This window comes from Lepidochelys kempii, chromosome 1, assembly GCF_965140285.1.
Source record: "Lepidochelys kempii isolate rLepKem1 chromosome 1, rLepKem1.hap1, whole genome shotgun sequence".
NCBI lineage: Eukaryota > Metazoa > Chordata > Testudines > Cheloniidae > Lepidochelys > Lepidochelys kempii.
The window spans coordinates 350586401-351142110 of NC_136380.1; the positions used below are offsets into that span (position 1 = coordinate 350586401).

Consider the following 555710-nt stretch of genomic DNA (forward strand, 5'->3'; position numbering starts at 1 on the left):
AAGGAGTGTGTGACCACACCCAGGAGCTTTTGGCTGTTTATTGTTCTGGGTAGGGCTGCGTGTGGGAAGGCAGAACGGATCCAACTGGGAAAGACAGAGAGAGAGAGAGAGAGAGTGTAAAGGAGCAGCTGCAAGCACAGTGGCTGACGCTGGAAGAAACCTGGAATGAGACGAGTGCTCTTGGTGCTGTGAGCAAAAGAAGCTGTTTCCTGCTTTCTGTTTCCTTCTGGACTCAGGGCCACAGCACTTTGTACATTCTTTGGAAACAAACAAAACCGCATAGAAGAAAATACCCGATTCCATCCTCTGCCACCTGGAACATCCCCAGGGGCCCGAAACTTTTTGACTAGCCGCTCAGGTCAGAAAGGGGCAACAATATGAACAATAACAATACCGGGCTGACTATGGACTGTCACAAAGCCTTGGACAAGGGCCCTCTCAAGAGGCAGCTCAGGAGAACAAGTGGTCGTAGGGTAAAGGGTCAGTCCCCAGGGCTTTCAATCCTGCACTAAGTTCAGCCCTGAATCTTTGGCCCTGTGCTAAGGGGCAGAAGCGTCTGGGGTAAACTCCCCTTCCAAAGCCCAACATGAAACAAAACTTCTATCTAATCCATCTACCCTCCCCTCCCTCTGCTTCTGCATCCAGCCAATCACCCCGCTCTCTCCCCCTAGCCACCCATCTAGCTATCTGTCTATCTGACTATCAGCACTCGATGGATAGAGGATGGTGTCTGGGTTTTTAATGGCCTAGCCCTGTGCATGGACAGTGCGTATCATAGGCCGGGGAAGGCTGTGCCTCCCCAAACAGCCCCATGGAGCCCTGCCCACCCTGCGCCCCAAGGCCCCCTCCTGCTGCTAGCTAGCCCCAGCCCAGGCAGCCTGCTTCTCTTCCGGGAAGGGAAGCCTGCTGGGGAAGGGGCAGCTGGGACTGGAGGTGGCTGGGGCCATGCTGCCTAGTGCTCCAGGGCTGGGGGGCGGAGGCACGTGCTTCCCACCAGGCACTCTGAGGCTGGAGGCACTCGGGTGATCCGGGGCTGCAGGGGGGCTGGCAGCTGCGGGGGGAGGGGGGAACGACTCTGAGCTTTGGAGGGGGGGCTCAGGTGGATGGGGTGGGCTGGGCCAGGGGCTAGCTTCCCCGAGCCCCTGGTTCACCCATGGCCCTGAGTATTGCTGGGAGTTTGATGCCTTTACCTGCCCAGCTGGTTATCCGTGAGCAGGGAATACCATTGTTTTGTTTCTGAAACTGGAGCTGGCTGGAAACTATTTGTTCCGAACTTTCATTCTGCAGGTTATTTTGTTCCTTGCCCAGGGACAAGGGATGCCTGGCTGTGAGCAGGTACCAGCGCTCATGGGGCTTGAGACGAGGCTGCTGTTGTTGATCTGCCTTTATGCAGCATTGGAAACATGCCTTTCGAAGCACAAGCTGCTGCCGGTGGGTTTCTGTGTCCCAGGCTTCCTGCTTTCCCAGATGGGGGATAGCTGGCATGCTTGGGATGTTTGACACTATAAACTTTCCCTTCCAAATGGCAGCCAGCCCAGCTGAGACAAAGGGCAGTGGGGCAGGGATGAAACCGATATGGAGCCAACACAGACTGCTTCTGAGGCTAGAAAACCAATCAGTTACAGCTACAACCCCAAGCTGATGGATAGGCCCAGGAGAGAAACTGAAGCTCTGTCTAGACCAGCGAGAGGGGGGCCTGCACAGAGAAGGTGGGTGATCATAGCTGCCCAGCTTCCATTCCTGACCCAGGGTTTTTTTCTGATGGTTATTTCTAACTTTGGTTATATATTGTTTGACAGAAGCTGGGATTGGGTGACAGGGAATGGATCACTTTATGATTCCCTGTTCTGTTCATTCCCTCTGGGGCACCTGCCATTGGCCACTGTTGGTAGACAGGATACTGGGCTTGATGGACCTTTGGTCTGACCCAGTCTGGCCGTTCTTATATTTTCCTTTATGCAAGAAAATGCTTTATGGGTCTGGGCCTGAGAGTAGCATAATTTTGACCTGCACTCCCATCCCATCCCATCCCATCCCATCCCATTCTATTCTCTATTCTATTCTATGCAGAGGTGGCAGTGATGCCTATCGAGATAAGGTTGCCTGACAATTTCCCTTTATAACACTCACTTTTCAGTTGTTTGTAACTTCTCCAAACTGTAATGTGCTGAAATTTCCCACGCTAGGTAATTTTAGGTAATAAAGGATTTTTTGTTAAAGTTTCATCTGAATCAGTTCAGCCATTTCTGAGACTGGGGTGAGAGGGAAAGACATTGTTTTGCCCATGTTAATTTTTTTTTTTTACAACCGTTTAGTTGAGAAGCCTTAGCACCTCCCATGCTTTGGAGCAGGGACTTGAAGTTTGCCAGGTATATTGCTCTGGTGTCACTGAGGTGTAAATTTCAATGAGCACATGCTCATTAGAGACTTGTTCGTGTTTGGTAGCTAAATACTCTGAAGGTTCCATCTCCAGGGAGCTTGGTCCATCTCCGCACAACTCCTACATGTGGCTGGATGGCGCATGGGCCATCTCCCAGAGCAATTGACCATGCACCATCCCAGGGCTACAGGGGCTGAGCAGAACTTTCCCTTGCAATTGCCAAGGGGCACTGTGGGGGGCCAGGTACCAGAACTGAGAGCAGGGTGACTGTCTCTCCTGTGCTTCAGTGATCCTACAGCTGGGCCCAGGTGGCATAGAGGAGAAGGAGGACATGCAGAGGGGTGCAAGGTTGTTGCAACTAGTTACACTGCTCTCCTATGCTAACTATTCCACCCTGCCGGTGACCCAAGATGCGGGTCAATATGGTTCCACATGATGGAATTTCTCCTGTTTCAAGGTCTCTTTTTTAAAAAAATTTAGGGACTTGCGTCCAAACACCCTGTTACCGAAGATTAAGGTTGCAAAGTCCGGCACTCAAAAGTTAGGCGATGCCAGGATTAAATTAGCCCCTCATCTCCCAGGGGTGTTGCGAAGATCAATACATTCACGTTTGTGGAGATACTGTGGTGCGAGCCCCATAGATACGCTATAATGTGGTGTTCAGGGTAGGGCTTGGCTGGTGTGGGTTAAATAAGGCCTAGGGCTCCTGCTGAGTGGAGGATACAAAGGGATATCGAATAACTGACTGAGACTGGTCCTGTGGCAAACACCCCATAAGATCACGTAATTAACGACTGCATTGAAATGGAGACGCACGAGGGGGCTGAAATAAGGTTGCACAGGCAGCTTAATACTGGCCTTTCCTCCAGTCCGGTGGGGTCTGCTCCCCAGTCTCAGCCTGGCCCCCACGGAAGCTCTGTCCCCTGTGCAGGCGAGCGTTACCCTGGACTTCCCCAACCCTTCTGTCAACGTTTTAGCTCCTGAGCTGTCGCCCCATTGATTATTCCAGTCTAGATCCCCCCTCCTGCCAGCTCTGCTGCGGCCCCCTCAGTCCTGATCTCTGGCCTCCCTTGTTATTCCAGGCCCGTCCCTCCCAGATCTGCTTGTGCCCCACATTCCTAACCCGCAGCCACTTCTGCTAGTCCAGCTCTGGGTTCTCCACACTCAGAGCTGTGTCAAGGCTTCTGTCTGCAGCCGCCCCTCTCTTCCCCCTCAACTCCCCGCTACTTCCCAGATGCTCAGCTCTGCTAATACTCCTCAATCCCAGCCCGCAGCCCTCTGCTGTTCCAGTCATTGACATGTGCCAAACTGGGTGGAGGGCTTGTGCCCACCTGGAATGCCTGGGTGAGCCCCTGCCATGTATTTTACCTGTGGCCTAGCAGGGTTTGAACCTAGACTCACCAAGGTAAAGGCAAGTACAGGGACTTCTGCTGTCAGCACTTCCAGTTTGCATTGCCTTAGCACAGGAAGGCAGCAAGGTTTAGTGGTGTGAGCAGAGGACTGGGAGCCCTGAATTCCAGCTTGGACACCAACACATGGTGGCCTTGAGCAACTGACTTAATGCATCTGTGCCTCAGTTTCCCCATTTGTAAAACTGAGCTAATATGTAGTCGCTGCTGGTGGGTGAGGTGGGGTGAGGGTCAATGTACATGCGGATGGTGCAGGGCAGACATACAGCTCTGTACAGGGGTTGAAACAGCCAGCGACCAGAGACAGGAAACATGAATGTGCACAGGGAACGTGTGGGAAGGAATGAACTTGTCAGCAGAGGGCACTGTGACCTCAGGGGAAAGGGCCGCCAAATGGGAACTGGGGGAGAGTTTAACCACAGGACAAGCTCTAATTTACAGCCCCCAGCCCGGCAGCCCCTGCAGTGTTGTCTTTTGCTACCCAGCCTCCCTCCCCGAGTCACTCACACCCTTCTCAATCAACGTCTCTCTTTTTTTTTTAAACAGTTCTGTGTTGATGAAAGCTGGGAGCGAATCTGGGGAATCTCCCCCCGGCCCCCGTCTGTCTCTTCCCCACCCACCACTGGCTCTTGATCCAAATCAGCTTGAATCTGTTTCTAAGCCCACTTTTTCCCTGGTGTTACACACACACACCCGGGCTGCCACCAGTCACTGGTTAAACAGCATTAGCCTCAGCTGGTCCCAAAGCAGGTTTCAAAGCCCTTGAGCCCTCTCTCTCGCCCTCCAGGAGCCAGCAGGAGTTACTGGGGTCCTGGAACGAGAGACCGTGGGCCTAGTATAGACAGGGCGCTGCCTCTCTTGCTCTGCCCTCCTCCTTCTACCCTGGCCCTCTCTCTCCTGCTGGTCTTTTGGGTCGGTTCAGGTTGCCCTATGCACCGCACACCACAGCTAGCGCTGGATGGCCCCAAGCTCGGGCTCTGCTTGGCTGTCGGGCTCTGAAAGAACTTGGGCAGTTCCACGCTGCATCCGGCAGGAGCCCAGGGTGCCACCGAGCATAGCAAAGCCGTGCTGAGTGGGAAGGGAGTGAGGCAGCCACAGGGGGAGGAAGCAACCCTGTTCGGGGGGCTAGGGTCAGTGTGGGGAGAAAGGGGAATAACCTTCGTTTCCCCAGTCAGTCCCCTATGGTCTCCAACCCTGGGGCTGCCCACCCAGGCCCGCCCACTAATGCTACTACCAGCAAGACAGTGGCAGGCTCTGAAAGGCCCTTTGTAAACCGTGTGTTTATTTCTGCGGCTCCCAGGTCAGGGCATCCTGTGCAGCTCCGATCCCGCCAGAGCTCTTATCTGCTAAACCACAATGCAGCACATGGTCTCCGTCCCATGGGCCTGCCTGCGAGCTCACTGCCGCGACCCAGGAGGAATCCATCCCGACTCAGTCCCGGAGAGGGGAGAACCATATTGTGCTGCTGGTGTGACAGCGTATGGGCGCTCCTGGGCGCTGTTAGTTTGGGAACCACCCAGCTGACAATTCGCAAAGGGGCTGGCCTCAGAGGAGCTCACCGGGGAATCACTGAGGTTGACTGATGACGTACACATCATACAGCGAGGAAGAAACATCCCTTCCCCGGGAGTCGCTGTACCTGAACATTCAAAAAGAGAGACAAGACATTCTTGTCATATTATGGGGAGGCACCAAGTGGCGCTGTAGTCGATAGGGTTACACGTTCTTTCTCAATGATTGTATCCGCAGTTAGATCTTGGAGAAATGCTGTGGGGTTAGCTGCAGTGTAGTTCTTAGAAACGGAGTGCTAAGCACTCTTGACACCGTTCAGAGTGTTTGCTGCCTTATTTCTCTAGCTGAAATAATTTCTTAGGGTTGTTGCCTACAGGATCCCCTCATGAGCAAACACGTTACTATTTACAATGCAATTACATAGATGTGCATGTGGAAAACAGTGAGAAAGGCAAACATCAGCTGTGTTTGGATTATTCATGGGGAACAATTTAGTAGATGATTGTAGCACTTTGCTCATGGATAATCTACAGAGAAGACTTTGGTTCTAACAGATGGGCTTGTTATATGCAATTGCCCAGTGAACGGTTAGTGCAAAAGTATTTCACCAAACTATTTGCTATTGCAAAATGAGTGTAACATCTCACACTATGTGATGGGTCAGCTAGATCACATGTTATTGGTTTTGCTCCGAGGTTGGATGTTTCCCAAACCCACAGAGTCCTTTCAAGTGTAAATAGGGAATCGAAGCAGGCAACAGACACCACAGGACCTGATGGGTTGTTTTAATTCAGGCAAATGTTTGCAAATACTTTTTTGCAGTATCTTCTTAGCTCTATCTTAGTCTGTTTATTGCCTTCCTGTCATTTCGGTGAGGCGCTCAAAACACCACGGCGGTGGGCAGGCACTATAAACACTGACTGCAGGTGAGATTAGCTGGAGGTCTCCGAGTATGTCTGCAGGCCGGAGGAGCCAGGAAGGGCTGGAATTGGCATGAAGAGAGGCGTGTGTTTTGTTTTACTGTTAATGAGTGGCCTTTTCACAAAGAACAACCACTCCAGTCTGGATTAAGGGTTTAGCTCATCCCCAGAGGCTAATTGAGAGCTGACCCATGGATTCACAGAGCCGGCCTGGACTATAGGAAAAAGAGGCCTGGCTGTGCACAAATGCTGGAACGTGGCACCACAACTGAGATGCTCTGAGCTGGCAGAGGGGAAGAAGCTCTCTGCAGCCTTCTGCATACTGCTGCCTTACCCTATGGCTAAGCTTAGGGCCAGACTAGCCTGGCTCCTGCCCTATGGTTCCGGCTGGGTTCTCTCTGAATTGCCAAAGCAGACTCAGAGCGGGGTGCTGCTGGCTAGTGTCTCTGGGAAAGATCCCATTCTCCAGCTGTCTCAAGGGAGACCACTCCCAGTCATAAGCTACCTAAGTACAAAGCTACAGGGCCAGAGAAGGCAGCGAACTTCTTCCTCAAGCAGGCCACTGCGGGCCTGGCATGACTCAAATGAGATGATGATTATTGGGAGGCGGAAGGTTGCTGTGAGGGGGGAGGTGGGGTGGAGGGATAGGAGTGGGAGCAGTGTGGGGGAAGGGGGGGTGGCCCCAGGCTGGAATGGGGGGTCCTGGTATTTCCTGCCGGGTCCACGGCCCGATCCCAGGTGCAGCTGCCGCTACCCCAGCCCTGCCAGGTCCCGCTCTTACCTCTGCTCCCCCCCCCCCCCGAGCCGTGTGCATGAGTTTATGTGGGGATGGATCCCCCACAATATTTCCATGGTGGGGTGCTAGTCCCCCTCCCCGACCTGGATCCTCTGGCTCTGGTATTTATGGGTTTTGTGTTACCAGCCTACGAACGTGACAGGAAAAGCCCTCGATCACAGTGCTAGATCACATGTGGGGTACAGCAGTATGTGCTGGGTCATGCATGTCTATCCAGGAGGAGGGGAGATTTACTTCCTCTGCCTTTATAAAGTCAAACCCTTTGGTGACAGGGCTCCATTCTCCCCATTGGGAATGACAGTGTTTCGTTGTGGATGAGAGTTCCCCCGGCCAAGCTGGATTCTGCTCGCCTACCAGGACTCCTGCCTGGGCTCTTGCATAACTATTCCTTTGTCTAAACGAAGCTGGGCACCACACACCACAACTGATAACCCTCCTCTGCAGTGCACAGTTCAGACCTGCTCCCCGTCCAAGCTCCCTGTCCAGCGCTGGCTGAGAAGGGAACAGAGCAGGTAGCAGGAATGTGAGTTGTGAAACATGGTGTTGATTGCAAACAACCTGAACCAGGTATCGCAGACACAAACACCAGCCAGATAACCAGCCAGTCAAATGTGCAGGGCCCTGGTGTCAAGCCCGAACCCCCCCAGGGTGACATCAGGAAAGAATCTGGCCCTGTGCTTCCTTAGTGCTGAACAACCCATTCATTCTCTCTGTATAAATGTTTAAAGTGGCGGTGTGAAATTCAGCGCGATCAAAATGATGCTTGTGGAAAGGTGGAATTCAGGTGGGAGGGGATGCCAAAGCCAGGGCTAAGGACATTTTCCTTCTCTGTTTCAATGTTCCACGGTCCCCACTGCAAGGAAATACTGCAGAGAATTCAAAGGGGGCAGGACACACAAATGATCCTGGGGCTGGAAAACAAGCTGCCCCAGGTGAGGTTAAAAGGCGCTCAACAGATGCAGCTGATCAAAGAGAAGTGTCATGCGGTGGCTTGATTGCTGCATCTGACACACGGACAGGAGAGCTGAAACTGGGCAGATTTTCAGTCTTGCTGACAAAGACGGAACAAGATCCAACGGCTGGAAGCCGGAATGAGACCAACTCAGCCGTGCAGGAAGGTGCAGCCGTTTCTTGGCAGTGGGAGCGGTTAGATGTTGGAACCATTCACTGGGGTGGTGGTGGCCTTTACAATGAGGTTAGAGACCTTCCGGAAAGATAGGCTTTAATCCAGCCTCTGGCAGAAATTCAGCTGTTTGTGCGTGTTGTGGGTAAGCCTGGATGGGCACGGATGTCCCGTCCAGCCTGGGAATCTGTGACTCTGTGAATCCCCCTGGTCATCCCCTTCCCTCACAGGCCATGGAGAGAATGGGGTTGCCAGGATTGCCCTCCTAATAGGGTTGCCACCCTTCCGATGTTCACCCAGACAGTCCTGGTTCCGGCTTGTGCGTCCCAGTGCCATTTGACAAGCCCTGAGCTGGGGAGGAAGGGGCAGAGCCGGGGGCGGAGCCTTGGGGGAAGAGGTAGAGCAGGGGGCGGGGCCTGGGGGGTCCAGTTACCAACCATTAGGTGGGTGGCCCCCCTAGCCCTCAATGTGCGCATACCACTCGCAGCTGTGTATGATGGCAATGTCTAAATCTCATTCTTTAGGCTTCAGGTGGTTGCCTCCAGTGGTCAGGAAGGAATTGCCCCCTCGATATTATGCAGTTGTAATTGTGGGGTGGGGAGTGGCAGGTTGCCTTCCTGTGAAGCATCAGAGGTTGGCCACAGTGAGAGATGGGGTACTGGCGGGGATAGACCAGTGTTGTGAGGTGGTGCAGAGCATCCTCTGTCTTAGATATCTGGCTGGTGGGTCTTGCTTACATACTGATAGTCTAACTTCGCCCCAGATTTGGGGTCAGGAGGGAATTTCTCCCAAGTCAGCATGGCAGGGACTTTGGGGGTTTTCACGTTCCTCTGCAGCATGGGTCACCTGTGGGGATCACCCGGGCAGGTCTCACCTAATCAGTTCCTGCCATCGCAGACGCCTCAGATATTGCTGACATCTCAGCCTCTCCTGGTCTCTGCCTGTAGGGACAGTTAATTAAAGTCAGCTTAAGTTTGGTTAAGAAAATAATATCTGCTTTATGGTTTGTGGCTAGTACGGGAAAAGCCCCAATCAACACATAAAATAAGGTCATGAGAATAATAAGTAATATTGTTTATAGTGTGGGAAAGAAGTTTGGGTCAAAAGGAACTGCTCAAGTGAAAAGCTGCAGTAATAAGACAAAGGGAAACTGTCTTAAAAGAAACAAGCGAAAACCTTCCCATGGTTCTCCTGGTAAGGGTAGTGGGTTGGGGGAGAAGATAAGAAAGGAAGGCCTTGGCAGAAGGGAAGGAGCAAGCCTGAACTGCTTCAAACTGGGATTTTGCTCAAGCTAGCAAGGTAGCTGAGGTGTATAAAGAGAACTGTGAATGTGAAGGTGCTTTGTCAGACCCGACCTGATGATGCCGGGGCACGGCAGGATGAGACGGTCATCCCCAAGCCTGGCCTGTTTGTAAGTATACTGAACACTGCTTGTGAACACTTTGTTACTGTACTGGGCGTAGTGATGGCTGAGTCTTAGACTGTCAGACGAGTGTGGAGCAATTGTATAAATACCATTTGGCCTTTGGGTTTAATCAAGGACTTTCTGGTTACATTAGTATTGTGGTAGTACCCTGCCTAAATTATACCAGTGTTCTGGGGACCCACGAAGGGACGCCCACTGGCATTAATTTCAGTTGCTCTAAACCCCCAGACTGAAGGCGTAGAGCAGGGGTGGGCAAACTTTTTGGCCTGAGGGCCACATTGGGGTGCAAAACTGTATGGAGGGCTGGGTAGGGAAGGCTATGCCTCCCCAAACAGCCTGGCCCCGCCCCTATCCACACCCTCCCACTTCCCGCCCCCTAACTGCCCCCCTCAGAACCTCCGACCCATCCAACCCCCCCTACTCCTTGTCCCCTGACTGCCCCCTCCCGAGATCCCCTAATCCTAACCACTCCCCCGGGACCCCACCCCCTATCCAACCCCCCATCCCCTGACTGCCCCAACCCCTATCCACACCCCCGCCCCCTGACAGGCCCCCTGGGACTCCCACGCTTATCCATCCCTCCCATTCCTCGTCCCCTGACCGCATCCCCGCACCAGAACCTCCACCCCATCCGACCGACCTCTGCTCCCTGTCCCCTGACTGCCCCCTGGGACTCCCTGCCCCTTATCCAACCCCCGCACTCCCTTACCATGCCGCTCAGAGCAGCATGTCTGGCAGCCCCGCCGCTCGGCCAGAGCCAGACATGCTACCGCGGTGCCCTGCATGAGCACGCAGCCCCCCGCCCAGAGCACTGCCCGCATGGCAGCATAGCTGCGGGGGAGGGGGGCCAGCGGGGGAGGGACCGGGAGCTCAGGGGCCGGGCAGGATGGTCCTGCGGGCCGTAGTTTGCCCATGTCTGCCGTAGAGCCCTGCCCTCCAGAGTTACGATAATTTCTCTCCTAACTAGAAAATCAATAGCAAAAGGGAGATGGAAGGTACTTTGGATACCTGTGTGGAAAGCTTCTTGGCAAAGCTCGGCAGAGGGCTGTTGAGCGCCACTGAACTTTTAAAGAATAAGACCCGTGGGTGACCAGGAAGACAAATATGAACACTGCCTTCTTAAACCATGCAGGCAAAGAAAGCCCAGCCTTCTGCAGCGGTGTTACAGGGGCTGCACTTGGTGGCTAAAGCTTTGCAGGCAAAGGGCACCACCTTGAAGGATGAGTGCAAAAAGCACAAAACTGAGCTCAGGGCCGCGGAGAGAGATCAGCGGATGAATGTGTCACTTTGGGAGATAAGTGTTTTAAAGAAAGAGCACACCGAGTTCAAAGTAGCTTCCACACAAATTCACACCTCAGAGTTCAGAGGGAAGTAACCAGTCAGAGGTTGTAGACGTGTTAAAAAACTGGAAGAAGTCATCATGAGGGTGCTAACGGGTTAAAAGCTTGGTTTAGTATTGAAACCCAGTTATGGCAGTACAGCTCGAGGACGGTCACGCTCGGTGGAACTCTGGTCGTCACATCATGCAGACAGGAGGTTAGGTGGCAAGATCACCACCACTCTGCTTTTGTCCCCAGGAGCCTTTACAGCCAGTCCGAAGGAGCATGGACTCTTTGCCCTAAGAAATGCTCTGTGAATAATCAATTGTAAATGGCTGCTGCAGGCAGAGGGACAATTTCCTTTGACTATGGATGATTTAGTCAAAATCACTGAAAAGGACAGAGGGATTTCTATGAGGTTGGACTGCTTCCCAATGTACCAGTGGGGATGTAACCTGGGTACAGTTGTGGAGGCAAATTATTAAGAACAATGCGAGGGGCGTTGATCAGCTCAAAGAACAGATTGTAAGAAAAAAGGGGAAACCATCTAGTAAGTTACAAAAGAAATCCTGCCTGTCAGAACAAGACAAATCTCAGTGTAACAATCATAGAATCATAGAAGATTAGGGTTGGAAGAGACCTCAGGAGGTCATCTCGTCCAACCCCCTGCTCAAAGCAGGACCAATCCCCAACTAAATCATCCCAGCCAGGGCTGTGTCAAGCCGGGCCTTAAAAACCTCTAAAAATGGAGATTCCACCACTCGCCTAGGGAACCCATTCCAGTGCTTCACCACCCTCCTAGTGAAATAGTGTTTCCTAATATCCAACCTAGACCTCCCTCACTGCAACTTGAGACCATTGCACCTTGTTCTGTCATCTGCCACCACTGAGAACAGCCGAGCTCCATCCTCTTTGGAACCCCCCCTTCAGGTAGTTGAAGGCTGCTATCAAATCCCCCCCTTTACTCTTCTCTTCTGCAGACTAAATAAACCAAGTTCCCTGAGCCTCTCCTCGGAAGTCATGTGCCCCAGGCCCTAATAATTTTCGTTGCCTTCTGCTGGACTCTCTCCAATTTGAATCATAGAATCATAGAATATCAGGGTTGGAAGGGACCTCAGGAGGTCATCTAGTCCAACCCCCTGCTCAAAGCAGGACCGATCCCCAACTAAAGCATCCCAGCCAGGGCTTTGTCAAGCCTGACCTTAAAAACTTCTAAGGAAGGAGATTCCACCACCTCCCTAGGTAACGCATTCCAGTGTTTCACCACCCTCCTAGGGAAAAAGTTTTTCCTAATATCCAATCTAAACCTCCCCCACTGCAACTTGAGACCATTACTCCTTGTTCTGTCATCTGCTACCACTGAGAACAGTCTAGATCCATCCTCTTTGGAACCACCTCTCAGGTAGTTGTCCACATTCCTTCTGTAGTGGGGGGCCAAAACCGGACACAGTACTCCAGGTGTGGCCTCACCAGTGCTGAACAGAGGGGAATAATCACTTCCCTCGATCTGCTGGCAACGCTCCTACTAATACAGCCCAATCTGCCGTTGGCCTTCTTGGCAACGAGGGCACACTGCTGACGCAAGTACTGTACGCTAACCCATTGCAGCACTGGAGCCCGCAATCGTCTCACTGATGTCTCAGACAGCTGAGACAGAGAAGGGAGGAAAAGTGGCAGTAAAACAAAACATTGCTAGGATATAGCAATTACCAGTGCCCAGGCCAGAAGAGTTCTCCTGCCTGTGGAAAAACTTATTCGAAGTTTAAATATCAAAATAAAATGTCAGGTTAGAAATGTGAGCAACTGCAGTACGTCCTCAGCTCCTAACTCGCAGTTTACAAAGGGGAAAAGTCCGGAGCATCAAACCATTTTTAGGAAAGAGGAAGGTTCAGAGGCTCCGCTGGCCAGGCGAAGCCAAGCAAGTTAAAAATATTTATTTGGTTTCTTGTAATAAACTGTTTACAGCGCAGCAAGAAGCCTCAGGATTTAATTTTAGAACCCCCCAGCTATTTAAAAAGAAAAGGTAAAATGTATGTGTGAAATAAACTGACTTTAAAAAAAAAATCCCCTAAAATCTATCCAAATCTTTCATTCAAAGCTGCAGAATTGACAGACAGTTTTTGCCAAGCCCAGGTAGCCAGTGTTCGAAGGGTTTATTATTTAGCATGTAAACCTTTGCTTTTATACAGTTCAACGTCTTTTTAACTAAGGACAAGAGCACGTGATCGTGGCTGTGGCAGAGTCAGCCAGGACCAGGAGAGTGGGGAGAGACCCTGGATCCTCTTTCCGTAGTAAAACAGCAGCTAAAAAAGCTGCAGAAGAGGAATGAAAAACTCCAAAGACAGCACCCCTCTGGAGCAAGGGCCAGGGCAAGGTATACAAGAGAAGTAATGTCAGGAACACAGAGCCTTGAGGTGGCCCTGAGCAATCAGACAGCCACTTTGATAAGGGTCCGTGGAAACTCTGCAAGCTCAAAATAAAGTTGCACTTCATGTGAAAATTGATGTAGCTGATATAATGTGATAGCAAAGAAAGTGGGAGTTAAACTCTGGAAGGAACGTGCACTTCCCCCTGGACGGTGCAATGTATATGTAAAAGGGGTAAAAGAAAGGTAAACAAAGCATGCTACTGAATTAAAATCTTCTTTTTCGGGAGGCTGTGTGCTTCGGAAGCAGAAACCAACCCCGCACCAAAAAAAGATCCGTGCATTTAAGAAATGGTGCTTAACCAGTGTAAATCTTTCCAAAAGTTATGATGAATTGTGTTGTAAAGTAAGGTTTCAGAGTAACAGCCGTGTTAGTCGGTATTCGCAAAAAGAAAAGGAGGACTTGTGGCACCTTAGAGACTAACCAATTTATTTAAGCATAAGCTTTCGAAAGGTGCCACAAGTCCTCCTTTTGTTGTAAAGTAAATGTTGTTAGGGAGTGAAACCCTACATGGTGGTGGTGCGTAAATGAAGAAGAGTAATAGTATTAAAACGAAGTAACTGAATAATAGACTGAAAAGCCCGAGCTTGAAAACAAATCCGGCTAATGGCTTACGGTTAAACCTGTTACGAAAACGTTGGCCAATCTGGGGGTGATATTCTGGTGCACGCTGCTGACCAGGAAAGCCCTCAAAAAGTATTGGAACCCCTGTGTGCAAGCCCTGGGACTACCCCTGCAACCCAGCCAGCAAGCTGCAGACAGACAAAAGAGTGAAGTGATTTTGGAGCGGCCCCTCCCTGGTTCAGACCCAGCACTGCGCTCACCACTGGGCGGGACGAGCTTCTGTCAGGGTTTCACCCCTGCCGAGGCAATTGCTGCACGTCTCTGCAGCAGAAGGTTGAGTAGGAACGTCCCCGCCCCCAGCAGCGTATACAGCTTTAACACAAGCACCAGGTTTTGGCACCCCAGACGAGACAAAACTTTTTGGATTGTTTGTAGGAACCAGGGACGCAGCCGTTTCAGCTGCGTGGACTCAAGACGGTCATGAGAGAGAAAACCTGTTGGCCGTGCATCCAGGATACTGAATGGCGCTGAAAAGACGAACTGCCTGGTTCATGGCCTCGACACGTTTTAGGTGGGGTTGGGACGAATAAACCAGTTCACTGTTCATATCCCTTCAAGTGTCCTTTGTGTGGTAAAATCAAGGGTGCTACAGCGTCTCTCCACGCGCGAGTGCCCTGGGAAAGGGGCCCTAACCTTTTCTCCCATGTGCAGTACATCAGTTAAATTCTGCAGGGCTGCACCCTGAGGGGCTGGCAGCATATGCTGATGGGTCGTCCTATCACCAAAGAGGGCCCTCAGGCTGCTGTAACAGAGGCATTCCCACTCTGGGACAAAGGGCAAGTGCCGGCAGGTGTGATCCGTCCAGATACGTTCAGACTCTCAATGAGTGTCTCGCTTGGCGGAGCATGAATTTATTTTGCCTGCAGCTCACGAGCCTTGATGTTATTGAGCCCTTTTTTCCTATGCCTGGGAACCAACAAATCAATGAGGCAAGTCAGCGGACCCTGTGGGTAAGGTAAAAGCTCACTCCGGACATGGGGAAGCCAGCAAGAAAACAGCGCAGGGGGGATGAAGCTGTGGCCAGTGCGGGTCCTGGCCCCTGCTCATCCGGTCCTCGCTGTTCCCCCTCCAGCACTTTGCTTTAATAACATTCCAAGACGCTGCTCCACAGGGATCTGCTCTTAGCCAGAAAGCGATGCCCCGGGCGCTAAACCAGTTCAATGGCAAATCGCTCCTTGGTGCTCTGCGAAGGGGATGATTGAGCTTGCCCGCTCTGATAGGTGCTGGAACTAGGGGTGCTGCCCTACCCCCGGCCTGAAGTGGTTTCCATTAGACAGTTGGGTTCAATGGCTCTCAGCACCCGCACTGTCCGAATTACTGCAGCATCCCGGCCTGCTTTGAATTCCTCCTCGGCCTCTTCAAAAGGAAATGTTGCGACTGGTGAGTGACGTACCATCGGGGGCCCACTGAAGTGCTGATGCCACTTAGCAGGGACTGACTGAGGCAGCCGGGTGGCCCGATTGTAAAAAAGATGTAACAATTCGTGTTAGCTGTTGCCTGGTTTGTGCTAAAAGCCACCCACCAGGGAAACCAGACTGTGGATGTACCCGGCACAGCACTTCCGGGATCCGTGGGAAAGATTGCAGGTTAACTACGCAGGGGAGTTGCCCCAGCACAAGAAGAGGCAACCAATATTTACGGGTAATCGCTGGTGCCTTTACTAAACGGATAGAAGTGTTAGGATATAGATATTCAGGCCTGTCTGCAAAGGCCTATACTCTAAGAATTTAGGTGTGTTCTTATCACTTAGCTAATTCTAGAGGTATAAAAGAAAGAATCAAAATCGCTGTCTGCCGGTGTAAGGGCCTTCTCTTACTGTGACCGTCTGAGGCCCTGTTCTTAGGCTAAGATCTCTGGCTAAGCTGCAGAGACAGCCATAAGCTGGGAAGTGACCGGTCACCTCCTCACATTCCAAACTAGTCACATCAAAATAAGGCAATCTGCGGCTGTTAGAAAGGTGATAACGCCTATCACCTCCAGAGAAAGGGAAGAGCCTAGAGGATGTAAAAGGAAGTTTAATTTGATAGTTTTCTGTTCGGTAAGAACTCACTTATCATAGATATCAAGGTCAGAAGGGACCACCACGATCATCTAGTCAAACCTCCTGCACAACGCAGGCCACAGAATCTCACCCACCCACTCCTGCGAAAAACCTCTCACCTATGTCTGAGCTACTGAAGTCCTCAAATCGTGGTTTAAAGACTTCAAGGAGCAGAGAATCCTCCAGCAAGTGATTATCAACAGACACAGCTGGGAAACCCTTATGTCTTTATAGATGTAGTTGTGAAATCCTCACTTCTGTATTGTTTTGTCATTATAGTTCCCACTTTGCTATTGGTTGTCTGTATAATCTCTGTCTGGTTCTGTGATTGTTCCTGTCTGCTGTATAATTAATTTTGCTGAGTGTAAACTAATTAAGGTGGTGGGATATAATTGGTTACATAATCATGTTACAATATGTTAGGATTGGTTAGTTAAATTTCAGAAAAATGATTGGTTAAGGTATAGCTAAGCAGAACTCAAGTTTTACTATATAGTCTGCAGTCAATCTGGAAGTGGGTGGGGGAAATGGGAACAGGGAATGGGGGGTGGGGAAATTGGAATCATGTTTGGCTAAGGGCAGGAATGGGAACAGGGACACAGGTAAGGCTCTGTGGTGTCCGAGCTGGGAAGGGGGACACTAAGGAAGGAAACTGGAATCATGCTTGCTGGAAGTTCACCCCAATAAACATCGAATTGTTTGCACCTTTGGACTTTGGGTATTGTAGCTCTCTGTTCATGCAAGAAGGACCAGGGAAGGAATTGGGTGAAGGAATAAGCCCCCTAACAAGAAGCCTTGCTACTGTCAAGGTTCCTTCCCCACTCTGAACTCTAGGGTACAGATGTGGGGACCTTCATGAAAGGCCCCCTAAGCTTATTCTTACCAGTTTAGGTTAAAAACTTCCCCAAGGTACAAACTTTGCCTTGTCTTTGAACCGTATGCTGCCACCACCAAGTGTTTTAAACAAAGAACAGAGAAAGAGCCCACTTGGAGACGTCTTCCCCCAAAATATCCCCCCAAGCCCTACACACCCCCTTTCCTGGAGAAGGCGTAATAACAATCCTCACCAATTGGTACAGGTGAACACAGACCCAAACCCTTGGATATTAAGAACGATGAAAAATCAATCCGGTTCTTAAAAGAAGAATTTTAATTAAAGAAAAAGTAAAAGAATCACCTCTGTAAAATCAGGATGGTAAATACCTTACAGGGTAATCAGATTCAAAACATAGAGAATCCCTCTAGGCAAAACCTTAAGTTACAAAAAGACACAAAAACAGGAATATACATTCCCTCCAGCACAGCTTATTTTACCAGCCATTAAACAAAAGAAAATCTAACTCATTTTCTAGCTAGATTACTTACTAACTTAACAGGAGTTGGAAGGCTTTTATTTCTGATCTGTTCCCGGAAAAAGCATCACACAGACAGACAGACCCCTTTGTCCCGTCCCCCCTGCCCACTCCAGATTTGAAAGTATCTTGTCCCCTCATTGGTCATTTTGAGTCAGGTGCCAGAGAGGTTACCTTAGCTTCTTAACCCTTTACGGGTAACAGGATGTTGCCTCTGGCCAGGAGGGATTTTATAGCACTGTATACAGAAAGGTGGTTACCCTTCCCTTTATATTTATGACACCTACTGGATAAGCCTCGGCTCCTGTTACAGCCAGACTCTTAGTGGAGCATGTCTTTTCTGGGGGATACCCCATACCATAGACAGTAACTGGGGAACAACCTTCACAGGGAAGGTGATGAAAGATGATTGCATCATCCTGGGACTTCAGTAAAAATTTCACATACCTTAGAGTCATAGAATCATAGAAGGTTAGGGTTGGAAGAGACCTCAGGAGTCCAACCCCCTCTCAAAGCAGGACCAACCCCAAATAAATCAGCCCAGCCTTATCACCCCCAGGCTTCTGTCTCGGTGGAAAGGCCAAACAGAAAGATCAGAATGATGCTAGAGAAGGTGGTATGTGAATCAGGCAAAGAGTAGGATGCAAAATTAACTATGGTTCTTATGGGTTTAAGGGGAACCAAAAATAAACCAACCGTAGTCTCTCCTTTTACTGCCAACAAGCCAAGAAATGAGACTCCCAGAACATTTGTTCTCTGATCCCATGCCAAGCCTAATGAAGGAAGGGTTGGTCACAGAACAATGGGTCAGACAGCTGGAAAAAGAGGTACAAGTCATGTGTGTGTGTAGGGCAGAGTAGCAGGGATGGGATCATGCCAAAAATGAGGGCATGCTTTAACAACAAGCCCAAAATCCAGAGGACAGAGTGCTGGTACTGGTAACCCCAGAAAAAAACCCGTTTCCAGCACCCAGGTGGTGAGACCCCTGCTATATGATGCAAAGCAGGCAGCTCTGCAGGTCTTTGGGCCGAATAGAAGCAGGACCTAAAAGCAAGGATCGATGGCTACCTGCTACTCCAGTTAAACCTGGTTAATTGCTCCCACTAAGGCCATGTCTACACTTACGAGCTGACAGCAGCCCAGCGGCACCGGTACAGCTGTGTTGCTGTAAGTGCATTCGTGTAGCCGCATTGTGCTCTCTTGGCAACATAATACAACCAGCTCAAGGAGCGGCGGTCACGACATAACCAGCAGAGCGTCTCCCGCCAACATTGTGCTGTGCGTACGAGAGCTTAAGCCAGCAAAAATTACGTTGCTCCGGGGGTTGTTTTTTCATACCCCTGAGTGACAAAAATTTTGCTGACATAAGCGCAAGTGTAGCCGTGGCCTAGGGCAGCACCAGAAATTGTGGTTTGTTTTTCAGGCTGTTGGTAGCGTCCGGAGAGGCCGGTGTGATTGTGCGTGGAGAAGGCACGTCAATAAAAGGCAGAAATAACAATCCGAGTTTGGGGATCTGAGGAAGCCGCTGTCATTGAAGTGACAGCCGGAAGTCAGCTCAGTCAGGGTGTGAAATAAACAATGCCGCTGGATATCACACACAATTCTGCACGTGGCCTGAAGACAAGCAAAAACACGCTGATTGCATAAGAATTGACAATTGTAGCATCAATCCCCATTTAGGGAATGGTACCTTGAGTTTTCCATATGTGCATCTAGGCATGAGGGGCATTATACGTGTTTTGAGTTTCCTGTAACATTTAATCAAACAAGCGTTTAGCAATGTGTACCCTTCTGAGCATCAGGGAAGGTAGCCATAGGGGTGGCACAAATACCGTACATTGGAAAAAAAACAATGCCCCACGGCGGGACCCAATAATGGACAGGTATTAAGGCCCCTTAAAGAGCTGTTCAATTATGTTCAATTTATACATGTACCTGTGTTGTTCAACTTGACTTCACTGCGTCTGCCAAAGGGATTATGTCTGCCAGGGTTTGGCCAATTGTAACGCAAAATGATAAAGGACTCTTGGAAAGACTTTGTTGATAGAAATGCAGATATAAGCAGGGTCTGAATGAACTGATGAATTCTCCCCTGACAGCTAGCTATGAGGGGGAGAGACTTCAGGAGCAAACTGTATTTACATAAACACACCTTCTCTGCTTAGATATCCAGCAGATAGAGCGGTGTTGCTCAAAGTAATCAACTTTGGCTGGTGTTGGGTTACAAATCACTTTAGGGTTGAATGTAGGGGTAGTGAAATGCTGTTATCAATGTGTTGCCATTATTGTATGAATGAAAGGGAGCAGAACTGTGCTTAACCGGTCCCAAATGAGGAGACCAGCCTCAGCTGAAAGGACCTTCTTAAACCAGGCGCTTGAATGCCAGAGCCCTGGGAAAGTAAAAGGGGTGGGGACAGGTGTCCCAGCCAGGCAGTGTGAACTCTTTCTAGGGGTCACCCCACCCCAGACTGGTTTACCCTCTTCTTCCCCACTGCTCAAATCAAAAGCTAAATAGGCTTCATTATGAGCATCTTTGTTATTTTAAACGTTCAGTCAGAGCTAAAATGAGTTGTGGTGGGGCTGTGTTTCTGCCCAGCCTGCACAGAGCTGACAATCACTCAGAGACGGACATATGGAGGTCACAGCAGAGAGGCAGGTGGCAGCAGAAGGCGACTGACAGTCGGCCGGCGAACGAGCGGCTGGTGAAGCGGTGAGCAGAACAAGCTGCTGGCGAGGCAGTGAGGAACCGCGGCTGGCTGGGCAGCCAGCAGAGAGGAACCACGGCTGGTGGGTCGGCCAGGCGGTGAGGAACAGCAGTTGGCGGGGTGGCCAGGTGGCCAGCCAAAGCAAGTGCTGGGATGATGGAGCAAGCAAGGTGCCTTCTTCCCCAGGTGGGAGGGGAACTCACACAGATGCACCTCGGAAACCTGGGTCCTCACTGACCAAGGACAACCCCTGTGAGTGGGGTGTGGAGAGGGAGCAGCGAGAGGCACAGGAAAGGAACTGTTGTTGTAGAACTCAAGAGCCTGGGGCGGAAGGCCCTGTCCCACGCACTCTGGGGTGGGTGTCCTGCGTACAGTGTTGTGATTATGAATCCTGCTTGTGGCGTTTTCCCTAATGAATGCCGGGTGACGTCTCTCCATTCATTAAAAATGTCTTTCCTACACTCAGACTCTGAGCTTGCAAGTGGGGAAGCAGGGCCTCTTAGAGGCGCCCAGGGGTGATGTGTAATTGTCCCAGGTCACTGGGTGGGGGCTCGTGCCGGTTCTGTGTTGTACTGATGAAGAGGAACCCCTGGATACTGAACCCGGCCCTGGTTGCCACCGGCTCCACCTGGCAGGAGGGTTACACATAGGTAAAGGCACCTGAATCAATTCAAAGGTGAAGCCGATGGTGCCAATCCACCTGTGATATAACAGGATGGTTTGGAACCCGAGCAATAATCTGGAGCCGGGGGGCACTGAGACCCTGGGGGAGCACGATCAAACTTTCCAACACGATCTGGCTGGGACATACGAGGCCCAAAGAATGAGCAAAGCAAAGACCTCATGAATCAAGAACTTCCACATGTATCTAATATGCATGATGTTGTTAATTCGTGTAAGGAAGTACAGCATAAAGTAAATGAAATAATCAGCCAGACCAGTGAGGATCATCAAAACAGGGCAATCGCCAGGGCCATGACACATTCAGTGGATGGGGGGTATGCACTAGACAAAATCAAAGTCACTCTCCCTGATATAGAACACAGCAAATCACCCTCTTTTATCACCTCAGAGAAATGGACAACTTGGTGTGGCAAAGATCATATTGATTGGTGTAAAATAACCACAGCAAAACGTCGCATGGGTCCAATGCCATAGGGTTAACTGTGGGAAGGATACAGGACACCTTATCCCATTCACGCTAGCCATCCCACCAATTGCAGAACACCAGATCATTCAAACCATTGTTAGAATAGCACCAATAGGAGCACTGGAAGACCCATAAGGCTTGAAAAGAATTAGTTTCTCCTCCATACTGTTGCCAGATAAGGTCTGGAAAGACCCGGACTTAAGAACATAAGAACAGCCACACTGGGTCAGAACAAAGGTCCATCTTGCCAGTATCCTGTCTTCCAACAGTGGCCAATGCCAGATGCCCGAGTGGGAATAAACAGAACAGGGAATCATTAAGTGATCCATCCCCTGTCGCCCATTCCCAGCTTCTGGCAAACAGAGGCTAGGCACAACATCCCTGCCCGTCCTGGCTCATAGCCATTGATGGACCTATCCTCCATGAACTTATCTAGTTCTTTTTTGATCCCTGTTATAGTCTTGGCCTTCACAACATCCTCTGGCAAAGAGTTCCACAGGTTGACTGTGCGTTGTGTGAAAAAATACTTCCTTTTGTTTGTTTTAAACCTGCTGCCTATTAATTTCATTGGGTGACCCCTACTTCTTGTGTTATGAGGAGAAGTAAATAACACTTCCTTTTTAGTTTCTCCACACCAGTCATGATTTTATAGACTTGCCCCATTGGCCGCACCTGGGGGACACCGACAGGTGCAGATGCAATGTCTTGCAGACAGTTGCCGGCATGTGGGTTCAATCCCCAAACTGCCCAGTGCGAGTGAGAGGCTGGGGAAGTGAGGAAATGCAAACCTCCTATTCTGGGAATGGTAAATAGAGGGTGGTGGCTGGAAGTAGCCACTTTCACAGCAGATCCAAAGATGGTTATTCTGATTGGCCGATGTCTTGTCTCACACCTGAATTCACTGCGCTGATAGGTGGACCTAGACAAATTGGAGGATTGGGCCAAAAGAAATCTCATGAGGTTTCAACAAGGACAAGTGCAGAGTCCTGCACTTGGGACAGAAGAATCCCATCCACCGCTAGAGGCTGGGGACCGACTAGCTAAGCAGTTCTACAGAAAAGGACCTGGGGATTACAGTGGACGAGAAGCTGGATATGAGTCAGCAGTGTGCCCTTGTTGCCAAGAAGGCCAATGGCATTTTGGGCTGTATTAGTAAGAGCATTTCCAGCAGATCGAGGGAAGTGATTATTCCCCTCTATTTGGCACTGGTGAGGCCACACCTGGAGTACTGCGTCCAGTTTTGGGCCCCCCACTACAAGAAGGATGTGGACAAATTGGAGAGAGTCCAGCGGAGGGCAACAAAAATGATTAGGGGGCTGGGGCACATGACTTATGAGGAGAGGTTCAGAGAACTGGGGTTATTTAGTCTGCAGAAGAGAAGAGTGAGGGGGGATTTGATAGCAGCCTTCAACTACCTGCAAGGGGGTTCCAAAGAGGATGGAGCTCGGCTGGTCTCAGTGGTGGCAGATGACAGAACAAGGAGCAATGGTCTCAAGTTGCAGTGGGGGAGGTTTCGTTTGCATATGAGGAAACACTATTTCACTAGGAGGGTGGTGAAGCACTGGAATGGGTTACCTAGGGAGGTGGCAGAATCTCCATCCTTAGAGGTGTTTAAGACCCGGCTTGACCAAGCCCTGGCTGGGATGATTTAGTTGGGGATTGGTCCTGCTTTGAGCAGGGGGTGGGACTCGGTGACCCCCTGAGGTCCCTTCCCGCCTGAACACTCTAGGATTCTGTGAAAGACCTGACAGACCTGACATCCCAGACACTTTTTTCATAATGGAATTAAATTACAGGCTGAATTCAGATTACCAGAGGACGCTTTAAAAGCGGTGCCCAAGTCTGGACAGCCTATTCCTCAACCTGTGGAACTCCTTACCAGAGGATGTTGTGAAGGCCAAGACTATATAACAGGGATAAAAAAAGAACTAGATAAGTTCCTGGAGGACAGGTCCATCAATGGCTATGAGCCAGGATGGGCAGGGAGGGTGTCCCTAGCCTCTGTTTGCCAGAAGCTGGGAATGGGTGACAGGAGCTGTCCCAGGGGTTGGCAACCTTTCAGAAGTGGTGGACCAAGTCTTCATTGATTTGCTCTAATTGAAGGTTTCGTGTGCCAGTCATACATTTTAACCTTTTTCAAATGTCTCTTTCTAGAAGTCTATAATATATAACTAAACTATTGTTGTATGTAAAGTAAATAAGGTTTTTAAAATGCTTAAGAAGCTTCATTTAAAATTAAATTAAAATGCAGAGCCCCCCGAACCGGTGGCCAGGACCCAGGCAGTGAGTGCCACTGGAAATCAGCTCGCGTGCCTCCTTTGGCACACATGCCATAGATTGCCTACCAGTGGGCTAGATCATTTGATGGTTCCCTGTTCTGTTCATTCCCTCTGAAGCACCTGGCATTGGCCACTGTCAGAAGACAGGATACTGGGCTAGATGGACCTTTGGTCTGACCCAGCATGGCTGCTAATTATGTTTTTATTTCTCCTTGAGCTTGGTTCGTAAAAGCTTAATAGGCAGCAACAGGGAATTCGGTAGTTAACTAGCCCTTCCTGGTGGGAACAAGCATACAAAGTGGGACTACATCCACGGTGAAGATTTCAATCAAAGCTTCAGTAGTTATCAACATAATTGTGGTAATTGTACGTTTGACTTTGTATGATCAAGTTTATTTGTTGTACAAAATGTTGCAAAATCAAAACAAGAAGTTTGTTTGAAATGCTTAATGTAATAAAGTCCATATAGTATGTAGGATTTTAAGGTGGGGAATGTAGGGGTAATTACTTAAGGTTAGCTTAAGTTTGGTTATGAAAATAATATCTGATTTATGGTTTGTGGCTAGTACGGGAAAGGCCCCAATCAACACATAAAAGGCTCCAATCAACACATGAGAATAATAAGTAATATTGCTTGTAGAGTGGGAAAGAAGTTTGGGTCAAAAGGAACTGCTCAAGTGAAAAGCTGCAGTAATAAGACAAAGGGAAAAAACTGTCTTAAAAGAAACAAGCGAAAACCTTCCCATGGTTCTCCTGGTAAGGGTAGTGGGTTGGGGGAGGAGATAAGAAAGGAAGGCCTTGGCAGAAGGGAAGGAGCAAGCCTGAACTGCTTCAAACTGGGATTTTGCTCAAGCTAGCAAGGTAGCTGAGGTGTAAAAAGAGAACTGTGAATGTGAAGGTGCTTTGTCAGACCCGACCTGATGATGCCGGGGCACGGCAGGATGAGACGGTCATCCCCAAGCCTGGCCTGTTTGTAAGTATACTGAACACTGCTTGTGAACACTTTGTTACTGTACTGGGCGTAGTGATGGCTGAGTCTTAGACTGTCAGACGAGTGTGGAGCAATTGTATAAATACCATTTGGCCTTTGGGTTTAACCAAGGACTTTCTGGTTACATTAGTGTCGTGGTGAGACCCTGCTTAAATAATAATTACAACAACAATTATAATAATTATATTATATATATATTAAATAACAAAGATAATAATAATAACAAATCCAGCCCTGCCTGTAGCAGACAACAGGTTAGTTTCCTGGGGACTGAAACACTCTTCTTTAGCTGACGTCATAGGGCTCAGCGGAGGGGGATTTGGGTGGAATGTCACAGCCTGTGTTATACAGACAGTCAGAGGAGATGATCTCTTGGTCTTAGGCTTTATGAAACACCCCAGGCACTGGCTGACAACCCGGGATCCTCCGTCCCCTGACCAGGCCCAGCCTGGGAAGCGTCAGTAAGAGCTTTCCCCCGACACATTGCCCCCCAGCCAGCGTTCCTCACCTGGATGCCCCCTCCTTAAGGTAGTTCAGTCTCCATGGCCCAGTCACTTCTTGCTTATGGCAGCTTTGATCTGTGGGGACCCCACTGGCTGAGAGAGCCCAGGTTAAAAAAACTTGCAATCTTTAATCTTCCTTAAATACCCCTACTTTTGTTTTATGCTAAGTGCTTACAAGTGCTGTGTGGTTCACAGTGAGCTGTAGCTCTCGAAAGCTTATGCTCAAATAAATTGGTTAGTCTCTAAGGACTCACAAGTCCTCCTTTTCTTTTTGAGAATACACACTAACATGGCTGTTACTCTGAAAGGAGCAGCAGGTTAAGGTAAAACTGGTAAACTGAGGCACACTGCTCCTTTTAGGGCAGAGGATCTGGGATTTCTGTGAGGAGCCAGCGTCAGGTGCTGGAGATCACAGGGGAACAATTCAAAGGGGCTCAGGGCCTGGGGTGCACCTACTTTTAGGCTGCATGGCAAGGACAGGGCTGGCATGACCCAGAGGAGAGTGCATGCAGGTGGAGTCAAGGACCTGACGCCCAGGCAAGATGCTCTCATGCGGGTGGCAGGAGGGTAACAAGGAGACTCAAATCCTGGGAGCTCCGCTAGAAGGCTGATCCCTAGAGAAAGGTACCTGTTTAGGACAGTGAAAGGCACCCTAGAAATCCGGCTATTGGAGCTGGTTGGGAAATGGGAATTTTCTAGTAGGAATTTAAAAAAAAAAATCCTGCAAACTCTTTTGGTTAAATAAACAAATAAATGGGTTCTCCGAAATTGGGTTTTGGTTTTAAAAAAAATAAGTTTGGCTTTAGAAAATAAAAAAACCCTGAACATTTTTATCCAAAACGAAACATTTTGACTCAAATATTTATTTTTTTATTGGAAAAAATGGAAGAACTTTGGCAAAAGTGAAAATGTTCTGCAAAAACGTTACCTTGGCCAAAACTCATTTTCCACCCGGCTCCTACTGCACGTAAGTGGGGGCCCAGCCCCCGCCCCCCAGCTCCTGGGCAGGGTTGAGTCAGTGCCGAGCGTTGGAGCTCCCTGGCCTGAGCTGGCTGGGGCTGCCCTGACGGGGGGAGACTGAATTAATTTCACCACACTCCTCTGAGTGGGAGCTATTCAGCAGAACAAAAAGCAGACGGGAATTGGGAATATTTACTTCTAGCCATGCAGACCCTGGCTGCCAGCCAAACGAATGCTCGAGAGGCTTTGCTGGAGATACCATAGACTTGGTCTTCAAAGGGTTGTCAATATGCAGGTGGAGAGCAGGCCATTTCCCATGTCCCTGTTCGATTTGCTTCAGGTGTTATCAGCCCTATCTCTGACCCCAAGGCTATGAGTTCGGCCATGGGCGGCACATGCACCCCCCATTCGGGGAGGCTTGCCCCCTGCCGCACCTCTTCTGCCTGAGGCCCCACCCCCACCCCACCCCAGCCATCCCGCCAGCACAGCCCTGAACCCCAGCCAGCCCGAAGTGCCCAGAGCTGGCCAGGGCCAAGTCCTCGGAGCTCTGAGGCCCGCCTCCCCCAGCCACCCCCAGCCTCCATTGCCCACCACCCATGAGTCCAGCCCGCGAATGGGTTGGAGGGACAGATCGGGATACTTGGGACGTACTCTCTTACCAGTAGCCATGCCTCCAGTTAGGGTTGCCTGCCACGTCTGATGTTACGATCCGCTTTACAGTGGCTTATCACTTTGCCAAATTGAAACCACTCAGGCCGAAGTTGCCCACGCTGGGCGTCTGCCTCGGGCTGGTATGTTCTGGGAAATTTCAGCTAAAACGGCTCAGCCGTTTTGAGAACGAGGTCGGGGGCAAATACCGTGTTTTGCCCCTGTTCTAAAACCCCAGCGTCTCTCAACCATTTTGCTGAGAAGTTTTAGCGACCCCATGCTCTGGAGAGAGGGGTGTGAAATTTGCAGGGGTGTCACTTTGGCCTCTGGGCGACGCCTTTTGCCATTCCCATGAAAACCCACCCAACTGTGGCCAAGTTAGGAGCCTCTGAAAAATGTCAATTCCACAAGCTCAGCAGAGACTTCCTAGAGTCCAGCACAGGGGTGGGCAAACTACAGCCTACGGGCCAGACCCGGCCCCTCAGGGCTTTGGATCCGGCCCATGGGATCGCCACTCCCGTGGCACTGCCCCGCTCCGGGAAGCAGCCACACCACATCCCTGCAGACCCTGGGGGTGGGGGGCGGGGGCAGAGAGCTCCGTACGGGGCTCTTGCCTGTGGGTACCTCCCCCAAAGCTCCCATTGGCCAGCAATGGGTTACCACGGCCAATGGGAGCTTCGGGGGCGGTACCCACAGGTGAGGGAAACACGTGGAGCCCTCTGCGCCCCCACCCTCGCCCCCAGGGGCGCAGGGCCGGGGCCGGAGCAGGCAGGCAGGGAGCCTGCCCTGGCCCCGGTGCACACCGCTGCCACCCCAGAGCTGCTCTAGGAAAGCAGCACGAGGCCGGAGCCTGAACCCCTCCTGCACCCTGCACCCCAACTCCCTGTCCTGAGCTCCCTGCCACATTCCGCACCCTTCCTGCACCCCAGCTCCCTGCTCTGAGCCCCCTCCTGCACCCTGCACCCCTCCTGCACCCCAACTCCCTGCCCTGAGCCCCCTCCTGCACCCTGCACCTCTCCTGCACCCCAACTCCCTGCCCTGAGCCCCCTCCTGCACCCTGCACCTCTCCTGCACCCCAACTCCCTGCCCTGAGCCCCCGCCACATCCCACACCCCTTCTGCATCCCAACTCCCTGCCCTGAGCCTCCATCGCACCCTGCACCCCTCCTGTACCCCAACTCCCTGCCCTGAGCCCCCTTCTGCACCCTGCACCTCTCCTGCACCCCAACTCCTGCCCTGAGACCCCTCCTGCACCCCAAATCCCTGTCCTGAGTCCCCTTCTGCACCCCGTACCCTCCTGCACCTCAACCCCTGACCTGAGCCCCCTCCTGCACTCCACACCCCTCCTGCACTCCAACGCCCTGCCCTGAGCCCCCTGCTGCATCCTGCACCTCTCCTGCACCCCAACCCCCTGCCCTGAGCCCCCTGCCGCATCCCGCACCCCAACCCCCTGCCCCAGGCCTGCAAGCAATTTCCCCACCCAGATGTGGCCCTCGGGCCAAAAAGTTTGCCCACGCCTGGTCTAGCAGTTCAAGTCACTGGAGATGCCCTCTGCCCTGTGAGCATGCCCTGCCCCGGCTCTCACTGAGCATGTTCCCTCTCAGGGCTGCAGAGGCTGAGCAGGACTTTCCCGGCAATTGCACCTCCCAGCTGCCAGGGGCCAAGAATTGAGAGCTGGGATGAGAAACCAGGGGAGACAGGGACTAGGAGGAGCCATAGAGATAGGGGACTGGGATGCTAAGCTGAGGAGGGGGGCTGGGACAGGGAGGTCATGTGGGGGGTGGATAGGGACTGGAATGAGGAGCCAAGGGTGCATGCAGGAGGGATGACTGGGGGAGAGAGCTGGGGCAGAGGCAGGGGTCCTATGGAAAACATAGGGCTTTGACTCTGAATTCCTTGCTTCCGCATACAACCTGCAAAAGGGAAGGCTTGCCTGGTGGTGAAAGCACCCCACGGGGTCTCGGAAGAGCCGGGGAGTCTCCCTGCTGCGCCACCGCCTGCCCGTGTGACCCAGGGCTGTCCCTTAGTAGTGCTGTGCCTCAGTTTCCCAACTGTGCAATGACACTTCCTTTCTCTCACCCTGTGGCTTGTCTATTTAGACTGGAAACTGTAGACTAAAACTTGATCCTCTACCCTAGGAAAAGTGGCTGGGTTTAGCTAACCTGTGTTAGCTAAGCCCAGCCTGTACTGAGTGGCTCTTCTTAGCCTAGACAAAGCCTAAGTGTATGGTCAGCATCAAGCACAACCTGTTTATTGGAGGGTTCTAGCCTGCTGCCCATCACCGGGTTATCTGGGCGCCGTCTTGTGACGTTGCACTCCATATGTTTTATGGAAATACGTTTATAAGTGTCAATATAATGTAACTGGAATATGCTTCATCCAAAAGGTCTCTTGTAAGGTATCATTACAATGGCTATGATCTATTGAGTGTGTTCCTCGCATTTGTTTGCATATATTATTTCTATGTCTGGAGTTAGGAGAATAAGACATAAACTTGTTTCAGAGTAGCAGCCATGTTAGTCTGTATCCGCAAAATGAAAAGGAGGACTTGTGGCACCTTAAAGACTAACCAATTTATTTGAGCATAAGCTTTCGTGAGCTATAGCTCACTTCATCGGATGCGTAAAGTGGAAAATACGGTGGGGAGATTTATATACACAGAGAACATGAAACAATGGGTGTTACCATACACACTGTAAGGAGAGTGATCAGGTAAGGTGAGCTATTACCAGCAGGAGGTGGGGGGGCCATTTCCAGCAGTTGACAAGAACGTGTGAGGAACGGGGGGGGAATAAACATGGGGAAATAGTTTTACTTTGTGTAATGACCCATCCACTCCCAGTCTCCCAGCCTCTAATCAAGCCTAAGTTAATTGTATCCAGTTTGCAAATTAATTCCAATTCAGCAGTCTCTCTTTGGAGTCTGTTTTTGAAGTTTTTTTGTTGAAGAATTGCAACTTTTAGGTCTGTAATTGAGTGACTAAAGAGATTGAAGTGTTCTCCGACTGGTTTTTGAATGTTCTAATTCTTGACGTCATTTATTCTAAATGGACACAAATCAGACGTGTCCATTGGGAGCTGGGTGTCTGGGTGCTGGAGACAGGAGTACCTGCTGAGCTGTTTCAGTTAAGTCTGCAGCTTTGGGGGCGTGGACCAGACCCTGGGTCTGTGTTGCAGCAGGCTAGTGTGTCTGGCTCAGCAAGGCAGGGTTCTGGAGTCCCAAGCTGGCAAAGAAAATGGGCTCAGAGGTAAATTCAACACCTCAGGTGACAGTCCCAAGGGGGTGTCTGTGACCGAACCCATCACACCATTCATATAAAATCGACAGCCAGGGCTAGGGCTTCCCGAGATCGGCTGGCACCTCTGCATGCTGCCGCAGGGCAGGGACTAACAATGCGTGTTGGGGACAGAGGAGTCAGATCGTCAAGGGCATCTGGCAGCAGCTGAGGGTACGTCTACACTTGTGCTAAGCCTGGACCCCAGACGTGTGGACTCTGTGGGTACGTCTACATTGCGATGAAAGACTCACTGTGGCTGGCCCGGGTCAGCTGACTTGGGCTTATTGGACTGGACCCCGGGGCTATAACATCACAGTGTCGACCCTGGGGCTTGGGCCAGAGCCTGGCTCTGAGCACCTCCCCACTCACGGGGTCTCCAAGCCCCAGCTCTCGCCCAAGCCCTGTGAGCCCGAGTCAGCTGACCCGGGCTCTGCCAATGGGTGCCATGGGTTTATACCCTACGTTTCCAGGCCTGTGCTTTGGCGTCTACACTGACTTGTAAACCTGGGCTCACAGTTGCTGCACCAGGTCTCGCTAATGCAGCCCTGCTGTACTACGCGGACCTGCTGACTCAGGTCTGTGCCTTGAGCTGCATCCACACTGCAAAACGACGGGGCTTGGACCCGAGCCACAGCGGGTCTAGCAGGCAAAGGCCCTGACTTCCCCAGTTCCTGGGGGGTGCTCGACTCCTGCTCCAGGACCCGCCCCCATTCCACCCCTTCCCCCAAAGCCCCCACCCCTTCCCACCCCTACCTGTTCTGCCCCCTCCCCATACCTCTTCCTGCCCCCCATTCCTCTCCCTTCCTCCCCAGCGCCTCTGAACGCCACCAAACAGCTGATTGTGGCAGGCAGGAGGCACTGGAAGGGAGGGGGAGGAGCTGATTGGTGGGGCCGCCGGTGGGCGGGAGGGCTGGGGGGAGAGGGAGGAGCTGATTGGTGGGGCTGCCAGCAGGCGGGAGGGCTGGGGGGAGGAGGAGGAGCTGATTGGTGGGGCTACCGGTGGATGGGAAGTGCTGGAAGGGAGGGGGAGGAGCTGACTGGTGGGCCAACGAGTGGGAGGGCTGGGAGGGAGGGGGAGGAGCTGGTCCGTGAGGCTGCTGGCGGGTGCTGAGCACCCACAGAGTCCGCGCTTATGCTAGCAGGGCCCAGGTCCTGAGCGCTTGCTGACCCAAGTCCGATTTGTATGTGGACGGAAGGAGGGCTGGGGCTCAATCCAGAGTCAGACCCTGGGCTTAGTGTGCAGTGTAGACATACCCAGAGTGGACCTGGGAGTGGGAGAGAGAATAACCCAATAAGAACCCTCAGTAGCTCCGTGGGGCTTTTCTTCTTCCAAGCTCTCAGCAAAGATGAATGAATGTGGGCAGGCGACTTGGAAAACGGAGCCTGCAGAAATAAAGGCAACAAGGAGCCATCACCCTCCCCCTTTTCTGGGACGGGCGGTTTCGAAGCCTGTCAGCCTGGGCTGGAAGGGTTCAGGCCCCTGCCAGCGGGAGATCTTTGATGTCTCCAGGTCTTTGCTGCGGCGGGAGCGTGATTGACGGGCCCGTCTCTCCAGCCGGCGGTCTGGCCGGCGGGAACGCAGCGAAAGAATTGCCAGGGGTGCATGGGGAACGGAGCCAGCCCCGGCCTAGCTCTGGCAGCTTGTCTCCTGCCAGATTAAGAGTGGAATCTGAAGGCGGGGGGGCAGGGCGCCGTGTCCCCCCCCCCCTTCGCCCCTGCGGAGGATTCCAGAGCAGGCGCCTGCCCATGTGATTCAGCAGCAGGCTGGGCCCTTTGGGCTCGCGGAAGATGCAGAGAAACGAATAGGAACAACACCTTGAAACCTGCTGCCGCTGCTCTGTGTGTGGAGGGGTGTTCTGGCGGGAGAGCAGGGAGACTGTGCTGCTTGGAAACCCCAGGGCCCGGAACTGACCCTCCGTGTCGCCTTCTGCTCTCCTCACTTTGGTAGGGCTGACGGGATCAGCGAAATCAGAGAGGGAACAGACTCATTAGCCCCTTCCGGGGGGGCGGAGTTGGAGTTGTTCCCCGGGGTTTTGTCCCGTTCCGTTTGACATGAGCAAGGGTGTGACCCAAAGCCCATGCCATTGCCTAGCCCGGTCTTTGGATCAGCCGCTGTCATGCAGTTCTCACTGTAAATCAGCCCTGCCGTCCCCTGGTGCTGTCATGCAGCTCCTCTCTGAATTCCCCCCAATTTGTCAGTATATTTCGGGGGGGGGGCTCCTCCCCAGAAGTGGACCAAGAAGGGCTGTCCTCTCCCTGCTCCGGGGTGGGCCGCCTCCGCATTACCAGCTCAGAGCTGGGCCGGGGCTTTTTGCTGATCTGTGCAGACCACACCCTTCGGGCTGTCTGCTTATCCTGTTTTGCACGGTACAGTGCTCCGAAGTTGAGCCTTTAACAGCCGGGATTCCCGTGCTTCCTGGGCCCAGAGCACTTACCATACAGCCCCGTGTATGTACATTTGTGGGGTGAATTCCTGCTCAGTCTTGGGGGGGGTTGGATTATATCCCCCCAATGGGTCCTGGCTGAATCTCACTGGGCTATCCCCTGCCCGCACCCACGTTACGCATCCCCAAAGGGCCCCCATCCCAGAATACTCAGGAAGATGCGAAGCGTGAGGATGGTTCAGAGGGGTTGCTAGGGCAAGTCAGTACACGACTGGGAGCATCACCCCTCCCTTGTGGCCCTTCCACTAGTTTTCAGCCCATGTGGCAGGACTTGGCTCCAGTTTGCATGAACTGCAGGCTGGCAGGGAGCCGCCGCCCTGCGCACCCAGCCAGTCTCTGTGAAATCAAGCTGGGTCGTGGTTACCTCATTCATTCTCCTACCCCTTTGTGTTGCATCCACCTGTTTCAGCTTGTCATTCACCTAGAGCAGGAGCTCTCAACCTTTCCAGACGCCTGTTCCCCTTTCAGGAGGCTGATTTGTCTTGCGTACCACCCAACTTACAACTCACGTGTAAGCTACTTGCTGACAAAATCAGACATAAAAATACACAAGTGTCCCTGCACACTGGTACGGAAATATTGCTGGCTTTCTACCATATAATTATCAAATAAATCAATTGGAATGTAAATAGTGTACTTACCTTTCAGTGCGTCATACATAGAGCAGTATAAAGTCACTGTCTGTGTGAAATGTTCGTTGGTACTGAATTCGCTGGTGCTTTTTATGTAGCCTGTTGCAAAACTAGGCCAATATCTGGATGAGTCGCTGTACTCCCTGGAAGACCTCTGTGTATCCCTGGTTGAGAACTGCTGACCTAGACTGCGTGCGTACTGCATGTTTTCACACCGCGGTCCTGATCGCGGGCTGCAGCATCCCGGCACTGCCATTGGCCAATAAATATCTCAGGAGAAACTGTCCCAAACACGTCATTAAATTCCAGATTCAGGCCAGGTTCCCATCTGGTATAAATCATTTGTGGGTCCGTTTATTCCAGCTGAAGGCCTGTTACACTTACTGGAGTCTTTCCATGCACGGAGCTTGTAATTTGATTATAGAGAAGCACCCGTCATGTTGGCCAAGCATAACTTGTTGTTTTTTTATCTTAGCCCATCGCTGTATTATCTGAGCACCTGCCAAGTACAATCAATAGCAACAGCGAAATCCCTAATGGACTTCAGGAAGTCTCTGCGCTTCTCTCTGTTTGGAGTGGGCCTTGACGGTTTGATGGGGTCTTTTTAAGATTTTATTAATTTCTATTATTTATGTATTGTTTGACTGCCCAGCAGAAGAGGATGTCACCCTTGTGAGTGACAAAAGGCCATAAATTACTGTTCTTTATTTCTCATGGATCCTTTGTCCTCCAGGTGTTAAACTTTTCCTCTTACTATTGGTTGCACTTTTTTTTACCAGGAAGTGGAGCTGGATTTATGAGCAATAACTACTAGGCTTTGCCCCAAGTCTCTTTATGAACATTGGTACAATGTTTGCCTTCTTCCAGGACTTTTCCTCAATAACAGTCAGTCTCACAGGGTCGTTGGCCCTTTATGGGTCTCTGCTTCCCCTGTGACATTAATAACTCTCCTTCTCAGGTGGGGTACATCAATCAGGCCCCTTAGATAAATAAAGCACAAGCCTGAATGGATGGAGAGTAACTTCAGCAAAGGCCTGGGGAAGGCTCCTAGCGGCTGCAAAGTTCCTGCAGGGCCCCTGAGATGCCAGGCCAAGGCCAGGAGAGCAGCCAAGGGGGTTCCCTGCGGTGTCTCTAAGCCAGAGGCCCACCCAGGGAGAGTTTTGGTTCCTTCCCTGGGGGGAAGGAAGGACTCCAGGGAGGAAGACCTGGAAGTAGCTGCTGGATGAAGAGCGGACTGGGACTGAGAGGGGCCTCAGGACTGGCAGAAGGTGCCAGAGTTGAGTATAAACTTTTGTGCTGGGGGGATAGACTCTATCTGATGACTCTGAGAGGTGCTTTGAACTGTTTTGGTTATTAAGCCCGCCCCAGGAAGGGGGATATTAGACACGAGAAAGCCTTTGTGGATTATTTCTGAGAACCCTGGAAGGAAACTGAGGCAGGGCTGCTGCAGAGCCCCTCCCCACACCCCCGAGGGGGTGTTCAGGAATCACCAACCCTCTTACAGTCAGAAAATGTCATGGCTCATTGTTCCCTTTACACTCCAGGCTGCCGGGCTGCTGATTGGTCTGGATTCACTGTTTCCTTATCGGCTTCGTATCAAGACTTGGCTCTGAAAGGTGTGACATGTTCCAGGGTTACCTGAGGTGCCCAGGGGTGAACCACCACCTGCTTACAGCAGGAGCACCCTGCCAGTAGGCTCCTGTCTGCCGCCTCCACAGAAGCCGCGCACCCCAATTACTGGCATCACCTCCATTGCACCAGGCACTTAGATGTGTCCACAGGAAAACCAAACGGAAGTGTTTTGAACAGAGCTTGAGCGAGTGACTCAAAGCAAAACAAGGAGAAGGGTTTGGAAATTGGTTAGAACTAAAAGGAAAACCTAAGCCACAACTTATAGCCTGTACGTATTAACGAGGTCCTCGCCTCTGTGGCATGGAGCAAGGAAAGGGGTTCTTCCCGTACTGTAATCCACCCCGGAGAGGCAGTGGTGAGCCAAGGAATAAATTCTTCCATCACGCCGGTGGCGTCTCGCCCCAGACGTCAGCTGGCTGACGGACCTGGCATAGGGCATGGTGTTTTTCACTGCGCTGTCGTTGGAGGGTAGATCAGCCCATAGCCCCAGGCGGGTCCCCTCTTCCAAGACTTTTCTTGGGGCTCTTTTGTCTTTGTCAAGGCTCCAGCTGGCACCTGGGCCAGCCAGTAACCACGGGACTGGCCCCCCGGATGGGCCTGGTTCTCGGTGTCAGCTCTCAGACTCCCCCGCCTCAGGTGACGCGTCTCATGTCTGGTGGTTTTAGAACCCAACACCCTACCCGTGACATCACCTGACGACTGTTTCCGGTACCAACATCTCACACCAACCGTGACGCCCAGCCTTCAGCGGAGACCCCACACGGCCTGCTGAGAAGACGGATGGGGCGCAGGGATAGACTAGGTCTGTGTCACCAAAGGTCTTAATTGTTTTACCCCTTTCTCCTTATTTGACCTGCCACACCCCTCTGAAAAGCAGTCCAGCTCCTCTGCCATTTCGGAGGCCTCTTGATTTCCACCCTCCTCATTATTTATCGCTGGAGCCACTCTGTCTCCAGCATTTCGTCTGCCCCCTGATCGGCCAGACTCCTCGCCAGGGAGCGTGGAGAATAGAACCAGCTCCACCTTAGATGACACATCCCAAAGCAAGAGGCTCGCTGGGTGAACCCGAGAAAGTGCTCGCTGGCTCGTCTCCCGAGGAGCAGGGCTGCAGGCACAGGGATCTGTCCCTTGGCTCGATAACTCGCCCCAGCAGGACGGTAACTCACTACCAGCACTCTCCCATGCCAGCGTCTGTGAGCACGCCACTGCCCTCTCCTGGATGGAATCCATGCTGCTCCTCTGTGTGTCATTGGCCCTACACTGCTAGCAGGTCATGGCGATTCCCCTTTAATTCAGCAGCAGGAGGCTGTGATCTTGGAGCAGATGGATCCAAATTCTAGCCCTGCTGTTGCTGGGAGGTCTAAGTGGCCACAGCCCAGTGACAGGGGGAAGTTCTAGCTGGATTTGGTTTTCTTACCTTAGCTACCAAAGGAGGCGCTCCCTTTCCGCTCAGCAAGCCACATGGGCCCCTTTTCTCCCTTGCCTTATTCTTTGCAGAGCAGCTGTCACCATTTGTCTCCATTGTAGCCCCCCAGCCTTCTCGTGCACTGGGGTGCCTTTGATACTCCCTCCCGCTGCACCTTACTCACTCGATTTCTTAATTCCCTCCATGTTTACTTTCCTGATGCCTGGCCCCCCGCACGGCTCCGTTCTGTGACTCCGCACCACACACAGGCTCCCCCCTAGGGCGCGTTCACGTAGTGCCTGGTCAAGGGCGCCTGGCTTCCCCTCGATTTGCAGGGGCTGTTTGGAGCTTTAGCTGCCCACTGTTCCTGTGTGCGGCTCGGTTGGCTTTGGGTGTCTGAGCACTGGCTTCTCTTGGGCCCAGCCCCTTTGTCCCTCCAGTGTGGCTCAAAGCAAAAGGAGTAAAGAGCAACGCAGACATTGAAATGCTGCTAGACTCACCCCCGTGTGCCCCCTCGCAACCACCGCGGGAGGCCCCAGATCATCCCTTGGCCTCCGGTGTTCACAGCCCAGAGCCTGAGTCTCTCCTGCCCAGCACCTGGAGGCATCGTGAATACCTGTGCAAAGGGCGGGTGCGGCACTAGCTGGTTGGAATGGCCATACACTACCTTGCACCTTGCACCAGCATCAATGCCAAGCCAAGGTCCCAGGCCTGGCAGAATCAGGCCCAGGAACCCCAAGACACTTTGCACAAGTGACTGGCTCAGCCCCTTTACACTCCTTGGGACCACGATCACTATCCTAGAACTACTGGAGGGAAACTGAGGCAGTGCATGGCAAAGTGGGCTGCCCCAGCTCAGCGGCAGATCCAGGAACAGAACCCAGCTACCCTCACACCCGTGTCTAGGCCTTAATCACAAAACCACCCGGCCACCTACAAGGCTTCCAATCGGCTGCCTGAGCTAGCCCAGTCTTGCCCTACCCTGCCAGCTGAGAGCAGCTGGGGGAGGGGTTTCTTGATGAGCATGGTGTATTGATTACTTGATTCAAGCTCAATTAATAGAGTGATGGGCTGACAGACACCAGAGGCTGGTCTTTGCCCCGGGGGGTCCCTCCTGCGGGCAGCTGCCCCACGTGTGGGTAGCCGCTCTGGGCCAGTGCAGCCACCCTGTTGCACAAGTCCCGCTCGCTGCACAGAGCAGCTAGCCGTGCCGGGGGGCAGCATTGCCAGGTGTGCGGTTTTTCGACCCGAACGCCTGGTCGAAAAGGGACCCTGGCAGCTCCGCTGACCGGGCCGTTAAAAGTCCGCTCAGCAACGCAGTGGGGCTAAGGCAGGCTCTCTGCCTGCCCTGGTTCCCCGCAGCTCCCAGAAACAGCAACATGTCCCTGTGGCCCCTAGGCGCAGGAGCCAGGGATGCCTCCCGCGCTAGCCCCGCCCTGAGCACCGGCTCCGCAACTCCTATTGGCTGGGAACCGTGGCCAATGGGAGATGCGGGGCAGCATCTGAAGGTGCAGGCAGCACGTGGAGCCCCCTCCGACAACCTGACCTCCTCATTTCTGGCCCCACCCTGGAGCCCGCACCCCCAGTTAGAGCCCTCACCCTTTCCCGCACCCCAACCCCTTGCCCAGCCCAGTGAAAGCGAGTGAGGGTGGGGGAAAGTGAGCCGGCAGGAGCAGGGCTGGAGTGAGTCGGGGCGGGGCCTCAGAGACGTGGGGTGGGGCCTCCGGGAAGGGGTGGGGAAGGGGGCTGGGCAGGGGTGTTCAGTTTTGTGCAATTAGAAGTTGACAGCCCTGGGGGGGCGGGGCTGCAGCTGGGCTGTGGCAGGGGCGGACATCCAGCTGCAGAGCTGCCGGGGGGCGGGGGGAGAATCGCTCCCGGGGGGGCGTGAGCCCCCTAGATTTGCCTCCTGTGGCCTGGAGCTCTGTGCTCACAGCCAGGAGAGCCCGGGACCTGTCCTGCTACCTTGCTCCCGCCGAGGGGAGTCCAGCACTATCCCCTCCTCCCCCGGCCTGGGCCCTGGGCAGCTCCATCTTGGCGCACGCTGATGGGCCCAGCCAGGGCCCCTGCGCCCACACACAGTCACTCCGTTGGGGTCCAGGGCCTCTTTCCAGGGCTCCCTGCCCCGCCCCCCGGGGGTGGGTGGGGATGTGTCCAGAGCAAGGAACATGGAGGGCGGTTTGGAGGGGAAGGTCGTTACGGAAACGGGGCAATGGGTGTTTCCTTTTGTGCCTCACCTAGAGCAGTAATGCGGGGGGAGGCGGGTTGAACCAGGGCCCCCTGCAGCCATGGGCGTGGCTGCTTGGCTGACCTGGCTCTGCTGGGCGGGAGATCCCAGCCCTGCGTCCTACGAGGGACGGGGGACCCCAGAGTCCCGGTGAGAAGCAAAGTATGTTTCCCGCCTGCAGAGGGGCCCGGTGCCAGGTGGATTCCCTGGGCTGGGGGAGCGGAGGCGTGCGGGCCCCGTGTGGGCGCTCCCCAGGGGCCGGGAGCAGAGAGGTCGCCGGGCAGGGGAGGTGCAGATGGCTGGAGAGAGGGGGCCATGCAGAGCTTTAACCACCGCGCTCTCGTTATGAACTCAGACCGGGTCACTGGTGTTTCCCACAGTGTTTAATGCCAGAGCCTCAGTTCTCTGAAGGAGCCGCGGCCAGGTGAGCCGCCCGGCGGGTGCAAACTGGACAGGGGCCAGCCGATAACAGACAGGGCTGGGCCCTCTGGGGGGTAGTGACTCTGCGTCTGGGCGGTTCTTGGCCAACTCTGCTGGTGACTGTCTGAGGGCTCCCAGACCGGAGGGGCCTGGCCTGCTCCAGAGCAGCTGGGGCCCCCTAAACGCAGCCTAGGGGGCACATTAACCCCAGCCAGGGAGTGAGCCCTGTAACAACTGCCAGGCACCTTAGCCCCACAGCAGGCCATGGGTCTGCTCCCCCAAAGTAGCCCCCCAGGAAATGCCCGAGCCCGGTGCCTGGGGGTTGAGGCCAGCCTTGCCAACACTTGGGCGCACGAGATATGTGACCCATCTCCCGGGGCATCCCAACAGCGTGCGCTTGGCCCAGGCCCCGTGAGAACAAGGCCCTCGCCCGTTAAGTGCTTCAAACTCAACCTACTTTCAGCGCTGGCTGCAGGCTGACCTGCAAGGCCCCTGACAATCCCACCCCTGACACCCAGACCCCCCCACCCCTGGGCAGCTGCCCCCAGGCCCACTGAAATTTTGGGGGCAGGAGGACCTATGTCCTAGCTGAGCTTCTGTCGCCCACCCCCCTCCTGATCCAATGTGAGAGAGATCTCACCCCTTTGTGTGGAGTGCACGTTGTCCGAGGTGGGGGGGGCACCTTTGAACCCTGTTCCGCACCCGGGCATGCCATCGTTAAGCCGACCTAACCCCCGGTGTAGACGTGGCTGGGGTGGTGGCAGAATTCGTCTGTCAACCTGGCAACCGCCTCTGCTGGGTGGATTAACTACAGAGCTGGAAAAACCTCTTCCACCAGCGTAGGGTATGTCTACACTACGGCCACTGCAGCTCCATGGCTGTGCCCTGGCAGCCTCTGTGGTGCAAACTAGACAGCAGACCGCATTATGCGGGAAATGCCGGGCTGTTATCTAACCCCTGCGCCGGGTTCCACCTCCTCAATTACAGGGCAGAGAAGAAACGGGAAAGGTCCAGAGAAGGGCCGCGAATGAAACTAGGAACAGGCGCACAGGGGCCGGTCTGTGCCGGGGGAGAGGAGAGATGGGCTACGGGGTTTGAAAAGGAGGAGAGAGGTGAGCAGACCCTGATGCAGAGAAGGCTGGTCAGGCTGCCTGCCCCAGCAGGTGTGAGCAACAAATGTAACGTGGTAGAGAAAATGCCCTTAGCGGAGTCTGATTCACTGTGGAACTTGCTGGTGCAGGAGATGGGGCAGACAGCACCAGTTAGTCACCCCTTGGACTTGTCTACAGTGAAACCAGCTGGAGTGGAAATTTCACGGGCCCTCGGTCCACCTGGAGCTCAGGTTCTGAGCTGGTCCCAGCTGGGAGCAGGAGAAATGTGCCCTAGGATTGCAGAACCGAGCAGGTTGCCTGCTTTCCTCTGCAGCAGCCGTTATCAGCCATCGCTGGAGGCAGGGTTGGGGGCTGCATGGCCCATCACCAGCCTGCTCTGCTAGGGATGCTGAGCCGAGAGACCAGCTGAGCACACCTCCCCGGGCTCTGAACAGCTCACCAGGAAGGTGCCAGTTCCCGACAGGTTTGGGGCAGCTCCTCTCAGCTCACCCAGGGCAGACTCTCTGCCTGTCCTGGAGCCTGGTGAGGGGCTCAGCCGGATTTGTCTGGGAGATGCCCCATGGCAGGGTGGGGTGGCATCGCCCCCTCCCACAGCTGACCCCAGGGAAGGACCCTGAAGCAAGGCAGGGCTGGGAGCGTGGAACGGCGCAGGGGTTAGATAACAGCACTGCATAGCATCACTGCCTTGCATAGCCAGAGTCCAGGGGAGACAGGGCCCGGGTGGGCGATGGCTTGAAGTCCGAGTGACGAAGCAAGAGGAAAAGCAAACAAAGCAGCAGCGACCAGGGGCCGCGTCCCCCCGGCCCAGCTCCCCATGTTTGCAGAGCAATTCCGCAATGGCCTGTAATTAGTGGTGAGTCCTGAGGCCCCCCCGGCTAATCCCCAAGGAGAGACCTGGCTCCCAGGAAAGGCAACGGAGCTCTGACCTAGGAGGACACCCGCCTTTCTCAACTCAGCGCCGTCCGCCCCTCAGAAACACCCGGCACTGCGCGGCCGGTGACCCCTGGCCAAGGCTCAGCCCGGGGCCGAGCCAGCTGAGGGAGACCGCGCCACGCTGCACAATGCGGGGCATGTGGGGGAAGGTGGCGCTCGGACCCCGCCCCAGCCAGCAGCACCCACCGTCCTGCTTCAAGCGGCCTGCAGTGCTCCCTGGGGTCCCCCCGCCCACTGGGGAACGGCGGGCTTCAGGGGAGACGCCCTCCTGGTGCTGGGGCGCAGGCTGTCATGGGGTGCTGCTGGCCGCGGGAGCTGGGAAAGGGCCATTGTAAGCCCTGGGTGGGGGGTACCGCAGGCCCTGACGCAGCGGGACTGGGGCCCCAGCTGCCCTGCGGACCCAGCAGGGTGGCCCCCAGTGCCTTGCCGTGGCCTGTTGTGCAGGGAAGCTGCTGACTCAGGGGCTGAGCACGCCAGGGGCTCGGCCCAGCACTGTCTGCTCCACTGAGCACTGGCACAAGTCCCCACTCCTGCTTCCGTCAGCAGGACTGAGCACGGCCCGGGTGCCCCTTGGACCCAGGGTCGCCATCCTGCTCTCTGCTCGGGGGGCCAGGCCCCAGCTGCCTGTGCCACTGCCCGCCGGCACTGGTCATGGGCCTGCCAGGGACTCGGTGCCAGGGACACGTCCTCCCCACCCAGCCCGAGCCCCGGCCCCTTGGGGCTCGGGCTGGGGCTTGGGGAACCCTCTCCCTGGATTCCCCACCCACAGCAGGGACTCCTTCTTGGGGACTGATGCTTATTCTGTAGCCCTATATATGCCAGGGGCCTGGGTGACCTACGGCAGCTCTGCCCCCGGGCACCCCTTGTGCCCACGGTGGAATCCCGCCATGGCGTTGCCCCAGGCCCACAAGCCCCACCCAAGCTGCTGACTCTTAGAAGAGGTTGGGGCACCCCAGAGTTCGCACCACCGCAGGCCAGGGGCCTCGCCGCCTAGTGCTGCCCCCTAGGGGTGACTCTAGGCAAGGCCCTGGAGCCAGCTGTGCCCCAGTCCTGTTCAATGGCCGCTCGCTCTCTGTCCCTCTCTCTGGCCTGTGGAGGAACTGGCCCAAACCCCAGCCCCTGCTCTGCTCTGACCTGGCTCAGGTGCCTGTGAGTGGGACACAGCGGGGAGCTAGTTACCCATTAGCGGGAGGTGGCTGCGCTCTGGCAGCCAGCCTGGCCTCGTGATGGACCCCAGCAGGCCAGTGAAGCAGGCCAGACTGCAGGGGGGCATCTGGCAAGGCACAGCTGGGACCCTGCAGCCTGCATGCTCCTGCATGCCAACCTGAGGGATCCCAAAGCACTTCATGGACTGCCGGCTAAGTCCTGCCCTGGGTTATGCCACTGGGTCCACAGAGACCTCTCCACCCAGCGCTGACAGGCAGCCACCTCTGAGGTGGAGCACAGCAGCTGCCTGACAGCATCCAGCAATGCTACAGCAGAGTTTAGGAGAGGCCGTGAAGGGGGAAGCACAGATCCAATCAACAGAAGAGAATTTGGGTAGGTGGAAAGCAATTCCCAGAGTTGGCACATGCCCAGGATGCCTTGAGCATTATGAAAAGGGCATGGGGAATCTTCCTTGCCCATGGGGGTCAGGTCTTCAGCTTCACCTCTCCCAATTTGGGGAACATTTGGCTCCTGGAATGAGTGGCTGGGCTCCGGGGAAATACCCCACCCCATATACCATGGGACCCCTGCTAGCCACATGGCCTCCCACGTCCAGATGTGGGGGGCATGTGGGCAGAGACAGCCAACATCTCCTTCCTCTCCTACATCATTGCCCTTCTCCTGATCCATAGTGGGGCAGGGTTTGCTCCTCCCCCACTGCCCACACTGTCCCCCTCTTCCCTCAGGACTCTGCATCTCTACCCTCTGACACCTGCCAGACTGGCTGTGTCCTGCCCCACAACCCCATGCCCTTCCTTTAGGGCACAGCCACTGGCATCCTCTATGCATTATCTGGCGGGCTGGAAACCTACTGCCCCTTCCCGTGTCTATGCACTGGGCTAGGCCACCCCCTGCAGCCATGGGGTCTGCAATCTCTGCATTGGGGGGCAGCTGTCCCCTTGTGCTGGGTGCCCAAGGTCCCAGCCAGCGCTGCATGGTACCAGAAGACACAGCAAATGGGGGTTTGGCTCTGGAAGCACTTTAGTAAAGGCTCCTACACAATGTATGGGGGGGCGTGACCACCCCCTGGCAGCACATGGGGCGAGGTCTCGGCCCGAAGCAATCCAGTCCCACGTGCTCGCACCCCACGGTGGCCCCCTCCTTCATCCATAGCTGTGGGGACTGTTGGGGTTCATGGGCGACGAGTCCTGGCGGCCTGACTGGCCCATCAGCTGCCAGAGGCGATGCCCGAGGTTCTGTACCTGGCAGGTGCCCAGTACGCAGCCCACGCGCATCAGGTGGGCGTGGTGGCGGCGTGGGGCCGCGTGGCGCTTGGCACGCCGGGGGCCAGTCAGTGAGCGTCGCGCTCTGCCTTTGGGGCTGGCCACGGGCTGCAGCAGGGCGGCTGGGGTCCCCCCAGGCTGCTCCCAGTCCAGCTGAGCTCTTGCAGCGCCAACCCGGAGCAGCTCCACCGTCCTCCTCTCCAGGGGCTGATTCCCCAGCGGCGTGGCGGGTCTCCTGTCCGGGGGCTCCCTGCACCGGAAAAACACAAAGGTCAGAATGACGGCCTGGCTCGGCCCACCTATATCCCCTCAGGTGTGCAAGAGTGTCGCAGGGAGGCTGGTGCATGGGCCCTGGGAGTGGGCATGGCTGGGTGGAGCTGGGGCCTGTGTCCTGCGCCACCCCAATGCTGCGCGTGCCATGTGCGACAGTGACCGTGCAAAGGAACAGTCGTGGCGGGGTGGAGGTGAGGGGGCACTTGTGGCTCTGCGGACACGGCGTGTGTTTGAGCATGACTGTGGGCTGGGGCCGCGCTGAGCCCCCTCACTAACACCTCAACCCCAGGGGGATGGAGAAACCAAGGGGCCTGATTCTGATCTCATGCCCATGTCGCTTCATGGACCTTCGTGGCATCACTCCCGGTTTGCGTTGGTGGAAGTCTGGGCGCTGCTGCAAGGAAGCTCACAGGGCTGAAGTCAGACCCAAGCATGGGGGGTGGGGGGCAGTCTCTCCCAGCTCACCAAGCCCCATGGAGCAAGTCCCAGGGCACAGAGCTGCTTTTCGAGTGGATTGGGTCGATGGCTGCAGCGTGGAAGCCGAGGGCCATGGTGTGTAGGCTGCGGGGGCACCCTAGCCCCCAGAACGGTCCCCAGGGCCCAGGGATCAAGGTCCTGGGCAGCACAAACCGGCTTTTGCCCCAGCCCCAGCCCTCCAGGGACCTCTCCAGCCGGGCTTTTCCCCAGCTCTAAGCACTGTCACGGCTGCAGCGACCACCTCCCGCCCCCGGGAGCAGCCTGCTCTGTAATCAGCCAAGCTGGGCTGCCTTTCCCAGGCAGGGATCCCAGTGACCCTGACCCGGGCACCCTTCCAGAGCGGCCTCCTCTGCCTGGCAGAGAGGCGAGGCAGGCAGGGCTAGACAGAGGCAGCTCTTGGGGTGTCGGTCCACAGCTGATGGCCCGTCTCCCAGAAGTCTGGGGAACAGCCAGACACAGAGTCCCCGGCTCTGGCCCCCCTCTCCCTGCAGTGCCTGGCGACTTCAGTGCTCAGCCTCCGTGTAAAACAGGCCTGTCCGTCTGGCAGTATTGGCCTTAAGAAGCTCTAAGGGGCAATCCCTGGGAACCGCCCCTTCCCCTCCCAGGCCTGCTGCGAGGCTGTGAATGTTTGTGCAGGGCTCTGAAGCCGGAGCAGTATCACTGGGCGAGCCGGATCCCTGCTGGTGGTAACCGCCTACAAACACAGCAAGGGCGGAGAGGTTGAGGCTGGGAGCCTGAGAGTGGAGCCATAGCATGGAGTTCCTAGGCTGAGTGTCAGGGGCCGATTCCCTGATCCAGAAGCCCCGTTGCTTGGTGCAGTTTGGATCAGACTGGACCAAACCCTGGAGACTTGACCGCAGGGGCCGTGGCTGGGACCTCCCTGGCTTCTCTCGTTCTCAGCTGGGCCCAGTGGCATGGCCCGTGTCCCAAGGCCTCTGCCGGTCTCGCAGTGGCTCCCGGAGGCAGGGCCAGCGGCTCATGCCCTGCCCAGCTGCACTGAGAGATGTTCGGCTTTTGCCCAGCCGCAGATGCCGCCCACATACTCTCTCCCTCAGCAGACCCTGACTGAGGTCTGGCAGTGACACAACAAGCCCTTTGAGATAGATCCCGCAGCGGGCAGCGGCTGATGGAACCGGCCCCCAGCTTTCCAAGGAGCAGATGAGCCAGCCTGGCCTACAGCGCTCCACAGCCTACGGGGGGGCTTCCTTCAGGAGGCTGGGAGGGGACGGAGGTGGCATTCCAGGCAAAAGGGAGAGAAATCTGCTACATCAAGAAAATGCATGCTGTGAAATTATAGAAAGAACTGCTGGGGCACTGCTGCAAGGAAGCTCACAGCACCAGCAACAGGCACAGAACTAGCAGGGCACTGCTGCAGGGAAGCTCCCAGCGCCGGGACCAGAACTAGCAGGGCACTGCTGCAGGGAAGCTCCCAGCGCCGGGACCTGAACTAGCAGAGCACTGCTGCAGGAAAGCTCACAGCACCAGGACCTGAACTAGCAGGGCACTGCTGCAGGGAAGCTCCCAGCGCTGGGACCAGATCTAGGAGGGCACTGCTGCAGGGAAGCTCCCAGCACCAGGACCTGAACTAGCAGGGCACTGCTGCAGGGAAGCTCCCAGCGCCGGGACCAGAACTAGGAGGGCACTGCTGCAGGGAAGCTCACAGCGCCGAGACCTGAACTAGCAGGGCACTGCTGCAGGGAAGCTCCCAGCGCCGGGACCAGAACTAGGAGGGCACTGCTGCAGGGAAGCTCACAGCGCCGGGACCAGAACTAGCAGGGCACTGCTGCAGGGAAGCTCCCAGCGCCGGGACCTGAACTAGCAGGGCACTGCTGCAGGGAAGCTCCCAGCGCCGAGACCTGAACTAGCAGGGCACTGCTGCAGGGAAGCTCCCAGCGCCAGGACCTGAACTAGCAGGGCACTGCTGTAGGGAAGCTCCCAGCGCCGAGACCTGAACTAGCAGGGCACTGCTGCAGGGAAGCTCCCAGCACCGGGACCTGAACTAGTAGGGCACTGCTGCGGGGAAGCTCCCAGCGCAGGGACCTGAACTAGCAGGGCACTGCTGCGGGGAAGCTCCCAGCGCCGAGACCTGAACTAGCAGGGCACTGCTGCGGGGAAGCTCCCAGCGCCGGGACCTGAACTAGCAGGGCACTGCTGCGGGGAAGCTCCCAGCGCCGGGACCAGAACTAGCAGGGCACTGCTGCGGGGAAGCTCCCAGCGCCGGGACCTGAACTAGCAGGGCACTGCTGCGGGGAAGCTCCCAGCGCTGGGACCAGATCTAGGAGGGCACTGCTGCAGGGAAGCTCCCAGTGCCGGGACCTGAACTAGCAGGGCACTGCTGCAGGGAAGCTCCCAGCGCCGGGACCTGAACTAGCAGGGCACTGCTGCAGGGAAGCTCCCAGCGCCGGGACCTGAACTAGCAGGGCACTGCTGCAGGGAAGCTCCCAGCGCTGGGACCAGAACTAGCAGGGCACTGCTGCAGGGAAGCTCCCAGTGCCAGGACCTGAACTAGCAGGGCACTGCTGCAGGGAAGCTCCCAGCGCCGAGACCAGAACTAGCAGGGCACTGCTGCGGGGAAGCTCCCAGCGCCGGGACCTGAACTAGTAGGGCACTGCTGCAGGGAAGCTCGCAGCGCCGGAACCTGAACTAGCAGGGCACTGCTGCAGGGAAGCTCACAGCACCAGGACCTGAACTAGCAGGGCACTGCTGCAGGGAAGCTCGCAGCGCCGGGACCTGAACTAGCAGGGCACTGCTGCAGGGAAGCTCCCAGCACCGAGACCTGAACTAGCAGGGCACTGCTGCAGGGAAGCTCCCAGCGCCGGGACCAGAACTAGGAGGGCACTGCTGCAGGGAAGCTCCCAGCGCCGGGACCAGAACTAGCAGGGCACTGCTGCAGGGAAGCTCCCAGCGCCGGGACCTGAACTAGCAGGGCACTGCTGCAGGGAAGCTCCCAGCGCCGGGACCAGAACTAGGAGGGCACTGCTGCAGGGAAGCTCCCAGCGCCGAGACCTGAACTAGCAGGGCACTGCTGCAGGGAAGCTCCCAGCGCCGGGACCTGAACTAGCAGGGCACTGCTGCAGGGAAGCTCACAGCACCGGGACCTGAACTAGCAGGGCACTGCTGCAGGGAAGCTCCCAGCGCCGAGACCTGAACTAGCAGGGCACTGCTGCAGGGAAGCTTGCAACGCCGGGACCTGAACTAGCAGGGCACTACTGCAGGGAAGCTCACAGCGCTGGGACCTGAAGTAGCAGGGCACTGCTGCAGGGAAGCTCGCAGCACCGGGACCTGAACTAGCAGGGCACTGCTGCAGGGAAGCTCCCAGCGCCGGGACCTGAACTAGTAGGGCACTGCTGCGGGGAAGCTCCCAGCGCCGGGACCTGAACTAGCAGGGCACTGCTGCGGGGAAGCTCCCAGCGCCGGGACCTGAACTAGCAGGGCACAGCTGCGGGGAAGCTCCCAGCGCCGGGACCTGAACTAGCAGGGCACTGCTGCGGGGAAGCTCCCAGCGCCGGGACCAGAACTAGCAGGGCACTGCTGCGGGGAAGCTCCCAGCGCCGGGACCAGAACTAGCAGGGCACTGCTGCGGGGAAGCTCCCAGCGCCGGGACCTGAACTAGCAGGGCACTGCTGCGGGGAAGCTCCCAGCGCCGGGACCTGAACTAGCAGGGCACTGCTGCGGGGAAGCTCCCAGCGCCGGGACCTGAACTAGCAGGGCACTGCTGCGGGGAAGCTCCCAGCGCCGAGACCTGAACTAGCAGGGCACTGCTGCGGGGAAGCTCCCAGCGCCGGGACCAGAACTAGCAGGGCACTGCTGCGGGGAAGCTCCCAGCGCAGGGACCTGAACTAGCAGGGCACTGCTGCGGGGAAGCTCCCAGCGCCGGGACCTGAACTAGCAGGGCACTGCTGCAGGGAAGCTCCCAGCGCCGGGACCTGAACTAGCAGGGCACTGCTGCGGGGAAGCTCCCAGCGCCGGGACCAGAACTAGCAGGGCACTGCTGCGGGGAAGCTCCCAGCGCCGGGACCAGAACTAGGCTCTGCTGCCGGGCAGTCTGGAAGGACAGCAGCTAAAGGAGGAGGAGGGGCGCGGAGGGGAGGGAAGGAATCCAGAGCAGGGCGCGGGGGCAGGGAATCCCTATCGCAGCAGGCGCGTGAGGCCGCAGGGTGTGGGAGCCAGGCGGAGAAGCAGCTACCTGCCGTGGCACACGTACTCTCCGGAGTCACTTAGGGCCGGCAGGGAGGTGCACGCGCTGCATCAAAGGCCCTTATCCCACAGACATGCCAGTTCTGGCTCCTCCAGACAAGCCAAGCCAGAGCCTCGCCTCCGAAGCGTCACGATTCCACCAGGCGGTTGGGAGCCGCAGGGAAAGGGTCCCCGCTCTCTGCCTCTGCAAACGCCAGCCCGCAGCTGGCGACTCATGCATGCTGCTGGCCTCTGCCAGGGCCGCCCTGCCACGTACCTGCCTGCCGGGCCCCGCTCCTCTGGGAGCCGCACGCAGCATGGAGCCGCGCAGCCCTAGCTGGGCTTGTCCCAGCCTTTACCGCTGGGAAAGCTCTCCCTGGCGTCCGCCTCTCCCGGGCTCTGGGCCTCCCGAAAACCACAGGCCACAACATGGGGCCCTCCGGCTTCCCCTACGCACACGGAGCTCCTGAGTGCTCCCCGAGCTCCCACAAACCTTACTCCCCCCCGGCGCCCCTAAAACCCAACCCCCCAGCCCAGCTCGCCAGCCACGGGCTGGGCAGCCTGCCCCACGGGGGAGAGTGTTCCGAAGCGGGGGGCTCTCCCGCCAGCAGCTCCCTCCTGTATGTCCCGGTGCCCACCGCTGCAGCAGAAGCTGGCTCTTAGGTAGGTAGGATTGCTGTATCGGGCCAAACCAGCCCTGAGCCTTCTGGGAAGGGTCTGGGGATCTCCGGTGCCCGCCAAGCTCAGGTCCTCGCCCCTGGCACTGGCTTAGCTTGGGGAAGCGAAGTGTGCGGGCGCGAGCGTGCAGACCCAGGGACTCGGGGGAAGAGCCCACCCCAAAGCCCCTGATGACAGGCCAGAGGGGCTGGAGATGGGCTCAGGGAAGCGCACGTCACACCGGGGAGATTGTGGCAGAGCAGCAAACAGAGCCTGGCTCAGCTGCCCCCCAGGCCAGGATCTTAACCACAAGGCCAGGCTGTCTGGCTCTGGAACCTTAGTGACACCTGGGCTGGGCCCTGCCCTGCTGCCCCCTGCCCCCCCGCCAGCCAGCGTTTCAGGGTCACTTCCCCAGAGGAACCTCCCAGCGGGTGCTGACTCAGGGGGTGTGCCAATAATTCTGCCTTTCCCACAATGGGGTAGGGTTTCACGTGCATCCACACCTGCACGCACACACCACACGCACCCTCTCGTGCACCAAAGCCTGCGTGCACACACCCACGTGTACCCTCTCACACCCCCACCCACCCATGGCTGCACACACAGTCCCTCGTGCCAACCTGCATGTGTCCACCAGTCCACCCCCATACACCCACACCTGCACTCACATCCCCACACTCCAACCTGCCCAGGCCTCACCTCTCCATCCCCGCCACGGCACCTCCCTGTGTGCCGACACACCCCATAGCATCTGAACACACCTGCCTGTGCCCACCCAGCCCCTCCCATATGTGCCTCCCCAGCTCCCTCTCACTCCTCTGTCCGGACCTTGGTGCCCCGCCTGCCTGCGGCACTCTGTGGGTCTGCGGAGGAGCCTTTCGAAAGGGTGGAGGTGCTGACTCGCACAGGCCTCTGGGAGCCATCACAGCGGGTCAGGTCGGGGCTGTGCACACAGCACGGACAGACCCACCCGGAAGAGACCTCCGCCCAGGAGCGGCAGTGTGAGCCCCCTGCCGGAGCCCAGAGGGCCCTTTGGCTGAGGGTAGGGGGGTCACTCCCAAGGCAGAGGCTGTGATTTGAGGGGGGCGGGCAGGGAAGCAGAGGCCTGGCTACGGAAAGCCAGTCGCGGGACGCTCAGACACAGGCCAGGCTGACAGTGTCCAGACAAGAGTGTCAGACAGGCCTTCCCTATTAGGCTTCCCCCAGGAAGGGCCCCCGGGGGGCAAGGAACAACCAGAGAAATTCCTACAGCCCCTGTGACAGAAACCCTCGCCCTGGGCCGGATCCTCAGCCTTGGTCTTCGGTTTCTCCCGAATGCTGCCTGGGGTTTAGGTGGCGGTGCCTGGCGCCCCATCGACGCATGGACAACTCGGGGCACTGGACCGTGTCCCCAGCCCACAGGCTCTGTCTGGCACAGCTCTGCTTGCCGCACAGCCCCGTGGCCACTTATGCCACCGGGTGATTAATATAAACATTAAAAACGCCCTTCGCCGGATTTCCGTACGATTCATACTGATGTGGAGTTCCCCTTCCATCCCTGGGCTGGCTTCTCTTCCGCCCGCCCGCCCATCTCCACTCCTCACTCTCCTGGCCCTTCCTGAATGTCTAGCCTGGTGGATTAGCTCGATTAGACTCAAGGGCAAGGGAGCCCGCGCTGCGTGTGGCTGTGAGCCTCTTTCCTCTTGCTGTGAGGTGCACGCCGGCCGCGTCAGCAGCCAGAGCTAGGTGAGGGAAAGCAGGTTTATTGCTGCCCGTAATTGCTGATGGTTTAGCACGTTGCAGACATGCAGCACCCTAAACCTCAGCGTGACGCTCCCTGCAACCAGAAATGTTGCAACCAGGCAGGGCCCGGGCTGCTGGCCCAGACCACTAGAGACAGGACTTGTACTGCAAGGGCACCCAGAGTGGGCACTGCCCACAGGCAGGCTGAGACCTTGTGTTGCCTTGTGCATGTGCGTAGGCTGCAGCGGTCCTGGATCATGGCACACGCAGGGGCTGTAGCTGCCAGTCCGCCTGTGACCTGAAAGTCCGCACCTGCCTTTTCGGCCCTGGGGTTACAGGGCAGTTAGGAACGTCCATCCCCCCGTGCAGCCCCGCACTGCTCCTACGCTGGGCTGGGGGCAGCAGGGCCAGGGCAGCACCTGGCAGCAAGGCCCCCGGGGGGGCTCGGTGGGAGGAGTCAGCGCCGCGCTTGCAGGAGAAGCTGGCGGGCAGAGGACGCTGTGCCGCAGCCTGGCGCTCCCTGCCTGTGCGGGATGCAGGGCGTCGTCTGCTCCTCTGGAGCAGAGCAGGGCAGCATTTCACAGTCATGCTCCAAACATTCCCACTATGTCCAGGGCCGCCTCCATAGTTTTCCTGGAGAAACTTCCCTTGGCCACAGCCCCTTGTCCTGTTCCTCCTGGCGCCGTCCCACAGACTACTCCTGTCCTAGCACCCCCCTGTGCTCACACGAGACAGCGTCACACCCCTGCGGGTCAGCCCCCCCCCCCCCCCCCGTGCAGGACACGCAGGGCTGGCTCAGCCTTCGCCCCCAGCAGGAGCTCTGTGCCGTCCCAACAGAAGCAGCCGCTCATACAGAGCCAAGCGAAGATGAATCAAGCCAAGGAGCCCACCAAGGGCTCACTGCACCAGGGCCCCTCTGCACTGCAGCCCCTCACCCTCCCCCCAGCCCCACCAGCCCTTATGACCCTAGTACAGGGGTGCAGCCGCAGAGGAACGGGGCGGGGTTCACAAGCGGAGGGAGCAATAGTGCATTGCTGGGAACACACGTGCACGCGCGTGCGAACACAGGGGCTGCGGCAGTCGCTTGCCCACAGGCGGGTGAGAAGGCAGCAGCTGCATCCTGCACGCACCGGGGTCCGGAGGGCCGGGACAAGGGCGGACAATCTGGAGGGAGGGTTTTTAGGTGGGGGAAGCGGAGGGAGCTAGGGCAGGCACCAGCAGCAAAGGGGTGGGGGGGTATCAATATACTGCATCCCAGGGGACGGATCACTCGATAATTGCCCTGTTCTTTTCCTCTGACGTGCCTGGTGCCAGCCACTGTCCGAGACAGGTTCCGGGCCCCAAAGGACCATTGGTCTGGCCCAGTGTGGCCCCTCTTATGCACTCCCAGCAACCACGCCACCTTGTGGCCAGTTACATGGGTGCATGCTGAATATTCCCCCTGGATCCCAAAGAGGAGACAACCCCATCTCTCCTGCCCCAAAGTGGGAGGCTGCTCTTCAGCGATAGCCCAAAGGAGAGCCCTGGTGGCCCCTCCCCCCATGCCCCTCCCATGAAAGACCAATCAAAACTATGGCTCCAAAGCCTCCATGGAGCAGACCAGAGCGGAGAGTCTGAGTGTGAAGCTACGGGCCGGGGACCACTCGCCTGCTGAGCTGACGGGGACAGGCCCATGCTGCTCAGGGAGCTGCCCAGAGAAGGGACCCTGGTTTGAATCCCCGCCCACTTTTCTGCCAGAAGGCAGATATCGCAAGTGACCCCAGCACAGACAGGCCCCAGCCCCCCAACACACCAGGCTGAGCGGCTGTCCTCTGTGATCAGCACACCCTGAATCTCCTAGGGGCTGGCACACACCATCTGTTCGCCAAGCTCATCATCACTAGCAGCTTCTGTTCATAACGTGCTCTGAGATCTACTGCTGAAAAGTCCAGTCTGGGGGCTAGCTGTTCTTATGTGAGACGTTCCCAGCTCGTTCATAAACATTCATTCCTTATTTGACCTCTCAACACCTGAGGGAGTTGACTAAGTACCTTTGTCCTATTTCATGCCTGGGAAAACTGCAGGATGGAGGCATAACAACTCAGCTCAGGTCACACAGCCAGGGAGTGGCAGAGTCTGGAATAGAACCCAGGGCCCCCAGTTGCAGGATCTAACCACTGGACAATTCTCCCTCCCTAGCTGCTCAGCAGGGCTGGGCAGACACAGAGAACCTGCCAGTCCCCATAAGCGCTGTTGCACCCAGCCAGGTAATGAGAACTGCCCACCTTATCTCTAATATCCTGGGACTCCCACAGCTACAATCCATGACAGGCACACGCCAGTCCCCGCCACCAAGCCCCCGCCAGCACATTCCCTCCCCCTTCCCCTCCACACACACACACACACACACACATACCCCCCCGGCAGAGGAGCCACATGACAAGGCCACAGTGTCTCTGAGACTCCCGGCCAGGAGGCCATGTAGCCAACCTGCTGCGAACACAAAGGCCCTTCTGTTCCAGGGAAGGGGAGTCCCTCCTCGCCCCATCCCATGCACCAGCACGCAGGGCAATCAGGATGCGCTGGCTGCAGGTTGCAGAGCACGTCCTGGGCTAGCCTAGAACAACGCTGAAGCCTGGTCACGGTGGGTTTGCTAAGCTAGCCAGGGCTCTGCTCTGAACGGGATGCACCACCTGGGCCATGCCCAGGCCTTACGAAGGGAGATCTCCAGGGAGCCAGCCAAAAGAAGAGAGAGAGGGACCCAGAATGTGCTTGATGACCTTGGTGGGCATCTTTGTAACGTCTCCTTGGCTTCTCAGTAACACCGAGGGCCCTATGGAAAGGTCCCACTTGCTACACAGCCCCCAGCTGCAGTGCGACAGCGGGTGAGAGGGAGAGAAGGGCCTTGTGGCCCCACCTCTACTGCCCCTCTCTCCTCTCCCACTCCTCCCCAACACAGGCTTGGCTAATCTAGTGTCAGAGCCAAAAGAGAAGGAGTTGAGCCTCCCCTGATTAAATCCAGGCCAGGCAGGGGACCAGGTAGGGATACCAGGGCCCTCACAGGGGCCATTACTTTCCCGGGCAAGGAAGCACCAATTTGGGGGGCCCAGCCTGGGAGCCCTGGCCCAGATTTTCATACCCACAGCTCCAAGGGGAGACAGAGTCCCATGGCAGCCAAGGGAGCACGGGGCCCTCTGGGGATCAGGCCCAAGGGGCAACCTGCATCAGTGGCCATTAGCCCTGCTCAGCCTCTCTCCCCCGGGAGGCTCCGACAGACGCCTGATCTGCAAGGCCCCGGGATCTGGAGCCTGGACCCTTGCAGCAGGTGGTGGTGGGAGGGGGCCGGTGTCAGGAGTGGCCGAGGCCAGGGGACCAGGAGGCGGGCAGCCGCGGTGGGTGCTTACCTGTGTTTAGGCAGCAGCAAGGTGCGCCCCACTGGCAGGGGCAGGGAGCCCGGCAGCTGCAGCAGACACAGCGTCAGGCTGATGCAACCCAGCGCGGCTCCAGGCACAGATTTCATGCCAGCCGGACTGGGAGATCCTGGTAGCGGGCGGGGAGCCCCGGAGGCCCGGGGACTGCAGGTGAAGCGGCTCCGGAGGCTGGAAAAGAAGAGCGAGAAGCACTCAGCGCTGCACAGAGGGGCCCCGGGGAGCGGAGGGAGCCAGCTCGACGTACGGAGCTGTTGGCGCAAACATAGAGGGGAGCGAGTCCCATGGGGGTTCTCGGGATTCCCCTTGTCCCGGGCAGCCGGCTCCCTACAGCCAGACCCCGGAGAGCGCCCGGCTCCCGGAAACCTCCCTTCGCTCGACCGGCAGCGCGACGGGCTCCCGTCCCTGGAGCGCTCCGGGCTCCCCGCGCCCCTCGGGGCTCCCCGCGCCCCCCTGCCCCTGGAGCGCTCCGGGCTCCCCGCGCCCCGCCGGGCTCCCCGCGCCCCCCTGCCCCTGGAGCGCTCCGGGCTCCCCGCGCCCCGCCGGGCTCCCCGCGCCCCCTGCCCCTGGAGCGCTCCGGGCTCCCCGCGCCCCTCGGGGCAACCCGCGCCCCCCTGCCCCTGGAGCGCTCCGGGCTCCCCGCGCCCCTCGGGGCTCCCCGCGCCCCCCTGCCCCTGGAGCGCTCCGGGCTCCCCGCGCCCCTCGGGGCAACCCGCGCCCCCCTGCCCCTGGAGCGCTCCGGGCTCCCCGCGCCCCTCGGGGCTCCCCGCGCCCCCCTGCCCCTGGAGCGCTCCGGGCTCCCCGCGCCCCTCGGGGCAACCCGCGCCCCCCTGCCCCTGGAGCGCTCCGGGCTCCCCGCGCCCCTCGGGGCTCCCCGCGCCCCCCTGCCCCTGGAGCGCTCCGGGCTCCCCGCGCCCCGCCGGGCTCCCCGCGCCCCCCTGCCCCTGGAGCGCTCCGGGCTCCCCGCGCCCCCCTGCCCCTGGAGCGCTCCGGGCTCCCCGCGCCCCTCGGGGCAACCCGCGCCCCCTGCCCCTGGAGCGCTCCGGGCTCCCCGCGCCCCGCCGGGCTCCCCGCGCCCCCCTGCCCCTGGAGCGCTCCGGGCTCCCCGCGCCCCGCCGGGCTCCCCGCGCCCCCCTGCCCCTGGAGCGCTCCGGGCTCCCCGCGCCCCTCGGGGCTCCCCGCGCCCCCCTGCCCCTGGAGCGCTCCGGGCTCCCCGCGCCCCGCCGGGCTCCCCGCGCCCCCCTGCCCCTGGAGCGCTCCGGGCTCCCCGCGCCCCCCTGCCCCTGGAGCGCTCCGGGCTCCCCGCGCCCCTCGGGGCAACCCGCGCCCCCTGCCCCTGGAGCGCTCCGGGCTCCCCGCGCCCCGCCGGGCTCCCCGCGCCCCCCTGCCCCTGGAGCGCTCCGGGCTCCCCGCGCCCCGCCGGGCTCCCCGCGCCCCCCTGCCCCTGGAGCGCTCCGGGCTCCCCGCGCCCCTCGGGGCTCCCCGCGCCCCCCTGCCCCTGGAGCGCTCCGGGCTCCCCGCGCCCCGCCGGGCTCCCCGCGCCCCCCTGCCCCTGGAGCGCTCCGGGCTCCCCGCGCCCCCCTGCCCCTGGAGCGCTCCGGGCTCCCCGCGCCCCTCGGGGCAACCCGCGCCCCCTGCCCCTGGAGCGCTCCGGGCTCCCCGCGCCCCGCCGGGCTCCCCGCGCCCCCCTGCCCCTGGAGCGCTCCGGGCTCCCCGCGCCCCGCCGGGCTCCCCGCGCCCCCCTGCCCCTGGAGCGCTCCGGGCTCCCCGCGCCCCTCGGGGCTCCCCGCGCCCCCCTGCCCCTGGAGCGCTCCGGGCTCCCCGCGCCCCTCGGGGCTCCCCGCGCCCCCCTGCCCCTGAAGCGCTCCGAGATCCTGTTTCCCTGGAGCGCTCTGGGCTCCTCTTTCCCTAACTCAGCGGAGAGACTGGGCTGCTGGGAAGTTTCTGATGTCCCCGGGATCCCAGTTCTGGAGCCCCGGTCGGTCCAGTCCCTGATTCTCCGCCAGCTGCCGGATACCCAAAGCCTTTCCCCTTTCCAGTCCTCATGTCCCTGCCCGGGGCAGGTTTGGGAGCCCGGGGCGGGCGGTTCTGTACCTGAGTTCTGGGTCGCGGCTCTGGAGTTCTGGTCCCGGGCTCTGCAACGTGCCCGGGTCTGGAGCCCGAGGCGGGGTCAGTTTTGTGCCCGGCCAACTGCAAGCGTTCAGCGGCGTCCCTCAGTCTGTGCGTGTCTCGGTTCGGTTTCCCCCGTGGATTCTGCCGGGTACCTGCTTGGTCCTGTCCCTGATTTCCTGTCCGGACCCGGTTCCGCGAGGGGCAGTGTTCCGCCCCTAGGCTTTGTCCTGGGTCTCCTTCTGGAGAGATTCGGATTTGCCCCAGTATTCGGTGTCTGGTTGGTCCTGTCCCGGGTGTGGTTCCGATCTGCGCCGGCTTTCTCGTCTGGGTCCCGGGAAGGTTCTGCGCCTGGATTCTGGCCCGAACCGCGGCGGGCGGGTGCTGAGGGATGGGGGACCCCTGTCCCGCTGGGCTCAATCTGGCGCCGTCTGTCGGAGTCTGTGTCTCTCGGCCAGGATCCCAGGTTAAATATTCCCTTGGCGTCCTGTTAGCCGGGAGGAGCTGGGCTGGGCTTCCCGTCCCAGCCCAGCCTCTGCGCCGGGGGAGGGAGGGCAGCCCGGCCGGGCCCGGCCCCTGCCTGGAATTCCGGCTGCGCCCCGGCCCCGGCCCAGAACACCTGCCCCGAACCCGCCACAGACCCCCCCGCCCCACACAGCCCAGCTGCTCCCCACAGCGAGAGCAGCCCCGAGACCCCAGCCTTCCTCTGACAGCTCGCCCTCAGGGACACTGGAGGGTGTACAGGGAGAGGGAGAGAGAGAGATGGGTATGTGGAGACTAGATAGATAGATAGATAGATAGATAGATAGATAGATAGATAGATAGATAGATAGATGGGGGGTGTATGGGGATAGATAGATAGATAGATAGATAGATAGATAGATAGATAGATAGATAGATAGATAGATAGATAGATAGATAGATAGATAGATAGATAGATAGATAGATAGATAGATGGGGGGTGTATGGGGATAGATAGATAGATAGATAGATAGATAGATAGATAGATAGATAGATAGATAGATAGATAGATAGATGCTGTGGAGAGAGAGAGAAATTCCTCTCTTCCACACTCTTCCTCTTCCTCCTCCATTCTCATACCCTTCTCTCATCTTACTTGCCTGCCTGCTTTGCAGTACCCCTACAGCCCAGGTGAGGGCAGCTTCACCCTGGGACTCTTGCCTCTGGCCTTCCTCCCTGGACTCCTGTTCTTCCTGCACTCCCCCCCAAATACCCTAGCTCATCCTCCTCACTGCACGCACTCCTCTGTCCTTCACCCCAGAGGTACACCGACTCCTCTCCTGCCTGCCTCGGCCTGCCTGCCCTCCTCAGACAGTGCCAAAGGGGATCTTGCTCCCAAGGAGCCCATGATAACGGAGATGGAAGGGCTGGCTAATGTCACACGCAGCTGCAACTTTCAACGCTCTATTTTGCCAGTTTTTTAAAAGCTAAATCCAGGTGGCTGGGCTGGCGTGGGGGAGGGAGCTTGGTTTGCAGAGCCATTCACCGGTAGGTCACCTGTCCTTGTTCAGGCCTAGGTCTGTTATGGTGGGGAGCTGTTCCCCTCTGGGTGGCTGAAGTACTGTGTCTTAAAATGAGGGGATGAACTAATTTCCCCCCGGCTTGGTACGCTCAGCAGAAATGCCACTGATTGAACGGGCCCTAGAGACTGAGCTCCCGGCCCTTCCAGTTGGGGTTGACACGATTGTCGGAGGGCAGGGTGGCGGCATTTGTGCAGCTGGCATCGGTGTACCAGCTGTGGGTATAAACAGACCAGTGTGTCCCAGAACCTTGTACCAGGGCTAATTTAGTTTAACATTTTTAAACATCAGCGTGTAGCCTTTGAGAACAATTGAAAACCTAAATCCCATGAAGATCAGATCAGGACAAAAGTTCACCCTCACCACGTTGTCCTATTTTAGTTTCATAGTGAGGCTGCCAATAAAATTAGGTTAACAGAGGTTCAATTCATGCAAATATTGTTTCTATTTACATATATTAAAAGACCCCCTCCCTTTCCCGGGGGCTGAGAACTCCAGCTACCAACTAGCACACACAACACAGTGTGATCCATTCATTGCTCTACAGTGTCCTTCACACCCAGGGTCACAAAACACTTCAGAGAGAGATAGGAAGAGAGTGGGACCCATAAACTAAAGAGAAAAGGAAAGGACAGATGCTGGGAGCACTCCAGATAGAATGAGAACTGACCCAAAGTGTCACCTAGAACCCAACCCTGCCCAAGCAGGAAGCACCAGACCTTGCGGGGATAAGGCTGCTCTCCGTCTGCAAACTCTAGTGGTCAGGGAAACATTCAGACTTTGGGAACCAAGCCCAGCAGATCACTGGGACCTTTGTGAGGATCTCTATCGCTAGGCGACAGGTAGAGTGACTCCGTGGTTTGGAGCAGGAAGGAAGAGCGTTCTCCCCAGAAGGGGATGCTCCAGAGTCTGAGCAGCTCTCAGCCCTGGAGATGCAAGAGCAGGCCAGGGCTGGAGGAGTGGGGGGAGGTTGCTGGGTAGAGCAGGTGTGATGAAAACAGAACTGCATTCAGATACAGCTGGGAAGCTGGTGCACGGAAGATTGGATGGGAGTGGGGAATGATTCGGAAGCAGCAGTGCTGACTTTGTACGAGGACCCACCTGGATACAGTACCCACCGGGAGCAGATCTGAGACCCCAGAGAGCCAGCACTATTCCGTCAGCCTCGACCCCAGCACAGCAACCAGAGCTGTGACGGTCAGTCTCTGGGTGCAGCCACCCTCCCTCTGCCACCTTCACTCTGGTGCCTCCGTGGGGGCTGAGACCTGCTCCCTGTCTTGAGCCTCACGCACTGGGGGCTGCCGGTTTGTGCACCAGGGCCCTCTCTAACAAGGAGGTTATTGAGGGGAAAGAGCCCAGAGGGAAGGGGGCAGGCAGCCCAGTCAGCGCGGGGGGGGGGGGGACATGGAGGAAACCCTCCGACCGAGGACAGATTGGAGGGTGGAAGAAGTGGAGTCCTGCCCAACTTCCCTCTGAGCTGGTGAGAGATGCAGCTAGCAGCAGGGGAGCCTGAGAAGAGCAGTGGCCCGGGTGGAGATAGGCAGCCCCCAAAGAGGCGGGGTAGGGTTGGGGGACGGAGCGGTGGGGCTGGCCCACAGAGGAAAATGAAGTTCTGAGTTAAGGAGAGAGACAGCAGAAGCTGTAGACATGGGAACCTGAGAGGCACCCCGAGGCCATTTCTGCCTGGGAAAGGGGTACCTGAGCCCCCCGCTCAGAGATGCCCTAGGCCCGGGGTACCTGAGCCCCCTCCTCAGAGATGCCCTAAGCCCGGAGTACCTGAGCCCCCACCTCAGAGCTTCCCTAGGTCCAGGGTACCTGAGCCCCCTCCTCAGAGCTCCCCTCGGCCCGGGGTACCTGAGCCCCCTCCTCAGAGCTCCCCTCGGCCCGAGGTACCTGAGCCCCCTCCTCAGAGCTCCCCTAGGTCTGGGGTACCTGAGCCCCCACCTCAGAGCTCCCCTTGGCCCGGGGTACCTGAGCCCCCTCCTCAGAGCTCCCCTCGGCCCGGGGTACCTGAGCCCCCTCCTCAGAGCTCCCCTAGGCCTGGGGTACCTCTACCTGTGGCCCCTCCCAGCTCTCTTAGGCCCCGAGTATCTGGGGCCCCCCACCCAGCCCAAATGCCCGCCTCGCTCTGGTTTTCCATTCTCAAGCCCCCCTTGTGCGGAGAGGCCAGAGGGCTCCATATGCTCGGAATCGCTCAGATTCTTCTGCATTATGAAGACACAAAGGCTTCAAACACTTCACATTTCCTCGCATGGGGGGATTTAGAGCAGCACCTGATCATGTGTCAGCGGCAATGCCCGGGACCGGCCAGGGAGGGCTACTGGGGCCCAGCGCCAGTGGGAAAAGAGGCTTTGAAGTGGCTGCACTGGAAGGAAGACGCTGCTGGGTAAAGCATGAGGCATCTTTGCTGGAAAAGGAGTTGAGAGTGACTTAGGGTCACACCACGGGACCAGATCCGCTGGTCGCAGTGGGTTTGTTTTCATTCTTACCTCTGCCCTGCGCCATGGTCTCTCACTCGCTCTGAACTGTCTCCCTCCGGGGGAATGTTTGTGGTATGTCACATTCTTTCATTTGTTTGTTGCTGGATTAACTCAGGGACATTGACACAGGCAGAACGGGACTCTGAAAAACAGGCACGCACTTGAGAAAACTGGAGATCAAATACTCGAGCTCCAGGGACCCTACCCGGCTTCTATTATCCTGAAGCCCAGCGGGCCACTGCCAGCCCCGGCCCTGCGTTCTCTGCTACCCACAAAGTCCCCGGTGCATCCTCCCACGCCTGGTGCTGCATTAGAAGCAGAGGCCAGTCTAGTTTCACTAGTTTCCCACACTGAGCGAAAGGCTGAATGTCCCCACTGCAAAGTACATTTGTGGTCCAAATCCCATTGTGCTGGGTCCTGTACAAACATAAGGACAAGTTCCTGCCTCAGAGAGCTTCCAATCTACAAAACAGGGCACAGCAGGTGGGTGAGGCAAGCGGGTCAGGGCGGGGCTGGGAGAGACAGGGTAACACAAATACTAGGATGAGCTCAGTCCTTAGCCAGCCTGCAGCAGTGATCACAACCCCCTGGGGAAACAGGAGCAAGCTGCACCCGTGTACACAGAAGCTTTGCCTGTCTACGCTCGGGATTGTACCAGCACGGCTCACTAATGGCCGCAATTGCGCCAAATCACCCATGCAGCCAAGGCCTAAGATTGAATAAGGGGGGTTGCTCAGACTCAGCTCCAGCCCGTGTATGATATATATGATAATGTTCCTCTCTCTCTCTTTCCCAGGCACGACAGCTTTCCTCTGCTTCTCTGCAAGCCCCCTCTAGTGGCCACACACCAAACATTGGGACAGATTAAAAGCCCTTCACTCACCACAGCACACGGCCCAGGTGCTGGGCACACTGGCATTGTTAGACGCCTCTCAGGGAGGGGGGATTGGGCCAGAGGGAGATCAGCGGCTGCTACATCTCAGACTCTGTTTCCTGCTTCCAGCCCAGAACAAAGGTGTCTCAGACAACCCGGAGCCAGTGCCCTATCAGAACCTTGTAAGGTTTGCCAGCCACCCAGGAGAGACAGCCTCAGTTCCCCCACATGTCGCATGGATAAATCCAGATCATCAGGGAATTATCAGTGTTACTAATAAGCTCTGGGAGGACAGGAGCCTGGACTGGATTATGGAGCTTTGGTTAATTAATGTTAGGCTAATTCAGGTTGTTCTGTTTGGGAGGGGGTGACCAGCCCTCGATGGGGAGAGGGCCCTCCTCTCCCCACCCTATAGAACTGGGCTGCCACAGGGGATCAGAGACACAGGGTGGGCGCTGGGCAGCCTGGCATGCTTATAACAATACTTTGCCCCTTTCATCCTAGGATCTCAAAGTGCTTTACAAATGCTCATCAATTTGGCCTCTCAACGAATCTGTCAGATAGCTAATTTCCCCATTATACAGATGGGGAAACCGAGGCACAAACAGGGGCAGGAACTTGCAACAGTCACACAGTGAGTCAACAGCAGAACTGGTAAGAGAACCCAGGGGGTCCTACTGCCCACTCCCTTGCTCTAACCACTAGACCGCACTCCCCTTCCAGAGCTGGAAGAGAACCCAGGAATCCTGCCTTCCAACTGCCAGATAACACCGCATCCCTAGCTACTCTAGGTGAGACCTTTCATAACTAAACACAGCTGTTTCCTCAATATTCAGAGAGTGAGCAGAGTCAACTGGTCCTGGATTATTCTATAACCTTGGGTTTAACTGCAATCACCTCTTGTGCGGGAAGGTGAGTCCTGGAGGAGATAACATGAGGTGGAGAGGGTGGCTGCATTCCACTCCCGTTCCATCATTTCTGTCAGCCGCACGTCCAGGGGACATGCAGCGAAACAGCTGGCGATGTACAGAGACCATTCGAGACTTCTCCAGATCTGCAGTACAGGCTGCTGATGATCGGCAGCATCGTTCTCTTTCCCAACCAGCATTGTGCTGCTGAAGGGGGGAAAGGACTGGCTTGAAGCCATGAGAATCACTTGCTAAGATTCAATTAACTTAATTACCTCATGGCTAACTGAGCAGGGGGAGCAAAGAGCTGTTCAGATACATTGGAGTCCCAGACCAGATTTTCAACAATATGGGCTTAAAGTCAGGCTCCTAAATCCTTCCTTAGACATCTAAATACGTGACCTGATTCTCGAGCGTGATGAGCACTCAGCGGTTTGTGCCAAAGTCCATGGGCACTGCTGGCCGCTCAGCACTTCTGAAATCAGGTCACTTCTTTGGGTGCCTAAGTATGGATTTAGGAGCCTGACAGCAGGCCACAACTCCTGGAAATCCAGGCTCCTGTGTTTATAAAAAGCCGGGCAATATGTGTGATGATCCCCATCTGTGGCTGATCCACAGAGGCCATGGGTCTGTTCGAGAGCTGTCAACATGCAAGCCTGGCTCATTAGCTCGTGCTTTTATCTCCGTTCAATCCTGGGTGTCAGCCACTCGTCACATGTGCACAATGCATCGAGCACCCCACAGGAATTATAACAATAAAGGACTGACATAAGCCAGGCTGTACATAGGCCCCAATAGCCAGCCCAGGACAGCCATCTCCACCCTGAAAATGCACAATCCAGGGCTTTGCTGTCTAATCTGATGAAAGAGATGGGCCCGTTAGATCTGCCATCAAGTCTAGCTCATGTATGGAAAGAGAGAAACACAGCCCATTGTGCGCTAGGCTACACCGACATCGTCTGCTGTCCCCGAACTGAAGGAGCCTGACCGGCTTACGTGGAGGGAAAACCAGACACAAACCTTTAATCCTCATTCATGTCCAGTGTGGCTTCCCTATTTTCTGTTCATGGATCCAAAACCCCTTCTCTTTGGAGCCAGAGGCCTGCCTCCCCCTAGGGCCCTTGCCAATTTCATTGCCAATAAGCGATAAGGCTGGGATTGAGGCGCTCAGATACCATGGTGAGAAAAAAAGATTTTCCCTGTGCAACTGTCATGCCACAGAAGAGGCCAACTCCCAAGGGCAAATGACATTTTGTGCTCATGGATCCCAGTCTCAGGTGGTGAGGTTTCCCCACTTCGGAAAGCTAGGAGCCTGTGAGTCAGGTAATCCATTGTCTGATGACGTCTCAGAGAATGCATTAAAGGCAGATTCCTCCCTCTGACTTGATGGGGCCAGATGGTGAAAAGAGAGCAATATTTAAGGAGATCCCATATTAGCCTATCTGAGTGGAATCCCGTACCCAGCACAGCCTGAGTAGCTGGGCTGTGCACTGAGATCTGCACAGGAGCCCTCCTCCACCAGTCTGCACTGGTGATGTTCTATCCTTAGGGCTCTCCCGTCTGTCTCTGTGCGCCCCGGTGAGAGAAGGAGAAACTACTGGTGAGCCACACAGTTGTGGATCTCCAGGCCCCAGACCCACTTCTGCCCTGCCACATCTCCATCCTGCCCCACCATTAACCTATCTGGGCTGAATAGGCACAGTGAGTCGTCATGGATGTGTCCTCGGCACAGGCAGGAAATGCACAGCCCAGGTGGGCTCCCCAGATCCAGTTCCCCGTGAGCAGGTGAATCTACACCCGCCAACCCTCCCATGCTGCTGAAGGAGCACGATTCATCCCTCAGAGAGCGACAGCCGATCCTGCCTGACTCACGCCTCTCTGTGAATCCCCAGGGTTTGCTCCTGAAGGTGATTTTCCTTCTGTGAATGTTGGGACAGTCCCTGGCTCTGGAGCTGATGCAGAAAGTTGGGTTATGCATGAGTGTCCGGCTGCTCCTTGTTGTCTGTCATGGGTCATCTCCATTGCCACTCTACCTCGGTTGACTTCAGGGAAGAATGGAACCTGACTGCCCACCCGTACCTATCTCTGTTCCACCCAGTTAGGTAGAGGTGACCAAGGCCATCTCAGGGCTGGGCGGAGACCTTGGTTGGTGCTCTGGGATTCATTCTTCTAAATCAGCTCTTGCTCTATGTTTTCTTGTTGACTTAGGCTTTGTGTCTATTGTGTGGTAACTACAGGTGTGTTTGGACTGGTTGGCTTTGACTAATTCATGACGTAATTAAGCAAGTTAACATTTTACAAGTGATCCTCTGTGGCCCTGGGCCAGGTTTTTTTTCCATTTAAGCAGGACAAGAAGGTCTGCTTGGAAGAGATGGGGTCCACCTCACCGAGAAGGTGCAGAGCCTCTTCTCACACCGACTCACCAGACTAGTGCAGATGGCTTTAAACTAGATTCAAAGAGGGCCAGTGACAAAAGCCAGTCCATAAGCTAAATTACGACACTTGGCATCACAGAGACTTGGTGGGATAAGTCTCATGACTGCAGTACTGGTATAGAGGGGTCTGGCTTGTTCAGGAAGGACAGCAAAGGTAAAAAGGCAGCAGGTGTTGCATTATACTCAAAGCATATATCCACTTGTTCTGAGGTCCAGAAGAAGGTGAGAGGCAGACCAGGCTAAAGTATTTGGGTAAAGATAAAAGGGGTAAAAAATAGTGGTGAAGTAATAGTAGGTGTCTTCTCTAGACCACCACATCAGGAAGAGGAGGTAGATGAGGCATTTCTAGAACAAATAACAGAAATATCCAAAACACAAGGCCTAGTTGTAATGGGGGGACTTTGACTTCCCAGATGTCTCTTAGAAAAGTAATACGGCAAAACATGAAATGCCCAAAAAATCTTGGACTGTACTGGGGACAACTTTTTGATTCAGAAAGCGGAGGAAGTAACCAGGGGAACAGCCATTTCAGACTTGACCAACAGTAAGGAATTGGTAGCTCATATGAAGATGGAAGGCAATTTGGGTGAAAAAGATCATGAAACTACAAACTGGTGAGTAACTGGCTAGGTGGCAGAACTGCGAAAAAGGAGCTGGGGGTTCGAGTGGATCACAAATTCAATGCGAGTCAACAATGTGGTGCAGTTGCAAAAAGGGCTGGTAACATTCTGGGGTGTGTTAACAGGCGTGTCGTATGTAAGACACAGGAGGTAACTCCCGTTCTGCTCAACACAGGTGAGGCTTCAGCTGGATACTGTGTCCAGTTCTGGGCGCCGCACTTTAGGAAAGATGTGGATAAATTGGAGAGAGTCCAGAGGACAGCAACAAAAACGATCAAAGATTTAGAAAACCTGGCCTATGCGGAAAGGTTAAACAAACTGGGCATGGTTAGTTTTCAAATACGTTATAAAGAGGACTGCGATCAATTGTTCTATATAGCCGATGAAGGCAGGACAAGAAATAACAGGCTTCATCTGCAGCAAGGGAGATTTAGGTTAGATATTAGGAAAAACTGTCTAACTATAAGGATAGTTTAGCACTGGAATGAGCGTCCAAGGCTGGCTTTGCATTCCCCGTCACTGGGGGACAAACACCTGTCAGGAAGGGTCTAGGTCAGCGTTTCTCAAGTGTGGCCACCGTGGCCACATGCAGCCACCAGGGGCTTTTCTTGTAGCCACAGCCTCCTGGGCTGTGATGAGAGGGGGAGGGCAAAGTAGAACCCCCACCCCCTCTGTGTTGCCCCTGGATGCTGGGACCAGCAGCAGTGGTTGGGCCCTGCCCCCCTCTGGAGACACCTGGGGCACAACACTGGAGGACCAGGCAGCCGGTGAGTTCCCCACCTTCCCGGGGTGGTGGGGCTCAGGCTTTGGGCAGCTCTGGTTGCGGGTCTTCAGGCTCCAGCCCTGGGCTCTGGCTGCGCAGTGGCAGGCCCCAGACTCCGGCCACATGGCTTCAGGCTCCATCTCTGGACCCTGTCCTACAGCCACAGGGCTTCGGGCTCTGGCCTCAGGGCTTCAGGCTCCAGCCCCCCACCCCCATCTCCCTGGCCCCCACTGCCTCCCCCAAGCCTCCATCCAGGGCTTAATTTGTCCCCAGGCTTGCCAGGGCTGAGTAAAAGTGATACTTTTCTGCTGTGAAAAGTGATACTTGTATGTTTGTTAATAGCACTTTTCACAACAGACTTACTAGCTAGCGATAAATAAATTACAATGATTTGGCTGTGTCTATGTACATATTTATTTGGTTTTCCTAAAGCTAATCAAGTATTTTAGGAAAAAGTGTGAGAGCGGCCACCAGCAAGAGTTGGTGGCCGCATCCTGAGGCCACCAAAAAATGTGTTCCAAGAACCTCTGGTCTAGGTTTACTTAGTCCTGCCTCAGCGCAGGGGGCTGGACCTGATGATTTCTTAAGGGCCCTTCCAGCCCGACATTTCTATGATTCTATGACAAGGAAGGGAAGGATCCGTTTATCTAACTATGTATTGAAATGGTCCCCGGCTACACAGGAGCTGAGTATCTGGAGCTGGCTCAGCCAAAATGGATGTGTTCCTCTTTGCTAAGATTGTGTGCTGTTTATTTGGTACAGTTTACCAAGAGACATGGTGGATTCTCCATCCCTTGAAGTCTTCCAAACAAGACTGGATATCTCTTTCTAAAGAAGCCCATACTCTAGCTCAACCACAAATATGGGCTGAGTGCAGGAATTTGTGGGCAAGACTCTGGCCTGTGTTATACAAGAGGTCAAACTAGATCATCGTAATGGTCCCTTATGGCCTTAAAATCTATGAATAGAGGTCTCTTTCCTTACATTAAATGTTATGAAAACATTTCTCATGTAAAGGAACCCCTTTTTGGGTGGATGAGGTTACCCAGAGTCAGACCAAGAAAAGAAACCACACATAGGAACAATCGAGCAGTGCGAGCCAAGAGACCCCGGCCTGGGTGAATGGGAGGTGCCTGCAAGACAGAACATCTGTCTGTCTGTCTATCTATTACAGTGTTTCTCAACCTTTCTGATACCAGGAACTTGTTTGCTGCCTTCCTAAACTGTGTAAGGGAGCTATCTGGGACTGGGACCAGGCCAAAGACCAGTCATTGAGAAATACTGATCTATTAGATTCACAAATTCCAAGGTCAGAAGGGACCACTGGGATCAGTTAGCCTGACCGCCTGTATTATACAGACCTCAGAACAATGCCTGTTTGAACTAGAGCAGATCTTTTAGAAAAACATCCAGTTTTGATTTTAAAACGTCCAGAGATGGAGAATCCCATATATAGCACAGCCTCAGGCTCCAGGCAAGGATCAGGGCCCCATTGTGCCAGACACCGAATAAACAAGTCACAAAAAAAGTCTCTACCCCAGATAACTTACAGTCTTCTTGGAACTTGCATGTAGCTATTGTCCAGAGCTTTTCTTGAGTGTGTCATAAGGACAACTGCTTTGCTAACCAGCACGGACTAAAGCAAATCAGCCTGCCAGTGAAGGAATCCAGCGATAGCTCTCAGGATGGTCCACTGGCTCCACCCAGCTGCTGACACTTGTGGGTAAAGAGAGGGCTGGGCATGATGCCAGGTAGCACGCCAGCTGCTTACTGAGCAGGCCTAGCAGCTACAAGGAGCATCCTGAGAAACAGACCTCCCTGAATGATGCCGTGACGGCACATAATGGGCTCCCTGTTTTCATGATGGGGAGATGCGAGTTCCCTGTGATGCGTATGAGACAGGAAAGTTCCAGGCAGAAACAGCACCTATCACAGGGCTCGACCTGGAACCCGGCCAGCAGCTGGGACCCACCCACAGCCACGGAGGCAGATTCGCTCATACCAGTATCACAACACTGGAATTCCACTGACTTCAGCTGCATTGCTCCTGATCTACACCAGGATCAGTGAGAGGAGCGTGCAGCTCCGGTTGCTTACTGAGCCCCGCTCTCACCTCAGAACATGCCAGCTGGTGTGGAGAAATATGCGGCTGTGTTGTAAAGGGGTTGAAAAATTTCCAGGAGGCTCCGTGGGGAAGCACTTGTCCCATTCTGTGGAAATGTCCAAATTCTGCGAAATCTTTAGAAATTCTCCAGGAAAATCAATCCATGGAAATTGTTAAAGAGTGTCCCTCCGAACAATGGGGGAACCAGTGATAAACTCTTCCACAATGGAATGTCTTTACTGAGTCACTTTAAACAAAATGGTCTTTCTGATTTCACCCTTCCTTCTCCGCTTATATTTTCCAGGATTCCTCATAGCCCTGAGAATGCTCATCCACCCTCCTCACCGCTAAGATCTCCTCCACTTCTCCCTCCATAAACCTTCCAGTTCTCTGCCTAGAATGATCTGTCCTTTCTTCTCTCCCAGGCCCCCAGCTCCTTTGCCAGAAAAACTCAGACACAGCCCAACTACGATGCTCTGAACCTCAATTATCCCAAACACACTTCTCTCTGACACAGGGTCACATCCCCTGGCGTCCGAGAGTTACACTGAGAGAGTTATAATGCTCTGGATTATTGGAAACCTCCATTATCCAGGTGGATCCAGTGTGCCTCCTTACACTGAGGTAGCTGAGATCATTCAGTATTCCCCAGGGCAGTCCATTGCTTGCATCTTCGTGGTGGACATCCCTCATCCCGTGAAACAGCCTTCCCAAGGGAGCCAGCCACGCTGCAGAAACAAAGCCCAAGAACTGTATGTTTCTGCTGAGACGATCAGCAGTGACAGAGTCGACGGCGCTGCCATTTTATGTGCATAGGAATGGAGGAATTGCTCTATTGCTCATGGTCCATCTAAGCCAGTATCCTCTCTCGGACAATGGCCGGCACCAGCTACTTCAGGTGCAGGAAACCTTGGAGAAGGCAGTTCTAGAATAAGCTGTCCCTTGGGGAAGTTTTTTTTTTTTTCCTAATTCCACTAGTTGGAAGTTGTGTTAAGGTCTGAAACAGGAGGGTTTATATCCCTTCCAAAGCTCTTTGTTATTTTTAATCCTCACTATTTGGACTCTGGATATCCTTGTTAGCCATACAAATGTCTAAGTCTTTTTAGAATCCTACTAAACTCTCATCCTCAATGATTTCATGTGGCAATGAGTTCCACAGGCTAATTGATGTGGAGAAAGTATTTCCTTTTATTGTATTTAAATTTGCCACCTTCTAATTTAATTGAATAACCCTAGTTTTTGTATTACAAAACTTCTCTATCCCATGCAATATTTTATGTCCTTTTCTTGATTCCCCTCTTTTCCATTTCCTCTCTAAGGTAACCAGTCCCAATCTTTTCAATCTCTCTTCCCTGGAGAGTATTTCCAGGCCTGCAACCTTCCTCATTGCCTGTCTCTGAACCCCCTCCAGGTCTGCAGTGTCCTTTTTGAGATGAGGGTGACCAGGACGGATCCCACTATTCCAGGTGTGGCCATCCCATTCATAGATATAATAGCATTAGACAATTGACATGGCATGGGGCCCCACTCCACAGGTCAGTAGCAGTGCTGTGAAGGCCAGCCAGGCCCCCAGAGCCCAGTCTGCCAGGGGATGAGAAAACAGTGGAAGCCACACCACCTCCAGCCCCTTGTTCTGCTTAGCCAGAGAACTAGCAGGACATCTCACCCCTCCTTCCTGCTGCCACTCTCCTCCAACTGGAGACAGGGATGGGCAGGCAGCTGGAGAGGGCTCGTGAGGGTCTGAGCTCTGGGCTGTGGGACAAATTTAAGGAGCAGCCAGAGCATACGGCCTCCATGACCAGCACTGCACCCAGACTCAGCCGCTGCCCAAAAGGAAAGAGACCCCTTGTCACAGGGTGGACTGGGCCCTTTAAGAGGGAACTGCTCCAGCCCACCTGTGGGTCTTGAACAGCCTTGATGGGCCCGGATGGAGGGTGGGTGTTCCCCATAAAGAGCCAGAGGGGAACAGGCAACATGTGGCAGAGGAGAAGGGGGCAGGAGGCTCTGTCCGGCCAGAGAACCGGCCAGGCGCTCGGATTTGGAAGCCAGAGCCAGGCAGCAGCTCCCACTAGGAAGGGCTGGGAGTGTCAGCTTCGGGAAGAGCAGCCTGAGACAGAAGAGAAGTTCCCGGCACAACAGATGCCAGCGCTGAGTCTAAGCTGTCATGTTGTGGTGATGGACATTATTCTGGAACCTTGTGGGTTGCATCTGAACCATTTCTTTTATGGAACGAGCCCCAGGCAGGGGTGAAGTTAGCCATGGGAAGGACTACATGGAGTTCTTAAGGGCCCCGAGGAGGGGAAACAGAGGTAATGCACCGCAGAGCCACCCCTAGCCAGGAGAGGGCACTCGGGAGGCAGCTGACCCTGTTACCCCCCTTATTGGTGACTGAGGGATGGAGGCTGGAGGGCACCGGGGCTGTGCGTCTGCTGATCCAGGTGATGGTGGCTGATTGTTTGTTTGTTCCTGGTAAAGGTGTTGGGGTGATTGCTGGATGCATTCCTACCTCCCCAAAGGCTGCAGGAGGATTCACCACCACAAGGCAAGGAGTGGGAGTGTGCACTGAACACCAGCCAGGGGAACCCGCAGTGCACATGGAAACAGTTTTCACTCACTTGTCACTGGCTTTCACCAGCTAAGGGACCTGACGCAGCTTTCAAGGCGCTTGCCGAAAAGGGCTTCAGAACGGGGAGAGTTTTCGAGTGTGGATGCACGTCATCAACAGGTTTCACAGCTGATGCCCCGTTGAGATCCCTGGGGCAACTCCCACCTCTCTGAGCCTTTGTTGCACACCCTCTGTCTGCAGACTCCGGCATATCCAGCCAGTTTTCTTTGCAGCCCAAACCCTTGCTTCGTTCCTTGAAACGGCAGCTCCCATTCTGGAGAAAATCATGGAAATACCAGGATGCTGCAGAGGAACCTCCCAGCCACCCTGCTGCATGGAATTCCCATTGGCCAGGCACAAAGTAACGCGGAGCCTGCATCCATGCAGCCGGGAAGGGGACAGTAACCTGGAGAGGTGGACGGAAGCAGGAACCTTCCTAGCCATGGAGTTATATGAGCAAGACGAGGAACCTGCGGAACGGGGCCCTCTCCCCTCTTGTGCTCGGCGCCCAAGGGGATGAATGGCAGTGTCAGAAGGGCCCCATGTTACCTGGGGTCTTCGGAGAGACTGCATGTGCTTCGTCTCTCGCTGGCCTGGCTGCAGCACTGAGGAGATCACACCAGTGCTTGGCTCCGTGTACAGGGCAGCAACTGCGGCAGCCCAGAGGAAGTGATGCAGCTTTGCCGCTGTGCACCCCAGCGTAAACACTTCCTACCTCGCCGTTAGTGTGGATCAGCTGCCGCGCCGTGTGGTGGGAGAACTCGTCCGCCGACCCAGCCGCAGCTACACCGGAAGTTAGGTCGACCTTGCTACACTGCACAGGGCGCGAACATTTCCACCGCCCTGAGCAACGTAAGGAGGTTGATTGAATTTTTAAGGGTAGACCAGGCCTGTGTGTTTAACTCCCTTTTCGGCATCAGCGTCCTGCCTTGCAGAAACAGTATTTAGGAGAGGCTCTGGCTGACAGAGGCGTCAGGCCATGTCGTGCCATTCCAAGCACCCTAGCAGTTCCAAGCATCTTTCTCTCTCTGTCTGCTTAACGTATTTGTAGGGCACAGATCTCTGTAGGATCTAGGGAATGTTGGGGTACAGCCTGGATCTTTTAATGGGTGCCTGGTCCACACCACAGCAGTGTAGCCTCCCTTGACTTCTTATATGCCAGGGCTGGAATTTAAACTCTGCAAGACCAATTCTCCTCTCAGTTACTCCAGATTTATTCTACTGAAATCAGTGAAGTGACTGGATTTGCATGATCGTAACTGAGAGCAAATCTGCTCCTGTTTGCCCAAGCCTAGACAGTCCCATGGTGACAGACACTTAGATGCCAGGATGCCAGGTGCTTAGGTAACCACAGCGACAGGCATTTAGTTCCATGGTGATGAGCACCTTCAAACAAAACTAAGGCAGACTGACAGGTAGATAACGGAGGACTAAGAGGTCTACCCATAATGGATACATTATAGTATCGTGCCTTCAGGAGGGAGCAGCCAAAGGAGGTTACAGACATAGGAGTAATTACATTGTTCCTAAGAAGTGAGTTACACAGTGAACATGTTCCAGAAAGGCACCTACGGAGCTTTACAGTCAGTCCCTTTCAGGTCTCATCTCATTTCTCCCCTCTTAACAGAAGGGACCTGGGGGCCTCTGCAGTCCACGGGAGCAGGAGAGGAGAAGGTTTTCGCTATTCAAACCTTTTAGGCCCAGTCCCTCTCCGCCTAGGAGGAAATATCTGGCTGCCCCTCCCATAGGTGGGGCTTAGAGTTACCTCACTCATTTAGTATAGTGAGCTCCCACCCTTTGTGGGCAGGTGCATCTTCTTAACTAGTTCCCTCCTTTGTCCGTGGACTGCCCAGTCCTGGTGGCACCAGCTAACTACCGACTCTCCCTTTCTGTCTGCTTGAATGTGCAGCCATCTACCTGCTGTGTCTATGGAAATCCAGGACTGCAACTGCATCACACCCCCCCTGGTTGCCCATTTCAAAGGCAGATGTGTGGAAGGTACCACGCAGAACCCAGCATCAGTTGAAACTCCATCAATGTGACGGCAGCACTGGATCCACCCCAGGGAACTCTTTAACTGTGGCTAAGACTTTATCCAGGATCTGGGATGGGACAATTAGGGCTTGTCTACACTAGAAAGTTTTAACCAGAAAAGTTTCGGCTGGCAACATGCCAGCACCCAAGCCCCTTTGGCGGAATGTGTTCACAGCTGGCTCTCTGCCGGGGGTGCTGCACTGTGGGTCAGCGTCCCACTCCTTCTCAGGGCATTATGGGAATTTGGGGTCAAGGACTCCTTCTGTTCCATGCTATGACAGAGCATACAGGCCCCACGGTGGCAAGGAGAGGGGCTGACAAGGGACAACTGGCCCTGCTCTGCTACACCAGCAGCAAATGTCAGGTGTGGAGCGGGGAGTTCAAAGGAGAAGGCCCAGGTCAGTTTGGGGCAGACCAGGAAGGAAAGCAGAACTTGGTGAGGGAAGCCTGCTCTGATCCAAGAGTCTGAGACTGCTTGCTGCCTGGACAAGACTCCTGGTGGATGGGATGAGCCAGGCCCTCGAGAAAAGGACTAGCTGCTGGAAGACAGGCCCTGAGCAGACATGGGGGGTCCTGCCACAGACTCATCAGGCAACCCTGTTTTGAGTTCGGACCCCACCTTAGCCAGAGGGCTAAAGCACCACTGCTCAGATCCAGTGAGAGGTGGCAAACCTCCATCAGGACAGGGTGAGTAGTGCCTTGTTTGGTCAGTGGGGGGCACCCCAGCAGCTGGTTCTGCCCTCCACTGAAACAGGTGAGCAAAATGGAAAGAGGATTTTGCTGAGATTGAAACCTCGAACACTCTCTCCAGCAGCTAACCAGCCAAAAGGCGGCCCCAATGAATATGCCTGTTAAACTCGCCTGCGCTAACCTGCTCTCATGCTGGCTTCTACAGTTGTCAAGATCTCCAAGGATTTGGACTCAGCTGGCACAAGGGCCTTTGGATGCACAGAATGGGGCACAGCTGAACAAACCACAGCAGAAAGCAGCCACAACAGAAAGCAGCTGCAATCCTGGGTCATTCAGCGGACCGACCTGTTGGGCCCAGTGTGATGAAGTCCCAGCAGAACGGTGAGGAGCACCCCAGATATTCATGGGCAGGACATCTTTCACCGCGAACGAGCCCAGAGGACTTCTCTCACGGACCGTCTTTTTGTCCTGTGTTTGTGTAGCACCAGCACAATGGGGCGGTGCTCCATGACTGGGCTCCTGGGTGCTACGGGAATACAAATAATTCATAACAACATGGTGCGAGTGTGCTCTAGGCAGAGCTGCCTGTGATGTCCACTTCACCCCTGAACTGCCATCTGCCGTGCTTGGGGTCAGAGCGGTCTGCGCCTGACGGCAGCTGTAAGCTCCTGGGAGCAGACAGGGACCTCATCTCCACGAGGGTGAAATGCAGGCCTGTGCAGAGGGCTAGCACAAGGCCTGTGCCACCCCCTCAGTCTCATTTAAGTGGGTTAAGTAGGTCTTAGCTGGTGCCTCGACCTTGTCTTGGTGCTCCGCCGAGGGACAAATCTTTTTTTGTACAGAGCCAAGTGCACAGCGCTCAAGCGGTGAGAATAATAATGAATGTCACTGGGTGGCATAGGCCGCTGAGAGTTGGCTCAGGTCTCTGGGGTATCAGCATGCAGAGGAAAGCAAAGGCGCACTAGGAGCTCGCGAGGAGACTCCGACACCTGCAGTGCAGGGCAGGATCCCTCCTGGGCTGGTTTTCTGGACAGGGTCCACCCTGCTTCTGTGTTTGTCAGCAGCCTATTAATTCGAACAGCTGTAATTCCTACTGACGGTGTGATTCGCACATCACTGCATACCATGGCTCACTCCTTTAGTAAAGGCAGCGTTGTCCCAGTGGTTAATGGAGCAGCACACACACACAAACACACACACACACACAGATTGCTGCTTACGTGGCTATGAGCTTTTTCCATCCTGTCCACTGTGGAGATGATTCCACAACCTCATGTACATCACTGTCAGGACACTTTTTTATTCCAGATATTCAACCAGATTATTTCCCCTTTTTCATTTTCCTGCCATTGCTCCTGGTCACACCCCTGTGGATCACACTGTACAATTCCTCTCTTGCTCCATGTTTCAATCCTTGAAATATTGGCAGAGTGTTATTACATCTTCTCCCAGAAGTCACCTACTACAGGACAGGCCCAACAAAGAAAGTAACAGAACGCCGCTAGCCATCACCTGCAGCTCCCAACTAAAAACCCCTCCAGCGCATCATCAAAAATCTACATCCTATCCTGAAGGACGACCCATCACACTCACAGATCTTGGGAGACAGGCCAGTCCTCACTTACGGACAGCCCCACAACCTGAAACAAATACTCACCAGCAACCACACACCACACAACAAAAACACTAACGCAGGAACCAAACCTTGCAACAAACCCCGGTGCCAAATATATCCGCATATCTATTCAAGGGACATCATGTGCCAGCAATGCCCCTCTGCCATGTACGTTGGCCAAACCGGACAGTCTCTACACAAAAGAATAAATGGTCACAAATCTGACATCAAGAATTATAACATTCAAAAACCAGTAGAAGAACACTTCAATCTTCCTGGTCACTCAATAACAGACTTAAAAGTGGCCATTCTGCAACAAAAAAAACTTCAGAAATAGACTCCAACGAGAAACTGAAGAACTGGAATTAATTTGCAAACTGGACACCATCAAATTAGGCCTGAATAGAGACTGGGAGTGGATGGGTCACTACAGAAACTAAATCAATTTGTTAGTCTCTAAGGTGCCACTAGTACTCCTTCTTGTTTTTACAAAAACTAATTTCCCCTTGCTAAATACTTACACCTTCTTGTCAACTGTTTCAAATGGGCCACCTTGTTTGCATTGGCCTCATTAACACTACAAAAGTGATTTCCATTCCTTCTTGTCAACTGAGAGTTGCCTACTTGCAACTTAAATTGAATTGGCTCCTTAGCACTGACCCCCCACTTGGTAAGGCAACTTCCATCTTTTCATGTACTGTGTATATATATCTGCCTATTGTGTTTTTCACTCCATACATCTGATGAAGTGGGTTTTAGCCCACGAAAGCTTATGCCCAAATAAATTGTTTAGTCTCTAAAGTGCCACAAGGACTCCTCGTTGTTTTCACTTAGGCATAGGTTGGTCATGCTGGACAGATGTATTATCTGTATGTTAGGTTCTGTACAGAACAGGGGGAATGAATGGTCCCTTCCCAATAACATTTAGCTCTTTTCATCTTTCCTCCGGACCCCTGATCATTTTTGTTGCTCTTCTCTGAGTCCTCCCTCCAGTTTGTCAATATCTTTCTGGATGTGAGGACAATCCAGCAGGAGCAGTCATGCCAGACCATAGAGAGCCGGAGTGTCCCCTCCCTGGTCCATGATGTGATTCCCCTGCAGATACAGCACCAAGTTGCATTGGCCTATTTTCACTGCAATAGTACATTGCCAATTCATGTCTAGTTTGCTGCCCAGTCTTCCCACTGGGTATCTTTCAGCCAATGCTGTTTCCCAGGTTCCTCTCCCACAGAGTTATTTGCCTTTCAGAGTGTTTTTCCCCAGGTGAATTAACTGGATTGCTCCAAACTGAATATTTCCTGCTCATGTTCCTACTCTTTGTCTGACCCTGTGCCTGGCTGTGTGTCAAGGGAGGTGCCGAGCTGTTCTGCTGACTCACCCTGATAGCCAGACCAGGTGGGTCTTTAGCTCCAACCCAGGGATAGGAAGAGGCAGCTGGACCCAAAGGAAGAAGCCCTAGATACAGAGCCAGCTCAGGAAAGAGCTCGGTCTAAAGCAATACATGGGTAAGTACAGTCCCAATTTAGGGCTTTGGTATTTAAGTGAAGACCAACAGCCAACCCCAGAAAGAAGGAGAACTTTGGCCAGCACCCTATCCTGTTTATTTTAGACGGGGAGTAGGAAAGGGACCCACCCATTCACAATTCCTTTATCTTATTTCCCTGTCCTGACCAGTATTTGCATCTCCTCTAGCTGCACCTTTGCAAATCCTAGTGTAGATGTGGGGCGTTGGTGAAAATTACCCCCATGACAAGCTGCAATGGTGCAAGTCATGGTTTTCACCAGTGCCGCCTATTTCCTCTAGAGATTTACAGCAGCGCAGCTACACCCGGGCAGACAAGGTCGTCATACCATCCACGACTCTCATGCACGTGCCCCCTATTCCCTCTCCCAGCTCCAGAAGAGATTATTATTAATTAATTGTAATAGCACCTCGTCATGGACCAGGACCCTACTGTGCTAGGTCCCTATCCCAAAGAGCGTTAATCTATGCTGCCCCCTGCCAGTATCCGTGGAGGCCTCCCTCCCTGAGTCAGTCTGTGCCCTTTCTCAGGACGCTTTGCTTACAGCCTTTGGTAAGTTTGTACTCCAGGCCATGTCACATCCACGCTTCCCTGAATTACGTTTCCATGGAAGATGCCCACTGCCCGCTCTGCTGAACTCCCCCAGTGCAGCTCCTGGCTTGTGTTTCCATTTTCCTTGGGATGTTTACAGACATTTTCTCCTCTTACTCATTCCATTATTTATGAAGGATTGTGGCTTGAGTCATCCAGCCCCCGAGTCACTGTCATGCTTTCCTGGGGTTGTGTTTTACAGATTGTACAACGGTGCAGCCAGGAAAACATGTTTTTATTAAAACCCCCTTGGAAAGGATCTTCCATTCTCAGTCTGGATTCTTGGATGGAGATTGTTTACTTGAAAAACATAGAGGGGGAAATACAGGGAGAGGAGAGAAGCATGCAGGCCAGTTAGTCAGGCCACACAATTCCCGTAGAGATGGGGATCTAGGTGTGTAGACCCACACTGATGAGTATAAAGGAAAGTCCTACTGTGGTTGGGCAGCTCTACAGAGGAGACACCCTGCAAACAACGGGGTAGCCACAAATGGACAAAACTCAGGTGGAAAGACTTGATTTACCCAGATTAGTGGCTAAAATGCCTCTACGAGTTTGGATTGGCACAAGGAACCACAGAAGGCCCAGTGGAAACTCTCTGGACAAGCTTGTCCAGAGAAGCCCACTCCCTAAAGCATGCCTGAACGTGCAGAAGAATAAATCTATAGGCCTGACTATTGACTCTCTGAGCCACTGGTCAGAGACCTCATCTCTCTGTCAGCTAGGGTTTTCTCCCAGGAAATAGGCCCACATCTTGAATACTGCATGCAGATCTGGTCGTCCCGTCTCAAAAAAGATATAAATGAGTAGGAAAAGGTTCAGAAAAGGGCAAAAAAGATGATAAGGGGTATGGAACAACTTCCGTATGAGAAGAGATTAATAAAACTGGGATTTTTCAGCTTGGGAAAAAGATGACTAAGTGGGGATAGGATAGAGGTCTATAAAATCATGACTGGTGTGGAGAAAGTAAATAAGGAAGTGTTATTTACTCCTTCTTGTAACACAGGTACCAGGAACCAATTAAATTAATAGGCAGCAGGTTTAAAACAAACAAAAGGACATATTTCTTCACACAACACACAGTCAACCTGTGGAAATCCTTGTCGGAGGATGTTGTGAAGGACAAGACACTACCAGAGTTCAAAAAAGAACTAGTTTGCTAGATAACTAGAGAACTAGATAAGTTCATGGAGGATAGGTCCATCAATGGCTATTAGCCAGGATGGGCAGGAATGGTGTCCTAGCCTCTGTTTGCCAGAAGCTGGGAATGGGTGACAGGAGACGGATCACTTGGTGATTCCCTGGTCTGTTCATTCCCTCTGAAGCACCTGGCATTGGCCGCTGTCAAAAGACAGGACACTGGGCTAGACGGACCATTGGTCTGACCCAGTCTGGCTGCTCTTATGTTCTTATTGTAAGGGGACTGTTGCCCCCTTACTAACATTCAGTGGGGGTGTTTTAGTTGCTAGCTCCCAGTACTAAAAAGGGGGAAGGGTCGATGGGGAATCAGGACCCTGAGACTGACAGCCCCCAGGAACAATGGGGAGAGACCAATGCTCCAGGTCAGCCTGAATGACAGGGTGGGCAGGCTAATCAGGGAGTCAGGAGGCCAGGGAGGTGCTGTCCTCCGTGTGAGCTGGATTTGCCTGGGTGAGACAGAGTGGGGCTGAGCTAAGGAGAAAGCAGGGGCCCAAGCTGAGCTGGGGAGCAGAGCTGGGCCAGATCCAGAGACAGCAGACCTGTCCTGGGAGCCGAGCTGCAGCCCCAAAGCCAGAGGCACAGCTCAGAGAGAGCAGACCTGCCCTGGGAGCAGAGCTGCAGCCCCAAAGCCAGAGGCACAGCCCAGAGAGAGCAGATCTGCCCTGGGAGCAGAGCTGCAGCCCCAAAGCCAGAGGCACAGCCCAGAGACAGCAGACCTGTCCTGGGAGCCGAGCTGCAGCCCCAAAGCCAGAGGCACAGCCCAGAGAGAGCAGATCTGTCCTGGGAGCCGAGCTGCAGCAACCAGAGCCAGAGGCACGGCCCAGAGAGAGCAGACCTGTCCTGGGAGCCGAGCTGCAGCCCCAAAGCCAGAGGCACAGCCCAGAGACAGCAGACCTGTCCTGGGAGCCGAGCTGCAGCCCCAAAGCCAGAGGCACAGCCCAGAGAGAGCAGACCTGTCCTGGGAGCCGAGCTGCAGCAACCAGAGCCAGAGGCACAGCCCAGAGACAGCAGACCTGTCCTGGGAGCAGAGCTGCAGCCCCAAAGCCAGAGGCACGGCCCAGAGAGAGCAGATCTGTCCTGGGAGCAGAGCTGCAGCCCCAAAGCCAGAGGCACAGCCCAGAGACAGCAGACCTGTCCTGGGAGCAGAGCTGCAGCCCCAAAGCCAGAGGCACAGCCCAGAGAGAGCAGATCTGTCCTGGGAGCCGAGCTGCAGCCCCAGAGCCAGAGGCACAGCCCAGAGAGAGTAGATCTGTCCTGGGAGCCGAGCTGTAGCAATCAGAGCCAGAGGCACGGCCCAGAGAGAGCAGACCTGTCCTGGGAGCCGAGCTGCAGCCCCAAAGCCAGAGGCACGGCCCAGAGAGAGCAGATCTGTCCTGGGAGCAGAGCTGCAGCAACCAGAGCCAGAGGGGCCAGCGAAGCAGCCCAGGGAGCTGGAGGCAGAGCAGCAGCCGAGCTGAGGCAGAGTCGTGGGGCTGGGGCTGGAGCTGTCCGGAGCTGGGTGCGGTGAGCAGCTGGGAAGGGCGAGGGGGACCCTGGGCAGTGGGCCCAGCACAGGGAGACGCCTCAGCCAAGGGGCTCTGCAGGCCAGGCTTGGATCGTAACCCCGACAGGGCGGGGGCGACACTGGGAAGAAGAGTCCTACCACCTAGAGCCTGAGAGCGTGCGGCCACCACCAGAGCGAGTGTCCGACCCACAGCATCCCTGCAGCACGGCCAGGGCCGGAGCAGGGGGCCTGGGACTTACCAGGAACAGACTGTGACCTGCCCTGACGTTCCAGAGACACTGTTTGTGATGTTCCCTGCCACAGAGCGGGGTGATGTGTTTCCTTTCACCTTTCCCATTGTTGATTAAATAACTTGCATTTGCTTTAAATTGTATGTAATGGTCAGTGGGTCAGAGAAGTGCCCAGTGCAGAGAGAGTACCCCGGAGTGGGGACACCCTAGCCCCTGTCCTAGGTAACCACAGCAGGGTTGGGGGTTGAGCCCCCCAGGAATCCTGGGCCCAGCCTTGTTGGGGTTACGAGGACTCTGCCAGACAGGAGAATGGAAGGGGAGTCCTCCAGGGCAGGGAGGCCACTGGGTAAAGGAAGTGGGAGCGAGGACTCAGATCCTTTCGCTAGCCCACTTCACCGGGGTCGTGCAGAAGCCAGGAAAGTTCCCCACAAGAGCGGGACTATTCCCCCGCTTACATTATGTAATCACAGGCTCCGTCTACCTCCTAGCATCCTCACTGCAGAGCCACACACAACCCATACATGCATATCCACATCCACACTGGTGCTGCAGTTACATAGGTGTGGCATTAGGCTTTCTGGGGGCAAATCCCAGGCTTCTTCATGCCTCACTAACTGGAGCAGCTCCAAGAAATGTTTCATGGTGTTTCTACCAGAACTTATCTGTCCTTCCCGGGCCCCTGTGGAAAAATGGTCTTAGCCCCCCAGTGCACTTAGCGGAGGCACTTCCAGCTCTGCACAGGTACACTTCTTTCCACTCCAGCTGGGACCAAGCCACAGATCCAGCACCACCGGATGAGCTGTTCCTGCTTGTGGCTGTACCGTGTTTGCAGCGGAATAGATGTTCTGCTAGGTGGAGGACATTTCAACAGCTGTCTGCGAGCCAGGGAAGGTGGTGGAACTTGGAAGGGGGACTGGAGACATCTGTCTCTTGCTGCGGTCACTGCAGATTGCTCATATGCAGACCGGCATTTCTGATGCAGGACAGTCAGTGTGGTGGGATCACGCCGTCATGCAGACCTGGGATGACCAGCCGTGGCTCCAAAACATCTCCGTGAGGAAGCAGACCTTCAAGAAACCATGTGAGGTGCTTGTCCTGACCACTGTTCCCTCTAAGCTGTGGGCACGTGCGCACGCACACATCCTAAGCCCCATGCACATGGCGAAACACCGCGCACACAACAATTTGCACAGAAGAAATTTTTTGCGCACACGGCCTGTCAAAAATCAGAGGGAACATTGGTCCTGACCCTTCAGCACAGGGACCCGCCTAAGAGACAGGCCACACCAGTGCAGAAGCGGGTTGTGATTGCTATGTGGAAGCTGGCTAATCCTGACTGCTACACATTTGTGGCTAATCAGTTTGGCAAATCAATTGATGGTACTGTGGTGGTGAGATTAATGAGACAATTAACACTGTGACTTACCCACTGGTGGGCAGCATAACTAGTGTGTGCCAGGAATCAGAGCTGGCTTTCAGAGAACGGGCTCCCAAATTGTGCTGGGGCTCTCAGTGGCACTCACGTGCCCATATTTGCCCTCTACAAGAAGCGAGTATGCCAACTGCAGAGGGTTCTTACTCACTTTGCAGGCTGTGGTTGAGCACAGAGGCAGGCTCCTGGACACCGGCGTGGGATGTAATGGCAAGGGGAATGATGCCATGGTGCTGAGATCTGACACCTTCTGGTTGGACAAGCAGGAACCTTATAACATGGTTACCCACATAGTGTCTGCGCCCACTGTTATTTTAGGAAACGCTGCTTACCCGCTGCATGTCACACCCATACAGCCAGCACTGGACACATGGGCATCCAGCTGGTTCTGTGGGCAGCGCCATCTTGCTTTGTGGCTGAGGGCACTCCACCACCATCCTGCCACGGCTAAATGCGCGATTAAACCTTCTTCCGCCAGGCATTCTGTCTTTCCCCTGGCTGATGGGACTGTACGGAGGTGGAGTGCACTGGGTACATCTGCCCTGACCAGTTCAGGGACTTGTTCATAACCTAGTTTTCCAAGGCTGCATTGGCTGCAGGATGTGGTCGCAGGGAGGAAAATCAGCACCTCCTGGTGTGGGCCAGGTGCTCATCGGAGTTGCTCAAACAGCCCCAGGTCCTGATCCCTGTTCCTCTGATCATGCCCAAGGAATATGGTGACCATTCTCTCCTCCCACTTGCTGTCCCGGTCTTCCTTCTCTTTCCGGTACCCCAGATGCCCATCCACCCTGTGCCCTGTGTCATAAAACAGGTCATTTCCATCCCTCTTCCTTTTGCCACCATCAGGGCAACAGGCTGTAGCAAAACATGCACACCCACCCTCAAGTAACACATTCACCCTCTCATAGACACTCACACGAAACCACTGCCCTGTCTGCTCTCAAAATAGAGCAGAGAAAAGAGAAGCTCCAACAAATCTCACCTGCCCTTGGACAGGGGGAGAGAAAGGGCATAACTGGCCTCTGGGCAGGCTCTGCCCTTCAATTATTTACATTTTGAGTGGTGCTCAGATGCCATGGCCTGCAAACCCAGACAGAACAGGTTAGATGAGAAGAGGCACCTTCCCTTGAACTGGAGATTGGCCAGTCCCCAGGAAATCTGGACATTTGAAAGGACAGGATTCCCTTGGCACAGCTGAGGAAACCTTCAGGAGTAGAGTGTGGGTGGGGGTGTGGGGCTGGGCAACAAAAATGAATGTCGCTCAGAACCATCCCAAAGCCAACCGGAAGTCCTCCCGTCAGGGCCCTGATTGAACCACCTGACCTGCAGCAGAGGAATTGATGGGTCACCAGGCATTTTCATGACATGACATTTCTCTAGTGCTGAGCTGCACGCACACATGGGCTGTGCGTTCCCGGCTGTTTCCTGCTGAACGTGGAAGTTTAACCTCTGAGTCTGGCTGGTTGGCGGAGTTCCTCAGCCATTTCTTACAGCAGATACACATCAGAAAGGGTGCTTTGTGCCTGGGCAGTAGATTTGCTCCCAGTCTATTCTAATGAGACGGGTTGACCATTAAAGTGACTTGTGCAGCTCAAAGCTTTCTCATTGCTCTGTACAAAAATAGGTCATAAAATACTTCAGTGGGAAGAAATGTGTGCAGCTCATTGGGAAATCACACACCCGCAGGCCTGCAGCCACACCTCCCGTGCTGGGTCCTGTCTGATCTCGCAGGCTAAGCAGGCCTGGGTCAGGTTAGCAGCTGGATGGGAGGAGGCTGAGTGCTTATCGATTCAGTAGCTGGCACTCAGCATTACACCAGGGGCAATCGTATTTCTGGAAGTGCCGTTGTGCCTATTCCCGGCCCTTTGTGGTCACTCAGTATTCCGGGGCACTTTCACAAGGGCAGAGAGGTTCACCCAGTGCCCTGGCCAAATTCAACTTGGTTAATTATATTCTACTCCCCGGTTACTTACATTCAACACTAAACTGGTGTGCAACAGTGCACAGCTGTCCCGTTCCACCCCAGAAGTGGTAGCATTTCATTTCATTTTATAGCCCTGTTTCAGGGAGCATGAGGTTGGCTTGATTCCTGTGTGTAGAGCACTTTGAGATCCTTTGGCTCAGAGGTGTGATGGGCTGCCACAGGGGTCTCAGGGCTGTGAATACGCCATTATCCTGGCAGCTTGGAGTCTTTGCTGAACCAGATGCTTCCAAACTGGAGCCCCCTGCACATCAGCCATATAGTTCTCACTTCCCCCCTTCAGCCCCAGGACTGCCACATCCAAGACACCTTTCCAGCCTAAGTCAGAACTTTCCTCTGCAAAGAGAGTTTGAAAGCTGAAGCTGTTGGCTATGGGAGCTTGCTCAATCCTAAGGGAAGTGGAAGAGGGAGTGAATCTGAATTTGACCCACCTGCATCCACCAACCCAGAGCGGCCGGCATTAGTCATAGGGTTTAAGGCTAGAAGGGACCGTCAGATCATTTAGCCTGGCCTCCTGTGTACCACAGGCCACTAACCACCACCATTCCCTGAATTCAGTACATTCACTACTCCAGAACTTCTGAACACCCTGAAGGAGTCTCAACCCACGACCTGTTCCCCTTCCTGGCAACTGACAGAGAGCCGCGAGCAGCTGGTGCCAGTCCAGACCGACACAGCCCCCAGGCTTCTTCCTACTGCTTTCTCTCAGCCCTGAGAGTGATGGCCAACTCCCTCTCCCTGCAGCCCCCTTCTGCTGTCCTCTCCCTGGCTTTCTACAAACGCAGCCTTCCTCCGCTCAGCTGGGCTTCAGGTTCCGGTAGGGCCATATGTCCAGCCAAGACCTCGCCCAGGTGCAGCCCATCCTGGCAGGTAGCCCCCTCCGAGCCATTTTAACCCCTTCAGGGGTGGTATGAGGTGAACACCTCACCACATCATGAAGCCTAGCCCAAGGGAGAGGCTTGGCCCAAGGTCCAATAGCCGGAGTCCTTGAGTGGCTGCTTGTCCCATTGGCCCTACTTAAGCCAGCAGCAGGAATAGGAAGCTGTCTGAACAACTGGGCCCCACTCGTGCTGCCTGCTCCCTCAGCTTGATTTCCTGACACCCCAACCCTCCGTAACTCCTGGCCTCTGACTCAGGGCTCTGATCTACAGTTTGTCTCTTGCCTCTGACCTCCCAGTAACGTGACCCAGCCAACTCTTGACTCCTGTCTCATGACTGCAGGCTCTGGCTCTGACTTCTAGGTCTAGCCACCAAGAGCCAGCCAGAACAGCTTGTTACAACTACAGTAACCCTGCAGGGCCAACCCTGGTGCGAGAAGGATGGACCAGAAGCACTACTGTGCCCACCCTGCAGGCCCAAGATGTGCAGCTGACATCAGACAACCAGCAGCTGCAGGAGCAAGTGAGGGAGCTCAGTGCTGAGAAGAAATCAACAGCTCAGTGTCTAGTTGGCAGCCAGTATCAAGCGGAGTGCCCTAGGGGTCGGTCCTGGGGCCGGTTTTGTTCAACATCTTTATTAATGATCTGGATGATGGGATGGGTTGCACCCTCAGCAAGTTCACAGATGACACTAAGCTGTGGAGAGAGGTAGATATGCTGGAGGGTAGGGATAAGGTCAAGAGTGACCTAGACAAATTGGAGGATTGGGCCAAAAGAAATATGATGAGGTTCAACAGGGACAATTGCAGAGTCCAGCACTTAGGAAGGAAGAATCCCATGCACCGCTACAGGCTGGGGACTGACTAGCTAAGCAACAGTTCTGCAGAAAAGGACCTGGGGATTACAGTGGACAAGAAGCTGGATATGAGCCACCAGTGTGCCCTTGTTGCCAAGAAGGCCAACGGCATATTGGGCTGTATTAGTAGGAGCGTTGCCAGCAGATCGAGGGACGTGATCGTTCCCCTCTATTCGGCACTGGTGAGGCCACATCTGGAGTGCTGTGTCCAGTTTTGGGCCCCCCACTACAGAAAAGATGTGGACAAATTGGAGAGAGTCCAACGGAGGGCAATGAAAATGATTAGGGGGCTGGGGCACATGACTTACGAGGAGAGGCTCAGGGAACTGGGATTGTTTAGTCTGCGGAAGAGAAGAATGAGGGGGGGTTTGATAGCTGCTTTCAACTACCTGAAAGGGGGTTCCAAAGAGGATGGCTCTAGACTGTTCTCAATGGTAGCAGATGACAGAACGAGGAGTAATGGTCTCAAGTTGCAGTGAGGGATGTTTAGGTTGGATTTTAGGAAACACTGTTTCCCTAGGAGGGTGGTGAAACACTGGAATGCGTTACCTAGGGAGGTGGTGGAATCTCCTTCCTTAGAAGTTTTTAAGGTCCGGCTTGACAAAGCCCTGGCTGGGATGATTTAGTTGGGGATCGGTCCTGCTTTGAGCAGGGGGTTGGACTAGATGACCTCCTGAGGTCTCTTCCAACCCTGATATTCTATGATTCTATTAATACCTTGTTGTGAACAAAGCCTGCAGCACCGGGCCCTGAACAGAGGCCTGTGATACCCTTGCCCGAACGGTTCAGTGGGAATCGACGGCAGTTCTGGGGTTTAATCAGCCAGTGCTGCCTTCTGTTTGTGATGTTCCTGCAAACTTATGCCTCTGACCGGGCCAAAGTTGCCTTGGCAATCAGCCTATTGACAGGAGATGCATGAGACTGGGCCTCCCCCTGCTGGAAGGCCATAGGCCTGGGCCTTTCTCCAACTGATGTCAACCGTCTTCAATGACCCACTCTAAACTCGAACAGCCAAGGCTGCCCCGAAGGGATTCCGGCAGGGGCAAGGCACAGTGGCCTCCCACGCAGCACATTTCCACCACCTCATAGCCGATACAGAGGGGAACGAAGCGGCACAACTGTACCGATTCTGATGAGGCTCACACGGGAAGAAACTGCAGACAAGCTGGCCCAAGTAGAGACGCCTACAGACCTAGACGCCTTTGTGGACCTTGCCATAGATAACTGACTGCGAGAACAGAAGGAGGTTCCCTGCAGCCCCACCGCTTGCATACCATGACCTCAGCTTCTGTATCGCCGGCCAAAACTGTGCAGGCCAATCTGGCTTATCAGTGACCCACACCCAAAAAAGGAACAGCTCCGTTAGCGCCTCCTGTGTGTCTACGGTGATGAACCTGGCCTCGCCATCTTGGCCTACCCAGTATGAACAGTAAAGAGCTTGGGGAAACAAGCTGACCCAGACATGTTGGCGGGAGCTAGCCTGGGCCTTGGGGAAAGAGAAGGTCCTCATACCCTGGTGCTCACGGAGATGCTCCTTGAGCCCCATCCAGAGGTTTCCCGTTTGCAGGTGCCTATCCAGCGGCACATCCTGGGGAACCCCAGACAGATTCCCCTCCAACAGGTCCTCATCAATTTGGGAGCAGCAGACTATTTTATGGATGTAGCTACAGCTCAGGCCCTACAGATTCCCCCGCTACACAAGGCCATGCCTGATACAACTGAAATTATTGACAGCTCTCCGTTGTCTTCGGGTCCAGCTGTGGAGGAGACTGTCCCCCTGGAGGCTGTTATTCAGGGACATAGAAGAAATAATACAATTCAGTGTGATCCACTCCCCACATTTCCCCCTGATCCTTGGCATCTCGTGTCTGACCCTTCATGACCCCTCATTTGCTGGTGAGAGAAAAAGGACACCTTGCTGTCCGAATTCTGCCAACAGCAGAGCCAGGGCCCAGCGAACATTGCATCCAGACCCAAGAAGGCTCAACCAGGTGTAGTCGTCCACCTCCTGGGGGACTGTGGAACTCCCCCACAGCTACTGCGGCTATTCTGAGGTCTTTGAGAAGAAGAATGCAGAAAGGCTCCCCCCCACATTAGAACCATGACTGCCCCATAGAACTTCAGCCAGGGGCAGAGATACTGTTGGGGTTGACATACGCAATGTTAGCCTGAAGGGGCAGCGTTGCAAGGATAAAGAACCTGGCCCGGAGGTTCATCTGCAAGTTGACTTCACCAGCCGACGCCTCAGTCATTTTTGTAAAAAAGAAGGATGGCAGTTGTTAGGGGGCTTATTCCTTCACCCACTTACTTCCCTGGTCCTTCTCGCATGGACAGAGAGCAACAATACCCGAAGTCCAAAGGTGCAAACAATTCGATGTTTAATGGGGTGAACTTCCAGCCAGCATGATTCTAGTTTCCTTCCTTAGTGTCCCCCTTCCCAGCTCGGACACCACAGAGCCTTCCACCTGTGTCCCTGTTCCCATTCCCCCCCTTAGCCAAACATGATTCCAATTTCCCCACCCCCATTCCCTGTTCCCATTCTCCCCTCTCGCAAAACATGATTCCAATTTCCCCACCCCCATTCCCTGTTCCCATCTCCCCCTTTAGCAAAACATGATTCCAATTTCCCCACCCCCATTCCCTGTTCCCATTCCCCCCTCTCGCAAAACATGATTCCAATTTCCCCACCCCCATTCCCTGTTCCCATTCCCCCTCTCGCAAAACATGATTCCAATTTCCCCACCCCCATTCCCTGTTCCCATTCCCCCCTCTCGCAAAACATGATTCCAATTTCCCCACCCCCATTCCCTGTTCCCATTTCCCCCACCCACCCACTCACTCCCTGATTGACTGCAGACTAAATAGTAAAACTTGAGTTCTGCTTAGCTATACCTTAACCAATCATTTTCCTGGTTTCAGAGTAACAGCCGTGTTAGTGTGTATTCGCAAAAAGAAAAGGAGGACTTGTGGCACCTTAGAGACTAACCAATTTATTTGAGCATAAGTTTCGTGAGCTACAGCTCAGTTCATCAGATGCATCTAAATTTGTTAGTCTCTAAGGTGCCACAAGTACTCCTTTCCTTGTTTCATGGTAGTGGCCAGAGGCCCCAATCAGGATCAGGGTGGAATTCCTCCAGGGCTTCTTTTCTATGGGTCCAGATGATGAAGATGTCATCAATATAGCGCAAGTAGAGTAGGGGCGTTAGGGGACGAGAGCTGAGGAAGCGTTGTTCTAAGTCAGCCATGAAAATGTTGGCATATTGTGGGGACATGCGGGTACCCATAGCAGTGCCGCCGATCTGAAGGTATACATTGTCCCCAAATGTAAAATAGTTATGGGTAAGGACAAAGTCACAAAGTTCAGCCACCAGGTTAGCCGTGACATTATTGGGGATAGTGTTCCTGATGGCTTGTAGTCCATCTTTGTGTGGAATGTTGGTGTAGAGGGCTTCTACATCCATAGTGGCCAGGATGGTGTTATCAGGAAGATCACCGATAGATTGTAGTTTCCTTAGGAAGTCAGTGGTGTCTCGAAGATAGCTGGGAGTGCTGGTGGCGTAGGGCCTGAGGAGGGAGTCTACATAGCCAGACAATCCTGCTGTCAGGGTGCCAATGCCTGAGATGATGGGGCGCCCAGGATTTCCAGGTTTATGGATCTTGGGTAGTAGATAGAATATCCCAGGTCGGGGTTCCAGGGGTGTGTCTGTGCGGATTTGATCTTGTGCTTTTTCAGGGAGTTTCTTGAGCAAATGCTGTAGTTTCTTTTGGTAACTCTCAGTGCGATCATAGGGTAATGGCTTGTAGAAACTTGTGTTGGAGAGCTGCCGACCAGCCTCTTGTTCATATTCCGACCTATTCATGATGACAACAGCACCTCCTTTGTCAGCCTTTTTGATTATGATGTCAGAGTTGTTTCTGAGGCTGTGGATTGCATTGTGTTCCGCACGGCTGAGGTTATGGGGCAAGTGATGCTGCTTTTCCACTATTTCAGCCCGTGCACGTCGGCGGAAGCACTCTATGTAGAAGTCCAGTTTGCTGTTTCGACCTTCAGGAGGAGTCCACCTAGAATCCTTCTTTTTGTAGTGTTGGTAGGGAGGTCTCTGTGGATTAGTATGTTGTTCAGAGGTATGTTGGAAATATTCCTTGAGTCGGAGACGTCGAAAATAGGATTCTAGGTCACCACAGAACTGTATCATGTTCGTGGGGGTGGAGGGGCAGAAGGAGAGGCCTCGAGACAGGACAGCCGCTCCTGCTGGGCTGAGAGTATAGTTGGATAGGTTAACAATATTGCTGGGTGGGTTGAGGGAACCATTGCTGTGGCCCCTTGTGGCATGTAGTAGTGTAGAAAGTTTAGTGTCCTTTTTCTTTTGTAGAGAAGCAAAGTGTGTGTTGTAAATGGCTTGTCTAGTTTTAGTAAAGTCCAGCCACAAGGAAGCTTGTGTGGAAGGTTGGTTTTTTATGAGAGTATCCAGTTCTGAGAGCTCATTCTTAATCTTTCCCTGTTTGCTGTAGAGGATGTTGATCAGGTGATTCCGCAGTTTCTTTGAGAGCGTGTGGCGCAAGCTGTCAGCATAGTCTGTGTGGTATGTAGATTGTAATGGATTGTAATCGTTTTCCTGAAATGTAACTAACCAATCCTAACATATTGTAACATGATTACGTAACCAATTATATCCCACCACCTTAATTAGTTTACACCCAGCAAAATTAATTATACAGCAGACAGGAACAATCACAGAACCAGAGAGAGATTATACAGACAGACAATAGCAAAGTGGGAACTATAATGACAAAACAACACAGAAGTGAGGATTTCACATCCCAGCTATGGATAAGTGAGTTCTTGCCAGACAGGATGCTATCAAACTAAGTTTCCTTTTACATCTTCTAGGCACTTCCCTTTCTCTGGAGGTGATAGGCATTATCAGGACAGGATTGTATCCTAACAGCCCAATAGCACCTGATTTCAGTGTGACTAGTTTGGAATGTGAGGAGGTGACCGGGTCGCTTCCCAGCTCATGGCTGCCTCTGCTGCTTAGCCAAAGGCCTTAGCCTAAACACAGGGCCTCAGACTGTCACAGTAAGAGAAGGCCCTTACACTGGCAGACAGTGATTTTGATTCTTTCTTTTATACCTCTATAACTAGCCAAGTGATAAGAATACACCTAAATTCTCAGAGTATAGGCCTTTACAGACAGGCCTGAATATCTATATCCTAACAGCAGTCTGCACACGTGTCAATTACAGATCCTTATTTCAGATAACACTCTGGAACTATTACCCACTACTCTAATCCCCAGTTGTTGGATCACATGGGGGCTGCCTGTATATTCATGAAACTAGATCTCTAGGGAGCTTACAGTCCCATCTGTATCCAAGAGGGGGATGAACGGAAGGGTGCCTTTTGGACCTGCTATGGCCATTTGGACTGTTTAGTTATGCCATTCAGACTGACTAATGCCCCAGCGATGTTCCAGCATTTCATTAATGATGTGCTATGAGACCTACCGGACCAGTTTGTGGTGGTGTACATAGATGATATATCAATCTTCTCAGACAATCTGGACCACTACACCACGCTTATCCACACAGTCCTGGAAAGACCATGACAACACAGTCTCTATGCTAAACTAGAGAAATGCACATTCGATCAGCCCTCAAGTGAGTTCCTGGGTTTCATTCTGTCCTTGGAAGGAATCAAGATGGAGCCACACAAGTCTAAGCTGTCCATGACTAGGCAGCGCCCTACAATGTGTGTGACCTACGTTTGTTAAGCTTTGCAAATTTCTACCAGATGTTCATTTCCAATTTTTTAAAAGAAGCCAAGACCCTCACTGCCCTCCTCCAGAAAAATACCAAGTTTCATTGGTTGCCCAAGGCCCAGCACACCTCTGAGCAGCTGAAGCATGCCTTCACCACCACTTCAGTATTGGCCCACCCCAACATGACGCAAACTTTTGTGGTGAAAGCCAATGCCTCTAGTATAGTGATTGGGGCAGTTCTCTCCCAAAGACATGGACCCAAGCAAATACTGCATCCCATCGCCTACTACTCAAGGAAGCTTACACCTGCTGAGCGAAACTATGAGATCTTGAACAAGGAGCTTCTGGCAATTAAGACCACCTTTGAAGAGTGGCAACACTATTTGAAAGGGGCTTGTCATCCAGTCCAAGTGTTTAATGATTATAAGAACCTGGAGTACCTGCACAGGGCCAAGACCCTAAACCAAAGACAAATCTGGTGGGCCCTGTTCTCCCAGTTCAAATTTACATTCACCTACTTCCCTGGAACCAGAAATGGCAAGGCTGATGCCTTGTCCTGAAGATATGACTCTGACCCACAAGCCCCCAGCCCAGAACCGGCCCACATTCCCAAGTTCCATAATTTCCTTAATGCAGTTCGCCTCCAGGACCTGCTCATGGTCATCCACTCTGCCTTTGTAATTCCTCCTGATGAGTTGGCCATTATAAACTGAGAACCGCATGACCCCAGGAGAGGATCACATTCATGAGGGACCACATCTATGTCCTGCTTTCCCCCCCACTGCCGGACCTGTGAGAGTGGCAGTTCTTCAATTTGTCATGACTCTACCCTGTCAGGACACTTAGGGGGATATAAAACACAACAATTAATGTCCCATTTCTTGTGATGGCTCCGTTGCACCCCACGATAAAGACCTTTGTAGCTTCCTGCCAGTTGTTTGCCCTCAACAAGATCCCTCACCAGAAACCTTGTGGTCTCCTCCAACCTCTGGACACCCCATCTAGGCCGTGGGAGGCCATTTCCTTGGACTTTCTGATGGAACTACCAGAATCCAGTGGTTTCATCACCATCATGACAGTGGTAGCTTGCTTTTCTAAGATGGCTCACTTCATTCCTTGGGTGGGTTTACTCTCCATGGAGGAAAACTCCCAGCTCTGGATAAACAATATAGCCCATCTTCATGGCCTCCTAGATCATGTCACCTCTGACCAGGGGCCACAGTTTGCTGCCTGCTTCTGGCACAAGGCCCTACTTTTATTAGGACATGCATGCCTGTCCTTGGTATACTATCCTCAGTCAAACGGCCAAATGGAAAGAATCAACCAGATCCTGGAACAATACTTTCGATGCTACATCAACCATCACCAGGATGACTGGTCTTCGTTGTTACCCTGTGCAGAGTTCTCATACAATAATGCCAGAGGTGAAAGTAAGCCAGTACGCCCTGGTATGGTGTACCGGCAAGAGCCGGTGCGCCGTACTGGGACCGGCTTTCCCAGATGGCAATTTAAAGCCCTGGGGTAGTGGCGGCGGGGCTCAGACGGGGATTTAAAGGGCTCGGGGCTCCAGCAGCCGCTACCGCAGCGGGGTCCCAGGCCCTTTAAAGCTCTGCCAGAGCCCCAGGGGAGCGGTGGCAGCTACCTCAGTGATTTAAAGGGCCTGGGGCTCCGCTGCGGTAGCGGCAGCTGGAGCCCTGGGCCCTTTAAATCGCCCCGGGGCTCCCAGCCGCCACTACCGCAGCTTGAGCCCCGGGCCCGGGGATTTAAGGCCCTGCCTTTTCCAGTTGAGGCCACACCTCTTCCAGTTGAGGCCACGCCCCTGCTCAGGGCTCCGGCATACCGGTAAGTCCTTTGACTTACTTTCACCCCTGAATAATGCTGATGTTGCCTCCACAGCCATAGCCCCTTCTTTATCAACTACGGATACGACCCCCAATTTCACCCACAACAACCCCCCCTCCTCCCCAATCCATCTGTCTCAGACCTAGTACAATACATCCAGAACATCCAAGAGGAGGTGAAGGGACACCTTGAAAAGGCAGGAGGATTACACAGGGCATGCGGACAAGCATAGACAACTGGGCCCTGCTTACTCCCTAAGACAAAAGGCTTTCAACAGAACACCTCTGAACCAACAGACCATCCTAGAAACTAGATTATCGATGCCTTAGGCCGGCAACAAATCAACCTGGTCGTCTTCAATCTCCAGCTCCCTCGACCCCTGAGAGTCAACATCTCACTTCTAAAACTGCACACCGAGAACACATTTCCTCATAGAGCCCAATCAGTGCCGCACAGACAGGCTCAGGAGGCGTACATTGCTCATGAAGTGCTTGACACTAAGATCAAACAGGGCAAATTATGGTCCCTGATTGATTGAGAAGGTTACGGCCCAGAGGAATGCATTTGGAAACCAGCTGAAAGTGTTCATGCTGCTGTCCTGGTTTGGGCCTTCGATAGGAGCCCCCCCTGAGAAACCTTGACCCCTGTCACCTGGAGGGTGCCCCTAGGGGAGAGGATGTTGTCATGACCCATAGGTTTCAAGCCTAAGTCCTCAGGAGCAGCCACACTCCAACCTTCCACCAACCAGCCTGCTGACAATGGCTCACCTGGGACCCACAAAGCCCAGCTCCAGTGTGTGGCTCTGCCCTGAGCGGCATCCCAGAGCAGCTGATTGACCTGCTGGCCCTACTTGAGCCAGGAGCAGGAACAGGAAGCTGTCTGAGCAACTGGGCTCTGGACTGTGTGCCTTGTGTTCCCAGCTCCTGCTGTCCTGGTTTGACGTTCTGGCATCCCAACCAACCCTGCGTGACTCCTGGCATCTGAGTTGTGTTTTCCCACTTCCAGTTTGTCTCCAGCCTCTGACACCCTGGTATCCTGACCTGGCCTTACTCTGCTTCCTGACATGTGGTTCTGATCTCCAGTTTGTCTCTTGCCTCAGACCACCTGGTATCCTGACCAGGCCTGACTCTAATTCCTGACTTGTGATTCTAATCTGTAGTTTGTTTCCTGCTGCTGTATCCCAAACCAGCCAACTCTTGACTCCTGTCTCATGACTCGTGGCGATCGGGGGAAGTCCCGGATGACTGGAAAAAGGCTAATGTAGTGCCAATCTTTAAAAAAGGGAAGAAGGAGGATCCTGGGAACTACAGGCCAGTCAGCCTCACCTCAGTCCCTGGAAAAATCATGGAGCAGGTCCTCAAAGAATCAATCCTGAAGCACTTGCATGAGAGGAAAGTGATCAGGAACAGCCAGCATGGATTCACCAAGGGAAGGTCATGCCTGACTAACCTAATCGCCTTTTATGATGAGATTACTGGTTCTGTGGATGAAGGGAAAGCAGTGGATGTATTGTTTCTTGACTTTAGCAAAGCTTTTGACACGGTCTCCCACAGTATTCTTGTCAGCAAGTTAAGGAAGTATGGGCTGGATGAATGCACTATAAGGTGGGTAGAAAGCTGGCTAGATTGTCGGGCTCAACGGGTAGTGATCAATGGCTCCATGTCTAGTTGGCAGCCGGTGTCAAGTGGAGTGCCCCAAGGGTCGGTCCTGGGGCCGGTTTTGTTCAATATCTTCATAAATGATCTGGAGGATTGTATAGATTGCACTCTCAGCAAATTTGCGGATGATACTAAACTGGGAGGAGTGGTAGATACGCTGGAGGTGAGGGATAGGATACAGAAGGACCTAGACAAATTGGAGGATTGGGCCAAAAGAAATCTGATGAGGTTCAATAAGGATAAGTGCAGGGTCTTGCACTTAGGACGGAAGAATCCAATGCACCGCTACAGACTAGGGACCGAATGGCTAGGCAGCAGTTCTGCGGAAAAGGACCTAGGGGTGACAGTGGATGAGAAGCTGGATATGAGTCAGCAGTGTGCCCTTGTTGCCAAGAAGGCCAATGGCATTTTGGGATGTATAAGTAGGGGCATAGCGAGCAGATCGAGGGACGTGATCGTTCCCCTCTATTCGACATTGGTGAGGCCTCATCTGGAGTACTGTGTCCAGTTTTGGGCCCCACACTACAAGAAGGATGTGGATAAATTGGAGAGAGTCCAGCGAAGGGCAACAAAAATGATTAGGGGTCTGGAACACATGACTTATGAGGAGAGGCTGAGGGAGCTGGGATTGTTTAGCCTGCAGAAGAGAAGAATGAGGGGGGATTTGATAGCTGCTTTCAACTACCTGAAAGGGGGTTCCAAAGAGGATGGCTCTAGACTGTTCTCAATGGTAGCAGATGACAGAACGAGGAGTAATGGTCTCAAGTTGCAGTGGGGGAGGTTTAGATTGGATATTAGGAAAAACTTTTTCACTAAGAGGGTGGTGAAACACTGGAATGCGTTACCTAGGGAGGTGGTAGAATCTCCTTCCTTAGAGGTTTTTAAGGTCAGGCTTGACAAAGCCCTGGCTGGGATGATTTAACTGGGAATTGGTCCTGCTTCGAGCAGGGGGTTGGACTAGATGACCTTCTGGGATCCCTTCCAACCCTGATATTCTATGATTCTATGATTCTATGACTGTGGACTCTGGCTCTGAATTCTAGGTCTGGCCGCCCATGTTCTGGCTGGCATATGTTCAACACCTACATGCCGCCAGCAATATGCAGATGACACACAGCTCTACCTGTCCTTCACTACATATGACCACACCCAGTGCTTGGATGAGATCTGCTCTTGGATGAAGAACAGCTGGCTGAAGCTGAACCTGAGCAAGTGATGCTGGTAGGCAGAGGAATGTATTTTGAAGAGTTTGCAGCTACAGTGCAGTCTCCTTTGGTTGAAGGCACAAAGTCACAATTGGTCAATTCAGTCCATAGTTTCAGGGCTTTTCACTGTTGCTGAGCTCTCAAATAGCAGCGTCTGTAAGTAATGCTTTCTATCATCTCTGGTTGGCTTAGGAGATGCCATCGCATCCTGGTGGACGATGACCTGCTTTCAGTTATTCATCTCTTTTGGCTGGGCTGCAGCAATGCGATATGTACATGAAACCTTCAGCTCTTAGGAAACTCCAGCCAGTACAGAATGCTGCAGTGAGTCTTCTCAGCAACGCAAGCTACCGTGAACACATCCGAACTTACACTGGCTTCCCAGAGAATACTGAATCAAGTGCAAAGTCTTGGTCCTTATCTTCCAGGTGCTCAAAGGCCTGGGTCCAAGATAGCTAAAAGATTGGCTAAAGCTCTAGGATGAAGACCATGGATGAAGACCAGCTTTGCTCATCTGGCCCAATGGAACTCTCTACAATAAGAGTAATACTTGTCTGTGCAGGTGACAGGACTTTCTTGGGGGTCAGTCCAAGACTGGAATGAACTTTCCCAGTAACTAAGGGACCACCACACACCTCACCACTTTCTGCTCTAAAGCAAGGTGCATTTCTCTGACCTTTCATAAGAACATAAGAACAGACATGCTGGGTCAAACCAATGGTCCATCTAGCCCAGTATCCTGTCTTCCGACAGTGACCAATGCCATGTGCTTCAGAGGCAATGAACAGAACAGGCAACCAGTGAGTGATCCATCCCCTGTTGTCCACTCCCAGCTTCTGGCATTTAGAGGCTAGGGACACCCAGAGCACAGAGTTGCATCCCTGACCATCCTGGCTAATAGCCATTGGTGGACCTATCCTCCATGACATATCCATCCTCCTCTAACATACACATATGTTGTTTTCTCTCTCTCTCTCTCACTCTGTGTATTGTTATTGGGGTTTTTTTAATCCCAAACAAAGCACTCTGCTGCACACTCGTCTCCCCTGGGGGAGAGGATGAGAGAACAAACACATGACAGTTGTTGTTAGTCATGTTGCTTAGTGCATGACTGGAAGGGGCTCAGATGACAGTGAGCAGCAGGGTCAGAACCAATGTAGAACAGAATAGAAATCCTCTTTGTCGTTTAAGGAATATCATTGATGGGCCTCCTCCACTGCAGGCCTTCAAGAGCAGTGGGCTAAGCTGGGGAGTATCCCTCCACAGGTAAAACAAAAGGGCTGTTGCCTCTGAGAGGACCCAGCCTCTTCCTCCTGTATGCAGGAAGCCCTCTGTCCCCTGAGGATTCAGGCTGAGGTGTGCCCGGGGTGGTCTGCAGCCCGGGGAGCAGCATGTGCTGGCCCAGAGAGCTTTCCGAGCAAGATCTGCCACCTCACGTCTGTGTGGAGGAGCTTGAGTGACAGCATGCAACTCCCCCAGCACTGCATGCAGAGCGAGCGATGCTGTGAGATTGGAGAGACTAGAGCACGCTCCCCACGTCCCGTCTGAGGGAGAGGATGATTTATCCACACTGACGCATAACTCTGTTCCGAAGGACACAGTCATAACGCTGATGCATCAGCATACTGGCCCCAAGCATCAGGGAGAGTCATTCTGGCACTGGTGCCCTATGAGGCAGGGCAGGAGCAAGACAGAGGGGTCGTGTCCTGAGCATCATTGCCCTCTGCTGGAGAGAACGGGTTGAACCTACCTATCTACTATCTAAGGCCTGGTCTTACCTAAAAAGTTGTATACCTCTAAGGATACTAGTATGGTTAAAGTGGCACAACACTCCCCCAGTGTGGATGCAGTAATGTTGATGCAGTATAAAAGTGCTTTATACTGGTATAGCTATTCCCGTAGGGCAGTGTTTCCCAAACTTGGGATGCCGCTTGTTCAGGGAAAGCCCCTGGCGGGCTGGGCCGGTTTGTTTACCTGCCGCATCCGCAGCTTTGGCTGATCGTGACTCCCACTGGCCCTGGTTCACCGCTGCAGGCCAATGGGGGCTGCAGGAAGCAGCGCAGCCGAGGGACATAACGGCCACCGCTTCCTGCAGCCCCCATTGGCCTTGAGCAGCGAATCGCGGCCAGTGGGAGCCACGATCGGCCAAACCCTGCAGATGCGGCCGGTAAACAAACTGGCCTGGCCCGCCAGGGGCTTTCCCTGAACAAGCAGTGTCCCAAGTTTGGGAAACACTGCCGTAGGGGAATGGGAATAAACTATAGCGTAAGGCACTTTGATATCTGCACTAGGGGTTGTACTGGAATAACTATATCTGTAAAAAAAATACTCCTCCCCCCACCCCATAGCTGACATTGTTCTTCCAATAGAAGACCTCTGTGTAGAGCAGACCGAAAGGATTTAGCTCACTTGCTCAAGCGCACCTCAGTCCTGTATGTATAGTGCAGGGGTACGTGAGAGTCCAGGGTCTCCATGACCCATTCTGTCCTTGGCCTCTCTGATGGGACTGCCAGCCAGGGGGACAATTGGTGGCACTTTTGATTGTGTTTTGTCAGGACATGGGTCCATTAGGAATTGCACTGGGAACCCCCAGTTCAGAAAAGGACTGAACATCTATATGGATAAGAAGAAGAGCTGGAATTATAGTACCCCTCAAGAGTTTTGGAATGGCTATAAACCCTCCTGCTTCAGGGCATAAACCAGCCTCTGACTTGAGGGCACAGGAAGGTTATTCCATGTATGGTTCCCCCATGTATGGTTCAACACTTCTCTGTATACAGTTGTGGCCAAAAGCGGCACTTCTGGCCCACGGGACCTTGTCTTCCCATGTGTTTGTTCCCCAGCGGAGCCCTGTGTGATGTTATCAGGTTAACTATGACCATGTGTCCAATGAAGTGGGTATTCACCCACGAAAGCTTATGCTCCCATATGTCTGTTACTCTATAGGGTGCCACAGGACTCTGCTGCTTTTACGACTATGTAGATCATTGTTGCTACCACTGTTATATAATTGCAACAAATCTTGTACAAAGTGTGGCATGTAAGATGTGTATGGAAAGGTTATGATTTGCTTAATATGATTATGCCATTTGTATGCATGTATCATTTTTGTATCTGAAGTTATGAATATTAACTATGTACCTGTATTTCGAATGTGTTTGCTCCTGTGGTAACACCCACAAGGTATTTAGCCTCCACATCTTGAAGGGAAGGTTTCAGGGTAGCAGCTGTGTTCATCTGTATCCACAAAAAGGAAAGGAGGACTTGTGGCACCTTAGAGACTAACACATTCATCTGAGCATAAGCTTTCGTGAGCTACAGCTCACTTCATCGCCGGAGGCAGTGCAGGTGCAGCTGGAACTGCATGCAGCCGATGAAGTGAGCTGTAGCTCACGAAAGCTTATGCTCAGATGAATGTGTTAGTCTCTAAGGTGCCACAAGTCCTCCTTTTCTTGAAGGGACTATTCAAGTTAAATGGCTCATCAGGGAACACTTAACTCACAACGGACCATGGAAGACGCCCATCCACACCTGATGGACTTTTCTGTGAACTTTCTAACTAGAGTTTGGGTAATGGCCTCTACTATGACTAAGTGAAGCAGGCATAGACATGTGACTTGCCCACGGGACTCCAAACCCCAAAAAGACTGACAAAGGAGGTGCTGTTGTCATCATGAATAGGTTGGAATATGAACACGAGGCTGCTCGGCAGCTCTCCAACACCACTTTCTACAAGCCATTACCCTATGATCCCACTGAGAGTTACCAAAAGCAACTACAGCATTTGCTCAAGAAACTTCCTGAAAAAGCACAAGATCAAATCCACACAGACACACCCCTGGAATCCCGAACTGAGATATTCTATTTACTACCCAAGATCGATAAACCTAGAAATCCTGGGCGCCCCATCATCTCAGGCATTGGCACCCTGGCAGCAGGATTGTCTGGCTATGTAGACTCCCTCCTCAGGCCCTACGCAACCAGCACTCCCAGCTATCTTCGAGACACCACTGACTTCCTAAGGAAACTACAATCCATCGGTGATCTTCCTGAAAACACTATCCTGGCCACTATGGATGTAGAAGCCCTCTACACCAACATTCCACACAAAGATGGACTACAAGCCGTCAGGAACACTATCCCCGATAATGTCACGGCAAACCTGCTGGCTGAACTTTGTGACTTTGTCCTCACCCATAACTATTTCACATTTGGGGACAATGTATACCTTCAAATCAACGGCACTGCTATGGGTACCCACATGTCCCCAGAGTATGCCAACATTTTTATGGCTGACTTAGAACAACGCTTTCTCAGCTCTCGTCCCCTAACGCCCCTACTCTACTTGCGCTATATTGATGACATCTTCATCATCTGGACCCATAGAAAAGAAGCCCTTGAGGAATTCAACCAGGATTTCAACAATTTCCATCCCACCATCAACCTCAGCCTGGACCAGTCCACACAAGAGATCCACTTCCTGGACACTACGGTGCTAATAAGCTATGGTCACATAAACACCACCCTATACCAGAAACCTACTGACCGCTATTCTACCTACATGCCTCCAGCTTTCACCCAGACCACACCACACGGTCCATTGTCTACAGCCAAGCTCTGTGATACAACCACATTTGCTCCAACCCCTCAGACAGAGACAAATACCTACAAGATCTCTATCAAGCATTCTTACAACTACAATACCCACCTGCTGAAGTGAAGAAACAGATTGACAGAGCCAGAAGAGTTCCCAGAAGTCACCTACACAGGACAGGCCTAACAAAGAAAATAACAGAACGCCACTATCCGTCACCTTCAGCCCCCAACTAAAACCTCTCCAACGCATTATCAAGGATCTACAACCTATCCTGAAGGATGACCCATCACTCTCACAAATCTTGGGAGACAGGCCAGTCCTTGCCTACAGACAGCCCCCCAACCTGAAGCAAATACTCACCAGCAACTACATACCACACAACAGAACCACTAACCCAGGAACCTATCCTTGCAACAAAGCCCGTTGCCAACTGTGCCCACATATCTATTCAGCGGACACCATCACAGGGCCTAATATCATCAGCCACACTATCAGAGGCTCGTTCACCTGCACGTCTACCAATGTGATCTATGCCATCATGTGCCAGCAATGCCCCTCTGCCATGTACATTGGTCAAGCTGGACAGTCTCTACGTAAAAGAATAAATGGACACAAAACAGATGTCAAGAATTATAACATTCATAAACCAGTCGGAGAACACTTCAATCTCTCTGGTCACGCGATTACAGACATGAAAGTTGCGATATTACAATAGAATAACTTCAAAACCAGACTCCAGCGAGTGACTGCTGAATTGGAATTCATTTGCAAATTGGATACAATTAATTTAGGCTTGAATAGAGACTGGGAGTGGCTAAGTCATTATGTAAGGTAACCTATTTCCCTTTGTTTTTTCCTACCCCGCCCCCCCCACTGTTCCTCAGACGTTCTTGTTAAACCCTGGATTTGTGCTGGAAATGGCCCACCTTGATTATCATACACATTGTAAGGAGAGTGATCACTTTAGATAAACTATTACCAGCAGGAGAGTGGGGTGGCGGGAGAGAAAACCTTTTGAAGTGATAAACACCCATTTTTTCATGGTCTGTGTGTATAAAAATATCCTCACTGCATTTTCCACTTTATGCATCCAATGAAGTGAGCTGTAGCTCACGAAAGCTTATGCTCAAATAAATTGGTTAGTCTCTAAGGTGCCACAAGTCCTCCTTTTCTTTTTGTGAATACAGACTAACACAGCTGCTACTCTGAAACCCCACCTTGTTACCTGTAATTTTCCACCAATTAGAACAATGGGTTTCCCTTTACTTGGCGGAAGCCATAAAAGGCCCTGGAAACATCTCCATTTTGCCTCTTTCCTGCTCAAACCTCTGGACTATGGACTTACACTCATGGGAGCATTCTAACCAAAGGAGTGAGGACTTTCCAATCATTTGGAAGCAACCAGAGACTTAACAAACCAGCAGTTTATTCCATCACTGCTTCAAGCCTGATCCAAGAACTTTAAAGTGAGCTGTAGCTCACGAAAGCTTATGCTCAAATAAATGTGTTAGTCTCTAAGGTGCCACAAGTCCTCCTTTTCTTTTTGCGGATACAGACTAACACGGCTGCTACTCTGAAACCTTACAATTGTTGTATCTATTTGATTCCTTTAACCAATTTTAACTCTCACCTTCCTTCCTTTCTTTCTTATACATAAATCTTTAGATATTAGATACTAAAGCAGGAGTGGCCAACCTGAGTCTGAGAAGGAGCCAGAATTTACCAATGTAGATTGCCAAAGAGCCACAGTAATATATCAGCAGCCCCTGCACTTCCTACCCACTGGCAGCCCTGCCGATCAGCACCTCCCCCTGCCTCCTGCCCTCCGCGATCAGCTGTTTTGCAGTGTACAGGAGGCTCTGGGGTGGAGCGAGGAGGAGCAAGGGTGCAGTAGACTCAGGGGAAGGGGCAGGGGCCTTGGGGTAAGGGGTGGAGTGGGGGCAGGGCCTGGGGTTGAGCAATGGAAAGTTAGCAGCTGTAGCTCCAGCCCCGGAGTCAGCACCTATGCAAGGAGCCATGTATTCACTTCTGAAGAGCCGCATGTGGCTCCGGAGCCACAGGTTGGCCACCCCTGTACTAAAGGATTGGTAACAGCATGATTTTATTGGGTAAGATCTGGGTTGTATATTGACCTGGGTATGTGGCTGGTCCTCTGGGATCAGAAGAATCCTTTTGTTTGATGAAATTGGTTTTAAATAACCACTCATCATTAAGTCTAGTGTCTGGGTATTGAATCCAGGACTGGAATACCTAAGGAGGCTGCATTTCTGACTTCTTGTTAGCCAGTGTGGGGAGACAGAAGTTAACTTTTGTTGCTGGTTTGGTATATCTCATGGAAGAATAACCACCAGTTTTGTGGTGTGTCTGCCCTTTTTCCCAGCAGCTTGTCCTGAATTTGGTATTGTCTGTTGTGACCCACTGAGGCATGGTGACACCCTGATCCTGATTGGGGCCTCTGGCCACTACCATGAAACAAGGAAAGGAGTACTTGTGGCACCTTAGAGACTAACAAATTTAGATGCATCTGATGAACTGAGCTGTAGCTCACGAAAGCTTATGCTCAAATAAATTGGTTAGTCTCTAAGGTGCCACAAGTCCTCCTTTTCTTTTTGCGAATACAGACTAACACGGCTGCTACTCTGAAACCTACCATGAAACCGATATTCATCATGGCGTGGGTATAGCCAGCCTCAACTACATCTGCTCTGTCAGCACAAAGAGGAGGAGGGGCTCCTGGTACCGTGTCACCTACCTCATAGGAGTTGTGAGTCCTCCCCAGTGCCCTCAGCCTGCCTCCTCCTGTGAGTCACCCTTGCTGACTTCCGGCAATAGGGGAGCAGCCTGCAGCACATGAATGGAAACAGACCAACCCCTTGAAGCTCTGCTGGGGACCTGGGCCCCCTGGACACCCCATCTGGAGAGGCAGTGCAGGAGCCTATGGACCCTACTGCCCTGGAATGACAATGGAATGTGATTCTGGGCCACTAAGTGCATGGCTGCTGGCACCCAGACCATGCTGGACTCAGTACAGAAGCAGCAAAAGGGAAAAGGGGTGTCTCTCTCTACCTAGAGGGGCCCCCACAAAGTGGGGATGTCTGTGGAGAACCAGCAACTGAGACAGAAATGACTTCCCTGACTCAGAAACCCTGCTGCCTCCTGGGGAGGCGGCTTGGACTTGTCCACCTGCCTTTTGGGCAGCCATGAATCAAGAGCAGAAGCTGTCAGACTAGATGGGTGGGGACCAGCTTGGCAGGTCACATGCTCCCACACTCACCCCCTTGAACCTGACAGCATAACAGCAAAGTGGCTGTGACTAGGGAGCTGGAAGGGGGGCGGGGAAACCTCTGACCCTAGGCACTGGATGCACAGAGCCTCTTTGCTTCCCCACGCTACTAGCTAGCTCTTGGGGGGCCCAGGCCAGAGAAATGGGAGTGAGTAAAGCTGAAGACTCTTCACCATCTAGGGTGATCAGGTGTCTGGTTTTTGACCAGAACACCCGGTCAAAAAGGGATCCTGGCGGCTCCTAGCCTTAGGGGTGGCCAGCGGGGTCTGCATGCTGCCCTGCCCCCCGCCCGCCGGCGCAGCTCCCATTGGCTGGGTCAGAGCAGGGGAGGAACTAGCACGAGCGTGACTCACGAGCGCTCAGCAGGCGGCTGTTGAGGGGTCGCGTGACCCGCGCCTCTCCCGCTGCTGCCTGGCCTCTTCTCCTCGCATGGCTGGGCTTGAGCTGCAGCATGTGCCCTGCAGCAAACCGCGGTCTGTCTGCCGCCCCATCGCCAGCACCCAGGAGTGCGAGGTGTGTGTATCCCCGTCTCCGAGTGCTGGGAACGGGGCTGCACCCCTATCCCCCTCACTGCATCCCTCCCCGTCCCAACCCCCCCCCCGCACTCCCATCCCCGTATCCCTCAGTGAGAGGCAAAAAGGCATTCTTTAAAAAGTGGAAGATAAATCCTAATGAGGAAAATAGAAAAGAGCATAAACTCTGGCAAATGAAGTGTAAAAATATAGTTAGAAAGACCAAAAAAGAAATTGAAGAACAGCTAGCCAAAGACTCCAAAAGTAATAGCAAAAAAAATTTTAAATACATCAGAAGCAGAAAGCCTGCAAAACAACCAGTCGGGCCACTGGACGATCGAGATACTAAAGGAGCCACTCAAAGACGATAAGGACATTGCGGAGAAACTAAATGAATTTTTTGCATCGGTCTTCACTGTTGAGGATGTGAGGGAGATTCCCAAACCTGAGCCATTCTTTTTGCGTGACAGATCTGAGGAACTGTCCCAAATTGAGATGTCATTAGAGGAGGTTTTGGAACAAATTGATAAACTAAACAGTAATAAATCTCCAGGACCTGATGGTATCACCCAAGAGTTCTGTGGTTGTGCTCTATGGATTTGTACTTGGGCTTCGGCAGTGGGCCTTTAATGGACCCATTGCAGCTGTGATAATGTGTGGTCCTAATTCCACACATAAAATTACAATAACTTTAGTGAACAAAAAACATGGAGCTGGTTACGAGAAATGTGGGGAGGAAAAGAATCATGAAAATCTTTGTGTAATTTCTTTTTTTTTAAATGACCCTTTTTGACTATTGTGCTGCCAGCTCTCGCGTGCTGTAACAAATAAAACCTGAACGTAGCGTAATACAGCTGTCGGAAGAACTACACCTGTTTGGGCCTCGCTGTTAAAATGAGCATGTGAGAGAGAGTGGGGGAGAGCAAGTGATGGAGGGAGGGGGGATGAAGTGAGCAGGGGGTGGGGCCTCTGGAAGGGGCGTGGCAGGGGCAGGGCCCCAGGGAAGGGGCGGGGCAGTGGGCAGGGCAAGGTTGTTCCATTGTCTGGCATTGGAAAGTTGGCAACCCGATGGCCACCTAGGCCTCTGGTACCCACGGGAGACTGAGGGCAAAAGTTTGTCTTGTTTGATGCAAGGCAGGGGTTGAGTTTCATGGGGCTAAGGACAGGAGTAGGAACCGGGAGGGTTTCTGTGTGTGATCTTGGGCAAGTCCCTTCTCCTCTCTCTGCAGTGAGGAGAATGACACTTTGCTGCCCCCAGGAGCATGTGCAGGCCCCATTTTCAGGACAGAATTGCCTGCTCTTCTTCTGGGCATCTCTGGGATGTTAGGCTGAAAGGTCACTTGAAGTGCAGAGTAAAATACCAGCACGGTTCAGAACTGCAAGATGTGCCCAGTTCCTTTATATCAACCTCCACTTGATGTGAGGCCTCCGCTCCTTCGCTGGGTGCTCCTGACCCTCACCTGTCTGTCCACCTCCTCACCCACCCTGCCGAGGGCAGGTCGAGTCCCCTCCATGTGAGCAGAACAGGCAAGGAAAGGCCTAGAACTAAATCTGAAGCAGCACAGACCTTACTTGGTTCATGGGAAGACGATTCCCTTCCTGCCTTGCACCCTATACTGCGTTGCTGTGTCCCGTGAAACAGCTGCCATGCTCCACCACAGAGCCAGCTGCATTTCAGGAGGGAAGCGATTCATGTACACAACGTAGAAAGAGTTCTGAGATATTACACACACACGGGCCATGCAATATTATTGTTGTTCTCCACAGTTTGTTCCCAACTTGAGAGCAGAACTTTCTCTAGTAGAAAGAACAGGAGGACTTGTGGCACCTTAGAGACTAACAAATTTATTTGAGCATAAGCTTTCGTGGGCTACAGCTCACTTCATTGGATGCATTCAGTGGAAAATACAGTAGGAAGATTTTAAAAGCTTATGGGAACACCCCCTCCCCATGGCACAGCCTGGCCGGGGGGGTCTGTGGGGTAAGACCCCAGCCCTGCCCCATGGCACAGCCTGGCTGGGGGGCGGGGTCTGTGGGGTAAGACCCCGGCCCCGCCCCATGGCACAACCTGGCCGGGGGGATCTATGGGGTAAGACCCTGGCCCCGCCCCATGGCACAGCCTGGAGCGGGGGGGTCTGTGGGGTAAGACCCCAACCCCACCCCATGGCACAGCCTGGCCGGGGGGATCTATGGGGTAAGACCCCGGCCCCGCCCCACGGCACAGCCCGGGGGGGTCTGTGGGGTAAGACCCCGGCCCCGCCTCACGGCACAGCCCGGGGGGGTCTGTGGGGTAAGACCCCGGCCCCGCCCCATGGCACAACCTGGCCGGGGGGATCTATGGGGTAAGACCCCGGCCCCGCCCCACGGCACAGCCCGGGGGGGTCTGTGGGGTAAGACCCCGGCCCCGCCCCATGGCACGGCCCGGGGGGGTCTGTGGGGTAAGACCCCGGCCCCGCCCCATGGCACGGCCCGGGGGGGTCTGTGGGGTAAGACCCCGGCCCCGCCCCATGGCACGGCCCGGGGGGGGTCTGTGGGGTAAGACCCCGGCCCCGCCCCACGGCACGGCCCGGGGGGGTCTGTGGGGTAAGACCCCGGCCCCGCCCCATGGCACGGCCCGGGGGGGGTCCGTGGGGTAAGACCCCGGCCCCGCCCCACGGCACGGCCCGGGGGGGTCTGTGGGGTAAGACCCCGGCCCCGCCCCATGGCACGGCCTGGCGGGGGGGGGGGGTCGGTGGGTGGGGCCATCGTCCCCCTTCCTCCCAGCCTGCGGCCCGCCTGGCCCCGCCCCCGCCGCGTGGCGGCCAATGGTCATGTCGTCCACCCGAAACCCCGCCCCCCGGGGGGCCTCCCCGCGCATGCGCCCGGCGCGCGGCCCGGGCTGGGTCCGGCCGAGGGAAGATGGCGGCGGCTGGGGCTCGGCGCCGCCGGCTGGAGTCTGACGTGGGGGCGGCCGCTCTGGCCGCGGTATGAGCCGCCCGGCCCCGCCCCAGCGCCCGCGTCTCGCTGCTCCCGGCTCGGCCAGGCCTCGCCATGGCCCGGCTGGCGGATTACTTCGTGCTGGTGGGCTACGAGCTGGACAAGCGGGGTGAGTGCCGGGCCGGGGGGGGGAAACCGGGGGGGGTGAGTGCCGGGCCGGGGGGGGGAAACCGGGGGGGGGGTGAGTGCCGGGCCGGGGGGGGGGCCGGCGAGGGCCGGGCCGGGGGGGGAACCGGGGGGGGGCGAGGGCCGGGCCGGGCCGGGGGGGGGCCGGCGAGGGCCGGGCCGGGAGGGGAGGGGGAAACCGGGGGGGGGGGGCGAGGGCCGGGCCGGGGGGGGGCGCACCGGGGGGGCGAGGGCCGGGCCGGGCCGGGGGGGGGAACCGGGGGAATGAATGTTGGGCCGGGGGGGATGAGTGCCGGGCCGGGAGGGGAACCGGGGGGGGCGCACCGGGGGGGCGAGGGCCGCGCCGGGCGAGGGCCGGCCGGGGGGGGGGAGTGCCGGGAGGGGGTGAGGGCCGGGCTGGGGGGGGGCGCAGGGAAGCGGGGGGACAGCGGGGTCCGCCGACGGGTTTGGGAGGCAGCCCCGGTTCGGGGGGGGCTTGGGAAGCCGGCCTGGGTGAGTGCGGGCGGGGGGCACCGTAGTGGAAAAGGGGTTTGGGGGGGTGTTGCCCGGGCTGGCCTGTGGGGGAGGGGGGTGAGTGCTGGAGGAGGGGAGCTGGCCTGGGGGTGCTGCTGGGGCTGTGGGGGAGGAGGGTGAGTGCTGGAGGGGGGGAGCTGGCCTGGGGGTGCTGCTGGGGCTGTGGGGGAGGGGGGTGAGTGCTGGAGGGGGGGAGCTGGCCTGGGGGTGCTGCTGGGGCTGTGGGGGAGGAGGGTGAGTGCTGGAGGGGGGGAGCTGGCCTGGGGGTGCTGCTGGGGCTGTGGGGGAGGGGGGTGAGTGCTGGAGGGGGGGAGCTGGCCTGGGGGTGCTGCTGGGGCTGTGGGGGAGGGGGGTGAGTGCTGGAGGGGGGGAGCTGGCCTGGGGGTGTTGCTGGGGCTGTGGGGGAGGAGGGTGAGTGCTGGAGGGGGGGAGCTGGCCTGGGGGTGTTGCTGGGGCTGTGGGGGAGGGGGGTGAGTGCTGGAGGGGGGGAGCTGGCCTGGGGGTGCTGCTGGGGCTGTGGGGGAGACCGGTGAGTGCTGAGATGCAAGGCTCTTTGCAGTGGGGCAGTGAATGCAGATGGGCCCTGGCCATCGGGGCCAGGTGGGGAAGAGGATTAGCCTGTGGTTGAGCAGGGCTTGGTGGGAAGAAGTGGGTGCTCATGTTGGCAGTGTAGGGAAGGAGAGAGGAGGCAATGGAGAGCATATGGTAACTGTTGCAGGACTAGACAGTGGCAAAGGGAATCAAGTAAGTTTTGGACAAATTCAAAGGAGTGTGTGTGTGTGTGGGGGGGTGGTTTGAAGCAGAGGGTTGGGGACAAGGTCCTGAGAGTTCCAGATAGTTGGAGAGAGAAACAAAATAGTGCATTGCATGGAGGTGGTTCTACTGGAATGGTGGAAGTAGGGCACTGCCCTTGCTAACTTCTGCCCCCACTTGTCCCTGTGCGTGGACTGGATTAGCTAGTAAAAGGAACAAGTTAGGTTTGCTGGAAAGGTAATAGGGGCCATATTCCGTGTGGCAGTTTACACAATTGCATGACTTGACTCTGGTTGACTCCATGATTTCTTTGTGCAGATGCACATAAGTCTTCCCACTGGCCATTATGTCTCTGGGTCTTGGTCAAGACCAGCTACTCCTGTAGGGAAAGCCTTTCATCTGATTGCCTGGGGAAGTCCTGGAGAGTTCTGCCTGGAGATAAGGAGCCCCAGGTCCTGTTTGTGGTAGAAGGTTGGCAAGAGACCATGAACTTTGAGGAGGGCTGCTGTACAGTATATCCTGACAGTGCTTGGGATTGGTTTCCATTCTGAAATGCCAATATCCTGCTGGATGCTGACAGAATATTTATATCTGGGGCATCCCAGCAGGAGGTGGGTTGAGTTAAATTTGGTATGATGGGAGTTTGGAGGCTCTTACTGTAAATTGACTTCCAATGTCTGCTAGTCCAGTACTCGTCTGCGTTCACTTTTTCTCATTATTTTGCTCTTCTGACTTTTCCTTTGTCTGTCTAGTTACTGCAGATGTCTTAGTTTTTTGGCTGAAGGAAGTGGGCAGTAGGTAGGACCAGATGACTCCATTCTGAGGAAGTGAAGTACATCTATAAATCTGGCAATATATTTAGTTTAATCTTTGAAACTCATTATAGTATGTCCATGTCTAGCCAGTTCTGGTGTTTAGAGCAGAAAATTGTCATATCAGCTTGTGCTACTGACCGCTTTGTTTGCATTTGAGCTGGTCACTGAATTTACTTCTCAGACTGGCTCATTGAAGCCACCTTCTTCTATGAGGAGGAGAACTGGGAGCAGTTTTTCAACAGACATGCTTAGAGTTTGACACTGCTTCTGACTCTGGAAGGGCCATAAGAAGGGCTTTTTAAGAATTGGTTTGTATGTCACTATTATAAATTGGCTGACCGATAACATGTTCAGAAAACAGACTCCTGTCAAAGGAGTTATAGCAATTCCGTAGTAGTACAGATGTGCACCTGGGCAGACTCTGCCTTGAGGGCCTGAATCATCTGGTCTCCAAATACTGTATGGGTAGACTTGGTTCTTAGTCTTGCTCTGGATGCTTAATTGTATTTTGTTCTGTATTTTTACCTGCTCTGGAGGCCTGATGATGGCTATGTCTCCGTTACTCATTGTGGTATCAGTGGCTTATGCTTCATTGGTTAGTGCCAGTTTTATGGCTTATGTGTTTGGAAATTGAGTTTTAGAACTCATTCTAAAATTGTGATCTGGGCTTCTGTTCTTTTTTTTTAAGTAGATGTAGGTTGTTTGGGGACAGGGTGGGGTTCTCTTTCATCAGAGAAAAGAGGGTTGGGTGTGGGTGGAGAGGTGGAAGGAGAATAAAGTAACAGGTAATCAGCAGCTAGCTTTATAGGTGCTCATAAAGTTGACACTGAGGACCTGTCAGTGCTGACTAGTTTGGATGCAATCCTGCAATTCCTGCTGTAGTCTCTCTTTGAAAACAGATGGGAGTCTCAGTGTTAACTAGTCAATGTGGGAGTCTGTATTGGCCTTGCCTGTGCTGAATGCCTAGGCCCTCGGCTGAGAGTTGATAAGATGCGTTCTGTTCTCCTGAAGGCTGCACCAGTTTGTGTTAATCTCGCCTAATTCCCTTCATGGCAGAATTCCTCTCCTCACCCCTACAGTCAGTAAGAAAACGGTGTCACCAGCTGCTATTTCCTAAATAGCAGCAGCCAGAGATGGAAGGGAGAATTTGAAATCCCTGACCACTGCAGGCCTAACACATTCACATGTCACATGCTCCACCATAGGGAGAAAGTGGCTTCTGTTCAATGATTGCTTAAACTGTCTCTCTAATTGAAGAGCTGCATTGTATCCATTTCTAGCTCAGTCTGAAATTTAACAGGCCTCCAAGCTTGTATTGGCTCTTCCAAGCAGTGTCAGGCATAATAGGATTTAATTATGCAGAGTCTTTTGTGACATCACTGAAGAAAAGATAATGTGATCACAGGTAGATGCCTTCATGTGGGGCTAAAGAGATGGAGCTGACAAGCTCAAAGGGACTGAGATTCTATTTTTGTGCAAGCTTGTCTAACAGAAAATGAGAAGAAAAATCCAGAGCCTAGGATATGTATGGGAAATGTTTTGTGAGATTCTCAGAAGGGAATCCTGGTGTGCTTGTAAGGGGCTTGTAGACACAATGTTGTTAAGAAACCTCATGGTTGGGAAAACACTGCAAAATTTCTGGAACTGGAGCAGGTGTGAAGGGGTTAGGTTAGGGACTTTACTGAGTTCTCCCATCCCTCCTATGCCTACCACTGTTTAGAAAAGAACAGGCAGTGACACTGCATCCTATGTGAAGTGTGGGGGCAAGATGATGAGCTCTCATCTGGACAATGAGATGGGATTAACTTGAGATGGCTCCATCAAACTGAGCGAGAAACAGTTTTTACAAAGTCCAAACTACCCATGGCTGAATCTCAGCAGGTGAAAAAGTGAGCAGCATTGGCACATTTTTTATCTAATTCTTGCCACGTTAGTTTGATTTTTGTTTAAGTGACTTCCTGGTCGGTGAGCCACGATACGTGTGTAATGTTTCCCAAGGGTTCTGTGCTTCTCCCATAGGGTTGCTTTGCAATGGATCCATTCTGGGCCTGTGTATGTTTCCATCCCTAGTTATGCCTTATGGAGCTGTCTTCACATGCTACTTCCACCTACTCTCCTGAGTTTAATTGTTCCAGATGGAATGAGCTTTATTTACCATAGAAAGGAGATGAATCAGCAGGGACAGAATGTTGTTGAATCCCATTGCACTGATTATACTTGAACATTGGTTATTGATCTTGGGTTTTTAGAACCTTTTGTTCCAGAAGTAAACTGTGTGCAGGGGTCACCTGAAATGCAGCCGCTTCTGGTGAGGAAGGCGGCAGCTGTTGGCTAGCATGAAGGGACACTACACAATAGTCTCGGGGAAAAAAGTAAAGGAGAATCTCAGTTCCAATTGTAACTGGAGGGGGTAAATTTAGGGAGGCAGAATATAATTACCTCATTTGGAATTTGCTCTGGAGAGCAGCCCTGACAGTTCTGAAAAGTACCATGGAATCTTTAGTGATCACTTGTAATTGCCATTTTTTAATCTTATCTAAAATACACACATCTAGCAGCACAGCATCCCATAGTGCCAGGCTCCAGTTTAGTACTGATACAGAAGGAAGAGCTCCACCAACTTTATTCCCAAACCAACATCCGGCTGCATGCCTGTATTCCTTGCATGGTCTCCCATCCAAGTATGAGCCAGTTCATTCTTGCTTAACTTTCGATTGAACAGGATCACAGTACAGGCTAGCCTCTTTGGGGGTTAATAAAAATTGAAGGAAATAGAGGAAGTGATCCTGCTGTCATCGACACACTGCTGGATGTTGGATTTCATGGGACTTGTTCACTGAGCTTCCAGATGTTTCCCCCCGAATCCTTTGTAACTGGTGTAGAGCTGTACAGTGGCACTTGACGTGCTGTAGGTGGTTCTGATATATACACAATATGAAGCTGATACTAAGTGGAGATGTTTCCGTGATAGCTGCTAAGGTGGTCAAATACAGTGGGGTTGCAGGCCATATAAGTGCATAGACAAAACTGCAGTTTAATCATATTTTCCTTGTCTTGTTGTTTGGAAAGCTGGGTATGGGAAGGGAGGGAAGATGGTGTGTAAATGTCATGCAGATTTGTGGTGACCTTTGATATGGCTTGTGTTCTGGGAAGCTGAACAGTAGGCAATGCTGTGGTGTGAAGTATATAGTTTTGGGTAGTGCAGTGGGAAGGAAAGAACTTGCAGTCATGTGTCTTGGAGGTGCAGGGATCTTAACATTTGCTCTAATGGCACAGCACTAATGGTCAATATAGGGATTGATGTTTAATTTACTGGGCAGTGGCAGGAGCAATGCAGGGAGGGCGTGAATTCCCAAAGCCTCAGGCATTTAATCAGCTAGTGAAGACTGCTCAACTCAAGATGGGGCATTAGGTGCTAGGACTTGTAGTCTTCACAGGTTGCACTGTGTACCAAGACCTTGTAATTTTTGAGGAATGCACATCTATTAAAGATTGGCTGCAATTTGATACCAGTTAGGTATAGTTTGCTTCCAGCTTCTGGCAAGCTCTCAGTGCAGCAATTGAGTGAAGTTTGGGCATCTCTACCTTGAACTATTCACATTCTGTTCTCTCCAAGCTGTACTAGCATTAGACTTCAGCAGCGTTTCTAGTCTAAAACTGAACGATGCTAGCAAGACCCAAAGAGGACTCATACCATATGCTATGAGAAGCAGCCACAGAGGGAGGAATTTGGTTTTCTGTTGCTGGGGGATCACTCTGAGGGAGAGAGATGAGTCAGTCAGTAGAGGGAGGCAAGAAATTGGTCAGTTGCATCTCCTTCTCAGAAAACTATGAACAAGAGTGAACTGGCCAGTTCTTTGAAAATTTCAGTCTTGCCCTAACCTCCTTCCTGCCTGGCACTGGCCAGAAAGCTTCCCCTCTCCTCAGCCAACAAGTGGTTACATATGCTTTTTACAAGTGGTGTGCAGAATACTCTGGAAGCCAGGGAGGCAGAAGTGACACTTCTTGTTTTGGACAACATACTCCACCTCTGTAAGAAGCCTTTGGGAACCAGCTCCCAAAGTATAGAAGGTGTTTGATTTCCAGGCAACTGGTTAGTGATTTTTTTTTTTTTGTGAGTTTGGCACTGATGTCCACTTCCCATGTCATGACTCCAGTTTTCACTTGTCCAGCCCTGAAGGACCTCAGATCCTGGCTGAACTTGGAGAATATTTATTTCATCATCTGAAAGTGACTAACTGCCTTACTGATTGGATTAGTCCTGACGTGGCCATAACCTGTGTGACTGGCTGCTACCATGGAGGATGCAGCCACCTCCCTTCTTACAAACAAAGTGCGTATGTAGTGTAGCTTGGAGAGAGGCTGCATTGGCTGCCATGGACACATGCAGACTCTTGGACTTAGGGAGAACTACTGAGATAGTAGATTGTTTAGGAGGAGGGAAAAGGGTCTGTTGTTTTGGATGGATTCCAAATATACTTGTCTTTAAGTGGGCGATATGAAATGAAAGCCTTAGGTCTTATTTTGCTGCTCTTGACCTTTCCAATCTGTAGAATATCCTCAAGGAAAATTTGTGGGTGTAGCTTTACTATCGTAGCTTCCCAGGGACCTGTGGGTACCAGGTGGGTCTCTCAGATGCTGCTGGTATCGCATTTTCATTTTAGTTTGTCTGGTGAGATGTTGTGAACTGATGGGTTAATATCCAAGGGTGTGATGGGGGACAAGTGAAAGGGAAACCTGCCTAGTTCATGAGAAATATATTTGGAAGGATGGAAGCTGGAATAGTTCAGCAAACTCTCCAGCAAGTCTGTTTCTCTCCAGATCTGCACCAGCAGCTTCATGGGAGCAGAAATGAAAGTTAAAGATAAACTAGTTCAGACTACTTCAGAGAAACAGGAAATGGGGTTTGGCAGCTACAGCACTAGGCTCATTAGAGAGGTTGGATACTGCTCTCGTGGAGTCCAGCTCATTCAGAATGTTTGTTTAGGTTTATAGTTGGTGGATAACCTGAGCTTTCTAAGGGAGTCTGGTCTTGTACTTGCCACATACCCTTATGATGCATAACCTTTCTGATCTCTGTAGGAACACTCTGCTGTGACAGTGGCTTCATCTTTGGGGCATGAGGTAAAATGAGCACTGACTCTTGCATGGAAACATGTTGTCTTACTGACAAATTGTACCATGAAGTGGTCAGAAGCCAATATGGGATGCTCTGAAATCACAGTGTGGTGATGCCCTAGGCCACCGAACAAAGATTCTGTTGCTTTTCCTCCTGGTCAGTGAAATCTCTACTTCTGCATTTTGCACTATTAATGTTAATGTGCCCAGGCACTGGATTCCTGCCCCCTTGTCAGGCTGTGGATTGTGATCAGTGAAGCAGAATGCTGAAGAATACAGCAAACCCAAAATCCCCCTGCAAACTGTGGCTGCATGACGTGCTCTTCTAATCTGTCTGTCCAATCACTTGCACCTTGTGATTGCAGGGCCTCGCCACTGCCTGTTCGTGTGCTGAGCCAATGCCTGCGTGTATCTGTAGTGGTGTGCTGTGCAAATCTTCAGATGTTTTATCAGAGGGTTGTATGTTTCAGAGCCTCCAGATAAAAGTACTCATGAGAGTAAGAATACTCCAGCAGAAGGAAACTGGTCTCATCATGTGTGTGTTTGTGTCACACTGTGCCACTGTTCATGCCATTCTCAGTGAAAGGATGTTTTCAGACCTCTTGAGCTGTTTGTCCGTAGGGTGTGTCTTCACTAGCAATCTTAAAGTGCTGCCACGGCAGCGCTTTAACGTGGCTGTGTACTTGCGGCACCAGAGCTGGTAGAGAGCTCTCCCAGTGCTGTAAAAAGCCCCCCCCCCCCCCCCGGGGGAGTAGCTCCCAGTGCTGGTGCACTGTCTACACTGCCACTTTACAGTGCTGAAACTTCCTTGTGCGCGGTGTGAAAAAACCACCCCCCTGAGCGCTGCAAGTTTCAGCGCTGTAAAGTGTCAGTGTAGACAAGGCCTTAGAGTGATTCTGCTAATGTTGACAAATGGCCACATTTGCAAAGCCCTGGACTCTTTGCTTTCCTTGAAGTCTTGTAGCTGAAAGGTTAACTGCAAAGCTGCTCTGTGTATCAGTCTGAGAGCCAGATCTTTAATGGATGAGAGCAGCTTGATTCCAGATACTTATTTAACATTAACTGAGGGCACAGTATGTTTGACTGTATAAAACAGTGAGAAAGAAGACATGGCCTCCTGCCCAAAGGAGCTCACAATCTGAGATACATTTCTGAATAAACCACAGAGAAATCGGCTCTTCCTCCTATCCCTGTCCCCAGTTTACAGTTTCCCCATGAAACTGCGCCCCTCACTAACCCTTAAACCCAGCATTTTCTGTCAGCTCCCTGCCTATGGTTAAATTGTTAGTGAGGTCTTCAGCTGTTGCAGTGGTAATGCAGAACCCTAAACTCAGGTAGTTGAATGAAGGATGATCAGTTTTTTCAAAGGATTGGTTCTAAACTCTATTTTTAATGTGCTGTAAGCATATATTCTCTTACTAATTTCTCTTCACCACACTATTACAAATATTTTCACAAGCTTTGTGTGTTGCCCTTTAAATTGTCTGGATTCATATCTGTTTTTGTTCAGGTATGGAATGCTTGGTCTTGCCCTAGTTCCTGTTCACAAAAACCACTACACAGAACAACTAAGAGTCTTTGTGCAGGGAAGATTTAGGATTAGAATAATACTGCTGTTTGGGAGTGTGGAGTAGTAGCAGAGCTGTGTGCATGAGGAGCCTAGAACGCCGAGGCTAGGGAATACTGCAGATCAGGGTTGGGGTGCAATTGTAAGGCTTGGTAGGGGAGCTTAGGTCTGGAACTGTGCAGGGCATGTAGGCTGGGATTGAGGGTATCAGTATAGCTGTGTGTCTGGGGAGCCCAGGACTTGAATACCAGGGGTGCAGCACATTGGGACTGAGAGCAGTGTCAGAGAAGCTTGCATGCCATATACCTACTTTAGTCAGTGCTCTCTGTTCCTCGCTTTCATGAGCATTGAAACTGACTGTTTCAGATTCTGTCAAATCCTTTCACTGCTGACTGCAGTTAGCAGTCACTGTAAATCCTTTCTGTACCAGATGACTGGAGGATAGCTAATGTGACACCAGTTTTTTAAAAAGGCTCCAAAGGTGATCCTGGCAATTATAGGCCGGTAAGTCTAACTTCAGTATCGAGCAAATTGGTTGAAAGTATAGTAAAGAACAGAATTATCAGACATACAGATAAACGTGATTTATTGGGGAAGAGTCCAGATGGTTTTTGTAAAGGGAAATCATGCCTCACCAATTTATTAGTTCTTTTAGGGGGTGAACAAATGTGGACAAGGGTGATCCAGTGGATATAGTGTACTTAGACTTTCAGAAAGCCTTTGACAAGGTCCCTCACCAAAGACTTAAGCAAAGTAAACAGTCATGGGGTAAAAGGGAAGGTCCTCTTGTAGATCAGTAACTGGTTAAAAGATAGGAAACAAAGGGTAGGAATAAATGGTCAGTTTTCAGAATGGAGAAAGGTAAATAGTGGTATCCCTCAGGGGTCTGTACTGGGACTAGTACTGTTCAACATATTCATAAATGATATGGAAAAACGGGTATACATTGAGGTGGCAAAATTTGCAGACAATACAAAATTACTCAGGTTAGTTAAGTCCAAAGCAGACTGCAAAGAGTTACAAAGGGATCTCACAAAACTGGGTGACTGAGCAACAAAATGACACATGAAATTCAATGTTGATAAATGCAAAGTAATGCACATTGGAAAACATAATGCCAAATCTACATAGAAAATGAGGGGGTCTAAATTAGCTGTTACCACTCAAGAAAGAGATCTTGGAGTCATGGTGGATAGTTCTCTGAAACCATCTGCTCAATGTGCAGCAGCAGTCAAAAACGGTAACAATGTTAGGAACTGTTAGGAAAGGAATAGATAAAAAGACAGAAAATATCATCATGCCTCTATATAAATCCATGGTCTGTCCACATAGATTCATAGATATTTAGGTCAGAAGGGACCATTATGATCATCTAGTCTGACCTCCTGCACAACGTAGGCCACAGAATTTCACCCACCACTCCTGCAAAAAGCCTCTCACCTATGTCTGTGCTATTGAAGTCCTCAAATGTGGTTTAAAGACTTCAAGGAGCAGAGAATCCTCCAGCAAGTGACCCGTGACCCGTGACCCATGCTACAGAGGAAGGCAAAAAACCTCCAGGGCCTCTTCCAATCTGCCCTGGAAGAAAATTCCTTCCTGATGCCAAATATGGCAATCAGCCAAACCCTGAGCATATGGGCAAGATTTGTATGTGTAGAGGCTTGTAGGGGCTTGTGCTGGGAGAGAAGCTGAGCTCTGACTAGGGGTCCCACATCTTGAATACTGAGTGCAAATCTGGATGCTCCGTATCAAAAAAGATATATTGGAATGGGAGAAGGTACAGAGAGGGGTAACTAAAATGATTAGAAGGTGCGGAACAGCTTCTGTATGAGGCGAGATTAAAGAGGCTGGGACTGTTCAGCTTGAAGAAGAGACGAGTAAGCGGGGGGTAGGCTAGAGGCCTATAAAATCATAACGGGTGTGGAGAAAATGAATAAGGAAAAGTTATTTACCCCTTCACATAACACAAGAACTAGGGGTCACCCAATGAAATGAATAGGCAGCAGATTTAAAACAAACAAAAGGAAGTACTTCTTCAAACAATAAACAGTCAACCTGTGGAACTGTTTGCCAGGTTGTGTTGTGAAGGCCAAAACTATGACAGGGTTAAAAAAAAGAACCAAATAAGTTCAATGGCTATTAGCCAGGATGGTTAGGGATGCACCACCATGCTCTTGAGTGTCCCTAGCCTCTGTTTGCCAGAAGCTGGGAGTGGACAGGGGATGGATCACTTGATTGCCTGCAGTTATTCCTTCTGAAGCACCTGTCATTGGCCACTGTTGGAAGACAAGATACTGGGCTGGATGGACTGTTGGTCTGACCCATTATAACCATTCTTATGTTCTGACTTTTCAGAGTAAAATAAAATTAACTGTCAGCTGTGGGGCAAATACCTGGAACCAGTCAGACCTCAGGTGGAGATGACCAGGGCCTGAAGCCTTCTCTCTGAGATCACTTGATTTTACAGAGAGCTTCAATGGGGGATCTGCTCTTAAGTCTGTTGCTTGGTGAGAAGAATTTATCACGTGTGGCTGTGAGACACAGAAACACCTCTCAATAATGGTCTAAGAGCCCTTCCAGGCTGGATTGTTGTTTCAGTGGCTTACATGGGACTGTACATAAGAGCTTCGGTAACTCTTTAAGCAGTGTTCTCCAGGACACTTTACTGTAGTTCTGACTGCATTGACCTGCTGGACATAAATTGTCGTTTTACCCTGGCTGTACATAATGTTAGAAATTAGTTCCTTCACATGGGCTGTTCAAGTGCCATCTTCTGGTCTGGACTTCTTAATGTGCCACAGCTAAATAAGAAAACTTCTTGGTCCTTTCTGATTGCTGTAAGAGGAGCCTGCATTACTAAAAACTGGTGTGCGAATGAAGTATTTGAGTGAGCATATCTTTAGCTTCTGCCTCCCTCCTTTACTTCTGAGGCTCTGGGGGAACTATGGGCAGATGCCATGGCAGATGCTTTTGCTGGGAGAGAAGCTGCCCTACAACAAGGGTCAATCCTGTCTATTTTATTCAGTGAAGCCACTGGAGGGGCTGATGAGGCAACAATATTGAAGTGCCAGCAATACATTGACACCCAGTTCCATATCTCCTTTATGTGAGATGTAAACAGCTCTGTCTTTGAGCTCAATGCCTCGCCAAACGCAACGTCCGGCTAAAGAACAGTTGGCTAAAGCTGATCCGAGACAAGACTGAGTTGAATCTGAAAGGGAGAGGGAATCCCTTAGGATTTGCCTCTTCCATAATATCCCCCTCTATTGAGGCCATCTACATGTGAAGTTGCTTTGCAGTCTTGGGGTCCTGGTGGACACTCTGCCACTGGATGTCTTAATAGTCATGGCTTTGAAAAACATCCATTTCCATCTGAGAGTGGTCGCAAGATGGTGCTCCATTCTGTTGAAAGCAAGTCTGGCCCAGGTGACCCATGTGCTTGAGCAACAGGCTTGGTTACTGCAGCTCATATCTAGGGATGAAACCACACATCCCAAAAAAGCTCAAACTGACACAAGTGGTAGCTTCCTATTCACTTAGCAACGCAGGTTGCCATGAACACATCACCCTAGTACTCCACTCTGCACTTCCTCTCCACTGAATACAGAGTCCAATTCAAGGTCTCTCACTTGATAGTCCCTTGGAGGGCTCTGAATATCTGAAAAATCATCTCTTCCTCTGTCATGACTTTGAAGGACTGTTATGTTCCATTGGAAATAAGAAACTTGATTAGTGGGGAGAGATTCATGAGCATGGGAGATTTAACTGTCTCAGATGCTGTGTCTAGGCTATGGAGCTCATTGCCACAACAGGTAAGAGACCACAAGTCTCTCAGTGCTCAAAACTCAGCAGTGAGATTTAGATGTCCTGCAGCTGGTTCCACATACACTTATGCAAATTTAAACCATTCATGTTTACTTTGAAAAGTGAGGAAGGAGATATAGTTGGTACATTTAACACTTGAGTGGTGTTCTAATACTGTGCTAATAGGTGCCTGTCATGGGGCATGCACACCCTGTCCCCTTTTGGGATCGGGTAAGAGTTGGCTATAGCCCCGCGGATCAGTCTGCACGGCCACTCTGTGTCTCGGGGTAGTGTGGCTTAATGGCCAAAGTCAGTATGACTGGCCTTCTACCAGGAAGGGAGGCCTTAGGGCCAGAGTCGATGCCACTGCCTCCCCTGTCGGGGTGGGGTGGCCTTACTAGGGAAGTAAAATATGAAATGGTTAACTGGTAAGCATTAGTCTTACCGGTTAACACGCTCTAACCGTTAACCCCCATCCCTGGCCCAGCTGGCCAGAGCGACCCCAAGCCGGCCAGCCAGTCGGAGCAGCCCCAGCTTCACTCCTTTTTATCGGTTAACTGATTAAACAATATAATTGTAATAATTTAAAAGGTTAACTTTTTAAATGATATTTACAGCCCTAGGGCTAACAGCCAGAGTCAATATAGCGGCTCTCTTTATCAGGGCATGATGGCCTAGCAGCCAGAATCAATACAGTGGCCCCCTTTATCAGGGCAAAGTGGCCTAACACCCAGAGTCAATAGAGTTGCCCTTTCTGTCAAAGCAGGGTGGCTTAGCGGCCTGAGTCAATCGGATTGGTGAGGTGAGCCACCACTCCAGGGTTGGCGGCAGCTGGGATGGGGGGCCTGGGCCCTCCCTTTTCACCAGGTCCCAACCCAGGGCCCTGACAGTGGCGGGTTTGCCCGCCATCAGCTCGGTGGGATCCCGCTGAAACACACAGAGCTCGTCTCCGGTTCTATAACCAATTCCCCCGCAAAGTTTCCCTGGGTCAGGTTAAGCAACTTTCTTTTCGTAGGGCAGATAAAATACCATTTTTTTATCATTGTGGTAAAGATGAGTAGTTTTTGAGCCTGGGCTAACGCATTTAGAGTAATGGCGTGTCTTAATGGCCCAGAGTACTCCTTTCTCCCCTTTCATGAGAGAGAAGATTTCCTATGGAGTTCACTGCCAAAAATTCCTCTCAGCACAACAGTATGATTGGGAACAAATTACTGGTATTTGTATAGTTGTGTCCCGTATGTTAGTTTCAGAGCACTGTAGGAACATTGAGGAACTGTCAACTTAAAATGTTGGCTGTACACAAAATGTTTTGACTGTATTGCTAATAACACCTTCATGTATTGCCAGTGAGAATTCTGAAGATCTAATTTACATGTTTCTGGTGCTTTTTGTTTCCTTTTTGTATTTCTCTGTTTGGATAATGAAAATCAATGAAGTTAGCCACTTTGTTTCCATTTGGTTTAGTTTTCAGGTTCTTAGCTGCAGCAGTGTTTGAAATTGAAATTCTGCTGGGGGGAGATTTATTTGTATAAAAATTCCAATGAAAGCAGTTTTGAGACTGTGGAAGGTCTTAAGTTTTGTAAGGTTTCAGAGTGGCAGCTGTGTTAGTCTGTATCTGCAAAAAGAACAGGAGGACTTGTGGCACCTTAGAGACTAACCAATTTATTTGAGCATAAGCTTTCATGAGCTACAGCTCACTTCATCAGTTTTGTAAAAGTTTTTCACCACATTTAAACTTTGGGCCAAATTTAAATTGACACTCAAACCTCCCAATCTCAGTTCTGTAAGCCTCCTCATTTAGATCCCTGCTTAAACTCCTTTCGCGACATGTTAGTTAACCATACAAAGCACTTTAATAGAGCCGCCAAAATGTGCTTGAACTTTACCAGAGTAACAATGTGAAAGTATTTTTTTAACCTTTGAGCTGCTTCATGCCATCTTCCCTCATTGTAACTCTTTGTGTTTCATGGAAAATTAGGTTATAAGCTCTTTGACACAGGGATTATATCCGTGTACTTTCTCTCTAGTGGCTGTCTCTTTTGGACACTGTAAATAAGCTTTTTGTGATGCAGTAGGGATCGGGGTGGATTGACCGGGGAATGTCATCTAGTTCTGCTGGGTCTGTCTGCATGGGGGATGGGAGAGCAGAGGATGACTCCACTTGAGTGAGGATACCTGAGCCTGTAACCTGATCTGGGAGGGGGTTGGACCCCGGTGACACCTTTGCCTGGGAAACTGGACAAATGTTAGAGGAGTTTCAGTTTTGGGCTGGCTGGGAAGACGCAGGGAACCCCAAGTCTGGGGTCTATGCTCCTTGCCCCCCAGAGGGACCTGGCTGAGGGGTCCCAGTTGTACTTACAAGCCCTGCTTGGAACTGTGTTCCTGTCACCTAATAAACCTTCTGTGTTGCTGTCTGGCTGAGAGTCACGGTGAATCGCAGTAAGTGAGGGTACAGGGCCCTGACTCCCACACACTCTGTCACACCTTGTTACAACAAATTACAAGTAATTTATAACTTGGGAGTCTCTAGCTTCCAGATTTGTGCTCAGACTCCTATTCCATGCTCATTATGACTAGATGAGGTTGCAGAGCAGTCAGAGCTAGGGGTTTGTATTCTTGCACTGATTTAAATCAGATTTTTATTTACAGTATGGCCCCAAATCAGCCACGTGTCAGTTTGTGGGGAGCAACCTGCATATTTGGCAGCTGCTTGGCTGCCTTGTTACTGAGATTTGGACAGTGCTGTGAGGCTTTTTTCTGAATAATTTTTTCTAATGAAATCTATACAGCATTAAATGTTCAAAAAAACAAACTGCTTGGATGTCTCTTCTGCTTGCTGGAAAGCTGGATTTTTACGTTGAAGGTAGCTGCAGGAAGTAGAGCAGAGTCCCAGTCAGGCTGTTTCACCTCGGTTCTATGCATCCTCTTCCTCTTTGCTCTGTGGCCTTGGATCTCTGAAACTTGCTTGTTATCCAGATGTGAGTGCTGTGCAGTCTGGCTGAGTCATGCCTTTTGTGGAACAGAGTGAAATGGGCTGCTATTTTTATAGTGGTGCTGTTCATTCTGCCTCAGGCGCTGACAGTTTCTAAGTTGAGGAATTTATAACTAAAACCTACTAATCTGTCTCAGACTGCAGCTTGCAGCCCATACCTCAGTCTAGGAGGGGAGTGGCTTCTTTTTCAGGATCTCACTTTGTTGATCATGATGCTGGTGCTGAATGGATTTTGTGCTCTGAGAACTTGCAAGGATGTCTTGTGGCCATTGCTCTTTAAAGTAGTTAAACCCCTTCAACCCTTTGTCTGTTTTAGGTACTTCTAGGACACCTGTTCCCATAATATATGTGACATTTGTAATCCCCAGATATTCAAGGAGGCTATTTTGTTTACATTATCAGCTGTCATGCACTAAACTCTTTGAGAGTCCTTAAATTTATCCTCACTACTTGGTGTCTGAAAAGATCCATAATAAATTACATGAACTGGGCTTTACTACCAGGCAATCCCAAAGTGCCTTGCACCCTGACTTTAAAAACTTGATAGGGGATTGCTTCATTGGCCACTGAGATGGGGCAAGGCAGGTGTTTACCAGTGCAGCTCCCTGGTGCCTAGATATCTCCGTGATTAGTGCAATATAAATATGCAACACTACACAGTAGTTCAAGACAGGTGATGAAGAATTCTGTAACGATTGAAGTTGCAGGGGAATTTATGGAAGCAGGACATAGATACCCAAGTTAGAATGTTGTCAGGACACCAGCTACTCTGTATAAAGTCCTATGGAAGCTACAAAGAGCAATGGCAGACAAGACATTTTTATTTCTCATTGGAAAATGCAGTGAATCCTCTACATCCCAATTATGTTTTGAGATCTGCTTATAAGAAGTTGCTTTTTTAAGATTAAATATGAAGAAAAACATATGACTGCATGTGTCAATAATATAAGATAGTTACCATAAGCAAGAACCTCCTAAATTTAGGGCAACATCCACTCCTCTGCTAATCTCCTTTTGGCTGGGGATCTGTAGAACCAGGCTAGACATTTTTTCTTGACTTCCTACTGATACAGCTCCTCGAGTGGCTGGCTTTTTCATATAGACCTGCTATGAGCCGGGTCAGATGACCGTGGCTAAAACACTGTGCATCCAGTGCCCTGTCTGTACTAGTGCTTCCAGTGTTACTGCTTTTGGTAGAGCTGCAGCAGAGGTAGCAGCAGTAGAAAATCAGGGGACACAGCCTTGATGAGCAGTGAGAACGTGAAAGCCTCTGAGTAATCAAACATGAGTTGGGCCTTGTCTATACTAAAAAGTGCAGTAGTACTAAATCATTTAAAAACTGATCCAGTTAAATGAATGCAACCCCTAATGTTGATTAACTTAAACCAGTTTAACCCTTACTTAGATTGATTTAGATCCTCAATAACTTACTGAGGCAAGCGAAATTGATTTAAGCAAGTGTTAAACCAGTTGAAGTGCATATGCATTGGGCATTTGCATCATTAGGCATTTGTACCAGTTTAGGTAGGTCAGTTTTTAAGACCAGTGCATTTTTGTAGTAAAGACAAGAGCTTAGATCCTGTGCACGCTGGTAGAAGTGAGCTAACTGCCTAGCTGAATGTAGATGGTTCTGATCCCAGTGTACACACAGCCCCAGTTTCTGAAGAAAGTGTTTGTGTTCTTGGTACGTTTAATAGTGCAGTTATCTTGCTCAACCTGTTCTCTTGTCAGCTGTAGTGTTCCAAAAAGTGAACTAGATGTAAAGGCTGTTCCTCGTGCACTGTAGTTGCGGGCTTGCAGCAAAATTAGAATCATAGAATATCAGAGTTGGAAGGGACCTCTGGAGGTCATCTAGTCCAACCCCCTGCCCAGAGCAGGACCAATCCCAACTAAATCATCCCAGCCAGGGCTTTGTCAAGCCTGACCTTAAAAACTTTTAAGGAAGGGAATTCCACCACCTCCCTAGGTAACGCATTCCAGTGTTTCACCACCCTCCTAGTGAAAAAGTTTTTCCTAATATCCAACCTAAATCTCCCCCACTGCAACTTAAGACCATTACTCCTTGTTCTGTCATCTGCTGTCACTGAGAATAGTCTAGATCCATCCTCTTTGGAACCTCCTTTCAGGTAGTTGAAAGCAGCTATCAAATCCCCCCTCATTCTTCTCTTCCGTAGACTAAACAATCCCAGCTCCCTCAGCCTCTCCTCATAAGTCATGTGTTCCAGACCCCTAATCATTTTTGTTACTCTTCGCTGGACTCTCTCCAATTTTTCTCCATCCTTCTTGTAGTGTGGGGCCCCAAACTGGACACAGCACTCCAGATGAGGCCTCACCAATGTTGAATAGAGGGGAACGATTACGTCCCTCGATCTGCTGGCAATGCCCCTACTTATACACCCCAAAATGCCATTTGGCCTTCTTGGCAACAAGGGCACACTGTTGACTCATATCCAGCTTCTCGTCCCCTGTCACCCCTAGGTCCTTCTCTGCAGAACTGCTGCCTAGCCATTCGGTCCATAATCTGTAGCAGTGCATTGGATTCTTCCGTCCTAAGTGCAGGACTCTGCACTTGTTGTTGTTGAATCTCATCAGATTTCTTTTGGCCCAATCCTCCAATTTGTCTAGGTCCCTCTGTATCCTATTCCTACCCTCCAGCGAATCTATCACTCCTCCCAGTTTAGTGTCATCCGCTAAATTACCCTAGAAGGCCTGAAAAAATAAAAACTGCCTAAAGAGTAGGTTTTCCCTTTCTTCCCTCCTCTGTATAAATGCACTCATGCCTTGTCCCACTGCTTCCTCAAACCCAGCGTATCTATTGGGGGTAGCTACCTAGAGATGCTTGATCCCTCGTGGCTGCAGGTGTAAAGTGATTGCTTCAGACAGGCTGAAGTAGTAAAAGGGAGGGAGGGTGGGCTTGTGCAGCTGCATGCCGGTGCTCTGGTGGTGGGGAGCAGAGAGTGAGTTCATTGTCTTTTCCTCTTCTCCAGACACAACAGCTTTGTTCATTAGAGTGAAGCAGAGAAGACAGTTACTCGCTTCAGATCTCGGGCTGCTCTGGACTGGTGATGGTGGAGGAGGCAGCAAGGGGATGCTGTCATGGGCTTTATTTAGAAACGAGCCCTAGTGGTTTTCCTGGGTTCTCGGATGATTGTTTGTGTGAAACACTTAAGATAATTATTAGATGGAGAGGAAATGGCATCTGTTCTGATGGGGACCTCTGGGCTTATCCAGCCTGAGAGAACTCAAAGGCTGGTATTGAAAAGACTCAAGTAAGGGTAATGAAAATGATTACAGGCCAAGGGAGACTTCCAGATGAGGTAAGTCGGAAAAGATTAGAACTGCTATTCCTGGGGGAATTATGTGCCAAAAAATTAAAAATTCGGGGCACAATATTTTAAAATTTTGCATAATTTGTCAAAATAATATAGTATAATCATGCCAATTTCAATTATTTGGTAATTTATTTCAAAATACCTGTCAGCAAGTGTGTCTAAACTCAACTTGCAAATCACCTCAGCAGGAATTTTTCCTGAATCATGAGTGGTCTCTGAAGACCCATGTCCTTTGGTCCATCTTAGTACATCTTGGGGCATTGACCTTGCCGATTGACCTGTTTGCCATGATAGACAACAAAAAATGCTGTCTGTTTTGCTCTCGAGGGGATCTCAGTCCAGACTCCCTGACCGACACATTTCAGTCTTGTATGATTTCCCTCTAATTCTAATCATCCCACAGGTTACCCTCAAATTGAAATTGTACTGTGCCAAGGTCATCCTTGTTGCTCTGGCATGGCCGAGGCAATGTTGCTTCTCTGACCGTCTCACATTATCGATTCAACCTCCCATGTCCCTTCTTCTTCATCCTGACCTCCTGACTTAGCATCACGATCAGATTTTGCATCCCACACTTAGCTTCTCTTCATTTCACTGCATAGCTGCTCCATGGTTAAATGAGTAAGAGCAATGTTCAGAGGCTGTTCGACCGGTTCTACTCAATGGTAGGAAACTCTCTACCAGAGTGACTTATTTGGCTAAATGGAAGTGGGTTTTTTTGTATGGTTGTTGGCCCACAGAGTTCAGCTGAAGCTGGCTGGTATCCAGGATGTCTTGGAGTACCTGTTACATCTTCATTCATCAGGTCTTTCACTTAGCTCCATGAGGATGCACCTGGCGGAGTTTTCAGTGTTTTATCAGTTTGTCCAAGGGTGCTCAGTATTTTCAAATACCAAGGTAGTAAGGTTCTTGGAAGGAGTCCTTTTTCTCCACCCACCAATCAGAGGACCACTTCCTTAATACTGTCTTTTCAGCTCTGATGGAATCTCCATTTGAGCCTCTGGCATCATTTTTTCCTCGTGTCAAAATACTGTTTCTGGTGGCAATGACATCTGCAAGGAGAGTGTGAAAGTTGCAGGCTTCGATGGCAGAGCCTTCTTACGTGAAATTTTCCAATGACAATGACCTTGTGGCCACACCCCAAGTTTTTATCTAAAGTAGCTTCTCAATTTCATTTGAACCAGGCGGTGTATTTACCTGTGTTCTTTCCTAAGCTGTATTCAACCCTGGAGGAGCAGCTTCTTCACAAGTTGGATGTCAGGTGATGTCTAGCTTTTTCCCTGGACACGACTAGACTTTTTTTTTGCTTTGCCTCATCTGTTTGTGTTGTGTGCCAACCGAATGAAGGGACAGGTGGTCTCTTCACAGACAATCTATAGATGGATAACTTCCTGTATCAAGACAGCATATGAAGTAGCTCTGACTACACCCCTTCAAAGGGTGTAAGCTCATTCTATAAGAGCGTAGGCCATGTCGACAATGTTTCTAAGTGACATTCCAATATTGGACCTTTGCAGGGCTGCCACTTGGTCCTGTGAGCATAGTTTATGAACCTGCATCCTTTGGGAAGGCAGTCCTGCAATCTTTGTTTAAATAGACTCAAAGTCCCACCTCTTGTGAGTACCACTTGTGAATCACCTACTTTGAGTACACAGCTGCATCTACTCGAAGAAGGAAAAAGAGGTACTTAGCTGTGGTGAAACTGTTCTTTGAGATGTGGTGCAGATGTGTATTCCACAATGCACCCTGCATCTCTTCTGCAATCGAGTCTATGTTCTTGACACTCTGAGTGAAGGAACTGAGGTGGCGTCAGGGCAGCACTGCCTTATATAGCCAGGGGAGAGGCGTACAGCCACGAGCTGCGAGTGTCACCCCTACACGTACTGCTAGGAAAATTCTCCAGCTCCAATGTGCTGGGTGCGTGCACACTATGTGGAATACACGTCTGCATCACATCTCAAAGAACACCAGTTACAACATAGGTACAGTTACCACTTTTTATTGGAGTGCATCCTGAACCTAAATAAAACTGTCCCACATTGGGCCTCTTGTATCTATAGGTGGATAACTTAGATTGCATTGTGCGGGCTTCTCTCCAGGCCTGACACATTTTCTGCTTCTGATGCACTTAAATAATTTTTATTTTTATGTCTGGCTGTTTGCTCTTCAAATTTCTTAACTGTCTTGTTTTCCATTGTACCTACAATATTATGCTGCTTTCTATTGGTTTCATCTGGCTGAATGTTCATATTCTGAAGAATACTTTCTTTGGCTCAAAAAAGCTCTTGAACTTTCCCATTTAACCGTATTGATTTTTTTTTCCTGCCATCTTGATTTCCTTTTTGTTGAGGGGTGTCTGACTTCTGTGATTCTGTTACAGGTATTGAATAACCTCCATGCTGAGTGTAAGGATATTAATTATCTCATTTTTGATTTGAGGTTCTTTTTGATGAGTTTCCTCATTTTGTGTAATTCCCCTTTGTAAAATTTGTATCACATGTTTTTTCTTGGTAACTTCGCTATGATTTCAGTTACATTGTGCTGTCTTATGGAGTGACCCGCTTGCTACTTGAACTGACTTGTGTTTAGAATTAAGACAAGGATAGGATATTTTATGCTTTAGAATTAGCTATTCCAAGAAACAGTTCTGTAGGGTGTCAAGAAATTGCTTCTTTAAACTCTATCCCATAATGATATTTGACCAGCCCAAGTGCAGGTGGTTGAAGTCAGCCATTGTTGTTGTTTGATTAGACTCTGTTACCTTGTGGATTTCTCAGTGTTGTGCACTTTTGTTTTCCTGACCTGGAGGCTGGTGCTACAACCTTGCTGGTATATTTGTATTCTTGTGACTTGAGATGTCATCATTCAGATTCTACTGTATGATCACCTTCCCTCAGAAATGTCAATCTCATTAAATTCTGTGGACTATTTGTTATAATGCTACTCCACCATTTCTTTGGCCTAACCTGTCCTTCCTGTATGCTGTATGCATTATATGTTGGGCAGCATTCTAAGGTCTGTTCCCTTATTTGTATTCTGATAGTACTCACAATGTGGCAGAACATGCAGTTCCTATCCTGACAAACTCCTAGTTTAAGACAACAGGCCACTGATGGAGAGTGGAGGAGAGAGGTAAATGCAACCAGAGAGAAATAAGTATGAATGCTCACTAAGACCTACTGTCCCTGACAGTTGCCAGTTACAAACACCAGAGTTAGGAACTGACCAGTCAGCCACACACCTCATTTGGAACCAGAAGTATGCAATCAGGAAGCAGCAGAGACGAAAAAAAGGCAAATACAGTACTGTTAAACATAAATTACAAAAAATATAAAGGGAAAGCAGCATTTTTCTCCTGCATAGTAAAGTTTCAAAGCTGTATGAAGTCAATGTTCAGATGTGAACTTTGAAAGAACAACCGTAACGTTTTGTTCAGAGTAATGAACATATCAGAGTTATGAATGACCTCCATCCAGAGGTGTTCAGAACTCTGAGGTTCTATTGTACTTGTTTAAGTTCTTGCAGTGATGCAGTTATTATTTCCCACTGTTTCCCACCTTCCCACTGCAGAGGCAGCTGTATTTCAGTGGTGAATGAGTGCTCTCTAGACACTACTGTTCAAGCACTTTGGGATCCTTTAGTACAATATCTGTATTAGCAATATAAAATATACTGTTATCTGTCTGTGGTTCCCCAGTGGGATACTTAGTCATTCGCAAAGCCATGAGGAACCCGGTTTTCTCTTTCCTCCTTCCACTACCTTGAGGCATAGCATTGTAACCACCATCTTCCAAGCCACAGTTCCTGGACAAGAATCACTTTCTCCAATTAGTACATCACTGTTCAGTGAAGGGAATTATGCTTTCTTCTCTGCTAAGATCCACAGATCTGGGTGCGTTGGCCTGCTTCAGCCTGGGGCAGACTTGTCAGTCACTGCAGCAGGGGAAAGCTCTGCCTTCTGAAGTTCCCACCAGTTTTCTTTGTCTTCCAGCAGCTCATGGCTCCCCCTGGCCCTCCTTGCGGCTGAGCTTTGCAGAGGGAAATTCCAAACTTTATCCCATATGTTAAGACTAGTATTTTGGCTCAGTGTGTCAGTCTGACTCCCAGCCACAGTCTTAGGACTGCATTTGCCTTTTGGGGAGATGGGCCCCTTCAGCGCCACTTCCCTTCCTGAGGTTTTTGCAGCAGCCAGCACCCAAGGGAGGAAGCTAGACCAAGAAAAGTCTGAGGCAAAAGGATGGGGTTTGTCTCCTGATTTCCCCCCCCCCCCCCCCCCCCACACACACACACATCAAGTGTCTTTCGGACAGCTATGTAGGCAGGATGCAATTTTCCCCTCAGAGCCCAGTCTGATGGGGCCACCTTAAACCTCTCCCCCGCCCCAAGGCAGGAATGGAGCCAGGCAGGGTTGGAGAGGCCCATTCTGGCCAAGATGCAGTCCTGGCCAAGCAGGGTTGCATCTCTTCCCTTCCTCCCTGCAGGAAAGGAGGCGGGCAGGACTGGTTGGAAAAGAACTGGCTCCAGGGCAAGCAGCTTCCCTCTCCCATCTGCATGAAGGGAGTGAAGCCAGCAGGGCAGTGTGCCAGATGGAAGATCATGCTGGAATCCCTGTAGCCCACATCAGCAGCCATGCCTCTGACTGCAGAGCTTAGCTGTCTTCTCATGCTCCACTACCTTCCAGGTTGCGGATGGAGGGCACGGCACAGACTCTGCCAATGCCAGAGAATATAGTAAGGGACCTTCAGGCCCAGCTCCCTCCCACTGCTGCCATCTCTAACTGCCCCTCCCTTCTCCTGCTCCCCACATGGGAGAACACGTAACCATATCCCACTGAGACCTCCTAGGGAAACAGCCCCACCTGGCCCAGGTGGATCCCAGGCACAGAGGGGGTAGCACTGCTGAGGAGCCCATCCTTGAGCCCATAGCCAGTATGAGGCCCTGCTTTCCTTGACAGACCCAGAAGGGACTCATGTGTGGGAGGAGAGGTAAATAAGCCCAGTGTCTCTGAGGACAGGAAGATCGCTAGCTACTTGAAAATCCCTGTAGGTACCTAACTGCATTTTTTGGTATCTGAATGTGTTTGGAAATCTGGCCCATGGTAACCAGAAACACTTTGTCAGTTCACATAATTACAGTTAAAACTTCCTTTGTTTAGTCAAGCAGTTTCATATGCAAAACATGGTTTAGGTTAAAAAAAAATTATTTGTATCTAACATATTAAGATAGCTCTGTTTAATAAAAAAAATGCTGTTTTGTAAATTTTTATTGAATTTCAATTTCCATGCAAATGTCTCTTGACATGAATCCACAGTGTAAAAAAAACTAAAAAACAAACCCGAACAACTCTATCATCTAGTAAATAAATGCATGGTTCACCATTTTCTAAAAAAATAAAAATTAAGAATCTGATTAAGTGTGTGGTAAATGATGTAATACACTGTATTCTCCTTGTTAGCAAAAAGAAATAGATTTAGTGTAAAGGCTTTTTGGTTGCTAATCAACATGTTTTAATGTGGCACCTTAGAGACTAACAAATTTATTTGAGCATAAGCTTTCGTGCTGCTCTGAAACCTGTTTTAATGTTTATACCAGCCAATAAGACGAGAGAGGAAACCTTTTTTTACGCAGATAACGAAAGTACAAATGCAAAACAGGATTAAATTCACTGATGTAAGTCAAAGTTTTCAGCATGCTCATTTAAACCGTAGGCTTGCAGGTCTTCACCTTCTAGAGCCGATTGTCTTGCCTGCAGCCTTCCCAGCCTTCTCAGATCAGAGTGTGGGAGCTGGGCCCCAGAGCACTGAATGAACAATCGGCTGTGGATTCTCAGTTGAGAGAAGGCAGTTGTTGACATGGTGAATTGAAAGGCCTGGGGGTGAGGGAGCAGGGCACTCTGAGAGGCTGAGGGCAGGAAATGGACTCTAGATTTCTTTCCAAAAAGTGGTTATTGCCTGTTGTTCCACCCCAGTAATGTGTGTGTGGGGGGGATGCGCAGCATGCTAATTACTGCTGCAAAACTCTTCCACCCTGTTATTTCTCTGGTGCTGGGCCCTGCCAAGCCAGCTGGGCTGCATGGGCCCCATTCCTTTATGAAGCTCAGTGCAGATCAGCATTCACTTTGCATGAGAATTAGTGAGGTGGGAAATGCCCTTGTTAGCATGGGAATGAAAATGAAACTGGGACTGCTGCCTTTGCTTTTACGTAAAGGGTGTCGGCTCAGTGAGCCTGCCCTGTCTACAGTGTGTTGGAGAAGCCCTGTTCCAACAGAATTGTCAATCCTTGCTGTGACACACATACAGGGATTATCCAGTGTCATCACTCACATTTCATACTTCGTAACTACTCCTTTCAAGCCCTTTAGGAGGAAAATATTTCACAGAACGGGGAGCCGGAGATGGAGGTTAAATGCGCTACTATAGGGTGGACTGCAACTCCATTGGCAGGGCCAAGAATAAAATTGGGACGCTTAATCCGCTTGACTATGTTGTCTTTCATGGTCACTTGCATTAGCAATAGTTGAGGGCCACTTGGTGTGTCCTAGCTCTTTTGTCCCTTTTGAATTTGTGGTTAGTTGAGAAACACCTGCTGAGAAGTCTGGAGGCTGCCTTATCTGGCCAGTCCTGTGGAGACTGTAGAATAGGGCGGGGAGGGAAATTCTGAAGGGCAATACTTATTTGTTGGTTTCAGAGTAGCAGCCGTGTTAGTCTGTATTCGCAAAAAGAAAAGGAGGACTTGTGGCACCTTAGAGACTAACCAATTTATTAGAGCATAAGCTTTCGTGAGCTACAGCTCACTCACAATTCTTTTGTTTCCTATGGAGAAGCAGCTAAGGGATTAAGTGTTTTCTAACAGTAACACATAGGTCAGGGCTGGGCTGTTCCACTTGCCAGCTAAGACTAAGTGTGCTGTGTGGATGTGTATTTACAGCACACGACGCGTGGGAGGGTACATTAACATATGCTCTGTGCCACCACGTATGCTGGAAATTACCAGCAGAGGAGCAGTCCTTAGCTTCAGGAATGTGGTCTTTAGGAAGAGTTTTAAGGGGATGCTGTCACGTGAGCTAGGCCCCAACATTTGATCTATAGAATTGTAAGAGTGTGGTAGGGCCTTACTAGAAATTCCTGCTGAAAAACTTAAAAATATATCCTACGCAAAATGGACCCACTTCTAACTGCTGTGAGCTAGCAAAGTCAGTTCCCAGTGCTGGGCTGGCATTACTAGCGTAGGGAAGCTAGGATGGAGTTTGAGATTGTGTGGAAACAGGTTTCAGAGTAGCAGCCGTGTTAGTCTGTATTTGCGAAAAGAACAGGAGGACTTGTGGCACCTTAGAGACTAACCCATTTATTTGAGCATAAGCTTTCGTGAGCTACAGCTCACTTCATCGGATGCATCGGAAGCTTATGCTCAAATAAATGGGTTAGTCTCTAAGGTGCCACAAGTCCTCCTTTTTGTGGAAACAAGCTATCTTGGGGAAAAGGGAGGGACAATTGCATGGGAGGGGAATGTTCTCCCAACTTCTGCCAGGGGATTCCCCACTGAGGAGAGTGCTGGAAATCCAGAGAGCTTTGCAAAGAGACTTGGGCTGTGGCTACACTGACACTTTTGTCAATATAACTCAGGGATGTGAAAAAACACCCTGAGAGACTAAGTTACACTGACATAAGCGCCATGTGGACAGCGCTGTTGGTGGGAGACGCTCTCCCGCTGACATAACTGCCGCTGCTCGTTGGGGATGGTTTAATTATGTCAATGGGAGAGCTCTCTCCCATCAGCATAGAGATTTTGCAGCTGCATTGGTGCTGCTGTAGGGTCTCTAGCGTAGACATGGCCTTGCTCTCCAGAGCCTTGGCCCAGTCTGTGAGTCAGTAGCTCTTGACTGGCTGTCATGTAAATCCTGACCAGTTTATATGAATCGTGTTCTCTTTTATTGTGTAATGGGAACCTGTGACAGGTGCTTGCTGAGGTTTAAACAATGATTGTCCTGAAAGGCTGGTTTAGGTGGAGACTCAGTCCATAGTGTTGTGAAGGGAATGCATGTTCCCTGGACCACCTGGTACTCCTTTTGTAAGCGGGGTTGTCAGTAAGATTGTGCATGCCATTAAACACAGTTGCTCTTGACTGTCCTATAGGGCTCTATGGGAGAGGACAGGAATTAAATTGATGATGATTCCTCCTAACAATTTTGCTCTCCCCTAATTCCCAGGCAATGGTCACTGATAGTTCTGTGCATAAAGTGCCAAAAGAACCTTTCTCTCCTTTAGGTCAGCACATCCTTGTAGGCGTACCCCCTGACTTCAGATCTGTTCCTGAACAGGAGCTGATAGGGTTCCAGCCAAGCCACATGGGTTTGCATACCCGTGCGCCTTTCTACTGGTTGCAGTACAACATGTGAAACAGTTGCTCCTACTGCAAAACAAAGCTTCCTGGATTCTCTTTCTCAGTCCACAGGATAAAGTCTACATCTCTCCCTAGGATGCATGGTCAGAGGATGGCTGATTCAGCCTGTATTATGAAGTCCTGCATTTCAGAAAAGCCAGGCAATCATTGCTTCCTCTTACAAAGACATGTATTAATCTTCCTATGTAAAGTTTTGTTCCACCATGCTGTGGACCAGCCTTTGCTGAGTCCCAATGTAATCTTATTGCTATAACCCTTTTGCCACCTATTTCTTACCAGTTGGTTACTGCTTTTGTCGTATCAAGTCTGAAATTAGAGTGAATGTGTTTCAGGTTAGGGCTCATTTAGTCTTATCTCTATTATGAAGCACCTAGCATGCTTCATGGTGCTGTGAAATAAATGGGGATCACTTAATGGAGGCATTTAGGAGATTAGAGGGGCAGTGTGCAGACATCTCTGCCTAGGACTTCATATGAAATGGTAGGGAGCATACTGACTTTGCATAGCCTAGTCTTTGCAACCTGCACTTCACCCTTGATGTAGCACATGTAATTTGTGTGTTCCCTCAAGTTGAGCATACGGTTCCTATTGCTAACAGAAATCTCACTTCCATTCTTATTGTTACATTGTCACCTTCTGAAAAGCACTGTTGAGGGTAGGAGGAGACAGAACAGGAAGTTGAGGTTTTTCGGAGACGTGCACAGTATATCAGTTCTTTCCCTTATATAGACACAGCATCTTTACCTACCTGATTGGGGTGAGATGAGTGTGGTTTGCAAGGGATTTCTGTTCAGACAGTGGAGAGGGATGAGAGCAGCTTGGGACTGTGGTGAATTGTCCTTAATTCTCTTGGCCTGATCTAGTAATTCTGCCAGCATTTAGTTTACTTTCTTTGTCTGAAGGAATAAATGACTCTTATTGAAACAGAAAATTGATTTTATTCAGCTGTGATGTCAGTGACTATAGCTGAATCCACCTCAGAGGAGACCCAGAGATTTAATCATACTTTGCATTTCTCTAGTCCCTTTAGCTGAAGACCTCAAAGTGCTTTACAAACATTAAGCCTCCCAAATGCCCAGGGCGGTAGGTCAGAACCATATCCTCATTTTATAGGTAGGTAATCTGAGGCGTAGAAGAGAAAGCACTTGCCAAAGCCGTGTAGATGTAAGTGCCAAGGCTGAGAAGGACTTTCGTGTTGTATTTGGGAGTATAACCTAGGGGTAATGGGATGGAATTCAGCACAAGAGAATTTGGGCTGAATACTAGGGTGAGCTTTCTGACAATGAGAGAGAAGATTGGGGAAGTGGTGGCAGTCCCTTGCTTGAGCTACTTAAAATCAGAGCAGGAAAAGGTAGAAAATTACCATAGAGGACACTCCTGTATTGCCTGAAATGATTGGCTAGCAGGGCCCTAAGAACTTTTCCATCTAACTTCCTTGTCTTTCTGCTTTCCCAGTTTCCCCAGGCACACTAATGGTGTTGGCTATATAAGGAATTTGTAGTCCTGGTTTAGTGTTTGGTGTTCATTGCTGGCTGAGACCATCCCTGCATGGTATTTTTCCAGACCTCGGCTCCTGTTCACACGGGGCATTTGGGGGTTGAGGCCCAACTGCTGCATCTGTTGATTTTAGGAATGGGTTGTGTATGTGCTGGAGAATCTCTACCCAGGCTCAGTCTGTTGGCCTAGCAGTGAAACCAAGTGCTCCTGCGTTGGGAGTTCTCAGATCCTTCACTTGGTCCTTGCTCCTTACCTGGTTGAGGATGGACATGTTGAGCCCCCTGGAAGAGAAGAACTGCTTTATAGCAACCACTGATGACCATCTTGAAGGAACATTTACAAGCACAAGAGGGAGCTGCATCCAGACCCCCTTGGACAGGATTATTGTGCCAGTATTTTGGGGAGGACAATGCTGGGACAGAAAGGACCCAAGGGAGGAGGATGAAAAGCTGTTCCGTCTGAATTACCTCAGTATTGGAAAGTAGCTTGTGATCTTCCCTTGCTTCCCACACTCCCCATGTAAGCTTCTGGAGAGGATTGTAATAGTGCCGAGGTGAGGGAGCTGTTTAGCTTCCCATGAGCTCTCCAGATAGCAGTTTGTTTGGGTGGGGGGCGGGGGGGGGAGAACCTGTGTGGTGAGGCATGTGACAAGGTTATTTACTTCCTTTGCTAACAAGAGTGTGCATCTTTCCCCCTTCTGCCCATTGACGTTGTTAGGGAGATTACTCTTTGATGATGTACTTCTGCTTCCCATTTCTCAGCTAACAGGAGTTTCCCTGGCCCTGCAAATGCTTGAGGCAGCAGGGTCTATGAACTGAACAACTGTGCCATGCACAGACTCCTCCTGCTTGCACTTCCTGCAGCTTGGGTTTGCTTCTGTTGCTGCACGGAGCAGAGGGAGAGAAGTGCCAGCCAACACTGTGTGCTCCTGAAATAGAAGTGGTGCCAAGGACGGGTCACTGACATTCCTGTGACTTGTGCTGCTGCATGTGCCAAGTAGGGCTCTTCCCTTCCTGCTCACTGCCACTTCCTGCTTTCCCTGGGCTCTTGGCCCTCTGCACGTTGCCATTCTTGTCAAATCATTGATCTGAAATCTGCCTAAAGGTCAGCTGCCCTAGCTTCAGTGGCTGGAGCAAATCTTTTGTGTTAAAAAAAACCCACAACTTTGTGGGACCCCATTAATGGGTCTCCCTCTTTTGCCTTGGATGAAATGGCCACCCTTGGCAGCAATTAAGTAATTGTTATTAACAAGGATTGGAAGGCATGAGAGGAAGTGGGTCCTGTGCCTGCTTTGTCTGCTGGAGCAAGAAGGCAGTGTGATTCTGGAGCAGCTGTGTTGCCTTTTGCTTCCCACATTCCAGCCCTCTGGATTTCAGCATGGAAGCAGGAATTTGTTCCTCTGGAATGGAAATAGACAACCGTGGACTTGCTAACCTAGCAGGCTCTAGCTCTCTGCAAAGACTGCTGTGTATGGGAAGTGGGTTTGTGAGAACACACACACACATGCCTTTTGGGTTTTGTATTGATGATCAGTAGTGATGAGAATGTTGCCCTGCTTCCCACCAGTGTCTGGCTTGTGTCCTGATTTCCTCAGAGTTGCTTGTAAGTATTTCTATCTACCACCCTTACAGGGCTCTTCATGAGCCCTCTTTTTGAAGGACCAGTTATAATATTACAATTTTCATAGCATTTGTTTCATTCTATTAGTCACTGGAAAATAACACTTGTCCTCATTCCTTTCTTCATGTTACTAAAGCTGTAGGAGCCAGTCTGGTTGCACTTTGCTTAAGCTTCCTCTCTGCACCCACATCATTGGTGTTGGCAGGAGGGTGCCTCGCTTTGAGGATGATTGCATCAAAGTTGGTGGAAGACTGATGTGTTTGGACTGGTGCACAGAGGAATTAGTGCCATCAGGGTTGCAGGCATGGAAGCTTTGTTTTCTTAACCCTGGTCTACACTAAGAGTTTAGGTCAAATTTAGCAGCATTAGATCGATTTAACCCTGCACCCACCCACACAACGAAGCCATTTTTGTCGACTTAATGGGCTCTTAAAATCAATTTCTGTACGTCTCCCTGACGAGGGGATTAGCACTGAAATCGACATTGCCAGGTCGAATTTGGGTTAGTGTGGACGCAATTTTACGGTATTGGCCTCCGGGAGCAATCCCACAATCCTCCATTGTGACCGCTCTGGACAGCACTCTCAACTCAGATGCACTGGCCAGGTACACAGGAAAAGCCCTGCAAACTTTTGAATTTCATTTCCTGTTTGGCCTCCGTGGCGTGACGATGCAGAGTTCATCAGCGGAGATGGCCTTGGAGTCCCAGAATCGCAAAAGATCTCCAGCATGGACCGAATGGGAGGTACTGGATCTGATCGCTGTATGGGGAGACGAATCTGTGCTATCAGAGCTCCGTTCCAAAAGATGAAATGCCAAAATATTTGCAAAAATCTCCAAGGGCATGAAGGACATAGGCTATCACAGGGACTCGCAGCAGTGCCACGTGAAACTTAAGGAGCTCAAGCAAGCCTACCAAAAAACCTAAAAGGTAAACGCCTGCTCGGGGTCAGAACCCCAGACATGCCACTTCTATGAAGAGCTGCGTGCAATTCTAGGGGCTGCCTCTACAACTACCCCACACCAGTACGTGGACTCCTGCAAGGGAGTCTCATGCAACAGGGATGAGGATTTGGGGCACGAGGAAGATGATAGAGCACACCAGGCAGGTGGAGAAACCGTTCTCCCTGACAGCCAGGAACTATTTGAGCCTGGAGACAGTACTCTCCCAACCCAGGCTCCTGGACCTTGAAGGCGGAGAAGGCACCTCTGGTGAGCGTACCTTTGTAAATATAATACACAGTTTAAAAGCAGGTGTGTTTAATGATTAATTTGCCGTGAAGACTTGGGATGAATTCACGGCCAATACAGCTACTGGAAAAGTCTGTTAGCGTGTCTGGGAATAGAGCGGAAATCCTCCAGGGACATCTCAATGAAGCTGTTCTGGAGGTACTCCCAAAGCCTTTGCAAAAGGTTTCTGGGGAGGGCAGCCTTATTGTGTCCTCCATGGGAGGACACTTTACCACGGCAGGCCAGTAGCACGTAGTCTGGAATCATTGCATAAGAAAGCATGGCAGTGTGTGGTCCCGGTGTTTGCTGGCATTCAAGCAACGTCTGTTCTTTATCTCTCTGTGTTATCCTCAGGAGAGTGATATCATTCATGGTCACCTGGTTGAAAGAGGGGAATTTTATTAAGGGGACATCAGAGGTAGCCATTCCTGCTGGGCTGTTTGCCTGTGGCTGAAAAGAAATCATCCCCACTGTTAACCACACGGTGGGGGGAGGAGTGAAGTGATCATCCCAGAGAATTGGGTGTGTGTGTGGGGTTTAGTTGGGTTTGTGTTGCACATTAACCCGAAAACATCAGCCCCTCCTTTTAAATGGCCAATGTGTCTTTTTCAATTTTAATCTCCTTTTTTTCCTTCTGCAGCTGTAGATGTTTCAATGCTGCGACTAGCATCTCTGTCCCAGAGGCTAGTGCAGATAAGAAGGCGAAAGAAACGCGCTCGTGATGAAATGTTCTCGGAGCTCATGCAGTCCACCCAAACTGAAAGAGCCCAGCAGAATGCGTGGAGGCAGACAATGGCAGAGTCCAGGAAAGCTTAAAATAAATGTGGGGACAGGAGGGACGTGCGAGAGGACAAGTGGTGGGCATACCAGGAGAGGTGGCGGGATTAAGAGGAAAGGTAGCAGCAGCATGATGAAAGGAGGCAGGATGCAATGCTGAGGCTACTGGACTATCAAACTCATATGCTCTGGTGTATGGTTGAGGTGCAGGAAGGCATAGACCACCACTGCAGCCTCTGGGCAACCAACCAACCAACCTCCTCCCCAAGTTCCATAGCCTCCTCATCCAGACGCCCAAGAATGCGTGGGGGGGGGCACTCCGGGCACCCAACCACTCCACCCCAGAGGACTGCCCAAGCAACAGAAGGCTGGCATTCAATAAGTTTTGAAGTGCAGTGTGGCCTTATCCTCCCCTCCTCCCGCAGCCCACCTGGTACTTCGCTCCTCCCCCCTCCCTCCTGGGCTACCTTGGCAGTTATCCCCCTATTTGTGTGACTACTTAATAAAGAATGCATGAATTTGAAACAACAATGATTTTATTGCCTCTGCAAGCAGTGATCAAGGCGGGGGGGGGGAGGCGGTTGGCTTACAGGGAAGTAGAGTGAACCAAGGGGGCGGGTTTTCATCACGGAGAAACAAACAGAACTGTCACACCATGGCCAGGTCAGTGATGAAACTGGTTTTCAAAGCTTCTCTGATGCACAGCGTGCCCTGCTGTGCTCTAACTGCCCTGGTGTCTGGCTGCGCGTAATCTGCGGCCAGGCGATTTTCTTCAACTTCTCACCTTGCCATAAACGTCTCCCCCTTACTCTCTGATATTGTGGAGCACACAGCAAGTAGTAATAACAATGGGAATATTGGTTTTGCTGACTAAACGAGTCAGTAAACTGCACCAGCGCGCTTTTAAACATCCAAATGCACATTCTACCACCATTCTGCACTTGCTCAGCCTATAGTTGAACAGCTCCTGACTACTGTCCGGGGTTCCTGTGTATGGCTTCATGAGCCATGGCATTAAGGGGTAGGCTGGGTCCTCAAGGATAACTATAGGCATTTCAACATCCCCAACGGTTATTTTCTGGTCTGGAAAGTAAGTCCCTTGCTGCAGCTGTTCATACAGACCAGAGTTCCTGAAGATGTACCTTTCCCAGCCATCCCACATTGATGTTGGTGAAACGTCTCTTGTGATCCCCCAGTGCTTGCAGCACCATTGAAAAGTACCCCTTCTGGTTTATGTACTGGCTGCCTTGGTGATCTGGTCCCAAGATAGGGATATGCGTTCGGTCTATCGCTCCACGCTTGCCGTGGTATTGCATCTGCAGGAGACCAGGAGAGCAGAGTTGCAGGGGAAGCAGTGGTTGGATGACCAGGTTTGCAGACCTACTGCACAGGCTGCTGCCAGGACACAACAGCTGAGCGGGCTGCACGCTTGCTGTGGTATGGCAAGACAAGAGCAGCTGAGCAGAGTTGCAGCGGAAACGGCCCTGCAAGACCACCAGGAGAGCAGAATGGCAGCAGAAGCGGTGGATGACGATGGACATATAAAGGACCTGCTAGGTGGATTCATAGCATCAGGAGAGCAGAGTGGCAGCGGAAGCGGTCGTTTGATGATGATGGTTTGCAGTCCTATTGCACCATCTGCTGAAAGCAGTATGGCGCCTGCATGGAAAAAAGGCGTGAAATGATTGTCTGCCGTTGCTTTCACGGAGGGAGGGGCGACTGACGACATGTACCCCCAAAATCACCCGCAACAGTGTTTTTGCCCGATCAGGCATTGGGAGCTTAACCCAGAATTCCAATGGGCGGCGGAGACTGCAGGAACTGTGGAATAGCTACCCACAGTGCAATCAAAGCTCCAAAAGTCAATGCTAGCCTCATTACTGTGGATGCACTCCGCCGACTTAATGCGCTTAGTGGGGACACACACAATCGACTGTATAAAGTTGCTTTCTAAAAAAAAATAGACTTCTATAAATTCGACCTAATTTCACAGTGTAGACATACCCTTAGTGTAGAGGCTTGAAGTGGAAGGAGCAGTGAGAATAGGCTTTGTTTTGAGGGATGCAGGTATCTTTTGGGGAGGTGATACCAATCCTTGGACTAGGCTAATCTTCATTGCCTTGTTAGCTTGAGCTGTAACTCGAGTTTACCCCTAACCTGAATCCACACGCAAATCCCTAGTTTGAGTTAAGTGGTGCTTTAAGCTTGCGTTAGTTGGCCTGTGTGTGGTGGGAGCTGACTTGCTGCTGATGTTTGAGTTGCTATTGCAGAGTGGATGCAGCAGCTTGAATTACAGCTCATTCAGTTGTTAATCCAGTTGCTCAGTAGCTCCAGTGTTCTTTCACAGTGTGGTCACCGTCACTCAAGCTAGACTAGATAGTTACCGCCAAGGGCCATGGTGGATTCTCCATCACTGGCAATTTTTAAGTCAAGATGGGACGCTTTTGTAAGAGATGTTTCTCTAGGCATTATTTTGGGGAAGCTCTCAGGAGGAGGTCAGACTGGATGATTACTGGATGATTAGGTCCCTGCTGCCCTTGGAACCTATGAACTCAAGTGTACCAAGTCGTGCTAACTGTGGCAGTGAAGACAAGCTCATAGGTTGCATTGCAGGGAAAGGAGGGCATGCTGCCTGAGTCACCCTACTCAGCAGGTCTCTCTGGGTCTGTCTACACAGCAAAGAAAAACCTGTGGCTGGCCCTTGGGGCTGTTTCATTGCTGGGTAGACTTCCAGGCTTGGGCTGGAGCCTTGGCTCTAGGACTCTGGGGTGGGAGGGTCCCAGAGCTCAGGCTCCAGCATGAGCCCAGAAGCCTGCACAGCGATGAAAAAACCCTGCAGCCCAAACCCCATGAGCCCAGTCTGCTGTGTAGACAGACCCTGTGGTTACCAGAGGAGGAGGAAACTGTACATAAGTGACTGATTTCCGGCATGAATTGTTTGAAGAGATACCAGGCTACCTTGAGTCTGCATTTCCTTGATTAGCTCTTATGCCACTTCTGTCAAACTTAGTTCTTTTTTCCCCACTTTGACAACACGATCAATAAAACAGCTTCTTTGTGCTGCAAGTCTGATTGCTCCCCAGTGCCTGTGCTTGACTGGGATGGGCATGGAGTGAGCTCTTCGTTTCCTGCTGCTCTGCTTCTGATGTTTGGCTGATGATATCTGCTCTCTTGTTCCTCTGATTCATTGCTGAATAACTGTCAAATTGTAGACGAAATTCCTAGCACTGAGCCCTTTAGTCACGCATCCATCTGGGGAAATCTGAGAGGTCTGTGATACTATGGAATCATCTCTCAACTGAAGGGGTGGAAGCCCCAGTACTTATCAGAGCAGATGAGAATAAACGGCGGGGAAGAATGTGGTCTGTGGGGGATGGTCTAAGTGGGGCCCAATTAGACCTGGTCCACCAGACTTCTAGATTTCTGTGACTGAGCAATTCCAACACCATCCTGGAAAGTGTGCATTCTGGGGTGTGGGGAGACATCTGCAACTTCATGTTACTGTGAGAACTGCATCCTGGGATTACCTGGCCTCTCTGCGCTCCCCCCCCCCCTTTCCTTTCTTGGCCTGGGAAGGTACTGGTAGCCTCTGCAGACAGAGTGCATTCCTTGTTGGTGTGGCTGTTGGGTGGCTTCTTTTCCTGGAGGGCATGCTCCAGGCTTGTTTTCTCCCTCCCCATCGGCTGGGCCAATGGAGATGTTTCCACCATCGTCTTCTGTTTGTTCTGTTTTCAAAAATCATTTGCAAGTTGCTTATTTCCTTTGGCTCTGTTGCTTCATTTCAGCCCATTAGAGCTTTGGGGTTAGTGGAATTTTCCAAGTGCTGGGGCGGCTCCAAGGAGTATGGTAGCTTCCGCTGAAGCAAATTTCAGCTTGTAACTATGGGGGTGAAGCAAGAAAGTCACTAAGATCAGAACTCCCAACCTACACAACCTCCCATCAACAAAATTGAGCTCCTGACCTAGGACCTGGCCTAGTCTCTGGCGGCAGGGGTGAGGGAGGAGCAGGGACCTTGTATGAGGGGGGGGGAATGGGAAGATTTGAGAACTTGTCTTGGATCACTCCCCAGAAATACTTGTTGGAGAATGGTTTCAGAGTGGTAGCCGTGTTAGTCTGTATAAACAACAAGGAGTCTTTGTGGCACCTTAGAGATTAACAAATTTATTTGGGTATAAGCTTTCGTGGGCTAGAACCCACTTCATCAGATGCACGGAGTGGAAAATTAGAGGCAGGTATAAATATATGAAAAGGTGTGATTTGCCTTACTAAGTGTGAGGTCAGTCTAACAAGATAATTCAATTGACAGCAGGATACCAAGGGAGGAAAAATAACTTTTGAAGTGGTAATTAGTGGCCAAACCGGACAGTATCTGCGCAAAAGAATGAATGGACACAAATCTGACATCAGGAATCATAACACTCAAACCAATCACACTTCAATCTCCCTGGTCACTCTATAACAGACCTGAAAGTGGCAATTCTCCAACAAAAAAACTTCAAAAATAGATTCCAGCGTGAAACTGCAGAACTGGAATTAATTTGCAAACTGGGCACCATCAGATTAGGCCTGAATAAAGACTGGGAGTGGTTGAGTCGTTACAAAACCTAAACCTAATTTCCCCAATACTAATTTCCACCAGCTGTTACTCTCACCTTCTTGTCAACTGTCTGAAATGGGCCACTCTCTTTACCACTTCAAATGTTTACCCCAACTCCACAGTCAGCAGTGACTATCAGTCAGCGTAAAATGGAAGGGTTATTAGTCGACAGGAACACAGTGTAGAACAGAACTTGTTAGCATAGAAATCAGTGACTTTCAGCCAAGTCCATCTTGGGGAATCCCGGCCCAGACACCCTGGACCCCTCCCCTCCAGTCTCCCCCAGCAGACTGCCCAGCTTCCAGCGACCCAACCTCTGACATGCCCCAAGCTCCTCCTCCTGATCTTTGTCTGATTCCCAGATAAAGTGTCACCTGGTGGTATCCCCCTCCTGGGTCTCAGGTTGTGAAGCTGGAGCAGTCTCACCTGCCCTGAGGGTCTCAGCCAAAGTCACAGACCCTTATCCCACCACCTAGGCATTGGTGCAACACACAGGGAAACTGAGGCACACAGTATTCATGCAAAACAGTAAAACTCACTATGTCAACAGTAAGACTCACATAGGCTCAAATACAACATAACGAGGGAAAACCCCGACTTTGTCACAGGGACAACACAGAATGATGTGAAATGGAATGAGCTAGACAGTATCGTGGCTGGTGAAGCCCTCTGATCCCTGCACCTGGGTATTGAGACCTGCTCCATACATCAGTAGGAAAAAGGGGGTCCAAGTCTAAGTGTCTGGCTGTGATGACCCATGGGGTTGGAACCCTGCTGAGGAGTCAAATGCAGTGTATTTTTGGTTGTTTTGGTTAGGTTTGCCCACTAATATTATAGCTGTGCTTATGAGCTTTGACCTGTGAATTGAACCTCTGCCCCTTGGTAGGTAAAGTCAAACAGGAGAAAGTTTTGTTTGTTTGTCTCCCAGGGAGGGGCAGTCTCTCCAGGTTTTCTGAAACTAGGGGTTTTAGGGTTCTGCTCCAGAAACAATCTCTTGATGCTGACAGGGAAACCAATTATCTTATTACTAACTTTCCTTTTTAGATAATCGAGAAGGATGTGAGAAGTTCATGATATCATCTAGAGTCATCAGATTTCCTTTACCCCTTTTTGCCTGGGTATGGAACCTAGACTGTGCTTTTGCAAAATTACAGTGATAAAGTACAGAGGGGTTGGAGGATTGCGGTCCATGTAGTTGCCTGTTTTAGTCTCTGTACATGTGCTTCAGTTTTTGTTTACAAAATGTTCCCATTTAACAAATGCAGGCAACAGGCTGGCCCTAAAAAGTATTAAATAACAGAGCTGGGGTGGGTTCAGTTTGGGAAATGTATATTACCAAGCCCAGGGTGAAGTATGTAAGAACTGCGGGCAAAGCATTTCTGGTAGAGGGATCTGGCTATGGAACTGTCTTCCAGAAGAGATAAGGCAAATCCAGAGCCTGAGTTTAGGAAATGTTGCAAAACTTATCCACTTTGAGAGAGCCTTTCCACCACAAGTGATGCTCACAATATGAACATCCCTTCAGGTTCCAAACCTTTACCAGCCCCCTAAAATAAAAAACTTACCCCAAGCAGAATTTTGACCCTCAAAAGGGAGATGTGCTGGAAACTCCATGAAGTCAGCTAGAAAATCATTGCTTTGATGCTATAGGGAATGCACTCATACTACAGTGATGGACAGCGGGTAAAAACCTTAAGATGTGTTGTGGGGCTACGGAAGGAGGGGACCATGCATGGGGAGGAGCAGTCCATTTCATGGGATGATTCCATTTGCACTCATCTCCTTGGTGCCACTTTCCTTTCCTTTGTTTTGGGCAGTAAGATGCAGTTGTGCTTTTGATATTGGCCTTCATTTCGGTCTCCCCAGCTATTCGCTTCAGATTTCTTGGAATATCCTGTCTAATCGGAGGACAGTTTGCCCTTTCAGACTTGGTCATTTTGTGAGGGAGACCATATTTCCAGAGTGAAAAAGTAGCATTCGTAGGCGTTTGGACATCCTCCTTCACTCACTAGGGGCCAAACCCATCCTTAGAGTAACCTCATTGACTTCACTGGAGTCATACCAGAGATGACTATTCTCCCAGGTCACTTGGATAAATCTGATTTAGGGGAGCAATATTTGTGAGGAAGAGCTATACAGCTCTTTGTCACTGGCCCAGAGCTTGTGAGCCCACCTCAGATTCTAAGTTTATTGCTCAGTTACTGTTGCTGGTGTTTGCTGCACTGAATCATTTTCTTGCTGCTAATGACCGTATGTCTCCCTTGTGTATGCAGTGGTGTCCCAAATGATACGTTCTCCACTCCTCTAACAGGAGGAGGCGCTCAGTTACACGGTGGTTTGGAGGGGGAAAAAGGGTGAGATTTCAAAAATCTGAAAGGGTAAGCAACACTCACCTGTGCAGCAGGATTAGTGCAGTCTAGCCATATCCTTGTGCTCTGCAGTGGGCAATTACCAGCAGCTCTGCTTGTGTCCCAGCTCTCTGGGCCCAGTGGTGACTTGATTGTATATGGAGTGGACTGAACTGAACCACCAAGCTTCAGCCAGTTAAACTGTTTCCTCAGTTCATTCCTCCAACTGTGATAAATTTTAGGAAAGTGTTATCCGTGTTTTAGAGATTTTCCCCTCACACAGATTAACCTGCTTCCTTTAATCTGTGTAATGTCTTAGATACTAGTAAATGTAGCCTAATGCGTCTCAAAGGTTTATTTGATGGGATGGGGCTCAGACTAACTCCTGAGATGACAGTGCAATAGAATTTAGCATTAAAGTAATACCTTACATCTACATATTGCTGTATATACACGAACTCTCTCAACCACCCTGGGAGTGTAGGTAAATGGTTCTCTGCTTGACAGGTAGAGAAACCGAGACATGCCTTAAGTGTCTTGCCCAAGGCCACTCAACAAGTCAGCGTTAAAGTTCTATTGAGAACCCATAATTTCCTGACTCTTAGTCCTGCCTCTCAGCAAGAGAGGGTACAACAGGTATTGGATCATGACCGTTAAATTGTCAGAACATTGCAGATTTGTCCAAGTGCTCTAGCAATTAACAATCAGAAATGTTGATTGTGGTCTGAGATGGTGTTTCATTGCAGCTATTCTTTTACACCTAAGATAAGTAATTATGGGAAAGTTAGAAATACTAAATTTGGACTGGCAGGCCACTTGGATCAAAATAGCGCATTGCATGTTGGGACCTTTAGGCTCAGAGACGATACATCTTCCCTGAAGATGAAGGTGGCTGCCATCTGCTTCATTTTATGTAAAATGGGGTGGTCTTTGGACTTCTTTGCAGTTGATAACAAGACCCTCAGGCATAGCTGGGTAGTCCTGGGCCTGCACTAATTAGTGTTTATTAGTCACTGGGTTGTATATGCAAGGCATTACTGGAAGTGGAGGGAATCAATACAATACAGCTTCCTGAAAGCCTTTCAGGACCTCCAACTGCAATAATGGTAATAGCAGGTAAGTTGTGACTGAAAGTCACTGTTGGCTGATCTGAGGTATCAAAAACTAATTAGCATTGTAGCACTAGTAGAAGAGACATTGATGTATAATTTAGCCTCTGAATGAAATTAGCATTATTTATAAAAACCTATTAACGGAAATGTCTTCCATAAACATTTTAAATAACTTCTATTTGGATTCAGATGTTCCCTGCACTACATGCAACCTAGATATTGCAATGTTGTGCTAGTGAAGTGAACCAGGCAAATGGGAAATATAAAGGCCATACCTTTATATTTGGATACCACACCAGTGAACCTACAGACAGCCTGAACAGAGGAGTCATTTGGGCAGCCCCTGAGACCGTAGTATGATGTGTAACAAATTCAAATTGGATTCCCACAGCTAGAGAAATTTTAGTATGTTAGTGCTCAACCTTACAAAAGTATTTTGGACTGTAAATACAAAGGAATCACTTTGTCCACAACTGAATTTCAGCCATCTCCATCTTTAGACTCGAATAAGACAGCTGTATAACACAGTGTAACACTACACAAGCTTAGGACAAGACTTAAAGAGTGTGTCAAATTGAAACTGTAGGGGGAATTTAGAAATGCAGAAGCATTTACTTGGTAAAATTTGACTAGAATGTTAAATCTGGCTCAGATGCTTAATCTAACAACCCTATTGTTGAGGGGAAAATACCATGAGATTTTAACAATCACAGTTAATTAGGCACTTTGATTTCATCTTCCAGATGAGATGTATAACACAGCTCACAGCGCTCTGAGGATTTTGTCTCCAGTGTAGAGTTTGATTACCTTTCTTTTCAAATGTAACTTCAACCTACCAGACTTTGGGGACACTAAATAGAATTTTAAAAAATCCTTAACTAGTCTACTTTATTAATAGTAATGACCTAACTGTACTTGGTGCTGGAGAAGATGCAGGATGAAGTCATTTCCGGTCCTGAAGAGGTCACATGCTAAGAAAAAATCTTTCTGAAGACAGGGTGCACTGGAAAGCCCAGAGTGGAAGGAGAACTCTTGGTTTGGTTCACTTTTTGTGGGCCTTGTGGAAACAGTCTTTAAAAGTAACTTGAATTGGGGGTGGAGTGAAGAGGGGCGGGAGGTCATTCCATGGTAGGGTGTGGCATGGATAAGCGCTGAGGCTGGAGTATGGGGAGGTAGCAAATAAGACATCCGGGCTGGCATCCATGGGACAGAATGATGACATCACAGATGTAGGCTGGGAGGAGGTTCGTAAGCCTTGAAGATGAGGATGTTTAAAAAATAAATGCACAGATTGATCAAAAAGCCACCTGTGCACAAGTGGCGCTTTCAAGCTCAGCAGTATCTTCTGTCCAGCTGTAAGGTGTCTGGTTTCTTAAGCCCAAATTCGGAGCTGACAGAAGTAATACTTTATTGTAGATGGCACCTTAAGTTCAAGATGCAAATTGCAGTTCTTGTTCAGAATACAGATTTTTCACTGTAAGAAGGCCCTGTGTTTCATTTCTGACTAATCTTTGCTGCAATGTGAATTAAAATTAAACAAGTCCCAAAACCGTGCGTGCTGTCTGCTTGCATCCGGGGTGGCACACGTGTTCGACTGCTGGAGCGCCGTGTGCACCCATTGCCTGTGGCAAACTGGTATTTGCATTAATTCTCCCCAGCAAAGATGGAAATGAAAGGCTTTGAGATGATGTGTCTGAGATCTGCTGTGGGTAGGAGGAAGGTTTCAGGCCTAACCTCACTGGCAGTATTACTTTACGTGGCAAATTCTGTTTCCTCTTAAGTCTGAGTGGCTGTCAGGTATTAATTGCAGGCTGGAACCAGTGCATTTTTTTCGTTTGCTTGTAAGCAGAGTTCAGACCCATTCTTTTCTTATTTTGGATGCCTAGCCTCTGAATTCCTCCTCTCTGATTTTTTGGGTTTCATGCAGGGGCCTGGAAGATCCAATGAGTTCTCAATCCCTCAATATTTGAAGATGTCTAGAGCAATATTTCCCTTTTTCTGTCCTTAAACTGACTAGAAACTAGTTCCTGTCTGTATCCTGCTTGAAAATGCAGCTCCTGGCCCTTGTATTTGGGTTGCATTAGTTCATGATGAGGTTCAATAAGGATAAGTGCAGGGTCCTGCACTTAGGACGGAAGAACCCAATGCACAGCTACAGACTAGGGACCGAATGGCTAGGCAGCAGTTCTGCGGAAAAGGACCTAGGGGTGACAGTGGGCGAGAAGCTGGATATGAGTCAGCAGTGTGCCCTTGTTGCCAAGAAGGCCAATGGCATTTCATAGAATCATAGAATATCAGGGTTGGAAGGGACCCCAGAAGGTCATCTAGTCCAACCCCCTGCTCGAAGCAGGACCAATTCCCAGTTAAATCATCCCAGCCAGGGCTTTGTCAAGCCTGACCTTAAAAACCTCTAAGGAAGGAGATTCTACCACCTCCCTAGGTAACGCATTCCAGTGTTTCACCACCCTCTTAGTGAAAAAGTTTTTCCTAATATCCAATCTAAACCTCCCCCACTGCAACTTGAGACCATTACTCCTCGTTCTGTCATCTGCTACCATTGAGAACAGTCTAGAGCCATCCTCTTTGGAACCCCCTTTCAGGTAGTTGAAAGCAGCTATCAAATCCCCCCTCATTCTTCTCTTCTGCAGGCTAAACAATCCCAGCTCCCTCAGCCTCTCCTCATAACTCATGTGTTCCAGTCCCCTCATCATTTTTGTTGCCCTTCGCTGGACTCTCTCCAATTTATCCACATCCTTCTTGAAGTGTGGGGTCCAAAACTGGACACAGTACTCCAGATGAGGCCTCACCAATGTCGAATAGAGGGGAACGATCACGTCCCTCGATCTGCTCGCTATGCCCCTACTTATACATCCCAAAATGCCATTGGCCTTCTTGGCAACAAGGGCACACTGCTGACTCATATCCAGCTTCTCGTCCACTGTCACCCCTAGGTCCTTTTCCGCAGAACTGCTGCTTAGCCATTCGGTCCCTAGTCTGTAGCTGTGCATTGGGTTCTTCCGTCCTAAGTGCAGGACCCTGCACTTATCCTTATTGAACCTCATCAGATTTCTCTTGGCCCAATCCTCCAATTTGTCTAGGTCCTTCTGTATCCTATCCCTCCCCTCCAGCGTATCTACCACTCCTCCCAGTTTTGGGATGTGTAAGTAGGGGCATAGCGAGCAGATCGAGGGACGTGATCGTTCCCCTCTATTCGACATTGGTGAGGCCTCATCTGGAGTACTGTGTCCAATTTTGGGCCCCACACTTCAAGAAGGATGTGGATAAATTGGAAAGAGTCCAGCGAAGGGCAACAAAAATGATTAGGGGACTGGAACACATGAGTTATGAGGAGAGGTTGAGGGAGCTGGGATTGTTTAGCCTGCAAAAGAGAAGAATGAGGGGGGATTTGATAGCTGCTTTCAACTACCTGAAAGGGGGTTCCAAAGAGGATGGCTCTAGACTGTTCTCAATGGTAGCAGATGACAGAACGAGGAGTAATGGTCTCAAGTTGCAGTGGGGGAGGTTTAGATTGGATATTAGGAAAAACTTTTTCACTAAGAGGGTGGTGAAACACTGGAATGCGTTACCTAGGGAGGTGGTAGAATCTCCTTCCTTAGAGGTTTTTAAGGTCAGGCTTGACAAAGCCCTGGCTGGGATGATTTAACTGGGAATTGGTCCTGCTTCGAGCAGGGGGTTGGACTAGATGACCTTCTGGGGTCCCTTCCAATCCTGATATTCTATGATTCTATGTCCACCCCTTACAGCACCCTGCATAGTCTGAGCCAGGCTTTTCCTGCAGCTGGCTGGGGAGCAGAGCCCCTGCTGTGCTGCTGTTTCCTGAGCTTCCCCAGCACTTTTTGTCTGTGGTGGAACTAGTCCACTGTTCGCATCCCTTCCTCAGCTCCACACAAGCACTCTCTCACATGGCCAGCTCTGCTGCTGAAAGCTTGAAGTGTGAAACTGAATGATAACCAACCCCCCCTCCAGCCTTTGTGTATGGGGTATGGTTGTGTGTGCCAGGAGCTCCTGGTATTCAGTCAGCTGCTGGGATTTTTCTTGGAAAAGACCAGGTTATCCTACTGAAGTTCTCTTTGCTATTCAGTAAGAGAATCAAGAAATGTGCCCAAACCAACCCCTACTGCAGCTTTGAATGGTCTGTAAAGGCAGCATGCAGTTTCCTACATTCGTTTTACCTTGTTCTCTGACCAGTGGATTTGGTGCACTGCTCTCGTCATAATAATATGTTCCTGTGATCGTACCCTAAATTATGTGATTTCAGCTGCTCAGAAAGTAGTGTTCACCATTAAAATCCCTCTTTGCCCTTGTTAAATTGTGTTCTGAACCTCCTTGCTCTCGGAATCCATTTCATGCCATCTTACTGTTTCATTTGGACCCTTTCAGAAGATGAAGAAATTTTTGCTTGTCAGTGGGGAGGGCTTTTTGTTCATGTGAAGTAAAAGGGTCTGTCTTGGCTTCCAGGATAATCTCACCTCTGGGGACTACATTCTTACAGGACAGAGCCTGGGTTCTCGAAGAGAGTCTTGGCAGACACAGGCAGCAAACACACACAAAATCTTCTTCCTTCTCCTCTGCCCTGGGACTCGGGTGTGACAATTCATGTTTTCCTTCGGCAAAAGATACCATATTGACAGACATGGAGGTACAACATCAGCAGCGCAAATTGTCCCTGTGAACTGGGCCCCAGCAGTGTGCCTCAACCCTCATCTGAAGGGACCCATCCGTTCCAAGGCTGAGAATGAAGTTCTCATTGGTCATCGTCTTCTGGTGAGCCTGCCAAGAAAGGAGGCTATTAATGATGACAGTTTTGTGATTGGTTTTCTGTCTGAGGAAAAGATACCCACCAACTAATTCCACAGAAATCATTGAACAGCCATCAGCTGGTAAAGACGGTTGGTCCCAGGTGGCACATAGTTAAGATTCTGTATTCAGTCCCTATTCCTAAGGCAGTCAGGCACCAAACATAAGGTGTTTCATACCAGCTGCGGGTAGAAATTTGGGTACAGTTTTGAAGTAGAGAACTGAGTAGAGTTTGTAGGACAGTGAGTAGCTGTGGTGTTTAGGTCAGGTTGGTGGTGATGGGAACAATCCACAAGTGCTGAGATACCAGCAGGATGCATTGTGTGTGTCTAGCTTTCTGTGTGGAGCTCTGTGCCCTGCTGCTGGGTTTCACTGACTGGAGTGACACCCACAGCTCCTAGGGGCCCTCTAGGTAACCTGCGTGCTCTATTTTTGCTTGTGGTGTGGACATTGCCTGCACCAAGAGGTTTGGTAGATTTTAGGAGGAGCCTGGATCAGCCCTACTTCCAAATTGGTGGCATCCATACCTGGGCAGATGCTGTGGCTGCCAGAGACAATGTAATCCTGCTAATCTCCCTGAAGCGGGTCCTGTGCCATCTGGTGCACTAAGAAGTTAGTGTTTCAGTAACTTGTTGCTGGAGTGGCAGTCTGTGCATTTACAAGGGCTCTGTCCTCTAATTACAAAGGGATTAACAGTGGAGAGCTGCCTGCTGCTCTGACCTGGCTCTGGCCCTACAGTATTGCACTTTGAGTGCACAGCAGAAAGGTCTGTAGCAGCAGTTCAAGGCACAAGTTCATTCTCACCACCACTGGAGGGTAGGGAGGGCTTGAGCAGCATGCTGAAACAGATGCCTGGCTATAACTTTCCAGAAGGCTGCACTGGGGTGGTGTTTCTGAGTGGGCAAGGCAAACTCAGGCCTCTTGAGTGTGACCACCTGGCGAATGTTAACCTACTTAAATTGACTTGGTCAACACACAGACTGGTGCATAAGAGGGAGGCGCCTAGGATAAGAGCTGGTCTAAGTAATTCTTTCCTTTCTCTAGCCCCCACTATCTAAGCTCTGTACAAACACTAATTCTCAGTCCTCTTGGGCAGTGGTCAGTATCATCTTAGGAAACTAAGAAATTAAGTGGCTTAGCCCCATTCTGCTCAGCGAATAAGTGGCAGAGCTGGGAATAAAGCTTTGATGTGTGACGTTTCTGTGCTCTGCTAACCTATATCCCTTCAGTGAGTTGCAGCAGTGGCTGTGTCTTGTTCATAGATAGAGGAGCCCCTGGGGAGGAGTTTAGGAAGGTATGTTTCTAAATGCCTCATAGAGACTTTTGCAGGAAAGCCCCCGTTAGTAGGGACACGGGGCAAGTCTACACTACAAAATTAAGTTGATCTAAGTTACAGTGACATACAGCCACCCCAGTAATTGAATTGCTTTTACACGTCCACACTATGCTTCTTGTGTTGGCAGTGCGCATTCTCACCCGGAGTGCTTACACCTATTTAACTGTCAGCGTGAGGGCATTGTGGTTTCTGAACGGCAGCAACCGTTGTCGATGTAAGTAACATGGTGTCAGTATAGACTGACTGACTACATTGACTTAACTCCACCCCCCTGAGGTGGCTGCTTATTAGGTCAGTATAGTGGGCAAATTACTTTGGTGGAAGTTACATTTTAATGTAGATGCTTACAGAGCGCATAACTCTGTAACATAGAGCAGACTACAGTAGGATTTGTTCAGATTACATTTTTTTTAAAGGCCAGAAGGGACTGTTGTGATCTAGTCTGATCTGTGTAACATGGGCCATAGAATGTCACCCAGTGACTTCTGCATTGAGCCTGACTTGGGTTGAGGTGGAACATATCCATTGAAAGACTTCAAGTGATGGAGAATCCGTCAGATCCCTTGGGAAGTTGTTCCAATGGTTTATTTACCCTCACTAGTAAAACTTTGTGCCTTATTCCCTTTCTGACACTGAGCAACTGCCGAATTAGAGTGGTGCTCTGGTAAACTGGTAGTCTTCGGTTCTTAGTCTAGAACTTTTAGGGTCTTAGAGGTTGTCTGATTTCCGCTTTGGGATCATTTGCCATATTTGTGGATTTGTTAGGTCCTTAACATTCTTACCAGGGTGGGTTTGATTTAAATCATGATTTAAATCAGTAGTCAGGAAGATTTGATTTAATCATGGATTTCTACATAAAAATGAATTCTTGTTAGTAGTTATAACCTTAATACATATTCTTCAGAACTCAGAGACGTAGGTTTCATTTTTAGAAGGTACACACTATACATTTTTAAAGTGATTTATTTTGAAAACTTTTCAGATTAGTGTTATATCTATATCAGAAAATGAATGCTTGCTTATTTAATTTACCAAAAGTAATTGAAGCAGATAGTTCACCTCCCAATAACTTCATAAATATCTCCAATTCAACAGGCTAATCATTAATATTTGGAGGATTTTCTTGCTACGCTTGACAGGTTTCAAAGTAGCAGCTGTGTTAGTCTGTATCCGCAAAAAGAAAAGGAGGACTTGTGGCACCTTGGAGACTGTCTCTAAGGTGCCATTAGTACTCCTTTTATATTTCTTGAATGGTTCTTATTCCCAAACTGGGTCTCTTTTATGGCCTGCTGCCATTATAGGTTTTCCCTTCTAGTGAGAGAATAGTATTGTTGCTGGCACAGAGTGCCCGAGGCAAGCAACAGCTGGGTTCGTTGCCCAGTGTGCGTCGCGCCAGTGACCACAACGGGGTGGAGAAGCAGAGAGATTTATTTGAAGCTTCAAATAGGGTACAGGGAGACTGAGCTGTCTCAAATCCTGCAGCCCCGCATGCAGATTCCAGTATACATTTATACCTTTGCCTACTTCACTACACAAGCTTATGCAACCAATTACCTGTTGCCCCGTACAATACCATAGCCAATCAGCTAAAGCAGCCAGTTGTGTTTTTCCTCAGTAGCATTGCACGGGCCTTGCCTTATTTGGTCCTATTTGTTACTGGTTTTTGCTAAACATTTCTGCCTTATCTATACATTTCCCAGGCCGAAGCTGGCCTTGGCTGGTGAGCCGCGTGCAAACCTGTCTGTTTGTGTGTTAGCTTCCTTATAGTTGTGCAGGGTCACAGAAAGCTCAAGGAGCGGAGGGGCTTCAGTTTGCCTGGGCCTAGAGCAAGGGGGCTTCTTCGACACTCGTGGTCTTCCACCCGCCCGAGTTACCTAGAGTGGTGCCCAGTGTCACCAACAGTATGGTAGATCTTCAATCAGTCAATGAAGGCTACTCTCAGAAAGACCTCCAGACTTCTGGAATATGCTGCTCAAACAGTTTCACTTTTGTTTCTATTGCCTGTCCCTCCCTTCTCACATTTATCTCCAGACTTCTTCACCTTGTCCAGATTTATTCTGCCCCCAACAATTTTCTAGTTGTTGCACTTTTTGAAACTTTGCACTTTTAGAGAGAGGTAAGGGACTGACTCTGTGTACAGAAATTTGCAGAGGGACAATAGGGTTGAGGTCTGTTATTTCTCACCTCTCTATTATTTATTTAAAAACATTTTTGCTGTTAACAAGCATGTTATCTCTGGAGACCCAAATCCACAGTTTGAGAACTGCAAAACTAAGCCTCTCTGATGGTATCTTCTAGACTGAGCACTGAGTCCCACTGGGTGGATAGAAAGATTAACCTAAATAATCTATACAGAAGCCCCTGGAACCGCATATGATTGGGTCCCTAATCCATGAACTATTGGAACTCATTTACAAAACTTTTCTTAAGCATGACATGAACATATTGTCTCATTCTATAGAATTAGAATTTATAATCTCTATTCCATGAGGAGATATCTTTGAGCTATAATGTATCTTAATTAAAACTATCTTTAGATAAGTTTTTTCCTCAAAAAGCATTTTATCAAAAAAATCCGATTTAAATAAAGATTTTTTTTAATAATTGATTTTATCCACCCTGATTCTTACTATATGGGGCTGTGATGCTGGCAGACCAGGTGCCAGCTCATGCCAAGACCCCTAGGTCTAGCTGAACACCTATAAATGCAGAGCCCGCCCCCCCCCCCCCCAAAAAAAAAGAAAGAAAAAAATCCTGTGAGCAGGGAACCTGCCTGTGAACTCATCCTATTAGCTTGAACTCTGGACAAAGGGACTAAAAATGCCTGACAAGAAGGAAATGTATCACTATGCTGGTTGGAATTATTTCTACTCTCCTTAGTAGGATTTGATTTCCAATTTTTAAAAGATGTCTTTTTGTCTGCAACTGCCTCTTTTTTCTCTGTTTAGCCATGGTGGTCCTCTTATTTTTGTGGTCCTCTTATTATTTTTTTATTTTGGGTATACATATAGTTTGAGCCTCTGTTTGGTGTTTTTAAAAAGTTGCAGTGCAGGTTGCAGGCATTTCACTCTTGTCACTGTTCCTTTTAATTTCTGTTTAACTAGCTTCCTAATTTTTGAGTAATTCCCATTTTGAAGTTAAAGCTTCTGTGATAGGTTTCTTTAGTATTTTCCCGTCTACAAGGATGCTAAATTTAATTACATTATGATCACTATTAGCCAAGTGATTCAGCTATATTCACTTGTTGGACCAGAACCCATGCACCACTTAAGACTAAATCAGAAATTGCTTCTCCCCTTGCAGGACTATCTGCTCCAAGAAGCAGTCATTAACGATGCCTAGAAATTTTATCTCTGCATCCCACCCTGAGGTGACGTGTTCCCAGTCAGTATGGGGATTGTTGAAATCACCCGTTATTATTGGGTTTTCTGTTTTTGTAGCGTCCCTAATCTCTGTGAGCATTTCATAGTCATCACCACCAGCTGGGATTTGGTGATGGGGCATGGATCACTTGATGATAACCTGTCTGTTCATTCCCTTTGGGGCACCTGCCATTGGCCACTGTCCGAGGATAGGATACTGGGCTTGCTGGACCTTTGGTCTGACCCAGTATGGCCATTCTTACGTTCTTATCTGAACAGGTAGATGGTAGTATATTCCTCCTGCTGTACTCTTATTGGATTTTCTAGCTATAGAGATTCTGTGGTACTGTTTGATTCATTTAAATTTTTTTCTGTGTTGGACTATGCTTTCTTTCACATATAAAACTACACTCCCATTAGCACATCCTACTCTCATCCTGTATATTTTTACCCTGGTATTACTGTGTCCCACTGATTATTGTAGTTCCACCATGTTTTTGTGATGCCTGTTATATCAGTATCCTCACGTAATACCAGGCACCCAAGTTGACTCTTCCTAGTATTTAGATTTTTAGCATCTGTATACAAGCATTATAAAATTTGTCAATATTTAAATGTCTGCCTTGATGTGATGTAATTGAAGGGGACTCTTTTTTTCGTTTGACTTTCTCTCTTTGGTTCCTCTCTGTGCTTTATCAGTTTCTATCCTCTCGTCTTTACCAGGATATAGATTATCTTCCTTAATAAATCCTCTCTTAATGGATGTGTCTGTCCAAGCTATGTGGTCTTGTGCACCTGTCAGCTTTCACCAAGCTCTTAGTTTAAAAAAACTTCTGTGACCACCTTAATTTTACATGCCAGCAATCTGGTTCCATTTTGGTTTAGGTGGAGCCCATCCTTCCTGTATAGGCTCCTCATTTCCCAAAAGGTTCCCCAGTTCCTAATAAGCCTAAATCCTTCCTCCGAATACCAAAGTCGCATCCACGCATTGAGTCCCTGCAGTTCTGTCTGTCTAACCGGCCCTGTGCTTTGAACTGGAAGCTTTTAGAGTATGCTGCCATGGAGGTTCTGGATTTTAATCTCTTACCTAGCAGCCCAATTTTGGCCTCGCTTTCTCTCCTATCTTTCCCTGCACCATTAGTACCTACATGTACCGCAACCACCAGTTCCTCCCTAGCACTGCACACAAGCCTATATAGATATCTCAAGAGGTTCACAGCCTTTGCACCGGTCAGGCAGTTCACCATGTGGTTCTCCCAGTCATCATAAACCCAACTGTCTGTATTTCTAATAAATGATTCTCCCATTACTATGACCTATTTCTTCTTAACAAGTGGTCTCCTCCTTTGGAGAGGTATCCTCATTGTAAGAGGATAATATGACATCATCTGGAAGGAGGGTCCCAACTACAGGATCATTTTGATATTCTACTGCCCCAAAACGTTCATCTTCCAACAGCAGAGACGCTGTCAGACTGGGAGTGGGATTGCGCTCCTGTGTTCCGGAAGGTCACATCATCTCCCTTAGCTCCTCCAGTTCAGCCACTCTGCCCGCAAGAGGCTGTACTTGGCCTCCGAGGGCCGTAAGCTGCTTGCACTGAACGCGCACACATGCTGCCTGCCCATAAAGCAGTTAATCGTAGAATCAAAGAACTGGAAGGGATTTTGAGAGGTCATCTAGTCCAGTCCCCTGCACTCATGGCAGCACTAAGTATTATCTAGACCATCCCTGTTAGGTGTTTGTCCAATCTGATCTTAAAAAATCTCCAGTGATGGAGATTCCACCACCTCCCTAGGCAATTTATTCCGGTGCTTAACCATGCTGACAGGAAGTTTTTCCTAATGTCCAGTCTAAACCTCCCTTGCTGCAATTTAAGCCCATTGTTTCTTGTCCTATCCTCAGAGGTTAAGAACAACAATTTTTCTCCCTCCTCATTGTAACAACCTCTTATGTACTTGAAAACTGCTATCATGTCCTCTTTTAGCCTTCTCTTTTCCAGACTAAACAAACCCCAATTTTTTCAATCTTCCCTTATAGGTCATGTTTCCTAGACCTTTAATCATTTTTGTCTCTCTTCTCTGGATTTTCTCCAATTTGTCCACATCTTTCCTGAAATGTGGCGCCCAGAAAGGGACACAATGCTCCAGCTGAGGCCAAATCAGCAAGGAGTAGAGTAGAAGAACTACTTCTCGTGTTTTGCTTACAACACTCCTACTAATACATTCCAGAATATTTTCTTTTTTTGCAACAGTGTTACACTGTTGACTCCTATATATCTTGTGATCCACTATGACCCCCAGAACCCTTTCCATAGTACTCCTTCCTCGGCAGTCATTTCCCATTTTGTATGTGTGCAACTGATTGTTCCTTCCTAACGGGAGTACTTTGCATTTGTCCTGATTTAATTTCATCCTATTTACTTCAGACCATTTCTCCAGTTGTCCAGATTATTTTGAATTACAATCCTATCCTCCAAAGCACTTGCAACCCCTCCCAGCTTGGTATCGTTCAGACTTTGTATTCTCTATGCCATTATCTAAATCACTGATGAATATATTGAACAGAACCAGACCCAGAACTGATCCCTGTGGGACCCCACTTCTTGTGCCTTCCAGCATGACTGTGAACCACTGATAACTACTCTCTAGGAACAGTTTTCCAACCAGATTTGCACCCACCTTGTAGTAGCTCCATCTTGGTTGCACTTCCCCAGTTTGTTTATGAGAAGGTCATGCGAGACAGTATCAAAGGCTTTACTAAAGTCCTATACCACTTGACTGTAGTCAAGATATACCACATCTACCGCTTCCCCCCATCCACAAGGCTTGTTACCCTGTCAAAGAATCATTCATGGTGCATTCAGTGCAATAAACTGGATAGCGCCACTCTGCTGCTGGACTTGTGTTTTTTTGTTTTGTGTTTGTGGTTTTCTTGGGCGGGGCAGGTGGCATGGTATTGGCCTCAGTGTAGCAAATGTTTGAGGTGTATCTGGCTCTCCCTTTCTGAATTTCCTTGCAAAACTCCCCTGTTTGCTGCTCCTGTTCAGTAGCCTTGGGGTCTAAACAGTGTGTTAGGAGCCAGGAGCTGCATAAGTTCTGACCTCAGCTCTTATGCTGCCTCCCTGTGTGGCCTCAGACAAATTGTTTCACCTCATTTCCTGTCCGTGCACGCACTTTCTTCTCTCCTCGCCCCCACATTGATGGGAGTTATGAGGATTAGTCTGTAGAGCAGGCACTTACTGACTCCTGGTCCAGAGAAGGTGCTTTGAGGCAAGTTATTCCTGCCTCCTTCTGGAAGTAAATTAGTGTCATGGCTCCCTAGTTCCCCCAACCCTGGGAATAGTAAAGCTGATGGATGCCAAGTGCTACATATGAAGTAGATCTAATACTGAAGCAGCTTTGGCTTCTTGCTTTGCTGATAATGTGGTATTTGTCAGTGGGATTCAGGTTTAGCTTCCTGCCATTTCTATTTGCAAGAGGCACCAGCTAGTTTTCAGTTCTGTGAGTCTGTGAGAAAGAGATGGATGGCAAGAGGAGGAGGAGTTTCCGTCGCCTGGCTGAGTCCAAATTTCATGAGAGGGGACAAAGTAGTGATGGGAGAGGGTCAGTCTGAAAAGTGACCTTGATATACTGTCCAGAGACAGACTCCAGGGAGGAGTACCCTCTCTGCTCATTTTCCTCCTGTTTGCCTGCCAGACCCAAGAGGCTGGCAATCAGTTGAGATGGGGATGCTACCTGGATCTCATTCTTAGCCTCTCTGCACCCTGATAGACACTACTGGGCAGTGATCTTCCCTCTGGTTCAGAGCTGGTGGGCATTTGTCATTTCTCAGTCCCTGGAAAAATCATGGAGCAGGTCCTCAAAGAATCAATCCTGAAGCACTTGCATGAGAGGAAAGTGATCAAGAACAGCCAGCATGGATTCACCAAGGGAAGGTCATGCCTGACTAATCTAATCGCCTTTTATGATGAGATTATTGGTTCTGTGGATGAAGGGAAAGCAGTGGATGTATTGTTCCTTGACTTTAGCAAAGCTTTTGACACGGTCTCCCACAGTATTCTTGTCAGCAAGTTAAGGAAGTATGGGCTGGATGAATGCACTATAAGGTGGGTAGAAAGCTGGCTAGATTGTCGGGCTCAACGGGTAGTGATCAATGGCTCCATGTCTAGTTGGCAGCCGGTATCAAGTGGAGTGCCCCAGGGGTCGGTCCTGGGGCCGGTTTTGTTCAATATCTTCATAAATGATCTGGAGGATTGTGTGGATTGCACTCTCAGCAAATTTGCAGATGATACTAAACTGGGAGGAGTGGTAGATACGCTGGAGGGGAGGGATAGGATACAGAAGGACCTAGACAAATTGGAGGATTGGGCCAAAAGAAATCTGATGAGGTTCAATAAGGATAAGTGCAGGGTCCTGCACTTAGGATGGAAGAATCCAATGCACCGCTACAGACTAGGGACCGAATGGCTAGGCACCTAGGGGTGACAGTGGACGAGAAGCTAGATATGAGTCAGCAGTGTGCCCTTGTTGCCAAGAAGGCCAATGGCATTTTGGGATGTATAAGTAGGGGCATAGCGAGCAGATCGAGGGACGTGATCGTTCCCCTCTATTCGACATTGGTGAGGCCTCATCTGGAGTACTGTGTCCAGTTTTGGGCCCCACACTACAAGAAGGATGTGGATAAATTGGAGAGAGTCCAGCGAAGGGCAACAAAAATGATGAGGGGTCTGGAACTCATGAGTTATGAGGAGAGGCTGAGGGAGCTGGGATTGTTTAGCCTGCAGAAGAGAAGAATGAGGGGGGATTTGATAGCTGCTTTCAACTACCTGAAAGGGGGTTCCAAAGAGGATGGCTCTAGACTGTTCTCAATGGTAGCAGATGACAGAACGAGGAGTAATGGTCTCAAGTTGCAGTGGGGGAGGTTTAGATTGGATATTAGGAAAAACTTTTTCACTAAGAGGGTGGTGAAACACTGGAATGCGTTACCTAGGGAGGTGGTAGAATCTCCTTCCTTAGAGGTTTTTAAGGTCAGGCTTGACAAAGCCCTGGCTGGGATGATTTAACTGGGAATTGGTCCTGCTTCGAGCAGGGGGTTGGACTAGATGACCTTCTGGGGTCGCTTCCAACCCTGATATTCTATGATTCTATGAGCCGCCTCACCAACTTTGGGGCTGACCATGCAGTCTGCAGAGTTCCCTGTCTCCACAGATCTTGGATCCTGCAAGTTGGAACATGAATCACTGCTAGTAGCATGGTGTGTCTGGATTTCAATTGTCCTGTTTATGTGGAATTTTGAAACCCTGGTATGAAATCTTTGCTAAGAGCCTGGTTTAAACTGGGAGGTGCAAACATGCTTTCAAACCTCAGAGCAGCCAGGGCAAAACAGCCCCTGGGGGAACTTCACAACCACATGTCTCCTAATCATTTGCAAGGACTTCTTGACTGTGTAAATAAGATGCTGCCTACCCATGGACATGTATGAAAGATTCTTCCTGACATAGGCCTGTGCATCTGACTTCCAGAGCTGAATCCTGGGGGCCTGGAGTTCTATCTTCTACAGTTCTACCACGTGCTCAAGACTCCTTTCCAGACTGCAGGTTGTTTTCCTTGCCACTGGGCCATCTCATGGGCTAGAAAAACCCATGGATGGTGGTGTTTGACAATGCGCCATACACACTGCAGTTTGCATGATTGCCAACCCCAAATGTTCAAAAATCATGAGATTGGCTTTAAAATTGTGAGATTATGTAAAAATAATAGATTTTCATTTGCGTTCTGCCTATTGAGTCTCTAGGGTGCCCTGCGGTCACATTTTGAAGCTTTCTCCGCAGACACGAGGGCTAGAAACTTACTTTTTCTTTAAGAATGAGGGCTGAAATCATCACTTGACTCCAGGAACTGGGACTTTAGGGAAACCAATAATTATCATGAGACTGATGACAAAATCATGAGAGTTGGCAACAGTGATTTCACTCATTTGTGTTGTGTATAGAGATCTTCCAGGAGGGCTGCCGTACCCTGTAGCGTAAGTCTGTGAGGGGGAGATAAGGTCAGTGTACTAATGTTGATGCCTTCTAACGGGATTAGTATAAACACACTTATGAGACTTCCTCCCCAGGGCACTGTTTAAAACAAAAAGCCCCCTTTAGTATCAGCACTGTCCCCCCCTGCAGCTCACAACCCCTTTTAGGGTAGAGTTTTTCTGGAGTCAGGGCAAGTCTTAACATTCCAGATTAAATTTTCCTGACATACTCAGCGTTTACCTTTTCTGGGCATCTCAGACTCTCCAGTCTGACAAGCTGGTCTGATTCCTATGTCTCTCTCTGTAGCGGCCTTGTGCACAGAGAGCCATGGAATAAAAGCTCTATCTGCCATCCTTAAAGATGCTGATGCTGGACAATCCTGTAACATAAGTGGTGTCCCAGGAGGGTGGAGACAAGTTGAGCTAGTGCTTAGCTCACCCCTCTGCTCTGGATCAGGAGGGGAGGGACTCTCGAGTTCTCCTCCTGCCTTGCTTGTGAACCAGTTAGGAGCTGGCTTCTCTTTCCCTTTCCTTTCTGTCCTTGTTTATTTGTACAGAGTGCTATCTGGTGTGAGGAGAACTCATTTGGAAATGGTGGAGGGATGCTGGTGTTAACCACTTCATCATGAGACTTTACCCAGGTCCCACTATTTGCTGAGCGACCTCTGCTCCCCCATGGTCCCTCTCTTCCACTTAGTATCTAGCAATTCTAGGGACAAGTAAATGGCAATTCTAAAGTGCTTTGCTTCCAGCAGCAAGACCAGCACAGGTCCCATGTGGGGAGCAATGTTGTCTAGTGGGTAGAACACTGGATGAAGATTTGGAGGCCTGCTTACTGTGATCGTGGATGTTTCACTTTCTGCTGAGCCTTAGTTTCCTAGTCTGTAAAATGGGGATAAAAGAAGTATGGAGGGTTGAAGCTCGTTTGTAACATGCACTGGACTCCTTGGATGAAAGGAAGAGCTTAAAAAAGTGGGCAAAATACTTCCTTTCCTCACGTGGCCTTATTCCAGTTCCATGTCTGACCTGTTCCTTTCCTCTGTATTGCAGCCTGCAGCGCTGTGCTGTCAACTTCCATCCTAGCTAAGACTGCAGCTGGGCTCCCTTCACTTCAGTGCTTAGATCAGAGGGCTTCAAAACAGTACCTTAACCTTTCCCAGCTTGGTTTCTTGTTCCTTTGTCTGTTTTGTGGCCTTTTGGCCTCTCTTGTCCCTTTCAATCTGTTTCAGTGCTCTGTCCTTGGGAGCATGCTGAGATTTGCCCACCTGCTGACATGGAGGTAGTTGAACCTGGGCTGGGATTTTCCATGCATTCTGACTTTATTTATTCTCTGAATACAAAGCCTTGGTGACTGGCCATCTGGGTTATGAAAACCCAGGTTTTTCCGTGGGGGATGGGAAAACAATTCAGAGGTTTTTTTTGTGAGTTTTATAATTTTGTGAACTTTTGTCTCTTTGAAGTATTTACACAAAGATAACCCTTCAAATAGGTTAATAGAAACTGGCTCTTATTTCAATTTGTGAATGAAACCTTTATCCTAACGTTAAGAAGGAAACTGATGAGAACATCCAGGTTTTTCATATACCTTTTAAAAAACAATAGGGAACTATATTTAACTGTCTAGAAACGTGGAGGGGAAAGGGAATGGGCAGAGTCATTGGTGATTGTAGACAGGGCAGTTTCTAGTGGGTGGCATCACCTGTCATTGATACTGAAGAGTGGGGAGTGAGTTGAGGTGCAATTTTCAAGGGGACTCAGTTTTTGGGATCTAGAAACTCCTGGAAGGTGAGCAGGGCATCTAATGTAATTCTAGATAAAACTGGCAAGTTTCTTATTTTTCAGGCTTCAGGGTGTTGAATTCAGTAGGTGGTGCTGATAGTAAATGTGAAAGCTGCCAATCAACACAGCAAATGGGTGATTATTTAGTGAATGTGTGAATTTGTGACTCAATATGTCGAAAGTTGAAGGAAGGAAGTATTTGGAAGGCAGTGACAGAATGGAATAAAATAGTGAAAACATTCTTCTAAAGCAAAGGGTAAACATTATCAAGAATTAAGTAGCAAGGTAGAAGGGGTCTGCGCTTATCTCCAAGTGCAGAAAATTGGATTCTTCACAGTCAAATGTGACATAGAATGAAATTTTGCCTTTTTGAAGTGAAAAAGCAGAACACACATGAAGCATTTCATTGGCATGAAAGCACAGCTGTAACACACATTGTCTCATTCAGTGCCTCCCAGCAGCTCCACAACACCAGGCTCATCATTGCACTTGCAAAATGGCAGAGATTAATTGGAGATAATGCAACAATAGCTGAAAAGCAGGAGACTTGAACTTGCTAATTGCTGGTGTTGTGTTCTGGTCAATATGTGCCTTTATGAATTGCATAGTGCTTCATTTCATAAAACCTTGGTGGTTTTTCCTAAGTGGGATTTTTGGTGTAGGGAAAATTGAAATATCCTTAATTGGCTGGACAGGGGTGAGTTCCATTTTTCTTTGCTCCCAGATTCTGTAGTCTGTGTGCAGATCTGTAACTTCTCAGCCATATGGAATGTATTGATTTCTGTGGGTGCTTGTCCTTCTGTGACCCCAGCTCGAAGAGCTCGTCTATATTAACCACCCCTAAAAGGAATAGATGAGGGATAAAATCCAGGGCAAGCCTTTCTGCTAAACAGGAGTCTGTGCCTAGTGAAATGGAATAAGCTGAACTGGAACAAGGTCCTCTTCTTACTGAAAGTGTCCACATAGGGAGCTATTCAGAAACATTTCTGTGTAGATGAGCCCTTAGCTTTCGGGGGGGGGGTTAATATGGAGGTGCAAAAGGGGAAGGGAAGAGGAGTAGTGCACAGCTGCTGTCCTCTCCTTCCCTTCTTTTTTCCGATCAACCAATAGAAGTTAGGAGGTGGTTTTCACATGGTCCCTCACCAGGAGTACTGGGAAGCTGATGGAGGAGGAATTGACTGTTCCCTTCGAGGAACCACTAGAAGTGAGGTTGGTGGCCCCACATAGGTGAGATCTTAAAAGCTGAGATTGATATGAAAAAAAACACGTGGTATCTATCAGGGTCTGGGGCAGTAATCTGGTGACTGCGTTCCAGGTATCCAGAAGTGAAGAGTGGAGAATGCATCTACTTTAGGGCTTGTCTACATGGCAGGTTAGTGTGTGGCAAGTCAGGGTGTATATCTGTAGTGCACTAACTTGCCATGCAGGAGTGTCCTGTGTGGACACTGCTAAACTGCAGTGACTGTTCCATCATGTACTGTGACATACTCTCTTTTGGAATGGGGGTACGTCACAGTGCACTATAAAATTGTCACTGATGTAGCAGTATCCACATGGGACATTATTGCATGGCAACCTAGTGTGCACTTTTGATTCACACCCTGGCTTGCTGCGCACTAATGTTGTGTGTAGACAAGCCCTTAATCTCACCAGGATGCTGCTACCGAACTGATTTCCTAAACTCTTGCATTCTGAGTCAGTCTTAGAACCATTAGCAATTATCTTTGAGAACTCCTGGAGGATGGCTGAGGTCTTCGAAGACTGGAGAAGAGCAAACATAGTATCAGCCTTTAAAAAGGGGAAGAGACCCCAGTGAACTATAGGCCTGGTAGCCTAACTTTGATACCTGGAAAGATACTGGCACAAATGACTAAACAATCAATTTGTAAGCACCTGGAGAATAAGTGGATTATAAGGAATAGCCAGCATGGATTTGTCAAGAACAAATCATATCAAACCAGCCCGATTTTCTTCTTTGACAGAATTACTGGTCTAGTAATCTTGATTTTAGTAAGGCTTTAGATACAGTCCCACGTGACATTCTCGTAAGCAAACTAGGGAAATGTGGTCTAGATCAGTGCTACTCAAAGTGGTGGTCCGCGGACCAGTGCTGGTCCGTGAGCCATCGGCTGCCGGTCTGCACGCACATTGGAAAAAAAAATTTCCAGTCCCCCACATCAGATAGCTTGAGAAGCACTGGCCTAGATGAAATTACTAGAAGGTGAGTGCATAACTGGTTGAACGACTGTACTCAGAGTAGTTATCAATGGTTCAGTATTCCCTCAGGAGTCTGTCCTCGTTTCACTACTGTTTAATATTTCCATTAATGACTTGGATAATGGAGTGGAGAGTATCCGTAAAATTTTGCAGATGACACCAAGCTGGGAGGGATTGTTGTTAACATTTTGGAGGACAGGATTAGAATTCAAAATGGCCTTGAGAAATTGGAGTATTGGTCTGAATTCAACAAGATGAAATTCAGTGAAGACAAATTGCCAAGTGCTACACTTCAGGGTGGGGGGAGGGGAATCAAATGTGCGAAAACACACAAAGTCGAATCACTGGCCAGGTGGTAGCACTGCTGAAGGGGATCTGGGGATAAAAGTGGATCACAAACTGAATCCGAGTTAACAGTGTGATGCAGCTGCAAAAAAGGCTAATAGTCCGGGACCTGCTGACAGGAGTGTCATATGTCAGACGTGGGTGATAATTGTCCAACTCTGCTCAGCACTGGTAAGGCCTCAGCTGACCTATTGTCCCCAGTTCTGGGACCCACACTTCAGGAAAGATATGGAGGGAGTCCAGAAGAAAGCCACAAAAATGATGAAGGTTTAGAAAACCTTTCCTATCGGGAAAGTTTAAAAAACTGGGCATGTTTAGTCTTGAGAAAAGAATACTACTGGGGGGTACCTGATAACAGCCATGAACATAGCTGAAAACTCTTTTAAAGAGAATGGGGATCAACTCTTCTCCATATCCACTGATGGTAGGACTAGAAGTAATGGGCTCAATCTGCAGCAAAGGAGATGTAAATTAGATATTAGGAAAAACTTTCTAACTCTAGGGTAGTTAAGTTCTGGAATAGGCTTCCAAGGTTGAACAAACACCTCTCAGGGATGGTCTAGGTTTACATGGTCCTGCCACAGCATGGAGAGCTGGACTTGACTTCTCGAGGTCCCATCCAGCCCTAGATTTCTATGAAACTATGATTTGAGTGCACCCAAACTGTCTTAGAGAGACAAGGTGGGTAAGATCATATCTTTTATGAGACCAACTTCTCTTGGTGAAAGCGACAAGCTTTCGAGCTACACAGAGCTGCTCTTCTGGGTATCTTATCAGCTAGCAAGTGTTTGGTATGCTTAAGCCCTCTCTATGTTTCTTCATCTGCCACAACTAGATGTTGCCACCTCTTGTATGGAACATGGCAGCTGCTTAATAGCACACAGGAAAGCTACACATTCGTGTAAGACGGAAAGGGGAATCCTATATCCCATTGAAACTGCATGTGGGGAGTTAAGAGAACAAGGAGGAAATCAACCAAGTTGGAATCTGGCCAGGACATGGAGTTTAACACCCTATTCCAGAGGTCCCCAAACTGTGGGGCTTGTCCACCTAGGGGGGCATGGAGGAACGTCAGTGGGGGATGGTGTAGCAGAGCCCGGGCCAACCCCCATGGTGGGTGGGGAGGGAGTGCCGCCCAGCCCCTCCCTGCGCCCAGTTCTGCTCCGGTCCCTCCCCCAACCGCATCCCTGGCTCCCAGACTTGTGTGGCTCCGCTCCTGGCCCCATACCAGACCCCAGCCTCAGCTACTGGCTGCGGCTCTATTCCCGGCCTGGGGGTGAGGCGAGGAGCAGAGCTACTGCTGGTCGCGAGCCCGACTGCCAGCCCCCACTGCAGCCCAGCTGTGATTCTGCTCCCAGCCCAGACCCTGGCCGTGGTCCCCCTCCTGGCCCCAGACCCATCCCCAGCCTCCGCCCCCTTACCCTTGTCCATGTCATGGCCTCCACCCCCAGATCGGGGGGGGGGAGGGGAGGAATGACTCTCAGAAGTTTGGGGTCTACTGCCCTATTCTGGTGCAGAATACCGCGGGAAGTGTAATGAATGGGAGCGGTCAGGAACTTAGGTCATGGTTACACGTTCAGCTGCACTGCTGCAGCACATCTGGTGAAGACGTTCTATGCTGATGGGAAAGCGCTCTCCTGTCGGCATAAAAAGCCACCCCTGTGAGCGGCGTAAGCTATGTGGGCGGGAGAAGCTCTCCCGCCGATATAGCGCTGTGCACACTAGTGCTTGTGTTGGTGTAACTTGTGTTGCTCATGGGGGTAGGATATTCACACTCCTAAGCGACATAAATTTTGCCGACATAGGCGGTAGAGTAGACATAGCCTTAGTTTTACATCTCATCTGACAGATTCCCTAATCTCCGTTCTGAGGGCAGCACAGTCATCCCCACCCCCCGCGTGCGTGCATGCACGCTCAGTTTTTGCCACTGGGAATGCTGCTATGTTTTCACAGCATGATTTAGCAGAGCTTGTGGACTGAGCTCATTTTCCATCCTTCGGGCTCAGTAGCTTTAGCTCTCCTGCTGCCTCTTTCTGAGAGTCTATCTTCCTAGGGATCTTTCCATGTAGAGAGGAGGTTGGCATATGCCATACCCAGCTTTGACTCTGTTAGCACAGAGTTGCTAGGAAGCAAAGGCAGCATTACGTGGCAGATTTTGCTGTGCTGGGAGTGCGGAGCTAGTTCAAACAGCATTACAGCTGCGTGCACGATTTGTAGAACAGATCTGCCAACTGAATGTCTTCTAATTCTCTGTCTTGTAGTGTCATGCACACAAATTATCATACAGTGCAGGATTGCCAAGTCCCTGCACTGTAGTGTGTCAGATGAGACCTGGTCCTAAAATACTGCCGATTCTTTAAAATTTCTTTCCTTGGGTTCTTTGTGTGTGTATGTATGTGTGTTGGGGGAAGAGAGCAAGAGAGAGAGCTCCACCTTCTCTCCATTCTCTGTGTGTACTTGGCTCTGGCTCAGAAGAGGTGTCAAGTATCAGGGGTCAGAGTAGCAGCCGTGTTAGTCTGTATTCGCAAAAAGAAAAGGAGTACTGGTGGCACCTTAGAGATTAACCAGTTTATTTGAGCATAAGCTTTCGTGAGCTACAGCTCACTTCGTAGCTCACGAAAGCTTATGCTCAAATAAATTGGTTAGTCTCTAAGGTGCCACAAGTCCTCCTTTTCTTTTTAAGAATCAGGGGGTAGCCTTGTTAATTGCATCTGAAGAAGTGGGGTTTTTACCCAGGAAAGCTTATGCTCAAATAAATCTGTTAGTCTTTAAGGTGCCACCGGACTCCTTTTTGTTTTTGCTTAGAAGAGGGTGTATATTTACTTCTTACTGACTTTTCTCCCATAAGAATGGCACCAAGATGTCTTTAATTGTTTCCATCTGCAAGCTGCATAAATGGGACAGGAGTGCCTCCTCAGACTGGGAAGGAATTGAGTGGCAGCACACTATTGATTTAGCGACTGACAGCATGGCTTGGATTATTTGGCTAGGAGACCTTCCTCTGCAGATGGAGCTGCTTGGTTTTTGTCAGTCCTCCAGAGCTCCCTCTGCTGGAAGGATGGTGGAAGATGTCAAACAGAGCTGGGCAGAGTGTAGCCAGGCTCTGAATGGAGGTTAATTGACAGATGTATCAAGTTTCATTCTGATTTGTGTTGGCAGGAAGTACCAGTTTAACAAAAGCCAAACTAATGGAGAGCTGTAAATATTTGCTCTGTTGCTGCTGCTCTTGTGGGATTAGCGGATTCTCTTTCCAGATTCTCTGGATTCTCTTTCCTCTGTTGTTAGCAGTTCTAGCTCTCCCAGCTGCTGGTATGCTGGGATGCAGAGATGACTCATTTCCTCCCTAGCACACCCCAAACATGCCCCTGCCTCACTGGCCATCAGAGCACTGATGAGAAATCTTTCCTAATGGCTTTGTTCTGTCCGAGAGCTGTTCCTTGGTGTGGGAGGTGGATGGATAGCCTGGCTAGTAACTTCTGTCTTGCCTCACGATTTAAGTAAGAAGAAGAGAAACACTCACTTGTAGTATGGTAGGAAGCTGACCGCCTTGCTGCAAATGGAAGGCATGGTGGGGTTGCCACCCTTCAGGACTTTTGGGGGAAATGCAGTCATACGTTCAGCTACCATTTGGGATCTCCGGCTCCTGTGATATGCAGGGTATGGCTTGGTCTGTGGAGCACCCATGAGGCTCCAGAGCCTGGCCATTTGTTCTAACACACCTGGCACTGTTGCAAAGCTGCCAGAGATAGGCCACTGGGGTTTTGGTTAAGATTTCAGTGCATGAGTGAGCCCTTAGGAATGTTCTGTCCTTGCCTAATCTTGATGGTCAGAGTCTTGTACTGACCGCATCTGTTACCTGTCATTGCTGTTTTCCCTCTAGGCCCTCAGCCCCTTACCTAAAGTGGTGTGCTGATGATGGTTTCTCTCCCTAGGGGTGTGTCTATCCGTGAGTGTAACACTTGAGCACAGTATGAATGTCACTTTCGCTTCCTCCTTGCTGCCAGTATTTCTCATGCTAAGCATCTGTGCTTTGAGAAGATGCTGCTGTGATGTGGGTCTGTGTAAGAGGCTGGGGGCAAGCATGGGAGAGTGACTGGGAAGCAAGTGATATATGTGGGGCAGGGAAAGCCTTGTGCAGGCAAAACTTAATAGTAGAGCTGGCCCTAAACCAGACTTTGTTACACAGGAAATTGACGTTTCAGTGTTTGGTTTTCTCCCACATTCAGATGAAAAGTTAAATATAGAAATTCTTCATTGACCAGCGCCTCAGGGGAGTTGAAGTGCAAGTGCTTCACGCCCTCATTTTTCCTTAGGGGCTGGGCTCTGTTGCCAGACTACATGTCCCATGATGCACCACAGAGCTCAGTTGGGGGTGGGGGGGTGTAGTCTGGCCAAGGAACTCTGCCTATAAGAGAACGGGAGGAGATGAAGCACCTGAACGACAACTCCCAGGAGATGCCACAGCAGATGCCATCAAATGTTGAACCAAACTGCAATGAAATACTTCATTTGTATTTTCCTGATGAAAAATTTGTGAAAAATTTGCGAATTTTTCAGGGAAATATTTGATGTTGCAGAAACTGTATTTTCCATCTAATGTATTTTTGACATAAAATCTACTTATTAGTCTAATATGACTTCTGTCAGCAAGGCTTTAAAGTACTGAAGGTTAGTCCTAGAGGGATGTGGGAAGAGATGGCAGAATATCCCAGCTGGCATTTTGCTGGGCTTGTCTGTCCCAGGCAAACCCCATGCTTTTACCTGCATGTCCATAGGTCATGATGTGAGCAAGCATAGGCCTCTCGTTTACAGACAGCCTCCATGGATCCTCTGTGGCTGTTGCTCATGCTGTCTGCCCTGTGTCTCGCATGGCAAGGAGGGAACGGCTAGTGCAGCAGGTGGTATTTTTAGTCCTTTGGTAAATGTCAGTGGGGGTGATTCTGTAATTATCGGCGGAGAATGGCTCTGGGAGCTGGCTAATAGCTCCCCTGGTAGGCAGCTGGCATTTGAAACTGGGTAAAAATAGAGCAACTTCCTTCCCCAAATGCTTTTAGTAGCTCCCCCAGCCCCTGGTGCCTGTGAAGCCTAGCGTAGGCAGCACTGTTTGGGTTGCATAGAGTATTTACTGTGGTGTGTGGCCAGCTGGGATTCCTGTGGTGCCCTTTGAAAGGGCTCTTCGGTGTGCTGTGGTTGGGCCTCGTCCCTGCCTCCAGGACTGGCAGCGGGGAAGGAAGTTAGAATAAGTAATGCTGGGAAAACCTTGGAGTCCATTGCTGAGCCCTGAGCTCTCAAAGCCTGTCATAATCACTAACTATTCTGCTCCTGATGGGCTGGCACATGACAAACTGTGCTAGTGTACGGTGCCCCAGGAAGGGGCTTCTCAGCAATATCCGTTCTTGGTCCCATATGCAGCAGTAGCAATTCCTTTTAAGGGCTCCTAGGCCACATGACAGAGGGTTCTGCTGCCTTGAGTGTCCATCTACACAACTAGGAAAGAGTAGGTCTGGACTTGGGCAGGGTAGGGAGAGGGAGCAATAATGCCATCAATTGGTATCACGAAACGCTTCCAGATTGCTAATGAGTTCCTATTTCCAGTGATGGCCATAATCAAAAAACATTCATCTAGACCAGCAGTTGGCAACCTGCGGCATGCATGCCAAAGGCGGCATGTGAGCTGATTTTTACTGGCATGCTGCTGCCAGCCAGGGTCCCGGCCCCGCTCACCCCGCTGCCTGCCTGAGTGAATGGAACCCCAGGCTGGCAGCAGGCTGAGCGGGGTCGGCGGCCGGGACCTCGGCTGGCAGGAGCCAGTGGACAGAACCCCAGACCGGCGGAGGGCTGAGCTGCCCGCCGCTGGTCTGGGGTTCTGTCTGCCGGCGCCGCTCAGCCCACTGACGGTCTGGAGTTCCGGCCGCCAGCCCCTTGCCAGCCTGGGTACCAGCCATCTGACCCGCTCATCTCGCTGCAGGTCTGGGGTTCCAGCCAGGGTCTGGGCCTCAGGCCCTGCTCAGCCCTCCTGCCAGCTTGGGGTACCTGCAGCCAGCCCAGGGCTCTGCTCCTGGCCTGGGCCCAGCGCTCTGCAGCCCTTATCAAAAATTACACTACAATTAATTTAAAAGCTTGAAAACTTAAAAACTTTGTGTATTACAGTAATCGTTAAAAAATGTATAATGTTAATAAATACATAGGTTTGATGAAACAAAGTAGTTGTACTTATGTGCCTGCGCTTAATTTGTGTTTTCAGTGATTTACCTTCTAAAAAAATCTCGCATTTCTCACACCCCCAGAAAGGGCATTTCGCACCCCCAGGCGGTACATGCACCCCAAGTTAAGAACCACTGCACTAAACTGATAAGATCTCCATTTTAATTTAATTTTAAATGAAGCTTCTTAAACATTTTAAAAACTTTGTTTACTTTACGTTAAACAACAGTTTAGTTCTATAATACAGACTTACAGAGCGAGACCTTCTAAAAACACTAAAATATATTACCGGCACACACAGCCTTAAATTAGGGTGAATAAACGAAGACTCGACCCACCACTTCCGAAAGGTTGCTGACCCCTGATCTAGACATTCAGTGACAGACCAACCTCCTCCCTTGGCTTGTGAACTTAGTGGGTGAATGGAAACCGAGCACATCACGGTGTCGTCTGGGAGAGCAGGCCTGGGGTTTAGTCTGCGAGAGCTGTTTGTTTGGGTGGGAGGCTAGTTAGCATAGAATCTTTCCATGGTGCACAGGCTCACAGCCATGTAATTTATCACCTTGGGGTAGAGTTAGGAGGCAGATGTTACGCCTATGCTTTGCTGCAGGAGCCCCGTGGCTGCCTCAGGGTCCCAAAGTCGTGGCTAATGCTGTTCTCAAGTTGGGCTAGTGCAGTGGCTGCCAGCCTTTCCAGACTACTATGTCCCTTTCAGGAGTCTGATTTGCTTTTCGTACCCCCAAGTTTCACTTAAACTACTTGCTTACAAATCAGAAAAAAATATGAAAGTGTCACAAAACACTATTCCTGAAAAATTGCTTACTTTCTCATTTTTACCATAATTATAAAAAAATCAATTGGAATGTAAATAGTGTACTTACCTTTCAGTGCATAGTATATAGAGCAGTATAAAGTCATTGTCTGTATGAAATTTTAGTTGGTACTGACTTCGGTAGTGCTTTTTATGTAGCCTGTTATAAAACTAGGCAAATACCTAGATGAGTTGTTGTACCTACCCCCGGAAGACCTCTGTGTACCCACGGGTATATGTACCCCTGGTTGAGAACCACTGGGCTAGGGGAACTGGCCATTTTGGAAGCCTGTCCCTCTGTTTGGCTCAGCAGCTGGTGTTTGAAGTCTCCAGAAGCACTGAGGAGCAGAATCACCTATGCAGGACACTTTATTCTTCTTGTGCAGCTTGGGAACTATTGTTCCCTTTGCTTTAAGAAGAGTGTTTGATTTGGAAGGGGAGAGGTTTGCTTTTCATTCTGCTCTCACCCTGGGAGAAATGAGGCTGCTCAGCAAACCAAGACCCGTTGCCCCTTCATCACATCAGATCAAAGTGGAAAGTAGCCCTGAGACCTCTCTTCTCCAATTTCATCAGGCCATGTGAGCCAGAGGGAGGGTATTTCACATGAGCTGAGTCTTTGCTGGCCTTTGGGTTTGGCTTGCAATGAGTCCTAGGGGCTGATTGCCCAGGCATTCTACCGTGCGAGTCAAGGTTCCCTTTTTCTGAATATGGAGATGTGGCCTATGAAGACTATCAGTCATAGCCTGCAGTGCAGCCTGGCTATAGAGCTCAAGGTGAAGAATTGCATGCAAAGACCTGTAGTTGCTGGGGGCTGCACCTGTTTTCCAAATTCACAGACCCAAAACTTCATTAATGGAGAGTAAGGTTGCCTGGTGACATCTTGTGCCTCTGCAGAATGTCCAGTTCTGCAAAACCTAAACAAAGTTTCGTGCCTCTTTTTGCTAAGGCAAAACTTTTTGAAAGAGGGTGGTTTTCCCCTTTTAAAGCAAACTAGAGGCCTGGGGCCACCCAAGCCTAGTTACAAGTAGGCACACCTCAGCACAGGGATCAGGTGATTTTTCCCTATAAAGAGGGGCCGGGAGGAGAGTGCTCAGGAAGAAACAACCAAAGGAAGCTGTAGCAGAGACTCTGGAAGAGCTTCATTGAACAGGAGGCTCTTGCAGGAGACCCTTGACTAGGGGGAGGGATTTGGCCCTGGAAGCCAGAGGGTAGAGGGCCAGAGAGAGCAGGCTCTATGGGAATAGAAAGACTTCAGCCAGGTAGGGCTGAGAGAGCAGCCTGCCAAGGCAGGAACATCTGGAGAAACCAGACTTGGGAAGTAGAGAAGCCCCAAGACTGAGTTTTGTCTTGTCTTGCGTCAATAAATTAAACCCTGGGGGAAGGGGCATTATTGGACAATAAAGCCTGTGTGGAGATTATTTAAGTGCAGGGGGGAACTGAGGTACCCTGGAGAGGGCCTTCAGCCCACGCGGGGATGCTCAGGAGGGGGTTTGCCCTATGATACCTGTACAGGTGAGCTGCACTGAATGCTTTCCGTATGCTCAAACACTGAAAACCCCACACTCTGCATTTTACAGCCCCTTCCTTCTAATGCAATACTTGTACTTGCCTGTCGCACTATCCACATGCCACTCTCATATCCCACTTCGCTGCTGACCAGCCAGGTGGGCACCTCTACTGACACAGGCTGCCTCACTTGTTATACCAATAAAATAAAAACCAGCAGGATCTTATTAAAGGGAAAAAGGCAAAATACCACATTTATTGTGAATACAGAAAGAATCATAGTAAGCAGTTAGTTATAGCTATAACATTCCATTCAATCTCATATTTATTCACACATTCATTCATACAAACACACACATACACACCCACACACACAGGTTCTGCAAGGTTGTTATCATAGTTACCAGCCTTAGAGTTGCTCATGCCAAGCCACTGGCCAGGTGGCCTGGACATGAGGAGGGAGCAGGGCCTTGTCAGATGCTCATCTGATGCTCCTGGAAGTTGGTTTGCAGAATCAGACCCCAAAGTTCTCACTTTTTAGAGTCTATTTTTATAGGAATTTCTTCCTATGCCAGTCTATGGGAATTGCTTCATCATGCTGTTGCTGAATCAATCCGCAGATAGCACATTCCTGACGGCTCCAAGATGTTATCTTGTTCTTTGGTTCTCCCATCCTTGAGGCTGTTGGGTGGATTCCAGTCTGCCCTCCGGGGGGGTCGTCTGGTTATTTCCACTTGATGCCTTCTTCAGCCGATGGACACTGGATTCTTAGGCTGGCACCTCCCTGATCATTCAGTTATTATCCACACCAAGCATCCACCACATACATCCTCTATCTCTATTTTAATCACAATTGTTAAAACAACAAAAGGGCGGGGAGTCTCTGGGTGCTGTTTCTGTTGTTCGAGTATTGCTTTGAGTCTCTCTCTCTGTGAATTGCTTTGAGAACAGACTCTGTCTTAGAATGTACTAACACAGTTAGCAGCTTGCAAGTTTCACACATAGAGGGAGAGAAACAGTACCAAAAACCAAGAGACCTCTTAATTAGTAATACCCTGGAATTTAAACTCTGGGGAATCAAACTCATTTGTGATTTTAATACAGAACTTCTTTAATATGATCCAACACACTGAGTGAGGCAGTGCTGAAAATGAGGCAAGCGGGACCCCTCGGCAGGCACACGTTCCTGTTTCCTTTCATCATGTTGTCAAAGTTTGACTCAGACTCACAATTTATCAGACTACTCTGTTTTATTAGCAAAGCTGCTCTGCTAATGCATTTAGAAGTGAGCCCCCCGAGTGGGGCTTGTCTTTTAATTTATACAGTTTTTTGGAGAACAAGTTACAGAGAAGTTACAGACAAAAGAAGAAAAAGATTTTAGTCACCACCCTTCGAGATCCCTGAGACCAGTCACGTATCTTCAGTTAACTGCCACCCTTAACAATCTCCTTTAACAGCTTCCAGTTAACTTAACTAATCGCCCTTCACACCTTCCATTCTGATGCCTGCTTCTTAGACGTGCTGGCTCTATCTTAATTGCTTCTCCATTCAAAAGCTAACTGTCCCTACGTGTGCTCCCTCAGATACTTTGTAACATGTTTTGGCATGCCCTCTCATATACAATGTATCCAGCATGTCCCCTTATACAGTGTTATACTTCCACAATCCCCCCTTTTGGTCAAGGCTACGCCCATGACCAGTGACTTACTGGATTCCATACATCAATCGTTCTTTTTCATTACTTTCACTGGTGACATTTAACAACATTAGATTAGCACTCTGGTTAGGGGTAACCTGATGGATGGTGTGTCTTGTGCAGTTTTGGATACAACAAGAAATCAATTGAAAACACACAAAGATTATTAGAATTCCAAATAGGATAGTCAGGATTCCTTGAAACAATCAGTTTCCCAGACTAGAGAAATTGAATAAAGTTACTTATCCATTTCCACAAGGAACTTGGTTCTTCATGGGGAAGGTATGCAATTTGCTCCAGATGGCTAGCACGATTTATTACCTCATTAGTATTATCAGGTATGTATACACAGCATTCTGTTCCAATTAGAGCACAGATCCCTCCTTTGGCTGCCAGTATTATATCTAATGCCCGACGGTTTTGGAGGGCCACTTGTCGGACCACTCCTGCTTCTTTGGCTAGAACTTTTAAGCTCTCTCCTGTTTCATTGGCCATGATCTCAACCATCGCTTGTAACCTTAAAAGCCTTTTTGCATGGTGGATTACCCCCCCTACTGGGACTAAAGAAATGCCAACAGCTTCTTCCCAAGTTAGGGGGCTTATGTTATCCACATACCATTTAGCATCTGGCAAGTGCCTCCTTTTTCGCCTGAAATTACGAAGGCGATTTCGTGGGAGGGATTGAAGCACCCAGAATTGTGGGAAAAGCTGAGCAGGATAACAGATACCTGACCAATTTGCTGGTAACACAGTGTAAGCATTTTCCCCACAAATCCAATGATGTCCCATTAAAGCTGGGAAGGGTTGACTGCAACCCTTTGACATGTAAGAATTTACGAAGGAGGAATAGTATCCCCCAAAGGGCACAGGGTGATTTTCACTGGGAGAAGAGGTAGTGTTCACATGACATTTGTAGATGGTGCTGTTTTTCTCAGGGAGGCTGTAGGGGGAGCCAGAGATTGAATCTTTGGTTTGATCCCAGGTTGAGAGGAAGTTTATCTTTCCATACCCAGTTCGCCATTCTCCAGCCTTGTTTGAATAGTCCCATACACCATGGGACACGATGTATTGGAGACAGCTGCTCCTCCCTAGATTCAGCCCTGTCCCATTACACACCCGGCATCAGTGGCCCTTTCCTTTCACCACACTTATAAGTTTAGGAACATATGTTTTTCCCAGCCCCCAAGTGTCATTTTCCTTCCATGTCCTTTCAAGTGGATAGGGTTCTCCAGCAAGCTCTGAGGAATTCAAAGGGATTGCCATGGTGGGGATACTAGCTTGTGAGTGAGCTGGGATATGGCTGCAGACCCAGCAATTAGAAATATTCAGGATCTGGGCTATCTGCACCTGTTGTTGGATGAAAGAATTGTCACTGTCACTCTGGATTCCCCAGACCCTCAGGACACAGTAGCTGAGGATTAAGCTTCTCAAAGGACACATGTTGGAAGCAGGACCCTTTCTGGTTCTGACAACCCCTTTCGAGGGAACCACAGTCACGGTTTTACATCCACCCGGCAGCAGGCGCTAGGCTCACTACTGCTTCTTGTTTGTTGGGTCCTGCTGTCTGCTTACCCTCTGCTTCTGGCAACCCTTACGAGAGCACAGATTGTAAGGTGTTGCAGGCTGTTCCTCTTTGTCTTCTGGGGTTGAAGCTGGTTCGGCGTGGTCTTGCAGAGGTGCTTGGTCCCCGTGAGGTGGCGCTGGCTTACACTGTGAGGCGTGGATCCATGCAGCGATGCCGGATAATTTCACTGCTGTCTGGGTGGTGAGCAGTACCTGGTACGGACCCTCCCACCGGGGTTCCAAGGCGTGCTTCCGAAGGTGGTGCCGCGGGCAGACCCACTCACCAGGCTCAGGGGTGTGACAGGCAGCAGAGGCGGGTTCCCTCGGCCAAGCTGCTCGCACCTGCGAATGGAAGGAGCTCACAGCTTGCATTAACCCTTTGCAGTACTGGAGGAGTGTGCTGTGAGTTAGGTTTAGGTCTGGGGCTGGGGTAATAGTAGCCATTGTTCGCATAGGGCGTCCCATGATGATTTCAAATGGACTCAATTTGTGTCTCTGGGATGGGGATGACCGAATTTCCATAAGGGCCAGTGGTAAAGCAGCTGGCCAGTTTAACCCTGTGGAACTACAGATTTTTGCCAGCTTATTTTTAAGCACACCATTTCGCCTTTCCACTGCCCCTGCACTCTGTGGATGGTAAGGGCAGTGCAACAGGGGGGTGACATGTAATACCTGGCTTAGATGTTGAACAATTTTTCCAGTAAAATGTGTTTCCCGGTCACTAGACAAAGTGGCAGGAATTCCCTTGGTAGGGATAATGTGGTTTAACAGACATTTTGCAACGGACAATGAATCAGCTTTGCGACAGGGAAAGGCTTCAATCCAACCCGAAAACAGACATATTATAACTAAAATGAATTCATATTTCTGACGCTTTGGCATTTGTACAAAATCAAGTTGCCAGTGTAGGAAAGGTGCTTGAGGCAAACCCCGGAACCCTTGTGTTACTTTTACAGATTTACCTACATTGTGGCTTTGACAAATAACACAAGCGGCACAGTGGCGGGTTGCAAAGGAGCTGAAATGGGGAGCCCACCACCCCGCCTTACTCATAGCAGAGACCATCCCCTCCTTGCCGACATGCGAAACACCATGTAGCAGGACAGCTAGAGACGGGTAGAGTGAGAGGGGGGCTACAAAGGTACCAGTGGGCGATCACCAAAGGGAATCAGAATGCAAAGAGCAACCCAAAGCACTCCAGGAGTCTTTCTCTGTTTCTGGGGCAGAATCCTGGAGCTGAGCGAAATGAGACAGGGATGGCGGCGTTACAGAGACAGAGAGGGGACCAAGAAACGCTTCTGGTGAAGGTTTTATAGTGGCGGCATGTTTTGCAGCAGCATCAGCAAGTGCATTACCTTTTGCCACCTCGGTGTCTGCTGCTGAGTGGCCAGTACACTTAACAATTGCCAAGGCAGACGGTAGTAAAACTGCATACAGGAGGGCGGCAATGTAGGGGCCATTCTTGATAGGGGTAAGAAAACCTCGAGCCTGCCAGAGGGTGCCAAAGTCATGCACAACCCCAAAGGCATACCGAGAATCAGTAAAAATAGTGGCAGAGAGCCCCTCGGCTAGAAAGCAGGCACAGGTTAGAGCAATCAGTTCAGCCACCTGGGTAGAGGTCACAGAGGGTAAGGGCGCAGCTTCTATGGTCTCAGAGAGAGAGACCACAGCGTACCCTGCAAGAAGGTGGCCTTGGTCATTTCTATAACAGGACCCATCAGTGAATAATACCAGGTCAGAGTTAGGGAGAGGTACATCTGAAAGGTCAGGGTGCGGGACAGTGATAGCGGAGACAGTTGCAAGGCAGTCATGGGGTTCACCATCACTAGGTAAAGGAAGGAGGGTAGCAGGGTTTAACCGGGAGCAGCGCTTAATAGTGATATGTGAGGCTGAAAGCAGCAAAAGTTCATACCTAGTGAGGCGAGCAGAGGAGAGGTGAGCAGTGTTGCGTTGCAGAAGGAGAGTTTCCACAGAATGGGAACCATGAGAGCGAGAGGAGAGCGGAGGACAAGGGACTCAGACATCTCGACCAGGCACGCTGCAGCAGCTACAGCGCATAGGCAAGGGGGTAAACCCTGGGCTACAGGGTCCAAGATTGCAGAAAAATAAGCCACCGGGCGATTTCTGTCACCGTGCTCCTGAGTAAGAACCCCGAGGGCACAAGCAGATTGTTCGTGACAGAAAGGGGTAAAAGGCTTGTCATAGTTAGGTAACCCTAAGGCAGGGACAGAGGCTAAATTCTGCTTAAGGGAGATGAAAGCAGCATTTGCTTCCAGTGGCCATGGCATGGGGTTAGGTACAGAGGATCGAGTGAGTTCTTGGAGTGGTTTAGCCAGAGAAGCATATTGGGGAATCCATTGCCTACAGAACCCTGTCATGCCTAAGAATTTTCTGACCTGGCGTGGAGAGCAAGGCTGGGGAAAGCTAAGGATGGCTTGTACCCGGGCTGGAGAGAGTGTACGGGAGCCCTGGGAGAGAAGGAAGCCTAGGTATGTGACAGAGGTTTGGCAGAGCTGCAATTTTGTGCGAGAAGCCTTATGACCCTTGTTTGCTAAAGCTGTGAGAAGTATTAGTGAATCAGTTTCTGAGGCAGACAGAGAGGGGGAGCACAGGAGTAAGTTGTCCACATATTGGATCAGTGTGGATCCTGATGGGAAAACCAGATCAGCGAGATCCCTGGCTAGGGCTTGAGAAAAATAGGATGGACTCTCTGTATACCCCTGGGGAAGGGTAGTCCATGTATATTGCTGACCCTTGTAGGAGAAGGCAAAGAGATACTGGGATTCAGAGTGAACTGGGACAGAGAAGAAAGCGGAGCACAAATCGACAACAGTGAAGTGGGTTGCATTTGGAGGAAGAGACGCTAATATTGTAGCAGGGTTAGGAACCACTGGAAAAGAAGGTATGACAATACGGTTAATAGCTCGAAGGTCTTGAACAAATCGCCACGATTTGCCATCAGCCTTTTGAACTGGGAGGATAGGGGTGTTACAGGGGCTGGAACAAGGGACAATAATTCCTTGTTCTTTTAATGCAGATATAACTGGAGCAATCCCAGCCTCTGCCTCAGGATTCAAAGGATACTGAACAGGCGAGGCAGAGGTTTGGAATTGTCTACAGTAATCCGAACTGGGTCAGTATTTAATCGGCCCACTTCAGATGGGTGAGATGGCCATAGGGAGGAAGGAACCTGAGAGATTAGGTGCTCTAGGGACGGAATTAAGGGACAGCAAGGGACCGGAGTGGAGAGGGAAGTTTCAGACAGCAGGGAGGCTACAGAGTCACATAAGGAAGACTGAGGGATTTGCAGATAGACACCATCTGGGGAGCAGTAAATAGAACAGCCAAGTTTGCATAGCAAGTCCCGTCCCAGAAGGTTTGCAGGGGTGGAATCAGAGAGGAGGAATGCATGCTCCTCAGAGAGGGGACCGACCTGAACAGACAAAGGTTTTGAGAGGGGAAAAGAGGTAGGGATCCCTGTAATGCCAACAGCAGACACAGATTTTCCAGATCGGGGAACCTCAGGCAAGTCAGTGGTGCGGATTGTAGAAAGAGAAGCTCCAGTATCAACAAGGAAAGGGAGAGAGAGATCATTTACAGTCAGGACACATTCTCCAGTAGGGGACAGAGGTAATAAGGGAGCTAAAACTTTGTGAGGTTCCCCAGCATCCCGTCATTGTTGGGGTGAAAAATAGGGTTGGGGATCAGCTGGAGGAACCAGCGGGGGGGGGGTTCACTTGATTTCCCATACAATTATTGGGTCGTCTTGGACACTCTTTTTTTCCAGTGTCCAGGCTGTTTACAGTAGTTACAAACCCCAGTTAATCCAGCCCCCTGCCCCCTTCCGCAACCCCGTCCCTGCCCCCGGTGTGGTCTGCTTAGTCCTGAATAATGCTGTATCTGCAGAGCCATTAACTTTTGGGAGGACTGTTCCTCCTTTCCTTTTAAAGTGCAGTGGCAATGCTCTGCTACTGCCAGCAATTTGTCCATGGTTTCAGTTTCCATCCCACACTTATTCGTTTTAACATGCTGCCTGTGGCAGGGAGAAGACCATCAACAAATGCATGTGCCAAGGCCCCCTGCCCATTTACATCGGGCTCTTGTATTCCTGAATATTGTAGGAAAATATCAGTTAGCCGGGACCTAAAGTCGCCTGGGCTTTCTCCTTGCCCTTGCTTACAGGAACGTATTGCTGTCCAGTTTGTTTTAGGAGACCACACTTTGGGAATGGCTTGATGCAGGTGCTTCCAAAGAGCCATACACCGGTCTCTGTGTGCCAAATCTGGGCCAGTACTTTTTATGGTTGAGTGGCGTGCCTCAGCTGGCCAGTCTGCGGCAGCCAACCATTTTTCATAATAACTGGCAGGAGCTAACAATTTACATAGTTGGAGGAGATCTGTCTCAGAGGGTTCATAGGTTTCACAGATTAACAGAAACTTCTCAGCAAATTTGACAGAGTTTTCCTGTGGTTTGGGAAAACTTTTAACTATAGATAAAAGTTCTGTACGAGTCCAGGACTTATAATCCCATATGGACTCACTTTCTCCCATCTTAAGGACTCGTAAGGGTGCCACAACAGTTTGATCAGAGTCTCTCATTAACCTCCCATCAGGTTCTCTTTTCCAAGAAGAGATGTCAAGAGAATCTTTGCAGCCTGGTTTGGATTTCTTCTTCATAATATTTTGCAGAGCTGCGAGGCCAATGAGGGTATCTTTTTCACTTTCATTATCTGTAGTCACTGAAGATTTTTCCTTTTCTGATTTCTTATTTGCGCAGGAGTATGGTGGGGGTCGGGTTTGATCCGGATCATTGCACAGGACTGGGCAAAGGGGAGCGCTCGGACTAGTGGTGGGAGAGACTGCATCCAATTGAACTGTTAGTTTTTTGATAGAATTTTTAAGAGAGGTGAGTTTTGACTCAGTCCATCTACGATTTGCCTCTTCCCACCACTGCATGAAGCAGTCTACTTCTCCTCTCTCCAGTTTGATTTTTGGAAGGACAAGTTTGCTTTTTAAAGCGTCCACTCAATCCTTGTCCCAAGAACCTAACAGTGGCCACTGTAATTTGGGGTTCTCTAGAGCTAATTTGGACCATTTTTCAAGAAACCTACAAGAGTCCGGACCCCTCCTAAAATACATAAAATAAGCTGGAGTTCCCTTAGGGAACTGTCCTACCTTAGACTTCTGATTATCCATCCAGGAGGACTTCACACAGCACTCACACAAGAAGGAAATTTGGGCTCAGCAGAGCGGTACCCGGTGCAACACACAGAAAGGAGCCCACAGGCTACTGCCTCAACTGCCCTTGCTTTCACACCAGGGGTTATACCCAAGGCGTGGTGCGGCTGCAGCTGTGCAGATTCCACTTATTCAGACCGTGGGGACGGGGACCCCTTGATCAGCCAGTCTCCGGACAGAGATGGCTCCCAGATTCACACACACACCATGGGGAAGACGGATAGACACAAAGACAAGACAGTCCTCAAACCGGTTAAAGCACAAAAATAATAATTACCTGAGACGTCTGATTCCAGAAGCTGGATCCAAAGACCCCTACCCGAACAGAGTGGGAACCAACAAGTTCAATGGTGTAGACTGTGCTGCTGCTGTGTACCTTTCTGTCTTGTGGAGGCACCGGCTGCCACGATCGTCCTGCAAGGCAGTCAGGGATCGCACAGCCTCAGTGAAGCCGCTTGCCATCTCGGTGGAACCTCCAAATTGTCAAAGTTTGACTCAGACTCACAATTTATCAGACCACTCTGTTTTATTAGCAAAGCTGCTCTGCTAATACATTTAGAAGTGAGCCCCCCCGAGTGGGGCTTGTCTTTTAATTTATACAGTTTTTTGGAGAACAAGTTACAGAGAAGTTACAGACAAAAGAAGAAAAAGATTTTAGTCACCACCCTTCGAGATCCCTGAGACCAGTCATGTATCTTCAGTTACCTGCCACCCTTAACAATCTCCTTTAACAGCTTCCAGTTAACTTAACTAATTGCCCTTCACACCTTACATTCTGATGCCTGCTTCTTAGACGTGCTGGCTCTATCTTAATTGCTTCTCCATTCAAAAGCTAACTGTCCCTACGTGTGCTCCCTCAGATACTTTGTAACATGTTTTGGCATGCCCTCTCATATACAATGTATCCAGCATGTCCCCTTATACAATATTATACTTCCACAACGTGCAGCGGGTGAGGGGCATGCTTTTGACGGAACAGATGGATTCTCCGGTGGTTCTGGCCTCCACTAAAGCAAAGTCAATTGACAGCGTTTGCTCAGGGTTGATTTTCCCTGTTGGCCTGTATGTTCCAAGCACCTTTCTGCTTTCCCATGGAGACACTTGGTGGAGAAACCAGAGGCTGAATGCACCCGCACGCCAGTGGAGGATGCTCCTTATCTCATCCTTCATATTAGAGATGGGAAAATCTCTTAACTAGTCCACCCCGTGCCATGTGTAGGGCTGTCAGTTCTCTGCCTTTGGGGGGGGGACGTACAGTGGTGGAGCAGTGGGGAAGAGCCCAGGATTCAGTCCAGTTCAGACTTTCCCCCTTGTCTTCAAAGAAAGGTCAGGGTTAGAGTTTGCTTGGTGCCGGTTCTCATGTACCTGTGTGGGCTGGGTGAGGCCTCCAGTGCTAGGTGGCAGTAACTGGCCTGGCTCCCCTCTCCAGGTGCATGAATAAACATGGATCCTGAATTCCCCTCTTGCCCCAAGACGGAGCTTCCTTGGCACTTGGTTAACTTCTTAAAAGCCAGACATCCTAGTGTCTATTGAGGCAGCTTCCATAGGAGGACTACTCCCAAAATGGGCAGTGGGGGGGGCCGCCATTCTGTACTGGCTAGTATACTAGCTTTGGCTCACTGCTTTTGAGGAAGGTTTAGTTAATTATTTGAAGCCTGAGATATTTGATAAGGTCTTCCTGCTACATAATGGTAGTTTCCAGAAACAGAGATATGGGTGAACAAGTGGCAGGCAGCTGTAGAAAGCTTATCTCTTCCTCTGCCAATAACTCCCCAGGAGCACTCCTTGAGCAGCACTTTCTGGGACAAACTCTCAGAAGCAGATGGATATTTTTAAATTACTTCCTCTTGGACCTTAATGTTTCTAAAGATAAATACAACTTCCCTCTTGGCAAGTGCTCAAGAATGGAGCTGCTCCTCTGCGTAGGGCTTCATATCAGCACGTGTCCTGTTCCTGACTCCACACCTTTTTTTTTTCCCCACTGGCTCATAGTAATGCTGTGTTAGGTTGTTGTGTCCTTTCCCCAACCCCCTGCCAGTGCAGGATTATTCAACTGGACTCAGGTGTTCTTAGAGAGATACTGGGTCAGGGAGTGTTGGTGTTACTGATTTGTACGATCCCTGGCTGGGAGAGGCGGTGGAGGGAATTTACTCTGCAACCCATTGAGTCCTTTGCTTCTCTGGACTGAAGGGAGGATAGCTCTTGTGATGAAGGCACTGGCTCATTGGAACAGCCATGAGGGCCCCCCCCTTTTTTTTTTGAGGTGTTGGTTAATGAGCCTTTCAGAAGGGAGAAGGGAAGCAGCTTAGCAGTCAGACGAAATAAGGGAAACCTTTTTAATGGTGAGAGTAATTAACCACTGGAACAGTTTACCAAGGGTTGTGGTGAATTCTCGTTATCACTGACAATTTTAAAATCAAGATTGGATGTTTTTGTAAAAGATCTTCTTTAGGGATTATTTGGGGGCAATTCTCTGGACTGTGTTATACACGAGGTCAGATTTGTGGTTCCTTCTGGCCTTGGGAATCTGAGTCTGAATTTCTTCGAGCTTTAAAAGACTCCATGGCCCTGAATTTGGTAGCACTCATCGCGGCTCTGGCCCAGGCAAGGCAGGGTTTTCTGGCTATGGCTCTTTGTCTTCCAGGAGCAGGCCCTAACCTTGCAAGGACTAGATGCCTAAAGCCTGAGGCAGCAGCCAAGGGCTATTGGGGTGCCCATAACTTTGGAACAATTTAAATTTGGGGACTCCCTGGTTTTGCTGTAGTGTCTAATCCAGGGGTCCCCAATGGGGTGCCCGCAGGTGCAATGGTGCCCGCCAGGGCAGTTGTGTGTGCCCGCAGGACACCGTGCCACCAAAATGCCGCCGCCGAATGCAGCTGCCATAGAGCCGCCCGCCGAAATGCCGCCGAGAAGCATTGCTGTTTCTCAGCGGTGACGCTTGCTGCCGCTTCTCGGCGGCATTTCGGCGGTGGGGTGTCTGGTGCATGCTACAGTCTTCTGGAAATAGGAATATGCTATTCCCACAGAAAGGTTGGGGACCACTGGTCTAATCCATCTAGTGTAGTGGCAGGGACTCAGACTCTGTCCAAGGTTCCTGTTTCACATGATGTCTCAGAAGCAGCTTAGTTTCTTTCAGCAGCCACCTCTGAGGTGTTTCCCCAGCTGGGTGGGTGACAATGCACAGAGCAGCAGGGATCATAACTTTCCAGGCTTCAGGAGGCCCGGTCCTCTGATATCCATGTGACTAGAATGAGCTAGAATGTCCTACGGACACCTCCAGACCTTAATCTGAGAGCGCAAGGGTGGGTTTGTGTAAGGTAATGACAGCTTTGAGGTGAGAGCTGGAGTCCAAAGAGGGAATGATGTGAAAATAGAGACAGACTTATAAAAAGGTCTCTTAAGGAGAAAACACCTTCCAGTTCTGTGGAGACATTTAATTTTAGATTATCTATAAAAATCTCATTACTAGGCAGCTCTTTAGTCTTGTGACAGAGGTTCATATAAAGCCTTGTTGTGACTTGTAAATGGAATTGCCCTGGTGCCATAGACTGAGGATTAGCACCGCATCAGATGCTGGAGATGGGAAAGCACAACTTGGTCCCTCTTATGCCCTGGACAGGACTGTTCCCTTAAGCATCGTTGGGGGTTTGTCCAGTCTAGGTATAAGTGACCCAAATGATGGAATCTCTTTCCCTTCCCCCTTCTCCCCCTGGAAAAATTCCACAGTCTGCTTGAACTCTCCGCTGAGATGTTTTCTTGATACTCAGGTTAGAATGAAATGAACAGTTTTTGTCCTAGCTAGATCTCCGTGCCCCACCCTGAACAATTCTTCTCCCTCAGTGATCGTACCCTTCAGACACTTGCAGTTATTGGCTTCCCCAGTTATCGTCATTTACCCAAGCTCTACAAATTTGACCCTTCTAATCTTTCCTCATAAATCAAACCCTCTAGCCCTCTAGTTATGTCTTGCTGTCAAACTTTTCAGTTTGAGGTGCCCAGAACTGAATTTAGTATTGCAGGTATTACCAATGCTTTCCTTTTCTCCACACTGACCTTAGCATTTGGTACTTGCCGGGATGGTGGTGTTGGCAGGATCTCCCAGTGTCACTGCACATTATCATGCCATGTATCTTTTGCAGGCTTGATATCTAATATGAAGGCTGCATGTTCTGCATCTGTAGAGTTGAATCTGAAACATAGATGAGTGAGCAGAGAGGCTGGCCCCCATTGGCACACATCCAGCCAGTTTTGTTGCAGGGCTGCGTGAGGGGTCATGTTCTGTTATGCTGTGGGACTTTCTGGGAGTTCCTCCTTTGGAGTTGAATTAGACTGAGATGTGAAGCCTAGAAAAGACTGACTCTGGTGGGACAAGGTGGGTGAGGTAATATTTTTTTATTGGACCAACTTCAATACTGATAATTTAATATTTATATTACTGTGGAATTGAAGGGCCCCAGAATGCTGGGAAACACACACACAGGAGACAGTCCCTGTCTTGAAGAATTCATAATCTAAGAGAAGCTTGTGGGGAGAGCATGGTCAAACAGGCACAACTCTTATAGATGGATGTCAAAAAATAAAAGAGAGTGTCAGCTATTGCCCTCTTCCCGCAGTCCAGCCGTTCTAAGTTGCTGAATTTTCCCAGATATCAAGTCAGAGATGGGAAGCGAAGAGCTTGCAGGGTCCTAGAGCCCGGGCTGAAGCCTGAGCCTGAAAGTCTACACTGCAGTTAAACAGCCAGGCAGCCGGAACCCCATGAGTCCAAGTCAGCTGGCCCGGGCCCGTCATGAGTGTCTTTAACTGCAGTTTTCAGAGTAGCAGCCGTGTTAGTCTGTATCCGCAAAGAGAAAAGGAGGACTTGTGGCACCTTAGAGACTAACAAATTTATTTGAGCATAAGATTTCGTGAGCTACAGCTCACTTCATCGGATGCATTCAGTGGAAAATAGTGGGGAGATTTATATACACAGAGAATATGAAACAATGGGTGTTACAATACACACTGTAAGGAGAGTGATCACTTAAGATGAGCTATTACCAGCAGGAGAGCGGGGGGGGGGGGCGGGGGCGGAGGTAAGGGGGGGACCTTTTGTAGTGATGATCAAGGTGGGCCATTTCCAGCAAGAACGTCTGAGGAACAGCTTGGGGGGGGGGGGGGGGAGATAAACATGGGGAAATAGTTTTACTTTGTATAATGACCCATCCACTCCCAGTCTTTATTCAAGCCTAAGTTAATTGTATCCAGTTTGCAAATTAAGTCCAATTCAGCAGTCTCTCGTTGGAGTCTGTTTTTGAAGTTTTTTTGTTGAAGAATTGCCACTGTAGAATTCTGAGGGGTGCACGTAGAATTCCGAGGGGTGCATTTTACTCTCCTGCAGTGTAAGGTGTTTAATGAAGCTTTGGGATTTTACGACTTTTGAAATGGCGGCAGTTTCTGGAATCCTCTCCACTGAGACGTCCCTGGAATTGAGCTCTGGCTTTGTTTTGATCTACAGAATTTATTCTTAGCCTGTAGTTTAAAATGAGTTGTCACTTTTACTTTAGTAGTACTTGCATCTGAAGTGTCCCACACCACCACCTCTACCAGGTGGAGCTTGTTCATCTCCAGCCTCATAAGGGATTTCTTATTAGCCTTCTAGTGCTCTGCCCTGCTTTCACTTTCATCTGTGCTACATAATACCAAGCAATAGGTATGATCAGTGACATCCGTGGAATCATGTCTGAGACTGTGGATAAACTAATTGCTGGGGCAGACTTGGCACATTGTGCAGAGTGTCATTTGAAAGCTCCTGGTGACATTACTAAAGGACTACTAAAGGGACATTACTAAAGGGAGAGTTGAGATTAAGTGGAGGTTCAGATGTGTTCATGGCTGAGAGAGACTTTGAAGAGGAGTCACTTTATTGGGGGTTCCTGGCATGGAGTAATGCATGTCTGTCTGCATAGGCGAGAAGTGTACTGAACAGATTGGTGTCTGGAGATAGGTGGCATGGGTGGGGATACAGAGGATGGAGTTTTGGTTTAGCTCCCCTCCCCTCCAAATGTTCAATGGTAGAGTCCGCTCTTTTCTGTTGGCTAGGTAATTTCTATGTGGCTGTATAAACTATGGAAAGTTTGTTCCACTGAGCTCTCCAGTTGGCTGCAGACCCTGGCCTGTTCGTAATCCACATTATGCTGCATGTCTGTGCTGTTGTGAGAGCATCCATTCCCAGAGAAGGATCCTTTAACCCCATGGCCAGCCTAGCCAAGAGTTGCCCTGTGCTTGGGGTTCTTGAGTCAGCTGAGTGCTTCAATTTTTAAAGGTTTCAGAGTGGTAGCTGTGTTAGTCTGTATCAGCAAAAACAAAGAGGGGTCCTTGTGACACCTTAGAGACTAACAATGCCCAAATAAATTGGTTAGTCTCTAAGGTGCCACAAGCACTCCTCTCAATTTTTAACACATCTAAACATTTCAGTATCATGATAAAGTAGCATAAAACTTCAAATACGGCATATTGTTAATGCAGACAATACTAAGCTATCCAGAGAGCAGTGACCAAGAGTTACCTTAAATCCTCCTGGCCTCTGTGCAATCTAACACTGGGAGCACACAGGAAGGAAAAAGCAAAAGCAGCTTTCGTAACACAAACATAGAGACGTGTTCCTAGACGGGCAGGTTAGAAACAGCTCCTGCTGCCTCTGTCTGTCCTGGACCATATCATCAGAGCAGGAAAGAGCACCCCAATGTGAACACATTGACAGGGAAAGAGCCTTTTAAATGCTGGCTGCATTGCATAATGTGAAGCAGAAAGGCAGGGCTAGGCTACTGAAAAGTAACTAAGGGGGGACCAGGAGATTGTCTTGCAACAGGGCATTCTAGACACAATGGAGCTGATTTAATAAAGACAAAAGTAGCTAAAGGGTAGGACAGATGCAGTCCATGGACTTGTACAATGTGGCCATCCTTATCTTTGCCAAGTGCAGTGTCTGTATGTCACAAGTCCCAGTGTGTAAAGCTTCGTCATGATCCAGCATGGCCTGGCTGCATTCTGCATGGCAGTATTAAGATGGAATTTGCAGTAGGCTCCATTACATACAAATGAGATGCAGGCTAGAGGCTTCTTCAAGTCAGAAACATTGGAACAAACCATGGAAGAAAAAAAATGCAGCATATCGTTAACAGGTGCAAATATATATTCCATATGTAGCAGACACGAACCATTATGCAGCTGCTCTGGGGAGCTGTGCCAGAGTGTGAGGTGAGTGCCAATATTTTGTAGCAGAATCTAAGCTTTCATTGCAAATAAATAAAAAATCACAGTTCTTAGTCTTTATGGTGTGAGTCCCCCAAATGTAACTCAATCCCATATTGTCTTCCTGTAATTATATCTTCTCCCCCCCACCCCTTTGAAACAACCCAAAGTTGTGAGCTACCCCATTAATTTCAGCCCTTAGATCAGGATGGACAAACTACGGCCCATGGGCTGGATCCGGCCCCTCAGGGCTTTGGATCCGGCCTGCGGGATTGCCACCCCTGTGGCGCTGCAGGCCCCGTGCCGCTCCCGGAAGCGGCTGGCACCATGTCCCTGCAGCCCCTGGGGAAGGGGGAGCAGAGGGCTCCGCGCACTGCCCTTGCCTATGGGTAGCCTCCCCAAAGCTCCCATTGGCCAGGAATGGGGGACTGCGGACAATGGGAGCTTCGGGGGAGGTACCCACAGGCAAGGGCAGCGTGTGGAGCCCTCTGCCCCCGCTCCGCCAGGGGTCACAGGGACGTGGTGCCAGCTGCTTCCCGGAGAGGCGTAGGGCCAGGGCAGGCAGGCAGGGAGTCTTCCCTGGCCCCAGTGTGTACTGTGCTGCCACCCCGGAGCCGCTCCCGGTAAGCAGTGCCAGGCCGGAGCCCGAGCCCCTCCTGCACCCTGCCCCCCAGCTCCCTGCCCTGAGCCCCCTCCCCTGCACCATTGCCTTGAGTCCCCTCCTGCACCCCAACCCCCTTCCCTGAGCCCCCTCGTACACCCTGCACCCCTCCTCTGCCGCAACCCCTTGCCCTTGTCCTGCGCACTGCACCCCTTCCCGCACCCCAACCCCCTGCCCCAGCCCTGCATTCATGGCCCTGCATGCAATTTCCCCACCCTGATGTGGTCCTCGGGCCAAAAAGTTTGCTCACCTCTGCCTTAGATACTAAGATGTAGGTACTATCTAGCTGCTAACATAATGACACCTTCAATGTTGCTCTGAGCTTTCACTTCCAATAGTTTTAGTTGAAATGTCTTGCTAATATAATCCATTGATTTTTGGATGCCGTGCTTGACATTGAGGTGAGGTGTGGGGGAAATAGAGGGTCACTCCTTTTTGTCAAAGGTTACTATCCTTTCAAAACAACTTGGTGTGAGGGTTTTTGAGATTACAAGTTTGGTTGATAAAGGTAATAGTGGTACTGTAATATACTTGCTTTCTGTAGGCATTTGACTTGGCAACGCATGACATTTCGATTAAAAACGAACAACCTAGAATGATACAAAATCCAATGCGGCATACTTCTCTACTCCTACATGAGACTGCCCTGTTTATACATCCCAAGACTGTACTAGTCCTTTTAGCCACAGTGTCACCCTGGGAGCTCACGATTATCTGAGTACCGACCATGACCCCCAAGTGTTTCTTCAGAGTCACTGCTTCCCAGGATAGAGTCCCCCGTCCTGTCAGTGTGGCCTAGGTTCTTTGTTCCTAGATATGTTTTTACATTTGGCAGTATTAAGAACTAGATAAGTTCATGGAGGATAGCTCCAGCAATGGCTATTGTCCAAGGCGGACACGGATGGTGTCCCTAGCCTGTTTGCCAGAAGCTGGGAATGGATGACATGGGATGGATCACTTGTCTAACCCAGTATGGCTGTTCTTATAACAGTCATTTAAATCCAGTTTACCAAGTGATCCAGGTTACTATGTATCAGTGACTTGTCCTCTTCATTATTTACCACTCCCCCGATTTTTGCTTTATCTAAAAGCTTTTTCAGTGATGATTTGGTTTTCATCTCGGTGGTTAATAAGTGTTAAATTGTGTAGGTCCCAGAGCTGATCCCTGCAGGACCCCACTAGAAACACATCTGCTCAGTGATGATTCCAGGCGGACAATTACAGTTTGAGACCTGTCAGCCAGTTTTTCACCCATTTAATGTTATGTTACCTCTGTATTTGGCACTGGTGCAACTGCTACTGGAATAGTGACTCTAGTTCTGATGTTCACAATTCAAGAAGAATATTGATAAATTGGAGTGCGTTCAGAGAAGAGCTGTGGGAATGAATAAAAGATTAGAAAACCTGCCTTATGGTGGTAGTCAAGGAGCTCAATCTGTTTCTTAACAAAGAGAAGGTTACTGGGTGACTTGATCAGTCTATAAGTACCTACATAGGAAAGAGAAATTTGATAATAGAGGGCTCTTCTATCTAGTGAACCAAGTTGTAAAGATTCAATGGCTGAGTGTTGAAGCTAGACAGACTGGAAATAAGACCTACATTTTTAACAGCAAGGATAAATAACCAGGGGAATGACTTATCAAGGGTTGTGATGGATTCTGCGTCTCTGGATCTGCTCTAGTTCAAAAGGGAATGAATTTCTGGAAGTCCTGTGGCACACAGGAGGTCAGGCTAGATGATCAGAGTGGTCCCTTCCGGCCCTAGGATCTAAATCTATGAAAAGCGGAGTAATGAATGGAAATGTGCTGATTGGATCATCCCTGTTTGGATTTACTTGGAACACCGTAAAATGTCCAATTTGCCATAGAAACTCAGTTCTTGGGTGCTACAAAATCCAGTAGCAGGATTTACGCCCAACTTGACACAAGTGCCTTACATGAATCTGCATTTGTTTCTTTTTGGTCAAGCTGTGGGAGGGCAGGTATTAAATTTCTAATCAAAGCTGTTGGGTCCGGTAGGTCTTGAAGTGAGTGTTGCTGTCTGAGAGGAGGTACATGAGACAGTAGTGGGTGGAGAGAGGTAGTGTCTGAGGGCAGGGAAAGGGAGCACACGCTAGCATCACACTGGACACTCTTTATATACATAACTTGGTGCTGACCTTTCCTTTTTGGTCCTTGGACTATAATTGGCATGTGTTCTGTTGTCTGTGTTTTTAAATACAGCTGTGGGTGGCTGGTGGTAAGCGGAGAGGTAGAAACTGTTCTAACTCCCAAAATAGTCCTGCAGTGGTCTATGCATTTTGGAGTGAGGCTTTTCCCGCTACATGGCCCAGAGGTATGCCAGGGTCAGCCGGCCCCTGTGGCTAGGAAGCAGTCTGCAAGTGAGGTTAGAGAGATTGAAGGGGTGGGGAGCATGATGTCCTCTGCAGCTGGGGTTGTATTCTGTAAATGGTGAGGCCCACTGGCAGCGGACTCTGTTTTGACAGAACGTAGTACACCTGCAGCTGGTCGAGGAGACTGTGCAAAGCCATGAAGGTGTTCAGGATGAAGGATTAGGGCAATCACTTTGGTAACTGAAGGCTTGGCAAGGAATTAACCCCTCTATAAACAAAGAGCCAGAAGGTATTTTACCAGCTAAAATTCACGAGGTGTTTTCCAAGGAAAGGTTAATGGTACAGCAAGCATCTATTTACATGTCACCTAGTGTTTCTATGGGGCAGGGGGAAGGCGCTGATCCGCAGGCAGGAGGCATCGTAGAGGGGCACAGGGGAGCTGATGGGGGGCTGCCAGCTGTGGACAAAGCAGGTGGCCAAATGATGTTATAGCGGAGCATTGCACAACTTTAAACGAGCATGTTCAGTAATGGAGCAGGGGCGTAAGACCAAAACAATGTTAATCAAGAGGATGTTAAGTGCGGAGTTACTGTATTCTGTGGAAGCACAGGGCTCTGTACATATTTCTCAGCTGGTTAGTACCTTTGAGTCCTCTTTCAATGGGGGGGAGGGATAGCTCAGTGGTTTGAGCATTGGCCTGCTAAACCCAGGATTGTGAGTTCAATCCTTGAGGGGGCCATTTAGGGATCTGGGGCAAAAATTGGGGATTGGTCCTGCTTTGAGCAGGGGGTTGGACTAGATGACCTCCTGAGGTCCCTTCCAACCCTGATATTCTATGATTCTCTATGAAAAGCTGAAGTGTTGAAGTTTATACAGACTGAGCACTAGAATGGTGGTGTGCAAACCTTGATCCCCACCATACTCCTATGGGAGAGGTCAGTGCTATCCATGACTACGCTGAATAGATGGTAGAAGTGAAATCCATCTTGGGAGTCCTGACTCCCCACTGCATGCCTCATCCACTAGAATACATGTGAGATTTTCTGCTAATGATTTGGCATCTAAAAGGGGAGACTAGAAAGTTCTACAGACCTTAATAGCATTGTATTAGTCACTCATTTAGGATTATAAATTTCCTTGCAGAGTTTGCAACTCGAAAGTTGCAGCCTTATGCTGGTGTTTAGGAACCAAAATGTTAAACTGACCTATGTATTTCTGTGGTCCAAGCTGAGTGAAATGCAAAATACAAACTGCAGATGGTGAAAAAGGGAATTACTGTTCAAATCTTTCAGCTTCTATATTATTTTAGTAACACAAGGAAAGAAATTTGAGATTTAACCTAACCAGTGATGTGTTACACAATTTTCTCACATTTTTGTTCATCTTGAAGACGCTCTGCATCTGTGAGTAGTTTGATAGCTCAGGACATGTGGTTCTCTGTAGCCGAATTTCTTTGAGCTCTAGGAAGGTGCTAAATTGGGTCAGTTTGAATGCACTCTCCATTGTTGCTTTGCTGTGTTTGGGGTAAGGGTCCTGCTGTGTGTACCTGGGGCATATGAAGGGTGGTTGTTGGTTTAGGAGTCAAAGTTCTGACTTCTAACATAGCTCTATTATTTCCTTGCTGTCTAACTTGGGGAAAAAATAACTTTCCCTCCGTCTGGTTCCCCACATGTACCATGGAGAGAATTCTTTCCTCCCAGGGCGTGTGTAAGGGTTAGTTCATGTTTGCGCTATACCTACGCAGGGTTACCGCAAGGCGCTGCTAGTGTGCAGTTCTGCAGTTTGCCATTGTTGCTCACTGCCTGGCTCTGGCAGGAGGTCGAAATGGCATCTGGCTGCAGCAGCAGGGCTGCCTGCATTCTTCTAACACTTTCCTTCTGCTTATTTTTGTAGGGAGCAGAGATGGCCAGGGGCAGATACTCCAGCGCTTCCCGGAGAAGGACTGGGAAGATAACCCCTTCCCACAGGGCATTGAACTAGTGAGTATTTTGGCTGTTGGGGCTGGGACCTCCCAGTATTGTGATGCATGCGCACAGGGCTACAACCTGCTTTGCATGTGTGTTAGTAGAGTGGGCTGTGGTACTGTGCATGCAGGCTTCAGGGATGTGTCGTCTTTGCACGTCAGCAGGACTTTGGCCAGGACTCTTTGGGTCAAACCCATGGGTGGAGAACAGAGCAGATTGCAGCCTCTCCTCTTTACCCAAGCGCAGCAGCAGCCTTTGGAGACCACAGGTCCCAGCATGCAGTGCTCCATCTTCATGGTGCAGTGTGTTCTGGAACTTGTACTCTTCATCGGCTACGCCTGTCTGTCGAGCTGAGGGCGACTGTTTGCCATGTGTGTCCTCCCCAGTTTTAGCTGCACTGGGGGCTGGAATGCTTCCCCACCAGCCTTGTTTTCCAAGCCACTTGGCTGAAGTATCTGTATAAATAGCCCTGACTCTCACAGCAGTGCCCTGTGGTGTACTGCATTGTCAAAGCCCTTCATGCTCCCTCAGCCTCACAACCCTGTGGGGGGAGGTAGCTTGGTAATATCCACTCGTACCTCAACCCCCCAGTCCTCATGTATCCTGCCTCTTTTCTGTTATGGGGATTACTGGGCCTTGGCCGCCTCCCCCAACCCTCTGGGTGTATGTTTGTCTCTTGCCATGTAATTCTGAGGTACATGGAGACCTTTGAGGGCGACCATTGCTGGAGCAGACCCTTAAAACAACATGGCTTGGTCAGTTTGGCCCCAAAAGTAGAATCATAGAATCATAGAATATCATAGAATCATAGAATATCAAACAAAATGCAAACTAAGTCTACAGTATTAGACAGGATCTGAATCAGTAATCTCTCACCCTGACTGATGATACAAGCAGTGCACCAAGTTTCCATACACAGCCTGGAACCAGCACTCTTTTTCTCTCCCCTCTTCCCCGAGTTCAGTCCTTTTCCTCTGGTACTTTCAGGTGTGGTGGTGTAGGGAGAACAAGGTCCCCTCATGATGTCATGTCCCCCTTTAATATCTTCTTCCAACTTGCTGGAAAGCTCTTGTGCTGTGACCACTGTTCCCTCTAAGCGCTGCGTATGTGCGCACACAGATCCTAAACACCGCGCACACAGCGAAACACCGCGCACACACAAATTTGCACAGAAGCACAACAGTTTGCTCAGAAGAAATTTTTTGCACACACGGCCTGTCAAAAATTACGGGGAACATTGGCTGTGACCTGGGTCAAACAGTTCCCAGTGTGTAGGGCTGTCTCTGAGAGGTTTCTGTTGCACACAGTTCCTGGGGTAACCCTGGTGCTTGTGTGCATCTCCTCAATGAGTCACTAACACTGTCTGGCCTTTCTGTTGTTGTACCTGAAAGGCGGCTTGTGAGTATTCTCAACCTCACAACAGGTTTCAGTAGCACATATGTAGCCAAACTTCAGAACTTCTCACACGACAATAGCGCCTAGGATCCATGAGAGATTACTGTCTAGCAAATCAAGACTTGGAGAATGATACCTGAGAAGGCATACTTTGTACAAAATGTCCTAATTATATGACAGTGGTGAATAAGGCGGTGTCAGAGGGGGTGAGTGAGAGAGAAGGGTGCTGGCTTTAACATTCTCCCCTGCTTCCCCAGCCTTGTTTCATGGCTGAGCAGATCCCGCTCCTGGCAGGGCCCCAGCCTGTGGGGCTCACGGGAGAGGACCTGTGTGTGTCTGGCCAGTGAACTTGTTCAGCCTGGCAGATTCCAGGGTGCCTGATGCAGAGACGTGGGAGTGTGGGTCCAGCCAGCTGTGTGTTCTGGTGCCCTAGAGCATCTCTGCCTTACGGTGCCTTGTGTCCCTTGTTAGTGTTCAGGCATGCTGTGCACAATGGCGTTTCCTGGGGCAGCTGGGAGGGTCTGGCCCATGTGGGGCACTTGTTTCCCTGGGATGAGGAAAGTTCGCCTTAGAGCAGCAGCCACTCCAAGCTCTCACTGACCTTTCCTCCTCTGCATTCCATGCATAAGAGAGATGAGGCCCCTGCTGATGGGGTCACATTGCATAGCAAAGGCAGACCAGGAAGGGAGCTGGTAGGATTGGGAATCTTAACTGAAGGAAGGGGGCATTAGTGATTCTTCTAGGCTTAATCTTTGTGGTTCTGCTTTCACAGCTGATGACTACTTTCCTCCCCTCATAGTTCCCAGATTCAGGAGTGCTGAATGAGCCACAGTCTCCACAGTCTCCACCTGCCCCCTCTGCGGTTGGGAGCTAGGCAGCAGAGCTCTGTCACTTGCTTGGCCGCTTCCCGGGGCAGCAGCAGTTTCTACCCCAGGATGATTCACTGGCAGGGAACCCTCATAACATGGTCAGACCAGCTGTAGCGGTGCTGAAAGCTGCACAAGAGACAGACCTTCCACTCAGGACTTCCCATGAATAGAAGGTGAAGCCCCATCTCCAGGCTCTGCTGATGTTCCCCATGCTTTTCCCTTCAGTGGTGGCATGGCCTGGTCATACATCTGTTCCTTGTTGGACAGCCAGTGTGCTGTCAGAGTGAATGTGAAATCAGGGAGCAGCGTACACATGCCTTCAGATCCCCTATCTTTGGGTGATGATTCTAGCCTTGCTTCTAATATGCAGCCACTGTCTGATGTCCCGTGCTGTCTCCCAGCTGTGGTATGCACATGTAATGAGATCAGCCATGTACCCAGGATCTCTCCTTTCATTCTCCTGGTGACCCCATTTTCAGTGTAGTGTTTTGGGTTCGCATGTTCCTTCATTCTCTAGAAAAGGCAGAAGCATTTTTTGGTGCTAAAGGAACTTGCTGGGTAGTGCTGGTGTCATCTTGGTGTTCTCACCTTCCTAGTCTGGCACAATACAGTAAAATAACCGTGCCTAATAGGGTACAGAATGTGAGTGAGGCCAAACAGCAAAAATTAAGATGTTTGTACACTAATGCAAGGAGCCTAGGTAACAAAATGGAGGAACTAGAGTTACTGGTGCAGGAAGTGAAACCAGATATTATAGGTATAACAGAGACCTGGTGGAATAGTCGCCATGACTGGGCTACAGGTATTGAAGGGTATGTGCTGTTTAGGAAAGACCGAAATAAAGGTAAAGGTGGTGGAGTAGCACTGTATATCAATGATGAGATAGAATGTAAAGAAATAAGAAGCGATGAAATGGATATGACTGAGTCTGTCTGGGCAACAATTAAATTGGGGAAGAAAACTATTAGAGCCTCCCCTGGGATAGTGCTTGGGGTGTGCTATAGACCGCCGGGATCTAATTTGGATATGGATAGAGCCCTTTTTAATGTTTTTAATAAAGTAAATACTAATGGAAACTGTGTGATCATGGGAGACTTTAACTTCCCAGATATAGACTGGAGGACGAGTGCTAGTAATAATAATAGGGCTCAGATTTTCCTAGATGCGATAGCTGATGGATTCCTTCAGCAAGTAGTTGCTGAACCGACTAGAGGGGATGCCATTTTAGATTTGGTCTTGGTGAGTAATGAGGACCTCATAGAGGAAATGGTTGTAGGGGATAATCTTGGCTCAAGTGATCATGAGCTAATTCAGTTCAAATTGAATGGAAGGATTAACAAAAATAAATCTGCAACTAGGGTTTTTGATTTCAAAAGGGATGACTTTCAAAAATTAAGGAAATTAGTTAGGGAAGTGGATTGGACTGAAGAATTTATGGGTTTAAAGGTAGAGGAGGCCTGGGATTATTTTAAATTAAAGCTGCAGAAGCTATCGGAAGCCTGCATCCCAAGAAAGGGGGAAAAATTCATAGGCAGGAGTTGTAGACCAAGCTGGATGAGCAAGCATCTTAGAGAGGTAATTAAGAAAAAGCAGAAAGCATATAGGGAGTGGAAGAAGGGAGGGATCAGTAAGGAAAGCTACCTTATTGAGGTCAGAATATGTAGGGATAAAGTGAGACAGGCTAAAAGTCAAGTAGAGTTGGACCTTGCAAAGGGAATTAAAACCAATAGTAAAAGGTTCTATAGTCATATAAATAGGAAGAAAACAAAGAAAGAAGTGGGACCGCTAAAAACTGAGGATGGAGTGGAGGTCAAGGATAATCTAGGCATGGCCCAATATCTAAACAAATACTTTGCCTCAGTCTTTAATAAGACTAAAGAGGATCTTAGGGATAATGGTAGCATGATAAATGGGAATGAGGATATGGAGGTAGACATCACCATATCTGAGGTAGAAGCGAAACTCAAACAGCTTAATGGGACTAAATCAGGGCGCCCAGATAATCTTCATCCAAGAATATTAAAAGAATTGGCACAAGAAATTGCAAGCCCATTAGCAAGAATTTTTAATGAATCTGTAAACTCAGGGGTTGTACCGTATGATTGGAGAATTGCTAACATAGTTCCTATTTTTAAGAAAGGGAAAAAAAGTGATCCAAGTAATTATAGGCCTGTTAGTTTGACATCTGTAGTATGCAAGGTCTTGGAAAAAATTTTGAAGGAGAAGGTAGTTAAGGACATTGAAGTCAATGGTAAATGGGACAAAATACAACATGGTTTTACAAAAGGTAGATCGTGCCAAACCAACCTGATCTCCTTCTTTGAGAGAGTAACAGATTTTTTAGATAAAGGAAACGCAGTGGATCTAATTTACTTAGATTTTAGTAAGGCGTTTGATACTGTGCCACATGGGGAATTATTAGTTAAATTGGATAAGATGGGCATCAATAGGAAAATTGAACGGTGGATAGGGAATTGGTTAAAGGGGAGACTACAACGGGTCCTACTGAAAGGTGAACTGTCAAGTTGGAGGGAGGTTACCAGTGGAGTTCCTCAAGGATCAGTTTTGGGACCAATCTTATTTAATCTTTTTATTACTGACCTGGGCACAAAAAGTGGGAGTGTGCTAATAAAGTTTGCAGATGATACAAAGCTGGGAGGTATTGCTAATTTAGAGAAGGACAGGGATACCCTACAGGAGGATCTGGATGACCTTGTAAACTGGAGTAATAGGAATAGGATGAAATTTAATAGTGAGAAGTGTAAGGTCATGCATTTAGGGATTAATAACAAGAATTTTAGTTATAAGCTAGGGACGCATCAACTAGAAGTAACGGAGGAGGAAAAGGACCTTGGAGTATTGGTTGATCATAGGATGACTATGAGCTGCCAATGTGATATGGCTGTGAAAAAAGCTAATGTCGTCTTGGGATGCATCAGGAGAGGTATTTCCAGTAGGGATAAGGAGGTTTTAGTACCGTTATATAAGGCACTGGTGAGACCTCACCTGGAATACTGTGTGCAGTTCTGGTCTCCCATGTTTAAGAAGGATGAATTCAAACTGGAACAGGTACAGAGAAGGGCTACTAGGATGATCCGAGGAATGGAAAACTTGTCTTATGAAAGGAGACTCAGGGAGCTTGGCTTGTTTAGCCTAACTAAAAGAAGGTTAAGGGGAGATATGATTGCTCTCTATAAATATATCAGAGGGATAAATACCAGAGAGGGAGAGGAATTATTTAAACTCAGTACCAATGTGGACACAAGAACAAATGGATATAAACTGGCCACTAGGAAATTTAGATTAGAAATTAGACGAAGGTTTCTAACCATCAGAGGAGTGAAGTTTTGGAATAGCCTTCCGAGGGAAGTAGTGGGGGCAAAAGATCTATCTTGCTTTAAGATTAAACTCGATAAGTTTATGGAGGAGATGGTATGATGGGATAACATGGTTTTGGTAATTAAATATTCATGGTAAATAGGCCCAATGGCCTGTGATGGGTTTTTAGATGGGGTAAGATCCAAGTTACCCGGGAAAGAATTTTCTGTAGTATCTGGCTGATGAATCTTGCCCATATGCTCAGGGTTTAGCTGATGGCCATATTTGGGGTCGGGAAGGAATTTTCCTCCAGGGCAGATTGGAAGGCCCTGGAGGTTTTTCGCCTTCCTCTGTAGCATGGGGCACGGGTCACTTGCTGGAGGATTCTCTGCTCCTTGAGGTCTTCAAACTACAATTTGAGGACTTCAATAGCACAGATATAGGTGTGAGGTCTTTTTTAGGAGTGGTGGGTGAAATTCTGTGGCCTGCATTGTGCAGGAGGTCAGACTAGATGATCATAATGGTCCCTTCTGACCTAAATATCTATGAATCTATGAATCCTTTCTCCTGGTACAGTCTTTGTTCCAGCTTAGGTGGTAGCTAGGGGATTTCTCATGACTGCAGCTCCCTTTGTTCTGTTCTACTCCCTTATGTATCTTTTGCACAAGGCGGGAATCCTTTGTTCCTCTCTGGGTTCCCACCCCTCCTTCTAAATGGAAAAGCACCAGGTTTTAAGATGGATTCCAGTTCCAGGTGACATGGTCACATGTCCTGTGAGACCCCAAGCCTTCATTCCTCCTGGCCTAACTCACAGGAAGGCCTGTAAGCCAACAGCCATCCACAGTCAGTGGTCTTGGTTCATGGGAGCCATCAAGATTCCAAACCACCATTAATGGCTCACACTTTGCATAATTACAATAGGCCCTCAGTTATATTTCATATTTCTAGTTTCAGATACAAGAATGATACATACATGCAAATAGGATGACCACACTCAGTAGATAAGCTTTGTAATGAATATAGAGTGCAACGTCATATGTGGCATCGCAGTCTGGCTTTGATAAGGGATGGAGCAGGCAGTTTCCCTAGGTGTTAGCTTTCTAGGCTGTCATTGTCTCCCATATAGCAGCCATTTCTGTCCAGCAGTCTTCACTGCATACTAATACAGGCATTTGAAGAGCTTGGCCTTTGCTAGTGTCCCCATTTATAAAAGGTAAACAGGATGACCTGTGTTGTGAGCCATCGATCCCAAGCAGACTCATGGGAATGCTGATACAGGATGCAGTCAGTAAATAATTACAGGGTAGGAACATAATTAATGTCAGACAACATGGCTTTATGGAAAATAGGATTTGTCAGACAAACTTGATACTGTTTTTGATGAGATTATGAATTTGGTTGATAGATTCATAGAGTTTAGGGCCAGAATGGAGCATTAGATCATCTAGTCTGACCACCTGTGTCACAGGCCATTAAATTTTACCCAGTTACCCCTGTATTGAGCCCAATAACTTGTCTGACTAAAGCATATCTTCCAGAAAGGCAGCCAGTCTGGATTGGAAGACATCAAGAGGTGGATAATCTATCTCTTCCCTGGATAGCTTATTCCAGTGGTTAATCACCTCCACTGTTAAAAAATGGGGCCTTATTTCCAATTTGAATTTGTCTGGCTTCAGCTACCAGCTATTGGTTCTTGTTCTGCCTGTCTCCTCTAGATCAAAGAGCCCTCTGGTACCCGGTATTGTCTCCCTGTGAAGGTACTTCTACACTGTAATCAAGTCACCTCTGAAAGCTGGCTCCTGGTGTCATAGTCAGGCTCTTTGCAGCCCAGCTCTCGGCCCTACCTCCCCGTGGATGTAGAAACCAGAATTCTGTTCCCCTAGGTGTAGCAGAAGTGACTTTTGGGGGGAGAGCTGCTTCAGAGAGGTGCAGTCTGTGCAGAGCTCGGTCTTAGCAGCCCCTGGAGACTCAAGGATCAGGGCTACGTAGAGGACTCTTATCTACAGGGAACTCCCATTCCTCTTATCTGGCTCTCCCCAAAGTTGAGATTACTCATTCTCTGCTAGCTCATCTCTTGCCCTCTCCCTCACTTGGCAGCCAGCAGCTGTGAGTTGGGCTATAAGGAGAGACGATAATGACTTTTCATGCAGAGCAATGCCAGCACACCTAACAAACCAAACAGATCTCCTGACTCCTGTATAAAATCACTGCTCAACCATCTCCGGGTTGGAGCATGACCTACGTTTGACAGCTCACAGCAACTCTACACAGTGCATCAGGACAGGATATGTAGAATGCCATATCTACTTAATGTAATTAATGCAATTGATGTCTTGACTCACAGGGTTGCTAGCAGGTGGATCCCCCTACTGAATCATCAGTTGCAGCATATAGGGCCAGCGTTCTTTGGAGATGTCCCCTGCATGGGCTGACCTTGCCTGACTGTGCTTAGCTTGTGAGCACCAACGGGTGGCAGAAAGTCTTGATGTTACATCTTCCATGAACAAAGGGTTTTATAAACCCATGGCTAATTTGTGTTGCTTTGTGTATGGGTTAGTAAGCTGGGTAGCCTCACTTATGTTGGGCTGCCAGTGACACTGATTGTAGTGTCTCAACTCCAGGCCTGAAGGGTGGGAGTGTGTCTGCTGCTCGTTTGAGGAGGAGACTTGTGTGCAAACCAGATGCTATATCCAGGAATCTAGCTTCTCTCCTCCTAGTGCTTTCAGGAGGAGCTCCCAGCTGGAAGCTGGCCTGTCGTGCCCTTGATGTGTCTTAGTTGATCTGTCATCCCCTTGGTGTGTCTCATGCATTGGGGACTGAATTCTGAAAGCATTTTGTTGCTGTGAGGTTGATCTAAGCCTTGATTGCACCTGCTGGCCTCCAGCTCCTGGAGAGGGACCTGGGTTTACATAACCTGGCTGCCTTGCCTTGGCTTGAGCATGACTGCAACACCATAGAAACAGCCTGCGCTGTATTTGTATAGAGGACTGCTTTTGATGCCTTGTTCCTCTAGCCCTTTTTAATCATGTTTGCACACTGCAGGCCATTGCAGGCTATGGTGTTGTCTTTGAAATAGGTGAAAGATCCCTCAGAACAGAGGGGAGGTGTTGGGGAGACAGCTTGTGCTGACCTGGGGAGAACAGAGCTGAGCCTGTGTCTGGTAATGGGGATGGCTGTGACCTTGCTGAATTTCCCAGTCAGAGGGGGCAGTCTCAGGAGAATCGGTCAGTCATGAGCTCAGTCCTGCAGGCCACTGAGACAGCACAGACAGCTCCAGGGCTTGAGGGGAAAGGGAGCAGCTTGCATCGAGCTCTGTGTGCCTCTCAGTGTGGAGCTGTCTGCCTTGGAAGGGAGCCCTGATGAGCTGCTGTCTGCTAGAGGGACTGTCTCCTTCTCTCATGGCCTTTGACAGGCTGGGAGATGCTGGGACCCCATGGAGGATCTCCTGATCTAGCTGCCTGTGTCCTTGTTTCCGTGGCTCCCAGGAGATGGTTGTGCAGCTCATTGAGCCCCCAGTGGAAGGTGCGGAGTTACGCGGTGGGTACAGCCCCCTCAAATGAGGAGTGTGTTGCTCCCGCTGAGGGTAGTTCTATGGGATATGGGCCCAGGAAATCAAATGGACTATGAGTTCTGGCCAGCACTGGGATCTCTGGCTCAGGAGGTACTCCTGCACTGCACAGTAGGTAACTTGTCCTCACCTGAAGTGCAGCCCAGTAGTGCTCAGACACAGAGTGGGATTAATGCACTGCATGGAGTAGGTGGGTCCTTGGAGCTCAGCCGCCTCTTACCTGGGTGCAGGAGTGCTCTGCCCTTCAGCGTTCCTGAGGCTTGGCAGTTCCCTTTGCAGGATGCAGGGTCTCCCTCCTTCTGCACAAAGAGTCTTTGTAGTGGTCCTGGGGCAGAGTATAAAGCATGCTGCAGTCTCCTTTGTTGGATTTGCTCTTTTTTGCTGCCACCGAGCAGGATCCAAGAGCCATGGGGGAGAACTCCTGGGCTAGGTGGTTCAGCGAGGAAAGTCCCACCATAAACCTCTATGGAGGGTTCAGACCCAAGCTCAATAAGGAAAGGAATCTGACCAGCTTGATAACTCCACTGGGTCATATCTCACTGCTGCCAATTGGTAGGGCAGCTAGGTCAGAGGCAGCATGATTTGGGGACAGTGGCAGGAAGGAAGTGATGGAGGAAATGACAAACTATGGAATGCAGGTGTGAGGGGCCTGGAGAAGCAAAGGATTCCAACCTCAGCCCCAGAAAAGAAATCTGCAGGGTTTCTGTCCCTCATGCCCATATCACTGTAATATCTGGACACTTGAAAATGTGTTCGACACCCATTGTGGTCACCACCTATGTCCCACTGTGGTGGGTGCCTTAAAATTACATGGGGGGAAGAGGTGGATAAACAGGGCTGGTAGCTTTGGAGAGGGTATAGACTAGAGAGTGCTTCAGGGCTGACCAAATCTCTCTAGCCCTAGGGATCCAGTAGCCTCCTGAATGAACCTCCCTGTTGATCAGGTCAGCAGGCTTTGATCTGGAAGAGGAATCCACGTTGCTTTACCGGGAGCCTGCCATCTCTCAGCATCAGCCTATTACTTTCCCCGGCCTGTGACAGAAGGGGTGATGGTGGCTGGAAGGAGTGGGTGGTGCTGAGCTGCTCTGTTCCACATTCAGAGGAACATGGTTTTTAAAAAGTCCCCACAAGCTGTGGTAACTGGACAGCACACAGCAACACTACAGTTGTTTAGGGCAGGAAGTGAGGAAAAACCCGTATCAGTGAAAACCCCATGGGGAATTCTCGACCAGAAGGCTGGAATTCCCCCTGTGGAGTTGGGCAGGGACCCCAGGGGTAACTCTTGCGGCAAGTCCCCTGGGATCTCTGAGCTGACCACCTCATTTGAAATGCAGCATTTCAAGCAGCACCAGGCTGGGATGCTGATTCAGAGGGAGGAGTGCCCTCTATTGGATCCACTACTCATTTCTCATTGTACAGTACAGCCCGTACAGCACGGGTAGGCAACCTACGGCATGCTGCCAAAGGCGGCACGCGAGCTGGTTTCCAGTGGCGCTCACTGCCCGGCTCCTGGCCACTGGTCCGGGGGGCTCTGCATTTTAATTTAATTTTAAATGACGCTTCTTAAACATTTTAAAAACCTTATTTACTTTAAATACAACAATAGTTTAGTTATATATTGTAGACTTCTAGAAAGAGACCTTCTAAAAATGTTACTGCATGACTGGCATGCGAAACCTTCAATTAGAGCGGATCAATGAAGACTCGGCCCACCACTTCTGACAGGTTTCAGAGGAGCAGCCGTGTTAGTCTGTATCCGCAAAAAGAACAGGAGGACTTGTGGCACCTTAGAGACTAAGAAATTTATTTGAGCATAAGCTTTCGTGAGCTGGAAATGGCCCACCTTAATTATCACTACAAAAGGTTTTTTTCCCCCCCCGCTCTCCTGCTGGTAATAGCTCACCTTACCTGATCACTCTCATTACAGTGTGTGTGGTCACACCCATTGTTTCATGTTCTGTGTGTATAAATCTCCCCACTGTATTTTTCACAGTATGCATCCGATGAAGTGAGCTGTAGCTCACGAAAGCTCATGCTCAAATAAATTGGTTAGTCTCTAAGGTGCCACAAGTCCTCCCGTTCTTTTCACTTCTGAAAGGTTGCTGACCCCTGCTGTATGGTATAGTGCCAAATAGGACACAAGCCCAACCCCCAGGAACTTGCAGTGCAGTGATGCCTTCTTGGAGTGCCTCTTCCCCGTCCGCATGCAGCTGCCCAGGACACTGATTAAATGGATCCAACTGACTCTCCTAGATGAGGGAGAGGGGCTGCTCTAGTTTGGACTCCACAGCCAGGTTCAGCTCAGGGCAGACCAGTGTGCCTGTGAAAGGCAGCCCCGCCTCCTCGATGTCAGACTTTCAGCACAGCTCTCTTCTGCCAGTCTGGCCAAGCGAGATCTTGCAGCTCTTCTGAGACAGTAGGGGAGGTCCCTTGGCCTGAATGGGAACAGGTGCTTCTGCTCAGCCTGTTACCCTGGGCTCCCTCTTCCGTTGCCTGCCTTCTAACAGCTGCCATGAGGGCTTCTCTAGGGCGGGTTTCTTCACGTCTCTTGGAAGATGGTTATGCTACTCAGTGCTCTGTGTATATAGAAAGGGGCTCTGTCATGAATGCTGGCCACTGCTCCCTGCTGGCCACTCTAACTCTGAGCCACGCTTGTCTGTCTGAATCCTGCCAAGTACTTGGCATGTTAGATAGGTAAGAAGCTAAGCTCCCTGCCCTGAGGAGCTGACAGTCTGGTGGCTTTGTCCTTTTCATGTACAGCCCCCACAAGAGCTCTGGACACCTGCTGCGTAAGTGATGTGTGTTTGTGTGGGGAGAGAGGCTGAGGGAAGAGGAAATGGGTCAGCCTGCATCCTCCTGCTCCTGAGTGGGCTGCACAAGTCGGCTCCAGCTAACCATTGTGTTCTCACCTTCGCCTCTTGCAGTTTTGTCAGCCGAGCGGTTGGCAGCTCTTCACCGAGCGGAATCCCCCCACCTTCTTCGTTGCCGTGCTGACGGACATCAGCTCCGAGCGACATTACTGCGCCTGCTTCACCTTCTGGGAGGCCGTTGAGAGTGCCCAGGTAATGCTCCCCGCGGGGGTGGGGGAGGGCAGGGTACCTGTGAAAGTGTGTTGGGGGGTGTCACTGGGCAGGCAGCTGTGAGCGAAAGCCCCTTTTGAGAATTGCGGTTGCCCAGGTTGGTTGTACCCAGAACTCCTTTGTCAGAGGAGGGCCACAGTGTCCTGTAGTTCTTGCCTCACATGGTGGAGCAGCTGTCTGAGGTGGGGGCGGGGGGGGTGTCCGTCCCCTTTCAAGTCCCTGCAGTGTGTCTGATCTCTCTCTCTCCCCGGTCTCAGAGCCACTCAAGGAACGGTGAGGAGGAGGAAGAGGCGTCAGTGTCCCACGTCCAGCCTGCACAGCTCTTTGCTCCCAAGAGTCTGGTGCTCGTGTCACGACTGGACCACACGGAGGTTTTCCGGGTAAGCGGCAGTGCAGTGCCACGTTTGGGGAGGAGAGGGTGGTGTCTGGACTCTCTGGGGATGGAGGGACTTTCCCTTGCATTGATTCCTTGGCCCTGGGAACCACTGTCAGCCAACTCTTCTGCTTCTGTGAATTGGGGCATATAAGAGAGACCACCGGTAGCAGTAGTGCCCTGAGGGATTTACTGCTCTGGCCTTCTGCTCGTGTCCAGCAGTTATTCAAGGCCGTGTGTGTGTGTGGTGGCTTATTCTCATCCTTCCCCAAGCTGTCTGGCTGCGGAGCTGCAAGGTGAGGAGCTGCCTGGGCTGGGCAGCTGGCAGCCTTGCCCTGCCTCTCAGTAAAATTCTAAGCACAAAATGTTCTTGGTGGAGCCTTTATCTCCCATCTTTATATTCTTCATGCTTGCTCAGTTATGAGACTGTAAAAGGCTTGGAAAGGTGCAGGTTACAGCCTGGCTTGTTCTCAAAACTCAGCTTAGGTGGGTATGATCTAAGTGTCAGCAGCTCCTCGCTTGCCAAGACAAGCATGGGATCCTTGTGGCTGGATGGACTGTCTGATCTCTCTTGCCATTCTCTTCTTCAGCTCTTGGTCCAAATGCAAAGAGCATGTTGAAGTCCACAGAGCTTTGCCCTTGTACTGTGAGAGGGGGACCGGCTGTGAAGCGGTGCTCACATGCCATCTGTCAGCATGCCTGCTCGAGACACATTGGTAAATGGCAGAGACTAGAGACTAGGTAACTGGAATGCGTTACCTAGAGAGGTGGTGGAATCTCCTTCCTTAGAGGTTTTTAAGGTCAGGCTTGACAAAGCCCTGGCTGGGATGATTTAACTGGGATTTGGTCCTGCTTCGAGCAGGGGTTTGGACTAGATGACCTTCTGGGGTCCCTTCCAACCCTGATATTCTATGATTCTATGACTGTTCTCATCTTCAGTGGGAAGGTGCATCTATGGAGACTGCCAGCCCTGGTACCTGGTGTAGCCAGGTGGCTTAGACTGAAATAGAGCATTGCATGCTGGGACATGCAGTCTCCTCAAACCAAAGCCCTGCACTGAAGGGGACACACGTCGGTCATCCTGGCGTGATGCCTTAGCATGGTGGCTTCAGTTTGAGCTGTGTGCTTAGATTGGCTGCTGTCATTCCCCAGATCAGTGGGTCTGTCCCTCCCGATGGCAGTAAGACCTATGGTGCTTTTTGTGGGAGTTATAACGTTTCTGGGGTTGGTCCGATTAGCCCTTCCTCTGACCTACTGTCCTGGTGCTGTACCTGTCCAGAAATGCATTCCCTATTTTGGGGTTCTGGCCGGGCCCTCCCTTGGCGATGTCCAGGGTTCCTGCGGGGCACAGCAGCTTGGAGTTTTCTGAACAGTAAGAATGGTGTGCTGTGTGCATGCCCCAAAGGGGGGAAGCACCTTGGAGGCTTAGCTGGCAGAGCTGTCTGAACAGCTGCCCAGATGAGAACCCAGCAGGCCTGAGCAAGAAGCTGCAGAGACGGGGTCTGCAATGTCTTTCGACTGCTCCAGAGCAGATGTTCTTGAAGTGTGAAGTTCTCCAGGGCTTTTTGTTTTTCCTGAATCATCTCGGTGGGAGGCTGAGATCACCATTAGCCTGTCAGGGAACCCCAGGCTACAGTGGCCCTGTCCCGCTGCAGGTATTGATCCCGGGGTGAGAGGTAGCCATGCTGGGAGAGTTCTTTCGGGGGCAGTGGGGCAGAGCATGGTAACCGTCCTGTGAACAAGACATCTGGGCAATCAGGTAACCTGGTGAGCCCAGCATAAAAGCTAGGCAGCGTTTGGTGCAGAAGATGGTATCTCGAGTCTATCTCCCTATGCAAGAAACTTGTCAACAGCATCTGTTCCAGTCCTTTGGCCCCTTGTGCTGGGCTGCAGCCTTACAGGGATGTCATGTGACAGACCTTCTCCTTAGAGTGTGAAAGGACCCAGAAGAAACTATTTGAGGATGTAGGCACCACTCACGTGACCAGCTGGGACTCTGGAGTTAATGCTGTATCCAGCTGGTGGAGACTTTGGGATGGTGCTTCTTAGGACTTGCATAGTGTTTCCTGGGCTCATTCAGATTTTGGCAAGGTGAATCCCTATTGAAGGGCCCTGAAAAAATTCAAGGGACATGAAGTGTCATTCTCGTGCTGTGCACAAGACCTGTTTGTAGAAGTGTGGAACAGAGACTCGACCTTACTGTAGCCGTGATGGGCAGGGGGCAGCTTGGGCTGGAGATCGGAATTTGAGGTTCGCCCAACCCAGCAGGGAGGGGAAGGGCTGTGGAAAGGAAGCTTCTAGCCCCAGGTGGCAGGGGAAAGGTCCTGTGATGCCCATCTTCGGGTGGTAACTAACCAAATGGAATTGAAGAGCAGCTAAGTGCTAGGGCATGTGCCATTGTGTGTGTGATGTGTGGAGCGAATTCTGGGGGCAGTGCGTCCTGGCCCTCACTGGGGGCTGCACTGAGGCAGCTTGCCGCACTTCTCAGCCTCAGCACACCTGACTGCCTTGCAGTCTGGCCAGGGCATCCCTCCCACTCCTGGATTGTTTTTGTTGGGAACGTGAGCAGTGTTTGCACGGCTCATTTGGCTATGTGATTTTATTGCTCAGTCACTTGAGCTCTCTGGCGTAGTAATTCGTGGGAGCAGATAAGCAGCAAGAGCGCCTGAATCCTGCCCTGTTGGGGCTTGGGCTTACATCAGTTTCCCCCTTTGATTAGGGTCCGAAGGCCAAGGAAATGCACCTAGGATGGTGTAAGTGTCCCATAGAGCCTATTGCTTTCACAACACAAGCCAGTTCTCCTTCACGCTGCCCTTGCTCGCTCTCCACTTTGGTTAGATAGTAGTTGTGAGATCTGATCACAGCATGTAGTCTAGATCTGTCCATCCCAGTGAGTTAGCCTAATGCTGGGCTGGGACACGCTCCTGTCCTGGGTGGGCTAGGCTGCTCATGCACTAAACCAAGAGTCTTAGCTAAAGATAGATGTGTGGTGAGTCACAGATGCATCTCCTGAAAGGTAGAACCGCCCACAGCCCGAACCACTGGACAGTGCTGTCTTTCCATGAGAATTTTGTTGCAAACCTGCAGAGTTGTCGGGCTAGGTGCAGGGGCTCTGGCACTAGGGCTGTCCTCTGCCTGGATGGCTGTGAGATTTTCTTCTCCCTCAGTGCTGACTGAAGCAAGGCTGCAGATTGAAGTGCATTGTTGGTGGAGCTGGAGGTCAGCTTGGTGCCACTGGGAAACCAGTAGCATCAAGCTGAGGCCTGTCCTGTTGTCTGTGCCTGAAATTGCACCCCTTGGACAGGGACTGTCTCACTGATTTGTAAAGAACTTTGTGCAATAAATACACAATCCCTTGTTGGCAACCAGGATTGCGAATGTCCCTCTGAAGCGTTTGCAGCAGACAGGCTCCAAGCCCTGGCTGGGCCTGGACACACTGTCTGCATGTGCAAGTGCTGGGCGGCAATGGTTAGCTCTGTGTGATTTGCTTGGAGCCCCAGCCAGTACCTGTGTTTCAAATGAGCGGCCTTGCATGCTGTGCTCCAGTGGCTGGTCTGCTTCTTGCTGTGGACACACCTGTGCTCTGTTTGCTCCTCCAGAACAGCCTGGGTTTGATCTACACCATCTATGTGGACGGGCTGAGTGCATCGCTGGAGAACGTCATTGGAAACCTCTTGACATGCACCATCCCCATTACAGGGGGAGCTCAGGTTGGTACCTGCTCGTTTCTGTGCCCTCTTGCACTTGCCTTCCCCTCCCAGTGTGTGAAATGGCAGCAGCTCCTCCAAGGCTGGATATATGGGTGAGGGATGTTTCCATCCCTGCTCTGCTCCAGCGTGCAATGGAGATCACGGGCAGTACTGCTGGAAGCTGGTTTCCTGAGATCAACTGTGAAGTGGGTTGTGGGTCCGTGCACTCAGGAGGGGCAGGAGGAGGCTACAGCTGCACTGCAGGTAGTCAAGTGGCTAGTGCAGACAGTGGCTTCCCACATACTAGGGATGGAACAGCAGCAACCTTGAGCTGCCTCTGGCTCCTCCCAGTGACTTAGGGCAGCTTGGCTAATGGATTAGATAGGGTGTCTAATTACTTAGCAAAGGGTGGAAATTGGCCATGGTTGGAGAGTCCCATCTCAGCTCCCTCCTTGTGGTACCCTCTTGTAGAGTGTCACCTGAAAGCACAGCATGACCATCATCTAACCTGACCTCCCCCATGGACGAATCTGTCTGTGAGAACAGTTGCATGCCCACTGGGCATGCATGCAGCCAGCAGAGATTGTTTCTCCATTAAGCCCTGTCTGTCATACAGAGCTGCTTCAGAGCCTAGCAGCTACAGTCCATTGGTAAGAGCTGGGACCACCCAGCTGCACTGGATAGGCTGAGTGGGGCTAACATTTGCTGTGGGGAAGGCCTAGAACCCCCTCTTCAAACAGTCTCACGTGGGAATCTGGTCTCATGCTTGTTCTCTGGCAGTCTGAGGCGGGGCCTAGCTTATGCTCAGAAATAGGGCTGTAAAAATGGCCCCTCCTAGTCATGTTCGCTGATCCATCCCAGTCACTGACCAGCGCAAATGTTCTTGCAGCGCCCCTCCTGCTCCAGGAGAGCCAGCTGGGCTGCACTCTGTCTGGAGCCAGCAGCAGAAGGGGCGCCCAAGGGGTGACGATAGTGCTTCTCAGCAGAGATCGACGTAGCCCAGTTGGATCTGGACTCCTGGAAGGGAGGGTGGGTTAGGAGACGGCAGTTTTAGCCCTGGGCCTGTCTGCACGATTAAGGTGCTTGACTACGATTCTGAAGATCGTGGGTTTGAGTCTCCCTCAGTCTCTCACAGAAAGGCCACCGCCGGTTCACCCAGCTGATCCGTCAGGTTAGGGCAGTCAAAGGCAGTCGGACGTGATGCTGTCCACATCTACTGCGTGCTAGGAAACTGATGTGCCTTAATTGCCTCAGCTTGACAAGCCATTAGCTCAGGGGAACTTCGACTCTCATGCTGCGCTGACACCTGGCAGAGTGGCCTGGACAGAGCGCTTCACTCCTGCAGGGGTTGAGTCGCACGCTGCCAGCTGCTTTTCTGAGCTGCGATCGCCAAGCCTCCTCCGCGTGATCCCTCTGGGTTGGCTGCAGCCTCTTGCCCTGCACCCACAGTGCAAACTAGTGAGCCCCCAGAGACCATGGGGATCCTTGGGTTGCAGCCTGCCCTAGTCGCAACAGGGTCTCTGATCTACTTGGGCACTCAGGCCAGGGGACCTTGGTGCCTTGAAGCATCAGATCTGGCCCCCACCTTGGGTGCTGTGGCACTGTCTGAAGAATGCCTGTAATGCAGAAGTACCAGCTTCGTAGTCTCCAAGCCACTGGGCTTGGGGCTTCCTCTTCGATTAGCCTGGAAGCACTCTCAAGGCATGGAGGGGCCTTCGTGGGGTGATGCTGGAGGTTGTATATCAGCCAGGCTTAGGCCCCACAAAAGAAGAAAGGGGATGTTCTGTTTGTAAGCCATGCAAGGAGGAGGCTGCATGCCACATGCCCAGGGCTCCTCCTGACAGCCTAGGTGTGAGGGGGCAGCTGACCTCAGCCAGGCCCCTCGTGGGTGAGCTATGCAGGCAGGTGGATAAGGATTGTCGAGCATCAGAGGCCCAGTTAGTGACCCGTCTCAGTGGAGCCCAGAGTGCTCCTGGGAATGGGCTGTGGCCTTAGCAGTTGGTGCATCTCGGTGCTCACGGACCCTGGGGTGCTGGCGTTAGGGCAGTTTGAAAGTGGCACCACCCCTTCTTGCACTTTGCTTTCCCCCCTGCTGTATCTGGAAGGGCTCTTTCTAAATGTTGTGATGTGGCTTTTGCTGTGTCTGTCTGCACATTCCCTCTTTTGAGGGTTCAGGGCCCCGTTCACTGTCAGCTTTGGTTTGATGTGTGCACGTCTCTCCTTGGTGTCCGGCTGTGCTGCAGTGTTGTGCATTTCTAACTGACTGTGCTATCTCTGTCTGTCTCTATCTCAGCCTGACGTGGAGGACGAAAGAGCGGTATGCACACTTTTCTTTCATGGGGTCTGTCTCATCTGTAACAGTCGTCTCTTGGGTGTTCAAAAGCTGCACATGCTCCAGCCCCTGCAGCTGCTGGGTCAGCATCTCCCACAAAGAGTGGGAGGAGAGACCTGGGCACCGTGTATCTCCCCAGTCCGGGCACCGTGCATCTCCCCAGTCCGGGCACCGTGCATCTCCCCAGTCCGGGCACCGTGCATCTCCCCAGTCCGGGCACCGTGCATCTCCCCAGTCCGGGCACCGCACCCCTGGTTGTGCACATGGCAGTGTGTGTGTGTGTGTTAGGGATCCAGGTGACCATGCACATGGGCCACAGAAGAAGGGGTTACTTGTCCTGGGACCCAGTTGGCTGACATCAGAGTTAGTATGCTCTGTTCTCACTGCCTGTCAAAGATCCCAGGTGTTTTCTGGGAGAAGCCCTGTTGCGTTGTCTGAGGGCCAGGGCTGTTTCCTCCCCGGTGTGCGCCAGTGAAGGTTTTAAGGGGCATCTGAGGTGGGGCAGTGGCCAAGAGGGAGCGTGCCAGGTAAATGTGGTGATGCTAGTGTGCGTGAGCATTGCTGCAGAAAGCTGAGCAGGGAAATGGAGAGGAGTATCATGGGGGAAGCCGCTTGCTTAGGGGAATGTGATCAGTAGATCTGAAGTCCTGAGATCATACAGGCTCTGAACCAAGGCCAGGAGCCCACAGCTGGGTGGGAGTCCAGGCTTTGGGGCAGGGGAAGAGATCAATACAGCTTTAAAATAAAGGGTTGCAAAAGGGGGAGACTCTGCTGATCCATCCAGCCCTCATCCCTCAGACCAGTCCAGGGCAGCTGGTGCTCCCCTCTTCCTTGCGTAAGACACTGCACCTGCAATGAGAGCTCGTGTGTTTCTGGCGACAGGGCTGAGCGGTGCTCTACTGGCGACCCCAGTTGCCGCAACACTGCGTGTGCTTCTGGGCATGCCCAGGATGTCTCAGTGGAATGAACTCCATCCAACAGGCTAAGTGCAGCGGTAGCTGTCTTAGGGGTGGTTCCCCTCTGCAGCTGGCCAGTGGTTCTCCCTCACTGGGGCAGCACTGAGTCAGGCAGTACGTACATATCGGCCCCCCCGTAGGGTGCCCTTCCTCCTGCAGGGAGGAGTCACTCTCATGGCTGCAGCTGGGAAGGACACAGTAGCCTATGGTGGGCGGCCCTGGGCCACCCCACAGGGTATAAAGCTGGACGACATCCCTTTGGCCCCTGCGTCCTGTCCTGTCCGTCACTGGGGGAGCCCAGCTGCTTCTGGATTTTGGCCTTCCACTCTGAGGTGGAAGCTGGCTCGCTGTGGTCCCTGCGCTCGTCTGTTACTCAGCCTGAATCCCAGTGACTGGTGTGTGTCTGTTTTTTGCAGAGGACGATCTCTCTAGGGGCAGGCGACCGGCAGGTGATCCAGACGCCCATCAATGACTCTCTTCCCGTCAGCAGCTGTAGCGTAGCACTGCTCTTCCGGCAGCTCGGTGAGACTCTGCCCCGCCCTCACCTGCTCAGAGGGACAGGTGCTGAATACCGTCAGCCAGTGCCCTCTGCAGGAAATTCCTCGTGCTGCCCCCCCATGCCACGCTCCTGACCTCGGCTTATCAGCTCAGTGCCTCACCCCCCGCCATTCCGACCGAATCTCTCCATCTCATGCTGCCTTCCTTCTCTCAGGAAGTGAGGGGGAGCCTGGCAGTTGTGCTCTGGTTGTGGCCCCAAACTGTGGGTCCATTCGGATGCCATGTTAACGGGCACCGAATGAGCACCTAGGCAGGGGCAGCAGGAGAAGGCAGGGCTGGGTCTGAGCACCTGCAGGCCTTTCTGTGCAGGGATTTGTGCTCCAGTTGCTCCTGTTGCATCATCTGCCAAAGATACCAGACACCAAGGGGTGTGCACAGCTCCAGGGGAGTCCCCAAGGGGCTTTCAGAGCAGTCTGGCTGGCCCTAAGCTCAGAAACGATCCGTGAGTTAGCAGGTCCTAGCACTGATCCAGAGGTGACAGGAGGTTTCTAGAAGATGACTGGACACGCTTCCTCTTCCATTCACTGGACAGCAAGTCCCACCCCCATGCAGCAGAAGGAAGGAGCAACAGCTGCCAGCAAGGAGTGGGGATGTGGGGGAGACTCTTGGCAGCCTGTTTGGTGGGGTGAGGGAGCAGGAGCTCGTGGGGCTGTAGCAGGACTCTGCTGCTGTTCTTGGGAAGAATCCACCTGCAAGCGCTCTGTGCTCTGCCCCTTCTCTCCCCAGGGATCACCAATGTGCTGTGTCTCTTCTGTGCTGCACTCACCGAACACAAGATCCTGTTTCTCTCCAGCAGTTACCAGAGACTCACGGACGCCTGCCGGGCCCTGCTTGCGCTCATGTTCCCCCTCAAGTACAGGTGAGGAAGCGCAGAGTCCACCTGACACGTGGCTGGAGCAAAACTACATGCTGCAAAGGGGCTTGACATCCCGAGCAAAGCCCGTCTCTGGCTTTGTAGATTGCCCTGCTTCCATCTAGCCCCATGCACTAATGGTGTCCAAGTCCCATGGCTAGTGTGGGCTGTTTACTGTAGCCCAAGCACTATCGGGGATTGCCAGGTGAAATCAAATCTTACATACACCTTGAGACATGTTCTCTGGCTGCACTGTCCATGGCTTTAGAGGCATCTATAATAATTAAATTCCTCAACAGCAAAATAACATGAATAACCCCAGCTCAGCACCCTCTGAGCAAAATTTGGGCTCTAGACTATCAAGAGAGGGAGCGAGTTTAGGCATTGAAGGCCCCTGCCAGCTGCTTCCTCCGAGCCCAAGGAGCTTTTAGCATGAACTAATTGCAGCTGCCGCAGGGCCTCATGGTGAGAGAGAGGGATGTCTCAGGTAGCCAGGCACAGTTCAGCAAGGTGCTGTGGATGCTGCGTGTGATCTGCTCTCACTGAGCTCAGTACAGGCTTAGCACTTACAGGACTGGGCCTTTAGGGGTACCCCTGTGGTACACTCCACACCTAAGTCACTCTGCAGACATTGCAGACCTCCAGAGCCCTACTGTAAGGCCTCCCCAGCTGCCAGCTGACCCCACCAGTGACGGGATTGAATGGGGTAGAGGAAATCAGCAGGACTCCAGGAGCCCCCGGAGCTGCCCAACCCCCAGTGACCCTCCCCAGAAGGGGAGATTGCATACAGGCCACTCGTTAGTGAGACGGCCGGGCCTCACAGTAAGCTCCTTAAGGACAGCGGGCGCCCTGCTCGTCTCCCTGAAGGGGAGATGTTGACTGGCTCAAACAGTGACCTGACTTCCCTTCCCAGCCCAGGACAGGGTTCCATCTCCTGCGCTGCTCACTGTTTGCACCCCTCCCAGCTAGGGCAGTGAAGATAGATGTGTCATTGTTGCTGTTAGCTGCCTGCCCTAGTTCCTGGCTGCCAGTGCTGCTGGAGAAGGGTTCTTTATATTTAAAATATAAATATATTCCTTTGGCATTTACACCCCCTGCCCCTCGAGCTGGAAGCACTGGACATGGGCACAGACTGACTGTAACTTTAGAGCCAAATAACCTGACTGCGGGTCCCTTTACAAACCTAGAAGCCTCCTAGCTGTGAGACACACGCACAGTTCAGAGTGCCTGCCGTGGCAGAAGGGCCCTGACACCATTACTCACTATCCGCTGACTATTAGTGTGGGTCCCATCTTGGGCCATGGTTGTTCCTTGTGCTATCTTTCCCAGGACTTTCACCAGTCCAATATGAAATGACTTGTGTGCTGTGGGCACCATCATTTCCCTGGGGGACTATTGCACAGTCTGGGTGGCTCTGGAGCATGGCTTGGCCAGGGTGCAGCAGGGTCTTGGAGCCAGATGCTGAGCCCAGCTTAGCTCCTGATGGGCTATAGTGATGATCTGCTTTGGTTACAGTTTCACGTACGTGCCCATCTTACCTGCACAGCTCCTTGAGGTGCTGAGCACGCCCACACCCTTCATCATTGGAGTCAGCTCCATCTTCCACTCGGAGACGCAGGAACTGGTGAGGCACTGCGTAACCCCGTCTGTGCAGTAGCTCTTCCCCCTCGCCCCACGTTGCTCCAATCCTCCTGGGTCAGAGCTCTTGAGGAAGGGGCAAGAGGTCATTTGCCGTGTAGTGGGGCCCTGTACAGAAATGGGACTGGGAGTGAGGGGATGAACAAACCCTGCTGGAACAGGCTGCACTTGTTCAGCCGGACCAGCAGGGGCTGGGATCCAGGCATCTCTCACAAGTCAAGCAGGGCAGGGTGGGGGCTGGGGCTGGGCTTTCCTGGGGCTTGGGTCCTGTCTACACGATGGTGACTGAAGATGCGATAAGTTCCATCAGTTGAGAAGGCTGTGTGGGCACTTACTGCGCTTTGAGCGTCTCATTTGGGTTTAGGGCTCGTCTACACTGGCATGCCTCGGCCGCGGTGCAGCGCTGGGACGGAGCGCTCAGAAAACCCCAGCTCCACGAGGGGCGCAGCTCCCAGCGCCGGGCACTCTCTGCCCGGGCGCTTTACAGCCCTGAAACTTGCTGCACTCGGGGGGGGGGGGGTGTTTTTTCACACCCCCGAGCGAGAAAGTTGCAGTGCTGTAAATTGCCCGTGTAGACAAGCCCTTAGTCAAGTCAGTTCTAAGCGAAACTGAAATTAGCCTGATTTAAACCGAGACAAGAGTGCCTGCCTGGCCTTTTGAACTGCTTCAACCAAGTTGGTTTAAAATTACCTCTGTTATACCGACCAACCATATGTAGACAAGTCTCTGGGTGCCGCGAGATTGGCGCTGGTGTTTCATTTGGTGAGGTCAGTACTGGCTCAGTGCCCAGTCTGTGAGATGTAAAGCCAAGGTCCTGATCCCTGGTAAGATCCCCTGGCACTTCCCGCAAGAGCGCAGCTGTGAACCCTGGTGTCCTGGTAGCACCCTGATTTGTGCAGTTCCGTTCTGCCACCCTGATTCCCCCGCTGCTGTTCGGTTCAGACGCAACCGGTGGTGCTGCCTCCTGTCCTACCCTGGTGTGTAGCGGTACTGTGGTTGTTCCACGGCTGCTGCGCTTCACCCCAGTGGGCACCAGGGTCCCCAGGCTTATTTTGTATGTCCGCAAGTGCTCAGGTCCTGTGGCCATGGGCACCATGTGAGAAGCTATAGGGATTGCAAAGTGCTGTAGGCTCTACCAGATTGTGTGTGGGGGGGAGGCTGTTAAGTACAAATTGCCCCCCCACCCCCTAAAAAGAAAAAAAACCTGCGTGCAGCTCCTTTGCTGGGTCACGCGGCTGGGTGGGGAGCACTCCAGAAAGCCTGTCCCGTCTGTGTGCTCATGCCTGCCTCGCTGCTTTCAGTTGGATGTCGTCATAGCAGATCTGGATGGTGGGACGGTGACCATCCCAGAGTGCATTCACATCTCCCTGCTGCCTGAGCCACTGCTCCATCAGACACGAGAAGCCCTCTCCATGGTAAGTGTGGGACCCCAGGACTGGCTCGGCTCCACTTCCTGTCTCAAGAGGTTCCTTATATGGGTGTGAATATAGCACTCATGGCCTGTGGCCAGGATCCTGTGGGCAGGTGTTGGGAGTGAGATCAAGCACAGCAGCAGAGCCTGAATAGGGAGTCTTCCCACATCTTGGGAGCTTGTGATCATATCACTTGAGGTTTCTCATGCCTGCTCCCTCCCCGCAGGGCACACTGGGGTGCTGGGGGTTGGCACATGCAGTTGCTTCAGGTTTCTGGGTGTCTTGTGAATGGTCCTCACTCTCCAAACAGGAAACAGTTCCAGCCCTGGAGCTCCTTGCATGGGTGCTAGCTGTTCCCAGGGGGGCTGTGACCCTGGGCATGTGTGTCCAGAACAGCATGGCCTTAGCAGCTCTTGCTGATGCTGATTGCAGAATGTGGCTCAGGAAAGCTGGTGATTTCCAGGCAGTCCCCTGCATTGGTGCCTGTCTGGGGTCCGTCAATTCAGTCAGGATAGAAGAATCTCTCTGTCTGTATTGAAGAGGCAGGCCTCTGATCAGCAGCTGGTGCTCTGAAGTGAGAGTGTGCCTGGTGAGGGGGAAGCACAGCACCTCAGCGATGTCACTCAGACATAGAGACTTCTCACGGTGGGCAGCCTCCTGACAGAACAGGGCTTGAAGCCAAAGCAGAGAGGCGATAGCAGGCAGGGTCATGGAAACTTCTTGGAGCTACCATCCCCTCTCCCAAGCCAAGTGACAGGTCTGAGGAGTCTTCTCTAGGGCCCCAACCCTAGGCTGTGCCCTGTGAGGCTCTAGGGAGCTATCCGCCAGATCTAAAGGGCAGAAGAGACCCTCATGTTCATCTAATCGGACTTGTGTGATGCAGGCTATAGAATTCCATGCTGAAATTCCTGCCCCAGCCCAAAGGCACCATGGCCTGCAGGCCCCTTCAAGTCTGGTCCCCAAGGCTGGCAGGACCGTCTCTCTCTCTGGCCCTTTCTGGGGGCCCTTCCCAGGGCTCACTGCAGGGCAGGGCCTGGTGCAGTCTGCTCCGTGGTCCATTGAGGAAGTCCTGGCCTCTTCCGGCTATGGTGGTAGAACTCCCAGGGGCCAGGGCTCCCTTTCTGAACATGCTCTCTGATTGTCTGTGCAGATCTTGGACCCTGAGCTGGAGGTAGCAGACTTAGCATTCCCCCCATCAACCGTCTCTGCTTCCTCCCTCAAAATGCAGGTGAGTGGGGGAGCCAGGAGGGGCCTGGGAAGAAGCATTTGTACTAAGGTGTGTCCCTTCTGAGTGCCCATTCCTTGGGTGTGGGATTGCAGAGGAGCTGCTTTCCCTGCTGGGGTTGGGAGGGGCTGCTCTTTATTTCCAGGGCCAGGAGCAAGGTGGGGCTGAAGCTTCCATCTAGGTGCTGGTTATGGAGTCAACAGTGGTGTTGCAAAATGCTTATGGAGCTCCCTAGCTCTCAGCAAGGGCTAGAAGTCCCCCTTCTCTGGTGCACTGGGGACAGCTTCTTCAGCAGACACTGTAGGGTTACAGCCGCACCGAATTACGAAGGGCCTGTTTCACTGTGAGCCATGTAAGGACCTCCCTCTGCCTCTGCTCGGTGCAGAGGGAGGGGGCATGGGTTTCCTTCCCTCTCCCCATTCCATCCCACCCCCTGCTTTCCTCCAGTCACCCGTTTGTGTTTCCTGCCTGGCAGGTGCTGGGTCCGGCGGCTGGGTCGGAGCCTGTCTCTCCCTGATGAGGCATTTCTGCTGCCAAGCTTCTGGCTCCGTCCTCTCAGTGCCTGACTGTCTGTCCTTCTCTTGCTGCAGGACAAGGAGATCCGAGCTGTCTTCCTCCGCTTGTTTGCACAGCTGCTGCAGGGCTACCGCTGGTGCCTGCACATCATCCGCATCCACCCAGAGCCAGTCATCCGCTTCCACAAGGTAAGGCCACTCGTACGTGGGTGGGGGGCAGGGGGGAATTCCAGATGCGCCCTTGGAGCCAGAGCACAGAAGGTCACAGGGTAAGTGGGCTTAAGCCTGAATCAGTACTTGGATGGGCAGAGTACACAAAAACCCAGGTACTGCAGGGGGCAGTGTGAGTAATGCGGCTTGAGAAACTCTTACCTCTGAGAGCTTGTCTGAAGAGGGGTGGGTGTGGATTTCACATTGCCTTTTGGTTTAAAATGCCTTGTGCCCACAAGACAATTCTTTTTTCCAATTATCTGGCCTTTTGCGAAGTGGATAATTCAGTGTGGAAGTGCGTTAAGTTCATTTTGAGATGAGTTAGTCCGGAAAAAGGCTTTGTGTGGATGCAGCTCTATTTTGGATTATCTTTCCTGCCACTGGCAGTCTTCCCACTGCATCCCACACTGCATTGCTTCACATCTGGATCAACCTGTCTCTTCACTTGTGTGTTCTCTACTTGCCTGGGATCATGTTGACTGGATGTCACCTCCCCCATTTAAATGCTGGTGTGCAGCCATGTGCACCCCAGTTACACACTCCTGGAGTTGCATACCCTTCTCCTGCTTGGACCCATGGAGAGACCATGGATTGCCCCTAGGGCCGGAAAGAGGAGACGGTCTAGTCTTGCCTTAGCAGCAGCTACCGGAGAGCCAATGTTATGAGCCTGCGTCGAAGCAAACCCTGGAGAGGGGTCACTCCTGGGACGAGGTCCAGTGTCAGAACAAAGGAAAGGAGAGCCATTAGAGTTCCAGGAAACCCTAGGGTAGCCGCAAGACCTTCAGGAACCCTTCCAGCACTTGCCCTCTACCGTGAGTTGCGCCACGTTTTCCTCAAGAAGGCCACCACTGAATTCTGGTACGTTGTGGCTGGCACCCAAGAGTGCAGACCCCGACTAGGACTCCAGTGAGGAGGAAATTTCCCAGCAAACCCAGGATCTCTTTCCCACACGAGTCTGAGGAAGTGATGTCTCCCAACACCCAAGTGGACTCCCACCAAGACAGTGCTGGGAAAGGACCTCTGCCAGTGAGTGGTACGTACTATCATAGAAGATTCGGGTTGGAAGAGACCTCAGGAGGTCATCTAGTCCCACCCCCCCGCTCAAAGCAGGACCCAATCCCCAACTAAATCATCCCAGCCAGGGCTTTGTCAAGCCGGGCCTTAAAAGCCTCTAAGGATGGAGATTCCACCACCTCCGTAGGTAACCCATTCTAGTGCTTCACCACCCTCCTAGTGAAATAGTTTTTCCTAGTATCCAACCTAGACCTCCCCCACTGCAGCTTGAGACCATTGTTCCTTGTTCTGTCATCTGCCACCACTGAGAACAGCCGAGCTCCATCCTCTTTGGAACCCCCCTTCAGGTAGTTGAAGGCTGCTATCAAATCCCCCCTCACTCTTCTCTTCTGCAGACTAAATAACCCCAGTTCCCTCAGCCTCACCGCGTAAGTCATGTGCCCCAGCCCCCTAATCATTTTTGTTGCCCTCCGCTGGACTGTCTCCAATTTGTCCACATCCTTTCTGTAGTGGGGGGCCCAAAACTGGATGCAGTACTCCAAATGTGGCCTCACCAGTGTTGAATAGAGGGGAATAATCACTTCCCTCAATATGCTGGCAATGCTCCTATTAATGCAGCCCAATATGCAATTAGCCTTCTTGGCAACAAGGGCACACTCATATCCAGCTTCTCGTCCGCTGTAATCCCCAGGTCCTTTTCTGCATAACTGCTGCTTAGCCAGTTGGTCCCCAGCCTGTAGCAGTGCATGGGATTCTTCTGTCCTAAGTGCAGGACTCTGCACTTGTCCTTGTTGAACCTCATGAGATTTCTTTTGGCCCAATCCTCCAATTTGTCTAGGTCACTCTGGACCCTATCCCTACCCTCCAGCTTATCTACCTTTCCCCCCCAGCTTAGAGTCATCCGCAAATTTGCTGAGGGTGCAATCCATCCCTTCATCCAGATCATTAATGAAGACGCTGAACAAAACCAGCCTCCAGGACAGACCCCAGGGCACTCCACTTGATACTGGACGCCAACTAGACATCGAGCCGTTGATCACTACATCACTACCCATTGAGCCCGACGATCCAGCCAGCTTTCTATCCACCTTATAGTCCATGCATCCAATTCATACTTTTTCAACTTGCTGGGAAGAATACTGTGGGAGACTGTATCAAAAGCTTTGCTAAAGTCAAGATATATCACAACATATTTTATATATATTATAACATAATTGTATAAGGGAATTTAACAAACTTCGTCTCTCCTCTCCCACCACTGTGCTCAAAATGGCATCTGCACCAGAGAATTTAAGCTGTACAGCTGCTATGTTTCTGAAATATTCATATCCCACAGCCATCAGCCTCACTGAAAACTGCTTAACCATCTCCAAGCTCGCCCCAGGCTTTGAAGGTCCTACAGGAATGATAGATCTGTTCAGGCCTCATTTTGAAGTCCAGCCTGGACCCAAACCCAACCCACGAATGTCATTTTCAGAACGGACTCAGTTCAAACCTGACCCTTCCTCCCTCAACCCTGTGCCAGAGCTGCTGCTGCCTTGTCCTTGGGGCCGGCCTGGTAGGGGCTTCCCGTGCCCATGATCTGTCAGTATTGCAGCAGCCGACTGCCACTGCCTTACTGTGCCGTGCACGCTGCGGAGAGGATCAGAGCCAACCAGACCTGACCGAAGGGGTTGGGTTGTTTTTAGACCTGTCCAGACTCTTGCAGTTGGGTCCAGGTCAGGTTGCAGGGCTCCAGGAGTGGTATCCAAAATTGAGGAAAGCATCACGAATCATTGCTTCGGAGACTGGAATTAGTACACCTACTACTTGTTCCGCAGCTCCGGCACCCGATGCACCACAGCCGCCGCCTTCCCTCATCCCCAACAGGACATTGTCAGTTTCAGAACGTGGCAAATCTCTGGGTCAAGAAAAGGAAGACGAGAGAGGAAACATCAGGGTACTTTGTCTGAGTCCCAGAAGAGGGATAAGAACACAAGATGGAGGAAGGCCTCCTTGTGGAGAGAGGAGAGAGACTTGGCAAGGGACAAAACTGAGAAAGAGAGGCACATGCAGAGGCAGCTGCTGGAGTTGATGCACAAGCAGACAGTCATGCTGGAGAACATTTTGGTACTGTGGTCCCACCTGTTTCCTGTAGGCTGTGGAGAGCCATGCGTGCTGAGTAGCAGTACCCTTCTCCAAGCTCCAGCTACAGACAATTCCCTCCATATCCCAACACCCGGAGAACAGTGGATCCTGGGACCCAACTTCGCTCCTGCAACTACAAGCAATAGTTTCTCCCCTCGCCATTCTACATCCCTAGGTGAGAACAGCAGGCAGAAGCCCCGCACCTGTGCATGTTTGGACCACGTGAGCTACTTTGGCACTGTTATGGTCCATAAAGTGTGCATTGTTTATATTGTGATTTACATTCCACTGATTTCACATGTGCACTGTTACATTCAGTGAAGTGTTTTATTTGCCCTGTTTGATGTTCAATAAAGGTTATTTCTGATGAAGGTTCCGTGGTTTAGAATTACATGTAGGCCATCAACACAGTAAAATGCCCGTTCATAAACCATTGCACACAGCATGGAAAAGCATAGTAAACTTCCATTTCATACACTCCTGCTAGTGGCTAACACAGTCTGTACACGGTGCATTTCAACATCTGAGTTCCTAGCCTTGAAGGAGGCACACTGGCCAACCTGCCCCCATGGCCCTGATGATTTGCTGGCGTGCAGAAGCAGCTTCTCAGGCTGTAACTTTCCAGAGGTCTCTGCCCCTTTGCGTCCCACCTATCAGTGAGGTGCTGTCTCTTACCCTCTCAGATGGTGGCAAAATACAGCAAGCAGCTCTCACAGAAGGTAGATATTTCTCATTAGTCTCCAGCCTCATCGCCGGGCTCCTGCACATCTCTTAGTCTTCCAAACACATGCCCCGTTGTCACTCTGCAGCTTTTTCTCCCAGGATGATGCTGGGAATCACAGCACCATTAATGTCCATAGCGGTCCTGGGAACAAAGGTACCCGTTGTAATTGAAGAAAACAGGGCTTAGCTTCTAAGGGTCCTGGCACCACAGACCTTTCCAGACTCCCCCCATGTATTAATGCTGGTGAACCTCCCACAGTGAACAGCCTTGGAGAAATACCCCTTTCTACCGATGAACTCTGAGGTCTGATGTCGGGGGCAAAGAATAGGCACATGGGTCCCACCGGTGGTCCCAATACAATTTGGGAACCCCAGCCTTGAAAATCCACTAGTAACTTCCTGTGTGTTTGACCCCAGGCATCAGTGTCCTCTCTAGCAATGCACCCATCCCTGACAACCGCCTCAGCAGTTGATCTGCCAGCACCCAAGTGGTCAGCTACAGACATGAAGTTGGAGGTGGTGAGCAAATGGTCACATGCTTCTCCAGGTCGGTGTGCTGTGGCTCCAGGGTGAGCTCTGCACAAATCTCTAGGAAAGTGGCCTTTGTCATCCTGAAATCCTGCTGCCACTCCGCATTGCTGCCCTTTTCCAGCAGTCAGGGCTCATTTCCTGAGCCCAGAAACGGCACCCTGAGAGAAGCTGGTCTAGGAAAAGGCCATCCACAAGCAGCTGTTTGATTTCATCCTCCACCACTCCTCTCCTCTCGGCGGCATGGTGGTGACACCTAAAGTCACCCAGCTGCATGACTGCAAATGCAAGTGGGACGACCTCTGTGCATTCACGGCTGTCAGGATGGTTGCAGGCAGCAGTGTTCCCTCCGTGCCAGGTGACTTTTCGAAAACTGTGCTGGCTTACAAGGGACAGATGAATCGTGGGATGCCAAGAGAGGAACCATGGGAATTTGCTCCTTCGCTCCCAAGTTCCAGAATTCCAGTGGCTTCACAATGCCCTGTGATAAAAATCCCAGGCTGTCCAGAGCCCAGCAGCTGCGCAGTGCATCGTGGGACACCTGCCCAGAGCGTTGTGTGCTTATTTAAAAAGCAAAACAAAAAATGCAGTGCCATGTGAATGCACAGATTCCTAGGGAATTTGGATACAGCCGGCTGTGTGGACACACTTATTTCAGATTAGTTATTCCACAAAAACCTTCCTGGCTGGACAAGCCCTGAGTCAGTGTGTTCCTTCCCCCAATCCAAAGGGAGGGATGTGGGGAGTGGTGCTGTGCTGTTAGAGGCTGTCTACTGCATGAGATGTGAAACTGACCATTCCAGCCTTGGTGTCCTGGGTGTATTCCATTCCCTCCCCTGAACTCCCTCTGGAGTTCCTCAGATACAGCGTTGCTCCAGTCTCAAACCACGCTGCTGTCCTGTGTTCCACCCCAGAGGCAGCCATATTTGAACTGATGCCTGTACGTGTTTGGCTGTAAAGGCCTTGGAGATCTGTTGGGTTGAGGAGTGTGGCGTTCGGAGTAGGGGCCTTGGGACCAGAAACTCCTGAGCTCTCACTCAGACGTGCCCCCAGGTTCTGATTTGTACATCTCTCTCTCTGGGTTTCCCTGTCTGTAAATTAATCTAATTCTGACCCACTCCTCAGGGCTGTGAAGAGGGGGAAGTGTTCAGGGGGGCATTTGTACAGCACCATCTGGGACTTTATGGGCAAATAAAACCCTGCCCAAGGGTCTGGGTCTGAAATAGACACTGCATCGCAAGCGGGCTTGGGGAAAGGAAGGCTCATGGCTGTGCACACATCCTGCTAGTTCCCCCAGCATGGGGCTGCTGCCTGGAAGGTTGGGGGCTGAGACTCAGGCCAGTGCGTTAATGGCCACCTGCTGTTCCTTGTTGTAGGCAGCCTTCCTCAGTCAGAGGGGGCTGGTGGAGGATGACTTCCTCACCAAGGTCCTGGAAGGCATGGCGTTCGCTGGCTTTGTGACAGAGAGGGGTGCCCCATACCGAACAATTGACCTGTTTGATGAGGTAAGAGGTGATTGGGGGGGCAACTCCCCCCCTTCCCTTCCCTGGCTGGCAGCCCTGCACGTCTCTGTCTCTGGCACTAACAGCCCTCAGTAAATAACCCAGGGCCGCAGAGCATATCTGAGCTCCTGCTTTCCCCTCCGAGGGACTGAGGTGTGAGCCAAAGACATCAGGGGAGCAGCCTCTGCCTGCTGGCTGCAGTGTCCTGCATGGTCCGGGAGGAGCTGGGGCAGGCCTGGCACTAAGGAGCACCGCCAACACGGCACCCGTGCTCCCACGCAGGAGGCTGCCCCTCATGCCTCTCCTCCACCCTCAGCTGGTTGCCTATGAAGTGAAGCGGATGCGTGCCGAGGAGGGGAGCAAGCAGAAAATACTGCGGCACATCAAGGAGCTGGCAGAGCAGCTCTATAAAAACGTGAGTGCTGAGGGCCGGGCTGTGGGGTGTCTGGGGTAGGAATAACATGGAGATGGGAGCCTGGCACAAGGGCAGGGCCTCCCTCTGAGCAGGGTCAGGGGCCCCCACTGAAGGAGGGCCTTTCTCCCTTCATCTCTGCAGACTGCTGCATGCCCAGTGCAGGAGCCTCTTCTCCTTGGGGTACATTCCACCCCTATGCCTCAACTCTCGTCCGCTGGCCACAGCTGGAGGTGGCAGAGGGGTAGATCGGTGACCGTTCTTGGAGCTGGCCCAGGTGGAATGTGGCCTTGTGGTTTGAACTGTCAACCCATTGCCTGTCTGGTTCTTTCTGATTTGGAGGGACCCTGCATGCACGGGGGGAAGGGTGTTCAGAGTAATTCCTCCCCCAGGTGTCCCAATTGATCTGGAGGATCTGGCCAACCACCCCACCAGCCTTCAGACCGAGGGCACCCTTCTGAGACGGCCTTTAGAGCACGACAACACTGCCTTTTGTGGCCTAGGGTCACTGTCGGACTTGGGAGGGCACTGCCCTGCTGCAGAAGGCTGAGCTCCCTACCTGCCCAGCATGTCCAAGCTCTCCTGGCCCCACTTGTGCTTGGGTGTTCACTGTCTCTGTGTCTCTGGAGAACATAGAGCAGCTGGGTCTAAGCCGGGCAGTCAGCACCTGGTGCTGGAGGGCTCCTGGTTTGTAATGTGTGGGAAGGGCTTGGCCTTGACGCCATGTGCAGTTCCCCAGGGAGATCCTGCCTGGGAGCCTCGCGCTCCCTGTTCGAGGGACACAGCATGGCAGGTCTGCCCTGGAGAGTAACTGGCGCCCCTTGCTGGAATAGGAGAACCCATACCCCGCAGTGACAATGCACAAGGTGCAGAAGCCCACAGAAGGCTGCTACCTGCGCCTACACCAGAGGCCTTTTCCCCGCTTGGACGAGGGGACAGTCCAGTGGATCATCGACCAGGCCACTGCCAAGCTGCAGACAGCCCCGCCGGCTGTGAAGGCGGAGAAGAAGTGTATGGTGCCATCGGGACCCCCCACTGGTATGTCTCCCAGGAAGGGCACAGCCTCACGGCAAAGGGCCACACGAGGGGGAAGTTTTGCCTCAGCGCTGCCAGGTGCTCATCTCAGTATGGGCACCGCTGGCCTCTCCGCTGGCAGCTTGGTTGGATTTCAAAGCCTGCAGCAGGCCGGTGGGCCTGGGGTGGAGAAGGCTGCAGGGGTCTGTCAGCTAGGAAGGGCTGGAGAGACCGTTCTTACGTGTGGCTGGGATTCCCCTCAGCCTTGAGCTGAGGCAGGGAAGGTGGAGGTCAGACAGTCCAGCCCAAAGTGCCTCGAATTGGGCATCCGAAGTCCGTGGACTCTTCTGAAAGGGTGAGCCTTGAGCTGCAGGGCCAGCATTGCCTGGGGAGGCGAGCAGCTTGCTCTGCATCTCTAGCTGTGCCACCTCAGAAAACCATTCGCTTCCGGAACAACATGCTTCGTGTGTTAGAGTGGGAGCAGGAGTCAGGACTGCTGGATCCTGTTCCTGGCTAGGCCCCTGACTTGTCATGCCCTGTGGCAAGTCAGTGCACCTCTTTGTGCCTCAGTTTGCCTATCTGTGGAATTGGGCTGCTGCCCAGCACTCCCTGGGGGTCCATGCCCCTGAGGCTGCTCATCTCCACCGTAGCCAGTTGGGCCGTGCTGTCCACTGGAAAGGGAGCAGGGGAGACCCACACAGGCGTCAGAAATACTCAGCCCCAGAGCAGGACAGTGAGATGGGCTGGCTGTGCAGCGTGTCTCCCTAAGAGGGGGACAGGCCAGCCTCCCCCTACCTACTCCTGCAGTGTAGTGACTGGCGACTTTCTCCCCAGCTGCCATTATGGAGCGCAATGGCAGTGCCCTGGCCAACAGCGCCCGCCGCCTGGAGGTGGTCAGGAACTGCATCTCCTATGTCTTCGAGAACAAGATGCTAGAAGCCAAAAAGGTGAGGGCTCAGGGAGCTGGTGGTAAAGGGGCAGGTGTGTGGAGAGACAGGACACCCAGCCCCTGGCTGCTCTACATCTCTGCTGTCCCATCACACAGAGGCTTAGAGGAGAGAGCTTCCTGTCTGCGTCCAGTCCTCCATCTGCCTAGGCTGCCCCACGCCGCCTCACACGCTCGTCTTCAGCATGCCTCTTGCCCAGTGTGCCACGGAGCCTGGCTACCTGCCGCACTTAACCAGTGTGGGCTGGCAAACCTGGAATGCTGTGGCCACTGTCTGTTTCTTCCCCCACCTGGGACTGGCCTCTGGAGATGGCCAAAACGGGCTGGGGTCCCGGGCAGTGAGAGTTCGGTGCTGCTGCATTTAACTCTCCAGGGTGTGGGTTTGCAGGGTGGGTCGTTGTGGCACAGGGGGCTCAGTGTGTCGCCTCTGGCTGTGCTGACCACCACAGGGTGGGTGGGTGGATTGTCTGCGAGTTTCCAAAGCATCAGGCCTTGCAGCAGGCACTCTATATTCTACATCCATCTCCAATTGCTACCAACTGCCCTCCAGCCTGTAATCCTCAGCAGGGCCTGGGCTGGAAGCTTGGTCTTGTCGCTGTACTCTGTGCTCTTCCTCCTGCAGCTGCTTCCAGCTGTGCTAAGGGCCATGAAGGGCCGAGCAGCCAGACACTGCCTGACCCAGGAGTTGAACCTGCATGTGCAGCAGAACAGGGCCGTACTGGACCACCAACAATTCGACTTCATTGTCCGCATGATGAACTGCTGTTTACAGGTACTGCGCAAAGGGGCTGGCCGGAGCTGCAGCGAGGCGAGGGTTCACCAGGGCTGCTGCCATCACACCCTTGGATTCTTTCGGGGGGCTGGTGCAATCTCCGGGATGCTGGGGAAGCCAGCACAGCTCTGTCCTGGAGGGTACTTGGGGCGGTGTGTGGGTGGAAGTCTACAGCTCTGGGGGCCCTGCGGCGAATACCAGTTAAGCCCTCTCCAGAGCTGCGGGGATGAGGTTTGGGGGGCAATTTTGGGGATCTGTAGTTCTGGGGCCTTACAGTGAATGCCCCTTTCTCCAGGGCTGTGTGCTAATCTCGTCTCTCTCCCCCCCGCCCCAGGACTGCACTGCCATGGATGAGCATGGGATTGCAGCAGCGCTTTTGCCACTAGTCACTGCTTTCTGCCGAGTAAGTATCCGGTGCAGCCTGGTGCGTGCCACAGATCCCGGCAGAGCGGCCCCGTGTCTGCCTGGCTGTAACTGCGGAATGACTGGCTGCCAAGAGCAGCACTGAGCTGTGCCGCTCCTGGGGCAGTTCTCTGAGGGGGTCACCCCACAGGGGCTGTAGCTCAAGCAGGCATGAAGGCTCCACTCTGCCTCCTGCCTCCGTCCCATTGGGCCCCAAACCCTTTTGACTCGAGCCTGTCTGAGGGGCCTTGCACTAAGGCAGCCCTGAGAGGCCGTGGTGCAAGGAGAGACGTCAGCTCTGCATCCACTGGCCTCGCTTCTCCCAGCCCAGAGGTAGCCGCTCGGGGTATAGCTACAATGCAACCAAAACCTGCAGCGGGCCTGTGCCAGTCGGGCTCACGGGGCGTGGGCAGAGGGGCTGTTTTGTTGCTGTGTAGACTTCCTGCTCGGGCTGGAGTTTGGGCTCTAGGATGCTGTGATGTGGGGGGGGGGGGGCCCTAGAGCTTGGAGGTCTACCCCACAAGTCCGAGTCAGCTGGCATGGGCGGGCCAGCCGCCACTTTTTCATTGCAGTGTGGACAGACCCTGTGGGGCAGCAGGGGCTCCCTGTCCGGAAGACATGGCAGCAGTGGCTGGGCCTCTCTCTGGCGCTGCTCGTCTCTGGGCTTGAGAACGCAGGGAGGGCCGTGGCACCCAGCTGCAGGGTGCTCAGACAGCTTGGTCACAGAGGCCAGGGAGTGTTGATCTTGATTCCCTCAGTCTCGCAGGAGCAGAGCTCAGGAGTGTTTGCTCCCCGACAGCAGAGGTGGTTTGCTGTGGCATTAATTGGGCACGCAGAAGGGGCAGTCAGTGCAATCTTGCTTTGTGCAGGGAGGGGCCTCCGTTTGTGGTGTCGCTGGCTGGCCAAGGGCACTGCCTTTTCCAGCTAGAGCACAGCATGGATTAGCTGGGGAAGGGCTGGCATACTGGAGGCATCTGTGCTGAGACCCTCTTTTCTCTCTGCCCCCCAGAAACTGAGCCCGGGCATCACGCAGTTTGCCTACAGCTGTGTGCAGGAACATGTAGTGTGGACCAACATCCAGTTCTGGGAGGCCATGTTCTACTGCGACGTGCAGAACCACATCCGAGCCCTGTACCTGGAGAGCAACGGGGAGAACCACGTGGATGAGGTGATGGGGCGGCAGGAATACCAGCCCCAGGCTGTCCTGGCCCAGCCTTCCTCGTAGCTAGTGAGGAGGCAAGAACTGGCCTGAAGGCACAGGGTCTGGGATGTGACCTGGCTTGGGGCTCCTGGGGAGAGATGGGGGTAGGAGCCCCTGATGAGAGCAGGTGCTTTGCTGCAGACGCTGTGTGGTGGGAGCTGGTACACAGGTTTCCCGCTCAGGCAAAGGGCTGATCTGTCCCCCTGCTCCATTAGGAGGGCAAGGAGGGACCTCAGGAAGAGAAATCTGCCCTGGAGATTGCATCGGAGCAGCGGCGGCTGTGGCCTACCATGAGCCGGGAGAAGCAGCAGGAGCTGATCCAGAAGGAGGAGAGCACAGTCTTCAGCCAGGCCATCCACTATGCCAACCGTATGAGCTACCTGCTGCTGCCCCTCGACACCAGCAAGAACCGGCTGCTGCGCAGCTCGGGGCTGGGCGACGTGGAGAGCGTCAGCAACAGCTTTGTCACCAACAGGTAGCTGGCCGGTGGGCAGTGTGTGGGAGCTGCCACTGAAGGATCTGGGTGGGGAGGGGCGGATTGAAGCTGGCATGTGCTGCCAGGCCCTGGAGCTGGCGGGCTGTCCCGTTTGTGGGTGAAACTAGTGTTTTGTATGTGTGGGCCTGGGGTTCAGTCTTCGCCCGGGTGCCCGGGAGAGCAAGGCTGTCTGGAGTGTGGGAGAGAGCTGGCATGTGCTGCGTGGTCAGGCTCACTCCCAGCCGCGTCTCCCTGTGTTAGCATTGCCGGCAGTGTGGCCGACAGCTACGACACGGAAAGTGGGTTTGAGGATGCCGAGAGCTCCGATGTGGCCAACTACGTGGTCCGCTTCATCAACCGCTTCGTGGACAAGGTGTGCACAGAGAGCGGCGTCACCAACGAGCACCTGAAGGGGCTGCACATCATGATCCCTGGTAAACAGCTTGTCCAGCGCAGGGGGGCCTCTGGGGGAGGGGGCTGGGTTTGTAGCCAGCGCTTTGCTGCCGTGAGTCCCCTCCAGAGCAGGGGAGGGGTGTGCTCAGGCACTGCCCACCGAGGGTTCAGCTCCCCCAGGAGGAAGTGGAGAGGCTGGCAGAGAGGCTGCAGTAGGCCCGTGTTCTCAGTCTCCTGCTGTCCGGGGCCTGCAGCCGGGACGGGACACTCCTGCCCCGTAGGGTTAACTCTGCATCTCCCTTCCTCCTCAGACATCGTGCAGATGCACATAGAGACTCTGGATGCTGTGCACAGGGAGAGCAAGAGGCTCCCTCCTATTCAGAAGGTCTGTATTACCTTGCTGCACAGGGGCATCCCCTCCCTTCTGGGTTTCACCCCCTGTGCCCCGCACCATGGCTGAGGGAGCCTGCAGCGTGCAAAGGGATCCCTCTGCCTGCACAGGCCTCCCTTGTGAGGCAGCTGAGCTCAGCTGTGTTGAGTTGGGAATAACCCTGTCTGCCGTGGAAGGGAGGGGGCCCAGTGGGTCTCCAGCAAGAACTGAAGCAGCTCCATTTTGGGGCTCAGTTGTGAACCTCTCCCCAGCCATCATGGCTCTGTTGGGGGGCTGGCCTGTCTCCCATGGCTTTCAACCCTCCTCCTGTTTGTCCCTGCAGCCCAAGCTGCTGCGCCCCAGCCTGCTGGTGGGCGAGGAGTGCGTCATGGAAGGGCTCCGTGTGTACCTCATGCCCGACGGACGTGAAGAAGCTGCCGGAGGGAATATTGGGGGCCCCCCACTGCTCCCCGCGGAAGGAGCCATCTTCCTCACCACTTACCGCATTGTTTTCAAGGGCACACCCTCGGACCCGCTGGGTGAGGACCCTCCCTCTGTGCTACACTCTGCATCCCCTGCAGCCTGGTGGGCCGGTCCCCGCACTGCTCCTCGGGGCCTCTTCCTGCCTGGCAGACCAGACGTGGGAGGTGGAGGATTTGCCGGGACAGGGAGGAATCTATCCTGGGTGGGGTGTCTGAAGCCCTGCCCTGCTGCCGACTGGACTGGGGGGGGAGGCTTCTGCTGTAGGGGGCTTTTTGCCTTTGCTGAACCAGAGCCCAGCACCATTTAGAGCCAGCAGGAATCTGGGCTGGTGGATGGTTTTTCCCTCAGTGGAGCTCTGAGAATGGGCTGTGGCCAGAGCAGGGGCTTACTCAGAGTACTGCAAAGGAATTCCCTTTTACAGGGGAGGGGCTGTTTGCCCATTGGTCTGGGGAGAGGCATTTGCCAAGCAGGGCCCCCTTTGGGTCCCCATATGTAGCTCCCGCTGCCTTGGGCTACAGGCTGATTCTGCCCTGGAGCAGCAAGCGCAGTCCCAGAGCTACTGGGGAGCAGGTGAGGGCTGCATGTCCCAGCCCATTGGCGGCCTGAGCCAGGTTGAGACGGTATCCTGCATGTGGCTAACGTGTCCCCTGTTTCTCTCCATGGCCCCAGTGGGGGAGCAGGTGGTGATCCGGTCCTTCCCCATTGCCTCATTGACCAAAGAGAAGAAGATCAGCACCACGGTCCAGACAGATCAGTTCATCCAGGAGGGGCTGCAGCTGCGCTCATGCACATTCCAGGTGAGATGAGCCCCCCAGCACTCCTGCCAGAGACACTCTCCAGGCAGAAAGCTGGACTCTATTCCCAGCTGCTGCTGGTCTTCTGGGGCTAGGAGCACAGACCTCACCAAACTGCTGTGTTGGGCCCCAGCTGGGACCTGGGCCCTGCAGACCGTTTCTGGAGTAGAGGGGTCACTGACCTCCTGGGCTTGTCATAGAATATCAGGGTTGGAAGGGACCTCAGGAGGTCATCGAGTCCAACCCCCTGCTCAAAGCAGGACCAAGCCCCAACTAAATCATGCCAGCCTGGGCTTTGTCAAGCCTGACCTTAAAAACCTTAAAGGAAGGAGAATCCACCACCTCCCTAGGGAACCCATTCCTGTGCTTCACCACCTTCCTAGTGAAAAAGTTTTTCCTAATATCCAACCGAAACCTCCCCCACTGCAACTTGAGACCATTACTCCTTGTTCTGTCATTTGCAACCACTGAGAACGATCTAGATCCATCCTCTTTGGAACCCCCTTTCAGGTAGTTGAAAGCAGCTATCAAATCCCCCCTCATTCTTCTCTTCCGCAGACTAAACATCCCCACTTCCCTCAGCCTCTCCTCATAAGTCATTTGCTCCAGACCCCTAATCATTTTTGTTGCCCTCTGCTGGACGCTTTCCAATTTTTCCACATCCTTCTTGTAGTGTGGGGCCCAAAACTGGACACAGCACTCCAGATGAGGCCTCACCAATGTCGAATCGAGGGGAACAATCACGTCCCTCGATCTGCTGGCAATGCCCCTACTTATACAGCCCAAAATGCCATTGGCCTTCTTGTCAACAAGGACACACTGCTGACTCATATCCAGCTTCTCATCCACTGTCACCCCTAGGTCCTTTTCTGCAGAACTGCTGCTGAGCCACTCGGTCCCTAGTCTGTAGCGGTGCATGGGATTCTTCCATTCTAAGTGCAGGACTCTGCACTTGTCCTTGTTGAACCTCATCAGATTTCTTTTGGCCCAATCCTCCAATTTGTCTAGGTACCTCTGTATCCTATTCCTACCCTCCAGCGTATCTACCTCTCCTCCCAGTTTAGTGTCATCTGTAAACTTGCTGAGGGTGCAGTCCATGCCATCCTCCAGATCATTAATGAAGATACTGAACAAAACCAGCCCCAGGACTGACCCTTGGGGGGACTCCGCTCGATACCGGCTGCCAACTAGACATGGAGCCATTGATCACTCCCCGTTGAGCCTGACGATCTAGCCAGCTTTCTATCCACCTTATAGTCCATTCATCCAGCTCATACTACTTTAACTTGCTGGCAAGTTGTGTGGCTTTTGGGCTGCTGCATGCCTGACTGGCCAAATGCAGCCATCAGGCCAGGTGACTGCAGGTCCCAGAGCCAGCTGTGGCCTGGCTGAGCATTGCCTGCTGGGATCTGTAGGCTCCATCGCAGAGAAGGGGATAGAATTTGCTGTCCTGTCCTGGACCAATGGTAGTGCTAGGGTGTGATGTCTCACGAGCCCCATGTGCTCTGCTGACATACAGGATGCTGAGGGGCGCAGGAGCTGAGCTAGACCCAAGCCAGTGAGCTTTTCCAGGCAGTGCTGCAGCCATGGAGCAAGGCGTGGGGTGTCTTTCCTACTGCTTATTGCCCCTGTGCTGCTTTAGGCATGCAGGGCTGAAAGGCAGCATCCCCTCCTCCAAGGGCTCAGGGGGAGGGGTCACGACAGACCAGTCGGGTTTTCAGAAATGTTAACTGCCAGAGGCATTTGGTAAAAGCTGGTCACAAGTCTCTGTAGGAGAATTTGGGGGTGCTGCCTCCAAACATGGCTGTTACCACGCAGTACGTGGGGCATACAGAGCAGACAGTAACACATGGAAATCGCTGAAGTGTAAATCTTTATTTCCTTTTCACGTAGGATTAACCTGCTTCAGGTGGCTCTTCCTGTAGGATGTAACAGAAGGGACCAAGTAATATGCAAAGCCTTTTCAGAAAGCTCTTGGATTTCAGTGTCTTGTTTATACGAGTTACTAGAAATGTTATAATGCAAATAAGTTAATGTTGTGCTATTTCAAGGAGCATTGGTATACCCTGGCAGCTTGAATCAATTTAGGATTAGGTCACTTACGACACGTACTCGGCGCGTAAGGCCAGTATTCTCAAGTAAGGGGCAGGTGCGTTGACACAGCCTTGTCCCAGTTCACTGCCTTTGCATGCTCCTGTACAAATGAGAGGTGCTGCTCTGCACCTGCATCGCTGGCTGCTGCACCTTGTTGGGCAGTCACGGATATTGCCTGCTGGTACCGCTGGCAGTGCTAAGAGCTGTGGCACCAGACCTGTCCTCCTGTGACTGACCCAGTTTGTTGGGAGGAAGATGTGACAGGTTTTGGCAGCGGGCCTTTCTCCAAACTCCTGCCTGGTAGTGAGCTCTGTGTATATGGAAATAAATAGCATAATTTCTTAGGGGTAGAGCTTCTGATGACCACAAGCGTGTGACCAAAACGGCACTTGCTTTGTCAGTGCTGTGGACCTTTGGCAAGCCATACATCTTAGAAATAAACTCTTCTGTGGTTTTCACCTTCTGTGAGTCCAGGTCTCCCTGTTCAAGGTGTGTTAGAAGCTGATGGTGTCCTTGAAAAACTTTCCATGCGACCTTCTTGTGTCCAGCAATAAAAGAAGTAGCATCTCACGAGTCAGGGCATGAAATGGGAGTGGTTTTTCCAGAGCAGCAGGTTCATATTGTAGCTTCTCACAAATGGCAAGGCTAGGAAAGTACTTTGGTTCCTTTGTGCCAGTTTTCATCCAAAGCTGCTTACATGTCTTTGTGCTATAGTGAGCAGCCAAGTATAAGCATATCAGTGTCCCCGGCTGCAACAACCGTGCTAGACACCATGTAGAATCTTTCTTGTCTGTTTCTTGTTGATGATCATACAGCTGATGGCTATCGACTGTGGCTGCAAAGCACCATAGTTCAGCCTCATCCTGAAAGCCACCAGCCGGAATGATGATTTTATCAGGTGGTGCGTGTCATTAGTTGCTCAGGTAAAAGTATTGCGAAGTCCTCCTTATTTTCTGGAAGCCCAGCGAAATGCATCCAGATATTTGGAAGAGACACGTATCTGCATTCTACCACTCTTTGGATGGGCCTTGTACTTCTTGAGTGTGTTTGCCTTCAACACCCTTACTAGATCCTGGTGATACCTGCACAGGTCTGCTCCAGTCTGAAGTACTGTTTTTACAAATGTGTCTGCCAAATCTCCAGATGGTTTGGCTCCGGATGGTTTTCCCTTGTCAAAACTCCTTGAGCACTTCAGCTGGTAGTTGATATATTACTGTGATGCAGGTGGCCCCCCATCTTGCATAGTTTGCATGGTTGTGATGCTGGTAAATCAGGTGTCAGCTCTTGGCAAGACTGTAGGTGTCAAATGAGCACTGAGCAGCTCAGCTGCATGTTAATATTGTTTGAGATAGGCATTGACTTTAATATATGCAGCAGCTTACAAGCGTTTTATAATCTTACTTTTTTTGCCTCTGTCTTCACGAACAAAGTCAGCTCCCAGACTGCTGCGCTGGGCATCACAGCATGGGGAATAGATGGCCAGCCCTCTGTGGAGAAAGAGGTGGTTAGGCACTATTTAGAAAAGCTGGACGTGCACAAGTCCATGGGGCTGGACAAGTTGCATCCGAGAGTGCTAAAGGAATTGGCGGCTGTGATTGCAGAGCCATTGGCCGTTATCTTTGAAAACTCGTGGCGAACGGGGGAAGTCCTGGATGACTGGAAAAAGGCTAATGTAGTGCCAATCTTTAAAAAAGGGAAGAAGGAGGATCCTGGGAACTACAGGCCCGTCAGCCTCACCTCAGTCCCTGGAAAAATCATGGAGCAGTGATCAATGGCTGTCTAGTTGGCAGCTGGTGTCAAGTGGAGTGCCCCAGGGGTCGGTCCTGGGGCCGGTTTTGTTCAATATCTTCATAAATGATCTGGAGGATGGTGTGGTTTGCACTCTCAGCAAATTTGCGGATGATACTAAACTGGAAGGAGTGGTAGATACGCTGGAGGGCAGGGATAGGATACAGAGGGACCTAGACAAATTGGAGGATTGGGCCAAAAGAAATCTGATGAGGTTCAATAAGGATAAGTGCAGGACCCTGCACTTAGGACGGAAGAACCCAATGCACAGCTACAGACTAGGGACCGAATGGCTAGGCAGCAGTTCTGCGGAAAAGGACCTAGGGGTGACAGTGGACGAGAAGCTGGATATGAGTCAGCAGTGTGCCCTTGTTGCCAAGAAGGCCAATGGCATTTTGGGATGTATAAGTAGGGGCATAGCGAGCAGATCGAGGGACGTGATCATCCCTCTCTATTCGATATTGGTGAGGCCTCATCTGGAGTACTGTGTCCAGTTTTGGGCCCCACACTACAAGAAGGATGTGGATAAATTGGAGAGAGTCCAGTGAAGGGCAACAAAAATGATTAGGGGTCTGGAGCACATGACTTATGAGGAGAGGCTGAGGGAAGTGGGATTGTTTAGTCTGCAGAAGAGAAGAATGAGGGGGGATTTGATAGCTGCTTTCAACTACCTGAGAGGTGATTCCAGAGAGGATGGTTCTAGACTATTCTCAGTGGTAGAAGAGGACAGGACAAGGAGTAATGGTCTCAAGTTGCAGTGGGGGAGGTTTCGGTTGGATATTAGGAAAAACTTTTTCACTAGGAGGGTGGTGAAACACTGGAATGCGTTACCTAGGGAGGTGGTAGAATCTCCTTCCTTAGAATTTTTTAAGGTCAGGCTTGACAAAGCCCTGGCTGGGATGATTTAATTGGGGCTTGGTCCTGCTTTGAGCAGGGGGTTGGACTCGATGACCTCCTGAGGTCCCTTCCAACCCTGATATTCTGTGATGTCTGTATCCCATGCTATAAGGTTATGTGTAAGTTTTGATTTATAATTGTAAAAATGTCTGCTCTGAACTTGGTTCCCTAGCCCATGAAGAAGCACTATCAAGACTAAATGGGCCATTGTAGGACAAAAACTTTGTTTGCCCCATTCACCCAGGGTCTATAAAATCATGACAGGTGTGGAGACAGTGAACAGGGAAGTGTTGTTTACCCCTTCACATGACACAAAAGCCAGGGGTCACCCAATGAAATAAATAGGCAGCAGGTTTAAAACAAACATAACACAGAGTCAGCCTTTGGAGCTCGTTGCCAGGAGATGTTGTGAGGCCAAAAGTATAAATGGGTTCCAAAAAAGGACTAGATCAGTTCCTGGAGGACAGGTCAGTTAATGGCTGTTAGCCAGGATGGTCAGGGATGCCCCATGCTCTGGATTTCCCTATACCTCTGACTGCCAGAAACTGGGAATGGGCGACAGGGAATGGATCACTCGATAATTGCCCTGTTCTGTTCATTCCCTCTGAAGTGTCTCACACCAGCCACTGTCAGAAGACTGGATACTGGGCCTGATGGACCATTGGTCTGACCCAGTCTGGCCACTCATATGTCCTTGTAACCAACGCGTTATCTAACCAGTCACTTTTTTTTTTAACAAAACGAAAAAAATGCCATCACCATGACTTCTGGGGCAGTTGTACTCTAACTACAAAGCATTATGTGCTATAAAATACTAAGCATGCAAGAAAATAAGCAAATGATTTCACGTATTAAAGGAAAAACAGCCTTCTGTGTAACGATTAACTTCTAACATTATGATATCTAGGTGACTAAATGCTATAAAAAGTTCAGTATTAGGGTACAACGGGTATTAGAACCATGTGTCTTCTCTTTTTAGTTCTTAAAAGACAGTAAAGGAATTGTGCCAAACTGTTTGATTTTGCTGACAAGTTCATGCCGATGGTGCTAGTATCTCAAATGTTTCTGGTGAATTTTGGCAGCCGTATTTGCAAGTTGGAGGGTCTAAACTTCAGAATTCAGCTTGCTAACCTCCATTTTTGAAATCAGGAGGATCAAATTATATTAGAAAAAGCCAGGCAGGACATGGCAGACAGGCTGTTTCTGCGGCTGCGTGGGTTTTGTGTTTGTACAGGTCTGTAAGTCTCCCTGTGGTGCATTATGGAGGGGAGCGCACGTGTATAAGATTCTCAGACACAGCGTTTTACAGCTTTGAGGGACAGTCAAGCAACAGGGCAGGGATGTGGGTGGACCATGGTGGTCCTGTTGGTGTTGGGGGGCAGATTGTGGTATCACCCCACACCATTTGCCTTCTCTCAGACTTCCATTCCTGCTGGGTTACATGAGAGCCATTGACCCAAGAGCCATCCTGGGATACTGGGTTGGAAGTGGGGGTGCAGGGAGAAGGTTGGGTTGAGGGAGAAGAGCAGCTGCAGAATGCCCGAGCGTGGGGCCTTGGGGGACGGTAAGCTGACCACCTCACGTTTCCAGTGTTCATGCAGCCCTCCTCTCTGGTGTGTATCTGGAGTCAGGACGGAGTGCCACAGGTGGGTAGCCCTGTCATGCCAGCCCTGCTCCAGAGGGTAAGCTGATATTGAGGTGACGTCTGCTCCCTGGCTGCCCCATGGATAAACAGCTCTTTCCCTGGCAGTTGGTATCAGCCCATGATGCAATTCTGAGCCCCTTCTCGGAGTGGAGCGGAGCAGGGAACCCATCTGTGCTGCGGTTCCCCCTCCCGTCCAGCCTGAGGGGCTGCTGGAACCCCAGGCAGTGGCCGGTTTCTATGCTTAAGGGAGGAGGCATGTTCCTGTGGACAGAGCGCTAGGCCGGGGTCTGGGAACTCCTGAGCTCCAACTCGACTTATTTGACCTGTAGAATGGGGTCGCTGTACATCTCCTAGCTCCCAGGGGTGTTGTGTGCTCTCAGTGCTGCAGGAAACGGGCCTGCCTTCATTCTGGGGCTGAACTGTCCACCTGACTACACTGCTGTTTGGGTGTGGAGCCGGGCAGCTGGGGCCATGAGCAGATCTCTCAGCCCGCCCTGGGAGCGGGGATGGCAGCACGGGGACATCGAGTAACCATCCGGTAGAGTCTGTGAAGCCACTGGGGGCGTGGGACAAAAGTAACCATCAGTGTCAGACTGGGTGAGCAGGAAAGCGGTGAGTGCTCTGGCGGGCTGGTCCCAGGCACACTGCTGCAGGCTCTGCTCCACGCTGTGTGCTAAATGTGCTTCCCCTGGGGTCCTGGCCCTGATGTGGGTGGGGGAAGGCCCTCCTCCCAGTGGCAGTCTGAGCCCACTCTGCTTTCCCCACAGTTGCTGCGGATCGCCTTCGACGTGGAGGTGGCTTCAGAGAGCGCCGAGGTCTTCAGGAAGCACCTGCACAAGCTGCGCTATCCCCAGCACGTACGCGGCACCTTCGCCTTCACCGTGGGCCAGTCGCCCAAGCAAGCCATGCAGCCCAAGGCCAAGGAGAAAAACCCCTCACTCAGGTATCGGAGGTTCTGTGCCCCCTCGCTGGGGAGTGGGGACCTAGGCCACCCCACGCTGTGATGGGACTGAGCTGCCAGGGAGCGTGAGACCCAGGGCATTCTTTGGGTCCCTGTTTGAAACCCCCAAGGAGTCTCCTCTGCCTCTCTCCAGGACTGGGTTCTTGGCTCACTGGCTCCAAAGCTTTTGCAGCCCAGGGACAAGAGGCCAGGATTAGACTGCAGTCACGTGCCTCGACTCCTGGCCTGGGCTCTCCGAGGCAGCGGGTCCAGCCCTGAGCAGAAGGGAAGGGGGTGGCGTAGGGACCCCTTCTCAAACCTGTGAACCAGCAGCGTTAACTGTCGGGGGAATCCCCTTGCTGGTCTAATCCCAGCCCTGCAGGAGGGTGGGCAGCGCTGGGGATGATGAGAAGATCCTGTGCATGAGGGGGCCCTGTTTTGTGCCACCCGCGTTCTGTGACTAGCAAGTGCTGTAGCTGCTGGTGGTCTGGTTGCTGCTGCGTTGGGCTTGGTGCTGTGTGACGTCTAAGCGTCTCTCCTGTGTGTTTGTGACCCAGCTCCCAGCAGGTGACCGATATGTTCCAGGGCCTGGCAGTGGGTGTCATATCCCTTGGGCACCTTGGCCATTCATCCACGTAAGACACCTTCACACTGGACAGGGGCTTGCAAGGTGGCACTGGCTCAGGCTCTAGCCTTCACTGGTCCCAGTGGTTCTTCCTTTCACCCACTCTGCATGCTAAGGGCTTTGGGTCTTCCCTTGTGGTGTGGTGTTCCCTTCCCTTCCCTTCCCTCTCCCAGGGCTTCGGACTGGGCTGCAGGTTTAACCCCACCTTTGCCATCATGGGACAGGCTGGGCTGCAAACTTGATGCCTCTCTCCACCATTATGGTACAGGCTGGATTAGGGCCCAACCTCGCTGCGGCCATATGGTCTAGATGGAGGGTTTAGTTCCCCATATGGTCCCAAGGGGACTGTGCCCACCCCTGTTTGCAGCTGCTGTGGAGGTGAATCGTGGAAGTGTTTGTCCATCTGCACCATGCCCTGTGCTGGGGGCCAGTCGTGTTCCTTTGTCTCCGAGCCTCGGGGCAGCCTGAGCTGGTGGCCACAGCAGTAGGGTTAGGTGGGTGTAGCACTGACATTATTTGGACCCTCTTCGTGTCTGCAGCTGCATGTTTGGGCACCTGATCTGCACTGGAGCTCGGAGCCCCCAGAGCCTGTCCTGTGCCCTCCTCCCAAAGCCCTGCTAGCCTGCGGGAAGGGTCCGCTCCCTGCGCCCCAGGCCCCGAGGGTGCTGGGCTGCTTCTGGGGAACTGGCAGCCTCTGACAGCTCAGTCTGTAGCCAGCAGCCCCGTCTGCTGTGGAGAGGGCAGCGCTGGTGCTGCCCAGCGCCATCCTGAGGGGAAGGATGGGCCCGGGGCTGCAGGGGGCTAGCCTAGGATGGGGGAGACCCAGGTTCAATTCCCTGCTTCACCCCAGACATCCTATGTGAGCTTGGGCAAGTCTGGCCTCTGCCTCGGCTCCTCACCTGGCCTATAGGGATCAGAGTGGTGCTTGGCCTCACAGGGGGTGCAGAGAGTTAGTCGGTGCTCAGATACGAGGTGGCGGGGCCAGACCAGCACCTGAGATAGCCAGTCCTCCGCCCCCATTGACGCTCCTGTCAAAGCTGATCCAGGATCTCCATATGGCCCTGAGGCTGGGGGCAGCCGGTGTCATTCAGCTCTGACTGATTCCCTGCCCAGTCTGACTCTGAGGGGTCCAGGCACCTCTGGGTTTCCCCCTTCATCCTGATGCGGTCGGGGGAGTAGGAGTCCCTAGTAGGAGCCGACTGGTCTCTTGGCACCCATCTCTAGCCCATGGTAACTGCCTAGCCATCCTGTCCTCCTGGGTGGGAGCCGTGTCATGGTGGTCCCCAGTCTGCTGGAGCTAGGGAGGGTAGTTTCCCCTGCCCCTCCATGGCAGGGTTAGTGCAAGTATGTCTGTGGGTGGCACCAAGGGACGCTCCTGCCTCTGCTTTGCTGATGGTCTAACTGAGTGTCAGGGTCTCTCCCTCTCAGGCTGGGCTGGGGGAGGTCTCTGGAGCCCCCCTCTGGGGGCAGGGTCCCTGTGGCCGCACCATGGCATGTCAGGTCTGGGGCTGGTACCACGTTGGCCTCACGCTCCCCTGCTCTCATTCCAGGACGCTTTCCAAGAACCTGGTGAAGAATGCCAAGAAGACCATTGGCCGCCAATATGTGACCCGCAAGAAGTACACACCACCTGCCTGGGAGCATCGCAGCAGCCAGCACTTCCAGGAGGACGATGAGGATGAGATCTCAGGTTGGGAGCTTCCCTGGCAAACAGGCTGCCTCCTGTGTGGGGGGGCGGGGGCCTTCTTGGGGCAGTGCCTCGTGGGTGAGCATTGGCATCTCAGCCTGTCTTCTTAGCTCTGTGAGCACCCAGGAGCTGGGGTCTGCCCTACAGTATGAGGTGGCTTGGCTTGGTCACCTGCTGTCACTCGCACAAGCGCAGCCCGGTTCTGTCCCCCTCTGGGGCCAAGCCACAGAGCTGCTGCAGCCTGGGAGCTCAGAACCCAGCCGGGCGGTTAGATCAGCCAGTGGAGGCTCTTGCTCTTCAATCCAGAGGCTCCTGGGTTCAGTCCCCAGGGCGCCTGGCCCGTTCCTGAGTGTCCCATGACACTGGCACCCCGGTACGGAGCAGCTGTGCCCTCACCTTCCGTCACTGCTGCAGCAAGGCCAGGCCTGGGGTGCATCAGACTGTGCCCTGGCCCCAGTCTCCCTCTCCCCCTGCCGGGGCTGTGGCCTCCAGAGCAACCTGACCCCGCCTCTTCCCTCTGCCTGAGCAGTGTCTGAAGAGATAGACAGGAGCACCCTGACCCCCTCCACTATCATCAAACCTTCAGACAAGATGACCATGAGCCACCTAGTAGAGCGAGCCTGCTGCCGCGACTATCAGAGGATGGGGCTGGGCACACTGAGTAACAGCCTCACCCGTTCCAAGAACGAGCCCTTCCGCATCTCCACGGTGAACCGCATGTACGCCATCTGCCGGAGGTGGGTACCTAACATGGGGGGCATCTGCCAGAGGTGGGTACCTGGGTTGGGGAGCATCTGTAGGAGGCGGGTACCCAGTGTGGGGGGCCATCTGCTGGAGGCGGGTACCTGGCTGGGCAAGGCTGGCGGGTACCTGGCGCATGGACAGCAGGCTGTCCAGGGGGCAGCCCCTTCCTCCCTGCTGCGCGATTCCCCTAGTGTGGCATGACATGGCATATGGCCTGTGCTCTCTCCTGCAGTTACCCCGGGCTGCTGATCGTCCCGCAGAGCATCCAGGACAACACCATCCAGAGGATCTCGCGGTGCTACCGTCAGAACCGCTTCCCTGTCGTCTGCTGGAGGAACTCCCGCACCAAGGCCGTGCTGCTGAGATCGGGGGGACTGCATGGCAAGGGCGTTGTGGGCCTCTTCAAGTCGCAGAACACCCCTACTGCAGGTACCTGCCTCTCTGTGACGGGGGGGCGCTGCGTGTGCCTCCGGGGAACGCTCCGTCTCCGGTAGCAACGTGCCGGCAGCACCCCGGCCGATAGGTTCTCCCCCAGCGCGGTGATTGTGTGTTGCTGACACCCTGGCTGTCCTTGCAGGCCCGTCGCAAACAGACTCCACCAGCCTGGAGCAGGAGAAGTACCTGCAGGCAGTGATTAACTCCATGCCGCACTACGCTGACGCCAGCGGGCGCAATACGCTCAGCGGCTTCACCTCTGCGCACATGAGTAGCGCAGGTAAGGAGGCGTGGGTCAGACCTCAGCCATGGGGCCACAGCACAGTGGGGAGAGGAGGGAGCAGGCTGGGCATGCCCACTTCCTGGGCTGGTGCTGTCAACGGGCCTCTGGCTTTGGCGTCCTTCCAGCTCAGCCAGGGAGCCGGGCAGGGCTGTGCTGTTGCAGGGGGGTTCTGCCCGCCCCAAAGTGCCCCCTTAGTGCACCTCTTTGGGTTCATAGTGGGCTCTGCTCAGCTCCTGCTCCCTCCTTTCCCTGTGGGGCCCAGGCACTACCAGTGTGGGGCAGGTCTCAGAAGGCCCTAAGCCCTGGGGCTCCCTTACAAGTGCTGGCTGACTTGAGTCCTTGCACCAGGGCCACCCTGGGGGCTTTGGGGCGGGTTGGGGATGGCAGGAACGGATTCTGTAAGCAGCGACCTGTCCAAGCACCTCCTGGCCGCACTGTGCCCGACGGGCAGGGCCGAGAGCACCCAGTTGCTGGGGCTTTGAGCGGCATATTCAGGTGAGTCTCATGCCCCCTGTTCCTTGTCCTGCCTCTGCCTCCCTCCTCCTGCTGCTGGGAGAGCAGGGCTGACCCAGCGCCCCGCATCCTGCACCAAGCTCCATCCCCATTCGTCGCCTGTCTGCACCATCCCACACCCAGCGCAGCCCAAGCTATGGCCTGGGACCAGTGAGGTGAGGGAGCCATTGGCCAGACTCCTCCATGCCTCCCAGTCTGCCTTGGAATGAGGGTGGGGGGGCTGCAGCCCACTCTGTAGGGCCAGACATAGCTGGGAGCCCCTCCGACCGCGCATCCTGGCGAGCTGCTGCTGAGTGGAGGGGCGGTGGGCAGAAGGTAGCCTGGAGCAGTGTGGGGAGAGGCTCCAGCGAGAGTGGAGGGTGTATCTGCTTTGGGAGAGGGGATGGGGCAGAGCTGGGTGGCGCACCCAGGGAGGGCATGTGCGGTGCATTGTCTGGCAGCAGGTGACCAGAGCCCACTGCTCGAGCTGCCTTGCAGCGTGGGACCCTGCCCCATGCTCCGGCCTCTGGCTCATCCCTGCTGTGGATTCCAGCCCCGGGCGCCGCCTCTTCTGCTTGCGGGGCGCGTTGCTGGGGGCAGGGGAGATGCTGGGGGGACGAACAGCAAGGCCAAAAGCTGGTGTTTTGTTGGTGCTACAGATTCTTCCGACAAGAGGCAGCCCAAGCTGGGATCGCTCATGAAGCAGGTGATGGGAGGGAAGGACGATGGGCCAGGCACTATTAGCCGAGGAGGTGAGGAACGCCGGGCGTAGCTCCCTGCCTTGCAGGGCCCTCGCCCGAGAGGCCGCCAGGCCAAGGCAGCTGGCTGTAGAGTAGATGCTTCACCTTTGCTTCCCCAGGGTTCGCAGAGCATAGGGGGCAGCCCTGCCAGGAGATGGGCCTGTCCTCGCTTCTCGGGGGGGTGCCCAGCCTCTGGCACTCGGATCACCTGGGAGCACAGTGGGCCGGGGTCACCTCATTCGTACCATTCATTGTGCTGCTCGCTCCATCTCACCCCTGGGGCACCACTCCTCCCACCCCACCCCACCCCATTCCTCCCAGCTCAGCAGCCTGTCCCCAGTGAGTGCGGCTCGGGGTGACGCGCATGGTCTGCCGCCCGTGGTAAGACTCCTTTCGTCCTGTACTTTCTCAGTGCTAGGTCCCAGAGCTAGGGTGGTCACTCTGTCCACCCCCAAGGGTGCATCGGTGAAGGGCCGCGAAAGTCCCCGAGGTACTGTACTGTCATCCGCCTAACCTGCCGGGCGCTAACCATGGTCATGTGACTGATTGCCCCATGTAACACCACACCCTTCACATGACTAACCACATGTCCCAGTAACACCCTCCCCCAACCCCCCCAATCAAAAGGGTAAGCTAATGAGCTGCTGCACGCTAACGACTCTCTACAGCCTGATATGGCTTGTCTTACTTATCACTGAATGGCTTGTCTTACCGCAGTTCCTGCTGCCGCAGGTAAGTGCGGCCCCCAGCTGATCCTGGAACAGGCTCTCAGGTTTGCTTTAGGCACCTCACACATCTGCCAGTGCTTGGGGACTGGGAGCGGGAGTTATCTGGTCAAGGGACGGGGGGTGCAGTGCACAGGGACAAGGGGAGAATCCCCCGGAGCAGCCACCAAGGGCCCCGCAGTGCCACGGGCAGATTGGTGCCGCTCGCTGAGCCAGTGGGGGCTGGGCAAGGCGGGGCGTCCGTCCAGAGAGGGTAATCTCAGCAGTGCCTGTGGGAAGGACAAAGGCTCCAGAGCTCTGACCCTGGCGGGCCCCAGCTGCCCAAATCCACATGCTGGCAAGTCGGGGGAGTGAGAAGCAAATCTGATCCCCCGAGTGCACATGGAATCTGGGCTGGGGGCCGGAGCAGCTCAGCGAGGGTGCCTCAAGGAGGAGAGCTGCTTGCCCCCTGAGCTGGATGTCTGGGAGAAGGCAGAAGGTGACAGGGCAGGCTGGAGGCCACGAGGCCTGGGAGCCAGCTGAGTGGGCCATGGCAATGACCTTGCCCTCTCTTGCAGGCAAGTGGGGCAGCATCCGGGCCAGTGGGCGCATGAGCAACTACGTTTTGAACATGGAAATTGGGTCCCGCCTGGCTGGGAAGGACCTGGTGAGCGCTCAGCACAACGGGGCCCCCTCTGAGGCCAGCTTCCTGCGCCAGCACCGGGCCTCCCTCTACATCATTGGGGACAAGTCGCAGCTGAAGGTAACGGCCCAGTGACCAGGAAGCATGTGGGGCAGGGAACTGTCCGAGCTGTCAGCAGCGGAAGGTGCTCAATGCGTGGAGCTGCTGGGGACTGTCAGGGAGGAGTGGTAGCTTCATGGGGGGCATCCCCCCTGCAGCCAGGACCGGTGTAGGGAAAGGAGGCCCACTCCAGTGACAAACCCCCTCTGGGCTTGCAGCCCGGCAGCCAGGCTCCCCCTGGACAGCGCCCCAGAGCGATCCGTGCAGCTACAGCTGTTCCTAGGCAAAGCCCAGGCGTGGCGTGGGGAACCCGCTGCAAAACAGGGGCTCCGTGAAGGGAAGGGTGGGCAAACGGGAGTGGGCCTAGTGCTGCCCAGTGTGCATTCACCTGGGCTGCCACTTTCACCCTCTGCCCAGGGAGCGAAGCCAGACCCGTTGCAGCACTGGGAGATAGTGCCCATCGAAGTGTTTGACGTGCGGCAGGTGAAGGCCAGCTTCAAGAAGCTGATAAAGGCCTGCGTGCCCGGCAGCCCCTCAACAGACCCCAGCCTCACGTACCTGCGGACCCTGGAGGAGTCCGAATGGCTGTCCCAGGTCAGTGTGCTGGGTCTTGGGCTGGGCAGTGTAGGACAAGGGTTGTCGCGCAGACCCAGGGCCAGATCTGTCTCCACACCTGGGATCCTACAGTATGAGGGGAGCTGGTGCTTGAGGGCAGTTGCTGGTGTGTGTCACAGGAACCCCAAGGTGAGGGTTAGTTGCTGGGTCACTGGGGCAGGATCCAAGCAACATGCCAGGTTTGAGTCAGTCATAGGGTTTACGGCCAGAAGGGACCAAACCATCTCATCTGACCTCCAGTCTATCCAGGACACCAGCACCTGCAGGGTGAGCCCGCCAGCCAAAATTCTACCGAGGTATTTTAGTAGACTAGCCTATGGTATGCCACGGGGCAGAGAGACTAGGAGGGACTGAAGCCCACCCCTGCCTGAGGCCCCCACAACGGTGGGAAATTATTGGAGATACCCTCTGATGATCCTGGCAAGTGATCCACACCCTAGGCTGCAGGGGAAGGAGGAAACCCCCAAGGTCTCTGCCAGTCTGACATGGGGGAACATTCCTTCCCAGCCCCACAGACGGCGATCAGTTAGATCCTGAGCAGGATTGTACATTGTGTCCAACATACAGCCAGCCATGTGCCAGAGGGAGAGTGCTTGGCGCCATCTCAGAGCTGTCAGTGGGAACTGTCATGGAACGTAGTGGTTCCAGTGCGGCCCGGCAGGGATCGGTCCTAAGCCGATTCTTTTCCACGTTTCCCCAGTGATCTGGTGAAACTGGTGGGTGACAGAGCGGTAGAGTGCTGTGTCACAATGAGAAGGGCGATCGGGATCGCTTGGTAAGCTGGGCCCATTCAAAATGTGTTTAAATACAGCTAATGGCAGAGTTACACACCTAGGACAAGGAATGTGGGCCTCACGTGCAGAGTGGGGCCTGGCTTCTGGAAAGGAGCTAGGGGTCATAGTGGACAAGGAATGCAGTGTGAATTCCCAGTGCGATGCTGGGAGCAGAGACTCCGAGCAGGGAGGTGATTTTACCTCTGTACATGGCCCTGGTGAGACCATTCCTAGGATACTAGGTCCAGTTCTGGGGTCCACATTTTTAAAAGGTTGCTGGAAAATTGCAGAGGGTGCAGAGAAGAGCCACAAAAATGATTGCAGGGCTGGAGAAAATGCCTGACAGTGAGAGACTTATGGAGCTCAATCTGTTCAGCTTGTCAAAAAAGAACAAGAAGTGAAATGATTGTGCTGATTAGACCCTTCTTGGGGAGAAGATGCCAGGCTCTAACGGGGTCTTTGATATAGTGGGAAAGGCAGAACAAGAAGCGGTGGGAGCCAGACAGCCTCCAAGTAGAAATAGGGCACTATTTTGAATAGTGAGTGGAGGGGATTAACCCCTGGAACAAGCTACTGCGGGAAGTGCTGGGTTCTCGTTCCGTGGGTGTCCTCAGATCCAGACTGGATGTCTCTGGAAGGAGCTTCCCCAAAACACAGGCTCTTGGAGTCAGTACACACGTAGCTGGGAGAGATTTAACACCCTGGGCTATATGGGAGCTTAGAGTAGATGATCCAATTGTCCTTTCTAGTCAGTGCATGCACCCCCGTGCTGGTGAGTATGGGGTTCCTGCCAACTCCAGTCTGGCTAGGTACACGCCCTCCAGTCCAGGAAGGGACCTGCTGGTGGGAGCTCTCCCAAGAGCAAAGCTGCTGGGACTGGCTGGCTCCAGAGGCCTCTGTCACAGATCTGGCCAAGCTCCCACAGCTAGATGCTCTCTGGGCCTCTGTGCAGGGATCCAGATGCTGACTGCCATGTGCCCTGTGCATGCTGGGGCTGGACAGAGGCTAGGCACTGTCTCTGCTCTGGGCCTCTAGGCACACACATGGCCTCAGATCTTGTGTCTGACTCTCCTCTTGGCAGTAGGGACCGCACGGCCCAATCGCCTGGGTCCTGAGACAAGTGCTGTCTGCCCAAGGCCAGCCCAGGTTCTTGGTGAGTCTGGTATTGGCGTTTGGGCAGGGACCCATGTGTCTGAGTGGAGCCATTCCCTCTCCCCCTGTGCTCTGGATGTCCGGCTCCAGTCAGCGCCTGCACATCTACCTGGGGGAGAGGGGTTCTACATAGGCTCCTAAACAGCCTGAATCTGGGCCCTTGATGGCCCGCACGCTGCTCCTCATTAGGTTGGACAGGGGAGTGTTGCTGAGGGCTGCTCTCTTTGAGTGGAGGGGTGTGGCGTGAGAGTTTCATTCACACACAGCTCTCTGGGTTTGGGGTCATTCTGTTCCCTTCGCAGCCCCATTCCTGCCCTGCAGTCTCCTCAGGTCCAGGGGACTGGTCAGTCTGAGCCTGGAGGACACTTCATTGTTTTGTGCGACAGTAGGGTCTGGACTCTGGTCATGTACCACCTCCCCATATGTACTTCAGAGGCTCTGGCCTGCCAAGCTCACCAGCCTTCTGGGAAAGGCTGTTCCCCTATTGTCCCCTGCTCGGGGCCAGCCCTGAATTCCCCCTGTCGATGTCTAGTTAACCTCTTGTGCTGTGTCTGCAGATCCACAAGATCCTGCAGATCTCCGTGCTGGCAGTGGAGCTGCTGGATACAGGCTCCTCTGTGCTGGTCAGTTTGGAGGATGGCTGGGATATCACCACGCAGGTAGGAGTCAGAGCCCTGCAGCAACCGGCTGGCATGGTCTGGCCTCTCTCCCAGCTGTTGGCTTGAGGTCCCAGCCCCTGTGGGGCATGACTCTGGCCTCCTCCCTCCTGCAGGTGGTGTCCCTGGTGCAGCTGCTGTCAGACCCCTACTACCGGACAATGGAGGGCTTCCGGCTCCTCGTTGAGAAGGAGTGGCTGTCCTTTGGACACCGCTTCAGCCACCGCGGAGCCCAGACCCTCGCCGGTCAGAGCAGCGGCTTCGCTCCTGTCTTCCTGCAGTTCCTGGACTGTGTCCATCAGGTGAGCTCTGAGCAGCTGGGGTGTCGGATCTCAGCGCAGGGTTAACCTGTGTCCTGGGCCTCTGGCCAGTGGAACCCAGGTATAGAGCCAGCCCGTGCCTTGCATGGAGCTGCAGATCCTGCGGGGCCTGCCCCACCAATGCTCTGCTAGGTGGAGGCTGGTGTCCATTTGGCTATACGCTCGTCTCTCTGCAGATCCACCTCCAGTTCCCCATGGAGTTTGAGTTCACCCAGTACTACCTGAAGTTCCTCAGCTACCACTACGTCTCCAATCGCTTCCGCACCTTCCTGCTGGACTCGGACTACGAGCGGATCGAGCTGGGTAAGGGATCTGGGCCCCGGGCCCCATCACCAATGGGCAGTTCTGTCAGCTCAGCGGTCTCTCTCTCTCTCCATCCCCGTAGGCCTCCTGTATGAGGAGAAGGGCGAGCGGAAGAGCCAGCAGGTCTACAAGTCCATCTGGGATTACATCGACCGGCTGAACAAGAAAACCCCCGTCTTCTTCAACTACATGTACGCCCCCGAGGATGGTGAGGTGAGCCTGCTTGGCTGGCCGGAGACGCCAGGGCCAGACATAACCTTTGCCTCCCACAGCCCAGTGCACAATCCAAGGAGACCTCCCTCCACCCCACTGCTTGGAGGGAACGAGGCAACCCAGCTCTGGGAGTGACACAGAACAGGGGCCCAAACCTCGCCTTTCCCAGGGGGGCCCCAGTCAGCCTGAAATGGAGGAGATAGCAGTGCCCTTCCTCTTGAGTACAGAGACCAGGGATCCCAATATCCAGTGCAGCCTGATCCCCATTGAAGGACCCTGGTTTTCTCAGGCCGCGCCTCCATGCGGCTGTGGGGTATATTGCTAATCTCCAGGGGCATCCCAAGTGAAAAGCAAACCCTCCTGGGGCCATGTGGGGAAGGGACTTGGGAAGCAGCAAAGTCAGCGGGTTTAACCAGCTGGGGTTGCAGGATTGCCCTGCTACGGGGCTGGGGACAGCTATATGACCACCCCTGAGCACTAGGAATGGAGTCAGCCCTCTGAAATCGGGAGACGTCGTAATCTATGAACCAAAATGGAATGTTTTCATTTGCTCCGGCTGGTGGAAGCCTGGCCGGCCAGCCTGGTGCCTTGGTTTCCCTCCAGAGTTGGGACACAATCGACATGTTCCGGTGGAATGACTGGACGCAGTCTAACCAGCGTTTTCTGAGGGAAGGGTTCCACTTCTCATCTCTCCGCCTCTGTCAAGGACCCAATTCTTACACCGGTGTGACTGCCAGAAAGCACTTGTGCTTGCTCACTGGCCCTGCCCTGCATGCACAGCTGCAAAGTGACCCCATTGTTCTCACTGTAGGGCCTGGTTTTAACTTGGTGGGACATGCAGGAAGTCAGTCACCTGGCCAGCTGGTGCCTAAGGGTGCTCACTGGGTGCCCCTTACCCAAGGGCACTGTAACAGGCTGCCGTTACAGCTGTGTTCTGGGCACTGAGTACCAGCTGGGCAAAGTACAGAGAGGCCCAGGACGGCCAGCCAGCCTGGGAGCCTGCTCTGCCGTTTCTGCCTCTGGCCCGTGCACCGCAATGTGATCTTGAGCCAGGGGTGGGGGGCATGCTGCAGCATGGGGAGCAGGTGCCTAACATGCTGGCCTGGAGCCAGAGTCTGTCCAGGGTCCGGCAGAACCATATGGGGATGACTTGCTTCCCAAAGATGCCGGCCCTTTGGGACCCCCTCCTGCTGCTGGATCCCCAGCCGGGCAGCACAGTTCACCCCCTTTCTGGCCATTGTGGCCTCGGGGCTGTTCCCTGTAGCGCCGGGGGCTGCCAGGCCCTGCCTGAGCACTTCCCGGCCTGTTTCGTAGGTGCTGAGGCCCTACAGTAACATCTCCAACCTGAAGGTGTGGGACTACTACAGCCAGGAGGTCCTGTCCGAGGGCCCCTCCTACGACTGGGAGCTGGCGCAGGGGCAGCCAGAGCAAGTGGAAGAGGTAGATCGGCAGGACTCCAGTGCCCCGCAGACCAAGCGCAAAATCATCTGGCCGTGTTACGACAACCGCAGCCGAGTGGAGCCCGATGCCATCTCCAAGCTGCTGGAGGTGTGTGTGGCCTGGGGGAGGGGGCCTCCCCAAATGAGAACATAGAACACCCAGACTGGGTCCGTCTAGCCGTGTCCTGTTTTCCGACAACAGACGGTGCCAGGTGTCCCAGAGGGAATGAGCAGAACCGGGCAATTTATCGAGTGATCCATCCCCTGTCGCCCAGTCCCAGCTTCTGGCAGTCAGAGGCTTAGGGAAACCCAGAGCACGGGGTTGCATCCCTGACTATCTTGGCTAATAGTAACCTGTCCTCCAGGAACATTGATCTAAATTTTTTTGAACCCTGTTATACTTCTGGCCCTCACAACATGTCCTGGCAACAAGTTCCACAGGCTGACTGTGTTGTGTGAAGAAAGATTTCCTTGTGTTTCTTTTAAACCGGCTGCCTGTTAAAGTCATGGGTGACCCCTGGTTCGTGTGTTACATGTAGGGGTAAATAACACTTCCTGGTTCACTTTCTCCACATCATTCATGGATTTTATAGGCCTCTATTGTATCCCCCCTTGTCATCCTTTTTCTAAGTTGAACAGTCCCCGTCTTGTTCCTCTCTCCTCAGGTGGAAGCCGTTCCAGCCCCTGAACCATTTTTGTTGCTGTCTCTGCACCTTTTCCAATTCTAATAAATCTTTTCTGAGCTGGGGCAACCAGATCCGCACACAGTGTTCACGGGGTGGGTGTGCCAGGCAGAAACCCACACCACCAGGCTGGATCAACCACTGCTCCCAGCAGGCCCCTTGCAGAGCCCCCCGGCACTCCCATCTGCACTGAGACTGCCCATGCCATCTCCTCCCCACTCCAGGCTCTGATCGCTCCTGGCAGGGATCGTCTGTGTGCAGCATGTGTGGTCACAGCTCCTGAATTCCTGGGGCGGGGGTGTGGTGTCTTTCCCCCTCTGCAGAATAACCTCTGACTCCTCCCGCAGGAGCTGCACAACCTGGAGGCGGAGCTGGGCCAGGTGCCGGAGTGCTGGAAGGACGCGTGGGACAAGGTCAAAGCCTCCCAGCGCACGGAGACCCGGCAGGAGGTCAGCAGGGTAGGCCTCTGAGCTGTCCGTGTGACAGGGTCCTGAGAGCCAGGTGCTGGGCCGGCAGCCGTGGTGCCTGAGTTGCCCAAATTCCCGCTTGCTCCGGCACTTGGCCTAGGGCTCCTGGCTGTGGCCGAGGAGGGGCTGACAGTGCCCTGTGCCCAGGCTCAGTGGGTCTCGTGATGATGAGACAGCGCCAGTGGGGGTGGGAGGGTCCCGTGCCCTCATGTCCCTGCTCTGTGCTCTGCAGATGGCGTCCAGTTCCCTGCTGATGTCCTCCAGCCTGTTGCCCCACCGGCGCTCGCTGGGGGTCTACCTGCAGGAGAGCGGCGTGGGCTCCACCCTCAACCTCAGCCTGGACAGCGACACCAGCAGCCCCTCCGCCCCGTCCAGTGGGAAGCAGGGGGGCCGCAAGAGCACCAGCAACCTCTACAGCCAGTTCCAGATGTCAGAGAGCGAGAACAGGTGAAGGGAGCTCTGGCTGCCTGGGGGGAGACGGCCAGGCCAGGCCCGGCCCCGTGGTCAGCAGCGAGCCCAATTGCTTGGGGTGGGGTGTGGGTCCCATGGGACCAGCCCTCTGCAGCTCAGCTGATTCAATCTCTGGCTGCTGGGAGCCGAACCCGCTGGTCCATCCCCACTGGGCTCTCGCCCGCCGGTGTCCAGCAGCGAGGCGCTAACCCGCTGTCTGGCTGCCCGCAGGTCCTACGAGGGGACGCTCTACAAGAAAGGAGCCTTCATGAAGCCCTGGAAGCCCCGCTGGTTCGTGCTGGATAAAACCAAACATCAGGTACTGGAGGGGCTGAGAAATGGGCCGCGCTGCCGGACGAGGGGAATAGCTCGGGACTCCGGGGCACCGGCTGCAGCGGGCACTGGCTGACGCACGGCACCTTTCCTTGCAGCTGCGGTACTATGACAACCGGAATGACACGGAGTGCAAGGGGGTCATTGACCTGGCAGAAGTGGAGTCTATCACCCCTGGCACCCCCACCATGGGGGCCCCCAAGACAGTGGAGGAGAAGGCCTTCTTCGACGTGAGTCCCCAGCCCAGAGAAGCTGGATCTCAGTGCCGGGGGCGGGATGGGGGGGTGATGCTGGCTGGGGCCGGGCCGGGGCCAATCAGCTGGGCACCAGTTCTGCGTTGGACCATGAGGCCTGGACTCTTGGGCTCCTGAGTTGCGCTGCCCGCAGGAGTACAGACTGTGCCAGGCACTTGCCAACTCCGGCTGGAGCCAAGTTGGGTATCCAGGAAGGTGCCAGCCCCCAGCCAGTCCTGCCTGCCCATCTCCCCAGGTGGGGACGCGGGGCCCCAGCAGCCTGGGCTGCCTCTCCCGCCCCCCGGCAGACGCCGGGCCTCAGCTCTCGTCTTTTCTCCCTGTAGCTGAAGACGACGAAAAGAGTTTACAATTTCTGTGCCCAGGACGTGCAGCTGGCCCAGCAGTGGATCGACCGCATCCAGAGCTGCTTGTCGGACGCGTGAGCCTGGCTCAGCAGCAGCCCCTGTTCCAGGCACCGAGCCCCCGGGCCCTGGCGCGTGAAGCAGAGGCAATGCCCAGGGTTAGCACCTGAGCTGGCCCAGGTCTGACTGACTGAGGAGGAGGTGGCCGGAGGCCTGACTCTCCCCCACTGCCAGGGGCACATCATACCGCAAAGCCCCAGGCCCCCTGCGTGCTCAAGGACAGAAGCAGGGGTCAGGGCAGGATCAGTCTGTTACACTATGGTAGGAACTGTCCAGTGCAGGAACTAATTGCATTGAAGTGTCAGGCTGGGGCAGTGGGGAGCCATTCTCACAACCCCCACTAAGCCTGTCTGAGCCACATAATTACCGGCTCCCACCCCTGGCAGGACACGGGCCTCGGGTCCCCGGCTGGGCAGCACAGCTCCCACCCCTGGCAGGACATGGGCCTCGGGTCCTGGCTCCCACCCCTGGCAGGACATGGGCCTCGGGTCCTGGCTCCCACCCCTGGCAGGACACGGCGTTTGTCTGAGCAGTGCTCTGGTTCTCTTGTGAATGCTGCCGTGGGGTTTTACTGGCCTGTTGCTGGGAGAGGCTCCGGGAGGTGCTGTGCATTGAACCCGCCACCCCCACCCTGTGCCATCGGGGAGCAGCTCTGCACGCCCAAGAGCTGCCCGTGAACTTGCACATCCAGTCTGTAAATCCACGTGACCCAGGCTGTGCTCTGCTGACCTGCCGCCAGCCCCTTGGGGCGCTTGGCCCAGCCCTTGTGAGCTCAGGGTTAGCCTGTCCAGCCAGACCAGAAGAGAGCTCCATGGATAGGAGGCTGAGAGCGCTGGGACCATCCTGCCCACCCCAAGTCCAGCACCTGGGCCAGATCCCGCCCTGGGGACAGGCACGATCTCTGCTGGCAGTGTCTGGGCACCAGTGAGGGCTGCCTGCCTATCCCAGCGTGGGGAGAAGAGGGGCCTCCTCCCTGTCCTGCTCTGGTGGGATGGGTGGTCTCTCATTAGCAGTATTGTAGCTTTAGAGTCAGCCCCTCTTCTGGTCTGCCCCTAGCAGGGGAGGGGGGAGACTGAGGCCTGGGGCCCCCTCCCTCTCCTTGCAGTGACTGTGGGGAGAGGACGCTGTGTGGCTGGGTTCTGGCGGGCCCCTTGCTCCCAGAGAGGCTCCCTGGGGTGAGTGGTAGAACAGGATAATGAGGCCAGTCCCAGGGACTGTCCACAGGAGCAGTGTGGCATGAGCCCCTCACCTACCAGCCTTGCTTTGGGCTCGCCAGCCACGTGGCCCAAGCTTGGAGATCACAGCATAGAGCTGCTGCCTTTTCTCTGTCAGCTCTCGGGGCTCTCCCCTGCTTTGCAGCCCCAGCCCCTGCAGCTTGTGCTTGGATCGCTGCAGCCCCAGCCCCGTGGCATGCAGCGGCAAATCTCCATGCAGCCACTGTACGCCAGCTGCAGAGCGAGGCCTCCACTCTGAGCTGGGATGTGCCCCAGCCTCCATGGGGGCTGACCTCAGCTCCTTGAGATCCCCAGAGTGCAATGGAGCCATCGTGCTGGGGTGTTCAGGGCTCAGCTCCTGACCCCACCTGAGCTGTGTACCAGGGACAACCTTGTACTTCAGCCCCTGCTCTCTAGCACCTCCACTGAGCCCAGCCCTGCTGCCCTCCCCAGCCCGCTTCCTGCTGTAACTTATTGTCAGTGCAAATCAAAGGTGGAATCATGAGACTGAGGCGATGGCATCTCTGGTACAGAAACAAATCCTTTATCCTCCCCCTGTTTGCACCGTGGCAAGCTTAGCCCCCAGCAGCTCACATGCTAGAGCCGTGTGCTTGTCCCAAAACCCAGCGGGCACCTGTGTGTGGTCCCCTGGGGCTAAGGAGCTGCCTGTTCACGCAAGCCCGTACCTGGCCTCGGTAGCACCCCCCATCGGTTAGAGTTCACCACCTTCCTGCCATTGCTCCTGGGGCCTGGGACCTGCCCTTTCCCTCCCGCCTCCTGCTGCTCAAAACCAGGGTGGCTGACCGTTCTACCCGTCTTGTTTTTAAAGGAGTACCATGTTTTATTTCAGTGCAGAGCTCTTTGTACAGTCTTAACCCCAGGGTCCCCTCTTCCTTTCCCTGTATGATAATGGCAGTGGCAGGGAGGTTTTTGTAACTTCCCGGAGCAGTTGTAGATTATTGAAGTTTCTGTACATTGTGTCAACCATACAGAGTCCTTGTATTGTATTGTGCCTAGAGGGAAAATGTTGTTATATAAAGAGAGAACTAACTGAATTTAATAAAAAATTAATATGCATATTTGCTTGGGCTGCATGGCACACGGGCCTTCCCAGAGCTGGGTTCAGTTCCAGAAGCGATTCCCTCACATGGCCCCCCCATTGTTCACACACGACTCCCAGGCTGGTGGGGAGAGTCCAGCTCAAGGTGCACCCGCAGTGGTTGGGGCTAGAGAGGGAGCAGAGCGCTCGCTGCTTATCTTGTTGTGCAGGTTTGTATTCGTCATTTCAGACAGTCCCTCTGTCTCTGCTGTGTTGGCAGTAACCAGAGCATCGCCCTGCTCCTCTCCTGTGCTCTCCCTCATGACATTGCTTTTGTATGTGCTCCACTCCTGAGTCACAAGCCCCAGAACTGTGGGTAGGAACAGACCTGATATGGGGGTTCATGTGTCCACCAGGAATCCAATACAGAACAGTGGGTGTAAAAGGTGCATCCCCGGCTCCCCTTAAATAACTCATTTGGCCTCAGCTGCCAGCAAACATCTCCCACCCAGGATTTGTGTGCATCTTGCTGAGCCAAGAGAGGTTTCTTGGTCTTGCCATATTCTCTGTTTGGACACTGGATGCACCAGTAAAGAGGCTCTATAGCGTGTACTTCCCCCTCAATAGGCGGAGGCATCAGCACCCAAAAGCCGCAATCTTTGCGGCTGGCCATGGCATCTAGATATCACCTGGATCAATCGGTGTCATGGATCAGTCCCATGAGGCCTGGTCTTGTTCTCCATCCCTACAAGGAAGAAGCAGAGGGAAGCATTTTGAGATATTTGTCCCCCTGAGAGATGTTCTAACTCCAAGAGGTCAGATGCTGGACCGTAGCATCGCCACAGAGCTGCATCTGTTACCGTGGCAGCTTAGTCCTGCAGAGTCATCTGAGGATGCCCAAGCACTTATCACCCAGTTAGTCATGTTCATGGTATTTCAATGCAGAATGACTCAGGACTGCTCAGTTTCTGCTATCCAAGTCTCTGAACCCTGTGTGCTTAGAGCAAAGCTTGGACTACTCTATTGAGGTTTTCCTCCAGGTCCAGCTTTTCTACTCCTGCTGTTCGCTCCAGGGTGGAGCCATTCTTCTTTGGATTAGCTTTGTAGCTGCCTGAATATTTCTGCTACAAAAGTCTCTTGGCTCAGCTGCACTTCCTTTTTTCCCCCTCAAGAGACCTGTTAGCAGAAGTGTTTGTCTCTTGGGCTTTGTATCCCTATGGCTTGTGGATTACACACTCAATATGGTATCACGATCCTTCCTTTAAGACTATGGGAGGATGGTCTTCTGAGTCCAAGAGGGATAATGGTGGATTCTTGTGTTTCAGGGCAATTAATTGGATTTTATTCCTGGTGTTTTCTCATCCTGAAGATACTGCTTCGGTCTATGCACAAGCTGAATATAATATAACATTGCTCTTAGGAAACACAATTGTTCCAGGTTGGAGCTCTCAATCTCAGATGCTTACTTTTGCATCTTTAAGGTTACAGGAATATTCAGGATGGAAAGTGACCACTTCTAGTACAAGGTGCTCCCATGTTTGCTGTCTAGATTTCCAAGGAGATATTCACCCACTTGGTGAATATCTTTCTTAGACAACTAAGGGCTCATTAATTTGGAAATCCAAAAGAACTAATGCTCTACCTCAATGGGCTGGAGGTTTGAGCTCTGTCACCGATTTCCTTCCATTCAGCAGCACGCACTCTCTCCAGAATCAGCATGCCACAGCCATGGTTTATTTAAACTATCTGGAAGCATTTCATTCCCCCCGTATTGGATTCAGTAAGCAGGAGTAGAGCACTGGTGGCAGGCAAATCTCACGCCTTGGTGCCTGTGTTACTTTCCCAGGGTGAGGAAACTGAAAAAGGAAAAGGGCAACCACCGATCTACTTGGTTTGGCCCAAGTCCAGCTGTGTGAGGTTTTGCTTCAAGGCAGTAAAAAGAGCCACATGCAAAATGGGATGCTTGCTTCTGTAGGCAGGGAAAGGCCCCTTCCTACATCTCCACCTCCCTGCAAAGTTGGGAAGTGAAATCAGAGCGATGCCAGAGAGCATGGTGGATGTGGGAGGACTCTGCTGGTCCCTCTAATTCTAGAGTGTAAATCTCTTCGGTGAGAGGCTTGGTTGCTGAGTGCCCAGCAGAGAGAGCTGAATTTTATTTTTAAGTCTGGTCTGGGGGCCAAGCTATTAATTTAGGACTTTACTTCCCCAGAGAATGCCCACTGCTGACAACGTGAGGTGCACAAAGAAAGAGCAAGGAGTAGAACATGGCTTGTATGTGATTTATAGATTCCAGGAGAGACCATTGTGATCATCCAGACCTGCCCCATAATGATTCCTAGAGCAGAGCTTTTAAAAGAACATCTAACCTTGATTTTTAGAATTGCCAGGGATGAAGAATCCACCAGGACTCATGGTACATTATTCTAATGTTTGTTTAACCTCACTGTTACAAATTAACACTTTATTTCCAGTCTGAATTTGTCTAGCTTCAGCTTCCAGCATTTAGATAGGGTTAGATCTTTCTCTGCTAGAAGGAAGAGCCCATTATCATGTCTGTACTTACAGATTAATCAAATCAACCTTCTCTTTAAACTAAAGCGATTGAGCTCTTTAAGTTGATTTGCTCAGGCCCTTGGCTCACTTGTAAGACTACTGGTTCTGCCCTGTCTCTCTGCTAAACTATTAAAAATCATTAGCACAAAAATACCTTGGAACAGAATGTGAAGGATAGAAAGTTTAAAGCCAGGTTTGGATGGATCACCGGCTTGGCATTTTGGAGGAGATCAAAGTTTCATGATCAACCCTCCCCCACTAAAGTTATACTTTGCAGAGACAATGTTTCATACTCTTATGTTGCTGGGTTGTAAATTAACTGATCAGGAAAGAAGCCTAGATATTGTCACGTTCACTTAACCCTCTGCTTAATCTGCTAAATATGCACAAGGGATAGGAGAGGAAAAACCAGTTACCTACCTCTTATAACTGTTGTTCTTCAAAATGTGTTACTCGTGTCCATTCCAGGTAGGGGGGGGTGTGCGCAGCTGCCAGAAGGTTTTTTTCCCCCTAGCAGTACAAGTCAGGTTGGTCCAGGCACCCCCTGGAGTCATGTCTTCATGGCACCATATCTAGGCCCCTGCCAACCCACTGCTGGTTTTGTTCTGACAGAGGGGAGGCGGTTAGCTCTTGGAAGGGACATGAGCAACACATCTCAAAGAACAAGTTAGGAGAGGTACACAATTGTTTTTCTTCTTTGAGTGCTTGCTCATGTCGATTCCAATTAGGTGACTCCCAAGCCAGAACCTTGCAGGCAGGGTGAGAGTTCATGGATTCACTGGTTGAAACACTGTCCGAGGCAGCTGCTGCTGCTGCTGGAGATGGTGATTCGGTCTGACCCAGCCTGGCTGTTCCTTGGCAGAGGTATAAGCCAAAATCGCAGATAAATCAACCCTGATGTAACAGGTTCCAGGGTGAGGAATTGAACAATAGTGAGGAGTAACCTGTTCCTAGGAGAAGTTTCTTGTCATCCAACCACTAACCAAGGGGGGTGGTTAGCTGTAAAAATATGTGATTGTGAGTTCTCATGTCTGATTCTTTAAAAACAATTCTACTAAGCACCTGCTGCCACCAACTCTCAGTGCAGCTGAGCTCCAGGGGGTGATTATGCAAGTGTTAAAAATTCCCATTCCCATCACCTTCACCTGCTCTAGGCCATTCATTTCACACCAACTAAAAACAGTATTAACCCCCCTCCCCCCCACCACCACCAGCAGTGGTTTCCAGCCTGCTTAAGCGTTCCCAAGGGAGCCACCAATGGAAAAAGGTTGAAAGCCACTGGGTGTATGACCAGACCACTGCAATTTCCTTCAGGACCCAGCAGGTGGTGATAAACTGATTTCTAAGCCGTCCATTTAACAATGCACCAAGCCACGGTGCGTATTGAGGCTGGGAACTCTAGGAGTCGCATCGCAGACTTTACACCTTTGAGCACTTCTGCGCCAGGTAATAATACTGTGCAACTCTCATACTGCATGGGAGGGTGGGGATGCAGCCGATCTCTTCACAGCCAGTGAGGTCAGTTGATTGCAGCGCTCCCCCACCCGTCACCGGAGACCCTTAGGATAAAAACACAATACAAAGAAACAAAGGGGAGCCTGAACACACTCTGTTCTGTATCATCTCCTTGGTCAGATTCAGAGTTTCCAAAGCCAGCAGTTTACACTAACAACAGGAGGCCAGGACTGGGGAGATTACCGGCAAGTCTGGGTGCAAAATGTGCAACGTGAGAAGGTCAAGAGAGCAGAGAGCGCGCCTGGGGCTTGAGAAATCCACCGCGCTCAGTGAGACTTTTGAGTTTTTATTGATAGTTGGAATTTACAACCTAAAACTGACAACAGAGAGAGAGATGCAGACGTGGTTTTTTCTTTTCTTTTTTTACCAAAAAAAACCCCCAAACAAAATAACCAAAACCCACCAGCATCAGTTTTACAATATAAAAGTTTTGACAGTAGGGAGACGACAGTACACCCGGAATTACTCAGAAAAACAGCAGGGAGGAAAAGGCAGTCATTTTAAAACTTTGTACCTCAGATATACACATAAATACACAAACATTGCTTACACAGACCCAGTTTCAACATTTAAGGGCAGTAGGCATCATGAGAAATGAAAAGGCTCCCCCCTAAATCATTGCACTAATTTAATCCGCACACATCAGACCCCTCCCTTTGCCGCCCCCTCCCCCAAATAGAGGAAAGGCCACTTGAAATTAAAAATGAACTAGGTATCCCCAGTAACTGAGCCCTCCCTCTGAGTCACTGGTGAAGGGACCCTTAACCCAGCCTGTACCAATTACCTCAGCTTGCTATTCTCCCAGCTCCTCCTCTCTGCAGGCAAGTGTTTTATTGCTATTTGGAGTGTGTCTCAGGGAGAACAGTGGCATTTTAGGGTGGGTTCATTTTTATGCAGACTCATCCTCCTAGTCCTGACTTCTAGTCCATCTGCATGAGGTGGTGGCATCTCACGAACAAGCTCTGGCCCCAGTGCACGAGGGGCAGGGTTTCAGAAGTGCTCAGCACCCAGAGGCAGACTTTCAGACGAATTCAGCTCCTCTGTAGACACCCGCGCACGTGACACAGTTTTCAGAAGAGCTGTGCATGCTGGATGCTGAGCTGGTCTGAAAATCTGGCCCTAAATCAATACATCAAAGCCCTGTCCACCCTGTTTCCATGGCAGGAGCTAGCAGAGTTCTCCCAGGGTATTTAAAGGGACTTTTTTCACAAACCCTTATGGAGACAGAAACAGCTCAACACCCACGCGTCACGAACACAGAACTCGAGCGTTGTCAGCTGCCAACGGTGATGAGGACAGGAAAGGGGGCTGTCTCAGTTTCCCTTTTAAAATCAGCAACTACCCACCAAAGACCCATCTCCACTGACACAAGACGTTGTTTCGTGGTGAAACTGGCTCGGCTCTGCAGAAGCAGAACCAATGCAGCCAACCTCGCTATGCTGGGCCTTCTAGAACAGCCCCGCACATCCACCCAAAGCGCGGCTGTACCAGGCTGCAGGAGCAGTCAGCCCCCACGCCCCAGCACAGCTCTCTCTGCGACTGATGGTTTTGCGAAATTAGCCAATGACTACAGAACCTCAATGGCATCTCAGCAAGGATTACACCTTTCCAGCTATAGCTGAAATCAAACCGTTTCCTTCAGGAAAACAACGGTTTCTAACCAGCATTTCAAGTATTTCATCTTGCAATGACACTGGATTCCCTAGTGTAGACTGATCTCTGGTAGACAGTGTGCTATCAGTCTGCAAAGCCAAGCACTTCCAGTGGCCTAATGTCTAAACTGTTCCCTAGCTGCCACACGGGCGGAAGAGAGAACACGAGGTGGTTACGAAGCCCCCCACGGAAGTAACTCAGAAGTTTCACCTGCATGAGGCAAACACGGTTCAAAAGATTAAGCGGTTCGGAGAGATCAGCTGTTCAAATTGCTTTAATTACGCCCGGCGTGAGCTACCTGATTTGTCATAAAGAACTAAGTGTCTCTTCACTAATAATATCATGGCCTGAAGGAGGAAGCTCCTCTGTGTGCCTGAGCAGATACACCCTAGTATAGAGAACATTTCACTGGAATCACGGGTATTTTCTGCCTCGCCGTACGGATGCCATCCACTGCCAGCGTTTATAAAAAGGAACGTGATGCCGCCCTGGTAAAGAGGCGCTGTCCAGTTGATTTAGCTCCAACATTCGGGATGTGTTAGAACAGTTTTACAAAACTTCAGCCCAAGAGAAATGTTTCTGCAGCTTTTTATATTTCAATGCAAACAGCTAGTTTGGATTTAAATACCGGCAACCCCCAAACTGCAGCCGTCAGTTAGTAGATGAACACGAAACCACAAAACCAACCAGAAACCAAAATGAAACTGAAAAAGCTTATTTTCATCAACCAAGCCGAGAAAAGCCAAAAGTGAACAGACAGAATCGATGAGAAAAATGAGCTGGCTTTTTTTTTTTTTACAAAAATTTCAGTTACAATGATCTAAGATGTGAATACTGCTAAGTACGTTTAGTTTTTCAACCTGATAATATCCCTTTAATACAACTTCACTTTCCTGGAGAAGGTGGTCGAAAGGGATGTAATGTGGCAGGAAAATAACTATGTTGCCTCTTGGATTAACTAACTCTGAGGAATAGTTATTTATCCCACCCCAACTCTACAGGAGTGTGTTTAGACACCTGGTATTCTGCTGAGTCAAAAAGACATTCCTGCCCCTTCACAGCTGGGTGTGTTAGTACCTCTGTGTTTCTTTCTGTACCTCTGATCATGTGTGTGTGTGTCTGTGAGAAAAAACCCCAGTAGGAACTGTCGTGAAAATATGGCAGTTCTTTTAAGTGTAGGTTGTAGAACCAAGTTTAAAAAATATAAATAATCCCTCTATACATTAATAACTGATACTTAAGAGCTCCATCTGAAACTAACATCGCTAGCGCACCACAGAAAGCCACAAACAACTCATCTAGGTCAGCATTTCCTTAAAATGTTTAATTCTTTCCCCCGTGTAAGCTATCGCATAGAGCCCCCATCTCATACCTTAGCCAGAGCTGCCACCACCGAGCCTATTAACATACCTGACAGCATCATACAGCCTGATCTCACCAGCTAGCTAGTAAACGGCACTTTTCTTTCCTTTTCTGGGCATGACTGTCTGCAAGATCTTAGGAGAATGGATCATTTGGAGGAGTTGTGAAGATGTATTCAAATATTTAAGACACTGAAGAAATTAAACTATTTTCTTCTGGATCTGTATTTTCATTACCAAAATTACTGGGCATAGAAATGAGTTTCCTTCTTAAAACCCCGACAACTTCATTGTATTAAAACATCCATTTTCTTTGATGTTCAACACTCTCACGATAAAAAAAAATACTAAAAATGGGGAAACTTGATTAAATATTATTTACAAATTTGTAATTAGTGATCCCTCACTCTCTCTCACACACCCACACACCAGCGCTCTCCCACCATCACTGCAGTGCCACTGAGGATGTAATTTTCAGAGTCTGGTTTCCCCATGCAATAAATTCTTTGGACTGGAACTACAAAAATCACATTTAGATCTCAGCCTATCCAGTGAAAACGTACTTCAACCACTGGCTTTGGAAGCCCAATTTTAAGAGCTGATCATATATTTATTATTTGAAACATCGTATGCAATTAAGAGGGCGTTGAAATAGACGCACACACTCTACAGGCCTTCAGTTCTAGTGTAAATACACAATCGGGGCCTACTGCTCTCTACAGTTCTACAAACAGAACCTAGCCCCTGGTGTCACCTTACAAGGATGCAGCGGGTTCACTGGCATTCTACATTTAGTGTGGGACTATGCATGGAGGTACCCTACAATTGTGTTAGCAAGCACCTTCCTTCTCACGTAAGCAAGAGCCAGGCTGCACATATCAGAGAGGGGCTGCAGATGTGTTCATTCAAGGTTGGTGGCCACAGGAGGTGGGGTGGGAGTCACTATTTTGCTGCAAGTGATGTCTAATTCTGAATCTATGGTAACGGTTTGTTAATTATCAAGGACCAGATCCTAGCACTTAGAACTACTGCAGGGACAGGACCGGGTGACATATTTCAGTGCCCTCAGTAATGTTTATTTTATGTTATATTCAATGTTCACTTGTCTGTAAGTTGACAAGGTAATTTTTTCAGCAGCGCTGGAATTGGGCAAAGGCATGTCTTTTAAAATGTGTTTGTACAGTACACAGGTAAATGCAGCCTCTGGGCGCTACTGTGATACAAATCATAATGAAATAATTTTATAGATAATGCTAATGTCATGTGCTAAAATAACTTTAAGATAAAGATTCTGGTTAGAATTGTTTTGTTAATACATTACATGTTTACATCTTGTATATTTGTATTAGGAACAAGCAGGAACATTCAATAATCTACAACAATTATACTTCATGGTGACCCCCATCTTGAAATCTGATTTGTGCTTCTGTCAGGAGCCTTCATGCTATAAATGGCATTTCTCGTGGGAATACAGATCCATAGACGACAGATCAAATTGCAGGGTCGGGCCTTGTGACTTGTGTCAGACTTTGCTTTTGAGTGTAAAGTTCAGAGTAATTTAAACAGGATCTTTGTACTTTTCCATTAATGTTCAATAATGTTGGTGTTCTGCTGTGGTTAAAGACAGAAGAAAACGTTAGGAAATAAAACAGGTGCACAGGCCTCACCGGTGGATCTGATTCTGACCTCCCAGAAGCAAGATGCAGAGGAGGAATGTTTGATAAGTGGAAAAATATTTAATTCCATACTGGCAATTGAATGTTATTTTAATTTAAATGTTAAATTAATCATCATTAAATATTTAAATATTATTACAGCTAAAGGCAAAGCTATGATCATTCATTTTCTTAGGCATGAGTTTTAAATCACCTTTCATCAGTTTTAAGCGTTGAAACGAGCACTATTTAATTTTCAGTTTCGAGTATACAGGTAAAGAATTCTGCAGATTAATGACAGTTAAGCAGGATTTGCAGTAATTACAGTATGCAGGTGAAATGCACCTTTCATTATATGTATTTTTAAAGGTCTAGTCGCTATGGCATCTAAGCACATTACATGATTTTTTGACCCTTCAGAAGGACCCGGTTCTCCCTCCTTATCACTTGTACTCACAAGTAGCAGGAGCTATCCACCACCCTTCTACATACAGAGAGTCACTCCTCAATGTCTTGCTATGCAGAAACAGTGTTCTGGGTTCTCTGTGTGCCACTACGTCTCACTTTCATTGTAGAAGTGTTTAGGATCACTCACAAAGAATTGTGAGCAGCAGTGAGTGACTCAGACCTTTAGAAATGTCTCCCTGTTCCCTAATTCTCCATGTATTGATGAGGTTTATTATTTTACATCAGTGGTTCTCAACCATTTCAATATCATGACCCTACATTGGCACAGCCCTCACGATGGAAGATGGTTGTGGCTCTCCTAGCCCATTTTGCAACCCTTGGTAGAAAGAAAAGATCCCTGACCTGAGGAGTTGACGAGCTAATTTCAGGTATGACACCAAGAGTAGAGTAACAAGTCAGTGTGGAGGGGCTGAGCCTTGTATGGGGATAAGGCACTCATGGGACACCCATGGGGCTATTTTTCTTTTTATTATTGTCTGGGATTGTGCTGGGTGACAGGATCTTTTTTCCTCTCTTTCTGGACATCTGTGTAAGTAGAAACAGGTTGGTGCCAAGGCCAGGATGGAGATGAAATCAATCCTTTTATATAAAATAAAGGCATGAGGGGAAGGGGAGTTGTATAGCAGGGACGTTGTTGCTAACATGTTAGTCTGGATCTGTGGACAGTCAGACTATTGATTCCTTTCAAGGCACTAGACTATTCTCCGTGGTAGAAGAGGACAGGACAAGGAGTAATGGTCTCAAGTTGCAGTGGGGGAGGTTTAGGTTGGATATTAGGAAAAACTTCTTCACTAGGAGGGTGGTGAAACACTGGAATGCGTTACCTAGGGAGGTGGTAGAATCTCCTTCCTTAGAAGTTTTTAAGGTCAGGCTTGACAAAGCCCTGGCTGGGATGATTTAACTGGGGATTGGTCCTGCTTTGAGCAGGGGGTTGGACTAGATACCTCCTGAGGTCCCTTCCAACCCTGATATTCTATGATTCTATGACTAAAGCTGTCAGCTTCTTGGGGGTAGGATAAGACTTCACTGAAAAAGGAAAGCATTCCTTTCCTTCGATGTCCTGGACCGTTATCCTGCAATGCATGAACGCTGCATCTCCTCCTTGAAGAAGCCAAGATGCTACACAATGGGTAGGGCGGCTATCCAGACCACTCAGATTTTTCCAAAAATCAATAGGAGATTTCAAGAAACATCTGAGTAGAAAAATACTTTCTGAATTAGGTGAATAGTTTTGCAGGTGGATTTTTGTTAATGTTTAGATACAAGAAACACATAGTATTTACTCACATGGAGAAGGTGGCTTCATCCCCTCTCTTCCCACCCCCCTTTCCTGTCTCAGGAAAATTATTATGGTGGGTTTATGTCACAATAGGGGCAGATTAACATTTACTTCAGACCCACTCCCAGACAGAACAGATGGGCAAACTGAAGTCACAACACCACCACCAAAAACTCAAATAATTCCAAATTTGTATTCAGGCTATGAGATTAATGGATATCTGAAGGCCAGTACAGTTACACTTTCTAGTTATCTAGAATTGGCCTCGTTAGCACTACAAAAAGTAATTTTCCCTCTATTGATAATTCACCCCTTCTTGTCAACAGTTGGGAATGGGCTACATCCACCCTGATTGAATTGATCTCGTTAGCACTGACCCCCCACTTGGTAAGGCAACTCCTATCTTTTCATGTGCTGTGTATTTATACCTCCCTACTGTATTTTTCACTCCATGCATCTGATGAAGTGGGTTCTAGCCCATGAAAGCTTATGCCCAAATAAATTTGTTAGTCTCTAAGCTGCCACAAGGACTCCTTGTTGTTTTCACTTTCTAGGTAGGCATTCCAGACTAGATCTCTCTTTGGGGAGAGAGGAAGTATTTAGCATGCTGCCAAAGGAAATAAGTAGGAGTGATGGGATGAAATAAATGGAAAATTAATGTATTAGAAAATGGAAATCTGTTACATGTGGAACAGTCTCTTAAAGGAAGTGGTGGAAACCCCACAGCCTGGAACATTTTAAACTTGATTGGGCAAAGCAATACTGGGAAAACATACTGTAGAGAACAGCCTTGCTGGATGAACAAGATGACCTAACAGGGACTTCCCATGTCTAATGTCTAATCTAGAAAAGTGCCATTTCAAGACTTTTTGTAACGTTTGTTCTCTTAGGAGTAAAAGTAGTAGCTAATATTTCTTTTTCCAAATCATTTCCAGAAACTGCACAATATCTTAACTATTAAAATTTACAATGATGTTTACTAAAACACTGAGTACTACACCGTGCAAATAAAATATGCACACCATGCAAATGCTAGGCTCACTCTGGCTTTTTTCCTACAATATGCAGATGTGTGTCGTTAAAATGCCATAGTCATCATTCTACATAAATATGCACAAGGTAATTATTAGTTCTCTTGGTGTTAATGGTTTAGGGATGAATAACAATGTGTGCTAAATCAAACAGATCAATGCATCTCTAGGGCAATTTCAATGCTATTATTAATTCTGATTTGAGTTGATGTGGCACAGATAATGAAGGAGGCCTCAGAGGAGATGCTGTGACAACTGACAGTCAAAGCCATATTGGTCTTTTTGCCTGTTAAAGATTTGAGTACAATAACTGGGGACTCTTGTGCGGTGACTGGTGAGATGTGCAGGAAGAGGCAGCAGAGTGTACACTGCACTGGAGGTGGGCTCATCTACCAACGTATCAAACAAAACTTGGAAAACTACAGCAGTTGGCCTCAGTTCAGAAAAGACGGGATGATGTACTGCATGAGGATGTTCTGCTTTGGTGGTGACACTGCCCTGGCAAGTCAGAGCTGCTCTACATGACGGGGTTACAGTGGCATAACTATGGTGCTGCAGCTAAGCCCCCGTAACCCTGTGTGTGTAGATACACACTCCAGCAACGGAGGGGTTTCTTCCTTTGCGATAGTGACTCCACCTCCCTGAGCGAGGGTAGTTACATTGACAGAAGCATTCTTCCCTCAACCTAACCACATCTACGCTGGGGCTGCAGGTCGGCATACCGACAGCACTCAGGAGAGTGGACTTGTCACATACCCCTGAGGCCTGTAGCTTTATCAATCTAAGTTTTAAATATATGACAGGCCCCAGTCACAGTTCGGTATTTAAACCTTACCACAAAAATGAGATGGGCACTTAAAGGGTTAAAATCTTAGGGCGGGATCATTATCACTTTATAAACCCACCATTGAATACTGAGGCTGCAGAGAAACATGGTGGTCACTTTAAAAATAACTCCGAGTACATAACAGTACTCACACAGAGAAGTGATCAGTACATACTGTACAAAAGAAAACATCAGAGGCCCTTGGGGACCTAGTTATATTTTGTCTAATATATATCTTAAGTTAAAGTCCTCTCTATTTTCCTGGTACTTCCTATTTCCCTGATCTGCAAACATTTAAATATGGGTATAACTTTATTAATGTGAGTAGACTTGAACTAAATTAAATGTTTGCAGGTTGAGGACCCAAATTCAAAACTCAACCGAAGTATTCGCAGGGGGTCACCAATTTATCAATACAAATAATCATGATTTTAAATTCTGTTCAAGTTTTATTAACATTTGATGTGATTTAGTTATATCCCAAGTTTGAATCCATTAGTGGTCTAATTTAGGAGAAATTTTCCCAATACCTGGCAACAGACTATCTTGATGCATGAAACACAATTACCTAAAACCCAACAAAGTGGGGAATGCACTAATACAAACTAATTATTATGATTACCAGAATCTTTAAAAAGATCTACTCAATCATTAGAACCACATGAAAAATGTTTTTGATCATTTACATGCACACAACTGTCAAATTAAAAACAGCTGAGGGAGACCCTGCCCTTTACAAAAAGCCATACTATTTCAGGAAAAATCCTCTCCCCTGAGCAAATATAAAAATACATTTTACAAAAATGCTTGTTTTCCAGCATTTTTATAGTTCATTTAAAAAAGGTCATTTAAAATATAATTCAATTCTTTTATAAAATTGATTGGGAGGTTTTTACTTTTAGGTCAGGCTTATTAACACACTGCCCTTCCAGTAATGAGGTAAATGAGTTCTAGCCTAAATGGCCATAATATGGTAACTGCACAACCAGGAGCCAGTCAAACAGCTTATTTTTGTGACTCACTTTATCAGAGAAAGTGTGTGTTTAAGTATGTGATATTGTATCTACTGGGGTTTACTAGGAAATGTCATATTGGTAGGCATTCTGCCTGAAGCTGCAGGTGGAGGCCAGATCCTAGTGAAAATCTCTCTCTCTCTCTCCACCCACAACTCCAGTTTCCCCCATAAAAAGTCAGAAACTTTAGTCACTATAAAATCAATGAGAGTTGGATTGGGCCCTGCCTGTTTTTAAAAAAAGTCTTCTTAGAAACTTCTGCTCAATTTAAATTTAAAAACCTGTGACACCCATGCATAGATCCTTCTAAGGGCTACACAAAATCACTCTCACAGCACCATTCTGGTTTTTGACTAAGACACCATCCACAATGAAGCCAGTGTTGACATGGTTTTCCTGATAAATGGAGACTGGAATTTACCTGGCACAGGGAGGCTTAGAAAAGTTTGAGTGCTAGTTATGAATGTTGACATAAGATGGGGTTTACTCCAAGTTAATTTAAATTTAGTAACTGCAGAAGTTGAAAAATTGAGAAGATTCATAATTAAAATATATTTGCAAGTTTTTCACTTACAAGCATCACTTTCTTAAGAGTAAGCAAACATGTGCACCGAATGGACCATCATGCCCCAAGGAAGTAACCTGTCTTTGAATTTCTACTCTTCCTCAATGCACATTATGCTGGGACCCTTAGTCCTCCAGCAATGTTGCACCGTGTTACTTTCCCCCGCTGTAAATTTCAGTTAACCATGGAAATTCTTTTTTGAAGGGTTCTTTTGGGCAAAGGGAGAAATTAACAATTTTATGTGTATGATTACCTTTATAATAGAATACAAATACCCCTCTCTCTGTGCTCTAAGTGCCTTTTTACATGCACCAGAAATGTATTTCTTAAAAAGATGTCCACAAATCAGCAGTCTTACCCCATCCTGTAAAACTTATATTGAATGACCCCACTTCCCCCTCCCCCGAAGCCTGTGGAAAGCAGGTGAAACTTCCTAGCATGCTGTAGATCCCAACAGATTCACACTGGTTTGGACCAGTGGTATGCAAGTAAGTACCAATATCAAGTGACCTCTACAGAGAATGCCCTGGCAGCAGCAAGAGAGACTCCAGCTTGAGTGTCTCTGCCGGTCTCAACGATGGTATCACCACACAAGGGAGAGAGGTGGGCTTCTCAGGTAGGTAGGTTCCAAGCCAGCTAAGGCTTTACCAGTCAGACCAAAGAGCTTAAATCCCACTTGGAAATCAGCAGGCAGCCAGTCCAGTGCAAATCACAGAGCACTGTCGTCATGTGCTGGTAACGAAGAGTGGCTGTGTTCTGCACTAGCCTGTTTCTGAATCAATGGAAGGTGTAGCCCCACGCAGAGTCCTCTGCACCAGTATTATCTCAAGGTGGCTAAGGCATGAATCATATGAGCAAGGTCCATTTTTGAACCAAAGGGTTGCAACCTTTTGGTCAGACAGAGCTGGGGAAATGCCATGGATGCTACCTGATCACTGAGCAGTCGGACCAAGGGAATTATGAACCAGGGCTTTGGAGCTGTGCTCCGGCTCCAGGCAAAAACCTGCAGCTCCACTGCTCTGGAGCTGCTCTGCGCTCCAGCTCCGGACTCCGCTCCAAAGCCCTGTTATGAACCTTTACTAATTATTGTCTAAATCCTTCCCAACCTACCTGTATCCATGTTACCAAACGAGGCTATCGATTACTAGGCAGCTTGAGTAACATGGTTTTTAAAAAATCCCTTTACAAGTTGATTAGGGAAACCATGCAAGTGCTGAGACTCAGAGAAGGCCATCCCTGAAAAAGGAAGAAGCTATCCTACCTTCGCCAAGAGGACAGAAACTACCAATAATGTGAAATGCATTTTCCTAGGAACATCAACACAATAAAGCGTTTTGGAAAAGCGTTATGGGGTCACCAACTTGGTTTTTAGGCTATTGACCATGTTGTGGGTAAGCTTTTCTGTCATTTGACCCCACTTAAACCAATTAGTAGCAGTAAACCCTTAGATTAGACTATACTAATGTGTAGTACCTCCCCCTCCTCCCCCCCAGAGTTCACCTCTCTCTCTCTTCTTCAGCTGTTTCCAGCAGACTGTGCATGGTTTCTTGCGGGAAAAAAACCCACAGAAATGGCCCTCTGCTATTTGTTCAGAAAACCATAGTATTTTCAACCCAGGAGTGTGATAATTGTCCGCTTGTTATAAGAAAATTTAGCCTGTAATGTCTAAACATACTCACAGGTTTCAGAGTAGCAGCTGTGTTAGTCTGTATCCGCAAAAAGAAAAGGAGGACCTGTGGCACCTTAGAGACTAATCAATTTATTTGAGCATAAGCTTTCGTGAGCTACAGCTCACTTTAACGGATGCATTCATGGGTGCATCCAATGAAGTGAGCTGTAGCTCACAAAAGCTTATGCTCAAATAAATTGGTTAGTCTCTAAGGTGCAGCAAGTCCTCCTGTTCTTTAAACATACTCGAACGCTACAGGGGTTAGAGTGGCACTGTACCGCACCATGGCAAGAATATACACACGTTCCCCAACTCAAGCAAGCGTTCCGTTCCAGAATGCCTTGTGTAACTCAAATTTTGTGTAAGTCGGAAACATATCTCCAACCATTACGCAAAAAAAACCCAACCCTCCTATTTCTAGCTTACAGAACTTTTTCCTGTAAATGCAGATTTGCGTAAGTCGGGTTTGTGTAACCCGGGGAGTCTGTACTGTATCCTCTAAATAGCAGACAAACATGAGACACAACCTTTGCAACACATCCCCCTATTAAAAGCCCTCCTGCCCTGGTAAAAGGGAAAGGGAAAAGGTTACTTAAGAAATTAACTTTCACTCTGGGGAGAGAGCCCAACCAAAATATTTTATTTTAAAGCTGGCCCTGGTGAAAGAATAAATCTGTGCAGCACACTTGCCCTGTGAGAGCCTATAACCAGAAAAAACATGTTTTCAGAACAATAATGAAGTGCTTGTTAGGATTTCACAGAGAACTGATGCTGGGGCAAACAAACACCAACAAACCGTTGTGAACACCAGGTTTCATTTTGTTTTATAGACACTTTTAAAAAAAAATCACAGCAAAATCTATCTTAATAGCTAGAGACTAAATCAACTGATTGGAACATAGTTCAGCCGTTCAGAGTAAGGTCACTGTTATGGGAAGATCAACAGGAGAAGGAAACCTATTCTTTGGAATAATGGTTAAAAATTACAAGATGAGCTGCTGTATTTTTTCTTAAAATTAAACTGAAACAATAAGAACTCCACGAGTCTCATGTGACACTGAGCTGCATGTCTTACTATCAGAATACACAAAGCAATGAAGACTTGTTCTGCCTCCACTTCCACTGGGCCCCCTCTTTTAACACATCAACACTGACAATCCACCATGCACCTTAACCACTGTCGATTCTGCTGTAACGCAATTGTTTCTCTGTCAGAACTGTTGGACAAGTGAGGGAAATGGGGATGCTTTCATTTAAACGTGATTACGGCTGGAGTAGAAGTGGCTCATAGTCCTGGAAGATGAAGCCATAATTAAAAGTACAAAGGGAGAGGAGTTAAAAATGCAAGGGAAGTTGCACAATATGAGGAAGGGAAGCAAAATCTGTGATATCCCTGCAGAGGGCTGTGGATCCTGAAACCACACATCAGAGCACTGTACTAGCAACAAAGGCTCCAACTTCTAAAAAGGCAGAAGGAAATCAAGAGGCTTCTGCCCAGGGGAACTAGAGGGAAAGTGAAACATTAGAAAGAAACATAGGAAAACCATTCTGGAGTAGATGTCAGTGAGCAGCCCATGGATAGCTATCTATCAGCCAGAACTTCTGGCCAGGTACAACCTGTTAAATAAGCTAGATGAAGCTTTCAGTTACAGCTGGCCGGCCATCTTGATGAACCTCATTTTCGGACACCAGCAGATAATGGGGGCACACTGTACTGCCACCTTTACAATTTCAACTTTAGGCCTCAGCTCTCCTTTTCCTTTCCCCCGGCCTGCAAATTTTACACCTGTGTCCCAAACATTTTGACTGCGATGGCTGTCATCAGCTGGGTGTTCAAACAAGCCAGAGTAAAGAAAAAACTTCACCAGCTTTTCAGACGGCTGTGCTGAACAAAACCAAATATCCTTGGTTCAAGTATCCTTTGTTTTTACGGTGGTACAATTTTGAAGTGAACCATTCTTTTACGTTAGTAGCAGGGGAATTCACACCTGAGAAAGCAATTCCAAGTCCCATTCAATCTGTAAGAATAGGTCTCCCTGCTAGCAGCAGTCCCTACATTCTCCAAATCCTGAACAGACCAACGTGAAAGAGAATTCAGACAAACAGGTCTACACAAAAGCAAGGCAAAAGATTCTAACACAACAACTTGAGTTTGCAAGTTCCCATGCCCCCTAACCAGTTATCTCTGATACATCTCTACAATGGGATGGCCTGACAACAATTACCATAGATTTGCCTTTCACATATTTAATTTTTTTGCAAATGTAATATACCCTGGTTTTCAACAGAGTGGTTGTACACACTTGATAATGATCAACTGACATCACAAGACAGGACTCACCAAAAGTCCAGAGATCGTATTATGATGCCTGAAAGAATGAAGGATTTTTTCACAGTCCTACCAGTTTCAAGGTGAGATGTCATTACAACGTAAGAACTTTTTAATGACAGGTGATTTGTATACGTTTCTCTATGAAGTGTGCAACCAACTCCTCCGTCTGTTCCAGTACAAAAGCACATTGGCAGATAAAGTATTGTACAGCAGCACTGATGTCACAAGCAATGATATAAATCAGTCATTTTGCAGCCAGTGCACTTTTGTAATCCCTTTAAATTTCAATGCCCTGCTGGGTAAAATTATTAAACTAGAATATATACGACAGATTTTCCCACCACAAGCTATGCTCTATCAGCCTCAGTCTTAACCAACAAATACGGCCGTGCATGGCTTGGAGTTTTACATGTACCTGTACATACATATGTAAATCAAGGTCTTTGTGCATTGAGTCTCCATTTCGCTAAGTTTCATACAACTTCCAAATGTGTGTGTATATAAACATACATACATACATATATATATATAAATCTGTATTATGCTATTTATATACACACATCAGTATATATATATACACACACACACACACTCAAAACTAAAAAAATTATACATACCATATAGATATGATCAGATTTAAATACTGCATGTAGATGGGGAAGGAGAGAGCTGAATATAGTTCCTGTTCAGTCTTCATTGCTTTCTGATCATGATCTGATCATAATTTTGCCCCAGTCTAAAATTATTTTTGAAGGATACAGCTGGGTGCAAATAAATCCATCTTTGGTAGAGAATATGCCTTGCTTCCAACCTTGTGCAACAATTCCTCCCCAGGATACATTGCTTTCCCTATGGAAGGACCAAGATGTATAGCATATGTCCGACGAAGAACACCTCCAATGGTCAAAGTCAGTCCCAATCCGTCATCGTAAACAATGGAAACATCTTAGTTGCAACTGGGAGATTGCACAAGGCATAGCACGGCCTAGGAAAGGGTTAACTCAATTGCCTATCAAGTCATTGTGAACCCTTAAAAGAAAATAACCACGAAAGGTCATCCGAATACAGTACAGCAATCAAATGTCCGGACAGCCACACAACAAGAGCACTAGATTGTAGGAAGAAAGTTCAGATAGCAACGAGGACCAAATGGAAAAACTGCATGCCACATGAACTGGAGACAAAGCAACCTTAATTTATACATACTGTACGTGACTTTAGAAAGCAGGGAGTTCAATATACAGACAACCAGAGTTTTGTGCGTAGCTTACTAATAAAATCATTTGGGTCAGGCAGGGACACCGCCACCTGACAGGTTCTGTGCTAAGTTACAACCTCCAAGATACTAAGGGTGAAAACATATAAAAGCTACTTTCCATCTCAGTCCACTGGCTGATAGGAAGGACAATGCTGTGGAGCCAATGAGGTATAATTCAGAACCTAAACCCCAGAATATGGAGGAATCATTCACTGTCTTAAAAGCAAGAAATCTTGGGCATTTCTACAAGTTTATCTAACTATTTATAAGATACCTAATCACTAATTAGGCACAAGAGACCAAGTTCACTATTGTCTTTTCAGATAGAGTCCCTCCAAATTCACACTGTGCAGTGAAGGCTGGGGCTCACTCCTAACATATTCTGGGCCATTTAGAGCTGCTTATTGGATATGTTTTAAACAAAATTTTAAAGCTTTCACCTGAAGTCAATGCTCAAAGCTAATGAACATGAAACATAAAAGGTTAAAATCTGCTACTAACACACTGCAGACTTGATGCAACTCACCTTATTGCAGTGGCTGAAATGGCATCAAGCCAAGAGAAAGACCAGATTCCTATGGACATTTCCCCTTCTCCTCTCAATGAGATCCCAAGCAGGCTGCACTTAGTCACAGAACTATACCAGCTGGAAATGCAGCCCCTGGAGGCCAAGAAATGCAACTGAGAAGAGATTGGGAACAAGCTATTGGCCTCGCCAGGTACTTAATGGGGCCGACACACCCAACCATGGATTTCAAGTAACTGCTGGAATCAGCTGCAGTTCCGTTGTATTTGGTTAACAACATTTCTGCTTTGACACAGTTAATTTTTTGAGTGCCCAACTTAAGGGATCTTAAAGAGGCCTGATGTTTATAAACTGCTGAACCTCAACTCTCTGAAAATCAGACTCCGCTAAGACGTCTCTAACTGGGCACTCAAAGTTACTAATCATGCAATTGTTTTTGAAAATCTTGGCTGTGAAGTGAAACTGGCTTCTGAACAGCCTGGGGAGCAATCAACAGTAAGCGTGAGGCTTCCCTCCCAGCGCAATGCATCTTTCAATTATTTCTTTTCAATTGCATGAAGGAGGGCGAGAGGGCTTCCGGAACAATGGCCATGGAAAGCATTTGCTTACCAAAGTAACTGCAGTTGGGAGACAACACAGCTGTATCAGCTGCAAGAAATTGCCCCAACAACAACTCGCAAGTACACAGGGCTGCAGAGTGTAATTTCATTTTACTTCCTGTGTTCTGGACTTCATTTCTGATACGCCAATAAAGGCAATCCTCAGTCTACCCTAAGAACAAACCAAAATGTGTATCTTTGGACAAATAAATGAGCGCCTTGTGTTGTGGGCACCTCACTTCCAGATACTGATACCGAGTCGGTCTGTTCTGCTGGGACGAGGGGCAACATTTCATTCTTCACTTTTCTATACCAATATACTTTTAAGAACATTTAATATGCAGCATAATGTACCTCCACATCATGCATTTCAAAATAAAATGTTTAAAAAACCAAACTGAAATACGGGTGGGGTGCTTTGGCTCACGATAACAGATCTGTGTCAGGGCTATTTTTCATACTCACAAGGCGAAGGCCTTCAGATTCGCACAGATAAGAATACAGCTGAAAATAAGTTGTCTATCTATGTGCCAAGCCTCATGCTTTTATTCCAAAGTGAATGATTTTCCAGCTTAGATCTTGGACTAGTAAAATAAGCGTCGTTTCAAATGTGACCAGGCGGGTTTCAACACACAGCTTACACACAAAAGCAAGCCCAGCTCTGTGTCTAAAGCCTACAGGGGTATAGACTGAACAGAGCTTACGGCAGTCTGCTGTTACAACCCTGAGCCCAGTACTAAAAGTGTCCCATCTTCTACACCCGTATGACCTAGGGCACAAGTCCAGGCTGGGAACAAGCTCATTGCTGAGGCCAGCACAGGCTGGGTACTTCACGCTTATGCAGAGACTCCTTTGTTCCAGGGTCAAGTACACAACCTTACATGATCTTGCTCCCCGGCAGTTCTAGGTGTCGTCCTTTTCTCTGCACTGTTCTACCTCACAGTTCCTGGGAGCAGTGTGCCTCCCCATTCCCCTCCACAACCGTCTAAATGGGGCGTAACAGCAGGAGTCCTGTGCTGGGGCCACATCATTCTCCAATGCTGTCACAAGGTACAAAGTGCAAAAGTGTTGCTGTTCCTGCATCCATTAAAAACTTTAAAAACAGAACAAAAAGATTTCCATATCAATGTGAAAATACATTAGTCTCCAAAAAGCCAGCAAGCACCTGATAACCTGTTTGCGCCACATCAGCTCCTGTCCCTGCGTGGCAGCAGTCCTGGGGTGACTGTCCTCTCAGATGGCAAACACGACATGCTACTGTCTTTGCATGCTCTCCAGCCCAACGTAGGACGACGACATCCATAGGGTTGAGTTTTGATGGCGTGGACGGAAATAACCAGTTGCTAAATGTTCCAAGATCCTGCAGTGAACTGTCACGCCCCAGAAACAGAGCACTGTGCAACTCACTGGAATGCAGAGACAGCCCACTGCTCTAGGCAGTTCAGTGTTACACTAACTCTGCTATCTGGCCTCTGGCTTGGGACACAATGTCATTGTCTTCCCTTTCACCCCCTCCCGCCCCCGCAAAAAAAAATCCCCAGCCCTCCCTGCCTCATCCCATTTAAAGTGTTTGTTTTATCTTTACCTCCTATGAAATGTTTCTGATAAGGCTTTATTGCTATACAAAAGCGGTGCAAATGCTGCCCAAAGACAGCTCCATCAGGAACTTTGGTCACACGACTGCAGGACTTATTGTGCACCGTCCAAGTCCCAGCGTTAGACCTGCTACCTTTCTGAAGAGAAGCTGAATACTGTGTGCAATAACACTAAGAAAATAGGATTGAACCCCGAATAGAAAACAAAAACAAGGGAAGAAGAGGGAGGGGGACAAGATACTAAAATTAGGCAGAAGGCTTCCTTGGGCAGGACTGAGTCACTCCTGTGATGACTAACTGATCAATGCTACATGTAGACAATACAAGTGTCTTCCAGAACAGATTGTTGGTGCAGAAATCGTGTGTCTGGTCCTGAATGCCAGCTCTCTCATCAATGCAGCATTTATTAAAAAATAAAATTAAAATGAAAAAAACTGACAAATTGCATCACCAGGTAGCAGCCTGGCCTGGATCAGACAAGTCCCATTGCATTTGATTCATCAAGCAGGGCCATTTAATGTGGCTTCAGCACATGGCAAGACCTCCTCTTTCCTAAAAGAAAAACAAACAGTATTACAGTAAGCATTAAAGAATTAAGACAGCTGTGCCACCCACCCATCTCCTTTCAACCTTACACTGATCCAGGAATTCACCTGGACAAATCACCTTTTCTGTGACGCTGAAGCCATCCTTCCAGAATATAGTTTTTTCAGTAGCCACAACATTAATAACTTAGCACTTGTGTGGCACGGGACCACCCCATTTTACATATGGAGAACTTGCAGTAAAGGTATCCAAGGCCAACGAAAGAATAAATGTCAAAACAAGGATTAGAAGTCATATGCTCCTGGTTCTCAGGTGTGCACTCGTGTAAAATACACGGGATACTGTACACTCAGATTGGCTGATGGCCGTGCTAATGGAGTAGAACTACTTGAAAACTGGGTTTTCTCCTGTAATACGTCAAACAGCAGCTGAAGGCGGTGTCTAAAATCACCCTTAAGCCATGAACAATATTAATTCATGATGGATGTACACCTTCAGTCAAAGGGGCTGATATTACCTGTACCCTCTCCTCTGACTGCTTCCCCCAACCCACCAACATCACCCTCACTCTTGCCTGGGCAGAGTCTCAGCCAGCCCCAATCTCAACTAGACACTGGGTGAGGCACTGAATCAGATGAGATAGACGCATGTAGCTGGGTGTCAGCAGCCCACTGCACCCCATGCCTCCTCACTAACTCTCCTGAAAGCTCCACCTACATGTTGAACAGGAGGAGTGACAGAATGGCACCCTATGGCACTCCAGATTTGAGAGCTCTTTGGGAACAGGGGCAACTGCCCGCAACTACCTGTTGAAATCTGAGAGAGAAAAGCATGAAGGCACTAAGTGCAGCCCCTGCCAGGGTATCACCTCTTGATTAACTGTATTGAAGGCATAAAATACCACCAGCATGGGGACTTGGTCTTCATTCACCGCCAGCACGTCATCAACCAATGCGACCTAATGAAGTCTTGGTGCTGTAGCCAAATTTATATCCAGATTGATAAGGATCAAGGAGATCAAAGGCATCCAGATACTTGGACAGTTGTCTTATACCAGCCTTCTCCACGCGGGAAGATGTGATACTGGACAACAAATTGTCAGTGCGAACTGACGACTTCTTGAGCAGACTACTGCTTCCTTCAAAGCTATGAGCAGCCTGCCCTCTCTAAAAAGATGTATTGACAATCTTCACAGGTAAGGCGACCTGTTACTTCCCAAGTGGCCTTCACCAGACAGGAAAGATGTGGATCCAAAGCACAGGTTGTGGGACAAAGTTTTCCCAACATCTCTGTTAGTTCAGGGAACATCACTGGTTGAAACGCTCTCAGAGAAGATGAGGCCCATGTTCCCTCAAGACCCTGCTCTGCCACCACAGAGGTAGACAGCCCATTGCTAATCTGATCTATGTCCACAAAAGGGCAGACAACTTACTCACGGCTGGTGGAACTCCAACCTGCTAAACAACTGAGACAGTCCAGGTTGGACAGACCACTTACCGCCCAAAACAAATTTGATGTCTGAGATTTTTCTTTGCCTCCCACAGAACCACAGCACAAGAATTTAAAGAAAATCTTTACGCTGCAACTTTTCAGCCCCAGCACAAAACTTCCCTCTTGCCTCATTTGTCAGAGATCAACTGTAACATAGCACAGAATCGTAGAATATCAGGGTTGGAAGGGATCTTAGGAAGTCATCTAGTCCAACCCCCTGCTCAAAGCAGGACCGATCCCCAACTAAATCATCCCAGCCAGGGCTTTGTCAAGCCTGACCTTAAAAACTTCTAAGGAAGGAGATTCCACCACCTCCCTAGGTAACGCATTCCAGTGTTTCACCACCCTCCTAGTGAAAAAGTTTTTCCTAATATCCAACCGAAACCTCCCCCACTACAACTTGAGACCATTACTCCTTGTTCTGTCATCTGCTACCACTGAGAACAGTCTAGATCCATCCTCTTTGGAACCCCCTTTCAGGTAGTTAAAAGCAGCTATCAAATCCCCCCTCATTCTTCTCTTCCGCAGACTAAACATCCCCACTTCCCTCAGCCTCTCCTCATAAGTCATGTGTTCCAGTCCCCTAATAATTTTTGTTGCCCTCCGCTGGACGCTTTCCAATTTTTCCAAATCCTTCTTGTAGTGTGGGGCCCAAAACTGGACATAGTACTCCAGATGAGGCCTCACCAATGTCAAACAGAGGGGAACGATCGCGTCCCTCGATCTGCTGGCAATGCCCCTACTTATACAGCCCAAAATGCCATTGGCCTTCTTGGCAACAAGGGCACACTGCTGACTCATATCCAGCTTCTCGTCCACTGTAACCCCTAGGTCCTTTTCTGCAGAACTGCTGCTGAGCCACTCGGTCCCTAGTCTGTAGCGGTGCATGGGATTCTTCCATTCTAAGTGCAGGACTCTGCACTTGTCCTTGTTGAACCTCATCAGATTTCTTTTGGCCCAATCCTCTAATTTGTCTAGGGCCCTCTGTATCCTATCCCTACCCTCCAGCGTATCTACCACTCCTCCCAGTTTAGTGTCACCTGCAAACTTGCTGAGGGTGCAATCCACACCATCCTCCAGATCATTGATGAAGATATTGAACAAAACCGGCCCGAGGAACGACCCTTGGGGCACACCGCTTGATACCGGCTGCCAACTAGACATGGAGCCATTGATCACTACCCGTTGAGCCCGACAATCTAGCCAACTTTCTATCCACCTTATAGTCCATTCATCCAGCCCATACTTCTTTAACTTGCTGGCAAGAGTACTGTGGGGGACTGTGTCAAAAGCTTTGCTAAAGTCAAGGAACAACACGTCCACTGCTTTCCCCTCATCCACAGAGCCAGTTATCTCGTCATAGAAGGCAATTAGCATATCCTATAAGAACAAAGCCAGCAAAGAGGGCACCCAGGGGCCATCTCATCAATGGTGGGGATGAGGTGGGAGGAGAGCATGACAGAGCTCTACCAACCTGTCGAGAGAGTGGTCGGTCGGTGGAACAAGTTTCTCCCCCTCAGAGCCCTCTAGAACATTTCTAGTTCCATGACTCTCCAAGGATAGACCATCTAAACAGGTCTCTTCCCGACAAGACAGATGAGCCCCAACCTCAAAGCACAGGAGGTAATGGTCAGTCTTTGACAGATCTGAAGGTCCAGTTGCCTAACCTGCAATCCCAGCCAATGTGTGAGTTGAGACAGTAGCTACCAGGGACAGGCCCATGGTCATCAGGGTGGGCAGGAAATCCTGAGCTGATTATTTATCTACATGCAGACTGAAGTTGCCCATAACACGCTCTGCATTTCCAATGCCACTGTAGTTAGGAATTCAGTTAGCCTGTGAAGTGACTTGGCAGCAAACTCAGGGCAAGCGGTACACTAAAATCAGTCCATCTTACTCCTATCCTGGGACTCTCATACTAAATGGACGTGTCATCAGAGACAGTTTTGGAGAAGACCACCTCCCATACCTCACGATGGATGCAGTGAGCATGGCCACACCTACTCCCCACTGACTCCTTCCCCGACCTCGATTCATGACATATTAAATACCCAGCTGGGGAGAATTGTAACAAAACTGGCCCAGCAGCAGCAATCAACCAGAGAACGTTAATACACGCAAAGTCAGGGGGTTCGTCTTTATGAAATCACAGATGGTTGATCTATTTTCCAAGTGAGCATTAAGCATCACAAACCAAAGGCTCCTGAAAACTCAGCCTCCCAAGGAGGTGAAACCAAAGAAACAGAAATTAAAACATCTTGTTCCTGGCTAACACCATCTCCTTACAAGTTTATTACCACCTTGTCTCCCTCTGCTAACTACCACAGGGACCTAGGACTCCAAGTCCCCACAACCATGCCCTTTCCTGGGCCCCCATATTCCTGGGAATGGTAGCATTATTCCACCCTCTCAGCCACTTGACAGTGGCCATTGAAGGGGTCGCAGCTGCATGCCCAAACAGTGACCCTTAGGGCTGGCTACAAAAAAACTTAATAAAAAAGGAAGGAACAAAATGACAACAAACCAAGCTACACACACCCTACCTAATGCAACACCCAACTCACTTTCTTTCATCAAATGACTTCTCTCATACTACAATGCCAACTCTCTACAAAACACCCTGATCCCTTGATGGGCTAGCTGGGTGAACAAATGGCAGAAGGGGCATGGGAGAGTCAGGAAGTTAAAAAGAATGTCCTTATGCTGGGGTGGAGAACCAATCTCGCTTGTGTTAGACCCTTCTGCCTGGTACTCTCCTCCTCCAGTCCCAGAGTGTCTTTGCCTTCCGCTTACAATTTATTCTTTCTACAAAAATTTTGTGATCCTGTGTATTAAGGACACAAACAACAACAAGATGCATCAAAATTAACATAATTCTGAAAGTGCTTTGTCTCTCCACCTAGAAGTGTTCTAACTGCAGCCAAGCACTGCTACATGGGAATCAGGAGTCTGAGAGCAAGGGCCAGGAAGTGCTATAGAGGCTGTGTGCCTGGCCCCGGGGGTGGAGGAAGCGCCTCATTATTGAGGGACAGCTCGCTGGCTGAGACACAGCGCAGAATGCTCCCATGATAGCAGGGCCTTTGAGGATGACAGAACTGGAAATCCCCCCAAGCTACATAAAAAACCCTAAAAAGTGACATTCCAAAGACTTCATAATAAGCAGTTCCCTTTACCTCCCTGACTCCCAGTCTCAACCACCAAAACTGTCCTCTACATTTCCTCTCCCACATGATTTCATTTGTTTAAAAAAAAAAAAAAAAAAAAAATCAATAAAGCTGTTAAGGGTCTTTAAAAAAAAACTAGACCATTTCCTTATGCAGAGTGAATATTAAACATCAAAGCCCTATGATTTATTTTTCATGGCATCAAAGATTTGATAAAATCCATAAGAAACAGTAGCATGGAGAGGCTGAGGGAACTGAGATTGTTTAGTCTGCGGAAGAGAAGAATGAGGGGGGATTTGATAGCTGCTTTCAACTACCTGAAAGGGGGTTCCAAAGAGGATGGCTCTAGACTGTTCTCAGTGGTAGCAGATGACAGAACAAGGAGTAATAGTCTCAAGTTGCAGTGGGGGAGGTTTCGGTTGGATATTAGAAAAAACTTTTTCACTAGGAAGGTGGTGAAACACTGGAATGTGTTACGTAGGGAGGTGGTGGAATCTCCTTCCTTAGAAGTTTTTACGGTCAGGCTTGATAAAGCCCTGGCTGGGATGATTTAGTTGGGGATCGGTCCTGCTTTGAGCAGGGGGTTGGACTAGATGACCTCCTGAGGTCCCTTCCAACCCTGATACTCTATGATTCTATTGTAATAGTCTCAGACACTGTGCTTTCAGCCTCATGTGTCACTAGGCACCCAAGGCAGACCAGCATGCATTCCACGGTATGCTAGTGCTAAGCTGAGGGATTCAATGGTCTGGTACAGAATAAATTACCTTTTTTGTCTGACCCACGGTGGTTAGAAAACTTCGATCTGCTCACCTGTCTTTTGTTGTGCTTTCTGTGGCAGCCATGCCGGCAGCTGCAGCATTCTGGAGCTCCTCAGAACGCTGGGGCATGCTCCTTAGTGGTTTGGACACCTTTGTCGTTCCCATGTCGGTGATGGTCAGCTTGTCAATAACCAGGCAGTCAGCATCACTGTGTGAGAAGAACTTCAGCTCAAGTCAAACTGGCAACTGAGGGGTGTTAAATTCCAATGGAGAAAAATGGATTCTCCTCCTCGTCTAACAAAATACACCATTCCCACAAGTGGAGTCATGTAATGAATGAATTCAAATGAACAGTAAAATCGAACTGGAATTAAAAGCATTCTACCTATCCTGGAGGCTGTTTCCTAACATCAGGACACTGAAAACACATAAAACCAGTGATTCCCTCGAAGGACATGTCCAATCAATGCCACAGAAACAAGTCCACGAGCTTCCGTACATTCTCTTTACCTGGGAGGAAGACGCATTAGCACTCTCCTAGATGCAAACGCTACTAATAGCATGTTGTCCTGTGATGGAGAATGGAGAACAAATACTGCCAGCCTGTTAAGTCATCAGCAGAAGGGACCCAACAAATGAGGTGCATTCAAATGAGAACCTTACAGGTTAGCAGGCCAAGATCCCTGCTGGATGAACGAAAATGACTCCCCTATCTAGTGGTTGGAGATTATCCATCACTATTCTCAGGGCTGTGCTCCTGCACCCAGTCAAGGCTGGAAATCCCCAAGCCCAGAGTTCTTAAATGTTAGTTCTAGCAGAGCACATTTCACATGGTCACACGGGCACCCCTTCTGCTCCAACCTACAGCTGGCAAGTGAAGTCACTCCCATGTGTGTTTTTTTAAAAGCTTTATTTAAGAAGTACAGAACCTGGAGCTCTATGGGAAGGAAGATGGACAAGAGGTGATATCTTATGATGGGTAATTTCAGACCACAGTTACAGGTAAGTAATTCTCACCCCTGTAAAGATACCTAAGAGAACTGATCCCCACACTTGGAGATTAACAGTTCCAAGGATGTCTCTATAAAACCAAATACAACATAACAAAATGAAAAAATACAACAAAACAAAATGCAGTAAAGCTGCAGGCCAGGTAAATCTACCTTGGACATTAACACTAAAAACACTTTTCTGAGTGGAGAAATAAGATATTTCTATAAAATTTGGTGTGTTTTGTACTTTAACACAGTGAGATAAAATACCTCTAAAAACAGGCAAGAGGAGTTTAAAATAGAGAGAGCCTAAAAATAAAGGAAGTTTGCTCCAAGTTAGGAGAGTTTGTCTGCCCCTAAACTGGAGACAGCGATTCTGTGACACTGACAGACCAGAGCTCGACTCCGGCCTAAAGGATGTATCTAAGTTACAATGCTTTGGGAACATACCATGCTGACATACACCGTATGACTGTACTGCAGATCTCAAATTATTTAATACGTATATTGCAGTGGTTAGAATTTTGCTGCATCCTACAGAATGGGCTTTGATGTGACAAACCTGTACTGCTGCCAGGTTATTAACATGAGGGAGGCAGGCAGCCAGCCACTTACACCTGCTTCTTTCGGAAACAGGGAAAACAAAGCAAAACTCTGACTACACATCCTGAGGATTTTAGTCTACTCCAGATTAAACCTTAGTGATCTTCTGACATCCAGCTTCTGGAGAAGGGCTTTTCTGCAATGAGCATATAGGCATGGGAGGAAAGATAGCAGGATGAATGACTGATTAAGTAGAAATTCTGTCACCACCTTACAGAGGAATCTAGGATGTGTCCATATCACCATAGTCTGGTGGTTAAAGCATGGCATAGGCAATCTGATTTGGGTTCTATTCCTACCTCTGCCACTACCTTGCTCTGTGGTCTTGGATAATTCACTGTCTCTCTGCCTCAGACTTCCCCAGTTGTAAAAATAGACTTTTATAAGGTGCTTTAAGATCCTCTGAAAGGAGCTAAATACAGTAAATGCAAAATGTTGTACTATCTTAAAAGAATTTGCATGAGATGGATCAGAAACTAACGCCTGTTATTATTTGTTATTTGTCTTATCAAAGCACCGATTTATGGACAAAGATCCCACTGGGTTAGGCGCTATACAAGCACAGAACAAACAGAAGCTCGATGGACCAAAGAACTTACCGTCTTAGTATAAGACAAGAGATGACAGATGGACACAGAGACAGGGGAGTATAAGGAAACAATGAGAGTGTATTGGTCAGCATGATTGGCTGTGGTCTCAGCTCACCAGTGGCCTTACCATTGTCAAGTTGTAACCTTCTAGTAGCCTCATTCTAAGCAACTAGGAAGGGTTGAGATGCTGCCTCAAACACCAGTCTTTCTATTTCTACACTCAGCCACGCTGGCAATGCAAGCGATCACTAATTGGTCTGGTTCAGCATTATCAGATAGGTCAGACACTCACAATGACACTGACCACGCAAAATCCCAGACAGGTTTAAGAATATAATCTGTATGGAAATGTTACAAGCATGTAACACTTCTTTCCCATGAGCCTGGTTAGGACAGAAGTTGCGGAACAGAGCTGTCTGAGCAGTAGACTGAGATGGCATCTCTTAACAATGCAGTCTGTTCCCAGTATAGTTTCAATCACCTGCCTCCTGATCTGAGGCCACTCATGTGAGTCCTCTATCAACAGGCTCAACCTGGTCTGCGATTGTGTCTTCCTTCCCAGTGGATAAGTGGCTAGTTAAGCATGTCTTGTGGGACACTCCGTTTCCATACTTGCAAGGTTTTCTAACATAAGGAAGCATATCCTCCTCTCCTTCTTGTTCATGTAAAATATTATGGCCTAATTGTTCATATGTATTAGGACCAACTTTTGGGATGCTTGTCTCCCAGTCAGGATGGTCCTGAAGATACTGAACATAGAATCTGTCTGCACACATGCCTCATCTCTGCCAGAGCTCATTCGTGATTACCACCTTCGGATCACTGGAATTTGAAAGCCCCCTTTTTTGGGACAGTGGAATAATGCATCCCAAATAATCCCAATAATCTTTTTTGGGATGGTGGAATAATGCAACAATTGATGTGCCAGAGTCTGGAAAAAATGTACTCTGTGACAGACTCCTCTAAGACAGGAGCTGGTGGTTGGAGCCTCTGGGGTGCTGGCAGGAGATGCCGCCTGCCAGAACTAACTTTAAAACTTTGAGTCTGGGGAGTTTTCTGCCTCAGTTACTTGTAGGAGCATGTACTCAAGAGTGGAGATCTGCCACGAAGCTTGTCAGTGTTAATTTGTCACTCACTGAAATGCCCCCTCACCCCCCTTTTAAAAAATCTGTTGTACCACTGTGGTCTGCTTTTCCTGCTCAACTGATGTTTTTTTTCTAACTTACATGTTGTCTGTGTCTTTTTAGACTGCCCTGTTCCTCAGGGCAGGCACAATACAATAATAATTAACATAGCAATGGTCTCTCCAGAAAAAGAGGAATTACTTGCAGTAGAACTTCTTCCAAAAGTTATCATCATTTGTTAGGTATCTCCTGTATGTCAGAGTTAGGCAGCTTCCAAAACACCACTGGTTGAAGTTTCAAAGAGACAGATCAGATAGATTGATGGATGCAACGCGCCTCACAGCTCATAAAAAACACTTTTTTAGGTTTACCATTTCCAGCAAAGATCAGAATTCAGATCTAAGAGAAGTGGATTGATATATGTGAAAAATAAATAATTGGCACTTATTTAGCACACTTCATCTAGGGATCTACAGCATTTTGAATACAATAGATTAAGCCCCCATCCGTTTTTTTTACAGAAAACAGCAGAAATTAAGCCTAATATTTTATAATCAGGGTGCCTCATGTTAGGCTTCTAAATTCCCTGTTTAGCTACCTAAAAAACTGAAATCATGGGATTAAAAAAAATATATATATGAAAACCCCATCTACACTTGGAATTAGCCCCAATTGCAAGCCAACAGTGCAAACCCCTAGAATGGGCAAATAAAATCACGTTTTGGAGCTTACCCTGGTTTCAAGCAAGTTTTAAAAAACTTTTCAAGACACATGCATTGATTACATGCACATGTTATGTGAGGGGTTTGAAAAATGCACACCGGCTCCCAGCTGCCTTTGGAGAATTTTTTAGGAAGCTTCCATACTGGAAATGTGTCTTTGTCATCTTGTTCTTAGAGTAATTCCTCTCAGAGATTTGCCTTTCGGGAAGCTGTATGAATCCCGCTCTCTCTCTCTGGTGAACAATTTCAAACATAGATTCATAGATTCCAAGGCCAGAAGTGACCACTGTGATCACCTAGTCCGACCTCCTGTATAACACAGGCCAAAGAACTTCCCTAAACTTGTTTCTCAGGGGCAGATCTAGTGCACACCTTGTATTGAGTTTTCATCTTTTATTGTATGTACTTATAATAAGGAATAATATACATCATATAGAATTATTTTCAATGAGGTGTCTTTGATACTGTTTGGAGCCAGAAATTTAGCTTTCTTTTCTCTTATACAGCATTCCTGCAGCTTGTGGCTTCCTCAGTCTGATAATACAACTGTGTGTTCTGAAAGGGTTATTTCTTCCTCAGCAGTGAACAAGAATAAAAGATTTTAGTTCTCATTTTGCAGTTACTGTAGGTCTCATAAAAGCATCCTGTAATGAAAATGATATATTGTTAAAATGCAGCGCTAGGCTGTCCAGCTAATAAAGAAAGCTCCTTTTGGCAGCTTTACTGTGATGCTTCTGTGCATAGGAAATATTTATCTTTTTATTTCCAAAATGTTTTTCCACAGATTACTGTAAAATATTTTAATGCTGCTATATCTTTTGTTTCTATTCCTCCCTGCCAACCAGTTCGACTATGTAAACTCAACAATTAACTCTAACCTTCATGAGGATCACTGCAATCAAACAGCCTTGCCCGCCTCATCCTTCCACTGACGAGCTTACTGAGAAGCGCCACGGCTAGCAAAACAAATTTAATTCCCATGGCTTCACTGGGAATTCATACATGCCAGATGGACTCCCACTCATACTACCAGGCCTAGAGAATCCACAAACCACGGCACCTAACGTAGCTTCTCATGATGATGAGCCCATTGATAAAATGCATCTCATTGTCAAAGACCAGTAAAGAAGTCAGTCTGAAATAGTCAATAATCCAAGGGCTAAAGTATTTCAGGAAAATATGGATTTGATACTAAATAAAGCAACCTTAGAATCCAATTCTCTGAAGCTTACTATTGTGGCTCCAGGGATATACTTTAGTTTTCCTCTAGTCTCTCTTTGGTAAACAGTTAATAAGTATCATAGACATCAAAACATTGTAAAGACAGACTAGGAAGGATGGTGACACTACAAATGGATACACAAAAGTAATATAAACAGCATACCTAAACCATACAAGCCCCATGCTGAGCCCATAAACAAGCCCTTTAAAGCCAAATTCTGCAACAGTCAATCAAGGACAAAACCAAAAGGGGATGCAATGGCAATCATGCTAAATTACATACTTCTCAACAGGCTGTTGAAACTATCTGCTGGCTAGTACTTAAACAAGGTTACAGAACACAGGAGGGCTCAATGAATAGTTCCAGAATTACATAACGCCATTTTATGTTGTAAAAGCCAACAGATACATCAGCACAGAAGATCCAGTCTATGATAATTAATTGCACTAAACTTCCATCTTTGATTAGAAAACATCAATTTTTACAGTGAAATGTGTGACTGCAGCTTGGGCACTGTGCCTTTGTTTTTTACTTTTTAAATACATGTAAATTGATATTTAACCAATTTCTATAAAAAAGATGGAGATATGTTACATGCCTAATTTTACACAGCATGCTTAGCTTCTGAATAATTCATTTAATGCATTCCAGCAAACGTGCCATGTTAAGGGCATAACTAAATGCTAGCAAGACAACTGATTCGTCTGCTTATTTTTTTCATGCTTTCTCAGAAAAAATGAGAAGTCCACAGGTCATGCAGGATGAAGAATCAGGAGACACAGAAAAGAAAAAATGTATCCCAAAATGGGAGAGCTCAAAACATCCACTGTGACATTCAGTCTGGGAAACTGGGGAGTTATTTTCTCTGCTGCATGTAAGTGGATGCTACACTAGATTCCTTGCTCAACAGCAGCAAAAAGAAAATTGTGAGATAGCCTGGTACCCACTGTTTGGTCATACTGTACAAGTGCCTTCAAAGACACACTCCTTTCCGGATCCTTCATGCAATGGAGAGAATGCCAGCTCCATGTCGGAGTTCATGCCCAAAGCAATGGGAACAACCATTTCCAGCTGTTATTTCAGAGCTATTTCAGAAGAAGGAATTTAAGGTTTTCACTGCTGCTAACACGTACGTAAGCTGAACAGTCTCGCCCTAGAACTAAGCTATCACTGAACGCAAAAGAAGGGACTTCCTGCTCTACAGGAGCCCCCTTAATGTAGCCAAAATTTGGAATTTATTAGCATCAGCTCCTTTTTACTTCGGACTTAAAAAAATTACTGCAGTGCTTACTTATGATACACAGCCACTGTACCTAAGGCATTTACTAAATAAGAATGAGCATTATTTAGAGATCAGAAAAAAGAGTTTTTATAGATAGCAAACATTATAGTTTAGACTAAATTCCAGCCTCCATTCTAACCCCACTTTTTTTGTTGCTCATTAGAACAACTCCTTTGGGGATAAAATTTTCATACTTAGCCTCAGCTCAGAGTTGACTTTTTCTGGATGGGGGAGACACTAAATCTAAACTGATATGACCACTTTTCAGAACAGCGAGTGTAAAGAAAACATGAGTCCCTAACTTGAAAACATCTAACGCGATAGACTGCAAACTCGGCAACATTTTAGTTGTCACCAAGGAAAGGTAAAAAAACCAACCACAACAAAAACAGCAGCCAACTGTGGAGAAAAAGTATTTTAAAAGTTATTAATTTTTTTAAATGCTCATCTAAGCATACACAACAAAATAACTGTCACTTTTTAGTGTGCCTCAGCTTTAAAAGGAGCCACTTAAGTTCATCATGTAAGGGGAACTCAGCAGTGAAACACTTTTTACACCCTTTAAACAACAGGAAAATACAATTCAAAAGCTTATGTCGATAATAATGGTGAAGTTGAAAAATTAATCACATAGAACATAGAAATTCATAAGTCGTTTCCCACAAAAAATAGGTACCACATTGTACATATGTAAAATTCACTTTTGCTGCTTTACTTGTTCAATGTCAAATCTTATTACTGTTTATGTTGTTAATCATATACCATAAATATACAAGATGTGAAACACGGCTGAGTTACCACCACTGAGGGAACCTTAACCTTCTGCTTTCCTGGCTCCTATATTTAATTCTACACAGTTAGCAATGCGTTAACATTAGTTTTTAAGATCTCATGTTCACTTTAAATATAATTTAGAGAAATTCTTTACCTGTCACTATTTCAAATATCTCAATACTGAGTTCTGCTGGTGTCTCTCTGAACAAGGACTTCAATTTCACTGACACTTCCTGCCAGGAAGTCTAGCCTGACAGCACAAGTTTGAGACAAAGGAAATGCAGCTCAGCCGTTGAATGCTTGAGAAAGACAGGAAACCGTCAAAGATGTGTAAAGTGGTAGTATTTATTAGAAAATTATTAAAATAAGCATAAGTGGTCCAAAAATATCTTTAAATACCATTCATCCACAACTTTTAAACCTGCCTGAATCTCAGGAGCATTTAATGCCAGACTGCATTTTCAATGTCTCGTACTATAGTATGTTAGAATGGTGGCCCCCTGTGTGACTGACAGCTATGCTTCATTAGGTTATGACAGGTTAAATGATTTTCTAAAGTGATTTAATTCTTCTTTCAAATTAGACATAATTATTAGGATATCACTTATATTATACTGGAGCTTTCTTTTAATTCCTCATCTAATAAGGAAATAATTACAGCAGAGCCTTGCTAATTTGCACTAAATGACTGGGACACCCAGTGTGAATTGATGAATTATTGAAAATGAGTAAAAACGCAATTTTAAAAAATTAAAGATAATACAGCTCAAAATGTCTTGTGATTTGACAAATGTAATTTAGTTTTTTTTTACTGATAATACTTTGTAACATACTAGTAAGTGTTTTGCTAAGTTAATTCATTAAAGTCTCAAGTACGGAGACATCACTACAGCACTGTCCTCCCACTTTGATAGCAGATATAACTGATTTGATTAGAATTGTGTGCATTAACAAAGGGCAGTTAACAAGGAGTCACTGTTAAGTCTACTTGAACATAAACCAACCCTTCCCTTACAAAATTTTTAAAACCTATTCCTATTTGCAGAAAGAGCTCGTGAACAGATGGAATGGCAGAAGCTCAAGGACAAAATAAGATACATGAAACTATCCAAATACTGTAATTATTTTTAAAGGGTTCTTTAACAGGTGTGCTGACTCTGCATGTATGTTTCACACAGGACTCCACGCACCTTCCAGCCAGGCATTTCAAAGTACTGCTTCTAGGCACACTTTTAACTGATAGTGGAAGAGTGAGTTTTCTAGTGTAATTTGCCAGTTCAATAATACAGCAGCTCTGTTCCCAATCCAGCATCAAGGACTTGGAAATCAGAAGGAAGTAGCTTAATAAAAGAAGAGACTACTTGTCAGGTGGATGTTTGGAACCCTGAAAATGTCACAATTATACATACCCTCTGACTGAAGGTCTAAATATTCTGAGCAATACCCACAGCAAGATAGAAAGGCAGCAAGAAAGACAGAGATAGGCAGAAAGCAGAGAGGAGAGAAAGAAAAAGAAAACAGTAAAGATTTGTGCAAAAACAGACAAAAGAATTAACTTTGCATTGCTATCCTCGGACAGTTTCCTTCCCTGTAAAAATGACAAGGCAAGGGATGTTTAAAGTCTTTTCTAATCATACGCAGTAGTTGAATACTGTGCACTGGAACCTCCATGTAAAACTGTGCCCAATATACACAAAAGAAGATGAATCAATACAGCATAAAGAACATCCTGCTCAAAGTTGACACTTAAAATACAAATTCTAGATTATCAAATAGCAAAGTTATGGCAGTAACAGGAAACTTTCTAGTCATCACTAGAGAACGCTACAAGGTCCCTTTGCACATTTTTTCCAATTAATCTACTATGTTAAATTTACTATGGATTTTTCAGGGGGGAAAATTTATCTGCTGACGATAGCTGAAATAGCCTATCACTTGGGTACGACCCTTTAAAACTGCTGCTAAGAATACGGCACACCTGAACCAAAACTGCCATAGGTAACATTTTGCTGTGCAATGCAAGGAGATGATTAACTCAGGTGCGTCTCAACCATACCATCATGTAAAAAGCCTCAGTGCAGATGCCAGATCCATCAGTGACACAGCTCCAACCTGTGGATTCACAAGAGAATAAGTACCACCAGTCATGACTGCTACCTGTTTGTATTTATTTATTTGGGGTGGAGGGAAGGTCAACAGGAAGCAGAATCCTGGAGATGATTTAAAGAGGTTCCCAGAATTTGGAAAAGGTATAGTGGCAGTAGACTGGAGTAGACATGAGGACACTACACGTGGTCCTCTAACAGCGGGGGCTTTTAGGATACTAATAAGCATCGTGATTACACACTCAGCAGAACTATTTATTAAACATAGTATCCATCACTATAGTATTGAAGTCTACTGTAGCTCTTTAACACCCTTCTCAATCTTGAAGATTTTGCTCCTCATTGGCAGCTGGCGTTCTACAATGTTGCCCTGTTGTGTTATAATTCTCATGGAGTGACCCTTGACCTCGGGTAGGAAATGGTGGCACGCATTGTAGACTACCTGTAGCTTGAGGACGTTAATGTGAAGAAACAATTCTTGAGGGTCCAAGTGCTGTAAACTTTGCCCTGTGCTGTAAACTTCTGCAGGTGTGCTCCACAACCTAACATGGGGGCGTCCTTGGGGGCTGTCTTGGTGGGAGGTCGATGTGAGGGGGCATCCCAACACATACCCTGTAGGGGTCCTTCAACCAATCAAGAGTGTGGGGACCCCGTGGGGAACGAATGTTTGTTTGGATAGGCTATGTCTATTTGGTGCGTAAAAGATTCGGAGACAGGTTTGAAGGCGTCTGGAGTGGAGCCTTGCAAGGGGCATGATAAATGTGCAGGTCACCATATGACCTAAGAGCTGTAGGCAAGACCCCTCTGTGGTCTGAGGGCTCTGCTGTATCATATATATGAGGCTGGACATGGCGTCACACCCGTCTGTGGGTAGGTATTCCCTCCTGGTTACTGAGCCCAGCATGGCCCTGATTAAGTCTCTATGCTGAACGGGTATTAGGCTGGACTTCTCTGCACTGAGGTGAAGGCCCAGAGAAAGAAACAGAGCTAGAGACTTGTTGGTGTCTGACCTGACTTCAGAGAAGAAGTTGCCCTTGAGAAGCCAGCTGTCCAAGTAGGGGAAGACAACTATTCCCATCTGACAGAGGTGAATAGCAACTACTGAGAGCCATATGTAAAGGCTTCAAATTGGTCCCTTTGGTCCTGTGGCAGATGATCAGTAAGTTGAAAGAACTCTGAGTAGATGCTGTAATCATATTTTGCCAGCAGGGCATGATAATTTGACTACCCTAAATTGTAATGCTGCTGAGAAGTAGCTCTCCACAGGGGCTGCCCGTTCCTATCGTTGGGATGAGAACAAAAAATATTCAGAGCCCTTGGGTAGATGATAGTATTTTTTGCCTGCCATCTTGCACACAGGCAGAATGGTGGCCGGTGTCTGCCAGATGTTATGGGCCGGTGACAATAGTGCATCATAAATAGATAGGGCTACACGTATGTCATGGAGGTCGCGGAACTCAAGGATTCCCTGACTTTCCACACGCTCCGTGATATTGGGTGCCCTGCAGCAGCCCAGCCACCACCAGCAGCTGGGGAACCACCCAGCTCCCAGTCACTGGAGGCAGTGGGGGGAGCAGCTCCCTGCAGGGTGCTGGACCCTCCTCCCTCCCCATTTTGTAAGGGATGTTTTTAGTAAAGGTCAGGGACAGGTCATGGGCAATTAACAAAACTTCACGGAAGTCGTGACCTGTCCCTGACTTTTACTAAAAATATCCATGACAAAATCGTAGCCTTATCCATAGGCAGTGCTATCTTGCCTTGTGATGTAGCATGGAGGATATCCATCAGGGAATGTCGGGATTTCTGCACCTGCTCCAGGGGGAGCTGTAAAGTTGCGGTTGCCTTCTTCATCAAGTCCTGAAAAACTTTGAAGTCGGCTGTGTAGAATGGCAGAAGGGTCATGAAGAGGATTTGTTGGCAGAAGGAGTTTCCTCTTTGACTCTTCACTCTTGGTGTTCCAAGAAGCCTTCCCGCAGACGTGGTGCTGAAGAGGATCAAGCAATACTGGAGACTGTGTGAACAGACCTGCATACTCCCATGGCCCTCAGGGGGTGCCGAAGTCAGGGTCAGTGGTTTCTTTGAATCCCTGCATCTGGAGGGCTCCAAAGGTACAGAGAATTTTGTTGAGCGTGTCTGTTTGCTGAGACTTCTCTTTACGTGGGTGGTAGATCTCTTCAGCAGTACTGAGCCTTCAGTGCCAAAAAAAGCAGGACCCTCAGCAGTACCCGGAGCAGGATGCAAAGTCTCTTAGACCCTGATCTTTGGGGAGACCCCTCACAGTGCTTCAAGCCCCAATCAAGGGACTGGGATAGCTTCTTCTTAGAGTGTTTGGAGGTCTTTGAAGATGTCCCCTGCTCTTTGCTCCCTGGAGCTGCAGCGTAAGTCGAAGAGGCAGCAGCAGATGTACAGGGGAGAATCTATCCTTCCAAGCCTCAGAGATCACGCTCCAAAACAGAGCATTAGTTTACCTCACCTCAGCTTGCAAGATCAGCTTTTAAACCTGATGGAGACCTTGCACTTAGACGGGACGTGGGACTCTCCAAGGCAGCTGGAATTCCTGTCGCTGAGGGGAAATAGCTGTGGCAGGTCTGGCAGGGTTTGAAACCTTGGGTTCGGAGCACAGTCAGACAAGGAATAAACGGCAGCTGAAGAAAGGCCCAGGCTGGGAGCCTTTGCCATGGCCAAACATGGGGACAGGTGAGAGCACAAAAAAATTGAAAACTTGTGCTAAGGTAGAGAACTAAAATAATAATCAAGGTTACAAAAAGGTAAAATAAGGGGATAAAAACAAAAAAGGTACAAATTATTCAGGCAAATAGTGGACACCACAATATTCTGTCTCCAACCTCAGGTGGCTGAAAAGGAACTGGAGCAGTGGCAGATCTGCCCCTCCCCATATACCCGCTGTCCAGAGCACAAGGATGTGTAGGGCGCAGACTGACAGACACTGCTCAGGAAAAAATCTTTGCGAGAAGGCGCATGAGCACGCACATACAGAATGTGGAGTACCCATAGGGGCATATACTTGAAGAACAAATGTTATGTATTATTACTGCATGTAAGAGTAAAGAGAGAAACTAATCAACCTCAAATTTATTGGAGTCCTCTTTTGATGCTAAAAAGTGCACTGCAAACCTTTTGTTAAAAGAAATGGGATTTTGGTATCCTAAATATCCTTTTGTGCATCTGTTGCACAAACCAAGGAGGGTTAAAATTCATATGGCTGCCACTCTAGTGATCATTAAACAGATCACAGCTGTTATTCCATGAGGGAGTTCTACAAGAAACACAATGACATACAATGCAGGCGGGGAAAATTCTCAGAGATTATCGAAGTTCACTAATGCAAAATACTTCCAGGTCTGTTTCCTCTATTAGTATTTAAAAGCTTTTTTAATCATCATCATAGTGATGATATCAGAATCATAGAAATGTAGGACTTGAAAGGACTTCAAGAGGTCAACAAGTCAACCTAGACCATTCCTGACTAGTGTTTGGTCCAACCTGATTTCAAAAACCTCCAGCGATGGGGATTCCACATACTTCCTTTGAAGCCTATTTCAGAAGTTAACTACCCTCATAGTTAGAAATATCTAACGTAAGTCCCCTTGCTGCAGATGAAGGCTATTACTTCTTGTCCTACCTTCAGCGGACATGAAGAACAACTGATCAACATTCTCTTTATAACAGGCCTTAACATGTGTGAATACTTATCAGGTCCCCCACCAGTTGTATTTTCTCAAGACTAAACATGCCAGGTTTTTTTAACCTTTCCTCGTAGGTCAGATTTTCTAAACCTTTGATCATTTTTGTGGCTCTCCTCTGGAATGTCTCCTACTTGTCCACAACCTTCCTGAAATGTGGTGCCCAGAATTGGACACAGTACTCCAGCTGAGGCCTCATCAGTGCCAAAACAGAGTGTGACAATTACCTCCCATCTCTTACATATGACACTCTTGTTAATACATTAAAATTATACTAATCTTTTTCACAACTGCACCCCGTTGTTGACTCATATTCAAATTGTGATCCACTAACTCCCAGATCCTTTTCAGCACTACTACCACCTAGCCAGTTATTTGCCATTGTGAAATGATGCATTTGATTTTTTCTTCCCAAGTGTAGTTCTTTGCCCTTGTTTTTACTGAATTTCGTCTTGTTGAATTGAATTTCATCTTACTATACATCTCCTATATATACAGGCCACTTTTCCCTCTCAATTACCGAGAACCATTTCTCCATGTTTTGCAACTCCTTTGGAGGAGATTCGGAAAGACAAAATGTATTGGGTGCATATGGGAAAAAACTTCAGTTTGTCTCAAGGTAATCCCTTTGGTGATTACTGACAATCATTCATGTCTTCAAAATCTCTGGCATAGCACAGTACTGATTTACTAAATGTTAACATACACTGTGAAATTATCTATTATGTAGCACCATGATGACAAATGAGTTTTAAACCCTAATAATAAGCATTTCTTTAGCACTTGACATCTTCTTAGGACTTTACTACACACACTAATTCATTAATCATCTGCATCCCTGTGGAATAAATATTAGCTACATTTTACGGATGGGCAAACTAAGGCACAGAAGCTCACACCAATATCTTCACAACTGAGACAAGGTGGGTGACCAACTTCTCTTAGTGAGAAAGACAAGCTTTTGAGCTTACACAGAGCTCTTCTGCAGGTCTGGGATATGTACTCAGAGAGTCACAGCAAAATACAAGGTGGGACAGATTGTTTAGTATAAATTGTTAACACATATTTCACTGGCCAGACAGGCATTGATGGCCCATCAAGAATAATCCACTCTCCCACAGGCCTCTCAGAGAGGGCACATAGGCCACAAGGGCAGCCTAACCCACCATCACAGCAAGGATCTTTCTAGCAGCTGGAAGAAAGTATAAAAGAGGGAAAGTGACATCATCACTTAGCCCCACCTCCACCCCCCACACACGCACGCACATCTCAATACCTGGAAGATCGTCTGGAAGACAAAGACTTTGAACTGGGGAGATTGGTTCCAGGCTGGAAGGGAGTTCAGTCTCTGTATTCGGAACTTTGAACTGCCTGTAACATCTGTTAGGGTGAGACGCTGCTTAATTCAAATCTTGCTTAGTGTGCTAAAGTCTAAAATTTGTTTAGACTGCAAATTTATTTTTATTTCTTAGGTAACCAACTTTGACCTCCATGCCTGCTATTTATAGTCACTTAAAATCTATCTTTCTGTAGTTAATAAATCTGTTTTAAGTTTTACATCAACCAAAAACACACTGGTTTAAGTGCTTGGGGAATCTCAACTCAGATTACAAAGGCTGGTGAAGGTCCACTTTCCTTTGAAGAAGTGGCAAACTAACCAACGAGCTTGCACTGTCCAAAGGAGTCTTGAGCAGCGTAAGACAATATATTTCTGGGGTACAAAGCTGAGCTTTGGGGGGATTGGCTGATGCCTCTCCCTGTATGATTCATGAGTGACTCAAGGAGCATTCATGCAATTTAGCTGGTGTGGGGCTCCAAATGCTGATGGCTTAGTGATCGCAGCTCCTGTAGGGGTTTGCTGCTCATCACTGGCATAGCATTGTGAGAGGCTGGGGAGTTAAGGAAGCACAGCGGCGCAACAGTTCCAGGTTGTGTCCCTAATTTCAGGACATCTGGTCACCCCAGGTGCTGCTCTGAGATGGTGTGTCCTGGCCTGTGGGGAGCTTCCTTCTAATAATGACCTTGAAATTGGCTGGGAGAGGAGGGTTGTCTGAAGGCCAGAAAAGGGGGTTCTCATTGAGCATGGGTTATAAATGTCCGATACTACTCCATACGGGTTCCAGTGTGAGGTAGTAGGTGTTAATTAGCAGTGTGTGGTCAGAGGGGGTTTATTTCTGTATTAAAGCAGGTTCTCCCAGGGTATTTGGGTGGCCTGTTCCATGATGCGTTCTACTTCTCTGGTGGAAAGTCCTTGTTAGGCGAAGGTGGTTTTAAGTGATCCAGCGATCCAGAGAAGTCCCGGACGACTGGAAAAAGGCTAATGTAGTGCCCATCTTTAAAAAAGGGAAGGAGGAGGATCCGGGGAACTACAGGCCCGTCAGCCTCACCTCAGTCCCTGGAAAAATCATGGAGCAGGTCCTCAAGGAATCAATTCTGAAGCACTTAAAGGAGAGGAAAGTGATCAGGAACAGTCAGCATGGATTCACCAAGTGCAAGTCATGCCTGACTAATCTAATTGCCTTCTATGACGAGATAACTGGCTCTGTGGATGAAGGGAAAGCAGTGCACGTGTTGTTCCTTGACTTTAGCAAAGCTTTGGACACTGTCTCCCACAGTATTCTTGCCAGCAAGTTAAAGAAGTATGGGCTGGATGAATGGACTATAAGGTAGATAGAAAGCTGGCTAGATTGTCGGGCTCAACAGATAGTGATCAATGGCTCCATGTCTAGTTGGCAGCCGGTATCAAGCGGGGTGCCCCAAGGGTCGGTCCTGGAGCCGGTTTTGTTCAATATCTTCATTAATGATCTGGAGGATGGTGTGGATTACACCCTCAGCAAGTTTGCAGATGACACTAAACTGGGAGGAGTGGTAGATACGCTGGAGGGGAGGGATAGGATACAGAAGGACCTAGACAAATTGGAGGATTGGGCCAAAAGAAATCTGATGAGGTTCAACAAGGACAAGTGCAGAGTCCTGCACTTAGGACGGAAGAATCCAATGCACCGCTACAGACTAGGGACCGAGTGGCTCGGCAGCAGTTCTGCAGAAAAGGACCTAGGGATTACAGGGGACGAGAAGCTGGATATGAGTCAACAGTGTGCCCTTGTTGCCAAGAAGGCCAATGGCATTTTGGGATGTATAAGTAGGGGCACTGCCAGCAGATCGAGGGATGTGATCGTTCCCCTCTATTCGACACTGGTGAGGCCTCATCTGGAGTACTGTGTCCAGTTTTGGGCCCCACACTACAAGAAGGATTTGGAAAAATTGGAAAGCGTCCAGCGGAGGGCAACAAAAATGATTAGGGGACTGGAACACATGACTTATGAGGAGAGGCTGAGGGAAGTGGGGATGTTTAGTCTGCGGAAGAGAAGAATGAGGGGGGATTTGATAGCTGCTTTCAACTACCTGAAAGGGGGTTCCAAAGAGGATGGATCTAGACTGTTCTCAGTGGTAGCAGATGACAGAACAAGGAGTAATGGTCTCAAGTTGTAGTGGGGGAGGTTTCGGTTGGATATTAGGAAAAACTTTTTCACTAGGAGGGTGGTGAAACACTGGAATGCGTTACCTAGGGAGGTGGTGGAATCTCCTTCCTTAGAAGTTTTTAAGGTCAGGCTTGACAAAGCCCTGGCTGGGATGATTTAGTTGGGGATCGGTCCTGCTTTGAGCAGGGGGTTGGACTAGATGACCTCCTGAGGTCCCTTCCAACCCGGATATTCTATGATTCTAAGTGTGTTAAGGTACATATCCCAGACTTTCTCTTCAGAGCATATTCTGTGTTATCCGAGTGCCTGGCTGTAGTTAACAGGTTTCTTGCTTCATTTGGGGTGGTTACTGGTCTGCGAAGGTAGGTGTGGTGATCCCTCGGTTTCATGTATATAATTGTCTGTAAGGTTCCATTGTTGGAGCTGATCATGGTGTCCAGGGAGTTGAGCTAGTGTGGAAGTGTTCTAGTGAGAGTTTGATGGATGGGTGGATGGTCATAGAAGATGTGGTGGGAATCTATGAGGGACTGTAGGCTATCTGTCCAGAGGATGAAAATATGATTGATGTATCTCAGATATATCACTGGTTTCATGGTGCATTTGCCCAGAAATTCTTCTTCAAGGTGGCCCACAAAGAGGTTGGCATATCGGGGAGCCATCCTAGTACCAATGGCTGTTCCCATTGTTTCAACAAAGTGTTTGTTGTTAAATGTAAAAGTGTTATGGGTGAGGACGAAATGGATGAGTTTGGTAATATGTTTGGGGTGGATATCTGAGGATTGTCCATTATCTTGTAAATATCTAAGGCAAACTGCAATGCCATTCATTGTGAGGGGAGGTTAGTGTACAGGGAAGTGACATCCATAGTTTTCTGAGGTTTGCAGTTTCTAGAGGAAGTCAGCTGTAACCCTGGAGGAAGCTGGTCCTTTGTGTGGTGCGTGGTGTGCGGTGTGCGGATGGTTTCTATGAGTCCCGATATTCCTTCAGTAAGAGTGCTGTGGCATTTTTTCCTCTCCCCCTCCCCCATGACTGGAGGGGTGTTAATAGGCCACTTCACCTTGAATGGTCCCTTGAAAAGTGTTAACTGATTATGCTAAACAATCTGTTTCACCTTGTATTTAGCTCTGAACCAAGTACATTTCCAAGACCTGAAGAAGAGCTCTGTGTAGCTCGAAAGCTTGTCTCTGTCACCAACAGAAGTTGATTCAATAAAAGATATTCCTTCACCAACCTCATCTAAAAGGTAGGCACCTACATTTATATTTATGGACTTAAGAGGTCTGTTTTTCAGTGATAACGGCAGCCCCAACTTCCCCTTATGGCAATGGGAGCCAAAGGAGCTTAGCACTTCTGAAAAATCAGCTCACTTTTAATTAGTGCCTAAATATATATTTAGATGCCTAATTTTAGGCACCTAAATACAAAAATGTTAACCGAAGTAATGTGCCAAAGCCAAAGAAAGAGCTGAGTTTTAATCCTGGCTGTATCGAGTTCTGACAGCATTAGATTATAAAATAACAGGGGCCTACTGGGATTGTGAATTTAGGAAACCTTCATCATAAAATTTGTACTAGACCCAAAATGTTTTTAAATGATCAGTGCAGTTGATTTATTTGTAATCATCAAGGAACTGGGAAGAAACTGATTAACCCAGAATTGTGCATTTCTAGTTTATTTGTCTTTGTTTGGAAAATGGAAGGGAAAAGGAGAATGACTTTTGGAAACTGGGGAAGCCTCACTGGCCAATAAGATATTCCACACTGTATGAGACGTTTCATCTAGCTAGGTAGTTCTGAAACAGCTGAATACCTCTGAGACCACAAACTGAATTAAAGGTTTCAGCAGCCATTTGTTTTAATTTCTGGTTGAGATTATGGCTGTGTTAAGATATCACACCTTTATAGTGACAAGTTTCAGAGTAGCAGCCGTGTTAGTCTGTATTTGCAAAAAGAGAAGCAGTACTTGTGGCACCTTAGAGACTAACACATTTATTTGAGCATAAGCTTTCGATGAAGTGAGCTGTAGCTCACGAAAGCTTATGCTCAAATAAATGTGTTAGTCTCTCAGGTGCCACAAGTCCTCCTTTTCTTTTTACCTTTATAGTGGAGACTGTGGTTATCTGAGTATTTGCTTGCATTGCAAAAGCAGAATTAGTTGAACACAGCCACAATCCTGCAAAACAAAGCAGGTTCTGGAAACTTTGTTGTTTTGGTTCTTAAATTATAACTGTACTTACCTGAGAGAGATCCTTATTACTAAAATACATTAATTTAAAAATACAGTGCTCAGATTTAGCAGTGTCATGGGCAACGACATATCTAGCTAATCCAAATAAGAATACCCTTTTCCCAATCTGAAGTGAAGCTAATGTAAAAGTCATGCAAAATGTCAAACAGGATTTAAACTACTGTTGTGTTAAACTGAACAAAGACAGACAGTTAAATTTAGAGCACAACTCCGGCTGTAAATGCCATAGGTTCAGAGACGAAAAAACACATTTGGAAGACAGTGTTGACCACCACTATATGTTCCAAATGTTTTATTTCAAGTGTATTATGAACACCAGAGAGGGCTACTAACCCAGATGCCCCAGTCAGCAACACTGACCACCTTTAATTTCTTCAGCCTGATCTCTGAAAGCACAGTCTGCTGGGCCATGTCATCTCTGTGCACAGAAATTTGTCCCATTTATCCAAGTAGCTCTCCTGAACCAAACTGCTTGTCAGCAATGAAATTTTATGCATCAGATTTTTATTTCAAGTCTGCAGCAGAAAAGGCAGCCTGTATTGACATAGAAATTCAAAAATTTTCAGAATATAAAAAACTCAACGCAGACTGGATCAACCAGAATGTGTCACTGGTTTATTTTCTCCAGCGATTTTGCTTTGTTTTACAGCCATGTTACTTCAGCACACCATTTTATGAGCCACCTTTCTTTATTCCCAGAAAGTGTTCACTGGAGTAATAAGGTGTACCGGGGACCTCAAACTGACCATCCCCAAAAGGCAATGAATCTTTATATTATATACACTGGGTGAATATCTGCTCCTAGCAAGCTTTCCAAAATATTGGGTCCCCCAGTTAATTGGCTCTTATCCTACAAGCATGTGGTGGGAGAACTGGAAAGAAGAAAAATGGATCTTGTGTAAAATTTTAGAAACTATCAAAGTTGCCCATTTTCAAAAGTGATTTTGGCACTTTAGAGTCTAAGTCACTTATCAAAATGTTACCCCCCCCCCCCATGCTTGGTTTAGTCCCCTTTTAAGAACTGTGAACTTGTGAAATGTACCCTCTCACCTGAGGTGTCTTATGGTAAAACCTTATGGAGGATGTGTATTTCAGGGCTCTCACAAAGATGCTGTTCATAAGTTACCATAAACCTTGGGACTTGTAACATCTAATTTTGGGGGTCTGTGCTTCTTACAATTTAGGAATGAATTTCCGAAAATGAGGAAATAGCAATAACTTGAGCCATTTCAACCCCTCACCCCCAGCAGTTCTGTGGGATGCCGATCTCAATGCTGATCCGTAACACCACGTGTTAGTCATGACACGAAGCCTCACGTGGCTCTGCTAGCGGGTCTCACTCTTGGCTTGCATCCTGCACTCCTATTCCACTCCTACATCTCATGTGAGTCGGTATTGCCCATTCTGTGGTAGTTTTGCAATATGACTCAGTAGCGAGCAAGACCCACATTTTCACTTGTGAACTGAGACAGCATTTGTGTAACAGTAATAAATACTTTAATTTATCAGCACCCAGCAAGGCCATAGAGCTTTAACAAAACTGCCTACAGTCAACATTCAGAAACCAGGTCTCAGAAAATAAAAAGCTGGTGGTGGGATGTTCCCATGCATTTACATTTTTACTTTGTTTTCATGAATAGGCCTTGCATCCTATGAGTGATTTACACTTGATTTTAAACCAGAGGTGAGTTGCCAATTGTCTTATGCCATATTTGGATTCAGATTACACTTTACAAACCCTAATGGCCATATCTACCCCATCCCCAGCTGATTTCTTTCGCACCTGGTGAACACAGCCTTCTCGTTCTTAGCATCCATGGTGAGTTTGATGGTTTCCTGGCCTGAACCTGTACTGATGGTTTCTGTGACGATATCAGCTTTATCCTCCTCTTCCTCACTGTCTGAGCCTCCAGATGAGCTGCTGTCTGAAGCCACCAGTGGTGCCTTCCTTGCCACACAGACATTCCAAACACAGGGTGAGGCAGTGCTGACTGCAAAGAAAGAGTAAATAACTCACATGAAAAAAATGAACAGAAACACAGGAAGAACTGCTAAAACTCCCAAAATATCCCAAATACTTTCAGTAAAACAGAACGGTTACTTACCCTACAGCAGCTGTGGTTCTTTGAAATGTTGTCAGTACGGATCCCACCATAGGCAGGTATGTGTGTCACATATGTGAGGTGTTTTTTTGTTTGTTTTTTAAATGATAGCATCCATCGGGGCTGCACACGGACCCTGTGCCTCCTTGTGCTCCCGTGCAACGATAAAGGATGGAGCAGCCACAACCCTCCTTCAGGTCCCTCACAATTCAAAGCTCGTGTAGCTGAGGTCTCCCAAAGCGGGGATGGAGGACGAGTTGTGGGATCCACACTGACATCAGCATCTCAAAGAAACACAGTTTCTGTAGAGTAAGTAATCGTTCTCTCTTCTTCAAGTATGCATCTGTGCGGAACTCTTTTTGGTGACTGGCAAGCGGTATCCCCTTGGAATGGTGGGAATGAGGAGTTACAGCTGCATCAGTGACACAGAGATTGTACTACTCCTCTCTCGAACATGGCATCTGCTCTAGCAACTGAGTCCAATGCACAATGCTTGACAAAAGTCAATGGGCAGATTTGTGAAGCAAGCAGAGGGTGTTATTGGAGCTCTGGTGGAATAAACCTGATGTTCGGTGGAGAGGTACACCAGCTAGCTACACTGTGTTAATCATTTTGATACCCTCTGTGAGGAGGTGACTTGACCATTAGAATATCCAGCTGCCACTCTAGACAGGTAGGGAGATAGTGTGAATGATCTGATCCTGTCAGTGTAACAAAGCATAGTCCTGGATACATCTAGTGTGTGTCATTTCCTTCCTCCATGTGCCAAGCATGGTTCTGGGAAGAAAAGAGGCAGGATGATTGACAGATTTAGATGACATTCTGAGACCACCCTAGGAACGATGTGCAGGAAAGGAAAGGGTGCAGTTGCAGCATCACTATGACTCTATGGAACTGAGGGTGGGGGAAGGGTTCAGCCATAAGTGTCTGAAGCTCAGTCATTCTCCTGGCCAAAGTAACAGACACTAGGAAGACTGCTTTCAGAGCGAGGTGATGCAGGGCACAGGCTGACACAGGTTCAAATGGAGGCTCCATGAGTCACAGGACTAGACTGAGGTCTCAGGAGAGCTAGGTTCTCTGACTGTAGGCAAATGCATATTGACCCTTTGAGAAACTTTGATATCATGGGGTGAGAGAAGACCAAGACTGACCATACAGGCACATGGCAAACTGAAATCACCACAAGATGGACCTTAACAGAGCTAACCGAGAGTCTGGCCAGTCTGAAGTGCAATAAGTAGCTGATAATATGTAGTATCGAGGGAGCTGGACTGGGTCTAGACTATGTTGGGCAGCCCATTTTGTAAAACCTTTTTCATTTATATGAATGCGTGTTCTTCTGATACATGCTTTCCTGCTCTATCTTACAATTTCCTGGATCTGTAGGAAGCAGACTCTGTCCACTGTACTCAACCAACCAGCAGCCATGGCATCAAGTACAGTGACTTCAGGTCTGGATGGAGTACCTGGCCATGTTGTTATGAGAACAGGTCTGGACAGGGTCGGAACTGAATGAAAGGCCGAATACATATTTGCAGCAGACCATCAGCCAAAACTGTCTTAGCCAATACGAAGCCACCAGAACAATTATAGCCTTGTCTCCTGATTTTGGAAGCCTCCCTGGGACTCAGGGAAGTCAGTGGAAAGACATACAAGAATACCTAGGACTACTGCAGAAAGAAGGTGTCCCGTAACAACCTCAGATTCATGCTCACTTTGGAACAAAATTTCTGGCACTTGGCATTGATGACAACAGCAAACATGTCAATCACTGGGTTTTCCCAACACAGGAACATCAGTGCTATGATGGATTTCCACAGATCAGCTGTTTGCTCAGAAAATCTGCCATGTTGTTACTCACACCCAGCAGGTGAAGTGTGTGACAGTTCTCAAGACACCCAGGACTGAGAGTCACCTTGTTATCCCTCCTGCCTCTAGCGAGAGGGAGTCTTTCTTGTGGTAGCAAGGTGTCAGCACCCTACCACCACCAGACTTTCGGCCACTCAAGCACTCTTCTCTGGGCTTATGCCAGCCCTAATTTCGTCTTGCAGGTCAACAGTAGGTGCACCCCAATTCCCAGGTCCCTTTGAATCGTTCCCCTGTGATACCCAGCCCCCCACACTGGCTACCCCACACTGGCTACAGAAATTCCAGATCCTCGCTCCCAAGGTGCAGTGTATCCCAATATACCAGTTCTACCTTAAATTACTGCTCCTGTAAACCACACAGCACTTGTGAGCACTTATAATAAAACCCGAGAAGGTTTGAGAAAGTATAAGAACTTAACCAGAAATAAGAGAGTGGTGGGAAAGAGTTACAACATAAAATAAAACTATAAAACGTGAACAAGGGTCTACACTTATCAATAGTCACCTTTCCTACCTAATAAAATGGATCCTTCTCCCCCCGCCCCGATCAATCTGCTGCAGTGCTGGCTGGTTTCTCAAGAACTAGGATCCAAACGTTTGTGAAAGCAGCTCTGTCCACAAGGGGTTTTCCTCAGTGAATGGATAAAGAGTGCTTATCCCTCCTCTGTGTTATACTGAAAACAGTCATCTGTTTCCATTCACAGAGAGGTAAAACCCCTATCTTGTTGTAAAGTTTCTTTTCTATCTTTAAGTGACTTCGATAGTTTGTCGTTGCCTCTGGTGGTTTCCCGTTAGTATTGTGCCAGGCTAAACAACTGAGCCTTACATTACCTCATCAGCCAAACTCCCCCTTGCCCGAATGGGCCACCACTGAGACACATTAACTCCTGGTGACTAATTTCTACTCCAAGTCCATAAAGCTCACTTTCAATATAAATATATTATTCCTTAAATATTTTCTGTATGTACAACTCACATTGATTATGAATCTTGACAATTTACAAGCTTTCTGTAGGTACATTACATGTTACTCTTTATGAATAAAAGACCTGTCAGATGTGTTTGGTGTAATGAGTTTGTCAGGTCTTAAGTGAGAGGTCTTTGTGTCACAAAGAGCCATCTCGTTTATCCCATGCTGGTGGCACCATGTCCAGAGTCTGACAGCATCCAGACAGAGGAGAGATGAGCATGCACCTCTTTATCTGTTTGGGTAGACCATCAGGATCTGCACTGTGGAGTTCTGAAGAACAGGTAGGAAGGCCTGGTGGATCTGGTGTCCTCTGGGGAGTAAGTCCCTTGTATTAGTAGGTGGTTCAGGCTCATCAGTCTGTACCTGTCACATCTATAACTAAAGTTTTTGTTGGGGAGGAGGTGGAGAACAGCACAGTTCTGAGTTCCCTCCACCAGCTCAGGTCTGTGACAGAGTGCGGTGGGATCACCACCTTCTTGTTCATCTGGTACTTTGCTGGGGGATAGACTGACCTGAGCTAGAATGGAGTGATTTCAGGTGAAGTTTGGCAAGTAGTGTCACATACTTGCACAATGACCCATGGCCTACCAGCCGCAGACATATCTATACCGTTGTCAGGTTTGATTCTATCCCACACACACCAGCAGTTGCAGCACAGAAACCTGCCTCTAGGTAAGTATGCTCTCGTTGAACCAGAACTGACCAGGACTCCTCAAACTCGATCATCTGTGATGGGATAAGAAATGATTTTTTTTGGAGTTTACTAGCAGGCTCAGCTGAGGGAACAGAGGGGACGAACTTTTAGGTGCATGGCAGCCTCCTGCTGGGTTATGACCCAGTCAGCCAATTGTCCAACCAGGGAAAGACATGAATGCCCATATTCTTTTGATATGTGTTGCTACCACCAGTAGGCATTTGGCAAGACTCTCAGCACCACTGACAGTCCAAATGGCAGTACCTTGTACCTTTGCCCAAGCAGGTCTAACTTCTTATAGTCTTTAGAAGGGCCTTTCATGGACTGTGGATTTCTCTTGAGCTGCAGAGAAGACCAAGAACCCTGTGTTTGGGCAGGAATAAAAGTATTCAAAACCTTCTGGTGGCACCTGATCCCTTTTCTCTGAGGTGGGAAGAAGAATAGCTGGGATCTGCCAGAGCCTTTTGGCTGGTTGTAGGATACCTTCATTACTAGGGAGAGCAATTCTGGCCGGTGTCATCACAGTGACACCCAGGATACCAAAGAGTTTATGAGACTTCCTGTAGAAACATAGCGTTATGTCCAGGATCTCCACAGTTCAGGGCAGGAGGTCTTGGAAGGCTTTAAAGTCATCTATTGCTGGTGTTACTGCCTCATCCAGCAATGAGGAGGATTCTTTGGTGGGATATGGGGATTGTTGTTGTCCCTTTATCGTCTCCTGTTCCTGTGGTGGCCCAGACAGAAAAGCTGTTGAGAAACATGATCATCTTTTTCTAGAATGTAGGAAGGAGAGCTGCTGCTCCTCAGCATGTGGAAGGACAGCCCCCAGTCAGACTAATATGGCCAAAGTGGCCCATTGTATGAGTATGGACCAAGCTGGGGCTGGCTGGCCAAGCACCACTCCCATGCCAGTTGGGGCAGCACTCTGAATGGGAGCGCGTTAATACCCTCCTTATGGCCATTCTCCAATGACGGGGAGAGGAATCTCTGCTCAATGCTGGTGAGAAGGAACAATGGTAAGGAGGAATCTCTCTCTTAATTGAAAGGTATTGCTAAGGGATGGCATGCTTACCAGCCACCTCTTTGGTATGAGGAACATCTCCGAGGGTGATATGGACATCTGAAGTCCTTGCTCAACTCCGTCATGGGGATCAGTACTGGCATCCAGGCCAGGCCTCCTGCTCTGCCAATCTGCTTAGGGGCCTTGATCTTGGAGTGGTGTCCCATGTCTTCCCTCCAGAAGCCTCCCTTGGCCTTGGAGCTGTGCTTATGTTCGGACCAGCTATGCAATCCAGTGTCCCATTTTGAGCAGGCACAGGTGCCAGTTTTTCTACCTGAATTGGGGCAGTCAATAGAGGAGCCGGAGTTGTAAGTACCTGAACTACTGATGCAGAGATGCTCGGCACCACGGCTGTCAACACTGAGCTCTTACACACTGGAGATTTCACTGATGAGGAGGTGGTCAGCATCAGAGGCGTAGACTCTGCTGGTATCCTTTTCACTCTCTTCCCACCACCCTATCTCGGAACGTGAAGAGTGTCTGACAGTGTCCGAGACTGGTTTATCCAGCCTCGCTCTGGTTGTAACCATTTACCTCTAGGTCCAAAGTGACCTGCACAGATTGCTCAAATAGATGCCGCTTCAGCCATGTGTCCCTGGACTTGTGGGTCCTGGCAGAAAAGGACTCACACAAAGAGCACTTATCCAGGATGTGGCAATCTCCTAGTTAGAAATGGTATCAGCTGTGTCCATCCTTGATGGAGACCAGTCCATTGCAGGAAGGCAGGGTTTGAACCCTGAGGGCTTGGACTTCACCGTGAGACATGGAGCTTGGCACAAAGTGCCTTGTCCCACTGTACAGGGAAGTTGTCTTATCAATTTTTTTTTTTTTAAAGCAACATCTTTCAGAGAAAACAGGTGTGAAGACAGAACTTTTCACTAACTGGGTTGAAAGAACTGAACAGAGTACCAGTCAGGCACTTCCTGGGTTTCATTGCACAGGTGGTAAGGGGGAACTAAGGGAGGTTTGCAGCCACTCCACCCTTTATGCCCTCTCATGGGAACATGAGGAGCATAGGGTGTGAGCATGGCCCTGACTAACACTGCTATTCAAAAGAATCCAGTCTCATGCGCATGTACACCCACAATGGGCTCCACACTGACCCATGCTCAAAAAAGAGACCTGTCATCGGAGGGTTAGAAAGACTGTGCTGCCACACAGTTAGAAGCATGTGTGGAAATAAGCTACACTGGGAATCTATCCTGATTTTCATAGGTACCTCCAATAATCTTAATGTTCTGAACTGTGACAAGATTGGGGCAAATTTGTGTCTCTACTACTGATTCGTAAAACTGTGTTTTGATCTAAGATGGGTGAAAATGCAACCAGGAGTTTCTTGATTTGATGTTCTGGTGTTCATTAATGTCTTGAGGTTTGTTTGTCTGATACCAGTAAGATCAGTTTGAGGACTTGAAAACCAAAGCACCAGAGGGAATCTTCTAGGTTAACAGGAGAATCAAGCTCTAAACTAGCATTGAGTGAACTATAAAAAATTCAGAGGTTTAAACGCTTATTCCCCCTGCCCCCGCACCCCGTTTTTTGGGGGGGTCAAGAAATTAGACAGAAAAATCTCACTAGCTATCCAGTACTTTCTGGTCTCTTCTGTCACTACTTTCATCCTCTGACTTCTACTGGAATCCAGATTCCAAAGATCACTTTTTGTGGTATTACAATTTTTAGTAACTGATTGTATAAAGGAACACTTGGAAAGAAACAGGAAGGAATTTGCTACTACAGCACAGTGCTTACAAGGTGTAAATGTGGGGCCTCCACAATTTAACCGTGTCCTATAAACATACAAGTTACTACTTCATTACTGGTTTCAGAGTAGCAGCCGTGTTAGCCTGTATCCGCAAAAAGAAAAGGAGGACTTGTGGCAACTTAGAGACTAACAAATTTATTTGAGCATAAGCTTTCGTGAGCTACAGCTCACCTCATCGGATGCATTCAGTGGAACCTGATCACTCTCGTTACAGTGTGTATGGTAACACCCATTGTTTCATGTTCTCTGTGTATATAAATCTCCCCACTGTATTTTCCACTGAATGCATCCGATGAAGTGAGCTGTAGCTCATGAAAGCTTATGCTCAAATAAATTTGTTAGTCTCTAAGTTGCCACAAGTCCTCCTGTTCTTTTTACTTTATTACTGAGGAACGTGTAAACCCATGCAAAGTAGCAGCACTTACTGTTTCATTAGGTGGCTGAACCCACATTCAGGAGCTCTAATATGTCTAAGTGGATCTATCAAATAACATCTGTGAGGAAGCACTGGACAGGAACTTTGCCCCACAAACCTGGGATGTTAGGCAATACTCAAAATGATTACAGATGCAAATGAATCCCTTCACATTTCATAATATTATTGCCACTTACAGTTCTTGTCCTGACCCTGCTTGGGGTTTCCCTCTGAGTCACTGCTTTCTGTATCAACAGGAGAACTACATCTGGGACCTGATTCTGAGCTAAAAAAGAAAAGACCTGAGAATGAACCACAGCTGCTCTGGTCCTGATATAGGATACTTAGAAATAACTCCTAAAAAAGAAGTTATTACAAGCAACCCTAATAACTTACAGTATAGTCAGAGCCTTGCAACAGTGACAATATATACAGTATCATAGTATGAGATATGGATACCACTGATTTCAATCAGTGCAAACACAGAGGTGTGAGTATTGATCCAGATCCACACAGACAATATTTAGAGAAAAGAAAAGAAAGATTACAGTGCAGACCCCTAGCCAGTTATTCCATACAACCACACTCCAAACATTCTTTCACACAGAATTTGTGGAGATGTTATTGGCATTTATGCTTCATTTACCAACAAAAAGGTTGAAAGTCTGTAAATTTTGCCCATCCTTTCTCCTCAGGAGTGGCGGTCTCTGGTGCTGCTGAATCCCATACACTTGATCCAACATCCATGGCCACACAGGGTGCTGGGGGTTTTGAATTCACTGGCTCAAACACAGCTGTCCACCCAGATCCTGAAAGTACAAAGACAAACAGAAGTTGCTTAGATTTTGTACAACCTTATGCCTTCACAAAAAAAGTCAAAGGGGCGGGGGGGGGGAATTCTCAGAGGGAAAAACAAAGATTGTGCAGTGGGAATCCTTGTGGGAATCTATAGGAGGACTGTAGATGAGTCTCATGTTGTTGAAAGAAATCAGGCCATTTATTGATTATCTGAAAATTGGTTTCTCTGACAAATATTGTAACCCCACAATAGGGGAGCACTTATTAAGAAAGATGGCCTTAAAAATTCTTTAACTGCAATGCACTAGCTGCAGGCACACAGTGTGCTGCAGGCAAGATCTGGGCACCTTTCTATCTATCTAGGTACTGTGACAAAGTTCCTCCTCTACCTTGGTGGGTCCTGCGCTTATTGGAGGATTTTGCTCACCTCAGAGATTCACAGTAGCCCTCAGTTTGGCCACTTTCGTGGCTCAAATCTGCCGTTCACTCAGCTAACCTCATCACTGGTCAGCCTGGGGAAAAGGAAGGAGAACAATCCCCACAGTCTCTGCTGGTCCACCTAAAGGGTCGGGGGACAGGCCAGGGACCTTCCCCTCTGGTGGGACCCACAGTCCAAGTCAACTCCTCCTATATCCAATAGGGAGTTGGGGGATGGGGGGAACCCGGGCCCACCCTCTACTGCAGGTTCCAGCTCAAGGCCCTGTGGATCACAGCTGTCTATAGTGTTTTGTGTAACACTTGTGTGACAGCTACAACTCCCTGAGCTACTTCCCCATGGCCATCTCCCAATACCTTCTGTATCCTCACCACAGGACCTTCCTCCTGATGCCAGATAGCGTTTGTACTCCTCAGTCCTCCAGGAGCATGCCCTCTCACTCTCAGCTCCTTGCGCGCACCTCACTAACTGGAGTGAGGGCCTTTTCAAACCAGGTGTCCTGATTCGCCTTAATTAATTATAGCAGCTTCCCAATTCGCTACAGGTGTCCTAATTAGCCTGCCTGCCTTAATTAGTTCTAGAAAGTGCCTGAGTGTTCTGGAATAGTCCCTGTTATTTTACCCAGGGAAAAGGGACCTGCTTAACCTGGAACTAATGTATCTACCTTCAACCACTCTTTTGTAGCCATCTGGCCTGACCCTGTCACAGTACTTATATGGCCCTCATCACTATACTATCTGAATGTGTCAATCATTAACGGATTTCATCCTCTCAATGTCGTTATGAAGTAGGGAAGTGCTATTATCCCCATTTTTACAGGGGGGAACTGATGTACAGGGTAGATTTTCCAAGGTCACACAGGTGGTCAAACAACAGAGCCAGGGATTAAATCCAAATCTCCTGAGTCCCAGTCCACTGCCTTATCTACTAGAACATCCTTCTAGTTCCTCAGTTTCAGACACACAGTTCTAACAGTGATTTGCTTCCTGACATGCAATGCAGTACCTCTCTTAATACAATGTGTATTGTGTCAAATACATCAGTGGTTGAGAAGCACACATAAATTAGGAGGTGATTCACCAAACCGATATTCACTCATAAATTGTACTAATATCTGAACTTAGTTTCTAGACAAAGACAATTGCACCAATTACACTGTCCACAGAAAGTGCCTGTTGTATAAATATTCTTAATTTAATTGGCCTGGATGTCAATGTCCCTCAGATGATGGCCTGAAAAATATCTGTGTTTTTGTAACACTCACAGTAGGTAATGGCAGTAGAAAGTGTTTGTTTTTTAAAGGAGTAGACTTGCACAATGCTATCAGTTCTTCTGTAGCAACACCGCTTGAAAAAAATAACAGCGCCTTTAGTCCTCTCACTTAATATCTTCTTTGTTGATTTGTAATAAAAATTGATACTGTTATAGTAATTACACCCTGCTTGGTCCAAGAGCATAACTGAACGGCACACTGCAATCTTGCAGCTCTAGCTCTCTGCATCTGCAGGATCCAATCCCTCCAACATTTTTAAGGCAGGAATACGCAGATGCAAATTCACAATGGGCATTTTACTTCCCAGCTGCTGATGCTACACTACTGAGTAGCCTCAGTAGTCATGTGGCTTGCAGGTGGCTATACATATACCCAAGTGGTAGACCTCCAGGAAAGGCTGCCTGAGACATGTTTCTGGAGACTTAATTAAGATGCTATGTTGAACTTTTTACCTTCAGTAGAGTCAGAGTCTTTCTGCTCAGAAGGATTATTCTTGTTGGTGTTCTCAGTGAGAGGTGTTGTTTGTTCTTCTGGTTCCTCCTCTTCTTCTGAGTCCACACTGCCATCATGATCCCCATTCTCTAGATCACTTTTTGAGGAACTTTCTGAGGTCTGAGATACTCCAAACCTGAATCGTAGAAATCAGAGTTAGAAAGACCTATTAGGCCATGTAGTCCACCGCCTACTTGCTAGTCCAATCAGGAGGGGGAAGAAAGGGGCAGTGCGGATGCTTCCTTAATGTGTGTCTTTTAATGCTTTGATCAATGTAGTTTTTGATATCCTAAATGACAGGGCTTCCTACAGGAGATATTCCTCAGTTTAATAAATGTCCTTCAGGAATTTCGGCCTAACATTCAGCCTAAATTTTCTGTTTTGTAGTTTCTTCCCATAATTTCCCATTTATATTCCCGTAAACCCCTATAGAATCCCTGCTGTATTTACTACACCCTTCAGAAATTCTCCCTGAGCCATCTCTAAGTAAAATTTACAAACAATTCTGAATCATTTCTCATAAGTTAATTATTATTCACAATAGTATCACAGGTGTGCACAGCACTTTACAAGCATATCGAAAGACAGTCTTTCCCTAAGGAGCATTCACTCTAAACTAAACATAACAAACAAGGCAAGAGACCGAAGTACAGAAGTGGGTGGGAAGGTAAGAGGAAGAATACAGAATGCAAGGGAGGGCAGATTTTTCATGGAGATCACGGCATACATTGTACAGTATGGTTCATAGATTTCTTTTTAATTACAACAGAAGTCACTAAATTACTCTTTCATAGTTTCCACACTTGTAAAATGGAGGTGGGTAGGAGGACTAAATTTGCTAATGTGTGCATTGCACCCTGAGGATATAAAACACTATGAATGCAAACTATCTTCCATATTCTAATTTAGACACACAAGCATTTTCAAGACAATTGAGTCTGAATAGAAAAATCAATTTTCATGTGATCACTAAAAGTCTGACTTACATTTCCAATCAAATGTGAATTATGACTTTATTGCACCCACAATTTTCATTCCTACTTGCAGCAGCTACATATTTCTGATCTTTCATTCAACCTTGTATACAAAAAGGAGACAGAAGGCCTAATTCAATTAATATAGGTCCATCTTCAGTGGCATAAGACTACTTTCTTCACTTAGATTTTGGGGAAAATGAGAGTTGGACAGGAGGGAGTGTATTTGTTATTTATAAACAAAAATTACACAGGATAGTAAACAAATCTTTCCCCTTTTACACACCTCAAATGGAAACTGACTAAAACACAGTTTCTACTCAGTTACATTTTCCATACTGCAATGATTGAAAAGGTGGGATGAGTGACCAGTCCAGAACAACAAGAAAGAAGCATCAGAACAAGTCAGCAAAGGATCAATAAAATTGACATTACAAATGATCTTTAATAAAAACAAAAAGATTCGATTTGGAAGTTGTCCCCTTCTACATCCAAGAAAGTTAAGTTATCAAACTAGCTGGTGTTACAGTGTGCACCACTGATTTTAACTGAAGGGCTGATTCTCACTGGCACCAAGAATGATCACACCCATCCTGTTAGGATTTATTAATTCGCAGATGATAAAGGTGCTGGAACTGACTGCCCTGGAGACTGAAGTCCTCTACGGTATTTATTTCCAAAATATAACGCATAGGCAGCAGCATGGCAAGCTTCCCCACACAAACCCTCTACAGTACCTAATGCCTGTCCTAGAGAATCATTTCTAGGCCAGGGAAGTGAGTTCAATCTCAATCGAGATTCAGAGCGAGAACAGCAAGCAAGTTAGTGCCACCTGACCTGGTGGCTTGTGTGATGCAGATAATTGTCCATTAGCAACTGGACTGAGAATATTAATACATTTCACACAGTTCATAGAATATCAGGGTTGGAAGGGACCTCAGGAGGTCATCTAGTCCAACCCTCTGCTCAAAGCAGGACCAAACCCCAACTAAATCATCCCAGCCAGGGCTTTGTCAAGCCTGACCTTAAAAACCTCAAAGGAAGGAGATTCCACCACCTCCCTAGGGAACCCATTCCAATTCAATTTCGGCCTCTTGGTTGTTTCTGCTGTCCAATTTATCCACATCTTTTAAAACTGCTATTATAGAAGAATTTATTATTAAATAATTAATAAATCTAAGGGGTGGATTGCAAATTCATTACAGTACCAGCTATACAACATGTAAGGGCGCTAAATTCTGACCAAAACCAAATTTTTCTTGTCTTCACAATTTTTAAAAGAATCCTGTATCTTCTCCCTTATTAAACAAACCAATCATTGTTCTCTCTACCGCATCCTCTGGAACAAGACCTGGGCTTTACACTCAGTTTCCAGGAGGTGAGAAAAGGAATGGCTTCTAAAAAATTCTTCAAATAAAGGCAGATTCTCTCCTCCACAACTGGTTGTGTATCCTAGTGTTCCCCCCATTGTTACATGCTCTCAAGCCTGGCCTCATTTGTACATGACAGGTGTCTTGCTCTAAGTTTAAGACAAGCAATTATCTCTTTGTAGGAGCAGCTCATATAAAACCATTCTGTTTTATACAAGCAACAGGCTCCAAAGCACATATTTATAAGGAATAATGAACTGGAATATACAACCTGACAGTATTCAGAGAAAAAAGAGAGACCTTTTGCTTTCACCTTACCGTGTTCTTGATTTGACTTGGGTTGCATAGGTTATTTCCTTCTCCTCCCAGATATCTTCCTCCTCCTCTTTATCATCAAACTGTTGTATCCGTTCATTGCAGCAGGCCTCAAAGAGGGATGCATTTGGCTAAAACAAATTTCAACAGAAATCAGGTTCTGTGGATTTCTGGGGGAGGAAGCAACTAGACTGGTGATGCAGAGCAGAGTTCACAAAGCACAGTGTCCATGTACATCTAACCCCCTGACGTTATATGTACACTTTTCACTTTACTTTCACCCAGGATAAGGAACAGGCAATATACAGAAGTGGAAGGGCCAAGAGTCAGAAAGAGGTTTGGTAAGCCTGGAGGCAGGAAGCCCAGAAGAGACCAAATAAGAAATAAGGCTGTCACAGCCTGGCTTGCGTCTGAAATAAAAGGTATCCCTGCTTGCTGCTTCATAGTCATCCTGTCATACAAATCTCTCCACTTCACCCACTGTGGTAGGGAGGCTTCTCTGCCATGGGGGGTTGCCTCAGAGATATTTCAGAAAAAGTAAAGCATTCACTCACAAATTTTCCAGTTTGGAATTTTGAGAAGAGGGAGACGATGTCATGAATACAGTCCACTCCACAAAGACAAATGAACTTCCCACAGCATAATCTCAGCGTTCAGGCTAAATTTCAATGGAGTAATTACATTCTTCCTGCTTAAAGCACCCTGTAATGCTAACTGCTGTGCTATTCCTGAACTCTGGCTCTGTCCAACACATAGCACTTTCCACCCCAGCAGTGGCTGCATTTCAGTGGCTGGTGAAGTCACATATTTCTGAACATATACAATTTGTGATCAGTTTGCCAAGTTCATTGAGTGCTTTGGGATCTTTGGATAAAAGGTTCTAAGTATGTGTCAATTATGAGATGATGTACTGTTACAAACAAGAGCTGTAGTGAAATGTCACTACCAAAAAACCCCCTCTCTAGTTAGGAAAACACAGCTAAGCATATTAAATGCTACCTGGGGTTGCAGGTTTTAGTTAGCAGTTTCAAGCAAAACACAATGAATTTTTGCATCTCAGAAATGCTGCCTGTGATGTGAAGAGAGAAAAGGGGAGAAGGAACTAATTTTTCCCTGAGCAGTGTAAGGGAAGTTGTTAAAAGAAGCCGTTTTAAGACCAAGGAAATCGAATGCCCTCAGTTCTGAATGGAACAGGTTTTGTCAGGAAACAGATGTGTAGGGGACTCTTCACTTGCTCCACAACAGGTGCTGACTCAGGAAAGTATGGTGGAGGGGCAAAGGATGGGGTGGCAATACTCAGATTCGTAACGAACCAATTTTCTAATATTTTTATTCACCAACTTCTAATCCTATTCAACAGATGAAAAGGGTGGCAGGGAGAGACAACGGGCTACAGCAGGTTCATAGGGCATTTGCTAGCGAAGACAGAAGCACACCGTCCAGCTCCAGTGGCCACTCCTGTAATGGAGTCTTAGAGCTAGACGATGCAACAGCAGACTGAAAGAGCAACAGAATTGTATAGTACGGTGATTTCAGTGCCCTGATTCCCTTGCTTGGAGATAGGCACTGGGGCATCTTTTTCTTTACTACATAAATAAAATACAGCACCCCTTTTCTCCAAGATGCAAATGGCTGCATCTGATTCAAGCATGGTCTGACCTGCTGGAGTCAGTCCTGTTCAATAAATATCCAAAAACCCCACTTACACTGTCATCATCCGCATCTATGTTGAAGTTTATCTCTGCAATCCGGTCAAAAGGTGCACTGCAAAGAGAAATCTGCATAAGGGCTTGGAGCAACAGGTACAAAGACAACTAAACATAGAAAGACTTTGCAACCCAACTTCTCTGCTGTTCTCTGCACACTCACTGCTGTATTATTCCAACCCAATGATTTCTTTACTCTAGTCCTTGAGGGAAAAATAACGTAAACTTGTATTTCTGCTTCTTTGCAGGTATCACTTGTAGATCTTGTTCCGCTCCTTAGCAGTGGGACTATCCTAGCTCATAAAGTATTTTGACCGTATAGAGCAATGTAGCAGGACAGAGAACAAACCAAGCCCCTACTGGCTGTCACATGCAAACTCCTGCAGAGCATAAATGCTGCCTGCAAACATTTCAGTCAGTTCCTTCAACTGAGTCAGAGACAAAGCTCCCAAAGATAAAGCCAATTCCAGCTGATCACAAACCTCTAAGAGCATCTCATATAATCATGTTCCGTCCTCACTGATCACTTATGTAGCAGCTCTAAGTCCTTAGTGGATAATGATGCAAATCACAAAAACCATCAAACAGCTCACACTGGCAGTTAGGTTAAGAGAGACCATTACTAGAACCGGAGAGGGTTCCACAGAGCAGGAGTGCAGCTGATTGAGGAGGGGGATTTTACTCTGTATCTACACATGCCTAAATCTGGGCAGTGTTATTTATGTCTCAAATGTTATCAATTAAAGCTATTAAGTTAGTGCATCTGTTGTAAAATATTAAAAAATATTCAAATGACCATCCCACTAAAAAAGGGGTCATTTTTAATTATATCTTAAGTCACTTCTTTCATAGGTTTCACCAACAAATATCCTACACTGGAACAGTTTTTGTTTTATTCTCTCCCCCTTCTTATTCATCCTCATGGGAATGGATAGTATGTTCCAGCTACATTTCTCCATCAGCTTCAGTTTTACATTAACGGTCTCTACATGACTCCCGATAGAACTTATGCTGCTTTTTCCCCAATAACTGATTTAATTTCTATTTTTATTACAAAAATGGGAAAAACAATCAGATTACCCCATAATCAGTCAATTGCATGCTGGATTGGAACTTCTTGACCCTATTAACGGTCCTTATGACCACAATGCTCAAGAAAAAGGCTAGAGAATATCTAAGATTCTCCCTTCACACTGAAAAGTAGCTTCCATTTATTTGAATATCATTCTAATGGAGACCCTAGAACTTTGAGGTTGCTGAGACCTTCCGAGCTAGATGGTATTGACAGCTTTCAGGACATACTGGTTGGTACTTTCTTGAGGGTGACTATAAAGATGGCACAAACTCATCTGAAGCTGGCATACAAAATGAAATGGCAATTTGAAAAGAGTTATTTTACTCAGGACCTGGTAGTGACTTAAGCTCTGCTATGAAGAGAACAAACAATGAACTTCCGAATAACTCAGATTCATCAGGAGCAGCAAAAGACTCAGAATCATTGTGCTACCATAGAGCTTTCCAGGCTAAAAACTGCCCCTTTCCACTGATCACCAGGTCACTAAGGCCATCAGCCTCTAGCATTTTTCTATTTGAAATTAAGTCTCACAAAATGGAAGGAGATCTCTAACTTTTTAACACTATATGAAATACAGTTATAAGATAGGTTTCAGAGTAACAGCCATGTTAGTCTGTATTCGCAAAAAGAAAAGGAGTACTTGTGGCACCTTAGAGACTAACCAATTTATTTGAGCATGAGCTTTCGCGAGCTACAGCTCACTTCATCGGATGCATACTGTGGAAACTGCAGAAGACATTATATATACACAGAGACCATGAAACAATACCTCCTCCCACCCTACTCTCCTGCTGGTAACAGCTTATCTAAAGTGATCATCAAGTTGGGCCATTTCCAGCACAAATCCAAGTTTTCTCACCCTCCGCCCCCCGCCCCCCCCAAACTCACTCTCCTGCTGGTAACAGCTCATCCAAAGCGACCACTCTCCCTACAATATGCATGATAATCAAGGTGGGCCATTTCCAGCACAAATACAGGTTTTCTCACCCCCCCACCCCCATAAACACACAAACTCACTCTCCTGCTGGCAATAGCTCATCCAAAGCGACCACTCTCCCTACAATATGCATGATAATCAAGGTTTAACCAGAACGCCGGGGGGGGGGGGGGGGGAAACAAGGGGAAATAATGCATAATGACTTAGCCACTCCCAGTCTCTATTTAAGCCTAAATTAATAGTATCCAATTTGCAAATGAATTCCAATTCAGCAGTTTCTCGCTGGAGTCTGGATTTGAAGTTTTTTTGTTGTAAGATAGCGACCTTCATGTCTGTGATTGCATGACCAGAGAGACTGAAGTGTTCTCCGACTGGTTTATGAAAGTTATAATTCTTGACATCTGATTTGTGTCCATTTATTCTTGTACGTAGAGATTGTCCAGTCTGACCAATGTAAATGGCAGAGGGGCATTGCTGGCACATGATGGCATATATCACATTGGTGGATGTGCAGGTGAACGAGCTTCTGATAGTGTAGCTGATGTTATTAAGCCCTTTGATGGTGTCCCCTGAATAGATATGTGGGCACAGTTGGCAATGGGCTTTGTTGCAAGGATAAGTTCCTGGGTTAGTGGTTCTGTTGTGTGGTATGTGGTTGTTGGTGAGTATTTGCTTCAGGTTGGGGGGCTGTCTGTAGGCAAGGACTGGCCTGTCTCCCAAGATTTGTGAGAGTGTTGGGTCATCCTTCAGGATAGGTTGTAGATCCTTAATCATGCGTTGGAGGGGTTTTAGTTGGGGGCTGAAGGTGACGGCTAGTGGCGTTCTATTATTTTCTTTGTTAGGCCTGTCCTGTAGTAGGTGACTTCTGGGAACTCTTCTGGCTCTATCAATCTGTTTCTTCACTTCCGCAGGTGGGTATTGTAGTTGTAAGAATGCTTGATAGAGATCTTGTAGTGTTTGTCTCTGTCTGAAGGGTTGGAGCAAATGCGGTTGTATCGCAGAGCTTGGCTGTAGACGATGGATCGTGTGGTGTGGTCAGGGTGAAAGCTGGAGGCATGTAGGTAGGAATAGCGGTCAGTAGGTTTCCGGTATAGGGTGGTGTTTATGTGACCATTGTTTATTAGCACTGTAGTGTCCAGGAAGTGGATCTCTTGTGTGGACTGGACCAGGCTGAGGTTGTTGGTGGGATGGAAATTGTTGAAATCATGGTGGAATTCCTCAAGGGCTTCTTTTCCATGGGTCCAGATGATGAAGATGTCATCAATATAGCGCAAGTAGAGTAGGGGCTTTAGGGGACGAGAGCTGAGGAAGCGTTGTTCTAAGTCAGCCATAAAAATGTTGGCATGCAGTGGGGCCATGCGGGTACCCATAGCAGTGCCGCTGATCTGAAGGTATACATTGTCCCCAAATGTAAAATAGTTATGGGTAAGGACAAAGTCGCAAAGTTCAGCCACCAGGTTAGCCGTGACATTATCGGGGATAGTGTTCTTGACGGCTGGTAGTCCATCTTTGTGTGGAATGTTGGTGTAGAGGGCTTCTACATCCAATAGTGGCCAAGATGGTGTTATCAGGAAGATCACCGATGGATTGTAGTTTCCTCAGGAAGTCAGTGGTGTCTCGAAGGTAGCTGGGAGTGCTGGTAGTGTAGGGCCTGAGGAGGGAGTCTACATAGCCAGACAATCCTGCTGTCAGGGTGCCAATGCCTGAGATGATGGGGCGCCCAGGATTTCCAGGTTTATGGATCTTGGGTAGTAGATAGAATATCCCAGGTCGGGGTTCCAGGGGTGTGTCTGTGTGGATTTGATCTTGTGCTTTTTCAGGAAGTTTCTTGAGCAAATGCTGTAGTTGCTTTTGGTAACTCTCAGTGGGACGAGAGGGTAATGGCTTGTAGAAAGTGGTGTTGGAGAGCTGCCGAGCAGCCTCTTGTTCATATTCCGACCTATTCATGATGACAACAGCACCTCCTTTGTCAGCCTTTTTGATTATAATGTCAGAGTTGTTTCTGAGGCTGTGGATGGCATTGTGTTCTGCACGGCTGAGGTGATGGGGCAAGTAATTTGTTTTTAATGACAGAAACTTATAAGGGTGATAATCTCAGGAGACGGGGATGAGGAGGTGTTTTTAATGAGAATCATAGAATCATAGAATCATAGAATATCATGGTTGGAAGGGACCCCAGAAGGTCATCTAGTCCAACCCCCTGCTCGAAGCAGGACCAATTCCTAGTTAAATCATCCCAGCCAGGGCTTTGTCAAGCCTGACCTTAAAAACCTCTAAGGAAGGAGATTCTACCACCTCCCTAGGTAACGCATTCCAGTGTTTCACCACCCTCTTAGTGAAAAAGTTTTTCCTAATATCCAATCTAAACCTCCCCCACTGCAACTTGAGACCATTACTCCTTGTTCTGTCATCTGCTACCATTGAGAACAGTCTAGAGCCATCCTCCTTGGAACCCCCTTTCAGGTAGTTGAAAGCAGCTATCAAATCCCCCCTCATTCTTCTCTTCTGCAGGCTAAACAATCCCAGCTCCCTCAGCCTCTCCTCATAACTCATGTGTTCCAGTCCCCTAATCATTTTTGTTGCCCTTCGCTGGACTCTCTCCAATTTATCCACATCCTTCTTGAAGTGTGGGGCCCAAAACTGGACACAGTACTCCAGATGAGGCCTCACCAATGTCGAATAGAGGGGAACGATCACGTCCCTCGATCTGCTCGCTATGCCCCTACTTATACATCCCAAAATGCCATTGGCCTTCTTGGCAACAAGGGCACACTGCTGACTCATATCCAGCTTCTCGTCCACTGTCACCCCTAGGTCCTTTTCCGCAGAACTGCTGCCTAGCCATTCGGTCCCTAGTCTGTAGCTGTGCATTGGGTTCTTCCGTCCTAAGTGCAGGGTCCTGCACTTATCCTTATTGAACCTCATCAGATTTCTTTTGGCCCAATCCTCCAATTTGTCTAGGTCTTTCTGTATCCTATCCCTCCCCTCCAGCGTATCTACCACTCCTCCCAGTTTAGTATCATCCGCAAATTTGCTGAGAGTGCAATCCACACCATCCTCCAGATCATTTATGAAGATATTGAACAAAACCGGCCCCAGGACCGACCCTTGGGGCACTCCACTTGATACCGGCTGCCAACTAGACATGGAGCCATTGATCACTACCCGTTGAGCCCGACAATCTAGCCAGCTTTCTACCCACCTTATAGTGCATTCATCCAGCCCATACTTCCTTAACTTGCTGACAAGAATACTGTGGAAGACCGTGTCAAAAGCTTTGCTAAAGTCAAGAAACAATACATCCACTGCTTTCCCTTCATCCACAGAACCAGTAATCTCATCATAGAAGGCGATTAGATTAGTCAGGCATGACCTTCCCTTGGTGAATCCATGCTGGCTGTTCCTGATCACTTTCCTCTCATGCAAGTGCTTCAGGATTGATTCTTTGAGGACCTGCTCCATGATTTTTCCAGGGACTGAGGTGAGGCTGACTGGCCTGTAGTTCCCAGGATCCTCCTTCTTCCCTTTTTTAAAGATTGGCACTACATTAGCCTTTTTCCAGTCATCCGGGACTTCCCCCGTTCGCCACGAGTTTTCAAAGATAATGGCCAATGGCTCTGCAATCACAGCCGCCAATTCCTTCAGCACTCTCGGATGCAACTCGTCCGGCCCCATGGACTTGTGCACGTCCAGCTTTTCTAAATAGTCCCTAACCACCCCTATCTCCACAGAGGGCTGGCCATCTCTTCCCCATTTTGTGATGCCCAGCGCAGCAGTCTGGGAGCTGACCTTATTAGTGAAAACAGAGGCAAAAAAAGCATTGAGTACATTAGCTTTTTCCACATCCTCTGTCACTAGGTTGCCTCCCTCATTCAGTAAGGGGCCCACACATTCCTTGGCTTTCTTCTTGTTGCCAACATACCTGAAGAAACCCTTCTTGTTACTCTTGACATCTCTGGCTAGCTGCAGCTCCAGGTGCGATTTGGCCCTCCTGATATCATTCCTACATGCCCGAGCAATATTTTTATACTCTTCCCTGGTCATAGGTCCAACCTTCCACTTCTTGTAAGCTTCTTATTAGCATCTCTTACATAACAGCTGCAGAGTCATTATCACTTAGGGAATGTCTACAGTGCAATGTAAGCCCAGGGTTCGAACTCAGACATAGCCTAACTGGATATTAGAAAAAACTTTTTCACTAGGAGGGTAGTGAAGCACTGGAATGCGTTACCTAGGGAGGTGATGGAATCTCCTTCCTTTGAGGTTTTTAAGATCAGGCTTAACAAAGCCCTGGTTGGGATGATTTAGTTGGGGATTGGTCCTGCTTTGAGCAAGTGGTTGGTCTAGATGACCTCCTGAGGTCCCTTCCAACCCTGATATATTTTGTGAGAGCCTATCCTCCTCCCCCTTCTAGCTTCAAACAACTCATACTAACCGAGGGCTCAGACCCAGGGTCGCAGGACCCCACAGGGTGGAGGAGCCAAGCCTGACTTAAGTCAGGACCCAGCATTCAAGCTCTATTGATTTGCAGTGGACTCATGCTGTGGGGGTTTGTTTACACTGCAATAAAACACCTGCGGCTGTGTCAGCAGACTTGGCCTCGCAGGGCTATAAAATTGCCATGTCGACATTCAGGCTTGGGCTCTGAGACCCCAGCCACTTGGAGCCCAAGCGGGAACATCTATGCCACTACTTTTAGCCTTGTAGATTGAGGCTGCAAGCACAAGCCCGGGTTCTGAGATTCACCACCGAGGGTTGGATTTTTTTGTTTTGTTTTGTTTTGTTTTTTGCAGTGTAGACGTACCCTAAGATTCTGTAACATGAAATCCATCCACCTCTCCCTTCTTAATGGTTTTTGGAATTGCCTTAACACTTGCATGCTTCCTTGTAAGTGAGGAAGATGAAGATTTCCTCGGGGACTTCATCTGACTGCCAATCTTCAACTGTAGACATGACAAAACTGGAAAAATGAACTCACTTGATATTGTCATCCTGGTCTGCAAACTCCTCGTCATTGAAGCCAAACTGATCCACAAAGTTGGCTGTCATCTGTTGGATTTGGTACTCTGAGAATGCCTGAGGGATGCAACCAGAGACCGGTTATAAGGCAATTCAAAGAGTTTAAAATAAACATTATAAGAAGATGCTGCTAATCAAGCCCATCCCACCTACAGTCTACTCCTCTGAGTTTGTATAGCGCCTAGCACAATGGGGCCCCATTCTTGGTTGGCCCTTAGCCACTACTATAATAAACTGAACTATATAATAGTAGTAGTTCAATTTTCCAAACTAGGTATTTCCACCACTATTGTTTGTTAGGACTTTGCTGCAGTAGCCAGCAAACACCTGTTTTCTGACGGTCAATATACTGAAGTCCTCCTGTTAGCACTGCTGTTGAAACTCCCATCCCGCCAGTGCAAGGGGGAAATTCCAATTTCCCTTGTAGAGAGAAGTCAGTTAATTTCCCTTGTTTTTATGGGGGGTTTTAACATAGCGACTAGGGAAACAAACACATTTGGAGGTCGGGGGGTGTATCTGCAAAACCACAGAAGTTAGCTGGGGGACTCAGGTGAAGGGGTAAGTAATCTGATACTCATTTTTTTAACCTCACTAGATTTCAGGTTAAGGGTGTCCCTTGGATTCCCGCATCTGGTTTTATATGGCTAGCTAAATCTGAACTACCTAAAATGTCTTTGCTGGATCTAATCTGCCCTGCCCTTTCCTAAACTGCACCTCTACTGTCTCCATGAGTCATGGAGACACTTCTTCCATTCTACTCTCACCTAACAATCACTATGCAAATACATCCTTCAGCAGCCCTCAGAGAGTGCTTACACAGGAAAACTAGGCACCTCGGGCCAAAATTCATTGGAGGGGGAGTCCAGGGCCCGCCATGCAGTACAAGCACTGTGGTCAGGGTTGCCATACTACAGATCCACCAGGACCAGCTGCTCATCCTGCAAGCAGGCCAAACCTGAGTGGTGCTGTGACCCCATGCACCAGGTCACAAGACTGCTCATTCAAATTAGGCCCGGCCACACTCCATCAGCGTAGGTAGGGGCCCATAGTGTATACCTGCCTGGGGCCCAATGATGGGTTAAATCCAGCCCTGCTGATGTCCAACCTGGCTCTACCAGTAACCATTAGGAGATTTCAAATATTTGCCTTCAAACACAAGAAAGCAAAATTCACCCCCTTCACTTGGCTCTCTCGTTTTATAAGAGAATACCTATTCAATTGCCTTCCCTTTCCTTTATAAATAATACCATTTTAACCCATAGATCTCAATGAGCTTTATAAAAGAGGTAAATATCACTATATCCCCATTTTAGAGCAGTGGAAACTAAGGCACAGAGAGATCATACCACAGAGCTGTGGGAGAGCTGGGAACAGAATCCAGGTCTCCCAACTGAGCACTCAATCTAATGGGTCACACTGCCTCTAACAAAATGTCTTCCCCATGGGCACCTCAGCAGGAGAGCGGTCTTCACCAATGGTCAGCTCTACCCTCTGCTGCAGTGAGCGAGTGACATTTTCCACATGGCACAAAAACTTTAGGGTGAGAAGGTTCAAATACTGGCCAAATTGTCCTTCTCTTCTTGTAAAAACATCTCTACCGTTAACAGATTAGACAGACACACAAGCAGCTTTAGACCCTGGTAAGAAGATAGGAAGCTGCACCATAGTGAGAAGGATTAAAGATGAAGCCAGACGTAGTGTGCTTCTCGGCAACAGTACGAAGCACAGAGTCTGTCACCTGTTGGAGGGAGAGTTCATTGGGGAAGGCGCTCTCGATGTCCTCGTCCTCACTGGAAGAATGCAGATGGTGGGTGCTCACCTGAAACAAAGATCACAATGAATGCTAGGGAAAGCCAAGAGAGGTCACAGTATAATCTTGCCCTATTAAGAATCTATCACAGCCAGAGACCAAAGCGGTCTAGTAGGAATTATTTTCCTTCAGAGCGCAACATCATGAGACACAATACACATCAGAGAGGTTGCCAAGCTACAGCAGTACTGCAGCTAGGTCAGAGAGAAATCCCTCACACTCAGCACTATAGAGAAGAGGTTAACTATAACTCCCCACGCCGGCCCCTGTATACCCGCTGTGTAGGATCAAGGAAAATATCACAGAAAAGGCTGTATAAAACCAACAATTTTCATATAAAACAGGTGCCAGAAAGCACCAGGCCCATCTGAAATATGCAGAAGGGTTTAGCACTGTCCTTACCAAATCCACTGTATTCTTCCGGTTGGTCTCTCTCAGCGTCTCTTCTACAAAGCTCTCCCACCTCCCTCTGCAATCCTCAGGTAGCTCTGTAACAAATGGATCACCACCATAGTTACCTCATAGCTCAAGAAACAAAGGACCAGTGCCAGTCAATGGAACGTATCAATCCCACTCTCTCCCATATACTGGGCAATGTTCAGATCCCCAGACAAGTAAGAAACAGTGTTCTGGGGTACATGCATCTCAATCCCTGAGGCAATATTTTATATAACATGTTTTTAATCCCTCAGCACTTGTTCAACAAACACATGGTGATATTTAAAAAGATTAAAAACACTCCTATGACCCAAAGCACTGAAAGAATCCAACAAAGCGAACAGAAGACAAAACAAAAATATGGGGCCAAGACTGGAAGTATACACCTGAGGAAGAGAGGTATATTTGAGGTGCAAAGAGCGGAGAGGGCATTGGCTGAGATGGATATCAGAGCATGGAGAAATTCCAGCCCTAAGGACCTCCAAAGCAAAGTTAACTCATGCCATTTCATATTCCTTGGATACTATGTACTGTAACTACTAGTTCTGCCCACGCATTATAATGTACCACTTCAGTTCTGGGCCTCGCTCAGTGTTTAACATGCTATTCTCCCATGCAATGAGCCGAGTTAGAGAGCTAAAGAGAATAGCAATAAGGCAAATTCTTCAGTCAGTGTAGCCCCTAAATGGCCAAGGGAACTACAAGACAACACTTAGAAATTCTTGCACAATGCAACCTCTCAAGTTGCTAACATTAGTGTTTGATAAGCATGTAAGAAGCCAAGAAAGGTGAACGATTCCTCCCATCTGCACCAATGTGTTTTCCATTAATATACTTAACTGGGTATCCTTATCTCCTCCTAGACAAACAAAGGGTTAAGTGGGCTACGCAGTGGTTTTCAAACTGTAGGCCAAAGTCAAGTGGGGTCAGAAGAACATCATCTGCCCCTGTATCTCTCTCAAATAGAGACTCAAGTGTTAGTGATAATTTACTAAAAGAAACCACATTCTCCCCATAACACCTTCCAAGCCCCAACACCCACACTTTATTTATTGTCATTTCTTGATATGTTATGTCTAAACTAGAGTGTCAGCTTCCTGGGACAGGGCCCCGTTCTCCCCTGTAAATCTAAGGTACTGCAAAAAACGTATAATCTCCTGTTGAGCAAGGCACCCTGTAGGACAAAATGAGTCAAACTCTGCACATAGTTATGCAGACACAATCCCACAGACTTCGACATGGCAGTGTGCATGTAAGAGAGAGCAGAATGTGGCCAAAAGCTTCCATAAGAATCAAATATAAACATTCAGCCAGAAATCTTTTTTTTTAAAACTGTAAAATGGGATCTTACCAGCATGTAAAACAAGGCAAAACAGAGTGTTTCAGAAAGAGCTATTCAATCAGAAAAACACATGATGGAACAGGGACTAGACCATGTACCTTTAATGAATTCACTGGTCTGGGTCTGCATGGGGCCCTTCTCCATATTCTGTACCACAGCATTGGCTATTCGGGTAAGGTGGCCCATATTCCCTCGCCTCATTCCACCTTCTGCCCTGAAAACAGCAACAGTCAGTACCAGTTCAACAAAACACTCACCAGCAAATTCTTAAGAGTCACCGGCTGCTGCCACAATTTAACATGTGTAAACAGTAATTACTACCAGTGTGGCAGATGTAAAGATGCTACATCAACACAGAATAGGCTGAAGGGGATGAACTGTCTCACAACAGAGGAGCCAGATCACATTGTCTCAGGCAGATAGGGAAGAGAGAACTCCTATTGCACTGGGTATACCAGACATCTATAAAAGCAGCTGTGAGATACTAGCACAGAAGTAGATAATTTTTTAATCATAACTTCCCTGAAACAAAGACACAGCAACAGAGAAATATTCGAATCATGGCTGTATTGAAAAAGCACTGGAATTGTAGTTGAAGGTAAGAGAGAACAAAAGAGATTCTAACTATAATGACATATTTCCCTCAAAGAGAATTTCTGAAAAATAATCAAAATTAAATTAAATAATAACAAAGTCACATTGCCCCTGTATTTTCGTTGTTCTGATGCTATCCAAGGAAAATGTCAATCTCAAAATCAATCAGTGAGTGAAATGGCTGAGACAATCTTCCTACCCACACTATTCAGAAAAGGACTGAAGTGACTCAGGAATCAAAATATATTCGCTTTGATGGCAGGTCAGCAGGTGACACTTACACAGCTCAGACCAGAGCGACTCATCGAATATAGCAGATCTGCTCTCAAACTGGCAGGTGCTGACAATCAAAAGAATGGACAGAACTCACACAAGTAACCTAATTATTCATTTTAACACTTCATTCACATTACAGAGTATCTCATCAAATATTCAGGTTTGAGGCAAATATTATTTGCGCAGCACTAACTGTGCGCAAGGTTGACACAGGCAGCCCTGCTGAATATTGTGGAGGCTGGTTCAAATCAAAGCACATTAAAAACACCATAGAAACACAATGTAAAAGAAGTCTCCATGCCACCCACTACTGAACCCTAGACAAAATACTGTAAAAAGAAAACCACCTCTTTTATTTGAGCTCCTGGAGGAGATGTTGATGATAAAAGCATACATTACTTTAGTGACACGTAAAACTTTTCATTTTATATTTTGGAGTAACTGGACTATATCAAAAGTTAATTTTGTGATGGTTTGCTGTTCTAATGTCAATTCCCCATAAATACTTTGGAGTTTTCATAGACTGATTGATTTTAGAGCCAGAAGGGACCACTTTGATCGTCCAGATTGACCTGCATAAATAACACCAGCCACAGAACTTCCCTGTTTTGCTCATGACGTTACTATAAAATTCAGTATTAGATAATAAGGTGACAGGCTTTATACAAACCCCCTAATCAGGATGTTCCTTTTAACAACATGAAGTTGTGCCTAAAAAATTTGAGCATTAACTATGAGCTAAATCAAGAGCTCCACAAGTGTCTCCTGAATCTCAATGAGTGACAGAAGTCAAAGCCCAAACAGAGATGACAGAGAGGCAAGGTGGGTGAGGTAATATCTTTTATTGGACAAGCTTATGTTGGTGAGAGAGACAAGTCACAAGGAGGAAAGGAAGAGGTGTTAATGGGCCACTTCACCTTGAAATATGTGTTAACTACTTAGGCTAAACAATCTGTTCTACCTTGTGTTTAGCTGTGACACTCTGAGTAAGTTTCATCACCCCCAATCATTTAAATCTATAAAACAAAATTCAAGTAATATCGACAGACGCAATTATGGTTGTCAGTGCATTATCTACCATGCAGGGGGACTGTCAAGAGAAATTAGCAAATTGCCTCTACAGCACATTGAAGCTGTAAAGTGCTATAAATAGCAGCAAAATGTTTAGGTAAGCAAGGAAACGGAAGCACAGATCATTTTCTTTCACATCAATCTATTTTCTTTATTTTTAGAGTCGTATTTCATACCAATCACCACATTACCTGAATGGCTTCCAGAGTTAGAAAATTACACGAGGAATCTAATCTCAAATAGGGTTTCCCAGACATTCTTCTCCCAAAAGTGGGGGGAACAGTACGTAGGTTATTTTTTAAAAAAAGCAAGCTAATGTGCTATGTGGTGTTCTTTGGGAAAGCAAGAATGAAGTGTGCTTTGCATGCCGACTGGAGCACTGATAGGCCCCTTCCTGTCCATAGGGGTCTAAGTATGTGTTTACCTGGTATGTATTTGATTTTTAACATCTGAACAATCTGCATTCTGATTTTCTAGCACATTAGCAAACTTCTCTATTATCCAAATAATTGAAAGAATATTCAACACACTAGCCAAAATTTCCAGCTCTCAAATTGGGCCCTCCATACAACCAAAAACACCCTTACTGTATTTTGTCATTGACTTCCCAGGCATCCAATATCCTCTGCAACAGGCAGCACCTCTGGAACAGCTAGAGAACGAGAGACAGTGAGAACGTTTCAGAGGCTAACGGAAATCCAGTGGCCCAAGTAGCCTATATCAGATCAGGGATCACTTTCATTAATCTCTTTACACCTTCTACCACTTAAAATTACTTTAAGACAAATTTTAAATGGATTCATCTGGATGGAACAAACTGGACAAGAACTCTGAAAAGGTCCAGCAATCCTCTCAAGTTTTCCTTAAGTGGTTCAATCTTCCTCTATGTCACAGAATTTCCCTTCTCTTAGAGGAGGGGAGAGACGGTGTTTCCTGTAAGATACTTCACTTTACCCTTAAAGGGTTCATCATAATCATAATGAAGAGAGCTATCATGGTTTTAAGACAACAGCACAGAATAGTCTCAGCATTAGAAGCACATGCACAGAAAGAGTCAGGAATCTGTAATCATGACAATTGGTTTTGCGGTTTTTTGGTCCGAAGTGTCAGTGCATCTTTACTAAAAGGAAAAGTGATCTCTAAACTCATTAAGAGGGATGATATTTTTCCTCTATAGTTGAAAGAATAAATCATCTGTACAAAGGCAAGTACATTTCCATCCAGAACTGGAAGACCAAAACACTGTCTAGACATCTTGATAAGCATTACCCTCTCTTCTTAAGCACTTTGTCAGGCTACTCTCTTGTTAACCAAGACCCGTGCCGAATCCATCCACCTAAAGCTCTCAAGTGACATGACTAGACTTACATGTGTCACCATAATATTCTCTGGACTGTGGTCTGAAGTCTTCAAGTTCTCTGTGGTCACATTCCCATTCAGCACCTCCTCTTTATTATCCAGGTCATTTGTTGCTGATTTCCCTTCATGCACAGAGTGCGAGAGAATAGCTGCTATGCACAGTTCCACTTGGAAGTGCAAAAAGTTATTCCATGTGTATTTAAAAAATAAGTCCTGGAACAAAATAAAGGATAGAAAAAAATCCACTTAGGACACATGTCTGATCAGACCTTTATACACACACACAAACTTACTTTGTAACAACAAGAGGGACAAAGTGGAAACACACAGTCAGTCAGCCCAATTTACAGAGCATGTTTCCTGAGAGCAAGTCAGTGAAACTTCGATCAGTGGAATCACTTGTGGAGTAAGGTACTACACTCAACATAAGATAGTCAGTGTTATAATGACAGGTTTCAGAGTAGCAGCCGTGTTAGTCTGTATTCGCAAAAAGAAAAGGAGGACTTGTGGCACCTTAGAGACTAACCAATTTATTTGAGCATAAGCTTTCATGAGCTACAGCTCACTTCATCGGATGCATATAATGGTGCAGCTTGGTTTCTATGCAGGCTTCACTCCAAAAACTGAGATCCCCTGAGACTAAAAAAGTGTTATCTAATTTGCCCAAACAAAGCTCAAGTACTAACTCCACCAAGATAATCACTAAAAATCAAGGAAAACAACAGTTAAGGCAATCTTCATTCATATGCCTTAACATCATTACTCCTCGGGGAATTCTGTGCCACTATACATGAGCAGAATTCATGTCTGGCGCAAAAAATTGTTTTCCCCTGCAGAAAATACATTCAGCCCAAGACGTGGTGCCAGAACAGCCGGCTGACCAGCAGTAACAGCTACCAGCAATCTGCGTTCATCACAGCAGCCAGCCTGTGGAGCCAGGTTAGGAGGCAGAGTGGGGCACACAGGGCTGCTTGGTGGAGTCACAGACTGGGTTTCAGAAGGGCTAGTGGGGGGGCAACAGACTGGGGCGTGGGCTCAGGAGCTAGCACTGAACCAGGGGCTGAATGGGATGGGGCTCCAGGGCCATATGGGGACAGGGAGTAGGGGGGTGCAGGACCACATGGGGATGGCGAGTGCGGGAATAAGGGCAGATGTGCCTGACTGAATGGGTGAGGCTCAGGGTCAGCCAAGGTCTGCATGGGGGAGGCTCCCCAACTCCCTAGCAATCCCTCCCCCTCTCCCCCAAAAGAAACTGTTCCATACTTCTCCCACCTACACCCAACAACCCTTCAGGTTCACTCCCAGGCTCCTTCCCTCTCTCTCAACTCCTCCGTTACTTCCAACTCCCCCAAGCCTTTACAGTGCTTCTGCAGGGTGTGGGAAATGCGATTCTGTATTGTAGCGTAAATGAATTACTCAAAGTTCTGTATTAATATGCCTAGTAACAAGTTCATTTGTCAAAAAAAAAAAAATTCCTGAATCTTTTTTTTTGTCTTTATTGTTACAGACATACTTGCTGACAAGTATTTTGAAATAAATTACCAAAATAATTATAACTGGTGTGATTATATTGTGTTATTTTGACAAAATATGAATAATTTTGCAGAATTTTAAAGCATTGTGCACATAATTTTAATTCTTTGGCGCACAATTCCCCCAGGAGCATAACATCTAAACAGCATTACACTAAAACGCACTCACAGATATCTCACCTCCACAAAAAACTCTTCCAACACGTAAGTTATAACCAAACATAATGCACTCTACTTCCTCTAAATCATACACAAACAGAACTCTGACTCACAGCACAACTAAATTAAGATATATTCTCTATCCTATGACTTGGTTGGCTATGATGAAAAATAATCACTGACAATAACTTAACTGTACCACTCAGAAAATATCAGAAACAATTTTTCCTAAGCCATTTTCTTAGTTATTGTGGAATTTATTTGGTTTATACCCCAGGGTAAGGCTGAGCAGAGGGTAAAAAATCTCTTCTTGGAGATCTGGAGTCCGTCCCATTAAACATCTGAGACTTCACAATATGTAACTAGGCTATTTTACAGACATTCTGCTAAGTTACTTTAACAGTTAATGTTGAAGAATCATAGCGACACTGATAGGTCACCTAGTCCAGTGCCCACGATTATCTAGACCATCCCCAATAGATGTTTGTCCAATCTGTTATCCAACAACTCCAGTGATGGAGATTCCACCACCTCCCTAGGCAATCTGTGCCAGTGTTTAACTACCCTGACAGCTAGGAAGCTTTTCTTAACCTCTAACCAAAATCTCTCTTGTTGCAATTTAATCCCATTATGTTTTGTCCTATCCTCAGTGGATAAGGAGAACAATTTATCACCCTCCTCCTTGTAACAACCTTTTCTGTACCTGAAGACTTATGTGCCCCCTCAGTCTTCTCTTCTCCAGACTAAAGAAACCCAATTTTTTTCAATCTTTCCTTGTAGGTCATGTTTTCTAGACCTTTCATCGTTTTCGTGGCTCTCCTCTGGACTTTCTCCGATTAGTCCCCATCTTTCCTTAAGTGTGGTGCTCAGAACTGGATTCAATACTCCAGTTGAGGCCTTATCAATGCTGAGTAGAGTAGAAGAATTACTTCTCGTATCTTGCTCATAACATTCCTCCTAATACATCCCAGAAGGATATTTGCTTTTTTTCTGACAGTATTACATTGCTAGCTTGTATTTAGTTTGTGATGCACTAAAAACCCCAGATCCTTTTCTGCAACACTCCTTCCTAGGCAGTCATTTCCCATTTTGTATTTGTGCAGTTGACTATTCCTTCCTAAGTTTAGTACTTTGCATTTGTCCTTATTGAATTTCATCCTATTTAATTCAGACCATTTCTCCAGCTTGTCAAGATCATTTTGAGTTTTAATCCTGTCCTCCAAAGTGCTTGCAACTCCTCCCAGCTTGGTAGCGTCTGCAAACTTTGTAAGTGTAATCTCTATGACATTATCCAAATCATTTATGAAGATACTGTATAGAACTGAACCCAAGACAGATCCCTGCAGGATCTCATTCTACATGGCCTTCCGGCTTGATTGTGAACCACTGATAAGTACTCCCTGAGTACAGTTTTCCAGCCACCTGAGCACCCACGTTATGGTAGATTCGTCCAGGCCAGCATTTCTCAAATGCGGCCACCGTGACTGCATGCGGCCATCAGGGGGTTTCTTGTGGTGACAGCCTTCGTGGCTGTGATGGTGGGTGGGCGTGGGGAGGGGGAGTGGCCCCTCCACCTCCCTATTGCTCCTGGATGCACCACCTTAGGTTATGTCTACACTACACTGCTTTTAACGACACAGCTGTGTCGCTACAGCTCTGCCACTAAAAGTCATGCAGTGCAGCAGCTGTTCGTCGGCTCCCCTGCTGACAAAAAAACTTCCACCCCCAACAAGTGGCATTTGTGTTGTCAGCAGGAGAGTGCTCCTGCCGACAACGCGCTGTTCACACTGCAACTTGTCGGAGCAAAACTTTTGTCTTTCGAGGGGTGGGGAGGATTAATACCTCTGAAAGACAAAAGTTTTGTCATTCAATTGCCAGTGCAGTCATAGCTTTAGCTTATGTCTTCACTAGCAACGTTAAAGCGACAAGGCTGTGCTTTAATGTGGCTGTGTAGTCACAGCACCAGCACTGGGAGAGAGTTCTACCAGCACTATAAAAAAACCCACCTCCACGAGGGGAGTAGCTCCCAGCGCCGGCAGCGTGGCTCCCATCGCTGGTGCACTGTCTACGCTGCCACTTTACAGAGCTGAAACTTGCAGCACTCAGGGGGGTGTTTTTTCACACCCCGAGTGAGAAAGTTGCAGCGCTGTAAAGTGGCAGTGTAGACAAGGCCTCAGTGTTGATTGTTGGAACCACCAGCCAGGGTTGGGCTCTGCGCCCCTCTGGAGATAACCTGGGCACAAAGCTGGAGGAGCAGACAGCTGGTGAATTCCCCATTTTCCATGGGGTGGTGGGGATTTGGCTTTGGGCCTCAGTTCTCGGGTGGCAGGTTCTGGCCGAGGGGTTTCAGGCTCCAGCTCCGGGGTCTGGCTGTGCAGCGGCAGGCGCCAGGCTCCGGGGTTTCAGGCTCCAGCCCCCCGCTGACTCCCCTAGCCCTCCAACCCCCATTGTCCCTGGCCCCTGCTGCTTCCCCGACCCTTCATCCAGGGCTTAATTTGTCCCCAGGCTTGGCAGGGCTGAGTAAGACTGCTGTGAAAAGTGATACTTGTATGTTTGTTAATGTCATTCTTCACAACAGACTTATTAGCTAGCAATAAATAAATTACAATGATTTGGCCGTGTATGTATATGCATATTTATTTGTTTTTCCTAAAGCTAATTAAGTATTTTAGGGAAAAGTGAGAGAGCGGCGCACTCTGAGGCCACCAAAAAATTTGTCCTGAGAACCCCTGGTCTAGGCTATATTTCTCTGGTTTACGAGAAACAAGAGAAAATCTCCTAGTTAAGCCAGGGTGGCCCTCTTACCATACTTTTTAGTCTTGCTTCCTATCTTGAAAGTTTGAGGTCGGTTTAAACACATTAACCAACTATAATTATGTTATAAAGACTAGTCTGAGAATAGATACAGGAACTCCTCACTTAACGTTGTAGTTATGTTCCTGAAAAATGCGACTTTAAGCAAAATGATGTTAAGCAAATCCAATTTCCCCATAAGACTTAATGTAAATGAGGAGGTTAGGTTCCAGGGAAATTTTTTCACCAGACTCTGTATGTGTGTTTATATATATATATATATATATATATATATACACACACACACACACACACACACACACACACACACAAACAGCATAAGTTTTAAACAAACAATTTAATACTGGTACACAGTGCTGATGATTGTGAAGCTTGGTTGAGGTGGAGGAGTCAGAGGGCGGGATATTTCCCAGGGAATGCCTTACTGCTAAATAGAAAAGGAGGACTTGTGGCACCTTAGAGACTAACCAATTTATTTGAGCATAAGCTTTCGTGAGCTACACGAAAGCTTATGCTCAAATAAACTGGTTAGACTCTAAGGTGCCACAAGTCCTCCTTTTCTTTTTGCGAATACAGACTGACACGGCTGCTACTCTGAACCCTGTCATTACTGCTAAATGATGAACTAGCAATTGGCCGAGCCCTCCAAGGTTAACCTTCTCACTTTACAAGGCAGCAGGAAAGGAGGGAGGGCAGACAGAGACAGAGACACAGACCCTGCCTGTGTTTGAGAGACAGAGATGGCATTTCCTCTTTAAGTATGAAGAGTGGGGTCAGAAGTACACTGCCTTGTTAATTAGATCAGCAAGCGGAGAGGGACTGCAGCTCCCTCTGTCCATGTGTCCCACCTGCTCTATGGAAGATGGGGTAAGCGGGGTGCAGGAGCCGGGGGTAGTGGGACACCCTGACATTAGCCCCCCTCTTCTTCCCCTCCCCCCCACACAGCAAGCAGGAGTCTCAGGGAGCAGCTCCAAGGCAGAGGGCAGGAGCAGCACATGGCCGTGTGGGGAGGGACAACTGAACTGCTGGCAATTGATAGCCTGCTGAGCAGCTGCTGCACAGGGAACTTAGGGGAGCGGGGAGCTGATAGAGGGGAGCTGATGGGGGGCTGCCGGTCCACCCTGGTTCCAACCGCCCACCAGCTAGCTGCAGCAGGCTGCTCTTCCTGCAAGCAGTGGACAAAGCAGGCGGCTGCCAAAGGACGTTAGAGGGAGCATTGCACAACTTTAAAAGAGCATGTTCCCTAACTGATCAGCAAGGTAACAACGTTAACCGGGACGACTTTAAGTGAGGAGTTCCTGTATTCCTACTTTCAGCAGATTAAGCAATTAATTAGACACTCCAAACAGGCATACATTAAATACAGTGTACCTGTCTTTGTATTGTACGGCTCACAGATAATGTTCTCTGTTTAAACAGCATATTCTTCCATAGTATGTCACACTGTATTACTCACAAGTAATAAATCCATGGTATTGAGTCTGCATAGTTCATAGTTAATACTGGGAGTGTTTGTGTGAAGCAGAGCAGCTATTAGTTGAGCTCCATGAAGACGAGCATTCCCCAATGGCTCCTCCAAGACACCAATTGTAGTCAGGATTGACGTTTTCTACCACAAACAGAAAAAGGAACCAGATTTTGAGTCCATCTCTACATAAGTCAAAATGGCATTACTCTAATCAGACATTTGTCTGATTTTACATTCAGTTCAGCTTCATGTAAACCTCCTCTGCTAAGGAAACTGTTTGATACCTAAGTCACCCTTTCCTTCTACCCACTGAGTCATGTCCAGGGACCAGAAAGTGAAATTAAATAACTTCTGAATCAAAACGAACAATATTCAGATAGTATTTTCTATATCAAATTTCAGAAAGCTACAACCACTAATGAGTAAATACGAATCTTTATTATAAAGGGCTCATGAAAGGACAGAAGTCCTGCCCTATGGGAGACATAGCCATCTGTTGATAATATAACTATCCCACGGGATTAATAGCAGACTTGCATGCCAATCAGAATATTCATGAATTCCAACAGTCTGTATTTGGAAATGCTTCCTTTCCACACACACCTCTCCAAAACCCTAGTTACAATAGAACAATATCCTTAATGTTACTCAAATACAGCAACTCGGCCGCCAAATCCCACCACTTGGTAGCTAGACATCTAAAGTCTAAAACTGAACTCTGAATTTCTCTTTGAGGGTTTAAGTTAATTTATTTAGGATTTTGTTTTTTTAGTACATGATGCTTTTAGGTGAGCAAAACTGAAAATATCCAGGAGGTAAATGATCTTACACAGAGAGGAAAGAAAACCTCTGAAGTGCATGTTGTCAGCTACTGTGAACACAGGAAGGGCTAAGGTGCTTTACCTTGGGGGGATTGAGTAGAAGGTGGTGAAAATCCTTTAGCCGTGGTTCAATACCATGTAAGATGCTGCTATTGACAGTGTAAGACCTTTCAAATCCCTGAGAGAATGAGTCCATCAGTCCCTCCACTCTGTAGGGAGAAAGGTAAAACATAATATTCAAAACTTGGACAAAACCACCAAAAGTAGCCATGCTTGACTTCATCAGCAACCCATCCCAGCCCTATTATCTGGCCTTCTAATTCCCTCTTCAAATTCACAGCTATTTTCCAAGAGAAACTATTTCTTGATGGCTGAAGTTTTAAATACTATGTAAATACAAATCCATGAGGCAGAGTGCGATGACAGAGTAAATTACCGTTTACTCATCATACTGAGGACAGCAAAGAAAAAAGAATTAAAATATGTCCTTGTGTTTAACATTTCTGAAATATTTAAGCATTAAAGATGTATCTGGAAGTGTTAATCTTGTACACAACTGTTAAACGCTCTAACAAAACTTCAAGACATGTTTAACAAGAATAATGCAAATACACTAGCTGATATAGCCCCGATCGCTTGAGTATTTTTAAGTGCACAACAAACTTTAATGTACCCTGGCGAGGCAGGGAAGCATTATCTTCCTTTTACAGATGAAAAAGTGAGCTACAGAGAAATTAAGTGATTTTCCCTGAGCCCCCACAAGCAATCCGTGGCAGAGCTGGAAACTGAATCCAGATGTCAAGTCACTGCCAGTGCCGTAACCACAAAATAATTCTTGCTTCGCAAGCCTCCTGATGGCCTTGCAAACCTACACTTCCTTCCGTCTGTTCTGAGCAAACAGGAAGGAGTTTCTGGTAGACAAGCAGTTCAGCTGAAAAGGATCGGGGTTCTAGTCAATCACAAACAGAGCCAAGTCAACAACGCGATGTAGTTGTGAAAAAGGCTATTATCAATCCGGAGTGTTGCATGTAAGACAAAGAAGGCAATTGTCCTGCTCTTCTCAGGATTGGTGAGGCCTCAGCTGAAGTAGTGTCCAATTCTGGGCATCACATTTTTGGGAAAGAGATGGATAAACTAGAAACAGGCCAGAGAAGAGCAACAAAAATTATAAAAGGTTTAGGAAACCTAACCTACAAGGAAAGGTTAAAAAAAACTGAGCATGTTTAGTCTTAAGAAAAGAAGACTGAGGGGGGACCTGATCATGGTCCTCAAATATGTCAAGGGCTGTTATAAAGAGGATGGTGATCAATTGTTCTCCATGTCTACTGAAGGTAGGACAAGAAGTCATGGGCTTAATCTGCAGCAACAGAGATTTAGATTAGATATTAGAAAAAATATTCTAATTACAAGTGCAGTTAAGCTCTGGAACAGGCTTCCAAGGGAGGCTGTGGAATCCCCATCATTGGAGGGTTTTAAGAACAGGCTGGACAAACACCTGTCAGGGATGGTCTAGGTTTACTTGGTCCTGCCTCAGCACAGAGGGCTACATAGGATCACGTCTTGATGTTTCTTCCAGCTCTACATTTCTAGGATTCCAGTCCCCATTTATTGTTTGGGGAGTTATTGGCCAACCTTGTGAGGCCCTTGCACTCAGCTTGGTGGCATTTTCTGTCTGGATGTAACTTGATAAATTTTGAACACCTCATCGGAGCAAACTGTCAGGGAATGATCAGAGCCCTATTGATTATGGTAAAAAACAGAAAAAACAAAAGGGGCAAATGGGGGCAGGGAGCCCAAGGCATCTGATTATCACAGCCACAGTTTCAATCACTTCTAATTTTTCTACAGATCAAAGAACCTGCAGATGGCAGAAATTAGCATATTCCAGCATAAAATACCCCTCTCTGACAGACTGAAGGAGACAGAGAGGAAGAAAGGGGAATGGAAAGGCATTTGCAGAAGAGGCACACATAGAGTCCCTGACATGGGGGAGAATGGATGACTCGAGTATGGGGGAACAGGGGTGTGCCATAGGCCCTGACATGAGAGGAATGGGTCACTCTTGTACGGGGGGAGGAGGGTATGAGGATGCAAAGAGCCCCTGGCATGGGGGATAGAGGTTGAAGGCACACAGGGAGATTGTAGGGGGTGGAGAGATGCTAGGAATTCCTAGTGTATGCAATGAGCTTGGCCTACAAACAGTGAAGTGTGCCTCCCCTTAGTTATACCTCTTTCTCCCACCTTCTGTTTTTATTTGGATTGTAAGTTCTCTGGTGTAAAGATGTGCTTTCCTATGTGTTTGCCCCTAGCACAATGCGGCTACAACCCTGAGATGCTACATGGAAGCACAACTAGTGCATTTAAAAACAGCTTTTCTTGTATTTGTTTTTAGGCAGCCCCTGAAAGTATGCCAGGTACTTATTTTCTGAACAAAGTCAAACTAGATTTTGAGCTGTAACATTTTCTTGCTAAGAGGAGTAAACCTACCCAGAGCGCCTCGTCTCCAATAACGTTAATAAAATCTGAGTTCCATTCACTATGCAGTTTTCAGTCTGGTCTCCATCAAACATGTTTTTCAAAAGCTGCTCCACGCATTCCTGCCTGTTAAATGACACACGGGAGTTAAAGAAAGGCATCAGAGACACAAACAGTTTGCAGTATTAATTGTTTTAATTTTAAAACTACCCACTCAATTTCTGAAATAAAGAAAGAGCAGTTCTTTGGAAGACAGATGAGGGGAACTCCCCTCTCAGTGGCAGATATACTGGGACGGACTATGTCAGGTCTAGGAGTCTGCTTATCTATGGTTTGGGCATGTACTTGATTACACCATCGACTCTCTGAAGCAAAAAGTAGCTCCAGCTCACATGAGCAGAGGAATGCCTCTACATTATGAATTGCTAGCTGGCCAACACCGTGCACTCCATCTATTCAACTTATCAAAGAGAAGGTTAAAAGGTAACTTGAGCACAGTCTATAAGTACCTGTACAGATCCCATGGAGAAGATATCAAATGCTACTGGGCTCTAATCTATCTGCCAAAGGCATAATAAGATCAAATGACTGAAAATTGAAGTCAGTAGAGCTCAAACTGTAAATAAGATGCAAATTTCCAACAGTGGTGGTAATTATCTACTGGAACAAATTATCACCAAGAAAAAGGGTAGAATCTCCACCTCAAGGTGTCTTTAAGTAAAGATTGAATGTCTTCCTAAGCAATATGCCCTAGCCCCACCACAAGTTATTGGGTTACATGCACAAATCACTGGGGGAAAGCTGGTGGCCTGTTTTGTGTTGTAGTTCAGACTAGATGATCATAACAGTCACCTCTGGCTTTAAAACTATAAATACACAGATGTGACTCTCCAATTCAGGTTTAGGGACTGACCAGCACAAATGTAGGCAGGTAGTATCTCTACTCGCCTAGCGTGTGGCAAACAGGTAATCCTTGATTGCCCATTTCATGTCACTGTAGTCTAATGTGTACAATAAACAAAAGACAGCATCAAGACAAGGTTTTGGTTGGCAGTGTGCACTCTCTCACTCATCCATAATGATCTGAATGCAATCTCTAGTTCCTCATCTGTGACCAAATCTATTTTTCCAAAGTGGCTTCTACAAATATGTTTTGAACATTCCTCCAAAAACCAGTACAAAGGACATTTCCCACTTTGAAAATCATAGGTAGGGGTACAACCAATGCTTTCCAAGTCTATGCACTTCAGTTGTTAATCCCTAACTCTCACTGCTTCTACCAGTTTCCGCAAAGAGAGGTTACTTACCCTAAGCAGTCACTGGAGTTCTCTGAGCTGTGTGGTATCCACTGTGTATTCCATTCAAGGTGCACATATGCACCATGCATCTGAGACAGGAAGATTTTTCACTAGCAGTGTGTCCGTTGGTCCAGGCCTGCACCCTTCTCCTCCTCATGCTCCAAATCAAGGGTATAAAGGACCAGTGAGGGCCAATCACCTCTCCAGTGCCTTCTCTATCCCAAATAACTTTACAATCAGGATCCAGAGCAGAGGAGGAAGGTGAGTAGTGGACTACAACTATGTACAGATCTGGAAGAACTCCAGTTATCTCTTTTGCTTCTTCAAGTGATGGTCTCGGTGTGTACTCCACTTGAGATGACTCATAAGCAGTATTCACTGAGGAGGAGGAGGAGGAGGGTGCAAGGGGCCCTGCTGTACCACAGAACAGATGACCGTTCTCCCGAAGGATGCATCTGTTGTAGAATCTTGTACAACAGCGTACTGTCTCACAAAAGCTATGCACAGAGCCATATGTGGCTGCACCACACATCCATCACAGAGAGAAGCTAATGATGCAGCCTGGACTCTGATCAAGAGGGCTCTAACTCCTTGTGGGAGCGGCCACCATTAATTCATAACCAACCAGGATGCAGCCTGAGATTCCCCTTCTCATAGGTTGGTGAAAGATACAAATAGTTTGGGAGATTTCCTGAAGGCTTCTGTCCTCTGCGGGCAGAATGCCAATGCTTGATGGACATCCAAAGGGTGGAGCTTCCTGTGTTCTCTGGAGGCGTGGGGTTTTGAATAGAAGATGGGTAGATGGATGACCTGGCTCAGATGGAATTCCAACATTACTTTAGGAATCGACTTTGGATGTAATGTCAACGAATTTTTATCCTCTTGGAAGGCCATATAGGTAAAGTCCGCCATAAGAGCCCCAGCTCACCTGCTTTTCTGCTTCCAATCACTGCAGCCAGAAAGGCAACCTTCACAGATGAGTGAAGGTACATGAAGCTAACGGCTCGAACGGGGGATTTGTTCATGCTGAAAGAACTGAAATGAGGTACCATATCACAGTAGATTTCAGCACTGAAGAAAGATTGTGACAAGCCCCTTCTGAAATCTTACTGTTGTCAGATGGGCAAAGACTGAATGATTGTCCACTGGAGAGTGAAAAACACTAATAGCTACCAAGTGTACTTGCATGGCGCTAAGGGACAGCCCTGAAATATTTAGAGATAGGTGATAGTCAGAATATGAAGGGATTTTGGAACTTTCTGTGGGTATCCAACGATGCTGGCACCAGGTACAGAATGTTTTCCATTTCATTTTCTCCTGAAGTCTTTTCTGCTATTGCTAATGAGGAATGGTATGGCCACTGAGCAAACCCTTTCTAAGCTCAGTGTCCATTCAAATACAAAGCTGCTAGCTGGAGAGATGTTGGATTGGGACAGAGGATCTTGCCCTTGTCCTGGGTCAAGGTATGAGGACATCTGGAGAAAGCTGGTGAACCTGAATGGCCACTAGGATCACTGACACTTCGTCTTGTTTGCACTCTCTCAGGACTCAGGGCAAAAGGAAAGAATGGGAATGAGTACATCAGTGGTTCTGAACACTGTACTAGAAATGCATCTCCTCTGGAATTGTGGCCTCTAGCTGTGCAGGAACAGTAGGCTGTTCTCTTGAGATGCAAAGAAATCCCCCCAACAAGAATCTCCATTACTGAAAGATGCTCTGCACTACTGAGTCACTCAGTTCCCACTCACGGTCTCTAGAGAAATGCCTACTGAGGCAGTCTGAGAAAGTGTTGTGCTCCCCTGGAAGGTGCACTGCTGAGCGGGTGACCTGGTGACAGATGCGTCAATTCCAGAGATTGACAGCTTCTGTATAAAGATGAGTGGACCTTGCAAGAAACTACCTCTGTCAGTCAGGAGAGAAAACAGATGAAGCACTAATATGATATTCTGCTGAGGTGCCACCTAAATGCTCCTCAGAAGGGAATTTGTATGGTCTCTCTGAGGGAGTCTCATTCCATTCCTCAAAAATAGGTAGACCCTTTCTGCAGATCTGAGGGGTCTGGTGCAGGCATTGGTGCTGGCAAGGAAGGTTGTGTTGGTGCTGAGTGAGGAATAGGCGCTGACGAGGGGATTGGTGCTGAGGGAGGCAATAGTGCCAGAAAAGGTATCAGTATCAGCAGGGCAGTTAATGCTGCAGTTGTTCTCACAGCCTCTAGCAAGGCTTTCATGGAATCCTGTATAAGAGCCACATAAGGAGCTGAAGAGGGCCTTGCATGATGCCTGGATCTGTGATAAGGGAAGAAGACTGGAATCTCAAAGTCGGGGACCCTCCAGGTTAATTTCTGAAGGGGATGAAGCTATTCTGAGGTGATTCCGGATTGAGACCAGAGAAAGTCTATGCAGGTACCAAGCGAAGCAATGGAAAAGCATGCGGACAGGTGGCTAGTAGCCTCAATAGTGGATGCTCCTTAGGCAAAGAGAGACTAAAGGTGTTATCAGGATCCAAAACAACAAGGAGTCTAAATTAGTCAGTCCAGAGACATCCCACTCTAGAGGAGCGTAGAGAGGAGGTGACAGCAGTGCCATTTGAGCATCTTCAAAGAATTGGTAGGTCAGAAAGCACGAAGGAGAAGAGAGATGGCACTTCCTTTTTCTTCTGCTTGAGCCCCTCTTATGGGAAGATGTGCTTCCTCTTCTCTTTCCCTTTACCTGGAGCAGCATCCATGTGGACTTTTGGTTCCAAAACAGAGGCATCAGCCTCGGAAGACAAGTCCAGAGTCAGTTCCAAGAGCAACAGTGCGAGTAAAGACCGGACACCAAAGTCGGTGCTTCCTCTATCATCACTAAAGGCTACTGAGGCCTTAACAGGTGGTGTCAGTACCTATTTAGACTATTTAAACTGGCACCAGTGGAGTCAGATGGTGCTAGGTAAAGGATTTGCTCCCAGTAGTGGGCAAAAAAAGATTCATATCTCAAGCCCATGATAAATCACAGAGGTGAAGCCATAACAGAAAAATTACCTTGGCATGAAGGCTGGTCTTGGTACCCTTGATGGGCCTCTCTGAATATCAGGCTGTAGGCAGTTAGAGCCTGGAACCTCAGGCATCAATCCCTTCTAGCACAGGCAGTGAAGACACAGCAAACCATGCACTGGGTTACCAGGTGGGTCTCACCCAGACATAGAGATCACCAGATGTAGGTGTTCATTTCTGGTACGATCATCAGGCAAGAGGGCACATCTCTGGAAGCCCATACAAAACTCAGTGTCCAACACGCAGTCCTGGTGAGGAACTGAAGGTCCTCAGGATGAGGGAAGCTATATATACGGAGCTGTCCTATAATGCTCTAAACTAACTATTGACAAGAAAACATGAAGCTAGGCTAAGAGAAGATCTAGTCTGAGGGCATGAGGGAAAGTTCAGTTTGCTCCCTGCAGCAGTAGCAAAGGAACTGAAGCAGTTAAGGTTATGAATTCCCTTATATGAAATAGGGTGCTAACATCAACCTCTCACAGGGGAGCTGTGGAAATAAATTAATGTTTATGAAATAGTCAGACACTCTGGTGAGCGCATTACCTCCATTACCGTCTTCCCAGTTCCCTTCTGTTTGTCACTCTCAACGGTGGTGTCTTTTTTATTAGTGTAGGCTTTTCAGGGCAGAGACCAAGTTTTCCTATGTCTTTGTACAATGCAAAAGTACAGTAAAGCTTGATTGGGGCCTTTGGGTGTTACCATAATGTAGCAACAATAAATATCGTTAGTTAGAACAATTGTGAGGAGTGTGGCAAAGGTCTGAGATTATTTACTGCACGGTTCATGCCCCAGATGTATCAGGAAATAACGTTACCAGCAACAGTCATTTTAGTTTAGTAATACTCCTCTGACATGTACTTACGATTCCAGTGCTGTGAGAAGCGGGTCAGGCTCAGATATCTCCTGTAGCTGGTTTCCCTGGTCTCTGCTCAGTCTTATGATATCACACAAGGTCTGGGAAGCATTTGATTGCCTCTGTAAACAATGTCAAAGGTCACATTTAAGTACTAACTGCACAGCTGGGTTCATCATGGCCTTCAGAGGAAATGTAATGCAGTTGGGACAGAAGAGAGAACAGCAGCCAGCAATGCATGGAACTAAGCAAACAAGAATCCCTCAGCTCAAAGCCAGCAGTACTCCAAGATAAGATGGAAGATCAGATAAATTCTGCCTTAATTAACTAGCTATGAAGATATAAGCTTAGATTGAAAGCATCATTCATATCAGCAACATAATTAACAGGAAGATGTTAGAATCAAAGAAAGGGTTTTCTTTAACTAGTAAGTTAAAATAAACTGTAAAATTTCAAAATGAGGGGTTTTTTTCTATCGTTTTTCAGTCAAGACTGTTACTGCAGATGTTTCATCTTTGCTTATCTCTGCTCAGTAATATTTCTTACTTCCTTAAAAATATGAAACACACAAGAGAGTTCTTTAACAAAATTCCTTAAATACCACTGGTTTACATCACAAACCTTTAGTTGCAGTATTTGAGCTGTCCATTTTTATCTGTATAATCTAATACTTGGCACATTTTTTGCACAGGCTCAAATTCCCTTAAGTGCATCTTGTAGATTTTAGTAGGATATTAAAACAAAAACATTGTTTTTGGCTTAAAAATTAGCTAAAGACCACTACTAGCCAGTTGTCAACGTCTTTCAATAGCATACTCCAAGAAGCAAGTTCTCAATAAACCCCATTGAATCATCATTGATTGTAAGAATTCCATCTAAATTCATACCACACAGAGCTTGGCTTTGAATAAGCAGGAAACTGGTACTCAAATAGCTAGAGAAAACCCCACGAATTGATGTCAGGCTGGGTACTCAAAAGAAAGACAGCACTGCCACACATACTCTCCATTACTATTCTCTTCCCATTAGCAAGATGGGCATTCTTCCAGGAGTCAGAGAAAGAGTACTCTCAAGTGCTCATGCTTATAGGCCTCTTATTAAGTTTACAAAATCAGACAAAAAAATAAGTGATGTCACACTCACATCCTCATCCTGGCTCGAATGGATCAGCGCCACAAGTCTCTGAATTACTTTTGCTTCATTAAGCCACTGAGGAGAAAGGAGAGAGTCCCTGGTTTGAGATCACATAACTCGGTCAGTTGCTACTTACGGCAAGCACTGCTTAGCAAGGGATACATACAATAAGGAAAATTAGTCTCCCTCTATTTCACAGTCCACAAGACAGAAGTACTACACTCCACTTCCTCAGGGCTAGAAATTGTTGTATGTTAACTTGTACTGACCAAATAACATCAAATCTTTGCTATGTATTGTCCCTGCAACAACTGCCAGACCAAGTCAGTAAATTTAATGGGAGCTGAGGCCAACTGAGATGGATTCACTATGTTTCTTAATACAAATAAATATTATGGAAACACAGAAAATAGAGATGAGTAAGACCTATTAAGTCATCAGATCCATTTCTTGACCAATGCATAATTTTTTCCTACAATGTGTCTTGTTTTAATTCTCTAGTTTTATATATAATAGATTCCAAATATATATATATATATAAAATATATAATAGATTCAAAAACCAAACGAAACCACTGTGATAATCTAATCTAACCTCCTGTATAACAGACCATAAACTTCCCCACAATAATTCACAGAGCAGATATTTTACATAATAATATCCAATCTCGATTTTAAAATTGTCAGTGTTGGAGAATCCACCACAACCGTTGGTGAATTGTTCCAATGGTTAATTAGTTTCACTGCTAAAAATTTACACCTTACACACACACCAATCTGAATTTGTCTAACTTCAACTCCCAGCCATTGAATAATGTTAGACCTTTATCTGCTAGACTGAAGAGCTCATTATTAAATATTTGTTCCCCATGTAGGTAATCAAGTCACCCCATAACCTTCTCTTTGTTAAGCTAGATAGATTCAGAGCTTTGAATGTATTACAATAAGGCATGTTTTTGAGTCCTTCAGTCATTCTCGTGGCTCTTCTCTGAACCCTGTCCAATTTATCAACATTCTTCTTGAATTATGGGCACCAGACATGGACACACTAATGCAGCACTGGTTGCACCAGTGCCAAATACAGAGGTAAAATAACCTCTCTATTCCTGCTTCAGATTCCCTTATTTATGCATCCAAGAATTGCATTTGCCCTTCTGGCTACAGCAATGCCATGTTCAGCTGCTTAACCACCAGAACTCCCAATCTTTTTTCACAGTCACTGGTTCCCAGGATAGAGTCCCCTGTTCTCTAAATATGGCCTACATTCTTTGGTCCTAGATGTACACATTTATATTTAGCTGTATTAAGATGCATATTTTGTTTGTGCCCAGTTTACTAAGCAATCTAGACCACTCTGTGATCAGAGAAGTGACCTGTCCTCTTCATTATTTACCACTTCCAAATTGTGCGTCATCTGCAAACTTTATCAGTGATGATTTTATGTTTTCTTCCAGATCATTGATAAAAATGTTAAATAGTGCAGGGGGCTAAGAACCAGTCCCTGTGGCACCCCACTAGAAGCACACCTATTCGATGATGATTGGCAGTTTACAATTACATTTTGAGACCTATCCATTATCCAGATTTTAATCCATTTAACGTGTCCTATGTTAATTTTATACCGTCTAGGTTTGTTTTTTAATCAAAATGTCATACAGTACCAAGTCAAACACCTTAATTAAGTCTAATGTCTCAAGCAAGGGGTATAGTAGTTTTTGTGACCTGACCTCAACCACAAAGGATACCTGTGCCAATATCACCTAACATATTGTGCCCATAGATTTATAGGTTGTAAGACATGAAGGGACCATTGATCATCTAGCCTGACCTCCTGCATAACACAGGCCCTGAATTAATTCCTGTTTGAACTAGAGCAGATCTTTTAGAAAAACATCCACTCTTGATTTAAAAGTTGCCAATAATGGAGAATCCACCATGACCCTTGGTAAGCTATTGCAGTGGTTAAGATGCAAATTTTTAACAGTGACGGTAATTATTTCCAGTCTGAATTTGTCCAATTTCAACTTCCAGACCCTTGGAGTGAAGATCAAGATATAAGCAGACAAGGGAGTAACATCTTCAGAAAACACTGAGCAAGTTAGTCAAGAATGCGGTTCCCTGTCTGAATCTTAACTATGTTTATACTCAAACTGGACTTATTAATTTGGGTTTTAACATGTGCTGTCTTTCTCTTTCCTCTTCAGCCCAGTGAGGGAGCTGTTCTAGGGACCCTAAATCCCAGCAACCTGCTCCCCTCTCCAGGAGGCATCATTCCCCATTAACACCAGCTGAACCTTTATTAGGACAGACTTTTACAAAGCCCCTTCTCTCCCAGAAGGGTCTCAGCCACCATCAACAACCAGAAAGGAAGTAAGAGGTGAGCAGGTGGATTACAAAGGAAACATATCCTATCTGCGAAGTCTCTTTGATCAGGGAATATTCTCCTATGGAAAGTGGACACAGTACTTTAAAATATACTGCCATAACAATTCTGCATCAGCTGAGGGGAAAGGACAAGATCCATAAATCTAGTTATATGTCCCCCATCACCCTACTATCAAGTGTTTAAAGATGGTCCAGAAGCTCTGTTTACGTTACAGAAAACAGTTGAAATTTTCAGTTGCCACAACAGTGCTGCTAGGTTAAACTTGGTCTTCCCACTTTCATAAAAAGTGGTCCTCCTTTGGTCTGGGACCTTAGTCCAACCCTTTACCTCCTCCTACCTCTCCAACTATTGTCCTATCTCCTCTTATTCTCTTTACCTCCCAAACCTCCAAACCATGCCATCTATAACCATTATACCCAAGTTCCTCGCCTCCAACTTGGCTTCTGCCCGCTCCACTCCTCTGAAACTGTTCTTACTAAAGCTTCTAGTGACTTCTTCCTAACCAAATCTTATGACCTCTATTCCATCCTTTTTGATCTCTTAACTGCTATGAATACCACTGACCATTCCCTGACTGTTCAAAATCCTGTCCTCCATTAGTTTGTACAATCTCATCTGCTCCTAATTATCCTCCTACCTCTTTGTTCATTCCTTGTGTCTCATTTAGAGTCTCCCTCCTCCACCCATTTCCCTTTATCAGTGGGGGTCCCTCAGGCTCCCTCCTCCTCCTCCATCTACACCCACTTTCCAGAGGATCTTATCTGCTCACGTGGCTTCAAATACCGTCTTCATGCTGATGACTCAAATTTATCTCTGTACCTCTGACCTGTCACTCCCTATCCAAATCCCACATCTTAGCCAGTCTCTTCAATATCTCCTTGTGTAAGTCTGGCAATCATCTTAAACTCAGCATGGCAAAAACTGAACTCCCTTTCTTGCTATTGATATTACCACTATCCTCCCACTCAAGCTCATAATATGGGCAGCTTTGACTTCACTCTCTCTCTTTAGACCCACACATCCTGGCCATATCTAAATGTTGCTATTTCTGTTGCCATAACATTTCAGAGAAACAGTCTATTCTCTTTGTGCATACATCTAAAACTACCATTCAAGTCCTTATTTCCTGTCTTGACCTTTTCTCTCTGGCCTACCTGACACCCATGTCACACAAACAAGTCCAACCAAAATGCTTTGGTTAGCCAAATGACTAACCTGTCATTTTAATCAAGTCACTCTCCCTTCTTTACATCCCTCCATTAGCTTCCCTTTCCCCACTGTGTCAAAATCCAACTTTTGGTCTTTCCCTTCAAGACCCATCCCAATTTAGCTGCTCCCAACTTATCTGATCTTGTATCTTAAACACATAGTTCCTCCCTCTCTATTCCACAAAGGATGCCAGCATCCATCTCCTGTTTGTTTGCTTGTCCTACACATACCTCCAATCTCTCTAGCACATATGCCTTATGTGGCACATGATGACCCAAAGTTGCAGCTCGGGATAACAGCCTGATACTTTACCAATCTTTTTGGTGTGGCGGGAAATCCCTTTCCCTCTATTACACTCTCCCAGGGTGCATGAAGAGGGATATAGAGTCATAGCTTGTCTAGGGCAGCTCCTAAGCCTAGTTTCACAATACTCAGTACACTCTTACCTCAGAGAATTTATCCTCTAATGTTTTTTTGTTTGGTTGGTTGGTTTTTGACTATTTGATTCCCTATCTCTGATTTGGGCTGTTAGCCTTCCTCCCTAAAAAGGAAGAAGAGCTCCCTTTTTTGGGGGGTGGGGTATATTCATGCCTAGAGGAATCAGCACATGTCCATGGTCTGATATTTTCTGGCTGATCTGCGATGCTGCACTTCATGAAGGTAAGCAGTGGGCCAAGCATTGATTTTGGTATTCATTTATTTCCCCTTTAGAAGCTTGTCCCCATGAACCTGCTTCTGAGGGGGGAGCAAAACTGGGCTCAGAGATTGCTCCAGAAATATTTCATATGTTTATCAATCTCCCTGTCCTTGAAGAGGCTGGGCTTATTCGTTTCCCTTCTTCCACATGGGCCCTTTATGGGTCTCTCAAGAAATGCATTGGCCTGGGGTTTAATGATGGGCTTCCCAGAAGCTCTAACCCTCTCTGTGCATAGGATCCACATGGGCCAGATAGGTCTGTTTTTCCCATGGAGGTCTCAACCAGAAATATGAGTAGGGATCCCCAAGGAGTCTGTTATTGAGACAAACAGTTAGTCTGAAATAAAGTTTGGAAATTCCCCTCAGAAAAGCTCGGCAGCAAGAGGTCTTGTTGAGCCTGCCGCTCACTGGGGGCTCAGGAACAAACGAAGGGAACTTCAGGACGTGGGGCATTCCTGTTGCCAGTGACTGACAGGCCTAATTCCGCCCCCAAGCTACAAGCAAGCTGACATACCCATTGCACCAGATCAGTGGATCTTAGCACAAGCAAGAAAAATATGTTTTTAGAAGAGGAGTGAATTTACTCTCGTATTACTTGAAACTGAGTAATATCTCCTTAGAAATTCTCCTCCCTCCCCCCCCCTGCACCAACCACAGAGAAACGTTAAGCAAGCCTCACGTTTAATACTTCCTGCCGTAGAGGTGCTGGTTCCACGCAGCTGATCAGACGAAGCAGCAGGTCCATCATTGCAGATGTATCAATATGCTTTAGTACCAGGCTAATAAATTGGTCTTTTCTTCTCAAAAATGCAACCACCTTTAAAAAAAAAAATGCAACATGAGTTTTCTGTACAATACATGGAGGTGACATCACAGAGCTCTCAGTACTCCCAAAATTTCTGTTTCAATCAACCAAACAATAAGAAACAGGTAGGAGGATAAATAATTCTTCTTGAGAGAGAATAGGTATGCAAAGGAACATCTGACTGCAAAGAAATGCCAAACAGAACTCCATTAACAGTCCTTTGTCATGTCCCAAAGAAATCCTATTCCACTGAGATATATGAAGATTGAGGACACTGGTGAAGCTGAAGAATTTTTAATCCCACTGAGGCTCCTTTGTATAAAATATCTCCATGTTAAAGGGAAGTAAAATTTAGAATGGAGTTAACTCATCCCCATAATACTGTATGCAAATATTTCAAGCCTCTTAGTTGTATGCACAATACATGTATGACAAGTTTATACGTTAAAATGCCAAAGGATGGGCATACGTGCAATACCCAAGACACAACTGCCCCTCTGAAGCAAAAGTGAAAGCTATATACTAGTTGCTAGGTGCACAAACAATTCACACACATCAAATGATAGGGTTGACAAGATGCCTTACAAAATACATACTCCATTTCCAATTCCAGCAATCCACACCAGATCTACAAAGCTCAGCATTTTCCTCCTCTGGGGAGGAGGGAAGAAATTGCCAGTCCAGTGCTCATACAACCACATCACTAGTAATCAGTGTGTTTGTATCAAAACAGACTCAATCACTACCTGTTCAGTTTTTCTTGCAATGAGATTCCCAATAGTCTTGCTGAAGAAACTGGCAAGCAAAGGGTTCAAAGGCGGCTCATGATCCAAGAAGTCATACAGGATATTCAATAAAGTTTCATCCCCTCCTAGCTTGTCATTGATCTGTGGCACATCAGAGGTCAGGAGTTCACAGGCTGTATTCGGGTATCTAGAGAGACAGAATCAAAGCAGCATCTGAAGGTGAGATTAGAGCCTTCTACAAATTCTTAGAAGACAGTTGAAATAATAATTCCTACGAAATAAAGCCACAACACAAATGCCTCAATCCATTTATGATACAAGAACTCACTTCAGAACTCCAGCTTTGGATGGATATCCTCAAGCAATGTCCAGCCCAATCTGCCCACCTACAAGTGACCCACAGAGGTTCGAGATCCCAAGAGTGGACCCACACACTGGGAGCTGGGGAAAACGGGGCAGCAACACCCATCCCTGACAAATATCTGTAGCTGCATTTAGGGCAGAATGAGAATGATTCTCCTTCCCCAAAAAAGGGGAGAGAGATGGCCTGACAATGGAGAGGTGGGAGTGCTCTTGAGGAGATGAATAGGCCAGTTATAGTAAAGACTGCACTGAAGGCTGAGATCCCTGCAGAGCTACCAGCCCATCTCATGCCACTTCCAATGGAACTTTGTGGTCACAAGAAAGGGAGAAGAAATAGAACCTGTGGGTTTTCTATCTGAACCCTCTTTCCACTACTAGCAGAGTTGGTGGGTTTTTTCCTTTCCAACCCCCTCTCCACACTCAATAAATTGAGTTTATTTTTTCCTGAGAATACACTGTGAAACAAACCAATAAGTTTTGGAAAAGAAACAGAACACACTCTCACTTTGTAAGTATGTATGTTCATTCCTCAAATACAAAATGGTACACACATCATCCAAACGATGCCCCTGCAATTCTATAAATAAAATACAAGAACAGGATAATAAAATCCTCACAGTCTGTTAGTTAAACAAGGCCTATCACTCTTTTGTATCAACAGATATTGACCAACTTTTGCCAAATTACTTGCTTTTTCAGCACCTAGCCTATTACAAAGTTTTGACCAAATCAATCCAAATATGCTATCTAATGAAAAAATCTAAACAAAAAAAAAAATACAAAAAATGAATTAATGCTCAGTACGCTGGGCAGGTGTATGGTTCTCTTAAAATCTAACAAAACTATCTGCTTTCCAGTGGAAGAAGAGAGGGGAGGGGGAAAAAATCCAATGAAACCAGAAGCTGGGAATGAGCGACAAGTGATGGATCACTTGGTGATTACCTGTTCTGTTCATTCCCTCTGGGGCACCTGGCACTGGCCACGATTGGAAGACAGAATACTGGGCTAGATGGACCTTTGATCTGACCCAGTATGGCCACTGTTATGTTCTTAAAACAGATAGAACATTTTCTATTCAAACTGTTTCGTTATATTTTATTTATGCAACACCTATTGACTATCTTCTAAGCATGTACTCCTCAAGAATTGTGTTAGTTTGTGTGTAAAGTACACTTTCTGCAGATAAGGGAGTGACAGTCACTGCTGTGCTGACTGTGTGTGCACACTATTGCAAATTTATCTGTAGACTTCTATTTCAAGACAACTATAATAGATATTTAACTTACATTACAGCTCCCACTGAAAATATTTAACCAAAAACGCAGCTCAACATCCTTTACAAACCAGGATAAAGGGCTCCAAGATTGTTCTTCTGTGTGTGATTTAATGTCTTATAAAAATTCCACCGGGCCCTTTGTGGGACGTTGGCAGCTTCCGAGGAGGGTTAATTATTCAATTTCAGCCCCAACAGGCATAACTGATAAAAGTCACAACTGTTACTGCCCCAATTATCTTTACAGGCTATGATTCTCCAGACACTAAGCCCAATAAATCAGTGGTGACACTGGGAGGATAAAAGGAAAATGTCAGCCCTTCCAAGTCAGTGGCCTGTGTCTCTCCAATTTAGAAGACAAAAGACAGTTACCTACCTGTACAGTAACTATTGTTCTTTGAGATGTGGGTGCAGACATGTGTTCCGCTCAGGTGTGCATGTGCCCAGAGCACAAAAGCCGGAGAACTTTGCCCAGCAGTATCCACAGGGCAGCGCTTGTGCCCTCTTGCCCAATAACCCCTCCCCTGGATATTTAAGGGCAGCACAGGCTCCAACCCCCACAGTTCCTTCACAGCGAATGTCAAGAGTTGGGGCTCTAATGCAGTAGGGCTGGAGGATGGGTGGTGGAATACATGTCTGCACCCACATCTCGAAGAACAACAGTTACTGTACAGGGTAGGCAACAATCTTTTTTTCTTCTTCGAGTGGCTGCAGACATGTACTTCACTCAGTTGACTCACAAGGAGGTGGGGCTCGGAGGTTACTTAAAGAAATGACTGCAGAACTGCCTTTCCAAAAGTTTACTACTGCTTCTTGGTCAGATGCAGTAGTAACAGCATGTGCTTGGTAAATGCACAGAAGACCTGGTAGCAGCCTTGCAAATGCCCAATATCAGATCATCACTGAAGAATGCTATTGATGTCACTTGGGCCCTCACTGAGAGTGCCTGTAATCTCTACGGAGATGTGGTCTGAGCTATTTCATATGTCATCACTTTGATTGTCTCGGGTGACAGACTAACTTCACTCACACTTGAAGAGGATGATGGAGCAATCTCACATGCTGGACTACGTAAGCGCTTGCAGCCATATGGCCTAGTAACTTCAGGAATACATGGACCATAGCTGAAGGTTGAGACTGGAGTGCCAGACATAGGAGGCAAATTGCTTGAAATCAATCATTCAGCAGAAATGCTCTCAAACTCAAGAGTCTAGTAGGGCACCAATGAACTCAATGTTTTGAGTTGGTATTTTGTTTGTTCAAAATGAGGCCCAGCTAATCAAAGAGACATAGTGTGAACTGGACATGACAGAGGACTTGTTCTCTGGACTTGCCTCTCACTAACCAATCATCCAGGGATGGAAGGACATGAATCCCTGTTTTTCTGAGATATACTACAGTCATACATTTAGTAAATACCCAGAGAGCAGAGGACAGGCCAAAAGGAAGCACAGTGTATGGATAATGCTCACCTGCCTCTGGAAATCTCAAACCTCCTATGGCTTAGGAAAATTACCTCATGGAAGTAAGCATCCTGAAGATTGAGGGCAGCAAATCAGCTGTTGTGATTCAAAGAGGGAAAAAATAGTCGCTAGGGTAATAACCATGAGAAATCTCATATATTTGATGTACTTATTAAGACTGTGGAGATCGAGGATAGATCTCATCCCTCCCTGGGATTTAGGGAATGAGGAAGTACTGAGAGTAGAATCCCTTTCCCCAGTTCTGAAGAGGAACTTCTTCTATGGCCCCTGAAGCCTGGAGGGCCTGGCACCTGGTGAAGAAGCAAGGACTTGAAAGGGGAGGCCCTGAAAAGGGATGGGGCAGTGTAACGGGGTAGTCACCCCGCTCCTGTCCAGAGGGTTTAAAAGCAACCCCGGGGGAGGGCTGTGGCTGGGGAAGGCTGAATGGAGAAACAGCCTCAGCTGTGGCCACGCACCAATCAAGGCCCAGCTGGCCCTTATAAGAGGGCAGTGGGCCAGGAGCAGATAGTCTCTCTCTGTCTCTAGAGGGAGAAGGGCCTGGCTGCTGGGAAGCTGAACAGAGTACCTGAGGGGAGCAAGGCTGGGGAATAGGAAAAGGGAGCTGGGGTGCTCCCAGCTGGAAAAGCCCCAGACTGCGGCCTTGTCAGAGGCCAGAAAGGTACTAAGGTACAAGGGTGCAGCCCAGGGTAGGCAGAGGCAGCCAGTCCAAACCCCCCTTGCCTGTGATGATTGGCTTATACAGACTGCAGTCGGCCCCAGTGAAAGGGAGCTAGATGGTGACTGGCAGTAGCCACTGAGGTGAGGTGGGGACAGTGGGTGGGGTTTCCCCTGGGTGGGGAGACCCAGACAATGAATGTACTGCCAGGGGGCAGCACCTGAGGACAAGGGGCACCGGGTCTGGGAGGGACACGGGGGCCAGCAGCAGCGAGGCACCAACCTGCAGAGTGCGCTCCAGGTCTAAAGAACTAATTTCCAGGACGACCAACAGGAGACGCCGCAGGGGCGAGTCTCGCCCCATTACAGGCAGGATGGTGGGAAGGGGAATGGACTGGAATTGAATGACATAACCCAGTCTCACAGTGCTTTGGACCCACTTGTCCATAGTTATCGACTCCCAAGGCTTGTGGAAGTGGGACAGTCTAACCCCAGACTAAGGGGAAACGACTTGAAACACAACGACTGGAATGCCGACATTGGAGAGTCAGACTGGCTGCTTTCCTGAAGCTGGTGAAGGATGGGCTGACTAAATAAAATTGGCACCAGAAGACCTTCTCCTATGAAACTTCTGCCCCTTTCTGGAGAAAGCCTGATGTCTAGCGGGATAATATGATCTAAGGAAACGCTGAAGGAGATATTGCTGTTGTCACCCCAAGAAGTGATGCCTCCACTACCAGTGTAAAACCCCCCCCAATGAACACACCACATAGCTTGAAAGGACTTATAGGTGTGTAATGTTTGGTCAGTTATCTCTGAAAACTGAAACTGGGCGTCAAAGGTAGGGTTCTCAATCATCTTTTGGACCTAAGAAACTATACCAGAGTTCTGCAACCATGAAGACCTTCTCCTTGTTACAGCAGAGGCTATAATTCTAGAGGAAGGGTCACCATGTCCAAAACTGACTGCAGTGATGTCCTCACCACTAGATGGCCTTCTGCAATGAAAGCCTTAAAACTCTTTCCTAGAGGATTCTGGCAACTTACCTGTAAATTTTGCCATTGATTTCCAATTTACAAAGTCATAGTTTGATAAGAGTGCTTGCTTATTGGTAACATGCATTTGTAAGAATAAGGTAGAATACATTTTCCTCCCCAGCAAGTCCAATCTTTTAGAATCCTTGTCCTTGGTGTCAATTTATATCTCCCCTGTATCAACCTCTCATTAGCCACCATTACGACAAGAGAGTTCGATGCCAGGTACAAGTGGAAGCACTTGAAACCATGCAGAGGCACATAGTATCTCTTATCGGTATGCTTTGCTGTGGGTGTTAAGGGCACTGGGATGTTCCAAAAAGTTTTTGCCAGTTCCAAGATCACTTCATTTATCCTCCCTGGATCTGAGGATTGCAGAATATCCAGCAACTTGTGTGTGTTCTCCTGAACAAACTTAGCCTGAATACCCAAGGCTGAAGCCATGCATCTCAGAAGGTCCTGGTAGGATTTAAAATCCCACGGTGCAGGGGAGGAAGAGTCTGGCATTACAAAGTCATCTCCTGATGAAAGAGAGAAAAGAAGCGGAGCCAATGGAACCTCCAGTGGTGTCCATAACAGTTCAGGCTGAACCAGTTCCACAGGAGCAACCGCTGAACTGTGGTTGCAGCAATGGAGGTTCCAAAGTCCAGCACAAAGGACACCTCAGTTCTGACAAAGATAAAATAGTCGGTGCCTGAAACACTGATAAAGGCCTCGCACTCGACACTCGCACTGGAGCAGACGTCAGCACCAAAGTCGAAGCCGGCACATTCCCACACACAAAGTGTGCACTGGAGTCATCATCAGCACTGAAGATTATACCTCCACTGACCCTCAGTGCTGAAAAGGCAGCCCCAGTGCTGAACTGAGGTTAGCAGGGAGAGGTCCAGAAGATGGCATCAACAATAACGGCAGGTGTGCAATCAGTTCAGACAGCACTGAGGATACCGAAGCAGCAGCAACCACAGCCAGATGTTCCTGAATTAAAGGAGAATCAGGAACAGACAGGCAAAGTAAGTCCAATGGTGGTGTGGAAACCGCTGGTGCCAACACCTACATCATCAGTACTGGACTCAACAGATGCCCCACAAACGGTATCAGTGTTAACGATACGGAGTCCACTTACTCTCACCTTGGCCCTGCTCTATCTCACGTGCTTGATGAATCATGGTACTGGTCTACACTCCTCTTAGATGGGAAGGAGGAATACCTCCTAGCTCTGGAATGGCCCCAGTCCATTTTATGAGATCTTTGTCTAGGAGGATCAGAGAAAGGAAAATAGTCGCTCTTCCTCCTAGGACAGAAATCTGAATCTGGCCAAACAGCCGCCAGTGCCAACTCAGACATCCTCAAGGGGCAGCTGACAATCTGTGGAGGTCGCCAGTAGCACAGTGGGCCTCATGGCCTGCTCCAGAAGGTGCTGCTACAAACAAGTCCCTCGCCAGCTGAGTTCCTTTCTTGAATGATCTGCAGATGGAGAACCTTTCTTTAACATGCCCTTCTCCCAGGCACAACAAACATTGCATGTAGGGTTCACTAGTGGGGATAACCACCCCACACAATGGACAATGTGGGCATCTGTGACAGCATGCTATCAGCGGCACCCTAGTCACTTACAGTGCTGCACCCTGGAGAAGGCTGCAGGCCCAGCTGAGGGCAATTACATGCTTTCTGGTGCGGGATTGTGAGCACCTGGGTGACACTCACAGGGCTAACAAGGTAACTGGGGAGTATACAAAGAGAAAACAGGAAGCAAGAGGGAGCTCGAGAGGTGCTCAGAAGAAAACTCAAAGGGTGAGCCTGGGCTGGGGAGTGAGGGCTCCAGGGAAGCCTGTCTTGGCTATAAGCCTGTTGCACAGTATTGTTATGTAAGAGGGGAATAAATGCACACCTTGGTGAAAGCTAAATGGCCTGGTGTGCGTTTGTGACTGCAAAACCATCTGAACTAGCTAAGCAGAGAGGTTCACTGGGTAGTGACAGAGGCACCTTGTGACAGCGTGACACCAGATAACTATTTATGTTAACTAACTACTATTCACTAAAGCTAAGGGTACTACTAAACTATACTATTAACTATATACAACGAAGTCCCAGAAAGACCAAGATAGAGAACTGTGAGGTGCATTACTACATAGAACACTCCAACTCTAGCTACAGACGGTGAGAATTAATTAAGAAGGGTCAGGGTGGCACTGTCCTTAAATAGTCAGAGAAGGGGCTATTGGGAGAGAGGAGGCGAGCGCCACCCCTATGGGTTCTGATAGGCAAAGTCCTCTAGCTCTGGGCATGTTAAGTGGAAAACACATCTGCAAGCACTCAAAAACCCCACAAACTGCTGAGCAGTTCCACTTCCACCTAGGTGAGGCTCTGTGAAAACTCCAAGTAGCATTTGCTTCTCAGATGACTTTAGCCAGGTATGCTGCTGCTCCCTTCAGCCTGATCTTCTGGCAGTTCTTGTCTCAGTAAAGCTATTTCAGTTGGGGGGAGGATGATTTTTTACCAAAATAGTTTTATACTGAACCAACCCCTAATGTGAACACAATGATATGGGAATCGCTATGCAGGTATAAAGCATCTTAATACTGGTATAACTGTATCCGCAATAGGGGGGTTGCAGCACTTTAATTATACTGGTATAGTTAAAGTAATACAACTTTTGTGTGTAGACAAACCGTTATACTAAATTTAGCTTCAGGAATAAATCACCCAGAGAGAAAGGAGAGAGGAAGTTTACTAAATAGCTCTCAGATTAGCGGATAACTTTGCACAAAGACAAAGAACAGGAGTACTTTTTTTTTTCCTGTTCTTTTTGTGGATACAGACTAACACAGCTGCTACTCTGAAACCTGTCATAAGACAAACACTGTCTGATATTACACACTTCACCCAAGTTTGCACTAACACAAAGACTGTATTATATATACACTTCACCCATGCTGAAAGATGTGCTTTCTGAAAGTATGGGAATGGTTCAGAGGTTGGAAGGCAAACCACACTACACAAAGGCAAATGCACACAATCTAAAACTCATAAGACTTCATGGAAACAGTTTAAGATGAGTAGACAACAATGAGCATATATCATGATCTCTCTTATTTATAACTCTCACTCTCTTCACCCTTAGTTTAGAGTCATCCCTGGCTGTTACATCTAGTTTAGACTATGAACTCCTTGGGATAGTAACCTGCCATTGTTTTGTCTGTGAAACGTCATGCACGTTTAATGGCACGGTTTAAATAAACCTTAAAATTCTACAGATCCCTTTGCAAACAAGGTGCAGGTCTAAGAAGAGGTTTTCTCTTCCATCTCTCAGCAAAAAGATTAGATGTACTAACTGTCCGGTGATGATGCTGAGCAGTGATGCTGACGACAACCACAAAAAAAATGAAAAGAAAAAGAACTAGGTCTGGTTAAATGGAGCAATTACAGTGCTCTGCACTGACACATGAAACTCATGGATTTATTTTCTTGGCACTGATACCCTCACTCATACCCTCAGAACATGCTTAGACCCTAGTTTGCCTCCCATTGCTCAACATCACTCCATCTCATTAAGCAGTAGCACTAACAGATGCCTAAAGCAAATCCTGCTCAGTCCTCCTTCAGCCAGAAAGGGGAAAAATGGGTGGAGGGCTCCATTAAGAACTCTGAAGATTAGCCTCACCAGTGCATATTATTCTGGAATGTAAAAGAACAATGGAGAATGCCATAATAATGTTGCCTGTTAAATTTTGATACTACAAGTTATTTGATATAAATCTTCATTCGTAAAATAATGACAATCTAATAATGCATTCCTGGTCCCTTCTGACTTCACAGATTTTATAGCAGAAATATTACAACAGTAGTTACAACATGGTAACTTTTCACATTGTTTCATGACATTCACATGCCTGAATATATTCACACAAAAATATATTTCACTATCTTACATACTCATTAAGTTAACACAGTCACTATAGACAGTTAACTTAATACGTATGTAAGATAGTGAGAAACAGATTTCTAGTGACAATGGTAATAACCAACCCCTGATCAAACCCCAGGAGCACAGTCACATACACTTGCAGATGTACATCAAGATTTCTGACATAAATGTTAAAGAAAAAAAAACAGCAAATTCCCCAACTTCAAAACAAAGGAGTTTGGTCACATTATAAGAGTAATAAGTCAAGCATGCATATGTAAATACAATTCAATACAATAACCAAACACAAATTTTAAGCAAACACTACAAAAAGAAACAAGCTCTTTCCACACACCATAATCCAAAAGTGCATTCACTATTTTAGTTCACCCTCCAGTAATTCTGCAATTTCTATGTATGCAGAACTTCACAAATTCGAGGACTTTATTCCTGGGAGAGGTCCTGATATTTTACGGACTGTACTGATTTTAAGTCAATGGCCCTCAATGAACCTATACCTCAATGAGCATCATTAATGTCATTTCTGGGATTCTGACTGCAGAATGATGGCCTAGGAGAGATTCTGAAACGCAACTGAACTCTCTGCTGCCAGAGTTTCCAATTAAAAGAAACAAGAGATGAATTTTTAGATAAAACATTGCATACAAACTCAATGGAGTAATATGAAAAACAGAGCAAGAAACAGAACATTGTGATGTAATATTCACTGTGAATCACAAAATAGTCAAATCAGCCTGAACCTCAAGGCCTTTTTCCAAGGCAGGAGGTTTCATCAGCCTTGTACCAGAGAAGAATTTCTGCAGCCAATTCTTCAATTCATTTTTCTTCCCATAAAAGAAAGAATCTGTGTACGTACTTGAAGCGGATCTTCTCATCCATGTCCACAGGGGGCTCATGTGTGATGAGGCTAACCAGCTCCTCCATGCAGTGCTGCTGGCAGATAAAGTCCAGCAGTTTGCGGTTCTGTGCCTTGCACTCCTGTAGGATGTCATCTTCATCCATCAGCTCGTGCAGTGTCACATCCTCCTTATCCAGCAGCTTGTCCACATGTGATGTTGTGTTCAAATCAAACTTCCAGAACATGATGATGGAACACACCCAGCTGCAATGCAAGAGAGTAAGTGTTAATACTCAGCCTCCACAAGTCAATCCTCAGCTACTTCTTCCCATATTGTGAAGATACAATAAGGGTCTTTTCAGGGTTCCTTATCCTGTCTCTGAAAAGGAAATAAAAATGAGTTAAATTATTTAAGCAAAATTAAATACACATTTCTGTGACTAAAAAAATTAATCTATATCTGTCTGCCTTAAGGTTCAATCCTGCAAGGTACTAAGCATTCTGACCCCAATAAAGTAAAGTATTTAAGCATGTGCTTAATTTTAAGCAAAATAGTCCCACTGAAGTCAATATGAGTGCTCAAGTTAAGAAAGTGCTTAAATGTTTTGCTGTGCTTAAAGTGCTCTCTATCTTGCAGAATTAAGCACTTCCATTGTAAATATAGGGTTAATTTTTCAGGACATTAGTTATAAGGATCACAACCAAAGAAGTTAAATAGGTGAAATTTACTTATCAGTATTTTTTCCTACTCTGAAATGAGCACCTTCTGCTCCAGGATAACTGGTTTATTGTTTTCTCATCTTCCAAGCAGAAAGAGAGGCTCCTTAAAAAACCCTCTTTCTAGCTACAAAATGGAAAGGGAAAGACTAAGAACCTTTTGTCTAATCATCATATCAGACAAAGACAACATATCTATTTTAAAATGATAAAGAAATGCACTGAAGACCAGACAACCACACTGCAAAATTTTTTGAATGAAGCACTATGCTGGAAATGGCCACGTGTTTGAGTGAGTAAGTCCACAAAGAAGGAGATGGGATCTTTTATGATATTTTGTAGGCCTGAGAAACCCCTGAATTTATCCATCTGGAAACAGCAGATATGGTTGCTTTGCACCCTTTCTTAGGTCACACATCTACTCCTGAACTTGCATCTAATTTCCTGCAAGGATTAGTTAAGCATAAACAGAATTTGAATATCCTGACCATAATTAAAGTCCACAACTGATTAAAAGAAGGCAAATAGACTGGATCAAGTTAAAACCATTTATTCTGGAGGACAAAATTCTCATCTGGAAAAAATTTTCAGTACTCCAGATAGGTAAGGCACCTGATTTTACTAACTTCTGGTCAACATAATTGCTAACAGGAAAAACAATATTTTAATGGAAACCTACAGGGAAGCTCCTCTCTGTAAATGAAGGTTCAGAGATTACATCAAACCACAGTCATCTCAAGACGGCGTCTCTACAGAGACACAGCATTCAGGAATTTGAAAATGTGGAGTTGCTGCCAAAACAGGTTAGACTTGGAACCAATATGCTCCAAGACTCCTAACACTGAGTCTTGGACCTTCAGGAAGCTGGGAATCAGACCCAATCGAGATCCCAGTTTAAGAGAAGGAATTTGAATAGATCCCTGGTTGTGAGGCTACATGGGATTTTTGTCTTTTAAAAATCACCATGAGGATCAAATTGTCAGAATCTCTTGAAATGTCCAGATTTGGGGACAGTTTCTAAGTTTACAAGCTCTTCTGAATAATTAATCTGGAACTAATTGAGAAACTTAACAGTATCAAGTCACCGGGACCAAATGGCATTCACCCAAGAGTTCTGAAATTGCAGAACTATTAACTATAGTTTGTAACCTGTCCTTTAAATCAGCTACTGTACCCAATGACAGGTTTCAGAGTAGCAGCCATGTTAGGCTATAGCTAATGTAACGCCAATATTTAATAAGGGCTCTAGAGGTGATCCTGGCAATTACAGACCAGTATGTCTAACGTCAGTACCGGGCAAATTAGTTGAAACAACAGTAAAGAATAAAATGGTCAGACACAAAAGAACATAAATTGTTGTGCAAAAATCAACATGGTTTCTGTAAACGGAGATCATGTCTTACTAATCTAATAGAGTTCTTTAAGGGGGGTCAACAAACATGCAGACAAGGCGGATCCAGTGGACACAGTGTACTTAGATTTCCAGAAAGTCTTTGACAAGGTCCCTCACCAAAGGCTCTTATGTAAATTAAGTTGTCATGTGATAGGAGGGAAGATCCTTTCATGGACTGAGAACTGGTTAAAAGACAGGGAACAAAGGGTAGGAATAAATGGTAAATTTTCAGAATGGAGAGTGGTAACTAGTGGTATTCCCAAAGGGTCAGTCCTAGGACCAATCCTATTCAACCTATGATCTGGAGAAAGGGGTAAACAGTGAGGTGGCAAAGTCTGCAGATAATACTAAACTGCTCAAGATAGTTAAGACCAAAGCAGACTGTGAAGAACTTCAAAAAGATCTCACAAAACTAAGTGATTGGGCAACAAAATGGCAAATGAAATTTAATGTGGATAAATGTAAAGTCATGCACACTGGAAAAAATAACCCCAACTATACATACAATATGACAGGGGCTAATTTAGCTACAACTAATCAGGAGAAAGACCTTGGAGTCATCATGGCTAGTTCTCTAAAGACGTCCACGCAGTGTGCAGCAGCAGTCAAAAAAGCAAACGGGATGTTAGGAATCATTAAAAAAGGGATAGAGAATAAGACGGAGAATATCTCATTGCCCTTATATAAATCAATGGTACGCCCACATCTTGAATACTGCGTACAAATGGGGTCCCTTCATCTCAAAAAAGATAGACTGGGATTAGAAAATGTTCAGAAAAGGGCAACTAAAATGATTAGGGGTTTGGAACAGGTCCCATATGAGGAGAGATTAAAGAGGCTAGGACTTTTCAGCTTGGGAAAGAGGACACTAAGGGGGGATAGGATAGAGGTCTATAAAATCATGAGTGGTATGGAGAAAATGAATAAGGAAAAGTTATTTACTTGTTCCCATAATATAAGAACTAGGGGCCACCAAATGAAATTAATGGGTAACAGGTTTAAAACAAATAAAAGGAAGTTCTTCTTCACTCAGCGCACAGTCAACCTGTGGCACTCCTTGCCTGAGGAGGTTGTGAAGGCTAGGACTATAACAGGGTTTAAAAGAGAACTGGATAAATTCATGGACGTTAAGTGCATTAATGGCTATTAGCCAGGATAGGTAAGAAATGGTGTCCCTAGCGTCCGTTTGTCAGAGGGTGGAGATGGATGGCAGGAGAGAGATCACTAGATCATTACCTGTTAGGTTCCCTCCCTCTGGGGCACCTGGCATTGGCCACTGTCGGTAGACAGGATACTGGGCCGGATGGACCTCCTGTGGTCTGACCCAGTATGGCCATTCTTATGTTCTTAATATTCATCGCTCTAACAGACAAAATCCCTCAGGTTCCAAGCCAAGAGTCTCAAAGTGCTTTAAATCTGGGAGTTTAAGAGGATCCTGGAATTGAATTTTTCCCAGTCCAGGACGTTCAAGAATGCTGAACTGACATATGCAGGAGTCTGAGAGACTATGGGTCTCTGCACCACTACTTTTCTGTTAACCACTTGAAGACTAAATTATTTAGTTCCCATTCTCATGTGCCCAAGCAGCATGTGCTTAGTCAGCTGACCTATAGGTTTCTCTTTTGCTAAAATGTATGTGATTTTAACTGAGATGCCTTAAGTTGTGAGCTCCCCAGAACAGACCTAAATGAGGCTTTGTAAAGCACCTAGTTGGTACTACTGTAAACAAGCCATCTAAGTAATAAGTCAACAAAACCTTTGGCCTCAGGAGCAAGAGAATTTTCCCTTGCTTCATTCAGAATTTTTAACTTCTATTTTCTTTCTCCAGCCTGGAAGTGCTAGTATGCAATAGATGTCTTACTGTTGTTTCTCATATGAATCGCAATCAAGTCCAGTGGAAATTTCATGAGTAGAGAGAAAACCAACTTCTTAACTGCTTAAAACCCTAGGACAGGGGTGGGCAAACTACAGCCCAGGGGCCGCATTCGGCCCTCCAGATGTTTTAATCCAGCCCTTGAGCTTCAGCCGGGGAACGGGGTCCAGGGCTTGCCCCGCGCAGCTCCCAAAAGCAGTGGAATGTCCCCCCTCGGGCTCCTACGCATAGGGGCAGCCAAGGGGCTCCACTCACAGGTCCCGCAGCTCCCATTGGGTGGGAACCGCTACCAATCAGATCTGCAGGGATGGGGCCTGCGGACAGGACAGCACGCAGAGACACCTGGCCGCGCCTCCACATAGGAGCCGGAGAGGGGGACATGCCTCTGCTTCTGGGACCTGCCTGAGGTAAGCGCCGCCTGGAGCCTTCATAGAATCATAGAATATCAGGGTTGGAAGGAACCTCAGGTGGTCATCTATTCCAACCCCTGCTCAAAGCAGGATCAATCCCCAATTTTTGTCCCATATCCCTAAATGGCCCCCTCAAGGATTGAACTCACAACCCTGGGTTTAGCAGGCCAAAGCTCAAACCACTGAGCTATCCCTCTCCCCCCCTCCCTCTGATCCCCTCCTGCACCCCAACCACCTACCCCAGTCCTGATCCCCTCCCGCTCTCTGAACCCCTTGGTCCCAGCCTGGAGTTCCCTCCTGCATCCCCAACCCCACCCCAGACCCCGCACCTCCAGCCAGAGACCGCACCCCAACCCCCAATTTCGTGAGCATTCATGGCCCGCCATACAATTTCCATACCCAGATGTGGCCCTCAGGCCAAAAAGTTTGCCCAACCCTGCCCTAGGACATTGTTGGGATCAGCTTCCTGGAATAGAATTGTATAGAGCCAACTTGAGCTTATTCAGGTGCACAGAAAATAATCTGATACCTGATTCTGAACATAATCAGGATATTTTGTAGAGTACAAAAATGCATCACCACCATGGAACAGTTTCCAAGTCCAGCAATTATCATAACAAAGAAACTAGAGCCTCTAAATAGCAAGTACTCAAAGAGTTCCCAGAAGAAATACAAATTGTAACATCCTTCTGGGCAACTGGTTTAGAACCACAAATGTCTCACAGAATGCCTAGAGGTGGGCCAGACCCTGAGAGGGCACTAAGGAATTCCTCTGAAAAATATATAAAGAAGTGAAGGATGCATGCAGCTGAAAGACCTCATCAATATGTGCAGACACTATTTCATAAGGATGGGCTATAAACGAGTTTTCTATGATCATCCTGCTTTCAACTGCCCATCAGAGACACCATCAGACTGATGAGAAAACAAGGACTGGGAGAGAAGTGAAGGCCTGCAATTGAAATGGAGCCACAACGTTACGAAGTGCAGGTAGTTTTGGTACTGCAGGCAAACTAGCACATGCATATAGTCTTCGTTGTGGGACAATGCAAATCCGGAGGAGAACTCTCTCTCAGAAAGACAGCACGTCACGAAGAATTGGGCATTGAACACCATCAATCAGCCTGGACAGAACCAGCACCGGTGAAGTCTGTCTGTTTCCTTTCCTTCCAAAAAGATTCCAGAATGAACACGCACACCCTCAGATCAGCACATCAGGCACAGATGCCATACATTTGGGATGTTATTCTGCCTTAACATTGCTGAGGTCACCGTTAAGGCGCTATGCGAGAGGGTAAGTTTCATGAAGTTGGGGTATGTATAACCTTTCAGTATCTGTTGGACATAAAAACATAAGCACAGCCATAATGGGTCAGACCAATGGCCCATCTAGTCCAGTTTCCTGTCTTCCAACAGTGGCCAGTGCCAGATGCTTCTGAGGGAGGGAACAGAACAGGGCAATTTTCAAGTGATCCCTTCCGGCAGTCACAGGTTTAGGGACACCCAGAACATAGAGACAGAAGTGAAAGCCTCACGGAGCACTGGAGTGTGCTATAAACTGTGTTGTCGGCAATGTGAAGTGGCAAGGCAGCAGATGACCCTTAATTTGCCATTACCTCTACTTTTAAGGTTTTGAATGGATAGGGAGTGTTAATGCAGCCTTAATTGTCACTGAACTAAGTGTGGATGTGTTTATTTCCTAGGTGGGGTTTTCCAGAATTTTTCTCACACATACACACAGTCTTCTAGGGTCACAGTGGGGCAGATAAATGACTGAAATTTACCATAATTTAAAGATTATAATAGTTCAAGTTACAAAAGTCCTTACAGGATGTTTTCTCATTCTATGAATTAACTAAGCAGTTTAAAAAAACCTTAAAAATCAAAATCTGTCACATGCAATTTAGTCAACAGCAGGGTTTAAACCCTCAACCATCAGACTGACAACTCAGCTCTATACCACTTGAGCTGTACAGCAGTAATTGATAACCTCTATTTAGCTCAGCCCCTAGAGGAGGACTTGACACATTTTCCCACTGACTTACAAAATTGGTTGCTAGACAGCAGTAGCATCACAGAGATCAGGAATACAGGATTCTATTCCTGACTCTGGGGAAAAGTGTGGGGTTTAGTGGTTAGAGATTGAATGTTCTTTGGTTTTAATTTTGATTCAAAAAAGAAATCAGGAGAAGTGGGCAAAATCTTTAACTTTATCAGGGGGAAAATATCTGTGACTGCAGCTACTGTGTATTTAGAGGATAGGGGACAGGAGAATATGTGGTTATTATGAGTCAACAGAAGCTGTAGCGTAGATAAGGTTAGACTGCAATCGTAAGAGGAGCTTTAAGCCTTTCTTTTTAAAAAATATCTAATTGAAATGGGGGCGGGGGGCACATAGAATGGAAACCTAGAGCACTATATGAATTTTTTATGGTGGTTTCATTAAAAGTGAATTGATATAGAATGATTAACAAGAGGTCAAAAATCACCCCTTTTGCCAATTTTTTTCCCATTGGATTTTCTCACTTTTGTTTGTTCCTCTTTTGCAAGAAACCTAACACACTCTGTGACTTGTCCTTTGGCTACGTTGTTGTTCATTATATATTAATTTCTAGAATATTTATTATACCTTGGTAATGTTTGCAGAGCATTTTATAATTTTTTAGCTGTAATGGAAACCATTTACACCCAGGCAACCCCCCTGAATTTGACAACAGATTAGCTATGGAATGAATGCTATCATTCACTTCTGGAGTGGAATCTGTCACATTCAGGGTATGTCTACACTACAAAGCTTACAGCGGTAGAACTGTACCAATGCAGTGGCGCCGCTGTAAGATCTCTCATGTAGTTGCCCTATGCCAACAGGAGAGAGCTCTCCCATCAACCCCCAATGAGCGGCAGGCAGTAGCTATGTGGGCAGAAGAAGCTCTCCTTGCTGACATAGCACACTGCCACTTATGTTGGCATAATTTGCGTTGCTGGGGGGGGGGGGCACGGTGGAATATTCACACCCCTGAGCAACATAGGTTTTGCCAATATAGGTGGCAGTGTAGACATAGCTTAAGTTATTTGTGTGTGTATTATATGCATCCCTTTGTGCCCAACACACAGAGGATGGGAGTCTGTGATAACTCAGCTTGAGAGATTGTCTCTTTAGCACAAACTGAAGAGACTCACACTTTTGGCTCTTGAGGTCATAAATTCAATCCCTGGTCATAGAGTGCAAGGCCAGGAGGGACTACCAGAGCATCTAGTCTGACCTTCTGTAGATCACAGCCAACTGACACGACCCACTCACCAAATACAGCTACTGAAATTAGACCAAAGTATTATAGTCTATGGACTATAAGGTGGATAGAAAGCTGGCTAGATCGGGCTCAACGGGTAGTGATCAATGGCTCCATGTCTAGTTGGCAGCCGGTATCAAGCGGAGTGCCCCAAGGGTCAGTCCTGGGGCCGGTTTTGTTCAATATCTTCATTAATGATCTGGAAGATGGTGTGGATTGCATCCTCAGAAAGTTTGCAGATGACACTAAACTGGGAGGAGTGATAGATATGCTGCAGGATAGGGATAGGATACAGAGGAACCTGGACAAATTAGAGGATTGGGCCAAAAGAAATCTGATGAGGTTCAACAAGGACAAGTGCAGACTCCTGCACTTAGTATGGAAGAATCCCATGCACTGCTACAGACTAGGGACCGAATGGCTAGGCAGCAGTTCTGTGGAAAAGGACGTAGGGGTGACAGTGGACGAGAAGCTGGATATGAGTCAACAGTGTGCCCTTGTTGCCAAGAAGGCTAACAGTATTTTGGGCAGTATAAGTAGGAGCATTGCCAGCAGATTGAGGGACATGATCATTCCCCTCTATTCGACACTGGTGAGGCCTCATCTGGAGTACTGTGTCCAGTTTTGAGCCCCACACTACAAGAAGGATGTGAAAAAATTGGAAAGAGTCCAGCGGAGGGCAACAAAAGTGATTAGGAGTCTGGAGCACATGACTTGTGAGGAGAGGCTGAGGGAACTGGGATTATTTAGTCTGTAGAAGAGAAAATGAGGGGGGATTTGATGGCTGCTTTCAACTACCTGAAAGGGGGTTCCAGGGAGGATGGATCTAGACTGTTCTCAGTGGTAGCAGATGACAGAGCGAGGAGTAATGGTCTCGAGTTGCAGTGGGGGAGGTTTAGGTTGGATATTAGGAAAAACTTTTTCACTAGGAGGGTGGTAAAGCACTGGAATGGGTTACCTAGCAAGGTGGTAGAATCTCCTTCCTTAGAAGTTTTTAAGGTCAGGCTTGACAAAGCCCTGGCTGGAAGGATTTAATTGGGGATTGGTCCTGCTTTGAGCAGGGGGTTGGACTAGATGACTTCCTGAGGTCCCTTCCAACCCTGATATTCTATGATTCTATATTATCTGAAATGCAGGGCAACCGAGTAGCTGAGATTTGGGTCTACCATGTTATGATTCTGTTTAACCTCCATTAATCTATTTGTAAAATGGGGTGGAACCGCAGACCAGACTGCCTTTTACAGTTGGGGTTTATCAATAACAAGGTTGGTGAGGTGCATTAGAATGTAAACCACAGTTAGAGATGAAATCTGAACTCATGGTCTCTGTTTGCAGCTCAGGGAACTTTCCCCTAGTCTACAAGAAGTTTTGGTGGAGGAGTGTCTCTGTCCATCACCACCAAGCCCCTGATGGAGGTTTTTAGATAAGTAGATAAGTTACATCGTCACTGCTAACTATAACCAATTTGTTTTGGCATAGTTCTTTACAATAATCAAGAAAAACTGACACACAAAAACCACATTACCTATTTGTAACTGATTAATCAGCATGTGAAAAGCCACACGGGGAAAACTGCACAGATCCAGAGCATTTTAGATTTCTTGCAATGGACACCCGAAGAAAGGGGACACAATCCAGTGACAACTTAATAAAGGGCTATTTGGGAACTCATCAGTCTCTGTGTATCAACCCAATTTTCATCAAACCACCATGACAAATTCAAATAGTACTTAACGTTTACATTCTGTGTTTATTTTTTGCCATTTTAATTAGATTTAAAAAAAAACGCCACAAAATAAATGTTTATACATGCTTGTTATACTGAACATTTTGACTCAACCTTAACTATTGAGTTGTGACCAAAGCCTCCATAATATTAAATACAGCAATATTAAATCACAATACAGCAAGATGGAGTTACAAAGATAGCATGGGTATGGCATGACTGCAACAGTGAGCCAAGATGCCCTGGCCCACCACAGAAATGGTGAAATAAAGGACAGGAAAAAAAAAGGGATGGGATTTTTGAAGAAAACAATATGTTTGCCATAAAACACAGAAATGGCTAACATACATACCAATCTTCAAAAGTGCAGAGTAATACGCATCCCAAGAGTACTCTCCACATTGAAGTTATAGGCTAAAAAGCTGTTTGGAAACCTGCTCCCCCCGGACTGGCCCTGCCTCCCACAAACAATTTCAGCTACATGATTACCACCTATTTCTTCTGTGCTCTCAACTGCTCTGAAAGGGTGAAGAGTCTGTATTTTAATGGCCTCAAACTCCTTGCCTTTCCTGTTGCTCTGCTGTCTGCTATAAAACAAGTGACAGCCAGGCCTCCTGATATTCCTACCTCATACCATTCTGAATTAATGGCCCAGATCAGCCTCAACTGGCTTACTCTTTCCTCTGTTCCAGAACCAGCCTATTCTGCATCATATCTCAAGCCCATCGTTGAAGTAAGAAAAACAAACAAATTTCAGGATTTGCTTCCTGGTTGCCCCCTCAATCCACAGAAATGGATAAATCAGTTTTCTAACATTGAAGGAAAGAGTTCTGAGCCACGTTTCACTCAGGGCTCCAGTCTCCAGGCCCTAGCAAAACAGAGAGAAATCAAGTCTCGCTTATTATTAAGCAGTAAGTTGTCCTACCCAGAGACACTTTATTTATTCCACAGTGACAATTTGCCCTGTGACACGGAGAAAAGATGAGGGTTACAGCGATATCATCAGAGAGTTACTCAGCTAGGTATGAAAAAATCTTGGAGTTTCACTTAAGTATTTTGTTTATTTTAAAATAATACTGGCCACGTTATCAATTTTATGGTATGACAGAAGACATGAGTCTTAAGCAAGGATTTAACTGTCCCTTTCCTAAATTAATTGCTGTAACTGTGGCAAGTTATACAAATAAAGGAAGAGCTTATGTTAAATTGTGAAAGAATCACATAATTGCATTTTCATTCTCTTTCACTGGCACAAATAATAGGAGGAGGAGAATTCTAAACTAAATTTTGCACCTGAAGTGACACATTTTAGAGTTGAGCTATTCATTTCAAAAGCAACAATTGATGGATGGACTATCAAGGATGTAATAAAAGTAATATAATCAAAGATTCCCCCCCCAGCCCATCTTCCCCAAAGGGCTTTTATTTCCCTTTGTCGTAGTGCTTCAGAGAGGAGAGATTACGGTACTTTCCTAAACCTGGGATAACAGATCCACCCTTGACAGACCATCCCCATAAGGTTCATCTTTTGGTAACTTGTGCAGTCTCAAGAGTGGCAGAAAGAGAGATAGTGGAAACAGACAGAATTTGAAATCTGGGTTTTCTAGAGGAAATTAATCAGTGGTTCAATCAAAGAGTGCAATAGAAATACATCTTGAAGTAAGCGTAAGCCCTGAAACATAAATTCTTGTATCAGAGGCCCAGTCTGAGGCCTGAAGCCTGAACCAAAGTAAAGCCTGAAACAAAGTACCTCCAGGCAGTGATAAGCAAAGCAGGGCTGTGAGCCAGAGGCAGGTCCCACTCACAGAAGTTGGCAAGAAAAGGTTGTTAGAGACACGTGCACACACACACACAAGGGCTAATGAGAGGAAAATTGTGCCAAGATGGCAGCAAGACACTCCATAGACGTAACAAGGAACAGGCAGGCGCATCTTAAAGACAGGGTCAAAAGGACAACATGATGGATAGATTCGTTTGAACTATGATGAGTAATCTTTCCTGCAACTGTATAAAAGTAGGTCCCGGAGCACATATCTTTGTCCAGCCTAGGGGGCAGTGGAGTGTCCCGCCACTGACTGAGCTGTGTCCATTGCCAGGGAGCACAAATTCATAGTATGCCCTGCAGAGTCTGTAGGAACTATTACTGTGCTTCGTTTGACAATAAACCTGCCTTGGGTTCCTTCGTACCTTACTAGAGTCTGTGGTTTTTGGGAGTTCTCTCGGGGTCTACTGTGTTAACTATCTGCGCAGAGCTGGGGCAGCACACAGAGGGAACACGCATGCATGCGTCATCGAACAAGAGCGGAGCACCACACCGGTAGCTACCGACAACACATCTTAACCAAATTCTTCCTCAAAATTATTTTGGCTCTCTCTGGGAGTTTCTTTGGTACACCAGGGGCTATATTTAACAACACTTCAGCCAGTAAAAGCTACTCAAGATCACATCATTTTCAATTCGATTTTTCTGTTTTCCTCCAGTGATACATGGAGAACCCCCTTCTCTGGTCTTCATAAGGATACACACCTCTAGAAAGCCAAAACAGGGACTTCACCTTTCCCCCACCCCATATGAAATTCTCCAAGCTTTTTTATAAAATACAGATATTACTTTATTCCCACAGTAACAGATGTTCTGATTGTAAAATACAGTTAAGCTGTTTTCTTAACTAATGAGAACTTGTGTACAGAATTTTCCATTTCTGGCTTTGACCAGCTCTCTCAGGCTGGATTCCTCCTCAGACATTACCTCATCCTCAATCAAAATTCTGAAGTCTACTATGTTTGGACGAGGGCTAATATGGGGAAATTAAGCTTTTCAAAGAGGAGGGGCCCTCCCACACAGGGGTCAGTGAGATGTGACACTAGATGGTACACAGAAGGGGCAGCTGAAATTTGAGTCTCTACAGAGACTTTAATACTGTTGGTTTAAATCAAAGTGATTACTGCCCTGTGGCATTCCCCTGGTGTTATCTGGACCAGTGAACTGTTAGGTCACTCCAATCCTCGACTCTGGGAGCCAGCCTTACCCTACTCTGCTGTGAGAACCACCACTTCTGGGCTGCTCACACACAGCCTTTGGCATATAAGCTGCTCCTTGGATTGTGCAACCAAATTACACTAGCCAATATCTCCGCTCCAAGACACAACCCTAGGAACCTCAGTCTCGCAGTGTCCAGTTATGCCTGCTGGACACTGCAAGCTTACATGAGTTTGTCAATTTAACAAAGGAATTGATATGTACCAGGCTTGTTATCCCAAGGGGAATCTCTGACACGCTTCAAACCAAATGCACTGCTTCAGGTAGAATAAACAAATTTATTAACTACAAAGATAGATTTTAAGTGATTATAAGTCAAAGCACAACAAGTTGGATTTGGTCAAATGAAATAAAAGCAAAACGCATTCTAAGCTGATCTTAACACTTTCAGTGCCCTCACAAACTTAGATGCTTCTCACCACAGGCTGGCTGGTTGCCCTTCAGCCAGGCTCTCCCCTTTGATCAGCGCTTCAGTCACTTGGTGGTGGTGGTGTCTGTAGATGTAGGTGGAAGAGAGAGGAAGAGCATGGCAAACATCTCTCCCTTTTATCATGTTCTTTCTTCCCTTTTGGCTTTGCCCCCCCGTTCCCCCTTCGGGGTCAGGTGAGCATTATCATCATAGTCCCTGACTGACCAAGAGAAGGGGGGTGACTCACTAGAGTCTGACAGATCCTTTGTTGCTGCCTAGGCCAGTGCCCTTTGTTCCTGTGAGGCTGGGCTGGGTTTGTCCCATACATGCCCTGATGAGGTGTGAACTGCCCCTCTGCTTTTGGAAAGTTTTTGTCTGGGCTTATTTTAAGCCATGAGGACACATTTTCAGCCTCATAACTATATACGTGAAATTAAAACCTATAACATTACTATAACATCACTATAACAACAATGCTCAGTGCATCATGAGCATTCCGAAGACAGCCGACTTGACAAACTTTGCATTAGATACCACATAATCATATTATAAGGATGAACATGGGGGTGCAGGATGTTCCCACGAGGCACAGAATGTCATGCACCAATCTAGTGAATGCAGCTTCTCTTTCTGCCAGAGGCTGTTTACAGATTCAGGCAGATGTCACTGCACCGTTTACATTCAGGTCATATTTTCAAGTTCTTCTTCCCAACCCTAAGAACCAGACAATTTTTTTAAAATAAATGTACATTAAGAATCTGATGTTATCACCTGATTCTGGGAAGCAAGAGCTCCAGACATGTGCCTGTTGTGCTTATGCCTTAATTTGACCCTGGTCCCAGATGTATCAGAACTCCAGTGAAGGAGAGCCCAACCTGAGAAGCCCAGCATAGTGTACAAGCTTATATTTTGAATATCTGCACAATCTACCATGAGGTGTCTCAAGTGGGCAGAGCTTGAGAGAGTACCAGTATTCTCCACAACCCCAAATCAAGCCCTGCACAAGGTTGACAGCAAGAGACTGGTAAATAAAGTAACTGACCTCTCAAAATCTTTTCCAGTCCCACACTCTATGATTCCATGATTAATTTCTAAAGGAGAGGTGGCAAGCGCATATAGCTGGAAACATATTATAGTGTTATTGTTTGTTCTCTTAATTAAAGAAATGTCTGGTGTTCGGAAAAATTGCTTCTATGACCTTTCTATCAATGCTGCCAGCCTCAATAGTGTGTTGGTTTGCTTCTTCCACAACCATGTTCCTGCCTTCTTCCATGTCCCGCTTACACTTGGAATGAACTCAATGATCCACAAGGCTGTAAGCTCTTTGGGGAGCAGGGACGGTCTTCTTTTGTTCTGTGTATGTTACAGTGACTAGCACAATGGGATCTTGGGCCATGACTAGAGCTCCTACGCTCTACAGTAATACTAATAAAATTAGTCTTGTTCAAATTCCTTCTTCGCACCCTCTTCTACTGTGAGGTGTACACGAAATGAGCCATCTAATTATTGATGGGTACAGGTGCAGTTAGGGATCAGTTGTGTATACAGAAAACCCCTAACAAAGAATATACATTCCAACCATCATGCTGACCATCCTTCTTGTATTTTGTATCCCATTCCCCCATCATTTTTTTTTCCCAGAGTGGGGAGGTCTTTCCAATGGTAAGCTTTTTTCTATATGTCTATATAGAAAGCAGCACATTTTGGGTGCTACCACAATAAATATGAATCATACATGTAAAAGTCACCAGATTTGGAACCTAATATTTTTGCTTTCTTGAGAAAAGAGGAAGTCTTAGAGCTGAGAAACTTTTAGAGCTTGCGTGCACAAGACATCCTACTTGCAACATTTTAGCTTAAAAGTTACACAGATATGTAAATTAAAGTGGTGATGCTATTTTCTTTCTTTTATATACTTCAGGAATCTTTTTCTAATTACTCTTTAATGGATCGTTCATTGGGTTAAGTAAGAGAAAATCTGAAGGGTTTCCCCAGAAGGGGCAGGATTAAGTGAAGCATTATTTAGGCTAAGTGTAATGTCCTAATACTAAGCTTTTATATCACTTAAAGTGATTCAAGGGGAAGTATTCCAGAAATTGTAATTCTGTACATACTGCATGTGAAGTTATCTGTCTTTCACAAGTGAATATTAATCATTCATTTGGGAGGTGTATTACTTCATTTTCTTTTTTTTTTTTTGTATCATAGAGGTGCCCAAGAATGCCAATCGAGGCTCAGAACCCCATCTGTTAGTCACTATACAGAAAAAGAACAATAGTCCTTGCCTCACAGTTTACTATCTACACTATTTGGTAAAAAATATATTGTAAGAATTCTTTGAAGATAACGCATAATTTGTAACAAGATTTTTGCTTCAAAATTGGTTTACATGTTATTTTGATGAAAAGGAAAAATAATTAGAGAAATGTAAGTTGTCAACAAATACCTTAGTCAATAAAACCCACAAAGAAAAGAGGAAGCTTTTTGCATTGCACATCAGAATTCAGTGCAACTCCTCAGACTGGTAAGAATAAAAACCTAAATTAAGATGACCTATGGCAGATGTGAAACAAACTGACTACTTTTACTACAGTAAGGGTGTCACAGCTCAGTTAGTTCTAGTTACAGCTCAAGTGTTATCCCTAACCTGACTCCCATCCCCACACAAATATCTCTAGTTAAACGATGCTGTAAACTACAGTTCACTGGCCCGTGGGGGGTAGAAGGTGAGGTTGTTCAAAGATTCAAGACCAGAAGGGATCACAGTGATCATCTAATCTAACTTCCTATATAACACACGTCGCAGACCTTCCCCAAAAGAATTCCTAGAACAGATCTTTTAGAAAAGCATCCCATCTTGATTTAAGAACGGTCAGGGATAGAGAATCCACCACAACCCTTGATAAATTTTTCCAACGGTTAATTATTCTCCCTGTTAAAAATTTAATCTCATTTCCAATATGACTTTGTCTAGATTCACCTTTCTCAATACCTTTCTCTGCTAGACTGAAGGGTTCACTGTTATATATTTGTTCCCCACGTAGATATTTATAGATTGTAATCAAGTCACCCCTTTGCCTTCTCTTTGTTAAGCTAACTAGACTGAACTCTTTGAGTCTATCACTATAAAATATGTTTCCTAAAATCCCTTAATCATTCCCTCAGCTCTTCTCTGAACCCTCTCCAGTTTATCAACATCCTTTGTGAACTGTGAGCACCAGAACTGGACAGAGTATTCCTGCAGCGGTCGCACCACTGCCAAACAGAGGTAAAAGAACCTCTCTGCTCCTACTCGAGGTTCCTATTTATGCATCTCAGGAAAACACCAGCTCTTCTGGCCACAGCATCACACTGGATGCTCATCTTCAACTGATTATCCACCATGGCCCCCAAATCTTTTTCAGAGTTGCAGCTTCCCAGGATAGACTCTCCCATCCTTTAAGTATGGCCTGCATTCTTTGTTCCTACATCTATACATTTACATTTATCTGTATTAAAATGCATAGTGCTTGCTAGTGATGCTGATGCTTGAGCTATTAATGCAGCCGGAGTGCAATAGCTCAGTTTAAACAACTGAGCAGCTAATCAACTCTCTCTTCCAATCCAAGTATCAGGGGGTGGTCATGTTAGTCTGTATCCACAAAAACAACAGGAGTCCGGTGGCACCTTAAAGCATCTGAAGAGTGGTTTTTTACCCACAAACGCTTATGCCCAAATAAATCGGTTAGTCTTTAAGGTGCCACCGGACTCCTTGTTGTTCTTCTAATCCAATTACTCTGTGCTGCTTGCTAATCACTGAATCATAGAAATGCAGGGCTGCAAGGGTCCTCAATGGCCATCAAGTGCAACCCCCTGCACTAAGGCAGAACCAAGCAAACGCAGATCATCCCTGACAGGTGTCTGTCTAACCTGCTCTTAAAAACCTCCAAGGATGGGGATTCCATAGCCTCCAGTGGACGCCTACTCCAGAATTTAACTACCCGTATAGTTCGGGCAGGTGTACACTTCGAAAGCTGCAGCTGTGCCACTGCAATGCTTTAGTGAAGATGCTGCTAAGCCGATAGGACAGCTTCTTCAGTGGGCATAGTTAATACACCTCCATGAAAGGCAGTAGCTATGTTGAAGGGAGAAGCTCTCTCATCCACATAGTGCTTTCTACACTGGGGATTAGGTCAATATAACTGCGTCACTCAGGGTGTGGATTTTTCACACCCCGAGTGATGTAGATATAGCAATACAAGTTTCTAGTGTAGGCCTGGCCTTAGAAAGTTTCTCCTAATATTTAACTTAAATATCCCTTGCTTAGGGCATGTCCACACTACAAAATTAAGTTGAACTAACCTACATCAGCATACAGCCGCCACAGTAATTACATCTCTTGAGCATGTCTACACTTTGCTCCTTGTGGTGCATGTCACTAGGAGTGCTTATATCGACTGTACTGTCAGTGTAGGGCCTTGTGAAACTGCTTCTGAAAGCCAGAACAGTTGACATAAGCAACACAGTGTCTACATGACACTGCATCGACCTAACTACATTGACACTGGCTTTGCACCTCTCGTGGAGGTAGAGTTATTAAGTCTGCACAGCAGGGCAGTTGGTGGAAGTAAAATTTTAGATACTTCCATAGCTCGGTCAATGTAAGGTGCCCTGCATCGACCTAACTCTAGAGTGTTGACCAGGCATAAGCTCTTTATTTTTTGTCCTACTTTCAATGGACATAGAATCATAGGACTGGAACGGACCTCAAGAGGTCATCTAGTCCAGTGGCTCTCATCCTTTGCAGACTACTGTAACCCTTTTAGGAAACTGATTTGTCTTACATACGCCCAAGTTGCACCTCACTTAAAAACTGCCTGCTTACAAAATCAGACAGTGTCACAGCACACTATTACTGAAAAACTGCTTAACTTTCTCATTTTTACCATATGATAATAAAATAAATCAATTGGAATATAAATATTTTATTTATATTTCAGTGTTTAGTACATAAAGCAGCATAAACAAGTCATTGTCTGTATGAAATTTTAGTTTGTTCTGACTTCGTTAGTGCTTTTTATGTTGTAAAACTAGGCAAATATCTAGATGAGTTGATGTTCCCCCAGGAAGATCTCTGTGTATCCCCACGGGTACGTGTACCCCCGGTTAAGAACCACTGATCTAGCCCAGCTTCTACCCTCATGGCAGGATTAAGTATTATCTAGACCATCCCTGACAGGTGTTTGTCTAAGCTGCTCTTAAAAATCTCCAATGATGGAGATTCCATAACATCCCTAGGCAATTTATTCCAGTGCTTAACCACCTTGACAGTTAGGAATTTTTTCCTAATGCCCAATTTAAACCTCCCCTGCTGTAATTTAAGCCCAGAGCTTCTTGTCCTATCCTCAGAGGTTAAGAAGAATAGTTTTTCTCCCTCCTCCTTGTAAGAACATTTTATGTACTTGAAAACAGCTATCATGTCCCCTCTCAGTCTTCTCTTTTCCAGACTAAACAAACCCAATTTTTTCAATCATCCCTCATGAACAGGTCATGTTTCCTAGACCTTTTATCAGTTTTGTTGCTCTTCTCTAGACTTTCTCCAATTTGTCCACATCTTTCCTGAAATGTGGCGACCCAGAGGATAGAGAGCTGTTGATCACCATCCCCTTTATAACAGCCTTTAACATATTTGAAGGCTGTTATGAGATCTTCCCTCAGTCTTCTTTTCTCAAGAGTAAACATGCCCAGCGTTTTTAATCTTTCCTCATAAGTCAGGTTTTCTAAACTTGTAATCATTTTTGTTTTCTTCTTTTAAACTCTCTCCAATTTGTCCACGTTTCCTGAAGTCTGGCACCCAGAAATGGACACGGTACTCTAGCTGAGGCCTCAGCAGTGCCAAATACAGCGAGACACTTACTTCTCATGTCTTACATATGACACTACTAGTTAACACACACCAGAATGTTATTAGCCTTTTTCACAACTCCATTATATTGTTGGCTCATATTCAATTTGTGATGCGCTACAGACTCCAGATTCCTTTCAGCAGTACTACCACCTAGCCGATTATTCCCCATTCTGTAGTTATACGTTTCATTTTTCCTTCTTAAGCACAGTATTTTGCCCTTGTCTTTATTTAATTTCATCTTATTGATTTCAGACCAATTCTCCAATTTGACAAGGACATTTTAAATTCTAATCCTGTCCACCAAAGCATTTGCAATCCCTCCCAGCTTGCTGTCATCTATCAACTTGATAAGCATATTCTCCACTCCATTATCCAAGTCATTAATGAAAATACTAAAAATATACCAGACCAAGAACAAACCTCCCGCAGGACCTTCTCGTTTGACAGCGAACCACTAATAACTACTCTTTGACAGACTCCAAGGAGAGACTGCTGAGTTGGAATTAATTTGCAAACTGGATACAATTAACTTAGGCTTGAATAGAGACTGGGAGTGGACGGGTCATTACATAAAGTAAAACTATTTCCCCATGTTTATTCCCCACCCCCACCGTTCCTCAGATGTTCTTGTCAACTGCCGGAAATGGCCCACCTTGATTATCACTACAAAAGGTTTCCCTCACCCACCCACCCCTGCTCTCCTGCTGGTAATAGCTCACCTTAAGTGATCACTCTCGTTACAGTGTGTATGGTAACACCCATTGTTTCACGTTCTCTATGTATATAAATCTCCCCACTGTATTTTCCACTGAATGCATCCGATGAAGTGAGCTGCAGCTCACGAAAGAATAAGCTCAAATACATTTGTTAAGTCTCTAAGGTGCCACAAGTACTCCTTTTCTTTTTGCGAATACAGACTAACAAGACTGCTACTCTGACACCTACTCTTTGAATGGGATCTTTCAACCAACTCTGCACACAATTTATAGTAATTTCATTTACACCACATTTCCCTAGTTTGCTTATGAGAATGTCTGAGACTGTGTCAAAAGCCTTACTAAAAACAAGATATGTCGTGTCTACTATTTCCTTCCTATCCACTAAGCCAGCTGTAGCCATAGTCAAAGAAGAAAATGGTGGTGTTTGCAGGCATTTGCTCTTGAAAAATTCATGTTGGCTATTACTTTTAACCTGTTATCTTACTTACAGGTACAGATTGTTTAATAATTTGTTCCACTATTTTTACAGGTATCAAAGTTAGGCTCACTGGTCTGTAATACCTCTGGTCTTCTTTGTTCCCCTTTTTTAAAAACAGGTACTGTACTACGTTTGCCTTCTCCAGTCCTCTGGGACCTTACCTATCCTTCATGAGTTCTCAAAGACAATTGCTAATGGTTCCAAGAATGCTTCAGCTAGTTCCTTAAATACCCTAGATGAATTTCAGCAAGTGCTGCCAAATTGAATACATCTAAATTATCTAAATATTCTTTAATCTGTTCTTTCCCTATTTTGGCTTTAATACCTTTCCCCCTTGTTAATATTAATTGTGTGAAGTATCTGGTCACCAATAACCTTTTTAGGGAACACAAGCAAAATAGGCATTAAACACCTCAGCCTTCTCAATGTCATCAGTTATTAGCTCTCCTTCTCTGCTAAGTAAAGGACATTTACTTTCTGTGCTCTCTTGCTCCTAACGCATTTAAGTCAAATCACTCTGTATAACTCCAGTGTAGTTTTGAAACTCCAGCATTTTTCTGAAGTATGGTCACTCACTTTAGCTTAGTGGTTCTCAATCTTTTGTACTGGTGACCCCTTTCACATAGCACGCCTCTGAGTTTGACCCCCTCCCTTATAATTTAAAAATACTTTTTATATATTTAACACCATTATAAATGCTAGAGGCAAAGCGGGGTTTGGGGTGGAGGCTGACAGCTCGTGACCCCCCCCCCAATGTAATAACCTCATGACCCCCTAAGGGGTCCCGACCCACAGTTTGAGAACCCCTGCTCTAGCTAGAGTAGCTCAAGTGCAGTAATTCTTGCATGCTAACTTGAGCTAACTGTCCCAGTGAAGACAAGTCTTAAATGTGTGAAAATATCTATGGGCTTTTTTTTTTTTTTGGTGAGGGCTGGGGGTGGGGGGGAGAGCAGAGCCAGAGAAAGGACACAGTGTTTACCACTATGAGCTACTAAAATGCCAACCACTAGATGAATCATTTAGTCAGTGTGATCTAATAGAAGATGCAAGACTGACTAACTGCATTTATTTGAAAGCTTGTATATTAGCATTGTTACAACTATTAGTCTTCATTTAACTGTAAAAGAATGCTGCAAACATTTTGTATAGAACTCAGTGTTCAAATGGTCAGAAGAATTTTTCATATGAATTGCACTTGACAAAACAGTTATTTAATTAAAAAGTCATTCCTCAGGATATTGTTTGCAACACCTTATCTATCTATAGGTGTGTACTTCTGTGAATTATAAACCACCACTCCTAAATTCTCTGAAAACAGTGATCTATTTTATTGCCATAAAATACGATTCATCCTCTCCCTGTTTTTCTTCCAAACACACATTTGCAACTCAGGTGAAAGCACTCATTGATATAAAACTTAATGAAACTATAGCAAAGAACAAAATTTTCAGACACATAGATGAACATAATTTGTTGGGGAAAAGTCCACATGGTTTTTGTAAGGGAAATCATGCCTCACCAATCTACTAGAACTCTTTGAGGGGGTCAACAAGCATGATATTAATAAGAATGATAAGTAGATATTGTGTACTTAGATTTTCAGAAAACCTTTGACAAGGTCCCTCACCAAAGGCTCTTAAGCAAAGTAAGCTGCCATGGGATAAGAGGGAAGGTCCTCTCATGGATTGGTAACTGGTTAAAAGATAGGAAACAAAGAGTAGGAATAAATGGTCAGTTTTCAGAATGGAGAGAGGTAAACAGTGGTGTCCCCCAGGGGGTCAATACTGGGCCCAGTCCTAATCAACATATTCTTAAATGATCTGGAAAAAGGGGTAAACAGTGAGGTGGCAAAATTTGCAGATGATACAAAACTACTCAAGATAGTTAAGTCCCACACAGACTGCGAAGAGTTACAAAAGTATCTCACAAAACTGGGTAACTGGGCAACAAAATGACAGATGACATTTAATGTTGATAAATGCAAAGTTATGCACACTGGAAAACAAAATCACAACTATACATGTAAAATGATGGGGTCTGAATTAGCTGTTGCCACTCAAGAAAGAGATCTTGGAGTCATGGTGGATAGTTCTCTGAAAACATCCACTCAATGTGCAGCAGCAGTCAAAAAAGCAAACAGAATGTCGGGCATCATTAGGAAAGGGATAGATAATAAGACAGAAAATATCATATTGCCTCTATAGAAATCCATGGTACACCAACATCTTGAACACTGTGTGCAGATGTGGTTGCCCCTTCTCAAAAAAGATACATTGGAATTGGAAAAGGTTCAGAAAAGGGCAACAAAAATTATTAGGGGTATGGAATGGCTTCCATATAACAAGAGATTAATAAGACTGGGACTAGTCAGCTTGGAAAAAAGACAACTAAGGGGGGATATGATTGAGGTCTATAAAATCATGACGGGTGTGGAGAAAGTAAATAAGGAAGTGTTATTTACTCCTCATAACACAAGAACTAGGAGTCACCAAATGAAATGAATAGGCAGCAGGTTTAAAACGAACAAAAGGAAGTATTTCTACATAAAAGGCACAGTCAACCTGTGGAACTCTTTGCCAGAGGATATTGTGAAGACCAAGACTATAACAGGGTTCAGAAAAGAACTAGATAAGTTCATGGAGGATAGGTCTATCAATGGCTATTAGCCACGATTGGCAGGGATGGTGTCTCTAGCTTCTGTTTGCCAGAAGCTGGGAATGAGCGACAGGGAAAGGATCACTCGATGATTACTTGTTCTGTTCATTCCCTCTGGAGCACCTGGCATTGGCCACTGTCGGAAGACCGGATACTGGGCTAGATGGACCTTTGGTCTGACCCAGCATGGCCATTCTTATGTTCTTTCTGACTGCTAAAAATTATAATTTCTGAGGCTTCCGCCCTCCCCTATGCTCTTCAGGTAGCCCAGCTTCCCAGGCTGTGACTCCCCATTATTCTGTCCAAATAACCTAGCTCAGAACCTCCTTCCCCAGAAGTACACCAGACAAGTGGGCAGTTTGTAACTGTTTTCAGCAAGCGATAAATTGGAGAGGATTCAGAGAAGAGTCATTGAGAATGATTAAAGGAATAGAAAACCTAACGTACAGTGACAGGCTCAAAGAGCTCAATCTATTTAACTTAAAGTAAAAGTTAAGAGGGGGACTTGATAACAGTCTGTAAGAATCTACATGAGGAACAAATATTTAATGATGAGCTCTTCAGTCTAGCAGAGAAAGGACTAACATAATCAAATGGCTGGAAGTTGAAGTAGACAAATTCAGATTAGAAATAAGGTGTAAATTTTTAACAGTGAGAGTAATTAACCATTGGAACAAAGTACCAAGGGTTCTGGTGCATTTTCCATCCCTGACTATTCTTGAATCAACACTGGATGCACTCTTCACATTTTCAAAATCATCTCTGGAATTATATGGGCTAAAAAACATTTTGAAATGAAAGCTGAGATTCTGGAGTACAATTATCCCTCAAGAGCTGATTTCCAAGACAAATGCCATGCTTATGAAATCATGAAATACGTGGGATTCTTCCTATATGATCTTCATTACTGTTGTAACTGAGCACCTTCTAATTAAAACATGTAACAAAAAACAAACTTTCCTCTTTCTTTGTGTGTGAGGATCACTTCAAAGGTAACAGGCAGGGGTGCTTGTAAGAGAGATAGAGTCTATGTAGAGAGACTATTTAATGTGAGATAGGTTTTCCACTTAGTTCTGAATGCTGCAATACACTGTCAAAGCATTTGTTGTCTATGGCAATCCAATCAGTCCTCTTCAAGCAAACTGACAGAGTGGTTTCTCCTTATCAAGAGCACATTCCCGCGTGTCCCAGAGGTATCCATTTTAATTTGGTTCCTCTTCAAAATCTGCATGAGACAGCTTGAAGAGGTGGTAAGTCACCACAGGCTTCAGTGCCAAACCTACACTAATTAAACCAAGTTGATCATCTACTTTTCCACAGATGTAACCAGTGCCATCACCAGAATATCACAATGCCTACAACTAATAGGCAGCATTTGATGTTGGTCATGAGATTCTGCTGTCTAACCTGAGAGGTGACCTGGGTCCAGGATAATGTACTAAAATGGTCTGAGTCCTTCATGGAGGGATGAACCCAGTGAGTAGTAATAGGGAATTGCAGCATCACCACTAGTCCCCTCGCTTGTAAGGATCAATTTTTAGTCTGCTCCTTTTCACTATCTACATGGAACCACCAGTTGAACTTGTCAGACAACATGGACTCAAATGCCAGTAATACACGGCTGACACTGAGCTCTATCTATCCTTCACCAAACCACTACCACCAAGATTGCCCAGTACTTGGAGAAGAACAGCTGGCTGAAGCTGAACCCAAGCAAACCAGAAGTGATGCTTCTGGGCAGAAGAAAGTATTTTGAAGAGCTTGCAGCTTCAGTGCACTCTCTGTTGGTTGAAGAGAGACACCCACAATTAGTCCAGTCAGTCCGTAGTATAGAAGTATTCTTGGATTCCTCACTGATGCTGAACTCTCACATGGCAGAATCCACAAGTACTGCTTGCTACCCCTCTGCTTGGCTAGGAAACTCCATTCCATCCTGGTGGAAGAAGACCTGGTTTCAAATATTCATGCCTTGATCACCTCTCGGCTGGATTACACCAAGATAATATACCTGGGCATGAAGCCTTCAGCACTTAGGAAACCCGAACTAGTTCAGAACACTGCAGCCCATCTCCTCAGCAATACAAATTACCATAAACATATCCAACTGCCCTCTGCTCTCTATACTGGCTTCCAATAGATTTTCAAATTATGTTCAAGGTCTCAGTCCTGATCTTCAAAAACACTCCATGGCCTGAGCCCAGGACTTCTAAAAGACCATCTAAAGCACTAGGATGAAGACTGGGGGAAACAACTATGGTTCTCTCGTACAATGGAATTCTCAATAATAAAGAGTAAAGCTTATCTATGCGAAAGAGAGAACCTTCTCTGGGAGACGTCTGAGACTGTGGAATGAACCCCCCTAGGAACAAAGGGCCATCAGAACCTCATAACTTTCTGCTCCACGTTTCTTTGATGTTGCTTTCTCTAACGTGAACACACAGCAACAGGTACATTTGAAAAACAAAAAAACCACACACTACCAAAACAAGACATTCCACTGCACACAACTCTCCTTCTGGGTAGAGGATAAAAGAACAACACAGGACACATTGCTTAATGCACTACTGGAACACGCTAAGACACTATGGTCTAGTCTATATACAACCTATATAGACTAGACAAGACAGATCAGCTGGCTCAGAGTGAATACTAGCAAGACCAAGTAAATGCTGGTCAGAAGGGAGTTAAATCCCCTGGAGTGGGAGAAAATAATCACAGCAGCAAGCCAACACACTCTATTGATCAAGGGCAATAAGAAGGAACTTTGCGGCAGGGGTGGTGTCAGCCCTGCCCTTCATACCATTGTGCAGCAGCCCAAGGATGCTAAGGGGACATGCATCACACCTCAGAAGGAATGGACGTGCAATCACTCGAAGAAGAAACATGCCTTATGGTGACTGAGCTCCTTGAGTCTACCTAGCTTAACCTCTCTGACCTGATGACAGTCTATAAGTACCTACATGGGGAATAAAAATGTGATAATCTGCTTTTCAATCTAGTAGACAAAGGTCTAACATGATTCAATGACTGGAAGTTGAAGCTAGACAAACTCAGACTGGAAATAAGATGCGAATTTTCAAGAGGGAGGGCAAGGAACCACTGGAACAACTTAGCAAGGGTTGTGATGGCACCTCTGTCATTGGAAATTTTTAACTCAGACTAGATGCTTTTCTAAAAGAGATGTTCTAGTTCAAAGAGTTCAGGAAAGTCTTACGGGATGTGTTCTATGGAAGTCAGATTATCACAGTGGTATCTCCTGATGTTATCATCTATGGGTCACAGATTTACAGAGTTTCAGGGCAGAAGCAATCATTAGATTAGCTAGAGACTGAGCTCCTGTATATCACATGCCTCAAAATGGTGGCAGAGGAGCTGGGCTTCCCACCGGGATGTTCTGGCAACTGAACCACATTGTTAGAGCCCTCCCAGCATCACCACTCTCATCTTAGCTACCTCCCAGTACAAAATGCCAAGTAAAATTTTCAAGTTCTGATTACTGAGATGCATCGCACAGTTGTAAGTATTTATTATGAAACAAATGAGCCTTAAAGAGGAAGAGTAAATATTCATACCTTCCGTAGAAATCGTTTCAAAAATGAAATCTTCTCCACAGACAGAGAAACATTTGGGTTACAGTTCCTGGGGTGTATTCATCTTTAAAAAAAGAAAACACCTTTCTTTCAATGTGAAGTTTCGCTCCAGTCTCTTTTTCCTGAGAATTAAAGAAAAAGAAAATAGTGTTACTATTCACCAAGGAAAGCCCTGGAAAGGCTACGGTGGCATAAAGTATCTTTTACATGTAACCTCACCTGATGGCAAATTTAAATTAGACTAAAGAAAAATGGAACTTATTGAAGATGCCAAGTTTTTTGTAAAATCATTATCACATATGAATATACTCCCTTCTATCACTCTACCTGCAACTTTACCATTTAATACTGTAGACAAATATGAACATTTATTCTGGTTTCCGGAAGCACAACGGTTAACAGTCCCTCCCCTCTGCAGTCCTTAGACTCAGCTTGTGAAATACCTACAGTACTTCATTCAGGAACACACTTTGTTTTCCTGACATCACTCTATAAAAGAAAGTTCTACGTTGCCAAGGAAACCAAAAGGTCATTTTCCTTGTTCCAAGAATAATTACAAACAGAATACATGTATTACATATTCAGTCTGAGGCCCCTATTACTTTGAAGGGACAGCAAGACACTGAAGCCCCGAACTGAATATACAAAACATTGAAAAGGAGACTCACATTGAGGAAAACTGTGAAAGAGCTGTACTTTCCTTAGCTTCCCTTTGCTTTCAGTGAAGTTCTGTTTTAACTAGGGCTCTCGATTAATCGCAGTTAACTCAGGCGATTAACTCAAAAATATTAATCGTAATTAAAAATAATTGGGATTAATCACAGTTTTAATCACACTGTTAAACAGTAGAATACCAACTGAAATTTATTAAATAGTTTTGGATGTTTTTCTACATTTTCAAATATACTGATTTCAATTACAACACAGAATACAAAGTATACACTTTTCAGAGTGGTAGCTGTGTTAGTCTGTATTCGCAAAAAGAAAAGCAGTACTTGTGGCACCTTAGAGACTAACAAATTTATTTGAGCATAAGCTTTCATGGGCTAAAACCCACTTCATCGGACGCATGCAGCAGAAAATATAGTAGGAAGATAGATAGATAGATAGATAGATAGATAGATAGATAGATAGATAGATAGATAGATAGATAGATAGATAGATAGATAGATAGATAGATAGATAGATAGATAGATAGATAGATAGATAGATAGATAGATAGATAGATAGATAGATAGATGCACACACACACACAGAAAACATGAAAAAATGGGTGTTGCCATACATAATGGGTGTTGTCTGTACTTAGGACGGAAGAATCCCATGCACCGCTACAGACTAGGGACCGAATGGCTCAGCAGCAGTTCTGCAGAAAAGGACCTAGGGGTTACAGTGTATGAGAAGCTTGATAAGAGTCAACAGTGTGCCCTTGTTGCCAAGAAGGCCAATGGCATTTTCGGAAGTATAAGTAGGGGCATTGCCAGAAGATCGAGGGACGTGATCGTTCCCCTCGATTCGACATTGGTGAGGCCTCATCTGGAGTACTGTGTTCAGTTTTGGGCTCCACACTACAAGAAGCATGTGGAAAAATTGGAAAGAGTCCAGCGGAGGGCAACAAAAATGATTAGGGGACTGGAACACATGAGTCATGAGGAGAGGCTGAGGGAACTGGGATTGTTTAGTCTGCGGAAGAATCATAGAATATCAGGGTTCGAAGGGACCCCTGAAGGTCATCTAGTCCAACCCCCTGCTCAAAGCAGGACCAATTCCCAGTTAAATCATCCCAGCCAGGGCTTTGTCAAGCCTGACCTTAAAAACCTCTAAGGAAGGAGATTCTACCACCTCCCTAGGTAACGCATTCCAGTGTTTCACCACCCTCTTAGTGAAAAAGTTTTTCCTAATATCCAATCTAAACCTCCCCCACTGCAACTTGAGACCATTACTCCTCGTTCTGTCATCTGCTACCACTGAGAACAGTCTAGAGCCATCCTCTTTGGAACCCCCTTTCAGGTAGTTGAAAGCAGCTATCAAATCCCCCCTCATTCTTCTCTTCTGCAGGCTAAACAATCCCAGCTCCCTCAGCCTATCCTCATAACTCATGTGTTCCAGTCCCCTAATGATTTTTGTTGCCCTTCGCTGGACTCTTTCCCTCGATTCACGTCCCTCGATCTGCTCACTATGCCCCTACTTATACATCCCAAAATGCCATTGGCCTTCTTGGCAACAAGGGCACACTGCTGACTCATATCCAGCTTCTCATCCACTGTCACCCCTAGGTCCTTTTCCGCAGAACTGCTGCCTAGCCATTCGGTCCCTAGTCTGTAGCGGTGCATTGGATTCTTCCATCCTAAGTGCAGGACCCTGCACTTATCCTTATTGAACCTCATCAGATTTCTTTTGGCCCTATCCTCCAATTTGTCTAGGTCCTTCTGTATCCTATCCCTGCCCTCCAGCGTATCTACCACTCCTCCCAGTTTAGTATCATCCGCAAATTTGCTGAGAGTGCAATCCACACCATCCTCCAGATCATTTATGAAGATATTGAACAAAACCGGCCCCAGGACTGACCCTTGGGGCACTCCACTTGACACCGGCTGCCAACTAGACATGGAGCCATTGATCACTACCCGTTCAGCTCGACAATCTAGCCAGCTTTCTACCCACCTTATAGTGCATTCATCCAGCCCATACTTCCTTAACTTGCTGACAAGAATACTGTGGGAGACCATGTCAAAAGCTTTGCTAAAGTCAAGAAACAATACATCCACTGCTTTCTCTTCATCCACAGAACCAGTAATCTCATCATAAAAGGTGATTAGATTAGTCTGGCATGACCTTCCCTTGGTGAATCCATGCTGGCTGTTCCTGATCACTTTCCTCTCATGCAAGTGCTTCAGGATTGATTCTTTGAGGACCTGCTCCATGATTTTTCCAGGGACTGAGGTGAGGCTGACTGGCCTGTAGTTCCCAGGATCCTCCTTCTTCCCTTTTTTAAAGATGGGCACTACATTAGCCTTTTTCCAGTCATCCGGGACTTCCCCCGTTCACCACGAGTTTTCAAAGATAATGGCCAATGGCTCTGCAATCACAGCCGCCAATTCCTTCAGCACTCTCGGATGCAACTCGTCCGGCCCCAAGGACTTGTGCACGTCCAGCTTTTCTAAATAGTCCCTAACCACCTCTATCTCCACAGAGGGCTGGCCATCTCTTCCCCATTTTGTGATGCCCAGCACAGCAGTCTGGGAGCTGACCTTGTTAGTGAAGACAGAGGCAAAAAAAGCATTGAGTACATTAGCTTTTTCCACATCCTCTGTCACTAGGTTGCCTCCCTCATTCAGTAAGGGGCCCACACATTCCTTGGCTTTCTTCTTGTTGCCAACATACCTGAAGAAACCCTTCTTGTTACTCTTGACATCTCTGGCTAGCTGCAGCTCCAGGTGCGATTTGGCCCTCCTGATATCATTCCTACATGCCCGAGCAATATTTTTATACTCTTCCCTGGTCATATGTCCAACCTTCCACTTCTTGTAAGCTTCTTTTTTATGTTTAAGATCCGCTAGGATTTCACCATTAAGCCAAGCTGGTCACCTGCCATATTTACTATTCTTTCGACTCATTGGGATGGTTTGTCCCTGTAACCTCAACAGGGATTCCTTGAAATACAGCCAGCTCTCCTGGACTCCTTTCCCCTTCAGGTTAGTCCCCCAGGGGATCCTGGCCATCCGTTCCCTGAGGGAGTCGAAGTCTGCTTTCCTGAAGTCCAGGGTCCGTATCCTGCTGCTTACCTTTCTTCCCTGCGTCAGGATCCTGAACTCAACCAACTCATGGTCACTGCCTCCCAGATTCCCATCCACTTTTGCTTCCCCCACTAATTCTACCCGGTTTGTGAGCAGCAAGTCAAGAAAAGCGCCCCCCCTAGTTGGCTCCTCTAGCACTTGCGCCAGGAAATTGTCCCCTATGCTTTCCAAAAACTTCCTGGATTGTCTATGCACCGCTGTACTGCTCTCCCAGCAGATATCAGGAAAATTAAAGTCACCCATGAGAATCAGGGCATGCGATCTAGTAGCTTCCGTGAGCTGCCGGAAGAAAGCCTCATCTACCTCATCCCCCTGGTCCGGTGGTCTATAGCAGACTCCCACCACTACATCACTCTTGTTGCACACACTTCTAAACTTAATCCAGAGACACTCAGGTTTTTCTGCAGTTTCATACCGGAGCTCTGAGCAGTCATACTGCTCCCTTACATACAGTGCTACTCCCCCACCTTTTCTGCCCTGCCTGTCCTTCCTGAACAGTTTATAACCATCCATGAGAAGAATAAGGGGGGATTTGGTAGCTGCTTTCAACTACCTGAAAGGGGGTTCCAAAGAGGATGGATCTAGACTATTCTCAGTGGTAGCAGATGACAGAACAAGGAGTAATGGTCTCAAGTTGCAGTGGGGGAGGTTTCGGTTGGATATTAGGAAAAACTTTTTCACTAGGAGGGTGGTGAAACACTGGAATGCGTTACCTAGGGAGGTGGTGGAATCTCCTTCCTTAGAAGTTTTTATGGTCAGGCTTGACAAAGTCCTGGCTGGGATGATTTAGTTGGGGATTGGTCCTGCTTTGAGCAGGGGGTTGGACTAGATGACCTCCTGAGGTCCCTTCCAACCCTGATAGTCTATGATTCTATGACTTGTAGGCTCTAAAGTTTTACATTGTTTTATTTTTGAATGCAGTTATTTTTTGTACATAATTCTACATCTGTAAGTTCAACTTTCATGATAAAGAGATTGTATTACAGTACTTGTATGCGGTGAATTGAAAAATACTATTTCTTTTGTTTTTATAGCACAAATATTTGTAATCAAAAATAAATATAAAGTGAGCACTGTACACTTTGTGTTGTGTTATAGTTAAAATCAATATATTTGAAAATGTAGAAAACATCCAAAAATTTAAATAAATGGTATTCTATTATTAACAGTGCGATTAATTGCAATTAATTTTTTTCAATCATGATTAATTTTTTTTAATCGCTTGACAACCCTAGCGTTAACAAGATATTTTTACACAATACAGGGTCTTCTCATCAGATCCTGAAGTAAGTTTCCAATCTTGTGTTTAAGACTAAACTGAAGTGCAACATTAACAATGAAATGAAAAATGGGCATTAGATAGAAGCATTAGACAAGTACTCTAACATCTAGACAGTATTTCAAACTAGAATTTCAAAAGCATGAGGAGTCTACAACTCATATAGCACTCAAGGAAAAAGTGCTATACTTTCTCACTTTCCCCATCCTGAGTTACTTATGAATTCACAAATTTTAATAATTCTGACGAAGTGGGTTATAGCCCATGAAAGCTTATGCCCAAATAAATTTTTTTAATTTCTAAGGTGCCACAAGGACTCCTCATTGTTTTCACAGAAGTACAGGGAGTCCTCAGACTTACGACGCCTGACTTAGGTCGGACGCCACTTACAACGCTTTTCAATTGACTGCCCGTTTCCCCCTTACAACGTTCAATTTGCATAAAGTTCACTTAAAATCACTTCCTGGTTGTGTTATTCTGGTATGGAGCTGGAAGGGGTCGCTTCTCATTGGCTTTGAGGCAGCAGGGCAGCTTGTTGCCAGGTAGGGTTGCCGCTTGTTTCTGTTTGGTTCCCGGCCTGGTCTCAGCCAATCAGAAAGCTTGAACAGTGATTGGCTGAGGCTCAGCATGTGTACCTTTCTCCCTGGCTTTCTGAGCCTGTGTTGCTGGCATTCTGAGCAGCCATATGTGAGTTTATATGTTTATTTGCATGCTGTTTACAAAATACAGTGTGCAGTAAATACACTGATGTTGCAACATTTCTCATCTATAATTCATTTAGTACAAAAATCTGGGTTATTGTGGTGAAAATAGTGTATCAAGCTTTGGTTCAAGAACAAATCCCGCCTTCATACCATTGATTCCTATGGGAAAAGTGGTTTTGACTTACATTTCGACGTACAACGCAATTCTCAGTTACTATTTTAAGTCCTTAGCTTACTATCATAAAATCTCACATATAAACTAATCTATATATAAGAAAACATATTATGATGAAGGTGGATGAAACCTCTTTGAAGCTGGTGGGCATGAAAGCACCATTCAGGATAAATGTAAGAATTTAATCTCCTTTTTGGAGTAAGCTGAAACAACAGTAACCACTGCCAAAAACACAGGCCACATGCATGGCCAGTCAGATGCTGAAGAATGAATGCAAATGCAGGGAGCTAGGTACTGTTTCGTGAAAATCATGCGTCTGTGTGCAGGAGCACACAGAAAGCCAAGGAGACAGCTAGAAAAACATGATGGCGGTGGCCCTGAGAGAAAGCCTAGAAAGATCTTTTGAGGCAGAGTGCTAGCTGGAACGAGGCTAGGAACTGTGAGCAAAGAAACTGCCTCCTGTTTGATTACGTTTGCTTCCTATTATATTCAGAGAATTGGGACTTAGTATGCAATTCTTTGTAAATAAACCAGACTGCATCAAAGAAATACCTGACTTCATTATCACTTTCTCCTTCTAACAGATACAACCCTAAATAATGCCCAATTGCACGGATCAAACAACACTAACAATGTGATGTCACACTAAGCCGTAAAGATCTACAAAACAGGATACATATTAATTTAAATGTCACTATATTTCTCATCTTACCATCTGCAATGGCTGCACTCACAAATATCCAATCAAACTGATGATGTAACTCAGCTATACTCAGTCTTGGACAGCTAGCAAGTATCTTCCTGGTTAGCAAACAGAAGCACCAAAATTAGTGTATATTTAGTTGCAAATCAACATGTTTTAACGGTAACCAACTAATAAGAATAAACTTTTCTTTAGGAAAATATGTAAAAAGCACAAATGCAAAACAATTAAAATCAATTTTTTAAATCTCAGATTCCTTGCTTGCTCACTTAAATCATTATTAAAATGACAGGTTTCAGAGTAGCAGCCGTGTTAGTCTGTATTCGCAAAAACAAAAGGAGTACTGGTGGCACCTTAGAGACTAACCAATTTATTTGAGCATAAGCTTCCGTGAGCTACAGCTCACTTCATCGAATGCATCCGATGAAGTGAGCTGTAGCTCACGAAAGCTTATGCTCAAATAAATTGGTTAGTCTCTAAGGTGCCACTAGAACTCCTTTTCTTATTATTAAAATGGTGATTTAAATCAGTGAGATTTAAATCACTTTACTTTGCCATTTGGTCATCACATCTAGAACAGGAACAAACAGAATAACTGCAGACTCTCAACATGACACCATGTTGTGATCTCTACCAGGAATAGAATCACACTAGATGATAAGGCCCTTCAGGCTTTAAAACCTAGATCCAAAATTTTCAAAGATCACTAGTGACTCAGGGTACCTTGAATTTTTGGTTTGCCCAACTTGAGATGCCTAAGGGGGTCTGATTTTCGGAAAGTGTTCAGCACCCACACTGAAAATCAGAATCTCAGGTGTCTCAAGTTGGGTACTCCAAAACTAAATCACCCAAAATCACTAGCCCCTTCTAGACTTCTGAAAATCTTGGGGCAATCTATTAAAAAACTTGGGAAAAAACTATGAAACTATTAGATTTTTCACTGATCTGGTGGGAGGTCAGTGAATTAGCACTGCCCAGGATCCTGTCATTCCCAGATAAATCCCAGAGACTCTTGATGGACACATGCTTCTTACCACCCACGCTCCTTTACTAAAGAATCCTGTACATCTCAATACTCTCTCTCTCTTCCCCTTAAACTAATTGCTCTTCTTATATGAGTTAAAACTCAACCAACAACAGAATTACGCTGGCAGAACAGGGAAAATACTTTGACAAATTGGCCATATCCTGACTTCACCAACATTCAAAGTCACCAGACTATCGATTGTCAAGGTGTTGCCAAGCATCAGGTCATGCTGGACTCATACTATTTCTGGATATGCCAACAACACTTTTATCCATCTTTCTCTGATCAGACTATGTCCCTTCCTCCCAAACAAAGACAAACATCATGATCTACAATTTTGACTCCTCCAGGTTAGACTACCTCAAATTTCTCTACATGGGATTGAATGCAACCATTTTAAGTTAGTACAATACGTACCATCAGCAATCAAAATAGTTATATTTGTACTCACAAACTCCACACTCCATTTCACAACAGAATTCAAAGTTCTGGTCGTAATATACAAAACATTTACTACATGGAACCTAGTTCTTTCAGACTGCCTCACCCTCCATGATCCTCCAAAGAAAGTAATGCTCCACAAAAGCAATGAACATAGAGAGGCCCAACTTTAGACTATTGGGGAAGATCCCACAGAGTTTTCTCAGTGTCAGGAAACTGACTGTAAAATTTTTTGCAAGAAGAAATCAAACAAAGCCCAACCCTGAGAGCATTTAGAGCAGGGGTCTCAAAGTTCAGGCCCGCGGGCCATCTGTGGCCCAACAACCTCCACACTGCGGCCCGCAGAAACGTTCATCTGGCCCTCATGGCTGGTGGCTGGGGGGTTGAGGGGGGGTGGGGGCGCAAGAGAGATGCAGCTATGCTGCCAGCTGTCTGCTGCAGGTGCCGCCCCCCGCAGCTCCCATTGGCTAGGGAAGAGGTACAGAGATACCATCACTAGTTGCCAGGCAGAGTCAGCCATGGAAGCAGTGTCACTAGTCACTGGGCAGAGTCAGCCGGGGCTATATATACATAAGGCCAAGGGAGCGAGGGAAAAGGGTGGGAAACAGGCTGGGAAGTGGCATGACTCGTTAGGCTCCAAGGACAGCACGAGGGGGCACACTGCCTCCATCCCCCCACCCCAAGCGCTGACTTCATGGCCAATGGGAGCTCTGGAGCGCCTGCCCGGAGGCAATGTGCCTGGTGCCTGCAGATAAGATAAGGTGAAGATAAGAAGAAGGAAAGAGGTTATTTCTAGCTGTTGGCACTGCAGGTCTGTGTCATGAAATGGGGCTCTTTATTTACTTTTTTATCCACTGTCCCATGTCATGGGGGTACTTTGTGTAGGAGAGGGCCATCTCAGCAGGAGCACCAGGAGACACTGAACCTGATAGGAGCCTAATCCCAGTCACACAGGGAGCGTTAGACCCACCCACTGCCCCATCTCTTGAGGGGAGTAGCCATGCGCCTCACCCCCTGCATCTGACCAGCGGGCAGACCATGACTGTGCCTCCTCCTCAGCCGCTTTTGTGCCCACGGAAGCTGAGGCCCACCCCAGCAAGGTCCTGCTGTCAGCAGAGCATGGGAAAGTGGACTGAACACAACTCTCTGATGCCCACCTTGCTGCACTCCTGAAGGTTTCAACTGCTCAGTCGCTGAGGCCAAACATCAACTAACGGAACTGAAGCATTGCCAGGTGTCTGGCAAACACTAAAAACTCTCTGGCACGTGAAGAATTGTATCACGTTGTATGACAATTTTATTATTTCTAAGAAATTTGAAATAAAAAATACAATAGAAACGTTTTCTGAACACCATCTTACAGTGACATTATTGGCCCGCTGGGAGGATTTGAAGACTGGCACCAAGGTAAATTGAGTTTGAGACCCCTGATTTACAGCTAAATGAAAGACATCTTTCCAATTTTGCCTCCTTCACAGGGAAGCACCTCTAAAAATAAATATCACACTTACCTTTGTACATTCCTGTACTTGAAAGACTCAAGGGAAAGCCCATTGTTTTTTGTATTTGGTCATAAATTTGTTCACTACATATAGATATAGAGAGATATATACACACACCAAGATGATAAATGCCTTACAAATCCTGTGATAGGTTACAAACGTTAAAAAAAAAAAAATGGATGGGTCACTACAAAAACTAATTTCCCCCTGCTGATACTCTCACCTTCTTGTCAACTGTTTGAAATGGGCCACCTTGATTACATTGGCCTCATTAGCACTGCAAAAGTGATTTTTTTTTCCCCTCCCTTGGTATTCACCCCTTCTTGTCAACTGTTGAGAATAGCCCACTTCCACCTTAATTGAATTGTCTCATTAGCACTGACCCACCACTTGGTAAGGCAACTCCCATCTTTTCATGTGCTGTGCATTTATACCTGCCTCTGTATTTTCCATGCCATGCATCTGATGAAGTGGATTTTAGCCCACGAAAGCTTATGCCCAAATAAGCTTGTTAGTCTCAAAGGTGCCATGAGGACTCCTCATTGTTTTTGCGGATACAGATTCACATGGCTACCACTCTGAAACCTATTACAAACATTGTAAAGTAACAAGCACAGGACACCACAATTATTTGCAGATCTCATACTCCATTTTGGCACTTTATCGCCCATTTCTCCTCTCTCCTTGCCTAGCTGCTAGGAAAAATTGAGGTGTTTCTCTTTTTTCTCTGCATCTCTTAATTCCCAGCCGCTTGCAGAAAAATGGAGGAATCCCACTGGGTCCAGTACATTTTCTCAGCGTTATATGTGGTGCCTCACATTTGTCAGCATAGCTTCCACTCAATACCCATATCACACAATATGCCTAAAAACAGACAAAGCAGCTCCATACAATCACTACTTGCCCTGACTAAGCTGGGGTGCCTCTAGATTTAATCAAATGAATAGACACCAACAAGAGTCATGTAAGAACTGCCATACTGGGTCAGACCTTGGTCCATCTTTCCCAGTATCCTGTCTCCAATGGTGGCCTGTACCACACCTTGAGGGGGAACATAAACAAAAGGGAAATTATGGAGTGATCCACCCATCTTCTGGTAGCCAGAGGCTTAGGGTCAACCAGAGCATGCAGCCTTAGAACCTCAGGAGGATTATTAATAGACTTTCTATACTTCTGGCTGATTTTCACATACCCACCTATGTTGATATCAGTTTGTCACATCTGCCCATAAGTAATGTTATTTGAATACTGAAAGCAACCTGCACATAAGTCAATTCAACTTTGCTAATATTAAGATTATCCAACTAAACTTTCCAAGCTCTAGATACAACTCTGACAAGGTATATAAAAATGGTGCGGTTTCTGTCTATCTGTGCGTTTACTTTGTAGTCCAGTGTATTAGCATTCCAGTATTTACATTGAGAAACTCAGAGATACTTTTCAGCTGAGTGCTTCACTGTTTTCAGGCCAGTTTGCAGTGTGGAGTAAGTATGAATTTAATGAACAAATCTGTAATTGAAACAAGAAAACACCATAGTCAAACTTAAGTCACACTATGATGTGATGAAAGCTCCTTAGGAAACTGCTTTGAGTATCCACTTATTATGAACTGCTGTGAACAGTATTTCTTCTAAACTTGCAGAAAACTGAAAGGGGAGAAATTGCCATACATACACATTTTCTGACTATAGGAATATCTCTGTTCTACCTTCCCTATATTTGTTAATTTTAAGTTCACCTATTTACCTGTGTCACTGTATTATTGACCTCTATAAAAGCATGTTTAGAACAGTTTGTAAAGAAGATTCTATGCAAAATAAAAGGTGTGCTATATACAGATTATAGAGATCCTAAATGGAAAACACACTGAACCCATGTGCATGTAGAAGGACTTTTAACTCTTCTTCTAGATAAGTTCTGCTGATGTGGCAAGAACATTTGTTTTTTTGACACAGTGGTGAACTGATGAAACACACCTGGCCTCCTGACGTACAGCTCATACTAATAGTGACCTGAAAATGATTTTATACTTTTATTCTAGACGATAGTGTTTTTAAAAAAGCAACTTCACAGTTATCTTGATGTTAATTTTCATAGCGTCTTCTCTCTAATCCAATTTACATCTGAAAGGCTCTGGAACATTTCTCTTTGTACCATCAGAGAAACAATTTTGCAGAGTAAATGGAAAAAGGGGTTGGTTCCAAATCCTTCAAGAAAGCCTTGGCAGCCTATGACTACAAAGTAGCATACTCTGGGTCTTATGGTCCATGAATAGCTAAAAAAAGCCGCATTGCTAAGTTGCTTGGTGCCCATTATCAGAGTTATAGGCTTACCAGCAGTAGAAATATGTCTGGCTAGTTCCTACAGCAACCTCTTCCTCTGCACCAACAGCAACAAGAAAAAAAAATGCTACATATTCTCTGGGCAGCCTGCCAGGTAACCTTAACTTGACAGGAAGAAACAGCAAAAGAATAAAGACTGCTAACTGAAAGATGCCTGTTCTCTCATTTCTGTTTCCTTCTCTCACCCTCTCATTTTGTGTCCTTGTTTATAAATTGCTATTCCCCACTTTAAAAAGATCACTATGCACAGATGTGAACCACAAAGCACCACCAAGACCTTTGAAGAGAAACATTTATCTGCTTATCTGAACATTTCCTTTCTTTGAGTTAATGAAGTCCATAGATCTGTTACAATGGGTATTTCAGCCTGCTTGCAGGTTAGAAACAGAGCCATACTTGTCAGTCACTGGCAGCAGGGAAATGCCCTGCCCCCTTAAATTTTCTCCAATTGAAACAGCTTCAACAGCCAGGGTAATTTCATTCTACTTTCCAAAATTAGAGACTGCATTAAATATACACTGAAGAAAAAGAACAATTTATCCTACTGCAGAGCATAAGGACAATTTCCCCTGATAAAATAAACCTAAATGTTTGGTTGTCAATTTCCATCTCAATTCCGGATGATCCCATTTGTCTCTGGGAGAAGCAAGATCTGTGGAAATTGTTTCAAGGAAAGGAAACATGCAGGTAAGTGCAGAAAAATGTTCCTATTCTTCATCATGCTAAGATATAGATATCTATTACAGTAGGATTTTCATAGCAGTAGGCTACACAGTGGGAAGTAGGATCATTCTTTAAAGATGTACATTCAAAATAGTGCAAATTATATTTCTTCTCTTTCCCTGGGCACTGAGGCAGAGAGAAGACTTCCATCAAAAATGGTACTGGCTAAAGATTGGATGACCAATATGCAGAATCTGGTGAATTTATATACGGATGGCTACCTCGCTGCCTAGCAGATCTCACTACTGAAGATATGACTTCTCTGCCCTGAAATTGTCAGCACTTTTACAGATTGGACTTTGATGCTTGATAGAAGGGAAAATATTTCTTGAATTTCCTTTGGGCATGAATGATAGGACAGTTGTAAAGACTATTTGTCAGAATTCAAAATACACACTGGGTCTCATTCAGGAGAGTTCCCAAGTTCAAAAGCTCATCTGATTGGAGATAGCAGTTATCGGGAAGTCTACTTTAATGGATAAATATGATGACACTTGCAACAGGGGGGTTAATTGAGGTAGTGTTGTAAGGACCGGAATGAAATGTCAAGGTTGTATTCTATAACCTGTGGGGCTGGAAACAAGGTAGTTACCCTAAGGAGGTATTTAATGTCAGAGTTTACACATCTTGTCTTTAACATGCCGAGACCCTTATACTAGAGAAACTTTACATTTTTGCTTGAACATTCTCATTAAAGCCCTCCTGGAGGAATTCAAATTCATATGTTTAATGTGGTAATTAAAACACAGACTTTACTTCTACCAATAAAATAAGTTCTATTTATTGACTTTTCTGCAGTCCATGGGAGTGATCATCACTTCATCCCAGCATCCATGCTGCACCGATCTGGTGTTGGGGTGCTCTCAGAGACCAGAAAGGGGATGGAAAAGTAGCTAGCCTTGTGACTGTGACAATCTGGCTCATTAATGAGTGGTTGGCTTTGAAAAATCTGATTTCTGTATTCACCAGCTGAGGGAACAGAAAATAGATAATTGGGCCTCTATCAGTAGATGTGATAGGTTGAAATGTAGAGGGATAACACGAATTACTGGATAAGGCTCATATGAACTCCTGTTCACTGAAGCATGTCTGTGCATGAGAGCAACATTCCTAATAGGATTTACTAAGAACTGGATTTTTGTTTGACTCCACTTTTTTTCCCCTTTATGGTCATCTTTATTTTCAGTTACCATTCTTCTGAGATGAGGCCTTGTACCCAACAGGATTCATCTTCAGCTCAGAGCTATGACTGATTTCCTTGGAACCATATATCTGTTTACCATGGACACAAGATTCATAGCCATGATCAGTAGAATTTTCCCAGAAGCCCATATTAATACCACTGTGATTTCAGGAGACCCTGAAAACATCTGTCAGTCTAAATAATAGTGAGTGGAACTTGCTGGGGGGGAAAAGGGGGGCGGACGACTGCCATCCATATGCAAACTGGGAGAATTGACTATGGAACGGTAAACTGGCCATGAGAATATAAGTCTCCTTTAGGAACTCATTTAGATGTTTCATAGGGAGCCCTGTTAGTTCCCTATTCTCTAAGTTTAGGGGTACGTCTGCACTTACTGGGGATTGAAGTTGCGGCAATCGATGCACCAGGGGTTGACTTAGTGAACACCCGCTAAATTGACCGCAGCTCACTCTCCCGTCAACTCCACTATTCCACCAGACGAGAAGTGCAAGGTAAGTCAACAGGAGAGTTTCTCCCGTTGACCCAGCGTAGTATAGACACCGCAGTAAGTTGACTTAAGCTACATCGACTCCAGCTACGTTAACCCCGTAACGTGAGCCTGCCTTAGAAACAGGATGGGTTATATCGCTCTTATCTGAAGTAGGTAATGTAGGGTTACATTCACATCCTGTCATTTCAATGGGCTGCCTGAGTTTAGAAATGAGACAGAATTGTGGCTGTGATTTTTGCAACGCTCCAGAGAATAGCCCTCTCTGGACAATGCCCAGTGACCTCACTCTGGCCAAAGTTGTAGGTTCCCCAAATGAAAGACCTTGGCACCATTCAGGGGTCTAACTCTAAATAGGGCTGGTTGCAAGTCATGTGAATTACTCTGAGGCAATTGAGGGCAACTACAGTAGAACCTCAAGAGTTACAAACTCCTTGGGAATGGAGGTCATTCATAACTCTGAACAAAATATTATGGTTCTTCTTTCAAAAGTTTACAACTGAACATTGTCTTAATACAGCTTTGAAACTTTATTATGCAGAAGAAAAATGTTTTCCCTTTATTTCTTTAAGTAATTTACATTTAACACAGCACTGTATTGTATTTGCTTTTCTTTTTTTCTTTCTTTTGGTCTCTGCTGCTGCCTGATTCCATACTTCCAGTTCCAAATGAGGTGTGTGGTTGACTGGTCAGTTCATAACTCTGGTGTTTGTAGCTCTGGGTTTCTATGGTACTGACCTTGCCTCAGCACCCTCAATTTCTTCCTCCCACCACTTGCAAAATGGTACTCTCCTGTACTTTAGGGACTGTTTTAACTTGCCATGTGATCTTTCAGTCGTGTCTGGCAGGAGCCAGGATTATAAATCTATTTCTCTGACAGCTCTGGATAGCTTTGGCTTTCCAAAAAGTTTCCCACTATAGAATTACAAGCTGGAAACCAATTTGCTTGAGAAGGCCCCGTATACCTGCATGCAAAGATTTAGGTCCTACTAACTTTTGCACAGAAAAGCCCTTAGGCTTTTAAGTTATGACAACCATAGGAGCAATACTGTCCACCTATGCTAGCATTGCCTGTGAAATCATGTGAAGAGCGTCAAACAACACTTCGTAATTTTTATTTCTGTTTTTGTTGGGCTCATGTGACCTGAGAGCTTTCACACCCAGGGAAGAGACTGAGGTGACATCTGCCCAGACTTGGCTACTGCAGAGGACCTGCGGAGTGAGGAGGCTATCCTTTCAGATCTAAAAAAAGTCTCACTCAGTTAGAAATGCTGAGTCGCTGACCACCAGGGAAGATAACCGTTTCCCCTTGGTAGCAACACCAGGTTGAATTTGGACTGGTACACATGGAGGAACTTTATGGCCTTATAAAATTGAGAGGGGGGAGGGCTAGAAAAAAGTAAAAGATGGGCCAAGAGGCTCCTTACTGCCTGCTGCTCTTCCACATATGGGCTGTCCTCATCACTCCATGGACAGCCACCATGGACCAGCTGTGGAGTGGCAAGGCAACCTACAGTGACAGCCATGGTCAACAGCCTAATAGTTAGAGTGTAGCAACATACACCAGCATCTGGGACAACACTCCAATACTTTCCTAGTCTTTTAGGTTGGGCAGGAAATCCCCACCCTTCATCATAGTTTGTCTAGGGCACCTGCAGACCTCCTCAGCATAGATTCACAGTACTTAGTACTCTTCCTGCAAATCTCTTTTATTATTTGATCTCCATCTCTGATTCAGGCAGCTGGCGTCACCTGAGGAAGAACTCTCTTTCCCATCCCACTTTGTGCATGCATGAACCCAGAAGAATAATTGAGCAAAGATCAAGCCACAGATCTGTGCTAAATCTGTCAGGCTGGATGTACTCTGCGAAGGTAAGAAGGGGAACTGGGCACTGATCTTACATATTTATATCCCCTTTGGGAATTTCTCCTTATGATCCTGCTTCAAAAGGAGGAGCAAACTTGGGTTCAGACATGGCTCCAAAAATATTTCAAGTGGTAGCAAACTCCTGCTCTCACAGAGGCTTTGCTTATTGTCCTCCCTCCTCAACAGGGACCCCATCTGGATCTCTCAGGGAAGTTACTGCGGTTGAAGAATGGATTCCTCAGAGGCTCACCCCTTTTCTATTATAGGGGGTCCACATGGGCCAGATGGTCTGGGATGTCCGTAACTATCCCCTGGGAGGCCTGTTATAGAGGATGAAGCAGGGGGAGGAGCTAGTTTTGCCAGTGTCTGTGCTGTGTGTAATGCTCTCCATCCATGGCCCAAGAGGAATCAAAGGGAAAAAGGTGGCCACACTGTGCAGATAAGGAACAGCTTTGGTGCGGACTTCAGGATCTAGGGCACAATATTTCATCTGGTACACTGACCTTCTGGCACCGCTCCTCTCACGGAAATGGGATGTGGGGGTTGCTTGCCATTCCAATCCTGTCTGGCTCCTTTTCTGCAGGGAAGGGGGGAGACGTACGACACAACAAGACTGAGGCAACCCTACCAGACCAGGCTGAGGCAGGAACAGAGATGGCTGAGCTTCCCGACAAGACAACTGACAATGTGTGAAAGACGCACTCACCCTTCCTTTTGCCTTTGGTTTTCTCCGTCTAGCTCTCTCCCTGATGCCTGAAGAGGCGCTAGCCACTGCAGACTCCTCAAAAAAGGGAAAAATCTCCCCAGTAAGCAAATGCAGCCCTGGGACATGGCTAGGAATTACTCATTACTGAGCCCAAATGGTAATCAGAAATTTGGAATAAAGGATTGAAATTTCCCTCAGAAGAGCTCTGCAGCAGGGAGGGTTCAGAGAGCCATCTGCTGATGGGGAGGCAGATAAAACTGGTGGGAACTTCAAGGATCAGGACACTGGCCTGCTGCCAGGGACCAGCAGATTTGGTTCTGCCCCAAGATGCAAATTAATTCAAATATACATCAAAATGGATCTGTGGACCTTTTCACGATGAAGAATGGAGCTGACCACTGGCATATTTTAAATCATAGTATTGTTCATTAAAAACCTCTTACGAATGACTACTAAAGGGTTCACACCTAAAAGGTCCCCAGGAAATGCAATTAATTTGCACTGCAGACTGCTGTCTTTAGCTCATGAGTCATTGCTCAGTCAGGCAACTGAGTATCTGTATCTGCTTGTCAAGAGCAGCAGCATCTAAGTAGGAAGCAGGCAAAGCAGCAACAGGATGGTTTTGATGAGTAGAAAGTGTGGAGGGATAAGGAGGAACAGTAATGGGAGTAGCCACTTAGGTGCTCCACTAGGCAATATATAAGTACTGTAAGTTTGCTATTTGTAAAGGCATCTACTAGGAATGTCGAACCGTATTCCTTGCATTGGTTTGTGCTTGGAGATCTAATCTTTTTAAAATCATAGTTAATATGAGGTAAAATCAAATATACCTCATGAAGCACAGCAGAATCTAAATGTGAATGCATGAAAGCACACTTTTCTTTAAAACCTGTTTCACATTGAAGAGCAATGCTGCAATATTCATCCGTTCCAGTTATGTTTACACAAGATGCATCATCTTCAAAAAAAATACAGCTCAGTGTTAATTATGAATTTCAACATTCAATCTTGATAAAAACTGAACATAAGGTTCCTCTTCACACAATGCAGTCAACTTGTAGAACTCTTTGTCAGAGGATGTTGTAAAGGCAAAGACTAAAACAGGATTCAAAAACGAAATAAATAAGTTCATGATCTGATGAGGTTCAACAAGGACAAGTGCAGAGTCCTGCATTTAAGACGGAAGAATCCCATGCACCGCTACAGACTAAGGACCGAATGGCTAGGCAGCAGTTCTGCAGAAAAGGACCTAGGGGTTACAGTGGACGAGAAGTTGGATATGAGTCAACAGTGTGCCCTTGTTGCCAAGAAGGCCAATGGCATTTTGGGATGTATAAGTAGGGGCATTGCCAGCAGATCGAGGGATGTGATCGTTCCCCTCTATTCGACATTGGTGAGGCCTCATCTGGAGTACTGTGTCCAGTTTTGAGACCCACACTATAAGGATGTGAAAAAATTGGAAAGAGTCCAGCGGAGGGCAAAAAAAATTATTAGGGGTCTGGAACACATGACTTAGGAGGAGAGGCTGAGGGAACTCGGATTGTTTAGTCTGCGGAAGAGAAGAAGGAGAGGGGATTTGATAGCTGCTTTCAACTACCTGAAAGGGGGTTCCAAAGAGGATGGATCTAGTCTGTTCTCAGTGGTAGCAGATGACAGAACAAAGAGTAATGGTCTCAAGTTGCAGGGGGGGAGGTTTTGGTTGGCTATTAGGAAAAACTTTTTCACTACGAGGGTGGTGAAGTACTGGAATGCGTTACCTAGGAAGGTGGTGGAATCTCTTTCCTTAGAAGTTTTTAAGGTCAGGCTTGACAAAACCCTGGCTGGGATGATTTAGTTGGTGTTTGGTCCTGCTTTGAGCAGGGGGGTGGACTTGAAGACCTCCTACGGTCCCTTCCAACCTGGATATTCTATGATTTTATGGAGGATAGGTCCATCAGTGTCTATTAGCCAAGATGGGCCGGGGTGCAAAACCATGCTGCGAAGCGTTCCTAGTCTCTGTTTGCCAGAAGCTGGGAATGAGCAACAGGGAACACATAGATCACTTGATGATTACTTGTTCTGTTCATTCCCTCTGAAGCACCTGGCATTGGCTACTCTTAGAAGACAGGATACTGGGCTAGATGGACCAGTATGACCATTCTTATGTTCTTATACATTGTTGGAAACACACTGCCTCCTTCAAGTGTATTGATATTGTGACAAAGTTCCTCCTCTGCCTTGGTTGGTCCTGCGCTTATTGGCGGATTTGCTCGCCTCAGAGATTCACAGCAGCCCTCAGTTTGGCCACTTTTGCTCGTGGCTCAAACCTGTCGTTCACTCAGCTAACCTCATCATTGGCCAGCATGGGGGAAAGGAAGGAGAACAATCCCCGCAGTCTCTGCTGGTCCACATAGTGGGCCGGGGAATCGGCCAAGGACCCACAATCCAGGTCAACTCCTCCTGTATCCAATAGGAAGTTGGGGAGATGTGGGGGAACCCAGGCCCGCCCTCTACTCTGGGTTCCAGCCCAGGGCCCTGTGGATCACAGCTGTCCATAGTGTTTCATGTAACTCCCTGGGCTACTTCCCCATGGCCTCCTCCCAACACCTTCTGCATCCTCACCACAGAACCTTCCTCCTGATGCCAGATAGTGTTTGTACTCCTCAGTACTCCAGCAGCACGCCTCTCACTCTCAGCTCCTTGCGCGCCCCACACTGACTGAAGTGAGGTCCTTTTTAAAAAATTAGCCTGTCTTAATTGACTCTAGCAGCTTCTTACTTGGCTCCAGGTGTCCTAATTAGCCTGTCTGCCTTAACTGGTTCCAGCAAATCCCTGATTGTTCTGGAACTGCCCATTATCTTACCCAGGGGAAAGGGACCTGCTTAACCTGGGGCTAATATATCTGCCTTCTATCACTCTCCTGTAGCCATCTGGCCTGACCCTGTCACAATATATAACACTTCTAAAGTAACCCCCTTTGACAATGAATGTTTATGATGTGCATCCTCTTCCATACCATAAAAGAGAACAGGTACTCCATTAAAACTTGTGACCCTGAATACATACATGAAGGTTTTGTGTCCACATTTTCAAAGGGATGTTGGAAAATTGGAGAGGGTGCAGAAAAAAGGCAAAAAATTATCGGAGGACTGGAGAAAATGCCTTACACTGAGAGATTTTTAAAAAACTCAATCTCTTTAGTTTATCAACAGAAGATTGAGAAGTGACTTGATTATGATGTATAAGTACCTTGGGGTATGAACAAGTATGAGAGAGCTCTTTAATACAGTGGAGAAAGGCCTCGCAAGAACCAATGGCTGCAAAATGAAGCCAGACACATTCAAATTAGAAATTAGGCACAAAATTTTTAACAGTGAGGATAATTAACCATTGGAAAAAACTATCAAGGGAAGTGGCAGATTCTCCATTTCTTGGAGTCTTCAAATCAAGATGATGCCATTCTAGAAAATATGCTTTAGCCAAACACAAAATATGCTTGAGTCAAACAAATGAGTTCAGTACAGGTAACTTGATAAAATGTAATTGTCTGTGACATATAGGTCAGACTAGATGATCTAATGGTCCCCTCTGGCTTTAAACTCTATTAAAAGGTTTCAGAGCTGATCGTTTTAGATAGCAGCTCTGGCACATTCTTCTCCAACGCTAATACAGAGGATATAAAATAACTGATATTCATCTGAATATTTGCTACTGTGTTTTTAGTAACTGTGGCAAGAAAAAACAAAAAAAATATTTCAGACTAGAGTGGAAGAAATATTTGAAATAAGAAAAACAAAAACTTAGAAGATTATAGATTCATCCATAGCCCAAGAGCACACTGGAAATTTGATTTCATACTAAAGGTCTAAGCACTCAAGTCCTAAATCCTACTTAACACAATTATTAGTGTCCGTTTTATCAACACAAGGAAATTAAATGGAAGACTTCAACTATTTATCTTACCTATAGAAATTCTGTAGATGGAAAAATGTATTTGCTACTGACCTCTAAAGTTATCACAGCAAAACAGCAAATACCTATATGATATTTTTTTAAATTAAAGAATACCCCTTAGGCCTCCTTTACTTTACAACTGCAAAGCTTCCTCCCATTTCAAGATTTAATAAAAACTAAGCAGCACCACAGTGGCTCCTCTAACAACTGTTATAAATATAATAATCAGGGACTCTACTCATGTGGTTCATGGAGCTCACTCCACCAGTATCTATTTGCAGTTTGGAACTCTCTTCAGACTTCAAGGTTAAGAGAACATAATAGCACTTAAATATCACTTTACATTTTCATACAACTCCTGTGACAGACAATTCCATTTTACAGATTAGGAAAGGGACAGACAGAAAGTCCTACATGATCACGCAAGACAACGGATTCCTGAACACCAGAGTTACCATAATTCTTAAACATTAACAGAATCATCTTTAACAGCTACAGACATGGACTGCAGTTTGCCAGATAGGAGGGCACATCTCCACCCCACCTGCAAACTGTAATGAGGTACTGATATAAGAATGGTCACCAGCTGAAGGTAAATGTGAACTAAACTACATAACTATCCATCAAAACTGTCTCATAAAAAAACAACACTCCACACAAACTTCCTCATGGCTGGACTTTACAAAAACTAGACAAGTCATTTACAACACACACTTTGCTTCTCTACAAAAGAAAAAGAACACTAAACTATCTAAACTACTACATGCCACAAGGGGCCACAACAGTGGTTCCCTTAAACCACCCAGCAATACTGTTAATCTATCCAACTATACTCTTAGCCCAGGAGAAGATTCTGTCCTATCTCGGGGCCTCTCCTTCTGCCCCTCCACCCACACAAACATGATACAGTTCTGTGGTGACCTAGAATCCTATTTTCGACATCATCGACTCAAGGAATATTTCCAACACACCTCTGAACAACATACTAATCCACAGAGCCCTTCCTACTAAGACTACAGAAAGAAGGATTCTGGGTGGATTACTCCTGAAGGTTGAAACAACTGACTGGACTTCTACATAGAGTACCCGCATGGCCCCACAGTATGCCAACATTTTTATGGCTGAATTAGAACAACGCTTCCTCAGCTCTCATCCCCTAATGCCCCTACTCTACTTATGCTACATTGATGACATCTTCATCATCTGGACCCATGGAAAAGAAGCCCTTGAGGAATTCCACCAGGATTTCAACAATTTCCATCCCACCATCAATCTCAGCCTGGACCAGTCCACACAAGAGATCCACTTCCTGGACACTACGGTGCTAATAAGCGATGGTCACATAAACATCACCCTATACCGGAAACCTACTGACCGCTATTCCTACCTACATGCCTCCAGCTTTCATCCAGACCACACCACACGATCCATTGTCTACAGCCAAGCTCTACGATACAACCACATTTGCTCCAATCCCTCAGACAGAGACAAACACCTACAAGGTCTCTATCAAGCATTCTTACAACTACCCACCTGCTGAAGTGAAGAAACAGATTGACAGAGCCAGAAGAGTAGCCAGAAGTCACCTACTACAGGACAGGCCCAACAAAGAAAATAACAGAACGCCACTAGCCATCACCTTCAGCCCCCAACTAAAACCTCTCCAACGCATCATCAAGGATCTACAACCTATCCTGAAGGATGACCCATCACTCTCACAAATCTTGGGAGACAGGCCAGTCCTTGCCTACAGACAGCCCCCCAACCTGAAGCAAATACTCACCAGCAACCACACACCACACAACAGAACCATTAACCCAGGAACCTATCCTTGCAACAAAGCCTGTTGCCAACTGTGCCCGCATATCTATTCAGGGGACCCCATCATAGGGCCTAATCACATCAGCCACACTATCAGAGGCTCGTTCACCTGCACATCTACCAATGTGATATATGCCATCATGTGCCAGCAATGCCCCTCTGCCATGTACACTGGGCAAACTGGACAGTCTCTACATAAAAGACTAAATGGACACATATCAGACGTCAAGAATTATAACACTCAAAAGCCAGCTGGAGAACACTTCAATCTCTTTAGTCACTCGATTACAGACCTAAAAGTTGCAATTCTTCAACAAAAAAAACTTTAAAAACAGACTCCAATGAGAGACTGCTGAATTGGAATTAATTTGCAAACTGGATACAATTAACTTAGGCTTGATTAAAGACTGGGAGTGGATGGGTCATTACACAAAGTAAAACTATTTCCCTATGTTTATTCCTCCCCCTCCCTCCCCACTGTTCCTCAGATGTTCTTGTCAACTGCTGGAAATGACCCACCTTGATTATCACTACAAAAGGTTTTTTCCCCCCTGCTCTCCTGCTGGTAATAACTCACCTTAAGTGATCACTCTCGTTACAGTGTGTATGGAAACACCCATTGTTTCATGTTCTCTATGTATATAAATCTCCCCACTGTATTTTCCACTTCATCGGATGCATTCAGTGATCTGTAGCTCATGAAAGCTTATGCTCAAATAAATTTGTTAGTCTCTAAGGTGTCACAAGTACTCCTTTTCTTTTTGTCCATCAAAAGATTCTTTGGCCAAATAGCAAATAGAGGAATCTGCCTTTGTTTCCCTCTTCTGGATGAGTGCTGTGCTTTCCTTTAAGTAATTTTTCTTGACACCAAGATGTCTCCTACTCAACTGACATTACTTGAAAATGAAAAGGTCTGTGTTTAAGCAGGCACACATTAACCTAACTATGTGTGCTGCAAAAGATTTAGCAGAGACTAAAGGATTTTCTAACAGAAAATTACTGCAGGAAAACACGAAGGTTCAACGTGCAATAGTAATCCAATATGCAACCCACAGAAAGAATTAATTCCAGCTATTTTGTGGCTATGAAATCCCCAAATTAAAAAATATCAAAGATTTCCCTGATTCAATGTTTAACGTTATCCATACCCACTAGCCATCCAATCAAACTTCCAGCTAATGCCCAAGGCTATTTTAAGAACTGAATTTACAGGGGTTTAGACCTATATTTTAATTATTTTTACTAAATGTGAGACATGGTTCCTGAATTGGCAAGATTTAGGAGTAAATAATCAAAACAAAGCACATAACGAGCAGTAAATTTATTTTGTGCTAATGGTGAAGTGTAACACAGTTATAAAATAAACAAAAGGATACGCTCTCTATTCTAGTGCAGCCACAGACTATTCAGCTAGACACGGCGAATCAATGGAAGAAATTCTATGGCCTGTGATTTTCAGAAAGTAAGCTTACGTTTTCATAATGGCCTTAAAAATCTATTAATCCATATTTTAATCTCAATTACCATATGACTATGTGCACAGATTTAACAGTTAAATATTTTCAATATAAAACAAAATTTCAAACCATCTTGTTAAAGACTAAGTGACTAATCTATTTAAAAAAATTAAACAAATGAAACAGAATACTAGATTATTTCAATTTTAATATTAATTTACCCTCCAACAGCATTCTTCAAATGTTCCGTTAAACAATTTTATCTGTCCACATGTATTTCTCACATTACTGAACAAGACTTTGATGTCAACTATATTTTAGGTTAAAACTTGTTTAGGCCAGGAAAATTGAAACATATTGAAACTTCACAGCCAACTATAAATTCTTCCAGACATAGGCTAAGCTAATAAATTGGCAATTATGATCCAAATAAATGTTTTAGACCATCCTGGTGGGACACTTAAATATTACTTCATAGCAAATCCACTCTGGTAATAAATAATTTGACATGCAGATATTTGATTCTGGACTTCAACTCTTTACTGCAGATGAGAGCTAGAGAATGCTCTAATTGCATCAGACCCTGCTGAACAATTAGGAAGCAGTATCTGCAGACTGAAAATTCCTGTTGCACTCTATTGGAAGGTAAAGTATTATAAATCAACTTCACCTATATGGTCAGTACCATATCATCATAATGGAGCAAACAAAAAATCACAAAGTTTGACAGTATTCCTTTAACAATATCTCATGCAAGATATATATTGTAAAATAGTTCCAAACATTAAAAAATAAAATCACAACTACAACCATTCTACTACAATACCATATACATGTTAAAATACTTACATTCTTTTGAATACTGTGATCAGAACCAATCTGACCTCAGAACACACTGATGCTATCAATTTACCTACATGTTCTGTTATTACAATGCTGATAAAACTGGACTGGACTTCTACATAGAGTGCTCCCGCCGACGTGCACGGGCTGAAAGAGTGGAAAAGCAGCATCACTTGCCCCATAACCTCAGCCGTGCGGAACACAATGCCATCCACAGCCTCAGAAACAACTCTGACATCATAATCAAAAAGGCTGACAAAGGAGAAGCTCTCATCATCATGAATAGGTTGGAATATGAACTAGAGGCTGCTAGGCAGCTCTCCAACACCACTTTCCACAAACCATTACCCATTGATCCCACTGAGGATTACCAAAATAAACTACACCATTTGCTCAAGAAACTCCCTGAAAAAGCACAAGAGCAAATCCGCACAGACACACCCCTGGAACCCCAAGCTGGGCTATTCTATCTGCTACCCAAGATCCATAAACCTCGAAATCCTGGACACCCCATCATCTCAGGCATTGGCACCCTGACAGCAGGATTGTCTGGCTATGTAGACTCCCTCCTCAGGCCCTACGCTACCAGCACTCCCAGCTGTCTTCGAGACACCACTGACTTCCTGAGGAAACTCCAATCTAACGGTGATCTTCCTGAAAACACCATCCTGGCCACTATGGACGTAGAAGCCCTCTACACCAACATCCCACACAAAGAGGGACTACAAGCTGTCAGGAACACTATCCCCGATAATGTCACGGCAAACCTGGTGGCTGAACTTTGTGACTTTGTCCTCACCCGTAACTATTTCACATTTGGGGACAAAGTGTATACCTTCAAATTGGTGGCACTGCCATGGGTACCCGCATGGTCCCACAGTATGCCAACATTTTTATGGCTGACTTAGAACAACGCTTCCTCAGCTCTCGTCCCCTAATGCCCCTACTCTACTTATGCTACATTGATGACATCTTCATCATCTGGACCCATGGAAAAGAAGCTCTTGAGGAATTCCACCAGGATTTCAACAATTTCCATCCCACCATCAATCTCAGCCTGGACCAGTCCACACAAGAGATCCACTTCCTGGACACTACGGTGCTAATAAGCGATGGTCACATAAACATCACCCTATACCGGAAACCTACTGACCGCTATTCCTACCTACATGCCTCCAGCTTTCATCCAGACCACACCACACGATCCATTGTCTACAGCCAAGCTCTATGATACAACCGCATTTGCTCCAACCCCTCAGACAGAGACAAACACCTACAAGATCTCTATCAAGCATTCTTACAACTACAATACCCACCTGGTGAAGTGAAGAAACAGATTGACAGAGCCAGAGGAGTAGCCAGAAGTCACCTACTACAGGACAGGCCCAACACAGAAAATAACAGAACGCCACTAGCCATCACCTTCAGTCCCCGATTAAAACCTCTCCAGCGTATCATCAAGGATCTACAACCTATCCTGAAGGATGACCCATCACTCTCACAGATCTTGGGAGACAGGCCAGTTCTTGCTTACAGACAGCCCCCCAACCTGAAGCAAATACTCACCAGCAACCACACACCACACAACAGAACCATTAACCCAGGAACCTATCCTTGCAACAAAGCCCGTTGCCAACTGTGTCCACATATCTATCTATTCAGGGGACACCATCATAGGGCCTAATCACATCAGCCACACTATCAGAGGCTCATTCACCTGCACATCCACCAATGTAATATATGCCATCATGTGCCAGCAATGCCCCTCTGCCTGGTACATTGGCCAAACCGGACAGTCTCTACGTAAAAGAATAAATGGACACAAATCAGACGTCAGGAATTATAACTTTCTAAAACAAGTCGGAGAACACTTCAATCTCTCTGGTCACTCGATTACAGACCTAAAAGTGGCGATTCTTCAACAAAAAAACTTCAAAAACAGACTCCAGCTAGAGACTGCTGAATTGGAATTAATTTGCAAACTGGATACAATTAACTTAGGCTTGAATAAAGACTGGGAGTGGATGTTTCATTACACAAAGTAAAACTATTTCCTCATGTTTATTTCCCCCCCTACTGTTCCTCACACATTCTTGTCAACTGCTGGAAATGGCCCATCTTGATTATCACTCAAAATGTTTTTTTTTCCTCTCCTGCTGGTAATAGCTCACCTTAAGTGATCACTATTGTTACAGTGTGTATGGTAACACCCATTGTTTCATTTTCTCTGTGTATATAAAATCTCCCCACTGTATTTTCCACGGTATGCATCCGATGAAGTGAGCTGTAGCTCACGAAAGCTCATGCTCAAATAAATTTGTTAATCTCTAAGGTGCCCCAAGTCCTTCTTTTCTTTTTGATAAAACAATACCACTTTAAACAAAATATTTTAAAAAACCAATTTTAGTTCTTTAATCCTTAGATGCATGAAAGTAACACATTCTACATGAGTAAATAAGCCCATGATTTTAAGGGTTTTTTCCACAGCATGTCTTGGTGCTAAATATTGATCACCAGGAAGCTTCACAACTATGTGGGCAATATCCTTCAAATACATAGAATTTGCAATCCTTGCACATCTTCTATAGCTCAGTTTGTTCTGGATTTTAAATATAAAGTTTACACTCATTACAGTTCAACACATTTTAGGCACAAACTCCAGGAACAAGTTCACATTGATAACCTTAATAGCAATTTTGCTTGCCAAAAAACCAAATCAATGTACTCTGGAACAGAAAATATTAGGACTTCAAATTCTTGGGAAGCAAAGGGGCCTCTTTGAGGCTGGTGTCTTTTATACAAGATTTAATAAAGGACTCTAATAGATTATATACACACGAACGTGAACTTCCCATAAAAGATAGGCAGTACTTATTCTGGTGACTGGGCCGCTATAAATACCTTAGAGAAAAAGAGGACACAATGTAATGTTCAAAGAGCAATAGTAATTCAAAGGCTATCAAAAATTTTATGGTCATAAAACCTCAATTATAATCTCAATCTTGTCTGAATTTAAGTTTTAATTGCCATGTTTTAAAAAATAGAAAAAAGCTCAGGTTATTTATTTGTATGTATTGTTAAGAGTATACCATTGTTGTATACCAATGCCTGAAACTAAAATTAATTTTCAAACAAAGCATTTTTTCAATGACAGACAAACCCATGTTTATCCAAATGCTATGTCAGTGGAACATTCTCTTTGATCCTTGGAGTTGCCAAGTACCATTAATTCAAACTCACTGAAGGGTTTGAGCAAACTGAAGACTGATGGCTGGGCTACACTATCATTTAAGTCGATGTAACTTGCATTGCTCAGGGGTGTGAAAAAGACAGCTCCCTAAGTGACAGAAGTTATATCGACTTAAAGGGCTTACCACACAGCAATATGTCCGTGGGAGATGCTCTCTCGCCAGCATAACTTCCGCCTCTTGCGGAGGTGCAGTAATTATGCCATAGGAGAGCGCTCTCCCGTCGGCATAGCGCGTCTTCACCGGATGATTCCAGTAGTGTAGACATGCCCTGAGTCCCCTGTCACAACAACTGACCACGGAATCCCCAAGTGACAGTTTAAAGAATCCGGTTAATATCATTACTGCTCCTCAGAATCTTAAGACTAAGTTTCAATTTACTGCTATAAACAGCAGCAAAAGTAAGGACATGAAATGGATTGGGGAGGCAGTCTGGGTTTAAGAATATAGGAAATACCATAACAGGTCAGACCAATGGTCCACTATCCTATCTCTGAGAGTGGCCAGTACCAGTTGCTTCAGAATTAGGTGCATGAATCCCCACAGTGAACCACGATGGAATAACTTGGCCTCCATTAACATAGTGTCTGAGCATCTCCAAGTGGCCGATTTATACCACATTTTATCTTCTCTAATACGTGGATGGTCTCATTACCCTAATAGAATAGAACCTCAGAGTTACGAACACCTCAGGAATGGAGGTTGTTTGTAACTCTGAAATGTTCGTTATTCTGAATGAAATGTTATGGTTGTTCTATTAAAAGTTTGCAACTGAACATTAACTTAATACAGCTTTGAAAATTTACTATCCAGAAGAAAAATGAGGCTTTCCTTTTTTTTTTTTTTTTTTTTTTTTAAGTAGTTTACATGTAAGACAGTGCTATACTGTATTTGCTTGTGCATATGTGCGCGCTCTGCTTCCTGATAGCGTACTTCCCGTTCCAAATAAGGTACATGGTTGACTGGGCAGTTCATAATTCTGGTGTTTGCAACTCTGAGGTTCTGCTATAAATATCTCATCCTTTTTTTAATCCTTCTAACTCTTGGCCTAAATGATATATTGTGGCAATGAGTTCCACAGACTAGCTACACACCATGTAAAGGCAGTTCCATTGGTAGTTTTAAATTTGTCACCTTTTCAGTTTCATCAGATGTCCCTTTGTTCTTGTATTAAAAAGAATTGTACACGGGAACCAATCCTGTAACCTACAACTCTCTAACATACATTTTATATACCTCTATCATGCCTCTTTGTCTCCTCTTAAAACTAAATAGTCCAACTCTTTTCAGTATCTCTTCACATACAAGTCTTTCTATGTTTCAAGTAATTTTCACGACTCATCTCTGGATCCCTTCTATTTCAACTACATCTTTTTGTAACAAAAGAACCTAACACTGTGAGAGCATACCACCAATTTATATAATAATAATTTTGCTATTTTCAGACTTATTTTCCACCCCACTCTCTCTCCATACATCTCAACATTGTGTTTTGCTTCCACACAAAGAACATGTATTCATGAAGCTGCCCATCTTTTTCCCACTTCAACTGGTTACAGTTAATTTCAAACCCAACATACATGATTAGTAATTTTTCTTCCTTCCTACATACATTACCTTATATTTGTCAACGCTGAATTATTGTGCCATTATGCTGCCCATTGACCTAGTTTCATTAGGTCCTTATGAGTTCCTCTCATTTTACTGATGTAAATAAATCATTAACTCCCTTTCCTGATCATAAATTAATATATGAAATGCCACTAATGCTTTTACGGATCAGTGTTTCCCACTGATAACCTTTTGCCATGCTGAAAGCGGTTTTCTGTCTAGTAGCCAATTCCCAATCCATGACGGTACTAAATTCTCACCCTATGACTAAGTTACCTTAACAAATTCTTGTGATGCCCTCTGTCAAACATTTATTGAAAGTCCAAACACGTCAATTGCTTCTCTTTTATTCACTATTTTACTGACACATTCAAAGGATTCAGATGAATTGGAGATAATCTTCCTGCACAGATGCTGTGCTCGTTCACCCCTACATTATGTTCCTTCAAGTGTTTTATATGAAGTGCTTGAAAAATCCACTTACTCAAAAGTGAATAGAAGCTTTGTCCAGGCAAGTGGAATCAAAAAGATGTGGTCCCCTCCTATGGCGGCAGGAGAAGAGCAGCTCAGGTATTGCTGTTTTAAGAGGAAGAAAGGGAGTAGAGTGACCTCTGAGATGCTACTACTTTAAGAAATGGAGCAAGAAGCAGAAGCTGGGAGCCCGTGGGCCACCAACACACCCAGGATGGGAGGGTGGCAGCAGCAGCCACACCCTAGGCTACTGATTGATTAGGAGATGAAATTTATTTTTTGTAGGGATAACTGATTGAAATGAAATGTGACAAAATTGATTGGGAAATAAAAATGATACATTGGAAAGGAACAATTGATCTCTTAAGGAGACATGGGGGTGGCGGAGAATGCAGATGTGCCAATGAAAATCAAATATGCACATTCTGAGGACACGATACCACAAGTTTCCTCAACAGCCTTAGTAGATTTAATCTCTGGACAAGCAGATATCAGGAAAATTTTTCAAGCTATGTTTCTAACTATTTTAATTATTGTTTCCATAAATTTATCTCATCCTCCCCTATAGCAAGGCTCACTGGATTGTAACTACCAGGATCACACCTAATGCCTTTATGTAAGAGTTGCTATCCTCCAATTCTCTGGTATAGGAGCTAACACTAATAAGTACAGTAACTCCTCACTTAAAGAAAAGGAGAACTTGTGGCACCTTAGAGACTAACAAATTTATTTGAGCATAAGCTTTCGTGAGATACAGCTCACTTCATCGGATGCCCCTGGTTAATGTTGTTTCGTTGCTGATCCATAAGAGAACAGCCTTGTTTAAAGTTTTGCAATGCTCCCTTATAACCTGGTTTGGCAGCCACCTGCTTTGTCCACTGCTTGCAGAAAGCGCAGCCCGTTGGAGCTAGCTGGTGGGGGCTTGGAACCAGGGACTGGCAGCCCCCACCCCCCTCTCCCATCAGCTCCCCGTTCCCCTAAGTTCCCTGTGCAGCAGCTGCCCAACAGGCTACCAACTGCCAGAAGTTCAGCTGTCCCTCCCCACACTGCCATGTGCTGCTCCTGCCCTCTGCCTTGGATCTGCTCCTGGGAACCTCCTCCTTGCTGTGCGGGGGGAGGAGGAGGAGGAGGCGGCAGACTAATGTCAGGGTGTCTCCTTCCACCCCGCTCTTTTACCCCATCTCCAGAGGGGTGGGGGAAAATACGACAGGGCTCAGGACGGAGGGAGCTTGCTGGCCGCAGCTGCTGTCTCAACTTACTGATCTACTTAAAAAGGCAGTTTTCAGAGTAGTAGCCGCGTTAGTCTGTATTCACAAAAGAAAAGGAGCTTATGCTCAAATAAATTTGTTAGTCTCTAAGGTGTCACAAGTACTCCTTTTCTTTTTTTTAAAAAGGCAGTGTACATAGAGTGGGGTCGGCATACTTAAAGGGGCAATGCGCTTCTCTCTCTCACAAACATACGGTGTGTCTCTCTCTCTATCTGCCATGCTGTCTCCCCACCCTCCATTTGCACTGCCTTGTGGAGCAGGAGGCTATATTAACAAAGTGTTAACCCTTGAGGGCTCGGCCAAGTTTTAGTTCATCGTTTAGCAGGAAGGCATTCCCGGGGAAATATCCCACCCTCTTCCACCCTCTGACTTTCAAGGCGAGTTCCACCCTCTGACGTTCAAGGCAATTATCCCCTATGCTTTCCAAAAACTTCTTCGATTGTCTGTGCACCACTGTATTGCTCTCCCAGCAGATATCAGGGTGAGTGAAGTCTCCCATGAGAACCAGGACCTGCGATCAAGTAATTTCCATTAGTTGCCAGAAGAAAGCCTAGTCCACCGGTCTATAGCAGACTCCCACCACAACATCACCCTTGTTGCTCACACTTCTAAACTTAATCCAGTTTGCAAAAAACATTTCCCTGGAATCTAACCCCCTATTTACATTCATTCTTATGGGGAAATTGGATTCGCTTAACATCATTTCGCTTAAAGTAGCATTTTTAGCATAAAGTAGCAAGGAGTTATTGTAATCTCATATTTTTAACAACTCAGCTACTTCAGTTCCTACAGAATTCATGGACGTGCATCATCTGAACCTGGTGACTTGTCACTATTTAGCGCTCTTTCTCCCAGCAGCCAGAGCAGGGTAAAGTTGGGGCTTCTATTATTATTAGGCATTTGTATTATGATAATACCCATAGGCCCTTGTCAGGCTAAGGATCAGGGTCCTACTGTGCTAGGCACTGCACAAACTTATAGAAAGACATATGGATCCTGACCTAACACGTTTACAATCTAATTTGAAATAAAGGTTCAATAAGTGATTGCCACAAACAGCATGAAAGCAAGAGGAAGGGAGGATACGGGGGAAAATAAGACGATAAGGTTTCACAGATGTGACAGGGTCGGGCCAGATGGCTACAGGAGAGTGATAGAAGGCAGATATATTAGCCCCAGGTTAAGTAGGTCCCTTTTCCCTGGGTAAGGTAACAGGAAAGGTTCCAGAACAATCAGGAACTTTCTGGAAACAATTAAGGCAGACAGGCTGATTACAACACCTGCAGCCAATCAAGAAGCTGCTAGAATCAATTAAGGCAGGCTAATCAGGGCACCTGGGTTTAAAAAGGAGCTCACTTCAGTTTGTGGTGCATGCAAGGAGCTGGGAGCAAGAGGTGCAAGAAGCTATGAGTGAGAAGGCGTACTACTGGAAGACTGAGAAGTACAAGCATTATCAGACATCAGAAGGAAGGTCCTGTGGTGAGAATAAAGAAGGCCATGGAGGTAGCCCAGGGAGTTACAGCTGTCACACAACTGTTACAGGAGCCACTGTAGACAGCTGCAATCCACAGGGCCCTGGGCTGGAACCCGGAGTAGAGGGCGGGCCCAGGGTCCCCCCATCCCTCCATTCCCCCAACTCCCTACTTGATACCAGAGGAGTTGACCTGGACTGTGGGTTCCACCAGCGGGGAAGGTTTCTGGACTGTTCCCCAATCCACTAGGTGGATCAGCAGAGACTGCGGGCATTGTTCTTCTTCCTTTTCCCCATACTGGCCAGTGATGAGGCTGAGTGAATGGCAGATTTGAGCCATGAAAGTGGTCAAACTGAGGGCTGCCGTGAACTTCTGAGGCGAGCAAATTCGACATTAAGCGCAGCACCCACCAAGGCAGAGGAGGAACTTTGTCACACAGATCGCTTATTTATTTATATTTTAACTAGAGCTGTCGATTAATCGCAGTTAACTCAAGCGATTAACTCAAAAAATTAATCTCGATTAACAGCAGTTTTAACTGCACTGTTAAACAGAATACCAATTGAAATTTATTACATATTTGGGATGATGTTCTTCATTTTCATATATATTGTATTCTGTGTTGTCACTGAAATCAAAGTGTATATTATTTTAGTTTATAAACATTTATACTGTAAAAATAACAAGTTTTTCAATTCACCCATACAAGAACTGTAGTGCAATCTCTGTCATGAAAGTGCAATTTACAAATGTAGACTTTTTTTGTTACATAACTGCACTCAAAAACAAAATGTCAAACTTCAGAGCCTACAAGTCCACCCAGTCCTACTTCTTGTTCAGACAATTGCTAAGACAAACAAGTTTGTTTACATTTACGGGAGATAATGCTGCCGCCTTCTTATTTACAATGTTACCTGAAAGTGAGAATAGGCATTTGCATGGCACTTCTGTGGCTGGAATTCCAAGGTATTTACGTGCCAGGTATGTTAAACATTCGTATGCCCCTTCATACTTCAGCCACCATTCCAGAGGACATGCTTCCGTGCTTCTGACGCTCATTAAAAAATAATGCATTAATTGAAATAGTGACTGAATTCCTTGGAAGAGAATTGTATATCTCCTCCTATGTTTTACCAGCATTCTGCCATATATTTCATGTTATAGCAGTCTCGGATGATGACCCAGCTCGTTGTTCCTTTTAAGAACACTTTCAGATCTGACAAAACACAAAGAAGATACCAATGTGAGATTTCTAAAGATAGCTACAGCACTCGACCCAAGGTTTAAGAATCTGAAGTGCCTTCCAAAATCTGAGAGGGACGAGGTATGGAGCATGCTTTCAGAAGTCATAGAAGAGCAACACTACAATGTGGAAACTACAGAACCCGAACCACCAAAAAAGAAAATCAACCTTCTGCTAGTGGCATCTGACTCAGATAATGAAAATGAACATGCGTTGGTATGCACTGCTTTGGATTGTTATTGAGCAGAACCTGTCATCAGCATGGATGCATGTCCCCTGGAATGGTGGTTGAAGCATGAAGGGGCATACAATATTTAGCATACCTGGCACGTAAATAGCTTGCAATGCCGGCCACAAAAGTGCCATGCACTTTCAGGTGACATTGTTAACAAGAAGCGGGCAGCATTATTTCCTGCAAATGTAAACAAACTTGTTTGTCTGAGCTACTGTCTGAAGAAGAAGTAGGACTGAGTGGACTTACAGGCGCTAAAATTTTACATTGTTTTGGTTTCGAGTGCAGGTTTGGTTTTTTTTACATAATTCTACATTTGTACATTCAACTTTCACGATAAAGAGATTGCACTACAGTACCTGTATTAGGTGAACTGAAAAATACTATTTTTTGCAGTGCAAATACTTGTAACCAAAAATAAATATAAAGTGAGCACTGCACACTTTGTAGTCTGTGTTGTAACTGAAATCAATAAATTTGAAAATGTAGAAAACATCCAAAAATATTTAAATAAATGGTATATTACAGTTTAACAGTGCAATTAATCACAATTTTTTTTTTTTAAATCGCTTGACAGCCCTAATTTTAACAACACCTAGAGGTCTCAGTCAGGATCAGGAATCCAAACATGTTGTACACACATACAGAATCATAGAATATCAGGGTTGGAAGGGACCCCAGAAGGTCATCTAGTCCAACCCCCTGCTCGAAGCAGGACCAATTCCCAGTTAAATCATCCCAGCCAGGGCTTTGTCAAGCCTGACCTTAAAAACCTCTAAGGAAGGAGATTCTACCACCTCCCTAGGTAACGCATTCCAGTGTTTCACCACCCTCTTAGTGAAAAAGTTTTTCCTAATATCCAATCTAAACCTCCCCCACTGCAACTTGAGACCATTACTCCTCGTTCTGTCATCTGCTACCATTGAGAACAGTCTAGAGCCATCCTCTTTGGAACCCCCTTTCAGGTAGTTGAAAGCAGCTATCAAATCCCCCCTCATTCTTCTCTTCTGCAGGCTAAACAATCCCAGCTCCCTCAGCCTCTCCTCATAACTCATGTGTTCCAGACCCCTAATCGTTTTTGTTGCCCTTCGCTGGACTCTCTCCAATTTATCCACATCCTTCTTGAAGTGTAGGGCCCAAAACTGGACACAGTACTCCAGATGAGGCCTCACCAATTTCGAATAGAGGGGAACGATCACGTCCCTCGATCTGCTCGCTATGCCCCTACTTATACATCCCAAAATGCCATTGGCCTTCTTGGCAACAAGGGCACACTGCTGACTCATATCCAGCTTCTCGTCCACTGTCACCCCTAGGTCCTTTTCCGCAGAACTGCTGCCTAGCCATTCGGTCCCTAGTCTGTAGCGGTGCATTGGGTTCTTCCGTCCTAAGTGCAGGACCCTGCACTTATCCTTATTGAACCTCATCAGATTTCTTTTGGCCCAATCCGTCTAGGTCCTTCTGTATCCTATCCCTCACCTCCAGCGTATCTACCACTCCTCCCAGTTTAGTATCATCCGCAAATTTGCTGAGAGTGCAATCCACACCATCCTCCAGATCATTTATGAAGATATTGAACAAAACCGGCCCCAGGACCGACCCTTGGGGCACTCCACTTGACACCGGCTGCCAACTAGACATGGAGCCATTGATCACTACCCGTTGAGCCCGACAATCTAGCCAGCTTTCTACCCACCTTATAGTGCATTCATCCAGCCCATACTTCCTTAACTTGCTGACAAGAATACTGTGGGAGACCGTGTCAAAAGCTTTGCTAAAGTCAAGAAACAATACATCCACTGCTTTCCCTTCATCCACAGAATCAGTAATCTCATCATAAAAGGCGATTAGATTAGTCAGGCATGACCTTCCCTTGGTCAATCCATGCTGGCTGTTCCTGATTACTTTCCTCTCATGCAAGTGCTTCAGGATTGATTCTTTGAGGACCTGCTCCATGATTTTTCCAGGGACTGAGGTGAGGCTGACTGGCCTGTAGTTCCCAGGATCCTCCTTCTTCCCTTACAATGTAAGCAGTGCACAACTTAATTGTACTGAATCATATAAAAAAGTTATACATAATATGGGATATTCTTGACTGAAGCTCAACATGGCTTTCATCAGTTGGCCAGTTTCTTGTAGGCATTCAAATTTATCCAGCACCTAGCAAGAAACTGAAGTGAAAAGATGGAAGCCACTGAGCAGAGTCCATGGACATCATTCTAGCAGGACTCCCCATATCGTTACCTTTTCTAGTAGCTAGGATTCCAAAACATCTTCCATATGAATCTTTGGATAGAAAGTTTAGTTCTCTGGCTATTGGTATTTAGTGAAATTTCTATGCCCTCTGGATGATGGTGAAGGTGTGAGACAGATGGAATATGTTTAAAAAAAATAAGCCATTGGGAAAGAGACTGATTTGAAGGGGAGAAGTACAAGAAAAGGGAGACAGAAAATATAATAACATGGGGAAATGGTGGAGGGCATAATTAAAGAAAGATATGTAAAAGGGTGGAGAGAGAGCAAAGGAAGAGAGGAACACACAGAACCAACTCTGGAAAAGATTCAGCTTGATCTGCTACAGGAAAATAGAAAAAAAAAGGAGAAGACAAGAAGGGAAAACAGATATAACAAAACCAAGTCAAGATGCAAAAGTCACTTTTTTAAAAATTATTAAACAGAAAGGTGATTAAGAATATTAATAAAGTTCCCAGTAACTGGCAAATAACTATTTTAAATTGCAGGGAGTATGACTTTGAAAGTGGTCTTTCAGACTATGGATAGTTAGTAGGCTTAACTCCTGGGCTAGTAGGTGCTGGCTAAAGTTTAAACCTGCTAACAGGTATCCTTCCAAAAAGTGGAAGAATGACCAAAATGAGACCAACAGAAAGGAACAAATAATAGCAGCTAAAATGTCTGAGGAAGAGCAATAGCTAAAGACAATAAATAACAAGTAAAAAGGATAAAGCCATTGAAGAGAAGCTAAAATATTGATCTGAACTTGTTTTCATTAGAACATATTGGGGATACAGTTACCTCAGATGTATTTTTTCAGCCAGTACAGATAAGACCGCCAAAGACAGAGGAGTCAAAGGAGGCAGGGCCGGAACGCATTGAAAATTTCACTGCTGTTCCGTCCCTCAGTCTCCTGGGGCGTTGTGAGGGTTAGTAGGAGGATCTCCACTACTGAACCCCACCCCCCAACATTTAAATTCTTCTTTCAGAAAATAGCTCCAGTATCTGCCTCTATTGCTGCTGCTACTCCTAGCTTTGCTAAACAAAACCAGAATCAATTTGACCTAATACTTGTCAATTTCACGGCTGTCCACAGGGTTCCGACAGAAGCAATGAAAACTGACAAGACTGATCAGTATTTTTACTCTGCTTTTACCAGGCAAAGACAGGAGCAGAAGCAGAAGCAGAGGTATGAAGCAATCTGTCTCCAAATTTAAGACAGCACTGCACAAGTTACTTTTGGTTCATGTTTGAAAGGGTTGTTTGTTTGCAACCATAAAGGTTAGAAACTCAGTTTTGTTTTGTTTCATAATAAAAGCTTAACTTCCACAGAATCTAACAGCGCTTGCTTGAAAATGCTTCCTATTTGCACAGCCCAGTAGATTTTTCAAGCCCTATCTGTATGGCTTAAATAACCTACTGAACTTTCAAAAAGAAAAGGAGTACTTGTGGCACCTTAGAGACTAACCAATTTATTTGAGCATGAGCTTTCGTGAGCTACAGCTCACTTCACTTGAGTTATGAGGAGAGGCTGAGGGAGCTGGGATTGTTTAGCCTGCAGAAGAGAAGAATGAGGGGGGATTTGATAGCTGCTTTCAACTACCTGAAAGGGGGTTCCAAAGAGGATGGCTCTAGACTGTTCTCAATGGTAGCAGATGACAGAACGAGGAGTAATGGTCTCAAGTTGCAGTGGGGGAGGTTTAGATTGGATATTAGGAAAAACTTTTTCACTAAGAGGGTGGTGAAACACTGGAATGCGTTACCTAGGGAGGTGGTAGAATCTCCTTCCTTAGAGGTTTTTAAGGTCAGGCTTGACAAAGCCCTGGCTGGGATGATTTAACTGGGAATTGGTCCTGCTTTGAGCAGGGGGTTGGACTAGATGACCTTCTGGGGTCCCTTCCAACCCTGATATTCTATGATTCTATGATTCATCGGATGCATACCGTGGAAACTGCAGCAGACTTTATATACACACAGAGAATATGAAACAATACCTCCTCCCACCCCACTGTCCTGCTGGTAATAGCTTATCTAAAGTGATCATCAAGTTGGTCCATTTCCAGCCCAAATCCAGGTTTTCTCACCCTCCACCCCCCAACACAAATTCACTCTCCTGCTGGTGATAGCCCATCCAAAGTGACAACTCTCTACACAATGTGCATGATAATCAAGTTGGGCCATTTCCTGCACAAATCCAGGTTCTCTCACCCCCTCACCCCCCTCCCAAAAACCACACACACAAACTCACTCTCCTGCTGGTAATAGCTCATCCAAAGTGACCACTCTCCCTACAATGTGCATGATAATCAAGGTGGGCCATTTCCAGCACAAATCCAGGTTCTCTCACCCCCTCACCCCCCTCCCAAAAACCACACACACAAACTCACTATCCTGCTGGTAATAGCTCATCCAAAGTGACCACTCTCCCTACAATGTGCATGATAATCAAGGTGGGCCATTTCCAGCACAAATCCAGGTTTTCTCACCCCCCCCCCCCCCATACACACACAAACTCACTCTCCTGCTGGTAACAGCTCATCCAAACTGACCACTCTCCCTACAATGTGCATGATAATCAAGGTGGGCCATTTCCAGCACAAATCCAGGTTCTCACCCCCCCCCCATACACACACAAACTCACTCTCCTGCTGGTAACAGCTCATCCAAACTGACCACTCTCCAAGTTTAAATCCAAGTTAAACCAGAACATCTGGAGGGGGGGGGGGGAGGAAAAAACAAGGGGAAATAGCCACTCCCAGTCTCTATTTAAGCCTAAATTAATAGTATCCAATTTGCAAATGAATTCCAATTCAGCAGTTTCTCGCTGGAGTCTGGATTTGAAGATTTTTTGTTTTAAGATAGCGACCTTCATGTCTGTGATTGCGTGACCAGAGAGATTGAAGTGTTCTCCGACTGGTTTATGAATGTTATAATTCTTGACATCTGATTTGTGTCCATTTATTCTTTTACGTAGAGACTGTCCAGTTTGACCAATGTAAATGGCAGAGGGGCATTGCTGGCACATGATGGCATATATCACATTGGTGGATGTGCAGGTATACGAGCCTCTGATAGTGTGGCTGATGTGATTAGGCCCTGTGATGGTGTCCCCTGAATAGATATGTGGGCACAGTTGGCAACGGGCTTTGTTGCAAGGATAAGTTCCTGGGTTAGTGGTTCCGTTGTGTGGTATGTGGTTGTTGGTGAGTATTTGCTTCAGGTTGCAGGGCTGTCTGTAGGCAAGGACTGGCCTGTCTCCCAAAATTTGTGAGAGTGTTGGGTCGTCCTTTAGGATAGGTTGTAGATCCTTAATAATGCGTTGGAGGGGTTTTAGTTGGGGGCTGAAGGTGACGGCTAGTGGCGTTCTGTTATTTTCTTTGTTAGGCCTGTCCTGTAGTAGGTAACTTCTGGGAACTCTTCTGGCTCTATCAATCTGTTTCTTCACTTCCGCAGGTGGGTATTGTAGTTGTAAGAAAGCTTGATAGAGATCTTGTAGGTGTTTGTCTCTGTCTGAGGGGTTGGAGCAAATGCGGTTGTATCACAGAGCTTGGCTGTAGACGATGGATCGTGTGGTGTGGTCAGGGTGAAAGCTGGAGGCATGCAGGTAGGAATAGCGGTCAGTAGGTTTCCGGTATAGGGTGGTGTTTATGTGACCATTGTTTATTAGCACTGTAGTGTCCAGGAAGTGGATCTCTTGTGTGGACTGGACCAGGCTGAGGTTGATGGTGGGATGGAAATTGTTGAAATCATGGTGGAATTCCTCAAGGGCTTCTTTTCCATGGGTCCAGATGATGAAGATGTCATCAATATAGCGCAAGTAGAGTAGGGGCTTTAGGGGACGAGAGCTGAGGAAGCGTTGTTCTAAATCAGCCATAAAAATGTTGGCATACTGTGGGGCCATGCGGGTACCCATAGCAGTGCCGCTGATCTGAAGGTATACATTGTCCCCAAATGTAAAATAGTTATGGGTAAGGACAAAGTCGCAAAGTTCAGCCACCAGGTTAGCCGTGACATTATCGGGGATAGTGTTCTTGACGGCTTGTAGTCCATCTTTGTGTGGAATGTTGGTGTAGAGGGCTTCTACATCCATAGTGGCCAGGATGGTGTTATCAGGAAGATCACTGATGGATTGAAGTTTCCTCAGGAAGTCAGTGGTGTCTCGAAGATAGCTGGGAGTGCTGGTAGCGTAGAGCCTGAGGAGGGAGTCTACATAGCCAGACAATCCTGCTGTCAGGGTGCCAATGCCTGAGATGATGGGGCGCCCAGGATTTCCAGGTTTATGGATCTTGGGTAGTAGATAGAATATCCCAGGTCAGGGTTCCAGGGGTGTGTCTGTGCAGATTTGATCTTGTGCTTTTTCAGGAAGTTTCTTGAGCAAATGCTGTAGTTGCTTTTGGTAACTCAGTGGGATCATAGGGTAATGGCTTGTAGAAACTCGTGTTGGAGAGCTGAACTTTGCCACTTAACCATAATGTTCTTTTCTCTTGCCTTCCTGTTTTCTTTTTGTGTAGGGGTATGGATGAGTTCATGACTGCCTAAGATTATCACTTATTATTTGTATTGCGGTTCACCTGGGAACCCCAGTTATGGATCAGGGCCCACTGTACTAGGCCCTCTACAGACACAACACGGAGATAGTCCCTGCCACAAAGAGCTTATAATCGAAGTATAAAATGAGAGAGAATAGGTACAACAATGACAGGGGACCACAAGGAACCAGTGAGACAATACTAGTTAGTTGTCAACAGCTGTCTACCATCTCCATGCACAGACTAAAGATTCTGATTTCCTTATTTTTCACTTCCGATTCTTTTGAAACTAGCTTCTTCATTTTTCTCAACTCCCCGCATAGTTCATTCTTGGTATAATCCCTCCCATACAGATGTTGACCTTAGCTATACTCTATTCATGGCTATGTAATGTTTTTACTAAAGTTACCTCTTGCATCAACTTGTGCATTACTTAGGACTAACATTAGAGTAGCTTCTCTTGTTTGTAAAACTAACTATTCAAAAGAGCAATCATTTAAGGCAATGGTATCAAATTCCCAGCCTGCAGGCCAGATCTGGCCTTTTAATGCATTTATGTGGTCTGCATGACAAACTCAAATTCTAAAAAATCTGTTTGGGGGTTTGTTTTTAGTTTCGGTTCTATCCCTGGTTTTGAAAGATCATCTTCAACTGTGGAGTGAGTGTAACCAATACAGTGATGTCTTCCAGAGTCTGCAAACAGACAATGCCTGAAACAATTGCTGTGTGTGTCAACTTCCATCTCTCACTAAGGTGTTAATTCTAAAGCCTTATGACAACATGTTATGTCAACATTAACTATTTCATTGCTGATTATTTTAGCAGGTCAAATGGAAGAGAGAAGCCTATGGCGGGGGAACTGCAGAGGGAAGAAAGGAGGACACACAAAGACAGGGGAGGGGCAATAAGGAAGAAAGAGAAACAAGAGGCTTAGAAATAGTGGTGGTCATAAAAGATTGCATCTTTTCCCATTAAGTGATATTGAAAAAAACAAGGCATTTAAATAGTAATAATAATAATAACTAGAAGTTTAGTTATCCCCTACAGGCCATATACTGTCCTTGATCTTTGTATAAACCTACTGATATCAAAGAAAGATTCACCACGGAGAGAAGGGTAGCATGTTGTCTTACATTTGTAACCTAGCCCACAGACCATAATCAAATACAGAACTCTGCCCTCTCCACAGAATAAGCAGGAGACCCCTGTTAAAGGTAAGATAAGCACAAACTGTTTTTTAAAATGTGTCCCAACATTTGACTAGTTTATACAGATAGTTGAAGTCACTCATTAATTCAGTTGTATTCGTTCTGAGAGCTCTCAGCATTGTACAATCTTTCAAATTCCTGATTTAGAGACTGGTAGAGAAACTCTGCGAGTATATTTGTATTCTTATGACTTGGAATTTGTATCCCTCCAACTCCTCTTCACTCAGAAATTTCATCTTAGAAAATTCTATGGAATCTTTTATAGTACTACTCTCCCAGCTCTTTGACTCAATCTGTCAGTCTTATATAGTTTATACACAAGTACCCCCAGGATGTTGGCATTCTACCATGTTTCAGAAGTGCCTATAATATCAAGATCCTCTTCCATTTTCAAACATTCTAGTTCACCTATTTTTGTTAAGCTTCTCACACCAATAAATACAGTAGTGTCCCATCCATGGCTCTTGAGGCTTCAATTGTGTTAAGAAAATGTATAGTTAACTATGAATTTTTAATATTTTCCCTGAGCCGTGACCTGCCATTTTTGAATGTAAGTGTTTAGTCCAGTCATTATGGATAGAATGTAAAAGAGCTTAGCTTCCCCAGCAGCCACAACAGTGAGAGCCAGGAGAGCTCTAAGCAGATGCTCTCCATTCCCTGGTGAAGCTGCTCAGATCTCCCACTCACCACCTGCTTGCATCACCAGGGAAGGTGAGAAGTTCTGGCTGGGTTTACTGCCTGCTTACCTGCCAGACTACAAGCACCCCAGGAACAGCAAGGTAGTACTCGACTGGCTATGCCTGAACACAGAGCAATCCATAGAAAGGATGGCTCCCTCCCACATACAGCCATCAGAAGGGAAGAGAATAGGTACAGAACCATGCGATTCCCTCTCTTAGGCCAGGTTAGAACAGTTTACAAGAGCTGGGGAAAGCCAGTGTACAACTCATGCCAGCTAGTTCCGCAACCAATGCGCCACAGGATGCAGGGAAAGAGTTGTCTTTGCCAGCTCTATATTCACTTGGGACGTCTCTCTGCCAGAGGAATCCTCAGCTGGGGGGACCTAAGGGTATTTTCTGCTCTCTTCTCACAGGGACCACAAAAAGGGAAGAGACTATGCCCCTAAACAAGTAATGATTGCTGCTCTTAACCTTTCCTAAAGTAATACATATTCAAAAATTAGATAGTTGGTGGGGCTTCTGTTTGGGGACCCAAGACAGTATCCTGGCCTGAATCACGGGAAATCTTATTAGGCTCCCCCACTTATTAGTGACTTCCCCCAAAACATTACAAGTTTTCTATGCCAGCAGTCTGTTTCTCCGTTGGTTAAAACGGAGCCAATCCCTTCTGTTACAGGCTCTCCCTTCACTAAAAAGTTTCTTCGATGCCTAATAAGACTTCCCATGATTCAGGCCAGATACTGTCTTGGGTCCCCAAACAGAAGCCCCACCAACTATCTAACTTTTGAATATGAATCATCATATTCTACAACAATAAAGTACAGCAGTCACGAGGAAAAAATCCAACACACCAGAAACATGGAAAAACAGTCAACTTCAAGACAATTCTGCTCATATCCAATCTTCTGCCATTCTGATGCACCAGTGTTTATTATTAGGGATGTTTCAATGAAGACATGATCTTTACCTGCTTCTTTTCCAAATTCCAAAACTTATGTCAATTTGGCATGGTATCACAATCAGTTGCTACGTAAATTACAACAACATCACCACCAACTGCCACCACTAAGACAGCCAAAGTTGCCCTGATAGTTTGGGGTTTTTTTTTTTAAAATCACAAGAGTCACAACAAAAATGTTGGCAAAAAATCAGAGATTTTTATCCATTTTTTTCTATAACTCAGACAAACTACCCTAATAAGACCCCAGGTCTGCAAATGTTTACTCACATCCTTAACTTCAAGCACACACATAATTTATTACAGGACTGCAGCCTAAATATGCAACACAAATTTTCTCCCTTCTTGAGAGGGAAAAGGTTTCACTAAGGAAATAAGCTTCAGTTTCAACTTTTACTACATTAACAAAATGAATACAATATTTTCAAGATTATGAAGAATACCTCACAGCCTTTTAAATTTGTCTTAATTTCTCCTTTTTCACTTCCTAATTTTCTCTAGCTGCTAGAAAACAAGACCTTCAAACCAAGAAAGAAGCTTTCACTAGATTTGTCAAGAAATACAATCTTCCTGTAAGAAAGTTCCAAGGCTGAAATCACAAATGGACTTGCTACAATTCCCACCACAATTTCTATATAATCATAGAAGCAGTGTATCACTGTTATTTCACATGTACAATATGTACCAATGCCAATGGCTTCCCTAATTCAAATCTAGGCCATACAGATTCAAAGTCACTCATTCCTCCTAATCAAACTGACCATGGACTCCACATGACCTTGCCAACATGATCTCCTCTGCCAGTTTCAGTGTTTAGCCGACTGTTATGAATGACTCAAAAAAGGCTAGGCTGTAATATTCTCTCTCTCTCTCACTCTTCCTCACCGCCTTTTACAGAAGCCCAGAAAATCAAGTTTCAATGTCTCCATTACAAGAAGAAAGTGAAATTTAAACAAACTCTTTATACAACGAGACCCTGAAACTTAGAATTATTCACCCAAATCCTATATTAAAAGGATAAAGAAAGACCCAAAACTTCTGATAAAATAAGACCCAAAAAAAGGAATTTCATAATTAAAAGTACTTCGAATTTCTGAACCAGAAGGCTATTTTTAAAATAAAACAATAACAAAAACAATTTAGTAGCATGTAGTTAATTGTGGTTTGATGATTAAGAGTGAGTTTCAGTAATTAAAGAACTGATTTCTGTTCAAAGGGACAAATCTACAGGATGTAGTAAAGCAATATAGATCTTTTATTATGCACCCTCAATACGGGGGGGGGGGATACTTTGCCTTGAGAAGTTCTTCTGAAAGATGAAATCTAGGCTGTGAACTTGAGATAAGCAAAACTTGTGAAGGATCAAAGGAGCAGCGAATACAGCTACAAAGCCCCAGGAAAAAGCAGGATGGTGTGGCAGAAAGAATGCACAGGAGGAGGCATATTGTTGGGGCTGGGGATCAGGATCCTCAGGACTAGAGAAGGGGGAGGCAGAAAGAGATGTCTTTCAAAACACTAGGCCTCCCCAGCATCCACAGACTGGAACCCCTTCAGGGAAGGTAGGTGCCTTTCAGCTAGGGATGAAAGAAAAAATACTGTCAGATTCTGGGGACCTGGCAAGCAGACACATCTAGGGCTCAGAGTGTCACAGGGGGGCAGTTCGGGGGCCTGACACATCCAGGAAGAGTCAGTGGTGTTGCAAGTGGGAGGCAGACACTGCGCTGAGAAGATGTGGGGCGGGAGGGAGCAGCGGGCTGACAGATCCAGGGGATAGGAGGGGTCATGGGGGAGGTAACATATCCAGGTGGGCCAGGTGTGTCCCAGGGGGGTAGGTCAGGAGACTGACATATCTCGGGAGAATTTGGGGGAGGAGGGGTCACAGGTGTTGCAGGAAGGTAGGCTGCGGGATAGACATTCGGGGGGACTCAGGGGGCATACACATTGAGGGGAGCCTAGGAGTGTCACGGTGGGGCAGGCAGGGGGGCAGGCGAGCAGACACCTCCGGAGCTCAGGGTGTCACGGGGAGGCAAGCAGTGGGGCTGACGCACCCAGGGGGAGGGCAGGCACATCCAGGGGCACAGGATTATCCGAGGGGGGCTCAGACACATCTGGGGCGGGGGAGATCGGGGCGGCAGGCACATCCAAAAGGGGCAGACACCGTGGGCCGGACTCAGACACCTGGGGGAGGGGGGGCTCAAGACTCTCATTAGAAGCTGGGGGGGGGGGACAGCCACTGTGGGGGAGGGCTCATGATGGCTCAGACTCCGGGGGGGGGGGGACACAGACACCGTGGATGGGGGGGGGGCTCAGACAGCCCGGGGGAGGCTCACGAGGGGAGGCACAGCCCGGGGGGGCTCGGGGGGGGCAGGCACCGCCGGGGCGTCACGGGCGGGCACGTCGGGGCGCTCCGGGGCAGGCTCGCGGAGCCGCCCGCAGGGGCTCGGCCGCAGCGAGCCGGAGGCAGCACCAGCCGCGGGTCCTCACCTGCTCCGGGCCCGGCCTTCCCCGGCGGCGGCGGCGGGCCCGAGGCTCCGCTCCCGCTGCTCCCTGGGCTGCAGAGGCCGGCAAGGCCGCGGACATGGGCCACGTCCCCGGGCCTGGCAGCGACTCGCTCCCCGGCCGGGCTGCGCGGTCACGGAGCGCCGGGGCTGAGGGCTCGGCCACCGCAGGCTCGATCGCTCGCTCGCTCCAAAATGGCGGCGGGAGCGGCCTGCCCAGACTCGGGAAGGGGGCGGGGCGGAGGGGGGCGGGGGCGGGGCCTGCCGCAGGGACTGGGCCGGGCCCAGGGCGGCGCCGGAGTGAGCGCGGGGCACGTGAAGCCGGAGGGCTCCGCGCAGCCGCGAGGGGGGGGGTTGGGAAAGCTCAAGGAAGGGAGCATGGGAAGGTTCCATGGGCCGGGGGAGGGGGAGATTTTATGCGAAGGGGAAGGTTCCATTGGGCCTGGGAACGGGGGAAGGTTGCATGGGCGGGGGGGGGGGGGGGATTTTATGCGAAGGGGAGGGCCTGGGGCGGGGAAGGTTCCATTGGGCTGGGAACGGGGGAAGGTTCCATGGGAGGGGGAAGGTTCCATGGACCTGGGGAGGGGGGATGGGAAGGTTCCATGGGAGGGGGAAGGTTCCATGGACCTGGGGAGGGGGGATTGGAAGGTTCCATGGGAGGGGGAAGGTTCCGTGGCAGACAGGAATGGTGTTTGGTGGGGGATGGAACAGGGGGGTAGGAAGGATCTATGGAGGCGGGAATGGCATTGGGTGGGGGATGGAATGGGGGGGAAGGAAGGATCCATGGAGGTGGGAATGGCATTTGGTGAGGGGTGGAATGGGGGATGGGAAGGTTCCATGGCAGACAGGAATGGTGTTTGGCAAGGGATGGAATGGGGGGGTAGGAAAGATCAGTGGAGGTGGGAATGGCGTTTGGCGAGGGATGGAACTGCTACTTACTTTTGTACATTTGGTGAAGGTCCTTGTCAAAGGCTTTCTGAAAAGCCAATTACACTATATTGACTGAATCACCCTTATCCACATGCTTGTTGACACTCTCAGAACATCCTAATAAATGGGTGAGGCATCACTTCTCTTTACAAAAGCCATGTTGACTCTTCCCCAACATAACACGTTATCTGTGTGTCTGATCATTCTGTTCTTTACTGTAGTTTCTATCAATGTGCTGGGTACTGAAATTAGACTCACCAACCTATAATTGCCAGGATCTCCTCTGAAGACCCTTTTAAAAATCAGCTCAATTGCCATGTACGTTCTAACACTGTAGAAGAAAAGGATTAATTGAGATTTGAAAAATGTCACATTGGATCACTTCCCCTAGTCTCTGAGTGTGTCTTGTTGTCTCTTTGCCCTTTATATTTAGGCTCTCATCCTGCAAACACGAACAAACTTAATTTTCAACATTTGTGTAGTTTCATTGAAGTCAAAGTGGCTAGTCACATGTGTAAAGTTATTCACGTGTGAGTGTTTGCAAGTTTGGAGTCTACGGCCAGGTCTTCAATAGAAAAGATTTTCTGGTAACACTATACTGGCACCCAGCCCTAATGTAGACACAGCTTATATGGGCAAAAAAGTGCTTTTGCTAGTATAACTTATACACAGGACCCGTGTCTTTCACGGAGGTTGCAAAAGTCATGGATTCTGTGACTTTCCATGACCTCCGTGACTTCTACAGTGGCCAGTGTGGCTGACCCCAGGGCCACCTGCACACATGGCCCTAGGGACAGCCCTACCGGTTATTGCTGGAGCAGTTCTGCAGCCAGCTTCTTGGGCAGCCCCGCAGCCAGACGCACCGGCTGCTGCTGGAGTGGCCCAGGGGCCAGCTGCCCGAGAAGTGGCCAGTGCCGCTGGCCCCAGGGACCACCCAAGCAGCAGCGGGTGTGGCTGGCCCTGGGAACTGCCTGAGCAGTGGTCCCAGGGGTGGCGGGAACAGCCACTGTTCGCAGCCCCTGGCAGCTGGTGCTGCGGCCCCCCCAAGCAGCAAACCCCATCCCAAAGGAATCTCCCCAGCAGTGACCCCCTCCCCCAAGATTTAGTCAGGGCATTAAAGTATAAGTCATGGACAGGTCACAGGCCCTAAGCCTCCCTCCTCCCCGCAGCTGGAGGAGCCCCAACCGAACTGCACACCCACTCCAGCTGTCCTGGGACCACCAGCCAGCCTGCACCAGCTGGCCCACCTCAGCCCACCCACCCTACCCACCCCAAGCCCTGGGGCTCTGGCTGGCCCACCTCAGCCGTGCCAGCCTCCCTGACCCCAGGCCGCCAGCCAGCCCACCCCAGCTATGCCAGCTGCCCCAACCCCTGGGCTGCCAGCCGGTCTGAGCACTGGCCTGACTCCCGGGCCATCAGCCAGCCCGAGCCACCCAAGGCTGCTGACTGAGTCCCAAGCTCCAGGACACTGGCCTGAGCTGAGCCCCCGCCAGCTTCAGGGGAGGAGGGACTGAGGGCGGGGCCTTGGGGCAGAGTGTGGGTGGGGCCACAGCCTGGGTTATGGGAGGTTATGCTTTTCTTGACCTGCTGCTCACAAACCGGGAAGAATTAGTGGGGGAAGCAAAAGTGGATGGGAATCTGGGAGGCAGTGACCATGAGTTGGTTGAGTTTAGGATCCTGACACAGGGAAGAAAGGTAAGCAGCAGGATACGGACCCTGGACTTAGAATCATAGAATCATAGAATATCAGGGTTGGAAGGGACCCCAGAAGGTCATCTAGTCCAACCCCCTGCTCAAAGCAGGACCAATTCCCAGTTAAATCATCCCAGCCAGGGCTTTGTCAAGCCTGACCTTAAAAACCTCTAAGGAAGGAGATTCTACCACCTCCCTAGGTAACTCATTCCAGTGTTTCACCACCCTCTTAGTGAAAAAGTTTTTCCTAATATCCAATCTAAACCTCCCCCACTGCAACTTCAGGAAAGCAGACTTCGACTCCCTCAGTGAACGGATGGGTAGGATCCCCTGGGGGACTAACATGAAGGGGAAAGGAGTCCAGGAGAGCTGGCTGTATTTCAAGGAATCCCTGTTGAGGTTACAGGGACAAACCATCCCAATGTGTCGAAAGAATAGTAAATATGGCAGGTGACCAGCTTGGCTTAACGGTGAAATATTAGTGGATCTTAAGCATAAAAAAGAAGCTTACAAGAAGTGGAAGGTTGGACATATGACCAGGGAAGAGTATAAAAATATTGCTCGGGCATGTAGGAATGAAATTAGGAGGGCCAAATCGCACCTGGAGCTGCAGCTAGCGAGAGATGTTAAGAGTAACAAGAAGGGTTTCTTCAGGTATGTTGGCAACAAAAAGAAAGCCAAGGAAAGTGTGGGCCCCTTAATGAATGAGGGAGGCAACCTAGTGACAGAGGATGTGGAAAAAGCTAATGTACTCAATGCTTTTTTTGCCTCTGTCTTCACGAACAAGCTCAGCTCCCAGACTGCTGCGCTGGGCATCACAACATGGGGAAGAGATGGCCAGCCCTCTGTGGAGAAAGAGGTGGTTAGGGACTATTTAGAAAAGCTGGACGTGCACAAGTCCATGGGGCCGGACGAGTTGCATCCGAGAGTGCTAAAGGAACTGACGGCTGTGATTGCAGAGCCATTGGCCATTATCTTTGAAAACTCGTGGCGAACGGGGGAAGTCCCGGATGACTGGAAAAAGGCTAATGTAGTGCCAATCTTTAAAAAAGGGAAGAAGGAGGATCCTGGGAACTACAGGCCAGTCAGCCTCACTTCAGTCCCCGGAAAAATCATGGAGCAGGTCCTCAAAGAATCAATCCTGAAGCACTTACATGAGAGGAAAGTGATCAGGAACACTCAGCATGGATTCACCAAGGGAAGGTCATGCCTGACTAATCTAATCGCCTTCTATGATGAGTTTACTGGTTCTGTGGATGAAAGGAAAGCAGTGGATGTATTGTATCTTGACTTTAGCAAAGCTTTTGACACGGTCTCCCACAGTATTTTTGTCAGCAAGTTAAAGAAGTATGGGCTGGATGAATGCACTATAAGGTGGGTAGAAAGTTGGCTAGATTGTCGGGCTCAATGGGTAGTGATCAATGGCTCCATGTCTAGTTGGCAGCCAGTGTCAAGTGGAGTGCCCCAGGGGTCGGTCCTGGGGCCGGTTTTGTTCAATATCTTCATAAATGATCTGGAGGATGGTGTGGATTGCACTCTCAGCAAATTTGCGGATGATACGAAACTGGGAGGAGTGGTAGATACGCTGGAGGGCAGGGATAGGATACAGAGGGACCTAGACAAATTGGAGGATAGGGCCAAAAGAAATCTGATGAGGTTCAATAAGGATAAGTGCAGGACCCTGCACTTAGGACGGAAAAACCCAATGCACAGCTACAGACTAGGGACCGAATGGCTCAGCAGCAGTTCTGCGGAAAAGGACCTAGGGGTGACAGTGGACGAGAAGCTGGATATGAGTCAGCAGTGTGCCCTTGTTGCCAAGAAGGCCAGTGGCATTTTGGGATGTATAATTAGGGGCATAGCGAGCAGATCGAGGGACGTGATCGTCCCCCTCTATTCAAGATTGGTGAGGCCTCATCTGGAGTACTGTGTCCCGTTTTGGGCCCCACACTACAAGAAGGATGTGGAAAAATTGGAGAGAGTCCAGCGAAGGGCAACAAAAATGATTAGGGGTCTGGAACACATGACTTATGAGGAGAGTCTGAGGGAACTGGGATTGTTTAGTCTGCAGAAGAGAAGAATGAGGGGGGATTTGATAGCTGCTTTCAACTACCTGAGAGGTAGTTCCAGAGAGGATGGTTCTAGACTATTCTCAGTGGTGGAAGAGGACAGGACAAGGAGTAATGGTCTCAAGTTGCAGTGGGGGAGGTTTAGGTTGGATATTAGGAAAAACTTTTTCACTAAGAGGGTGGTGAAACACTGGAATGCGTTGCCTAGGGAGGTGGTGGAATCTCCTTCCTTAGAAGTTTTTAAGGTCAGGCTTGACAAAGCCTTGGCTGGGATGATTTAATTGGGGATGGGTCCTGCTTTTGAGCAGGGGGTTGGACTAGATGACCTCCTGAGGTCCCTTCCAACCCTGATATTCTATGATTCTATGATAGGTTTAGCCTCCCCTAGCCTATTATACCCACCACCCATGTGTTTAACACAGGAGAAATAATAATAATAAATACAATTAAGTTTCATTTTCTCCAGCAAGTAATTTCTTGTCTCTCAAATGATAACAATGTCGTTCTAATACGAAGTAGAAAGGTTTCCAAGGTGATACTTCTTATTGTGAAATATTTGTGGGGTATGTTGTGGGCAGTTACAGCTGTATCTTTTTAACCGAAAGTTCAGCGGACTAAACTGACCGTTCTCCATTGGTCTGGTTACACAAAACGAAAGGCTCCCATTCCAAATTACTGCAATGGAGTCTAACACTCCAGGAATATGATATGGAAATTGTGCATATAAAGGGAAAAGAGAGCATGGTGGCAGACACCCTGTCCAGGAAAGAGAGTTCTGACCTGCTGCCTCTGGGTCAGCCAGTGGCTAACCCTCCTGTAGCTTTGTAAGGGGGGAGGTGTGACTGAGTGCACCCCTGTATTCACACCCTACACACTATTGTAATAATCTTTGTACAAAGTATGTCTTGTGAGATATTTGAAAACTAATAACTCACTGCTGTGGGCTGCACCCCGGAATGTCACAAGCACAATAGTTCAACAAAGCCAGAGCTTTGGTTCTGGGTGAGGATAGGTCCTGTAACGCTCTTAAATTCTGCAGGACCTTAGGTGCAAAAATGTGGTCCCACACAATTTAGGAATTTCATAAGACTGAAACTCTGGACCTGTGGTACTTAGATGCTTCACAGGAACTGAACTCTTGGGAGGCCTAGCCCTCTAGAGTTTAGGAGCTTACCTTCACTGCAGGAAAGGAGCTCTTTGCATCTCTCTCCTGCAGAATTCCTAAATGCCACAGGCCCAGAACTCTTGAGAAGCTTAAGTCTGTTACATGGAAGCTCTGATGCTCATTTCCATATAAACCCCTCATCTTCTTATTTTCCTTTTACAAAAACCTGCAAAATTAAGTGTAAAAGCTCTATGTTAATACAATATTAAAGTGAAATGCTCAGGGGCTGAGCCTCAGAATTGTCAGAACCACTCAAAAGTCAGGAAATGTCAATGTTGAGAATTAATGTCAAATCCTACATCAGTTCTCATTGATGTGCATTCTGGTACCGTCTTTAACCATGAGATCACAAACTGTTTCTCAAACACCACAATATTACAATGAAATCTTTAATTTGTTGATTCCAGGATCTCAGATACACCTGCATCTAAGGTTGCAGAAAAAATTGTATCATGGGTACACTATTATCTGAGAAGTCCTGTAGTAAGCAACCACACAATTAATGACTCTGTTGTAATATATAAACGCAAGGCGCCAAGATAAGGTTCTTTATTCTTCATATTGTTGAGGTGTTAACCTGTTCAACCCAACCCACTGCATTAATATAATTGTAAGAAAATTGGATTAAATCACTATTCTGCAGAGGTCCACCATAAGGCCTATGTACCATTTAAGTCCCACTTAAAACCACAAAATAGCATTAACATGATGTTGGCCCCCTAGACAGGACTGAATTTCTCCCATGATAACTATATAGGATAAGTTATTGAGGAAGAAAAATGAAGCATAGATTAAAAGGGACTTTAAGAAAATTAAAATCCCTGTTTATTTCTAGAGAAAAGGCTTGAGGGGCCTGATGAAAAATATTAAAGTGGAGTCAACATGAACCAAAAATACCAGCAAATTTAGCCAGACTGCTTTTTCCCCATCTTTTAAAATGCCTTCTGCTCTTATTATCAAAGAAACTCATACAGCTGTAGCCACCACACATATATCTGGGCTGCTGTTCACCAAAAATATTACTGTGAATAAGAATGGCAATGATAGTTCTAATAACATCTGAGATGCATACAAACAATAGATAGCCATAATTAATATAGAAATACACACTGTCACTTCAAACAGGATCAATAATAGGCATGAGGCCAGCACAGATCCTGGGTGATCTCCAGTTGTCTCCCTTGGCAGTTACAGCTTCTAAGACTCAGGCCTGCTCTACACTACAAAGTTAGGTTGACATATGCTGCGTTAGGTCGAGTTAATAATGTATGTGTCTACACTACTGAGTCCCTTCCGCCAACCTAAAGGACTTGTAAAGTCGACTTCCGTACTCCACCTCCACGAGAGGCTCAGTGGGACTGTGGGACATGTAGACACTGCACTGTGTAATTAGAATGAATTGGCCTCCAGGAGATGTCCCACAGTGCTCCATTGTGACCGCTCTGGAGAGCACTTTAAACTTCACTGCAGTTCAGCCAGCTACACAGGAAACAGCCGCCCTCCTGTTAAAGCCCCAGGAACTTTTGAATTTTCATTTCCTGTTTGTTTGGCATGGAGAGCAGCTTGTCAGCACAGCTGACCATGGATGCTCAAGGCCGCAAATGTGCTCGAGCATGGAGCACACAGGAGGTAGTGGATCTGATTGCTGTGTGGGGAGAAGAGTCTGTGCAGGCAAAGCTCTGAACCAGCAGAAGAAATGCTGACATCTATGCCAAAATCGCGCAGGGCATGGGGGAGAAGGGCTGCCTACACCAGGGACACACAACAGGGCCGTGTGAAAATAAAGGAGCTTCGGCAAGCGAACCAGAAGACAAGGGAGGCAAACAGTCACTCTGGTTCTGAGCCACAGACATGCCATTTCTATGAGGAGATGCATGCGATTCTAGACGCCAACCCCACCACTACCCCAAAACGCTCTGTGGATACTTCCCAGGAGCCCTGGGCGACTTTGGGCAACAATGAAGAGGACACAGTTGAAGAAGAGGGGGAGGAGGAGAATGCGAGGCAAGCAAGCAGAAGATCCATTCTCCCCGACAGCCAATAACTTTTTTAAACTCTGGAGCCCAACCCCTCACAGGACCAATTGTCCGCAGAGCATAATGCCTGGGAACACACCTCTGGTGAGTCCATATTTTCATTCAAACTGGAGGGGTTACCCGCTATTATTTTTAATGTTGAATCTGAATTAAAGAATTGGGATAGTAGTTGGTGGCGGCCACTCCAGCTACGCAGAGGGTGCTCTCTAGAAAAGACTGTTTATGTGCCTGGGGATGACCCGGGAATCCTCCCTTGAGATCTCTAGGAAGGTTTCATGGAGGTAACTCTGCAAGCCTTTGCAGAAGGTTTCTGGGAAGAGCTGCCTTATTTCGTCCACCACGGTAGGACACTTTCCCACGCCACTCCAGCATTAACTCTGCTGGCATCATTACAGCACACAGCATTGCAGCATCAGGACCAGGTCTGTACCCAGTGGATTGCAGCATCTGCTCCCTTTCCGCCTCTGTGAGCCTCAGGAGAGTGATCTCACATAGGGTCACCTAGGAGAAATGGGGGAAGTTTTAAATGCTAGCCCTTAAACCGCAAACAATTCAACAAGTAACTCACCCCGTTTGGTGAATTCTGGGTCACACAGCCACAATTTCCCAAGCGTGCCCTGGTTGTGGTTGGAAGGGATCAGCCTGTATTGCAGCCAGCATTTTAAAAAGTGGGGGGCCGTGCTTCCTGTTTGTCTCCCTTCCACCCCAACCCGGTTCCGCTTTTCCAACAATCAGACTATTTGTGGGGCTTTATGCTCGTGCCTGTCCTCAAGCACCATCCAGGTTGCTATGGGAAAGGGGGCTTTTCTGAGCTTGGAACCACAGAGCCCAGGGATGTCTTCACAAAATCTGCAGCACAAGACCTCTCGTCAATGCCTCGTGGCCTTATTCACTATGGCTGGAGTAGCAAACCGACTCTTGCAGTAGCCAGCGGCTGTGATTACGTTGTGGCTTGCAGGGAAGTGCATTGAGGCATGTTTCTTTTATAAAAAGAATTAACCTTGCACCAGAAACAATGTATGCACTGTCAATGCTACCCTTGAGCTTTGCATTCTTTGTAGATGAAACCTTGTCCATAGGTGCATCCTCCATGCCGGGACAGAGGCTTTCCCAGATTAGAAGGTGGAAAAAGAAAACTCGGGAGGACATGTCCAATGAGTTAGCGCTCACCTCAGAGAGTGACAAAATGGAGCTCAGCACAGGATTGCACAGTCCAACAGCCTGCACAAGGACACTGAGGACAGGAGAGTATGCAGGGAACATGAGCGTGACATGCAGGACAAGATGGTGCAGATTATGAGGGAGCAAACAGATATGTTGGTGTATCTGGTTGAGGTTCAAGAAAGGCAGCAGGACACTAGAGGCCCACTGCAGCAGCCTATGCTGAACCTGCTGCTGTCGTCGCCAAGTTTCACATCCTCCTCTCCCAGAAATCCTAGACTGCAGGGACGGGGGGAAGTCTGGTATCCCTTATACTCAACTCCAGGGGAGGGTACAAGGACCAGAAGGCACCCATTCCCACAACTTTGATTGTTACTGCAGTGCAATTGTAAGCAAACTGTCCTTGTTTCATCCCCCTCCCCAAGTGTTATCAGCCCCTTAGCCCCAGATTATCTTACTTTTCTTTGCTGTCTCTCAGTATTTGTGAGCATAATAAAAATTAATGGATTGAGGAGAAAAGACTCAGGAAGAAAGGGGGGAATGGGAACAGGGAATGGGGGTGGGGGAACTGGAATCATGTTTTGCTAAGGGGGGGAATGAGAACAGGGACACAGGTAAGGCTCTGTGGTGTCAGAGCTGGGAAGGGGGACACTAAGGAAGGAAACTGAAATCATTGCTTGCTGGAAGTTCACCCCAATAAACATCAAATTGTTTGCACCTTTGAACTTTGTGTATTGTTGCTCTCTGTTCGTGTGAGAAGGACCAGGGAAGTGAGCGGGTGAAGGAATAAGTCCCCAAATAGATAGCTCTGTGGAAGCTTGCAATACCAGACTGCTACTGGTCAGTGGGGAATCAATTTGGAGTGGGTAAATCTACAGCGGAGTCTGCTGTGATCCAAGTTGCCAGGGCCATGAATAGACTTCTGCTAAGAAAGATAGTGACTCTAGGAAATGTGCAGGACATAGTGAATGGTTTTGCTGCGATGGGGTTCCCTAACTGTGGTGGGGGGATAGACAGAATGCACATCCCTATCTTGGCACCAGACGATGTTGCCAAAGAGTACATAAACTGCAAGGGGTACTTCTCAATGGTGTTGCAAGCACTGGTGGATAACAGGGGCTGTTTCATCGATATCAACATGGGATGGTCGGGAAAGGTGCATGACGCCTGCATCTTTAGGAACTCCGGTCTGTTCAGAAAGCTGCAAGCAGGAACTTTCTTTCCAGACTGCAAAATAACCATTGGTGATGTTGAAATGCCAATCGTGATCCTGGGAGACCCAGCCTACCCGTTGCTCCCATGGCTCATGAAGCCATACACAGGCAGCCTGGACAGCAGTAAGGAGTGGTTCAATCATAGGTTGAGAAAGTGCAGAATGGTGGTGGACTGTGCCTTTGGATGTTTAAAAGCCTGTTCGTATAGTTTGCTTACTAGGTTAGACCTGAGTGAAAGCAATATTCCCATTGTTGTTGCTGTGTGTGGTGTGCTCCATAATATCTGTGAAACAAAGGGAGAAAAGTTTCTGGCGGGGTGGGGGTGGAGGCAGATCACCTGGCAGCCAATTTTGAGCAGCCAGACACCAGGGCAATAAAAAAAGCACATTGAGCTTTAAAAACTAGTTTAATCAGTGAACCACAGTAATGTGACACTTTATGTGTGTTGTTCCTTACCAAGGTATTCCCTTCATTGCATGTACTCCCCTGTAAACTACACCCCCTACAGTGTGCTGAATGAATAAAGAGCCTTTTCTCCTCAATCCATTAATTTTTATTATGCTCACCAATTCTGAGAGACAGCAAAGAAAATTTCTTCCAGATTGACTGCAGACTATATAGTAAAACTTGAGTTCTGCTTAGCTATACCTTAACCAATCATTTTCCTGAAATTTAACTAACCAATCCTAACATATTGTAACATGATTACATAACCAATTATATCCCACCACCTTAATTAGTTTACACCCAGCAAAATTAATTGTACAGCAGACAGGAACAATCACAGAACCAGTCAGAGATGATACAGACAGACAATAGGGAAATGGGAACTACAGTGATAGAACATCACAGAAATGAGGATTTCACATCCCAGCTATGGATAAGTGAGTTCTTGCCAGACAGGATGCTATCAAACTAAGTTTCCTTTTACATCTCCTAGGCACTTCCCTTTCTCTGGAGGTGACAGGCATTATCAGGACAGGATTGTATTCCTAACAGCCCAATAGCACCTGATTTTAATGTGACTAGTTTGGAATGTGAGGAGGTGACCGTTTGCTTCCCAGCTTATGGCTGCCTCTGCTGCTTAGCCAAAGAACAGGGCCTCAGACTGTCACAGTAAGGGAAGGCCCTTACACCGGCAGACAGTGATTTTGATTCTTTATTTTATACCTCTAGAACTAGCTAAGTGATAAGAACACACCTAAATTCTTAGCGTATAGGCCTTTACAGACAGGCCTGACTATCTATATCCTAACACTATCGCCACTCACTTCTCAACTGTCAGAGCAGCTCTCATTTAGGTATGGCTGCGCTTCACAGCTGGGGAAAGCTCTTCACACAGTTCCATGAAATTGGCCTTATGCATTCGAAAGTTCTGCAGCCACCGCTCATCATCCCATAGCTGCATAACTGTGTAGTCCCACCAGCCAGTGCTTGTTTCCCGAGCCCAGAAGTGGCGCTCCACTGTGTCAAGGTGATGCATGACTGTCGCCAGGATCTGCAAATTGCTCCGCTCCATGGCTTCCAGCGGGGCTGCTTGCATGGCAACACATTGTTCTGCCTGGTGGCTCCTGCTTCAGCTGAGCAAATTCTGCAGGATAAGATGCAAAGTGTTTGTAATGCTCACAACAACAGTGTACAGCTGAGAGTGTCCATGCTTGCCATGAGGCGTTGCAAGCCCAACCCAACATTCCACTCGTCTCCATGCACTGTGGGATAGCTACCCACAGTGCAATGCTCCATGAGTCAATGCAAGCCCTCCTAGTGAGGATGCGCTCCACCGACACAATGTGCATAGTGGGGACATCCAGAATTGACTTGCTTAAATCGGAGGCTCAATGTCGACTTAAATAAGATCGACCTAATTTTGTAGTGTAGACATACCCTCAGATTACAGGGCAGACAAATAGCCAAGCTCAGATTTAAAGCCTAATGATGGACACACAGGTACCAGGGAAAGGACACCAAATTTCTTCTGTATTGGTAAAGGGATTTCTCTCTATCTGGACAGATAAAATAAACTAGTTATTTAATGTTTTTAATACAGTTTCTAGTCAATGGGCCAGGTTCTGCTCCGGGTTACAATGGTGTAAATCTGGAGTAACTCCGCTGTCTCCAAATTTACACTTTCAGCTTTTCATGCAGGGGATATGTCAGTTTATTAACACAAAATCAAATCTTTTTCTTCTAGCCTTACTACCATCTATGTGGGGTTGGCTTTTTGATTTCTTCTTCCCCATTCCAGTTGATCTAGAAGCAGTTCCTCAGAAACTCCACCACTAAGCAAATCCTTTTGTATGACTTCCATCCATCTAGTTTTGGGTTTTCCAACCCTTCTCTTATACTTCTAAGGCCTTGTCTACTCTACGCAGTTTTGTCGACAAAAGTCAGCTTTCGTTGACAAACAGTGGAGGAGTACACACTGAAATGCTCCTCTCGCCGGTAACTCCCCTGCTATGTTGACATCATAAAACCACTTTGACGAACGGCGTAGAGCTTTTTCCAACGTAGTTAGAGTGACGCAGCGTCAGTGTAGACATTGCGCTTGCTTATGTTGCCCTTACTGACCTCCAGGAGGTACCCCACAATGCCCACCCTAACCACTCGGTTCAGCACTGTGAACTCCGCTACCCTGAAGGTACACAGGTATTCACCCCTCCTCCATTTAAAGACCCAGGAGTTTTGAAATTCCTCTTTCTGTTTGCTCAGTGTGCATAGTTCACACAGCATCTCGGCTGACCATGCTGGGTTTCCGCAGCAGACGTTCTCCCGCATGGAGCACACCAGAGCTGTTGGATCTGCTGAGTCCATGGGGAGAGGAGGCTGTGCAGTCGCAGCCTCATTCCAGCCACAGGAACTTTGATACCTATGGCATGCAGGAGAATGGGTATGAAAGGGACATGCAGCCGTGCCGTGCCAATAGCAAGGAGCTGAGGCAGGCCTACCAGAAGGCAACGGAGGCCAGCCATCACTCCAGTGTGGCACCAAAGACACGCTGCTTCTACAAGAAGCTGCATGCCATCCTTGGCAGCGACACCACCCCCACTGCTAAGAGCCCCATGGATACTTCAGGCGGACTGGAGGCAGCGGTCAGCAGATTCAACCCCAGTGACGAAGTGGTGAACAAGGAAGTGGAGCTGGAGGACAGTATGGAGCAAATGGCAAGGTCGTCCAGTGGTTTGGCGAGTCAGGACTCTTTTCCACTCTGGAGGGGTCTAGCCAGCCCCAGCACTCTGACTCTGGTGCAGAGGATGCAGGAGAGGTGAGCTCCAGCAAGTGCTCATTTTGCTTTGATACTCCATGGTGACAGCAGAGTGCACTCTCGTGTACTCTTTTATATGGCAGAGGAGGGATAAGGGACAGACATTAACAACAGAGCCTATGCAGCTATGCAGCTATGCAGCGAGTCCATGGTGGAAAAGTTTGTTAATGTACACAGGGATGTCCCTGGAATCCTCCACAGTGATCCCTAGGAAACTTTCCTCTAGGTATTCTGCAATCCTCTGCCAAAAGTTCCTTGGTAGAGCTGCCTTATTTCTCCCCCCACTGTAGGAGACTTTGCCAGGCCACCTGGCAATTATTTCTGCAGGGACCAGAGTGGCACACAGATGAGCAGCATACAGAGCTGGTCTGAAGGGGTATGCATGCAGGAGATGCACCCTTGAATTCTGGGTTACCCTCAGGAATGAGATATCGGGTTTGATTATTCTAACATGTGGAAAAGGGTGCCAATATTCAGAATAGTCTTCCTAGCCACTTGTAGGGACCCCCTTTGCGAACCACCTTTATACCTTCTTGCCTGTTCACCCTTGCCACCTCTCTTCCCCACAAACTTACCATATTTGGGACTCATGCCAACCTGTATGCTAGCCCAGCGACAGTGAGAAAGAGGTGTGTGTAACTTCTGTGATTCACAACTGTGAATGCACTCATAACACTGTCTCTGTTCATTGTTTCTTTGGCTTCTGTAGATGTGCCCTTGAGGACCCACTCCTCCAGCAGAGCGCCTCCGTCAGATAAGGCGGTGAATCAGGAGGAGTAAGGAAGATATGTTTCATGAAGTGCTGCAGTACAGATGCAGCACAGTGAAACAAGAGCATGGAAGGAGACAATTAATGAAAGACTGAGGCTGGATAACCTGGAAAGGACTTGGGGGAAGGAGTGGAGGGCCAGACAGAGATGATTAAGTCCCTCATTACCCTGCAATCTGAGCACACCCGTGCACGACTCACCCTGCATGCACTACAGAACTCTGGCCCATGCCCTCTCCAAACTCCACCACTGCAGTCCTCGCGAGTTCCCAGTCCCTCACAGAACCCTGTGCACTCCACACCTAGGGTCCAGTTTCCCAGTGAAAGCTGAAGTTACACACAGCTGTGAAAGCCCTAACCACGAGACTGTACCTCATTGTCATGTCATCTGTTTGACCAAAAATTTGTGTTTTGTCCTTTTACTAAACTTGAGTCTTTGAAATAAAGAGATTCTTTATTTGCAACATACATACATCAGTTAGTGCTACATTGAAACACAGTGGCTATAGGTAGGACTATTTGCTCACTGCAATTAATGGTGTAATTTAAGGCAGCAAGTAATCACTGCCTGGTCAAATGCCTCACATAAGGACACATTACTGGAAATCATTGTCAAAATACTCCTTCAAAGCCTCCCTGATTGGAATAGCTTCCTACTGCACCCCTCTAATTGTCCTTGTATCTGGTTGCTCAAAATCAGCCAACCAAATGTTTCCTCCTTCACTTTGCAAATATTATGTACAGTACAGCAGGCTGCAATGACCATTGGAATATTTTCCTCACTGAGGCGTAACCGGCCAAAAAGACAGCACCAGCGAGCTTTTAATCAGGCAAAGGCCCATTCAGTGGTGTAGTGTTTTGTTTTGATTTTTTTTTTGAAGCATTCAATGGTGTAGTTGGGTGGCTGCCCCACTCCTGGAGAACGGGTTAAAAGCAGCCCTGGAGAGGGCTGCAGCTGGGAAAAAGTGTGAAAGCAGCTGAGGGAGTAGCTGACCACAGGTGTGGCCAGCTCAATCAGGGCCCAACTGGCCGTGATAAGAGGGCTGGGGGGGCCAAAAGCTGAGGGTAGTCTCTCTCCAACCCTGGAGGGAGAGGGCCTAGCTACTGGAGAGCAAGGTATCTGAAGCAAGCAGTGCTAGGGAAAAGGGCAAGAGGAGCTAGGAAGCTCTAGCCTGGTAACTCACTAGGCTGAGGCCTTGTTAAAGGCCCAAAAAGGTACTGGGGCAGCCCAGACTTAGATAGAGGCAGCAGGTCCTAACCCCTTACCAATCATGAGTGGCCTTTACAGACTGCAGTCTGCCCCAGTGAGAGCAGGCTAGATGATGACTGGCAGTAGCCACTGAGGCAAGGTGGGGATAGAGGGTTGGGGGCTCCCTTGGGAGGGGAGACCCAAAGTGTGGGAGTACTGCTGGGGCAGAACCCTGAGGTAAAGGGGCACCAGGGTCTGGGAGGGACATGGGGCCTGAGGCTGGTGAGACACTGGCCAGCAGAGGGTGCTCTGTATGCTGGAGTTGAGCTAATTCCCAGGATGACCAGCAGGAGGTGCTGCATTGGTGAGTCTTTGACCCTGCTACAAATGGTCATTCAGCACCTGCTGAGCCTGTTGTTGAAGTGCTCCTTCCCACTCTCTAGGTTTCCAGTGTAAGGTTTCACGAGCCATGGAAGCAAGAGGTAGGCGGGGCCTCCAAGGATCACTATAGGCATTTGCACATCCTCTGTTGGAAGGATGGAATTAGAAAAGGGGCAACTAAAATGTTTAAGGGTTTGGAACGGGTCCCATATGAGGAGAGATTAAAGAGGCTAGGACTTTTCAGCTTGGGAAAGAGGACTCTAAGGGGGGATAGGATAGAAGTCTATAAAATCATGAGTGGAGTGGAGGAAGTGAATGAGGAAAAGTTATTTACTTGTTCCCATAATATAAGAACTAGGGGCCACCCAATGAAATTAATGGGCAGCAGGTTTAAAACAAATAAAAGGAAGTTCTTCTTCACTCAGCGCACAGTCAACCTGTGGAACTCCTTGCCTGAGGAGGTTGTGAAGCCTAGGACTATAACAGGGTTTATAAGAGAACTGGATAAATTCATGGAGGTTAAGTGCATTAACGGCTATTGGCCAGGATGGGTAAGGACAGTGGCGTAGCTAGGCGGGGAGTGGGGTAGCAGCTGCTCCCCCACTGAGCACAAGTGGCGCCTTCTCAATGTCTTGGCGCCTTTTAAGTTTTCCCCTGTTGAGGGAACAGGGGGAGCGAGCCAAAAAAGAGGCGCCACCCGCTGTGGCGCTTTCACTCACCGCGTGGCGCTGCGGGCCTTCGGAGGCGGCCGGCCCCTGGTGGCGGGACCCTCCGTGCCGAAGACACCCGGAGCGAGTGAGGGCTGGCCGCCGGAGCGCTGCCGGGTGAGTAAAAGCGCTGCAGCGGGTGGTGCGTGGTTTTTTTTTGTTTTGTTTTGGTTTTTTGGGCTCGCTCCCCCTGTTCCCTCCACCTGGCTACGCGGCTGGGTAAGGAACGGTGTCCCTAGCCTCTGTTTGTCAGAGGGTGGAGAGGGATGGCAGGAGAGTGATCACTAGATCATTACCTGTTAAGTTCCCTCCCTCTGGGGCACCTGGCATTGGCCACTGTCGGTAGACAGGATACTGGGCTGGATGGACCTTTGGTCTGACCCACTGTGGCCATTCTTAATCTTCTGGTCTGGAAAGGAAGTCCCAGCCTGCCGTTTTCTATACTGGACTGCATCATGCACCTTCCCTGACAACCCTGCCCTGATGTCAGTGACATGGCCCTGGCGATCCACCAGCACCTGCAAGACCATGGAGAAATAGTCTTTTCTGTTGTTGCACTCCATCACAGGATGGTTAGGGGCCAACAGTGGGATATGTGTTTCATCTATCGCCCCACTGCAATTAGGGAATCCCATTGGAATCCCGATCAATTGTTTCCTGCACATTCCTGTGTCCTTCACAGCAGGAGATGATTAATGGCCCTGCACACTTACATGACTGCAACCTCCATGGTGGACTTTCCAACCCCAGAGTGATTTGCGATTGATCGATAGCAGTCTGGAGTTGCCAGCTTCCACACAGTGATCTCCACTTGCTCTTCCACAGTGAGGGCAGCTTTCATTCTGCTGTCCTTGCACTGCAGTGCTGGGGTGAGCTATGCACACAGTTCCATGAAGATGGGTTTGTGCATCCAAAAGTTCTGCAGTTACTGCTTGTCATCCCATACATGCATCACAATATGATCCCGCCACACAGTGCTTGTTTCCTTAGCCTAATATCAACAGTCCACCCTGGCAAGCGGCTCTGTGAATGCCAGCAGCAATCTTGAATTATTTGTTTGGCAGACACCAAGACAGGCATCACCGATTCACACTCTGTTTCGCAGCTCACGAAATACTGCAGGACCAGCTGCATTGTGTTCATAAAGCTCATCACCAGGCTGGTCAGCAGCTCGGAATCCATGCTATCAAGAAGAGGTGGTGAGCACACAGTTTACAAGGGTAATTGAAAAATGGCACAAAACAAGTAGGAAGCTCATGGAGTGATGGGATAGAAAGAATTTCATCATGGGATGGTGAGCATGTCCCCATGATGCACCACGATCCATTCTTTGAACTCCCAGAGGCAGAGGGTGACAAAGGATGGTGAGTTACACAGCGGGATAACTATCAATGATGCAATGCTCTCTCTGTCAAAGCAAGAACAAACACCGGGGATGCACTCTGCTGACACAAGGAGCGTTGTGCACAACCAATGTTATTAAAGCAACTTATGTCAAAGATCATAAGTTGACTTAGGTCATGTTTACACTACTGAGTTAAGTATAATGTCCTGTTTCCTCTTGTCACATGCTCAAACCATCAAAGCCTGGATTACCTCAACTTTTCTATAATTGGTACCACCTTTCCCATGATTTGTTCATGCCAAACATAGTTCATCCTTGTATCTCCAAGCATTCATTTTAATTTCAACCATATTAAAGATCTGCTTCATCTCTTTCTCAGTCCCTCACCAGTCACAGTCATACAAAAGTGCAGGCCCCATTGCAAGATAAAATGACTATTATTTATACCACAGTAGCGCCTAGAAGCCACAGCCCCACTCTGTACTAAGAACTGTACAAAGACAGTGTCTACCCCATAGAATTTATATTATTTTTAAAAACCTAAAAATGTCTACTAATACCTTAGATTACTAAGATGAAAGAATAAAAAATATCTAATTTACTCTTCATCATTCATTCCTTGAACACTTTGCATGAAATTCACCCCAGGCACTGGGTCCCACAAGGCCTATGCACCACTTAAATTTCACTTAAACCTTTAAGTGATATATAGAGACTAGTGCAAGTTATGTATTTTACTTCACTTAGTGGAAATAGGCTAGCCATTTTCTGTGCATAGTCAGTTTCAGGCTTTTCTTCTCATGCACTAACACATGCTGCATGCAGAGATTCAGGAATAGGCTTAGTGGAAAAGAGGATATATTGTGAGATACCAGGTTTATTATTTGGATGCTGACAGGTGACTATTTCGATCTTCAGACTCCCTCCTTAACTGCCATCCACTGAAGAGTGGCTAGAACAGCAGCTGGGTGGAGGGAAGATGCTACCAGCTGTTATGTCTGTGGTGAAATTGATCTTAATTCACAGGATCTCTAGCACTACACCAACTCTTGAGTGCTGAAGTCTCTTTTATTAGCATGTTTGAGAATCTTCCCTGAAATGATCTTTTCCAAATTATTTTCAATTTAACTAGGAATGTTAGGTGGTTTCTTGTTTCTGGATTTTTTTTTATTAAATGTGAGGCAACCACCCAGAGTACAGAAGAGGCAAGTGCCGTGAAAGCCTCCGACGCTTAGTTTTGCCACCCCCCCCCCCAATTTAACAGCAGGCCTGCAGAGCTGTTCCAGTCCTGGATTCCCCACGCCATTCTGCCGTTTCATATTAAGTCTGAGCAGAGCTGCACGTTTGAAGCCTGTTGTTCCGGCCCCGGGCCCCCCGCCCCCGGGTCGGTGGATGCCTTTGTAAGTTGGTCCTGTGGAGCAATAAGAGGTGCTGCTGTCGCAAGGCAGCTCCGCGGCATTGTTCAGGCAGAGGTCTCTCCCCTCCCCAGGGTTAATTTTGGCTGAGTTTGCCTGGAGTAGGGAGCGAGGTGGTAACTTCTGGAGCAGCGGTGGGGTCCCCTACAAAGGTTAATGGCGCAAAGGGAGGCTTGGTACTTTATCCTGTACCTGAGGCCGCCCACGAAAGGGGCAGTTCCCTGTGTTCAGGAGCAGCACTCTTAGCCCACGGTAAACTGAGGCACAGAAGGGCGGCGTGGTCAGGTCACACATCAGGGAGGTGGGGGGTGGACCCAGGAGTCCTAGCTCGCACGGGGCAGGGGCAGGACGCGCCCCCTTTCCTGCTATGTCACACCCCTCCCCCCCCCCCCCCGTTACCCTACAACCCCGGCCCGCCCCACGTGGCTGCCCTGCCGCCCTCACAGCCACACTCGCTGGCTCCCGGCGTTCCGGAGAGGCCGGCGGCGGCCGCTCTAGCTGGCTGGAGGCTGTCTCTATGGTCCTTGGCGCGGAGCGGGTCCTCCCGGACGGCAGGGGGCGCTGCGGCGGGCGGGTCTCGGCTGGCGGGGCGGGGCGGGGCGGGGCGGCCGCCGCTGGCTGCCATGGACGCGCTGTGCAGCGCCGACCCCCGGCCCCGCGGCCAGCCGCCCCTGGGCTCCTGCCCGGAGCCGGGCCCGGGGGCCTCCCCGCTGCCCTGGGCCCGCTTCTCCGCCTGGCTCGAGTGTGTCTGCGTGGTCACCTTCGACCTGGAGCTGGGGCAGGCCATGGAGGTGAGGGGGGGCTCGGGGGGCGGGGCCATGCAGGCGGGGGGTCGTGGGGGGGCTCGGGGGGCGGGGCCATGCAGGCGGGGGGGCCGTGGGGGGGCCTCGGGGGGCGGGGCCATGCAGGCGGGGGGGCCGTGGGGGGGCTCGGGGGGGTTCGGAGGGTGGGGATCATGGAGGTGAGGGGGCCTTGGGGGGCAGGGGCCGTGAGGGGGTGTCTCGGGGGGCCATGGAGGTGAGGGGGGGCGGGGGGCCTCGGGGGGGGTTCGGAGGGTGGAGATCATGGAGGTGAGGGGGGGGGACGGGGGCCGTGGGGGGGCCTCGGGGGGCGGGGCCATGGAGGTGAGGGGGGCTCGGGGGACGGGGGCCGTGGGGGGGCCTCGGGGGGCGGGGCCAAGCAGGCGGGGGGGCCGTGGGGGGGCCTCGGGGGGCGGGGCCATGCGGGCGGGGGGGCCGTGGGGGGGCTCGGGGGGGTTCGGAGGGTGGGGATCATGGAGGTGAGGGGGCCTTGGGGGGCAGGGGCCATGACGGGGTGTCTCGGGGGGCCATGGAGGTGAGGGGGGGCGGGGCCATGGGGGGCCTCGGGGGGGTTCGGAGGGTGGAGATCATGGAGGTGAGGGGGGGGTCTCGGGGGACGAGGGCCGTGGGGGGGCCTCGGGGGGCGGGGCCATGGAGGTGAGGGGGGCTCGGGGGACGGGGGCCGTGGGGGGGCCTCGGGGGGCGGGGCCATGCAGGCGGGGGGGCCGTGGGTAGGCTCGGGGGGGTTCGGAGGGTGGGGATCATGGAGGTGAGGGGGTCTCGGGGGGTGGGGGCCGTGGGGCCATGGAGGTGAGGGGGGCTCAGGGTTTTGGGGTGGGGGGCCATGGGGTGAGGGGGACCCTGGAGAGAACAGGGGGTGGGCTGAGAGGGGGGTCATGGGGGTACAAGGTGAGGGGGGCTCTGGGGCTGAGGGTATGGGGTGAGGGGGACCCTGGAGAGAACGGGGGGGGTGGGCTGAGAGGGGCTCTAGGGCCATGGGGAGCAGGGAGGGTCATGGGGGTACAGGGTGAGGGGGGCTCTAGGGACATGGAGGGGATGGGGTGAGGGGGGTGCTAGGGCCTGTGGGGTACAGGATGAGGGGATGGAGAAGGCCAAGGGGTATGTGGACATACATGGGCAAAGGGGGGCCATGGAGGTGAGTATGGGGGGGGGATCTGAGGGGAGGAAGCCATGGGGTGAGGGGGGTTGGGAAATACCTCACCCTGGATGGCAACAATTGGCAACAAAAATGATTAGGGGACTGGAACACATGACACATGACTTTGCGGATGATACTAAACTGGGAGGAGTGGTAGATACGCTGGAGGGGAGGGATAGGATACAGAAGGACCTAGACCAATTGGAAGATTGGGCCAAAAGGAATCTGATGAGGTTCAATAAGGATAAGTGCAGGGTCCTGCACTTAGGACGGAAGAACCCAATGCACAGCTACAGACTAGGGACCGAATGGCTAGGCAGCAGTTCTGCAGAAAAGGACCTAGGGGTGACAGTGGACGAGAAGCTGGATATGAGTCAGCAGTGTGCCCTTGTTGCCAAGAAGGCCAATGGCATTTTGGGATGTATAAGTAGGGGCATAGCGAGCAGATCGAGGGACGTGATCGTTCCCCTCTATTCGACATTGGTGAGGCCTTATCTGGAGTACTGTGTCCAGTTTTGGGCCCCACACTTCAAGAAGGATGTGGATAAATTGGAGAGAGTCCAGCGAAGGGCAACAAAAATGATTAGGGGACTGGAACACATGAGTTATGAGGAGAGGCTGACGGAGCTGGGATTGTTTAGCCTGCAGAAGAGAAGAATGAGGGGGGATTTGATAGCTGCTTTCAACTACCTGAAAGGGGGTTCCAAAGAGGATGGCTCTAGACTGTTCTCAATGGTAGCAGATGACAGAACGAGGAGTAATGGTCTCAAGTTGCAGTGGGGGAGGTCTAAGTTGGATATTAGGAAAAACTTTTTCACTAGGAGGGTGGTGAAGCACTGGAATGCGTTACCTGGAATCTGGGAGGAAGTGACCATGAGTTGGTTGAGTTCAGGATCCTTACGCAGGGAAGAAAGGTAAGCAGCAGGATACGGACCCTGGACTTCAGGAAAGCAGACTTCGACTCCCTCAGGGAACGGATGGCCAGGATCCCCTGGGGGACTAACTTGAAGGGGAAAGGAGTCCAGGAGAGCTGGCTGTATTTCAAGGAATCCCTGTTGAGGTTACAGGGACAAACCATCCCAATGAGTCGAAAGAATAGTAAATATGGCAGGCGACCAGCTTGGCTTAATGGTGAAATCCTAGCGGATCTTAAACATAAAAAAGAAGCTTACAAGAAGTGGAAGGTTGGACATATGACCAGGGAAGAGTATAAAAATATTGCTCGGGCATGTAGGAATGTTATCAGGAGGGCCAAATCGCACCTGGAGCTGCAGCTAGCCAGAGATGTCAAGAGTAACAAGAAGGGTTTCTTCAGGTATGTTGGCAACAAGAAGAAAGCCAAGGAATGTGTGGGCCCCTTACTGAATGAGGGAGGCAACCTAGTGACAGAGGATGTGGAAAAAGCTAATGTACTCAATGCTTTTTTTGCCTCTGTTTTCACTAACAAGGTCAGCTCCCAGACTGCTGCGCTGGGCATCACAACATGGGGAAGAGATGGCCAGCCCTCTGTGGAGATAGAGGTGGTTAGGGACTATTTAGAAAAGCTGGACGTGCACAAGTCCGTGGGGCCGGACGAGTTGCATCCAAGAGTGCTGAAGGAATTGGCGGCTGTGATTGCAGAGCCATTGGCCATTATCTTTGAAAACTCGTGGTGAACGGGGGAAGTCCCGGATGACTGGAAAAAGGCTAATGTAGTGCCAATCTTTAAAAAAGGGAAGAAGGAGGATCCTGGGAACTACAGGCCAGTCAGCCTCACTTCAGTCCCTGGAAAAATCATGGAGCAGGTCCTCAAAGAATCAATCCTGAAGCACTTGCATGAGAGGAAAGTGATCAGGAACAGCCAGCATGGATTCACCAAGGGAAGGTCATGCCTGACTAATCTAATCACCTTTTATGATGAGATTACTGGTTCTGTGGATGAAGGGAAAGCAGTGGATGTATTGTTTCTTGACTTTAGCAAAGCTTTTGACACGGTCTCCCACAGTATTCTTGTCAGCAAGTTAAGGAAGTGTGGGCTGGATGAATGCACTACAAGGTGGGTAGAAAGCTGGCTAGATTGTCGGGCTCAACGGGTAGTGATCAATGGCTCCATGTCTAGTTGGCAGCCGGTATCAAGTGGAGTGCCCCAAGGGTCGGTCCTGGGGCCAGTTTTGTTCAATATCTTCATAAATGATCTGGAGGATGGTGTGGATTGCACTCTCAGCAAATTTGCGGATGATACTAAACTGGGAGGAGTGGTAGATACGCTGGAGGGGAGGGATAGGATACAGAAAGACCTAGACAAATTGGAGGATTGGGCCAAAAGAAATCTGATGAGGTTCAATAAGGATAAGTGCAGGGTCCTGCACTTAGGACGGAAGAACCCAATGCACAGCTACAGACTAGGGACCGAATGGCTAGGCAGCAGTTCTGCGGAAAAGGACCTAGGGGTGACAGTGGGCGAGAAGCTGGATATGAGTCAGCAGTGTGCCCTTGTTGCCAAGAAGGCCAATGGCATTTTGGGATGTATAAGTAGGGGCATAGCGAGCAGATCGAGGGACGTGATCGTTCCCCTCTGTTCGACATTGGTGAGGCCTCATCTGGAGTACTGTGTCCAGTTTTGGGCCCCACGCTTCAAGAAGGATGTGGATAAATTGGAGAGAGTCCAGCGAAGGGCAACAAAAATGATTAGGGGACTGGAACACATGAGTTATGAGGAGAGGCTGAGGGAGCTGGGATTGTTTAGCCTGCAGAAGAGAAGAATGAGGGGGGATTTGATAGCTGCTTTCAACTACCTGAAAGGGGGTTCCAAAGAGGATGGCTCTAGACTGTTCTCAATGGTAGCAGAGGACAGAACGAGGAGTAATGGTCTCAAGTTGCAGTGGGGGAGGTTTAGATTGGATATTAGGAAAAACTTTTTCACTAAGAGGGTGGTGAAACACTGGAATGCGTTACCTAGGGAGGTGGTAGAATCTCCTTCCTTAGAGGTTTTTAAGGTCAGGCTTGACAAAGCCCTGGCTGGGATGATTTAACTGGGAATTGGTCCTGCTTTGAGCAGGGGGTTGGACTAGATGACCTTCTGGGGTCCCTTCCAACCCTGATATTCTATGATTCTATGATACCTAGGGAGATGGTGGAATCTCCTTCCTTAGAAGTTTTTAAGGTCAGGCTTGACAAAGCCCTGGCTGGGATGATTTAGTTGGGGATCGGTCCTGCTTTGAGCAGGGGCTTTGACTAGATGACCTCCTGAGGTCCCTTCCAACCCTGATATTCTATGATTCTTGTAACAACCTCTTATGTACTTGAAAACTGTTATCATGTCCCTTCTCAGTCTTCTCTTCTCCAGACTAAACAAACCCAAATTTTCAATCTTCCCTCATAGGTCTTGTTTTCTAGACCTTTAATCATTTTTGTTACTCTTCTCTGGACTTTCTCCAATTTGTCCACATCTTTCCTGAAATGTGGCACCCAGAAATGGACACACAGCTCCAGTTGAGGCCTAATCAGCGGAGAGTAGAACAGAAGAGTTACTACTTGTGTCTTGCTTACAATACTCCTGCTAATATATCCCAGAATTATATTTGCTTTTTTTGCAACAGCATTACACAGTTGACTCATATTTAGCTTGTGATCCCTTCTGACCCCCAGATCCCTTTCTACAGTATTCTTTCCTAGGCAGTCATTTCTCATTTTGTATGTGTGCAACTGATTGTTCTTTCCTAAGGGGAGTACTTTGCATTTGTCCTGATTTAATTTCATCCTATTTACTTTAGACCATTTCTCCAGTTTGTCCAGATCATTTTGAATTTTAATCCTATCTTCCAAAGCACTTGCAACCCCTCCCAGCCTGGTATGGTCCGCAAACTTTATAAGTGTACTCTCTATGCCATTATCTAAATCATTGATGAAGATGTTGAACAAAACCGGACCCAGAAACGATCCCTGCGGGACCCCACTCATTATGACCTTCCAGCATGACTGTGAACCACTGATAACTATTCTCTAGGAATGATTTTCCAACCAGTTATGCACCCACCTTATAGTAGCTCCATCTAGGTTGTACTTCCCTAGTTTGTTTATGAGAAGGTCATGTGAGACTCTCAAAATCCTTACTAAAGTCAAGATATACCGCTTCTACCCTATCCACAAGGCTTGTTATCCTGTCAAAGAAAGCTATCAGGTTGGTTTGACACGATTTGTTCTTGACAAATCCATGCTGACTATTATTTATCACCTTATTATTTTCTAGGTGTTTGCAAATTGATTGCTTAATTATTTTCTCCATTATCTTTCCAGGTACAGAAGTTAAGCGGTCTGGTCTGTAATTCCCTGGGTTGTCCTTATTTCCCTCTTTATAGATGGGCACTATATTTGCCCTTTTCCAGTCTTCTGGAATGTCTCCCATTTTCCATGACTTTTCAAAGATAATTGCTAATGGCTTAGATATCTCCTCAGTCAGCTCCTTGAGTATTCTAGGATGCATTTCATCAGGTCCTGGTGATCTGAAGACATCTAACTTGTCTAAGTAATTTTTGACTTGTTCTTTCCCTATTTTAGACTCTGATCCTACCTCATTTTCACTGGCATTCAGTTCTTGTCCTTTAACAACAATATGCATGAAGGCTAGCCTAGTTTGTATAGTGGATCCATCAAATGGAATGGGAACTCTTAATACACCTTTACAAGCTGTCAGTGTAGCCTAGGGATTGCACCTTTCCAAATGTTGCATGATTTGTATGCTGATATTCAATCAGTCTTGAACATAAAGCGTTCCATTGGCTTAAGTCAGGGCCTTGGTGGTGTTCAAACATATAATAGTTATGAACTAAAATAGGTGCTACGAAAGGAGGCATCAGCTGATGCAGGAATCAGATATAATTAAACTGGTTATGAGTCATGCACCAGCATGTTTCCTCAAATAGTCACTTCATAGGCTATCTCAGTTGAGGGCAACCGCACCTGTATTTCCCCTCGGTGGTCCAGCAAGGGCACCCACTCTCAGACTTCCAGTTCCGCAGCTGTTGCCTCTCTTAGGTGGAGAACTGTATCTCCCTCCCTTCTGACCAGGGTATGTCCAGGAGGAACAGTTCCAGGCCTTCGCTGTATTTCCAGCACAGATAGTCTGCCTAAACAAACCTGCTTGCTTTCTCTTTAGAGACTGATAACAATGATTGTCAACAGTTGTAAGTTACTGCACAGTTCTTTCTAAGCAAGCCAAACAGAAGGTAAAAAGCATTACAGAGAAGATGCATTAAAACAATAAAAGAACTTACACACATGCTAATAAGCTTATTGGGAACTTCTTAATTCCTAACATGGATTCTGGCAGATGAGTCCTTCAATCCTCCACCCTAGAGGAGACCCTATGGTTACCAGTTCATCACAACTACGGCTCAGAACAAGCACCCAGTCTTATGAGGCCTCAGTAGGTGAAGTCCATCCAATCCTTCCCTAGGGATTGGGGCCGTCCGTGGACCAGAGGCCCTGTCTGTTTGCCGTATGAGGAGGAGGGCCCTGAGGCACTTTAAACCCAGGCTTTTCATCCAAAAGTCTCTCCTTTGTCTCTTGGTCTCTGGAGAATTCAGTTTGAACTAGTATATATACATCTCCCTGGGGGGTGGGTTCCAAGCCTGATAAAGAGTGAAGTTCATGAGCATCCCCCCTTCCTACTAGAGAAGACATGTACAATGTCACAACACATACACCATTGCATTGTTAATACAATGTACCCCAAAGATATTAACCCTAGCAAATTGATACGTACAATGTCACAACACATACACCATTGCATTGTTAATACAATGTACCCCAAAGATATTAACCCTAGCAAATTGATATGTACAATGTCACAACACATACACCATTGCATTGTTAATACAATGTACCCCAAAGACATTAACCCTAGCAAATTTATCTTAATTCCATAAGGCTTGTTCAGGATGTTACAGGATATTGTCAGTCTGTCACCCTGACAACGAAAATAGCAGGAAAAATTTCAAAATATTTTCCTATCTTTTTTTTGTTTTTCTCCCTCCAGTTAACAGTTTGGAGTCTGTAGGTGCTGTTGGGAACAGATCTTACTAGCACATTGCTATTGAACTCTGCAACGGCCCTGACTGCTCGGCTGCTGCTGTCATAGAAACAGACAGTGGAGTGCTGAAAATGGGGTCTGGTAGTTCTAAAATAACCCATTTCACAAAAGCACAACCCCTCCCTCCCTAAACCCCTCCAAACACAGGCGCTTTGTGCAGCAGGGGTATTTTAAACTACCAGACTCCATATTCAGGGATACAGTTTGTGTTGCTATGACAGCAGCAGAGCACTGGGGGCCCTTGTAGATTTTAATGGGGGAGCCGTAGTGGAATGGCCTGTTCTCAACAGTACAAGCAGGCTGCACGCTGTTAACTTAGCTTTGGTGGGAGAGCTCCTACTTCACAAAAAATACAGAGTGACTTCAGCCAGTTGGGGCTCCTGTTTAGATTTCAAGGGATCTTTACAATGAAAAGTGCCTTTTTATATGCAGTACATTTTAGCAATTGAAAAGTGCTGCATCCTAAATATTCTGGATTTTTTTTTCCATCGACAAGGTATTTAATTAGTATTAACTTATTCCCAATCTCCTCCTGGGTGGGCAAGTATTCTTAGCTCATTTTACTAGGGAAGAAGAGGTATAGATGTTAAGGATCAGACTTCCAAAAGTGACCTTTGATTTCTGAGTGCCTCAGTGTTCGGGTAGTCCACCTGAGACATTTGGGCCAATTTTGCAAACTGCTGATCGCCTGCAGCTCCAATTGAAGTAAATGCTTAACATCTCTGAAAATCAGGCCCAAAGTATTTCATATAAGGGGGCCAAGCTCAGTGTCCACATTTGAGAATTTTGGTTTGAGTGGCTTGCCGGTGGCGAGAAAAGAAGTGATGTCAGAATTAGAATTCTGTTTCTGTGTTCCAGTCCAGCACTCAGAACACAAGTAGTAAGTCTTCCAGAAAGAGTGGTTGTACTGGATTCATGAATTGCTCGTTTGGCTAATCATTTGAGAATGAATAGACTTCAGGCTTGCAGGACTCCACTCTTGTGGCACCCTTTGCTCTGTGTGATAAAGTGGGAGTTACAGAAAGAAAAACTGGACTGAAGATCAAATTGGTCATAGCCATATGAGTTTGAAGTCAGCTGCTCATTGCAAAAATACATCAAGCATTTTATGAAAATAATTATGCTCCTCCTGTGCAGTTCTAATGCATCACATCTTGGGGTCTAAAAGCATACATTTTTTGGCCTTGTTTTTAATCACACATCTGCCACTTCACCGCTGTACTGTACTTGTCATAACTTCACTCCAGGTGTTTTATAGCTTATTCCTTTTTTGTGTGGTGAGGCTGTACTGTAAGCGTAGTCTCTAATAGTTAACTTGACTCATTTTCAGAAGTTGATTAGGCCAGCCTGCCAAAGAAGCTATGAGAAATTACTAAAGCTAGGACAGGCTTGATCCTGTGAACCTTCAAAGCTCTGGCTTGGAGCCCAGAGTAGCTATTAATAGACAGGTAGGAGAAGCCAAGTTTTGAAAACAGCTTCTGATTTGCATACCAGGTGGTTCTCATACTGTCCTGAAACAGAACTACCTCCTGAGACACTCAGAATTAGACTGTGCCTAGAAAATCCCTGTCTTGCAGGTCATCCAGTGCTAGTTGCTTTCTAAGTGCCAGTAACCTGCCTCCCTAAAATTCCCCCCTGCAATTTCACTTGGCTACATTATTCTTCATTTTCTGTCCAGAAGGGCTGTTTGGGGCAGCTGCTGTATGGTTTATTAATGAAGTGTCGTAAATACTTTAGGATCCATCTGGGGTAAAAGGTGGGATATAAAGCTTAATATCATTATTGCTGTGTCAGAATTCCTCATTTCTCTTTGTATTTGTGATTGAGATTATTGTTCTGGAAAGAACCTGGCTGGTGTATGTCAGTTGCACACAGATTTCTGTACTTGCCACTGAGCTGAGAAATGCTGAATGAGTTTACTTCTCCTTAGTAGGTTACACTGTCTAGAGGCGCATAGAGCAGCACTTAAATATTTCAAGTACAAAATGGAATTTGATTTAAATTTAGATACATAGAATCAGTCTAGGTTCTTTTGCATTTGAAGCATTAGGTGACAAATCCCATTGACCTTATAGCATAATTCTTTAGGCATTTGAGGTTGGAGTCAAACATACAACATGCCTCAACAATCTATTAGAATTCTTTGAGGGTGTCAACAAGCTTGTGGACAAGGGTGATCCAGTCGATATAGTGGACTTGGATTTTCAGAAAGCCTTTGATAAGGTCTCTCACTAAAGGCTCTTAAGCAAAGTAAGCAGTCATGAGATAAGAGGGGAGGTTCTTTTCTGAATCAGTAACTGGTAAAAGACAGGGTAAGAATAAAGGGTTAGCTCTTACAACAGGGAGAGGTAAATAATGATGTCCTCCAGAGGTCTGTACTGGGACCTGTGTTGTTCAACACATTCTTAAATGATCTGGGAAAGGGGTGAACAGTGAGGTGGCAAAATTTGCAGGTGATACAGAAGTACTCAAGATACTTAAATCCAAAGCTGACGGCAAAGAGTTACAAAGGAATCTCACAAAACTGGGTGACCGGGCAACAAAATAATAGATGAAATTCAATGTTGATAAGTGCAAATGAATGCATATTGGAAAAAATAATCCCATCTGAACATACAAAATGATGGGATCTACATTAGCTGTTACCACTCAAGAAAGAGATCTTGGTGTCATTGTGCATAGTTCTCTGAAACCATCTGCTCGATGTGCAGCAGCAATCAAAAAAGCTGCTAATGTTCGCAACCATTGGGAAAGGGATAGATGATAAACCAGAATATATCACAATGTCACTACATAAATCCATGGTGCGCCCACACCTTGAATACTGCATGCGTTTCTGGTTGCCCCATCTCAAAACAGATGTATTAGAATTGGAAAATGTACAGAGAAGGGCAACAAAAATGATTAAGGGCATGGAATGGCTTCTGTATGAGAAGAGATGAAGAAGATTGGGACTGTACAGTTTAGAAAAAAGACAGCTAAGGGGGGGCGTGTATGATAGAGATCTATAAATAATGAATGGTGTGGAAAAAGTGAATCGGGAAGTGTTATTTACCCCTTTACGCAACACAAGAAACATGTCACCTGATCAAATTAATAGGCAGCAGGTTTAAATCAAACAAAAATAAATACTGCTACACAGAACGCACAGTCAACCTGTGGAACTTGTTGCTATGGGATGTTGTGAAGGCTAAAAGTATAACTGCATTCAGAAAAGAATTAGGTAAGTTCATGGAGGACAGGTCCATAAATGGCTGGTAGCCAAGATGGTCAGGGATGGAATCCCATGCTCCAGGTGTCCCTAAACCTCCAACTGACAGAAGCTGGGACTGGCTGGCAGGGCTTGGATTACTCAAAATTGTCATGTTCTGTTCATTCCTCTGAAATGAAGGCACTGGCCATGGTCAGAAGACAGGATAACTGGGCTAAGTGGACCACTGGTCAGAACCAGTGCGGTCATTCTTATAAGTTTGCAGTTCCATTGCAGTGGTCACAAGATATGGTCCCCTCTGCAGCCTTCTGAACAATTGGACCAGTTTAAAGAAACATAGGTGGCTTCTTAGCCAGGTTCAAAAGCAGAAAAAAACCCTATAGATATAGGCCCATGCTTAAGTGCTGTCCTTAATGGAGATATTTTCCTGAATTGGGGCCATAAAGAGAAAGGGACTTAGAAACAATTTCAGGGTGAATGAGGATAGTTCTGTCTGGCTTGCTCTAGAGAGCACAGTCATCAAATCAGCAATCTCTGCTATCAGGTTTAATCTTCAGGCTACTTAGTAGTTAGTTTTTAAAGTTCACAAGAACTGCTAGTTTTTAAACCAGGGATGTCAGAATTAAAATGTGAACGATTCGTTGTTTTTTACAGATCGGTTTATCTCATAAATGTGGCTTCTGGCAAAGGCTGCCTTTTGATAACTCACTGGACTATCAGGTTCTAAATGGGTATGTTTACCTGTTAATAGTGTGAGCTGGAGTCTGTGGATTATATAATCTGATTTTTTCTTCCAGCCGGGAAGCAATGTACATTAAAACCATTGGCCTGGTGGGGGTGAGTTTGGGGGAACGTAGCAGTGGCCGGAGTCTACAGCTTGTCATCTCTTGTTTGCTTTGTAGTTGGTGTATCCGTATGACTTCAGACTGACTGAAAAAGAGGTAGGATCATTTCTTCTGTCTTCAAGATCAGTAGATATGGTAGAGGGTGTCTTACAATGTGTTCTTCTTTGTTACAGAAAACCAACATCTGCTACTTGTCCTTCCCAGACTCCTATTCAGGTAGGTGGCATCTGTGGGCTCTGAATGGAGCATGGGGATGGTTCCTGTTGTTGTGAAGGAGACATTAAGGTTCATATTAGAGTGAGTCAGCATCTGTAATGTAGCAGAGAGAACAATGGGCTGTATCTTCCAGAATGAAGACCTCAGAGAGCACTCCGGCATCAGGGCTGCCTGGAGCGGTTTCCAGTTGAATTTTGATCCGTATCTAAATAGATGCAGAACCTGTGATCTAGCGGCTGACTGGAGAATTTCACTATGTGCAAGCTTTACTTATGCTTTTCAGGTGCCAGAAAAAGCATTAAAAATAGTAATGAGGGCTAAATTTCCCCGGACTTGCAGCTGTCCATGCAGAAGAGGGCTCAGCACAGAGAGAAATGTACATAGCTTTTTCTGTGGAAGGGGTTCTCTCAGAACAAAACAAATTCAAAATCTCTGTTCACAAATCAGAGAGATAGCTATGAGATGGAAAGCTGTATTAGGCCACTTCCAGTAAATCCTTCCATGATTGTTTCCTACATCTGCTCTCCAGGGCTTTGGCCAGTTGAGTTTTAATTGTCTTTAGAGATAGTGCTTCCACCACTTCTTTTCTGAGCCCTTTCTACATCTGCTGTCCAGCCTAAATTTTTCTGTTCTTCGTGTTAGCCCTTTATTTCTAGCTGTGCTCCTTCATAGCACACACGATAATCCTGTTCCTTCCTTGGGGCATAAACATCTACCGAAATGTAAAGGGTGTGTCACATCTCACCCCTATGTAGTGCGTTAGTCATTGATTAGCCTAAATGATTGTTTAGCCAAGTTTTACATATGTAACTCTTTCATCATAAATCAGTCCTCCCAGAGTCTTGAATATCAGTCCCAGTTTGGCTCTCCTTTCACATGCATGATGATGATTTGGAGCCTAAAATTATGTGAACTCGCTTTGCACATATTCTGTCAGTGTGTGTTTCTGCCCGTCCCGTCCAGTCTGGGGTATCTCTGGAGAGAGTTTCATGCTCTTGTATCACGTGCAAAGTGTTCTCAGTGTGGGGGTTCCCAGCTGTGGAACTCACTCAGCTTGGCCATTTGACAGAACAGATACATCCTGGCTCTCGGGCTATGATGCACTTGCTGTGTTTTCAGCCAAGCCTTTATACAGTTTTGGATTAAAACTATATATGTGTAGGTTTCCAATCTGGTGGATGATAGGGGGGAGGGCTGCAGCTGCTCAGTGTGGGCAGTACTGGTTGATGTCTTTAATGTTCCCAGCAAATGAGTGCATAATAAATACATCAGTACAAATTCCTGTGATGTGCTACATCTCGTTCCTAATTGATCCTACTGTTTTGCTGTTACTCTCACTTCTAATTTGAGTTTGATATATTTTAACATGGTTTTTACTTCCTTTGATTATCAAAAATATTTAAGTCCCTAGTCCTTTCTTTACTGAAACTTCTTCTTGAGTATGTGTGATCTTGTCTCTGTCTCAGGTAGCCTAGGAGATACTCAATTTAGCTTCCGTGTCCGTCAGTCTGGGGGGCAGAGAAACTCTCATTTTGGGGATGATGGCGAATATAACAGAGAAGCCCCCCTAACACTACAGGTCAGTTATTGCTCAGAATGCAGCTTGCACCTGCGAAATGAACAGTAGCATTAATGTGTGTAAAAACAAAATGTGAACATGGATGTCTTTTTACTGTAAATAATTGTCCTGTTTGTCTGAATTTTGCCTGAGGCCATGGGAATAATCACAAAGGGGTAAATGTTCAGCATAGGGACTCCCATTCATCTTAATGTGAGTAGAGGGACGTACTGCCAAGGATTTAACCTCTCTGTGGGAATAAAGATCAAGATGTGATGTGTTGGAATGAATCAGGCTGAAGGAGTGTTATTGCTCCGCTCAAACAGAGGACGAAAGTTAGAGCCCTGGTGACCTAGAATAACTTTCTACCCCTGGAGTTCTGGTCTGTGATTCTCTCTTGTACTGGTTAGTCCATTTCACACAGAGAAGGTAAGTGTGGTCAGGTACTGATTCTCCTACTAGAGCAGGAGTTTGTCCTTATTTTCTCTTCCTTCTCCTCCTGTTTGGTGTCAGGGTCCCTCAGGTGCCCGTGTAAAGTTTCTTAACAGCAGCCATCATATTTCCTGGGGAGTGACTCATGGTGACTGCTGCGCAGAGAAGGAATTCTGAGAATGTTCTGGCCTCTCTCATCACCTCCTGCTCTCACAACACATACAGTCGCGTTGCTCTCCAGTCAGCAAGGGAACGGGGCCCGCTCAGAGATCGCACCAAGTGGTGCTAAAGAACTGCCAGGGGAGCAAGACTGCTAAAAAACTAGATGCTGCTCCTGGGAAAGTAATGCCTGATGTGTTAGAAATGCCTAGATCAATAGAACCTTGACACGCCAAGGAATAGTAGGCCTGGTCCACTGTGCTGGTAATTGGACTCCATCTCTGTCCCCGTGCCAGTTGTGGGAATTTAAGGATGTTGTAAATGTCAGATAGCTGTAATGGATTTTTATCAAATCCTGTGGGGTTTTTTTTTGTTTTGTTTTTTCCTTACAAGCTCTGTCCTTCAGGTCCTTCGTCAAAGCTACTGTCCTGGCTAAAGCCAGAATGATGTTCACTCAAGAGTTTGTCTGGAGAGAGTGCTATTGAGCGGTGGAGGGCAGGCATTTCTTCCTCTCAGGAGGAGATGTGTTGCCCCCACAGCACTCCAAGCCCTTCTCTATCCAGAGAGTGAAGCTGAAAAATCAGATAAGAGCTTGGTACATAGCAACAGGGAGTTACCAGGATTAGATCACTGGGCAAGCCCAACTGGTTTATTTCAATGGGAACAGCAAGTAACCCTTTTAATAAGGGCCACAGATGAAATTACAGTAGTGGGTGTAGTACAAGGGGCTGGGTGACACCCTGGAGTTCAACTCCTTACGTTGCAGTTGTGTATTCAGTGGGCCCAGTCTCATCCCTACATGCCCATTTAATAAAATCTGCCATGCAGTTTGTTATTGACAGTTGCCTCAAAGCGAAGACCAGGCCTGGAGTAGTGGAGGGTGCTGTAGTTCAGGGCTGAAGTGTACTTCCAGATCTCTGAGACGAGCAGTGGTGGGCAATCTGTAGCCCATCAGGGTAATCTGATTGTGGGCCACAGGACGTTTTGTTGACGTTGACCATCCGCAAGCATGGCCCCCTGCAGCTCCCAGTGGCCGCAGTTCGCTGTTCCGGACCAATGGGAGCAGCAGGCCATGGGGACGTGCTGGCCACAGCTCCCATTAGTCGGGAACGGCGAACTGCGGCCACTGGGAGCTGCAGGGAGCTGTGCCTGCAGACGGTCAATGTCAGCAAAATGTCTTGCAGCCTGTAATCAGATTATCGTAATGGGCTGCGAGTGGCACACGGGCCACAGGTTGCCCACCACTGGACTAGAGGGAGGCTCAAGACTGGTGACGGAGGTAGCAGGTTCCTTGACAATGGTATTGTTGACCTCTTTCTTGCAGCGGGAGTCAGCTCATTACTTTGGCTATGTGTACTTCAGACAAGTCAAGGACAGCTCAATGAAGAGAGGTTATTTCCAGAAGGTGAGTATTGAAACTAGGTAGCTTGCTACTTTAAAGCAGTATATAGCTGTAAAACGGCATCTATCCATAGTTCTTAACAATCTCACCCTTCCCTTTAAAGACACCAGAAATGTTCAAGGAAACAGGAAGGGCCACAGGGAAAAAAGCTGCCACGGCTGGATTACGTGGAAAGTGTAGTCCAAAACAAACCTGCAAGAGGCTGCCATACTAGATAAATCATGTAACCAGCGATTTACAAACAGTCAGTGTCATAAATTACTGACAAATCCCTGAAGGAACACCTCCCTTCCCATACACTCCAGCTTCAGGAGCTCAGAGATGGTGTATTTTGTTATTTGTATGATGGTGGCACCCACGATGTGTTGGACACTATCCAAACGTAGGGGAATACACAATTGGTGCCTCAAGGAGCATGGAATTTTAGACTAGTTCTTTTTCTCAAGTCTAGTGAAGGAAGATTTTCCAATTCATTGCAGGCATCCATTTCTTTTTATCTTTATCCATTGAATTACCAGTTTTGTTTTGATCTTCCCATCAAAACTAAAATGACCTCCTGTAAAAGAGTTTGAACCAAAGGGGAATGAATATGCTTTGCAATAGGCCAGTCTGATAATTTGACAGAAGAGTGAGGCTGTTTTGCCCCTGCCATCCGATGAAGTGAGCTGTAGCTCACAAAAGCTTATGCTCAAATAAATTGGTTCGTCTCGAAGGTGCCACTAGTTCTCCTTTTCTTTTTGTGTTTTGCCCCTGTAATTGTTTTGTGCACTACTCCTCTTCTATCCTGCTCTGTGCTCGTATCCTGGAGCATCTTCCAAAGAGCACTCTTTACACACTCATCAACTTGTATCCCCAGTAGAATAATGGATCACTCACAGAGAAATACAACACTTAAGATCAGTAGGATAATGGAAAATTGGACAGCACTGGAGAGTTTATGTAGAACGGCTCTTGCGATTGAAGTACAACAGTAGAGGGTAAGGTGAAAGCATTGGATATAATACCCTGTCACACTAAGGGCTACTCTGCCCTTCGTCGGCACAGCTGCACCAATGCACTTGCGCCACTGTAGTGCGTCTGGCGAAGACATGCTATGCTGACGGGAGAGCGCTTTCCTGTCTGCATAATTACTGCACCTCAATGAGAGGCGGAAGCTATGCCAGCAGGAGAGCGTCTCCTGTCAGCAGCATGGGGTGGATATTGCTTTAAGTCGACGTAACTTGCGTTGCCTGGGGGGGGATGGTTTTTCACACCCTTGAGCGACGTAAGTTACATTGACTTAAGTGGTAGTGTAGAGAAGCCCTTAGATGGGAGTAAAACGGAGGGCTAGACCCAATGGCAAAGTACTGAATTGGAGAAAGTGTCCAGTGGTTACTGAAAAGATTTGAGTTGGATCTTTGTGAATAATTTGAAAAGCAGAGTAAGCAGCACGCTGAGGGGATACTGAATTGGAAGGTGGTGTAAAAACTAATGACAGGGAGAGCAGAAAAAGCAAAATGACATTAACTTGGAAAAGCGATCTGTCATTTCCCTGATTCCTGCTCTGCTGGTTTGCTCCTCTGTGCCTGGTCTCTAGTTCTACTTGGTACCCTACTCCCTCAGGTAGCTCCTGGTGTGCTTGCACTGGCAGCTTCGGACCTACTGGCAATTAATGGCTCTTTACACTGGTGATCTTTTTTCTGCTGGGCTGCAGACTCGTCTCTTATGGTTGCAGTGGTCCCTAGTGGAGTGTGCTAGACTGGCTCCTTCCACCTTACAGCTGCTTCTACAGACATCCGGGCTCTTCCGTGAATGTGGACGGCTGGAGAATCCAGCACAAAATAACTATCAAATGTTCCACAGACTGTGAGCACTGGAAACAACATTTTGGGCAAAATAGGTTCAGGTCCTGGGCTCCTGGCAAGAGTCCATTGTGGACCTCCGGCGGGCAGTGTCTGGGCACCTCTTGTAGATGGCATGCTAGAAGTGCTGATGATGTGTATCTATTTCAGTCTCTAGTGCTGGTGTCACGCTTGCCTTATGTGAACCTCTTCCAGTCTCTGCTGCAGCTGATTGCTCCTGAGTACTTTGACAAGCTGGAGCCATGCCTGGAGGCAGGTAAGCAGAATGGGTGGACAGGAGGGTTTTGTAACGGGCATAAAAATCTAATATTAGCAAATGTGGAGGCAGGCGAGAGATGTATGCCATGGAAAATGGGAAAAACCATGGATAAGCAAAGTGTTGCAGAGCTGCACGTTCCTAGTAGGGAGAAACATAAATTAGTTCCATGACACACGCACAGCTGTTGAGACCATTATTAAGGTTGGAAAGTCAAATGCTCAAAAGTTAGGACGTGCAAGATTTAAGGTGGTCTGTGCAACCTTAATTTGGATCCCTTGTGTGCACAAATTATGATAGTCTTTAATCACATGATCATATACTATTTTTTCCACATTCTCCCTGAGGCACAGAGAGAGTAAGGTCAAAAGTATCCACTTAATTTCGGCATCTAGTTTGAGAAACCTAGGACCTAATTTAATCAGAGTACTTAGTGTTATATATCACTTTGTGTATTCAAAGCACAGCTCCCCTTGACTTCAGTTGCTATTGTGAGAGCACAGGAATGACAGTCTCCCAGCTCTCAGTTATTGTCCCTGGACTTAGCTAGCCCCTAGGAGCCCAGAGCTGCTATGCATAAGAACGTAAGAGCGGCCATACTGGGTCAGACCAAAGGTCCATCTAGCCCAGTATCCTGTCTTCCGACAGGGGCCAATGCCAGGTGCCCCAGAGGGAATGAACCGAAAAGGTAATCATTAAATAATCCATCCCCTGTCCCCATTCCCAGCTTCTGGCAAACAGAGGCTAGGGACACCATCCCTGCCCATCCTGGCTAATAGCCATTGACCTATATACCAATAACCTGTCCTCCATGACTTTATCTAGTTCTTCTTTGAACCCTGTTATATAGTCTTGGCCTTCACAATATCCTCTGGCAAGGAGTTCCACAGGTTGACTGTGCGTTATGTGAAAAAAACAAACACATTTCCTTTTGTTTGTTTTAAACCTGCTGCCTATTGATTCCATTTGGTGGCCCCTAGTTCTTGTGTTATGAGAAGGAGTAAATAACATTTCCTTATTTACTCTCTCCACACCAGTCATGATTTCATAGATCTCTATCTATTTCCCCCTCAGTCATCTCTTTTTCAAGCTGAGAAGTCCCAGTCCTATTAATCTCTCCTCATACAGCAGCTGTTCAATACCCCTAATACTTTGTTGCCCTTTTCTGAACCTTTTACAAGTCCAATATATCTTTTTTGCGCTGGGGTGACACATCTGCATGTAGTAGTCAGATGTGGGCATACCATGGATTTATATAGAAGCAACATGATATTTTCTGTCTTATTATCTATCTCTTTCTTAATGATTCCCAACATTCTGTTCGCTTTTTTGACTGCCGCTGCACATTGAGTGGATGTTTTCAGAGAACCATCCACAATGACCCCAAGATCGGTTTCTTGAGTGGTAAGAGCTAATTTAGACCCCATTATTTTATATGTATAGTTGGGATTATGTTTTCCAATGTGCATTACTTTGCATTTATCAACATTGAATGTCATCTGCCATTTTGTTGCCCAGTCACCCAGTTTTGAGAGATCATTTTGTATCTCTTCGCAGTCTGCCTGGGACTTAACTATCTTGAGTAGTTTTGTATCATCTGCAAATTTTGCCACCTCACTGTTTACCCCTTTTTCCAGATCATTTATGGATAAGTTGAATAGGACTGGGCCCAGTACAGATCCCTGGGGGACATCGCTATTTACTTCTCTCCATTCTGAAAACTGACCATTTATTCCTACTCTGTTTCTTATCTTTTAACCAGTTACCAATTCATGAGAGAACATGTCCCCTTATCCCATGACCGCTTACTTTGCTTAAGAGCCTTTGGTGAGGGACTGTAACAAAGCGAAGACTCGCCGGTGTGGCGCCTCTTGCTGGTCGTCTTGGGAACTAGCTCCTCAGTGTACGGAGGGCCCTCTGCAGGCCAGTGTCCCTTCTACCACTAGCCCTGTGTCCCTTCTGGACCCCAGTGCCCTTTACCTCAGGGTTCTGCCCACCGCAGTACCCCCACTCTCTGGGTCTCCTCTCCCAGGGGAACACCCAACCCTCTAAGCCCACCTTGCCTCAGTGGCTACTGCCAGTCATCATCTAGCCCCCGCTCACTAGGCAGACTGCAGTCTGTAATAGCCACTCATCATTAGTAAGAGGTTAGGACCTGCTGCCTTTGCCTATCCTCGGGCTGCCGCTCTGCAGCCCCAGTACCTCTGTAAGCCTTCACCAAGGCCTGCAGCCTGGGGGTTTACCAGGCTGGAGCTCCCTTTGCCCTTTCCCAACAGTGCTCTACCTCAGGTACCTTCCTCTCGGGCAGCTAACCCTTCCCACTCCAGGGTTACAGTGATACTCCTCCTTCAGCTCCTGGCTCACAGCCCCTTTATCAGGGCCAGCTGGGCCCTGATTGAGTTGGCCACACCTGTGGTCAGCTACTCACTCAGCTTCCCACAGTGAGCTGTTCTCACTCCTCTTATATCGGGAGGGGAGTAACCACCCCGCTATAGGGACCTTGTCAAAGGCTTTCTGAAAATCTAAATACACTATATCCACTGGATCCCCCTTGTCCACATGCTTGTTGATCCCCTCAAAGAATTCTAGTAGATTGGTGAGGCATGATTCCCCTTTACAAAAACCATGTTGACTCTTCCCCCAACAAATTATGTTTATCTCTGTGTCTGACAATTTTGTTCTTTACTATAGTTTCAACCAGTTTGCCCAGTACTGAAGTCAGGCTTACTGGCCTGTAATTGCCAGGGACTTCTTTGGAGCCCTTTTTAAAAGTTGAGGTCACATTAGCTATCCTCCAGTCATTTGGTACAGAAGCTGATTTAAATGATTTCTAGGTTACAGACGACAGCTAGTAGTCCTGCAATTTCACATTTGAGTTCATTCCGAACTCTTGGGTGAATCCCAGCTGATCCTGATGACTTATTACTGTTGAGTTTATGAGTTTGTTCCAAAACCTGCTCTAATGACACCTCAATCGGGGACAGTTCCTCAGATTTGTCATGCAAAAAGAAAAGCTCAGGTTTGGGAATCTCCCTCACATCCTCAACCATGAAGACTGATGCAAAGAATTCATTTAGTTTCTCCGCAGTGGCCTTGAGTGGCTCCTTTAGCATCTTGATTGTCCAGTGGCCCCACTGGTAGTTTAGCAGGCTTCTTGCTTCTGATGTACTTAAAAAAATCTTTTGCTATTACTTTTGGAGTCTTTGGCTAGCTATTCTTCAGATTCTTTTTTGGCCTTCCTAATTATATTTTTACACTTCATTTGCCAGAGTTTATGCTCCTTTCTATTTTCCTCATTAGTATTTAACTTCCCCTTTTTAAAGGATGCCTTTTTGCCTCTCATTGCTTCTTTTACTTCATTGTTTAGCCACGGAGGCTCTTTTTTTGGTTCTCTTACTAGCAAGCAGAGTTAGAGACCTTGTCCTGTAATAAAGACCAGCAGCAGTGGTGATATGTTCACAGCAGAATTCACAGAGGCTACCTAAATTGGCTGCTGTTGTCTCTCAGGTTAAAGTTTTGCCTTTGTCCATGTTTTTGCAGTGTGCAATGAGATTGATCAGTGGCCACCACCGGTGCCAGGGCAGACGCTGAACCTTCCTGTGATGGGAATTGTCATTCAGGTACATGCTACTGATATTTGACTCTCAAACGCTCAAGCCACAGGCATTGATGGACACTGAACCAGAAAGGTGGCATATTTCTTTTATACTCCTTTGGATGTTAATGTTCCTGATGGCTCTAAATTCTTTCCCTTTGTTCCTAGTCTCTGCACATTTAGACATAAACAGGAAGTTTTCCTGCCTGCCAGCTGAGCTCATTTCCCCAAATAACCTCTCTGTGTTCCTGTTTGTAACCCAGGTGCGAATCCCATCCAGGGTGGATAAACCTGGATCAAGTCCCTTGAAGCAGTTCAATCAAGAGGTGAGATGGAGAAGAAAGTGGTGTAAAATGGCCCAATAGCAAGCAGAGTCTAGATCACTGAGTAAGAGAAGGGTGCTGTAGAATTGGAGCTCTTTGGAACTTGTCCAATGTGCTGCCTGGAACAACAGCTTCCTAAATATTCTTCTCACGTGTTTTCACTAAACTCTTCAAACTTCCACCAAGTAAGAATGACACTAACCCCTGCCTGGGCAGAGAAATCCCTAAGTGATGCTGCTTCAGCCTCCTGGATAATTGTACATCATTTCTCCTTGTTCTGCCATCTTAACCCCTGCCAATAATCCCTTCTTTTTTCCTCCTTTTTGCTATTACCTTTCATGCATTTTTGGACTCTTAGCATCCACCACCTTCCCTGATTATCATTTTCCCAAGCTCTGCTTGGATTCAGTGGGAAGGTTTCTCAAGCTTGGAAGACAAGGGTTTTTTGGCTGGCTCCTGAGGTAAGAAGTGAAATTCTTACACGTTGACTGGTTCAGCAGTTTACCCCGTCAGTGCTGTCCACGTTTGCTCCTAGCTTGGCTTTCCAAACATTATCTTTGTCTAAGCTTTTTGATGCTTTGGTACTTACTGTAGATGGAATGTCTTTCTGTGACTGAAGTGGGCAACTCAGAGTGACAGTAGTTTGTGCTCAGGACATTTCCATTCATTAACTGCCTTTTTTCTCTCTCCCATTCAGAATTTGTTACCAGCCCCGTTAGTTCTCTCCAGTGTTCATGAACTGGATCTCTTCAGGTGGGAGTTAGCTTCTCTCAACACACTCCTCCCATTCTACCTCCTTCCTCTCTGCTCACAATGTTCTTTAACTGAATAAGAGGTTATGGGTATTGAGCGTGATCTTGATACTTCTTATCGCTATAGTGCATCAGTCTGAATGTTGGGTTGGTGGGAGCTGCACAATGCTTAAGGGCATTAGGGAGCTTTGCATTGCATGTATGGGCTTTTTGTATGCACAACCACCTGGACCATAGAGACAGGAATTTCTTCCTGACTTTGGCTGGGGATCATCCTATGCCCTGGCAGATTGGTTACCCTTGAAATTTTTAATGTTATTAATATACTGTAGATCCTATTCCCTTTTACATGTATCTTATTTTGCGTAAAATATATCCAGTGAGCAGTGAGATCCACAGAGTAACTATATATTGCTTAAAATGTTTCCTTTTAACAGATTTGAAATGATTTACAGGAAGTGTGTGTGTGTGTGTGGTTACCTTGTGGAACTCACTGCTGCAGGATATTAGAAACCCATCCTAGATCTTAAATGTGCAGATGAGCAGCTGAATGTGCCTAATACTGGAGTCTGTTCTTTCAGGAACTCCATTTGTAGCCTTACCCTGTTACTCTCTCTTTCACTAACAGATGTTTCCAGCCAGTGCTAATTCATATCCAGATGCTGTGGGAGCTGATGCTACTGGGGGAGCCAATAGTTGTAATGGCACCATCCCCTACAATTTCCTCAGAAATGGTTCTGGCACTTACCAGGTAATTTGTTTGAATCGCCGGTGACTGCCACAGGATACTATTAATTCTCCCTTTAAAACCACTGCTCTGTCCAGTGAATTGAATCTGATCTAATTTGTGTATGCAAGTACAGTAACTCCTCACTTAACATTGTCCTGGTTAAGGTGGTTTCGTTGTTATGTTGCTGATCAATTAGAGAACATGCTTGTTTAAAGTTGCGCAGTGCTCCCTTGTAACGTTGTTTGGCAGTCGCCTGCTTTGTCCAGTGCTTGCAGGAAGAGCAGCCCGTTGGAGCTGGTGGGGGTTTGGAACCAGGGTGGACCGGCAGCCCCACTATCAGCTCCCCTAAGTTCCCTGTGGGGCAGCCACCCAGCAGGCTACCAATTGCCGGCAGTTCAGCTGTCCCTCCCCCCCACTGCCATGTAATGCTCCTGCTCTCTGCCTCAGAGCTGCTCCCCGAGCCTCCTGCTTGCTATGTGGGGGCGGAGGGGAAAGAGGGGTGCTAATGTCAGGGTGTCCCCCTCCCCCCGCTCCTGTACCCCGTTTCCACTGAGCAGTGGGCGGACACGACAGGGCTCAGGATAGAGGGAGCTTGCTGGCAGCAGCTGCTGTCTCAACTTGCTGATCTACTTAAAAAGGCAATGTACTTAGAGTGGGGTCAGCGTACTAAAAGGGGCAATGCACCTCTCTCTCTCTCGCACGCACACAGAGTGTGTGTCTTTGTCTCTCTCTGCCATGCTGTGTCTCCTCCCTCCATTCGTGCTGCCTTGTAGATTGTAAGGCTACGTTAACAACGTGTTAACCCTTGAGGGCTCAGCTGAGTGCTAGTTCATTGTTTAGCAGTAAGGCATTCCCTGGGAAATATCCCACCCTCTTCCACCCTCTGATTTCACCACCGCAACCAAGCTTCATAATCATCATTGCTGTGTACAGTATTAAATTGTTTTTTTAAAACTTATACTGTGTGTGTGTGTGTGTATATCTATATATATATAGAGAGAGAGAGAGAGTGTGTTTTGTTGGGCAAAAAAAATTTCCCTGGAACCTAACTCCCCCCATTTACATTAGTTCTTATGGGGAACTTGGATTCGTTTAACATTGTTTTGCTTAAAGCATTTTTCAGGCACATAACTACAACGTTAAGCGAGGAGTTACTGTATATGTGTAAAATAAGAAACCACATAATTACTACAGTGTTTAAAACAGTTCTGCTCTTATTCCACCTGAACCAGGAAGAGAATGGTGAAAATCTCCAACTTTAGGGAGATAGGGTTGGTAGTTCATGAACCAAAGTTTCCTCTCCCCAGTTTTGTATGCTGTCTCAGCAGCCAGAGCCGTCCCTTGGGTAGGGCGAATTGGGGTGACCTCTCCAGGCCCCGTGGGCTGGAGTGATTGGCCGGTGCGGTTGTTCCCGGAAGACACAGGTGCCGGAACTGTGGGGTGCGGGCTTCTGGCCTCAGCTCAGGGGTGGTGGTGGGGGAGGGGGAACAGGGGTAAGGGGGCTGGCTTTCAGCACCCCCACTATTAAAAATATTCCAGCACCACTGCCGGAAGACGAATCCGTCACTTTCGCAGGGCCTGCCATCTTGTTGGCATTTAGCGGATACAGCGCCTGGCTCGGCCACCCACGTTTTGGTGCAGCAAGTCCCCTGCCCCAGCCGGAGCCCTGAGCTGCCGTGGCGCTATGGCCAACAAAAGCCCTGCAGAAGGCGCCAGCAGGAGCAGGCAGTGCAGCACCAGGCCAGATCCATCCTGCCAGCCCAGCTGCCGATGCAGAGCGGGGGCCCCAAACCAGTGGTGGCTGGTTTGTCCTGGGCTCCGCACCCCCCTAGGGAGGGCCCTGTCAGCAGCACTCTGAGCCTATATCTGCACTTGGAGCTAGAGTGTGATCCCCATCTCAAGGAAACACACTTGCGCTAGCTCTCATAGAGCCAACTCACTAAACACAGAGCGCAGCCATGCCAGTGCAAGCCACAGCAGGGGCTAGTTGCCCTGAGTACGTACCCATGGGAGACCCTAGGCACATATTCAGGGTGGCTGGCTCCTCCTGCCACTTGCGCTGCCATGGCTACGCTCTACTTTCAGCATGCTGGCTCTGTCAGAGCTCGTGTGAGCGTGACTCCTCAGTCTGGTAATGACACCTCCAGCTCGAAGGGTAGACATACCGCCAGTTTAGAGAGGGAGGGAGGGGAAATCCTCCAGTGTGTTTCATCTGGCAGAGCAAAGCAGTGACCACTAGGAAACTGACCTGTCCCAAAATTGTTCCTCTCCAGCGTGAGCTGTCTTTCACGATGACTACAATACTCCTGTATTATTCTTTCAGCTGTCTCACCCCTCTTAAGTACTGCTGTGACTACCGTCCATATTTCACTATCCATGACAGCGAGTTTAAGGAGTACACCACCAGGACACAAGCCCCGTAAGTACCCTGGTTGTCCTGTGTGAAAGGAACCTCTAGTCAGCACAAGCTGCATGAAGGACCTCTGGGCATTGTTGCTCTGGCTTCCACTTTAGTCTCAATCTTCTCTCTCTAGGCCGAACATTGTTGTGGGAGTCACAAATCCTTTCTTTATCAAAACACTCCAGCACTGGCCTCACCTTCTTCGGATCGGGGAGCTCAAAATGTCAGGTAAAGCTCTAACCGAAGCTTGTCTTTCTGCATTAGACTCAGAGGTTGACAGTGAGCTGGCCCATGCAGTGGTGTGTCTCAGCAACAGTTACATGTGCACATCTCCACCCCTCCGAGGATTGGGGACTCAGAGAGGGTAGTTCAGGCTGCTAGCCTGGGTGCTGAGGTCACAGCAGTTAAGGCAAAGTCTTAAGAAAATTACAACAAAGTTAGTTTTTCTTTCTTCTGAGCTTTAAGGAAATGGAAGATTATTCTTGGGAATGAAGATGGAAGGAAATAGGAGAGAAGTGCTTGGTAGAGAGACACTGGTTTTATTTTCTGAAAAACGAAGAGCGCTGCTGTAGGTTGGGCTGAGGAGTTCTTCTCTACACGACTCTTGTTATTACCTTTTTTCCTGTCACCACCATGGGCTGGCAGAGGCAGGTCTGAAAGCTCCCTGTAGCAGTTGGGATACCAGCACTAGCTTAGTATTCATATCACAGGAGGATACAGTTTAAGTTTTGCATGTTTGGCATGGATGGTCTAAAGTGCGAGTCCTCCCACATGTGTGCTGTGGCTATGAGGCTAAAACTGCAGCCTTTATAACCTGGTACTAGACCCTGTGTGTCTTTCCACAGGTGACTTACCCAAACAAGTCAAGGTGAAGAAACTAACCAAACTGAAAACTCTGGACACTAAGCCAGGTAATTCCCATTTAACGTCAGTTTTGGTTTAATTGCATTTATCCTTCCTCTTTGCTGAGTTTGAAGGCTTTGCAGCAATGTGTTTGTTGTGGGCATTGTCCTCTGCCTCAACTGAGAGCAACTCCAGGGCTGTAACTTCTTCCAGCTCCTCTGCTGCTGTGCAGTAATTCTGTACGGTTATATGAGTGTCCTTCCTGACTTGCGCTCTCCTGAGCTCTCCATTGTTATTACTGGGCCATCTAAAGGCTTCTGATACAGAAAAAATCACAGAAAATGTGGAAGGCGGCCCCCCCACCTGGTTTTAGAAACCCCCCTTAGGGCGACTCTGTGTGAGGAAGGAGAAGCCTTGGAGATGGTAGAAGCCTCATTAGAGGTTTCTCCCGGTGGTTGTTGGGAAGTACTTGTGTAGCCCGATGTGTAGCTTTATAGCTCTGACCGGCTGAAGACAGTGGGGTTTAGCAGTGTTTTGTGGGGCTGTTCTGTCTTCAGGGGTCTGTGGCTGGACTGAATCACCGGTCTGTTCCCTCTCCCTCGGTGTGTCTACTCTTATCTCTGCAGTGCAGTGATAGAACTCAAGCCTCGCTTCTGCTTCCCTTAACTCGCCCCATTGTGCCTAGGCATTGCAGCTCACATGAAATAAGAGGGCCCCTGGCCCCAGACACAGGAGCTATATCAGCAACAATGAGACTCAGAGCCCAGGTCAACTGACTCAAGCTTGTGGGACTTGCCCTACGGGGCTAAAAATAGTAGTGTAGACACTTGGGCTCTGAGACCTGCCCCTGAAGGGTTTCAGAGCCCAGGCTCTGGCTTGAGTGGGAACGTCTACACTGCTATTTTTAGCCCCATAGCACGACCCTGAGTCAGTTGACTTGGGCTCAAAGACTTGCTGCTATGGGTCTTTATTTGCAGTGTAGACTTACCCTGAATCTTCACAGATTTGCAGGAAGTCTGGGGCTCTAGCCTCTTTGCAGTGAATTAGCATTTCTAAGGAAACATCTGTTGGTGGGAAGAGAGGTGTAAAAACACGTGCTGGGGAGTGACGCATCGGAATGTTTGACTTGTGTATAAGTTTCCTTTAATTGTCACATCTGGTTAAACCCACTATGGGTGTTGGTTGGCTTGGCCTGCCTCAGGCCAAATGAGTCCTGAAAGTGGCAAAAAGCACCCATGTCCATCTGCACCTAGCCAGAAGACACTGCCTCATTCTTTCAGCCACCGACTTGGTCACAGTGATCCATGAGCAGGTGATAAACTCTCTATACCTAATACACTAACAAAGCCTCTCGCTCTGAAAAATGCACAGCCTGCCCACTTAGCAGCAAGATCACATGAATACATCGTGATGGTGCTCAACACTCTGCAGTGGCTCCCCACTGACAGTCCAGTTTGTAGTCCCCTCTCTGGAACTGACCCTAACTATCTGAGAGGTTGGCTCCCCTGCCATGACTTCCCAGGACAGTTCTGTTCCATTGGGGAAATGAAGCTGTTGGCTAATAGGGAGAGGCTTGTGAGGGGAGAGACAGAACTTTCAGGGGAGCTGAGCCTAGACTTGGAGAATAGGTCCATCAATGACTGTTAGCCAAGATGATCAGGGATGCAACCCCATGTATCCCTAAACCTCCAACTGCCAGATGCTGGGACTTGGTGACAGGAGTCTCAAAATTGCCCTGTACTGTTCATTCCCTTGGAAGCAGCTGGCACTGGCCACTACCAGAGACAGGTTACTGGGCTAGGTGGACCATTGGTCTGGCCCAGTATGGCTGTTCTTATGAATTCATTTCTGCAGGAGATGAGGCCACAGGCCTCACCATGCTCAGAACTCATGCTGAGACTTTCAATATGTTCTTGTCACAGACACGCAACACATCCCCTCCCTCTCAGATATTAATCAGGCTATTTAATCTGCAGGTTGGGAGTGGAGAGAAATTTATATAATTTCTATTGAGTATTTGGGAGGCTTTCAGATACGGTGAAGGGACCCATAAGTACCTAGTTAGGTAGATACAGCTATCTAACACCACTGAACTATTCAACTCAAGTCTAGTCCTGAGCTAATGCTGCTGGTTACGTGTCTTTTTCTGTGACATTTTCTTCTGAGGGTGGGGGGGTGCCTTAGGGCAGTCGGAAGGTCTCTAAGGTTAATCCTACTGTGAGTGCTGTTGTGGCAGCAACTCTTGTCATTCGAGGAGGGTTCTGTTGTCAGAGCTTTTTCTCTAACTAGCCAGAGTGAGATTGGGAAATTCACCTCCCCTGCTTGTGAACAAGGCTTTACTGCACAATGTGACCTTGAGAAACTGGCAGCGGGGTGTGATTTGTTTTTAGCATTTCTGTGTTTTTAATCTAGGAATCTACACCTCTTACAAGACATTTCTGCACAAAGACAAAACCCTGATAAAGAGATTGTTAAAGGTGAGCATTTCCTATCCCTATCCCCCATCCTGTATAGCGCTGCAGGAAAGCAGTGCTAAAGTCTGGATGAAACTATTGAAGCCCAAAGGAGAAATAGTACTGGTTTTCCCTTTGGTCCAAGGTCTTTGACTTCACCCTGACCGCAGTCATGGTTTAGTCCAGGGTATCCAAGAGTGGGATAAAATTACTGGGACGCTCTTCTCAGAAGATTATTTCACTTGATTGAGCTCTGGAGCCTAATGATGTCTTAACCGTTAGCATTGTTAGCAAAAAAGGAGAGGGATGATCATATTAGGCAGATCTAAACAATCTTGTCTAGGTGAGTGGCATCTCACTTTAGTGAGTGGAGCTTGTATTCTGGGCCAAGCTTGGGAGAGTGCACAAAATTATTCTTTTCCAGTCTGCCCCTTGACTGGCTGCATGCAGCTGCCGTGTTTTGCTGAGAACTGCACACACATGCATAACCTCAGCTTTTGCCTACTAAAGCTGCTGGCTGTTAAATGGTTTCTTCATGAGCTCTTCCCCTGCGCTGTAACTTCGCTCTCTATCTGCAGGGGGTTCAGAGGAAGCGCCCATCTGAAGTCCAAAGTGCCCTTTTGAGGCGCCACCTGCTGGAGCTCACACAGAGTTTCATTATCCCCCTGGTGAGTAGGGGGGTTGTTGATCTGTGTGGTGAAGGAGTATGGGGGCGATGAACAGCGTATGACTGAATGCTGGGTTCCACCCTGCCCTCTAGGTTATTCCACAAAGACAGGTTCTATGCCAGAGGCCTGAACACCATCACAGACATTTTAATTCTTCTTAGAGAAGAATAAACTTGTCTTCTAATTGGCAGGTTCTAGCAGGTTTGACTGGTACTGTGCTTAGCTCTGCAGTCCTGACACCCAGCACAATGTGTATAATGGGAACAAACCTTTTCTCCTGCACAAGAATTAACTTCTCCTCTGATTGGTCTCTGACACCTATTCTGCTATCTTAGCCTGTATCCAGCTAAGAGATGGCAAGGGAGATGTTTACAGAAGGGAATGGAAAGCTAACCCCAGGGTTCCCATCAACTTTGATTGGAACAATGGGCTTAAATCCCACACACCAATTTGAAAACTTCCCCTGCTGTATCTGTATGCATCCGATGAAGTGAGCTGTAGCTCACGAAAGCTTATGCTCAAATAAATGTGTTAGTCTCTAAGGTGCCACAAGTACTCCTTTTCTTCCTGCTGTATCTAGTATTTAGTAGGGCTGTCAAGCAATTAAAAAAATTATTTGTGATTAATCGCACTGTTAATAATAGAATACCATTTATTTAAATATTTTTGGATGTTTTCTACATTTTCAAACATACTGATTTTAATTACAACACAGAATACAAAGTGTGCAGTGCTCACTTTATATTTATTTTTGATTACAAATATTTGCACTGTATAAAACAAAAGAAATAGTATTTTTCAGTTCACCTAATACAAGTACTGTAGTGCAATCTCTTTATCATGAAAGTTGAACTTACAAATGTAGAATTATGTACAAAAAAAACTGCACGAAAAAACAAAACAATGTAAAACTTTAGTGCTTACAAGTCCACTTAGTCCTACTTCTTGTTCAGCCAATCACTCAGACAAACAAGTTTGTTTACATTTGCAGGAGATAATGCTGCCCTCTTCTTGTTTGCACTGTCACCTGAAAGTGAGAACAGGCGTTCTCATGGCACTGTTGTAGCCAGCATCGCAACATATTTACGTGCCAGATGCGCCAAAGATTCGTATGTACCTTCATGCTTCAACCACCATTCCAGAGGACATGCATCCATGCTGATGATGGGTTCTGCTTGATACAATCCAAAGCAGTGCGGATTGAGGCATGTTCATTTTCATCATCTGAGTCAGATGCCACCAGCAGAAGGTTTTTTGTTGTTGTTCTTTTTGGGTGTTTTGGTTTTTTTTTGGTGGTTCGGCTTCTGTAGTTTTCGCATCAGAGTGTTGCTCTTTTAGGACTTTTGAAAGCATGCTCCACACCTCGTCCCTCTCAGATTTTAGAAGGCACTTCAGATTCTTAAACCTTGGTTCAAATACTGTAGCTGTCTTTGTAAATCTCACATTGGTACCTTTTTATTTTGTCAAATCTGCAGTGAAAGTGTTCTTAAAATGAACAACATGTGCTGGGTCATCATCCGAGACTGCTTTAACATGAAATATATGGCAGAATGTGGGTAAAACAAAGCAGGATATGTACAGTTCTCCCCCAAGGAGTTCAGTCACTAATTTAATTTAATTTAATTAACGTATTATTTTTTTATCAAGTATCATCAGCACGGAAGCATGTCCCCTGGAATAGTGGCTGAAGCATGAAGGGGCATACATATGTTTAGCATATCTGGCATGTAAATACCTTGCAATGCCGGCTACAAAAGTGCCATACGAAAGAGACGTTTTGGGGTGTCTCACTTTCAGGTGACATTGTAAATAAGAAGCAGGCAGCATTATCTCCCATAAATGTAAACAAACTTGTTTCACTTAGTGATTAGCTGAACAAGAAGTAGGACTGAGTGTACTTGTAGGCTCTAAAATTTTACATTGTTTTGATTTTGAGTTCAGTTATGTAACAAAAAAGAATCTACATTTGTAAGTTGCACTTTCACGATAAAGAGCTCACACTACGGTATTTGTACGAGGTGAATTGAAAAATACTGTTTATTTTGTTCATTTTTATAGTGCAAATATTTGTAATCAAAAATAATATCAAGTGAGCACTGTACACTTTGTATTCTGTGGTGTAATTGAAATTAATATATTTAAAAATGTAAAAAAGCGTCCAAAAATATTTAATACATTTCAATTGGTATTATACTGTTTAACATTGCAATTAAAACTGTGATTAATCACAATTAATTTTTTTAATCTTGATTTAATTTTTTTGAGTTAATCGCATGAGTTAACTGTGATTAATCGACAGCCCCAGTATTTAGTTCTTATGGGTTCGTGCCCTACCATAGTATTTGTTAAGAGCCCTGTCTGGATGTCTGTTCCTGGTCATGGTAATGGTTGCTTTTTTCAACCCCTCTTCTGTTCCCGCTCTGTTAGAGAGCGACTTGCTAGACATTCCAGTTAGAATCGCATTGGCTTCTCCCTCTAATTTGTTCCAAGGAGGGGAGTTGTGATGACAGTGTTTTCTGAGTCTCACTCAGCTCCTGCTGTTCATTCCCTCCCATCAGATCTCATCCTGTGTGGCATTCTTTAAAACTTTAACGGCAGCCGGTTTTAATGTCTTAGCTTCCCCCGGCGGTGGGGATGGTGGGGAGATAAGCAAACGAGCATCTGGACTTGTGGAAACCTACACAACAAAGAAGGGGAAAAGAGAACGAAAGGTTGTTCACTGCATGGCATGTTGGTGTCTCCTGAAGCACAGCTTGACACCTAATGACCTTGGGAAGGGCTCTCTAATTAGTCTAAGTTCTGTTTTCACTGCTACTCCATAGGAGCATTACATTGCGAGTCTGATGCCTCTACAGAGGGCCATTACTCCATGGAAGGTATGTCTGTTTTCATTTGATTTCCTTATAGAGATTTGGAATAGTTACACTTTTATGCTGATCATTTTCTTGGGAAATTGTCCCAATGTTCCCGAATGCAACAGACTGCTCAGATGTGGGGAAAGTGCCCAAGGCCCAGGCCCTCTAGAGCTCCTAGATCTGGGTCACAAGAGTGCCCAGGCCCTCCAGGACTTAGATCTGGGTGTGACATTATCCAGGATACAATCTGGAATGACGGAGCTGTGTCCTCTCAATTCTCCAACCTGGGGTTCCTTTTACCCTGCTTTGTGGTGAAAGCAACTACTCCTGGTCTGTCCACACACAGTCTCCAGCATGTAAATCACTCCCAGCTATACTGTATGAGTGCTATAGCTAGCCATTCCTGAATTACATTTCAGGGCAACACCAGCAAACTCCCAGTCCCAGACTTTCCCCCAGAAATGTGCCTCTTGTACTGCTCACACTCCTCCTGGACGATACAAGCTCATATGAAGTCTGTCATTTACTAATAGAAAATTATATGCACAAATCCTGGTCTCCCAAATGGAGTTTCCCAAACACACTGGTTTAGATAAAACAATAAAGTATTAACTGCAGATAGATTTTAAGTGACAACAAGTAATGAGGCATACAAGTCAGAATTGGTTACAAAGAAATCAAAGGTAAAACACAACTAAAACCTAACTTAACAAGCTGAGTGAATACAAAGCAAAAATCTCTCTCACCACATGTTCCAGCAGTCTTACTGGCTGAACCTCTCTCAGTCAGGGTCTTCCCCCCAGTCCAGTGCTACTTTCTTGTTCTTTAGGTGTTGATGGATGCTGTGGGTAGAGAGCAGGGAGAGATGTTTTGGGGTGTCTGTCCTGTCTGTGTCTAGCCCTTTCTCTTGCAAAAGAATCATCTCCAGCTGATGTTCAGGAGACAGAAAGTCTATGGGGTCAGGAACCTTATGGTGCTTCTTTGTCAAAATGTAGATTTTTTGCCCATACCCTCTCTTTTGCCCAAGAGTGGCTACTTAATCAGGTGATGGTCCATCTGATTTCGTTGACACCTGGGTGAGGCATTGGCTAGCCTTTTGTCTCTGGGGAACTTGTCTGTGACTGCCCTCCAGAACATTCTGGACCATGTCTTGGTAATATTATACAATGCAATCTTATCTCTTTACATACAATGTTGCCAAACATTTTACAGGACAATAATGATCAGCAAATCAGGAATTTTCAAATTATACCTTATGCTTTGTACAAAATTTAACACAGTATTATAAAAGGGAGAACAGGGGGGTACAGACTGTCACACTGGATCATAGGACAAACCAAGAGTGCCCAGCCACAAGGAGCTCATCCCCTCTCCCCCATCCCCCAGGCAGGACTGTTAGGAAAGATGTAGGAATCTGTGAAATACTATGGCCCACTCTCAAACTGCCCTTATTACAAGGACAGGATTGTTCTCCCTGAAAAAGGAGATAGAATGAACACTGTGACAGATGTTTCCTCTTTACAGGAGTTTTCAGCTGAGCGAGGCTGTTAGAGATCTGTAACGTAAACTCTCCTAGCAGAATTGTTTGAGATGTGCAGTTTCAGGCACTTGGTGGTTCTCCTAGGTTCTCGGTGTATCCTGCATAGACTCTTCCTAGGAGCTCTGAGCTTCATTCCCAGTACTTGGGGCTGCATTGCGATATGTTCTTTTCGTTGCACAGAATCCTCCCCAGATCCGTCCTTTCCGACAGGAGGATTTCATGAAGACCCTTGAACATGCTGGTCCCCAACTCACCTGTGTACTTAGGGGTGACTGGTTAGGCCTGTACAGGTAAGAATGTGGTGTTTGGTTGTCTTGTCTCATCATCAGCAGGTAAAGGGTATAACGACCATACCTGCCAAATCCTGGCTTCGACTCATCGGGAGAAGAGAGCAGCTTCAAGGGAGAGACCATTCCCTTTGAAAAGCTTGAGGCCAACGGGGAACTGGCCAGGTTATAAGGGCCGGGAGGAACAGCAAACAGAGTTAATCCTGCTTATGTATAAATAATATTTATACATGATACGGAACTGTCAGGCTTTAGTAGGACTATAAACTCTCCTGTTTCAGGGTGATAGCCTGCCCCTGAGTGTGATAGGTTTGGGGAGAAACTTCCTCCAGAGGCACATTATTCCATCATTGTCCACTAGGGAGTTCCATGTACACCTTGCTCCTGAAGCAGCTGGTTCTTGCCACAGTCAGAGACGAGGTACTGGCCTAGATAGACCACGGTTCTGATCCAGTATGACAATCCTTATGTGTTTGTACAACACCCAGCACAATGGGACCCTGATGCTGATTGGGGCCTGTAGGTGCTACCTTATTATAGATAATAATAGAGGGTCTTTAGGATAAAGTTTGAGACAACTTGTATGAGGGCTCCCCCCATTATTATTCTAATGAAAAATTAGAGAGTTGCAAACAGAACAGAGCAAACCTTCATCAAAATCTGAGGGGGAAACTGAAACCAGATACTCAGTGGATAGGAGAAATACGGAAAGCATTGGGGTCCAGATTTTCAGAGCTGTTTAGGCCCTTTGAAATCAAGGAGTTAGGCACCTAAATACCTTCAAAACTCTGGACCTGGTGCTGAAAGAGATCCAGAAAGTGGACAGGCACATTACGTATGGATTTGGAACATAAGGCTACAGATAAAGTCAGTGCAATTGTAGGTTAAATCAAGCAGCAGGAAAGTGAATAGCTCCTGTCTCTGCAGTTTTGGTGTGACAATAACTGCAATATTCAATTACTTACTTAACAGAAAAATATTGGCAAATAGGAGGAAGTTCAGAGAACGTGACCAGGGTCTATGGGGCAGAACCTTGTGTGCTCTGCAGTTCTTAACGATGGAACTTTCTGCATAATCCATCTCTCGGCACAGAATTGTACTCCAAAATCTAAGCTTGAATTTAAAAAGAAGATTATTTGTTTTATGGCAGCACTTAAAGGCCTCAGTTGAGATTGGGGCCCATTGTGCTGGGGCACTGAGCCTTTATATGGTTACAAAGAAACCTTTAAAAGCATGAACTGAGTGCCACTGATAAAGTGCTGTCTGCTTGAATCTGCAAATAGCGATTTTTTTCAGGCTATAATGAAGGTCTGAAATTCTCCATTCTTAACCGGGGATAAACTCTGAACCATGACAGCGTAGATCTCAACAGTGTTAGCTGATTACTTTAGCATGAATATCCACCTACTCTGCATATCCCATAATCCCAAACTGCCTCCTACCATCTACGCCTTCTCAGATGTCCTTTGCCAGCTGCCAGTTTCCCTCTGGTGATTTCTCCATGTCACTTTTCATTCCCAGTCTGAAATTCTGAAGCACCCTGAAAATTAAAAATGAAGGGGCCGTGTAAAACTAATGAGCTGTGCTAATGCTTCATTCCTGTATTTCATTCAGTAAAAACCTCCATTTGTAAATGAAGCTGCTGCAGAATCACCTATCAGCTGCACTGTGGAGGGCTGCAGTGTACACAAGCCCTTGCTTATAAAGAGAGAAAAAGACCTAAATGTGTGGAGTTTAGCTCAGTGACAACAATAAGTGTTCGGTGCAAACACCAAAGAGGGAGGGGAGTTGCAGTGCCGGGGGACGGAGCTAAGACTGTTAAACTGAGAGAGCAAGTTTAAGATGATTATAAAACACACAATGGCACTGCACTGGATGTGGCTGTGGAGTCATTTCCCCGTGGAAAGGCCAGGAGCACCATTTCCTGACACGCTGGAAACTGGATTGGGCAGAATTGTAGAAAATGAACACAAGGAGTCTGTGGCAGGGCCAAGAATAGAACCCAAATCTTCTGTGTTCTAGTCCAGTGCCTTAACCATCAGACCATGCTGCCTGCCCAGAGGCGGGAAGCATTCATCATTGCCTGCCTCAGGGCAGCCAACTCGCCGGACACCAGCACCTGCGTATAGTATGAGAAGCCAACTTCTGAGACTAAGAATAAATCGGGCCATTGATACGAGAGGTTAGGGAGGGTGGAGTCAGAAAGGTGCCTTCTCCCTAGCAACCTATACGTGACTATAACAGGGTTCAAGACTATAACAGGATTCAAAAAAGAACTAGATAAATTCATGGAGGATAGGTCCATCAGTGGCTATTAGCCAGGATGGGCAGGAATGGTGTCCCTAGCCTCTGTTTTCCAGAAGCTGAGAATGAGCGACAGGGGATGGATTATTTGATGGTTACCTGTTTGGTTCATTCCCTCTGGGACACCTGGCATTGGCCACTGACGGAAGACAGGATACTGGGCTAGATGGACCTTTGGTCTGACCCAGTATGGCTGTTCTTATGTTCTAACCTATCCACGTCCCTAATTACACTGAACCAAGAATTCTGTCCCCCCTCCAAAGTCTCTGTGTTGGACCCACCTTTTCAATGGATGGGAAATCCCTATGGATAGTGAAGAAACCAGACAGCAAGTACCATTCTCCAGAGCCCCGTCCGCTCTCCTTCCCCATCTCAGCTTCACGTCTCTTCCTGCAGACGTTTCTTCAAGTCTCCCAACTTCGATGGCTGGTACCGTCAGAGACACAAGGAAATGACCCAGAAGCTGGAGGCCCTTCACCTGGAGGCGATCTGCGAGGCGGTACGTTCCGACAAAAGGGGGTGAAAGCAAATGCAGGGATCCCTATGCCTGGGTGTCATTACTAGTGATGGGATGCCCACTGGCACGTCCCGATTCAGCACTCCTGGAGGGGGGGACTGTACTCCACATCCCAGTCACTGCCTGACTCTCAGTGCATGGGAGTCCAGTTTGGGGTCAGACCAGCCTTCCCAGGAGCCAGCACAAACCCTGCTCTGCCTCCTGCTGGCAGCCATTTTAATTCTTCAGACCCTTCCAGAGCCAGCTGAGTTCCTGATCGGATGCCTCTCCTCTTGCTTGATTCCTTCCTGGGAACTGAAATAGACAGGAATTCCGACAGCAACTCCCTGGAGCACATTTCTCAAATTGCAAGGCCTGAGGTGCCTCCGGCTCTTGCCGAGTGCATGGTCTGAGTGCAGTGCCCCAGTGCAGAAATGCCACAACCGTCTCCTTTTGGCAGCTACATGTGGACTCTGAGCACACGGCAAGAGTAATGTGCAGGAATCCTGGCAGTGCCCGGGAGCAAGAGGACAGAGACCCATGCAAAGCCTGCACATTGCCACATCCTTGCTGGACTCTCCGCTCGGCTGGGAGCGGATAGCGTTGCCACAGGCAGAGAGCTGGGAGGACATCGTCCTGCTCAGGCAGCCTGGAACCCATTGTGCTGCATTCAGCACATGCAAATACCCAGCCTTGGGCACAGCTGTGCGAGGAGCAGGACCTTCTGTCCCCACCCCTGCCTCGGTACTAGGCTTTGTTTGGGAGATAGCTCTGAGGGGAGCTGCTGTACGGAAGGAGATTCCCTTAGGAAAACTTTTCTTCTCTTGCTATAGAACATTGTGGCCTGGATGAAAGACAAGTCCGAGGTGGAGATCGTTGACCTGGTTCTGAAACTTCGTGAGAAGCTGGTGAGTTTCTTCTCTCCTACTGCTTGGGTTCCTAGGGGCATGGGCCCTTCTGGTGGGGAGTGGATCACACACAGTGTATAGGAGACTGTGTATTCCTGCCGTTCCGCTCTGCTGAATGGCGTACAAAGTCAGCCAGGAAGGTGTGAGCCTCTCTTAGCTATGCTAGAAAAAGGACCCTACAGTCCTGCTCTTCTCACCCCACCCTTGGGTCTCAAACCATCTCCACAGGGCAGCACTGCTCAGGGCCTGTATATCTTTTCAGGTAAGGAGAGCCCGTGTAAGGAGAGTTAATGGCACAAGCAGAAAGGGGATACTTGGAGTCTGTATTAAAAATTCCCCCTCCTCTCCCTCCCTCCCCCCAGATCAGAGCCAGGTGTCATCACCTGCCTGTGAAGGAGGAAACGCTGCAGCGAGTGGGCCTTTACATTGAGACCATTATTGGTTCCCTACCTGAGGATCTCCAGACTGTGCTGCACCACCACTGAGCCACCCAGTACCAGAGCTCTGCTGGGAAGGGACTCCCCATTCACAGCATCTCCTTCAGAGCTGCAGGTGGCTGCAGTCAGATTTGAGGAAGAAACTTCTGCCCTGATCCAGCACCACGGTGACCTGGATTCTGCCTACCAGTGCGCCTGGGTTTGAGTCCTGAGCGCGGGGTGGAATTGACGACGGGAAGGTGAACTGTTTCTGTGCACGAATGTTTTCTGTCCAGCCCTGCTCTCCTGGAGGAGCTGGAGGAGGAGAGCTCTGTGTGGCCATCAATGTGGCAGAGGGAGGCAGCCAGGGGTCCAGTCCCATATGGAAGGCTGTGTAGAACCAACACAGAAATCCCCACCCTTGCCTCATGCTAGGCCCACTGATACGCACATGTCCATCATGCCCACTTGCCGTGGCCCCAGCTGTAGAGACAGGAACACTCTGTATAGGGGGTTTATGTACAGAGGCTGCAGGAGAAACCTGACTCTCTCGCTAATCTTGTGATTCCAACCCCCTTCACACGGGGGATGTGGAAAATCCACCACTATCCCCACGACGGGCTGACCCATCACTGGAGAGAGCAGTCACGGGCCTAATGAATTGTTAGTGGAGCTGAAGGCAAGATAAAGGGGAGAAGTGGCTGCTGGAAGGAGCGGACCTCTCCAGAGCAGTGTGTGTTGGACAGGCTGGAGCTCTGAGCACACCCTGGAGCTCTGGGAGTGTGAGAGAGCAGGGAGCAGTCTTCTGTGCAGTGAGGGATCTGACCAGAGAACATCTAACGAGGAGCATTTCTGTCCTCCAGAGTCTCAGCCCCCTTGCCCATCAGGCAGGACACAGTGCACCGCTGCTTAGAGCCTGCATTACCTGCCCTAATGGGCGCTGGCTCCCTTGTGGGTACGGAGCTTGCATCTCCTTGTACTGCCAGCGTGATGCTCCCCTGTGCTTCCTCGTCCTTACCCACAGCATCAGAGGACTCTGGCACTGCTGTCTCTGTTAGTTCTGGGGGGCCGGTGGGGAGCAAAAGGGGAAGAGCTGCATGCAGTCGTAAGGGATGAATGAATGATGTGCTGGCTTTTCTACCAGTGCTAAAACGGCTGACTGCAGTCTCCCCCTCTTTTCAGAGCAGTGTTTCTCCAGGCTCTCTGACCGCTGGTTTAACTCACCCTCAGGGCTGCCCTCTGAGAGCCAGTACCAGGCCCTCGTGCTTCACCCTCTGCCACTCTGAGCAGAGCCTGGAGCCTTCTTGCCATGGAATAAGTGTGCCCCATGTTCAATGGGCCTTGGGGAAAACCTGGCGTCTGGGGCCCCCGCGCTGCTTCCCCAGTGCAGGCCTAGAATGGAACTTCTTGCACGGTAGGGACGGCCAGGGTGTTAGCCGAGACCTTGCACAAAGGCGTCCTGCGAGCTGTTTGTACAGGGAGCGGGTACAAGGGGGCAGTGGTGGGGAGGATGTGGTGTTTTCTTCAGCGCACTCTGCCCTCCATTGAGCTGTCTCTCATTTACATGGAGGGGTCAGTAAAGAACAAATGCCAGAATCCTCCCACCTCTCTCTGCCCCCGACTCTGGGGGGATGGTTCCTCCATCCCCTGCTGCACGTAGTCTAGAAGAAAGCAGGGCAGCAGCAGTCCTGGTAGTGAGTGTTAGCTGTAGCCCTTAGCCCTCCTTCGTGGCTGCACTGCCCTGCCCTGGCTGGAGAAGCAGGTGGGCAGGGCCCCCCATGCAGTAAGTTACTCTGTAAACTGCTCCTTCGTGACAAAGCCCAGTCTGTATAGTGTATACTCTATCTAGAGATGTGTGTGTGCTAACTGTGCAGTGCCCGCATGAGGGACTTCAATCACTACCATAGAGTAGTAAATGTTAGCTTAAAAAATGGCCTCTTGTCTTGGAGCCTCAGTGGGATGGGCTGAGCTTTGTTTTGAAAAGAAATGGGCATTTTCTGCACGCTGTGCTTGGAGTAAGAATAACCCTGGGTGCTAGCATGCTCATCATCTCCAGCTAGCCTCTTCTCGACAGTCAGCGTGAAATTGTCCAGGGGAACGGCGACACACCTAGAGAACTCAGGTTCTTCCCACTCCGCTGAAGAGCAGCCTGAATTCTGTGCCTTCGCAGGCTGCAAGGGGTTGGATTGTGTCTCTGGCTCCTACAATTCATTGTGTCCTCCCTTGTCTTCCTCCTGAGGGCATTCTGCACACAATATTTTAAAATTCTCCAGATTTTACTTGTCAAATAAACGTGAAGGCTCCACTATGGCATTGGGGAACTCAGGCCACTGGCTGCACAGAGGTGGGAGATCACCCCACCCCGGGACACAGACTCAACAGTGAGGCTGCACCCAACCCTGACAGCACAAGGACTGGGCCTGCCCCAGAAACACCCTAGGGCCCTGCCCCTCCACGCAAAGTGTAGGCTGGCTGGCTGGCTGAGCAAGGCAGGGTCTAAGTGTGGAGGGATCCAAATGTGGGTTCAGAGGGTTCTGGGTGGGGGTATCTCAGTGGGGGATCTGGATGCACAGGGGCTTGTTGGAGGGCTTCTCTGTGCAATGGTAATGGGACTCTGCAGGGGGGTCCAGGTGAAGGTGGTTGGGGCTCAGTGGGATGGGGGTCTAGGTGCAGGTGGAGTGGGGCTTAGCAGGGGGGTTCTGAGTGTGGGCAGTGAGGATTCAAGGGGGAGCAGTTCCCTGTACAGGGATCCATCTCCCTGCACCTGAGGAGCGATGGGTGCAGGAAGCAGGGGGAAAGAAGGGGGGTTTACACAACTTCCTGCAGCCAGGGGAGAAATCTGGGGGTGGGTCTGACCTGGCCCTGGATGCTGTGCAGGGGAAGAGGAAGTCCTGTCCACCCCAGCCCAGCTGGGACTAGCAGCTGAGCCTGGCCCAGTCTTCCCCAGTCCCACCCTCTGGCCCACAGTGATTTAATTCTCTGCTGGCTGCGCTGGGCATCCACAACATACTGCTGGGGAGGGTCACGTGACCGCTCTTGTGGCTTCCCTTTGCTTTCCCATCAGAAAGTCAAATTTTTCTGCAGGGAAGCACAGAAATCTGTGGGGGGGACATAAATTCTGGGCATGTGCAGTGGTGCAGAATTGCCCCATGAGTAAACTTGTCTGCGCTCCAGGTTCTAGGGGTTTGGGTGGAAATTAATGGAGGGGCTGGTTTGCCATGTGGGTCAGGCCTGGCTCCTTCAAAGCCAGATGTGGCTGGAGAGTTCAGAGAGGTCACAGCTCCTCCATCAGCAGCCCTGTGGACAGGCAGGGCAGCTGTCTTACGCTGCCCATACGAACCAGCAGCTGCTGTTCAGTGAGGCACAATTTCAGCCCTCGGGAGTCAACACCAACAGGGCCAGAGCTGAGACAGCCTTGGTCTGGCTTTTAACTAGCTGGGGGTGAGGGGGGTTAATGCTGATAAGTCTCAAGCCTGAGTGCACGCAGGAGAACTTCTAGGGCCAGCTGTTTTCATTCTGGGGCATTAACCAAGAACCCCTTTACCCCCGCAGGAAAGGCTCCTGGCGTGGGTTTTGTTTTACCCAGTGGCAGGAAGGATGAGGAGTGGCTAAGCATCCGCCTTTGGGCCCTGGTGAGGCCCCAGAGGTGCTCTGCCATAAAAAGCAATGTGAACACATTACACGTGGAGCGTTCAGAGGGAGCTGGGGCAGGTAATACAGGTGAAGCCAGCTTGGGAAGAAACCATCTTTTTATTCTCAAGAGATGGCAGCTGAGGGCCAAGCAAGGTCTACTGCCTCCTCTGGCCAGCCACAGTTAAGATTCAATTGCTACTAGTGAGGGGGATGCCCATATCCCTCATGGGAGCTCTCTGCACCCCAGTTATCTCCTTCCATGTTTGAATTAGTACAGATCCTGTGAGTTCCCAAGCTGTGAACACACACAGAGCTGGGTACAGTGCCTGGCACAGACAGGGACCTGCTCCAGGGCCGGGGTTCCTAAGCACCAGAATAAATCAATTCTGCAAGAGAAAGGAAGTCCCTGCTCCACAGAGCTTCTGCCCTAAATCCTATGGCCTTCTAGTAGTGATAGCCATGGTTCCTTCAAGCTCCGTTCCCTCTCATGGAGGCCTGCAGCAGCCCCAGGGTCCCCACTGGGGAGGGGAGGGGAGGCTGTCCCTCCCAGCCTTTTGCAGAAGCTACTTTGGAGATGACGGAAGGACAGCAGTGTATATGGGAGAGAATTTAAGTGAGGTCTTGGCCTCTTCTCCCTTGCAGCCCTTAACTGCCCTTAAGCAAACCATAGTTGGTCACACAACATTTGCTAATGATTTTGCTGCTTTGACTAACCAGGGGCCTCTCCAGCCTGGGTTGCTGGCCCCAGCCAGCTTGCTGCCAGACACAGGTGTGGCTTTAAGTCTATGTGGCTTTAAGTCTGTGTTTGCAAAGTCATTTCTCATAATTCAGAAGGGTGGTGCAATCAGTGCAGACCCTACTGCAGCCGGTGCCTGTTTTTCAGGAAGGCTGCACCACAAAGTCAGTGCAGGGCTGACTCCTTATTATCTAACCATTGCCTGGTGCAATGTCCAGGGGACCAGGCCCCAGTGAGGAGAGAAGTTGTGTAGTGCTCCTACGAAATGCACAGCAGCTGCTGCAGACTGGGAGCCCAGTGAACAGCAGAGACCAATGCAGGCACTCTCCTAGCACTCAACATCGAACGATTCTTCGTAGCAGGCTTTGAGGCCGGGGTAGTATCTCAAGGGGAGTGTCTCCCCCAGAGCCTCCTGGCGGAAGTTCTGCCGCAGCCAGCCGTAGACCAAACTGTGCAGGAGCCCTTGGAGGGACATGGTCAGGGCCTGCGAGAGAGGGAGAAGTGAGAGCAGCGCTTTCGTCAACACCTCCTGCGACTGCCATGTCTGCACAGCAGGGCCATTGCCCCCTGCTCTGCAGGCTCCCTGTCTGGGGAGAGACAGGCAGCTCCTCTCCGAACACGGAGTCGATGACAGAAAGTGGGAAGGCAGACGACTGCGTAACCAACTGACAGCGGGGAGATGGAAGCGGACGAGCCTCCCCCTGTCACGAGCAAGACTGACACGGCTCCCACGGGCAGGGTTAGCAAAAGACTTTCCAGCGGAAGCCAGGAGAAAAAGCTCTGCCCAGCTCGGGCAGACGGGAGAGGCAGCGCAGCTACCAGCCCTGCAGCAGGAAAGAGCAAAGGCGCTGAGCTGAGCTGGGCATGGAATCGCCCCCCGAGCCGGTGGCCTGTATTTCACGGGGCCATTTATTTACATTTTAAATAAGCTTGTCTGACCCTTGGAGATGGTTTATTTCACGGACCGGTGCCTCCCCGCTCTGCCCACGCACTGCCTAGGGTAACACCGACAGACCCCGGTCGTCGGCGAGCAGGATCGAACCGGGGACCTCTGGAGCTTAGTGCATGAGCCTCTCCAGCATGAGCTAAAAGTCAACTGCCTGTTACCTACGGCGGTAGAACAGACCCATTTAACTCTCTGTAAGTGGTCTTGGTGCCACTAGATGGGACAGAACACCCCACCCAGAAGGTGTGTGGGTCACACTACCAGAGAAGAACCTGCCGTCTGCATGCAGTGTGACTTCCCTCCCTTTAGTCCGGCTGCTGATCACTCTGCAGTCCCAGTACTTGTCTGGGGGAAGCATACAGAGGTCCCCAGACAGGGCCCCATCATGCTAGGCCCTGTTCAGAACCAATCCAGAGACCGTCCTTCCCCTAACGAGCTCACCATCTGAGTAGCGGCAGCACCTGCCTGTCAGGCTGAAGAGACTTCCAATCCTTACCATGGCAACATGAAGTGCAAAGATGGAGGCGGGCTCGATGCTGGTGAAGGAGAGGATGCTGAGCAGGAAGGCTGTGGACAGAGAAAGGAAGGTGGCATCCTGGCTTTATCTTGCTCTTCCCTCTCGCCCACATTTCATCACTAGTTTCTCTTGCCATTTACTTCTGCACCTGCCTTTAGCGCTCCGCCCTCAGCGTGCAGCTGCCTTTGCCCCTGCTGGCCAGGCCCTAAGCCTCGTCTGATGCTTGTCCAGCCCCGTTCCCTGGAGGACGGGTCCCCACGTGCTTTACCGGCACTTCTGTACACACACAGCTTCACTGCCAACGGGCCGCCCCTTCCAAAGTGGGAGCCAGGCAGCCTGCAGTGGGGAGAGGAAACGCTGGCCTCCAAGGGCTCTTCTGAAAGAACCACACCCGCGGACGTGTGTGGGATTCAGCTGGTCTAGCAGGGGAGGAGGAGCCAAGCCAACCCAGAAGGAATCGGCGTTCTGTGCTTCTAGGGAAGCCAGAGACTTCAAACCTGATGCTTAAAGCACAAAACAACTCGGGCATGGAGTCCATACCTGTAGGCCAGATCCTCCTCCTCCTCCCTAGCCGGGCTCAGCCAGACCCAGGATCACTGCGGGCAGGGTTGCTATAGCCAGCCTGACTCCTGCCGCTCAGCCTGTCCCCAAACACACGTATCCGTCTCGGCACAGGGATCTCACGGGGGAGTGGAGAGAACACTGGGACCAAATGTTGGCCGGGAGGACGGTGGGGGAAGCTGTGTGGGCACTCGATTGCCGTGTGAAGGGATCATGGGGCACAAAGAAGAGAGGGCCTGTCACCACTCTTGCTCTAGTAGGAGCAACTCACCTGGGGTCCAGCAGATCAGGAAAACCAGCTGGAAGCAGCGAGAAATTTTGCAAACGCTTTGGATGTTCCTGCTGGCGAAGCCGTCGTTCTCCACGTTCATCAACCGCACCTCATTGTTCCTCCTGCACCAGAGCTTCACCCTGCAGTACAGGAACTGACAGAGACAGCGCCGTTCACCACGCCGCCCGCCCCCTCGCCGTTCACCACGCCGCCCGCCCCCTCGCCGTTCACCACGCGCCCGCCGCCCGCCCCCTCGCCGTTCACCACGCGCTCGCCGCCCGCCCCCTCGCCGTTCACCAGGCGCCCGCCCCCTCGCCGCCCGCCCCCTCGCCGTTCACCACGCCGCCCGCCCCCTCGCCGTTCACCACGCGCCCGCCCCCTCGCCGCCCGCCCCCTCGCCGTTCACCACGTGCTCGCCGCCCGCCCCCTCGCCGTTCACCAGGCGCCCGCCCCCTCGCCGCCCGCCCCCTCGCCGTTCACCACGCGCCCGCCCCCTCGCCGCCCGCCCCCTCGCCGTTCACCAGGCGCCCGCCCCCTCGCCGCCCGCCCCCTCGCCGTTCACCACGCGCCCGCCCCCTCGCCATTCACCACGCGCCCGCCCCCTCGCCGTTCACCACGCCGCCCGCCCCCTCGCCGTTCACCACGCGCCTGCCGCCCGCCCCCTCGCCGTTCACCACGCGCCCGCCCCCTCGCCGTTCACCACGCGCCCGCCCCCTCGCCGTTCACCACGCGCCCGCCCCCGCCCTGCCGCCGTTCACCAAGCGCACAACCCCTCCGCCCTGCCGCCATTCAACCCGCGTGCTCCCCCTCGCTCCCCGCCCCCGGGCTCTGGGCTGTGAGCCCCCGGCCACTTGCTGCGACTCCAGGCCACAAGCAGCTCGTGCGCTCACGGTGCAGCAGCTCAGCACCAGCAGCAGGGACAGGAAGAAGATGATTTTCATCTCCAGGCCCGTGTCCTTCCCGCCCGTGTACTGGGAGACAAAGGAAAAGCGACTTGAGGTGGCTGCTTGGGGCAGGATGCTGCCCCCCCCCGCCCCCAGCAGCCCCTCCCCCGCCCAGGCCCCTTGTTTTACTGCTTGTGGCCGCGAGCCTGGCAGCGAGTGGTGGGGACTTGGCCCTGCCCGGCTCCAGGCTGCGCCAGGTGCTTTGCAGACACAAAGCAGGGTGCCAGTTGAGCCTCGGGGTGCAGCCCACCCTCTCGTATAGGAGCTGAAGTTTCAGTGCTTCACAGAGAACCCTGCTGGGGCGTTAGCCCTGGCCCCTTCCGCCCTCCATCCTCCCTGGTCCCCAGCTGCCGTTCTGGACAGCCTCCCCGCTCCACCTTCCCGTTATTCCCAGGGGGCAGCAGGGGCAGGGGGATCATGGCGGGGCGGGCGGGAGGAGAAGCAATGTGTCCTGGCTACCCAGCAAGGACAGTCCCCGCCCCAGCCCCGGCAGGAGGGGAACAGCCATGAGCAATGGTGCACGAGGCTGGAAAGGGGAGACTGGAGGGCAGCTGCTGCCTGGGAGAGCATCTGAGCCAGGCTGAGGCTTTGGGGCGGCTGGGACGGCTCGGGGAAGGGGAGGTGGAGGAAGCGGAGGCCGGGGGCTCTCACCGTGGAGCAGGCGTCCTGCGCGCGGTGGATGAGGACCAGGCAGCTGAAAGAACATGGCGGTTGTCAGTGGCGCGGCTCCCAGCACCTCGTCTCGCACGTTCCCCTCGGCGAGGGGGAGCTTGCCCGCGTCGCAGCGGTGGAGGCCGTGTGCCAGGGCCGTGCCCCAGAGAGCGGGGCCTTGCTCAGCTCCTGGGCTCCGGGCACCTCTCGCCAGGGCAGGAGCCGATGCCGGCAGGAGCCGCTGGCTGGCCGAGTTCGGTGCCGGCAGATGGCGCAGCGGCCCCAGGGGCGTTGGGCACGCTGCACTGAGCCCTGCCGCTGGGCTTCACCCCATGGGGCTGCGGGGCGGGACTCAGGGAGCCCTGCATTCGCTGGCAGGGCAGGACTCGGGGCTAGCGTCACCCCCTTTGGCGCGGGATCGTTATCGACTGGGCCTGCGCGCTTCTGCACGGACCCAGGGCAACCATCCCGGCCCCAGAGAGCACGGCCTAGTTCCGAACACGAGGCAGCCGAAGGCCCTGTGGGGCCTTCCTGGGGGAGGCTCGGGCTGCTGGAGGGGAGAAGGGGCCGGCGGCTGCTGTGAACGGACCGAAGCGCTACCTGGAGCAGTACAGGCTGTAGGCCTCTCGGGAGCGGTTGGCCGTGCGGGGCATGCCGGGTTCGACGGCCATGGGAGCGACGTCTCTCATGGACGTGCCTCTCAGCAGCAGCTGGCCCAGGAACATGAGGGCGGGGAGCAGCCTTGCCAGAGACAAACGGGGAGGGGAACGGAAGAGCGCGAGAGCCTGGGCATGCTGCAGGGAGTCGCCCCGTGCACTGGGAAGGCTGTGCCTGCCCCCAGGTTGCAAAGGTGATGGCACATCCCAGCTGGGACTCCCCACCCCGAGCCAGGGCAGCACCTCTGACCCCGCGGTAGCGATGGGGACCCGGAGGCCCAGGGAGCTGCAGTTACTAGTCAGACTGGGGCTGGGTTATGCTGGTCCCTTTTCCCAGGCCAGGCTGCATGGCCGTGGCAGAGCCAGGAGGGGAATGCAGGACTCTCTCGCCTGGAGCTGAAAGCCAGGACAGCCTGCTGCCTCCCTGGGGCCGGTGATGCTGGCCAGAGCCAGACAGCGCGGGCAGGGGTCACGCAGGCTCTGCCCCGCCCGAGGTGGTCACCACTGCGGGGGCTTAGGGCAGTGAGGGGGCTTAGGGCGAGCAGCTTCGGACCAACCCAACCCCACAAGGCAAAGAAACCCAGAGGGGCACCTACCAGGCCAGGGCATAGGGCAGGCAGTGCTGCGCCCTCTCCACACACCTGCGTCTCTCCTGCGGCGAAGAAGAGCTGGGTCAGAAGGGGCTGCAGCCTCGCCACAGGGCTAGAGGCAGGTTCTGGGTACCGAAACTGGCGTGTTTAGCGCTGCACCAGGTCCAGGGACGCGGCCCAGTGTCCCATGGGGCTCAGGAGTGTGCAGCCCTCAACAGTGGCTTTCAAACCGCGTCGGAGGGGACCAGCGGGGATCCCAAAGGCTGCTGCTCTGTACTCGTGTGGGTGCGTCTCTGAACCACTCGCTCTCAGGCTGGCCGTTCTCAGAGCAGCCCGGGCTCCCATTGGCCCAGAGGGCTGGCCGGGTGCCATGCACGGGCATGTGGGCATCGCATTCACAATACACATGTGGTAAAATAGGGAACAGGCTGCCCCAGGCATCCTCTTGCCACCATTAGCGTCCCATTGATGCAACACCCACTACTAGCCAGGGCTCCAAGGTAACTCGCTGCCAGCTAGTGAACACGGAGACCTCCTCGCTGCTGATCCACCTGGCTGGGAACTTGTGGCCTATCCTGATCCCTTTCCTCCCCTGCCAAGGTGTGGGTGGGTGACCAGAGCGCCATCCCCCAATCTCCTCGGGCCAGGGCCAGGGGCTGGCAGGTCTGAGGGATGCTCACGGCATGGCCTGTTCCTGCCTGGATGCATGTGGTGTAACTCTCCCTCCTGTCCATCTCTCTGGCCCCCCTGTGGTGTCTGTCTGTCCTGAGGAGCTGCCACCAGCGGCTCCGTCTGGCCCCTGGCCTGGCTGTGCCCGATGGGGGAGAAGGACCGCCTCTGGCATTCCAGCAGGAGTGGGGAGGAAGGCCTGGTCAGCCCCTACCTGCAGAGCTGTCATGTGCGTCACTCTCCAGCCACGGATGGTGCGGTTCACTTCGTAGGCATAGACAATGACCATCAGGAAGGAGATAGCGTAGAACATCTGGGCAAGAGAGAAGCTGAGGGTCACACCCAGCAACAATCCCACCTGCCGGCTTCTAGGGCGAGCCAGGCACCCCGCTGGGCCCTCATTCCCACTAGCCTGTCCTGCCTTCCCCAGGCCCAGGGTACTGCTGTCAGCGCGGCTCCCAGTAACCCCAGGGGATCTGAGCATGAACCAGTCTGGTAACGACACCTCCAGCGTTCCAGCGGGGGGGAGGAACCAGCACGTGGGCACGACCCTCGCGTCCCCTACCCCACCACATCCACCCCTGCAAAGGCTCCGGCCACTTACTAGGGCCTCCCTCGTGGCTTTCCAGCCATGCTGCACAGCAGGGCCTGATGGCGGCCATCTGGGCTGACACACAGGGGTTCGAACCGGGGCCACCCAGAGCTGAAAGCATGCGTCACCGCAGCCCGACCCAACCAGCCAGGCTCCAGAACTGGGCCCGTAGCAGATTCCCGTCCCGCGCGGCCCAGGCAAGACGCGGCCACGCGACGCTCTGACGAGCGGGTTACACGCACTCACAGTCGCGGAGCTGGATCGCGGCAGAGAACATTCCTCCAGTAGCCAACAAGCTGAGCCGCTCAGTGGTCCCTGGCTACTCTAATAACCCATGACCATGTACCCAAGGCGCGTGTCCCCCCACGCCCACAGATTAGCTAAGAGGATCCAGGTGGGCTCAGGCTTAGCATTCACAACTGGCTCAGGAAACACGGTTCTTCCCCCGGAGCTATGGGAGCAGTGGGGGCTGAGTGCTACCACCCCGGTGCAAAGGGCAGTCGCGCAGCCAGTGTCACGTGTCTGGACCGTAGTAACCCATATGCGACCGTGTCTCCTGAAATCTTAATTGAGCAACTGGCTGAAACTGGCTTGGAAAAGACATGGTTGTAATGTTATTGACAGAATTTGTAACCATAGAGATCACTCTTGCAATCACTGTTATATATTTGCAGCAAATATTGTACAGAGGTTGTCGTGGGAGGTGTCTAAGACAAGGTTATGATTGGCTGGTTATAATTATGCTATGTGTATCATTTTTGTATTGAAGTTGTGAATATTGGCTCTATGCTGTCTGTATTTCAAACTTATGCTCTGCTTCTGGGTGACACCCCAGACAAGTTGGTGTCAGCTCTGCCTAGCCAGCTGGATGGCCCTGGCCCGTTAAGGACCATCAACTATACAATTGACCCATTGAGAGAAGGCAGACACGCCTTGGGACTCAGCCAGGTGTGCAGGGACCTGCCTATGGACAGAACTCTGAGGTTTTTCTATGCCATGTGCTGGATACTGTGCCCTTGGGACAAAGAAAGCAAAGACTACATGACAAGAGACTATAAAAGGCTGATGCCTCATTTCCATCTGGCCTTCAGTCCTACTTCATACCTCTGGAGGGACACTGCTAGAAACTGAAGCTCTGAACAAAAGTCTGAAGGACCCCTCCCAGCTGGGGATGTTCTCCAGAGACTTGATTTGAACCTGCCGTTTATTCCATCACTGCAACATGCCTGAACCAAGAACTTGGTCATCACTGTATGTCATTGATTCCATTTCACCGATTCTAGCTCTCATCTCTATTTCTTTCTTTTTATGAATAAACCTTTAGATTCTAAAGGATTGGTAACAGCATGATTTGTGGGTAAGATCTGACTCGTATATTGACCTGGGTCTGGGGCTTGGTCCTTTGGGATCGAGAGAACCCTTTTTCTTTTACTGGGGTATTGGTTGTTATCACCAGTCATCCCCATAACGAGTGGCCCTGGTGGTGAAACTGGAGCGTCTAAGGGAATTGCTTGTGTGACTTGTGGTTAGCCAGTGGGGTAAACCCAAAGTCTTCTCTGTTTGGCTGGTTTGGTTTGCCTTGGTGTGCAAAGGAATCCCAGCCTGGGGCTGTAACTGCCCTGCTTTAAGCAATTTGGCCTGAATTGGCACTCACAGTTGTGTTCCATCAGAGCCAGCATCGTTACGATGGTCACTTGGAGTCAAAACTGTCCGGAAGACCTTCAACCCAGGACCAGCAGAGCAGGCTGGCCCCTTTGAGAGCCGGGCCCAGCAGTTGCCATTACTGGAGCCAGCCTGTTAAGGCGTTTTGGGTGGTTGTGGGTCCCAGGGGGATCCTGTGGCTGGCATGCCAGGGCTCCATAAAGAGCTGAATGGGACTCAAAGCCAAAGGCCCTGCAGGCAGGTGGAATAGGAGAGAGCGATCAAGGGGCTGGACACGTCACACAGGAGGGGCTGTGGAAGAGGCCCAGGACTGGGGGTTAAGGAGCAGGAGGAAGCGGCTGGGGCAGCCTGAGGCCGGTAGGGGCTGGAGGCCCAGGGCTCAGGTGCCCCAGGCCAGTGTTGTCAACAAAGGCGGCAGGAAACCCCACGTCTACTGGCATCAACAGGATAGGGCTCTGGAGCCGTAAAGCCCAGGGAGGGAGCTAAGCTGTATCACCCTGGGACACCGGGTGAGCGCTCCACCTGGGGAGGGTGAAGGGCTGAGGTGTGTTTAGACTTGTCTTCCCACCCAGGAGGACTTCTTGTGTTGTCCAGATGGTCAAAAGCACCAAATCACCCCATCCACCAGGGGAGACTGCAGGCCATGGGCAAGAGAGGGGAAACTGAGGCAGTAATCTGCTCTCAAGCAGGTAAGAACCCGTTACAAAAGGGTAACGATAAATGGTTGTGTATCAAGGTGGCAAGTGGGTTCTACAGGGACTGCTGTTCTCTCATTTCACATCTACCCCAGTGAGCTGGGATGGTGAGTAAGCTGCGTGTTCATGAAAGCTGCAGCTGGTATTAAACAGGGAGGACTTGCAAGTCCCAGTGAGTACAGAGAAACCGCAACCAAGATTTGGGAGAGGGGTGAGACACGAGCAGTAAAGCACATGAGATTCTGCTGGGGAGTGAAAATGCCACAAATCTGCCTGGGCAACTTAACCCCAGACCCAGATTCCTGGAGAGAGAAATGGAGGAAGCAGCTCTGGCTGAAGGGTTTGTCCTAGGGCCGAACACTTCTCAGTGCGGGGGTGCTAACAGCCAGCGAATCCAACTGAAGCCACAGTGCGACGTGGCAGCAGAAACTGATGCATGTCTGGGCTGGGGAGCCTGAGGCCTCGCCTCCCAGAGAAGGGAGGGCTACACCCACCTGGAGGAGCGCTCCCAATGCTGAGCGCCATGTCGCCAGCAAGGGACATCAGCTGGAGGGAGTTCAGGGCAGAGAAGCAGAAACCGATGGAGGCAGGAGGGATGGACACACGTGGGGAGATCAAAAGTGGAATTGGTTTTCTTTGGCCAAGCAATGACTGGGGACGAGGGGTGTAACCTGCAGGCAACTGAAGGGCGCAAAGTCCAAGGATACTTCAGTTCCAGGGTGCTCGACTTCAGGCACCAGGGGCCAAATTTCCAGAGCTGCCGAGCGCTCGGCGCCCACGGAAGTCAGTGGAGGGCGCAGGCGCGGCACCTTCTGAAAAGCCAGGCCCACAGCGGTGGAGTTGGGCTCTCCAGTTCAGGCCGGGCCCCAGGGTCTGAGCGGTTATTTAGTGCGATGTGAGCGTGGAGCGAGGTGTGATGGCAGGAACCCAGGGAGGGAAGGAGCAGGCTGAATATCAAGAATGGCTCCCTGGCAGCAAGAAGCATGAGGCTGCATCTCCTCAGGGCAGGGGCTGAATCTCCATCCTTGTGACCCCTAGCTGGGAACAATCCTGGACTGGCCCCTGAAAGAGGGACCTGTTAGGGCTCGAATATCCCCAGAGTCGAGGGCACAGCTCACCACACCACGTGCATAGGCAGCATGACACCCCCACCCACCCCAGGGCTCATCTGCGCGAACAGTCACAATCTGCAGCTATACCGGGGGGGTGGGGGGGGTCGCAGCTTTCAGAGAAACAGCAGCAGCAGAGACTTTTGAGCCGGGCACAATCACCACCAGTCCCAGCCCACACGTCCGCCCTCGTGCAATCACACCTGCGCCCCGTCTGTGCTCACCATGGCCAGCATCAGGCCGTAGGGGCAGAACTCGTAAGCCAGGACAAAGAGTTGGGCTGGAAGGAGCTGGATGGCAGCCGTGATGATCAGCACCAAGGCAGCCAGGAAGTCTGCCAGGGAGAGCAGGAAGAGGGGGAGCAGCTGTGGGGGGCAACAAGGTTAGTTAGGGAAGATGCTACCAGCAGGGAGCAGCCCCCTTTTCCCTGGCCCCGTCTGGTACACGCCTGCCTCCCTCCCTCCCCCCCAGCACCCATTGGTCTCCTTTGTTCTGCATGGTGTGTGGCCCAGAGCAGCATGGACACGCTCCTCTGCCCTCTCCTGAAGGGGATGCCCTCCCGGCCTGAGAAGAGCGCTGGGGCACCCGGAGCCCAGAGATGGAGGCAGGGCCTGGAGGCGAGGGAGGAGGGCTCCTCTCCAGTCAGGGAGCAGGGTAAGAAAGGAGGCCCTTTGGGAACAGCGAGCTGCGCTTTGCTGCTGCATCCGGGCGCCCGTCCGACGGCGAGGGAGGCATGTCACCAGGAGGCTGCCCCACCGCACTCGGCCTCTGCCCTGCCTGCCCTCACCAGAGGCTCTGCGGCCTCTCTGCGGCCCACCCGTCCAATGTCTCCAACACAGAAGCGAGAGGAGGCTCCTCAAACATGGCTGCTCCTGCATGAGTCTCCCTCCGCACAGCTCAGCCCTGCCTCCTCCCAGGTCCCCACTGCCACTAGCATAGGTAACACTCTTCCTCACACCCCGTCTCCTCCCACTTCTCATGCTACCCCTGTGCCTGGAGGAACAGGCCAAGGAGAGCTGGCATGGATTAGGTGCTGCAGCCAAACCGTAATTCCCGCAACCAATGAGCACTCAAAGCAAACCAGGCTCTTGCTGGGCTGACCAAGCCATGGGGCAGGGTCAGCCTAGTGCAGCTGTTGCCCCCACTCCTCCTTTCCCCGACCCAAACGGACTGGGAGTGTGATGGGGCCATTACTGATCTCTCAAGACTGTCCTTAGAGGCAGCCACCTAACTGAGTCCCCTGCAGAGATACGTCAGACCAGCTTCTGCCTGGTGTCAGGGTGAACCCATGTAGCTGGGCAGCAGGGGCACTGCAAACCCCATGAATTACGGGGTTTTCCCATGACTCACAGCTGCTCCAGCTAAACACCAGGAAACACCGAATTAAAGAAATGGGTATTCCTGGGTTGGCCAGGGCTGTGGTGAACTGGCCACGGGATCGGGATGGACTAGTATGGGGCAGGATTAAAAACCCTTGGGCATGAAATGCCCCATGAGATCGCACACTCTCCACTTCTCTAAAAATCCAGGGCGTCTCGAGTCTGCAACAGACCTGGCTGTGGAAGCATCTCCTCCTGAGGGTGGATACAGCAAGGACTGAGCTGCTGCCGACGAGGCTGAAATGGAAACACAGGCAACGGTTAGTCTCGGTTGCACACGGCCAGCCGGGCATGGTATCCATCTAGTAGTCTGCACACAGCACAGCTAACATCCCCTTTCACCTCTCCTTGAGCCTGGGCTCAGACACAGGGGAGGTCCCTGCTTTGCACCCAGTCTCCCAGCTGGGATATCTGAAGTGCAAGGCACTCGTGTGAGTTACCGGCGGCTGGTTTCCGAGCTGGGAACAGGATCGGAGTCCCGAACCCTCCTGCCTCCCAGCCGCAACGTCCCATCCTCTCTCCATCCTGGTCTCCCTGCGGGGCTGGAGTCCAGCTGCCAGGGCTCCCTGCTGCAGTGGGGCTCACGTTGGTTCCTCGACTGCACAGAGAAGAGCCACAGGACAGTGGGGATTGGAAAGGAGCTGGCGTGTGGCAACGGAAAAGCACTGAGGGGATGGCTTCCTGCTGCCTCCTGTAGTGGATTCATGCCCCAGCAGCCTGGACACAAGCCCTCTGGCGAGCTGGAGACGGTTGTTAAATTTAGAAGCCCTTTTGGAACCAGTTGTCCCGCGAGGGACAGGACAACTGGTTCTAAAAGGGCTTCTAAATTTAACAATGGGCCAAAAGTGGCACCTTAGGCGCCGACTCCGTGGGGGCTCTGAGGCTGTTCGCGCGGGAAGCCTGGCAGGGGCTGAGAAGCAGGCAGTGGCTTCCCGCTCAGGCCCAGGGAGGCGGAGGTGAGCTGGGGCGGGGAGCGGTTCCCCTGCATGTCCCCCCCCCACCCCTGGGTTACCTGCTGCGGTGCGGCCAGAGCACCCACGGAGTCAGTGCTTAAGGTGCCACTTTTGATGTGATCAGTGGGGGAGCGGCCACTGCCCCTGCTCCCCCCCAGCTATGCTCCTCCACCCCTAGGAGCCAGAGGGACTTGCCAGATGCTTCCTGGGAGCTGCCCCAGGTAAGCACCACTGGGACTCCCCACCTCGCCCCCCGGCAGGTAGCTCTGGCTCTTAGTGGCCACTACGGTGGCCCACGAGACCCTCCTGCCTGGTTCTGGGGGCAGTCAGAGGACAGGGCTGGATGGGGCAGGGGTCCCAGGAGGTGGGGGTCAAGGAATGTGGGGGGTTGGATGGGGAAGGAGTCCCGGGGGGCAGGGGCAGGCCACGACCCCCTCGTGGGGTGAGGAGGGAACTGGTTGTTAAGATTTTGGCAGCTCATCACTGCGTAGACGGCTCACTTACCGGAGAGAGGGGCCCTGGGATGTTAGGGGACGTGGTGGTCTCCAGAAGGAAAGGTGGATTCCACAGTCCCCTCCCGCTGTGGACAAGACTGGACAGGATGAAGGGCAAAACCCTGGGGCTGGGGATAATGCATCCCCAGTGACCTTTGCAAGCTGGATGCAAGAGCACCCAGAGTCTGCCCTGGTGGTACCCTGTGGTCAGACCCCGGAGGTATCACTCTGGCCTGGGACCTACACTGGCACTGCCTGGCTACCTGAGAGCACCCCCAGAACCTGGCTCTGTCCTGCATGTGTCCCTAGCGTAGGGATAAGCGCAGAGGCCTTGATGATGCAGATATCAGACATTTTACGTTGTCCTCCTACAGAAGGGGGGCAGCAGCCAGCATGGGGGCTACCAGGGGAAAGTGCTTGGCAACTGGCCATGAGCAAAGCACATCCACATTGGCCCCTGCCTATCCTGACCCCCAGCAGGTCTTGGGACAGATCTCAGGTAACTGGACCCACCTCAGAGATAAGGCCGCCAGGTAGACGCAAGTCAGCACAAAGATCTAAAAGGAGAAAGGGAGATGACGAAGGGTTAATCAGGAGTCCCGTGGTCTTGATTCAATTCCTCCCCAGTGCAAGTGGAGGCTCTGCCCCCCACTGCTCAGTGGGGGCCCTGCCTGCGCCTGGCAACAGCGCATCGTGGCCCCTGCCCGCCCGAGGGCCCTCCCTGGCAGGCCACCAGCAGGGAACTTGCTCCAGCTGAGCCAGCTGTTTGTCAGTGGAACAGAGCAAGACCCTGAACCCTGGGCAGGCTCCATTCAGCTCGGCAGTGTAAACAGCCAGAGACAGGGAACGGGGAGGGGGGGCGGAGGAAGGGGCTCTAACTTCCATCAGGGACACACTCGAAATTAGGCAGGAAAGACCTTGGTTTAACATCGCAGGCAGGGAGCAGCGCGTGTTACAAGCTGCGTGCAAAGAGCCCATGCTAGGGCATGCGTTGCTGCGGGCAAGGACGCTCCCCAGCTGGCTTGCAATGCTGCCCTGGAGCAGGCTAAAGGTGTCTGACGGAAAATGGGTTTTCAGACAGAATTAAAAAAATGATTCTGGTTGGGTGGGTAGAATCAATTTTTTTCCCCAATAAAGCCTTGAGTTCTTGGCATAAAAATAAACCTGATGGTTTGGGGGGGAGGGCGGGGTAGAGGGGAAAGAACTGGTTTTGTTTGAGGGTTTGTTTTGTTTTACACTGATAATGGCTTAGAAAACAAGGCTTTTGTAGGGTTGATTTTTTAAATCTGGATCTCACATAAGGCATCATTTGGTATTTTTCAGCCAGCTCCAGGAGCTGTTTGAGAGAAATCTGGAGACTTCTCCCAGACTCTCCTTGGACACAGCACGAGAAGGACTAGATAGTAGTGGTGCCTGATGCTCTGCCATCACCAGCAGGCCTGGGAAAACCGATCTGATGGTCGTAACGACGCTGCCTCTGGAGGGACACGATGGAGAGCATCGATTCAGGACAAAGTGCTTAGAGCAGGGCAGTCACAGCCCCAGGCTGTGGTCTCTTCACTTCTAAGGCAAACCAAACCAGCCAGAGGACTTCGGTTTTTACCCCACTGGCTACCCATATGTCACACAAGCAATTCCCTTAGACGCTCCAGGTTCCCAGTATTCCCACCAGGATAGGGGACGAATGGCTATGAAAACCAATACCCCAGTAAAAGAAAAAAGGTTCCCTTGATCCCAAAGGACCAAGTCCCAGACCCAGGTCAATATACAAGTCAGATCTTACCTACAAATCACGCTCTTGCCAACCCTTCAGAATATAAATAAACCTTTAGATTTTAGAAAAGAAAAAGATACAGACGAGAGCTAGAATTGGTGAAATGGAATCAATGACATACAGTGTATGTATCAATGTATCATGTATCAATGACATACAGTGATGGCAAAGTTCTTGGTTCAGGCTTGTAGCACTGATGGAATAAACAGCAGGTTCAAATCAAGTCTCTGGTTGATCCCATCCCATCCACAGCTGGGATGGGCCATTCAGTCCTTGGTTCAGAGCTTCAGTTTGTAGCAAGGTTCCTCCAGAAGTAAGAAGCAGGACTGAAGACAAAATGGAGGGCTTTCCAGGGCCTTTTATACCCTCTGCCATGTGGCTTGTGCTTCCTTTTCTCAAATACAAGCTGCCCAGCCATGGCTTGAAAGCCTTAGAGTTCTGTCCATAGGCAGGTCCCTGCGTTCCTTGCCGAGTCCCAAGGTGTACCTGCCTTCTCTCAGTGGGTCAGTTGTGTAGCTGATGGTCCTTAATGGGCCAACCAGCAGGCTAGGCAGAGCTGCCTCCAACTCGTCTGGGGTGTCACCCAGAAGCAGAGCACAACTTTGAAATACAGACAGTATAGAGCCAAGACTTTAAATACAAAAATGATACATGCATACAGATAGCATAATCCTAACCTTACTTGACCTCCTTTGTACAAGATTTGATGCCACTACAGGATCTTGGTCGCAACAATGGTCTATATGGTCACAGTTCACCTCAATAACGTCACACCCACCCAATGCAAAATTGATGCAGGAACAGATGACAAACATTGCTGACGGCATCCCAAGAGCTCCCCATCCTGGGTTCTGTCTCACTACAGCAAGTATTGGTGTATAACGGAAATGGTTTATCAAAGTCATGTTCAATAACGTGATTGAATCTCTTTACATACTCAAGGTAAAACTTGGTTAGAACAATAGTGGATTGGATCTGCTCTTGCAGCAGGGTTCCTGTATGTCTCTTGCCAAGAGCTAAAGAACTACTTTATCCATACAAGCTCTGGTAAATATTTGGAACACAATTAATATCAAGTTAATGTAGATATTAATGTTGTTCATAGTATAGGAATCTTGGTATTTAGCCGTGAAAGCAATATGGCCGTGTGCCTCAGTTTCCCTTTTTATACAGCACTTCAGGTCTGGAATGTCTTTCTTCCTGTGAAAAGTTCCAAGACTGGTTACAGGCACTAACTGTGAATCATCTAGGAGTCTGGTGGCACCTTAAAGACTAACAGATTTATTTGAGCATAAGCTTTCGTGGGTAAAAACCTCACTTCTTCAGATGCATCCCAGCTGTGGATGTCCTCCAGAGACTTGATTTGAACCTGCTGTTTATTCCATCAGTGCTACAAGTGGTAATGGGGGTGAACTGTTGCTTAAAGAAGCCCCTAGGGAAAGGAATCCTCATGGCGTCTGTGCAAGCAGTTTACTGCAACTGAAGGGTGTGGAAGTGATTTAATCAAGGAAGTTTCAGTTCCTAACAGCCGGACATTTTCTGTGGTGAATGGATCCACTGACTGTCCTCTTGAAAGATCCAGTGAGGATAGTTTCCAAAAGGTCTGTGCTTCAGGGTCTGAGGACAGGTTTGGTTCCTGGTGTTTCCGAGCAGAACTGGGTTCGGGCTGAATGCTTGAGGGTGCAGGGAAGAGCAAGCAAACTCTCACCCTCACACTTTGGATTTGTGCCATATCTCTGTAAGACAGAGTCCAGCCTTGGAATTGGTAGCAGTTAAGGATCTGGTAAACAGGCTGCTGTCTCTGTTGATAAAAATTACCTGACTGACAGGGAGAAGAAAGACTTGCTCACGAAAGCTTATGCTCAAATAAATTTGTTAGTCTCCAAGGTGTCATAAGTCCTCCTGTTCTTTTTGCAGATACAGACTAACACGGCTGCTACTCTGAAACTTGCTCATTGCTGTTCGCACAGAGAGCACACCCAATCAGCCAGTGAATTCTGTTAAGCAAGAGAAATAAGGGTTTGATCCTTCATGACAAGGAGGAAAGAGAGACCTTAATTTTGCAAAGGGAAGCAACAGGCTAACCCTAAAATGCCAAATCCCCAATGGTATCTGCATCACAAGGTCTTTTAACATAAAGTGTGTTCTTATGTATCACTCTTAAGGGGTTTTCCAAAAGATTAGGCACATTGTACATTTTTTACAATTCTTGGTATTAGCAACACATTCGTTACAAAAATCACCATTAGCAACAACAACAACAAATTCATTGCGAGTGTCCATTTACAATCATTTTTGTCATGCCACACCTCTGGCTTAATAGAATCATAGAATATCAGGGTTGGAAGGGACCCCAGAAGGTCATCTAGTCCAACCCCCTGCTCGAAGCAGGACCAATTCCCAGTTAAATCATCCCAGCCAGGGCTTTGTCAAGCCTGACCTTAAAAACCTCTAAGGAAGGAGATTCTACCACCTCCCTAGGTAACGCATTCCAGTGTTTCACCACCCTCTTAGTGAAAAAGTTTTTCCTAATATCCAATCTAAACCTCCCCCACTGCAACTTGAGACCATTACTCCTTGTTCTGTCATCTGCTACCATTGAGAACAGTCTAGAGCCATCCTCTTTGGAACCCCCTTTCAGGTAGTTGAAAGCAGCTATCAAATCCCCCCTCATTCTTCTCTTCTGCAGGCTAAACAATCCCAGCTCCCTCAGCCTCTCCTCATAACTCATGTGTTCTAGACCCCTAATCATTTTTGTTGCCCTTCGCTGGACTCTCTCCAATTTATCCACATCCTTCTTGTAGTGTGGGGCCCAAAACTGGACACCGTACTCCAGATGAGGCCTCACCAATGTCGAATAGAGGGGAACGATCACGTCCCTCGATCTGCTCGCTATGCCCCTACTTATACATCCCAAAATGCCATTGGCCTTCTTGGCAACAAGGGCACACTGCTGACTCATATCCAGCTTCTCGTCCACTGTCACCCCTAGGTCCTTTTCCGCAGAACTGCTGCCTAGCCATTCGGTCCCTAGTCTGTAGCGGTGCATTGGATTCTTCCATCCTAAGTGCAGGACCCTGCACTTATCCTTATTGAACCTCATCAGATTTCTTTTGGCCCAATCCTCCAATTTGTCTAGGTCCTTCTGTATCCTATCCCTCCCCTCTAGCGTATCTACCACTCCTCCCAGTTTAGTATCATCCGCAAATTTGCTGAGAGTGCAATCCACACCATCCTCCAGATCATTTATGAAGATATTGAACAAAACCGGCCCCAGGACCAACCCTTGGGGCACTCCACTTGATACCTGCTGCCAACTAGACATGGAGCCATTGATCACTACCCGTTGAGCCCGACAATCTAGCCAGCTTTCTACCCACCTTATAGTGCATTCATCCAGCCCATACTTCCTTAACTTGCTGACAAGAATACTGTGGGAGACCGTGTCAAAAGCTTTGCTAAAGTCAAGAAACAATACATCCACTGCTTTCCCTTCGTCCACAGAACCAGTAATCTCATCATAAAAGGCGATTAGATTAGTCAGGCATGACCTTCCCTTGGTGAATCCATGCTGACTGTTCCTGATCACTTTCCTCTCATGTAAGTGCTTTAGGACTGATTCTTTGAGGACCTGCTCCATGATTTTTCCGGGGACTGAAGTGAGGCTGACTGGCCTGTAGTTCCCAGGATCTTCCTTCTTCCCTTTTTTAAAGATTGGCACTACATTAGCCTTTTTCCAGTCATCCGGGACTTCCCCCGTTCGCCACGAGTTTTCAAAGATAATGGCCAATGGCTCTGCAATCACAGCCGCCAGTTCCTTTAGCACTCTCGGATGCAACCTTAGAGTTCTGTCCATAGGCAGGACCCTGCCCGCCTTGCTGAGTCACAAGGAATATCTGCCGTCTCTCAATGGGTCAGTTGTATAGTTGATGGTCCTTAATGGGCCATCCAGCAGGGTAGGCAGTGCTGATGCCAAGTTGTCTGGGGCATCACCCAGAAACATAGCCCAAGTTTGAACTACAGACAGTATAGAGCCAATACTTATAACTTTAACTACAAAAATGATACATGCATACAGATAGCATAATCATAAGCAGCAAATCATACACTCCTCATAGACACCTTACTTGACCACCTTTGTACAAGATTTGGTGCCACTATAGGATCTTGGTTGCAACAATGGCCTATACGGTCACAGTTCGTGTCAATAATGTTACAACAATCCTGGTGCATGCTAGTGTCCCAGCAAAGGGACATTCCAAACGAAGCAGGATAAAGGGCCAGAATAGAGAACAATCCTGCCCTGGCCTCTGGAGCTTGGAAAGAGAAGGTCTTAACCCTCTTCAATCAGTGTGTGTACATGAAGAGGAGTAGGTGGTGGGTGGTGACTTGGCTCTGGTACCCTGTCCTACCAGTATTCTGGGTGGGGTTTCCCCAGCTTCTGCCGGGCTAGCTCAGGAAAACAGGACAAAGAGGTTTCCAGGGTGAAAGAAGGGAGCAAAAGTTGCTTGATTCCACCTTCAGCGTCTCTGGGAGACTAGCAAGAACTCCTTGTCTGGAGTTTGCTCCCCCTCATTCCCAGACCGGGGTGCAGCCCCCCTCCCCTGCTAACAGACATGGCTGATTGCTGTAAGACAAGAAGCAGCCCCGCTTTAGCCTCAGCCCATGTGGAATTCATGGGATGCTCTCCTGCCAGCATTGCTGAATCATGCAAAATCCTTTCCCTCTGCCTTGTGTGGGTCACAGCAGCCTGGGAATGAGGAGTTCCCGAGAGCAGCTTTTTGCTACATCGCGTCTCTGAAATGCTGCGTCTGGCACGGTGTGGCCCACAGAACAGTGCAGCCTTCCCCCAATTATAGACGGAGAGAAAATGAGCCGTGAAGGGACAGATGGGGTTGAATGACTCAGACAGAGACAACTAAAGCTCCTGGAGAGACAGGCCATCCTACAACCCCTTTGGAGGATAGAGAGACTGAATCCTGGTAAGGAAGAGCAAGACTGACAGGCACAAAGCAGAAGCTACAGCCTCTGAGAAATGCAGCTCAGTTCCAGAGAGAAAACACAATCCATCATCTTCCACACAGCAGGAACAGGAGCCCTACAGCAGGAACTTTGCAGCCGGGAAATACATCAGATCCACCTCCCTGCAGGCTGTCAGTTCTCAGGAGTGTCCCCTGAGCCCATCTACACTGGGCATACTGTTCAGTGCATGGGGAGGTGACCTGCTGGCTTCCACTGAGCTGGTGAGTGGGGCAACATGGGCTCTGACGGGCACCTTTGCAGAGCCCATGTCATTTTGCTGGGGTCTCTACAGCCCTGGTTTGTGCGTGTAGGTTGGTACCTTGTCGTTGGACAGCGCTTCTGCGCGGTCCCCTCGGCTCGCTGCCTCCATGCCGACTGTAGCCTCTTCTGTTGATTCCAGAGCAAAAAGCCTCCCAGCTCCTCCTCCTGGCTGGGCTCCTGCAGGCGGTGGTAGCTCTCAGCACTGAGGGGCTTTTCTCCCTCGCAGGTTGCTGTTGACTCAACTGCTGCTGTAACCTTTGCTTGTTTGGTTTGTTCCACACCCCTGTCACGGGGAGGGGGTAGTGCCTGGAGAGTGCGGCTGGAGTAACCTGCCCAGCCAGCCTTCCACTGTCTCACAAAGGGGCAGAGGCAGAAGCCTTCCCTTGATGCCCAGTGGCCTCCCAGAGCAACCCGGAGCCACCATGGCTGGATCAAGGTGGGGATTAGGTACCAGGCCGAAGCCGCTGAGTCCTCAGGGATTGCAAGAGGGGACAAGTCACATCTCTCCATGCATGTCGCAGCACCCCGGACTCCCACCCACGTCCCCTCTACATCACCCAGGGAGGGGGCGGGGGCTGAGATAACTCACAAGCTCAGGGGCCAGAGAGGAACATTGCCAATCCCCCCCCCCCTCAAAACAACAACCCTAAGACTGTGTAAAAGGTGCAAAATTCAACACTAGCCACCCCTCCCCCGCTTCCTTTCACTCACACCTTCCCCAGTTCCCGAGGACGCACTGCACAGCCGCTCAGCCCACTGCGTGGGTGCAAGTCTGACAACACCTCTCACAACCGCTCTGAATTTAACCCCTTGTTTCAGTGCCACTCAGCTTGCCCTGCTCTTGTGGCTCAGGCTGGGGTTCGTCGCAGGGCTGGTGACAACACGTCACATACAGCGCTTTACAGCCGGCGCCCCACTTCCCCATCGTGGGTGAACATGATCTCCACGCTACAGCAGGGCGGACGAAGGCCAGAGCGAGGAAGGGAGTCTCAGCTCCCGGCCCCGAGGCACAGGACACCAGGCTGCCTCCAGAGAGGGTTTCACGGGCTCCTCGTGGGTGTGGCCACAGCTGTGAACAGGAACAGCGTGTGCAGGCTGAGTGGGGCTCTGTGCTGTCAGGGCATGAGTGAATACAGCCCAGGTTTTTCCAAAACAGCTTTTTGTTGCCAGCAGAATCAGTCTGAACATGACCGAAATTGGACCAGTTGGAGGAGGGCAGCTGCGAGAAGAGGCCTTCGAGGAGAGGACGGAGGCCAGGCAGCTAGCGGACGTTACGAACGCAGGAAAGGCAAGTCTGGCCGTGTTGGCCGGGAACATGCAGAAGGAAATTCACATGATAATGCAAAGGAACAGACTGCATGTTTAATGAGGCCCGTGTTTCACAACAGTTGGCACGTGACTTCATACACACACACAAACCCTTCAATAAAAACATCCCCAAAGCTGCATGGCGAAGGGTGTCTGTGCACAGCCCCACCCAGATGCAGCGCTCTCCAAGTGGGAGGAGGGCAGAGACTTATGCTGAGTCACTTACTGGCCCAAACACAGGATTGGGAGCCAGGAACACCCAAGAACCTGATCTCTTCTGATACCACCTCCCTTTGCAGATTTGGGCAGGTCCCAAGCTCTCTGCCTCAAATCTCCCCCGGTTGGGAGATGGAATAATCCTTCTCTTCTGGGCAGTGCTTTAAGGGATGCAAAGCACCACACTGCAGAAAGGGGGAAGCTAGTGGGATCATTATTGAAGTTTGAAAGCCACCTTCTGCCTCATGGCAGTCTGTGCTAACTCCTCATCACTTCCGTCAACCTGGCTGAGGAGCCCCACAGGGCTTCCAGAGCAGCGACACGGCTACATGGAATGGTTCGGGCTCAGAGCCTGTCTGTTCACCGGCGGCCACGTTCTCAGTACAAAACTCCCTTGCCGTGCTGCTGACCCCAGGAAAGGGACGTTGGGGGGGGGGCAGCTGGATTATGTATATTTGAGAGGGGAACGAATGAAATCTGACAGAGCATTTCCAGCAGCAGGGCAGGGCTTTCCCCACTTCCAGGTGACCTGTTGCTTCTCAGACATAGCGGAGTAGTGGCAGCTCCATTGAGTCCACACAGCAAGTCCATGCAGAAAGATACCATTTCACCCAGCAATAAGATGATGAAGTCAGGACCAGCACTGAAGGCAGAAGACTCAATCTACTCAGCTCTGCTACGTCCTTTTGCTTATGTATTAACACCTGGCCTCACTGCACCAGACTGTCTTTTAACACCCTATAGAACACCAACTTCTCACACACCCTCATGCTCAGTACACTGCAGCTCACACTGTCAGACATACTTCGATTTTTAAGTCAAAATAAGACAAGATTGAAGAAAATCAGTTACAGAGTGTTAAAGTTATGAACATTTCAAGTCAAGTAAGTTGACACTTCTGGGTTTAAATCAATTCAAACTTGGAGTGGTTTGCACCGCTGCAGAGCCAGGAAGCATTTTAGCTTTGATTCTGTCTGATCTGTAAGCGCTGGCAGCTTGCTCTTGTGATTCTGAGAGCAGCCCTTGTTCCACGGCAGATTAGAGCATGCACAGCTGAATAGCAGGGGCCAGCACCCAGGCCCAGTGCTGAGGGGCCAGGAGTACTAGTCACCAAAGCTTAGAATTGTAGGACTGGAAGGGACCTCAATAGGTCTTCTAGTCCAGTGCCCTGCACTCAAGGCAGGACTAAGTATTATCTAGATCAGTGATTCTGAAACTTTTGTACTGGTGACCCTTTCATATAGCAAGCCTCTGAGTGATCCCCTTATAAATTAAAAACACCTTTTTATATATTTAACACCATTATAAATGCTGAGGCAAAGTGGGGTTTAGGGCAGAGGCTCACAGCTCATGACCCCCCATGTAATAACCTTGCAACCCTGAGGGGTCCTGACCCCCAGTTTGAGAACCCCTAATCCAGACCATCCCTGATGGGTGTTTGTCCAACCTGCTCTTAAAAATCTCCAGTGACGGAGATTCCACAACCTCCCTGGGCAATTTATTCCAGGGCGTGACCACCCTGACAGTTAGAACATTTTTTCTAATGTCCAACCTAAACCTCCCTTGCTGCAATTTAAGCCCATTGCTTCTTGTCCTAGCCTCAGAGGTTAAGAACAACAATTTTTCTCTCTCCTCCTTGTAACAACCTTTTAAGTACTTGAAAACTGTTATGACCCCTCTCAGTCTTCTCTTCTCCAGACTAAACAAACCCATTTTTTTCAATGTCTCCTCATAGGTCATGTTTTCTAGACCTTCAATCATTTTTGTCGCTCTTCTCTGGACTTTCTCCAATTTGTCCACATCTTTCCTGAAATGTGGCACCCAGAACTGGACACAATACTCCAGTTGAGGCTGTATCAGTGCGGAAGAATTACCTCTTGTGTCTTGCTTACAACACTCCTGTTAATACATCCGAGAATTATCTTTGAAAACTCGTGGCGAACCGGGGAAGTCCCGGATGACTGGAAAAAGGCTAATGTAGTGCCAATCTTTAAAAAAGGGAAGAAGGAAGATCCTGGGAACTACAGGCCAGTCAGCCTCACCTCAGTCCCTGGAAAAATCATGGAGCAGGTCCTCAAAGAATCAATCCTGAAGCACTTGCATGAGAGGAAAGTGATCAGGAACAGCCAGCATGGATTCACCAAGGGAAGGTCATGCCTGACTAATCTAATCGCCTTTTATGATGAGATTACTGGTTCTGTGGATGAAGGGAAAGCAGTGGATGTATTGTTTCTTGACTTTAGCAAAGCTTTTGACACGGTCTCCCATAGTATTCTTGTCAGCAAGTTAAGGAAGTATGGGCTGGATGAATGCACTATAAGGTGGGTAGAAAGCTGGCTAGATTGTCAGGCTCAACGGGTAGTGATCAATGGCTCCATGTCTAGTTGGCAGCCGGTATCAAGTGGAGTGCCCCAAGGGTCGGTCCTGGGGCCGGTTTTATTCAATATCTTCATAAATGATCTGGAGGATGGTGTGGATTGCACTCTCAGCAAATTTGCGGATGATACTAAACTGGGAGGAGTGGTAGATACGCTGGAGGGGAGGGATAGGATACAGAAGGACCTAGACCAATTGGAAGATTGGGCCAAAAGGAATCTGATGAGGTTCAATAAGGATAAGTGCAGGGTCCTGCACTTAGGACGGAAGAACCCAATGCACAGCTACAGACTAGGGACCGAATGGCTAGGCAGCAGTTCTGCGGAAAAGGACCTAGGGGTGACAGTGGACGAGAAGCTGGATATGAGTCCGCAGTGTGCCCTTGTTGCCAAGAAGGCCAATGGCATTTTGGGATGTATAAGTAGGGGCATAGCGAGCAGATCGAGGGACGTGATCGTTCCCCTCTATTCGACATTGGTGAGGCCTCATCTGGAGTACTGTGTCCAGTTTTGGGCCCCACACTTCAAGAAGGATGTGGATAAATTGGAGAGAGTCCAGCGAAGGGCAACAAAAATGATTAGGGGTCTAGAACACATGAGTTATGAGGAGAGGCTGAGGGAGCTGGGATTGTTTAGCCTGCAGAAGAGAAGAATGAGGGGGGATTTGATAGCTGCTTTCAACTACCTGAAAGGGGGTTCCAAAGAGGATGGCTCTAGACTGTTCTCAATGGTAGCAGATGACAGAACGAGGAGTAATGGTCTCAAGTTGCAGTGGGGGAGGTTTAGATTGGATATTAGGAAAAACTTTTTCACTAAGAGGGTGGTGAAACACTGGAATGCGTTACCTAGGGAGGTGGTAGAATCTCCTTCCTTAGAGGTTTTTAAGGTCAGGCTTGACAAAGCCCTGGCTGGGATGATTTAACTGGGAATTGGTCCTGCTTTGAGCAGGGGGTTGGACTAGATGACCTTCTGGGGTCCCTTCCAACCCTGATATTCTATGATTCTATGAATGATGTTCACTTTTTTCCCCAACAATGTTACACTGTTGACTCCAGATCCCTTTCCGCAGTACTCCTTCCTAGGCAGTCATTTCCCATTTTGTATGTGTGCAACTGATTATTCCTTCCTAAGTTGAGTACTTCGCATTTGTCCACATTGAATTTTATCCTATCTACTTCAGACCATTTCTCCAGTTTGTCCAGATCATTTTGAATTATAATCCTACCCTCCAAAGCACTTGCAACCTCTCCCATCTTGGTATCGAAGCACCAAGCAGAGGCAAAACATGGCCCATCTCCTAACAGTCTGTGGAAACACACCCATAGGAGTAAGCTCAGTGACGGTCAGAATAGCTCTGGTCAGTGGCAGCCACAGCAGTAAAATTACCAGCCTGGAGACCACCCTCATCCATTCTAATTCTAGGCCTTATTCTGCCCGACATGCTGAGTAGAACCTTACTTTGTGAATAGTCCCATTGGTTTCAAAGGTGCTACTCAACGGAAGGTTGGCCAAAATGGGACCCCGGAGAGTAGGAGAAACTGACTCCTCCTTTAGACCTCTCAGCAGGGTCCATAGCAGTAACTACCTGCACTTCTTAGAGAGATGAGACACACAAGGCCAAATTCTGCTCCCTGTTACACTGCTAGCGACCTGGAGCGACTCCACTAGACTTCAGCACAATAGCAAAAGTTTGATCCCACACTTTATTGAAAAAAGGAGAACTTGTGGCACCTTAGAGACTAACCAATTTATTTGAGCATAAGCATAAGCTGTAGCTCACGAAAGTTTATGCTCAAATAACTTGGTTAGTCTCTAAGGTGCCACAAGTACTCCTTTTCTTTTTGCGAATACAGACTAACACGGCTGTTACTCTGAAACCACACTTTATTGAAGAAACTCACTCAGTCCCCATCCTTTCCACTTATGTTCCCAGCAGCCCAACATCCAACGAAGTGTAGGTACCCAGCCCCTCTTCTCCTGGCACCATCTGAAGTGTTTACTCCTTGGTTTTTTGGTCCCTTTCCAAGGTTTCCAGCAGGCACAGAATCTGCCTGTGGAATTTTCGTTTTTTCTGTAAGTTTGCTGGGGGAGCAAATGGCAGCTGAGCACTGAGGTTTTCCATTTAATAGTCAGTTTCTGAAATGGAATGGAGAGACCCTTATGGGTCACCCAGTCAGGGTGCTTCCCTTTGGGGTTGGCAAAGGGATCACCACAACAGCAATTTGCCTGCATCTGTTATTCACTGGCCAGCCCGATGTTGACTAATATATGCCGGTTAGCATACAAATATATAACATATTCATAATATGTATTATCTGCACCATATATACATATTGTATATGGTGTTAATGTGTGTGTGTGTGTGTGTGTGTGTGTGTGTGTGTGTGTGTGTGTGTAATACACAAAGCACCAATAATGCAATAGTGATAGAACTTAACCTGGTCTACACCATAATCCTGTTCACTTATGCTAAGGATCGCATAATACTTGGAATGTGCTGAAGTCAGCATTTGGCACAAGCGGATAGGAAACTTGTCAAAATCAGACACATTCGTTCTCTGTCATGGTACTAGCTAGGGAAGGACCTTCATGGATCAGTACGAGGAATGCTAATGTCCAGAACAAAGCTAAGGAAGGAACAGAACAACAATGTAGTGCCAATCTTTAAAAAAGGGAAGAAGGAGGATCCTGGGAACTACAGGCCAGTCAGCCTCACTTCAGTCCCTGGAAAAATCATGGAGCAGGTCCTCAAAGAATCAATCCTGAAGCACTTGCATGAGAGGAAAGTGATCAGGAACAGCCAGCATGGATTCACCAAGGGAAGGTCATGCCTGACTAATCTAATCGCCTTTTATGATGAGATTACTGGTTCTGTGGATGAAGGGAAAGCAGTGGATGTATTGTTTCTTGACTTTAGCAAAGCTTTTGACACGGTCTCCCACAGTATTCTTGTCAGCAAGTTAAGGAAGTATGGGCTGGATGAATGCACTACAAGGTGGGTAGAAAGCTGGCTAGATTGTCGGGCTCAATGGGTAGTGATCAATGGCTCCATATCTAGTTGGCAGCCGGTATCAAGTGGAGTGCCCCAAGGGTCGGTCCTGGGGCCAGTTTTGTTCAATATCTTCATAAATGATCTGGAGGATGGTGTGGATTGCACTCTCAGCAAATTTGCGGATGATACTAAACTGGGAGGAGTGGTAGATACGCTGGAGGGGAGGGATAGGATACAGAAGGACCTAGACAAATTGGAGGATTGGGCCAAAAGAAATCTGATGAGGTTCAATAAGGATAAGTGCAGGGTCCTGCACTTAGGACGGAAGAACCCAATGCACAGCTACAGACTAGGGACCGAATGGCTAGGCAGCAGTTCTGCGGAAAAGGACCTAGGGGTGACAGTGGACGAGAAGCTGGATATGAGTCAGCAGTGTGCCCTTGTTGCCAAGAAGGCCAATGGCATTTTGGGATGTATAAGTAGGGGCATAGCGAGCAGATCGAGGGACGTGATCGTTCCCCTCTATTCGACATTGGTGAGGCCTCATCTGGAGTACTGTGTCCAGTTTTGGGCCCCACACTACAAGAAGGATGTGGATAAATTGGAGAGAGTCCAGCGAAGGGCAACAAAAATGATTAGGGGACTGGAACACATGAGTTATGAGGAGAGGCTGAGGGAGCTGGGATTGTTTAGCCTGCAGAAGAGAAGAATGAGGGGGGATTTGATAGCTGCTTTCAACTACCTGAAAGGGGGTTCCAAAGAGGATGGCTCTATGGTTCTCAATGGTAGCAGATGACAGAACGAGGAGTAATGGTCTCAAGTTGCAGTGGGGGAGGTTTAGATTGGATATTAGGAAAAACTTTTTCACTAAGAGGGTGGTGAAACACTGGAATGAGTTACCTAGGGAGGTGGTAGAATCTCCTTCCTTAGAGGTTTTTAAGGTCAGGCTTGACAAAGCCCTGGCTGGGATGATTTAACTGGGAATTGGTCCTGCTTTGAGCAGGGGGTTGGACTAGATGACCTTCTGGGGTCCCTTCCAACCCTGATATGCTATGATTCTAACAAGTTAGGGAACTGGAACAAGCTGATGGGTTGGACTTCAGTGACGTAAAGAAACGGATAACTTGTAAAATCATGTAAATAATAGCAACTGAAACCTGTAACTTGGGGAGCACAACTTCTGCATAAGATGAGGTACCATCACTGCATGCAACCGCTCTTTGGAGACTGGTACTGTATACAAATTTTTCGTGTATTGCAACAATAAACCCGACTGACCTTGATTCTTTGGTCTCAAGTATATTTCAAACAAATAACAAACCAAAGTGTGGTCAAGCAACTGACTATACAATTTATCACAACCAATTACCATGGAGGAGAGGGGTTGCTTGCACAGCACTTTGAAAGTGTAAAACACTATGTACAGGAGGCTACTAAATTTCACTTCTCATGCTCTCCATAACTCCCCCACTCTCCAGTTACAGCTGTCACTCAGCAAGCTTTTGCTCCCAAAAAATCTTTGCTGAGACACTGCTCCCATATGTCTGTGGCTGGAAAGCCCTGCATAACGCGTGGGCCTGGTTAGAGTCACTTCCTCAAGGAAGATCACAATGCAGCATTGTGCTGATTCCAACAAAAGTGCTTAGGAGCCCTAGCAGAGCATAGAATCATAGAATATCAGGGTTGGAAGGGACCTCAGGAGGTTATCTAGTCCAACCCCCTGCTCAAAGCAAGACCAATCCCCAATTAAATCATCCCAGCCAGGGCTTTGTCAAGCCTGACCTTAAAAACTTCTAAGGAAGGAGATTCTACCACCTCCCTGGGTAGTGCATTCCAGTGTTTCACCACCCTCCTAGTGAAAAAGTTTTTCCTAATATCTAACCTAAACCTCCCCCACTGCAACTTGAGACCATTACTCCTTGTCCTGTCCTCTTCTACTACTGAGAACAGTCTAGAACCACCCTCTCTGGAACCACCTCTCAGGTAGTTGAAAGCAGCTATCAAATCCCCCCTCATTCTTCTCTTCTGCAGACTAAACAATCCCAGCTCCCTCAGCCTCTCCTCATAAGTCATGTGTTCCAGACCCCTAATCATTTTTGTTGCCCTTCGCTGGACTCTCTCCAATTTATCCACATCCTTCTTGTAGTGTGGAGCCCAAAACTGGACACCGTACTCCAGATGAGGCCTCACCAATGTCGAATAGAGGGGGACGATCACATCCCTCGATCTGCTCGCTATGCCCCTACTTATACATCCCAAAATGCCATTGGCCTTCTTGGCAAAGAACACCTTCTTCAGCACCCGAGCAAACAGCCCATCATGCTGACGCAATTGAGTCCACTTAGCAACTGTGGCCTGGAAGCATTAAGGGTTGCTCCCTCATGCTGCCAGTCTGCAAGGGCAAGCATGACTGCCTAGATACTCAGCAACACATCCTTGCAGCACTGCACAGGTTGTGTGCCTAGGAAAGAAGCCTTCCCCAAGGCTGCAGAGCATCACAACTCCAGCTGATTAAATCATCTATTTCCTAACCCAGTTCCAGGGCTCACAAGTGGAATGGAACCTGAGCAGGAACACCACACAACGAAGTACCAGGAAGGAAGCTTAAAACAAGGCCAAATGTGCTTACAAACAGGTCCCTGTCTCTTCTGTGGCTGCAAAACTGGGTCATTAAAATCTCAGATGTCATTAAAAACAAAAAAATTTCTTGCCCACCTGGGTGAGAGAACCCTGAAAACGAGAACTGAGTGTAACCAGTACAGTGCTGGGTTCCAGAGTCTGCAAACAGCCTCCAACAGCGGCTCTGAAAGGTGTGAACTGCCCTGTTCGTTTCAATGTGGTGCTGGTGATGCCAAAACGTAGTGGGAGTTTAAATGTCAATCCTATTTTACTACTGAGCATTTTAGCAAAAGATCCAGCAAGCGTGATTATCACAGGCCCAAACTCTCTCCTCACAGTTTTGCAGATGGGTACTTACTAAACAGATTCATAATGTTTGTATTTAAATTGTTAAAACCCTCCATTTTTAAACTTAAATGAGGCTGCCACAGAGCCCTGGCACCTAAGGGCCAGCTTGTTGGGAGTTGTTTATAACCAAGCCAGTGTTTTACACTCACACGGCCTCAGCTGGGGATGTCCAAGTACTTACAAACACTCCTGTGAGATAGGATAGTTGGATCCCAGTGTTGATCTGGGAACAGGCCCCTAATCCCTGACTCTCAAGACTGACCCTTGTGTAACCTGATCAAAACTCAGTATAATGATTCAGCATTTGAGGCCAATAATTATACCCCAGGTCTGTGTATAAACTGAGATAGGCTTTGATATACCTATAGAACAGGGACATCAATGGTTAAATTCAAAGCTGAATGATGGGAAGAGAAGCTATAATTTTACCCGTGTTACAAACACAGATTAGAGGGTGCCGCCTCGTGGTCTGGGTGTGCCAATGCACTATGGAAAGGAATCATACATTTGCGTACTCAGACAGCCTCTATGCTTTCTCCCCAGAAAGGCAAAGTTACTCACAGGAAAAGGAAAGAGAACTGGTTGAAAGCTTGAGCCCTGTCACGTCGGTATCCATTGCCAGGGGTGGGTAGAGGAGAATGAGAAGAGATGGGGCTAGAGCAATCTGCTCCCCTGCTAGTTCAGCACAGAGAAATACAGGCTTGACAATGTGAGACTTGCAGGTGAAGAGGATTCTACTTCCTGACCAGGCCAGCCACAGGGCAGTTGTCCCTTACTCCCAAGTGAGAGCCAAGGATGTCCCTTTCAATAGCTCAGCCTCTACAGCACACTCAGGCAAGGAAAAAGGACTGGGTCAGATTCCCACTGGATATGGACCATGGAAAGCAGGGGTTTTTGCACACTCAAGACTCCACCTTCCATAGCAATCCAGAAAGACGGGTGTTTTCCACAGACAGGACAGACCAGGACCCAGTCCCCTCGGCGGTGTTGCAGCTCTAGGCTGGTGCATGTTCTATAACACAAATGGGATCAGAAGGTGCAGAGATGTACATGAGGAAGCAATGGTATACATACACTTCACATCAGACTAGCCTTCTAACCCAGCCAGCAGACTCCAATACTCAGAACCCACAGCCTGATCGATCTGCCCAACCCCTTCCCTGCCTGGCTTGTGTTAGAGGCCAGTCCTGCAGCCCTTACTGAAATGAGTAGCGCTACCGTCTTCTCAGGTGAGTCAAAGCCTTACACTGGGCGGTGTAGCAGCCATCAGTCTTGCCGAAGGGCTCCTGGGCACAGCCAGAAAGAATAGTAATGCCATTGTTTCCAGTGCTATATTGGCAGTGGTCCACCGAAGAATGGTATTTCAAACTATTTCAGGCCTCTGTCTGCCAAACTCATTTAATCTTGGCGAAATTTTGGCAGAACTTCCGGATTAAAATGATAGTGGGCCAAGCCTTCATATACACACACACACAGGTACTTTACTGAAACCATATTTCCCCAGTAAGCTATTGGGCTCTCTCTGCTCAACAGACTGTTTTTCCCCACACCTTTCACTGCTTCTTCCAACTTCTTCAATAGTTGTGCTCCCCCTCAAAAATTCTGAACAAAAGGCTAGGTTTAAGAATATCCAGGATGTTGGACAAGCCCCATAAAGCCTAAAAATGGTTGCTGGAGGTCAGCTCGCCATTGCAATCCCAGGCTTTCATCACCACCTTCCTGGGATCTAACACATTTAACACTGAATTCCCCTTTGCCCAAGAAGGTTAGAAAACTCAGATCTAACTTGATGAGATGGGTACTTTGTCCTTTTTGTTTTAGAAATGGCATGGAGCCATTACTCAGCCCTTTGGATCAAACAACTGGCAAAGCAATTCTCGCCAACACACCACCATATGCTTCTCCTCCTACGCTCGTGCTTAATAAGTGCACATGTTGGCACGTGGAAAATTCCCAACCTGGAGTAAGAAATTTTTTTTAGGTGTACTTTTACCCCAATAGAATTTAGCTCTCTCCAATGTCTAGCACCGTTCCAAGCAATCTGAGGAGCTATTCTGCTCTCTTGTGTAAATTTGGCTCTCGCACATACTCACTAGCAGCCTTCAGGAAGTCTCTGAGGACTTTCTTATATCTGGATAGTAGCTGGTCATTAAGACTTATCTCTCCCTGGTTTTCAGGGTTTTTTAAAATGCAAAGTGATTACATCACAGCGTTGCCCAATCCGTTAAGTACTTTTCCTTTTATTTTTAGGACATGAGCCCATTTGGAGTTTTAAGACCCAAGCAAGTGACCTAACTTAGTAAGTTTTCCCCACTCTATACTTGACAGGTTCAAAAAAAGGAACATTTGATTTAAAAAAATACTGATGTCCTCAGTGGGGACCTCCTTTTATGTAGTCTTAACCCAGAGTGAATTCTTGTGGCACAGAAAGTTGTGGTCCTAGTGGAATTACCGAGATGACAATTTGTTTTGTGGCCTAGCGCTAATTGCATTAGTCTAAAAGCTCAGTACTTCGCTGAAGGCTCCCGTGCCCTTGACACATGATGGACACAAATAATTAAGTGCAGAGGTCCTGGATGGTTAGTTCTTCTTATACAGTTAGAAAACAGGAACATGTCACTGTAAAAGTAAAGTAGTTATGAGCAGGACCTGGGTTCTCATCTCTTCCCAGAAAGCCACCAACTGCTGTTGGCTGAATGTCTCATAATAACCTGCTTCTCCTCTGGACTGAAGTGCAGTATAGTCAATATGGCAGTTAGAGTCTGCTGACGGCCCAGTGAGTCTGGCAAGGTCAAGAACCGATAGACAATGTTCTTGAGATATTCCAGGTTGGCTCCCTCTCTGCTCTTATCCCTTAAGTTCTTCTGGATATGGTCTTGAAGGGTGGATACCTCTTCCCTATGCTTCTCTTCCTCAACCAAAAGTCTCTCCTGGAGCTGGTGAACTTCCTTCTCCAGTTTGTGCTTCTGCTTCCTTAAGGCTACAATTTCTACCTCTTTCCGGGCCAGCTGCTCTGCATACAGAAAGAAAGTGGGCTCATTGGCGGCAGCAAGATGCAGAGCCTGGGTGAGGTTCTCAGAAGAGACTGCACCCATTAAATCATCACTGCTCATGTCACTCCCTGGTGCTAGGTAATTTTTGGATCCTTGAAGCCCATAAGGTATGGCTAGAGACCTCAACTGCTCCAGCTCTTGGTCCTTTTCCGACAGCACAGCCAGGGCTCTGTCCCGCTGCTTGTGCATCTCTTCCTCCAGCTTTAGTGCTCTTTCCCTGTAATCCAGCCCGCATTTCTCTAGGTCCTGCCTGTGGACCTGCTGCAGGTGGGACACCTCTTGCTTCTTGGCTTCCATTTCTTGCTTGTGTTGCTTCTCCATCTCTTCACAGGAGAGCCGAAGTGCAATGTATTTCTCCTTCAGCTCAGCCAGCTGTTCCTGGGTGTCCTCTAGCTCTTTGGCCAAGTTGACATCTTTGGCTGACTTATTCTTGAGGACCACTTGTGCTCTCATCTTGTACCTTTCAAATTCCTCCTTCAGTTGCTTCAGCTCTTGTTGGTAATACAGAGCAGTAGCCTTCTCCCCATCCCCAGCCTCAGTGCCCTTTGGCAGCTCCAACTCACAGAGCTTCTCTATGTCCAGGGTGGGCTGGCTCTTCTTGGCTGCCATCTGCAGCAGCTTCTTCAGCTTTTCCATTTTGTCTTTCAGAACATTAACATCCAGGCTGGCTTCCTCAGTGTGAATGTCCATTGGGGATCGGCTGGAAGCAGCGATGGCCAGAGTCTTGTTTTCCAGGTCTAGCTGCACAATGCGGTCCTTTAATTTCTGAATAGTCATTTGGTCTTTTTGTTTGGCTTTTTCATAAGTGCCAAGCAGCTCTGACACCTCAGAGACCTGGCTCTCCAAGCTGGCCACTCGACGTTCCTCCATCTGGGCATGCTGATGGAGCTGCTCTTCTGCCTGTGCAGTCTGGAAACAAAAGGCGCACAAACAGGTTACACTTCTGTTTTGTTTTATACTGGAAATTTGTGGCAGGAATTAACCTTGGTCTCCTGAATCCCAGGCTAGCACCCTAACCACCAGGCCACCCTTCCCCTCTCACAATCAATTCTGGGCCATGACACAGCTAGTCTGGCCCATATTTAAAGGATAAATAAACAAAGGATCAAATGAAAAACAATTTTCTATTTGCATTCCCCATTCTCAAGCAAGAAGTGCTGCTATGCCACACTAGCACTGGCAAGGAGAGGCATGCCAGCACTTAAGGCCTTGTTTTTCTTATGGGATTTCTTAAAACCTGTGTGTACTCTAAAGGGTGCAGTACTCCTAACTGCACTGGGTACAACTGCAGCATATTGTGGAGCTAGTATCACAGCCAAATTCAAGTAATCTTCTCCACTAGTTAGACTCCCCTGGGAAATCCTCTCATTAGAGGCCATTTTCCAAGGACAAGCCCACAGAGGAGTGTGAGACCAGAGATAAAATGAAATTAATGCCCATGTGTTATCTGGTGGAAGGAATTTTCTAGACATTTCCAAATCCAGAGGAGAAGAAAGAATTCTGGAATGTTAACAGGAGGAGTTGGAGATTTTATTCTGGAATTATTTTAGCAGCAAATCCAATTACGGGAGATGATTTCTATTCTCTTTAATCTGGGATCACCTACTCATCACTCTCTTCCTCCATATCCCTGGTTTCTGCCCTTCTCTCTCCCCACCTGCACATGAGAGTCTTCTGCCCTGTTGCTTACCGCCCCCACCCCCCTGACCCACCAGGCCAAACTTCACACAGAGTGATCATGAAGGGCCTCAACAGCAGAGCTTCCCCCAAGAATATCATGACATTTCCAAGGACGGCACAAGACACACCAGTTTCATGTTGCTCCCACCAACACTGAGGAGCAATTGCCAATGGCAGCATAAGATCTTTCTCAATGGAACAGACAATGGTCCTTGTAGTCTGATATCTGGCTGCCAAGGAAGGTGTGAAACTGTCAAAATGCATCTCATTCCTCCAGGAAAAGAGGAAAGATTTTTTCATGACCCCAGCTGGTGACCAGCTCAGCCCCTGAAGCTGGAGGGTTAAAAGCCCTTCTCATTTCACCTCATCTTACTGAGTTATTTACCTCAGCATCCATTTTCTGTTGATTTACAAAACATTACATTAAAATTATTTCTATAATAATTTCAATTTACACTGCTCTTTCACCGCAGGCTCTTGAAAAAAGTTTTACAAAGGTAAAATCATAGGAACTGCCACAATGGCTCAGAACAGTGCTCTATCCACTCCAATATCTGGTCTCCGACAGTGGCCAGGATAACATGCTTCAGAAGGTGGTGTAAGAAACTCTATAATGGACAATCATACCGTACCTGTTCATAAAAGAAGTTTCTTCCTACTCCCATTGGTTAGTGGTTGACTTTTGCCCTGAAGCATGGCAGTTTGCATCCTTATTAAGAAGTTATTCCTTCTAGTGGAACCGTAGATTTTTTTTTAATAATCTCTCTTATTTATGGTCCTATGAAGATGCAGGATTTATGTCAACCCAAACTCACTACAAATCTCTGTGTACTCAGTACTGCTCTCTTCCTATACAAGATGTTGGCTAGTGCACCCTGGTGTACAAACAGAGAATTACCTTTCTCATCTCTTGCAGCAGCTGTGCTTGAAAGTGACTCTTGAGGCTGACAATCTCATCCTGAAGCTCCTGCAGCTGGGGATCTGGCTTGCTGTTCTCTTCCTGCACAGCCTGCAGTTCTCTCTTCAGCTCCTCCACCACCCTGCTCAGCTGCTTGGTTTGCAGTTCAGACTCTTCCACACGGTCAGCCACATACACCCTTCCAGCCAGTGCTTCCCTGGTCTCCTCCAGCTTTAGCTCCACATCCTGGCGCAAGGTCCTCTCACTTTGCAGCAGCTTCTGTAGCTCCCGCAGCATAACGGCATGGTCACTCTGTTCCTGGGCCCGGTCATGTTGCTGTGTGATTAGACGAGCTTTGGTTTCTGCCAGCTGTTCCTGGACACACTTCATTTCTGCCTCCAACTTGCTCCTGTCTTCTTCAGCCTTTTTACTGGCCTCATCCAGGTCCTGCTTCATTTTTTTCTTGTCTGCTAGGTATGAGGCTTCCATGCGGGATTTCTCCTGGGTGACTGTAGCCAGGGAGCTGGTCAAGGTGGCCAGCTGAGTCTTCAGCTGGAGCACTCTTTTGTCAGCCTCATTAGCAGCGACCGGCACATCCCCACTGCCAGAGCTGACGCCGCTCTCTGACCCACTCGCCTCCTCCGATTTCAGAAGGGAGGCCCCAGCTGCTGTTTTCTCATCTTCTGTCCCCAGTTCACCCTTGGCACTGGTCAAGCTGGCAGCAGTGTCCACACTTGTAGCTGTCCCCATGCTGTCTTCACTATGAACAGAACTCCTGTCATCAGCAGAGTCAGCAAAGGAAACACTGGTGCTGGCAATGTCTGCAAGGTGAGCTCCACTCAGGCCAACGTCTGTCTCATGAGACACGGACAACACTTTTAAGCTAGCTTCCAAGGCTTCCTTCTCCTTGAGCAGGCTCTTGTAGGCTCTAACAACATCCTTCAAGCGAGTCTGGTACTGAAGAAGCTGTTTCTTCTGAGTTTCAATAGTCTCCAGAAGATCTTTTTTACTAGGACCACCCCCAAAGTTCATGCCAAACTTCTCCATGACTCCTCAGCGGCTGCTCAGCTTTGCTGCTCATGCAACCTGAAAGGAGAGGGAGGAAAAAACGTGAACGAAGGCTACATAAATAGCCGCGGCAAGTCTTAAAACAGAGGCCACGAGGCTGCTCATGGGCGAGCGAATCTGCAGAGCAGGAGCCCAGGGCCGCACGACAGCCTGGGGCGCAAACACACGCGTCGGAAGACTCGGAGCGCCCGGGAACGGCCCGCAGGCGCAGGCGCGTCGCAGGGCTGGGGACCTCGGGGACTCCGGAGTGACCCCGGTTCTGTCACTGACGCCACGGCAAAGCCCCCGGGCCTCACTTCACCCGCTGCGGCCCCCGCCCCCGCCCAGCCGCCACAGGGGGGCGGCTCGGGAGCAGCCGCGGGCGGGGGGGGGGGGGGGAGCCCACTCCCGCGCCGCCGGCCCCACCTCAGACCCCAGCGAGGGCGTTCCCACTCACCCGGATCTCCGGCCCCAGCGGAGTCCCTCCCACCCTCACCACGCCTGCGCGTATCCCATGGTTCCCGGCTCACGCGCCTCGCGCCTGCGCGTGGCCCACGGCTTCCTCCCACAGCGCGTGCGCGTAAGACCAGGCGAAGTTCGCTGCTCATGCGCCGATCCCTACTCGCGCTCGCTAGGCGTGTCCCATCATCCCCGTCCAACGCTCCCCGCGCCTGCGCCAATCCCAGCGCTCCCGTCCACACTCGACGCGCATGCGCCTGTTGGCCCTGTTCTCCTGCCTCTCCGCCGCTGTCTCTCACTGCGCATGGGCCGATTGCAACAAACTCTGACTCCGCTGCCCGCAGGCCGGCCGCGGCGGGCCCTAGTGCGCAGGCGCACGGCGGGGGCGCGGTGTGAACGCCCCGCTAGCGGCACGAGGGGGGCCCGGAGCAGGGCGCCCAAGAGGGCACGCTGCATTTGCTGCGGACCCGGAGTACCCAGTCCCGGGGGGGGGGGCGCCCAGGCGGCGGCGTGTAGACGCGTTTGGAAGCCGAAGTGAACGTGACTCCTTCCTTTCTAGGGGCGTCCTTGCCGCGGGGGCTGCCTCGCCGCAGAGGGAACCCGCTTCCCGGGCGCAAGGCTTGTCCCCTCCAGCTGCTCAGCGGAACCCGAGCCCGCCTCTCGCTCATCAACGGCGGGCGGGGCGGGGCGGGGCGGGGCGGGGTCTCTCTCGGGAGGCGGGGCTAAGGCTGCCCGCGGCGGCGCTCTGTCGGGGGGCGGGGTTGACTACAGGCGCCGGGCCGGGGCTCGCGCTCCCGGGGGTGGAGCCATGGCCGCGGGCGGGGCTCGTTCCGCCTGGGGTCGGGCTGTTGCCGGGCTCGGGGCTGTGTCGGGAGGCGGGGTCAAGGTGGGCGGGGCCGGGCTAAGGTGGGCAAGAGGCGGGGGCGGGGCTCTGTCGGGAGGCGGGGCTAAGGTGGGCGGGGCGGGGGCTATGTCAGGGGGCGGGACTAAGGCGGGCGGGGCCGGGGCCGGGGCTCTGCTGGGAGGCGGGGCTCGGCCGACCGGGAGGCGGGGCTCGGCCAGGAGGCGGGGCTAAGGCGACCAGGAGGCGGGGCTCGGCCAGGAGGCGGGGCTAAGGCGACCAGGAGGCGGAGCTCGGCCAGGAGGCGGGGCTAAGGCGGCCGGGAGGCGGGGCTGCGGCTGGTTCCGGCCGGGCCTGCTCGCAGCGGCGGTATCGGCAGCCTCGGGGCTCGCAGCGCGGCCTCCCCCTCCCGCCGCCATGGGCCTCACGGTCTCCGCCATCTTCTCTCGGATCTTCGGCAAGAAGCAGATGCGGATTCTCATGGGTGAGGCCAGGCCGGGGGGGCCCGAGCCCGCTCCCCGCTGGGCGGCTGCCGCCCCATAGCCCCGCGCTGCCGAGCCCCAGGGGGAGGCGTCGGGCCGCAGGGCCCGGAGGGGGCGGGGGGATGGGTAGGGTCCCCCCGGAGAGAGAGGGGTTGGGCCGCAGGGCCACGGGGGTGGGGAGGATGGGTAGGGTCCCCCCGGAGAGAGAGGGGTCGGGCCGCAGGGCCCGGAGGGGGCGGGGGGATGGGTAGGGTCCCCCCCGGAGAAAGAGGCGTCGGGCCGCCCGGAGGGGGGCGGGGGGATGGGTAGGGTCCCCCCCGGAGAGAGAGGGGTCGGGCCGCAGGGCCCGGAGGGGGGCGGGGGGATGGGTAGGGTCCCCCCCCGGAGAAAGAGGCGTCGGGCCGCAGGGCCCGGAGGGCGGCGGGGGGATGGGTAGGGTCCCCCCGGAGAAAGAGGGGTTGCGCCGCAGGGCCCCGGAGGGGGCGGGGGGATGGGTAGGGTCCCCCCGGAGAGAGAGGGGTTGGGCCGCAGGGCCCGGAGGGGGGCGGGGGGATGGGTAGCGTCCACCCCGGAGAAAGAGGGGTTGGGCCGCAGGGCCACGGGGGTGGGGAGGATGGGTAGGGTCCCCCCGGAGAAAGAGGGGTTGGGCCGCAGGGCCCGGAGGGGGGCGGGGGGATGGGTAGGGTCCCCCCGGAGAGAGAGGGGTCGGGCCGCAGGGCCCGGAGGGGGCGGGGGGATGGGTAGGGTCCCCCCGGAGAGAGAGGGGTTGGGCCGCAGGGCCCGGAGGGGGCGGGGGGATGGGTAGGGTCCCCCCGGAGAGAGAGGGGTTGGGCCGCAGGGCCCGGAGGGGGCGGGGGGATGGGTAGGGTCCCCCCCCGGAGAAAGAGGCGTCGGGCCGCAGGGCCCGGAGGGGGGCGGGGGGATGGGTAGGGTCCCCCCCGGAGAGAGAGGGGTCGGGCCGCAGGGCCCGGAGGGGGCGGGGGGATGGGTAGGGTCCCCCCCGGAGAGAGAGGGGTTGGGCCGCAGGGCCACGGGGGTGGGGAGGATGGGTAGGGTCCCCCCGGAGAGAGAGGGGTTGGGCCGCAGGGCCACGGGGGTGGGGAGGATGGGTAGGGTCCCCCCGGAGAAAGAGGGGTTGGGCCGCAGGGCCCGGAGGGGGACGGGGGGATGGGTAGGGTCCCCCCCGGAGAGAGAGGGGTTGGGCCGCAGGGCCCCGGAGGGGGGCGGGAGGATGGGTAGGGTCCCCCCGGAGAGAGAGGGGTTGGGCCGCAGGGCCCGGAGGGGGCGGGGGGATGGGTAGGGTCCCCCCCGGAGAAAGAGGCGTCGGGCCGCAGGGCCACGGGGGTGGGGAGGATGGGTAGGGTCCCCCCGGAGAGAGAGGGGTTGGGCCGCAGGGCCCCGGAGGGGGGCGGGGGGATGGGTAGGGTCCCCCCCGGAGAGAGAGGGGTTGGGCCGCAGGGCTCTAGGGGTTGGGGGGTGGATAGGGTTCCCCCTGAAGAAGTGGGTTGGGCTGCAGGGCCCTGGGGGATGGGAGTGAGTGGAGAGCCCCCCAAAGGAGTGGGGTTGGGTTGCAGGGCTGGCGGGGGAAGTGATGTTAACCCACCCCCATGGCTAATCCCTCTCGGGTAGCTGGGCCAGGTAACCAGCCCCTCTTGCCATGGGCATTGTGGCTGGCAGGCAGGCGGGCTGCTGCTCCCAGAGCAGTGTAGGGGGAGCCCCGCCCTTGCCCGATGCCAGGTCCCTGCCCATGCCCTGCCAGTGCTAGCCCTTATCCCAGAGAATCGGGGACAGCATCAGTCCCTGCCGGAGAATTGCCCTACCATGGTCCTGTGGGGCTGAGCAGCCCTGCCAGGTGTGGGCACCTGCCCTCCCTGCATCGCTGGGTTGACTGTTATCACTGTCTCTTGCCCTCTCCCAGGAGGAGTGCAGACATGTCCCCCCTGGACCTTTAGACCTATAGGACTGAGGGATCCTGTTCCCTTATGGGGCATTGGTCTCTGCTGCAGGGTTTATAGAGCTAGTCCATCCAGCAGAGCAATTCTCATGGAAAGGGCTGTAGCAAAAACTTCAGTGACTCATGGGCTGGGCGATGGGGAGCTGTGGGCATAGGGTCCCTGCACATTCCACTGCAGGTGGTAACAGGGTTCAAGATTGTAACTTCTGGGTCTGCTCGGTGAGCCCTTGATGACAAGAGGGCCAGACTCATGTCCTTGAGCCTGTCTGGGTTGGCTGAGCCAACAGCCCTGAGAGAAGGCTCTGGACAGTATTGGGACTGTCCTAGGAGAGGGGCTTGGACCACGTAACTGTCAGTCCCCGAAACGGGGTGTTTACTCTGAAACGTAATTCTGGTTGGGCACTGGAGCATAAACTTATCCTTGTGGTGGCTGGACACCTCCAGCCAACGGACTCTTCTGGTGTGGCTGGGTGTGCCTGTGTCATCGAGACACGCTGGAGTTCAGAGATGGGATATGAACCACTCAGCTGGGGTCAGCGGGACTGTTGCCTCCAGCGTGTTTCCCAGCCTCCGTCTAGTGCATTTTAAACGTTGTTGGAAGGGAAGTGCCCCCAGATGAAAGCTCTGCCTGCGAAAGATGCTGACTGTCTTCTGGCTTTGCGTTTACTGAGGCACTTCTGGCTGGTCACTTCGCCGTGCATAACACAAACAGGTGCCTGTGAACCCTGTCGGCGTAAAGCAAGGGGGTTTCCAGAGACTGTCCAAGCAGGGGCTTGACCCGAGCTAGGATCTCGCAGCCCAGGTGCAGTGTAAACAAGTAACAATAATGGAGGATTTTGGGGCGGGTTCTGCAAGGTACAGTGGAGCCTCGGCTCAGTGGCAGGGCCCTAACCCCTTTTAATGAGCAGATGGTCCTAGCTTTTTGACAGGCATGCCGACCGGAGTTCTCCAGTTGGCTGCACCTCGCATGCCAGACAGTGTCTGTGCAAGCTCCTTTCTACCTGCTTGGGCCCTGTTTCTGACTTTGGGGGGTGTTCGGTCTCCATGAGCCAGTCGAGGCCCAGCAAGGCAGGGCACCTTGTGCTTGTAGTTCTGCGAGGTGGACAAGCTGGACAGAGACCCCAGCTCACTACTTATAGGAGTCCCAGAAGAGCCGTTGAGTGGTAATGGCTCTTGGCCAATACTGACATAGCCCGGATCAGAACAGTGCTTTGTGTCTCTCCTTAGCCTATTGCTGGTACTCTGGGCCACTCTGCTCCCCAGGTAATGCCCTTCTGAACCACCCTCCTTGTGAAGTCTGGGACTACAGTGTCGGTCAGATCAAGCAGAAGAGAAAAGGGAAGCAGAATTCCCTAGGCTTGAAGAGTTCCCCATAGCGTCCTATTGTCTCTGTAGGATGCAGCTGTTCTGTGACAAGCACCTTGTCTTTCCTGAGGGGGAAACTCTAAAGTGTAGGGGTGCTTGCATGTTCTGCCCTGCACTGGACTCTGCCCCCGAACTGGAAATGACACGTGTAGACAGGGCTCTAGAGACATCTGCTTTTCTGTAATGGTGATGTACAGAGCTGGCATATGCTAGCAATTCCTGCTCTGGGCATCATGCCAAGGGCAGACTGAAGTGACTCCTCCACAACTGATACCAGCTGCCTAGGACTGATCAGAGCGGTGTTGGAGGGAGTGGAACATTTGGGAATCTCACCAGATTCTCCCCTCCTGGTGCTCAGAACTGATCTCCGCGGAGGGGAAAACTGCTGTTAGATCTCTGCCCCACAGCGTGTGGATTTGCTTGGTGTTCTCTGGGATAATTTAGGCTTTGAAAGCTGCAGAATGCAGGGCAGGGCAGTGGGTTTTATTCTGGGCAGACCTCTCACTTGCTTGTCCTGAATGAATGACTTGTGGCTGTTTTTGGGGTAGGCTGTACACAAGGGACTGTGGGTGGGTTTGTAGGTTGTAAACTTGGTAGCCCTTTGTAAAGCTGCCTTGCTAGAATGGCTCTGTCTGAGCCTCTGGGAACATACACTTGGCCCTTGGAGCTGTTAGACTTATCTGCATCATCTCCTGTAAAGAGGGGGTGCTATATACTGGGGTGGTCCTACTCATCAGGGAAACCGGTTATGGGGGCTTTAGGCAGGAGCCAGGTGCTGGTAAGTGACACTGGCCTCTCCCCTCTCTCTCTCGCCATTTCAGTCGGCTTGGACGCTGCTGGTAAAACCACCATCCTTTACAAGCTAAAGCTGGGTGAGATCGTCACCACCATCCCCACCATTGGTAAGTGGCGAAAAGCTGCGCCCCAGCTCTGGTTTGCCTCCAAGGTTGGGAGAGGGGTAATGTGCTGAGGTTCGCAAGCTTTGTAAAGTGACCCCCATCTCTCGGGCTGAGTCGGCAGTGGGGCTGTGCTTCCCCGCAGCTCTCTTGCTCGTTAGCTGGGGGCCATGTCTAAGCTGGGGCTGTATCGTGGCATTGGAATCAGAACGGTTTCTGAAGTCAGCAGGGGTGTTTCACGATGGCTCCTGTTGCATTGCTGAGCTGTGTCACTGGAAGGGCCTTTAAACTGCAGTGAGGCTTGTGTGCCTTGCTGGGCTTCGGCTTGACTTGAGGGGGTACCCACGGCTCCCCAGAGTCGTCTACACTCATGGGGCTAGACTTCCCAACAGGTCAACGAGCGAGACCCAAGCCAAGGTCCTTGCACAGTCCCGGCCTGAAGAGCTGACAATCCAATCACCTGATAAAATGGAGCCATCCCGATGTCTCCAAAGCTGGGGCGGTCGGTCCTGCACACTGGCTGTGTCGGAGCAGCTGTACAAGTTCAGACCGCATGCAAGCGCGTTCATTGACCGTATGTTCCAAACCACCCATGTTTTGCTGTCTCAGCCCTGCTCACTTCGGACCCAGCATACGAGGAGCTGGTCTGACGGATAGCGTGACTGCAGCAGAAGAAAGAGGCTTCCTGTCAGTTCATCTCTGTGGTGTTTATTTTAAATGTTTTATGTGACACTAGTGTTGAAAGTGATGGACTTGCCTGGGCAAGGCACAGCGGAGGCTGATGCTGTGCAAACGCCCCCACACAACTCTGTCAGTAGACCTCATTTCTCTGCTGCTGTTGTCCTGGGCTCCTTGCCAAGCTCCCCTGATTCTCCACTGCCTGCAGCCCCCAACTGTCCGAGCCCTGAGCTCCCCATACACAGCTTTTCCGATGCCCCTTAGTCCCAACCCATTGGCCCTCCGGTATTTTGTTCTCTGTCACCCCACCCCCATGTTGCTGTCACTCATGCTTGTACGGCTGAGAGCTGCCAGGTCTGCGGTGGCTTTAGAGGTGCCAGTGATGGTGGCCTGTGCACAGGTTCACGTTAGAAGAGCAGATGATTGGGTTGCTGGGCCAGACCATTGGGTCACATGGGAAGGGCTGGGTCTGACGCTGTAAACATTGTCTGACCTTGATTTGGCCTTCACAGTGAGTCCAGCAGAGCTTGTATTTCTTAGCTGTGCAGAACTCTACTGACTGGTAAATGTCTGTCTAGGTGGATTTTTAGAATGGGAGTGCTTGTGGGTTGCTTATTTCTGATCATGGGAAATGAGGTGAGCAGACAAGCAGATTAAAGCTGAACAGCAGTTACCTTAGTGCAATTCTAGACTGAGATGAAGCTGTGTGAAAATGTCTCCATCTGATGGTTCTTGACATCTGCTCACCATCTGTATTTGTCTACCTGCTTGAGAAACAAAGTAGGTAGATATGCCTTGTGCACCACTGGACAGAGCTACTTAGCAAGCTCTAGGGTTGCTAGGTCAGAGTTTGTCATGCAGAATCCTCTGCTAGCAGTAAAGCATAAGCTGCAAGGAACACCAGCTTGGCCCACACAGCCTGGGTGAATTTACTGGTAGTGGCTGGGAAGCTGCTTGCTGAGGGAGCAGACGGTAATGTGGAGCTGTACTATGCCTTTTTTAGTCCATTGCCGAGCAGAAATTGTGCTGTGGATGGCTCTGCTGTCTGGGTGGGGATAATCCACTACCCATCCCCCAGAAGTGCTGGTGGGAGGAGAAGGATGCTGCACTGCACCTTCATCGTACTTAAGGCACCCCTGTGACACTTGTCACCCCATGAATCCTCCCTCCCCCAACTCAAAAATCCCCTGAAATCTTGTGGCGTCTCTGCCGGCAGCGGCTGGTGTTTCCTGTAGTGCACGTCTGTGGTCTGCCAGTTTTCAGGCTGCCATGGTGATTAACTATCTTCAGCAGAGACTCGCTCGTGCTTTTTCTTAAACCCTGTCTCCTCTCACTCCTCCTGTTGCCCTTGCAGGATTCAATGTCGAGACGGTGGAATACAAGAACATCTGCTTCACCGTCTGGGATGTAGGTGGCCAGGACAAAATCCGACCCCTGTGGAGACACTACTTCCAGAACACGCAGGTGGGAGGAGCTGCAGCGGCACTGGGAAAGAGCCCTCTGGACGTGATTGTTGCACAGGGGTCCACTGAGGCCTCCCCTCACCTGCCTGCCTCTGGATAGGAATTAGGAGATAGCAACTGCTTCCATGGCAAAGAACCTGGGATGAAACATGGACCTAGTCCCATGGATGCTGCTCCTGCCCTGGTCATAGGAGCTAGGTTGCTTTGGCCTTCCAGCAGTTCTGGGTGACCCTCTGATCCCTCTCCCTTCTTGTGGGGGAAGGGCAGTAGCAGTGTCTCATTGATAAAGAGGATAAGGCTTGATTGTGCATTGGTACCAGCAGTTTGTCCTCTTCCTGAGATGATTTAACCAGGGAGCTTGGCTGAAGGCAGCTCCTGGCTCCCCCCACGCAGCAGCATGCATTGGGGTTACGGGAGTTGCCTGCACCTTCACTGAACCAAGCTGGCACAGTGACACCGACCCTGAGTCAGGCTCTTTCAGAATGAGGCAGGGAAGGCATCTCTGCTCTGAGCCATGAGTAACTTCCTTCGCTCAGCGCAGCGAGATGCTGAAAGTGGGGCTTCTGAAAACTACCCCAGGGCATTTCCCACCCCCTGGCCTCTGTGTGAGCGGAAGCGGCAATAAGAGATGTGGGGTTTTCCTCTGAATGAAGACGCATGCAAGCCCTTGTTGCTGATCTATAGAATAGCTTTGGAGAAGATACGTGGTTGGGGGTAGGGTGGGAAGTGGTTGCTACGTTGGCAGTGATCTCAGTTGCCATTCCATGGTGTTGGAAAGAGGCTTGTTCCTCTGGTTTTGTGCAGTGTTCCCCTCACTGTGGCATCAGTATCTGTGCTGTGTGAACTGTCTCATGCCTGTCTGCTTTCTTTTACAGGGCCTCATATTTGTTGTGGACAGCAATGACCGAGAGAGAGTGCAGGAGTCTGCAGATGAGCTACAGAAGATGGTGGGTGTGGTTTGGAGAGAGGCTGTGTGTTGTCTCTGTAGGTTTTCAGGCTTGGGGTGACTGGTGGGAAGGTGGAGAATACTAGGTGGGATCTTTCTGGTGTGAAAGCCTAGGAGCTGACAGGGCTAGTAGGACGTGTATCTCAGGTGGCCGAGACTCTGCTAGAGCATATCTCAAGGTAAGTTGGCGTGTGTGGAGCAGGAGCTCAAAACGAGCTGAGCCTGGTTTCCAAATTTGCTTATCCTTAAGACTAGGAATCTAGGTGCTATTGCAACGGACACATGTGCATGCAGAGGTCACTTATACCATCCTCAAAATCCCTTGTGTTTGGAGTAAATTTAACGATACTGCTTCTTCCATAGCCAGGCCTGCTGTCTATGACTGACACTCTGACCCTTCGGGTTCTGAGAAATGAAGTCAATAGGAACTTTGTGCTCAGCATCTCTGTAACATGGGCCCTGGTTATCTTACTGTGTTCACCTCTACAAGGTGAAATGCACTAACAGCTAGTTCCAGAAATCAAAATTGCATACACTACCCATGCCATCCCTTTAGACTAAACCAGCGTCTGCCAGAAATGTTCCATAAACCATAGGTGAGACACATTAAACTCATTTACTAAAACAAAACAAAATTAACCAGAGCCACGTATATAGAAAGTGTCTTTGTGTTAGCCACAGTCCAGTTTTCTCTCTGGATGCAGAGAAGGCCTTTGAGTGGGTTGAATGGACATATTTAGTGGAAACCATGGAATGCATCGATACGGGATGGCTTCTAGAAATGCTGTCTCTTACCAATGGCTGTCAAAAGCAGCCTGGAAGTAAGAGGAAGCTTGGAACTGTTCCCGCCACAGCTGATCTTCCTCAGCGTATGTTGAACATCAGTGTTACAGGGAAGCTGCTTCATGTAGATCCAGTAGACCCATTTACCATGTGGCAATTCTATCAATGTGCTAAAAAGGCCAGCTCATGTACCCTAAAATGTACAACCATTACCTCTTTCTCATGTGCAGAGGGCTTGATAATTAGTGTCCCATTCCAGCTGTAAACTGCCAGTCCTCTCCTGCATTTGCAGGGGGATACAATTCATTTTTCTGATAGAAAGCATGTATTTCAACCAGTAATCTCTGTTCTGGGGCAGTGGGTCCTATGCCCACTGTGACCCCCTATAAAAACCAGCTAGATCACCTGCTTATTAAAATACCACTTCTCTACAGCAGTATTCCATTCCTATCTTTGGTGCCTGTCTCACTCCTTCATCAACTGTTGGATTATAAGCCCCACAAGACAGAGATCTATTCCGTACAATTACATGTGCACCCATGATGAAATACACATGCAGCTCTCACTTTGAAAATCTGATCACAAGTGTCACAAGCACTTGGCTGCTGGTGTGCACCAAAATGCTGAGCTTTTCTGGAAGGTCTCGCCCACGGGTAGTAACCAAAAACTGGCTCGAATGCAGCATTAAGGCTGAGAATCCAGGTGTTCGGTCAGGCAACTCCAAAAGTGAAGATTTCTACTGAAAGGTCAATGGGTCTCCAATGCAGGCCTGGTGTGTATCCCGTGGATAGACTCCCATAGCGTTCCTGTTAACAAGGCCATCAGGAATGGACAGTACATCCTAGGTAACATTGCAGGAGAAACCTGGACTCTTGAGTGCTTGGTCTCTCTGTTAATGCTCATTTTTGTATGTGATTTCTTCGGAGCACTGCTCCCTTTCTGTAGAGCTGCATCCTGGCTGTGTGCCTACTACACTTAGCCAGTCTCAGGAGAACACAGGCTTCAGGCATCCCTCACCCTAAAACCACAGACCCCCTTCTCTTCCCACTTGACTTGACTCTTCCATCCCTGGGAAAACAAACTGAGCCTGAAAAGCTGCCCAGTGTCTGCTGTTCTGAACTGGGTGCCTGTGGCCCCTCTGGCCTGCGTGGGGCAGCAGGAGACCATGCCCACAACTCGGCCAGCTGAACCAGCGTTTCTTCAACCGTGAGAAAAGGAAATTCCCTTTGGGCCGAGCCTGATCGTAGGCACATCCCAGGCCCGAAGCAGGGGGGTTGGGCCTTCTTGGCAGCTGCAGAGTCAGGATGGGAGTGGGAGCTCCACCAGAACCTTCAGGCTCTTTGGCCGGCAGAAACTGCACTGAACTCCCCTTGCCCCGACCCCGCAGAGGCGCTCTGGAGCAGGGCTTTGGCGCAGTCTGCCCCGTCCTTGCCACATGTCTTTGTTCATCTGGCAGGAGCGCTACGTGCACTCAAAGCATTACGACGAGGGGCTGGGGCAAAGCGGGTGCCGGGGAAAGAGGAGGCTCGGTCCCGTCCCTGATGAGCTCACAGGCTGATCGAGACATGCAGCGAAGGCGAGGGGGAAGGAAGATGCAGGGTGCCTGAGCTCGGTGTTGTGCCGTATGCAGCTGGTTGGTTCTGACTTGCCTGAGTGTGGTCTCCAAAGAAGAATGGGGGTGGCTAGAGCAGTGCCTGGCAAACCCAAGGGAGAGGGTGCGTGGAAGAAAAGGGAGCTGTTCCAGGTGTAGCATATAGCATGAAAATAGGTCTGAGGACGCACATAGACTGAGGGAGTGGGCTGCTTGGTTAGTACCTGAACTTAAAGAAAAGCCATTCAGTTAGAAAATCCTTCTCTCCTGAATCCAAGAGAACCTCGCATGGGTTCAGAGCAAAAGCTCGAGCGTGTGTATTTGTTGGGGAGCAGGCCTGCATGAGACTAGCCACAGTGGGAGCTTCCTGGGGTGCAGAATATATGAATATTTGCCTTATGGCTACCTGGCATGTGTGTGCACCCAGTGGCCTTGGGAGCCAGAGGTGTTTACACTGTCAGAGGGAGAAGGCCGAGTGCCTGGGTGTGAGCTGAGGAGGTGGGAGGAAGGAACATGCTCGAGTGGAGCTGGAGAAAGGAGTTCAGTTTTTGCCATGGCTACCCTGGGGAATGGTGTGGTGTGATGTGAGGATGAGCTGTTGGATAAGCTGGGAGGGATAGAGAGGTAATGACTGAAACGCAAAGGAGCTGAGGAAGGGGACCAAGAACAGACCCTGAGGGATGTGGGGGCCCCCAGCAGAGGGTTGAGGAGGAGGTGGCTGGGTGAGCTGAAAAAGCTTTAAATTGGAGCAGTCAGCCCCTCACGCTAGAGCTGTAACGTGGTAATTGTCTCTGTCCTGTGACCAGAACTTGATTGTATGTGAGGTCAGGGCCCCGCTGCATTGCGTGCTGCACAGACACCCTGCCCCACGGAGCTCACAGGTCAAATACACAAGACAGGTGAAAATGGGGGGAGGGAGGCAGGTTTTACCCCCATTTGAGCAGCTGGGGAACTGAAGCACTGAGAGAAGCGTCGTGGTGTCTGTGAGAGAGGTGGGAATTGAACCAGATTTTCTGTGTTCCGGTTCAGTGCCCTATCACCAAGCCATCCTCTCATCACTCTGGATTGGTCCCTAGCAGACTGTGGTAGGCTAGAGCGGGCTGAGTCTTGTGATGGAGCAAGCCAGCTGGTTTCACAGGCTGCCTTCCCACTCGGCCTTGGCTAAGCTGGCTTTGCCTCCTCCGTTCCAGCTGCAGGAGGATGAGCTGCGGGATGCGGTCTTGCTGGTGTTTGCTAACAAGCAGGATATGCCCAATGCCATGGCAGTGAGTGAGCTGACAGACAAGCTGGGCCTGCAGACACTCCGCAGCAGAACCGTAAGTGTATACAGGGTCCCGCGATTGCCAGGAGAGGCTGTCCTGAGATTGCGGAAGGGATTGTAGTCTGACTGCTCCATTCTGACTGCCTCTCCTCTGTCTCAGCCTCATGGGCTGTGAAGCTGAAGCAGAGCTGTGAGCAGGGAGCCTGGAGTGTGGGTCGCAAGGGCTGCTGCAGGATTGTGAGGTGACTTGGCAGAGCCGTGTGTGTGGAGCTTGCACTCTGCCTGGCACTAGCTGGCACAGTGCATCTCTCTCCGATCAGCACTAAACTCTGTCTTGCTTCCCTTTCCCATCCCCAGTGGGTTCTCCAGCAATTGTCTCCTATAGGGCTGAAGAGAACTGGAGACCTTGCTTGCTGACAGTGATATATGGTGTGTTACAAACTAGCCCATCCATCCTCATTTCCCAAGTGCAGTAGGGTGGGATCATGATCCCCATTTTACAGAGGGCAAAACTGAGGCACCCAGGTCACACCGCAAGCTGAAGTGGGATTAGGGTTTGGTGGTGCTTGGCTTCCGGCCCACTAAATGCTACCTCTCGGCATTAGCTGTTGTCTTGCCTGCTGTCTGATTTCCTTCCCTTCTCTTGTTTTTCAGTGGTACGTGCAGGCAACTTGTGCAACCCAGGGCACCGGTCTCTATGACGGACTGGACTGGCTATCGCACGAGCTCTCCAAGCGCTAGGTGGGTGGCCAGCTGGCTCACAGACCAGACGAGCGTCGTGCCCACCTGGGATCTCCGTGCCGGGTTTAGTTTAGTTTTTTGGGTTGTTTTTTCCTCCCCACTGTGACCTCGTCTTAAATGATCTTGTGTGTTTATCTGGTAGAACTTGAACCTTGAGGACTCTTCAGGCACCTGCACTAGCCGTGCTCCTGCCTTCCGCTGCCCAGGTGGCACTTTCATGCTAACCGTCCTACCCAACTGCATGTGTTCTTGTGAAGTGGAGCCTGTGCCGTGTCCCAGTGGGGCCTGTTGGGAGGGAGGGAGGGAAGTGGCATTCACTTGCATCTAGCGGGTGGGGGCGGGGCGTGTCTAAGCACTGAGCAGGTGGCTGTGTTCCAGTTACCTCCACTGGCAGCTTGCGAGGAAAGCCGTAGGTAACTGCTTCGGCCGTCCCAACACTGCAGAACAGAACCGTTTCTCCTTTTTATCCTTCCACAAACTTTATAATTGTTTCTCTTGGGGAGGGTGGGGGGCAGGGCAGGGCTGGGACTCTGACTGTGTAATGTGCTATTGTATATTGAGTAATAAAACTCCACCCGTTTGTATCCTGTGCCCTACCTCTTTCTCACCAGCAGATGGTCCCGGCTTTTGTGTGTGAGGGTCAGGGTAACTAAGGAGGTGAACATGGGGAGCTGCAGGGCCACCCTGTGGGGTGGAAGCCAGAGGATTAAATGTACAGAGATGCCTGCCCAAAAGCCCCTCTCAGCCCCTGGGCTCTGGAGTGGAAAGCTAGAGTCCCCAGCATGCTGTGTGCCTGGCCCTGGTTTGGAAAGGAGCGGGCTGGGTGCACTCTGAATGCAGGTGCCACAAGGATTCTGGGCTGCGGGTGCTTGGCAAAGCAGGGTTTATTGCTGACTGTTGCTCCCAGTGTCTCAGGCCATCTCCTGAGTGACCTGCCTAGGTGTGGCACCGACAACCTACAGGATGGGACTGGGTGTAAGCAGCCAGCTGCACCAGATGTGGAAACAGCTGGTGGGATCCAGCTATGTGTCAGAGCAGGAGCTTAACGCAGCGACCTGTTGGCATGTGCTTGGCCGCTGGGCTCAGCGGAGCTCTGCTCGACCCTCCCCTTCTCGCCAAGTGGTGAGGTACTGCCCAGGCCAGTGCTGGGGGAGAGCAGTGCAGGTCTTGTTTTCTCCCCCCAGTCCCATTCTGGTAGGTAGCCGCAGCTAGTGAAGCTCTCCCTGAAAACTGGGCAACTTCCATTGGGTAGCTTAAAACTCGAGGGGGATGGAGCAGTGCTAACTCCGGGCACCCGGGCTTGAAGATTTCGTCCCGTCCCCATGACTCAGGGGGAGGCTGGTGATAAATTTTAGTCTCCTTCATCTCATCACCTGCCCTCCCACATCTCCCCCCTCTACCCGGAATAACAGCTGCCTCCTCAGGTCATGGAGTTATGTTGGCAAAGCCCCTTGCTAGTGCCAATGATGTTACCTGGCCCCTTGGCTTCTTGCATGTCATTTTCATCCTGGCGGGGGCCTGGCTCATGGGGAAGGAAAGTGGAGTAAGGGCTGTGTCTGCCGCCTTCCCCAGGCCACCGGAGAGCTCTGCTGGGGCTCCCTTGGGGAGTGTGGGCTGGTGATGTGACTGTCCAGTGTAATGTAGTGACTAATGGAGACAACCTGCCCATTGTCAACACAGCTGTGGTGAGAGTGAGCACACCCTCGCACGCAGCTGGACAAGGCTCCGTCAGGCGGATGGGAGTGGGGACCTGGAGACTTGGAGTTTGCCTGCCTGGTTCCTGTACATACAGACACCTACATCTGAGGGTGGTCCAGGTGGGTCAAACTAGTGTAGCAGTATGAAGCTGGGACAGAGAACACGGAGTACCCATGGGCTATTCTTGCCAGAAGTGCCTGGGCGCTGCCTTAGTCAAAGCGGTATCAGAGAGTGCCCTCTGCAGAGCGATGGCTTAGGCTGGGTTAGTCTCTAGGGAAGTGGTGGAAACTCAAGCACTAGAGAGAGGGTGGCGCACAGGATAACAGTGACGGGAATGACGCTGGGCTGCCCTCGGGGGAATGAGCTCTGTGGTTCTGACCAGTGGTGGACGTGCCCCACTCAGCTTCTCTCCTGTGAGTGTTCGTGTTCTGGAGGCCTCTGAGCCGCCCCGCGGTGCTTGCTGCAGACCCACGGTGGCTGAAATGCGTTGCCCAGATAGTAACTCCTAGGTGCTGCTGCTGGGATCGCAATAAAAACCCTTGGCTTGTCCTTGTGGCCGTGTCTTTCCTCCGGCTGCGGCAGCGGGGGCTGCACGGACTGGGGATGGGATGGAGATGAGGTGAAAGCTGATCCCAGCTGGCTTATCTGCATGCTCTGGTTCCTAGACTCCAGGACAGCAGTTGGAGAGAGGGATGGGGTAGGGCCGGGCCAGAATCCCCTGGGAAGGAAGCTCCCTGCTAGGAGATGCTTTTCGTCAACCTGGAGCTGCTCACTCAGAGGGCTGAGCTGCAGGCGCTTTGCGTGAGAGTGGCAGCAACCTGCTGGGCATGGGAGGGAAGGAGCCAGGGTAGAGAAGAGACAGAGGAGGTTTGAAGGGACCCTGGTTGAAAGGGCTTTTCCTCCCACACCAGTGAGCGAGCTGGGGCAGCCCCAGGTCTGTTCCATGGTGTGAGCAGCAAGCTGGCAAAATGTGGAGGTCATACATATGAGAAAGCGAAGCTGAGAGGCAGCAGGAGAGCAGGTGAAATGCAATAGAGAGAGAGTGGGGAGAATCCTATGAAAGAGCTATGGACCGGGCAGGGCTCTCCGGGCATGGCTACGCTGCTGTTCAACACCTGCAGCTGGCCCAGGTCAGCTGACTCAGGCTCGTGGGGCTCGCGGGTGTCAGTTTCACTGTAAAATTGGAGGTAGGTCTTCAGTCTCGGGCGGGAGCCCTGGTCCTGTAACCGTCCCCCTGCTTGTGCGGTCCCTGGGGCCGGCTGGAGCCCAAGCCTGAACATCTGCCCTGCAGTTTTACAGCCTGGGAGCCTGAACCCTGTGAGCCTGGCTCAGCTGTGGGTGTGAAGTTGCAGCATAGACACGCCCTAAGTGAACTGTAACCACCCAGGCAAAAGACAGGCGCGTAGGCAGCTCTGTGAAAGCAGCTGCCACAAAACCAGCAGCAAGGGCCGTAGGGATGCCGCTGAAGTGAGGGATCTTAGCGCTAGGCAGGGTCTGAGATGGGGGTGGGTGGACCTGAGACCTGGAGTGACTTGTGCAAGGAGAGCGGGTGGATGGGGGGGGGTGAGTGTGAGGAACTTGCAGGCGTGGGGCGGGCCCAGCCAAGGCTGCTCTTCACCCTGGCTCACAATACAAGGAGGAGGCGACGGTGTGAATGGAGCTAGAGTTAGGGGAGAGTTTGTGGTTTTTTTAATGCTCTCTGCCTGAGACAGGATCCGCAGAAGCTTCCCCCACGTGCAGGTTATTCCATAATAGTCCCCTAGGTCTGGGGGATTTCTTGGTCCT

At 48.7% G+C, this 555710-nt stretch overlaps 6 protein-coding genes across 22 annotated transcripts; 3 read left to right on the top strand and 3 right to left on the bottom strand.

Moving 5' to 3' along the window:
* Positions 1-42811: 42811 nt before the first annotated feature.
* ADM2 (adrenomedullin 2) lies at positions 42812-56355 on the bottom strand. Its single transcript, XM_073332313.2, has 3 exons — positions 55878-56355; positions 53760-53954; positions 42812-43321 (listed from the first exon to the last, which is right to left on the bottom strand). Exons 2-3 carry the CDS (start codon positions 53873-53875, stop codon positions 42952-42954), a joined length of 486 nt encoding a protein of 161 aa, XP_073188414.1. The 5' UTR covers positions 53876-53954; positions 55878-56355; the 3' UTR covers positions 42812-42951.
* A 50136-nt stretch (positions 56356-106491) lies between these two features.
* On the top strand, positions 106492-266064 carry SBF1 (SET binding factor 1). 8 transcript variants are annotated; one of them, XM_073328995.2, is made up of 44 exons: positions 106492-106700; positions 196204-196289; positions 208349-208486; positions 208762-208884; positions 212477-212587; positions 214860-214883; positions 216271-216376; positions 217139-217271; positions 218781-218889; positions 220205-220318; positions 221466-221543; positions 222131-222244; positions 228034-228162; positions 228476-228574; positions 229405-229609; positions 230420-230532; positions 231154-231303; positions 231638-231706; positions 232715-232873; positions 233122-233381; positions 233643-233815; positions 234086-234159; positions 234488-234683; positions 235297-235424; positions 242613-242788; positions 243343-243420; positions 244961-245100; positions 245627-245834; positions 246074-246270; positions 246419-246556; positions 247711-247803; positions 248204-248281; positions 249074-249258; positions 249655-249831; positions 252335-252436; positions 252550-252735; positions 252930-253056; positions 253139-253269; positions 254584-254817; positions 255739-255849; positions 256091-256305; positions 256540-256627; positions 256740-256871; positions 257219-266064. In XM_073328995.2, exons 1-44 carry the CDS (start codon positions 106646-106648, stop codon positions 257315-257317), a joined length of 5841 nt encoding a protein of 1946 aa, XP_073185096.1. In that variant the 5' UTR covers positions 106492-106645; the 3' UTR covers positions 257318-266064. The 8 variants fall into 8 exon arrangements, with proteins under 8 accessions (XP_073185096.1, XP_073185098.1, XP_073185097.1 ...); XM_073328997.2 differs by lacking the exon at positions 243343-243420; XM_073328996.2 differs by lacking the exon at positions 214860-214883.
* PPP6R2 (protein phosphatase 6 regulatory subunit 2) lies at positions 263891-440479 on the bottom strand. 9 transcript variants are annotated; one of them, XM_073329004.2, is made up of 27 exons: positions 440248-440479; positions 439059-439337; positions 393583-393722; positions 367432-367677; positions 357840-358026; positions 356968-357105; positions 352007-352072; positions 350873-350985; positions 345694-345807; positions 343289-343415; positions 342374-342526; positions 336422-336625; positions 335641-335705; positions 333211-333326; positions 331735-331820; positions 331261-331341; positions 329482-329579; positions 322492-322549; positions 320789-320916; positions 318087-318262; positions 315774-315936; positions 315325-315413; positions 308040-308247; positions 296128-296151; positions 287462-287617; positions 278087-281999; positions 263891-268242 (listed from the first exon to the last, which is right to left on the bottom strand). In XM_073329004.2, the coding sequence occupies exons 4-26, from the start codon at positions 367656-367658 to the stop codon at positions 281948-281950; spliced, it is 2829 nt and encodes a 942-aa protein (XP_073185105.2). In that variant the 5' UTR covers positions 367659-367677; positions 393583-393722; positions 439059-439337; positions 440248-440479; the 3' UTR covers positions 263891-268242; positions 278087-281947. The 9 variants fall into 9 exon arrangements, with proteins under 9 accessions (XP_073185105.2, XP_078707340.1, XP_078707339.1 ...); XM_078851214.1 differs by lacking the exon at positions 439059-439337 and having other exon boundaries at positions 296128-296142; XM_078851213.1 differs by lacking the exon at positions 439059-439337 and having other exon boundaries at positions 281018-281999.
* Positions 440480-460180: 19701 nt separating this feature from the next.
* DENND6B (DENN domain containing 6B) lies at positions 460181-500426 on the top strand. Its single transcript, XM_073329013.2, has 20 exons — positions 460181-460387; positions 471739-471777; positions 471855-471897; positions 473364-473476; positions 475371-475451; positions 477440-477545; positions 481086-481165; positions 481404-481466; positions 482161-482216; positions 482844-482966; positions 485269-485364; positions 485480-485574; positions 486192-486257; positions 488602-488666; positions 489221-489310; positions 492133-492186; positions 493886-493995; positions 496693-496795; positions 497626-497700; positions 498063-500426. The coding sequence occupies exons 1-20, from the start codon at positions 460220-460222 to the stop codon at positions 498183-498185; spliced, it is 1749 nt and encodes a 582-aa protein (XP_073185114.1). The 5' UTR covers positions 460181-460219; the 3' UTR covers positions 498186-500426.
* Positions 500427-534309: 33883 nt separating this feature from the next.
* Positions 534310-539255, bottom strand: GCC1 (GRIP and coiled-coil domain containing 1). 2 transcript variants are annotated; one of them, XM_073329015.2, is made up of 3 exons: positions 539225-539255; positions 537721-538806; positions 534310-536051 (listed from the first exon to the last, which is right to left on the bottom strand). In XM_073329015.2, exons 2-3 carry the CDS (start codon positions 538765-538767, stop codon positions 534747-534749), a joined length of 2352 nt encoding a protein of 783 aa, XP_073185116.1. In that variant the 5' UTR covers positions 538768-538806; positions 539225-539255; the 3' UTR covers positions 534310-534746. The 2 variants fall into 2 exon arrangements, with proteins under 2 accessions (XP_073185116.1, XP_073185115.1); XM_073329014.2 differs by lacking the exon at positions 539225-539255 and having other exon boundaries at positions 537721-539178.
* Positions 539256-540331: 1076 nt separating this feature from the next.
* On the top strand, positions 540332-552465 carry ARF5 (ARF GTPase 5). The gene is made up of 6 exons (XM_073329016.2): positions 540332-540551; positions 544690-544770; positions 546797-546906; positions 547781-547852; positions 551416-551541; positions 552141-552465. The coding sequence occupies exons 1-6, from the start codon at positions 540485-540487 to the stop codon at positions 552225-552227; spliced, it is 543 nt and encodes a 180-aa protein (XP_073185117.1). The 5' UTR covers positions 540332-540484; the 3' UTR covers positions 552228-552465.
* The last annotated feature ends 3245 nt before the right edge of the window (positions 552466-555710 follow it).

What these genes read in the sequence shown, in the direction of transcription:
- ADM2 (XM_073332313.2), bottom strand. Translation starts at nt 53,875, where the DNA reads ATGAAATCTGTGCCTGGAGCCGCGCTGGGTTGCATCAGCCTGACGCTG. An exon ending in TTGCTGCTGCCTAAACACAG is followed by an intron (nt 43,322 to 53,759) that starts GTAAGCACCCAC and finishes TTTCCGGTGCAG; the next exon opens with GGAGCCCCCGGACAGGAGAC.
- SBF1 (XM_073328995.2), top strand. Translation starts at nt 106,646, where the DNA reads ATGGCCCGGCTGGCGGATTACTTCGTGCTGGTGGGCTACGAGCTGGAC. An exon ending in ATGTACGCCATCTGCCGGAG is followed by an intron (nt 245,835 to 246,073) that starts GTGGGTACCTAA and finishes TCTCTCCTGCAG; the next exon opens with TTACCCCGGGCTGCTGATCG. An exon ending in ATGTCAGAGAGCGAGAACAG is followed by an intron (nt 256,306 to 256,539) that starts GTGAAGGGAGCT and finishes GGCTGCCCGCAG; the next exon opens with GTCCTACGAGGGGACGCTCT.
- PPP6R2 (XM_078851213.1), bottom strand. Translation starts at nt 367,658, where the DNA reads ATGTTCTGGAAGTTTGATTTGAACACAACATCACATGTGGACAAGCTG. An exon ending in GATGAGAAGATCCGCTTCAA is followed by an intron (nt 358,027 to 367,431) that starts GTACGTACACAG and finishes CTGTCTCTCTAG; the next exon opens with ATACCCGAATACAGCCTGTG. An exon ending in GAGAAGGCTGTGTTCACCAG is followed by an intron (nt 296,152 to 308,039) that starts GTGCGAAAGAAA and finishes GGTATTGCTCAG; the next exon opens with AATATTTAGACCTTCAGTCA.
- DENND6B (XM_073329013.2), top strand. Translation starts at nt 460,220, where the DNA reads ATGGACGCGCTGTGCAGCGCCGACCCCCGGCCCCGCGGCCAGCCGCCC. An exon ending in ACCACCAGGACACAAGCCCC is followed by an intron (nt 485,365 to 485,479) that starts GTAAGTACCCTG and finishes TTCTCTCTCTAG; the next exon opens with GCCGAACATTGTTGTGGGAG. An exon ending in CGGGGAGCTCAAAATGTCAG is followed by an intron (nt 485,575 to 486,191) that starts GTAAAGCTCTAA and finishes GTCTTTCCACAG; the next exon opens with GTGACTTACCCAAACAAGTC.
- GCC1 (XM_073329015.2), bottom strand. Translation starts at nt 538,767, where the DNA reads ATGGAGAAGTTTGGCATGAACTTTGGGGGTGGTCCTAGTAAAAAAGAT. An exon ending in TGCTGCAAGAGATGAGAAAG is followed by an intron (nt 536,052 to 537,720) that starts GTAATTCTCTGT and finishes TTTTGTTTCCAG; the next exon opens with ACTGCACAGGCAGAAGAGCA.
- ARF5 (XM_073329016.2), top strand. Translation starts at nt 540,485, where the DNA reads ATGGGCCTCACGGTCTCCGCCATCTTCTCTCGGATCTTCGGCAAGAAG. An exon ending in CACCACCATCCCCACCATTG is followed by an intron (nt 544,771 to 546,796) that starts GTAAGTGGCGAA and finishes TTGCCCTTGCAG; the next exon opens with GATTCAATGTCGAGACGGTG. An exon ending in CAGATGAGCTACAGAAGATG is followed by an intron (nt 547,853 to 551,415) that starts GTGGGTGTGGTT and finishes CCTCCGTTCCAG; the next exon opens with CTGCAGGAGGATGAGCTGCG.